General features: G+C 44.8%; 1 protein-coding gene across 1 annotated transcript; it reads left to right on the top strand.

Annotated features, from left to right (window-relative positions):
• Positions 1-108,944: 108,944 nt before the first annotated feature.
• AASS (aminoadipate-semialdehyde synthase) lies at positions 108,945-526,299 on the top strand. Its single transcript, XM_085654183.1, has 24 exons — positions 108,945-109,072; positions 171,816-172,033; positions 182,347-182,523; positions 183,092-183,176; positions 206,550-206,617; positions 206,699-206,845; positions 262,779-262,857; positions 303,131-303,258; positions 328,353-328,501; positions 346,613-346,735; positions 346,878-346,989; positions 357,021-357,080; positions 376,927-376,994; positions 416,592-416,713; positions 436,145-436,274; positions 440,820-440,930; positions 445,847-445,955; positions 446,993-447,133; positions 461,380-461,547; positions 465,402-465,497; positions 479,651-479,766; positions 489,516-489,604; positions 522,619-522,795; positions 526,051-526,299. The coding sequence occupies exons 2-24, from the start codon at positions 171,824-171,826 to the stop codon at positions 526,167-526,169; spliced, it is 2,784 nt and encodes a 927-aa protein (XP_085510309.1). The 5' UTR covers positions 108,945-109,072; positions 171,816-171,823; the 3' UTR covers positions 526,170-526,299.
• The last annotated feature ends 50,417 nt before the right edge of the window (positions 526,300-576,716 follow it).

Here is a 576,716-nt window from a genome sequence, read left to right as displayed (position 1 = left end):
GCATAGTCCTATGTATCTCCCACATATCTTGACGTACACCCAAATGTACTAAAGTCAGTAAACCTGGGTTTGCGTTAAAATGGTGCGCCTACCCATGACTTAATGAGGAGACATATTTTGATTTCTCTTTGTTCTCTTTGATTCTGCAGCACACATAGGGCCATATGTAGGTGGCATACACTTTACCGATTCTTAAATACCGAATTTTACCGATTCGGTATTTAAGAATCGGTAAAGTGTATGTAGGTAATAATTTGGTGAATGTTACCGAATCGGAGAAATTCGGTAATTACCGATTCGGTATTTACCGATTCGGTAATGAGGCATACCTTCCCATTGATTGAATCTATGGGAAGGTATGCCTCATTACCGAATCGGTAAATACCGATTCGGTAATGGGGGGAGCACATTCAAGGGTGGCAGGGTGTCACACTGACACCCTGTTGCACCCCTGATTCCTGCATGTGTGCACATGTGGCGGACATACATGCCCTAAGGGCATGTATGTCTGCCACATGGCACTCTTATTACAGCAAAATATTGCTTTTTGCAATGTATTCGTTATTTATCACCAACCTATATTTGGTGGTAAATACCGAATTCTAATTCCTACACAACACTCATTAGAGTGTTACCTACATCTCATTTCAGGATTCGGTATTTACCGAATCGGTAAAATTACCGATTCGGTAATTTTACCGATTCGGTAAATTACCGAATCCTGAAATATGTCCCCTACATAGCAAATGCCTAAATACCGGTCGGTAACAGGATATTTACCGAAAATCGGCCGTTACCGACCGGTATTTGGCTTCCTACATATGGCCCATAGAAAGGGGAATATGCCTCTAGAGATTGTTTTTGTGCAGAAAGGTGTTCTTTCCTGAGGAAAAACAATCATCTCTGTGATGCAGGCATCCTTGCACAATGGTACAAGGGAGCCTGCGTTGGCGCTGAGCTGCCTGAAGAGCGCCAGCTCTATGAGAGAACAGACACGAACAATATATTAGTAGATATCGTGTATTTCTGATCTCTCCCTTTCACCCAATGTTGTGGGTTAGTAAAGGTTAGTGAATCTGGCCCCCTTGTCATTAGTCTAATTTCAGACCATAGTGTTAAGGTGTTTCTTAATCACATTGATAGGGCGGCATATCAACCAAGGGACAATAAAGGTCTTAATATGGTTACGATCAAGAGGTGAGGCCTTGGGAAGTGGTTGGGTATTCAAAGAGGGGAGAGACAACAGGAATTATAAGCTACAGGGTATGGCTCTACCAAGCAGGTACTGGATAGAGCGTGTATCATTGTTTGCCCTGGCACCCTGCTGCCAGAACCTAGCGGGCACTATTAATGCACATGGCATTCAGCCATTTCCTGTGCCTAGTGCCCATAAGCTAGTCATCGGGCACGGCTTTTCGCCATGTTTTATGGGTAGTAGTACTCATTATGTACAGGGCGCAGGGCATAGCCCTCAGTCACTGCTGTTGGCCCATTACTGCTAGATTCAACACTTACGTTTATCTGTGACCCCCAGGAGTATTCAGAGAATTAAAAAAAAGGTAAATGGTGCACAGATCAGGTGAACTGGTTCATAAACTAGGTGAATCAGTTCATTACATTTAGGCTGAGGGTGTGGTTTTTAAAAACACCCTTATCTTAAAACTCTCAGCAACCACTGGACACCGCCGCAGGGTGCATATCTTTTCAGACAGCCTCTGTGCTCAGTACCCCTGTAATGAGTAACCACTGATCACAGGGCATGTCTTTTAACAAAGCACTATGCACATTACTGCGCAGCACGTTGGGCACAGGGCATAATCTTGGGTCAGCGCGCTTCGCCCATTAGTCCTTGTCACGTGCTTTCCTTTTTCTGGAATCGCCATGAGTGTTTTTGACACTCCAAGTGTAAAAGGTCAGAGTGGTTCGCTAATTGGGAGAACCAATTTGATGATAATTGTTAATTACCACTTGTATCATCTGATTTAAATTTAGACTTGCTTCAGGAAATAAATGGCATTTGCACCCCTAGGAGAAGGGTCATGGTTTCTCTCTGGGCTTGAGGTGGCTCACTTTGCTGCCTTAAGGCCAAGCAAGATTCTTTTTGCAAAAACTGAGAATCTAATGGTTCAGCCTAATTAATCCATCATTCACACGTCTTCTGAAGAATCTCATTTGCAAAATGCAAAGAGAGTACGTCAGGCAGCCAGGCTTTGCATTAATATCGGGAAAATCGACCAAATAAAGCCTGTCTTTGAGTCACCCAAGGGTTCCCAGTAGAGGCAAAGATTAAAGGTTCAATACATCACTCATGAAGCATACTGTGTTAAAGGCCGATGGTAGATACTGAAACTGGCACATCCCTGGATCCTGGTCAAAGATCTCTGCTCAACTGTAAACTTTCCTAAATAATGAGGTTTCAAATTATTAAAAAGATCTCTTAGAATGCAAACTTCTTTACTCTAGAATGGCTTGGATCATACATTGAGAGCAGACCGCAGCCACCTGTGAGGGAGGAAACTGATGAAAACTGAATGTTGGCATTTAACTGTGGTCTAATGGGTAGCACTTTTAGGAAACAGGTAACATCTACCGTCAGTTCCCATTCCCCTTCAGGGATACCTCAGTTACGATAAGGTAACATTGTGGCAGTATACAAGAATAAATAGTGAATTCAACAATATGTTTGCTGTGGTTACGGTAGCTGCAGAAATAACATTCTAAAAAATGAATCTTTTTTAGGTACCTAGGGTATTGTGGACTCCCGACAGAATGTATAAGACTTACGACCATATCTACTTAAAACAAAAATTGTGATTTCCTATTTGTGATTCTTACCAAATCGCAATTAGAAGATCGCAATTACTTTTATAAGAAAACTTAAAAATGTCATATAGCGATTCTAATGAGGTCACTAATAGACCTACCTCATGAATAATAATGAGATAGGTCCCAATTTGCGATCTCTTAATAATTGCATCCATCACAGGGACGGTGGTCTTCTGGGGTCAACAGACCACCATGTCTGCGATTGTTTTCTAATAAATGCAGCCCATTTGCCTTAAAGGAAAATGGGATGAGTTAAAAAAACAACAAAGTGACATGTTTAAGTTTCATTTTTAAGAGTAGTGAATGGTCCCTTGGACAACTGCCTGCATTAAAAAATATTTGTTTCAACATTCACAAAAGGGAAGGGGTCCGACAGAAAAGTGTTTCACAGTGTTATGTACTTAAAACAATTATAAATATCTCCACTCAGCTCGAAGGGGCCTGGAATAGTCAAAACATGTATGAGTGTGATGGTAATTAGGTAGTGCTGGAACCGGCATTAAGCAATCCTGGCAGAGGCAGTGGGTGGTGTGAGCCCAGGTGGCCTACTGGGATATAAGATGGGCCCTGGAAGGTACTTTTCTGCAAATTAACCACCGTTTTCGGATTTTGATGAGCTGCACAGAAGCTGGGAGCGCCTGCAAGCAGCACAGAGAATGAGAGGCTAAGTGTGGCCGAGTGTTTAGTGTGCATACATGGGAACAAGAGATTTGTACTGATTGTAATGCAGCAAGCAACATGTGCAGCAAACAGGAGGGGTGGTATTCAGCAATGCACCCACTGGCAAATTAGAGGCGCCATTCTGGACACAAGAGTTAGTCATAGTGGTTGTCTACGGTGTGTGGAGCAATCATGCTCTGTGACTGCTGGGCTTCTTTGCTGTGACATTTTGGGTGCAGGGCTGCCATGCTGGTCAGATTCACTCATCTATGGCCTAGTCACAGTTGTTAACTCCAGTGCACAGGAGCAAACATGTTTTGAGACTGCTGTTCATTTCTTTGCGGGGATATCTTTTTAGGTATAGGGCTGTTGCGTTGGTCTGGTTTGCTTCCATAAGACTACCGTTGTTGTTGATTCTTAGTAAGGGACCCGCTAAGTCTTGTGGCTGATGTCTATTTCCACTGATCTCTGATTAGGTGAAAGTCTATGGTGTTGGTTAGGTTTGCTCCTCAACAGGCATCTTATATTGGTTGACTCAGATGAGTGTTGGTTAGGTTTGCTCCTCTACAGGTATCTTATATTTGTTGATTCAGGTGAGTGTTGGTTAGTTTTTCTCCTCTACAGGCATCTTATATTTGTTGACTCAGGTAAGTGGTAGCCATCACCAAAGTCTGGATGATGACAATGGTTTCTGATGCAGACGAGAGGCCCAATTACACTTTGGTGGTGTGAGAACGGGCCGCTACGCCATCGGCCCACTCCCACCCCGCCAAACAGCAACACGGCCCATCTGCCAGATTACAAGTAAAATCGTGGTCTGGTGGACAGGCGGGTGGCGTGGCGGTCTAATGGCAGTGCAGTAGAAAGGCTCAATTATGAGCCTTAATGCTGCATCACCCCGGTACCGCTACAGCACGTTCCAGCACAGCATGGACTGTGAAGTCCATGCCACGCTAGAACTGGGGGTGCATGCACACAGGGGAGAACAACATGTACCCCCCTACATGCACCAACATGCATGTGGCAAGGCGGGCTAGTAGGTCCCCATTTGTTTCCTGACCACCAGCAGTTTCATGGAGTAATATGCATGATGTGCATATTGTGAACCCCTGAGCGCCCCGCCACCGCCAGGGGCTTGCGGCGGTCCAATGGTGGTCTGACTGCCAAAATAGTAACATGGTGGTCAGATCGTTGGTGCAGTGGTGGCTGGACCACCACTGCCTCAGAAGTGGGACGCTCATCAGAGGAAACATAGCAGAGAGCAGGAAGGTGAGAGAGGTAGGAGAGACATAAAACAGAAGGAGGGAAGGGCACAGTAGGATGTGGAGGGTCTGGCCCGAGTATCAGAAGAGCATGTTGTGGTGGGTCGGTGGAGAGAGTGCCATGAGAGGCCGAAGGAAGTGCAGGTGGTATGCAGGAGACAGTGGCAATCAGACAAGGGGCTATGTTGAGAGCAGGGCATGAAGGAGATGAGACGCAGGTGTTACGAGAGAGGGAGTGAGAGAGGACAGGGCTGAAAATACTGACACTTAGGTTTGAACAAGTTATGAGGTATTTCCAGTCCCAGAGCAATAGGGCATATGGGACTGTATTCAAATTAGCAAAACCCGTCATAACTTTTCAATTTCAATTAGAGATAAAAGAAAGTAAACATAATGGGAGCTTGGAAGACTTATGCAGGCCTGAATTCGGATGCACCTCTGTATGCCCTCGTCGGCCATGAATTTTAGAACATCTATAAGGCTGATTTCACCGAATAAATCTATGCAAAAGACACGGAATATAATTCACTTCCATTTAGAAAGTTGCAGTTTTAACACATGATTTAATAACATGAGCGATTTTTACATTTAAATAGGCACATGGTAAAAATTAAAAAAGAACATTCATGTCGTACCAACTCAATAGCACGCTGATTATTGAATTTGATATTTGAACTCATTTTGAAAAATTCAATTTTTGCCCACTTAATAGTACTACTGTCCATCAGAGGGCGGCATAGCCCTAAGCTGTCGCTGAGTTTCACCATGTAAAACTATAGAGAGCTGACATGGCAGGCTAGATCAACTCCAAACCAAGAATTCTACACACTACAAACATCGTGAAATGAAGAAAAGATGAAGAGGTAGAATTAAATCATGTAAGACACTTGGAAAAAAATATAAAAATCCTTGTCTTGTTATTTGCTGGCAGTTTGGTCTTGAATTTTTGCAACCACGTGTTGATAAAGTAAAATAAAACAATGAAGGCATCTGAAGTCGTAAAAGCTCAGTTTCTGTACGTTAGGCCACACAGCATTTAAACTATGCCTCTTCTCAAATGCATTTTTATTCTGAGTGCACCATTAAAGTTTTTTTTTCTTTTTTTAGATGTGCATGTTAACCAATATGTCCCATATTGAAGATATTTTATGTGTCCCTGTGAAATTCTGTTGTAGTGTAATTGCATTTATAAAGCGCTTACTATCCCGTACACGCATGAACATCAATTCACAAAATAGCCTGGAGTAGCAGAAGTGACATCCCTGCATTTTATGTTTTTCTGTGGCTTTTATCGTAAATTATTTCAATTATGTCTTAAACCCCTATTGATTAGGTCTGCTCTCTGACAATGTAGAACAGCACTTATTTATCTCCAATTGTTAAATAGTCCAGAAATCTGTTTTGATGGCTGCTGTTTTCTTAAGATGGCCATCTAAAGCAGAAAACCTATAGAGATTATATGAAATCAATTAAGTTGTTTTAAAGATCATGATTTTGTAGTGTGCAAAATCGCATATTGCCAATTGAATTTTGTATGTATATTTTATTGTCTCTTTTTTTTAACTGTTCTTTTATGATCTTTTTCTAAGATCGAAAAAAGGAGCTTTGATTGATTGACGTCACACACCATTTAACCATTACATTGACCCACACATGCTTACACATACACACACAATCACACATACACACATTCTCTCTCACATAGACATACTTTCACCTGCGTGCATGTACACAACATATATTTTAAAGCCTTTTTTACTTAATTCAGCTGCCAAGGAGGGTCATTGCAGGTAATTGTACTCCATTTTTTATTACACTAATAGTCAATAATATAATATTATTGACTATTAGTGTAATAAAAACATTATCAGAAAACAAGGTAAGTAGAGCTCCAATCAGCGTTCTTGAAGGCAAGCAGCCCCTGTGTTCCTGGCACTGATTTTGCCACTCCTGAGGCCAGGGGGTCGCTAAAACCGTGCCAGGGGTCGCAAGCGACTAGCCAGGAGTCCCAGCTGTGACCCCTGTCTACCTCTAAATGACGCCCATGATTGCGCGCTGAAGTGCTTGACGCTAGGCAACACACTGCTCCGTAACCCAAGAGTAATGGTTAGTTCAGTGTTATTGGTTATTGTTGGTTATTGGTGTTAGTCCAGTGTGCTCAAGCAACCCATTCCATGCATTCACTCCAGTTCTTTGTAGTAGATTAAATGAATAGAAGCTAGGTGTGATCATTAGTGGGTAAAGGGAGAGGAGTTGGACTAACGGCTAGGGCGGTAGACCTCGAATCTGGGGAACCGGGTTTGAGTCTCGGCAATGACGCTGAACATCCTGTGATTCTGGGCAAATCACTTAATCTCCCTGTGCCTAACAAAAAAAATGAATGTGCCCAAATGTAACGCAACTGGTGCTATGTAAAGCACTCTAATACCTGATTCCGGGTCAAGTTTGCGCTATATAAAACTCTGTAAAAAAAATTGTGAGATATGTGAGTTCATGCCGATGTTTGGTGGGGTTAACTGGTGAGCTTCAATTAGGTTGTGTTAGGTTGCAGGGGTACTGCTGCCCGAAACAAAAGGAGAGGTTGTGGTCTTTAAAATGAGTTGTGGGCGGGGGGCGTGGCTTGGCGCCCGAGTGGATGGCGGCGCCTGGGTGAAGCTCCGGGATCCGTAGGGAAGGTTCGGCGTTTCGAGGACGGCTGCCGATTCAACACGAGCGTCCATGGCTGTATGAACATTTCGGGCATGTTTTGGAGCCCTCTTTGGCGGTACTGGCTCTTTCTTTTCTTTGAGGGAAATGCTCCAGAGGCGCCGTTTCGGATGCGGCCGCCATTTTGAATTTTATCGCGCGAGCGCGCGTTTCCTCACAGCATTGGAATAAACACATGACAAACAAAGCAACCTCAACATGCTATTTCTCCTTTTTTATTAACTAGCTTCATGCCATTTATGTAACCTGAGCTATATGGCAGCCACCTTTACAAAGAGACCTGGGACATTTTAGAGCCTTACCCTTTCTGCTCCTCCCTCAGCAAATTTTTATGGGGACTTTTTCGTTTTTCACAGCATGTTTATAGGATGCTCTAATACCACACTGTGGAGATACCATCTTCCTCTGCCATTTGTATGATTTCTTAACGGAGGCTGCAATTGGGATACCTCTTACAGTTACCTTTTGACGCGCCTCATTAAGTTTCTTGCTCTCATATTTTCATATACTGGTGTTATAGACTATGGCCCACCCTTTTTGACACGTTTTTCAGCTTCTTGGTTTACGCACTTCTATGTGAGTCATACTTATGCTTTGCAGAGGGCACGGAGACAGGGCATGAACAAGTGTTTTTGTTTTTGACGAACAGAGGTCTCCCTGTTTTACCTTGTCATTGCTCTTTGCGCTTGGTGCCCGCTCGTTGTGTCTGAATACTAGCACACTAGCACGGGCTCGGAATGCGCTAATAGAGTTTTATGGGTAGAACAAAGACATCCCATTCTTCTTTCTCCAAACCGAAAGGTGTTTTTATAAAAAAAATCGAAGATTTTTTCAGAACTTTCTAAATTAGAAAACTCTTTAGCTCTCAATTCAAATACGACAATAGAACCACCGCCCACAGCTTCAGGAAAATCCAACACCAAACGCCTAAAGAAAGATCCTCCATCGCCTCCTAAATCGACTTCACCAGTATCAATGGAGTTACTCTTGGAGGAGATCAGAGCTCTTCGGCCTTTCATGGAAGAAACAAACACCAAACTACAAGTTCTTACGGACAATTGTTCTCAACTGGAGGCTAGGGTCTCGTCAGTAGAACATAATATATCCTCTTTTAAGGAAACCTGTGTTACTGTTTCTCATCTACACTCTCAAGTTTCTACGCTTCAAAAGCAAGTTGAGGACTTGGAAAATCGCAGTAGGCGCAATAACCTACGCATTTATGGCCTGGGAGAAGGTCTTGAAGGGACAGACTCTCTTGCGTTTTTCGAGTCATTCCTCCCTAAGCTGCTTCATATGCCAGAGGGGACGATCCTTAACATTCAACGTGCACATAGACTAGGTCGCCCTCCAGCTCATTCTACGCCTGCATCACGACCTAGAGGAGTCATCATATACTTTCTCGAGTACACAGTTTTGTTGAAGGTTCTCTCAGCAGTTAGAGCATCTCCTAAAGTCACATGGTCTGGCTCGTCACTATTCTTTGCGCAGGACTATGCTAAAGCCACTGCTAACAGACGCAAAGCCTTTTTGAACATGCGTGAAGATTTGCGCTTAATCGGAGCCAGATATGGTCTTTTCCATCCGTGCCTCTTCAAAGTCACATATAATAACAAAACCACCACACATGAAGATCCTGTGCGTTTGCAAAGTTTTATTAAGTCTTCCAAGCCGGCCTCCATGGATACCTCTGGTTCGGTTTCTGCTCTTTGAGTTTTTAATATGGTTTTTTCACTAGCAGATTGTCTGAATTTTTGTTTCTTCCTTTCATATGTTGGGTAAATTGTTGTTTGTACCTCATTTGCAGATGTTCTTGCTGTGCTTACCTGATCAATGTCTTTATGTACAAATATTCTCATGCTGATTCAATTTTGTCGTCACAGGTTCTCTTTTTCTGCTTTATGATGTCTTCCCGGCCTTCCGCTTTGCTGATCCCTGGTGCGTCGTCCACCCCATGTGGTTCCACCATCCTCCCTGTCTTTGCTTGGTTGCTCCCTATGTAGGTATGTTTCCCTTGTGTATACCCATCCTTTCTATTTTCTTTTTCTTTTTGCTTTTCTTTCTTTTATTTACCCTTTCTATTTCTTCTTTTTCCTCTTCGAATGCAATTGGATTCCTTTTCTTTCAAATATTCTGTTCTGTTCCTTTGGTATTCTCTCTTCTTTTTTCTATCTCCATTCTATCTAGCTGCTCACGAATCCAAACTTTCTGTTCACTATTCTTTCTCCGTATTGACTTCATCAATTTTACTGTTATCAATTTTTTCCTCTCCTCCCTTTTTATTGATACGTTTATTCGTTTTCAGTCATCTAATGATTTTCTTCTTACAATTGTTTATCGCATTGTATGTTTTTGGTTTCAGAGTTACCACATGTAATATTAAAGGTTTGAATCATCCTATTAAAAGACAACGAGTATTATCCCATCTAGCTCGATTAAAAACTGATGTTGCTTTCCTTCAAGAAACCCATTTATCTGATACAGAAGCAACTAAATTAAAGAAGAGTTGGGTTGGTAATGTGTTTTCTTCTCCAGCTCTGGGTAAGAAAAATGGTGTTCTCATTCTATCCCATAAAAAGTTTGATGTCTCTCTTATTTCTCAAGAAATTGACTCTGACGGCTGTTGGGTTATTGTTAAGTTACTTATTGATAAGATACCGTTAGTTTTCTTTAATGTCTATGCTCCAGTTTCTGTTGACAATACCTTTTGGTTGCGGATTTCTGATAAATTACTCTCACTTGATGATGATTATATTATTTTTGGCGGTGATTGTAATCAAATATGTGATCCCATTTTGGATAGGAATTCCCCAGTCAGATTTGTACATCATAAAATGCACTCACAGTTTACTTCTGCCATTCACCAAAAACCTTTAGTCGATATTTGGAGATTGTGTCACCCTGATTTACGAGAGTACAGCTTTTTCTCCCCCCACACAAATCACAGTCTCGTATTGACTACCTCTTCTTTAGCAAACCTCTAACGCAACATGTTCTACACTCTGAAATTGGCTCCATTTTAATTTCAGATCACGCCCCGGTTTATGTTGATTTTGACCTAATTCCTTACACTTCGTCTGCTGGACGTTGGCGATTTAATAATTCATTGCTCATAGATCCTAATTTTTCTAGCCAATTCAGTTCTTTCGCTTCAGAATTCTTCACCATAAATACAACTCTTGATTCCTCTCCCGCTATGATTTGGGACTCCTTCAAGGCTACTGCAAGGGGTTTCATTATCAATTTCGTTTCTCAGAAGAAAAAGAGTTCTGAGAAACGTTCGGCTCAACTGCTTGCCCAAATAAAAAAACTAGAATATGCCTACTACCATTCCTACTCTGAAACTTCTTTGAAAGACCTTATTACTGCTAAGATTGCTTTTAATAAATTCTCCACGGAGGCAGCTTCCTCCTATCTGCTGAAGATTAGTGCTCGCTACTATGGAGGTCAGAACAAAATGGGGAAATTGCTGGCCAATTATCTTAAAGCTCGTAGGGATCGAATTAGGATAAATTCTCTGACTAATTCTAATGGTGATACTCTTCTTAAGGATGAAGATATTTTGTCTGAATTTAAGTCCTTTTATAAAACTCTTTACACTCCGTAAACCCAACCTCTTCCCTCGGACTTGTCTTCTTATTTTCATTCCATTAGTCCTCCTCCTTCACAAAATATTGATTTTGACCCGTTACAGATAGATGTCAAATTGGCGGAAATTACTCATGCTGTGTCAGTTTTACGTCGAGGTAAAACACCTGGCCCCGATGGTTTTACCATTGAATTTTATGATCATTTTTCAAAGCTTCTTCTTCCCCAACTCCTTCTTTTATTCACTTCCTTTATTGAGAATGGATCGTCTCTAGGCACTTTTCAAGATGCTATGATTTGCTTAATTCCTAAGGAAGGCAAAGACCCTTCTCTTTGTAAAAACTATCGCCCTATATCCTTAGTTAATACAGACTACAAAACTTTTGCTAAAATTCTTGCTTTACGTATTGACCCTGTTTTGCCTGAGCTTCTTGGACCGGAACAGTCAGGTTTCGTAAAGGGTCGTTTATCCTCTGACAATTCTAGAGTCTTTTTTAATATTCTTAGTAAGGCCTCTTCCATAGATTACCCGCTTGCTGCCATAGCTTTAGATGCTGAAAAGGCTTTTGATAGGATAGGTTGGGACTTTATGTTCCATGCCTTGAAATGGATAGGGTTCCCTCCCAAATTGATCTCATTGATTTCTCTGTTGTATTCTGGTCCCAAAGCATCTATTTTTGCTAATGGTAAAGTTTCTGATTATTTTTCTCTTTCTAGAGGTGTACGTCAGGGTTGTCCTTTATCCCCTCTCTTATTCGTAGTTGCGTTGGAACCATTTCTTACTAAAATTAGACAGGATGCTCAAATTACGGGTTTCCAACTAGGCTCCCATCAAGTCAAAATGTCTGTTTATGCAGATGATATTCTTTTATATTGTTCCAATCCAGATACTTCTCTCCCCCCTTTCCTTTCTCAGGTGGATGCGTTTTCAAAAATTTCGGGATACCGCCTAAATCGGGATAAGTGTGAAGTTCTTCCCCTTAATATTTTGTGCCTCAAACATCATTTTACTCAAACTGGCTTTTCCTGGCAACCCTCAAAATTAAAATATTTAGGTTTATGGTTTTCCCCATCTATTTCGGAAACGTTGAAACAGAATTTTGATTATATCATTAAGAAACTGAGTGACTCAATTACTAACTGGCATCCTCTTTTTCTCTCCTGGTGGGGTAGATTAGACTCTATTAAGACGATGCTTGCTCCCATTCTTTTATATTCTCTCTCAATGATTCCTATTCATATCCCGGACTATTATTTTAAAAGAATTGATAGCATTTTATTAAAATTCCTTTGGAAGGGTAAACCCTCTCGAATAGCCTTATCCACTCTTAAAAAAGATAAATCAAATGGCGGACTTAAGTTTCCTGATTTTAAATCTTATCATTATGCATTTTCTTTAAAACAAGCCTCTCAATGGCTTTCCTCTGACTCTTCTACATATCCCCCGATTTGGTTACGTATGGAAAAATTCTTCACTTCCCCCTTTGGCTTTCTAGAATCCCTTGCTTTCTCTGCTAACACCTCTTTTTCACGTCATTCAGTCATTTCTCATACACATAAAATCTTATCTCCCCTTCTACCATCTTTCTATCCTTCGCTTGTTGCACTCTCTCAACAACCCATCTGGCATAATAAATTGTTATGCATTAAAAATCAGACTTTCTATTGGAAATCGTGGCATTCCAAAGGGCTGGCCTGGATTTCTCAACTCTTATCTAATAATAAACCTTTATCCTTTTCAGATCTTAAATCTAACTTTGCTCTTTCTAACTCTTCTAAGAAACAATATGATCTTTTACTTCCTTCTCTTTGCCATTATCTTTCATTACTTCCACCTTCTCCTGATCTTCCTAGAACATGCTCTGCATTATTTCCCTTAATAAATACCTCCCCTTCTGCATCTTCTCTTTACAGTTGTCTACTATCTTCTTTGGTGCGGTGCAAAACAAAGACTGAATTGGCATGGGAAAAGGACCTCTCGCAATGTTGGCCTATCTCTCTATGGGACAAACTATGGCTAAAGATTCACAAAACTTCACGAGCGGCTAATACCACTCAAACCCTCTATTTTGTATATCAACGTTCATTAATTACTCCTGCAACTTTAGCTTCCTTTTCCTCTAACACCCCATCATCATGCTGGTCCTGTCCATGCTTAAGAGCTGATTTAAAACACATGTTATTTGAATGTTACACTATTGCCAAATTTTGGCATCTAGTTTGGTCTAAAATTAATAAAATATTTAATACTAAGGTTTCCTTTTCTCTTCTTAATATTTTTCTAGGTTCTCTATCGCCCTCTTGGCCTAACTCCCCATCTAATTCTCAACTAATTGATTTACTACTCGCTATAGCCTTACACTTAATTACCTCCAATTGGAAACATGCAGATAAAGTTACTTATAGAGCCTGGTGGAACGCCCTCTGTTTCCATCATAGACTTGACACTAATTATGTTACCCCTGTGTCCTTAGCAATTAAAAGAGATTTGCTTTGGCTCCCTCTCACAACACATTTATCTGCCTCGGCCTCCTCAAATAATTCCACTAATATTATTGTGAGAACATCAGATGATGTCCGTAAACCGCCATGATTTTGTTTCGTTGTCTTTTTAATGAGTACTTATTGCTACTCTTCATATTATATTCATATGATTATATATAGTATATCTTTTTTGATGTTTTTATTGCATGCAATGCTTTCTCCTTACTGTTTCATTTTACCCTGCATTTCTTAAATCAGATGTATATTGTTCTTAACTTCCCCCCCCTTCCCTTTCCTTTTTTTTTCTTCTTCTAGGATGCAATGTTTATTGTAACCAGTATATTTATTTCTTATCATAGATTATGGTTATTTATTGTCATATCTTTGTGGTTTAAATAAACTCAAACTTAAAAAAAAAAAACGAGTTGTGGGCAATTAGCAGAAATGCATTAATGGAGATTAAGGCAAACATATGTGTGACTTAGAGAAGGTTGTACTCACAGACAAGAGGCATGAAAGAGGATGGAAAGGAAGGTGAGAGCTATTTGAAAGGAAAAGGAGGTGACCATCAGACGTTTAACGTAAAGATCCGTTTTTATGCTGGATTTTAGGAATATGGAGGACAGCTTTTGAGACAACATGCAGTTTGAGAATGCAAGACTATAGAAAGAAACACACCCTGCCTATGAAGACAGCGTTGTGTTAGGTACTTTGATAGGCACTATGGTAACACAAACAATGTGTTCACTGTTAGGTTACCACTAGACCACCGCTTCAACCGGAGTTGAAATGGTAGGTGTGAGGGATGGGACTGCAGATTCTGTTGTGCAAGGTGATGGGCCCCCTTAGTTGAGGCCTTTTGTCTTCCTCGACAGTTGGGTTGATGTCAATCAGTCCAAAACTCATACCTCTTTGTGCCTGTGTAGTGGGGGCTCCAGGCCAGAGGCATCCTCGCTGTGAGGGACATCACTACACAAAGACTGTGTCTAGAGCTCAACCTGGCAAGGACTTCTGAAAGGAGAACCAATCTAATCTCTTCTTCAGCGTAAACCCTTTAGAAAAAGTATTCACTGCTAATGAACAAAAATAAGTGTTATTTTTAAAATTGTGACAACTCATTCATATAACAGTTATATTTTGCGTGCCTCTGAAGTGGTGTTAGCCTCTGTTATGCAGCGAAGAATGACGCCCCATTTTCATCTGTGTAAACGAGTGATCAGTGTCCGTCGGTATTGGCAGCCATCACAAGACGCTATGTACAATGGCGGGATTTCAATAGAAAGCGGATGCAATGACCGGATTATGGGGCTCCCTATCCTCTTCTCTTATGGAGAGGGCCAGTAATGAGAGCTCGACACAAGAAGAAGTCTTTTCCAATCACCGACACTACAGGCCAGATCAGCGTGGATAATGTCACCATAATTCCAAGCTATTAGTTTAACAGAAAAGGCCCCTCAGCGCTCATTACTCGACGAGAAGGCCGTCCTCCCTGCATCTCAGCAGCGCAATTAGTCTGACACCTGCACCTATTTGTGTGAAGGGAAAAAACTGCCATTCCAGCCTCCAGCGCACTGTAAGACTATATACGTCTCGCATTCCAATCTAGAATAAATGTAGCGCTCCGTGCCCCTGAAGGGCTTGTAAAGCTGTTTGTATCGGACCATTTGTTAATTTTATTACAGCGCTAATTGCTGCAACCATGGAGCTTCTCGGCGCTGTGAATAGCAACATTTCCAATTGCCTCAGGGGGGTGGCCAGGGCTTTAACTGGGCGGGTCTCACTGGTGCTGAGCACTGGCAGTTTTTAAAGGGGCCCTCGAAACGGGTCTCTTATCAGGCTCTGTTTTGGGCCCCGGCACAGGCGGAACGTTTTTTTGTCCCCGCACTGTAGTGACAGCCGGCACATCGATGTGCGCGTGCTCACACTGCTCACTTCTCACAAGTGGATAAGTTACGGCATGACGTCATGCCAAGAGAGCATTGTAGGGGAAGGGAAATCCTTTAAAGTGAGTCATTTTGATTTCCCTTCTCTTTTTGAAACTCAGGAGCAGCAACATTGTTGTGGTGTCACCAGGGCACTAGAGCCAAATTTCGGGGGGGGGGGCTGAAAAACATTTCGGGGGGGGGCTAAGTCTTCCAGCCATAGGCATAATGGCTGTAAGAAGGGGTGAAAACACAACAAAAGCCTCTTTAAGGAGTAAATGGTCTTTTTCAGTTCAAACACGTTTATTGAAATAAGAGATGTTCAAATATTACATATTACAAAGAGAAAAATAAAAGAAACAAAAAGAAAAACAGTTGAATACAGAAAAAATAGCTAGCTAAATAATGACAATATCCTAATATAAGTTATACAATAAAATATCACAGAATAAGAGAGAATATAAGCAAAAACTGGCAATTGGTGCGAGGTACATCATTTAAAAAGGAGTATTAGAAATACAATATAGTCAATAGCAAAGTTGAAGAAAATAAAAACATAAAAGAAGTACCTTATTAAGAAAGAACATGAAGTCATGGAGGTTTAGAAACTTCTTGCTGGCGCGGGAGTAAAGACAGAGAGGCACGAGCACTTACGTCAAAAAATACTGTAACTGGGTTCCATAGTTCTCTTCGTTTAACAGCTAAAGTTAAGGGATAAACAAAAGTAGTGTCCAGTCTATGATTGTAGCAAACAGCATACCACCATGCTTTGTAAGATAATTTGGTAAAATCCTTCCAGTTTTTGGTGATTTGTTGAAATGCTACCGCTATTAGTAAATCAATTATTCTAATATTACTGGTGCAATGTTCCCAGATGGGAGATAAACTCCCTAAGAAAATGTGAGATATAGAGAAAGGGTGAGTGGAAGAGAAAATCTTGGTAATTTGAAACCAGACCTGCCTCCAAAATTTAAGGACAAGGTGACAACCAAAAAGCATGTGAAAAAGGTCTGCATGTGGTAGGGAACAGGACCAACACTTATCTGAAGTATCTGGGAAGTGACTGCTGAGGGTGAGAGGTGAAAACAATAAACGATTGTAAATAAAAAATAATGTTTGGGTGGTATTTGCCGCCCTAGAGGACTTACGAATTTTTAACCACAGTTTGTCCCATAACATAACAGACCATGAAGTTTCAAAATCCTGTTCCCAATGTTCTTCTGTGTTGGTTTTGACACGGGGATGTGGCGAAGTATGGAAAAAGGCGTATATTTTGGAAGCTTTAGAGTGCGCAAGAAGCAAAGAGTGCAGGGAAGGTGTAGCAGAAGAAGTGAGAGTTAATGGGGGAGATGCAGCTAGATGAGCTTCATAGGTTTGCTGTAAGGCGCGGGTCAAGATCGAATATTTGGTTTTGAAAGCAGGAGGAAGATTAAAAGAATTTGCAGCTGAATCGAAGGGGATAATTCGAGTATGATGGAATAATTGCCTCACCCAAATAAGACCCCGGGATCGCCAAGATTTCCAAAAGATTGGCTTGTTGTTGACTAAAATGGATTCATTATGCCAAATAGGTTGATCAAAAAAGGATAAACTGGGTAGGTAAGGAAAGATTTTGGAAGTGTGCTTAAGGATGGGGGTGGAGATGGATTGAGGTCTGCGGGAGAACATAAGATACTCTTTGAAGGAAAAGGGAAAAATGAAAGATTGCTCCAGGGTTAACCAGAGAGGAGATGTTGGTGAGATGTCCTCAAGCCAGTGAGAAACTTGATGCAACAGGAAAGATTTATGATATAAGGAAAAGTTAGGGAAATTTACCCCTCCCTCCTTTTTAGGACGCATCAGCTTAGCCAAAGACATACGAGATTTTTTATGACCCCATAAAAAGGAAGAGAGAATAGAATTTATCTTTTTGAAATATTTCAAGGGAATAGGAAGTGGGATATTAGAGATTGTGAATAAAACAATTGGAGAAAGCATCATTTTGATGGTATCCAACCGTCCCCACCACGATAAGTAGAGAGGATGCCATTTGCTAGTAAGAGTAGTTAATTTATGTATGCAGTCCCCCATAGACTTAGTAATTGTACCCGAAAGAGAGGAATGGAAGAGGAGGCCTAGATATTTAATAGAGGTAGGGCTCCAAGTAAAACCTGAAGGAGAAAAGTCATCATTAAAAGTTCTTGTAGTAAGCGGTAAGATCTCGCACTTATCTTTATTTAGCTTATAACCCGAAACTAAAGCAAAGGAGTGGACTTCATCAAGAAAGGCTGGGACGGAGGTGACTGGCTGAGACACAAATAACAAAACGTCATCAGCGTAAGCTGCCATTTTAATGGTGGAGTCACGAAAAGTGAAGCCACGAATCTTATCGTTCTGACGAATTCGCAAAAGAAAAGGTTCTAGGGCAAGGTTAAACAGAAAGGGAGAGAGTGGGCAACCCTGCCGAACCCCTCTCCCCAACGAAAAATAAGAGGACAAGCCTCCGTTCGCCGAAATAGCAGCTCTAGGACGAGAATAAAGAAGGGAAATCAAGGAAGATATTTTTGGTCCAAAACCAAACCACTTAAGGGTAGCAAATAGATAGGGCCATTCAACACGGTCAAAAGCTTTTTCCGCATCCAAAGCGATGGCTGCAAGGGAGTGAGGGCAATGTGAAGCTTTAGAGAGAACATCGAAAAATAGTCTGGTGTTATCTGATAACAGCCTGCCTTTAACAAAGCCAGATTGTTCTTTCCCTAAGAGCTCAGGTAATATAGATTCTAACCGCATAGCCAATACCTTAGAGAAAATTTTGTAATCAATGTTTACCAGAGATATAGGGCGGTAGTTTTTACAATGCTGTGAATCTTTACCTGGCTTTGGAATAATACAAATAAGAGCATCGGAGAACGAAACAGAAGCCGAGCCAGTTTGTAGGAAGGTGGAGAGGAGCAGGTGCAATTTAGGAATTAGCAAATTTGAAAAGCAGGAAAAGAATTCAACAGTAAAGCCATCCGGCCCCGGCGCCTTACCCTGTTTGAGAGTATGAAGGGCTTGAAGAAGATCCCTATGAGTAAGGTCAGACTCCAAAGACGAAAGGTCTGGGGGGTATCAAAAGGATACGACATGGCAGACAAAAAGTGAGAAATGGATTGTTCAGACGAAGATGCTTCAGAGGTATATAACCTTTTGTAAAAAAACAAGAATTCTTGTAAGATGTCCTCATTTTTATGTTTCAGCAGACCGTCCTGACCAAAAACAGAGTCAATGTTAACTTTGTTATGCTTGACCTTTAAATAATTAGCCAGAAGCTTACCAGCCTTGTTCTGCCCGCCATAAAATTTGGCGCTAGATTTTAAGAGAAAATTAGATGCATTGAATGTAGAGTCTTTATTAAATTGGAGTTTAGCAGAGACAAGATCATTTAAACAGCCTTTTGAATTAGAAGTGTAATATAAGTGCTCTAAATGTTTAATTTTGGAAAGTAGAGCAGTAGTATCTTTTTGGGCTTTCCTCCGTTTACGGGAAACATACGTAATGATAAAGTCCCTGGCCGACGCCTTAAAGGCATCCCAGACTACAGGGAATGGAACCTCATCTGTGTGGTTGAGTAAGAAATATTCATGGAAGAAAGATGTGAAAGAAGATATAAATTCCGCATCCAGAAGAAGAGCATTATTGAAACGCCATTTTTTAAAGGGACTAGGATTTTGCAACCCATCTAATGTAATGGAAACTGGAGCATGATCTGATATTAGAATGGAACCAATGTCAGAAGAAATGAGGGACTGAGTGAGGTGATGTGAAAGAAAAAAATAATCTAGTCTAGATTGAGTGTGATGAGGGGGTGAGAAGAAAGAGTATTCTCGGGAAGTGGGGTTACAAAGTCTCCAGGCGTCAGCAAACTTGAATTGTGCAATAAGATGAGTAAAAGCCTTCTGTGACTTATGAGGAATGTAGGTGGTAGCTGAGTGCCGATCCAAAAAAGGGTCACACACTTCATTACAGTCCCCTACTAGAATAAAGTTGTCAACATAGTGCTGAGTAATTAGCGGAGCTAAAGAGGACCAAAAAGAGGGGTCCCCACAAGTGGGGGCGTATACATTTAAGATAGAAAGGGAAACATTGTCAAGAGTAAAGTTGACCAACACCCATCTACCTGAGGTGTCAGCAAAATGCGTTACTGAATGAATTGGGAGAGATTTTCTAAATAAAAACATAACGCCATTACGTTTACCATCACCCGGAGAAAAATATACTTCACCCACCCATCCCCTTTTCAATTTGACAGATTCCACCATTGATAAATGTGATTCCTGTAAACAAGCTATATCTGCATTAAGTGTGTTCAGATGGGATAACACCCTCTGCCTTTTAATTGGTGAATGCAAACCTCTAACATTCCAAGAAAGTAATTTTAAAGGCATGAAGCAATATTAAAAGAAGAGTATACCAACATACCAGTAAAAGGAGAAGTATAAAGATAAACAAAGAAGATGATATGAGATGCATTTATATAAGATAATAAAAGATAACAAAGAGAAAGGAAATTAGTATCAGGAGAGACATCAATGTGAAAACCAGTAATAAGACAAGAAAAGAATGGGAAAATAAGCGTACATAGAAGAAGCATAAATAAGATCAGGAACAAAGAGAGATGGAGAAATTTGATCAAGATAAAGAAAAAAAAGGGAACTAGCGAGCATAAAGAAAAAAAAAGAAAAATGACAAGAAGAACAATAAAATAGAAGGAGGGTAATAAACTTACATGTTGTCGGAGAGTGACAAAAGGGGAGGAGGGTGAAGGCCACATAGAGCAATGACGAGCCATAAGCTCCCAAGGGAAGGCAGGGAGGGAGATCAACCGCAACGAACTCCAAGGACACAAGGGTAAATGGTGACTTGAGGGAGGAAATCTGTAGTAAGGGGGGGGAGAGAAAGAGGAGAACATTAGATGCGAAGTACATATACAATTAACAGGAGAGCAAAAACCACAAATTGAGAAGACTGTATAAACAACAGTCATAACAGATCAATCAAGAAAAAAAGGCAAACAATCATTAATACAGTACAGAAAAAATGTAACCAAATATTAAGAACTAGACGGTGCAGCAGTATCCATGCTGGTAGCGCTATGGGAATACAGAAAACTCTTCAATTTCAGCGGATCGTCATAAGTGGTAGTCTTGTTGTTGAAAGTCACCTTGAATAGGCAAGGATGAAAAAGCCCATATCTCGCTCCCATAGAGCGGAGCTGCGGACGGAGTGAAAGGAAGTCCTTACGCCGATCAGCAGTAGATTTTGCATAATCCTGTGAAAAGAAAAGCCGACTACCAGACCATGTGAGTCGAGGAAGTGCCCTGGCAGCAGATAAAACGGTGAGTAGATCAGTGTATTCCAAAAAATAGAGTATAACACCTCGCGGCTTCTTAGCATTAGTAGACGAGAAACTGGTTGGAGGAGGACCTAACCGATGAGCCCTTTGGATGTTCAAACTAGTAGTATCCGGCAACTGAAGAACTTTCGGCAGAAAGGATTTAAAAAATGCTAAGGCATCAGAACCCTCTGAATTTTCCGCCAGGCCATAAATGCGAAGGTTATTCCTCCTACCTCTGTTTTCCAAATTCTCAATTTGTTTGTGGAGTGCAGACACTTGAGCACACAATGGGTCAACCTTAGCAACTGAGGAAGTAAGATCGTCAACATGGTGTTCCAAATGGGTAACACGACCATCGATACTCGACCATTTATCAGAAAGTAGCTGAAGAGTAGACTTGGTTTCCTCAAGGGTAGATTTAGTTTCATCAATAAAAGGACGTAAAGCCCTGATTTCCTCCAAAAGTATATCCATTGTCACTGATGAGTTTTGCTTGGGAGGAGACTGAGGATCTTTCTTTAGCCTTTTGGTTGAAGCTTTAGTGACGCCACTCGTGTGAGGAGCAGAGACTAAAGAAGGGCTTTTTACCGATGGATCAGAGGGGTCATCCATCTCTAAGCACCTATATCTAGATCCTGTTTGAAGAAGAAATTTACGAGGAGTTGGAGAAGGCTTGCGCAGCTCCTTGTACAGTCTTCCCATAGATGCTAGAACAAAAGCAAAAGTAGTAGCCACAAGATGAGGAAACAGTGAACAGCAGCACCGAGTGACGTAGGTATTCAGAGGTGTGATCAAGTTAGTACTGCAACAGAGCGTTTGGATGAGCCAGGACAAAATAGCTTGTAAATGAGGCAACAATCAGCATATAGCACAGTCAGAAAACTTTGCACAGCTGCCAGGTGACGGAGAGTAATGTTAAACAAGAAGCAACATTAAGATGGCATTTATATGGACACGTGATGACTCCATACATCTTCATGAGGTAAACGAGCAAAAGTCAAATTGTGGTTAGATAGAAAACGTGGTTCATGTCTGGTAAGCAATAGGGAGATAGTTCGCAAAATAATGACCAAACATAATACAGCGCCACTGTGAAAAAGAAGGAAGAGCCAGGCTTGAGATGAAAATTGCTTAAAAAGAAAAACAGTCAAAGAAAAGAGCCAGAACTCCGCCCAAACAGGGAGAAAACAGAGCCAAAACTCTGCTCAAACAGGAAAAAAAAAAAAAACACATCGAGGCGTGCAGCAGGTTATTTGAGTGATGAATGGTCAGGATAGTCCACCGTTACCTTCAATAGGCAGGAAACGCCATGTTTGGAGCGCCGTACACGCCGATGCAGGAGTTCTCCTCAAGGACGATACAAAATGGCGGACGCGGTGACTGAAACCGGCGTCTCACATTCGTCTACAGAATTGAAGAGAAGGAGATGAAAATAAGGCGCCAAAGTCACCCCATCAATGCCACAGCTATTCCGAAGAGTAAATCCACGGTTTCCCTGAATGCCAAACAAGTTGGGAGCCTCGTTGCGGTAACTCCGTACCACGCCACCCGGAGAGCTACGGAAACGCCGCCATTGTCTGCGGGCGCTAGCCACGCCCCCAGTAAATGGTCTTTTAAAGACCTGTGAAGTACTCTGGTGCGGCTGCAATTAGACGGACGCCAGCCCGCGAGGCTGTCTCAGCCGGGCTGTCACACACGAGGGGGGGGGGGCGGGGGGGCTGAAGCCCGGTGAGCCCAATGGGTGTTGCGCGCCTGCAACAAACCATAGCTTTTACCTACTTATCCATTCTTATGCAAATAACAACCATTGACAAAGCCAATAGTCGTGACTTGTAGGTATGATGTTACTTGTTTCATATATCTGGATGCAATGACAGAAACAGCAAAATACAAGTCGGGGACACACTATGCTAAGCACAGATTTTTAGTTTACGTGTTTTAAGCCACGCCCTTAATTACATAAGCCATGCCCCTTTGAGAGACCCCCACCCCCAGTTTTTTCATCCCCCTTAAAGCCCTGGGGGTGGCTGAATCTTACCTATGGTCTACAGGTGTGCACACCGACCTCTGCAGCAGGGGCATTATCCCACTGAGATATAAGAGCACGGCCAGAGCCACTGGAGGACAGTCAAGGTCACCCTGCAGTGGCAGTCATACGGGGAAGCAACCTGGCTGTGTATAGTGTTTGCTGACAAAGTCCCATAGGTTCGCAGCACCATAAAAATGCTACAGAACCCTAGTATGCAGCTCAGTTGTATTCACCTCGAAAGTACAAACATTGTATTCAGGCAAGTGGACAACAAACTGCAGAAGGATGTCAGCTGCATGGCTTCAATGATCTATGTTGTAGGCATATTACACCACCGACTCGTGTGAAAGTGGTTGTAACCCGGGGCCAGAAGGTTCGCATTATTCGTCAAAGGAGGCTTTTAAAGAACGCTAAAATATCTTACTGGGGCAGGGATTCGTAAACACAAGGTTTTGAAGACTTCCGCAGCAGGCACCTTAACACACTGAGTTGGCATCTTGTGTATTTAGTTTATTTCTAAGACATAGGAGCTCATACACTTCATACAATTAAGTGTTTCTCTGCTATTTTAGTCTCCTGCTAGTATCACCTGTTTCCCCTCTCCAGCAACCTCAAGATGACGATCGCAGACACCATTTTGAAAACTAGTGAGGAGGGGTGGAACAATGGCTCACCTCGCAGCACTATTACCCCTTTGCATCCTGGCTAGCGTAGTGCAGGATTTCGCTCTTGCTTCGAAGTTCATCATAATTTTCACCAACCTGGTGCAGTCATTGCTGTAACTCTAGACACATTTTTCTGGATTTGATCATCCACCAGTAAAGAGTCATTAATAGTTATTTTGGGGTAGCTGGAAATTGTGCCACAAAATTGTCTCAGGTAACAATTCGACTCCGGGCACACAGGAGCTCCAGGGCTCATCAGCTTGTAGGCTCATGGGAGCCTTTTTAAGAATATATGTCGTTACTACGCATTCCGTTGCAACGCATGCCTTTACCGCGCATGCGTTACAACGGAATGATTTTTCTACGCATATCCTTTTCCTCAATTATTCCTTTACCACGCATTTTTTTTGGGGGGGGGGGGAGACCACCCCAAGCCCCCTTTTTTCTTTTTTTTCCCTTTTTCTCACATCTTCGCCGACACTAAAAAAGAACTGAATCGGATGAGGAAGAAGACGTTCCGTGAAGACGTTGCTTGCGTGGTAAAGGCGGTCGTGGAAGCAATACGCGTTGTAAAGACGTTTCCGAGGTAAGTGTACCGTTGTAAACGTAACGCGTAGAAAAGCCTTCGCGGTAAAGGCTGTTTCCCCCTTTTTAAACAGTAAGGGGGGTAGCAGCACATTGCCTCACATCGCAGCACCATTACCCATTTGCATCCTGGTTAGTGTAGTGCCGGTTTTCGATCTTGCTTCAATATTTATCATAATTGCCCATGTGTCTTGAGATACAGCAATGACTGCACCAGCTTTTGTGAAAATTATGATGAGCTTTGAAGCAAGAGTGAAATTCTGCACTACACTAAACAGGATGCAAAGTGGCAATGGCGCTGGAATGTGAGCCAGTGTGCTCCTACCCCCCCCCCCAACCCTTTGCAATTTTGAAAACTAGTCTGCCCAGCAGCAAACAGCAAATTTGCTTTGCAGAGAACCATGGAAAGTCAGAGGAGGGAATAGGGGGTGTAGAAACAACAGGAGTGGCTTCTGGCTGCAGAGCAGCAGCTGAGCCTCCTACCATTACTCACACACCCGTCATTTAGTGCTTGTTTCCTACATTTGATATAATTAATGACATGTTAAATGGCATAATTGGTGACATCACTTTGTATGTTCCAAATAACATGTAACATATCCAAACACGTGTTGGCCCACAGAATCATGTGAGCATTTGTCTTGGTCATCCAACTGATGCACTAATATTCAATCCAGAAACACTTATCCATTGACTCATGGTTTGGAATTAGTGCTACCGGAGGAGGCCCTGGAGTTTATGAAGCACAGAATGACTGCAAAGTCTTATGAAGCAACAAATGCAGCAGCGGTCCGTGGAGGGAGTTCCGTGGGGCGGAAAGGCGGGGCGGGGGAGGGGCATGGTGGGGGGTACTAACAGCAGCGGTCCGTGGAGGGAGTTCCGTGGGGCGGAAAGGCGGAGCGGGGGAGGGGCAGGGTAGGGAGTACTAAACACCGGAACATGGATAATTGGAGGTAAGTAAACAATTAAATAAATAAAACGAATTTCGTTGCGCGCCCTGCATCACAAAATGCGGTGCAGCGTGCGCAACGAAATTCGTTTTATTCATTTAATTGTTTACTTACCTCCAATTATCCATTTTCCGGTGTTTAGTACCCAGCAGCGATCCGTGGAGGGAGTTCCGTGGGGCGGAAAGGCGGGGCGGGGGAGGGGCAGGGTGGGGGATACTAACAGCAGCGGTCCGTGGAGGGTGTTCCGTGGGGCGGAAAGGCGGGGCGGGGGAGGGGCAGGGTGGGGGGTACTAAACACCGGAACATGGATAATTGGAGGTAAGTAAACAATTAAATAAATAAAACGAATTTCGTAGCACGCCCTGCATCACAAAATGCGGTGCAGCGCGCGCAACAAAATTCGTTTTATTTCTTTAACTGTTTACTTACCTCCAATTATCCATTTTCCGGTGTTCAGTACCCAGCTGCGGTCCATGGAGGGAATTCCGTGGGGCGGAAAGGCGTGGCGGGGGAGGGGCAGGGTGGGGGGGTACTAAACATCAGAAAATGGGGTAATTGGAGGTAAGTAAACAATTAAATAAATAAAACGAATTTCGTTGCGCGCGCTGCACCGCATTTTGTGATGCAGGGCGCGCTACGAAATTAGTTTTATTTATTTAATAAAGAGCATGAACACATTCTTCCAAAGTCCGATGGTCGGGTAGCAGAAAATCCACTTGCAGTGTGTCTTCCTCTTCTGAATCTTAGATGCTTCTGAACTGCCAGTGGGCCAAGCAAAGGGTTTTACAAAGAGAATTAGCATGCCACCAGTTAATACTAAACAGCTGCATGTGACACTACTGAAGTTATTAATATTGCAAAAGGTTGGCAATCAATACTGTAGAGTCGATATAAACTTAGGTTGAAATAAAAAATTGGATATTGTTGTAAAACACCTCCTGAAAAGCCACACACTGATCTCCGTCATTTCTATCGCTCTATTTTTTGTGGCTAGTCGAACCAAGATTCTCCCTGATTCCTTTATGAGTTAAAATCCAACATAACAGTTGAAACATTTGAGGCTAAGGCCCTTTCGCTTCACCTCCAAACCCACCCACCATCAATCTGTCCAGCCCAGTCTCGTTCAAGGAACTCAGGCACATTCTGCAGGCACTGTCAAAGATAGTCTCTAGTACTGACTTACTTATGCCTACTACCCCTCCTGAGGTACAGGCCATCAACCAGGAATCTCCAGCCATCTCTGCCCTGGGCTTTTCTTTCAATCTGATTCCACGTGTAACACATCTCCTTGCAGACAGCCTCAAGACCTCAGCACCAGGTGATTCTTGGCCTTCCTCTTATCCATTGAGAGTTCCAGGTCAGGGTTTGCCTGGTGCTGTCTGATGCAGGCTTGTAGGGGGGCATAACCTGTGCATACTTGTTGCTCAATGGACATGTAACATATCCAAACACACAAGTCAGCAAAGTCAGCAATTCTACATAGCAAACTCCTAGTCCCTTCTTGTGCATTGTGTCCTATCTTGTGTCATTAGCCAATCCTAGATATGGGGAATCTTAGTTTGAGAGAGAGGGTTACATATCTGTATTGCTCCTTTTCAAGCCTGCATGACTTGGACATTCACGGAGACTTGTAACATGATTTCCTTTCTTGCTCTAAACTGCCTTCGGGCATTTTTCTAATCTGCTTTGAAGCGCTAAGTATTACAAACGCTCTTATTAATGCTAATATGAAAAGCAGCAGGTTGCCGAATCAATAATTACATTACATAACTAGCCAGCTTAATCACCCAGAAAACAGGTGCATCCCAATTTGCAATCAGTATGCAGATCCACAGGGGTCACCGCATAGTTTGGAGGAGAGTTAATTTTACAGATATACAACATTCCAACATCATAGAAGAGTTTTTAGAAAAAAGAAAAATGTGATTTATATTTGTATTATAGAAAAGTTTATTTTGTTAACATCAATAATTCAAATCACATTCACAGCCTGAACTTTTGAACATACATTTCATGGACTTCTATACATCATGGGTTCACAATATTAATTGAATTGTTAAACCATCACATTTAAATCAACATGAGCCTCTCTTTTTAAACAGCCTACACGTGTTTTGTGGTGTCCCAATCACGATCACTTCTTCAGGGCTTTGGAAGTCAGTATTTTTGTGAAGTCAAGGTCTCTGATTTCAATTAATATTCCCAACATTCACAAGGTCACTTTAAGCTCACTCCCTGCGATCCTAAGTGTGTCAATATCCTTAATTCATTGAATTTCTGCTAATCGTAGCTTCTTTCTCATACAGTATAAAATGAAGAACAATTCGATCCAAATGTGTTTTACCAAGTAAGGGGGTTGGTATGTCTAATTCATTGTAACATCTTTTCCGTATAGAACACAATTATATGACTGTAATTTTACCATGTATGTTGCCCTGGCGTTTCGATTCAGCACACACAGCCGACAGATCATGGATCCAGGCCAGTGCTTAATTTGAGCCGGTGATTTCCAGCTCTGCACTGGCACTTAGATGTCAACACCGACACTTATTATGCTTACAACCCAGAAGGGACAAGAGATTAAGCCTTCTCTCGCTCTCCCAAAAGATCAATATCACTGAAACATCGAGAAGGACAAAAAGTATATCAAACAACACATACACAAGGGGAATACCAAACTAATCGACACCCTCAGGTCAATTAGGGAAAGCCCTATGTATTTTTTTTGATTGCCATCACTTACTAGATAGTGGCATGCTTCATCATAGGGCCCGCTAACACACCCTGGCGCAAGCCAACACTCAGGGTGGAGCGATATTATTGTGAACATAAAGGAATTATGAAACGCAGTAATTACAAACTAGGGATCCCAAATGCAGAGAACAAATGGAATTAAAACTACCTAAGAGGGCATCCACCTGTATATTTATTATGGGTACCTTTTGGCAGGATTAAAAATTCATTATAAATGGTTATATGTGAGAACTTACAACTCCATCACCCTGTTTGCTCGTACCAGCACTTATGACAGCTGCCACATAGTGCCGCTGTTTGCATAATTTAAAGATGAGCAGAACAGAAATTGTTGATTAATTCGGCATATATTAAAACAACTAAGGCCGCCCAAGCTATTTTTATAGTTTGGGGGCCTGGAATAGTCTGAATTGTGACACTTGTAGCAGTGTAGCTTTGTTGGCACTGTCACTGGCAATGCCGGCACTGGTAATGGGTGGTGTAAGCTGCGGAGGCCTCCTAAAGAGAGCCCTGGCACTTATGTGTTTTACAAATTAAGCACTGGCCAGGCCTCAGCTATCTACTTTCCGAAAGTAGCAGGGCCACTGACTCCTGCTGTTGTCAGTTTGGGTCTTTTATTACTCATAAAAAGGTGCATCAGTCAGTGCTCAATTTGCACATTAATAAGCACTGGTGCCCACATTTTCTTAGAAACCTGCAGCCAGCACTGACAAGGACTGCGGAATACCAAGGTCATCTCTAGTCTCCTTCTTCCACCACCTGTCTACCCCTTTTTAGGTCGAGTCTAGCGTTGCAGCGCATGCGCTGCTCGCTTTGTGAGGCATGTTGAATTATGGTATGTTTTAGAAGAGGTGTGGAAAGCCCGCCCATATTTTTTATTGGCTAGCATCATCGTCCATGGTAAATGCTGGCTTCCAACTGATAAAGAGGTGTCTTAGTCCCTTCTTGTTACCGCCCTGTCTCCTTTTGGGACCACCCATCAGGACTGGATCTTTTACTTGCGGTCTTCATTAGTCGGTAAGCACTTTATTTTTTCACAATGGCGACAGCTTGTCTGGTATTTGTATGCAGGGTTTTAGCGTGCAGCTGTAGAGCCTGAGAACCAGGTCAGCAAAGCCGTTGTAGAGCCAGAGAACCAGGTCAGTAGAGCTGCTCTAGAGCCAGAGAACCAGGTCAGCAGCTCCAGAGCCAGCGAACTAGGTCACCAGAGCTGCTGTAGAGCCAGAGAACCAGGTCAGCAGAGCCGCTGTAGAGCCAGAGAACCAAAACCAGGTCAGCAGAGCTTCTGTAGAGCCAGGGAACCAGGTCAGCAGAGCCGTTGCAGAGCCTGAGACCCAGGTCAACAGAACTGCTGTAGAGCCATAGAACCAGGTGAGCAGAGCTGTTCTAGCGCCAGAGAAATGATTCAGCAGAGCCGATCTGGAGCCAGAGAACCAGACCAGCAGAGCCACTCTAAAGCCAGAGAACCAGGTCAGCAAGCTGTTGTAGAGCCTGAGAACCAGGTCAGCAGAGCCGTTGTAGAGTCAGAGAACCAGGTCAGCAGAGCTACTATAGAGCCAGAGAACCAGTCAGCAGAGCTGCTGTACAACCAGAAAACCAGGTCAGCTGAGCTGCTCTAGACCCTGAGAACCAGGTCAGCAGAGCTGCTGTAGAGCCAGAGAACCATGTCAGCGGAGCTGCTGTAGAGCTAGAGAACCAGGTCAGCAGAGCTGCTGTAGAGCCAGAGAACAAGGTCTGCAGAGCTGCTGTAGAGCCAGAGAACCAGGTCAGCAGAGCCGCTCTAGCCCCTGAGAACCAGGTCAGCAGAGCTGCTGTAGAGCTGCTGTAGAGCCAGAGAACCAGGTCAGCGGAGCTGCTGTAGAGCTAGAGAACCAGGTCAGCAGAGCTGCTGTAGAGCCAGAGAGCCAAGTCAACAGAGCTGCTGTAGAGCCAGAGAACAAGGTCCGTAGAGCTGCTGTAGAGCCAGAGAGCCAGGTCAGCAGAGACGCTGTAGAGGCAGAGAACCAGGTCAGCAGAGTTGCTCTAGAGCCTGAGAACCAGGTCAGCAAAGCTGCTGTAGAGCCAGAGAACCAGGTCAGCAGAGCTGCTGTAGAGACAGAGAACAAGGTCCACAGAGCTGCTGTAGAGCCAGGGACCAAGGTCAGCAGAGACGCTGTAGAGCCAGAGAACAAGGGTCAGCAGAATCGCTCTAGAGCCTGAGAACCAGGTCAGCAAAGCTGCTGTAGAGCCAGAGAACGAGGTTAGCACAGCTGCTCTATGGACAGAGAACTGGACCAGAGAACCAGGTCAGTGAACTAGGTCAGCAGAGGTGTTGTAGAGCCAGAGAAACAGGTCAGCAAGCTGCTGTAGAGCCATAGAACCAGGTCAGCAGAGCTGCTGTAGGGCCTTAGAACCAGGTCTGTAGAGCTACTGTAGAGCCAGAGAACCAGGTCAGCAGAGCAGCTGTAGAGCCAGAGAAGCAGGTCATCAAGCTGATGTAGAGCCAGAGAACCAGGTCAGCAAGCCACTACAGAGCCATAAAACCAGATCAGCAGAGCTGCTGTAGAGCCAGAGAACCAGGTCAGCAGAGACATTGTAGAGCCAGAAACCCAGGTCAGCAGAGCTGTTGTAGAGCCTGAGACCCAGGTCAGCAGAGATGCTGTAGAGCCAGAGAACCAGGTCAGCAGAGCCGCTCTAGAGCCAGAGAACCTAGTCAGCAGAGCTGCTGTAGAGCCATAGAACCAGGTCAGCAGAGCTGTTGAAGAGCCATAGATCCAGATCAGCAGAGCTGCTGTAGAGCCATTGAACCAGGTCAGCAGAGGCGCTCTAGAACCTGAGCACCAGGTCAGTTGAGCCACTCTGGAGTCAGAGGAGCAGGTCAGCAGAGCTGTTGTAGAGCCAGAGAACCAGGTTAGCAGAGAGAGCTGCTCTAGAGCCTGAGAACCAGGTCAGCAGAGCTAATGTAGAGCCAGAGAACCATGTCAGCAAGCTGCTGTAGAGCCTGAGAACCAGGTCAGCAGTGCCGTTCTAGAGCCAGAGAACCAGGTCAGAAAGCTGCTGTAGAGCCTTAGAACCAGGTCAGCAGAGCTGCTGTAGAGCCATAGAACCAGGTCAGCAGAGCTGCTGTAGAGCCAGAGACCCAGGTCAGCAGAGCAACTGTAGAGCCAGAGTAGCAGGTCATCAAGCTGCTGTAGAGCCATAGAACCAGGTCAGCAGAGCTGCTGTAGAGCCAGAGAACCATGTCAGCAGAGCCACTGTAGAGCCAGAGAACCAGGTCAGCAAAGCTGCTGTAGAGCCAGAGAACCAGGTCAGCAGAGCTGCTGTAGAGCCAGAGAACCAGGTCAGCAGAGCCACTGTAGAGCCAGAGAACCAGCTCAGCACAGCTGCTGTAGAGCCAAAGAGCCAGGCCAGCAGAGCCGTTGTAGAGCCTTAGACCCAGTTCGGCAGAGCCGCTGTAGAGCCAGAGAACCAGGTCAGCAGAGCTGCTGTAGAGCCACAGAACCAGGTCAGCAGAGCCACACTAGAGCCAGAGAAACAGGTCAGCAGAGCCACTCTAAAGCGAGAGAACCAGGTCAGCAGAGCCGCTCTTGAGCCAGAGAACCAGGTCAGCAGAGCTGCTGTAGAGCCAGAGAACCAGGTCAGCAGAGCCACTGTAGAGCCAGAGAACCAGGTCAGCAAAGCTGCTGTAGAGCCAGAGAACCAGGTCAGCAGAGCCGTTGTAGAGCCTGAGACCCAGGTCAGCAGAGCCGCTGTAGAGCCAGAGAACCAGGTCAGCAGAGCCGCTGTAGAGCCAGAGAACCAGGTCAGCGGAGCTGCTGTAGAGCCACAGAACCAGGTCAGCAGAGCCGCTCTAGGCCCAGAGAAACGAGTCAGCAGAGCCACTCTAAATCGAGAAAACCAGGTCAGCAGAGCTGCTCTAGAGCCAGAAAACCAGGTCAGCAGAGCTGCTCTAGAGCCAGAGATCCAGGCCAGCAGAGCCATTGTAGAGCCAGTGAACCAGATCAGCAGAACTGCTGTAGAGCCAGAGAACCAGGTCAGCAGAGCCGCTGTAGAGCCAGAGAACCATGTCAGCAGAGCTGCTGTAGAGCCACAGAACCAGGTCAGCAGAGCCGCTCTAGACCCAGAGAAACGGGTCAGCAGAGCCACTCTAAAGCGAGAGAACCAGGTCAGCAGGGCCGCTCTAGAGCCTGAAAACCAGGTCAGGAGAGCCACCCTAGAGCCAGAGACCCAGGCCAGCAGAGCCGCTCTAGAGCCAGAGAACGAGGTCAGCAGAGCTGCTCTATGGCCAGAGAACTGGACCAGAGAACGAGGTCAGCGAACACCAGGTCAGCAGAGTTGTGTAGAGCCAGAGAACCAGGTCAGCAAGCTGCTGTAGAGCCTTAGAACCAGGGCAGCAGAGCTGCTGTAGAGCCTTAGAACCAGGTCAGCAGAGCTGCTGTAGAGCCTGAGACCCAGGTCAGCAGAGCAGCTGTAGAGCCAGAGAAGCAGGCCATCAAGCTGCAGTAGAGCAAGAAAACCAGGTCAGCAGAGCCGCTCTAGAGCCAGATAACTGGGTCATCAGAGTCATTGTAGAGCCAGAGAACCAGGTCAGCAGAGCTGCTCTAGAGCCAGAGAACCTGGTCAGCAGAGGCGCTCTAGACCCAGAGAACCAGGTCAGCAGAGCTGCTCTAGAGCCAGAGAACCAGGTCAGCAGAGCCGCTCTAGAGCCAGAGCACTGAGTCATCAGAGTCATTGTAGAGCCAGAGAACCAGGTCAGCAGAGCTGCTCTAGAGCCAGAGAACCTGGTCAGCAGAGGCGCTCTAGACCCAGAGAACCAGGTCAGCAGAGCTGCTGTAGAGCTAGAGAACCAGGTCAGCAGAGCTGCTGTAGAGCCAGAGAACTAGGTCAGCAGAGCTGCTGTAGAGCCAGAGAACCAGGTCCGCAGAGCTGCTGTAGAGCCAGAGAACCAGGTCAGCAGAGCCGCTGTAGAGCCAGAGAACAAGGTCAGCAGAGTCGCTCTAGAGCCTGAGAACCAGGTCAGCAGACCTGCTGTAGAGCCAGAGAAGGAGGTCAGCAGAGCTGGTCTATGGCCAGAGAACCAGGTCAGCGAACCAGGTCATCAGAGGTTTTGTAGAGCCAGAGAACCAGATCAGCAGAGCTGCTGTAGAGCCAGAGAACCAGATCAGCAGAGCTGCTGTAGAGCCAGAGAACCAGGTCAGCAGAGCTGTTGTACAGCCTGAGACCCATGTCAGAACAGGTGCTGCAGGGACTGGAGAGGTACAAACGTAATCACAGAAGAGGTGCAATGATGCAGAGTAATATGGCACATTCTGTTGCAATATTTTGCTAGTTTGTCATATTACAACACAGTAGTACTGTGTGGGCAAACGTTTGTCCTCATTAGCAGCACTCTAACACTCGAATACAGCCGTCATCAACGAAATGGTGACAGTTAATCTTTGCAAAGCGTCTGTCCCCCGGAGGACCACGGCTGATGCTTTTTAAAGTCTCTTTTGATCCATCTGAGCTACAATCAGTGTTTGCAACTGATACAGAAGATCTGAATCATGCAGCAAGTGTGGAGAATATGTAAATACTCTGAGAACGCGGCGGCCACGATATTGCATTATTCCCGTGGTCCTGCCTATGAGCAAAGACTTGTAGTGTAATGGCCTTGATTTACTGACTATGTTGTAAATCCATGGAACTGTCCCCCAGAAGAATATTTGGGCAAAAAATAACCTTGAAGTACTGATTCTGTGGTACTGATAAAGTAAGGGTAAAAGTGAAGGCCATGCAAGGTCGCTGAAGTCAGGAAGGAATGGGCAGTTCTGGACAGCATTGTCATTCTCCAGGTAGGAATTCCCAGGCAGGGCAGTGCCAAGTAGCTGGGATGAAACAAGCATTTCCAATGCAATAGCTCTTTCATTTACGCAAGTTGAAGCTATTGACATTGTAAATGACGATGTCTTTTATTTATGTTTTAAAAACCAATACATAAATAAAAGTAAAAACCAATACATAAATAAAAGGCATTGTCATTCACAATGCCAATAGCTCAAACTTGCGTAAATGCGAGACCTATTGCTTTGCAAATGCTTGTTCTCGCCCTTATTGGTTATTTTTCATCCATGCTTTCTCCCTTTGACACTTTTTTATCATCTTTCTCCTCGTTTTGTGTTTATTAGACCTGACATGCTTGGTGTGGTCTCCCCCCAAACGTTTAGCCTTCACTCCCTGATTAATTGCTGAACTAATTTTTGTTGACATTAGGACTCTGTGCAATGTACCCCTCCTAACCAGTGCTAACCTGTTTGTGCTCTTTCCTTCAAACAAGGTTAAATTGGACTACACTTAATTGGCACTGTTAGTTTACTTGTAAGCTCCGAGTAAATTGCACTAATTGTACAAAGGGGCTGTAAATGAAATGCTACTTGTTGGCAGCAGCATTCATTATTCCCACTAAAGTATCTTGTTAAAAACATGACTTGTTCCTGCCACTGCAACCTGGAGTTAACTGCCATTTCAACCTGGCAAAATAAACATTTTGTCAGGCCTAACCCTTCTTTTTGAATATTTATAAGTCACCCCAAATGTATGCACTAGAGGCTTATAGGTCAGGGTGGATGTTATTTAAAAAGTGGGACAGGTGTGTTTACATTTTACCTGTGCTGGCAGGGAAAAACTAAAATCGCTTCGCACTGCTGTAAGGCTATCTCTCCCATAGGCTAACACGGAGTTGCTTTATTTCAATGATTAAATGTTAACTTCAGATTGGGAGCAAATAGAGAAATTATGTTTACAGTCAAATGAATTGTAATTTAAAGTCCTCGTTAAAGGTAAAGTCGGATTTTAGATTACAATTTTAAAAATCCCTCTTTTAGAAAGCTGGCATTTCCTGTCCAAAGTTTCTGAATCCTTTTCAAGGAGCTTCCAGCTGCCAGGGCCTGTTCATGGTTACCCCATCAAGAATGTACATTGGGCCCAGACAGTGAACAATAGGACCTGGGTGTTGCTGGAAGGGGCCTTCTTGGCAGGATAGCCAGGGAGGAGCTGTACCCCGCTCTGATTATATTTCCAAGGACCTTGCCTCAGCACAAACAAAGGAATCTGACACCAGTCCTGCCCTGCCTTTTTTCACCCTAGACAGTTTAGGGGGGGGAGAACTGACCAGAAACAGTGTTGTGGGTAGGTCAGGGAATTCACCCACACAAAGGCTGACACTAGGTATACAAGGAGGAACTTTAGATACACTCATCAGAACACCACTGGAGCTGTGGACGTTCAGAAGAAGGACTGCCCTGCTGTCAAAAGGATTGCCCTGATGCCAAAAGGACTGCCCTGCTGCTTGAAGGACGGTCTTGCTGTCTGAAGAAGGAAGACTAGACCCACTTGACTTAATCCCAGACTACCCAGAGTGACTTAAAGGGTCAGCTAGCTGACCTCGTATGTGAGCTACAGGGACACAAAAAGCTTCCCGAGGCATCCCTGCAACTGCCCAGCTGACCAACTGTAACTGGACCTGCCTGCACCGACCAGAGCACTATAAACTGGGGTGGCATAGTGAGCAAAAGAAAAATGGATTCAACCCAGATCTCTTGACTGGGGGTGAATGTTTGATTTGCTCTGCATTCCATCCATCACCTATGTATCTTGAGCCCTGCTGCTGGCCTCTGCCGAAGTGAATGCTGATCCCCAAGAGATTTCCCCAGGGCCTGGACTCTTGGCTGGCGTCAGTGAGAGCTCCTCCTACAGAAAAAGGTGAAAATCTTGAAGTTTGGGCTCCTCACGAACTGGCCCATTCACGCCAAAACTCTGTTGCCTGTGACGCCCACTGACGCCAAGCTCTACTGTGATCTACTCTTCGCACTGACACCAAACATCCACAACAACGGGCAACGCAAGACCTGCACTTCGTGATACGGCAACAATAGCCCACAGCAACCACTTAGCTCCACAGCTACTACTGTCCGTGATGGTCGACTTGCTCTACGTGCCAAACGCCTCCTCCTTGCAGCCTCCTCCAACTTTAACAGAACTCTGCACCAGCCTTGAGAAAGTAACACTTCAGCTGTACTAACTTGGTAACTGTATCTGCTCCACATTCTATTGTGGTTGGCTAGAACTTGTGACTTTCCCCCAGTCTAGCACGACTAGATAACTGTGAGTGGCCCTTTCTGCTTCTTGGTACCATTTCAAGTAAAACTTTAAAATTCAATATCTCCAGTTCTACTGATCGGTTTTGTTCATTTAGACCCAATTTATTTATTAAAAGTTACTCTATTTTTCTAAATTGTGTGGGCATTTTTCTTGTGCTGTGTTTTCTCTTTATTACAGTTTGCGCGCTGCATAAATACTTTACACATTGCCTCTAAGTTAAGGTAGACTGTGTTTGTGCCAAGCTACCAAAGGGTTAAGCGCTGGTTAATTTAGTAACATTCGTGGCTCACTGTCACAGGGATTGTGGTTCTTGCTTGAATGGGGCTTCCATCCCTCTCAAGCAATAACCCAATTTCTTACAGTGTTTTCTCTCTCTTGCTTTGGATCAAAGTCTAAAAAGGGGAAAGTAAGTTCTGTTCCCCAAAAGTGAGTGCCGTTAGGCCTCACCCACAACCACCAGCTCAAATTAAGCACTGGTGCATCACACGGAGAGCACCACTGGCTACCTACATCAGCAAAGGCGCTGGTTGCCACCTTCAGCAACGAATACTGACTGCCTTTATGGTCACAGCTACTGGCTGCTTCCGTCAGCATTGCCATATGCTTGTCACCATCAGCACTGGTCTTTCCTACCTCCTTAAACACTGATGCTGACTGGCGTCATCAGCACAGGTGCTGCATCCAAGGGTACTGGCTGCCTCGATCAGTTCAGGTAGCGGCAATGCGGGTATAGGTGACATCCATCAACACTGCTTCTGGCTACTTCCATCAGCACAGGTACTGGCTGCCTCCATCAGGAGAACACCTTTCACATGTGCCCATAGCATCTGCACACCGGACCAATGCACCCAGTTGTATGCCATAGTCTATTATTGCGAGGCAAAAGTGATGTTGGCCCCTCGGATTGTTCTGTGGCCCATGGACAGGTGTGGCTAGCGTGCAGGTTTGTAGGACTTAGGGTTTCCACTGATCTTCCGTGGCTGGGTAGCACATTAGCTCAGGCAATCATTAGAAATGTGCTCATAAACATAATCCCTAGCCTCTTAAGAGTCACTAGGAACCTAAATTACATTTCCTGTTGAATTCTAGAAATGTTCCCCAAACTCAAATGTGCTTTTACGAGCTTCTGCAAAGGGGGTGCTCTCTACTACACTATAGGGTCACCTAGTACCTCATAGGGTGCTTCCAACAGCTAAAAAACTGGGTGTTTTATACACTCGGGCATGGGAACAATGTGTGAAGTATCTTTTCACTTGATCACAAGATGTGTACGTAGCAATGAGAAAGTTGGGCGTTCATTTACACATCACGTTTTCCCTCTTGATCATGACGTGTACAGAAAGTAATGGAAAACTGTGCGTGAACATTACACGTGTGCAGGCAGAATACAAACCCACTCACATCATTTGTTTCAAGGCTGTATACAAGCCTATGAAAATATTTTTTTCTAGACAAAATATGAGTCTAGGCACATCATTGTTAAATGAAAGCAAACGCTGAACAAAATCAATGGGGAACATGATCAATATTCACTACATGTACATGTCAGTTACCCAAGTATCCAAAAAACATCAAGACCCAGTAAAGACTTTTACAACATGAGCATTGATCCATAAAATGACAAACTAGAGATTGCAGGCTGTATCTGGGTAAGCCACCGTGGGGCAAGCATCTAATATCATAGATCATCACACATAATAATTTGGAATGTCTCATAATGATTAGAAATTCATGATACTATTGTCAGTCAGTGTGTATGACCAAACAGTTCCTCTAACATGGAAACCTGATTTATAGGACAGCCGTAAAGGGACTTCTGTCAAAACTGTCCGAATGCCACATTATCCCAGGCTCATGTGTTTTTTTTAAGAAGAAGAAGCGGGTGTCCCCATGCCAGAGCCACTACCAGCTCTTTAGTAAGACAGATGTTGCACCCATGACTCTTTTCCGGAAATGGCGTTGGACAGGCAACCTGTATAAAAGACACCAACAAGCCACCATTTTAGGTGGTGTTCCTTCTATACAAGAATGCTAAGTAGACCAAAGTGCTCTCGCACAGAAAAGATTCAACCTGTCCTTGGCATACTGGAAGAAAACTACCAGGACGTCAGGGACCTTTCTAACATGGAGAATGAAAATGTCACTTCAGGGGTACATTTCTAGAGCACTTGTGACAGTGGTTCCATCATTCCACCAATGCATGGGAGACCTGCTGCCATGGACAGTTTTCCACAGAAGAGGCTTCCACGTGCAGGCAGGAGGTTTTTGTTTTTAAGGGGGGGGGGGGGCTCTGGCGCACAAGTGAGAAAGTCAAAATCAGATACCCAGCTTCAGCCAGTGTTGGGGAGGCGTGTCCTGGTCAGCTTATATGAAGGTTCTGAGGCCATACCAGCAGAGTAACTTCCCTGCACATGCAGCAGAATGAGTTCCCCAGAAGATGCTCCAACTGACATAGCAAACTTTGCTTCAGGAGGAAATTGTCCATAGCAACATGTGCACCGTGCCTTGACGGCGTAGTAAAATTGTCATTATTAATGGTACCCATGGATAGATGGTACAGTTCCACTGCACTCATTAGAAACATGCCACCGCATCAGTCACAGTTTGGGACTTTTCTGTGCAAGACTGACATAGTTTACACAAAAGTGTTAAACAAGCATTGGCATAGCCAATAGGTCTCGCCTTTGGGGCCTTACAAGTGTTTAGAGAGAGCTATTGGCTTTGTTAACGTTTTTAATATGTGTTGCAGAGCATTGTGAATGTTGTGCAGCATGTTTAAAAGTTATAAGTTATCATTAAAAAAGTGTTATAACTATTTGTCTCCTTATATATAAACAAGAAAACATTATATACAACTTAAGTATCCTAATAAAAAACAGAATTAACACCAAAAATGTGTTCTAGTTTTTTTGTTTATGCAAGGAAGGGAGCAGTGGGGGGAGGGGGGAGAGGAGATGCAGGGGGAGGGGTGGAGTGGAGGTGCAGGGAGGGAGGGGTGGGAGGAGGGGGAGTGGAGGTGCAGGGAGGGAGGGGGTGGTACGAGGGGGCAGTGGAGGTGGAGGGAGGGGGTGAGGGAGGGAGGTGGATGGAGTGGGGGGGAGTGAAGGTGGGAAAGTGGAGGGAGTGATGATGGAGGGAGGTGGGAGTGGAAGTGGAGGGAGGGGAAGAGGAGGTGGGAGTAAAGGTGCAAGCAGGGAGGGTGAGTGGAGGTGGAGAGGGGGAGTGGAGGTGGAGAGGGGGAGTGGAGGTGGAGGTGGAGGGAAGGAAAAGGAGAGTAGAGGTGGAGGGGGCAGAGGGAGGAGGGAGTGGAGGTGGGAGTGGAAGTGGAGTGAGGGGGAGAGGAGTTGTAGGGAGGGAGGAGGGAGTGGAGGTGGAGGTGGGAGTAAAAGTGCAGGGAGGGAGGGGGAGTGGAGGTGGTGGGGGAGTGGAGGTGGAGAGGGGGGAGTGGAGGTGGAGGGAAGGGAAAGGGGAGTGGAGGTGGAGGGGGCAGAGGTGGAGGGTGGGAGCGGATGGAGAGGGGATTAGAGGTTTAGAGAGGCAGGAATAGAGGTGGAGGGAGGGGGAGTGGAGGTGGTGGAGGAGTGGAGGTGGTGGTGGGAGCGGAGGTGAAGAGGGGGGAAGTGGAGGTGGAGGGAAGGGAAAGGGAAGTGAAGGTGGAGGGGGTAAAGGTGGAGGGTGGGAGCAGAGGGAGAGGGGAGTAGAGGTTTAGAGAGGCAGGAGTAGAACTGGAGGGAGGGGGGAGTGCAGGTGGAAGGAGGTGGGAGTGGAGGTGGAGGGAGGTGGGAGTGGAGGTGGAGGGAGAGGGAGAGAGGGGGGTTGGAGTGAGAGTGGGGAATGGAGGTGAAGGGAAGGGAAAGGAGAGTGTAGTTGGAGGGGATAGAGGTGGAGGGTGGGAGTAGAGGGAGAGGGGAGTAGAGATGCAGAGAGGCGGGAGTAGAGGTGCAGGGAGGGGGTGGTGGAGGGAGGTGGGAGAGGAGGTGGAGGGAGGGGGGAGTAGAGCTGCAGAGAGGGGGGTGGAGGGAGAGAGGGGCGGAGTGGAGGTGGAGGGAGATAGGGGTAGTGGGGTGGCGGGAGAGAGGGGGACTGGCAGGAGAGAGGGGGAGAGTGGAGGTGGAGGAAGAGAGGGGGAGTGGAGGGAGGAGTGGAGGAGCAAGAGGAGTGGAGGAGCAGGGGGAATGGAAACTAGTATCACCGAGCATGCTGGGTTAAACCATGTTTATAATGGATAAAAAGTAGTTACACAAGTCACAGCATGCTTACTGCGGGGTAGTTGGTCGAAAAAGACAAGGCTGTATGAAAGTCACCTTGCAGGCGGTTCATTTGCTCCATTTTGATCCCATCTGGTCTGCGCGGTTGTCTTCTTGGCTTTATCTTTTTAACCTCTATGAATTTTCTTTTCACGCCAAAATTAAAGATGCTCCAATGCCGCTCTCAATGCTGCCAGGTAAATCTGTGAGTAGCTAAACCAGTCCGTTGTTCTCCTCTGCATTCTGGGCCTCGTAGTCTTTGTTTAATAATGAGCTAAATATGGCCAAAATGTCAATAAAAATAGTCGGACTGAATGAGCAGTTTGTTGGAAATAGCTGCGAAACGCGAGAGCTCTGCGCCGGTTATTTTCACATGCGGAAGGGGCGTTTAATCCCTTTAAAGCTGATAAAATTGACAACCTGGGTGGATAAAAGCAAGGGACCACCAGTGTCCCAGCAGGGGCTTAGACAGAGCTCTATGAACATGGCTATGAACCTAAAGTCATCTTGTCCTTCATGAGCCGAGAGGGCTCTTGATGGGTGTATAAATCTCTACTCACCAAAGTGTTGGACTTTTTCACCATCCTTCGGGAGAGATGGAAGGGCTGGATATGCTCCCGAGAGGAGAGAAATGGGTGGGAGGTCATATGCCCCCCCCCCCCCCCGGGGGCTGGTTATCCCTTCCCACCTGGATCTTGTTTAACTGAAATACTTGCACCTCACCTATTTTACTCCCAGGCGACTAAGAAAAATGAGTGCGCTCCCTGCTCCCACATGCCCTAGGTGTATGAGTGACTAGTGATTTCTTCAATATGATGTGGGCTTGACCCCATCATTGAGTGCTACTGGCCTGAAATAGTTTCCATCCTGTCCAGAATATTAGAGAGACTCAGAGGTGCAACTAGAGCCTAATTTCTAGGGGGGGGCTACTAAAAATTTCGGGGGGGGGCTGACTCTTCCAGCAGTATGCAGAGTGGAGATGCAGGGGCTCTAAGAAGGGATGAAAAATAACAAAGCCTTGTTAACGCGCAAATAGTCTTTTAAAGACCTGTGAAGTACTCGGTGTGGCTGTATGTGTGCCCGGGTAGCTGTCTCAGCCTGGGTTGACACACACGACAGGGGGGGGGGGGGGAGGTGAGGCTGAAGCCCTTTGAGCCCAATGGCCGTTGCGCGCCTGGAGAGACTTGTTGACTGTTCCCCTTAAATAGCATTGTTGGGCATCTTGGAGGATGTGGATGGAGGTCGGTGGGATTGGGGCGAGGGGGGGAGCATACCCTGGTTGGCATAGAATTTTCTTTTCACGCCAAAATTAAAGATTCTCCAACGCCGCTGTCAATGCAGCCTGGTAAATCTGTGAGTAGCTAAACTAGTCCGTTGTTCTCCTCTGCATTCTTGGCCTCGTAGCCTTTGTTTAATAATGAGCTAAACATGACCAAAATGTCAATAACAATTGAATGCCCTGGACAGCTAGAATTCGATTTAAGCTTTTCACTGACTGAGATGCTGCCCCATCATTAGGTGACGTCACGTCCGCTAGCCCTGGCCTTTTGGTGAATAGACATCAGTGTGGTCGTCCCATCCTAGCTGTAACCCCTCATTGCTCAAACGGGGCCTCTGTGTGGGGGAGGCTCTGAGGCAGAGGCGGGAACGGAGCGGGTAACCCGGACTCTGCTGCAGGGCAGGGGAAGCGCACCTTTTCCCATGTTCTGACCCCGACTGGAGGAAAGGACTGAGGTGCTTTGGCGGAGCTGCCTGTGTCCGAGTGCCGGAGAATAGCCAGAGTGATGTGCGTGGCTGAGTTCTGTGGCATGAACCCTGCATGCCAGTAGGGATACTTGAGTCAAGATATACTATGGCGGGTTGAGGGGGACTGGCAGAACCGTCGGTGGCTCTCAGTACCGGACTCACGGGGGTGCTGAACAGTAGAGGGTTGAGGCAGAACCACCGGTGGGTTTAGTACTGGACTCGCGGGGGACGGGGGGTGCTGATGCGTAGAGGGCTGAGGCAGAACCGCCGGTGGGTCTGAGTACTGGACTAGCGGGGGTGCTGAACCATAGAGGGCTGAGGGATCTGGCAGAGCCCTCGGCGGCTCTCAGTACCGGACTGGGAGGGGAGGGGGCGGTGCTGAATCATAGAGAGCTGAGGGGCTCTGGCATAGCTCTCGGGGCCTCTCAGTACTGTTCAGCTGGTTAGGCTGAGGGGCTTTGGCTGAGCAGCTCCTGGGGCTCTCCTCGCCCCTCGGCACTCAGGCCCATCCATCACTCCCGTGCTCTGACAGTAACCCCCTCCTCAGCCTCCTGTACAACAGCTGCATTCAGTGGGCTGGGAGAACATGGGCTGCTTTTCCCCTGACAAGCACTTTCACCTTTAATTATTTGCTGCCATGTGGGAAGAAAAACAAGCAAATGGTCTTTTAAAGACCTGTGAAGTACGCGGGTGCAGCTATGTGGGTGCCCGGGAAGCTGTCTCAGCCCGGGCTGCCACACACGACGGGGGGTGGGGAGGTCTGGGCTGAAGCCCTTTAAGCCCAATTGGCGTTGCGCGCCTGGTGTCCAGTGCTACTTATCATTCGTTCACCAGACGGATGTGACTGAATCTGAACCAACCCACCCCCAGCCTTTTATTGTCACACCTGTCACACGATAATGGTCTTTTCCAGGAGATCCTTGCACGTGACCCCTCTTCCCTGATTCTGGCAGCCTGCCACTGGTAAAGATGTCATGAAAGAGACTGCTCCAGGCATGTCCATCCTTCAGACATGATTCCGGAGGACGGTCGCAGAGCTGCCTAGCTGCCCATTTCACGCACGATGACTTCAGATAGTCCGGGTTTTTTAGCCAGAAGCGCTATGTCTTCTGGGATTTGTAGTTGTGCTTTCTTTCTCTTAAGGTGTGTTTCCCAGTTCGGTGGCCATGAAGTGTTTGCTAAGAAGCCAAAACAGACGCCCTGGATACTAGATTACCCCTCACAATGATGCAGGGTCACAGATCTAGTCACCTCGCGCAAATTCACCCCTGTCACATGAGGGGGTCGTGACACGACACCTCTGTTTCAGGGTGCGAGTGCAACCATCACGCTAAAAGCAACCATGGCAATACCACTGGACAAGCCCCTTCAGGTAGTCTCAGCAGAGAGGCCAGGAATTGAATGAGGACAAACTCCGAACCACCCTCTGTTCTTTGAAGATGTGATGTTGTATGTTTTGCAGGTTTTAGACAGCTCGCATTGGTCCTTTAAAGGGGTTCTGAGCACTATGGGGTGACTCTCGGAGCACTGTACATTTCGTGCGGCGGAGGAGGCCTTGGGCAGAACTAGCGCTCCTCCCTAGTCCACAGGAACGGGTGTGCTCAGTGGGTCAAGTGTTCGTACTTTCACCGTTTCCCTAAGGCATCAATCATGGGCGCGACTGCTGGGCAGGGGCAGTGAACATTGCATAGACCTGCTTCGAAAACTTCCGATCAGCACTATGGACGCCATAGCACATCAGCAACAGAAATGTTATGTTACGTTGTAGGAAAAATAAAATTATATTACGCACGGCTGCCTCAAAGTGGCCTCAGCGCCTAGTATACAGCTGCCTGTCAGAGATACTAGATGCAAGCCCTAACACACCTAAAAAGCCACGGCAGAAGAATATTCTACAATCAGGGCCAGCAGACGGAAAGCAAGACCTTCCCGTGTCATCACTTATGTGCAACCGTGACCACACTGATCTAAGAGGTCAGTGGGCCTGTAGAAGAAGTTCGAAAATGCGAGGGCCGGTGCTATTCGGCACCACGAGTCGTGCAAAGTGCCTTGAACTAAGTGGGGAGCCAATGGAGGCTGCGGAAGTGAGTGGAGGCCGAATTATATTTTAGGTATCCAGCAATCTTGCTGCGGCGTTTTAGATACATTGAAGTCTCTTTCTTAGAGGCCTTGGCAATGCAGATGTTACCATAATCAAGACGTGAAATAACAGGGGCCTGAATAAATGTCCTTTGGGTGATGAAGTTCCAAAGAATTTTCTTAAGTCTTCTTGACATACCAAACCAACAACCGCGCGTGCCTCGCGCTAAAAGTTTTAAATGCGTCTCACTCTCGGCGTAGACCACTGACGCTGGGTAAAGAAGTGGAAGGGGTGGGGGGAGTGCAGCCGAGAGCAGGGACACACAACGTTTACCTTGCGGGAGCGAGCGCACTAATTGGTAACACATGGCACCGCTCGCTCCCGCAAGGTAATCGCCAAACATGCAGGCGTTGCCATTGAAGGCAATGCAACACGTGCACGTTTTTAAGCGAAAAACCGGACCGATTGCCAGAGGTTTCCTCCTTAAGCAGCAAATGCGTGCTGCGTAGGCGAGACCTAAAAAGAAAGGAGGCCATTGGAAATGAGCCACCAGCAGGGCACGAGTCGGTCGTACACGCGGGTACATGGCATCCACCCACTAAAGTCACAGGGTGGACGTCGACCCCTGCCAAGAAGTTGGGCCCCACAGAAATATGTTGAACTTGTCCCAATGTAATTTTCAGACACCAGGACACATTCAGCAGCACCTGCACGTTGGCTGCTTTCCATTCACAGCACCAATGGGCAGGCAGTGAGGGGGCTTTTCTTTCCCAGCTGTGCCAAAGATAAAAGCAGAAGTTAAGGGGCCAGCAGGCCTCCTTTTGATCGAGTATTGGACTGGAGGCGGCCTGGAACCTCACACTGAAATACAAATGCACCAGAAAGGAAACAAAGGCACACAGCTTGTTATCTCTTTGCAGGTACTTAGGAGATGCATGATTTTTCCTTTGCTCAGTCCCTGTATATAAGTGCATGCACTGTAAAAATTCCAGATGGGTTGGTCTGTCCCAGTATTTACACAAATAATATAAATAATCACTATTTTATTTCTTTTATAACGCAACTTATCTCAATGCAGAGTGTTAGAGCGCTTTACATAACATACCGATTATCCATTCAAAATAATTCATGTAAGTGTGCAAATCAATGTACAAGATGTGTTACATGAGACAGTCAGGGTTACAAGATGTAGGAGTCAAATGCCCTTTATATCTCACTGTGGTCTACTAAAAGGATTACACTTCATGAACTGTAAGTAACAAAAGGATCGCTGTGTTCAAAGCAGTAATCCACTTACCTATCTACATAAAATAAAAATCTGTGAACTGCATGTTACATGATGTGCTTTGCAGGAGACAACTTTAAAAAAATATATATTTTATTGCATTTTCAGTTGGTATATGATATAACATACACACATCAGAGCAGTATTGCATAATTAAGTGGTACATGTATGCTTGACAACATTGTATAAAATGCACACCATGTGTGTTGCAATATCATGCATAACAAACCTGAAGAAGGTAGCAACACACTAGAGGTTCAACAATCTCCAAACACCCTGTTTCACCCTCCCCAAGAATAGTTGGTGATCATGATTTACAGGAGACAACATAATATTCTATTCTACTTTGAATCAAATATGGGATTACATAAAACACAGATCTCTCCAACAAATGTGTTAACCGCCTAAATTATCTCGCCATTATGATTATTCCCTGAGATTTACTGGGCTTCTGTGCACCAGATGCCTTAACCCGATAAAATATTTTAAAGTGCAGACTTTGAAAACGAGTGAGCAGAACAGATCTACTACCAGGCTTTTCCTTGTGGAAGGATTTTGAAAATACATGTATTAGTTGAGGCCCAGATTTTGCGTCAGGATTGTGCCACTTTTTTAGCACAACCCCGACTCCAAATCTCATTTGCTAAATATCATAATCCACTTAAATGTACTCATGATACACCTGATAAACATGAGGTCTTAATATCCGATATCAATTATTGTGGCGTCACTTCCTTTGATGCCATGTGGACTGTCACGCGTCGTGACATTGTGTGCTGTGATGGCCCGTGTTGTGATGTCAATTGCATACTGCCTAACTTGGTCAGTCCCCCCACTTGTTTTATAGGACTTGTGCCCTGGCCACCAGGAATGGAGGCCTTCCTAAATTGGGAAGCCGTCCCAATCTGTCTCTGGGAGCATCATATTTGGATAGCGGAAGCATTGGAGAACAGCCGCTGAGAACACTGCCTTCTCCGGCTTCAACTGAAGAGGAGGAAGAGAGTTCTGACAAGACTTTCGATGTTTTTTGGCTTGAATTCCGTTATCGCTCGTCCCTAAATCAAGCCCTCGGGGGTCAGTTAGACCTCTGTGGGCAGTCCGCCTAGAATGCGGGGGCGGTGAATGGCCCGCTGCCAATACCCGGTCCCTGCGAGAAGCTCCACTGTCTGGCAGTCAGTTCCGGGTCCCCTCACCTCTTCAATGTGGCAGGAGAACAAGTGTGCTGGAACAGGTGGCCTGCTGATTGACACCGGTGCTCGCGCTCCGCCATATTCTAAATGACCCCATCCCCTCAAATTGCTGCTTTTGGTAAACTCTTGCAGCCTTTTGTTTGTAAAATGTTTCATTGTATCTAGTCTGACAAACGATTATGAAACATTATAGCACACCCACATTTGGAACAGGTACAGCCTGTGGCATTGAAATGTGAGCAACAGTTTCAGTCCAAGTGCCGCGCAGCAGTTCTCAGAGGATTTTCAATGGATGCTTCGAAGTCGAATTCAGTTTTCGCCCCGCACAGCTCAATTTCTGCGTTTCTATTCCTTCAGCGCGGAGACCTTCTCAATCAGGCCGCTGCCTCCGAGCGCACACAAGTGTTTCAAATCAGCCGAGCTCAATTTAAACTGAACAGCAAACACTTGATCAGCCACCATTACCCGCCCCGATTATCAAATTAGGCGGCGCGCGAGGAGCGCCTCGCGACGCTCCTCATTCGAGAGCAGGCAGGGGAGATATGAGAGGTGACGCGCCGACCCTTTAGGAGGCTGCGGGCCTCGGGCCCTTCCTGTAAATGTTTAAATTCATATTTCGCGTCTGTATTCTGTAACAAATTGGCAGCGCCGCTCCACGCATGCAAGCGAGGTGTTTAACACAAACAAGCCACCTGGCCGAGGCGAAGAAATCCATAAGCGGGAGATGGGGGCAGCGGGCGCGACTCCGCGAATGAGGAAGCGATCCTTTCAGCCAGGAGATGTCTGCGGACCCCCGCGGGGAGGACGCGCTGCCGGGGCAGCGACCCCACTGCCTTCCGCAAATGTGTCTGTATTGGACTCCGGGCCACGGGAACGAGAGGCAGCGCCTCCCAGCGGGAGGGCGGGCACATTGCAATATCAGCAGCGGCGTCGGTAAGAGAAACAAACTGCCTCGCGGCGATCGATGTTTCAGCAAATAACGTCATCTGTAAACGAAGTGTATGAGGCGACCGCGCCAATTTGTGCAGTTAAACGCAACGGCTTGTACTGAATGGCAACATTGATACAGCATTATGTGGGCCGCTGAAACTCTTGCCTGCAAAGGTAGCATGCTGCGCCCTGAAGGGCGTGTGGGTGGCAGTGTGCTGTCTTTGCTTTCGTTATATGTAGGGAGTGCGTTTCCTTGTCGTGTGATGACCTCCGAGATACAGAGGGATATCTGTTGTAGGACACTACGCTTAGCAGTGTGATGGATGAGAGAAAGGCTCATGGGTTTGTGTTTTCAGTAATATGGCTGCTTTAAGCAGGCAGCTTTGCAGGTTCCTTAGTGGTATTTTTTATGATCATAGTCCACTTATCCAGTTGGCCCATGTTTTGAGAGGATGTGGCGTAACAGCCAGAGCGGCCGACTTTGAAACTGGGAACCTGGTTCAAGTCTAGGCGTTGGCTCAACATCACAACAGTCCCAGCTATCTGGCACAGAAACTGGTGCCTTTGTGTGGCAACTGAGCTTCCAGAAATGCCAATAACCTCTTCTTGAAACTACAAAGATTCAACAAGAAGAAAACATACAACCGAGCCTTCTCGGGGATGGCGCCCAGGATCTGGAATGCTTTGCCCCCAGAAACTAGACTTAATCCCTCTACTGCATCCTTCAAATAAGAAGTGAAATCCCTTCTCATGGCTAAGTTCACTTGAGCATGAGTTACTGTGATTATACACTCTATTCTTGATCTATATGTAACTATATATTATTTACTACTTCTCTATGTATGTTCGACATTGTGATTATACTATGCTTGATTTGTATGGAACTATATGTCATTTACCATATGCCGATGTATCTTCGATATGTTGAGTCTACTATCCGTGATTTTTATGGAACTATATGTTATTTACCATGTGCCTATGTATCTGCGATATTTACCTTGTAAAACGCTCTGATACCCGCAAGGGTCTTGTTCGCGTGATATAAAACCTTAAAATAAATAAATAAACATCCGCTGATTCTGGGCAAATCCCTTTGGGTCTGATTTAGATTACGGCGGATGGATTAGTCCATCACAACAGTGACGGATATCCTGTCCGATGAAATATAAATCCCATAATAGCCCATGGGATTTATATTTCAGTGACTGGATATCTGTCACCGTTGTGACGGTCTAACCCATCCGTCGAAATCTAAATCAAGCCCTTAATCACCCCGTGCCCACAAAAAAAAAAATGCGTCCATGTGTAATGTAACTAGTGTTCATGTAAAATGCTCCACTACCTTTGGGTCAAAATCACGCCATATAAAACTGCAACAACAAAAAAAGTTTATGGTCCTCAGCAGGCATAGGTTGGAGGGAGAAATATTAAAGACATCTGCTCATACTACTAGCTAGATAAAGAAGCCAACTGAAAACAATTGCCAATTTCAAGTTGCACCTGGACTTTTCTTCATAGCAGTTCATCGGATGTCCCAAATATGTCAGCAAATGGACCCTGTATAGAATACACTTGCAACTGGTTGTCCGAATTCCCTAGCAGGAGGATCCTACCCTAACTATCTCACTGCCAAAGTCTGGATGGAAGAGTTCATCATTAACCTTCAGCCGGGAAGGTGACGCCTTACACAAAGAACATTGTAAGTCTGATGAATAACAAGGGACAGTCAGACAGGCCATTTACAAATCCATCACAACTAGGACCCCTATATATCTGGCTGAGAAACATACATTCTCTGGCTCTTGGCACACCCACAGCATGGGCACCATCAGACTGGATGCATGAAGAATAAAAAAATAAAAAAAACAAGCCTTCATCAGCCATGCACTCTGATTTGGAACAACATCCTTGCATCCATCAGGACCACCCTAACCCTCCTTCAATTTAAGAAAGAGTTGAAGATGCACCTCATTAAAGAGCACTACATCACAATGCAGTAACGGTGCACCTCTGCTCTTAGAACCCAGCTACCCCTTCAATTATTCGCTGACTTTTTTGATCGTTGACTGTATGCAATGCTCAGCTGCCTTTTGGCTACTTTTGCACAACACAAATACCACATACATACACGTCACTCGTCATTTCCATTTCCACATGCTTAGCCAGAAGCCACCTTACTGTTGTGGTGATCCACAGACTGCGATAAATTCTGTCTTTGAACGGTTCCCTGAACAAACATACAGGGTAATTTAAAGTTGGGAAGAAGGCCCTCTGGCCTGCCAGGTCAAGAAGGGCATGGCCTCTGCTCTCCTGGCACAGGACTGCCCACCCGATTGAAAGATCTCTGCTTGGGAGGGCTCTCTCATGCCTTCAGTGCATCCATCAGTGTGGTGGCTTCACTGAAGGAAGAGAGCTGTTCTGAGTGGGATGCAAAACAATGGTCCTTACTTGCAGGTAGTTTTCTTGCTGCGCTTAGATTCCATTGAATGATTTCAGTGATGTCCAGTAGCCACATGCCGGTCCTGAGCACAGAAATCTAGTGATGGTAGCCCCACCCTAGATAGGGTAGGGTGACAGTCACTGTGACAGGGCAGCCCAGTGGTTGAGGTGTCATTAGGTCAAATGTTGTTTTATGGCAGAGCCAGCTAAGGCTCCACCATTGGAACTCCTGTAGCTCACCCACCTCTAAACTCCTCGGGTGGAGTGGAATTACTGCATAGTATTCTGCACTACCGGATCAGGAATGACCCAGTATTTTTGCACATGGTTTTCCCAAGTGTGGGAACCCCAAACCCAATTATACGAGCTGGAAAAACTAGCTGGTAAAATAATTTTAGACTTTGGCTGCAATAGCTGTCCTTCACTAGCAAGGAGGTAGCATGTAGTGCTCCTCTTTACCAAGACATTTCATCATCTTCTCTTCCCTACTCACTCAACCAAACCCCCTTCACCTCTACCCTGTACAGTAGCCCCTGCTCCCATTTACCACGTGCCCAAGCCATGTGGGAAATAGGGGCAATAAGCCCCACAGAATTGGGAATTCCTTAAAGTTTTACGCTTGGTAAAACAGGGTCTGGACAGTTATTCCCCAATTCATGGGGTTTAACTCAAAATTGGACAGGCAGGATGGGGAAACAGCGGTTACAATGCTGTTGTTACCACGCAGGTAGGTAACAATGCGGTCGTTACAACGACCGCGTTCTTACCACGCGTGGCTTTACATCCCAAGTCGTTTCTACGACTTGCGCTAGGTGGCGTGCAACACCAGGGAATGTGTTGGATTATAAACCCAACACATTCCCTGCTTTTGCGCTAACTGGAGTAGGAATAGTAATTTATACTATTCCTAAGTCCAGCGCGCCATCTAGTGCAAGTCATAGAAACGACTTCCTATGTAAAGCCACGCATGGTAACCATGCGGTCGTTGTAACTTACCGCGTGGTAACATGCATTGTAACGTCACACATTCAGCAGGATGTTACCGCATGGTACTGGTAATTACGGGAGTGGAGTTTGCAATATGCCTGCACTGTGTAACTCATAATGAGGAAATCAATAGTGCAGGAGAACCACAAATTTGGTGGCAGAGGATTTCCATTGAAATTTGTATGCACCTCATCTGTCAAATGCTAAATGACCCCCATAGTCTGCAAAAACATATTTTGCAATAATACAGATTTCAAAATATAGACTATCAGCATCTTGACTTTGCATAAACATCACCCTAAAAATATTTCTCCAATACAGTGGCGACTGTTAGGTGGTTCAACAATGCATTTGTGTCAAGTCGACAGCCCTCTCTCGTTTTGGCTGCGACTAACAGATCGTCAGTGAATTGAACTCCTACTTAATCACATGGCAAATTTCGGCTTTCCAGATCATTATTCTGGATTTGGGCAAATATTGATGGACTTTTCGTTTTGCCTTATAGGATTCTACATCAAACCAGAATTCTATTGTGGAATCTGAATGCAAAAACATATTGATTATCCTCATGAAGAGAGACTGAAAAATGCTTGACACAAGTCTACCACTACTAACCATTTGGCTTCTGTGGGAATCTGAAACAATATTACTTCATGGTTTGGTACACTGGACAACAAGAAATCACTGTACCATGAATTTTGGTAGATCATGTACTATCCTCCATTTTTTGCTAGCTTTTTGTTTATTCCCATGGTCAGAGAGTTATAAGGGCTTCCTAGTACTTCTTTTAGAATTCCCTGTTCAGTCATTTTTATTAATAACAAGTGAAATCCCTTCCACTGCTTCATTAATAAACTTGTATTGACGAGTACAGGGATACACTCAATTCGGTTTTACAGCAATCTGCAGTGACTCCACATTTGATCAACAGCATATCTTTTCTTGAAAAATTCCAAACCTCGTTCACAGTATTGCTGTGAGAACTAGGAACATTTTAATTCATGCACTGATTCACTTGGATCTTTTGTCGCTCTCATAATCTTTGACCAATTGACTTGTTTCTGAGGAACCTTTGTTTCAAACCCTCAATAACCCGAAGATATTACTCAATACCATTTGGAGAAGGATTATTCTGAGGGGCTTCTCTCTGTGATTTTTCTACTATCCACTGTACTATGGTCTTACGACTCAGTCCACATATTTCAAATCACAACGAATGAAGATAAAGCATCTAAATCTGTCCAAAGCACATTTGAAATAGTCACAGTCCTTTCAACCTCTGTATAGCACTTCTCGTACTCCTCTCTGAGCTTTGGGAAAGTCTTTCTAAATATACACATATGCTTATCCATGCACTTCTCTCAATTAAAACACTTTTTCAACAACCAGTTCACACTCGGAATCACTCACACTTTCTTCATTTTACTCTTTTCTAAAACCCCAGGCTTATCATGTGGTTCTGTTCATTGTTTCCGATACTTTGTTAGGTCTTCCCTTTTTCTTATTGTCTCTAATAATCCTATTAGAAATATTTCTCAATGTTGTGGAATTCTGATTCATTAATTTATTTACTGTCAACCCTATCTTATGTGACTCACAAATTCTCATTATTGTCTATGCACGTTTAATTCTCTAGCCGATTTCTGTATTTCCTCAAATACACAAGGAGCACGTCTACCTGCTTTCGAATTCAAAAATGCCAATTCATCTTTATTATATGTTGAAATTTTGTATTTATAAGTTCAAGTTTCTGCATTATTTCCAAAGTCAACAATCTGTCTATAAATTCATCCTCTCCTTCAGAATTACTCTCATTCTTTTCCATCTCATTCTTGTTCTAATTTTTGTCATCTTTTGTTTTCTTTTGGTCTGATTTGTCAGTAATCACGGGATACCTAGGTACCGAAAGCTGAGGTGTCGGATTGGGATATTAGTTTGCCAATCAACACAGTGTTGCTTGGGTGCTAGTTGTACCAACACCGATTTGGTCAGGTTAACAACCAATCTGGAGGCCTCTGCTTAATTGTGAAAGCCAAAGACAGCGAAGGCTGCTGTCCGCCGGACTTGAGAGGTACAGCATGACGTCATCAGCATAGAGCGCAATGCGGTCCTCATGGCCTGAATCCCATTTCCAGCCACAAATCTGGACATCACATCATATAAGTTTTGCTAGGGGTTCTATAGCTAACATGAAAAGAAGGGGGCAACCCTGTCTGGTCCCCCGGCAGACTGAAGAATTCTGCAGAAACCGTTCCATTAACCTGCACATGGAATGTCGGATTAGAGTAAAGAACTCGGCCCAGACAGAGAAAGCGAGGTCCAAACCCAGTCACTTCTAGTACCTGAGTCAAGTAACTCCAGTCCACCATATCAAACTCCTTCTCAAAGTCTAGAAGGAGCATGGCCAATGGGGCTGAGAGCAAATTACAGTGGGCCAGTGCCACATGCAGGCACCACAAACAATGTCTAGTACTCCTGCCGGGCATAAACCACATTGGTCCAGGTAAATCAGAGACAATATAACTTGCCGCAACCTGGAGGGCAGTATAGTTGCGTAGATTTTGACTTCTCCATTAATAAATGAAATAGGCCAGTAAGTGGCACAGGAGGTAGATGGCGGGTACGTCTTTGGTATGACCACAACGGTGGCCTGGTCGGCGTCCTTGGGCAAAAAAGCGTTTTTGGGCTGCCTCATTATAGAGCGGCAGAAGATATGGGGCTAGGATATCCCGATACTTAGCGTAAACCTCCGTAGGGTAACCATCAGCAGCAGGAGTCTTGCTACTTGCCATTGCTGAGATTGCAACCCCAATCTCTTCTGATGTGATGGGCTGATCTAACCGTCTCCTTTCCGCATTGGAAAGTCTAGGCAGAGGTATCTTATCGAGGAGAGGAGAGGCTTTTTCAGCACCGGAGCGCGGCACAGCTGCATACAGTGCAGAGATAGCAAGGGAGGAGCAGTGCATTTGCCCTTGCTGATACTCGACCTCTGGTATAACCTGACCCACAAGGGGCCTAGATGCTAGCCAATGTAAAAGTTTGCTGTTTTTATCTTCCCAGCCATAGATTCGTGCAGTAGTAGCCCGCCAATATTATTTGGCCATCTCAAACAATTGAGCTCTGATCTCCTCACGCACCAGAGCCAGCTCTCTCCCTATAGAATTGCAAGGGTTGTCTAGGATTTGCCCCTCCAACCAGATGGCATGAGCCTCAGGTTGCGTGATGCGGCATTGGCGTGCCTGCACTTTTCCATTTAATAGGGTCTTAGCATATCCACAAACATTGACTTTACATGCCGCCCAAAGAGTACCCACCGACTGGACTGTCCCGATATTAACCGTGAAATAAGACTTGATTTCATGATGCAGATCTTGGGTATATTGAGCATGTTGAAGATGCCAAGCCTTAAGTCACCACAAAGGGTGATGCAGAGGATCCGACGCTCCGACACAAAGAAGTATTGGGGCATGATCAGAGATTCCTCATGGAAGTATCTGCTCATACGATGCCGTCAGAACATCTGCGGCCGGCATAAAGAGCATATCTATACTTGCTGAGTATGGTGTGCCATGGAGTTGTGTGTATACTGCCTGTGTCTAGGATTCCAGACCCACTATACATCGCAAAAATCCCAAGGAAGTTACCCATTTAGCTAACAAGGCCGCTCTCTGACGCCAGACATCAGAATGTAGTCTAGTGGATTCCGTCATGGGATTCAGAACTGCATTAAAGTCTCCCCCACAACAGTGAGACTGGTGGCAGCTGAGCAACGACATCAGGGAGTGCTGCTAAGAAGGAATCCAACACTGTGGGGGGCATAAAGACAGAGAACATTCAAAGGGCGACCCTCTACTATACCCACAAGGGTTATATATCAACCTTGAGGGTCCATCCAAGTCTGAGTAACCACCATGGCAAACGCACAGAACAGCAGGATCGCCACCCCCTGAAACCCCCTTGCATACCCTGCATGATAAACTCTGTCAAACCCATGAGATGCCAAAAATGAACAGTTGTTTCCCATGAGGTGTGTCTCCTGTAACATTACAATGAAAGATTGAAGGTGCTGAGCGCATCATAAGACCACCGAGCGCTTAATCTGGTCCAGGAGACCATTCACATTCCATGATAAAATCACTGACTGGGCAAAAGGGGGGGGGGTTAGAGAGTCATGATGCACAGGGCAAAGGCCTCATCGGCTTCGTGTCCGAAATTTGAGAATGAACATGAGAGATACACAACTGGATACATTGTGGTGATGATAAGATGGGCTAGGTTAGCACTGCGTGACAACCCAAAAGAAAGAAAAATTAAAGGACAGAAAACATGACAAAACAGTGTCAATATTGTGAGAAAAAAACAATAACCATACTCACCCCCAACCCCATACTTCCCTCTCAGAAGCATCTGTCACCCCAAAACATTGCCCCCGGCTTATAACCAGTTTGTTATAGATAGGAGTGGAGGAGAGAACACAGGAGACACCAGCCAGTGGGCCCAGACATATTTCTGAGGTTTGATGCATTGATCACACATTTATCTAAAAAAAGAGTTGAGGATCAATAGTAGGAAGCCAGATGTTGGGTCGAGTGGGGATATATACAGTTTCTGGAAAGAAGGGAAAACAAACAGATGAGAGATGGAGACTGCACCGCACTTGAAGTTGAGACTAAGTTAGTCTTGTTTAGGTTTCAGTTTGGCAAAATGAATAAGAATATATGATGCAAATTGTTGTAAGTGGAATATGAGGCACAGAGGTGTATGTACTCCCTGCTATTGTAGTTTTGTAAAGGACGGGGCCCCCGAATACTGGATAAATTGCCAAAACAGGGAATTATAACTTTTAGAAAAGATCACCTTGCCCAGGTGGGTCAACAACAAAATACAGGCACATCTATAACAATACATTATTTAAAGCAACCACACACATCTCAAATATACAAATATACAACAACCTATTATTTGATACATTTCCTTTTTATTTTATTTTTTGTTTGATGAAAATAATCACTTTTTTATATAAATAATTTCTATAAAAAGTTATCTATTGCAGATAATTTTCTTATGAAAAAAGGTTGTTTTGGTGTACATACATTTTAGTACTAATAATTGTTTTTTTTTTTTTTTTTGATTTTCAAAAACCTTTATTGTGCCATCCAAGTGTACACTGCTATTTAGCCAACAACCCGGAGGCAGGCAGCTTGTGTTCGTGGCCTCACGCCGTTAGCGCGGAGCTATGACATACACTTTTGAAAATATCTTGATTGAGCATTATGCAATACAGAAAGAAAAAAACAACAACTTTGCCAGATATCATCATTGGCGTGGATCATACAGCACGCTAGTCGGTGTCATGCAGAAAAGGAAATAGTGCAATCGTCGTCTTATCAATACCGTGATAGGGACCACATACTAATAAACACAGTCCAGGGGCCCACAAGACCATTATTCTCAGCAACGGCACATAGACAGAGCAATCACGGGAGGCAGTATGAATCGCTAACAAGGGCATGCAGGTGTTACAGGCGTCGTCCCTGCGGCTAGCTAGGAGCGAAACGCCACGCCCACCCATCTCCACCCCCCCTTTCGTATCATTCACTCAGGCCACCCGCCCCCGATTCCCTGTGCTGATGTTCACGAGCCCAACACACAAACGGATCCCAGATGTCCCTGGGCCTGGATGCGGCCGGCATCAACTCCCAGAACGTAGTGAGCTGTGTGCATCCATACGTTACATCCGCCAGCCAATCCTTCACCGTGGGCACCTTCCTCCGACCCCAGTGGATAGCCACCCGCCTCTTGGCAAACAGTAAAAGCAAAGCATGCAGCTTACGCGACGGTGGCGGAGTGTCTCTGATATAACCCAACAGCCCAATCAGGGGGGAGGGGACGTCCGCCCGGCCCACAATCTGGTTTACCAGTGTAAAAATCTGAGACCAATAGCTGTCTAGTCTGGGGCAGGACCACGCTATATGTAGAAAGGAAGCAGCGGCAGATCCGCACCGCCAACAGGCATCCGTCTCCCTAAGGCCCATCCTTTTCAGGCTGATGGGGGTCCTGTAAAATCTATGTAGATATTTAAAGTGTATTAAACGCAAATTATAGTTCGGCGAAAGCTCGGTAAGCTGCCCGCAACAGAACTCCCACTGTTCCTCCGATATCTCCGGTCAGAGCTTCCCGTTCCAATGCAGCAGAGCATTCGGCCCCTCCACCGGATCCACGTCCTGCATATGGCGATAGATACGAGTGACCAATTTACGGGGAGATGGGGAGCCCACCACCGCCTCCAAAGCAGGAAAGACCGGCGGCTCGGCGGGGAACTCCAGCGACAGCGCCCGGCATGCTGCACGAAGTTGGTGGTACAAGAATAACTCGGAGAAAGGCACCGTACCCCCGTCCCCCGGTGTCGGGGGAGGCATGAACCTGCCATCGGGGAAGAGGTCAGCAAGTGTACGAAGACTCAGCTTCTTAACAAGGTGTCCGGCTATCCCATCCGCAACACAGGGCAGCAGTGGGTTATGCAGCAGAGGGAGCGAAGGGGCATATAACAACGGAACCTGTGCCCTCCGACGCAGCTCCTCCCACACCCATTGCAACAACCCGCTGTATCTACGTCCGCCCCAGGGCGCCGCGTCCTGCCGCAGATTGCTACACCCAATGGAAGGGGCGCCACCACATCTCGCTCCACCGCTACGTGGGGCTGAAAGGGAGTAGGGTGGGTCCAGAAATGCAGGAACTGTGCCTGAGCACAGAGAGCATACAGTTTCATATCCGGAGCACCCAGCCCTCCCCGTCACAGGGGCAGCGTCAACGTGTCCCACGCCACCCTGGCCTGCCCGCCCGCCCATACCAGCTCCACCAGGCAGGAGCGCAAAGCGGCAAAGAAATGTGCTGTAAGTGGCACAGGTATATTAGCAAATAAATAGAGGAATTTAGGCAGCACTATCATTTTCGTTAACGCAATTCGCCCAGTCAGCGTCAGGGGCAGAGAAGCCCACAGTTTCACCTTTGCTCTGAGCCACATCATCGCCCTACCAAAGTTGAGATTCCAGATCTCCTGAGTGCTACGGCTAATCCAAATCCCCAGATATTTGACCTCCTCTGCCTCCCAACGCAGGGGGTATTCGGAGGACACCTCCGTGGTGCTGTCCGTGAGGGGAAAGATCACCGACTTAGACCAATTAATGGAGATGCCAGCAAGGCCCTCAAAGCGGACGAATTCCCGCAGGATGGGATCAAGGTTGTCTGCGGGATTGATAAAATAAAGGGTCACGTCGTCCGCATAGAGCGAGACCAGAAGGCCTCTAGAGCTGAAACCTATGCCTCTTGCCGTATGATGTTGCCGGATCCTGGCCGCCAGCGGCTCCATAGCTATGGCGAACAGCAGCGGGGAGAGAGGGCATCCCTGCCTAGTCCCACGCGATATAGTGAACGGGTCAGACACCAGGCCATTCACCCGCACTCTGGCGGCCGGCAGGATGTATAGCAATCTAATTTTCCGAAGCAGCAGCGCGCTGAACCCCATCCTCTCCAATATTCGGAATAAATAGGGCCATTCAAGGGTGTCAAAGGCCTTCGTGGCGTCCAAGAACACCACCGCAGCCTTGACCTCAGGATGTAGGTAACGCAGTACAGCAAATATAGTGCGCAGATTGTGGGAGGTCGCCCTCCCCGGTATAAATCCTGATTGATCCGGAAGGGCAATCAGAGGCAGCATCGGCTGTACCCGGTTCACGAGTAGCTTGGCAAGGATCTTCACATCTACGTTAATCAGGGATAGGAGCCGATAATGAGTTGAGGTCATCCGCGGGTTTATCCGGCTTCAGCAATGTAATGATCAGCGCTTCACGCATGGTAGCAGGCAAAACTCCTGTTTCTAAGGCCTCCTCGTACACTGCCAGCAACCTGGGCGACAGCTCATCCGCATATGCTTTATAGAAGGCCGTCGTGAGGCCATCAGGTCCCGGCGCCTTATCAGGCGGCAAGCTCCGGATGACCTGCGCCACATCTCCCGCGTCTATCGGGAGGTCCATATATTCTCTGTGGTTATTATTGAACCATGCCAGCGCGATAGAATCCAGGAAAGACAGGAGTCCCTCCGGACACGCATCTTGAGTGTTAGTATATAACCGGGAGTAGAACTCGGAGAAAGCACCTACAATCTCCCCCTTAGTATGAAGCAGTTCGCCCGTGGCCGTGCGCAGTTCATGGATATATGTCGCGGGACGCGTCGGTCTGGTCATATTAGCTAATACCTTCCCCGGCCTCCCACCTTCGCCATAACGCCGAGCCTCCGCATACTTCCCTAGGAATTTAACTTCCCGCATCGCCTCCTCGTCATATGCCAATAATTTAGTTTTCAGCAACCCAGCCACCTCCGATTCCCCGCCCTCAAAGAAAGTGCGTTCGAGCTGTTTTATATCGGCTTCCAGCGCAGCTAGGGTGCCCCGTATAGCCTTCAGCACGCCTGCCTGACGGGCTATGCACTGGCCTCTAATGACCGCCTTAAAGGCCTCCCATAGAGTCGCTGCAGTGCTCACCGATCCCACATTGCGCTCGAAATAGTCGGTGACATCCGTACGTATCTCTTCTTTGAAGGCATCATCAAGCAATGCATGGGGCGGGAGCCGCCACGAGAACGCCGGTGGAGAATCGCCCGGGAGCAGCAGCTTTAGCATGCATGGCGCATGGTCAGACAGCGAGCGGGGCATATGCTCCACCCGCGACGTCCACAATGCGACGTCCCGCAACACCAGCCAGAAGTCCAAACGGGACCACGCTCCACCATGGGCCGATATACAGGTGCCCTCCCTCAGACCCCCATGCCGACCACGCCACACATCCACCAATGCGCCATCCACCATAATTTCACGCAGCGCGGAGCTCGCCAACGGATTCAGCGTGCGAGCCACCCCCTGCCTATCTGCTTTGTCATCAATCACGGCATTAAAATCACCCCCCCATATAATTGTGTCGCAGCTAGTATTCTTCACCTGCCCCCAAAGCTTGTGGAAGAACCCAGGGGAGTCAACATTAGGCCCTTACACAGCTACAAACACCACCGAAATGCCACACACAACACCCTGAACTAGAACATATCTTCCCTCTGGGTCACACTGAACGGAGCCCTCCCGCCAGTCCAACCCACGACGGATCAATATAGCCACCCCTCGGGCATAGTTGGAGTAAATAGCAGAATAAACATGTCCCCATCTGGTGTGTCGCAGCCGTGGGGCAGGGGCGGTATTCAAATGGGTTTCCTGCAGCAGGCAGACATCAACACAGTGCCGAACCAGATATGCATGCACTAACCTGGCCTTCCTATGGTCATTGAGCCCCCGAACATTCCAGGTAATACAATTCAATGTTTTCCCAGATCTGGTCATTCCCCACACATATTAGGTGGATTGCAGAAAGACAGACTGACGAAAGCCGACCTGCACGGTCATGACACCACACCTAGAGCAGAAGAACAAGTCTGGCAGTGAACACCCAAACAAAAACCCCAACCAACCTCCCCCCGCCCACTCCAACCCCCCAACCGGGTCGTAGAATAGCCCTCCCCAACTTGCCCCCTCAAAACCCTTAAATGGACACGGGAACATTCCCAATGGGGTGTGGCGATGCCGGCTACTCCCCCGTGTGGAACAGGGTGGCCGGTAGATCTGCAGGGGATGCGAGCCGCCCAAACCCTAATACAGAAGAGCTACTTGTAGTGGCAGCACCAGCGTCCAGGGCGTCCCTAATTTACACCCCAGTAAAGCAAAAAGCAGACCCTAGACAAACATGAGCCCTCTTCTCAAAAATACCAGAGTGGGGCCCGCAGTTACTCAATGTCACTAAGGCCGCCAGGTACCTTCTCCTCAGCACCCTTGGATCGCTGTCCGGACTTACGACCCACATGTTTGGCGAACTTCATCGCTTCCTTAGCATCAGTGAAGATGTGGGCCGACCCCTCAAAGGACACCTTTAGCTTGGCTGGATAGAGGAGCGAATAGGGAACCTGCGCCTGCAGCAGGAGCCGTTTGGCCGGTAGAAATTCCCGGCGGGCAGCCTGGACAGCCGGGGTGAAGTCAGGATAGAACGAAAGCGTGTTGCCCTTGTGCGTGATGGTTCCTCTCTCCCTAGCCAGCTTGAGGATCACGTTGCGATCTTGATAGTTCAGGAGACGAGCAATGATGGGCCGGGGCGGTGCGCCGATAGGGGGTTTCTGACCCAGCGACCTATGTGCCCTCTCAACCGCAAACACCACTGAGAGGCCAGGGTCAAACAGTTCGTGGAGGAGGTCGGAGACATATGTTTCCATTTTTGATATGGCAGTGGTCTCCGGGACCCCAGTGACACGCAGATTATTGCGCCGAGAGCGCGCCTCTAAATCCTCGTTCTTGGCGCGAATGATGCCTTGCAATTTGTCCATATGCAGGAGCTGGTCCTTTGTCTCCACTTGAAATTCATGAAACTCCGATTGCCGAGTCTCAAGCGTGTCCAGCCTCGTCTCATGCGACGCCACCTGCGTTTTCACGGAGTCCAACTGGCTTGTTAAGTTATCTAGTTTAGTGTCAATATTACGGAGACTAGAGCGCATCTCGAGCATCAATGTGCGTAGATCTTCACCCTGATCTTCAGAGGGTGAGTCCAGCCTCTCCGCCTCTTGGGGGCCCCGCTCCGACTCGACATGTCGCGCCGATCGTTTGTGATCGAAGTTCAGCTTCGGCTGCTTAGAGTCGTGTTTACCCATGGCGGAGAAGGCGCGACCAGCCCGAACCGCGAGCCAACAGCCGCCTCCCAGCCCCGGGTCTCCTTCGCACCGACTTAGGCCTTCTCTCCAGAAAATCGCCTCTATGAAAGGCGGGGGGTCAGGCAGCAACTATTCCGCAGCACTCCCCGCTACTGAGTCATGTGGTTAGACCCCCTCGACCAACGTCAGCGCCACCTCCTGGCCGCCACAGGACTGCATCCCAGGGCGGGCCAGCCCACAGCTCAAAACCAGGCTAATGTCCTCCAATACCTCCAAGTCTCCGGGGGGGGTGGGGTGTAGGGAGGGGAGAGCGGGCAGCTTAGTGTTCACCTCCGATGGCCACCTACCACCAGGTCAGCCCGTAGCAGCAGCCACCCCTGCACTCGCCCCCGTCAACACGGGGTCCACAGACCTCCTCAAGCACCCCGAGTTGGGCTCCTTGGCCAGCAGGCCCAGCACCACCAGCCCATCTGCGTGTGTCTCTCGCGTGTGCCTCTAGCAGCTCGCAGGCGGGTCGGGCACTCACCACCTCCACCGGAGTCCCAACAGGCACCGTCTAGTCTCCACGCGGCTGCCTCAAGGCCCCGCCGCAGCACCCCGCATTCCGCCGGTTCGCACTTCAGAACAATCAGGCCCCGGGCATCGTCCGAATCAACAGCACACCCCCTCCAGGGCACGCCGGGGCACCGTAGGTACTCTGCACAGGCCGCGGTCGCCCGGATCAACGATGGGCACCCCACGCTACGGCGAGCAGCGCGTCTATCCCAGACCGCCTCTTGGCTCCCCAGCTCACCGCCGCTCCTCCCGGTATCAGCACAGGGTCCGCTCCTCCTCACCAGCGCTCCCAGCACGAAGTCGTCGGCTCCGGTGGGGCAGGGACTCCGCTGCAGCCTTCACCGCATCCGCCCCGGCCTGCACGGCCGCGTCCACCCCGGGCTCGAGTTACAGCTCACCCCGATGCAACTACCAGGATGCGCCTCCCAACGGGCCGCCAGCTGGTCACGCGGGCCTCGCTCTCCGCCAGGACAGTTGATGGCGGGCACAGCACGCCACCTCCGATGCACCGTCGCCCCCTGCACAGTGCCAGCTGGTTTGGGCAGCACACGCTCACCCCGAAGTGCAGCATAATGGCAGGATTACTTTCCGGCTGGCGGAGCTCGCTCACAGAGCGGCCATTTTGCTGCACGGCAAGCCACGCCCCCCCCATTTTAGTACTAATAATTACTCACATTTCTCAATGAATATGAATTGAATTTACATTTATATAGAGCATGGCTACCCTGAGGCCTCCCAGCGCTGCGGACGTGCGTATATGGATATTGAACAGAGAGCCTGGGAGGAGTCCTTAAAGAGGTAGGTTTTCAGAAGTTCCCGGAACGTCAATAAATTTGACTCCATCTGAAGATTTAGCGGAAGGGCGTTCCAAAGATTAGAAGCATTGAAAGAGAAAGAACGACCACCCCATCTTGATCTTCCTATTTTCACAGAGACAGCCAACAAGGAGGAACTAGAACAAAGATTCCGCAAGGGATGGTAGGGAGTGATGAGGGAGTGGGTGATGGCCGGGCCCTTCCGCCAAAAGGCTTTATGGGCCAGGCACATGGCCTTGAATTAAATTCTTGCCCTAACAGGGAACCAATGGAGGCTCCTCAATGCAGGTTCAGCCGATTGCCTGCGAGGGATCTGGAGGAGCAGGCGGGCCGCACAATTCTGGATCACCTGGAGCTTATGTGATGTAAAATGAGGAGATCCCAGGTATAAGGCATTACCATGGTCCAGGCGAGAGAGAATCAGAGCCTGAACCATAATCCTCCTCACGTGGAAGGGGAGAAAGGGAAGGATCTTACGCAGTAGTCTCATTAATCCATAACAGGTGGCTGAAAGCTTAGTGGCCTGGAAATCAAACCTGAGAGCACTATCAAGCCACAACCCAAGGCTCTTGACCTGGGGTTTTTGGTCTGGGGCGGGACCAAGGCCGTCCGGCCAGAAAGAAGCAGGGTTGATGGAGGGGGAGTTGCTGAGAAACATGAGCTTGGTCTTATCCCTATTGAGCTTGAGGTATGAAAGTTCCATCCATCCGGCAACTGCCTCTAGGCAGGGACCCAGGGCGCAAGATGACCTCTCGGGGTGGTTTAATGCCACCACGAGCTGAGTGTCATCTGCATAGGTAATAATTTTTATGCCGAAAGGATGGACAATCTCAGCCAGGGGGCTCATATAGACATTAAACAATGTGGGACGAGCCCTGAGGTACCCCACAGCTGAGCGGCAGCTAGTTGGACACCACATCTCCTTCGAACACCTGGAAAAAACGATCAGTAAGAATGGACCGGAACCAAGCTAAGGCCGTGCCGGACACTCCAAGGTTTTTGAGGCGGCACATCAGAATATTATGATTAACGGTGTCGAATGCGGCACTAAGGTCAAGAAGGATGATTGCCGCCGTACCGCCCCGATCTACAATCTTCCTCGCCTCCTCAGTTACTGCCAAAAGGGCAGTCTCTGTCCCCAACTGAGGACGAAAGCCAGTTTGGGAACACTGCAGAAGATGATTGGAATCCAAGTACTCTACTAACATGGTATTCACATGTTTCTCATGCAACTTGCTCAACCAAGGAAGGAGAGAAATGGGACGGTAATTAGTCTGATTGGACTGGGTTTTTTTAGAAGAGCCTTCACCAGGGCGCATTTCCAAGCAGGAGGGACCACACCAGAGGAGATGGACGAATTTAATATGTCGAGGATGACGGGACGAATGATGTTAGTGACCAGGGCAAGTAACTGAGGAGAAGCAGGATCAGAGGGAGAGCCTGGGCTTACCTTGGACATAATCAGATCCAGTGAAGTAAAATCTAAGAGAGGAAATTGCTCTAACGAGAACTGGAGTTCCTCGACCAATTCTGCCATTTGACAGACACTTGAATCATTTCATGAGGCTGGAAAGGATAAATAAATATTTAGGATTTTTTGATGGAAAAATTCCGCAAGAATGTTTCAGCGGGTTTGTGCCCCCTCTGGGATTTGAGCTTTCTGAGGAAGGGTTACTAAAGTTTTAGCAATTTGGAAGATCTCTTTAGGAGAGTTTGAAGCTGAAGTAATTTTCTCCTCGTAGAAAATAGCTTGGGCAGTTTTGATTTCGGTTTTGTACGTTCTAATTGATTTCCTATAGTCTAGTTTCCTCGATTCGGAGTATTTCTGCCTCCATCTTCTCTCTAACCTTCTACACATTTGTTTTAGCTCTCTTAATTTAGAAGAGAACCAGGGTGCCACCCTTGGTTTACATTTCTTATGAGTGTGTCTTTTGGGGAGGACTAAATCAAGAGATATATCCATATCATATCCATATCAATGATTTGATTATTTATGGGAGGACAATTCAATATATGTGCATTTCATTACATCCGATAACAATGCCATTAAGTGTTATATACATTCAACATTTTCTTGATATGGGGAGACTAGCGGTATATATTCTTAGCTACACGCGTTTCGGCTTGCCCCTTCGTCAGGACTCCGTCACAAATTCTTTTAGCAGTAGCTCTAAACAGGATGGTTCTACTTCTCTTCAATTTAAAATGTTCTGCAACAGTTTCTGATTGTTGGCTTTTTTAAAGGTCAATCCTCTATCTCCAGTTAGGTAACTTAAACGCAGTTCTATTCACTTTCCACGATTATTGTGTTGTTTCTTCATTATATTTAAAACCTTTTTGTTCGAAATCTGTTATCCTAATCCCAGTTGGTTAGTTTTGGTAAGGTTCAATGTTTATAAAGGACAGGTTATCGAGCCTTGTTTTCTTGTGTACTTTCTTCAAACTGTCGTGCTGCTCTCACAATAACCTCATAGTGAACACGTCGGTCAGTCAGAGTCCTGACGAAGGCGCAAGCCGAAACGCGCATAGCTAAGAATATATACCGCCAGTCTCCCCATATCAAGAAAATGTTGAATGTATATAACAGTTAATGGCATTGTTATCGGATGTAATGAAATGCACATATTGAATTGTCCTCCCATAAATAATCAAATCATTGATATGGATATATTCATTTAGAAATGTGAGAGTAATTGTAATTATTAGTACTAAAATGTATGAACACCAAAACAACCTTTTTTCATAAGAAAATTATTTGCAATAGATAACTTTTTATAGAAATTATTTATATCAAAAAGTGATTATTTTCATCAAACAAAATAAAAAACATAAAATAAAATAAAAAGGATATTTATCAAATAATAGGTTGTTGTATATTTGACCCATCCCTGCTATTGTAACAAGTGTGGTGTGTAAATACTGAGCTAAAACATGGTGTTAATAATAAAAAGATTAAGTACTTTTTTTTTAATCACTAACAATCCAAAATACATGAAAATTAAATACACAAAATAGGACAAGACCGTGTCAACATTGTGAGAAAACAATAATAACCGTCCTCACTCCCCAACCCCATACTTCCCTCTCAGAAGCAACTGTTGCCCCCAACTTATAACCAGTTTGTTATAGATAGACGTGGAGTGGTGGACCACTCCATGAAATCGGATAAAGACTGTTTGATGACCACCGCCAAATGAGTGGCTGTGAAGTTCATTAAAGGATAATTGCATTTGCAAGACCAAGTCTCAATTCAGAATACATCACACATAGAGTTTCCTGTACCGGCAAGTGAGAGCCATTCCATTAGGAAATGACGTAGCAAATTTGCATTTAGACCCTAAAATGAATATCCAGGTTTACACTAGGCAGAGGAAGGTGTATGGCTCAAGTGCTCCTTCACTTGGGGCGAAGTACACTGTTCCTCCTCAACCTCTGAGGAAGGGCTCAGCCGCTGTGGTTGGGGCGGCGCGGACAAGCAGGAGCTAGGAGAATGGGATACAGTCCGTGCATTGTGTCTCCGTCTTTGAAATCCAGCGCAGCAGCGTCGCCTGTGGCAATCTGCATCTGTGCCCACCCCAGCAGCCCAGTTGGTCGGCAGAGGAGGAGAGGAGGTTGAACGACAAATTGGTTTTTCCTCGGTCAGCCATTTCCACGCTGATTCAGGTGTGTCAAAAAAGTTTGTTTTTTCCTTATAGATCACTTTAAGGCATGCCGGAAAGAGGAGCGCGTAGGACAAATGAAGGGCCTGATGTTTCTGCTTGATGGATTCAAAAGATCGGCGAAGGGCCTGGAACTCCAGAGTATAATCTGGAATGATCAGGATTTTCGAATTCTGCTAGTGGAGATCAGTATGTGCACAAACTTCAAGGAGGATCAAGTCTCTATCTTTAAAGCTGAATAACTGTGTAGTTATGGGCCGGCTCTAAGCACCGGGAGGAGGTCTGGGGGCAAGACCTCTGTGTGCACGTTCCACTGCAAACCATGGAGATAGCTTATCAACCGGTATCCAAGACTTAAGCAAGTCCTCCTGGAATTCAGCCATTCGTTGTCCTGTACGTGTCTCGGAAAGCCAATGAGATGCAAATTATTGCATCTCAAGCGGTTTTCTGCATCCTGCACGCAGTGGTGAAGTTCATTTGTGTGAGTAAGGAGATGGGCAACTTTGGTCTTGAGGTCAGCAACCTCGTCTTCAACTGTAGAAAGTTGACCCTCCGCCTCAGTGATGCGAAAAGTGCTATTGCGGAAATCCTGCGCCACGTCCATTCGTACTTCTCCAATTTTCGGTTTAACAGCTGTCTGCGAGGCTTGAATGGCTTGCAGGATTCTGTCATGATCCTCATTCTCTGGGGTGGGTTTAACTGAGGCATCTCTCCCTGTTGCCCCAGCTGGGGTGGAGAACTGGTCGATGCCTGGCTGAGAGGGATGAGATTTTGCAGGTCTGTCCTTCCTCATTGCTGGCTCTCCCCACACATGGTAGATGGACCGGGGTCTGGCCTACTTGCCACGAACTGCAGCAATACAAGCAGATATTCCCGGGTAAACCGCCTCCAGAATGAGACAGGCGTCAGAAGGTTGGAGGAAAAATTGCTGTGTGACCAGAGGTAGATGTCCTCCCCCACCCAGCGCAACAGAATTAGCAAGATATGGCGTCTAGTGTAGTGGCGGAGGAGAGGAGAACCCACCCCTCAGTCTACCTCAATCTCATGTTCTGCCGCACCTCCAGGGATGCCATACACATTTGCTCACCTGGGTTGGCGAGGTATGGATGGTCAGGGGGGCAGGGAGAATGCTGATGAAACAGAAATGCCAAAGTTTTAACACAGTTCCCATGGTGGAGCAGTGTGGGAGGGGCAGCCGGTGTGCACCCACCAACAAGAAACTAGCAACAAGCAATGAGCCCTTCTAGCCAGCACCGGGTCAGCAACATACACGAAGGCACAATCAAGTGGGTCTCAGGGCCCCGAGATCAGTACCAAAATAGTTGGGGTTCTCTGGAGGAAGGCAGTTGAAAGGCAAGTGAAGAACTCTATCACCAGGCTTAGGAGACCAGCCAGGCATCCATAGTGCCTCACAAAGGGCACAACAACATGGTGCAATGTCCGCTCCAAGGGGGGGGGTCAAGCCAGACCGAGGCATCTGCTCCCCTTACACCAGCCGCACCCCACACCATTAAAAGATGTCCGTGACCCAAGGTAGGCTGCAGTCAAGGAAGATCCCCCAAGGCCCCAGGAACACAAGGCAGCCGTGTCATGCAGCCCCGCGAGGCCCCCAGGGTAGTCCCAGACAGCCTCTGAGGAACCCAGAACTCTCCCGGTAGCCCTCTCGCCTCCAGGGCCTCCCATGTTGATCCGGGAATGGAGGGCCGAGGTTGCACCGACCAGATCAAAGAGCGGTGATGCCGGCCCAGCCACGTCACATATGAGTAGGTAAGCCAGCTGCCTACCGGGTCCACACCGCAGCTCGTCTGAGAGGGCACTCGCACCACTGTGGCAGCCCCAAAATCTCTGCCACTCCCAAAGTAAATAAGGGGGGGGCTCTGCAGCCCCACTAGTCCTTTGAGGCTTGTCCCCAATGAGCGGGCTCATCAGGGAAGCACCGGGTGGTGTGCCCACTCACTGTCGTCTTCCCAGATCCACTCCCACGCGACACAACTAATCACCAGGGCAGCAGGGCTCACTCCTCAGCGGCCGGCTCTGTAGGGACAGCTGCTGACCCCCAATGCCATCTTGTAAGCTGACCGAAGCCCGGCCTCATAAATCTCCAGGACGTCTGTTGCCCCCCCCACCACCAGAAAGAGCGGGAGAGCCAAGGTAGGTCTGGGCAGGATGTTGACACCTCACTCAGGGCAGATCATCAACATGAATGGCATCCGATGACGGAGGGGTCTGTAGCACTCTCAAAGTGCGACCGCCACCTTGATGCCTCAAGCCACGCCCCCTTCTATTCCATTCGTTAAGGCACAAAAATGTATGTAATCCATTGTCCAGGAATATTTTATATGAATGAGTGAATCTCCTCCGTTCGCAGGAATCACAGACTTATTCATAAGTGCACCCAACTGTAATCTCAACTTAGCTCACAATATACAATACTAATCAACCAATCACAAAACTATTTCAAAAAGACACTATAAACACAATATGAAAAACCAAAACAAATAAACATTTGTCTGTCTTCTGGGATATGGAGCAGAAAAATCAAACTCACCACAGACAAGGGAAACCTTAAGTACTTTCAATCGCACCACGGTAGGCTCTTAACCAGCGGTAACTCAAAATCAGTGTGTCTATTCTGCACAAGTTATATAATCATCACCACCCAGACTAGTCCATACACAGCTAGACTTTTAAGGTCTTCATAGGACTTTAACCTATAACCTGAAGTGACACCCGCTCCTCTTTATCAGATAAAATAGTATTTCGAGATCTCAGATTTTAAATGTTATCCACAATTCCAAAAACCTTTTAACAAAAATCCCATATATTCACAATATCTCTTCATCAAGAGCAAAATTCAAACATCTTCAGCAATTCATGCAAAACATTTCAATACAATTCAGTTTCAATGCATGCTCAAAAACGGAACACACAAAACACCATTGACATAACAATGTAACATAAAATCATTGACATAAAACACTGTACCATCAGACCACACAGTGTGTTAGATAACAGTCACGATCAACGTAATTTAACTCACCACGCAAGGAGACTGATTCTACAAAAAATCCTATTTATACTCACATAACGCAACTCCCCACAGCCTCAACAGATATTGCTGATCAGGTACACCAGCATCGATCCATGTGACTCTAAGATTCCCTAACCCCGACAATTCTTGGAGTACACATTTTTAATAAAATGTAAAACTCCAATTTGGATCTACTAATTTGTACTAAAAATTGCACCATTTGCCGTATGCATTCTCCACCAAAATACTGTTGGCGCTTTGCATCTCAACACGACTCCTCTGAAGCACACAGTTAGATATAGTGCAAGAAAATAATACCATGAAATTAATCCCATTTCTACTATTTTATGAAAAGGAAAAACACAGAAGAGAAACAACATGCAGATAGAAAACCTGATTGTGCAACTTTTAAAAGCCAGTTTTTCAACTGAAATTGCAAATAGAGAAAGGCCAAGTTATGCTAACGTGAAGTAATACAAATAAAAATGTCTTTCTTGTTAATCAAACACTGTCACAGCTATGGGTCGGTTTTACTATTTGAGCACCCACTGAGCTATCCGGAATCAATCAAATCCTTCCTTTATCCTCTCAAACGTCTCCTAGACCTATTCCATTTCCCATGCAATCAATCAAGTGACGCCCCTCCCTGCTACTACTGCTATGTAATCTACTGCTAATTGGACTGTCACAACTGGGATTGAATTGTTGACTATTTGTTTGACATCTTTTTACTACCGTTTAAATACCTGACATGGTTCTTTGGTGATGCACGTTTCAATTTATTTTTTGATGTTACTATATATTATAAAGCAATCTCTCTTATAGTCAGTCATGGTCCGCTTCACTTGCCTGTTCTACAATCCTTATCTTTGCTACTACGGCTTATCCGTACTCCGGATCTACTTGTAATAGTACTACCACACCTTGGATTGAACAGTGACTGTTCTATGTCCTAGTTCAAATACTGCCTTCTGTCTACAGTGAATACATTTTCCAATGTAACTTTCATACATACCTCGTAATGAATATGCTAAAAAGTGTTAAAGGATTAAATACGGGTCTCTCCCTCCTCATGCCTGTCAATTTCTCCTCTCACACCTATCCCGGCAAATACTTGCTCCACAGCTATCCCAGGGGTCTCTTGTCGCATTGGTCAATGTCTCGCCGCCACTCGCCGGTCCTTGCAGTTTCACGCGTCACACCTATCCATCTTCTCGTCTAAAACCTGTCTATCTCTCTCCCCGCACGCCTACCTGCAGTCTCTCTCTTCACACCTGTTTGTCTCTCACCTCTTGTCCCCTGCACTCTTTGGCCTCACATCTGCCCTAGCTGAAGAATTTCCTGCAGCCTCTCCCCGAATATTTGACCCTGCAGGCTATGCACAGATGTGTTCCACCTAGCTTGCATTACACACAGAGGATTCAACAAGGGACAATACCTTGTCCCGAGAGAGCATCTAGGGCATTGCTTACATTAAAAATAAAAAAAGTGAAGGTACTCACTCTCCCAGACTACCTGTATCCGACTGTGAAGCACATGTATTTTCCTATTATAAAGTAATTTCTCCTTCTTATTACAGAAGTGCAAATACTATATACCCGACAATACCTGTCAATTTGAAGCACATGCTCTGGGCACCTTAATGAAAACGTACAAATCCTGATAGCATACCTCTCAACACACCCTCTTCACACTTACCAGCCCTACTGATTTAGGTTGTAGGCTACTTCTATTTTGGTAGTGTGAACACTACTTTATCTTTTGTGTTCTTAAAACTCTTCATATTGAACTTGCGCTAACATAACCTAAGATGTACTGTCTTCTATCTTGAAGTAACGCTGTACCACACCACGTGGTCATTGTTGTTGTTCGTCCTCAGCTAAATAAAGAATTGCAAATTTCCCACTAGAAGACGGCGGGTGCTCCCAGGAGCTTCTCACCTAGTTGTACCCAACCGAGGACATTCCAACGGTCTCAGGCAATCATTTATAGAATGTGTCAACTAATGTGCTTGAATAAACTGTGAGAGCGACTGTGTTCAATGTAGTAGTATTATGAGAGAAATCTCAAATGTAGTCCTTATTGAAATTTTCCTTCTTGCTTGTCCCTTATTGGTGCATATATTGAGAACCATGTACTTGCTTAATAATGTATGAACTCCTTTGTCTAAAGTCCTATAAAAGCACACACCTTTCCTTTGTAACTAGAATACCCCATTGCCCCTTTGTTAGGCAAATTTATGCTAGATTTTTCATTGAACATTACAAGGTTCTTTGTGCTTATATACTCTCTCTATGTCACCTAAAATACTTTATATAAATACCTTACAACTTGACCAGTGTTAATCATCCTTTTTGAGAACACTACTGTTTTGAGTTGGGCCCTGGGCATGAGAGAATTAGAGACTGGCCCACTCAGGGAGCATTAATGTCTGTACAGGGACTACACTGCTCCAGGTCCGAGCCATTGGCGTGCCCTTGGCAAGGGTATAAAAAGACTGGTTTGTGCGCCAACAGACCAGGTAGCAGACTTAATGGTTCCGATAGCATTCGATCAATAATAGGTCAATCCAATTGGCTATAGAACTGATTACTGTACCTTCATGGTTCAGCCGGTTGTTCCCCTAGATTCAAAGTAACCCAGTACCTACGCGATCCTGGTTCCGGAAGACAAGGTGGCAGAAGAAGGGTGATGTAGTATCAATAGGGATTGCACGCATGCGAGTGATGAATGAAAAAGTGAGCTGCGAGGCAGTGTTTGCAGGCCTTCCATGGTGGGATACAGTCAACGAAATGTGTGACCTATGATTATGTGGCTTTAGCTCTTGGATTTGTGGGGACGATAGTTACTGTTCTCTTGATGATACTCTTTGACTTTTGAATTCGATAAATGTGGAGTGTTATATGTGTGATATAAAGTGAAGAGCGGCAACTCCAGTGGAATTAGCAAATTGTTTAACTAATCTGCTAGGGTGAGGAGCACTGTGAGGCACTATCAGTTACACCAAGATAGGGAAGTACTTTCCTTGTACAAGTGTACTAATCAAGCTTAGTGGCAGTAGCGGCTGCTCGCATTGTGAAGTGGTGGGAAGGGGGAGACTACAAACTAAAAAATCAAGCTAGACATAATTAAATATATATAAAATTGTACTTACCTGCCACTCTGGCGGCTACACTTTGCTTTTCTCTCCCGAACCTCAACTCCGGCAGTCCAGGACTACTGCACACTGCTCAGGATCCAGGGCTGGTGCACACTGCTCAGGATCACAGATAACAATCCCAGCTCTTCTCTCATGCTAAAAATACAATTCCCAGCATGAGAGAGTGCTGGGATTAGTCTGGGCGGTCTGGTTTTCTGCTTAGACAGTGCCTGGGACTGTTCTCCACCTGGCTGTGCAACACAGCTTGGGTTGGAGAAAGGCTAAGTGCGCATGTCTCTTTGGCTGGCCTAAGGCGGGCGTCCAAACTGACATGCGCACTTATCAGCACCCATTACTCTTCCAAAAACCGAGGATGGCCCTGCCCGACCTGGCTGGCTCTGGGAAAAATAAAATGATAATAATTTTTTTAATATCCTTACATTTTTCTAGTTTGCCTCTGCTGTATTTCAGCCGGGAGGCAATGCTCCTCCGCCATAACAGAGGATCCACCCCTGCTTAGTGAGGGTTCATTCCTCGGTGTACAGGAGTTAGTGCACTGGGTACTGTGACGTCTGCAGGTCGAGAGTCCTCCCTTGTATGAAAGTCGAAAGTCTTCTTGCTGTTAAATAAAATTTCTGTTTAGACAAAGCAGCCAAACAAAGTATTGCAGTGGAAAATGGTTCAGAAATTCCTGACAGTATTCAGTCATGTGGTGCTACGCAGGGATTGACTGCTGTATGCCGTAGCCACACTGCGTTATAGGGTGTCCTTTGACAGAGCTGCGCTGGTATTGGTCGGCACACTATGAAGCCAACAGTACAAGGAATGTGTGTCATTTTGAAACGGAAAGTGATTGTGAGCTTGTCAACATGGAGAATGCTTTATCAAAAAGGAAAATGATGTGAATAATGAGGAGAAATTTCAACATGAGAGCACGCCAGCTAGGGAAATGGCAGTGAAGACAGGGTTACACATGTGCATGTGGCTTAGCTCATGGCAAGAATATACGATCCAAGAAGGAGAACTAATGTTTCCACTAGGCGGCGCTTTCCATATTCCCAGAATGAAGAATTTGAGAAGGAGAATGTACAATTTGAAACCCCAGCCCAGACCTACTCAGTTTGTAGCCTTAAATCTTTGGTAACAGATGGTAAATGAATAGAAAAGGAATAGGTTTGCATAAAAAATTCAGCAATAGAGCTTATTTGTGGATAAGTGTGCAGGACAAGGAAAGACAGAAACATTGGAGAGAAGAAGTAATTGAGACCATTGGGGCTTATCTGTTGATAGAGAGTGAGGAAACAGTAAAAGAGAAACCTGGGGAGAGGGAGAAATCCCAAAACAAGTTGGAAGCAGAATGTGAGGAGGAGGAGGACGCTTTCATGGACGAGCTCCTCAGTGTAAGTTCCCCCTCATACAACACAGCAGCCATGTCAAGAACTACAGCTCAGACAGCAAGCGAGATTAGTGCAAATAGCGAAATGTCTACTGAACCCTATGCACTCCCAAGCTATACAGAAACTGCCATTCATTCCTGCGTTCAAACCCCAATAAGCACATTATTGTCATTGGGTACCCAGAAAACGTCCCCTACCGAGGCAGTTGCTAATAAGCACACACACACATCTATGACTCAAACCATTCTCAGCATTCTTCAAGGCCCTGCACCAGCACCCAGTGTAAAATCATTAGACCCCTCACAAGAAGAGGTTCCGACCAGCTCCCGGATAAAAAGTCAATCAGTTGTTAGGAGTCTACCGGTTGAGCCTTGAAGTATAACGCCCCCTCCACAGTGACTTAATGTAGTACAGCTGAAGGCAGAATTTGATGAAATTGTTAAAGGAAACATAGAGATTGATTCTTATGACAACAATGAAAGTGAATTGCTCTACATGAGCAAGGAAGCTGCAAGAATGCCAAGAGAATGGCGAAAGTGGCAGATGAATGCAGAATCGACTCAACACAGAGAAAGAAGTTGCAAAAGAATGTTAGGATGATGATGGGTGAAAAAGAATTGAAGCTGTTAAAGCTGAGGGGATTGAGAACCCATAAAAGAAAACTGATTGAGAACATTAGGGATCGGAGTGAGACAAAGAAATTTAGGGAGTTGTTGCCGTAAAAGGAAAGGGTCAAGACAAAATTTAAAAAAGAGGGTACTAAAGAAGGTGAGGGAGAAGGTACAGAGAAGACAGTAGGGTAATACAATTTAAGAGAAGTACAGGGCGGAACATATGTACACGTCCCTTGATCCCGGATTGATATTTTCCACTTTACAAATTCTCTTAAATTGAGGGAAAATCCTCATAAGTGATACACACAGCTGGACCACATTGTATCATGTTGTTTGAGGTAGTGGTCCCACAAGACCTGTGGGCAGAGTGCAAGAGGGTAGTTGAATGGCTGATTCAGGATCTCCCTAGGGTAAATGCAATAAGCACACCCTTGCCCTTAGTTAAAACTAAATTCGAGGAAGTCATAAAACATTAAAGACCAAGGTTCTTCAAAAGGAAATGAATTGGCCCAAGATTTTCCAAACCTCTGAAGAACCTAAAGAAGTTGTGCATGCTTAATTTGAGTGGATGATGCAGAAGTACAGGGAGCACAGTGGACTAAACAACCCAGTTGGGGACAACATGGGAGGGTTCCTTGCCTCCTTTGTGCAGGGACTAAGGCCTGAAATAAGCAATCCGATTATTCAAGGTGCTCTCAGTTGACAGAGTAAACCACTTGACGAGATCCAGCAGTATGCAAAATATTGTAGTGACATGCTAGAAGCAAAGTGAAAGGGGTTACAAGGGAAGTATATGAAAGCACAGACCCAATTGGAACAAAACAAAGGCATGAAGGGATTTAGTGCACCCTCAGAGGGATCCAAAATTAACCCCAATTTTGGGATAAGCATGCAATAAAGTTCCATGGCGTATGAAGGAAATGACTTGGGAGTAGTGAGAGGCTGAGGTAATGTGCTAGGAACTAACATAAGTGCATTGAAGAAGGTTACTTCCTGTCACATATGCAACAAGGTCAGGCATTGGAAGCAGGAGTGTTGCTATAAACCTGATCAAGCTATGATTGATGCCCAAGCTGCAAATCTCGCAGTATAGGGAGAGCTTTCTCTGATACCCAGACCCCCTATCAGTGGCAGCTACTGTGGCATTAAAGTGGTGGGGCAGGATGGGGGGTGCACTGGGGCAGCATAGGGGGACAGTGCAGGTAGGAAATCAAAAAACAGTGCTTGCCTTCCATCTGTGCCTCTCTGCTCTTCTGCTCCTCAACTCCTGACAGACCACAGGCTACCCTATGCCATTCTAGACACTGCTCTCATGCTGGTATTAGCCAGCATCAGAGCAGCGCCGGGATTGGTCTGAGCATCCTGTTAGTTTGGCCGTCCTAAGACAGCCGGCCAAACTGTAATGCTCCCTTGCAGCGGTGCCACCACTCCTTCTCCTTGCTGCATCTATCCAGCAGGATGGCTCGGACTAGACTCTTAAGTGAGAAAAAATAAAATTATAATAACCTGTGTTATTATCATTTTATTTTTCATGTTTTCACTGCTCCTCCGCCTTAATAGAGGAGCCGCCGTTGCCCCCTATGTCAACTCCAAAGATCCTGAAATCTAACATGACCCAGAATCCCCCTGGCCCTATGTAGATGTAGGGATGCAACCCCCACTTCCAACCCAATAACAGAGTTCCTCCAAATCCACTTGTGTCTATGAATAGCCCCGTTCACATGATGTTAGAGAGTTCCACTGACTATGATCAGGCCCACTGATAGTGCTTAAGGGGGAGGAGGAGTGCGGGCTTGCCACGGTCCGAGAACTGGACCAGAGTGGACCATATGTAGTAGGAGAGGTTAACGGCTATCCCATATCTTTCTTGATAGACACAGAAGCCACTCGTTCATCTGTTAGGACAGTTGAGGTCCCGAACCTACCCCTCTTGAAAAGGGCAGTCCAAGTTGTAGGCATTACTAATCAGCAGTGTACCAATCAGATCACAGCCCCTGTCCCAGTTAACATTTGAGATCTCAACAAACTAAATCAGTTTGTGGTGTGAGAATCGAGTCCCTTCAATTTGTTAGTCAGGGATCTCTTTTGCAAATTAAACTACATCATTTATTGTACACAGGATGGAGTTGGGATTGAGATTCAAGCAGCCAATGCAGAATTCAAGCTTCAAACACTGTACCCTGTTGTTGGTCTGTCCGGTTATTACCAAAAATGATTTACTCATCAATTTAAGGGAGACAGTTAGAGATGACTGTGGACAGGATGGCAGCACGACATGTAGGAATCCCAAGATGGCCACCATGGATTGCCCCCACAGTAATGACTGTGCTGCTCTAGTGCTTCAGTCACACTCAGAAGTCTGGAATACAAAGGCGATGACCCTGTAAACTAAGTGAGGGAGACATAACGCTAAGGAAGCGGTCAAGATGGTGGAAGAGGTGCCAAAAGCATGAAGTTGAGTAAGCGAGAAGATGGAGATGCAGATTGATGAAGCAGACCCTTTCGGTGGAAGGAGAGGAGCAAAACCAGATGAATTGCTTCCAAGTCGGCGTGGATCGGTGGATAACGGATGGCAAAGTCCAGATTTACTCATGCCCGGTGACCTGAGGGAGGAAGGCGCTCCGATCCAGACTGCTGCAGCCCAATTTCAGGACCGTAGCACCAGCTTCTGTTCTGTTTTCCTGAGGGTATCCTAAGTTTCAATAGGAGTCTTGGAGAGGGCGGGAGCCAGTGGAAACCCCTGGGGAGCATAGTCAAGAGGAAGGATTTGTCGGAACTCTGACTTGATTTGCTATTTTGGTTAGTTTGTGCTATGGCACACAATTTAATCAGTTCATACATAGTGACTAATAAAAAAAATTAGACACCACCACTATAAGTCAGTGTGTTTAGTCTGTTAGCCCGGTACAAGTGGTGTCAGGTGTGGCACTTTGCTTTGGAATCCTAGGCTACAGACGTGGCGCAACCTGCCACCATGAAACAAATGGTACAACAGTTGGCAGAAGGACAGAGACATTTGCAGTTGGTGATAGAACAACAAGCACAGGTGCCCTTAGAAGATAGAGAAACCCAGCAGGCCACCTTAAAACTCCAAGCCACATTGATATCTGATAACTGATTAAACCCTGTTAAAGCTAACTGAAGCCCTTGTCAGCTCAAAAGTACACCACAAAAAACCTAGTTCAGTACTCAAAAATGCCAAATTGGTGACGACCCTGATTTCTTTTTTACAAGCTCCGAAAGGGTCGCTACTACCACCTCCTGGCCACCTGAACGTCGGGGACAATACATCGCTCCCCTGCTTTCTGAGCAGCTACAAACAGCTTATCAGGCAGCCAATCCAGAAGAGGAGTATTAAAAAAAAATATCAGAACGCCTGGGATATCATAACGAATATTACTGAGCAAAATTCCAAAAAGAGAAATGGGGCCAAGTGTTAATCCCCGAGCACTATACTATCGCATACAGGACCTGGGGAATAGAAGGTTAAACCCAACCACGTCTGCAGTAGACAAAGTGATTGAGAAAATCTATTTGGAGGAATTCTTGGAGGCACTGCCTGGATCTACAAGGGTTAGGATAAAACAGCACCCGAATGTTACAGTTGGTGAAGAAATAGAACTAGCTTGAGCCTACCATAGGTCCCCGGACATTAGACCTAGCTCAAATAGAAGCCCACTCCCCTTAAATCGTGCTTGAAAACCACCTTCAAAATCTATCCCACATATCCCCGTAAAAAATAAAAAAATTGCAGTAAAAATACCTGGGAGGGTGTCCATGGCATTAAGTGCAACCTTCAACAATGTTCTGAGAGGCAAGCTGTGGTCCATGCTATTGTCCAAGGGGGCTAATCCAAAAATTGTTCATCTTCTTTCTCAACTTCATTCGGATGTGGAAGTTAGGATTAGGTTTGGGCCACACGGGGGAATGTACCCCTTTTTATTAAGATCAAAAAAAGGGGTCAGACAAGGCTATGTGCTGGCCCCTTTTCCTTTAGAGAGATCTGTGCCTTATATAATCTGTGATGATATCCTAGATAATAATTCCAAAATGCAATAAACTTTTTAAATCATTGTGTGCTGCATTTATTAGTATTTTCACACTACAACCGACACGTGTTTCCAACAGGCCAAAGGCTTTTTCAAGGCTGGTATACACAATGAGACATGATGTGAAATTTTACAAAAGATATCAGAAAAAGGGCATCGGCTCATCATAATATGAGTGAGAGTAGTGGGTGAAACGGTGTGCGGTGCCAGAGGAGACTTTTCAAGACAAAAAGAAAGAGAGGGATAGAGATGTGAAAACAAAATACAATTAAATTCATTTAATGACAGCAATTGCAAGAGAATTAAAATAGCATTACTGTCTTAAAACATAGGGCTGATCAGCATATAATCTGATGCATCAAACTGCTCAAAATATACACGATTTTTGTTTATACAAAGTTGAAATTAAAGATAAAGGTAACCTATGTAGAAGTAAACACTAACTTTTTCATTTATCATGATGTTAGGAGAGAGAACAACACTCATATGGCATAAAAATACATTAAATTCTTCAGTCAAAGATTCTATACACATTCCTTATAGTGTACATTTTAAAAAAATTGATAGGGAACTCAAGGGTTAAGAAGGTTAAGGTCCGTACTAGAAGCCACATTTTGGTATGAGCGATGTTCATTAATAGAGCAGACGATTAGGGTAGTCACACTTACCAAAAATCTTGTTTGTGGTCATGCAATCTATAGGGAGAAAGTGAAAGAAAGTAAAATATGAGGGCCAGTTATGGGAAAAGTCCCGCTCTAGTTAGAATTCTAGTCTGGTGTAAAACCGACTTAAATTAAGCCACACAATTATAGAGTGGCGTGTAGGTGGTAACAAGCGCGTTGAGGCTGTAACTGGTAGAGGAATGCCAAAAAAAAAAAAAAACAATCATGCCAAGGTGCATCTTTTTAGTTTTTATATAAATGAGTTGGAAAATTAACAGTTATCTGCTGATATTGATCTTCCTAGGATTGGGACTTGTAAACTACCAGTCCTAATGTACGCAGATGATTGCGTACTTATGGCTCAGACAGGAAGAGGACTCCACAAATTACTGGATCGCTTTATGGCATTCCTATCTGACCTAGGGCTGACAACTAATAAAAAACCAATCATATGCTACGATCTGCATCCGCCCATGTAACAGAACCCCTATATTCCATCATTGTGATCCTGCCCTTAAAAATGTTGCCACTTTCGCATATTTTGGGATCCCATTTGATCATCGTAGTAAATGGGTGCATTTGAAAACTGTAAGAGATACCCAGTTGGAGCAGGCTATTGCCCCCTTTTTAAATTTGGTTCCACATTAGGGTCCCTCCCGTTGGATGCTGCTCCTAATATTTACAAAGTGAGACCTATTCCAATAGCTACCTATGGTGCTGGCATATGGGGTTATTCTCATCACGCTGTTTTAGAAAATATTGAAATTAATTTTGCGCAGACTATTGTCACTTCCTGGCAGCACCCCCGCTTCAATGCGCATATGGAATTAGGTTTTCAGTAGATTGGAGATTCCATCAAACTTGCTCCTGTTTTACTTAGGCTCTCAATTTGGTCAAGACCGGAGGCGGTAGTAATGCAGTCTATAATAAATGACTGTTTACAACTTTCTCAGGCCCATAAGATTAAGTGGTTGACCTATGCCAAAAGCCAACTTTGGTTAATTAGTAGGGCATAGTTGTTTACTAATCTGATACCTATTGATGGCCAGACTAGGCTTTTGGTAAAAAATAAATAACTCAAGCACATGATGGAGCACAGATGGGACGGCGAGCGGAAGAAGAGTAGGGTGGTGATGTATTTACCGTTATGTACTACGTCTGATATTGAACTACATCTTCTGAGAGTACCTCGCCATCAAAGATTTCTTTTGCTGAGATTTAGACTCAGCCTGCCCACTTTTGGTGTCCTACCCTTTTTTCTGGGAATGATTTGGAATTATGCCCAAGCAACGCAGCTACCCCCAATCAGAAAAGCATGTCTGTGATCTCTATAAAGAACAAAAAAATCATTTTTTAAACCCACTTTTAAGAATTTAAATTATTAGACAATATAAAGAGGCTTTAGAGCATTTACAATTGCTCCAGACAGATCAAGTGTGTATTACGGTTTTAGATTTCTTATTCATGTTATTAAATAAAGAAAATCAGTGTGGAAATAATGATAAACTGTTTCAGCGCCAACTGTTTTAAATTCTTGTATGGAACCCTTTTCCGAGTGATTATTTTAATTTCTGCACTGTAGCACACATATTTTATGATGAATCTTCCATAGATCTATCTGTGTAATTAATTAATTGGATGTTGTTATTGTTTTATTTGTATGCTTTTATGGTTGTTTTTAACCGAATAAAGCATTACTGACTGACTGAAACGGAAGGCAGGTCAGGCAAGGTCCACAATGTTTTCACTGTGCCGAATGGGGCACATAGCGAGAACTGCCCTAAAACATCTTCCATTCCTAAACCCATGCAAGTAGAGTTTTTGAGGGGGCACGTATTGTGTATCAGAGGACAGTCAAAGTCATATAGAAGAAAGATAGTTCTTAATGGGCATCTCTTAGATTCATTGATTGATTCGGGTTGTCATCATACAGTGGTTTACAGAAAATGGGTTTCTCCCAAAGTAGCCATTACGTGTGCCTATGGGTATAGGAAGATTTACCCCACAACCGAAGTTGCCATAAGGTTGGGGAACAAGACTGAGAGAATGGAAGGAGGGATCCTCCCCAATTTGGTTGAAGACACAATCATTAGAACAGACCATCCCCAGTTTTTCCATATGTTGATAGATGAAAAGGGGGTTAGCCCATAATTTAATTGGTTAAAGGAAGCTCCCTTACAAAACGAGGTAAGAAAGTGCTCCTTTTTAACATGGTCACCCCCACCTTTTGCTCACTGGTTCTGCTGCTTTTGATTAGGAGTGCACTAGGTCCATGCTAATCAGTGCTCTTTCCCAAAATGAGACAACTATTAATTATAACCCAATTGGCAAGGACTTTAGCACCCTTGTAAGCCCCTGGTAAATAGTACCCCTGGTACTCAGGGCATGGTTACTAAAGAGGGTCCCTTACGGCTGCTGCATGTAATATGCCAACCTAAAGGACCCACACACGAAATGCATGCAGACTGCCATTGCAGGATGCTCTAAATGGTGCAAACCTTTGTGAAAACACAATAAGTCACCCCTACAGCAGGCCTCTGATCACTAAGAAAGGGTGCATTATAGTACGTGTAATGGCACCTCTGCATGAGAAGATATTCCCCTCTGATGCCTAGTTACATTGCTAAGCATTCCAAGTGATCTGAAAGCTATTTTAAAAGTATGTAGTGGGCACTGATCCTCACAAGTTACCCAGCTACATAATGGTTTCACTGAAAATAATGGTGTTCGGTATCAAACACCTCATCTTAATAAATCCATAGTGATGCCAGATTCAGACTTATGAAGACATACATGTCCCCAGCAACCCTACTAGTCTTACTGTGTTGGCTGACTGGTACTTCTAGTCTGCAACCACAGGCGGGTTTCTGCCCCCTGCAAGGGAAAACTGATGCTCTTAGAGGTCAGGAACAATGCCAGCTCGGCAGAAGTTGTTCCCACTTTCTCCAGCATGATGGCTAGTAAATCAGCATACCAAGGGCAGAGGCCTCAAAGCCCCTACTGCCCTTGATATGTGAACCCGGCTCCCCCCAAACCTGGCCCAGAGGCCCATTTGGCATCAGAGCAGGCAGGAAAGTAAGTATTCAGGAGGCATGTTTCACTCACAGGCTAGTCACACCCCTAAGGTGGGGTACCTGAAGGGTATAGGCAGAGAAGGGTTTCAACAACTTGTTTTTGGTGACAATTGAGAATTCTGGGTCAGGCTAAGGCCCACTCCCTACATGAAGTGGTTATATAGGAGGTGTTGTCAGCTAGTGGTAGACACCCCATTGGTTACTACCATATACTCCCCTAAATGCCCATAAATTGAGTGTTTAGTGGTCTCTCCGACACCAGTCAGACCGATTTGAATTCCTGAGAACTGAAGAGGAGAGAAATAAGAACTAAGGGCTTACACCGAAACTGGCACCAAACCATGCCTGGCAGCTTTCGGTTTGACAATTGCCATGGGCGTGCATCATACCCAACACTTGGAGGACTGCCCAGCACTAGGACAACCAGCAATCATCTCTCTTGGTGTGGAGGATCCATCCTCTTATACTAGCAGGCACCAACCACATATGCCCGGTTCACCGTGTTGTCAGCCATCGGGCCCACAGAGAGAGCAATACTTCAGGAGAAGATTTTCGTGGCTCTAGGAGGTTAGCTCTGTCTCTCTGCCAAGTTTTGAGATGTTAGACCCTTCAGGAGCCCTCCTGCACCCTGAGATCTGGAGCACCTGACCTAGCCAAGGCTTGTCTGTGTCCAGTCAGGACACCAAGGCCCAGGAAAACCTTCCTGCATGATGAGGAACTTCAGGACCGATTAAATCCATGACCAGAGTGGCCCTGCAGTCTTGTTTTCCCTCCTCTGAGGAATCGACCGATAACTCTGAGAGCCTACCTTTCAGTGGTGTGCCAGCCAAGACCCTCTGCACCTGAACTCCACAGCCCGGGCCGTGACTCCTGACTCCGTCCCCTTGGCTTAGGGATCCTCACGAACTGTGCCCCCCCTTTGGGTTCACTCAAACTTGTCAAAAGTCCCTCCTTGCAGTCTTTGTTTTCATTGACTTCTACAGTGTAGCATTCGAGGCTAACAACTCGACCAGCACCTCTGCACCCAGACACCCCAGGGCACCCCAAAACTGCTGGTGGTACTCAGCCCTCTAGAATTGTAAGTCCAACAGGACACCCCTGAACTTCGACTGCAAGCATTCAAGATATATGCCTCCAAATCCATTGTTTGAATATTTTTGCTATTTGTTTGTAAAATCGATATCTCAGAAAGTACTAATGTTATTCTAAAGATCTTGGTGCCTAAAATTATATAAATTCTAAATATTTTTTGTAATTGGGTTCAGATTTCTTAATGAGTGTGTGCATCCTTAATTGACTGTGTGTGTGCAACAAATGCTTTACACTCCCCTCTGATAAGCCTAAGCTGCTCGACCACATTACCACAAAAAGAGCACTTGATATTATTAAAGTAAGCACTGTAAACCCCATGATGGTTGTCAGGACGTTTTGCATGGTGTGCCATTGCATTGGCACCACTACATAAAAACCCAGCTTCCTACAGAAGTCATAGAGCATGATAAGCAGAAAAATAAGAAAACAAAAGTGTAAAGGCATCTCAATAAACTGTGGGGTGCTGCAGAAGTAACACAAGTTCTATGTTTTCTTCTACAGTTAACTAAGGAGACTCACAGCGTAGTTTCAGGGCCACCCAATGAGAGGATAACAACCTAGCTCAAGCATGGTCATGAGCAACCATGGAAGAGCAGGAACAGTTAAGAACATATTTTATTGTAAAGGCAGGTTTGTTATATCGAACAGCTAAAATGAGGGACGAGAAGAAACTACAGGTGCTGGTTCCCTTCTCATTCCAGGAACAAGTCTTGTCCTGAGTCCATTGTCAAATAGGGGAAGACTTTGTGGTTGAGAGAAAAATGAGGAATATCTGTTAAGGTGCGTCTATTGCAATATCTGGAGGTATTGCGCCTCGAGTGAATGCTATCAGTAGTCGGTAACCCACCTAATGAGTAAAAGGCCCTGTTCTGTACCCCAATCTAGGCCCGGGTAGCTACACGACCTTTTACCTACATTTGTCCTACCATGCTCTGCATAAGGGTTCTAGTACTGACCTTTTACCCAGTTATGTGCTGAATAAATGTCAATTGGTTTCCTCGAAACTATCCTCATTTATTATGCACGAGGATTTCTAGAAAAGTCCCTGCACATGACGTACATAACATCATGAACACACTCTGTTTAAAAGTTATGGTAATCTTCATACTAGGGCGAAGGAACTACTTTGCATCATCGTAGATATTGTTCTAGGCTCATTTGCATAATCATAATCATAACATATCGATTGTGTAAGGAACCCTGAGGCTATCTTTGTGGTATAAAAGAACCATACCAACACTAGATAAGCAGAGGAGAAGCTTTCACCCCGACACAAGACACTGGGGTCCCGGCCTGCAGAAGCTACAACATGCAGCGGTCTGACATCACTTGTGGGATGTCCAACTGGAGACCAAGGTAGGGTCCTAAGTTCTCTCCCATCAGGGAATGGGTTGGCTCTTTCCTAGGGGATTCTTGGCTCTACATCCACATGGATGCTAAGTACACTTAGTTAGGGTCAGTATCATAGGAGTACGCTAAATTACCGTCATGTATATATATGCCTGAATATATTTACTGTTTTAGAACCATGATAGAATTCTACCTTTTATTTACTCTGTTGGTGCTTGTAATCTTATACATTTGTTTCTGTCGCAGCAAACATGTTTTATACTAGAATGACGCTGCTTCAATAAATGCTTATTGAAAACGTCCCCACCATTTATTCTGTGTGTCTCTCTGAGACTAAGTGAGCACGAATGACTGAACGAAAAGTGGTGTACTGTTTCCATGATCCCTGTAGGATCAAGGGTTGTCATGTTTGATAGTTGCCAGAAACGTTTGCTCCTTGGAAAGGTTAGTGGGCTTATGGTGGCACTGTGAGCTAGCTGGTCTAAATGTTAACATATCCTTTTGGGGTGTCTGGAATCAGTCTGGACACCATTCTCTTAATTTATGTTGTCTGAACACGCAGATCCTAGGTATGTTTAGAAACAACACGACTGCCCCACTGCACCACTCCTTAGACCACTCTCTATCATTGATCTAACATTCACACGGGTCGGGATGGATTTAGTAAGGCCCACTAATAACCTCCTTTAAAGGCTACCAATACATCCTGGTTCTGGTTGACTACGCTACAAGGTATCCAGAGGCCATACCCTTAACCAGCATGACCTCCTCTGTACTAGCTTGCGTCATGATAGAGTTCTTCTCTAGGGTTAGGTTGCCCAAGGAAATACTGATGGACCAGGGTACACCGTTCATGTCATAACTCATTTCCCAGGTCTGTAAAGTTATGGGAATACAACAGATCTGTACTTCTGTCTATCAACCCCAGACTGATGGACTTTAGAGTGATACAACCACACGAATACGACTTTATTGAAAAAGGTCATCAGTTACTCTAGAAGGGACTTGGATAGCAATCTACCATTGGGACTCATTGCCATTAGATGTCACGCTCAATCATCTACCGGGTTCTCCCCATTTGAGTTAATGTTCAGCAGACAACCACGCACCCTACTTGATATGTTTGTGGAACACTTGGAGGAGGAAGAAGATGAGGGCAAACATTTGCTTGCTTAAGCGGCTAAAGAATGATGTTACTGACCTTTTGAGGGAAAGTATAGGAAAACTTAGAGAAGGCCCAGGAGAAGCAAAAATCTGGGTCTGATAAGACGTCTAAGTTCAGGGTGTTGAACTAGGAGGATAAAGTGTTACTCTTATTGACATCCTACGATAATAAGCTGTTAACAAAAAGCAGGGCCCCTTTGTTGTAGTGAGCAAGGTCACTCCAGTCACATACTGAGTAGCAATGCCACATAGGTGAAATGGGGAACAAATGTGCCATGTAAATCTCCTAAAGAAGTGGGAAGAACCCACAACAAAAGGCCCTTCCGAAGCTAGGACTCTGTTGGTGACCAATTACCAACCCGTTGAGATTAGTTTGCCTCCAAGAGGACAGTCCAAACATATAGCAGAGGTATATCTAGGAACTCATACCACACCCAAACAGAAAAATCAACTATGAGATGTCCTTTGTAGATATACAAATATGTTGTCTGGGAAACCAGGAAGAACAAACCTTATCCAGCATTATATAGTCGTAGATGGTAGGCAAGTGCTTTGCTTAAAGCTTTACCATATACCAGAAGCCCGGAGAGTGGCTGTGGAAAAAGAGGTGGGGGATCATGTTCCAAACTCAGTTATAGAACCATCCAACAGCGAGTGGTGTTCTCTGGTCTGAATGGTTCCCAAACCTAATGGCACCTTCAGATTCTGTATGGGCTTACGCCAATTGAACAGTATATACAAATTTGATAACTACCCCATGTCCTGAGTTGACGAATTGATTGAACAACTTGCAAGGCAAGGCTTTTATCTACCCTTGACATCACCAAGGGCTATTAGCAAATTCCACTAACTGACACTGCGAAAAAGAAAAACGCGTTGGTACTCCCAACTCCAACATTTAGATTCCGTCTTTTCTGCACTAAAAGAGGCAGGATTGGCGGTGAAGCCAAAAAAATGTACCCTTGCAACTGATTCAGTTTGCTACTAGGAATATCAGATACAAACAGAAGTTATCAGGCCACAGGCTGATAAAGTATGGACAATATAAAGTGTAACCCCTCCCACCACCAAACGTAAGGTACGATCCTTTCTAGGATTGGTGGGGTATTACCAAAGATTTATTTGTTACTTCTCTGACCTTGCCTTTTCCTGACTGATTTGCTGAAACACAATCAACAAACCAAATTCAGAGAATGGTCTTACGCCTAACAAATGAGCGTTGACCTCTTGAAAGAGGTCATGTATCGTGACCCAGTCCTGGTGCATCCAGATTTTGCGAAACACATTGTTTTACAGATTGAAGCATTAGGCTTTGGGCTTGGAGCCGTGCTTTCCCAACCTGTTTATTTGAGTTTTAAACTGTTGCCACATAAGGTCAACTATGCTACCATTGAGAAGGAGTATTTGGCGATTAAGTGAGCTGTTGAGTCGTTACAATATTATCAGCTGGGGTTTTTACTTTTGTTGTTTTGATTGATCATGCTCTCCTTGTTTGGTTGGCACGCAACAAACAATCTAACTATAGAATCCTATGGTGGGTTTTTTAGTGCTCCAACCTTTTTCTTTTCAGACCTGCCATCGGGCGAGATGCTTGCAGACCAATATGGACTCATTTTTGCATGTTGTTTGTCCTGTCTGCCCGATTGGCCATCCCTGGTTTGGGGATGTTGTGGAAGGGACAGCGGCCCAACATGCGGGAATTTCAAGATGTCTGTCATGTATTGCCCCTTGCAGTTATGCCCTAGTGCTTCAGCCGTACTCGTAAGTACGGAATAAAAGGCAGGCGTCACCGAAAACTGTGTGGAGGAGAGATAACGTGAAGGAACATCTGAAAAGGTGGAGGAGGAGTTGAAAGCAGGAAACACAGTGAGCGAGAAGACATAGATGTGGACTGATGAGACAGACCCTTTTGGTGGAAGGAGAGGCCCAATTTCAGGGATGCACATCAGGATATCTTTTGTTTTTCCCAAGGGTCGCCAAAGTTGCTAAGAGGAGTTTGGGGAGGACTGGAGCCTGTGGAAACCCCTAGGGACATAGTTGAAGAGAAGGATTGTCAGGACTCTGACTTGATTTGTTATTTTGGCCATTCTCTGCTGTGCCGCACAACTTAATCAGTTCATAAAGTGTGACTAATAACAAATATTAGACACCATCCCTACCAGTCAGCGTGCTCATTTTGTTAGCCCGTTACAAGGACATTTGGGATTTCACACGGAGAGATTTGATTAATCCTAGACGTAAAACCCCCAAAGCCAACCCTTTGTCTCAATGCAGTTTTTCCTCAAACATGCCCTTGCTAAATGATCCCAGATGTGATTGCAAGAATCACTCTTGTAATTGAGACTATGATAGACCAGGGCCTTCTGAAAGAGGTCATCGGGATTCCATGTAACTCTCCGACCATGGCCTTACAAAATGCAAACAAAAAGTGAAGGATAGTTTAGGATCCCCGTAAATTTGACTACATTTTTGTTCCATGCTACCCTTTGGTACCGAACCCGGTTGTGATCTTGTCCCAAATTGCCCCAGAGGCTGAGTAGTTCACAGCCATTGACCTTTGTAAGGTGTTCTTCTCAGTTCCCCTTCATGAAGATAGACAGTTTCTCTTTGCGTTTTGGTTCCAAGAAAAGACTACTGTGTGGTGTTGCACTCCTCTAGGGTACACTAAAAGCCCATCTTATTTCAATCACATACTTAAAAAGAATCTAGAGACTCAGAAGTTACCATGTACCTCGACCCTGATCCAGCACATCGAGTACCTCCTGCTTGCATCTATGAACAGGGAAGTCTGTAGGCAAGATTCAATTGCTCTGCTCAACCATTTGGCTGAGAATGAGCACAAAAATTCCCCTGAAAAATTTCAATATTGTCAAAAAAGAAGTCCTGTATTTGGCACAGCAGTTATAGAAGGGAGTGAAGCAAGTACCCAATGAACGGACTGAGACAGTTCTTAAAATGAAGTTTCCTACCATACAGAGACAAGTGCGAATGTTCCTGGGCAGGGTTGGCTATTGCTGACAATGGATACCAAATTTGTCTTTTGTGGCGAAGCCTTAATTTAGGATGACGAACACTGATTTCACTGAACCACTACCAAAGTATGAAGAAAGCATGGAAGACTTCCAGAAGCTTAAACATGTACTTTGCGGCTCACCTGCTCTTGGAATGCCAGACTTCACAAAATAATTTGTGCTCTTTAGCCATGAAAGAGATGGGTGTGCACTGTCTGTACTAACATTGACCCATGGGGAGACTAACAGGCACATGCATCAAAGCTATTTGCGATCGCAAACGGTGCGAATCGCAAAAATCGGCCGTTTGCGATCGCAAAAATAGCTTTTGCGATGCATGAAACAACTTGCCACTCGCAATTTAAGAAATCGCAAATTATTGTGATTTCTTAAATAGCGATTGCATTTAAGGAATCCCTAATTGAGATTCCTTAAATGCAATGCATTACAGTTTACAAAATAGCGATTTCGCTATTAGCGTGAGCAAATTACCATGAGGCTGGACCTCATGGTAATTTGCGAAAACTTAGAAAAATGCACTTATTTGCATTTTACTAAGTTTCATGTTGCCCACACACATGCCCTTAGAGCATGTGTGTATGCAACATTTGTGCAGAGTGAACATACATGGGTGCAATAGGGTGTCATTTTGACACCCTTGCACCATCGAAATTGCGGGAGCAATTTGCGAGTACCTACTGGTACTCGCAAATTGCTCCCGCAATCTCTAATTCATTCCTATGGGCCTGGAGGCCCATAGGAATGAATGGGAAGACATTCCTTAATTGCGACTCGCAATTTGCGAGTCGCAATTAAGGAATTTGTGGGAATCGCTATTTCTTTAGCGATTCCTACATGCATAGGGTTTTGCTATTCCTTAATTGCGATTCCTTAATAATCGCTATTAAGGAATTGCAAAACCCTATGATGATGCATGTGCCTGTAAGTGTCCCATTAGGTATTTTTGGCGACTCTTGATCCTGCATCAGCAGCATTGCCTGGTTGTCTCAAAGCCATTGAAGCATTAAGCCTTAGCATTCAGCAAATTGAAGGGATAGTAATGGGTTACCCCCTAATCGTAGTGGTCCCTCGCCCAATTGAAATCCTCTTGACCTGTAACTGCACACATTTGACAAACAGCCGCCTTACCCGCTAGGAGACAATCATTCTGGCTGCGAGAATGTCTCCATCAGGAGATGTCTCTCACTAAACTCAGCTTCCCTGTTGCCAAACCCAGAGCGAGATGAGGAGGGTGCCTTTGACTGTGACTGTGTTAGCATTATTGAATTATGCTCAAAACCAAGACCTGGGTCACCCCATTATACTTGATGAAAATTCAAGACCTGACATACTGGATGTACCCCTTTCTAAATCTGATCATACCCTTTTAATCATTGAGTTCTGCCTGCGAGACCAACGTTTTGGCATTTTTGTCTGAGCAGAAACATTATGCTTCTTGTTCAATACTTGCCGGGGGTGAAAAATTCCATTGCGGATTGGAACTCACGGCAACTGAAGGACTTCAGTGATCGGAGGCTAAACAGAGAAATGTTCTTATCATTGAACAGGAAGTGGGGTCCTTTTGTGCTGGATCTTTTTGCGAACCGTGTGAATGCACAGGTTTGCAGATTTTACAGTTGGAGGCCGGATCCAGCTACAGAGGCGGTGGACGCCTTGATGCAGATTTGAAACAAGTCTCGTTGCTACGCGTTTCCCCAATTTGCTCTGATTCAGAGGGTTCTGTTAAAGGTGAAAAAGGACAGGGCAGAGATAGTTCTAATTACCGCGTTCTGGACGTCTCAAGTTTGGCACCCAGATGTCATGTAAATGTTGATTGCAGACCCGGTACTTCTGCCGGAAGTGCCGGATTTGCTAACCAATGCTTCAGGAGGCTTCTTGGGTGGTTCTTCAGGGTCATTTAAAGCTAATGACTTGGTTGATTTCGGGAGAGCCTGGCAAATGTCTGGCTTATCTTCGGAAGCCTCAAAGCTCATTAAGAAGTCATGGGCACCGGGGACCTCAAAGGCCTACAGGTTGGCTTGAGGGAGATGGGTTTGTTGGTGTGCTTCGAGGAGTCTGGATCCGGTATCAGCTCCTTTAGTCGAGGTAGTTAACTACTTATCTGAGGTTTTCCATGACGGTAAGTCCTATAGTACTGTTAATATTGGAAGGTCGGCTATTTCTGCAGGTCATGATTTAGTGGGTAGCATCCCTATCAGCCAGCATGATGTGTTTAGGAGGCTTTTGAGATGCGTGAGAATTAAGGCTCCTCCGGGGGCAAAGTATTCTTCGCTTTGGGATGTGGATGTTAGGAATTGATGAGTTGGAAAGAAAACGAGTTTCTTAATCTCAGAGATCTCTCTTTGAAGTTGGTTATGTTGCTGTGTCTGATTTCCTTCAGAAGGGTTTCGGACGTGAAGGCTTTAGAGACTACAGGGCGTAGGTTTGTTCCAGAAGGTGTTTGCTTCTCTATCTCCAAGAGATCCAAAACTATGTCTAAAACTATTTTCTATGCTAGCTTTGATGAATGTAGAAGACTCTGCGTGGTGAGATGTATACTGAGACAGTGCTGATTTGCAGTTGATAATTTCTTTCAGGACTCCACACAAGGCAATCTCTGCTCCTACTTTGGCTCGTTGGGTCAAGGAGGTCATGAATAGAGCGGGGATCGATTTAAATAAGTTTGGCGCACACTCTGCTAGAGGGGCGATGGCTTCTAAGACTTTTATCCTGGGTGGTGGTTTATCAGCCATCTTAGCTGCGGCTGATTGGTCTTCTGACTGTTTAAGAAATTTTATTTCAAGCCTGTGGATTGTCCGGTAGGGAATAATATGGCAAGGCTTTGAACATGCATAATATTGGTCTCCGTGCCTTGCCATAAAATTCAGATTTTCTACAGCCTGGGTGGGTAGAAAATCATGATTTTATTAAAGACAGGAGGCTGATATTATCCCTCCCTGTGATTCCCGCCCATTAATGTATGTTTTTGACTTCTTTCAGGTGGAGACAACAAGAAGTAATGTACTAAGAAGAAGGCTCATTGGGTCACTGGATTTTATCCCTTGTTTTTCAGTTATTTGACATGGATTGAATTTTTTTGGACATGTTCGCTGCCTAAAGAAGGAATATGGCTGCCTCTCACAAGATTATATGGACATTGGAATGTTTAACCTATAGTTCTTTACATTGTTTGATGTTGCTGCTGTGAGTTTGGCAATTAAAGAAATATGCATAATATCAGCCTCCGTGTCTTTAATAAAATCATGATTTTCTACCCACCCAAGCTGTGGAAAATCTGAATTTTACCACTAGCAGATGGCGGGCGCTCCCAGAAACTCCTCACGCACCCAAGGATAGTCCAATTGTCCCAGGCAATTGTTTATACAATGTGTCAACTAATGTGCTTGAATAAACTGTGAGCATGACTGTGTTCAATTTAATAGTATTATGAAAGAAGTCTCAAATGTTGTCTGAATTAAAATGTTTCTTCTTGCTTGTCCTGTGAACAATGCACATGCTTAGCAATGTATAAAAACCTTTGTCTAAATCCTATAAAAGCACATACTTTTCCTCTGTAAGCAGGATACTCCATTCCTCCTTTGTTATTTGAATCTATGTGGATTTTGCATTTAACTTTACTAGGTTCTTTGTGCTTATGTTTTGTATTCTTTACTGCTAACCATGCTTATAATATATTCCCTGTATCATACTTAAAATGCTTTTTATAAATACCTTAAATCTTGACCCATGTCTGTCGTCCTTAACGAGAATGCTATCTGTTTAAGCTGGACTCTGGACTTAGGAGAATGAGAGATGGGTCCAGTCGGGGGGGTACCAAAGTCCATACAGGGACTACACCACTCCGGGGCCAAGCCATTGGTACGGCAAGGGTTAGAAGGACTGGTTTGTGTGAGGACAGATCGCCACCATCTACCCGTTTTTGCCCTTGATTCTATGGCTTTTCAAAAGTATGTGGAAGAATTCAGCACCTTCTGCCCCCCTTCTTAGAAAAAAAAACAAAGCCGAGCACCAGCTGAGGTTAAATAATTCTGAGCATAAGAAAAAGCAGCAAAAGAAACATTAATGAACAGGGCTCGGTGAGTGCACAAGTGCCTAGATTAGTGTCCTTTATTCTACCCACAACAGGCTTCTTTGATTTTTCTCTCGATCTTCTTTGGCTTGTAGGTAATGCACTGAATATGCCTTGTGTAAAACATTAAACATAGTTAAAGTGCCCCCTATGTGCACACTATAGCATAACGTTACACACTGGTTCTCCTTTGATGCTCCCATTTTCTCAACAGTTTGTCCCCAAAGAACTCCATTTTCCACCCTCACCACCACCCAACAGGGCCAGGAGTTTATGGTCCCATTCTCGCTAAAGCACAACTAATATGACCACACTAATATGACCACACTAATATGACCATGCTGAATACAGAGGGCTGCTCAGCCTTCTTTATACACTCCTACCCCTTCTCTGTGCCTTAGGTCTTGGTACCTCTAACACATTGCCCGCAGCAGTTTTGAGAGACTGTGGCATTACAACAGCCCTGGCAAACCGCAACAAACAGAGACAGCTTAAGGAAAGGGGTCACTTATGGACCTTATCTGATAGGGTAAGAAACTGGATTTATTATGTACAATTGTGCGGCCTAGATATGGTGCACAATGAGCAGTCAGCTGAGTTCTTCTCTTCAAACAAGTCTTTTCAATGTGCCTCCTGAAGAGAACTGTGAACAATAGTTTTTACCCATGTGTTAAAAATAAACACCAGTGATTCGTCTCTTTAGGTTCATTTATAGTGAACAGGCATAGACATGGTGTTCATATACACCAACAAAGCATGCTGAGCCTGCCATATTCTAATTGTGATTCTTGGCATATTGTGAACATTCATGCCACAGCCTGTTTGTGCGCACACCTGGCACATCACTACAGGAACTAGCATAATGGTGGTAAGTTTTGAAACCTGAAAAATCCTATCTCTGTTTGGTGACAGTATGGAATGGAATGGAAGGACATATGTAGAGCGCATGGCTACCCGGAAGCGTCCCAGCGCTAAGAACTGACACGGAGGGGACAGAGGACTAGGGAAACAGAGCGGTCTTCAATTGCTTATGAAATGCCAGATGATTGGGGACTGTGTAAAGATGTAAAGGCAGAGCGTTCCAGAGCTTGGAGGTGTTATAAGAAAACAGCCAGCCGCCGCTTCTGGACCTCTTGATCCTGGGGATCTCTGCTAAATACAGGTTGTCTGACCGGAGTTTCCTATTTGCTTTATAAGGTCGTATCAAGTCTGAATTAATGGGCGGACCGATCCTCTGCATTAATTTATGTGCCATGCATAAAGCCTCGAATCTAATACGTTCCTGCACTGGGAGCCAATGGAGGGAGCGTAGAGCGGGTTTTGCAGAATGTCTGTTGGTGGTTCCAGTCAGAAGTCTGGCGGCGCTGTTTTGAACTGACTGGTGTTTAGCGACTACTGAAGTGGGGGCGCCCAAATACAGCACATTCCCATAGTCCAATCTAGAGAGTATGAGTGATTGGACCAGTACTTTTTTGCATGGGAGGGGAGGAGAGGCAGAACGTTACGGGCCATTCTGAGTAGACCATAGCAGAGGGCTGCCGTCTTCCTGGCCTGCGTCCTAAAGCTCCAGTCCTGGTCCAACCATATACCAAAGCTCTTAATTTCTGACTTCGGGACCGTGACTGGACCCATGTTAGAGGGCCACATGGAGCTGGGCTTGAAACTAAGGTGGTTGCCCAGTATCATGATCTCAGTTTTACCACCGTAAGCTTGAGCTGGGATGCATCCATCCATTTTGAAATGTCCTTTAAACAGGTGTAGAGGGTGTGGGTTTTTTACTCTGCTTGGTTTAACCCAACCACCAGTTGCGTATCATCGGCATAGGTAATCATCCGGATTCCAAAGGGGGACTACAATGGCTGCCAGAGAGGCCATATAAACATTAACAAGGGAAGGGCTGAGTGACAAGCCCTGTGGCACTCCACTCAGCAGGGAGGAGGGTTTAGATGCAATATTCTCCTCGAATACCTGAAAGGTTCTACCCTCCAGGAAAGAAGACAGCCAATGAAGCACGGTGCCATCCACTCCTATACTCCTGAGACGCAGGATCAGAGTCGTACGATTCACCGTGTCAAATGCGGCGCTCAGGTCTAGGAGTAGTATTGCTGCCGAGCCTCCTGAGTCGATAATCTTCCTGCTTTCCTCAACTACTGCAAGCAGGACAGTTTCAGTACTCTGGCGTGGTCAGAACCCTGTTTGAGAGGAGTGGAGCAAGTTGTGGGTTTCAAGGAATCTGGAGAGGGTCTGATTAACGTGTTTCTCTGCTACCTTGCCTATTCCAGGCAGAAGGGATATGGGGCGGTAGTTGCCCAGATCTGTCGGGTCCAGATTGGGTTTCTTAAGTAGGGCTTTTACCATAGCCCCTTTCCATTTAGTGGGAACTATCCCAGTGGACAGTGAGGCATTAATCAGATTAGTCATGTTGGGGGCTATAATTGAGGTGACCTGTTTCAGAATATTAAGTGGAGCCGGATCATTAGGGGAGCCGCTCTTTACCAAGGACAGCAAGGTGAGAAGAGTTTCCTAGGACAGAGGGGGAAAGACTTCAAGAATGTGTTCGGGGGGACCAGAGTAGAAGTTCGTCTGTATGTGAGAGGGCTTGCCATCATCATCCTTACATGGCAGGGATTCCAAGATATGCTGAACCTTGGTGGTGAAATATTTGGCTAGTTTGTTGCAATGTTGACCAGAGGTGTCAGGGGCTATACGAGGGACGGGGGCTTTGACTAATTTTTTTAATAATAGTAAAGGTTTCTTTTGGTGAGTTAGCAGCTGATAGAATCCAACCCTCAAAATAGGAGGCCTGGGCCTGTCTTAATTCTGCTTTATAGGCATGGATAGCTGCCCTGTAATCCAATTTTTTGGTGGGTAGAAAGCCTTTCCTCCACTGTCTTCACTTGACCTTGCAGCGCTGCTTTAAGGTGAGAAGTTCAGGGGAAAACCATGGAGAATTGCGAGGCCCAACAGCCTTTTTTATTCTGGTCTTTGGAAGAACAGAGTCGAGTGACTCTTCTATCCAACTGAGGAAATCCTCATTGGCTTTGACTGGGCATGGGTTCAAGGTTGGTTTAGTCCTTTCCAGTTCCTGGGACCATTTCTCCAAGGGGAGCTTGTTCCAGGAGTGACCGAGGGCCCAGGTAGATTGAGTAGCAGGTCTGATGACCTGTGATGACCAAGAAAGGGGCACCAGGAGATGGTCCGACCAGGGGAGTGGAATGGGGTCAGTCCCTTTAAGCTCATCTAAATTGGAGAACACCGGGTCAAGGAGGTGTCCTTTGACACGAGTAGCATGTCCAATTTTGTGGGACAATTGGAGAGATGTAAGGTCTCTGGCCAGCTTGGCTGCATTTGCAGCTCGCGGATCATCGAAATGGAGATGAAAGTCTCCGAGGATAGTAAAGTTAGCCGCCGAGCTGGAAAGATTGACCGTCACCTCTAGTAGAGATTTATTGAAGGCTCCTATCGATCCAGGGGGCCGATAGACGAGAATGCCTGTGAATGAGAGGAGTGGGTAGAATTCGATGATAAAGTGGGCGTTCTCACAGTCTTCAAGAGGGTTCCCCAACAGGCGACAGATGAACTGTTCCTTATAGATAATGGCGATCCCGCCACCTCTACCTGTTGAACGGTCTGTTCTCTGCATCACAAACACAGGGGGGGAGTGCTTGCACAATATCGGGCTCTGAGCTGGAGCTGAGCCAAGTTTCCTTGAGGAACAGCACATCTGGGTCATAGTCTCTGAGGAGCATCTGAATTGGTCGTTGTGTGGGGGTGCCCTGGCCTATTCAGAGAAAGGTCCTGCTTACAGTATGGGCAATGTTTGGGGAGTTTATCCGGAGGGAATGTGTGACCACAGGTGGTCCCTGGGGCGCTGTTTAATTTCTTGAGCTGAAAACTGGAGTAAATGTATTGGGTTGAGGGAGAAGATGCAGGGGTTCTGGCCCCTGGGCCCGGCCGGGCGCAGACGGGCTTGCCTTAGGCGCACCTTCGGCGCTCCAGCGGCGCGTCCGCTGCGCAGTTGCGTCATAACACGCTTTTTAACGAAATCAGGCTGTGCAGGGAACAGCAACTAGACTGCTGACCCGGCGATGTGTAATGCGGAAGTGCGAGTGCCCTGAGCTCCTAGAGCATTGAACACAGCTCTATCTCCCCCACAAAGTTAAAAATAAGTTATTTTTTAAAAGAATAAAATCCAAGTATGAAAGTAGCAGCAGAAGATCACTGACCTGCAGCCTCACTCAATATCGCGAGTGATCTGCCTCCGGCCCGTGTCAATTCAGCGCGGTCGCGTCATAACGCGCTTTTTATCGAAATCAGGCTGCGCCGGGAACAGCAACTAGACTGCTGACCCGGCGATGTGTAATGCGGAGGTGCGAGTGCCCCCGAGCCCCTAGAGCATTGAACACCGCTCTATCTCCCCCACAAAGTAAAAAATAAGTTTTTTTTTAAAAGAATAAAATCCGAGTACGAAAATAGCAGCAGAAGATCACTGACCTGCAGCCTCACTCAATAACGCAAGTGATCTGCCTCCGGCCCGTGTCAATTCAGCGCGGTCGCGTCATAATGCGCTTTTTATCGAAATCAGGCTGCGCCGCGAACAGCAACTAGACTGCTGACCCGGTGATATGTAATGGAAGTGCGAGTGCCCCCGAGCCCCTAGAGCATTGAACACTGCTCTATCCCCCCCCCAAAGTTAAAAATACTTTTATTTTAAAAAGAATAAAATCCAAGTAAGAAAATAGCAGCAGAAGATCACTGACCTGCAGCCTCACTCAATAACGCAAGTGATCTGCCTCCGGCCCGTTAGCAAATATGCCACCATGGACTCATCTTCACCCAATCAAAATGCCTCCCAAAGACTTCAGTGGAATCATCTGTCCACAACATGTTTCTCACCTCCCAAAAATGTTTCATCTTCATCAATTTAAATGCACCCACACTCCAAACATTCTCAAAATCACCGTCCTTGGAGACTCAAAAGATTTGGAGGCATGCCTGAACTGGCATGTCTGGTTACAATCAGCTTTAGAATTTTTAGTACACCAAGGGTGGCATGGACCTTAATTCAAGCAAAGAAAACATCCTCTCCTAAATCCCCACCACTTGCTGGACACTAAAAAACATATCTATTTGGAGTGCAGAGTCAAGGATTGCTACAGTTCCCACAGAAAAATACCAGCCATTTGTTCATGTTTTTAGATTATGTAAGGGACTTAGACAGGAATTTATGTAAAATCCTCTGTATTCATCTTTAACATGACTTGTGCGTATCTCTTTACTTTAACTATCAGTCAGGGATCTTTAAGGCAGCCCTAGACAACTTTTTAAAGTGACTTTTTCTTAGAGGTGGGTGAGCTAACAAAATAACGGGGTGAGCCGAGCCAGAGCCGAGTCAAGGCACTGGCTTGGCAGGTAGGGCCCATGCACCAGTCGAGTCCTGAAAATGGTTCCCATGTAAATCATACAACAAAGATCACGTAAAATATGAGAAAGTCTCTTCAAAATTCACATTATATCACTGCACTGAGAAGTAGTCACTAAAAGTGATAGCTTTTAACTATGATCTTCGAACTATTCCTGCCCTCTCCCTCCATGGTGACAGTGCCATTAGTAAACAGTTGTGATGCGAACCCTGTAAATGGCCAAGATTTTTAATCAACCAATCAATCAAATTCGCTTTATTCGATTTTCATATTAAATTTTTAAAAAAACATAAACGTACGATACACAGATAAATAAAATATATACATTTTTTGCACTCCAATTAAATTCTTTTGAGGAATACTAAACACCACATTATATTAATGACAATTTACCCAATAAAATTTTTTTTCCATAGAGTACTCAATTCATTAAAACAATTTTATAGATATATGACAATGATATTCAAATTTACAGTTGTTTCCTGAATTTAATTACTGCTTTTAAAAATAACGCAGTATTTCTAGCATAGCTTTCATTTTCCAATAATTGTAGTGCAAAATAAGCAGGACGGCATTGCCTCAAGCCCCAATTTTTTTTAAATTGGAAGGATCCATCTTTTTCTATAATCCCTATAATATTTACAAAATAAAACAATATGAATTGTTGATTGAGACACAACCCCATCACAGGGGCAAGCTGTTAAGTTTTGTGACCAATCATTTATTGTAGGGAATGATACTAAGCGATAGAAAACGCCTAATCTAAAACGTGTGAGTACGAATCTATCGTACCCGGTTCCATGATAGGTCAAATAGGGTTGCATTTCAGTAGAAGAGCAAATGATATGATTTAACTTAACTGTTGATTTGTGAGCTTCACTAGCATATCTGAGTTCTTCCAGGTGTGACATACATTTTTTTTTTAATCATTTCTGGAGATATTAATCATCTTCGCTGGGCTATGCAAAAATTCGGGCCTTCCCAAGTCCCCCATAAAATCTTTAATATATTTTAGCCATCTGATAGGTAGGGCCTGTGGCAGGGATTCTGCTCATGCACAGAACTATGCGCAGGAAACCAGGACCTCAGTGAATTGCGGTGTACCAAAAACTCACCTCAGAACCCAGAACCCCTATCCGACCAGCATCAGTGTCCCATTCGTTATCCGTATTTATCTCGGCGGTCCCAATGTATAGACAACCCAGAACAAGCGACTTAGTGTATTCTCAGGAATGGTGGGAATCAGAAATACCTGTTTGTTATTATTCTCATATCAGTCCACAACAAGAGTAAACAAAGACACGGTAAAGTTTAAAGAGTTTATTTTATAAACCTCGTGTCCTAAGATGCAGTACTTTGGCTAACATAAGCAGACAAATGATTAAAATCAAAACCATCAGCATTGTTACAATACCATAAAAAATGAAAGGAGAGATCATCTTACAAATAACAGTGGAATACAGCCACCTTCCTTTCGCTAGTAAACTAAAATTATTATATTAATAAAAGGTCTCTAGGCTTGAATGGGGAACCCCATACTGTAAAGATCAGCTTAGTTGAATCACATCACAGGATCAGGTGTGCACTGCTCCTGGGAAAGCTCTTCTTCAGAATGTGTGTGTTAAGCATGCAGCCTGCAATATTAAAAGCGCTCGACACTCAGGTATTTGCAGCTGTGTGCGTTTTATGGCTAAATAGTGGGCCGATCAACCTGAACCCAAAAACATGCACCGTCTAGCGACCCAGGCTGTTTCTTTACACAATGTTCAGACCAAGGTCGCAGCTCACGGCTAGGAATGTGAACAACAGACAGTTCTCATGTGAAGAAAAGGCGAGCAAGCACTTTTCAAATAATAACATGTAACTGCAGTGTCGTGTGCAAAAGCAGCAAAAGTGGCAAGATGGCTTTCTAACATCTAACGCGGTTATGCTAACTTAGCAATGTACGTATATAAATTGCAGCCCTCACTACAGGCCTGGTCCAGGTTTAAAGAATCTTTTATGACCCTGTGAGAAGTTGGCCTGGCATATGCTGTCCTCTAGTTATAGTGGCCACCTTGCACCAGTCCAATTCGACTCTTATGGTGATAGGTTAAAGACAACCTTTAAAGAAAGCTATCCTAGTGGTAGCTGTGGAGAGCAGCCTTCAGGCTAAGTCTTGAAGGAGTGTTAAGCTTATTGTTTTACCATAGATAACCTCTTCAATAACCAAATGAAAGAGTAGTCCACACAGGTATATTTATAAAATATATGTATTTATTCTAGGAATAACCCCACTAGTCTCTTTATGAGGCTAGAGGTAAAGATACAATTCAAACAAGCATTGATAGTTACAATAAATAGCACTGGAATCATAGGGCCCCAGGGGGGGACCAAACCATATATCAAAAAAGTGGTATAAGAACCACGACAATTCTACAGACAATGCCTAGGGCATTTAGGGTCGCTGGCCCCTTGTGAAACCACCCAAGGTAGTGGGAAGGGGATCCACAGGAGACGCGTGCAGTGGCTAAAGCTACTGTCGGGATCTCTATTAAAGCCTATGGAGAATGTCGCGGTTGAATTTTACAAGATTAAAAACACTTCTAGCAGGAGTTCAAGTTCAATACTTTAGAGTTAAGCTTTTGAAGGGCCCACACCCACGAGAGTACCGAGGTACCACTGTTACCTGCCCCAGGAAAGCCGGGTGCATAGGTCGTTTTCGATGTCGGGTCGCGGGCTGATTTTCAATGGCAAAACATGAAGAACTGCTGCTAGCAAGAATCGTCGTCGATGTCGTGAAGAATGAAAATGTAGATCTTGAAGAGAAGGACCTGAAAGCAGAGGGGACAGTGTCTGGGTCACGGCAGAGTGACCAGGCGGCTCAGGAGAAGGAGCCCTTCAATGTCGGGTGCTTCCAGGTGGAAGAGGTGTAGCTTGGATCGTCAGCCACGGGGTCCAGGAGGCGTCAAGGAAGGCCAGCTTCTGGAGGGCAACTGTCCCACAAAGGATGAGGGTCCCTGCAGTGTTAGTGTTGGGATTGGATCCACTAAGCCTTGGCAACCGCAACCCACGCAAGAAACACAAAACTGCTACTGGTGCAGACCCACGAGGTCTGAGCGAGGTCTCCAGCAAGGAGACTGAAGCGCAGGCCTGGAGCAACCAGGGGAATACTTGGAATCGAAGATTGACCTCCGCTAGGGCCCACCAGTCGAGAGACAAGGGACCGCGGGAGGCAGCAATTTGGCGTGCATAAAGATGCGCCCACGGGTCGCCGGAGCAGGCTAGGGCGTCGATCTTTGGCACAGATGATGCTGAGAGGCTGGCTCAATAATGGCCCAAAGCACAACTTCCCCACTCGTCGGGGTCGGGTGCTGTGCAAGAGGTGGCCGCTGTCCTGGGGTATTGGGGATCTCGGCACCCACGGGGTCCACGGTGCTGAGCTTTGCTGTGCACACTCACTGGCCTCTGGGATGCTTGGAAACCCACCTCAAGGTAGGAAAGGGTCGTCGATGTCCGTAGGAGCAGCGAGGTTCCAACCGGGTCACTTGCAGTGTTTCAGGTGCCTGCCAAGCAGGAGGGTAACTCCTTTACCCCAAGGGAGATTTCTTCCTTTAGCTGTGCGGCAGCAAGTCAAAGTTCAAGTCTGTGAAGTCCAAGAATAATCTGAGGCTCTGGGGACTCTGTATTCACCTTTATCCAAAGATTAGGGGAGTGTCCAGATCAGAGCCCACCAATGAGAGGTCTGGCGGGAAAGGGTGGCTACACCCTCTCCCCTTTGTGTGGTTTCCCGCCTGGGCAGGGGACAGGATGCCCCTGAACCGGTTTGAGGCGTTGTATGCAAAAGTAGGCACTGGAGAAGCCTACGTGCAAGCCTGAAAGACATCCTATGGTGCACCCACCCAGTTCCAATCCACATAGTCTGTCTGGGGAGGTGGGAGCACCTCCCTGCAACAAGATCCCTATTGTCCAGCTGCCGTGGCTGGAGTTCTGCCCAGCAACAGGCAGCCAGAGACGTGTGGGTGGCGAGTAGCATCCATTTTGTACTACGTGTGCACTTTTAAATTGGTGTCTAAATTCTGCCGCTTTTCCCATATCGCCCCTCTAGCCGGGGGGAATCATGCCCTCACTCCCATGGCTGGATTGGGGGTATGATTCCTACATGTTTGACAGCAAACACGATATGGTTCTGTGTAGCCATTCTCAAGTTATCACGCTATCGCGATTACTTATAATGCGGTTAAGAGTATATGGTATGGCTACACTACAAACAACCCAGCAATAGTTTTACGAAGGTTGCAGATGGGCCCTACTCAGGTAGGGGTTCCCCCTCACACATATCTCAGCACCCTGCCTTGTAGGATTAGCAAGGCCTGCTTTAGGGGTGACCTATGAGGATATATGTGTTGTATTAAGTGGGATACAGGATACCTATATCCCTGTAAGGGGTGCAAGCACCACCTTACCCAGACTACAGTAGTGGTCTGGTGGTGTAATTTTGTATGGCTGTCCCAGGGGTGGCACAATAAGTGCTGCAGCCCCTGGTAGGCCTCTGAGGGACCCATGCCCTGGGTACCTAGGGTACCATCTACAAGGGGCTGACAGGGTGTCCTCAGTGTCCAATTGGAAGGTACCTATGGTACTCAGATCAGTTTAGAGAAGAAGCAGATAGGCTGGGGTCCTGGATAGCAGGGCCACAGCCTGGCTAGTGTCATAAAACAGTCAAAACATCAGCAAAAAGTTGGGGGCAACTATGCAGTCGATGCCACTCTCCTACAGACCCTTTGATTAAATGTTGTATTTGTTGAGGTCCAGATTCGATGCCATAATAAAACTGTCTGGGTCCTTATCTTATCCGTAATATATTGTAGCCCCAGTTCAGTATGACAAACAAAAGTTGTGGTCGAACGTGGGACAGCCAATATGTAACGGATAAAGGCATTTCCACTTTCTGTATGTCCGCTACGTTACTATATCCCCAGATCCCAGCCCCGTACAGTACTACGCTGACACACCTGGCTTGATAGATTTTGATCAATTCTAATGGTGGCCTTTTACCTAATTTCTGTGCAAAATTTACAAGGGCTGTAGTTGTTTTCATAAATATCAGTCTTTTTGCCCTTATGGCCTGTTGCCATGTGCCCTTATTGTCCACTAAAATACCTAAATAGGGATACGTTTTTGTGTATTTGAGTTTATTATTTCCAATAAAGATTGATCTTTCTTTCTTACTAACTTTCCCACAGCTCATTATATAAGTTTTAGCGGCATTAATATTTAGGTCAAGGCTTTCCATGTAATTGTTATATTTATTGAAAGCCCGCTGAAGCTCTAGTGGGGTTTGAGTCATTAACACAGCGTCATCAGCGTAGAGTAGGGTGGGTATAGATCTATTTTGTACTTTTGGTAGGTCCTGGCACCCCTCGAGCATCACCCGTTCGAGTTCGTTGGTATACAGGGTGAACAGGAAGGGCGCCAGGACACAACCCTGCCTAACCCACCTCTCTACTGCAAATGAAGCTGTGTATTCCCCATTTGGTCCGTACCGTACCCTGGCTCTAGCATCAGAATACAACTCTCTTACTACTTGAATTAGGGTAAGTTCAACTCCCATCGCTTCAAGGATCTTCCATAGTTTGCTGCGGGATACAGAATCGAACGCAGTGGAAAGGTCCACGAAAGCTAGGTATAATTTCCCTTTTTTTGCCTTAACATATTTTTCCATCAAAATTGTTAAATTTAAACCCTTTTCTATAGTTCCTAAGCCTTCCCTAAATCCGAACTGCAAGTCTGTTAAAATATTATTATCTTCAGCCCATTCCTGGAGACTGTTTAAAATGATGCGACCTGAAACCTTTCCCACCGAATCTAATAGGGAGATTGGCCGATAACATATTGGGCTATGTCTATCACCTTTCTTAAAAATTGGAACCATTAAAGACTCGGACCAAGTTCTTATGAGTCCGACCTTGCAAGCTGCTGCAAGGACTTGCTTTATTAAGGGGCCCCATAACTCAATGTTTTGTTTAAATATGTCTACAGGTACCCCATCTGGTCCCGGTGCCTTTCCACCCTTACTAGCTTTCAAAGCGAGTTGAACCTCATCTAAGGTAAAGTCTATGTTAATTGGGAAGGGCTCATTTATAAGACTAGGAAATATAGGGCAGACAGTTCAAATACTAAGCTCCATTTTCTTTGCGTACATTTTGGAAAAGTTGTCTACCCATTGAAATTCATCAATTGCTACTTCTATTCTTGGGGTTATCTCAGGTCTCAGAAAAGGAGAGTTGAGCATGCGCCAAAATGTAACACTATCCCCCTCTATACAAGCCTTATATAAATCGGTCCAAGTATTCATTTTTATTTCCCTCTTTTTTGTTTTTAAAGCTAGATTATATGCATTACTGCATTGCGCTATTTCTACTCTGTCCCTTTCCTTTTTATACAGAGCAAGCTTTAAGGTGGTATATGCTCTCGTACAATTATTGTCAAAACAGCCAACTTTCTTTCCTTTCCTATTTTTCACTTCCCTTTTCAATGTGTTCCTTATAGTGTCTGTTATACAAATATAGGACTTTAATATGTCTTCGTGTGGTGTAGTCTCATCTAGACAGTTCAAAATATCTTTCAGACTATTTTCCACCACTACTTTCATAATTACCAATGGTTCTACCTGGGTCCATTTTAACGAATATCCATTTATTTTATTTATTTCCAAACCCTGTAGTTGTTGAATTCTTTCAGGATGTGTTCTCTTTATTTTTGATGCAATTGATAACTCCAGACTTTGGGGAAAATGATCACTGAGGACATTTTTATGGGTTTTAAAGTTTAGGACCCTGGTAGCAAACCTGTTCAGGATTATTATGATTGTGTTTGACCCTCTTCCATGGAACGTCTGCGTGTACGGGGTGGGTGGGGAAGTCAGCTAGTTTGCGAAACCCATATCTAAGAAAAATAAAATTTTGTTTAAGGCTTCCCCCCGTGAGCTGTGGGAAAAATGAGGGAGATTAAATTCTCTTTCATCTGTTAAGCCGCATAATACGTCGTCACTATGTAGACATAAAGCCGTGTTAAAGTCGCCCCCCCAGACTAGTAATACATTTTCCCTATTGCCATTCACAGAATTCGACATTACATTTCTAAGCTGTTTTAACATGTCAGTGATACATTCCTTTTGTACATTATTATAAAAGTTAACCAAAATGACTACGTCTTGCTTATGTATTTTCATTTCCAATATCTGATAATTAGGTTCTGAAAAAATCAACCCTACTTTAGTTATCTTTAGCAAATTTGACACATATATACACAGGCCACCCTTTGGCCTCCCACTTGTCGATGGCAGGGCTGATGTATTAAAAGTCTTATAACCTTCGAGGTGATTTTCTTCCAAAGACCAAATTTCCTGCAGGCAAAGTACGTCAAGTTTGCTCACAAAGTTTTGCCATATCTGATTATGTAGTTTGGACCGCAGTCCTGCGACGTTCCAAAAAAGAACCGTAATACTATTTATAATAGCTGATCCCTGGATTTGGTTAACAGAATGTCGGGAACTATATAGACTAGGCGACGATATCCTGGTTTGGACTGCGTTTTGTGAAAAAACTAACTCATCTACCCTATCAGTATTATTTGGTCTGTAGATGTCTAACAAGTGATGGGAGCTTATTCCTGCAGGTAGAGGCAGGTTGTTAATGTTTCCTGGGGTCGTGCCTATTACTAAGATAGACTCAGGACGGGGGCTATTTATCGTAACCCCCTCTATTGGAAATAAGCTATTTTCTATATCATTTTTAATGTCCTGTACTTGAAATTGACGACTCTGGCGGGAAACATGTACAAGGACGTCAGAAGGATCATTCAAGCAATTGGTCAGTCAATCTATCTCCTCTAAGGAGGTCAATGGTGCATAACGATTTTTCAACATAATGGTAGGGGGGTGGCCTACACCTATTCCATGTGCCCAATCTATATCATCCCTCCCCATTGCGTTTACAGGTTTATAGAAAAAGCCTAAGGGGAGAATTTTAATATCAACTGTATTTAGGCACCCGTTTCCCCCTTTCCATAAGATCCATTTTACTAACTCGGGTGATTTAAAGGTTAGCACTATACAATCCCCGTGGAGAGTCTTACGCTCTTTTCCTACCCAGTTTATCCTCCTAACCATTTTAAAATCTGTGTAGAGTTGGTGGGTTATACCCACTCTTCTACTTAACCAATGAAGCACTTTATTCCTTAGGCTTTCCCAGTTTTCGATTTCTTGCTGTCCCAGCTTAGGTGTGTTGGCTAATATTATTGTGTACGGTGTACAGGCTGGTGGTAGATCTAAATGTGTTTGCTCTATAGGTGTCTCATTTTTAAGTCTGATCTCTTTTTGTTTATTAGAGGGAATCGTCCTAAGACTGGGAGTTTCCATTTCTACATTTCTACTTCATTTTTTATTAATGAGACGCCATTGATGGTTCTCCGCATTATCTTGGGGTCTACTTGAATTTACTTGATCTTCAGGTAGGATGGTCTGGCCTTGCTCATTCTGCGCTGAAACACCCCCCCCCCCCCCCCATCCTTTCCACTTGGAGTACTTACAATACTTGGTAGGTGTTTAGGGGCTATCTTATCAGAAAGACCTACTAGGATATGCTCTATCGTGTTTACTCTTCCCTCTATCTTTGCAATTGAAGCCCTTAGAAAAAGGTCTAAACTAGTTACCAAAGCAGTTAAATTTCCAATGTCAGTTTCCTTTGATTTCGTCTTCGTGTTTTTCTCGGGGTGAAATTTTTCTGAGGGGACCCTCGATACCGTTTGTTTCCCTGCTCTTACGTTTTTTGATCGCTTAGCTCTTTCAGGGGTTTTAATTTTAATGGGGATCGCAGGGGCTGTTAGCTCTGTGTCTTTAATTAATTTCGGAGGCATCTTTGTCCGCTTTTGAGGCGGCTGACTAAAGGAATCCTGATCACTTTATTCCTCAATCGTATCTATCGGGAGCTGTATCGAGCCGTTCTCAGGGAGACTGGAGCTAGAAGCCCCTACATTTTTGTTCTCGGCTTCCTCCTTAGGTCGAATGTTATCGACTTCGCTACGGCAATGTGTATTTACTTCTAATGACTCCTCTACTGAGGATATCTGCCTCTCAATTGCTCCCATTGCCCCTGTCAGATATGAGAGCAGTGTTTGTTGAGTGTCCCCAAAAATGCCTTTCCTAGGTGGAGCCTGAGTGTTAGTTGTTTCCTTTTCCCCATTTGGATAACAATTAAAATGTTCTGGTTTTGCTTTGAACAAATAAGCCACTAAATTAGTATCTATGTGTCTATCCTCTTTCCCTCAAATAATAAGTCTGTAATTTTACCTCTTTGAGCAAGAGGGGGAAGCGACGGTGACAGTCGGACCCACATTAAAACTCAGCTCGATATGGGCTTGAGGTTTCAATGGGATCTCAAGCTAAGCCAGAGCTAGGATCGAGCTTGGATCTATCTTTCAGACGCTCGCCCACCTCATCTTGTTCTTCTTATAATTGCTGTTTTAAAGTATGTACCAATAATGTAGAAACGGATTTAGGTTACTTCCCTATTTTTATATCTGACAAAATGTACCAAGACTGCTTTGGTTTCCCAGTCCGCCCTGAACACAGAGTAAAGGAAAGGTATAGGGCTGAATGGACAGAATATGCGCGTGCCTGGACAATAAAATACTGGTTAAAAAAAACAGAAAGATATGTTAGCAACCTAAAGAGGGTTCCGCACAGCCCTGTGCTCCGATACCACTGCACCTGCTGCATCATTGTCAGCCATGGCCCTGACTGATTAAAACGGTCAGCAGAAGAGAGTCGTGCACACAAAGAACATATCTAAAGTCTAGCCCTTTAAAAAAAGATCAGTCTATACCTATCGTCGTGCGGGGCGGGGAGAGGATGCAGCCTCCAAACCAATGGGCGCCACCCGTGTGAAACATTTTGAGAGCGGTTTCACAATTGTAGTTCTTTAGTAGAAACAATCAAACCAATGAGCGTCACTCCTGTGAAACATTTGGGGAGCGGTTTCACAATTGTTCTTTAGTAGAAACAATGTGATCATACCAACAAGAGCAGACCAGGGCGGATAGAGTGCACAACATACCACAGAGAGGTGTCCCTGGGCAGAGCGCGTATCAATCTCCTAAAAATAACCAAGCGTAACATGAAGTAGAGCTTCGGTATCCCCAGGTACAGAACTCTTCCAATACCCCGGGGGTACTTTCTAGAGCGAACCTACGTATGCTACGGGGGCTGGAGCCTAAGCAGCACGGCCATTGGCTGTTGTACCAGGAACCTCCCCCTAGCTAGGGAGCTCTGCAAATAGTTCCTCCTGTTGCCTCTGTGAGCCTCTTGTGTTTCGTCCTGGATACCCTCGTGTTCCTGACCCTTTGACGCAGTATCTCAAGAGGTTAGTGCCTATCTCTACCTGCGGGACACCGAGCCTGCAAATCTCTGCTGCCCATATTCTGTCCATTCAGCCCTGTACTTTTCCATTACACTGTTTTCAGGGCGGACTGGGAAACCAAAGCAGTCTTGGTACATTTTGTCACATAGCCGGTATGGCGCATAGTGAGTGCAGCGAGCGAGCCTGACCACTACAAAAGGAGACTCTGTGGGGGAACTCTTCCCCCAAGAAAGTGTGTGCAAAAATGTTGCATTCTACAACACATTTTTCATTATGTATTCAGTTGTATTAGCTTTTCGAGCATAGTAAATTATGACAGGGGTGGCGGGGCTCTTAAGCTAAGGTGGATGAGCGTTGCCCAACTGCTTTTAAGCACTGAAAAAAAGGAAAAATACAATGATAATAACAGGATGTTCTCATCTTCTTATTTTCCCTTTCTGAGGCAGTTTGGCAGGTGGGCCTGCTCGCAGAGCAGGGGGAGGAGTGGTTGGGGCACTTTCTAAGTGCACATGACGGTTTGGTCGGCTATCTTAGGCCAGCCAAACAGTCATGTGCACTGGGTGGAGAACATGCCTGGGCTCCCTGTCCGAGCACCGAAACACAGCGCTCTGACCAGTCACGACTCTGCTGCTCATACCAGTGTTGTATGTCGGAGCACTTTACATTACACACATATACAGAGACAATGAATCATACATGTGTAAATCAGTGTATAGAAAATGTTACATAATACAAACAGAACTACAAGGTGTAGGACTCCTGTAATTTATACCGGTAAGCATTTTTCAAGAGTGCTTGGTCTGGAGAAGCACAAACCCAGTGGGTAGGGTTGGCTTTACTAATAAGAATTTATTTCTGCCCAAACAAACCCTTTTTAGCAACATTAGGATAATAAAAGACTGGCGGGGAAAACATAAACTTCTAACATGTACCATTTAGTTTGCATGCAGCTCTTTGATGACACTTTACAGCTCGCTATCTTAGATTATGATTAGAATGTATAATCTGCAAAGTAACAAAAGGGTGGCTGTGACAAAAGCCGTAACCCACTAAGCTATGAAAATAAAATGCTATTCTGTGATCTGCATGGTGTTTGCAGCCGGCGTATTAACCCTCTGCGCTACTTTAGATGAGTCAAAACTGCTACTAGACAAAACTCCAACCTCTCGCCAGCAGGTACATTAATCCTCGGAGGTATCTAGACACTTTTATTGTTGCCTGAAAACTGCTGGATAAAAATGTGCTTTCACAACTGCTGTACTACTACAATAAACCCCCCCCCCCCCCCGGGAAATGACCCATGCCTGATACGGCCAGTCCGGTCTTGCCTATGTTCCGGGTATGTTAGTATTGGGTTGCTTGCTGCCATTGGCGTAATGATATTGACCATGCCTGAATTATATATATTTTTATTTAAAAGAAACACCCAAGGCTTGGAACACAGTGTTTTGACGGATATGGAGCTGGATGGTGTACGATATCCACAACATTGGTAGAGCTCTCAAGTTTGCTATGTTCATATTGATGCTCCTGTTATAAATGGAGTTACCTAAAGTTAAGAAATCAGCCTTGGAATCGTCGGAGACTGGTGAACACGCAAGGCCCCTAAGGGCTGCAGTTCAGGCAATGTGCACCCCATACTGGCATCCCTACACCATAAACATGCAGCTTATCCTCCAATCAATCAGGGTTTTGTAAAGTGCGACTAATCACTCGTTAGGGTGTCAGTGCGCTGGGGAGGGAGCGATTCTGCAGTTCAGTCAAAGGGCTAGGTCTTGAGGTCCTTCCTGAATTGAGGCAGTGACGGTGATTGCCTTGGTCTTCAGCGAGGTAGGAGAAGGATCTTCCTCCAGCTGAGGTCTTGCGGATCCGTGGGACAGTGACCAGTGTCAGTTGGGTAGAGCGGAAATGTCTGATGGGTGTGTAGAAGGAGAGGCGGTGGTTGAGGTATGCAGGTCCAGTGTTGTGGAGGGCTTTGTAGATGTGTGTGAGGAGCTTAAAGGTAATTCTTTTGTTGATCGGGAGTCAGTGAAGGTCTCTCAGGTGACTTGGGATGTGATTGCGGCAGAGCGTGTCCAGGATAAGTGTGGCGGAGGCATTCTGGTTGCGCTACAGTTTCTTTTGGAGCTTTTGCGTGGCACCTGCGTAGAGTGCATTGCAATAGTCTAGCTTGGTGCTGACAAGCACGTGGGTGACCGTTCTCCTGGATTCGGTGGGGATCCACTTGAAGATCTTCCGAAGCATGTGGAGTGTGTGGAAGCAGGAGGATGAGACAGCGTTGATTTGGCAGTTTATTGAGAGTGAGGAGTCTAAGATGATGCCGAGGTTACATGCGTGGTCAGTGGGTGTGGAGTGGTTCAGAGCGTTGCAGGCCACCAGGAGTCATCCCAGGCAGAGGGGTGGTGCCCAGGATGAGGACTTCGGTTCTGTGCAGATTTGAGTTTGAAGCAGCTCTCCTTTATCCAGGCGGCTACTGCCTTCATCCATTGTGGATTGAGAGGGGTCCAGGGTGTGGTTTGTTTTGATGAGTTCAGTGAGTTGGGCGTTGATGGCCTCCTCGATGACTTTGATGGCTCTGAAGGGGAGCAGAGAGATGGGTCTGTAATTCTTGAGGTCTGTCGGGTCGGCAGAGAGTTTCTTCAGCAGGGGGTTGATCTCTGTGTGGTTCCAGTTTTCAGGGAAGGTGGCAGACTTGTGTAGCAGTTGATGGTGCAGCAGAGTTTGGGGGCGCTGGTGCTGCCCGCTTGGCTGAAGATGTGGTGGGGCAGGCGTCTGAGTGGGCTCCAAAGTGGATGGTTTTCATGAGCCTCATTTGCGGTGAGGGTGGTCCAGTGGAGCAGGGTCGGCTGGGATCTGAAAAATTTGGTTGCAGGTGGGGTGAGTGGGACCTGGGTTGCGAAGCCGTCATAGATATCTATGATCTTGCAGTGGAAGAAGATGGCAAGGTTGTCGCAGAGGTCTTGGGAGGGGGGATGTCTGTGGCCTCCGTGCTGGGTTAGGTGAATTCACTGATAATAGTGAGGAGTACTTTGCTGTTGTGTGGGTTGGCATTGATCCTTTCCTGTATGGCAGTTTTCTTAGTGGTTCTGATGAGGTAGTGGGGTGTGGTGTGGTGATGGCAGTTTTGAAGGCTGCGTGGTCTACCGAGGTCTTGCTGCTCCTCCATCTTCTCTCAAGCCGTCTGCAGGTGCGCCTGGATTCTTCGAGGGCGGGGGTAGAACCAGCTGGCTTTCTTAGATGGCTGCTCGCCGGAGGGTTTCCTGAGGGGAGCCAGTGTGTTGGTGCAGTTGGAGATCCATCGGTGGAGGTTGCATCCTGAGGCATTGGCGTCCATGGAGGTTGGTGGTGGGGTTTTGTGGAGGGAGGTAGCGAGATGGCCTAAGGAGACCTTGTTCCAGCTTCTGTATGGGTAGCGGTGAACATAGTGGTGTTCGGTGGGTTTGGTGAAGAAGTGGATGCAGTGGTGGTCTGTCCAGTGTAGTTTGGAGGTGTAGTTGAGGGAGATGTTGTTGCTTGTGGAGAAGATGGGGTTGAGCTTGTATCTTGCTGAATCGATTGGGGAGGTGACCAGTTGTTTGAGTCCGATGGTGCTGAGGTTCTCCAGAAGGGATGAGGTGTTGAGGTTGTCCAGGTGGAAATTGAGGTCCCCGTGATGGGCGACTAAGTTGGCTATGCATTCGCTGAAGGGGCTTGGGAGGTTTGTAGATGAGGGTGCCGCAGAGGGTGGTGTTCCGGTTGGACTAGAGCTGGAAGTGGACGTGCTTCATGTCGGGTGAGTGGTCGTCGGAGCTAGTTGTGATGCGGAGGGTGTTTTTGTGTACTATGGCGATGCCTCCTCCCAGTCTTTGGTGCAGTCCTTATGGATGATTTGTAACAGTTGTGGATGGCAGTTGAGATATCTGGAGCTGAGGTGGGGTTAATCCAGGTTTCCGTGAAGAAGGCAACATCGGGGGAGATGATGTTCAGCAGGTACCTGGTCTTTACTGCGTGTTGAGGGAGCATGTGTTGAGTAGGATGCAGCTGAGGTGGTCGGGTCCGGTTCTTGTGGGTTGTCCAGTAGGTGGGTCTGATGTGCATAGGCGAATGGGCCCTGGGTGTCACTCGGTGACACAAGATGGCAGGCGGTGGAACGTCTGGTGTTGAGTTCGTGGAGGATGCTGGCATCGTATAGGTGGAACGTGCGGGGACCAGGGTCTGTGGGGCAGGGTGCAATACAGGCGTGGATGAGTGCAGCTGGGCTTGCCTTTGGTGTGCCTGATGTACGGTGGCTGCCATTATGTAGTGTTGGGGAGGGCTGGTCAGCTGAAAGGCAGGAAGCAGTGTTGGCGGTGGGTGGGACCACGGGGGACGAACAGTAGCAAGGGCGGGAAGAAAGAGGCACAGAAAAGGCAGAGAAGAGGAGAAATATAGAGGAGAAAAAGAACAAAAAGGCAAAAGAGCAGAAACGAGATGAGGAGGAAACAGGAAAGCAGAGAGACTCACCACTGGACCACAAGGGATGAGGCGGGTGCCTGCGGGTGGAGGAGGGCCTCAAACACGAGACCTAGTGCGCAAAGGGACAACAGCTACCAGTTGGAGCTGAGCTTTGCATACTCTCTATGCAGATGTCTACCCAGCAATCAGACACCTGCAGTTGACCTTCCCCATGCTGATATGCAACCCATTCATCATAAACCACGCAGCTCATCCTTGTGAAACCTCTTGTGATCATTGCACCAAACCATCCTAAATCTACACCTCACCCCTACTGAATTGCAGCACATTCCTTAAAAACAGGCATCTCATCCCCTGTTGCCCTCACTCTGCATTTTATTACTCTGGGTGCTGCAGGTCACTTGTTTCTAAACCTCACCCTGCCTGTGCAAATGTATACCTCAACCATTATAAGTTTGCAGCCCACCCCCTGCAAACATTTTCCAGACCAATCTTTAATCTAACACTACACACATGAGCCTGCAACTCACCTCCTTCTGAGCACCATCTCCTTTGGCTGAACTTCACCCTCCTGAAATGCACTACATCCCTAATGATGCTCTAGCTCGCTGCCTGTGAGCCTCGCTGCCAACTTGATAAATGCACCTATCACTGCTGGAGCTGTAGCTCTCCTCTTGCTGAACTGTATTTTCCACACGCTGACATGCACCTTAACTGTGCTGAACCTGCAACCCGTCAATCTGCTGCAGGACCTGAATATCCCCATGCCGACATGCAGAGAAATAGCCTGCAGGAGTCTTGGAACTCATATGTGACTACCAATACCTGGATTGGGTATATGGTTAGGTGTGCCATTTATATAATTACAATGATCTTATCACAACAGAGATTGTTTGCTAACTATCTAGGGGCCGATTCCGATCCTGGAAAAATATTCCCCGTACGAATCGTATCTGGATTTTTTACCGTACGAATCGTACAAGTCCCGTACAAACTGGCAAGTACGATTCGTATGTGAAAAAGTCCATACGAATCGCATTGGGTAAATTCCCCGACACGTCCTCGGGTCGGAAAAGGTGTCCGACACGTCCCCGGACATTTTAACGTCCGAATCTGAAAACTGAAGTCCGAGCGCGCAAGTACGATTCCTACCGTCCGTCCGATTGTACAACCGTATGGGAAAAAGACCGTCCGGAGCGAACTCCTATAGCAACCATGGTGACGTCCAAACAGGTGCCCGGTATGCACCGAACAAACCCCCAGCCCCCCGTATGTACGCGCCGTCCCCCCCCCCAGCCCCCCGTATGTACGACACGTACCCCCCACCCATGTATGTACGACACGTACCCCCCACCCGTGTATGTACGACACGTACCCCCACCCGTGTATGTACGACACGTACCCTCACCCCCCCCCGTAGGTACGGTGCGGACCCCCAGCGCTACGCGCTAGGATGGCTTTATCCTGAACCCATGACTGTAGCTTGATCAATTTGTTGAATGTTTTATGATCTGCAGGGGACGCCCAGAGCTCCGCCAGCCCGGTGTTCACTATGCTTTTTTCCAGGTATTTTGCAGCTGGTGAGTTTTGGGTCTGCTCTAGTTCTTTCCATAGATATTCGTTCAGCGTCCCTTCGGTCGTTTTTCTTACTTTATCCCAAGAGCAGATATATGCCCCCTGTCATGCCAAAAGCTGTGACCGAATTCCAAACTCCAGTCTGATCTGTGCTGGGGAGGATCGCTTTGGGAGGCTGAAGATGATTCTATATGCCGACACGATTGTGCTGTCAAGTGTAACGGCATCTCTGCCTCGGTGGGCCTCACTCCCATATGTTAGTGTTGGTAACAGTTTGGCACGTATGACATGTAGTAAGGGGGTCAGAGAAGGGCCGGAGAGGTTGTTGTTTAGTGTTTTTAAGGCGATTGCCAGAACGGGGCCTTTGCCTCTTATGCTAGCCCTTTGTTCGCTAAATTGGCCACCACTGTCTATCTTCACGCCTAGATATTTATCCGACGAGGTGTCTTTGATGCGGGTGTTTTTCCAGAACCACGAGCCCAGGGTAATTTAGGTTGTGTTGTGACTTACAATGACTAGGATTGTGGTCCCTACTTAGACAGGGTGCCAACTAGAGACCAGATTTCTAACAGTGAGCTATGTGGAAATATTTATTATTAAATGCAAATAAAGTATCTCATTCTGTGGTATTATCATATAGCTTGTAGCAATGTTGATTAATATTTGAGATGGACAAGCGTCGGCCTCCAAGGATAGGACCACCACCAACTAGCTGTGACACAAATTAATTAAAATAAGCCTCTGCTCAATAACTGGTAGCCTGACACTAAATAGTCAGGTTTATATCAAAGGCAATGGGTAAAGTATTTAAGTGGTGCATGTACAGTAGAAAAAGTCACAGAAAACACAATAAAACTCAACAACCAATTGTAAAATAAAGAGAAACATTTTACGAGTAAAGAAAATAAAAACGACAATAATGGAAACCGGAGATATGAAGTTTTAAAGATTTAAGTAGCGCTGAAAAGCACAAGGCTCCAATGATAGGCTATGGGAGCAGTAGACCAGGACCTAAGTGCAATTGCAGCCACTTGAAATTAGAGTGCTGAGCACTTATCTCCGCAACTGTGCAGCAAACCTCTAGTACTACGCCCTTCAAGACTGCGCACTTCAGCCTAGGAGTCAGACCTGCAGGCCACGCTGGGACATCGCACACTTTACTTAAATACTTGCATCCCACTTCACTACTGTGCTCTTCAGCCCAGGACCGACCGCGCACTTCAGCCCAGGATTGACTGCGCACTTCAGTCCAGAACTGTGCACTTCGCCCCAGAACTGGCACTCGACAGCATTGCGCACTTTAGCCCAGACCGTGCACTCTAACAGGACCAAGCACCTTGGCTGAGGTCTGGCACTTCACTCCGTGACAGGACACTTTCTTGTGGAGAGGTGTGGCTCACTAGTTAGAGGCGGCAGACCCGTAAGCAGAGAATCGACCAGGGTTCAATTCCCGACGCGGCAGGGTCGTGGACCAGGGTCATAACGGACTCGATAATTCTCGCCTCGGTACCTACTCTAACCAGGAACACACTCGGCAACTCTGGGCATTAAGCTTGCCTCATCTCTACAACGGCCCCCCACAGACGCTGGGGATGCCTGGTTTCACCTTGGAGATACCCAGAAAGGGACCATCTCACAGGGATAGCCAGGACGGGTTCCCCAGCGGTCTACAGCGCCGGGACGCCCCGTTGCTGGGGCAGCTGTGCGCTTTACAAGTCTACAACATTTACATTTACTTCATTCCACAAATGCACACTTTACTCCAGGATTGCACACTTCGCCCCTGGCCTTGTACCCCATCCCAGGATTGACCACTTAAGCCAAGTACTGCGCACTTGGCCCCAAAACTTGCGCACCGAAGGCAAGGACTGCGCATTCCACCGAAGGGCGACTGCTCCGGCTGCGCGCTTCAACCAGGTCTGCACACTCCGTTGAAACACAGCGCACTTCTGGCCCGGGCTGTGCGCTTCGATCTAGAACAGCTCACTCCATCGAAGGGCAACTTGCTTCTCTCCCAGACTGTGCACTTCAACCCAGGCCCGCTCACTCAATTTAAAGACATCTCACTTCTGCCCCGAAGTTTGCGCTTCATGCCAGGACTGTACACTCAACCCAAAGCCACGCATTTCATCATAGGGCGGTGCATTTCACACAAGGGCAGCTCACTTTGCTGTAAAATGACGCATTTTCCCTCAGCACTGGACACTCTGCCCCAGGGCCACGCCTTTCAGCATAGGGCTGTGCACTTAACACAAGGACAGTTCCCTATATTGTAAAACAACACATTTCCCTCAGCACTGCAGACTCCACCACAGGACCACGCATTTCAGGATAGGACTGTGCAGGGCCACAGAGTCTGTTCTACAAGTCCTGTTTATTCAGGGCTGAACACTTCCTCTCAGGGCAGACTGCTCATTGCACCCCAGCCTGCGTGCTCCACCCGTGTGAGAAGCACTGCGCCCCTGGACCGCCGGCCTCTTCGCCCAGCACTTGAAACACAGAATACTGGACAGGTGAGTGTAACACACCTTTATATCATTATATGTCTGTGCCCTATTTTGTCTGTTTTACTTTCTCATCGTATTTTAGTTTTGGGTTTGTGCGAACTTTGCACAAAAGCTAGGTTGGCAACCCACATTTCACAGGTACGAATAACGATAGGGCTGACTCAGCCTTACATCCATCATAGGTTGATAAGACGAAGTGGGGTAATCTTAATAGCTGTGTTTACAGAGCTAGGAAGCCGCTCGACCGCGGAAGCAAGCGTGTATCGCTATCCAGAAAGTATGTTATGATGTGTGTGTGCGCGTGTGTATGTACACACACACGTACGTGTGTAGTGGGGTGAGGGGTCGGTCTCTGGTTATGTAACTCAGTCATCTGGTGTAGAAGAAGAAACATAGACCTGCATGTTTACATTGATCCCTATGAGGTATTTCACAATTACTAACACAGCCCCTGCAGTGATCCTCAGTGCGTGGGGTTTGTGGGGTGAGCCTCTGCCCAGGTGTGGCCTCATTCACAGGGACTAGACCTCATTCGGGTCACAGACTACAGAGAAGGAGCGGCGGGTATCTGCTCACCCCTCTTAAAACGCCTCAGGTCGCCCCAAACCCAACCAATAACTGATGGGCGTGTCAATTCAATCACACACACAGGGTGACTAATTTGCCCCTTTAGACATATCTTCCATCACTCAGTAGTTCCGGTATGATGTTATAGCTTTGCTTAGCCCTTGTAATCATTTTTATGGCAGCAGTGCGCTGTCTTCATGTTGCCGTTTTTTGTGCTTAACAGCCAGAGCCAACCCTTTACAGTGACTGTTGGCGCGTGGTTTTGTTTGGGAGTGTGTTCCGTGTTTAGATGCGATTCTGGAGAGTTAGTGTGGTGGGTTGTGTAAGTACGCGTGGAAAGTAAAATGAGTTTGATTTAAAATGATGCCTGTTCTATAAAAAGACAAAACAACACACTTCATACCTGAGCGCATATTAGCTTCACACCAGGCTCAAACACTGGAATTCTGGGACACAAGAGTCGTTTATACGTATATCTTTTCATATGTAAGGATGGTTGCCCGCCTATTCATGCTGTCACGATCGCACACATCAAATAGATGACTACAGAGGCCATAATACTGCCCCAATCGTGCAACATTGACGACTGATTTCGTAGTGTGCGCCACACTGATATCATCACACACGAGCATCTCCGTCAAGCGCTATATTTTATAAAAAAGTCTTCGAGGCAGGCACAGTAAAGACCCTCGAATAGGGCCGGAGATTGTGGGTCCCAGCAGAGGCCTCTGAAATACAATACCACAACTGTTTACAGCAGGACACAGCTTGCTTCCAGTGCTTGTGGGACATATGCAAATGAGTATGCAAATACGGGTGCCCGATCCCAAGCCTGGATGCCTCGAACTGCTGCCGCGAGAGAGGAACTACCCGATCCGCCTGAGTGTCTAAGTGTGCAAGTGTGAGCAGAGTCAGTGTAGAGATGCCGAGGCCCTTGAAGAGGTGGGGGCCACCTCTTTTCTGAAGAGCAGCAGCTGTGCTTGCTAGGATGCTGAGGGCGCCTCCCTGGGAGTGGAGGGGGCCTCCTGCGGTCACATGCCAGGGCACTAGAGCCCAGACTGTTAATCTGATGTCTGTGACTGTGTCGCTTTCTCTAGCAGGTAGAGTTGGTGCCATTGTATATTGGATTGTTCTGCTATAACCAGGGCCTCGGAATTATGTGATCGAATGTGCCGCCACATAATTATAGATCTGCTACTTTTGCCACATAAACCATAATCTGCTGCATAATCTGCAGATTTTAACAAAAAGAAAAAAAAGTTTCAGCTCAAACTGTTCAAAAAGTTAATAACCATGCAGCAACAGGTGTTGCAAAGCAGTGGAAGACGTTTTGCAAAGGTTGACTGGTCACCTTTCCTTTGCTTATTGCTATATGTGGGTATTAACCTCTTCAGTGCCCCGCCCTTTCCACGCCCTGTGCCGGGCGTTTCATTAGCGGGCGGGGTTCATGACGAGATAGTCTCGTCATGGGCACAGCGCAACCGCGCTCCATGACGAGACTATCTCGTCATGGGCACTGAAGGGGTTAAACTGGTACAAATGAGGTGCACCCAATGCCCAGACAGTGTTAACGTGTATAACAAGCATTGGCATAGCCAATAGGTCTCACCTTTGGGACCTTATAAGTGTTTGGTTATCCAGCACAATATCCTTGGTGCAGCAACATCAACTGTTGCATAGCTAAACAATTATAAGGTCCCAAAGGCGAGACCTATTGGCTATTCCAATGCTTGTTTTTACTGCTGTAAGGCCTACTCCTCTCATAGGCTAACATTGAGAATTTCTTAAAATACCTTTAAGCTGTAATTCTTGATTAGAAAAGAGTATCTGCATCATTGTTCATATCTTAGGACTGGAAATGATTAGTCCTCTTTACTGGTAAAGTTGGATTTAACATTACTATTTTAGAAATCGCACTACTCTGTTGTCTTGCAGCCTGTCTCTTATACGCATCTGGGCTGGGTAACAGTTACCCTTTGTGCATTTCCTCCAGCCAGCCCAAACATAGGAAGGCTAGTTGTGACTGAGTACCCATCTTCTGGTGGCATTTCCTCAACAGGAAGAGATTAACACTTACACTTCAATAGGTAGTAGCCTGACTCCACAAAAAGGACTGATTACCTCCCCCCCCCCCCCCCACCTCCACAGATAACCTGGTAGACAGGACTAGGTAGAAAGGGATACTGGTGCACTTCAAAGCCACTCTTCAATGTCCCCCCCCACTTCAAAGGCACATTTAGGTATAGGTACTGGGTCTCTGACCCCCCCCCCCCTTACCCCACAAATCAATCACTTCTGGACCTACACCTGAACCTCTGTCAGAAGAACTGCTGTGCTGCTCAGAGGACTTAACTTGACTGCTGATATGGAAGGCCTGCTTTTCTGCTTCCTGCCCTGCTGCTCTCAGACTCTGCTGAGGGGAGTGCTGGACCCTGCCTTCTGCCAAGTGATCTCCACGGACTTGTTGGCTTGCTTCCTGTTGCTTGGGAATCAGGGATATCAAAGTCTCTACCCCTGCTCATGTGCCTGATTCACTGATCCTGATACATGCAACACAGACTTTAACACGTGTCCTGTCTTTGTGTAGCAGAACCCGGTGCATAACCCGGTTTCAGGAGTAAAATCGGAGCATCGCTTCGGAACCTGCACTTTGCCTCCAGAGATCGATGCATTGGACAGTGTGGCACCGCCGCCTCGCTCGTTGAGATTGACCCATCCCCTGGACTGCGTGGCATAAACCAGCACATCGCTCAATGCCTCTCGAGTCCGGAATCCATCTTTTGGAACTGACTTATCGCCTTCACTGCATGGAGAAGATTGACGCATCTCACTACTTGTGACCAGGGAAGGTACTTTGTTCACCGTGGCCCGCGTGGGTCCTGAAGCCCACCAGCACTCTATCGTTGTCGGCCAGAACTTTGACTTCGCCCCGGTCCAGCGTGACCTTTAAATAGCCTTTTTAGTGCTATTTGCTTCTAAGCATTTTACTACACTTATTTCTTTAAAATTCAATATCTCAGCTTCTGCCCATTTGATTTTTGCCGTTTTGGTCTTGTTTAAATTATAAAGTCATACTTTATTTTTCTAAATCTAAACTATTGTGGAGTCTTTTTGTGTTTTTTCTTGTTGTGGCTGTATTACTGTTTGTTATTGCACAAATGCTTTACGCATTGCCTTTTAAGTTAACCCTTCCTGTTCTGGGCTGAGCTTTGATAGGGTGAGCCCAGGGTAATTTAGGTTGTGTTGTGACTTACAATGACTAGGATTGTGGTCCCTACTTGGACAGGGTGCCAACTAGAGACCAGATTTCTAACAGTGAGCTATGTGGAAATATTTATTGTTAAATGCAAATAAAGTATCTCATTCTGTGGTATTATCATATAGCTTGTAGTAATGTTGATTAATATTTGAGATGGACAAGCGTCGGCCTCTAAGGATAGGACCACCACCAACTAGCTGTGACGCAAATTAATTAAAATAAGCCTCTGCTCAATAACTGGTAGCCTGACACTAAATAGTCAGGTTTATATCAAAGGCAATGGGTAAAGTATTTAAGTGGTGCATGTACAGTAGAAAAAGTCACAGAAAACACAATAAAACTCAACAACCAATTGTAAAATAAAGAGAAACATTTTACGAGTAAAGAAAATAAAAACGACACAAATACAATAATGGAAACCGGAGATATGAAGTTTTAAAGATTTAAGTAGCGCTGAAAAGCACAAGGCTCCAATGATAGGCTATGGGAGCAGTAGACCAGGACCTAAGTGCAATTGCAGCCACCTCCGTGGAAGCGAAGGCCGGACACTTGAAATTAGAGTTCTGCCTCCCATGTGGGGTGCCACAAGGCTCCGTATTATCACTGACCCTTTTTGACATCTATGTTACCCCTTTAGCCAAGTTAATCTGAGAGCATGGTTTCACGTTGATATCATATGCTGATGACACTCTGTTATATCTATCTCATTGAGTGTTGAAATCACAGCTACCAGTTTCCATGATTGTCTGAAGTCCATTATGGGATGGATGAATCTGAACTTCCTCAAACTTTTAATACAGATAAAACCAAGGTCATGGAGTTTAGGAAGGGTCCATCTATATGGAACCAAGTATGGTGGCCAATAGAGGCATGGAATTGCCCCCTTTCATCTGCCAAGGCTAGAAACCTGGGAGTGATGTTAGACAAACAGCTAAACTTCTCAGCACAGATTAATCTTCTGACTTCCTCATGCTTCTTCTTATTGAAGATCCTACGTAAGATCCTGCCTTTCATTCCTCAGGATCTCAGAAAAACGGTAATAGGTGCGCTAATCCTCTCAAAAATAGACTATGGTAACTCATTGTTTTTAGGCATTTACAAGTACCAGATAACTAATCTACAGTCACTGCAGAATGCTGCAGCACGACAGCTACTTGACATCCCTAAATGCCACTCCATCTCCGGTAGCATTAGACCGCTCCATTGGCTTCCGATTCAGAATCGCGTTAAATTCAATGCCCTCTGTTTGGTACATAAGACACTGTACGGTGACTGAGTCTTAGACATGCAGAAACTATTGGTACTCTCTGCGAAGGAATCTTGTATCATCCAGTATGTGGCTAGTTCAGGTCCCTAAAATCCAAAAAGCCAAATGGGGAGGGAAAAGCTTATCCTATTGGGCAGCCAAACTTTGGAACAGACTGCAGATCACCATCAGGCTACATCCTAACCTGCTTCAGTTTAGGAAAATGGTCAAGACCTTGCTCTTTCCCCCTAAATAATTTCGTTACTTGCTTAGACAACACACGCCACGTCTCCCTCAGCACCAAGATGCGCTCTATAAATATGCTACTTACTTACACTTGCAACTGATTGGTCCAGCTGGAGCTCTTGAGTTTTGGAGATTTCTTGCGGAAACATATTTAAGTCCCAATGTAGAATGGGACTCTGCAATATTTCTGAGGTGCTGGGAACATTGAATGGAACGAAGCTGAAATTCAGTTCCACGCCGTCTAACTCCTGGCCAGATACTTTTTCGGGAGAGTCCTGCTGAGGCTATGGAGCTCTTGTGGAAAAGTTTTCAAAATTTTCCAACCTTTCTTCTGGTACCCAGATAGCAACTGGATCACACTTCTAAGGCCCCATGGCTTACACGGGACAGCAATTGGAGACTCTTGAGGTGTATCGCAGCGACCAACAGTAAAGTTCAGTCTAGGTCAAGCTGCTACATGTCCGATGAGCATTTCTAGGAAAAGGCCTCTTGCAGCTTGTTGTGTCCCTGTAGCCACACAGGAAGTCAGCCAGCTGGCCCTTGGAATCCACTTCTTTATCCTGTGTATAAGAGGGGGCAGGTCTAGTCCTTCATGGTTCCTCTCAGGTCACAGTTAGCAGGTCCAATCCTCTCTGATCTTCCGCAGGTCCAGAAAGTGGGGCACAACATTCAAGGTTGACAATAATACTGGGTAGGGCGAGTCCTGAGCACTTCCTAACAAATTGGGTGAAAGTTTCTGTGGACAATTCTACCCACTTTTTCAGTAGTTCCTCTTTGCCTAACTAGAAACAGGCTCAATATTTCATGTGTCAGGACAATGCCAAGATGGCTGAAGTCTTCACCCACACAAATCTTGGTGTCTGAGGACTGGTAGTTGCCTTCTAGGGTACTATGGTAATCACCTTTGTCCTCTCACACCTGACACTTAATTCCATTTTGAAGCAGACCAAATACCCACAATAAAGTAGGATGCAGAAGTCTACTAAAACAAAGTAGGGACCCTCAGTGACCAGATAGGAGATGCACGATACTTTTTATGTAGTCCTGTTTGATCCCTTTCAAGAGCTCAGAAGTTTTTCATGTGCCTCAGACAAGCCAGTCAGGCAGAATGTGACACCGCTGTCCAACAGGATGCGCTCAGCCCCCGCACTGAAGATCCTCCTGAGCTCAGATGAGTCATCCTGCCCATCCAGGTCAGCCTGTCCATCAAACTGACCTATTGTGTAGCTCTTGGAAGTTCAGTCCTCATTCAGGCCAGGTACAGGCTGGCCTGCCGTCTGAGGCTAATGCTAATTACCCCCATTAAGGCCCCGGCAGAGAGACAGTAACTTTCTAAAAGTTGCTTTTGTTTAATATTTCAAACAATTGACTTCACCATTGAATTTTTGATTTTTAATAACAATTAAAATAGTTGTTTAATTATTTTTCTAGCTGATCCCGTTCCTGTGATAGCAGTGTTGCAATTTTAATCTGCAGTCTGGTTTTCGACATAGGGCAGTTAGGACTGCCACTGTGAAAATAGGTTTTGGGACCTTGTCATTGTAGGGACATTTTCAAATTAATTTTCTATATGTTACACTTTTAAATACCATGCACCCTACCTTGTGGCTTTGAAGGCCTACATAAAGGTGACTTACTAAAATTTAAAAGTGATATCCTTACCTGTCAAAAGATTTATTTCGACAGGTTGCTCTGCAAGTTTTACACTACAGCAGTGAGGCTAAACTGGGTAGGTCTGGAGCCATGTTTTCCAGTTGCGCTGTAGTGTATGTCACAATAGATGCTGCAGTCCATATGTAAAAATAACTATTGATGGAAAGAATGCAGAACAATGTCATACATTTACCCCAGTACAGAGATCTGGGCCTAAATCCGTCGTTTTTTGGCTCACCATGCCATTCCAGTTTGGACCTAGCCATATGCAAATCAGTCTGGACCCTGTGCCCAATGGTAACAGTCCAGCCCGAACTGCCAGGCCAGGTCCTCCCTGGACTGGAAACAAGCATCCTAGGACCGGTTGAGGGGTTTCACCCCTCTTCAGCCAGGATAGCTTGATTCCAGTTGCCTGGAGAGCACGGGACTCACGTCTGAACATACCCGTCCCACTCGGGGTGACAAATGCAGAAAGAACTATTGATGGACAGAATGCAGAACAATGTCATACATTCACCCCAGTACAGAGATCTGGGCCTAAATCCATCGTTTATTTGCTCACCATGCCATTCCACAGTTTGGACCATGTGGCATTTAACTTTCTATGCCATGGGTGTATTTCTGCATCGTGTACTATGATCTTGTAGGAAAGTTATTGTGCCAATTTTCACTATTTTAGGGATCAGTGCACATACACTGGATAACAGTGTCCCAGTGTTAGGGATCAGGATTACTACCAGGTGAGCCCCAAAAAAATGAAAACTGAGGGTGTCCACCCAAAAAGGATTCTCTTTGCCATATTTCTGTGTTAACATTTTCATTCTGCTTTTTCTTTTCCTCTGTGGGTATTGTCTGCAAATCTTGTTGCACAAAGCACTTTTCATATAGGTTTCTGAGTATTTGCTCTTTCTTAGCAATGCCCCACAACAAGGTCAGACTAATTCCAGAGGTCATCTTTAAGCAGGGTCCATGAATTACTACCTTAAAGGCTTTCCATTCCACCAATGTCAATCGTTTTCCTCAAAAAAAGGTCTATATGGCTTTTCTTATTGTCAGTATGAATACCTGATCATCCAAGGACTCCACTTTTAGCTTCCAGCTGGGAGGCGGCAGTTTTGTTCCACTCCATTTTAGGCCCATAATCAATGGAGGTTGATTGGGCAATGTACTGGCCAAGTATTCAGTATGTTCTATGCTAATGTATACTTGCAGTGAGCTTGCTATTGCATCCAGTCTGACATGGAGGCCTTGTATCATTGAATAAACAAATGCTCCCTAGTGTGGGTTTGGTTCGCTCTCCAAGATTGTTTTAGACCCCATTGTGTTGTTCACCCTCCGAGTGCATTTTGCTGTGGGGAATCCGGCAGTGGAGTATGTGATACACCCATATGTATGTCTAAAACACTGTTATAGTCCCCTCCTATATTTAAAGGATAGTGCATAACTTGAACTGTTTGTTTGGAAAGGGAATCCAGGATGCCCGCTTTGTCAATATTCTGGGTATAAATAATTCCCTGCAAATCAGTCTATTCCCTCCCCCAATCTGACATGCCTATCTTATTGATCAGTAATTTGAGTTGTCACCTTAAAGGGAACCCCATGGCTAATCCAAATATGTACCCCACTGGCAAATGCTGAATAATCTGTAAAGGAGATCTGGTTTCTCCTGCTAAAATTTGCTGCTATATACAGGAATGTAGATCATCTTTTAAAATATATTTTAGTAAGTAACAATTTATTGTTCAGTTAATTAAAACTCACAATATAAAAACAGAGCCATCACATTTAAAAACCACTAAAAAACCATCCTTCTCTCTCGTTCTGCAGCAAATTATATATTATGTCAGTGTCTTTTATGTTGGGCTTACTGATAATGCGGTGTAAGTGGGGGCCCACGCCCAGTTCTCAGTCCTGATATCGAACCCAAACATCATATCACGTCTAAAGTGCCAGTGCTTCAGGGTGTAAACATGGGACTGCGCAGTCTGACCAACCAATGGCATGGCCGGATTGAATTTGGCTATTTAAAGTGCCCGTGCATTTGAATAAACCTAATTAATGCTGTTTTGCTATTCACTGTTCGCTTTGTTGCTTGCATTTGTCTCTCTTCCATTGTGTCAAAGAACTTTGTAAGTCGGCAGCTTAACCGGGTTTCAGCTGGATTGAATCATAACATTACTGCTTGCCTACAGATCCTGATACGACTTTCTTATTTCTAATGGTTGTGTAGTTTAAGTTGGGTTAAAGTTAGGAAACCTTTATGTATGCTATAGAAATCCATCTTTAATCTTTGGGTTTTTTAATGGAATTTCAATGGTTTTTATAATGTTGATAGATTTTTTTATTTTTATATTCGTATAGTTTACTGTTCTCCAGTGGAGTGTTAAGTGGAGTGTGGTACAGTATAGTGGGGTATAGTGTTGTAAAGTGTACTGCGGTACAGTATAGTGTTGTATGTGGAGCCAAGTGGAATGGGGTAGACTGGAGTGGTGTACGCTGGAATGGCATACAGCAGAGTTGGGTTGAGTAGTGTGTTGTATAGTAGAGTGGTGTAGAAATGAAGAGCATGTAGTAAAGTGGCATCAATTGGAGTAGAATACACTGTAGTGTTGTACAGTGGAGTTATGTTCTCTCAATATTATGGAGTGTATCGGCGTCCAGTGTATTGGTGTGCAATGGAGTGACATAGGCTGCAGTCTCATACAGTGTAGTTATATTTTGAAATATTGTATAGTAAAATAGCGTACAGTACAGTGGAGTGTGGTTGAATGGAGCAGCGTAAACTGGAGTACCATAGACTGGAGTGGTGTAAAGTGGAATAATTTACACTGGAGTGAAGTCCAGATAAGTGGTGTACAGTGGACTTCCATAGAGTGGATTGTGGTACAGTGTACTAATGTATAGTCAAATAGCATACAGTGGAGTGGCGGCAATTGGAGTGGTGTACAGTGAAGTTGCCCAGAGCGCACTAGCATACACTGGAGTGGGGTAGACTTTACTTGGGTACAGTGAAGTAACGTATAGTGAAGTAACATAGAGTGGACTGGCGTATAGTAAAAAGTCGAATAACGTTCAGTGTAGTGGTTTTAATTGTTAAGGCATACAGTGCAGTGGAATTTAGTGGAGTACCGTAAAATAGTGTTGTACAGTGGAATAGGGTTAACTGTACAAGCGTGGAGTGTAGTAACGTACAGTAGAGTGGTGTTTAGTGGACTGGGGCACAATGTAGTGTTGTAAAGTGTAATACCTTGCTGTAGATAGTGGTACAGTGCAGTGGTTTATACTGCAATTGGGTAGACTGGAGGGCCATAGAGTTCAGTGACATACAGTAGAATATCGTAGAGTGTAATTACATTCTGTGGTATATTGTCGAGTAGCTTGGCTTACAATATAGTGGTGTACAGTGGATTGGGATATATCATAGTGCTCCACAGTGTAGTGGCATAAACTTAAATATTGTTTACTGGAATAGCGTACAGTGCAGTTGCTTCCAGTGGAGTGTGGAACACTGGAGTGGCGTACAGCAGAGTGGTGGATAGTGGACTTGTGTAGAGTGGAGTGAGGTACAGTGAAGTGTGTTTAAGTGAAATAATGTGTAGTGTTCTGGCATACAGTGGAATAGCGTAGACTGGAGTGGGGACACTATAATACTGTACAGTCGAGTAGCATACAATGGAGTGGCATACAGTGGAGTAGCATATACTACAGTAGTGTTTGAGTGGACTAAAGTGCAGTTTATTGGTGGTAACTGTAGTGACATACAGTCGACCGGCATATAGTGGAGTAGGGTACAGTGGAATAAAGTTAACTATAGACGCGTATACTGTAGTGACGTACAGTGGAGTGGTGTTTACTGGAGTGGGGTAGAATTTATTGTTGTAAAGCATACAGTGGATTGTGGAGTGGCGTATCCTGCAGATTCATTACAATGGAGAGACGTACAGTGGAGTGGCTTACATGGAATAGAGTAGACTACAGCAGTGTACCATAAAGTGTGGCAGAGTGCAATAGTGTACTGTGTTGCAAACTGTACAGTATATGGGCAGTGATTATAGTGGCATACACTGGAAAGTGATAGAAGAAAGTGGTGAAGAGTATAATAGCATAGACTAGAGTGGTGTGGAGTGGCATACAGGCAAGTGGCATGGAGTGACGTACATTCGATTAGCGTACAGTGTAGTGACATATACTGGAGTGGCGTTCAGTAAATAGCTTAGAGTGGTGTAAAGTAAACTGTTGTGGAATGGCAGTGTGTACATGCAATAAAACGTACTGTTAAAGTGTGTTAAAGTATGTCAATAATATGTGGCTGAAATATATATTACAATGTGTAAATGCTACTTTTTGGTAGTATATGTAAACAGTGTAATTAGTGTTAAAGTTAAAAGTTGTATAAAATGAAATTATATATTGTGCCACGGTATATTTTGGTAAGGTCATGGTATACCACAGTACAAATGGTTAAAAAGTGAGTATGTGATTGGGTAATTGATCTGTTTACTAAAGATAAAAGACAGCCATGCCTTTTTTTTTAATATAAATTTTGCAAAGTTCTGTGGTCTGCGTTTTGGTGCGTTCTGTCTTATGGTGTTATATGTGTATTCGGTTTCATTGTTGTTCACTACCTATTACCACTTTAACCCCTTCAGCGCTGCGCGGATTCCCCCGCGGTGCTGAAGGGTTCGAGCGCGGGCGGGGCCATGACGGAACGGTTCCGTCATGAGCACAGCTCAACCGATGCTCATGACGGAATCGTTCCGTCATGAGCATGGAAGGGGTTAAAAAAAAGTGGTAATAGGTTAACATTCTTGTTTATAATTTTCTATGTATTTTGATAAGTCTGTGGTGAGCTGTGCTTTGTTTGTAAGTAGCGCAGTAATTTTGACTGATTATTGCACTACTGCGTGCACTTTTTTTGTACATATTTAAATATATAAAAATTTGGAAATACACTCTAGCCCAGTATGTTTATAAAATATAGTGTCTTACAGTGTATTTCCAATTTAAATTTTTTGTTTTTTTGTTACCGTTGTAGTACTGTGTTACTCTGTATTTTTTTCTTTTGAACATATAGAAAATTATAAATATTTTCCCTACCTATTACCACTTTACTAAAGTGGTAATAGATATGGTGAAAAATACCAACCCTAATACTTACCTAGATTGCAAGGCGTAACGCAGAACACAAGCAAAGTCGACCTTAAAATAACATGACTGCCTTTAACCTTTATAAAGGCAGTCATTAGCCAATCACCTAATGACTTGTCATAGCTATGTACCACGGTACTACTTCGGAAACAGATATTAAATTAAACCTTAAAACTTAAAAAAAAAATGTACCTGCTCAAAAGTCTATGGGAAATGCATTGGATGTTATAGCTTTTTGGGACCTCCCATTTTTCTTTGCACCCTCTTAAACGCCACAGAACTTTCAGTCTTTTGACAATGAAATGGGAGCTCCAAGTCTGCAAAGGTTCGCAGACATTCGTCAACGGGTGTAAAGTTATTAAGGGACAAAAATCTCAATCTCTGGTAACTCTAACTATAGAGTGGGGATATATGTCCTTTGGTGGAGAGAAATTCCCAGAAACTCTCTGTTGGAAACATCCCTAAACATCAGTTTGTTCACTTTCTGTGAAAATACTGTGATGAGCATCAGGGAATTTTCTGTGGAAATTCCTCATTCTAAAGATGGGTTTCTTTGATATTTCTTTGCTAATAAAATGGTGCACGGCTCCTGGAAATTATGTGGAAATGCCCATAAATAAATTCTTATCCCCTTGTTGCAAGAGTAGTTGTTCATAAATGCACACTGAATTAAAAATTCATACTTCTCATTAAAATTCCATGACCATGTTAGTTGAAATTTTAGCAGAATTCTAGGCAAATCAGTCCTGAGTTTTAAAGAAATGCTGTGCATATGGGACTCCAAGGCAATTCCTAATTGCAACAGGAAGGTCAAATAGTTTGGTTGGTCTTGGCAATCAAGCACCAGTATCATCTTTGGACATCGTGTCCAGTGCTAATACATGTTGCACTTTTATGCAACAGCACACTTCCCCTATCTCGGAGTGCCAGTCGATATTAAACGATGAGGAGCATGACCCCTAGTTTTTGTGGAATTTGCATTGGCAACCCCTATTATCAGCCAAATTAATCCAGATTGTCTGGGTGATGCAATCCGTTTATTGAAAAATTAATAAAAAATTTCACATTGTACATCAGCAATTTAAAAATACAGGAAGCCTTTTTAAGCACATTACACCAGTTTCAGAGAATCATGAAGAGACAGTTACCTGCCGGTCTGTTGAGAAACTAAAAACAAGAGATTCATTACGGTGGCTGCCTCTAACATATGGTAGCCACTTCTCAAAATGTTTATGAAATTTCGAAAAAAACGAACTTGATGCATTTGAAACTGTGCTGTTAAAGTTACAAATTTTGTTTAAAAAATAGAAGACAGAGAAAGGCACCTGTTCTTCTTTACACTATCTAAAAAAAAGAACTATAGTAGTTGTCCTTAGCATTGGGTAACCGACATTATCAGATACCATCATAACATTTTCTGTAAAAACAATTAATGGCTGTCAATCATTACTATCAGAACTCTCTATGGTCAATTCTGCACTCCTTCGTGCACTTGTTCTAGTTATGATAGGGAAAACCCTTCCTAAAATGGTGCCAGAAAATGACAAAAACAACGTAAGCCAATGGATGATAACATGTGTATAGAACTACAAGCACCTGGGCTTATAGACAAGACTTAGAGGAAAAATTGATAAAGGCAACATAAATTTCGCATAGATTCCACTTCCCTTAACCCGCGTATTAGACCCATTCATACGTTTTATAACGGCACTTACTATCTGCAAATTGAGGCTGTTCAACCACCCTATAATACCTTCTATACAACGTCACACACCCAACATCCGTTCATCCTAACAAAAGGATCCTTTCTTTGCATAAAAGCGGTTTCAGTAAATTAAATGTAAGTCTTTTCTTTTGCCTTTCTACAGAGCCAGTGCAGCCTTAAAATTACTTTCTCCTTCCACCTCTGTCTACAATTGCCCGTCTCAAGTTGCATAAAGCGTAGCCTGATGTATCTCCTTTTTGCATAAAAAGGGATAGAGCTCGATACATATTTATTATTTATTTATGTAATTTATAAAGCGCGTGGCTACCTAAAAAAGGTTTCCCAGCACTGTCGTCCTCTCCGAACCCACCAGAATTACTGAAACCATGGGAGACTGTTAATTAAAAGATGGGAATAACCACGTTTTGAGCAGCTTACGTAAAGTTGTACGTGATTTTATGGGTTCTCAGTAATTGTGACAAGGTCCCAAATATGCGGGTTCTCTTGAATATAGTGACATATGCCCCTAGTCCTAAAATATAAGGGCGAAAGTAGCAGACTGTTTATTTGTCAATATCAAGGAATCCTTCTGAAAAGACTTTGTGTAGATCATATTTGACACAAGCTTTGGAAGCAGTATGGGTGGTGTCCACTTCCCAGCCTTGTTTTAGGTTTAAGGACTCTAGAGCGCTAAATATCTCTTAGGCCCAAGGATTGGAGGCAGGACATTGTGTCTCTTTCTACACAGTGGATTTTAATGTATCTTTATTTGCTGTTCTCAATCAGTGCCAGTAGTTCGACTGATAGGCTTCTGTTTGTTGTAACATTCGGAATTGCAGTCTTATCCCGGAACTAGCTGATACATTTAGAGGGTTGAAAAGCTTAATCTGCAGTACAACAAAACTTCCCCTAAAAAGCCTCTGCACCCAGTCATGGAAGGTAGAAATTTTACATTGATCACATTGAAAATGGGTTTAACCAAAGGGCTTATTAGATGAGCGGGTTTCCATATGGCAAATATAAATGAGGTTGCTTTAGGTTTTTGAGTGCCAAAGTATCTGTATGCGGAAATTGTTATATATCTGTCACCCAGGCACAGTTTACATTTATTTATTGTTTTCAGGCCGAAGGTTGTCACTTTTGATTCAGAGATGTTTACTGCTAACTCATTTCCCATAACTATATTGGGTCTGTTTAGCAGTTTGTTTAGCAGGGCTGTATCCTCTGCTTATTGTAAAAACCACAGTGGCCTTCAACCAGCTTTGGGGGACGAGCCCTGTCATCCATGACGCTTTGTTGCATATCTGTCATTCGCTCCATAAATGTATGGTTTAATCCTTATTGAATTCTGCAGGGAGTGAGTTCACACATAGAGGGTCACACAGGGGCCCATCGTGAATACTAAGCAGTGCATCAGTAGTACAAAAATTAACAATAAACAAGTATTTCCCACCCACCACCCGGAGAGACAGAAAAGGAAGAAAACGCAGAGAAAGCCACCTCCCCACCCTCCCCCGGACCATTCTGGTGATGTGGCGCTGCGCCAAGCGGGGTGTCAGTCCCAGAGGTTGTTCAGTCTATGCAGAGGGCTCCGGCGCTGTTAGGCGTAGAAGGCGTAAGTATCTCGGGTAGGACAGCTCCTGAAATTCTTGTGCGAGCCGAGTAAGGAATGGCTGCCATAAATCACTGAAAGAGGAGCCTTTCCCGGCCAGTGTATGGGGTGGGAGAAAGCCTACTACCTGCTTTAGTCCTGGCTTACGCCCCTGCCAGATGAAAAGGGAGAGTTCCAACTGCACCCTCCGTAGCCAGCCAGTTGGGGGTGGCATTAGGAGCGTCATGAACAGATAAAGGATTTTGGGGTGGACCGTCATCTTAACAGCTGCGACACGCCCAAGCCATAAGATCTGGTGATGTTTCCACCTCCGTAGCTCAGTGCGGCTGTGTGTGTGGAGAAGTGAGTAATTAGCCGTCCTCATAGCCTGCAAGTTCAGGGCCAGGTGGATACCCAGATAGGGGACAGCATCATCCGACCACTGCAGGGGATGGCGGGCCTGCAGTTCAGCCCTCTCTTGGGGTGACAGGGAAAGATTCATCGCTATGGATTTGGTCAGGTTAACCTTAAACCCAGAATTGCTGGCGAAAGTGTCCAGTTCCTCCCAAAAGGTACCCAATACTCTCTCGGGGTTCGCTAGGGTGACTAGCACATCGTCTGCGTATAAACTTATGGTGTGTGTGTCCCGGCCGAAACTGATGCCTGGATGGTGATCCCTGTCCCTCTGTGCCATGGGTTCCATATAGAGAGCAAAGAGTAGGGATGACAGGAGGCACCCCTGCCTCGTGCCTCTATGAATGGGGTGGAAGTGTGCCAGTTGATCCGTACCGTCACCGTGGGAGATCTGTAGCAATTAAAGATGTGTGTCCGCATCTTTTCTCCCAAGCCGATACGGGCCAGTGCCTGCTCGAGATAGGGCCAATAGTCTTGATCAAAGGCCTTCTCTGCATCGATTGTGAGAAGCATATACTTCCCAGGTATACGGGAAGCCTTTTCTATGAGGTGGGGGGCACGTTTCGTATTGTCACTCGTCTGTCGCTGTGGTATGAACCTGGCCTGGTCGGGGTCCACCAGCCCCTGCATATAGGGGGCGAGCCGGCTGGCCAATATGCCGGTATAAAGCTTCAGATCTACATTCAAAAGCGAGATAGGCCGATACGACCCGCAGTCTGACTTGTCTTTCCCCGGCTTAGGGATGACGGCTATCGCCGCTTTTAACATGGAGGGGTGAATCGCCCCAGGTGCTACAAAGGAATTAAAGAGCCGGGTGAGCAAAGGGGCGAGTGTTGGGCAGAACTGTTTTGTAGAAGGCCGTGGTGTAGCCATCAGGACCGGGGGATTTGCCCAGTTTCAAGCGGGCAATAGCTGTGATGACTTCCTCTGGCCTGATCTCCCTCTCTATATGGGCTGCCTGATCCGGTGTCCTTGTGGGGAGACGGGCTTGGGCCAAATATGCATCGATGTCTGCCTCCTCCAGAGACTGGTCATCGTAAAGTTGAGCGTAGAAGTTGCGGAAGATTTCGACAATAGCTGCATCATCTGAGCATGTTGTTCCTGTACTGTCCCTAATCGCCTGAACACCCTCGCGCAAACGAACCTCCCGGAGCCAGTGCGTGAGTAGGCGACCGCATTTGTCCCCGCTGGTGTAAAAGGAATGGCTTTCCCGCATGGCAGCATATTCTGCTTTATCCCGGTCTATAGCCGTCAACTGTGCCCGGTCGGCCGTTAGCTGTCGACATATGCGGGATGCCCCAGTACGCTTGTGCATCTGCTCCAGTTCCCGCACCTTCTGTGTCCGCTCCTTCCCTTTTTGCTTTACGATCCGCGTTATCTGCGGAAGAGATGGCGATGACCTCCCCCTGATGACCGCTTTAAGGGCCTCCCATCGCGTAGAGAGAGCGATATCTGGACTATCATTGTGTGAGATGTAATCCTCTAGTGCGCGTTGTATCTGTGTAACCGTGTCTGGTCTGTGCAATAGAGTATCACGGAAGCACCAGTGCCTGGCCGGGCGTCTGATCTGTGGAAGATCCAATGTGGCCTCCACGGGTGCGTGATCGGACAGAGTCGTCACCAATATGTCGGCTGAGAGCTTGGCATCGCGAAGGTCTTTGGAACCTAGGAAATAATCCAGCCTAGCATAGGTTTTGTGGGCGTTAAAATAATACGAGAATTCCCGTGATCGAGGATGTTGGGGTCTCCATAGGTCTGTGAGGCCTAGGTCGTGTAGTCTCATGAGCCCTGTGGGTGAGAGGGCGCCAACCTGGCTCGTGCGGTGTGCTGACCTGTCCAAATGATTGTCACACTATGTTGAGATCCCCCCCATTAAAATGTGACGTTCCTGAGTTGCAGTGGCTTCAGTAAGGGCTCCATGTAAGAATCGTTCATGACCATCGTTAGGTGCATAGACAGAACCCACAATCAGAGTGTGGCCCCCTACGGTAAATTGATAGGTGAGAAGTCTACCTTTTATCTCGACCCCTTTCTGTACTGCCTTCCCCTGGAAAGCCCTGGACAGGAGAATAACCGCCCCAGCGGTCTCAGATGATGTGAAGGAGAAGAATTGGGCAGGGAAGGCACGGTGGCAGTCCTTGCAGAGGAGGTGAGTCTCTTGGATGAGACAAATATCTGCCCTTGTACTCTCTAGATAGGAGAGAAGCGCCCTGCGTTTGATGGGATTGTTGAGCCCTCTTACATTAAGAGTGAAAACCTTATTCAAATGTGGTGGCATCTAATACCTAAAAATGGAGTGACGCCAGATAGGAGCAGCAGGACTATTAGATCTCAACGCCGGCGCAAGAGCGAGGACAGCATGGCGCCCCATGGAACGGGCTCATCCCCCCCCCCCTCCCCCCGCCAAAAGTGATAGGTAGAGAAGAGAATAGAGCAAAGACCCGCAAAAACTGGAAGAAGAAAAATAAGGCACAACAAGTACCAGAAGGCAAAGATAAAGGATTCATGAGTTCAAACATTAGTCCGTCATCCAAGGAAGAGCAGAGATCAAGTCTATGGGATTGTAGAGTGGCCCCCTCCCCTCCAGCCCCCCGAACATCTGTGAAAAGATACTTCATGGTAGCCGACTTCAGTTACATGGTCGTCATCTTGGCTAAGACTCCTGGCAACGCTTTAAGGGCGGCCTGTTGCTCCTTCTTGACCACTAGCGGGTCCGGTCGTTGAGCGTGGCGCCAGCGGCGCTGCTGTCTCCACCTCGGGCGGCTGTCGCTGGAGCCCTGGTCTGAGCGCTCTCCCTCGTCAGTGTCCTCTGGGAGAGGGATCCCCAACATCTTGCTCGCTTCAGCCAGGGAACGGAGTTGGAACAGCTTCCCATTGTGCCGGAATACGCGGCGAAACGGATGTCCCCAGGAGTAGGAGATGTTTCGTTGGCGCAGGGTCTCTCTGATAGGCCGGAAGGCCCTGCGATTTTGGAGCGTAATGGCGGCAAGGTCTTGGTAGAGGGCCGGCGACTGGTTGCGGAAAGTGATCGGTTGCAGCGATCAGGCTTTACGGAGCATTTCTTCCATGGTACGGAAATCCTGAAAACAAACCAAAATGTCCGCTGGGGGAGCCATCGTTGCCCTGGGGGGGCCCACTCTGTGCGCCCTGTCTAGCTTAAGATCAAAGTCTGGTGGATTACCCAGGGTATGATTGAAGAGTTCACGGATGTATCCAAAGATGTCGCTAACCTCCTCGTTAGTGCTCACTTCCCGAATTCGAATGTTGTGGCGACGGGAGCAGTTCTCGAGGTCCTCCAGGTGAGATTGAACGTCCACTTGCTGCTCATGTATTCCTAGCACTTTCTGTTGCTTAGCCGCAAATTCTGTGTCCCAAGCATTGATTTTGTTCTCCAGGGACGCCACTCCCTCCCCTATGTCATCGATGTCTTTGCGAATGTCTTTGATCTCTGCGGTGAGATCGCGCTTCACCATCTGGAGGCCATTCCCTAGGGCTGCAAACAGGGATTCCAGAAAGGCCCGCGTCACCGGCGCCTCTGTTGTGGTGGCCATCTGTGCCGCCGCGTCCGCCTGGCTGGAATCCACCGGTCCCACTCTCTGTGCTCGGGCAAAGAGGTCCTGGAGCGAATTCTCTCTTGTGGCTGATTTGTCCTTTCTGCCCCAGGTGGATATCGTGCTCCGCTTTTCCCACCACGCCGGCTCCCACAGCCACTGGCCAGGTCGTGCGGAATGTCACTGCCACCCAGTGTCCTCCAGTATAGCAAACTTCTTCTCGTGTCACCTGGCCCAGGTGTAGGCTTGCTCACTACCACTCCCAATAGGTGACAGCGTAGGATGTCTGCTGGAGATCTACGGGGCCTCCTACGGTATGCCGGTCCGATTCTGCCCTCCTGGCCCTCAGGTGCCACAGATGTGATGCGCTTAACGTCACAGTACGGGGGAGGGGGTAAGGTCAGCAGCTCACCCCGTGTACAGACCCTCTTGGCGCCAAGATGAGGAAGCGCAGCAGAGGAGTGAGGCAGTTAGGTCCCTGTGCACAGCAGCAGCTTTCAGGGGTGAAGCTTCCCCGGGAGTGTGACACTAATGACGATAGGCCTGGTGTGGGGAGCCGGTGGCGGACCGCCAGTGGAGTCCGATCGCCCCCTTGCTCCAAGTAGCCCAGCAGATGAGGTCCGCTTAGGAACACCCCATGGAGTGGGGCCGAAGGAGTCCCACCCGGCAGGTGTTGGGCCGGTAGCACCACCAAGGCCCGATCATCAAGTTGGCCCACCGTGTGGTTCAAGGCGGTCCAACTACCCCCGTCGGCTCCGGGGAGCGAGGGCTGCAGCAGGGGAAAGGAATATGGCGGAGCTCACCACCTCAGGTCTCCGGTTCGCTTCGTTGTGTTGGAGGCCGAAATGCCCCCCGATGGCTCCCTCCATTTGTGGCCAGCCTCAGGCGCCCTCCAATGTCACCTCTCTCCCCAGCCGTGCTCCGGCAGGGCCACCGCCTCACCCTCAAAGTGGCGGTCACAGCAGGGGAAAGGAATATGGCGGAGCTCGCCGCCGCAGATCTGCGGTGCGCTACCTCGTGGGCCGCAGCAGGGGAAAGGAATATGGCGGAACTCACTGCCGCAGGTCACCGGTTTGTTTCTTCGTGCCGGAGGCTGGAGGCCGATACTCCCCCGATGGCTTGCTTTGCTTGCCGGCCTCAGACGCACTCCGGGGTCACCGCTTTCACTGGTCACGCTCGGGCCGGCTGCCACCTCCACACTTCAAAATGGTGGCTGCAGTAGGGAGAAGGGATATGGCGGGACTCGCTCCAGTAGATCTCCGGATCGCTGCTTCTTGCTGGAGGCCGGAATGCCTCCCCAATGGCTCACCGTCAGCCTCAGGCACACTCCAAGCTCACTGCTCTCTGGCCGCCCTCCGGCGGGGCCGCCACTTCCACACTCAAAATGGCAGCCGCAACTCCACTTTCTGTCCGCCGCTGTCGTTCGCCAGACCCAGGCGGTGGGAGAAATTTCGGTATCCAGCTACCGGTTCTGAGTGAGGTGCGGCATTTCACGGCCAGGAGCAAGTAGTTCCGACCCCCCCCACAGCCGTGGTAGCGCTGCTGGTAGCAGCGCACTATCGCTCCGTCCCTCGGGCTGGTCCGGACCAGAAGCCAAAAGTACCGGAGCCCCGGGAATCACAGGATTCGGGTTGCTGGGTGTGTCAAGGTGCCCTCAACCTCAAGCCTACACCTTTCGGTGAGTTTCAGGGCATGGCTAGTTCTAAAGATCGGCGGGCGGAGGATAGAAGGCTGAGCACGTCCTAACTCTCCGCCATCTTGGCCACGTCCCCTTCTTCATTAATTTTAAAGGAAAGGTGCTACCTTTTAGAATAGCTGTGTTTCCATTTAGTAAATGTGCGATGTTCTAAATTTTCTTTTGCCAGTTTCATGTAGGGCTATCCAATTCTTCATCTTTTGTTCTTGTTAGCAGCCATGTAGCTTTTTGTACTGTTTTTTCTATTTTTTGGCTAAATTGTTCTGAATCTGTCATATGAATAATGGGACTATGTCCGAAATCACCTTGGTCCTTGCTGATGTGTCATGTGCACTTGATTATGTACTAACCGATTGAATGAAGAATTTGATTGTCAGAGAGTAGGCGAGTTCATTGCTTGTAAACCCAGTGGGTGAAAGGTATCTAATAAGTTACAACCTAGAACAGGGGTTTCCAACATATTCTGGGCTGAGTACTATTGATGTTCAATTAAAATCATCCTGCACTACTAAGTTTGTTAGTGTTGTAATTGGGACCTTATCAGGCAATATTTAATTAGTGGTCAACTTATGCAAGACTGTCAGCAGTGATCACCCCAGTGCATCTGGCAGGGTTGCCAGCAGTAATGTAAAAAAGGCTTTATGAATTTGTAATGCCGCATAGGCAATACTTAACAATCATAGTTGTAGCACCTCGGCATCAAGGTAGTAATATGAGCAATAAGTCTTCCAGATGGCACATGATTTATCACTCGAATATCAACTTTAAATATATTTTGCAGGGGAGGAGCCAAGATGGCGACCGGAGCAGTCGCTTGAGCGCCCGGCTCCGTCGGCCCTTGGCCTCGGACTATCATCCTGATTCCTATCCTTGCCGATTTTCGAGGTGCAACGCGTGCGACGACGCGCTGACCGCGCCGCCGCTTTCCCGAAGTCTTAGCCCGCCCGGATGCCGGAGTTTTTGGTGCCTTTGTTCCCCGCCCTGGACCCTTGCTCTACTGTGGCCTCGGCCGACCCCCTGGAATCGTTGCAGTCACCGGACCCGCTGGTGCAAATCTGAGCCCGAGGTCCCGATCCCGCCTCACGCCACGCACGGTCGCCAGAAGAGCCGGGAGAGAGACGCCCGGACACCTCCTGTACCCTGCATCTGATGGGCTGGAGCCAGAGGGTAAGCCCCGGTGTGGCGGGTCTCCTACCCCGCTCTGTGGATCACGCTGTAGAAGGCTGCAGACCCCCTTCTTCTATGGTCTAGTCGGCTGCAAAGAGAGCCTGAGGGAGGGGAAGAGACTGCTGGCTTTCACCTGTTGCGGCGCAGACCTGTTGGGAATTGCCTCCTTGTCACGATCCCCCCCCTGGCCACGGTACCGTTCAACGGTAAAACATGGCGCTGATTGCCTGCTCGCTGCGGGGGGGTGATGCTCCGGTCTCGCCCGCTGCCCGCTTCGCCCTCCCTCTACCAGACTCCAGCTCTCCAGTGCCGTCCCGGATTGCTGCCGTTGGGGGGGCGCAGCTTCCGCTGACATACGGCTCCGTTCTGGCTGCCCTGCGGGACTTTCGTCTGCAATTGTGTGTCGGCTTGCAAACGCTGAGTGAGCGGTTCGACTCTACACTGTCTGCTGCGGGCCGTGAGCGCCCCGTTTGTGATCAACAAGACGTGAGTCTGCCAGTGCTGTGGTCCTCCTGCGGGGAAGCAACGACTGGGTATAACGGTGCTACACTGGTGTCTGCATTTGGCTTTCCCGGCGCTCAGGATCAATCGCTCTCCTGCTCAATGGCAGATACTTTGTTTCCCCGGTCATTGCCGCCTGCTTTGTTGTTGCCTGCCTCACCGTGCCCGCAGGAGTTTCCAGCTGAACTACACCTGGCGACCTCGAGGAACTGTTCACGGTGGCCTACGACTCCTTTTATGTGGAACTCATGTACTTTACAAGCCCGGTCTGGATTTTATATGGTGTGCAAGGGGACCTCAATAGATGATCGGCGGCCATTTTGTGACTCTACTTCTCCATCTTCTCCCAAGTGGCCATATTGTCTTTGTCTGTTCGGGATGCGGGGCATTCACGAGGGGGCGGGTCTAATCGTACGCCCGCGATCGGGCCAGGGCTAGATTACTTTCTATCATCATGGCTTCACGGCCGGGCTGGACTGGGACTGGAATTGTCTACTTATGTTGTGCGCACTCGTCGCGATCTGTCTGCCTTCATTTCCGTGGTGTTACATGCTATCTTCCCACGACCGCCTTTGGGTGTAGTGGGGTTTCGGTGTGTGAAGGCTTGGTTGGCCGGTGGTGTCGGGCGCTCCTGAGGATACGTGGGCTCCTCCCCGCCTCCTTTCTTCTTTCTTCTCTTAGTTTCTTTACTCTATTCCTACTTTCTCTCTCGTCTATATTTCGGGTTCATTGGGCGACAGGCACTATGCTGGGGGGGGGGTAGGCCATAGCCTCCGCATTGGTGTAGGGTGGGGGGGTAATTTACTGTTTCTTTTTTAGTTCTATGGGCCTCTTTCGTTCATGTCTCTGCGCTATACTTGTTTCGATTCGGGGTCCGGGTGTGGGGTGGATTGAGTGGGGGCGGCTTTTAGGGGGTGCGTATTTACTACTGTGATGATCCTGTTATCTAATTGCATCGCCTTACTGTATGATATTTTCTATGGCTGTTTTAATGATGCTGCTGCTCTCCAGTGTATGAAGCCGACTTGCGGACTCGAATCTCCTTGTTTCTATCCTTTACTGACTTTTTTCCCGATAAAATTTTTTTTTTTGAAAACCTTAAAATTAACCTTCACTTCTCCTTCCCCCGGTGTCAAGGCTCCCTCCAGTGTATGAATCCTGAATCGTTGCTAATCTTGACCTTGACGCACAGGGGATGTATTGTTTGTCTCTGTGCTCAACCGTATTGTGGCCGGCCTGATGGTTGTAGGCCCGTATTTGTTCTTTTACTATGCACAAATAAAGGTTTTTAAAAAAAAAAAAAAAAAAAATATATATTTTGCAAATCACTCCTTTTTCTCCAAATATCCGCTTATGAGTTGAGAAATGACACACATTTTAATCTAGAATATACATTTTAATTTTGGTATACATATATTATTTAAACCTACCAAAAACCTCTAATTTTGTATGGCGGGCTGCAAAAAGGAGAGTTGTTCACAGGTACCTGAGAGCTACCAGTAGCTCACAAGCTGCTCGATAGTGAAGCCTGATCTAGAATATCCTCTCATTGAGCTGAGGTAATGTACCAAACAGAATCTTGTTCAGTGACTGAATCATATTCAAAATCACTTTGGGCAAGGTGCAGATTGAAATCCCCAATTACAACCTGTTCTGACATATCCTGGTGATTAGACCAATTCTTAATAATGGTATCTAGTTGACTAATTGTCAGTTTTTCCTGGATTACTGACAGATGTATAGTAATGATTAAAATGATAACACACGTTTCTTTCCTTAGTGATCCCAAAATTGCTTGAGCAAAAATCTGAGTTGGATATTTGTAATCCTTAGACTATATTTGATTGAAACATATATTACAAGAGCCCCTGCTGCTCTTTCAAAAGAAGAGAGTTTAGAAACAAAGACTTTAAATCCCCAATCTTCAAATGAGTAAAATGAGCCACTCAGTTTGTCGCAAATAAAATCATTATAGGAGTTGACCTGAGCTTTAGGAATGTGAATCCACGGGACATATCACTGTACGTGTGCCAGCCTGCACCTTGTTGCAAATTATTTTTAAGCTGCTTCTTTTATCCTTTCCTAAGCCCACCTTGCTGCCTTTAATACTGGGGAGCGGGTCTTGAGGCATCAACTTCCCAATCAATAAAGATTTTGGATTGCCGGATTGAGGTTTAAGGCATTCTGATTTTCCAAGGTAACAATACTGGTGCCCTGGGATTTTCAGGGTAGTGGGTCGCTAAAGCTCACACAAAGCAAGGCATCCAAGGCAATAAGATTGAGTTGGCTTTAAAGAGGCGCAAACTGTACTAAGAACATCAAAATGGCCTCTTGAATCATATTTTGAAATGAAAAGAAATGTTAACCCCTTAGGTGAGCTTGACAGACCACATCGAACGCACTACCCCTAGTGCAGTTGACAAGGGTTCATCAATCGCACTTGAGAATAAAATCATTTTGGTACTTGCACACAAGGGGAAAGCTTTTCCAACATCCTAAGATTTTTTTCTCAATCAATGTGATGAGTGACATAACTCTGCCCCATCTCTCATGCACAAGTAACAGGCAGCTCCTATCCCATTGAGAGGTATTGCTTTGTAGTTGCTATGTTGGGAGGCCAATCAAAACATCCTCCATATTGTATAGTTAAAAATGCAGTCGTCATGAACAGCCACATGGCACAGTCCCAGATAACCCCATGTTTGAGGGTTGTAAAGTTGACCCTCGTTGGGTCCACAGTATGTCTCTGTGTGGGTATGCAGTTAGGCACCAGGGCAGTCATCCTGCTGCTGGAAGGAACCCATATAGCGCAGTATGCAGTATCTTTGGAGACCATTAGCCTCTGTGACTGGACAGACCATTATCGCATCACCTTCCTCATCAATTCAAGGACGACCCTGAGGCAAGGGCAACCAAAGAAAATAAAACATTGGAAAAGCAATCTTCGTAACATAAACCACAATGAACTAACTACCCTTTGCAATAATACCTTGATTCCAAAGACCAACATGGATGATGTCAAGGACCTCACAGATTTATATAATACCGCCATATTGTAAGTCATGGACTCTGTCGCTCCCCTCCAACAAAAAAAATATCCAATAAAAAATCTAAGCCCTGGTTCGACGACAACTTTAACACCGAAAGATGCAATCTATGAATAGCAGAAAGAGCCTGGAGATCTTCCCAATCCTTGAAACTTCTAAAACGCACAAGATCAACCAGGAACACATACAACAGAAGAATAAAACAAGTGAAAGCTAATTTCTTCTGATTACAGCTTGACCAAGCCAGAAATAGGCCCAAAAATTGAGTTGAAATAGTCAAGCAGCAATCACGTAACACATCAAACCCGTTAGACCCCGAATCCAGCACCCTCCCAAACTGTGAAGAACTGCCTCCTCCTTCATGGAAAAAAACAACAAAGATAGTGGAAGAGCTACAACTAGAGAATGAACTATTGGCTGCCTCATCCAGCTTCTCGTATACCTCCCAGTACACTGAAGTGAGCGACCCATCCAGTCACCCCTCCAAAAACAATGCCTCTTGGGACACCTTCTCAACAATCCGCGAAGGAGACATCTACAACATTCTTTCATCATTAAACCCATCTAATCACTTCACTGACCCTCTACCTCCGGCTATATTCAAAGAGATCAAAGCATGTATTCTCCCCCTATGGACTAATATTGTAAATGCCTCACTAAGCCAAGGTATTGTCCCTGATTGCCTAAAAGCAGGACAAGTAACCTCCACTTTAAAAAAAAAAAAAAAAAAAAAATGCTCTGATCCTAATAACTGCAGACCCATTCCCAACATCCCTACTCTTGCAAAGCTCTTAGAAGAATGTGTCCAGATCCAATTCTGCAATCACATAAACAGCTATCAACTCCTTGATCAACACCAGTTAGGATTCCGTCAAGTTCACAGCACTGAATCTGCACTTACCCATGTCGTTGATGACATACTAAAAATGCTGGATCTAAATGAATCATGCCTTCTGATACTACTTGATCTATCGGCCGCCTTTGACACGGTCAAACATGGTGGTCTATTGAAACTACTGGAACAAAGGATGGGCCTGTCAGGGGTGGTATTGCAATGGTTTTCCTCGTTCCTCCAAAACAGATCCCAGAGAGTCAAAATGAACCAATCTCTATCCCATGCGATCTCTCCAGGTGCTCCACAGGGATTTTCTAATATGGACACCAGAGCTTTCTCAGTTATCGCACCCAAGATAAGGAACTCTCTACCTCCGGATGTTCACCTAATCTCCTCTACCGCCTCCTTCAAAAAAGAAGCAAAGTCTTTTTTGCTGACTAAGTTTTTACCCTAAGACAATTTATCTGTGCCTTTGGAAATGTAACCATATTAACTTCTATATGACGATTGACCACCTTATTACTGACTGTAGTTGAGATCAAGCTGTTTACTCTATGTACCTTCATATATGTTTGTCATGCACATGTGTATCTTTTGTTTACCAGTCCAACTGATACCCCTCTCCTCGTCATGTAAAGCGCTCTGATACCCAATAGGGTCATGCTTGCGCTATAAAAAAACGTTATAAATAAATACAAATAAAAAAATGCAAAGGAAGAAACTTGAGATGTCAGATGAAAGTGCATGGGTGTAAAGAAATCTCATACACCAAAGGACTGAGAGACCTCCCTATTGGAGCAGAATTTTTGTTTGAAGTCAAGTTTATGCTTGCCTGGTCTCCATGGCTATTACAAAATCCGCACCATACGATGTTGACAGTTTGCTTGAAACGTGAAGGACAACTTGAACAAAGCAGAGCGAAGTGACATAAGATGAACATGGAGGGTCATCGGAGGTGAAACACCAAGTCGTGCAGTCAGGAGCATGCTGCAGGTGTAGCCTGAGATCAAATGTCCAGAGGTGCAGAGCAGGAGTCAGAGCTAGAGGTTGAGGCCTGGAAGATTCTGAAACTTGAGGTTGAAGATAAATTGGGTCTTAGAGGGTGATTTGTGTGAGGCGTTTGAAAAGAAGGCGGCCAGCACTTACAGAAACAATGGATTTCTAGGAATGTCAAAGCAAATAATATCAATCCACCATGACTGGAAAGACGAATGCAGGAAGGGGCTCCGGTTGCAGTTGTTTGGGATGTTGAACACTGAACCAAAAGACACCAGTATCCCAGCCCTCCATCCGACTGGAAGGTACAATCCTGCAACTTGGAGTCTGGGCAACTGTGTCAGAACACCACACTGAGTAGACCTCTGAAAAGCGGGATGAGATCTCATGAGGGTACAGGAATAGGCAGTACTGGAGCAGAAGCTACCTTCAGGGACAGATTCTGGACGTCAGTATGAGAAACAGCTAATTCTTCCTGATTTTTCTTCCCAGGACCTGTTTCCATTCTCCATCTGTCCAAAAATTCAGGCACCCTCTTGCCTACTCACGAGAGGTGGGCACACGTACATTGTTAGTTTGTTACATTTTGAACTTGATTCTGTACGTTGTTCACATATGGAGGGGTCCAATGTTGATTGTAGTTGCTGAAGGCACTTCTGTTTTGGGTGTGCAGATACTAATTGCTGCAGGGCTGGGTTCTAGGCAGGGCCGTCTCGAGGTGTGTGACCAATGCTAGAGAAAGGCCTCACTCTATGCACATCGTTGCCTCCTTTGCCCTTGTAAAGTAGTTATTCTTTAGTTGTTATTCTTCATTGTAACTTAAGTTAATGGCAGAGGCTTAAACAACAATTTAGAGCACGCAGCCTCTGCAATATTTTCAAACCTTTAATTGCCGGTCCACAATACTTTATAAAATGAACCATGCATGCAGACTATTTCAGCGGCATTTACAAATTAGCATCTGTCATGCAATGATGGAATTATACAGCAGACAAACATAAATGCGGGTACAAGAGTCAGCCATAAGGTCATCCAGGTTTGCAGGGAGACAAGCACATATTTTTCTAGTGCTTGTATGACTGTCTTCATTTACTTTACAGAAATATTTGCATAACCACTATAAAAAAAAAAAAAAACACGTTCTTCTCTGTGCATGGGATTCAGATCTTTTCACAATGTGCTCCTCATCATGTATGTCGACACGTTTCGACCTGCCTGCCTGGGTTGTAGGTGGAGTATGTCTTTCTCAGGATTACGTGCTTCACTTAAAACGAGGGGACCTTATGGACAAGTGAATTCTGAGATGAAAATGCGATTGCGATCAATTAATGAAAGCAATTGTGTCATATTGTTTTTTCTAGTGCTGTTTTCCAATTGGCTTGGGAAGAAGTCTGTAAAAAGTTTAAATACATTTGGTGGATGATAGTGGATGCATTTTTACATTTGAACATTCGTGTTAATGAGAAGGGCACTCTCACTATGGAGATGCACGATGCATTTCTTTTAGAAGGCTACAACATTGTAGTGGAAGCGATTTTGACTGTGAAGAAGTAAGCCAAAAGCATATGAAATTAATGTAATCTTGCTCCATGAGATTACAGCAACTGTTGACATAGCTCTCTGTCTTTTCTTATTCTGACTGCCTCGATTTTGGACGCCCTTCTAGGAATGCATATCTTTGCTGAAAAAACTTTTTGGTATTGCCCTGGGTAAATACATATTTGTGTCGTCTTCATGTTATCTGAGGACTTTTAATCACAGCTTGTATGGTATTGGTTGCATTTATATAAATTGCTCCTGAATAATAGTTGGCAGTGGTTGTAACATGACTAATTGTCTGGATTGTATGGTTTCATAGTGCATGCAAGGACGCTTATAACCCAGAGTTCACTACATATGTTTGTGATTGAGAATGGGGAGTCCTGGGTGGGTGGGGCAGAGAGGTGGATTGGAGTCAGTTACGTAGGCGATTAATTGTGGTGGTTTTTATAGAGATGAGAGGTCGGAAATTAATTGCACGCAGTAAGTTTGCATTCTTAGGTGAGGAGTGTACCCACTGTGCTCCTTTTTATTTCGATGATAAAATAAATCTGTTTCCTGTATTTTGTAATCCAGGTCGTCTGGAATTCTGAAGAGTTTTTGTTGCTAATTTTCTCCTATTATTCTCCAAATAAGTTAAGCAATTTTCCAGTGATATATTCGTTTTCTGTAGAGAGGAGCGTTCCCCCCCTGGACCTTGCTTGTGTTTTTAAAATTGATTATCCTGACCTCCCTTCTAATAAGTGTCTTTGAAAGCCTATGCCATCGAGCTCAATTTCTGTCAGGTTTAATTCTTCCATATGGGGCATGAGTACCTTTTGTCCCTTTTTCTCCGCTGAATTATCTTTTCATTTGTCTTTTGCTATGCAGAGCGCACACTGCCACTGCTGAAACCCCTCGCCAAGCACACATACTCAGACATCTGATAGCCACCACAGACATACCCTCGCCATCCAGACATGTCGACACTCTATCTCCGGATTACCAAATCTGACATAACCTCACTCTGATAGTCTGCTTTACTTTTCAATTTTTCTTCTTCTATATGTTCTTTTTCCGTAGTAAAGTTATCTTTGTCTTGACATAGTTTAAGAAGTTAAAATCTTGCGCTTGCTCCGTGTGAAAGGTGGATGTCCCCATTATTACCGCCACCAGAAATCTTGTTTATAATGAGACTCCGATATCCAGCCCATAGGAAAGGGAATTTATGAATCACTTGTTCCAGTGTCTAAAGCACTGGGTGGGTGCCAAACTGCTGACTTCAGTAGAAAATAACGCGTGTTGAAATCTCATTCCATCCACGTTTCCTGGAATTCAATGACCTTGTGTTGAAAATTTGTTGACCACGATTTCGCAAATCGTTTTGACTTTCGGCATTTTTGTTCCCACTGCAAGGACTGATCTGTTACCCATGAAAAGATTTTTACTTGGTTATTTGGTACCAGCATCATCAAAAGTCAAACATAAAAAAGCATTGGCAAAGCTAATCGTTCTCACCTATGGGAAGAGCTATTGGCTTTGTCAATTTTTCTTTTAGCCATATTGTACAGCAGCACGGCTGCTGTGCAGCATACCCTAAAGTTAAGAAAACAAGCAGTGAGCTATATTCTTAGCATGACGTTATCCTTTGCCTTTTCTTATAAAAGTTTAATTATCTTACATCTGTGCTGAGCCTCGCCGTGTTGGCCATGCACGAAGACCATGCCAAAAAGGGAGCGAACCACCATTTACATTTTTGTATCATCTTGAAATCCAAACCCTTTGGCATGACTTTTGAGCGCTTTTGTTTTTCTGTGTTTGGCAGGATAGGAAGGGGGAAGCTCTAGAGGGGGTGGGGAGTGGACAGAGGAAGCCACAACTGGGGAGTGGCAGACTTGCAAAGCAACAACGCAAGAGGAGGGTGGGGACCTAGGACAGAAACAAAGCAGGAGGGGGGAATGAGATAGTCGGTATGAATAAAAGGGAAAAAAGTACCTGAGAGCAGAGAAAAAACATTGGGCAAGGGAAGCAGCACTTGGGCCGTGATCCAGGGTCGGGACAAACGCGTCAAGTGGAAGAGAAGCAAGGAAATGAGTGATGATAAAGCTAACTAATAGTAAGCATTGGGTAGGCTCTAAGAATCCTATAAGTAAACAAAATGTATTGCAAGCTAGAGCCTGTCTCTGGCGAGACCTAAAGTATAGAGTATGGGGGAAGAAGAGGGCAGGGAGAGGGTAAACTGTCAAAGAGGCAAACGTGCCCACCAGACATACTGAAGGGCATACAAAACAAACAATGGACCCAATGAACTTTGAGGCACTAGAGTGAAGCAGGAGAGTGTTTACGTAATGGGGGGGGGGGGGATATTTATTGCATGAAAGGAAACATTGTTCTCGCAGTGTCTACCAGGCAGGACCTTTACCACGCAATACTTTACCACACAGTTAAATATTTTTTTTAAATACTATTCTTTTTGTATCCTTTAAAAAAGTAATCTTAGGGATGAACTGAGGTAAATGGAGAAAAGGGTGACTTGAATGCTTGGGTAGGTAGGGGTAAAGAGAGGTGAGGTAGCTTTACGCCTTTGGGTGGTGGTGCTGGAACACCTTTCATAGTGGGGGTGATGCCATCATTATTACACAACTGAACTCACTGAGATTGTGGTAAGTCCAAGCATCACAGAAAGAAGTGTAGCGAATTAGCCACAACCATTCAGTAGAGAGCAGTATGGGTGTAGGCTGTAGCTGGTGGTGAATTTTGGTGGATACTGTCTCAAATATGTTACTAAAGCATAGTATGGTAGTTCTTTATCATTTACAGACAACGCATTTTCCATAGAAATGGCCACTAACTTTGCGAAGACCTACTGTAACTGATAAAAGTATATCGCACACAAACAATGTGTGGGAATCGGGTTTCAGCTGATATTTATTTGCCTTGAATTGTGTTTACCTTGATGCTGGCATATATTAACATATTTATACAGTTCATTTATAGGTATTTACATTTTGTTTTGTGTTACAAAAAAAACCGACTTTACGCTGCTTTTCCTTTCACTTTAGCAGTTTGCCACATTGTACATTTTACAAAATCTCACTTTGCAGTAAGAGAAAGAACAGTAAACACCAATGTCCATGTTAAAAGAGCAAGCAGCAGTTTATCAGAAGACATAGTTTGACTTGTTACCTCTTTCTTTGGACACACAGCAATATGACACGATAAAAACAAGGCATCTTTATTGCTCATTAACCTTTGGAACTCCAGCATGGTATTTTGGGGGTGCTGCAGCACCCCCTTCACCCCTACTTCCAGAGCTTATGCCTTTAGGGTGGGTAGAGGTGAAGGTGACTTGAGGGTTCAGGGGTGGGTAGAGGTAAAGGGAGGTGAGGGTGACTTGAGAGTTTGTGTCGGTAAGGGGAGCTAAGGGTGACTTGAGGCTTCAGGGGTGAGTAGTGGTAAAGGGAGATAATGTTTACATGAGGGTTCAGGGGTGGGTAGAGGTAAAGGCATATAAAGTGACTTGATGTCTTGGGGGTGTTGCAGTAAAGGGAGATGCGCGTGACTCGCGGGTCAGGGGTGGGTAGGGGTAAAGGAAGGTGGGTGACTTGATGGTTTAAGGACGGTTAGAGGTAAATGGAGGGGGGTGACTTGAGGGTTTAGGTGTGGGTTGGTGTAAAGGGAGGTGAGGCTGCCTTGATGGTTCGGGGTTAAGTAGAGGTCAAAGGAGGTGAGGTTGACTTAAGCGTTCTGGGGTTAGCAGATGTAAAAGAAGATGAGAGTTCTCCTGAAGGTGACTTGAGAGTTCAGGGGTAGGTAGAGGGAGGTGAGGGTGGCAGTGTTCAGAGGTGGCTAGATTTAAAGGGAAGTGAGGGTGACATTAAGTTTCAAAGGGAACGGGAAAGGTGAAGGCTACTTGAGGGTTCAAGGTTGGGTAGAGGTAAAAGGAGGTGACGGTGATTTGAGGGTTTAGGGGTAGATAGAGGTAAGGGAAGGTGAGGGAGAGTTCATGGGTGGTTAGAGGTAAAGGGAGATGAAGGTTTCCGGTGAGGGTGATTTGAGAGTTCAGTGGGTAATGGTGAAGGGAGGTGAGGTTGACTTGAGGGCTTAGGGGTTTGTAGACGTAAAAGGGGGTGAGGTTGACCTGAGGGCATGGGGAGGGTAGAGGTAAAGAGGAGAGGGTAATATGAGGGTTATGTAGTAGACCGAGGTAAAGGGAGTTGAAGGTGACTTGAAGATCCAGGGTTTGGTAAATGTAGAGGGAGGTGCCGATGACTTGAGGATAGAGGTAAAGGAAGGTTATAGTGACTTGAGGGTTTCTGGTGGGTAGAGATAAAGGGAGGTGTGTGTTTAATGGTTAATAAAACCTCTTCTAAATTATGGAAGAGATATCCAACAAATTTGTAAATGTGACAGAGCAGCAAGCTTTAATTAAGAAAAACACTTACTGTCTGGCAACAGTCTTAAAAGAAAGGGTATGTTTAGAGCTTCATCATCAGAAAAGTAACAGGTGGCCGAAATGTATGTTTCACAAATTGGTCACATGCCACTAACTTTCTTTTTTTCCAGTTGTTTGCTCTAAGCTCTTGAAAAATACTGGGAAGCTATAGCTTTATACCTGATGGTTTCATACAAGTCAGTATTTTCAAACCCAGAAGTATAAGATTTTGAAAACAAAAATCAGCAGTAGGTATTTTCCCCATTTGGTTATTGAGGGAGATGTAGTTTTAGGTTGGACACACAGAAAAATAAAGCCATTTTTGGCTTAAAAAACACAGGAGTCTTCTGCCTGAATCGGATCTATTGGAAGCAAAAGCACCGCGCAGAAAAACACTAATCAAGGAATCAATCAGCACTTGGCCGATGCTCCAGAAAAAAAAAAACGGAAGTGAAGTGTAGCCGGGATGCGCTGACACGTGCTTACCAATGAAAAGGAAAAATATGAGTGGCAATGAACCCAACCAATTGTAAGTGACCGGTGGGCTAAAACCCCTCTTTTAGAGTTTTTTTTTTTCCCCTTAGAAAGTGTAGATCGTTGCAAGCGACAGAGCATGTGCGCTGTCTGAGGTGAGACCTAATGAAGCTACCGGACGCCGGTCAGTGAGTCTCTTCTTACTAAGCCATTTCCATGGCTCGAAGAGCACTCTGAACTCCTTTGTCCATAAGAAGCTCAGCAAAAGATGCAAGACTCCCTGCCTGTTAGTATTTTCACTTGGTATCTTCACCCCCTTAACAAGGCGCCCAAATCAACCCTCGGATGCATATAGCACAAAAATCCTAGCTAAAAGGAAAGGACTTTAGATTCGAAAAAAATAGAAATCGAAAGTATCTAATGAATTACAATTATTTAGGATCTAACATGCCACTCAAGTAGGTAAGCTCGGACTAATCCTGAGAAAGCTCGAAAATGGTTAGCATCTAATCCATTTCATAGTGCGCCAATTGACTTTTTCTCTGTTACTAAACAGTGTCTGCTTTGGTGCCATTAAATCTTGGAAGTCGTGCCCAGTGAGACCAGCACCAAGGCTTGGGTGTTACCAATCTATTACCAAGGATATGCTATTTTTTTATATCTTTATTTTGATTTCTCACCAATTGGTGTCATGAGAACTCCAATGCCTACGTTTTTGTGTTCTTGTATCACTATTAGCCCTTCATCCAATCCATATGATAATCTACCCCACACCTCCAAACTATCCCTAATATGTCCCACTCCCAAACATGGCAGACATATGGCACATAAATATTGTTTTCTACGAACACAAAATTAATACGGTGCTAGATAGTTCTCCAAAGTACTCAAGGCCCTGTAATATCGATATGCCGTCAATAAAAGAAATGCTGGTCCCTGATAATGAAGGATCTGACTGTTCACTATGGTCTTTTTCCATATGACCCAGCAGCATCATTTATCCTTGTTCAAATGGTCTGCAAGTCTTGCCGTTGCTGTCATATGCCATCATTTTATATGCCAATCTCTACAGAGACCTGCCCGCTTCTTCCAATTCCTGGCTAGCACTACTTTTATATTCAATAAAAGTTGTTCTATTACTCTAAATTTTTAGAATTCGCTTTTTCTCAGTTATGCAGTCCAAGTCATAGAATCACTAAAGCTGGTTCTATCAGACGGAAAGACCCAACATCCCCCTAATTATTGCTAGCATATGTGCTTATGGGGTATTTCTGTAGTACAAACCTAGCCATAAGCCAATGAAGCACTATATACCGCTAAACACAAGCATGAAGTCCACAAGTGAAAAGAAAGATAGCTGGTTTGTTGACTTTAATGTATTATGATGTTGTTGTGTTTTTTAAAGAAGTGCTCTTTCAACTCTTTCCTTAATTGGTGCAGCTTTTGGGGTGGCCCTTATAGATACCGGGATGTTATTCCAGATCCTGGGTACATAAATGGAAAAGAGCTACTAACATTGTTTTTCTTTTGTACACTTCTTGGTCTGCAGACTGATGTCCTGTGTAGGGGCGTTATAAATGACCTTCTATCTGCTCCCTGGAACTTCAGCTTGAGTCCAGCAGTCTCCCATCAGTTGCTAGGGAGATGTTTAGGTTGAAATCAATCCGCATTAGGAGCAAAGGATAATTCTCTACTGCTAATGAACCACAGGCTTCTGATAGAGATCTGGTGATCTGACTGTTCTAAATTTGGCATCTTGCGTCTTCTGAGTATCCACATTACATCCCTCTGTACTCTTTACACCTCTGTCTGATCCAATGTTTGCTTGACTGCTCCTAAGAATCCCTGAAATCTGGGAATCTTGGACAATTTTTGTTTGGAAATATTGTGTGTGTTAATGGGGCCTGTGTTCAAACGCTCCCATTTTACATGTTCATGTTTAAACTTGACATCTTTTTAGACAGTGACTTTTAGCACGTTTCTGTTGCGTGCAATTATGTAATCAAGTGTTTTGCTAACAAATGCATTTCTTAATAAGCATATTATCACAACACTGTACATCTTGTCCAAGGACCTAGTACACGGAGCACACTGCCCTTACATTTGTTTGTCTTTTAGGAGACCGTAGAATAAACAATGACAGAGGCATCTGAACTCAGGCAAATGAGTCCAGTTTTTATTATATAAACTGTCCCCAAGCCATTGTTCAGGAGAGGAGCGTTTACATAGATTATCCAGGATGTTTTCTTGTGGCTGAGTCCCAGCCCTGCTGAATTTTGTCACCATCCTGCAAAGGATGGAGGCCTGTTCTACACTAGGCTGGCTTCCTGATAAGTCACTCATACAGTTAAATGGAGAGTTAAGCTACCCCGTGAGATCTGGCAGAATGTTCTTATTATCATGCTCTCTAAAAGAAGAGTTAGGGTAGGAATTCTATTATGAGATATATATATATAATCAAATCCTCCTTTCGTAGCACCAGCCGGTGCTACAGCAAGACACGGACACAGGTATGCTGGTGCAAAATTAGTTGCTCAGTTTATTCTCTCACAAACTTCATTCGGTTCATGACGCGTTTCGACCGACACAGCGGTCTTGATCACACATATATATATATATATATATATATATATATTCACTGAAAAAACCATAGGTTTCACACATGTTATAGTTAGCTGGACATTTTACTGATAAAAAACCAATGAAATTCCCCCGTTATAGTTACTGTAGGCAACTATAACTCACGCGACCGCAATCCTCTGCTGATGCTAATACTGTATTTAGACACTTATTTGCCCATGTCTTCTTCCATTAAATTTTAGCTATACATATATTACAAATATTTTTTTTTCATAAAGACACATATGTCATCAGCAGAGGATTACGGTCGCGTGAATTATAGTTGCCTACAGTAACTATAACGGGGGAATTTCATTGGTTTTTTTATCAGTAAAATGTCCAGCTAACTATAACATGTGTGAAACCTATGGTTTTTTCAGTGAATTTGCAAGGTTTTTTAAATGCTAATTCCTAACTATAACGTGTGTGAAACCTATGGTGTTTCAGTGAATTTGTACGTTTTTTTAAATGCTAAGTTACTTTACGCCATTTGTGGCGTGCGCGCCCACTTAACGCAGTTCGTTCCGTGCGGGCACGGTGCGCTTCGCGTGCCCACGTTACGCTAGATGGGCCATGAACGCACGATGCGCTTCGCGCACCGTGCGCACATGGAGGACATATGATGAGCATCGTTGTGACAGGTAAAATATATGTTTTGTTTACCTCTAATAAGCCATGCACAAAAGGTGCCCTGCGGGCTCCTTTTGCACACGGGGTGGGGAGAATGTGGATTTTTTTTTTTTTTATTATTTTTTACCGTACGCGTACGGTAAGCGTAATCGGCGAAATTTTCAAAAAAATTAAAATGGCCTTTTTTCACTTGGGGGATCGTTGGGGACTCCCTCGACATGGCTAGGTGCTTGGGAGCTGTGTAAACAGCCCCTTTACATGTTTTTGCACTTGGTTTTTCAACCCCCTGTCAGAGTGCGAGAGAGAAAATGGCGGCCGCCGCTTCCTGGTTTCGACCGATTCGAATGTTTACTAAGATCTAAGGGCCAATCAGAATCGCGCTCGCGCACGCCACCGTACGCGTACGGTAAGCGCACCGTAAGCGCACCGTAAGCTGGCTCAGATATATATATTGATTTAAAGGCTATTTTCTCAGAATCTACTGAACAGATTTACACCAAACCTACAAAAGGCACTTCCTTGACCTGAGGACTACCTCTCTGCCAAATTTCAAGTAATTCTGTTCAGCCGTTCGGGCTGTAGCTGTGTCTAAAGGTCCTATGGAAAAATGCATGGGAAAAACGTGTTTTGGGACCCCCCTTTTATCTCAGCCCCCGCTTGACGAATCCCCCCGAGACTTTCAGGGTAGGAGCGGAGCGTAGCGCCCCACCTATTTTGAAAAATTCGCGAGGATTCGTCAACCGGCGCCAAAGTTATTCAAAATAGAATGTTGCGGATTTCCTATGGAAACGTGGTCCTAACTATAACTACCTACTGGCCACCGCCAGTAGGTAATATATATTCAGATACATATAATCACCGTTATGATGGTTGAATTCTGCATCTTTTTCACCATTCTTTTAATGCTGGTAACAATGGTTTGTTTTCTTCTATTGATAATTGCAGCTCATGTATTTTCTACAAGAATCCTAATCCTTCAATAAATGTTTTGAAATGCCAAAATTGCGTATTTCTTGTGTCTCCATCTGGGTATGCCTAAGGTAACTGCGAAAGGGTAGATCTATTTCCACGATTTCCTTGGGGGGAGTCAGTGGTCTTGTTCTCAGGTTGTAGGCACCATCCTGTACTCTGTCAGATTTAGGGGTCACAATGGCACACTGTGAGCTTGCCAGGAATTGTGCCTACATATTCTGATGATATGCTTGTTGGAATGCGTGCTCATATTTTGACGCATATGTTGTCCAACCGCATAGTCTTACTTGATTAGTAGGAACTGTACAACCGAAGCTTTCAGTATCTTTATTGGTAATGTCAGCTTTTTGTCCTCCTACACAGACCTCAGCAAATCCACTTCGGCACTTTTAGGAGCAGATTTTAAAAAATGTATAAAAATTGCGTGATTTTATAAATATTTTAATTCCACTAGCAGGACATGCACAAGTTATGCCTATTTTATGTAAGTCTCTTGTAATATCCTATAGTAATCGAGGAATATTGGCTCTGTGTAGTTCACTAACATGGTGTTAACTTGACCGTGTGATACTGACCCAGTTTGTTTTTGATAACAAAAAGGGACAAACGCTTTGAGGTAGATTATTTCTTGCTCCTGATATTAATATAATTATTTTCTTTTAGGGTGGGATGGAGTTAGCGGCGATGTAGAGAAATTATGTAATTTGCAAAGAGATACTATATATTCAGTCTCACCCAAACTGTTTCCACTGATTAGCCTAGCTATTAGATTGAGGGCAGACAAGGTAAACAGCATTGGGGACCAATGAATATCCCAGTGTTGTCCTCCATCTTTTCCCTCAGTAATCACTGCCCACAATTGCACTCATCCTGGAAGATCTGCACCTTGCCAGCACCAAAAGAAGTCCTTACCCACACCAAACCCAGATTTCACCTTTACAATGAAAGTCCAACTCATTGTGTCAGACTGTTTTTTTTAGAATTCAGGGAAATTAGCACCAAGTTCCCCTTTTTCTTGTTGAATTTTTTTCGACAAGGTGAACTAGTCTTTAAATATAAAATACTAATGGACCTTGATAAAACCCACTTTTTCTCCAGATAGGAGAACACACCCTAGAATGCCTTTATTCTACCAAATAGCATCTTCACATAAATGTTGGTACAGCAATGTGATTTTCTGAACTACGTTTTACCCAGCTTTCGTAGTGGTCACAATCCCTATGTGCATGAAGGTTCGTTACAGTGCTACAAGTGGAGGTGCTAGTACACATGAGAATGTCTTATAAAATTGGTATGAGGAACCATCTGGTCTTGTAGCTTTGATTTCATACCTACAGGGTTTTAGTGCTGCCACCATTTCGGTCAGGATCAACATTTACATTTGGGCATAATCATTGTAAGGAAAGTCAGCTGGCACTAGCCGTGTATAAAAAGCAGCATAGTTAGCTACTTAAATCATCCTTTCACCTTCTTCATAAAGCACAAGTCTCCACCTATCCCTTTGAGCACCAGTATGGGTTCTTGTCTTCAACATCTGTGCTAGGAATTTGTGTCCTTTATTGTCTTTCTCATTGAATTTTATTTTTCTTCAGAGACGATAAGTTTTATTCAGATGTATTGCCAGCATCATATTTGGTTGACCCATCACCTTAGTCATAACCCTTTATTCTTTCTTGGACCATGATAATTGATTTGCTCTCTCCCTTGCCACCTTCATTTCCTTCTTTAGCTTACAATGTTCTCCTCCTCCTGGCAGAAAACACTGAAGCAGTTATTTTGCCCTGGATCACTGTCTTCATTGTGTCCTAAACCATACCCATAGAAATGTCTAGGGCATTCTGTTTCACCAGATATTTCTCACGTGAATTTCTGATCTGAACTCTGCTGGCATTACCTCTCCAAAGATAACTTGCTAATCTCCATCTCCATATCCTTGCACTCCTCTCCAAACTCTTCAACATCACGATCATTGTGACACGATCTGATTACTTGATGGATCCTAATTGTGTGTCTAACGCTTTACCCTGCAAGTGGACTAAAAGAGGAATCTGATTAATCTTTCAACAGGCGTAAGTTAGGAGCTTCTGAGAAATGTGGCATTTTATTGCTAGATGTAATTATCGCCACATATCCACTACGCCGAAACCCGCCATTGACTCTTTAAACTCATCTGAGACCACTTTCGTTGAAGTGGAGCCCCTCCTAGTCCATCGTCGCTGGGATGCATTTCCTAATTGATCTGTCACCATTTTCAGAGACTTCTGTACGAGACCCTGCTGCATTATTTTTAGTTTTTTATGTTACGGAGTTTTATATAGCGCGAACTTGACCCGAAGGTATTTGGTATCAGAGCGCTTTACATAGCAACAGTTGCGTTACATGAGGACATTCATTTTGTTAGGCACGGGAGATTAAGTGATCTGCCCAGAATTACAGGATGTTCAGCGCCATTGCCGAGACTCCAACCCGGTTCCCCAGATTCGAAGTCGACCGCCCTAGCCGTTAGGCCAACTCTTCTCCTCAAGCATGCATTGTGCATCACTTGCAAAATAAACAGGTCTCATACTGAAATGGTGCATGCATTTTGGTGAGGGTACTTAAGCATGTTTTGCCATCACTTTTCTCTCCTACGTATCAAGTAGCATTTCCTATACCCTTAATTGAAATTCAACAAGGTATAAATTTAAGACGTGCGCTGTTTTCATTTTTAGCAGTTGGACAGTGCCACCAAATTAACCGCTTTCTTATTGGGAAAGAAGACTCACTTGGCATTAGAATTTAGCCGAATTGTGTTAAGTGTTAATCCCTTGACTGTGTGCTCATGAAGATGCCACCTTTCCTCTTGAATCATGTGATGTATTGCGGGTAAAGTTGATCCCCCTATGCTCCTTCCCTCGAACAATGGCAAATACGATAGAACTTCTAAAACGTGGATAATTCTCAGACCATCCGTATTTCCCCCCCCCCCCCCCCCACCTCCGTGGCTAATCATTCCACTAACTCCACCTGCTTCTCGCCACACAACTTCTCTCACTTGTTGGCCCTCAGCTCTCATTGATCTCTACAGTAATATGTGGAGAACTTACATCCTTTATTCTCCTGTCTGTTCACTGCTAAATATTTTAGCATGTCCACCCTCTCCTATCCACAGTCTGCTCTCTTCTTGACAAACAAGAATCCAGTGCACATGGATCTGTAATTGGTATATCAGTCCACTCCCCGTTCCCTCAATTGTAATCTTCTCTTGCTGCATTGTCTTAGTCTCTGGCTCCAGAAAGTGATCCTGTCATGTCAATCTTCAAAACGATGTGGGCATTGTCCTGACAGTTCTCGTCATTTTGAAAACACTCAATTCTTTTCCTCACTGTTATGACATACTGATTGCTTTGGTCAATCTGGAACTGTGGGCCACATAGAATTCAGGTTTCTATTGTCCATTTAATTGTTACTTTTGATTGTCTTTGGAAGTAACAGGAGAGATCTCCTAACCTCTCTTTCAAGAGCTTCTTTTTTATAAATGGGACAATATCTAGAATGTCACAGAGCCTGGTTTGCATTCCATAAATCTTTCAGCTAACACAGAGACTCCTTTGAATTCCAGCAACTTCACATTTCCTTGAGTGGAAAAACTTGCAAAAAAAAGTACCAGAATGTCGGACCATTTATTTTTCCATCCATACATTTTGAATACTTAGTTGTAGCTTTTGACTCTTTCCATCAGATTTCTCAATTGTAAATCTATGCTGGTAGTGCCACCTGCCTACGCTGGAGAGCTATCGCTGGGGGAAATTCTTTGCCAGACCAATCTGATTCATAGGGAATATTCTAAAGTTGAGGAGTCATGGAACAAGTTCTGTCTTGGCAGCAATCGCTGTGGACAGCACCTACCACATCGCTTGCGGGCCAACATTAATTCCTGATCCGTTCTACCCTGAACACAGAGGTATGTTCTGACCCACATATTGCAGATATATTTCAGCATTTATATAGAACCCTTTACACAGAAGAAGCTGGTACTCCTGCTGATCCCTCAAACTACCTCACACTCAACCCAACGGCCCCACTTCCTTCTCAGGTGGCTGGCTCCCTGGATAAGCTTATACGCATAGAGGAGGTAATGTTGGCCATAGCCTGTCTGAAGCTCATGAAATCCCCCAACGCCAGATGACTCCTCCTGAAAAAGTTTACACATCTTTCGCCCAGAGCTAGCACCGGTCCTCACCTGACCTTTTAACTCCTTCTCTTCTACAAGCTCCCTCACGGATTCTATGCTGAAAGTATCGATCTCAGTCATCCCTAAACCGGGCAATGACCTGATGTTATGTGGATCTTACAGGCCTATATACCTTTTAAACCTTGATGCCAAATTATTCACAAAAATACTGTCCCACTGTCTTAACCCTCTATGCCATGATGATTCTCTCCAGACTAGGCTGGCTTCATACCAGTGCGCCAATGCGGAGACAACACTAGATGCCTCTATCATCTACTAGATAAAGTAACAAGACCACAAAAGGAAACCCTTCTCCTCTAAATTGACACAGAGAAGACTTTCGATAGTCCACTGGCCCTACCTCTTTAGGACCCTCATGCTTTTCATCTTTGGCAATAGGTTCATACGACGGATTAAAAGCATCTACAACTCCCATTGGGCAGCGGTGCATGTCAATGGACTCTCATACCCATGCTTTCCTGTCCGCCACGGCACGCAACAGGGCTGTCCCCTCTCTACCCTTCTATGTGCTCTGTATATGGAGCCCCTCACCCAACATATATGCGCACATCCAGATACCACTGGTATCTGGTTTGGGGGTGAGCAGCACCTTGTCGGTCCGTGCACTGATGGAGAAATCGTATGGATATCCCAAACCCATGGGTATCTCTCACTGCCCTGGTCACGGAGCTTCAGACCATTGGTGCCGTCTCCAGGTTCAAGGTCAACATGCAAAAATTCCAAAAGTTGAATTTCTATCTCGCCTCGGACTGAACACCTCCTGCCCAACCAATTACCATTCGAGTGGGCCATTGATCCTATCCCCTACCTCTGGATGAAGCTAGCGAATTCCATCCCCAAAACAATTTCTACTAACTGCAACACGTTGGCCTAGCGATTTTGGTCAGATATACACAACTGGTAAGGCTTATGACTCTCCTGGCTGGGCAAAGTTGCTGCCATTAAAATGACCACTTTACCACGCATTCTTTACCCATTTCAAGCCCTGCCGCTGACCCCGCCTAAACGTGCACTTCGATCAATGCAAGTCGACATTAATAGGTTTGTCTGGGGGAAAGAAACATCTTATTTACCGTCCGACCCGTGAAGGTGGCCTCGCAATGCCTTCCTTACTTCCGTATTGGCAGGCTTTACAGCTATGGATCTTAGTCGAATGGAGCAGACCTCTCACCAGCCGTGGTCCTTGCAGGTAACAGTGGTGAGGCCAGGTTAAGGGGGGATTTCGAGCGACGATGCAGTGGGAATATTAAATAATTAAATTTCAAGGCCTCTTCCTTGAAAATCTGCCTTTACCTGGCCCCACCGCTGTTACCAGCACGGACAGCGGCTGGCGTTCACTGAGAAGCACTGGTGCTTCATGGACCAAGCGGTGGCAGATTCCCACATCTGGAAGGAGCCCTGGCTTCCTTAAAGGCATAGGGCATGACGACTTACCTCTTCGCTGGTTACACGATCTGTCTTTTGAGTTTGGCATGATGTAGCGACCAGAGCGGTGCTAACTTCCTTCCCTTCTCCAATGAATTCCATCCTATATTACACAAATATTAGTCCAGAGATCCTCCCTGACCGGTTTCGACGTTGGCACAACAGCGGCTGCAAGCAGATTGGCTGCATGTATGATCCTCCAGGGATAATTTCCTTTGGCCAACTAAAAATGTATTCTGACTCGGGGGGGGGGGGGGGGGGGAACTAACCGCATCCCATACCTTCATGTCCGCCACTGTATGATGCAGCCTTCTGTCCGGCCCCATGCAGTGAGACCCTTGACACCCTTCTAAAAAATGGTTAATACTTAAGAAATGGCTCATCACTGAGCTGTATACCATCCTTAGGAGAGGGTAGGCTACCACTCACTCTGCGTAACAGAGGAGGTGTTGTGTAGTTCCTATAAACCTATATAGGATCTGCGAGTTCAGACAATATAGACTGTGGGATTGGTGTCCAGACTGATTCTAGTCACCCCCACCGGGTATGTTCGCCTGTATACCAGCTAGCTCGCAGTGCCACTGTAAACTCCTCTTACCAAGAAAAGAATAGTTCTTGGAAACTATCGAACATGACAACCCTGTCCCATCAGGGATCGTGGAAACAACTTTTCGCTCAGTCGCTCGTGCTCACTTTGTCTCAGAGAGATACACAGAAATATACGGTGGGGATGTTTTCAATCGGCATTTATTGAACCAGCGTCATTCTAGTGTGAAATAGGTGTGCGGAAACAACCATAAGACAGAAGCCGATATAAATGATTATAAGCACCAATAGAGTAAATGGATGGTGGATTTCTACCATAGTGCTAAAACAATTAATACAGGCAGGTATAAAAATACATGACCGTAATAATGCGTACTCCTACGATGCAACCCTAACTAGATATACCTAAGTGTACCTAGCATGTATGTAGGTGTAGAGCCAAGAATCCCCCTAGGCTGAAACCAACCCCATTACCTGAAGTGAGAGACTGTGGAACCCCGTCTTGGTCTCGAGATGGACACCCCGCGAGGGTTGTTATACCACTGCAAGCTAAATTGTCTGCGTGTAGGAACGTCAGCATCTCCCGTCCGTGTTTGAGCATGAAAGTCTTTCTCCTCTTCCTGTCTTGGCAACAATATGATATATCCATATCCCCATACCCAAAGGTACCCTTGTTGTGTCATGTCTGCTGAGGGTGACGGAAGGGATGACCCTTATACATAGTTATCATGCAGAAGATAGTAATCCCGTTGTGACTCTGAGAATCTTCATGCATAATTAATAAGGCTAGTGTTCAGGGGAAACCACACGACATATCATGCAGCGCTCAACTAGGTAAAAGGTCAATATCAAAACCTGTTATGTAGTGTAATGGTACGGTAAATGTGGGTGAAAGGTTAAGCGAATAATGTGGCCTATATTGGGGTACCCTATGCAACATAACAGAGGTGGGAAGGGTGAATTGGCAGAACACTCACCGATGAAGAATGGGCTGACATTTTCCACAGGGCCCGTGGTTCTGTGCACAACATGTCCAGCACAGAAACCGCATACAAAGTTGCATCTTACTGGTATCTGACCCCTGCATGAATAGGCTCTTGGAACTCTGAGCACTGTAAGGAATGCTGAAGGGGCTGTGGGGGGACTCTGAAAAGGGCGTCCAAGACTTTGATCCCTCTATTTCCTGCTTACACAATACATGGGCTGCCTAACCCACTAATATTTCCACTTCACTCGCGTAGAGGGAAGCATTGGGCATTCGCTATAGGGGCAGCACATCAGGTGATCCTTTCTCTATGGGAAGCAGACCAGAGCCCTCAACGCACAAGCTGTCTACACAAACTCTGGTTCATTCTAGGCATGGAAAAGTTGACGCTAAAAGTTACCAGAGACCAGACGACTATACCATAGGTTTGGGCCCCTTTATCGGCTTATTATGTACTGAATTCAGTGAACTGACATGTCCAACCTACCTGAAACTAACCTGGCTGCTGCCCCCACCTGACCTTCCCCGTCCTATACCTCCGCTTAAAATGTGCCTAACCACCAGCCCTACCGACTACTGAGTTTTGATACGACTGACTCCTATGTCTGACCACATAACTACACATTCGGAAGGATTTGAGGAGGAGGGGGGTTTGTTTTTGGGGTTGTATTGTATTGTATGCAATATTTATAAAGCGCAGATATCACCCGACGGGTACCTTGGCGCTATAGTACATGCTTCATCATCAGACGGCAAGGGGAGAAACGGAAGTAGGTCAAGTGGGACAATTCCAAGCTATCAGGCTCTGGGAAACAGCCATGTTTTAACCTTTTTTCTAAACTGCATAAGGTCATGGGATTGTCTGAGTTCCAAAGGAAGGCCATTCCAGAGCTTGGCTGCAGCGAAGCTAAAGGCATTACCCCCTGATTTGGCTCTTCGAATCTTCGGAACTTTCACCAAACGGGCAGTGGCAGAACGGAGACACCTTGTTGGTGTATACCATGTGAAGGTCTCTTGAAGGGGTATGGGTCCAAGGCCATGCAGGGCTTTAAAAACCAACCATAGGGACTTAAACTGGACCCTTTGCATTAACGGCAACCAATGAAGCTCTGCAAGGGCCAGTGAGCCTGATGAACGTCGTGGTTTCATCAGAGCCAGTTTAGCCGCCACAGTTTGCAATCTTTGGAGACGTTCAATCAAAAATTTAGGAGCTTCCAACAATAAGGCATTACAGTAGTCTAATCTACTGAGGATGATACCACCGACCACCAGCGCTCTGGTTGTCTCTGGTAGTACCGGGAGAATCTTCTTCAGGGCTCTGATCAGAGAAAAACAATTCCCCACCACCTTGTTTACATGCATCTCCAAAGTCAAAGTAGCATCGAGCATAACTCCCAAGTTTCGTACAACTTTGGCCGGAGTCAGAGTAGACGTGGATGAAGAGAACCAAAGATTTCCAGGAAAAGGGGGAGGAACCCTCCCTGTAGTACAATATAAAACTTCAGTCTTATCTGAGTTAAATTGTAATGAGTTAACTCCTAGCCAGTGGGAAGTATCCTGCATGCAATCATGGAAGGCTGTCAAAGGAATCAACTGGTTTCTCTCTAGAGAAAAAAAGATTTGGGTCTCACACCATGCGCCTTTATGATTTCAATCAGCGGTCGCATATAAATGTTGAAAAGAATAGGGCTTATCGCCGATCCCTGTGGGACGCCATGGTGGACACTGGAGAACTTAGATTGATACGACAGAAGAGAGACCGCCTGACACCTATCAGAAAGGTAAGAGCGAAACCACTCAAGAGCCATCCCTGACACCCCAACTTCTCCCAGCCTGGTCAGCAAAATATCATGGTTGACCGTATCGAAAGCGGCAGACAGGTCAAGCAAAATGAGAATGCCCGGTTGCCCTCTGTCTGCCCGCAATCGAAGGTCGTCTGATACGGTCACTAGAGCAGTCTCAGTTCCATGGCCAGGTCGGAAGCCAAACTGAACATTATCCAGCCTGGAGTTGGATTCCAGGAACTGAGACAAACTTTTGCTGACTAATCGTTCAATGATTTTAATCAGGTATGGTAGAAGAGAGATTGGTCTATAGTTCGCAGTGCAGGTCGGGTCCAAAGTCTTTTTTTTCAGAAGTGGGGTGACCACTGTTTGTTTCCAACATGCTGGTACTGATCCAGAGGTTAACGAGCTGATACAAATCTGACGCAAAAGAGGAAAGAGCTGAGAGCCCAGGTCCTTCCAGATTTTATGTGGAAGAGGATCCAAAGGAGACCCTGAAGACACACTTGCAGCAGTTCTATAAAAAATCTCCTCCGAAAATGGCTCAAAGTGGTTCATGGAGGATATTAAGCCTATCTCTGTTCTTTTTACCTTTCCCAGCTCCCTTACCCCATTGATTTTATCAATGGAGCCCTCTTTCCTAGGAGGATCATTCATCTTTAATCCATCAATGATATTGCTTTTTTTTTCCATGAAAAAAGTTGCTAAACTATCGCCCAGGGCTTGAGTTGGCATGATTTTAGATTGGGTGCACTCAGGGACAGTCATATCTTTCACGATTTAAAAATTGTTCGAGAATTATTTTTTGAGTTTAAAATAATGTTAGCAAAGTATTCAGATTTAGCCAAATCAATTTCCTTCCTGTATTCCATTAATACAGCCTTCCAGGAGGACTTATCCTCATCCGAGTAAGTCCTCCTCCATTTCCTCTCGGCCTGCCGGCAGATCAATTTCAGAGATTTAAGATGATCATTGTACCAGCAGGCAGACGGCCTACCTATCTTCTTACAGTTTTTTTATGGGGGCGATTTGGGCAAGTTGGCTTTTAATCTGATCACAGAAGTCAGTATAATTATCTTCCACTGTTCTTCCATTATTAAAATTATTCTCAAGGGATAATACTGAAGAGGAGCTAGTCTTCCTTTTAAGGAGTCCCTTCCAGTCTCTACTCCTGAACATCCTTGCCTCTCTGGTGGCGGGTCGTACTCTTCTAAGGTCAAGTATCTGAAACTTGACCAGATGATGATCGGACCAGCCAACCGGGAGGATCTCTACTGCTCCCAAGGCTTGTTCCTTAGAGAAGATTAGATCTAATATATTTCCTCCCTTATGGGTAGCCTCACTAATCCACTGGCGCAATTCCAAACTCTCACAGGCCTGAGTAAGATTACTATGACCAGAATCCAGGGTTCCATCGCACCATAAATTAAAGTCGCCCATTATAAACAAATTAGAGTGGGTAAGGGTCATATTGCAGATAACATCTATTAATCCCTGCAGGTGAGGTAAACTCACCATTCCTGGCGGTCTATAGCAAACAATACCCGCCAGTAAGCAGTCTTTAGAATCTTTAAGTGAAAAAACAAAAAGTTCGAAGCCCTCTACTTCATCAATCTCCAACTGAGTAAAGTCCAGGGCTTCCCTAAAAATAATCCCCACTCCACCTCCTAGTCCTCTATTTCGGGGCTTATGTAAGATTTTATAGCCCAGAGGACATGTCAAGCCTAATTCTACCTCCAGACCCAGGTGGGTCCAGGTCTCTGTCATGAAAAGGGCGTCTAAACAATGAAATTCAAGCAACAGTTGGATCTCCACCTGATGTTTTGGCAGAGGTCTAACGTTGAGCAGCCCTCCCATTATGACATCTTTCCTAACGAAATCGGCCTTCATACCAGCTGTGCCCTCCAAATGGGGTATGCCGATCCTGTCCTTCGTTGACTTACCGATCTGTTTTTGCGCCTCACTGGAATAACTGATTCTCTTATTACAATCACCCCCTTCGTCATTTCGAGCAGCATGGCTGGCGCTGTGCGAGGCCGGTGCGCGGACGGGCGCAGACGGGCTTGCCATAGGCGCGCCTTCGGCGTCCCAGCGGCGCGCCCGCTGCGCGGCCACGCCATCGTGCTGCTTAAGTAGGGCAGGGCGGAAGAAAAGCTAGACTGCTGACCTCGAAATTGGCGGGTCCGCTCTTACAGGCGGACACCGTGAGGTTAGTCTAGGAGCTAAAGTAATGGCGTAACTATAGTTTCAAGCAGTTTTGGTTGCCAGACAGGTCAGTGCAAATATTTCTAATAAAACACAATCACAATTTAAAAACCAATACAGAATGTGCAAAATCCGCGATTAGTATTCCCCCCCACCACATAATCATGTAGCGTTAGCGCGCGGCCACGCCAGTGTGCTGCTTAAGTAGGGCAGGGCGGAAGAAAAGCTAGACTGCTGACCTCGGGGTCCTTGTGGGGTTCCTTGTGTTTCTTATGGTTAATTGCCTCAGTATCTCTCCCGACCCCTGGGTTTTAGTCAAGACGCTGTGTAAACATACTTTTCTGATTACTGTATGCTGCCAGCTCCTCTGGGTTATAGGTGTTTAGCTATGTTAAAACTTTGCTGCGGCACTAAGAAAAAGAATTGATCCATAGAGTGGAGGAGTCTACAGGAAGATTGTTACTGAAAGTAAGTAACTTTTACTTTGCAAGAACAGGAAACTTGCAAGTTAGTCTGTTAAGAACCTGAGATACTATATCGATTGCTCTGTGGGATGGATCTTCTTGATTTATTTGACGTATATAAATCTCGATTGAAAACCTACTATGGAAAAGTTTATTTCAGTTTTTGAGGGTGCCACTGTAGATGCCTTGAAATTGAGTCTTGGGCTAGAAGAAATTAAAGTAAAGGCATTATTATCACCCTTCATTTGTAGGGGCTATGCTCTTTTTCAAGCTCCTAGCAAAACACTGGCAGAAATAGTATTTTAACCTAATGAATGATGATTCTTCAGTGTCATATAAGCTAAAAAGAGATTTTTTTCACATGAAGCTCACTACATTTCACTCCAATTTCCTACAAGTGTGAGTAATAAGCCCATATTAAGGCAATAATTTGAAACTGCCCGTGAAGTTTTAAATAGGGCCAAAACATTGTCTGACCATGGAGTATCTATGCCCTGTGTATGACAGAATATGTAAGTATGAAAGACATAATTGTACTGAATTATAATATTTAAATCCTTCAGGATAGTTGTGGGGGTTAGTACCCTTGCAAGCAACATAGGCCATTGCAGCAGATTACTAAAGAAATTGTTTGCTTAAACTATTTTACAGATGTTTTCAAAAGTGAAGAAGTCTGCTAAAGAAGCCACAGTGTAATTGTTCTTTAATCAATGTATATTGATATGAGTTTTCAAAATCTATTTTAGATGTTTTAACTTGTCTGCGTAGTTTCATTTTGAATTGTTTGCTGCTCCTAATTTAAATAGGTTTCTAAGATTTTTTATGAGCTATTTAATCAAACCGTGAAAACAAATGTGAAATCTAAGGCAAAAACGTTGTTTGTACCTCGCAGTGTCTGTATTACGGCCTTGTTGGTATAATGCCTTGGATATCGTTTTGATATGCTGCCACTTCCCAGAGTTTGTGAAAGTTTTCTGATAACGCTGTAATTTAATTGAAAGAAATGGAGTCTCTCTGGGATTAAAAAGCACCACTTGGTCAAACGATTTCTGGCTTTGATATTCTTCCCCTGGGGGTTTGGCTGGGCTTTTTTCCAGTTCCAGGGCCAGGAATCCCTCCCCCTTTTATGGCTAGTCACTGGACATTACACATCCAGGTTAGTCTTCTGCTTAGAAGACCTTGACATATATTCTACATTTCATCAATTCTTCACATAAAGATTGCCATCATGCAGGATAATAACCATCCTTCTTATTTCTGCTTGAATGCTTCTATGAATATGGAAAAAATATAGGGTGTTGTCGGGTTCACATTCCATGATTGGTGGTGCACCCTATAATAAGACGTACCTCCCTGTGCATATCATTTCCAACTACATTATCCTTATCACAAATACGAATTACCCTTTACCTAGACCCCAGTCCTGAATAGAAAATGGAGGTAGTTACTGTAACTCGACTCTTGCCCTGCATTAACCATTCCAGCTACTGAATAGAGGTCTCAGTCAGGGTCATGTTTGCTTAGATTTCCACAGGCAAAATGCCTGGAAGTCAACATATATTGATTTTTTTCAGTGAAAGTCAAGACAGCAAACAGTGTCCTGTACTTTCAAAGCACTTGGCTGGAATACAAGACAGTTGGAACTGAATCCAAAATTGACTCATCCCAACTTGTGGCCGCATGAAGCCTCGAAGAATTGTGAGTAAGGACCAAGGCAGATTGCTTAATGCTGGTCCCTGTCTGGCATTGCATAGTGAGCAAAGTAATAATGGACTGAAATGTCCAGATTTGTTTTGCTGCATTGCACCTGTACCATAAATTTAGGGAATATAAAACATCAGAAACCAGAAGCTTGGGGAGTAGAAACTAAGGCACAGATATAGGAGGAACAAAGCAAACCGAAGGAGATGATGGACGGAGTGCTGACATTTTTCAGACACTCACCCCCAGTAACAGATCTGGGTTGAATCCATCATCCTTCTTTAGCTCACTCTGCCACCCAGTTCAGACCCAGCCATATGCAAATCAGTCTTGACCCTGTGCCTCTTGGGAACGGTCCAGCCTGAACTGCCAAGCCAGGTCTTCCCTGGACCGGAAAAAAGCACCGAGACCTGTTTCGGGATAACACCCCTCATCAGCCAGGCTAGCTTGAATCCAGTGGTAAAGTGAGCATGGACCCATGTCTGGGCATACCCTGCCTAGGGTTTATAAGAAAACACAAGGAGATGATGGACAGAGTGCTGAAACCTTTCAGACACTCACCCCCGTCACAGATCTGGGTTGAATCTATCATTGTTCTTTAGCTCACTTCGCCACCCATGTTTAGACCCAGCCATATGCAAATCAATCTTGACCCTGTGCCTCTACCTGGCTGATGAGGGGTGTTACCCCGAAACTGGTCCCAGAATGCTTGCTTCCGGTCCAGGAATGACCTGACTTGGCATTGTTCTCATGAGGCACAGGGTCAAGACTGATTTGCATCCATCATCTCCTTGTGTTTACTTGGTTCGTCCTAAGTAGGCAGGGTATGCCCAGAAGTGTGCCCCTTGCTCACTTTGCCATTGAATTCAAGGTAACCTGGCTGATGAGGGGTGCTACCCTGAAACCGGTCCCAGGATGCTTGTTTCCGGTACAGGGAAGACCTGGCTTGGCAGTTCCGGCTGGACTGTTCGCATTAGGCACAGGGTCAAGACTAATTTGCATATGGCTGGGTCTGAACAGGGGTGGGAAGTGAGCTAAAGAACGGTGATGAATTAAACCCAGATCTGTGACTGGGGGTGAGTGTCTGAAAAGTTTCAGCGCTCCTTGTGTTTACAGATATAGTAGGCACATAAATGGACATGTTGTACAGAGGCACAGCAAAGTAACCAATGGGCATTTTTGCATACCTGTTTGTTTGTACATTAGCACATGAAATCCAGGGTTTTTTTGCTTTGCCAATGGTTGTTTCTTTATGTCTAGCTTTTCCAGCTTGTCCAACTGTGCTTCCACTTTTTACAGTAAAAAAGCAATACGCCGATGTGATTTGTGGGATTGCGTTCTCGTTGTGTCCTCCATGTGCAGAAAGATCCTCTTACGCTTCAACTTTCAACCTTCTGCTTCAAACAATCTTGGGTGTTGTGCCACAGCTTCTGCAAGTGGTTCTTCTAATGTGATGCAGAACTGACCAATTCCAGGTGTATTTCCCCATTTTTTAGGTAATGCTTGGAATATGCAGTATTTACCGCACATGATAAGTACCTCATTCCGGCAAATGGTATTTACTGGGTGCAGTAAATACCCACTCTAATCCATGAAAGGAAAAACATTCCAGTATCGTATTCCCTGTGGCTACTCGCATAGCCAAGAAGTATATTGGTACTTATACGATAGATGGGTTACAATGTATCTGGCAGTGGTATTGCCATTTTGGTGATTTGGGCTAACTCTCCATTTCATTTTCCGACTTGTTGCAGACGATTGCTTAGTCATTATTTACAAGCATAAATGCATAGTTCTTGCACAATAGAACAATACATCTCTGTGTATCATGCATGAATGGCCAGGTGAGAAAGAAAGTTTGAAAGGTGCCTTATAAATGTTGATAGTAAAAATATGCCCCCTATTACCACAACGGGATCACTCCCTGTCACAACGGGCATTATAAATGTTGATGTCACTCCATTCCTTCTATAAAATAAAGAGACTGCTGCTTCCAGGGTCAGACATCGCCTATTGGGCTATCAGGCAGTGGTTTGAAAGGTCAGTGTGTGGACCAGTTTTTTTTGGCTGTTTGTATGCCTGTTTTGTGGTCTGCTGGCCGGTTTTAACTGTTGAGTTCTCTGATATTAAATCAAACATTGGCTGCAGCAAGCTCAAATCCATGGAGTTTTGCTTAGCTTGCAAAGCACTTATACAGTGTGTATTTCCGAGTTTAAAACTGAACAATTTACAAACCTGGGACACTTTTATTTTGGTGCTCGCTCCTATTTTCTTTCCCAGTCTGACCCTGGTTGCCCCTGCATCTGTGAATAGTAAGTCGCATCTTGGACTGACCGAGAAAAGTAGATCAAGTTCTCGTATGTATCTGAATTTAAATGTGACTTGCAAAATTAAATGCATTTACATGGCATGCAAAATTTATGAAGTATATAGACCGTCATTACACGTGAAACTCTTACGTCTATGGCGCTTGTGTATGGGTTGTAAGGGGGGGTTTGCTTCTTTTGTTTGTGTTTCTGATGTCTTTTCTTTAGGGCAGATTTCTAAGAACTGCAGTGCATTTTCAGCTACACCTAATTAAAATGACTTTCTTTGATTGGTTTGTGCTACTTCCAGGTATAACCATGCTGCGCTTACTCGGGCATAAGAAGGGTTATGTGTGTGTCTTACCCGCGAGATGCCTTCATCACAAGGCTGTGCTCGCGATACGAAGAGAAGACATCAATGCATGGGAAAGAAGAGCACCCCTTGCACCCAAGCATGTGAAGGAGCTCACACACCAGGGCTTCAAGGTGCTGGTCCAGCCGTCCAACAGGAGAGCGGTTCATGAAAAGGTGAAGTGTAATTGTTGTCTTTGTGCACATCACGTGGTCCACTTATTATCAGATGGTCAAAACAAACAGTCAATTGGCCATTAATTATTTTTAATTAAATTTCTTTTCATTATCAATTATTGACGTACTCTTGCCAAATCTACTTTTACATGAAGATCATACGCACAATTACAATGAAGAACGACAAGCACAGAAAACCGATATAGAGCCACATGCATCAAGCATTTTTGTGTTCGCAGACCGGCTGATTCGCCAAAGTGGACCATTTACGAATGCAAAACATGCTTTTCACGTGATTCAAACCCTATTTTGTGATTGGGTAAACTGTTACCGAATTGCAAAATGAATTTGCGATTTACTAATTGGAAGGGTCGTGTTTAGGTTGTCCCTTCCAAATAGCGGATCCTAATGGCATATATGAATGTTTTTTGACCTTGAAACATTCGCATTTTACCACCTACTTCAAGTAGGTGGTAACCCATTCACAAATGAGAAGGGGTGCCCAAGGGACTCGTCCCCTTTTGCAGTGGCAGCAAAAACAGTTTTTCAGGGCAGGCAGTGGTCCCGCGGACCAATGCCTGCTCTTAAAAAATAAAAATAAAACTTTTTTTTTTAAAAAGCAACCCGTTTTCCTTTAAGGAAAACGAAATGTATTAAAAATTATTTTTTTTGCTTTATTCAAAAGCAATTACGGACATGGTGGTCTTCTGACCCCAGCAGGCCACCATCCCCGTGATTTTCGCGATTCCTAGGGGGTTGCAAATTGCGACCTACCTCAGTAATATTCATGATATAGGTCATTTGTCACCCCCTAGGTATTGCAGAAAGTTTTCAGCACACTTTCATACATACCATTTTGCGAATCGCAAGGATTCGCAAATGGGGAATCGCAAAACAGTTCCTACATACATCTGGCCCATAATCTCATGGATTGCAACATAAATTGCAGAGGGTTTTTTGATCCGTCACTCACCTGTGAGTACAATAGAAATGGAAAATATAGAATTAAATTCAAGAAGACAAAGGGATTCAGTTCCAGTTACTATGATTCAGAGAAAACAGTACAGAATTACGAGACATGAGACGTTAGGTGATTGCTACTTTTTGTCTTCGCTCTTGGGCATCAAAGTAGTCCGTTTGTGCTGCTTTTTCAGGAGTGTTTTCTCCTCGTGCCCCTGGTGACTCATTTCTCCTTATTTCATATGGTACTCCTCAAACAAAGACTCTGATCGTACTGCCATCTATGAATTATTGGCATAGGACCTGAATGTGTTTGTCATCTTGAATTTAATTCTATATTTTCCATGCTTATGATCTTTATGTAAACACACTTTGGTCTAGATTATGTATGAATTGATAATGAAAAGCAGTGTAATGACAAATAATTTATTATCAATTTGACTATTTACTTTGATAATTTTTTGTTGTGACTCAGTACTTTAAAGAAAATTACATGGCCTTTTTCTTGTGTTGTATCTAATAGTATCTGGGGGTCTAATCTCCTGTGACTTTAAGACTCACCCCCTCCCCTTTTTGAGAAAATTGCTACCCCTGATCAGATGGATGATGGTTGAATTATCCTTATAAACATTCAAGCAGGTATATGCAAGATTTGCACATTTTGCAGGTCCCCATAGTTGAATCATGCCATATGCAGTGTTGTGGCTCTGACATAAAAAAATATATTTTGTTAATATTGTGTGATGAAACACTGGAACACTTTCTAAATTAATTGACAAACTGGCGCCTTAAAAATCCTCTCTGTTCAACGAATCTGCTTTTATAAATTGAAAGAGGAGATGTACATTTCTAAAGGTTTCCTGGCAAGGGGAACAATGGTTGTATCTGTCCATGTTGCGGAAGATATGTAACTGTGTAGCATTTGAAGTGCAATTTTATTACAAGACTGGATGCTCCTATTGTGTATTCGTATTTTGTTGTTGCTGTGTACAGAGAGGCTTCAAAATAAAGCGATGTTCCATAGTAAACTCGGGAAAATGCTTTAAAAATAAGGCAATGAATGTGAAAGAGTCCCATAGCCTGCCTGTAAGTTCCCAAGTTGTGTTGTTCATTGTTCGCATTCAGCACAGTCCGAATGCAGGGCCTTTCCTTTGGATCATACAACTCTCAAAGGGAATTATATCCAGCTATGATTAATCTGTCTATTTTGTGAGTACAGAGTCAAGTGTTTTTAACTATGAACACACATACACATTTTGTTCACCTGCACGCCATGTGATATGTTAGGGGTACATTAAATTATTGTTCTTGTTTGCAGTAATATTTATTTAAGAATACAAGTTGCGCTACTTAATAATTAACTGCAAGACATTGGCTGCCTTTGTGTAGCATCTAATATGTTCTGGCTTAAATCATTGACCAGCATTTGGACATATTGATGGAAAATGAGACCACAGTGAACAATTGTATTGGTTTATAATTGCTCCAGGTTCCTTGATGCATTTTGGTTTGCTCTTTTATACTTCAGGCCTAATCTTTTGTTAAATTACCTCTTGTTGCTGCTTTTCCTTGGAGGAGGGTCTGAATCAAAGCACGATCAGCACTTGCACCATGCCTGCTTGCCGCTGTGTTTGTAAAATGTGATCATGAGGCTGCAGAAACCTGAGACGAGAGCTTGTTAACAAGCTTAAGAATCATGATGGTGGTTGCTTCTGGTGCTGCCAGGACAACAACCGGTACAGTAGCAATCCTCAAAAGTAAAGTAATACACTAAGTGCATCCCTGGATGTGCAGTCCCAGAAGAAACCCCAGAAAGCGAAGCCAGCTCTTCAGCACAACCCGAAGTAGATCTAGAGTGCCACAAGATCAGTAACCCACAAGAAGTCACTCAAGATGCATTTTTCTAGCAGGAGGAAATGTACATTGAGGGAATGTATACTTTGTAATCATTGTATATAGCGCATCCACTATAGTGCCCAGTGACACTGCCAGCCACCAAAACCTAAGGTTACAGACCAATAATTTACCAGTTCAGGCTGTCAATGCAGTCAGAGCCTTCTGCTAGCCTCCTGCTTTGCGTAGTCAAGTAGCCGGAGTGCTTCCTTGGTCTTCTGTCTGCAAAGCCACCCTGGATACCAGACACTTCAGAGCTACGGACTGAGACCCACTGACCAACAACCAGCTAGTTAAGGGCCATGTATTGACACCTCAACACTAGTTAAGTAGTGTGAGCTGTCTAACTGCTCACAAGCGGAAATGGAATGGTGGATCTGTGTAACCCAAAAAGGTGCACACATCTGTTAAGTATTGTAAAATTTCAGCAGGCTAGATATACACATGGTCAATTGGAGAAAATGATTTGCTTGCAAAAAGAAAGCCCGGAAGCAGATTTCACATATTTCACTTTCTGGAGAATTCACCCACGCTTGGGCACAACCGCACACTAAAGCGAGACCAGAGATCTAGCCCTGTAAATCGGCTTATTCAGGCCAGAATTAATTCAAACGCCGCCACAAGTAAGTCAACGTGTACCTTTGGGGTTTGGCTCTGAAATGACTTGTGTCCAAATCTAAGGAATGCTCCTAACTTATAAACTTTAAAAACAATTGTTTTTAGAACTCCTACAAATCACATAAATGCCTCTCCTTGTACTACAACCATGATTCATAACTCGTCCCATTCTGCGACAGTCCTTTGTCTCAAAAGACTATTCTTTGTGCAGGGACCTTCACTACAGTTCGTAGCCCATCCCACCTTTTGGATTAACGAAGATCTGAACATTAAGAAGAGACCAGAAGACTCTCGTCTAATATTTCCCTCCCATTGACAATTTCAAGGAGTACACTGTGGAGGCAAGTGGGTGCACGGTGCGGTCCACCTAGGCCAACCACCTTAACAATGGAGGCAGCGTTCGCAAGTTCCCAAGTCCTTAAATTAGACTTTTCAAACATTTGGTCTGTACACTGCTTGCACCAACTTACTGGTCTGGGAACTCCCTACCTCTGCACGTCGGGCAATCACCGACACTGCCTCAATTCAGGAAGGACCTCAAGACCTGGCTCTTTGACTGATCTGCAGACCACCTCCCCCTCCCCCTCACTCCCCAGTGTCTTAAGACCCTTACGGGTGAGTAGACCCACTTTATAAGTACCCTGATTGATTGGTCTTAGGCCAAAGACCAACCCTCTTCCCTTGTACTGCGGACACACTCCTACATTAACACATCTGTACATTCCAGCATAGTCTACTGACATTTTAACTACAAGGAGAACTCCGCATCCAAAGCCTCGTAGTGAACAAGCTCTCTCACTGGAAATATGGGCAAAATGGCCACATGATATAGGAGTTCATAGGGCGGTTAGACTCGTCTTGCCCCCCACATCCTCCATGCATTGAAGCAGCCGTAGTGCCATGTAGAATGCTTTACAAAACCTCTTAGAAATTAAAGTTTCTTTATTTGGGTGTTTTGTAGAGCGCTATAATTTTGCCCTGATATTGGAGGCTTTTAAAAAATATTTTATATCACTATGATGGAACATCTGTTGTACTAATTTGGGACTTCAATACATGCCTTTCTTCACGTTTGAGACTTTGTGTAGTTGTAAAAAGCTTGTTTATGCCATTTATGACTTAACACCTTTTAACACGTTGACCGCGGCGCGAATTCCGACGCGGTGCTGGAGAAATAATGAGTGGGTGGGGTTCGGACTGCCCCCGGCTGTCCTCCGCACATGCCCACTGTGAAGTCGGACGGCCGGGAGCCGTCCGACGCATGCAAGGGGTTGAAACTGTGTTTATTTTTTATACTGTGTTTTAGTTTCATTTGTGGAGTATGTTGCATGCCTCTGGTGGTAGCAATATAGTAACTAGGGCTTCAGGCTGTTTCTGAATTGAGGTGGAGGAGTTTGTGCAACAAGCTATTTGAAACTAGTTGTCCAGCTTGGCGCCCACAAAGAGCAAGCATGCTACTGTGTTTTTTCCCGATTTGGGTGACCTAGAGAAGCCTGGTCTTAGCTGAATGTTACTGGCCAGGTGGGTGGATTCTAAATTGGAATTCGGGGGACAGTTCATGCAGGGCTTTGTGGTCAATTTAACAAGCTTTAAATGTGATCCCCTTTGCAATAGAAAGCTTGGTCCAAAGAGGTACATGTGATGTTTTTATTACCTACTTACTTATGCCTACTATCCCTCCTGGTGTATAGGCCATCACCCATGACTCTCCAGCTATCTTTGTCCTGGGCTTTTCTTTCAGTCTAACTACAGGTGTAACCCATCTCTGTAATGAGCCTCGAATCCTCAGACCAGGCTTAGCTCTTTTCTTTTTACCTTGAGGTTCCAGGTCAGAGTTTCCTTGGTGGTGTTTGATGCAGACTTGCGAAGCGTGTGACCTATCCAGCACCAGTGTCTTCGTGATTTCTTCATGAGTTGGGAAGTCTGCTGCCAAAGGTCATAGCTGCTGAGGGTTTTTGGCCAGTGGATTTGGAGGATTTTCCTCAGGCAGGTGTTGATGAAAGTCTGGACTTTGCTGGTCACTGTTATCCTCCAAGTTTCTGCTTCATACAGCAGGACTGATTTTACATTGCTGTTAAACAGTCTGATCTTGGTTTTCAGCATTAGGTCCTTGGAGCTCCAGCTCTCCATTAGCTAAAATGAGGACAACCCTCACTTTGCAGATGCTTGCCTGATGTCGACGACTGTGTTTCCCTGCTTACTTGTCTATGACACTGCCCAGGTAGGTGAAGGCCTCACCCTCTTCCAGTGCATCGCCTGCAAAAGTGACTGCAGCTCTTCTGGCCATATTAGCCTTCAGGATCTTGGTTTTTCCTCTGTAGATGTTGAGGCCAAGTTGTACTCACATGGCCGCCACATTGTTGGTCTTCTCTTGCATCTGCAGTTGGGTACGGGAGAGTAGAGCCAGGTCATCTGTATAGTCCAGGTCATTTAGCTGCATCCAAGGAATCTACTGGATCCCATTTCTTCTCCTTGCTGGGGATGTATTCATGATCTAGTCTATGGCCAGTAAGAAGAGAAAAGGCAAGAGCAAATGACTCTCGTGGACTCTGGTCCTCACTTGAAAGGCTTCCGTGAGTTGTCCTCCATCGACTATTTTGCAGGTCATTCCCTCGTAAGAGTTCCTGATGACTCTTACAAGTTTATCTTAAAACAATGGTCCTAGACTTATTAAAGCTACAATTGAGTTAGGAAAGCATTCATTAGTCAAAAACATCAGGTACATATAGAATTAGCATAGGATCATTAATGTACTACCAATTTCTTCAGCACAAAAGCATGTACATCCTCAAAAGACACAACGGCACACAATATCGCTCCAATAGTGACTGTTTATTTCTCAGTTACTTAAATAACAGATCACCATATTCAATGCTCCAATAGAAAAGGTTGCTCCAAGGGGAGTGTGAAAGGGAAAGTGCTTGTAACGTAGGACAGATATAAAGGAGGGGAATCCAAAGAACAGAATCAACAAACGATCAGTTTTGCATTCTACTATCATTAGTAAACTGGTCGTGGTTCATAGTGGCACCAGTTTTACAAATGGGCCTGTCCCTCATGGATTTTCCAAATGTTGGTTTAACGATTTTCTGATGGCGCACAGAGCGTTTTCATCTGTGTAAAGGGCAGGGCCGGGACGGTATCGGGTACAGGCCCACTGGGGGAGAGTGTTGACGTTTCGACCTTGGTGCATAGAGGGTAATTTACATCCTCTGCAGGTGGGTCTTCCTCAGGACAAGGGGAGGCAACCTATGGTGAGGTATCCTTAAACAAACACTTTGTAAATCTAAGGACAGGCCCATTTGTAAAACTGGTGCCACTATGAACCACGACCAGAGCATTGAATATGGTGATCTGCTATAAAAGTAACTGAGAAATAAACAGTCACTATTGGAGTGATATTGCGTGCCTTTGTGTCTTTTGAGGATGTACATGCTTTAGTGCAGAAGAAATTGATGGTACATTAATGATCCTATGCTAATTCTATATGTACCTGATGTTTTTTGACTAATGAATGCTTTCATAACTAAATTGTAGCTTTAACCTCTTCAGTGCCCATGACGAGATAGTCTCGTCATGGAGCACGGTTGCGCTGTGCCCATGACGAGACTATCTCGTCATGAACCCCGCCCGCTAATGTAACGCCCGGCACAGGGCGGGGAAAGGGCGTGGCACTGAAGAGGTTAAGAAGTCTAGGACCATTGTATTCTATATCAATCATTACCCAGGTCCGTGGACAATTGTGGGTTACCCCATTCTATCATAATGCGTACAAGTTTATCTGGCATAACATAGTGGAGGAAGCATTTCCAAAGGGTCTCTGTCCACACTGTCGATGCCTTCTCATTGTTGATGACGTTGCCATAGAGGGAGGAGTTCCATTCCATCAACAGCTCAATAATGATGCACAGTATTGCAATCTGGTATGTGCAGGATCTATCTTTGCAGAAGCCAGCTTGATGGTCTTGCAGTTGAACGTTGTCGACTTGTTCCTACATTCTGTTCAGGATGACTCTATTGAAGACTTTGCCTGGGGTCGGTAGAAGAGTTATCCCTCTGAAGTTTGCACAGTTACTCTGCTCTCCTTTCTTGTGGATCTTGATGAGCTATCCCTCCTTCCATTCTGATGGCCCCTTTCGCTCTTCCCAATTCCTTCCAAACATGGGGTAGAGGATGTCTACTGATGTTTCAGTGTCTGCCTTCATTGCCTCTGCAGGAATGTTGTCAGGACCTTCTCCCTTCCCATTTCTCATATGTTGCTTTTTAGACATGTTGGAGCTGACCAGTGTGGAGACCCGGAGAGACGCATTTGCCTTAGTCAAGTAAGGAAGAGTTTATGGTTTAATGCCTGTTAATCTATTAATTTATAAAGTCAGAGTGTTCCGAGCCTTTTGGAATTGGAGTAGCAGGAGTAGATAACAATGCTACTTGAGCTTTGAGGAAGTAAAGATTATTTCAATCTTAGCTCTGACAACTGAAAGCTATAGAAGGTTCTTTAGTTGTACTTTGACACCTTCTCTAGCGTTACCCAAGACCTTTTTATTTTTATTGTATGTGTAATACATTTATTTGTAGGGTTTATAAGCTAGACCTCTTCACCCAATGATCTGTTATTGCATCCTTCACATTTTTCTTCTCAGTACAGAGTAAATGATAGGGCAGTGGGTCTGCCCACTTCAGCAAACTGGCTAAATTCATTGTGAGTGACGGCATTCCCCCCTTTCACAAGGAGCACATCTGCACACAAAATGGTTACCTTCAGTGCTAGGGACTACTGTGGCAATGTGTGGTTTTTGAGACCAAAAGATGTTTTTGCTTTTAAGCATGTTTTTGATGAGGGCCTGGCAGCTTCCCCAACAATACAGATTGACAAAACCACGATGGTACAACAAAACAAGTCATGATAAAGCCAAAAGGCTGGCAGGCAGCGCCAGAATGGCCTTGCCAATGTTTGGTAATGTATTCATGTTGATTTTGTAATGTGAATAAAATAGTTTTTATACTTGGGCCAGTTGACATCAGGGCTGGCTCTTGAAGAACATCGAGTGTGCCTTCTGAGAGTGAAGGAGCTTTTTCTTAGCATGACAATAAATAATGTGAGTAAATAAGAGTATCCAATTTAAAAGTGTTTCTGGATAATCTTTCTTTGCGGTTTCAAAATACAGGGAGCGTTATACTTGGACATAGTTATGAGTTGCTCTTCTAATAATGTACAGCAGTGCTTGTGTTGGTGCCCTACCAATGTTATTGAGGGTTCAAACTCAAGCATAGCTGTCGTAACAGTAGCTGCAACACAGCCTCTGATAAGCTTATGTTCATCATTTCTTCTTTTGCCAATATAACTTTTGGCCACACTTGGCTAACTACACAAACACTAAGAGTGCCTCAACCCCTCATAGGAATCCTCCTCCACACAAAAGGAAGATGCATCCCAACAATTGACCTCTGTAGAGTGGTGCCAGCACATGTACTCTCCTGTTTAATCCACATCAGGTTTTGCCTTCCTGATCTCATTCTAATGCCGAAACAGTTAAGCTTTCACATCTTTACCATTCTCCTTATGGAATTACTATCCATTTATTTTCAAGATTGCTAATAGATCCAGTTCCTTTGGCACATGCTTAGTGCATTAGGGCAGCGCAGACAAAGAGTTGATTTCAAAAAGCAAAAGATGCACCCAGTATAAAACCTGAAACTCCTGAAAACACAGTAGAACAATCTTACCCTTGAGACCCTTGTATGGCATACCTCACAGATGTGACTTGCACTTCAGTGAAAAATCTTTTACTTAAACATCTTAACGCCTGGACCTAAAGCCATGCACTTTTCTCGTCAAAGGCTTGTTGCCTGGCACCACAAATGTGTTGTAGTAGATCTAAGTTGTTGTGTTACACAGGCTGGAGTTGTGGTCTGTTTGTACCACAACGTAGAATGTGGATCCTCAGCTCAGCTTGTTGAAATTTTGCGCTCTCCTGGTTTGCGCTTAACCAAGAATTGTTGGTTCGTGGTCTACGGAGACTCTGATTAAGATCTGGAACATTGACCTTTGTGGGATTCCTAATCTGGGGTTGACACCCTGAAATTATTTGGTGAAAGCCTCTGCCATATAAGGCCAAATATGAACAATTTTGAGCGTCCATTAACCAGCCTATAATTTGGAGCTTCAAGTAATAATCCTTCACACCTCTAAACATCAGGTTTTATTTAATCAAAACTGGGGAAAACAGGGAACAAGCGTGACTCCAGAAATACTGACATAGCACTAGTTTAGATTGACATTGGACAGTAAATCCTGCTTTCTTCCCCCGCGACATTGCCTTTGACCAACCAATCATAGTTCATGGCGGTATACTTATTGATTCGTCATAAGCTGCCCTTCCACTGTACAGTTCTTGCTGAAGCCTTGTTGTTGGATGCCTCTAGTAGAAGGTTTTATCATGTATTTAGATTTTATTGTTTGCTTAACACATACTTAGATCATTCTGATGTAACTTGGCTGTACCATTTCCTTTCACCCATTCCACTGCGCCAGCACTGCTTGAAAGTGATGTTTCACTATTCCAGCTTGTTCAAACTGCCATGGTATCTGGAATCTTGCGTGATGTTTGAGTGGTATTAAATATTCCTCCCTGTTTGTTCTGCATATGTAGGTAAAAATAGAAGATTGTATACTGCTGATTCAGTGTACATCTCATGTTTTGTGTATCTTTAGATGGCCTTGTGCAATGGTTGTATTCTGTTCATTGGATATCAGTGGAACTGTTTTCCTTCACAAATGGTAAAACATGGTTTAGCAGCTCCACTGCAAAACCGGTGACCATGTTACTTTCTTTTTTGGCCAGGAGTATGCAAAGGCGGGCGGTATCATTCAGGAGGATATCTCTGCTGCTTCTCTAATCGTGGGAGTGAAACGACCACCAGAGGATAAGTTAATTCCCAGGAAGACATACGCGTTCTTCTCACACACCATCAAAGCTCAAGAAGCCAATATGTCCCTGCTGGACGAGATTCTGAAACAGGTAATAGAAAATAGATGTTATGACAGTCCTGTGGGAAGAGGTCCTAAAATGGGTAGGAGAAAATACTAGATTTTACGACAGTCCTGCAGGATGAGATCCTGAAATTGGTAAAATAGATTCCTAGCAGGTACTCATGTTGGTTCAGTAATAGCTTAGCTTTGCAACACCACTCATTTTTTCTCATGCTTATTGTACTTTCATTTGGTGATTCTATGAAACATTCACCCAGTAATATTGCATATATGGGAAAAGTAGCAGACGATGGGTACCTTGTTTGTACAGTGGCCGATCGATGAATGAATTACTTTGGTAGTGTGCTTTAACAGTGGAGGTTACAGGTGGATGAAGTACCTCTTACTTGCAACCATCAAGCAGGGAGTTGTTCCATCCTACACTGTTGATGATCTGAAACAGCCTTTTAGTACAAAATACAAGTAAACTGTTCAGTCATTGGAAAGTTTGAAATGTCACTAACTTTATTATAAGCATAATTCCCTTCATCCTGAGACATAACGGTAATCGCTCCAGAAATTATAATTAACCTACATATGTTATAATTTTCCTTTAGGAAATTCGCCTAATTGACTACGAAAAGATGATGGACCACAAAGGGACACGTGTTGTGGCCTTTGGGCAGTGGGCTGGTGTGGCAGGTACTATTTCTGATTTTCATAAAGTAATTTTATTAACTATCTCCGGAATTTAAGTGTATGACAGCTGTTTTTTATTCATGTTGTGAAAGTTTGTGAAAATCTAAGTTTAGTTACTTCTTTTACCTAGAACGTATTAATGGTACCTTCTTTATTACATGTGTATTGCTTCACACTGAATCCTTTCATGTTATCTTTTTTTTTTTTTAATCAATCAAAATAGCTTTATTCCACAGATTTGTCATAAAAGCAGTACACATACGTTACAACATGTATATTAAGAAAATACATATTCTGAGTCTAAAACATTTAAGAACGGATTAAACAAGGAATGCTGCCGAATAAACTAATTCTGGAAATGAAATACATACATACTCGATTAATCCCAGGCAATTCATACTATGGTACAGCCTATCTTTCGAACTGAGGGCATTTAAATCAATTAGCTTGGAGCAACACCCTGGATCGGATGGTCCAGGCCCAGCCTAAAAACTTAGCCATTGCGATTGCTATTGGCAGCGATGGGTCCGTTGTAAGGATTCTTAGGGCCTCGTCATGCTTTCTGAAGCCTAGAAGTTTGCAAATAGGTATAACCCACATAGCCCAAAGTTTTTTATACAGTGGGCAGAAGAACAACAGGTGGCTAACCGTTTCTTCTTTATCTAAGCATTTTGGACAAGCTTTCATCATAACTCCAACCCAGTTGCCAGTAAATGACCTAACAGGTAGGGTACCAACCCTCAATTGGAAGTATAACTTCCTGTCTAAAGGTTTCTCAATAGAGTCCCAATAGTGTTCTAATACAGGCTTTATCTTCAATTCAAGGAACCGGCCTGTCAGATGTTTTACTGCACCCTTCGCTCGTACTGACACCGTTACCATGTCCCAATACTTCTCCTTCAATATCTTTTTTGATGGTAAAGGAGCATTTTGGGGATCATCCCAAAGTTCTCTCAGACCTAGATTCACCAACAACAACCTTATCTCCCCTAGCCATTTAATCCTATGGAAACAATCTGTGTCCATTACATCTTTGATCCCTCTAGCATAATGCGAAAGTTCAGCCGTGCACCACAATCTTCGCCAATATAAAAGAGAGCGAAGTTTCGCCAAATCCCTTACTGCTTTCCTTCCCAAGTCAAGCAATAATGGACACATGGGTGTGCTTATTGGGACACTGGTGACCTTACGCAAGAAGGAATTTTCAGTAGCAGTTATGGTAGATAAATTCGCAAACCCCCAAAGCTCCGCTCCATACAGAGTGGAGCTTAGGACTTTCATACCATAAATCTCCATCAGTGCATGGGGGAGGAGCCAAGATGGCGACCGGAGCAGTCGCTTGAGCGCCCGGCTCCGTCGGCCCTTGGCCTCGGACTATCATCCTGATTCCTATCCTTGCCGATTTTCGAGGTGCAACGCGTGCGACGACGCGCTGACCGCGCCGCCGCTTTCCCGAAGTCTTAGCCCGCCCGGATGCCGGAGTTTTTGGTGCCTTTGTTCCCCGCCCTGGACCCTTGCTCTACTGTGGCCTCGGCCGACCCCCTGGAATCGTTGCAGTCACCGGACCCGCTGGTGCAAATCTGAGCCCGAGGTCCCGATCCCGCCTCACGCCACGCACGGTCGCCAGAAGAGCCGGGAGAGAGACGCCCGGACACCTCCTGTACCCTGCATCTGATGGGCTGGAGCCAGAGGGTAAGCCCCGGTGTGGCGGGTCTCCTACCCCGCTCTGTGGATCACGCTGTAGAAGGCTGCAGACCCCCTTCTTCTATGGTCTAGTCGGCTGCAAAGAGAGCCTGAGGGAGGGGAAGAGACTGCTGGCTTTCACCTGTTGCGGCGCAGACCTGTTGGGAATTGCCTCCTTGTCACGATCCCCCCCCTGGCCACGGTACCGTTCAACGGTAAAACATGGCGCTGATTGCCTGCTCGCTGCGGGGGGGTGATGCTCCGGTCTCGCCCGCTGCCCGCTTCGCCCTCCCTCTACCAGACTCCAGCTCTCCAGTGCCGTCCCGGATTGCTGCCGTTGGGGGGGCGCAGCTTCCGCTGACATACGGCTCCGTTCTGGCTGCCCTGCGGGACTTTCGTCTGCAATTGTGTGTCGGCTTGCAAACGCTGAGTGAGCGGTTCGACTCTACACTGTCTGCTGCGGGCCGTGAGCGCCCCGTTTGTGATCAACAAGACGTGAGTCTGCCAGTGCTGTGGTCCTCCTGCGGGGAAGCAACGACTGGGTATAACGGTGCTACACTGGTGTCTGCATTTGGCTTTCCCGGCGCTCAGGATCAATCGCTCTCCTGCTCAATGGCAGATACTTTGTTTCCCCGGTCATTGCCGCCTGCTTTGTTGTTGCCTGCCTCACCGTGCCCGCAGGAGTTTCCAGCTGAACTACACCTGGCGACCTCGAGGAACTGTTCACGGTGGCCTACGACTCCTTTTATGTGGAACTCATGTACTTTACAAGCCAGGTCTGGATTTTATATGGTGTGCAAGGGGACCTCAATAGATGATCGGCGGCCATTTTGTGACTCTACTTCTCCATCTTCTCCCAAGTGGCCATATTGTCTTTGTCTGTTCGGGATGCGGGGCATTCACGAGGGGGCGGGTCTAATCGTACGCCCGCGATCGGGCCAGGGCTAGATTACTTTCTATCATCATGGCTTCACGGCCGGGCTGGACTGGGACTGGAATTGTCTACTTATGTTGTGCGCACTCGTCGCGATCTGTCTGCCTTCATTTCCGTGGTGTTACATGCTATCTTCCCACGACCGCCTTTGGGTGTAGTGGGGTTTCAGTGTGTGGAGGCTTGGTTGGCCGGTGGTGTCGGGCGCTCCTGAGGATACGTGGGCTCCTCCCCGCCTCCTTTCTTCTTTCTTCTCTTAGTTTCTTTACTCTATTCCTACTTTCTCTCTCGTCTATATTTCGGGTTCATTGGGCGACAGGCACTATGCTGGGGGGGGGGTAGGCCATAGCCTCCGCATTGGTGTAGGGTGGGGGGGTAATTTACTGTTTCTTTTTTAGTTCTATGGGCCTCTTTCTTTCATGTCTCTGCGCTATACTTGTTTCGATTCGGGGTCCGGGTGTGGGGTGGATTGAGTGGGGGCGGCTTTTAGGGGGTGCGTATTTACTACTGTGATGATCCTGTTATCTAATTGCATCGCCTTACTGTATGATATTTTCTATGGCTGTTTTAATGATGCTGCTGCTCTCCAGTGTATGAAGCCGACTTGCGGACTCGAATCTCCTTGTTTCTATCCTTTACTGACTTTTTTCCCGATAAAATTTTTTTTTTTTGAAAACCTTAAAATTAACCTTCACTTCTCCTTCCCCCGGTGTCAAGGCTCCCTCCAGTGTATGAATCCTGAATCGTTGCTAATCTTGACCTTGACGCACAGGGGATGTATTGTTTGTCTCTGTGCTCAACCGTATTGTGGCCGGCCTGATGGTTGTAGGCCCGTATTTGTTCTTTTACTATGCACAAATAAAGGTTTTTAAAAAAAAAAAAAAAATCTCCATCAGTGGGCTAATTGGTTTGGAGAAAGAGGTTTTAAAATTGACTGCAAGAATCCCAGCCTGTTGTTTGTACTTTAGGGTAGCTACATTAATTTGGTTAGACCAACTCATGTCTGACTGTAGCGTGACTCCCAAATAAGTAAAGGCGTCAACTTTATCAAGAGGTGCATTATTCATATATACCTTGCCCCGGAAGGATTTATGCTCATTAAATGACATAAATTTTGTCTTTTCTGTGTTGATTACCAGGCCCTGAGTTGTGCAAAATTCCTCAAACCTACTTAGGGCTTTTTGCAAGCCGCTGGGGGTCTTGGAAATTATCAGAGTATCGTCCGCGAACATGAGGATAGGTATATGTTCTTTCGCCAGCACAGGGGCGTCGGTGGGGGTTTCCAAGAGGAAATCGGCCACCCCGTTAACGAAGAGCGAAACAGGGTAGGCGCAAACACACAACCGTGGCGCACTCCCCTGTTAACGGGAAAGGACTCGGTGACCTCACCCCTGGCCCCCCACCGGACCCGCGCATGATTATCCTCATGTAAGCGGACGATCAAAGATAACAGTTCAGCAGACATCGCCATCTCACTTAAGACACGCCACAGCCTACGTCGTGGCACCAAGTCAAAGGCTGCTTTCAGATCCACAAAAACCGCGTACAGGGCCCCTTTCCCCAATACGACTGTCTTCCAATAGATGTTAATAAAACGGAAGACCAGGTCGATAGTGCTTGTAAGGGGACGAAAGCCCGCCTGCAGTGGGGTAAGGATTTGTTCATCATCCATCCAAGACTGCAGCTTTTGTAGAATCAGTCTACCCATGATCTTTTGGATGGAGTCTATAAGACTTATTGGTCTATAGTTAGCTGCAACGGATTTGTCCCCCTTCTTAAAAACCGGTATTATCTCGGCCCCTTTCCAGGAGGCCGGGAATGGAGCCCCGCAGGCAATAGCATTTGCTAAATATCTGATATACAGGCGCCATGAGGATTTATGACTTAGAAACACATCACCAGGGATATTATCCATTCCGGGGGCACGGCTAGGGATAATAGTATCTAAAGCCCTATCTACTTCCACTAACGTGAACACCTCGCCAGAGAAAAAAATTAGTTCCATCGGACCCATAGTCTGATCATCCTCCAAGGAAGCGTACTGGGGTTTAAAATATTCCACCCATAGATGGTGGGCAACATTATTCTGCGGGGGGTCCGGGATCCCCCCCCTATCCCACTTAAACGTATCCCAAAATACTTTAGGATTTCGTGACACGCATGCTTCTTTAAGCTCCACCCATCTTGCCTGGTCCCATAGATTTTTTTGCTGCTTTAACTGCTCTTCTATAGGAGTCCCGTGCCAACCTTACTTTTGCTGGGTCTCCTTCACCTAAAGCTAACCCCAATTTCGTCCGCATCTGTCGACAATTATCAGTAAACCATCCAACAATTTTCTTCTTCTTACCCTGACTACTCTTAGCAGGTTTACAAAAGAACAGTTTTAATTGTTCAAACAGTGCTGTATGCATCTCGGTAATATGGGTCAGAGGAGTCTGGCTTCTCTCTCTAGATCCCCAGACTTCTAATACCCTATCCACCTCATTATTCATCGCTGCCAGCGATGCCTGGGATCTCGAAACGTTTTTCCATCTCAAGTGTCGTGTGTCGTTGGTCAATACCAAGTCACTGCCCCCTGCCACTGTCCTAATTGGTATGGCTTCATCTAGCAACCCGGCCATTGTGACAATGAGTGGGTCATGGTCACTTTCTACTCGAGTAACAACAGCCATGTCCCTTACACAATGCCACAAGGACAGGCTTACTAAAACATAATCAATACGGCTCGCCCTACGCCCATTATTAAAAGTATTAGCCCCCTTCTTATCAGACAACGTTCGCCCATTTGCGGCCCTCAACTGATACCCAATGCACAACCCTTTCATTTGTATGGCCGCCTCTGTCCATTTTTTAATTGGCTCAGCCTCAAGAGTAGGTATACCCCATTTTACATCCTCATCCTCCGTTATGCATTGGTCCTTTGGCCCTAGGGGTTCAAACGTGGTGTGGAAATCCCCCACGCCCATCGGACTAGTTTCCCTTGGTATATCATCCAGCAACCTTTCCAGGTCAGCTACAACGTATGAACGTCGCCCACCAGCCAGATCTCTTGCATAAACATTAAAAATATATAGGCTAAGACTTTGTTCTGGTATGATTTTTATCCCGAGGATATCAATACTATATGTGGGTATTTGTGAAACTTTGCACCTTAATGCCTGCCGTACCCAAATAACCAAACCCCCCCATTGGACAGCCCTTCTCTTGTCTTACCGCTGGGACCTGAAAGGTAAGATACCCCAAACGAAACACGGGCGCTATTGCCCAAGTATCTTGAAAAAAACATAAATCATGGGTTTCAATAAAATCTGACCATTCAGGAAGTGCTAACTGCGGGCCCAACCCTGCGATATTCCAAGATAGTAACTTTAAAACTGTAGGTCTATGGGTACAAGAATCCTTTAGCATAGGACAACCATCCTGGGTAGGGGGAGAACCATGGCTTGTGGTCAACCCCATCGTCGGTGCTGACTCATTAACCCCATTTTCCCCAGGGAATTTTAAGCTATCATCAACAGGAAGTTTGTTTACTATAGTCCTAACTAGAGGGTGATTGGGTGCATTTAAATTTTCATAAACCAAGTCAACCATCTTCAGACCTAGATCAGGATGATTAATACCTTTGGGAATACATACTGAGGTATGGTGATTTGGAGTGGTTTGTTGTCAATCACACTCCTCTAGGCCAGATAAAACATCAAACCTATTTCCTGTCAAGACTCTAAACCCCCCCCTAGGCCCCCGTACGGAACCACTCCTACCTACCCTAGCTTTCAAAGGACCTAAAGAGGAGGCTGGGTAAAAGAATGTTAGAGGGAGAGGTTTTATCCTAGAATCCATACCTTGATTTCGCCAACCACAAATGTACTCCACAGCACTAGTATCCCCAAAGTTAATGATGATACAATCACCTTCAATCGTTTTTTGTCTTAGCCCAACCCAATCCACCCTTCTTGCAAAAAGGATTTTAGCCGAAACACCAGGAGGTAAGGTTCGATTCATGTTAAGCCAGTGAATACACTTATTTTTTTAAATCTGTGTAATCCTCCCGTTGACCTAGTCTCAGTGAGGGAACCCCCGTCAAGATGCACACATAAGGAGTAGATGCAGGGGGAAGGTCTATACATGGAAGACTAGCTAAAGATATATCATTTGGCACCCTACTGCCCCTGCCTGGGTCAAGGGGGACTAGGTTAGAGACACCCAGCCCTGCTCCCACCCTACGTGAATCCTGGGCTCCATTGGTAGCATGCAAAGTATTCTGGAGAATAGAAGCACTCGCGGTCACAGTAGAGTTACTTTTAGATACCACTATCTGTGAAGACTGGACTGGAGGGTTTAAACTTGAAATAATCTCAGTAGTCTCCAACACACGTTGCCCACTACTAGCACTGACCACAGACCCCGCACTACTAGTAACTTTAGCTTCTACAGCTTCAAGAGCTTCAAGTCTTTTTTCGATGGAGTCCAGCCTTTTGTAAATAGGGATACAGGTTCTATAAAATAGCTGTTCAATTTTATCCCATGTTGCCTGGGTCCATTCCGACGGGGTATCTGTCCCAAGTAGCGTCGCTTGATCTATCCCAGCCATCGTTGGAGACAGGACCTCAACACTGTTATCTAAGGGCATCGATATACCTCCAGAAGACTCGGCTAAAGCATTTGGCTTCTTAATTTTTGCCTTTCTGCCCTTCTGAGCCGCGCACCCACGCTTCCTCTTAGATACTGGTATTGGGTACACAGATTTTACACCACGTATATAACGGGTCCTAACGTTACTCTCCGCTGGGTCAAGCGAAATGCTACTAACTAGAGAACCTATTTGTCCCTCAGGTGTAGATACAGGTGTAGATGCAGACTCCGACCCCCGATGGGGTTCACTAGGGGCTGGATGTTCTAGGACGGTGTGTACACCCTGGTCCACCCCAGCACGCTCGCCTGGCTGAAAATCTGGGCCAGGAATGATGATAGTGGAAGTGGGAGACACGGCCCCGGCTAGGAGACCCAATGAGGACCTTCTATTGGCTGCAATATCCAGTAACAGTCTTTTTTCAGTGCGATCAATTTCGTGGGCCAAGATTGAAGAGGCACGTACAATAAATTGGTCCAATGTTCCCATAACTGAACCTGTAGGGACCACCTTCCCACCCTTGCCAGACTTAGTTGCCATTCTTCCAGCTGAGGTTTTGATTCCCAGCGAGATAATGATTCGGTGTAGTAGCTCTCTGCAGCCCGTGTACATTTCACAAGTCTATAGAGTGTTTCTAAACTTTCGAATGGTACTAACCTTAAAGAGTCACTTAAAGAGGGTGGCCCGTCCCGTCCTCGAGCCGTTATCAAACGGGTCCGCCCTTGGCCCGCGGGACGAGAAACCAGGCGTGACTTTATGCCCCACCAGGTGCGTGGAAATAATGCATCCTGTCCCAGGAGATCCTGGGGCTTGTGTGCAGGAAAAGGAAAAGACCGGTGGAGCCAAGCCCGGCCGGTCGTTGGTCCCGGAGATGCAAGGGGGCGGAGCCAAGCCCAGCCGTGACGGGGAGCACACAATCACAGAGAAAGCAGAAAATCAGGGGACTCGGCCCCAGGCGTGCCTTTATGCGCCTTTAGGCCTCCAGGCGCGTGAAAATAATGCGTCCTGCCCCAGAGGATCCTGCAGTTCGTAAAACAGGCTGGTGGTCTCGTTTTTAGTCAGAGGCAAAAGAAAATACACCGTTCAGCGCTTCTTCGCGCTCCGATGCACAAATCACACACAGCCTCGCTGAAACACCGAGGCTGATTAGGGAAGGAAGAAATCCGCCGGGATGATGAAGAAAGAAGCCGCCGTTACTGTGGCTCCTTGCCGAGGATGGGAGCCGGGTAGTTAAGAACCTCCCACCCGCAGCCTCTGCATTCGTGTGAGCATCCGTGTCAGGCGGAAGTGGGAGTGGTCAGCTCCCTTACCCATGTTATCAACTCATGTCATGTGTAATCCTGTGGTGAAGACCAGAGCACATCTTGGGCTGCACTTTCGTCCAGCCATCAGTCCTCAAAGCAGTGGGCTCCGGCCTGTAGTTACACACCCCTTGAAGTATACTCCTCTCAGCCCTTGGTCAGTAGTAACGGTGTTCCCCATGTCAATGACCGTGAACTTCCTGATAGCTCGTGATACTCGTTGACAATTGACTCTTTGCTGTCGGGCCTAGATGGATGAATGTGTTGTACAGACCTTGAACAGAGATGAACTAGATGCTCATTACTCCTTTGGAGATGGTTAATCTTTCCCTGATTTATTCTCTCCTGCTTTCCCTGGATGTGGTGTACACTGACACGACTGCTACTAAGTTGTACACAGTGCTTAATCTGTGCAGGTGGTTGCCAGTTGTGGGCAGCGATACTCATCTTTGAGGGACCAATACCTATTTTTTGTCATCAGACTTTGTCCCCAGCGCAAGGGAAAAAGGCAATTAAGGGAGAAAGAAGGGGATCGAGAATGATAGTGCCACATTGGAAGAGGTAGAAAGTCGAGATGAAAATGAATCTACAAGAGTGAGATGAAGAGAGTGTAAGCTGGTGGAAGAAAGTGCCATGAGCTGGAATCATGGGTGAGACGTCTTAGTTTTTGGAAACACCAGCATTCAAAAGCGCCAGTGGGAGGCTTCTAGGAGAACTTTCGGTCATCTGCACTTATTGGTTTTTACAAATTAGGCACTAGTCGTACATGATGGGGAGGCTCCCATTTCTGTTCTGTACTGTCCTTGATATCGGGTAATACACTTTACACTACATCGCCATAGTCACTGTCCACTGGTGAGTGAGAGGACAGTACATGCAGACCCCTATCATGTGCTACATGATGGGACCTTGACACCCCTATTTTCCTTTTGGAAATTCAGCAGTTTCGCATTCCCTTTAACCTAAATGTCCCTTCATGGTCTCACACTAAGAGCCCAGCACCAACACAGTGCGTCTTGCATGAGCATAGACCACTGCTCCATTGCTAACTGGTTTGGAAACTCTCTTTCAGAGGCGTAGCTAGAGCTTGTGGCGCCCGGGGCTATCCGCGGGGAAAAAGGACGGCAAGCATTTGAAAGAGGACCGAGAGACACGTAGTATCGCTGCTAATAGTTACCTCGATCATGCAAGTTACATGCGCATACATGACACTGTCCAAGGCTACACAGTTTAATACACTGGTGACTGGCAGTGACTGGCAGTACAAAAGAGAACACACAGACTGCATGATCTATCTGGGGAAAACCGCATGTGACATCCATCAGAGAGCTGCGTGAACAATTACCTGGTAATCCCCTCAGCACAATGCAAACATGCACATACATGACACTGTTCAGGGATCCATCATCTACAGCTGACATTAAATGACCATTCATTATGGTCCCCCCTATTAAAGCAGTGCACTTTGTGATCTGCATGGTACATGTTCTTTGCAGCAGGCACATTAACCTTCTGTGCTACCCTTCCAGGAGTCAACCCTTCCACTAGACAAAACTCAGATCTCTCTCTAGGAAGAACATTAATCACCGAAGTTATCATGACATTTTTATGGTTTCTGAAAATTGCTGCAGGCCAGGAAGGAGGCAGCAAGTTTTTTTTTAAACCATAATATACTTGCAAACACTACGCACCCACCCGAAATAGGTACCCAGTGCAGTCACACCGTTCACACCACCCTAACCTGCTCAAGGTTCATGTGACCTCCGTGACAGAGTCACAGTGACTGGATCACTGTTGCTCTAGGGTGTGCTGCTTCTTAGGCCTGCCCGCAAGACTGGAGATGAACTTCAGTATGGATTGAGGTGGACAGGCCTTCAAGGTTAACTCACAATTGACACCACTAGGGTACACCTGCTTGTGCTAAGACATCAAGCCTTCTAAGGTCTAGTGGGGCCTTGTAAGGTCTAGCATGGGAATATGCTCCCTCAGTAGAGTGGTCTGGTGGACTGGTCATGAAGGCTGAACCCAGTTCCCCAGTTCCAAATTCGACAGCTCTGGCCATAGTGCCACATCCTCTCCCCCACTGAACACCATACTGCCCCACTGAGAGAAACTCTCACTGCCTTCAGCTACAACCTAATTGTGCCCGCTATAAACACTTGGATGTGGCTCAATTCAAATTATGCACTTGATAAGAGCAATATGCTGCCTAAAAAAAAAAAGTAAAAGCAAACACTCATAGGGAATGCAAGATTAAGTAAAGCATGTGACATGTAAGCAGAAACAACATGGTTACCTTAACGATCTCTCACTCACTATTCAGAAATCAGCGAGTGGTTTTACCTGAAAAGTTAAGGACATGACTACAGGGCCCTGAAGGGAACCGTTTCAATGTCCATTGCTTATATCCTTAATAAACGTAAGCAGTATGGTTTAAAAAGACCACATCCATAGACAGAGCCGTGGTACGAATTTTGTTTTCCAATCCACCCATCAACCAGGTATTGCAGTACCTCCAGGAATGGTGCACTTCCCCACCTGGGGACAACAATGCTGTTCAAAGAAAGACGAGAAAACAAAAGTAGCGCTTCACTGCAAAGTCTGTAAAGTGAGGCTGATGTGTTTGGATGTGAATAAAACCAATCTGGCCACTTTGCAACCACTTTGTCTTGCTTTATTTAGTTATGTATTTATTTTTAATATTTAAAACCTTCTATTACTCTCCATCCCGCTGCACTTTGGAATAGAAAAATGTCGGAAAAAAGGCATTTCCCACGAGTGTTTTTCTTTTTTGGATCCATTTCACAGGGAAGCAACTAAATGAAAGAAGGAAAGAGAGGTCACGGTTTTCGGGAAGTGAGGAGCAAGACAGAAAGAGAGGGAATAATAGGAAGAGAGGGGGGACAGCTGCCAGCACAAAAAAGAAGAGGACATTGCCCGAGTCCTATTCCTTCTCTGCCCGTCCCCGAAGTCCACCAAAGCAAGCAGAGCCTTATCTGAATGCATTTGTCCGCCCCCAAAATAGTGCCGCCTGGGGCAGACCACCCCCACCGCCTCCCCCCCTAGCTATGCCACTGCTCACTTTTATGCATTTCCTTTAATTCCCCTGATCCACCGAGTGACCAACGATGTACACTCTAAGGAGAATTCCAGATTCACCTACATGTCTTAACATGAAAGCAGGGCGTGTTTGCACAGTATCACCTCAGGCCCCGCCCCCTACCTTCACCACTGTACAAATGCGCCCCGTGGGGGGATTAAGTCCCCTTGAATCCTGAGGTCCCATGGCGGCCAACTAGGCCACCAGGTACCTCCAGTAAGTGCCACGGAGCTGTGTTGCAGAGAGGTGTAAAAAGGGGCGTGGCCTCATTACACCTCTCTGCAACGCAGCCCCCTGGCGCATACTGGAGGTTCCTGGTGGGTTAGTGGCCCCCAGGGACCCCCAGTATTCAAGGGGAATTAGTTCCTCCTCTGCAAACGCGCCCCCTGGTGGTGTAAGGAGGGGGCGTGGCCTCCGGCCCGATCCCGTCTTTTGTTTTCTTCTTTTGTTTAGAAGGGGGGCTATGTAGCCCCCCTTCTTTTTCTATTTTTTGGGCCCTGGGTCTGGCCCCAATTTTTGTTTATAAAAAAAAAAAACAAATCGGGGCATGGGCCTGTTTTTTTTACATTTTTGTATTTTTTATGGAGGGGGGCTGCGTAGCCCCCCTCCTCTGGCCAATTTAAGGCCCCGGGGACCCCAACCCCCGGGGCCGGCCATTGTTTATTTAATTTTTTTATTTTGTAATGGTGGAGGGGGCCGCGTGGCCCCCCTCCCAGGCCACATATGGCCCCGGGGACCCCATCCCCCGGGGCCTGGCCTTCCGTTGGGGGCCGTAGGGGGGGTCCCCAATCCCCCCACGCTCCCAGCCGGCTCCCTGCGTCCTGCGGGAGCCGGTATTGCTTTTCCACATGGGGAGCAGCTAACATGCTGCTCCCCATGTGAAAAAGCAATCCGCTTTGCTTCAGTGAAGCAAAGTAGTTTGCAATGACAGGGCGGGTGCTGCGAGGCTCCCGCCCTGTCATTGCAAACTACAGCGTCCCGGTGGTGGGCACCCCGGGACACTGCAGGAGCCGGCCCTCGGGGGTGGCGGTCCCCAGGGCCTATACAAGGCTCCAGGAGGGGGGCCGCGTGGTCCCCCTCCCACATTGACAAGTTGCCCCAGGGGGTGGCGGTCCCCGGGGCTGGGGGGGCCTGAGAGCCCCCCCACCCATGTTCACGAAGCCCCGGGGGGGTGACGGTCCCCAGGGCTGCGGGGAGGGCCGTGAGCCCCCCCGCATATACAATATTTGAGCCCCGGGGGGTGGCGGTCCCCGGGGCAGTGTGGGCGGTATTGGGACCCCCCCACACTTTGTTTTTTACTCTGTCCCCGGACTTGGCCCCCCCGGTAGCAAATGACCATATTGTATATATTTTTTTTTTTTACGGGAGGATCCGCGCATCCAGCGCGCATCCAGCGCGCATCCTCTCGTTTAAAAAAATAAATAAATAAATGCATTTTTGGGCCTTGGGTGTCCTTGTGGGACCCCCTGAGCAGGCCTAGGGGGTGAGGGTGTTTCTACCCTGCCCCCTTGTCGTGTTTTGCGCCTTTTTCTCCCGAGGCACAAGATGGCTGCCAATACTTCCTGATTCAGAGTGTTGGCAGCCAATTAGCCAATTAGCATACAGCTCGTGCTCGGGAGGGTGTGCGGATCCTCCGAGGCCATAGAAATATATGTACTTGTAACTCTAATTTTCTCAGGAACTAATCAACCGATTTACACCATTTAAGCAAAAGGCACAAGTCTGAACTGAGGACTACCTTTTTGCCAAATTTGGTGTAATTCCGTTCAGCAGTTCGGGCTGTAGCTGCGTCAATAGGTCCTATGGGAAAATGCATGGGGAAAACGCGTTTTGGGACCTCCCTTTTTTCTCGGCCCCCGCTTGACGAATCACCGTGAACTTTTCAGGATAGGAGCGGACCGGAGCTGGCCAAAAGTTTGGAACATTTTGCGAAGATTCGTCAATCGGCGCCAACGTTATTCCAAATGGAATGTTGCGGAATTCCTATGGAAAATAGGTCCTAACTATATCTACCTACTGGTGACCGCCAGTAGGTAATTTTTTTTTTATGATGGAGAGGTCATCCGGTGGATGGAAAGGCAGATGAAGAAGTGAGAGAGAGGAGAATCATTGCCAGTCCCATGGAGTGCTTTGTGTGAAATAAAAAAAAGTCTGAAGTGGAAGGATACAGCTCCACCAGTCAGAACGCTGTAAGACCCAAATGCTCCTGGGCGGTACAAACTCAATAGCATGCAACTGAAAGGGACAACAACCAACCAATGATGAGCAAAGGGCCGACCCAAAGCCCATTCTAAAGATAAAAAGGAAGAGAGCATTCGGAACAGAATTAGAAATGTTTTAATTTAAACGATTTGCAACTAATCTTTTTCAGTGCAACACTCACTCTACATGTATTTAGCTTATTGTTAGTAAATGCTTGTGTAAACACTTGTCAGATAGATACTTCTAACTGCAGATTCCTAACCTTGTCAATACCCCAGACACCAGATTGGATCCAGATAATTTTTTCAGTAACTCCCGCGTGCGGGTAGGTAGCATTGTGTGGTTCTGCGTTGACTCTCTCCACCCGGGAAATGATGCCGGGCCTCATATAATTGTCAGTTTTACATGCTGACATAATTCCATTTCTTTCTGCACCTTTGGATGCTGATCCCAAGCTTGTTACCTCATTCTTTCGTCTTGACAAGATGTTCACTTAAAAATGTCAACAGTGTGCAAGGGCCATGTCACCCCCTTAAATGGCCGGGTATAAACCTTGTAGAGATTGTCACAAACAAATCTTTGACTGACCATCATAAGGTATATCTCTGGTGTCTTGACTTTTTGCACAGTTCCAAGTCTTGTGGCGACGAATCGGAAAGTGTTCGGAAACGTGATGCCAGACTCTGTCGTAGAACATTATCAGAGCGCAATGAAAGTCAACTTCTAGTCAAATTTGAGGGCTGGACCTGCCTCGAGCCGTTCCAGTGAATGATTGCCTTCCCACTCCAAGTCTTCTGGTAAATCCAAATCCTTGAGGAAGTATAAGAAGTGGAAATCGGACTCTCCTGTTCCTCGCCACTCGTCCTGCCCAGGTTCTAATTGGTCTCTGTCATGAACTCTTGCCAATGAACCAATGTCTCAACTCGTCTCGTTCCGAATGGAGTTCCAGAGCCATCAGCGGCACTGTAACAGGTGGAAGTCTTAAAGGAGGACATTTTGCACATCCTTGTCCTGCAATCCCAAAGGTGTTACCTGCGGTACAGGGTGGGCCAAGAGCATTTTTAGTTTTCTGTGCTCCTTTCCCCTCTTTAGTGCCCCTCAGGTGTTCACGAAAGTGATGTCAGTGGTAACATCACATTTTCGGAAGTTGTTAATACCAGTGTTCCTAAACCTCACTGACTGCTCAGCAAAGTCAGTCGCTTACCATCTCCAGATGATGTGAACCTTCATATTTTTAGGGTCCTCGATCAACGTGCTGGAGTCACATCTCACTCCTTTTCAGATGCTCCTATTCATTGGATCTGTCTTGGATGTGATGCTCTTTCGAACCTCTCCAATTTTCAACGAATCCAGGACATTCGGGCTATGATCTCGATGCTTCGACCTCTCTCCTGGGTCTCAGTGAGAGCAGTTCTAAGGTTCTTTGGCCTTCTCACCTCCTGCATCCTGCTTGAGGATCATGCCAAATGGCACATGAGGGCTCTGCATTGGGATCTGGAGTCTTACTGGGCTCAGCAGCATACGGTCCTGTCAGATTCCATCCAGGTTTCGGATGAGACTCCAAACGAGCTGCATTGGTGCCTGCTCAATTACAGTTGTATTGGTGGCAGACTACTTTGTCTACCCCGCTCAGAGTTGATGACTGTGACGGATGCGTCATTGCTGGGTTGTGGGAGGTCAGGAGAAAGGTGGAGTTCAGAGGGCTCTGGTCACTGGTGGAGACCTGGCTCGATATCAACCTGTTGGAGATGTGGGCAATTCACTTGACTGTAAAGGCCTTCCTCTTGCCATCAAGGGGATGCTGGTTCAGGTTCTCATGGACAACACCACTGCCATATGGTACTGCAACAAACAGGGCAGAGTGGTGTCCTGTGCCAGGAGTCTCTGCACATTTGGAACTTACTGAGTTGTTGGGGCATTTCTCTGGTAGTAAACCACCTGGCTGGATTTTTAAATGCCAGAGCGGATGAACTCAGCCTGCATTTCCTAGAGGATCAAGAATGACAGTTGCACGCTGAGGTGATGCAGGGTGTCTTCCAGATATGTGGAGAACGCTGGCTAAATCTTTTAGTCTATTCAGTAATCGAAGGGGAAGAGAGAAGCTTGGAGGCGTGCCACTCAGCTCCCCTTGTAATATAACACACCTTGGAGCAGGCTGTGAAGGAGACCATGTTGCATGGCCTAATCCGTAGTACAGAATACTGCGCATCCTCATCCTATCTGTGGAACCTCAAATATCTTCATAACAGGAAAGGACATATTGTCCAATAGATTCTTTAAATAAGGGAGAACTCCGATAACCAGGGAAAATATCCTGAGCGACCCTAGAGAGGGATCCGAAAATCCACGAAAGGTCCGGACGAAAGCCAATGACCCAACAGGGCTCAAGTATGGCTGAAACATGTTGACCATATGTTACTTACTCTAGTATTTCCCATAACCCATTCTTTACTTTATTTTAATCTTGCATCTAACCCCAATTATTTTTATATAAATTCAAGAAGTGTTTTGGGGATAGTAGGCAATTTTAACTACGTTTTTAGCAAGGATCCCGTAAATATCTCTGATACGAGAGACATCTCCTCCTGGTGGATGATCAGACCCAATGATGTCACCCTCAGTCATAAGTACGTTGGTGGAAAACATACCACTGACTGAACATTACTGTTGAGTGTCCTACAAGAAACCCAGTTGGAGATCCTCAGTATCAAATTTTCTTCCACTCTCCTTGATTGTGTTAAATCTTTTAGTCACCACCAAGAACGCGCAGTGTACAAGCTTTTGTGTGTGGCAGTTCTCAAGAAGTCTCTCTCACGGAAAAGCTTTCCACCTAGAGTGGAGTTCTGGACTTCTTTGTGCCTTCCCACCTCTACCTCTCCTGCCCAGAGTTCTGAAGAATATCAGGACGGACTTAGCCCAGTCATCTTAATGACTCCTTATTGGGCCAAGAGAGTGCAATACCCAGAACCACTTGGCATGAGCATTCAACCCTCGATCAAGCTGTCATGTCAGGAGGATCTTCTGTCACAGTAGCTGGGTGGGGTCCGCCACCCAGGCCTGCACAATCTACACCCTCACCCATGGAGAATGAGCGGTCACAGCTGCCTGCTTTCGACCTCCCTCCCTAGGTAGTGTATGTCATCTTGGCAGCCAGTCGGCCATCCACAAAAATCATGTATGCTGATCTCTGAGTGAAGTTTCCTACTTAGTGCACTTCTCATCGGTGAAAACCATTGGAAGCCAAAATGACAGATGCGTTGCTGTTTGTGCTACCTTCCGCCGCCGAGCAAGGTCTTGCTGAGGCCACTGTTAAAGGTCATTTTTCAGCCTTGTCAGCCTTTTTATAGTTACTGGATAAACCATTGTTATTCAAATCACCTGTTGTAAAGGATTCCTCCACATGTTTTCACCTAAACCGCTTGTGATGCCTCAATGGGACCTTAACCTGGTTCTAACATACTTGATGTGTACACCATTTGAACCAATGCACAGCTGTTCTCTGTACCGTTGGACTCTAAAAACAGTCTTTCTCTTAGCTATAACATCTGTTGCATGAGTGAGTTGCAGCAGCCACATACCATATTATTTCCAGACAAACCAATGCTACTGCTTAGGGCGACATTCATGCTCAGGGTTGTGATGCCCTTCCGCATCGGACAATCCATCACCTTTCTGCCATTCTTTGCGCCACCTTATCCCTTGAAAGAGGAAAAAAGACTCCATTGTTTGGATTCCAAAAGATCTTTGAGCTTTTACCTCAATCACACCAAGGACCATTGGGTGAACGATCAGCTCCTTGTTGGGTTCGCAGGAGCAAAGGGTAAGGCAATACAGGTGAATAGTCCTCTGCATCAAAATCTGCTATGCACTGGCTAAGAGGTAGCCCCTAAGGTCTCATTCTACCAGGGCCAATTCAGCTACAACTACGTTGGGATGCAGAGTGTCTGTCTTGGGCATCTATCGGGCTACTACGTGGACGTTCATTCATACGTTCACAAACCGCTACTGCATTGATAGCCCGGTCTGTCTGGACGGACACTTTGCCCATTTGGACCTGCAGGATGTTTTGGTCTGAGACATTCTCCAGATCCTCCACTTTTGGAGGTTTTTTTGTATCTGTTCACAAAGTCAGGAATTCGTGATTATACGTATCGTACAGAAGGACAAGTTGCTTACCTTCGGTAACCCTCTTTCTGGTGGATTTTCTGTCTAACCGCAGATTCCTCACCAATCCTCTGATCTCCCTGTTCTGGGGAATGGACTCTATTCTTCATCAAAAAAGGTCCTAATTTAGAGATCTGCACACTGTCCAATCTCATCAGCCAGTGGCTCGGAGTCTGATGGCATGTGCAGAGTTCAGAAAGAAACTCACTTCAGGTTGCAGGAGTGGTGATATGTGGCTCTAGCATTACTTTGGGGTGAGACAGAGTCGACGCAGAGCCGCACAATGACATCTACCATTGTGTGAGGAAATTACTGAAACGTTCTCCAGGCCCAGTCTGAATAGGATATTTTCAGATTGGAAAGGCTGTAACCAGATACGTTTATGTGCTCTTTGAACACCAGTCCACGCTTCATTTTTAGGTCTCCCCTACAGACAACTTTTAGCTGTCTGTTTTCAAAGACTTAGTGTGGACAATACCAATAATTGCAATGGACTTTGGGTCCGCCTATTGCTTATCATTGGTTGACTTTCTTGTCCATCTACTTGCTTGTTTTTGATTTGCTTCCTTGTCTTGTGGTTGTACTTCTCCTAGACAATAGCCCCTTCACCATCCTTTTGATTTGATGACTTGTATCCATTCACTGCTTCATTCAGTGGCCCATTTTTCTTTTTGCTTTAGCAGTCCAAGCAACTGTCTGTATTTTCTTTCTCTATTTCCTGTGTGATATTTCCCTACTTAAACCCCCCCCCCACTCTTAATGTTGGATCACTTCCTGCTCCACTGTCGATTCACAACTCCCAGTCTCATTTAAAAATAACAATTTTGGAGGCCTTAACGACTGCAATTTGCTGCAAGATTGCTCCTTTCTTGATAATGTTATGTTTATTATTTACAATTTCGAAATTGATGCCCACCATCTTGGAATAGTAAACCAAAACTAAATGGCTCCTGCATCGTGACGCGTGTGTTTTTTGTGATGGAGCTGCCATGGTATCATGCCAAATGTGTGGGCATGCATGATGACATATATAAACATGTGTATTATAACATTGTTTAGTTCATTTTTTTGCTGATGTTAGTTAGCATCGACATTAGCTGTTTGTTTTGTTTTTGCAGATGCAAAAAAATAATTGCTAAAAAAGCATTGGCAAAGCCAAAGGGCCAAACCTATTGGCTTTGTCAATGATTGTTTTAAGACGTTTGGAAGCCCTAAATGAACGGTTACTGTTTACAGATATTTTGCACATCTCTGTTTTCACTGACACTCTTCCTTCCCCCACTTTTTTCTGAGAGTTTCTGTCCCTTGCTAATGTTAGCCAGAGCCCTCATAAGATACTTTTTTAAGCACAAACTAATATCTTTGAGCACATCTTAATGCTACATGAAAATCACATCGCCCTTAGCTTTTGAGGCATGCTGGTTATGTCCCAACGTCTACTCATCCCTGTAAAAGCTTTTCTGTAACATTTGCCTGGCTCGCCTGAATGTGTCTTTTATGTTCCGTGTACATTCTTATTTCAGCCTTTCTATTTCCACTCTGGCTTGCCCCTTTAGTGAACATAGTATTTTTTTCCTTCTTTGGTTGTTCAGTTTCCATTAACCTTCATCCTCCTATTTTGTGTCTTGCCTTTTGGAAAAAGCTTTATTACTTCTTACCGTTTGTAAACGTTCCCAAAGAATGGGGCCACTTTTCAGTGACCCAAGTTGTCCTCAGCGCTCCTCTTTGGACAGCTCTGGATAGCTCATCAGCTCAGAAATCTGACATGGATGTAATCTTAATTTCCCTTGCAGAATATTTGCTCATGTGGGTGTGTACTATAAATATCGACCCCCAGAATATCGATGGGTCATGATATCGGGGACAAAATATAAAAAAATATGTACAGTTGAGTCTAAATGTTTTATACCTTAGTCAATATATATGTAGCTACGTTGTACATATTTCTTTAAGATACATAAATGTGGAGTTAGGGATCATACATCTATACTTCCCTGTACGCACATACCTTTTGATATTTTGCCCTTCAGTGTTCTGTTCGTTGCATTCTTGTACACAAAATTCTGGGGGGGGGGGGGGGGGGGCGATATTCAGTCGTGCAATCCTGTAGTGTGATAACCAGTGACATTCAAAACATCTCAGTTTGGGGAATAAATATGTAAGGCAAGAGAAAGAGCTTTTGGCCATGGACAGAAGTAAATGTGTTGCTTGTTGGTGTTGAGCTCTCTTGGCCTCTACATTGACAGTGCTAGTGTGAATTCAATCAGTGCAGCTTGCTCCATGGGATGTCTTCATTTTTTCTAATTCCTTGCTGATGATCCATTATTTTGTTTAAACGCAATGACTTCTTAAGCACATAACCTAGGTGTTGGAAATTAATATCTTTTGTATGGTGTACTCTCAGATATTTGCCTTAACTGTTTTTGCTAGCTCTAGAACTCTGTCCACTTTACCTCTGCTAACCAGTGGTAGCATATCTATGCTCCTCCTTTCAACATACTAAAAATGCCATACCACTGATTGGCCTATTTCACTTCCCTGTAAGTCCCTAATATATGGTATAAAAGTGTACCAAGGACCTGTAAGTTAAATGTCACAAGTGACCCGCTGCACCCATTGTGCCATCCGCTGCAGTGACCGTGTAAACATAATTAAAGATCCACCTTTTAGAGCCTGGATGTTGCTGTTTTAAACTGCAAATTCGACCTGTCAAAATAACCCTTCTTGAGAGGCCTAAACATTCCTTATAAATCATAACAAGTCACCCCTAAATAGCCCTTAGTTCCCATGAGGCAGGGTGCATGGAATTTAAAAGCCTCAAAAGCTATTTGTACTGTAGCAGGGTTGGCTGTTCCGTAGGAAACAGCTGGGATACAATAATACAATTGATATTGTTATCTCTGTCTGGGAAACAGCTATAAATATTTTTGAAATATTTATTACAATCTCAATGCACTGGTGAAGTTGGATTGTTTAATACACTTTTTTGGGGAAAGGTACTTTAGAAAGTTACCTTTTCTATGTCTGAATCTTCCTGAGGCTCATTTGCAACTGTCACTGATTGAAATAAAAGCCTTGGGTGTGTGGAGGTGTTCCGTTCTTCTGGCAGGATGACTGTTTTGGCTGTGTCCATGAACTTGATTAACTTCGAAAAGTCCTACTCTGTCACAGGCAAATGTTATTTGATACCTGGGCAGGGACATTCTTTGTTTTCCCAGTCAAGCAGGCACCAGTCCTAGTGGGAGGGGAGCTGCCACCTGAACTGGTTTAGAGTGGCCACATAAGAAGGGTTTGGATTTCCTTGACCTCAGGGTGGGAACACAGGCGTTGAACAAGGGTAGAAGTGTTTCACCATTCTAGAGTTGGGCAGAGAGGAGCACTGTGGCATTGTTTGCAGTAGGGCACTCAAGAAGTGCTAAAAATGTGGGTAACGGTGCCCCTGGGAACATTTCCCCTATTGGTTAGTGGGAGGCCAGGAGTCACTGCCCACTTACGCTGGTGCCAGGCATAAATGTGACACCCATTGTACCCTACTCATAACACTTGCTTGACCTGAGGAAGAAGAGAAGACTGGATCTGCTGTCTGAAAAGAGCCTACAAGACTAGATCTGCTCTTCCTCTTGTGTCTAGGACAAAGAATTTGATTCCAAGGGTCATACAGCAGACCTCCTGTTGAGGCTACAGGGACACAAAACTCTGCAAGATGCCTTTTTGCAACTGTTTGGTTGATCATTTCTGACTGGACCTGCCCTGGCACCCTGCTGCTGACCTCTGATGGAGTGAGCCTTGAACTCCAAGGGCTGTCACCAAAGTCGTAGACCCTTCAAATTATAATCCTCTATCTTATCCTGAAACCTGGGACTTTGAAGCCTTTTAGCTTCAAAGACCTCCCGAGAACCAGGACCAACTTGCCAAGCCGATCCAACGGTGTGTTGCCGTTGGGCCAAACATTCAGGTTGCCCCGAATCGGAGCTTTTCTGCAGCAGGAAATCCAGTTCAACAGGACAGCACAAAGAAGATATCTGGCCTCGTGGAGCACATTTTGGCTCCGGCCTGCAGCCTTGCCCCACTGAAAGAATCAGAGTTCCCAAAAAGTTATTAAGTCCGAAGGTCGAAATCTACAGCAGGCAAAAGTGCAATAAGTATCTGCCCAGCGAGGGAACTTCTCTGACCACGAAATTCAAATGTGTTCCACTTGGAGCTTTCCTGCCAAAAGTCTACAGCTTTACCGAGACCTTTTTCAGAAGCTATCCAATAGTTTGTAGCTATCCTCAGCCACACACTGCTGCCTTACTCTGCTGAATGTTTTTGACTTTTTCTCAGAGATTAAGTCCAAAGGTAAAATTTCTGACTGGGTTGAACCTGGTTTCTGTATCTGACGCGCACTCCATCTTGGTTGGCCTTAACTTTTGGCTAGGTACTAGTCAAGCACAACAACACAGATGACCGTGGTTAGCATTTGGCATTAAACGCTTTTGGGCACTATTTTGATATTTAAACTATTCAAATTCATTACTCCAGTTTTTGTTGTATTTTTGTTGTTTTGGTGACATGTTATTTATTAAAATGTTGTTTATTTTTCTTTATTGTTGTGGGATTTTTCTTTTGTTGTGTTTTGACTTTAGTACTGTTTCGGTACTGCATACATACTTTACACACTGCCTCTAATTTAAGCATGTATCCTCTCTGTTAGAGCTAACAGTTTGTTGAGTTCAGGTTATTCTACTGACTTTACTGCTTCACCCTGACAAAGGTTGTGGTTATTACTTGATGTGGATATTTATCCCCTCAACTACTACCCCCAGTTCTTACAGTAGGTCTTTTGTTTATGTCCCTGACCTTGACACTTCCATTTAGCAACTTATATTGTGATACTGCTGGCAGGAGAGCCACATAATAGGGTGCTTTGCTTGGATAACCGGTTCACTAAGTCTTGCAGATTCCATAATAATTTGTGATGATCCTGGCTTTAGCTTCATAAAACCCATCATTGACACACAGGCCATGAACCCTTTTTCCCTGAAACCCCAGCAAAGACTGCCCTGACCTGCTTCTCCAGACCTAGGCCATGATCTTGTGGTTCAAGATGGTTGTGTGTTCGGAGAATCCGGTCGTATTTTTTAAAACTATCTTTAATCTTTTATGTTTACCTTAGGCTTTGAAAACAAAATATATCAATGCACACATAACAAAATGTATTTACCTGGTCAATCAGCAGCACAACTTGGCCACAGTCTTAAAGCCTTAGTTTGTGCTTTCAAAATGTCTTCTATATTGTTCGTAATTCCTGTGTATGTGCTATAGGCTCCTAATGATGTACTGTCACATAGTCATTCTTACTAGATTGTGCATTTCTCTATTACAGGCATGATCAATATTTTACACGGACTGGGGTTGCGGTTTCTTGCATTGGGACATCACACTCCTTTTATGGTAAACTTTGTTAAAATGTTTGAGTGGTTAGTGTATGAAAACTATTCTCTTAGTTTCTAACAAAGGTGTATCTAATTCCAGCATATTGGCATGTCACATAACTACAGAAACAGCAGCCAGGCTGTTCAAGCGGTGCGGGACGCCGGGTATGAAATAGCCCTGGGTTTGATGCCAAAGTCAATTGGACCCATTACGTTTGTTTTCACAGGCACTGGGAATGTCTCTAAGGTAAGCCTTTTAATTCACTGCTAACTCGTATCCTAAATGAAAATGGACCCTTTAACGTCAGGGCTTTCATTTGGGGAATAATTATTTGGAAAGATTTTGAGTTCCACATGTTCCTTGTGCTGCAATCAAGAAAACTGTACTAAGTTCGCACTGTTTCTAATAGGCATGGTTGTTGAAAAGCACTTTCAGTCATTTCATTTTTTTAAACAGGAAGTGAAAAATAGGATGTCACACCTGTTGTGGCTTGCTTAAGTAATAGCTACGGCTTCTGCACTTAAAAAATAAAGTGTTCCTTTGCCCATTTGTAACTAGATTGAACCCTCTTCCTAAGTAGGGGGAAAACAGACCCTGTGCCCCCTCTTTTTAAAGCATGGAGTATGAACACGTAGTGAGGCACTTTGCCCTTTCTTTCTAAATGAAGCAGTTTGGTTTTGTGCTGTCAACTGCTTGATACATTCAACTCAAACACAAACAGAAATGTTAAAGGCTCCTATATAGTGATGTGGCTTTTATGTTCAGGATGATCTGTGGTATCAGAATACAACTATTGAGTCTTCCGGGATTTTTTTTTACATTTTTTCAACTTGATTATTAATTAATATGTTGAACCTTGTGTGTAAATGGTGCATTTTATTACTCTAAGTTTGCCTTGAGTTCGCAATTTTATTGTTCTTTTTAAGCAATGAGAGTGTAATGCTGCTTCTTGAGAGGTTATTGTTGCGTATACTCTTTTTGTTTATAAAATGAATTAATTTGAATGTATTTTATTCTTTTACAGACCTTGTGATGTGCGTTTTTTAAAAAAAAATATATGTCTTGGATATAAATATATATTGACTAACTGGCTTGCTTAAGTCCTGTCTCCCTTGACCATTCCTTCTTCTCCAAATGTTTGGGCAGTTGTTTTTAAGCATCACTTCATGAAAATATTTTGAATGTGCGAACGTAATTTATTGTTATAGTACTTTTTCGAGAGTTCTTTTTCGTTGTTTCTCTGTGTTTGAGTTTAGGACGAGGAGAGAATATAAAAAGGATATTTTCCGGATAGACTAGTAACCAAGACTTCAAGATAGTGCAGAGCGAAGAAAGATAGGAGTGTCTGTAATTGTAAAGACTTGGATTCACAGCTGTAAACATTTTATTTGTCACTTTTTAATAATGTAATTTTAATTTACATATGTGTGTAGAGTCAACCTTGTTCTTGGAAAGCAGGTTGTTTACCCTCCTTCACCAGTAAATACTGAGTACTGTTTATCCCTTTTCTAAGAGTGGGACTTTACCCCCTTAAGGTTAATTTAACAAATACATTTTCTTAAGTAAGACAATTTTTTTCTTCTATAGGCAGACCCTCACAACTGAGTTTGTCCCTGAGAAAGGGAAAATAATTTGTGCTTAAGAGGGTTGTTATTTGCAAAAATCCCTGTCTTGTGAGGGGTTTTGCCTGCTCACTTCAAAAATGACATGGACATGACACTTCTCGGGGAAAGTTTGAAATGCTCATAGCTTTCAAACAGTGAAATTTTAAAAATTAAAATAACAAACAGGAGGATACTTCTTGCGGCAAGGGACAGACAGTAAAGAAGAGGGATCAGGCATAAGAAACATCGAAACGTAACTAGTGACAGAAACAAAATGTCAAAATTAAATGCAGCAAGCACAAGAGGGAATAAAGAAAGGAAGAAAAGGCAAGAATGGAAAAACAAGGTAAAAAAATTAAAGAAGACAATAGGAGGCTACAGGAATAAAGATAAAAACTGTTCCTATTAAAGAACTAGCATATGTAACCTTCACCACCTATGTAACTGCTGCCCACTTAGTTTTCCAAAGGGAAAGCTGGATTTTCAATTTGAGCATTGTTGTCTTATAGTACTGCAATTTTTTATCATATGCTGTGCTCTAGCATGGAGATCATAAAAATAAGACCTGTTTTTCTTCAGAGGTGCCTCTGGTTTTAGCTTTTATCCATCACTCTACAGCTCTTGAAAATACCTTTGTCATGGGGGAGAGAAGGTGGGGAGGCGTGGCTTGGTGGGTGTTAGAAATTGGGTCTCTAGTTGGCAGGGATTTGCACCCTGTCCAAGTAGGGACCCTCACTTTAGTCAGGGTAAGGGATTCACACAGCTAAGATAACCCCTGCTCACCCCCTTGGTAGCTTGCCACAAGCAGTCAGGCTTATCTCAGAGGCAATGTGTAAAGCGTTTGTACCCATACCCACACAGTAACACAGTGAAAACAATTCAAAAGGAGCCCATGCCAGTTTGGAAAAATAGCCAATATTTATCTGAATCAAACAAGACCAAAATGACAAAACTCCAACATACACAAGTTAAAATATCTCTTCTAAAAGATTAAGCAAGTTTAATCCATAGAAATCAATAGATGCATTTTGTTTAAGCACAAAGTACCTTAGATGCATCAAAAATCAAAGACGGTGCAAAGAGCAGGGGAGGTGAGGCTCCGGAAAGGCAAAAAGCGATGTCAGTTCCTTACTACACAGGGGAGCTGATATGTCGGTTCCTTACCAGCAGGGGAGGTGATGCATCTGTTTTTGTACACACGGCCTCGGTTACTTACTTCAGTGCGGTGTCGATGAAGACTCGTTGTCGAGGGATGCTGCAGCGAAAATCTAGATGTGGTGTGTCAATGCGGAAGCCACGAGCAGACTCTGTGTCAGAGTCTGAGCGGGTTCCTTGGACGCCCGTGACACAATACTCAAGACTCCTGCTGTAGCGATTTTTCTGACGTTCTGCGACATTGAGCTGCTCATTGTTGCAGCATGTCAGAAAAATCGCCTTTCTGCCTTTTGAAGTAGGCAAACTTCAAAGGAAAGTCTTTGTAATGCACAAGACCCTGCCTTTCCCTGACCTAGTTCCAGACACACTACATGGGGGTGGATTTGTAAGAGGACAGGCACAGCCCTATTCAGTTGTCAGTGACAACTTCTCCCACCACTGTTGCTCAGGAAGGCCTGTCAGCCTGGTGATGGGCCATCAGGATATTCAAGGCTCACCACTGTTCTCTTTGTGCGACTGTCTAGAATGAATGCCCAAGAGCCTAACTGTTAGCCAACCTAGACGAGTAGTCTACAGACATGCTGAGGCACTGAATGGTCAAGCAAAAAAATGTCCACTTTCTAAAAGTGTCTTTTTCAAACACCATCCCTATTGGCAAGCAAATGGTTAGCATTTTATGTTTCTCCTGCAGGCCTTTATGGGGAAATACTGCTTCCAGCTGTGCAATTTTCTGTGCTATCCAGAACGGAATCTGCTCCCGTTTGGATGGGATTGTCCCTATTACTGACGTCGGTGTCTGCGGGTTAGTTGTAGGTGTGGTCTGATGTGGCCCGACTGGAGCATTTCTCGCAGGTTGAACTGTTAATGTTCGCATGACAAACTGGAAAATGCATCTGTATAGCCTGACTATGTCTTTATATACTGTCAGTATTTCATCCACTGGTAGTGTATCTATCTGTGGATGAGGAGCGTATGTCGCTAAGACCAGCCAGATGCTCCTTCTATGCTGAGCGGACCGAGTCTCAGGACAGATGTTATGTGTGGGATTGCACCTTTAAACCAGTTTCTGTGTTGCTGGTAAGTTTACGGGACTTCAGTGTCTTCGTATGGAATGTGTTCTTCTGGTGGTTCAACTAAAATGTATGTGTAAAACAATTTAGTCACCAAATCTGCAGGTGGGAACAAAACCCAAGAATAGAATACCTCTGATCCGAACACCTTGTGTGCCTCAATCACGAAGGTAACACAGCCACCTGTTAAGGGTACGCTGCGGTCTAACAATTTTATTGTTACTGCATGTCTGCAGTTCTCTGTAATGTTAAGGGGGTTTGCAACTTTGTCGTCCCCCAAGCCTGAACCACTCGCGCTATCAGCATTCTCAAAAGGAGAAGTATAAAGAATGTTTTGTAATTGGGGCTTTTGCACAATGTTGGCAACCTTTTATCCTTACAAGCTTGTTAAAACCTTTAGACAATATACAGGGCATATCTGCTCAGCTAAGGGCAGGGTTTCCCTTCCTACTTCAGACGTCTCTGAATGGTGTGAGTAGGGCTTCCTGGACCTGCGGGTTTTGGATGACCTAAACTGAGGGCTTGGTGTCCAAACCGACCCTGGACCCCCCCACAGTTTATGTCAGCCGTTAGACCAGCTAGCTCTACAGTGTCACTACCACCCCTATGTATCTTACAGTGGTGTAGACAGTTTCTGGCAACCACTGAACAGGACCACCCAGATTCCTCAGGGATTTTGGAAAACAGTACAGTACTTTTTGCTCAGTCACTTGTGCTCACTTATTATGAGAAAATACACAAGATGGAGATTGGGACGTTTTCAATAAGTATTTATCGGTTCAGCGACAGTCTTGTGTAAAACATATGTGCTGCGCCAATCAGGAGACAGAAGCATACAAAAAAGATTGCTAGTGGCAATATAATAAATAGTAGATACATTTCTACCATAGTGCTAATAAGATCAAAAAAGTGGTGACCCTTATACAGAATAATTCTGCTGTGCCTGGGGACATGTTTATGTACTTCAGGTATGGAGATTATGATAGAATACTAGGAGTCTGGTGTCAAAGAGACAGGAGCAGGCTACTAGGTAAAGGGTCACCTGTTTGGAATCGTTATTGTCGTGTGGCTAGGACAATGTATGAAAATATGGGTATACATGACAAGCCTAGCCTAAAGGACATGACAGTATGCCAATATGAATTCTATACGCAGAGAGAGGTCCATATACCAGCTGAACATTTAGGCATTGGTTAGTTTTGTGTATGACTTGAGGTTGGTTGGATTGTGTTATTACTGTTATGCCATACTCAGGTTATGCACTGGTTCTTGCATATTGTAGCACTTGGTATACACTGTGAGAGTGCTTGAGACTAACGTATAGGGTACTACAAATATCTCTGAAATCCTGAGGCTCTATAAAATGATTACATATGTGCAGCAGAGAATTGTGATCTATCTAGAGTGATAATTTTGCAAAAGCCACTCCTTGCACAGTGATATGGTGAATTTGTTCTGCCTGTATTCTGAAACAGTAAGTGTTTTGTTTCCATACAGTATGAAGAGCGAGTTTACCCACTGCTTTCCAAACTCAGAAACACTACACCTGTGGCATGCCATTAATAATCTAAGGTCAAAGGTTGTCACGTTATGTGTGATGGTGCTTAAATAAGACAAGCATTTGAGCTGTAGGAGTAAGGTGTGGAGAGTGGTTGATACTGTGTTTTCACCAAAGTGGCACCTCATGTCAGACTATGCTTTAAGATTCTTCTTTTAGCATGCTTTCCGTTTGTGATCTTTTCTGATAAAGACTTATTTTATTTTTTCAGCAGGAAGAGAACCATGAAGAAAGCATTTAAGTATTTGGTTATCCCAGAGTCAATCGTATTTCATACTATATTTTGCCAGAAAGTCATCCCACAACACCGCTTTAGATTGCATGCTCCAGGTTAGTGTTCCGATGTTGGGACCTATTCCTGAAAAAAACAGAAAAAGGAAAAAGTCTCCAACTATGAGATTAGGTTTGCATTTACTTTGGATTCATTTATTTTAGTCAAGTGTCCTCAAGTGCTTCCATATTACTCCTATACTGTTTCGTCTTGCACTGAGAAAGTAGGTACAGACCATATGCATAAACAGACCGCATCAACTCCTGGCATCTGCTTTCTAAGCAGTGCCCCGCTGATGCACCCACTGACCTTGTTTGGAGAGGAAAGGTTCCGAATTGTCCTTTAGTTTGGAGCTGGACTTTGGATGTGCAATTCGTTCTCTCTGCATGGTGCCATCTCAGGACTCTCCTGGCTGCCTGTTGCCTATCACGATGTCACAATGTTGGTAATTGTTTCTTTCACTACATTCAAACCATTCAAAGTGTGCCCAATCCTCTCATTGCATATTAAAGTTTACACTTGAGGTTTGGGGCACGCACAGCTCAGTCAGATCCCTTCTTTCCTTGGAATGTATCTGCAAAAGTATGGAGCAGCACAGGCAAGCAGCCATCCCCCTCTCCCACTGTTGGACCTGACACTTTTTGCAGGGTTCTCCCCAAACATTTTGCCTTCTTCCTCCTATTTCTTCTGACCCTTTTTTGCTGGTTTTAGGGCTCTTGGCACCTTTCCACTGCTGACTAGTGCTAAAGTGCAAGTACTCCTGATTGTGAAATACTACTAATTTAGTTTTTTCACATTAGCAAGGACTACCTCTTTCATGGGGTAACATGGGGATTGTCTTGAAATATCTTTTCAGTGTAGTTGCCCATTGGGAGCAGATCGAGATTTTGAGATTAGGGTTTCTGGACTCACAATTTAAAAAATACATCTTTTGGTGAAGTTGGTTTTTAAATTGCATGTTTGAAAATACCACTTTTAGAAAGTGGGCATTTTTTTGCTTGACCATTCGGTGCCTCAGCATGTCTGTAGACTACACGTCTAGGTTGGCTAACAGTTGGGCTCTTGTGCATTCATTCTAGACAGTCACACAAAGACAACAGTGGTGAGCCTTGAATATCCTGATGGCCCACCAGCAGGCTGACGGGCCTTCCTGAGCAACAGTGGTGGGAGAAGTTGTCACTGACAACTGAATAGGGCTGCGCCTGTCCTCTTACAAATCCACCCCCATGTAGTGTGTCTGGAGCTAGGTCAGGGAAAGGCAGGGTCTTGTGCATTACAATTACTTTCCTTTGAAGTTTGCCTACTTCAAAGGCAGAAAGGAGATTTTTCTGACATGCTGCAACAGTGAGCAGCTCAATGTCGCAGCACGTCAGAAAAATCGCTACAGCAGGAGTCTTGAGTATTGTGTCACGGGCGTCCAAGGAACCCGCTCAGACTCTGACACAGAGTCTGCTCGCGGCTTATGCATTGACACACCACGTCTAGATTTTCGCTGCAGCATCCCTCGACAACAAGTCTTCATCGACACCGCACTGCAGTAAGTAACCGAGGCCGTGTGTACAAAAACAGATGCATCACCTCCCCTGCTGGTAAGGAACCGACGCATCAGCTCCCCTGTGTAGTAAGGGACTGACACATCGCTTTTTGCTTTTCCGGAGCCTCACCCCCCCCCCCCCCCTCCTGCTCTTTGCACCGTCTTTGATTTTTGATGCATCTAAGGTACTTTGTGCTTAAACAAAATGCATCTATTGATTTCTATGGATTAAACTTGCTTAATCTTTTAAGAGAGATATTTTAACTTGTGTATTTTGGAGTTTTGTCATTTTGGTCTTCTTTGATTCAGATAAATATTGGCTATTTTTCCAAACTGGCATGGTCTCCTTTTGAATTGTTTTCACTTTGTTACTGTGTGGGTATGGGTACAAACGCTTTACACATTGCCTCTGAGATAAGCCCGACTGCTTGTGGCAAGCTACCAAGGGGGTGAGCAGGGGTTATCTTAGCTATGTGAATCCCTTACCCTGACTAAAGTGAGGGTCCCTACTTGGACAGGGTGCAAATCCCTGCCAACTACAGACCCAATTTCTAACACCCACCAAGCCACGGCTACCCACCTTCTCTCCCCCATGAGAAAGGTATTTTCAAGAGCTGTAGAGAGATGGATAAAAGCTAAAACCAGAGGCACCTCTGAAGAAAAACAGGTCTTATTTTTATAATCTCCATGCTAGAGCACAGCAAATGATACAAAATTGCAGTACTATAAGAAAACAATGCTCAAATTGAAAATCCAGCTTTCTCTTTGGAAAACTAAGTGGGCAGCAGTTACATAGGTGGTGAAGGTTACATATGCTAGTTCTTTAATAGGAACAGTTTTTATCTTTTTTCCTGTAGCCTCCTATTGTCGTCTTTAAAGTTTTTTTGCCTTGTTTTTCCATTCTTGCCTTTTCTTCCTTTCTTTATTCCCTCTTGTGCTTGCTGCATTTAATTTTGACTTTTTTTCTGTCACTAGTTTTTTTTCGATGTTTCTTATGCCTGATCCCTCTTCTTTACTGTCTGTCCCTTGCCGCAAGAAGTATCCTCCTGTTTGTTATTTTAATTTTTAAAATTTCACTATTTAAACTCAATGAATTCCAGGCATTACAAAGCAACATCCAAGTAAAACGCACTGCCACTGGGGAAGTGAAAGCTGTTCCGGCAAGACCTGCCTGGGTCCCGAAGGTTTGGGACCAGGTCAGAGAAAAGATTGTGGACAAGGAGTTTGGGCCATCTTGCAGAACACCTGTACTTGTCCTGGCGGTTCCAGGAGCAAGAACAGTAGTTCTTCCGCCTCTTGCCCGTCAAACAGAAAAAAGATTAGTCTCCTTTGATCTGATCAAACCACACTATGAGGCCGATTCCCAACAGTAGGCCATGTGGGGTCCTGAGTAGCCGCAGATCTCCTCTCACTACTATACAGGAAGTTCAGATGGAAAGACTAATAATGTTTCAAGATTCCTCTGCGCAAGATGCCGGAGGAGCAAATGATGTAGAACGGATCACATCAGTTGAAACTGGACATCATCCAAACATCTAAAAAGCAAATTGCTATTCGGTCCAATAATAATCTACATCAACGTGCCTTCCCGAGAAGCGCAACTGCCAGTTCTACAAATACTACTGAGCTCCCAAAGATAGGTCGAACTGTGTCTGGTACTTCATCAACTTCGATGACTTTTCTTCAGATCCAAGTGAACCTGAGCAAATGCCACCCATTTCCACAAAAAAAAAAAGATTTCGCCATTTCTATCTCTGGCTAAAAAAGACTGACCTTATGTCCCCTTGGTTGTATCTTTGGTTTGCATTCAGAACCTGTTCCTTTTAATTTGGATTGGTATTGTAACTGTCTTTTTCTTACTACTGAATGTACATTACCTTCCACAACGCTCTGCAGTACAACCTGTGAACTTGGTCTTGAAACCACATACGTCATCACACCGTGAGCAGAGATACCTGTCCCTAGTGAACATTACAGCAGTTTCAGTACCGGATGGTATCGTTTGGAATAGAGTTTCATATGATGTATTTGGTTCTACTGAACATTTAGGAAAATTCCACACGTTTAGAATTTCAATGAATCATTTCAGTACCCCGAGTACACTCTCTGATGATTGGGTCATTGAGACTGTAAATACTATGCTCCCAGATTTAGAACAATTTGCTGCATTTTCATACAGGGAATTGTACGACGATACACCTGACTTCGACAGTATGTATTGTTACCAGCCCTGTGGTCATCCCTTTTTTGGCACAGAGCTAGTGCTCCTCACGCTGTAAACACTTACCATCAATTGAAAATTGCCCAACACCACCGAAAGATAGTTCTGCCACATACTCACAGCAATGTGCATATTTTTCAGGGTTCAACACATCAGACCCAATGTCATACTACTATAAGCTATTACCGACAAATGCAACTGTGAAGAAAATGATGCTGACTAACACCAAGCTCATATATTCAGCACCTTTTATCTCCGGACTGTCTATACTGGGTTTCAGCGATTGGAGGGACACAATAGCAAAAACAACAGTTGATAGACAGAATGCAGAACAAAGTCATACATTCACCCAGTACAGAGATCTGGGCCTAAATCCATCTTTTTTTGCTCACCATGCCATTCCAGTTTGAACCCAGCCATATGCAAATCAGTCTTGACCCTGTGCCTCATGGGAACAGTCCAGCCCGAACTGCCAAGCCAGGTCCTCCCTGGACTGGAAACAAGCATCCAAGGGCCAGTTTCAGGGTTTCACCCCTCTTCAGCCAGGATAGCTTGATTCCAGTGGCATGGAGAGCACGGGACCCACGTCTGGGCATACCCGGCCCACTCGGGGTGACAAATGCAAAAACAACAGTTGATGTACAGAATGCAGAACATTATCATACATTCACCCCAGTACAGAGATCTGGGCCTGAATCCATTGTTTTTTTGCTCAGCGTGCCATTCCAGTTTGAACCCAACATATACAAATCAGTCTTGACCCTGTGCCTCATGGGAACAGTCCTGCCCGAACTGCCAAGCCAGGTCCTCCCTGGACTGGAAACAAGCATCCTAGGACCGGTTTCGGGGTTTCGCCCCTCTTCAGCCAGGATAGCTCAGTAGCATTGAGAGCACGGGACGGGATTTGTTCTGCATTCCATCCATCAATTGTGTGACTTTTGGAGAGACACAATAGACACAAAATTCATCTCATCTGGGGGACAAAAGAATGGCAGGTTCAGGGAATGGAGGCTTTCTTTAGAGCTTGCCTTCTAACATTACAAATAATCTTCCAAACAGAACAGTACAACAAACTACCTTCTATGGGTGTGCAAACGTTAAAGACCTGAAAACACCACACATCCCCTTGCCTGTATCTATTGAAGGTATATAGAATAATACACTGACAAGTGAGGAAGTGCTGGGTGCAATGATACAGAATGGTACATACAATTCCTCAGCTCCCAATTGGAAGGGATGGTTTGTTTAACCTATCGACACGAATAAGTGTCAATCAAGATTCAAGGGTACCACCAGTGGGTTTAGTATGCATAGGCCTGACCCACGCTATGTACACACAGACTATCCAGGGGTAGTGACTTCTTATAGTGTTGGAAAGTTGTGCCTATAATTGCTAAAAACCTCAAGTGAAACAACACTTGTCCCATCTAGCTGACAACATGCATCTTAGGGATTTTATGCTAGGTCCCAAGAAACAGCGTAAGAAACGCTTCTTATATGCCATCTACAAAGAACTGTGGAAAGTCTCCCAACAAGATGCTGCTGAGATTACGTGAAATTAATAGGATTAACCTAGAAAAGGCCCTGGATGTGGTAGACAATGGTATGACCACACTTTCATCACATATTTATTCACTGAGCTACATTGTGAGTCCTCATCCTTTGACATCATGGAATAAGATTTGTCTATTCTACAACATGGGCAATCTCAATTGCGCTCCATTTTGCTTTTGAGCTAGATGCTACAATCATAGCGTTCTGGTCATGTGCCATGGCGATCGATACATTAACAGCACAAATGTGTTTGCGGCTTATAATCTGACCGACAGACAATTGACCATGGCACGCAGAGATTCAAAGTACACTATGCTGCTCATTGAAAAGTTAGAGAAGTTACCTTTTACAGTAGCAGTGTCACTGTCTACTGAATGGTTAGCTCATGACTATATCATACTGCCAATCACGACATTTCAGTTCCAATACTGCCTTAGATACATCCAAGCAGGTAGGTATGAAGCGTTAGGTGAAGGGTACATACAGGAATCCTGGGAGTTAACGTATAGATATAGGTGCAGAAATCAGGACACTGAAGTTTCTTAAGTGGTACTGACTGCGGGAAGGCTTTAAGTGGATCTTTCGTGTGCAAAGAAGTGTCACTTCATGGAACGTGGAATGCGTCAAAAGCAAACTTATCTTGCTACTTGGAAGGCTCCCCAGCTGCCGTCATTCATCCGGTTTTCGAGTTGCTTTCGAATATGAGTTATTTAATGATGAATGATCAAGGCTGTTGTGGGATGGAGCATCTATACTGAATTATATCAGAAACCGATGGCACACAACTCATTGCCCAGTTACTGTTTTCCATCCACTAGCCCTACGGGATAATCTCCCAGTAGGACAGTTCCTTCGGTTGCAAAGGAACTGTACAGAAATGGTCAGGTATAAAGAAAATGCCAAGAACCTTAGTGAGAACCTTATGGCACCGCACTACCTGGAAGACCTTGTTTGGAGAACCTCGAAACGGGCACGGAATTACAATCACAAGGCACTCCTAGAGACATTTCCTAAACCAAAGACGGATAAATTGGTCTGTGTTAATACGTTTAGCCATCTGACAGATACAGTGAAGAAAGTGATTAATAGAAACTGGCACATTCTCAACACAGGTGACAAACATTGTGAGAAGCCACTCTTTGAATTGAAACGTAGTAGCGACCTGGGTAATATCTCGGTCCATACAAGACCACGCTGTCCACATACCATTGATAACACACAAACAATATGGATGGGGTTACCGGTCAAGGGTCACTTTCCATGTGGCTCCTCTGTGGCTTATGCCTCCACCCAATGCACGAAACTTGTAGATTTGGGCCTGAAGACACCCTGAGTCCTATCCAACCACACTAATTGCAATTCTGAAGGGCTAATATAATTGATTAGATGCCCTTGTGACCTACAGTATGTGGGTTATGACGACCCGTAAGGTTAAAAGTAGAATTATTAAACACAGAAGTTCGGTAAAATGCAAAACAAATCAACACAAAATTGACTAGAAACTTTTTGGATGCTGGGCATACTGAGGAAGATCTCAAGTGGGTGGTTCTAGATAAACCCCACTATTGTAGAGAGATGGGCCCACTAGACAAAGTCCTCTTCCGCAGAGAACAGCGGTGGGTCTTTAGATTGGGCAGCCACATACGGGGACGTATTGATTACGTTCCCTGGTGCTCTTTATAAAACTGGATTGCACCTGGTTTACCTACTGGACTCAAGATATATACGAAAGATATATATGAAATTGAATTACATCACTTTTCATGCTTTTTTCATATATACAAATACATTGTTCATAACATCATTGCTTGGTCCGGGGTACAATGAATTATCCCATGACCGTTAATGGGAGTTGCCTAAATGCGATCTTCCTTTAAACACATTACAATGTACTTTTTTTATTTCTTCACTTTTCCTGGTTGTATTTAGTTACTCTCTATGCCAGTACATGAGATACACTGTCATTCTCCCTTAGCTAAACATGCTTCGCTTTGAGAGCCCTAGGCGGATATTTCAAGCTGGAACTACAATTCCCATGAACCCCCTGCCGCTAATTCCGGCCGGAGGACAAAAGTTAAAAGGAGTCTTTTAGTCGGATGCATTTCTTCCGTTAGATATCTCCAACGCGGACATGACGTGCAGCAAGCAAGGTGAGAGTTGTGTATCCAACAATGCATACAGAGCTGTCAAATGAGTGTTAGTGTCAGCGCTAGTGACCTTGGTCCGTTTTGAAGTTTGATTCTGCTCAATCTGGACCGAGCGCTGTTTGGGATTTGTTTTGTTTTAGCTCCTAAGTGTAAATGCTACATGGAATCTATGTGCATATGCCATTTGGATACCACATACAGAGTTTGTGGCCTTTGGCATTGCGTTCTGTGACCCTCATTGTTGTGGATGGGATTGGCTCCAGTTAATTGCCCATATCAGGAGGTGCCGATTAGCGTTGTTTTTTACTAGGAGTTATGATTGATATACTTTTTGTTCACTCATCGCTTTTCAGAATGGGACACATGTAATGGACGTTCGATGGCTTGATGATGTGAGCATGGGGTGACTGGTTTCCATTACCTTTTAGTCCCGCCAGATTGGGAACATGACAAGATACACATACAAATATATATATCGTATCCAGTCACCGACATAAACAGGTTCATTCCTGCAATACAATAATACAGCTCCCTGGGATAATGATATTGCCCCTTTGTCGCAACACTCCTTTTCTTTCAGCAGTACGTACTACAGATACAAATTAAGAGGCCTTGACCTTGGTTGATAGGTCATTTTTGGGAGGGTTAGCTTTTACCTCACTTTTAGTTACATTTTTCGTTCTTAAAAATGCTTATGCAGAGTTCTACTTGCTCGGCGAATCTATTGACCATTGAGCTGATTCTTGCCTACATAAATATAAGTCAATGTTAACTTTTCACAGGGAGCACCCAACACAAGATTTACAGTGGTGGTGGACACTGGTGTTTTAATTGGACAAGAAAAAAAATGTGCTTAACTCGTTTTGCTTTGTTTTCTACAGTGCCTTATAGCCTATTCAAGCTGCTGGAGCCACTAGGACAGCACGCTAGCTGACTGTATGGCCAACTTTTTATCTTTGTTTATGTTTTAAAATACACAATATTGAGTAGAGTGACTTACAACTTTGGTCCTGAGGAATGCCGTGCACTGTTAAGTCACACACAGCAGAAACATGTTGACCACAAAATAGGGTAATGTCCATATCCCTGTTTCACTACGCTTTTAACCCTGTCCAGCGGGCATTCTAATAAAGTGTTTTTGCCACCTAGTGGATAGTTGTATTCACTTTTTCTTTCTGCACTCTGCCCCCATAGGTAAGAGTACTATGCATGCTAGTGAACACCCCTGCTCCTTTCCTACAGGGAAGTCGTAGCCCACACTGGGTACCTTGCGGTCCCAGAGTGTGGAGGCCTATGATGAAGCATGTCCCTCAGGGTGAGTGAGGGTTCTCATCCGATCACATGTAGTGTTCTATATTCTTGAGGCCTATGATGAAGCATGTCCCTCAGGGTGAGTGAGGGTTCTCATCCGAACACATGTAGTGTTCTATATTCTCCCAGGCTCTTTTACCCCCTATATCCCATCTATCACCGTACACAGTGTAAGTTGATTGCATATCTATTCACAGTAAACTTCAGGGTTGTTTGCTGTAAGCGGGTATTGTTTCCCCCGGCTCGCACAGTTAGGGAGGCTCCACTATGGCCTTCATTAAATGTTTCCAGTATGAGGTTTAATTCGCTGAGCAGACTGAAAGCCATCTTGTTTCAACAAATGTGGCCTTAACTTCAGCCAGAGAGACTTTTGATCTCCAGGTTGCAAGGTCTTCAGCAGAGATACAGGCCCTGGTCCGTACAAACTTCCCGATCCATTTCGGAGATATGGTTCATCATATCTTTAACATGTCTGATACGAGAGGGACCGTACACTTATTTAAGTGACTTGGATCAGGTCTCTTCACCACCTGTCAGACCATCTTCAGAGTAATTCCAGCTTTCATACACTCCGTACTTAGAAGCGTTTTTAGAGGGCTTCCTTTGGTCCTTCTATCGGTAGCGGGCATCCTGATTTTAATCCTTTTGCTTCGCAATGGATGTCTCAATCCCTCAAGTCATAGAGAGAACACTGTTGGAATGACGTTGTGAACGTATAGTGTTCTACCTGGGTACGCATCGACTTCGAGAGCTGAGTTCGCATTGGTTCCTGTCTTTCAGACCAGTCTGGCTAGATTGTGTCATGCCTGTGTTCCGCTGCCTCTTCTATCGATCTGAGTGCGTGTTGAACCTGTGTCTGACACGTCCATCGGTTGCGCCGCCGGACATAGAGGTGCTCCTGGAGCTCTTGCAGGCCCATGTGCACAGTTGTGCACAACGTATTCCCATGTTGATGATGGCATTCTTGAAGCCTCCACGAGATGCTTCAGCTCCTGTTGGCTCTGCTCCTTACGTCCAGGCATCGGTTCTTAGCATGCAGGCATCTCATTCTTCCCTGGCGGCTGCTATGGGAACCAGAGATGACCATCTTTGCTCACTCTACATCATACTGGAAGTGTTGGAGGAATTGTTACCTGCGGATGCAATGTTCAGCGATGTTGAGTCTTTGGCACAGAATTCATAATCAATCTGGCCTTTCCTGTGCTGGAAACTATTCAGCATTTTTAAAAAATTTCCAAAGTGAAGGTCGAGCACTGACTTTGTTCTATTTTTCTTCTCTGCTCTAACTGTGCATAATGACTTTCGAGGTGCTCAGTGTAATAATAACCACACATACCAGTTTAGAGGACCTTTTGAATGCTTTTCAGGATAGAGGACTATTTTGACTTTTGATTTATGTTTCTTTTATGGACATTTTTATCAGGCTTTTAAAGTGCTTTTAGTCTTTTAAATTATAAATGATTTGTGCTTTTACTGGCCCTATCATTATATAGCTGACGCTGTTGACCTTTTGATGAGGAGTGGGTGTCATGTCCTTTAGGCTAGTCCTGTCATGTATACCTCGATTTTCATACATTGTTCTAGCCACACAACCATAACGATTCTAAACAGGTGAGCTTTTACCTAGTAGCTTGCTCCTGTCTCTTCGACACCAGACTCTTAGTATTCTATCATAATCCCTGTACCTGATGTACATGAACATGTCCTCAGGCACGGCAGAATTATTCTGTATAAGGATTACCACTTTTTTTTTACCCTTGGCTAACAGCCAGTTGTGCATAATCACATTTGTTTGGAAAAACATCGGTGATTGTTTTCAAAACGTTTGATTGTTTTCAAGGCATTTATGATTGTTTTAAAAACATATTGCTTCTAGAAAAAAAAACTTGGAGGGTCCACTCCAGTATATAAGACCCTCATTTTCCCCTACAAATCAGACAAGAATTCCTTCTAAGCTGAGACAGGGTCCTGCATGCTGAATCTTCGACATGCAGCGGTCTGACATACCTTTCAGGGTGTTATGCTCGAAGCAGAGACTGGGTCCTTCGATCTCTACCATCAGGTGAGGGTGTTGGAGTTTCCCTCTGGGAATTCTTGGCGACATACACATATGCACATACCCATGCTACACATACAGATACAGTACATTTTAGCAAATTACTTGGGGCACATATTTTAGGAATATGCAAGTGCTACTTTTTTTATCTGAAATCTTATTTCATCTTATTAGCACTATGGTAGAAATGGATCTACTATTTACTATATTGGTACTAGCAATCTCTTTCATATGCTTCTGTCTCCTGATTGTTGCCTCACACGTTTTACACAAGACTGTTGCTGGGCCAATAAATACTTCTTGAAAACGTCCCAATCACCATCTTGTGTATTTCCTGAGAATAAGTGAGCACGAGTGACTAAGCGAAAAGTACTGTACTATTTTCCACGATGCCTGAAGAATCAGGGTTGTCATGTTCAGTGGTTCCCAGAAACTGCCTACACCTCTGAAAGATGCAGGGGGGTACTGGCACTGTAGAGCTAGCTGGTCTAATGGCTGACATAACCTGTGAGGGTGTCCAGGTTCTGTTTAGACACCAAGCCCTCAGTTTAGGTCAACCAAAACGTGCAGGTCCTGGGGGACTCCTAGGAACTACACAGCAATACAAAGCACTTTCAAGCGCCAGTCATCGAAACACCAGCATTCCTATCAAGCAAGAGTGAGTTGTCTGCACTATATTCTCCAAATTGCATCTTTGTATTACCTGAACATTACATCAAACAAAATGGAAGAGAAAGAATAGAAAGCAAGTCAGAAGCATTCATAAGCAGATCCCTCTAATCTGGACCCTACCATCAAAGGGAAGACAGCCATAAACAACTCTATAGAAGCAATTTTAAAGAAACCAGTGGAAGTGCAAGAATTGGGTAAATCCACCAAGATCAATACAGACACAATGTGAATTGAGATAGCAGCTATCAGAAAGTACATGAAACAAATAATCTCACAGAAATGTGAAGCAGAAGACAGAATCAGCTTGCTGGTAGACTCTGAAACAGAGTTCAATAAATCCATACACTAAAAATCAAGTGCCTCCCAATTGCAACAGGACATAGCAGAGCTTGAAGACCGAAACAGAAGGGGAAATGTAAGAATCTTTGGTATACCTGTAGAGTCAGAGGAACGGGACGCCTCATAAATTACCTTCTTTGAAAAGTGGCTCCCACAAACAACATGTTTACAGTTCAAGAAAGACTTTGAACTGGAGAGACTCATTGTGTCTCAAGACGTAGGATACCAGGTAAATTAATCCCCACACCAATCGTCTGCAAACCACTAAGGTACCGACATGCCGAAAGGATTCTACAACGTATGAGAAAAAATAATCACATTTCCTAGAATGGTTTAAAAATATATATGTAGTCCACGATTACTCAAGTCAACAGTGGTGACCCACAAATGCTTCCTAGCACTACGCCACAGACTGGGGTCACTGAGTATATAATTTTCTTTTGCAGGGCTAGCGAAATTTCAAATTATTGTGGCAGGTAAATGTCATACTTTCTGATCATAAAGACTTATTTGGATTCTTAGAGGGAAAAAAGGATACTGAAATGGAAATATCTACTTACAAATCTATCAATCAATCGGGGTTCGGGTGTAAAGCGCTGCTACTACACCCCAAGGCGCTTGAAGGGGGAGGCTGCTGATCTGTCTGCGCTCTGGTGTTCAGTCGAAGAGCCAGGTCTAGAGGTCCTTCCTGAATTGAGTCCGCGACGAGGATTGTCTAAAGTGGGTCGGCAGGGTGTTCCAGGTCTTGGCGGCGAGGTAGGAGAAGGATCTTCCACCGGTTCTTGTCTTGTGGATCCGAGGGATGGTGCCCAGGACCAGCAGAGGGGAGCAGAGGTGTCTGGTGGGGACATGGAATGGGAGGAGGTGGTTCAGGTATGCTGGCCCTGCATCGTGGAGGGCTTTGTAGACATGCGTGAGGAGCTTTAAGGTGATCCTTTTGTTGACTGTGAGCCATTGGTGTTCTCGGAGGTGTTCAGAGATTTGGCTGTGACGAGGGATGTCGAGGACCAGTCTGTCTGTGGTGTTTTGAACGCTCTGCAGTTTTCTGAGGAGTTTCTGGGTGATGCCGGCATAGAGTGCGTTGCCGTTGTCTCGTCTGCTGCTGAGTGCGTGGGGATCCATCTAAATGCCTTTCAAGGCAGGCGGAGTGTGTGGAAACATGTTGAGGCGACGGGTTTAGCTGATGGTTCATTGTGAGCGAGGAGTCAAGTATGATGCTGAGGTTTTGTGTGTTGTTTGTGGGGGTGGGCAGGGTTCCCAGTGTGGAGGCCCACCATGAGTTGTTCCAAGCTGAGGGTGAGAGTCCTAAGATGAAGACTGTGTTCTTTGCTGAATTTAGTTTGAGGCAGCTGCTCTTCATCCAGCTGGCGACGGCCTTCATTCTTCTGTGGAAGTTGTTTCTGGCGGTGTTTGTTTGTTGGAGAGGGAGAGGATCAGTTGGGTATCGTCGGCATAGGAGACGATAATGAGACCGTAGTACCTGACGATGGTCGCGAAAGGGGCCATGTAGACTTTGAAGAGGGTGGGGCTCAGGGAGGAACCCTGAGGGACTCAGCTGCTGATCTCTGTGGGTTCGGAAAGGAACGGAGGTAGTCTGACTCAGTGTGTTCGTCCAGTGAGGAAGGAGTGGATCCAGCCAATGGCCTGGTTACGGATGCCGGCGTTGTGGAGTCTCTTGATTAGGGTGCGGTGGGAGACGGTGTTGAAGGCGGCTGAGAGGTCCAGGAGGATTAGGGCTGTGGTTTCGCCTGGGTCGAGGAGGGAGCGAGTGTCGTCTGTGGCGACGAGGAGTGCAGTCTCGGTGCAGTGGTTGCCCATGATGCCGGATTGGGAGATGTCCAGTACGTGGTTTGCCTCAATGAACTCTGAGAGTTGAGCGTTGATGGCCTTTTCAATGACCTTGGCTGGGAAGGTGAGTAATGAAATGGGTCTGAAGTTCTTGGGGTCTGACAGGTCGGTGGGTGGTTTCTTTGGCATAGGGTTAACCTCTGCGTGCTTCCAGTGGTCGCGGAAGGTGGCAGTCTCGATAGGCCAGTTGATAGTGCGGCAGAGCTCGGGGGCTATGGTGGTGGCTGCTTTGAGGAAGATGTGGTGCGGACATGGGTCAGAGGGGGCTCAAGAGTAGATGCTCTTCATGGTCTTGAGAGTGTTGTCAGTGGTGAGCGGGGTCCCGTTGAGCAGGATCTGTTGGGGTGCGGCGGTGTCAGGCTTGACGGGAGGGTCTTGGGTGTCTAAGCTATCGTAGATAAGCCTGATTTTGCAGTGGAAGAAAGTGATGAGTTTGTCGCAGAGTTCTTGGGAGGGTGGGACATCCATGGTCTCCCTGTTGGGCCTGGCAAACTCCTTGGTGATGACGAAGAGTTCTTTACTGTTGTGTGCGTTGGCCTTTAGTCTGTCCTGGAGGGCCGTTTTCTTAGTGGTTTTGAGGAGGTGGTGGTGAGTGGTAATTGCAGGTTTGAAGGTTGTGTGGGTTTCTGGGGTTTTGTTGTTCCTCCATACCTTTTCTAGTCGTCTGCAGGTGCGTCTGGACTCGTGGAGGGAAGGGGTGAACCAGCTGGCTATCTTTGAGTTTTGCTTGCCGGGTGCCTTCTTGAGGGGTGCCAGAGTGACGGCGCAGTTGGAGATTCATTGGTGGAGGTTGCGTGCTGCGGTATTGGTGTCGGCATCTGTCGGCTATGTCGTAGTGCAGAGAGAGGTGGTTAGCTGTTCCTCTGTGACCTTGTTACAGCTTCAGCCCTGGGGGTGGTGAGGGCAATGGTGTACGATGGGTTTGGTAAAGGCGAAGAGCATCCAGTGGTGGTCGGTCCAGAGGAGTTCGGTGGTGTGGCTGTAGGTGACGTTTTTGCTGGCAGAGAAGACTCGATCGAGTGTGTCCTGCTGCGTTGGTTGGAGCGTTGACTAGCTGCTTGAGTCCTATGTTGGCAAATTTCTCCAGAATTGATGCAGTGTTCTGGTTGTTGGGGTTGTCCAGGTGGATATTGAGGTCACCGAGTAGGATGTAATTGGTGGATGTGAAAGCCTAGAGGGGCGAGGAAGTTGATGATAACTTCAGTGAAGGACAGTCGGGCCAGGTGGTCTGTAGATTAGGGTGCTACGGAGAGTGGTGTTTGGGTTGATCTGGAAGTGGAGGTGTTCCATGCTAGTCGTTGGGTCGTCCGAGTGGGTGGTCAGGCGGAGGGTGCTTTTGTGGATGACGGTGATGCCTCCTCCTGGTAGGTTGGTGCGGTCCTTGTGGGTGATCTTGTAACCATAGGGGGTGGGGGTGGCGGTGGCGATGTCTGGGCTGGGGTTTGTCAAGGTTTCTGTGAGGCAGGCAATGTTGGGAGGGACGGAGTCTAGGAAGTTCCCGAGTGCAGTGGCATGTTTGTGGAGGGAGTGTATGTAGAGGCGGATGCAGCTGAGCCAGTCGGGTAAACTGTTAGTCAATTGGACGGTGGGGGGTGCTGGAGTGCGGAGGTGGATCACGGCGTAGCTGCAGTTGTGGCAGGCAAAGGGTCCTTGGGTGCCCTTTGGTGATGCGAGTTGGCTAGGAGGGTGCTACCAGGGTCCCTGGCGTCAGTCGTGGTCCAGGCGCAGACTGGCTTTGCTTTGGCATGCCTTTGGTGCGACCGCTGCACGGCCACGCTGCGTCTGCCATTCAGTACTGTGTGGGGGGGCTGGACAGCTGGGAGGCGGGAAACAAGGGAAGCGGGAAAGGGTCACTAAAGGGGGGCGGGACTGCAGTTGGATCGCAACAGCAGGGGCGAGGGCAAGAGCGGCAAAAGGGAGAAAAAAACAGAAAGAAATTGCACAGAGGAAAAAAAGGCAGAAAAGACAATCAAAAGGCAGAAGAAAAGCAGACAACGAGAGACAGAGGGCAGCCCAGCAGCAGAGCAGTGATGCTCTACCACTAGACCACCAGGGATGAGGCGCAGGCGGGAGCCTGCGGATGAAGGAGGGCCTTGAATTCCTGACCAGAGGGTCAGCAGCAGCAACTGGGGCAGCAGCTACATGACGGACCTGCGAAGGTAGCAGTCCACTAGTAGGTCAGTTGTGCTAAAATGTGATGTAAAGACAGAATATGCCTATTAGATTTCATTGTTGTATATCTCCATGTAATTAAGATTTCCAACTCCTTGATATTATACCTATTGTCCCACATTTACTTGAGAATCATTTGATCTGCACACTCTGATACATCCTATCGTAAGGCACATATAATCGCATCCTTTTTGCCACAAGCTTTCCACGCTCCTGCTGAGTGGGCCTGGCCCATTCCGACACTATGTGGCGCTGAGACAATCCTTAGGACGTAACATTGATGGCAGCACCCAGCAGAAGAGGCCATCCGGTTGTTATGCGATGCGCTTAACATAGCAATCGGCGGCAAGTCCCCACTGGGTGGTTTTTGATAGGGAACCCACACTGTGCACGTGTAAAACGTGGTTCTCCGTGATTGGGGGGGGGGGGGGGGGCACCCTTTTTTCTTGCAGTACTCTTCGTTTTCTCTCATCGTATACTTGCCCTAGGGTCCTACAAGTTTTGGAGACGCCATAGTAGGTGGTAGTAGTGCCTGTGTGCCTTATACCCCTCCTCCTCTGGGATCCAGCGTGAAGAGTGTGGGTGCTGGCTGTGCTCATAGGTCGGCGGCAGCCCTCCTACAGATTACAGGACCTCTTCACGTTCGGTCCTTCCGGGCCCTGCCCTTTCACCGTGGCGACGAGCATCCAGCCTGGCCATATGCGGCGGCGCCTGCTACTCTCAAGGGCTCTCGTCTAGGAGAGAACAGGAATAGAGCTAGACAGGTAAGCTAACTTTGAAGGGTATAGAACTCTGTGTTTCAGTTACATCCAACCATGCCTCCTTCCGTTTTTTAAAAAATGTATTTTAGATAAACCTTCACAGTTTTCACATCACTTCCTCATCTTTGTAGTTCTGTTCTCTCCTAAAGTCCAAGTCCCCTCATTAGGTGGAATAATCTTCGCTCCGCTGGCTGCAGGGCTGGTATGATGTTCAATTTTATTCATGGCAGCCTGGGCACTAAACGGGTCACGTGGCTTCACAAATGCCCACGTTCTATGAAGCAGTGCTTACGTTCTTCCGCTCTCTGGTGAGAGGCGCATTAGCTCATTGGTGATTGCTTGCTGAGGCGGCGCGATAACGGCTCTCCGTGATAGTGTTATCGCATATCGTCAGCAAGCAGTTATTATTACCTCTTTTTTGTGCACGCGGAATAATCTCGAGGAGCTGTTCCGCATGCGTCCTCTCTACTTAGCCATGAAGGTGTCATAAATCTCTGTATCTGTGGATATCAGCTCCAGCTTCTGTATATTGGTGCTTATCTGCTGCCATTAGCTCGAGGGCCACGCAGTATAAACACCTCGTGAGTTTATACTCTTGCTGTTACGACACCTAAAAGGAAAATTTGACAGACTGAAATATCAGTTAAATTAACTGATATATTAGTTAAAGGTAAATAAATAAAACCTTCGTCAACCTCTTAATGCTCCTGCGCGTATTCCATGCGCGCACACGAGTTTACCCATTCGTATCCAGTGACCATTAAACACAGGAGGGATACGAACAGTTCACTCCAGCGGGCTTGCTGTATCACCCACTGAGCTATCCACAGGTTTTTGACGTTCCTGGCCATGTACCTGTGTCAGGATTATGGCTCCATTTGGGGCCTTATATCGTCCAGTTTGGCCCCTCCACGTTCCCTTCTGGAAGGAGCAAGGAGGAACCCCCTATGCACTTGCATTTACACCCAAGGGGTGACCCGGCGGGCTAATACATCAAGAGGAAATGGCGATCCCTGTGCAGTGTGTATGGTTGGCCATATTGTATGGGATACTTAGCAACTTCCCTTTGCACAGCTTGTTTCTTATTGGGTACAGCTGCCACGTTTTCATTTTGGTTATCTCTGTGTTTGTGTGACGTTTCAATGCCTTATGCTTGACATTTTTACCCACTTTTTTCACGGGTGGAGTACACCAGTGTAATTAGACACATTTCAGAAATTACACCTCATGGCAATATTACGGTCTAGAAATTACCTGAAAACAGTAGCAATGCTTCTAAAGTGCTAGTGGGAGGTAAGTAATCTATTACATATGACAGTTTTCCCGCTTGCATTCTGGGACCTTTGACTGAACTGTTTATTTTATAATGGGGAAAGCCAAGTGTCAACTGGCATGGTTAAAACTGCCTGCCAGGCAGTAGGGCGTTTGCACTGTCTTGTACACTCTGAGCATGCGTGGGGGGATGGACAGGTGGGCCATGCCCTCCCTCTGGAACATCCATTCCAACTGCGACACCAGCATGGGTATCCATTTGTGTTAGTTTCATGTCTTCCCTTAGACCAGTGATTTTTGCCACCTCCACGCGTGCACAGGACAATGAGCTTGAGATGCCTTCTGGCTATATGACATGGCAGCCAGTCAGTGTAGGTGTGCGTCCAAGTCTGATATCTCCAGGCCTGTGGCTTCGAGGGTTTCCGCCATTAGGGGGGTCCGTTTAAAAGAACAAGTATTGACAAATGCAATAGGTTTCGCCTATGTGATAAATAATGATCTTTTTTTTGTTGCTGTAAGTTTATGCTTGGTGAGCAGTTGTGCAATATAAGTTAAAGTCTGTAAAGTGTTACGATTTGTTTATTGAGAAAGGCAATATATTGTACAGTAAGTGGTGGTGCGATCAAGCGCCCCAGTACTTTCGATTGATGTTGGTGCTATATAAAATTGGCCCCAAAAAAAAGTTGTGAAAAGCAGATCTGAAAGACACGTTAGTGATAGATTCCTTACCTTAGAATATCCCCAGGTGTCCGACTGGATCCGGAAAGTTTTCGTCAGCAGTACCCCTCCACGTCGGTAGGCGTCGTCGTGCGGCTCTGCGTACGTCGCTGGCGACTTATTCGCCGAGATGACGTCATCGGAGCTACTTAGACGCGCCCTCACGCGCTGATGTCAGTTCTTTCTTTTCCGCGCCAGCAAGCGCAGATCCGAGAGAGAACAGTACTCCTAGTTAATATTTTAACTTTCTTCTGAGACTTGTTTCTCTTGTTTGTCGAGTACTCGACTTCTGGTGCAGTGGAGATGCCTGGGTTTAAGCCATGTAGGGACTGCCGTTGGAACATGTCGGTGGCGGACCCGCATGACTTGTGTCTCTTCTGCTTGGGCACGCCCACGACCCCGAGACGTGCCCAGATTGTCGGGCCATGGAGCCGAGAGCTTTGCGGGAGCGTTCCCGAAAGTTGTTGGAGGCCCGGCAATCGGTTCCGCGACGCTCGAGGTCCCGCTCCCGTGGTTGGTCGAGGGACAGGTCTTGGGGGCCGACACCACCGTTCGTCGGAATCGGGGACAGGTAAGTCAAAGCGCCATAAGAAGTCGAAGAAGCGACATCGCTCTTCGTCTTCCCCTCACCGGTCATGGGTCGTGGTGGAAGGGGCGGGTGGTCACTCCTCCATGGCTCCGGTGGAGCCACCGTTGTTGCCTGCAGTCTACCCGCCTTTCGCAGTGGACCCGTTGGGTGGTTCTGCCCCCATGCCGCCGCCTTTGGTCCCGGCTACGCGAGCAAGATACCCGGTGGCGCCGTTGGCTCCAGCCTCGGTGCCGCCTCCGGCGCCCGGTTCGACGCCGCCTCCGGCATCGGGGCCGATGCCGGATCCAACGCAGTTGCCTACAGGGCCGGACTACGCCGAGCCTGGATTGGTCTATTATCCTCACATTCCTATATCAGGTGGGGAGTTTATTCCCTTTTCCCGGGCCCCCCATCCTTACCGGCCTCTTAAACAGCCGGTGGACGAAGGGGAGTACTGGGAGGGGTCTGAGGACCCTCTCGCAGAGTGGGAGGTTGATATGGAAGGTCCAGGCGATCTGGATTTCTCTCCGCACTCTGGTACACTGTCCCCGTCTTCCGTGGCTACGGAGGAGGTTGGGACTTTTTCTGTGGTGTTGCGTAGGGCGCCTGAGGCTCTTAACCTCAAGTTCCTTTCCGTGCCTATCAGGACCAATCTCCTGACTGAGGTGCTGCAGCCGGCGACCTTGGCGGAGCCGCTACTGCCCTTTAATGACTCACAGACATTCTGTTAAGCACCTGGACCAAGCCTAACACAGGGGCTCCTGTGGCTAGGAGTGTGGTACAACGTCCTCGCCCGGCCCCGGGCGACCCCAGTTTTCTCACGCAACACCCAACGCCTGGGAGTCTGGTTGTCCAGGCCTCTGCCTCTATGAGCGCATTCCCTTCCACACCTCCGGACAAAGAATCTAGAAAACTTGAGCAGTTTGGGAAAAAGATTTTCACCTCTGCCAGTTCCGGATTGCGAGCGGTGAATACTGCATGCCTGTTGGGCCGCTATTCCCACTCTGTGTGGGACACTGTCGCACTGGTGCTGCCTCAGTGCCCAGTGGAAGCTTGAGCGGTGCTCTCCCAAGCCATTACCGAGGGGAGAGATGCTGCAAAATTCACTATCCGTTGTGGCCTTGACACAGCCGACTCCCTTGGCACGGCAATTTCCACAACAGTGGCGCTACGCCGTTACGCCTGGCTCAGGACAACTGGCTTTTCCGGGGATGTCCAGAACACTTTGTTGGACATGCCCTTTGATGGCACGCGCTCTTTGGTGACAAAGCGGAAAGCACTTTGGAACGCTTTAAATACTCCTGGGCTACAGCTCAGTCCTTGGGTCTTGCCTCCTCGCGCGCTCCCTTGGGGTCTGCCTTTCGCTCCTTTCGAGGTCAGGGACGAGGCACCCAAACGCGTTCCTTTCAGAGCCGCAGACCTGCGCAGCCACAGTCTCAGCGCCACCGCGGTTGAGGGGCCCGTCTAAGTGGGGCACGGGGCCAGCGCACGGGTCAGTCCACCACCGCCCCTGCTACCACTGCCTCAAAACCTTCCTAGTCCGGTGTTTCAGGCCCAACAAACACCAGTGGGCGATAGGATTTGCCTTCACCTCCCCCACTGGCGCACCATCACTTCGGACAGGTGGGTTCTGCAGAAAGTCCGAAGGGGCTACTCTCTCCCTTTCAAGACTTCCCCTCCAGCCATGCTGCCTCAGTACCACTGTATGTCGGGGGATCACTTGGTGCTTTCCCCAGCAGGAAGTTGCGGCCCTCGAGAACGTACCGACGCCAGAGTAGGTCGTGGTTGATACTCCCACTACTTCCTGATTCCAAAAAAGGACAAGGGCCTGCGTCCTATCTTAGACCTCCGGAATGTCAATCGTTTCCTCGGGAAGGAGAAGTTTAAGATGTTCACGCTTGCTCAGGTCTTGTCTACCCTAGACCCGCAAGACTGGATGGTAGCGTTGGACTTGCAGGATGCTTATTTTCATATCCCCATCCTGCCGGCCCACCGGCGTTACCTGCAGTTCACGGTAGGCTACGAGCACTTTCAGTTCACCGTGCTCCCTTTCGGCCTTACCAGCTCCCCTCGGGTGTTCACAAAAGTGATGGCGGTGGTAGCAGCTCATCTGTGCAGATCAGTGGTCTCAGTCTTCCCCTATCTGGACGACTGGCTGTTGAAGGTGGGCTCGCCCCAGGCAGTCGTCTCCGACCTCCAGACTATGGCCGACCTCCTGCATTTGCTGGAGTTCTCCTTCAACGTGCCGAAGTCACTCCTGATTCCCTCACAGACGCTCCTCTTCATCAGAGCGGTTCTGGACACGGCGCAGGTTCGGGTTCATCCTCCCGAAAAGCGAGTCCAGGACATTCTGGCTATGATTCCGATCTTTCAGCCCTTGTCTTGGGTTTCGGTCAGGACGAACTTGAGGCTGCTGGGACTCATGGCCTCCTGCATCCTGCTAACCAACCATACCAGATGGCATATGCGGGCTCTGCAGTGGGACCTGAAGTTCCAGTGGGCGCGCAGCATCAGAGGAACCTGTCCGACTACGTCCAGATCTCAGAGGGCACTGCACGAGACTTGCAGTGGTGGCTCACGGACCAGCGTTGGGTCAGTGGCAGATCCCTCTCCCTTCCCCAACTGGAGCACACAGTGGTGACAGATGCGTCCCTCCTGGGTTAGAGTGGCCATATGGAAGAGGCGGAGATCAGAGGACACTGGTCTCCGGCGGAGTCCAAGCTCCATATCAATCTTTTGGAGCTCAGGGTGATCCTACTTGCACTGAAAGCATTCCTTCCCTCTGTCAAGGGGAGGGTAGTGCAGGTGTTCACAGACAAAACCACCACCATGTGTTATTGCAACAAACAAGGCGGGGTGGGTTCGTGGACCCTATGTCAGGAGGCTCTGCACCTCTGGACATGGCTGGAACGTCAAGGCATCTCCTTGACGGTTCAACACCTGGCAGGTTCTTTGAACGCCAGGGCGGACTAACTCCGCCGCCAGTGCCTCATGGATCACGAATGGTGTCTTCACTCGGACGTGGCACAAGGTCTCTTTCGGCAGTGGGGAGAACCTTGGTTAGATCTATTCGCCACCGAAGAGAACGTGCAATGTCAGCAGTTCTGCACGTTGGAGTTTCCAAGGCGGCACTCGCTCGGCGACGCTTTTCGCCGCGAGTGGAGCTGCGGTCTATTGTACGCCTTTCCGCCTATACCACTTCTACCCAGAGTGCTGAAGAAGATCAGACGCGACCGGGCACAAGTCCTTGTGGTCCCGGACTGGGCTCAAAGAGTTTGGTATCCCGAGCTACCCAGTATGAGCGTGGATCCCCCGATCCGACTGCCTCTTCGGGAGGATCTTCTGTCGCAGCAACAGGGGACGGTCCTCCACCCAAACCTGTCCAGCCTCCACCTCCTTGCGTGGAGATTGAGCGGCGACAGTTGATTCCATTTGACTTGCCTCCTGAGGTCTGTAATGTGATTCTGGCAGCCAGGCATCCTTTAACTAAATCTGTGTACGCCTGTAGGTTGAACAAGTTTGTGGCATGGTGCACAGTGAAAGCTGTAGATCCCCTTTCTGCCCCTCTTTCTGAGGTCCTTTTGTTCCTTCTCTCTTTTGCCCAGCAGGGCTCTGCTCTGGGCACTATCAAGGGCTACCTTTCTGCTCTTTCAGCCTTTCTCATTCTGCCTGATCAGCCCTCTCTTTTCAAGTCCCCTGTTGTCAATAGGTTTCACAAAGACATTACTCACCTTTTCCCACCTATTCCTTTTGTGATGCCTCAGTGGGACTTGAACCTGTTTCTCACATACTTAATGTGTGCTCCCTTTGAGCCTCTTCATAACTGTCATTTGCGGTTATTAACTTTGAAAACTGTCTTCCTGGTGGCCATCACCTCCGCTAGGCGTGTGAGAGAGGTCCAGGCTCTTTCATGTAAACCTCCTTTCCTATCGATTCATCCGGACAAGGTTGTGCTTCGACCACGTCCCTCCTTTCTACCAAAAGTAGTCACTGCCTTTCATCTCGGGCAGGCTGTCACTCTGCCCACTTTCTTTCCGCCTCCGCACCCTTCAAGAGAGGCTCCACCGTCTGGACCCAAAATGTGTGCTTTCATTCTATCTCAACTGCACACAGCAGTTCGGGGTGGATGACCAGCTCTTTGTTGGCTATGTGGGCGCCAGCTGTGCACAAGCGGACTATCTCCCGATGGGTTGTCTTGTGTATTAAAGCCTGTTACTCTCTGGCTAAAAAGGAACTTCCGGTAGGGTTGCTCGCCCATTCTACCAGGGCCACAGCAGCTACTACAGCATTGGGACACGGGGTCCCCCTGCAAGATATCTGTCAGGCAGCCACGTGGGCCTCGCTGCATACTTTCACTAAGCATTATTGCCTTGACAGTAAAGTCCGGAGAGTCGGCTTTTTTGGCTGGTCGGTTCTCCGTGACTTTCTGGTGTAATTTCACTTTGCAGACCCTCCACCGGGGTTGGTATTGCTTGGGTATGTATTCTAAGGTAAGTAATCTATCACTAACGTGTCTCTTTCAGATGCACCATTTACTTGTGTAACAATATATCTGTAAGAGACATTAGTTAGTGATAGATTCCTTACCGCCCGCCCATCCTGCGAACTGTTCTCTAGGGTTCAGGTAATCCTTTTCAGGGCCCTAGTTCTATTGCACCAGTAGCCAGTCTCTGGCATGGCTCTGCGTTCCTGACGCGGAAAGTCGTGTACAGAACTGACGTCAGCGCGCGTGGGCGTGTCTAAGTAGCTACGATGACGTCATCTCGGCGAATACGACGCCAGCGACGTACGCGGAGCCGCACGACGACGCCTACTGACACGGAGGGGTACTGCTGACGAAATCTTTCCGGATCCAGTCTGACACCTGGGGATATTCTAATGTAAGGAATCTATCACTAAATAATGTCTCTTACAGATATATCGTTACACAAGTAAGTAACTTGTGTGTTTGAATGTGCAGGTGATTTGGAGGGTGTAGGGGATCTATGCAATGGTAGTTTACCGGGGGCAAATTGCGACTTGCGTATGGTAAACGGGCAACATACAAGAAATGCAGGCAGCCACAGTCTCTGCTGCAAAAATGCTCAAGTCATAGGACCCGGAGATCCCCAGTCTGGCCCAAACCCCCAACCACCCAAACAAGGTACCAACAAATCTACAGAGACGCTTTGTTGTTGTGGATTAGTTTATTCAAAGATTAGTATATCACCCCTCTGAAAGTAAAAAGGTCATAGCAAAAATTCTGTATGAAAAATACACATGGAACACATAACCGTCTCCAAAACGTGAAGAAAGTGTCAGTAGAACATGTGCGAAACATAATTGAAAAGGAGAATTCATCAACAATCATGAAGCACCATGTAGTACCCCCACCGCACCAAGGGCCACCTCGCAATCCTGAACTTCATTGAACCACACCAATGCAACCACTTGCATCTGTGAGGGGTGGTCTCGCACCACTGTACCCTTGTCCTCGCTATGGACACCGCCCCCAAACACCAAGCTCCCAAGGGTCTGCGACGAAGCAGGCAGGAGCAGCGCACCCCATGCCCACTCCCAATGATCTATCTGTGCACCCTAGCCCACAAACTGGTGTACATCCTCTGGTTGGCGCAGGACTGCAGAACCTTACTTACCCCTTAGTGCTGTCCTGGTGGGGAAAACTACTTCTGGAGGACCTCCCCCTGCTAACTAGGGATGACTCTAATATTCTAGACCCCGCCACTCTAGACCTCGAGCCTAAAGATAGGGTCGGGTGGGAGGGTAAATTATCGACGATCCATGCGCCACAGCCGCCACAGCCGCGATAGCCAGGTCAAGAAAGAGGCCAAGGCCAAAGGCCAAGGGGTCTTTATACCCCCTGCACACCTCAGCGTCGGCACGAAGAAGCAGCGCCAAGTGATGACTTGCTTCTGGCTGCCTCCCCAATCGTGTGGCGCGTCAGCTGGAAGCAACAGAACTGGTCATAGCTGCCCTTGGACGGCACTCCTCCAGATTGCAAGGGGCCAGGACCATGGTAGCCCCGTGTCCTAAGCACCGCGTCCCCCCCCCCCCCCCATGCAGGAGGGGTGGCGCTCTGTCCAATATTAAAAGTTAGTGATTTATAACCAAATACAATGCCATAAATACCCCTACGTTCCCCGACAATGTACTGTGCAGCCCAACTGGTTCTGGTTTGCGCTATAGAACTTCAGAATAAATGAATAAACATGTATAGAAACGGGATTTTTTAAATGGCGTGGATATATGTAAATTGTTGATGTCAGACTGAATTTAAAGAAGTTAATTGCCAGAGCTCTGGGTATTAACACGCATGGGTTTTTAGGTCTATTTCAACAGGGCAGCTGTTACCTGTCCTCTTAACCTACACCAATATTTTTGTGCAGTTCTTTGCTTCCAGATAAATACATATTTATTCCCATGCTTAAGAGTTATATTAAAAGTGCCTTTTCGCCTATGTGAGATCTATTGGCTTTGTCAAAGTTTATAAGACCTGCTACAAAACAGCGCATGCTGCTGTGCGACATGACTTGAAGTCAAGGGGGGAAATAAGCTCTATGAATGTCCAGCGCTAACAACTAATAGCGTAATAGCATTTTTTAAAACCATGTTACACAGCAGTCCAGCTTGCTGTGCAATATGTTTAAAAAATGGTAGGGGGAGGGAGCAGCAATAGCCATAAGGGACAGTGGGAGGAGTGGTATGGTGAGAACAAAACGAGGGAGGTGCAGAGGAGAAGGGACGGCGCACCAAACGGGGGTAGAGGATCAGTCAGGCATTGAACTGACTAAGCATGCGGGATGAGTGATGGGAGTGTCTAGACGAGAGACATTGGCTTTGTCAGTTTGTCTTCGCTATGCTGCATAGTTGCCGTGTTTTCAGATTGCTTGTGTGTGACATTTGAATGGTTGCAGTGCACTTATGAGTGAGATTGCAGTGCAGATGTGTGACATTGAAGAGGGATATTTTCTTGCGAGTAAATTCAGACACAGACTGGGACTTCAACATCGAGGCACTCTAATGTACAAGTCTTTGTTCCCTATATGCCAATCAGGAATGTGTTTCTCTGTCCTTGCACACAAAACATCAATTATGAAGTGCCTAGCGGGCCTTTGAAGGCATATGCTTAGTCTGCAAAGATATCACTCGTGGATCTATCCTAAGCAGTAAACACAGAGTAAGTTTTAGATAACAATGAACATTTGTTGTAGACTTGTACCATAGATTTGTTTTGCATGGCTCCTTGTTTTACTCCGTGTTTTTCCAAACCTGGCAATCTGTCTTTTGTTGTGTGTGTGCTCCACACAGTTTGAATGTTATTAAACGCATTTATTCTCTTTCTGTGTGGAACAACCCCTGTACTTTTATCCCTCAGAAAATAGTTATAATAAAAAACATGCCTCTGTTTGTCAGTACGACATAAACTGGAAGGACAGCCTAATGGATTCATGCACATGGTGAAGAGATGAGTGGACTCTGCTGATTAGGCTCAGCTTATTGATTTGCTTATGGAGTTTTATAACCCGTATGCAGCGTTAGCTTGAAGTCACTTCGGAGCGCTGGTAGCATAGTGTTTTAAATGATCTCTGTAACACAGTTGATTACTGCAGGCTGTGCGGTGTTCGTACCCAAAGTTCTTCATTTGAATTTAGCTGAAAGCCCATATGCAGACTTAAGATTTTTTGATTTTTCAAAAAAAACTTTTATTAAAGCGCCGACAAGGGGACTCAGAGTGTTGCAGAGTTTGGATGTGTTCCCAGGCATCTTCTACTATGTTCAATGCTCTGTTGCAACTGATTGAAAGCGAATGAGCATAGGTCCCTGGTATGATAACATAATACTGTTTACAAGACTCACAAATGCAGTTAACCAATAATTATGGGCGCCTATTAGTGGTTGCTGCTTTGTACCCTCACATAATTGCTACCTTAGGTCCTAGCGGTCAAGAAGACATTATCGGGAACAGATAATCAGCAGCTGCAGTGTTCGCTGTCATTTTTTAGGTCTCCCCTGAGCCAGCGCGCATGCGTTGCTCTGCAAGGCATTAAGTAAGGGCTTTTGAGCTCTGAACACACGTGTGCGTGTGCCTTTTTTTCTGAGCCCGCAATTGGCTTGTGCATGTATGTTTTTTAAAAACACAGCACGCAATTGGTGCAAGGTGGGTGATTGTCCAGCCTTGTTTGTTGGATGGCCTAGGGTCCTCTGGTGCGAGTTTCAACCTTATCTGTCTCCAATTATCGCGTTGGCGGTAATTGGAAACAGATGGTGCTCGCTTTTTTTTGTTGTTTTTTTTGTTTCCCGTAAGAATGAACCTCGTGGTAGCTATAACCCCGCAATTGGCTATAAACACTGCCTCGGGCAAAGTTTTAGTCTTTGAGAATGGAGACTACACCAGGCGTCTCAGATTTGGCTGGATTTATTTATTTTAGTTTGGGGTCTTGTGTTTTTACTCTGCCCATTATGTTTTGTTTCGGAATTGGAGAATTCGCAATGAGTATTCATCTCGTCCCGTCTTTAAGGAGCCCATCCCTCTCTTGGTAGGCAGGGTTGCTGTGTGCCCTTATGCCCCCCTCTTAGTGGCTTAACTGTTAGAGCTGCTTCTCTATACTGAAGTATGTACAGTCCTGAGCAGTGTTCTCCCTACCTAATTGTGCACAATCCTGAGCAGGCTTCTTTCTCCCTAACAAATTGTGCTAAATTCTGAATAGTTTTCACCCATCTAATTGTGCACAATCCAAAGCAATGTTCTCCCTGCTTGTGTACAATCCTGAGTAGTCGGCCCGCTATGTTAGGTGCATAATCCTGAGCAGTGAGCCCGCTATGTTAGGTGCACAATCCTGAGCAGTCAGTTTGCTGTTTTGTGCACATTCCTGAGCAGGTCGCCCCTAGTGTTCCGTGCAGAATTTTGAGCAGTTGGCTCTTGTGGGCAATCCAAGGGTTCCACCTATGTTCAATGCACCGTCCTGACCAGTGAAGCCCCTCCCCTCCTCCTCCCGGCCCCTATGCACAGTCCCGAGCAAGCACCTACTGTCCCGTTCATTGCTGATTCCTTAAAAGCCAATCCTCTCTCTCGCTCTCTCTCTCTCTTTCGCGCACTCTCTCTCTCTCTCTCTCTCTCCAAATCTCTCTCTCTCTCTCGCTAAATCTCTCTCTCTCTAAATCTCTCTCTCTATTCAAATCTCTCTAAAGCTCTCTGTAAATCGCTCTCTAAATCTCTCTAAAGCTCTCTCTCTCTCTAAATCTCTCTCTCTAAATATCTCTCTTCAAATCTCTCTCTAAATCTCTCTAAATCAGGGGTCTCCAACGAGTAGCTCGGGAGCTACTGGTAGCTCGCCAGTACCTTCAAAGTAGCTCTCTGAGGTGAAGTGAAGCCCAGTATCAATTTCAGATTTGGTGCCTATTAAAGAAGGCAGCACTGATCATCTCAAGACCCTAAGAGTGACAGCCAGCCAAACTTATCACAGTAACTCATACTAACACTCAAATGCACACTGTGCCAGCTTATAGGACCTGCTACATGACAGTCTGTATCCAATCTCAATATAATTAAGCCACAAGGAGAATGACCATATTGCAGTCCCTCCTTCATCAGTCACAACATGTGTGTGAACAGTGCACCATCAAAAAAGTATGGCAGCAGTAGCCTGAGCTGTAATCAGTGCTGACTCACCAAAGTGCGGGACTGCAGGAGTGAGAGTGAAAATGTGTCAGTTAGATGCACAATCAGCTCAAGACCTGAGGAGAACAGGGTATGAGCCATACCAGAGAAAATTAAGAAATTCATCAACATTTATGCGTGTGCTCATAATAAACACTATTGATTCCTGAAACTATGCCTGGTGCCAAGAACCGCCAAATATATATGCTAGCCACATCATAAGAGTGTTATATTTGGCATAATTGTGTCCATTCCTGACATAATAGTGCCAATGCCGTAATTATGGTCATCCTTGACTATTTCAGTATTTTTGGTCTAGTGCTGGCAGCCATCATAGACCTACTCTGAGCATGACTGGCCTATTTGTACCTATTCCTGGCATATTAATGGTCATGACTGATATGTGGTCTTATCCCTGATCCTTCTGGTTTCCAGCCTTGGCACAACTGTGGCCCTAGTATAATGGTGGGCATTACTGGCATAATCCAGGCACCCGTGGTGCTATGGTGAGCATCCATTATGATATAATGGGGTAACCCACAATTGTCCATGGACCTGGGTAACGATTGGTATAGGAAACAACGGTCCGAGACTGCTTTAAAGCTACAATTCAGTTATGAAAAACATTCATTAGTCAAAGGGCATCCGGCACATATAGAATTAGCATTGTATCATTAATGTACCACCATTTTCTTTACAATGCAAATAAATATATCCTCAAAAGACACAAAGGCACAAAATATCGCTCCAATAGTGACTGTTTATGATTTAGATACTTTTATAACAGATCACCATATTCAATGCTCCAAATAGAGAAAGAGGTTGCTCCAAGGGGAGTGTGAAAAAGGAAAGTTCTCGTGAAGTACGACAGATATAGAGGAGGGGAATCCAAACGGCAAATGTAATAACCAATCAATTACACATTCTGGTATCCTTAGTAAAACTGGTTGTGGTTCATAGTGGCACCAGTTTTACAGATAGGCCAGTCCCTTATGGATTTACAAATATTCATTTCATGATATCAGGTACAGGCCCACTGGGGGAGAGTGTTGACATTTCGACCCTGGTGCAATGAGGGTAAATTATATCCTCTGCAGGCGGGTCTTCCTCAGGGGCTGTATCCTGACTGTACCTCACTCTAGGTTGACTCCCCTCCAACCAGGGTCGAAACATCGACACCCCCCTCGCCCCCCCCGCCACAGTCGGTCTGTACCTGATATCATCCCAGCCCTGCCTTTTTACAGATGAATGTTCTCTGTGCGTCATCAGAAAATCATGAAATGCATATTTGTAAATCCATAAGGGACAGGGCTGTCTGTAAAACTGGTGCCACTATGAACCATGGCCAGTTTTACTAAGGATACCAGAATGTGTAATTGATTGGTCATTGAATTTGCCTTTTGGATTCCCCTCCTTTATATCTGTCCTACCTCACAAGCACTTTCCTTTTTCACACTTCCCTTGGAGCAACCTCTTTCTCTATTTGGAGCATTGAATATGGTGATCTGTTATAAAAGTAACTAAATAATAAACAGTCACTATTGGAGCGATATGTTGTGCCTTTGTGTCTTTTGAGGATATATTTGTTTGCATTGTAAAGAAAATGGTGATACATTAATGATACAATGCTAATTCTATGTGTGCCGGATGCCCTTTGACTAATGAATATTTTTCATACCTGAATTGTAGCTTTAAAGCAGTCTAGGACCATTGTTTCCTATACCAATGGTGAGCATCCATGGCATATGACTGTAATACCTGGGAATTCAAAGTAGTATGTCCATATGAGGCATTTGTACATGGGAGTACATGATGATAATGACAAGCTGATGTTTTGAGACTGTGTATTTCTCAAAAACTGAAAACTGATATTTTAAAGGCAGTTTTAGTTTTCAAAAATGGGGTTTCTTCTGGAAAATTGAGTTTGTTTGCCCACAGTGGAAAGTAGTATTAGATAGAAAAATGTGCATTTTCAGAAACTGTTGAATGATAATTCAAGCTGAACTGGGGAGACGTAATGCTGTGCTTATGTCATTTGTGCCACTGGGCATGTCAAGATTTGAATGTTACTTCATAAGTCAAGGGGAGGCATTTAATATTGAAGAACTTTTTCCCAGCATTTCTTCTGGTAACCGCACTTGGTATACTTGGGTGGTAACTACTGAAAATCTTGCTTTGGGTGGTCATAGTGTAGTAGTCACTATTTTACAGGTGTAAAATTTGCTAGTAGCTCGGGAAAACTTTCCTTGACCAGAAGTAGCTCTCACTACAGAAAAGGTTGGAGACCCCTGCTCTAAATCTTTTTCTAAATCTCTCTCTCTCTGTTAATCTCTCTCTAAATATCTTTCTCTCTCTAAATCACTCTCTAAATCGCTCTCTCTAAATCTCTCTTGAAATCTCTCTCTAAGTCTCTAAATCTCTCTCTCTCTCTCCCTAAATCTCTAAATCGCTCTCTCTAAATATCTCTTGAAATCTCTCTCTAAATCTCTCACCAAATCTCTCTCTAAATCGCGCTCTCTAAATCTCCCTCTCTAAATCTCTCTCTCTCTAAATCACTCTTTCTGTTAATCTCTCTAAATATCTTTCTCTCTCTCTCTCTCTCTCTGTTAATCGCTCTCTAAATCTCTCTCTAAATCGCTCTCTCTCTATCTCTCACTAAATATCTCTCTAAATCTCTCTCTCTAAATCTCTCTATCTCTCTCTCTCTAAATATCTCTCTAAATATCTGTTAATCTCTCTCTCTGTTAATCTCTCTCTCTCTCTCTCTCTCTCTCTAAATCTCTCTCTCTAAATCTCTCTCTAAATCTCTCTCTAAATCTTTCTCTCTCTCTCTCTAAATCTCTCTCTAAATCTATCTAGATCTCTCTCTAAATCTCTCTCCAAATATCTCTCTAAAAATCTGTTAATCTCTCTGTTAATCTCTCTAAATCTCTCTCTCTTAATCTCTCTCTTAATCTCTCTCTCTAAATCTCTCTCTAAAATCTCTAAATCTCTCTCTCTAAATCTCTCTCTAAACCTCTCTCTAAATATTTTTCTCTCTCTCTCTCTCTCTCTCTCTCCCTCTCTCTCTCCCTTCCCCCCTCCACCCCAATTCCCCCCTGTTGGAAGGTGGGTTATTGGTAGGGGCAAATGTCGGTCTGCCACTAGCAATAAGGCCACCAACACATGATAGGACCCAGCATAGGTCTTAGAAAATTATTCCTATGCTCAACCCTTGGTAACGTGGCTGCGAGCAGACAGGCTTAACTTCAAAGACAGGTATGTAAAGCATTCAAAAACACCATTTCAGTAAATAATTAAGACACAACACAAAATAAAAATCCAACACCAATTTATAAAAATATGTAATATTTTTATCTTTTAAATGAAACCAAAACGAAAATATTCCACTGTAGGGAACCAGAGTTATGAATTTTTAAAGATTAGTCACTTTCTAGTGCTTAGAAACCAACAGTGCCCCTTTTAGTCATTTCGTTTTCTTTGACAGGGACACACCTTTAGAAGCGGTTCTGGAGAATGTCTCACCACTGTGCAGTGCCGCCTTCTCCAGCAGACGGGTCCAGTTAGAACTCCTTCCTGAAGTTCTGCTTGCGGGTCCCAAAGTATCCAACACACAGTCCAAGGTTCTGGAATCTCCAAGAGGGTCCTTGAAAGTGTGAAACTTCAATTCCGCAATCCACTTGAACAAAACCCTTTCAAATCCACTGGTACTCCAGGCTAGGGATTCTTTGTGGGGATGTCCAGTTGAGCTCTGTTAACCTGTAGCTTGCAGGGAGTCTACTTCTTAGTCCTTTTGTAGCAAGGTAATCCACAGGGCTGCAGTTTTCAGATGGCGCAGTTTTCAGAGGTCAGGCCTTAGAAGTCTTTGCACAGCAGAACTTCGCAGCAGGGCACGTCTTGCTTCAAGTAAGTTTCAAGCAGCAGATCTGGCGGGCTCTGCCCCTCTCAGATACTTATTCACAATTCTCTGGGTCAAGCCACAGGTCACTTCTGACCAATGAAAGCAGGGTAACTCCTCATAGTTATGACCACATCCGGCAGAGTGTGGCATTATGTTGTCCCAGAGTGCATCTTTCTTCCAAATCCATAATGGCTGATTTTCCAGCAAGGAGGTAAGAGCTGGCTAAACACACCCCCTGGGATGGCTTATTTCCATGGACTCTCCCCCTACCATCTGCACATACCTTCCTTAAGCCTAGCCCTGACTCTGGGTCAAGAGTGTCAAAATGAAACTGAAAGCCAGGCCTCCCCTCTGCCTTTGAAGAGCATAGTTTACGACTCCACCCCTGGCCTGGCATACCTTATAAACTAGCACACTGCCCTCCCAGCAGAGTGGCCCTTTATCACCTCTTCAAAGCAGCCTGGCTAATCCACTTATCTCTGACCAATCAGGGCAGACCACTGTAAGGCTGAATTTGGACTTACAAACAAGAAAGTCTTATAACTTCTTGTATGTACACTTTAGGAGAAATTCAACAATATAATATTGTTGGATTTACTACTACCATTCTGGGAAGTCTTTGAATGGTCCGGCTAGTCCTCTCCTATCAATATTTATTCATCTTTAACTTCCTACCATGTTAACCTATGGGCCATGGGGTTTGCAATGGGGAAATGACTTGGGCCAGTCTTCTAGCACCAGGGCTTATAAAAACATATTTTATAAGTATTTCCCTAATTTCTACAGGACCCCCCACCCCCTGTGCAACTAGGGGAGACTTTAGGGGTTCTGAATCTGTAGAAATATTGGAGATTCTCCTTCTACTGTATTCCTAGCATCAAAGTCGAATTTGGCCAGCAATTTACTGTTTCAAAGCAGTCCTGGCACCCAGTGCTGCTTTTAAACTGACCTCAGGCTTCAGCACTGCACACATGCTAGTGCAGAAAAAGCTGCTGGCCTCTATACTACCATACCCCAGGGTACTGGGAACCTCTAGGTAGTTTCAATCCCCTGCCCTATTATATACATCTAATGTGTTCCTTTCAGCTTGGCACTGGCCCTGGGCCTGGTTAGGCAGAGCCCAGGGTCAGTCAGAGTCAGTTACCACCAGTTCCAGTCAGCAAAAAGTTGGGGGGTGCCCAGGGCACAGGGTGACTTTGCAACACCCCCCCCCCCCCCCCCTTTGGCATTGTCTCACTTTCAAACTCATCCAGAATCTTTTATTATTTTCCAACTAGCGCTTTGAAACCCGCCGGGTGGAATTCACGCTCATCCACAAGTCCTCTCCCCCTACCCAGTTTCCCTCATTCGTTCTCTGTGGTAAGCGTTCGGAAGAACCCGCAGAGCTACAAGGCGCTAAATAAATGCAATTAAGATCCAGTCAATGAAAGATGGTTCACTCTGGGTGAGCGTAACTCAGCAGCAAAGCAGGCTGTAGCTCTCTTTCTCTGGCTGTCTCTACAAATTCTCAGAGTCGCAGGAACTACAATCTCAGAAGTGCAGAGTAAGACCCCATAGACCGACAAGTTAGCACTGGAGAACGCGTCGTCGCCTTAAGGTGACGACAGCCTGACGGGAGCCGGACGCAAGGGTCGCTCCTTCTCAGCCACTTTGGGACTCTACTGATGCATAGGTACGTAGGTCTGCGCACCAGTAATGGAAGAAGCATCTGCAATGCAATAGGTCTAATACATTCCACATAATACCACACAGTACCACATAATTATATGCTACATAATTACACTTCACTCAATGCAACATACACTCCAAATAATACCACTCAGTGCCACATACTTACACGCCACATAATTACACTCTACTGAAATGCAACATACCCTCCCCATAATACCACTCAGTGCCACATAATTACACTCTACTCAATAAAACATAAATACACTCCACATAATACCACTCAGTGCCATATAATTACACTCCACATACTTACTCTACTCAATGCAACATAAATACACTCCACATAATACCACACAGTGCCACATAATTATATGCTACATAATTACATTGCACTCAATGCAACATACACTCCAAATACCACTCAGTGCCACATAATTACACACCACATAATTACACTCAACTGAATGCAACATACACTCCACACAATACCACTCAGTGCAGGAAAAAGTTGGCAGCAGTGCAAGTACCAAAAAAGTAGAAGACATTTTTTATGTTAAAATCTTTTTTTAATCAGTTTTTTCAGTTGTATATAATGTCGTCTTTGTTTGTATAAAGGTAACAAAAATGCTTCACACTTTTTAATATAACTTTTCAACATAATGCACAGCAGCCGCAATGCTCCACAACATAGCCAAAAGTTCTGGCTAAACACATAAGGTCCCAAATGCGAGACCTATTGGCTATGCCAATGCTTGTTATTACTTGCCCTGCTCCTAATGCCTGCCCAGCAAATGGGTGGATAGTGCAGGCTTAACTGTGAAAGAAGGAGTCAACCCTTTGATGTCATCAGTGCTGGAATGAGGCATATGCTATCACTTTCACTACTACTCCTAGTGTTGTCACCTTTGTCTGTATAAAATACAGGTGATTTTCGGGTATCTCCAAGGTAACACGTTAATGAAAGTATTTTATTCACAGTTGGACAGAATATCAATTTATGTTCTGAAGCGCAGTGACACCCACCTCATATATCAATGGACACATGGTCCCAGCACAGTCGAACACTTTGTGGCAGGATTGCAGAATTTTTAATTGCAGGAAATGTGTATGCACATGTGGTGAGCAAAGCTTGTGATGCTTCACATATCCGCCATCTGGCAGGTCTGCTGCTTGTATGTTACTAACATGTCTCTTGCCTGCAGTTTCTAAACTGCAATACAAAGGCTGGGGACTTCGAGCTGCAGTAACCTTAATACTCCCCCCCCCCCCCCCCAGTAGTTTCCCTAACCATAATCCCATACAATCTTCAATAAAAGAAAAGCTGAGTGCATGTATAGTGTCCTCTCAACATACACCTGTTGACAAATCCCTCTTTCCCCACTGGAAGGAATCACATACTCAATGGTATACTAATCAGGGCTGGCCGGCACTGGCGCTTTAAACAGTGCATTTGACTTGGCCCGCCCCAGCCAGACCTGCCTGTGAGAAATTTCTCTAGAACTGTAGCCAAGTATAAGGTATTCTTCCTACTAGAAATACAATCTGACCCGTGAAATGCTATGGGGCTGGAGAGACCGGGAGATGTATGTTCTTCTCGGCAAACTTTCTGCATCGTCCTCACCTGCTATCCCCTACAATCACCATCACTAGTCCAGGGATCAGCCTGTGAACTGGGCATAGCCATTTGCCTGGGGGCACAGCGCTGAATCAACAAAACAATCCAAACCTAGTCTGTAGCTGCCGGCATGCCTTGAACAACAGGTGACCAATCCCATGGGAGTCTGAGCCATTCTCTTGTGTTATTTGTTTTTCTTGTCCAAGAGCAGTGTCACTGAATGGCACCACCCGCCGCCACATTCACAAGTGTATCCCTAGCCAGATCCGAATTTTTTGTTAAAGCCAGCACCACAGCATGTAATTGCGTATCACCAAAGATACAGGGACATCACCCTAGCAACAGGTCGGCCTGCAGGGCCCGGCAACAGCTAAAGTAAATTGCCTGTGGCAGGGAGGGCAGTGCACAGCAAGCCGAGCATGCGTGCTTACATAAATGTGAGCATACCATATTGATCACAAAGGGGCCATCATGTTCTGGATGCCAGAGTAGCATCTTTCGTTGTGCTGGTGAGGACCTAGTGCCTCTTCGGTTAAAAACTTAGCGTACTGAGGAACTGGCCTGTCAAGGGATGGAAGTCCAATGCAGAGGAATAACAAATACGTCTCCTCTTTCACTGAGCATTCACTACTGGTGGGGCTTACGGGGAAATGGAAGGGTGGGGCGGCGGCTCAGAGGCTTTCAGGGTGAAAAAAAACAAGCACACTTGAAATGCGTGCAGCCAAGGGGAGATTAAGTAAACAAGACAAGCAAAATATAAATGAAAAGGAGTTCCATAAAAGCTGATTTAAAACGTACTTGGACCATGAGACACTGATAGAAGAAACTCAGGAGGAAGAAACCGGGAATTGTATGTTGCAGCCAATAGAAAAGGACAAAAAGTAAGTGGCAAACACAGCAACAAATAAAAAGTAAGTGGGTGGGATGTAAGCCCCTTTTAAGATATAGTAAATGCAATAGATTTTTCAAGCGTAGTGCAAATGTTATGTTTTACTGTTCAGCAGGCACATTCACTCTATGCTGCAGCTGTGACTAGAGAAAATATAAATATTCCATTCAAGTGCCTTATCCCCCAGGGTTATTTTACCAATTTTATCTCTTTAAAGCTGCTTGGAACACAAAGATCTCTGCAGCAATTGCCTTGATCCCATAACATTTTGTAAAATGCAGCCTGTTTGTGATTAATTAAGCAAGCCAGAATAGATTTTCTGACACATTTGTCCTTGTTGACATGATTGTTTCACTTGAAATCCAATCCCCTTTCTGCTGCCAAATGTTGATCCCTAACTTCTGAGATTACAGAGTACATTTTTCCATTTCCATCAGTATCTGGATGCAATAGTGGAGTGCACACCACTAAGCTGGATTTCACTACGATGTACAGTAATGATCTTACCCTGGCATTAATGTACCTCCATGGTCTTTGGACTTCTACTACTCCTGGATGCATTCTTCAAATAGATCTACTGCTGGTGCATAAAGGGTCTCCATAAAGTGATTTACTGGTTGTCTAACAGTGCCTTCAGGAGTTTGTCTAATTTTGTGGCATATCTGACCCCAACCATTTCCCGTTCAAGGGGTGTGCCTTCTCTTGTCCTGTCAGGTAAATCTTGCGTCTCGCCACCATAAAGAATAATGAATGTCAAAGCTAATGCAGGTCACGAGCAAAGACTTGGGCTCTGCTAAAAGTTACACTGTTGACAGTTAATGATACATTCACTTTTGTGCACCGCCTTATGTTTCATGTGTACATGCTGCTGTGACAAAATTGAAGCAAACTCTCAAGGCACTCGCACAAAACAATACATCTCTACACTTTAGATGACACCACAACAAACACCCATCAACATCCATGCTCTGTAAGATTGGGTCCTTCTAGTAGACTACTTGTAAAGTGCTTTGAAGCCTCAACAAGAGGTGCAGAAATCACAATGGAAATGCTAAAATACTAATTGATTAATAAGGGTAAGGAATTAGTGCAGGTCTCTAGAAAAATAGGGCTGGTCCAGAACCAATCACATGTCAGGGAATACTTCAATTATATTGTCATTTAGCATGTGGCTGGATCAGTCTGAGCATATCCTCACGTTTATTGATACCAACCCGTTATAAAATCACCATCTTCCTAATTGAATTTTCAAATCATTCTCATTTTTGTGTGTTTTCCTCATACTCTACTATACGACAGTCTTATATGACTGCTTAACATGCTTTAAATGCACCAAGCCTTTTCTTTAAATAATTATTAGAAACTACAAGTCCCATGTAAAATTCTGTTCATACCCTATTGTATTTTAATCAATGTGACTGACCCAGTGTGCATTGAAATGCAACTGTGGCCAGTTTTCTCAAATTCATGAGAACTGTTCTTACATGACTATAAAAGTATATATTATTTTGATAATTTCTACTTACACGGTTTTTAAAAAGCGTTCTCCATGCTTTTGAAACTACCCAAAGACAACTCCTAACCCCCTTTAAAGGTTTCTTAAAATACTCTAAACGTTTGAAGAGTAACACTACAAAATCTATTAAACTGAACCATGTGCTATGGATGCTCGAAAATATTTTGGGAGAGAACTAAGAATGGGATCCTGCAAGTATCACCAGTGTCCTGTAATATCCTTTTGCGTGGATAGATGAGTTCATTGAGGAGGACAGATGATGGTAACACATCATCCATCAATAATTTAACAGCCAGGTATGCCACAACACTCCACTACAACTAGTGACAGAGAATGCAAGCTCCTCTCAGAAGGTAGTTTAAAGGTAAAGACAGAAAAATGTGTGTTAGGCATAGCTATAGGTTGGATCCACTAGATCCAACATTACAAGAGAAGTTACTATCATTTCATAGACATGTCCATCTTCAACAGTTGTTGTCATAGTCTTGACAGATCTCCATAGTTTTGCCAGCGTCCTCCATGCTTCTACATGGCCCCACAGTGCTTCTTAATAGCCCTTCTAAATCCAGAATCCTGCAGTCAAGACTGGTAGGGGGTTAGAAGCTGTGGTTATTGAGCATGGCTGGTGACAATAAGTGTGCTTGGTTCACTAGGGCAGTTCCTGACAATGAGTTCCAAGTCCAGGAGCAGCATGAGCCAGCAAGCTCAGAATCCCGAGGTTCTTCTAGTGACATTGATACTGTGCCAGGTCATGGGTCACTCACACACCTGCAGCATGAACTCGATCAATCAAATCTTACATGAGAATCCCTTGGTATTCTGTGGCAAAGAGAGCAGAAGAGCGGCTGCAACCCAGGACACACGCTTCAGTGGAAGAAACAAACAAAGCTTGATGCTCTGTTACTGCGGACAACCACCAACATCTCCTCAGCCCAACTCATGCTGAGCTAGAGGGTGGCAACGGCTGCTAAATTTTACAATCTGAGTCTCTCATGCTGAGGAGATGGCGTGGGAAGGTTCTACCTTTAAATCTAGTGTACAGTCAGTTTTCAGGTGTCTTGGAAATTTCTGTCTTGTATTTGATATAAGTCACCTGTACATGAATGTACTGAAGACGCTGAACTACACTTAAGGTAGCCCAGCGGGCGCCACCGTGTGGTTGGTGGAGTCTCATTGTGAGTGATAATTTTATTTGAAGTGTATTGCAATTTAGTATTTTATCACGGTCCTATTTTAGAACCCTCTAATTCTATTAGTGGTACATGTCTGGCACCCCCATTGTCTTGAGGACATCCTTTGTAACGGGGTCTTTCATCTTCTGATTTTCAGTTCAGAGGAATAATCAAAAGGCATGGAAAGCCCATTTATCGATGGCGTCCTCACCCCAAATATTTTTTTTCCTGTGACCTGCATCGTTGGGAGTATTTGCAAGGCCAAACAGGAGTACTATAACAATGGTAAAAGAGAAACATATGTTGCACATCCCCGACAAATGCAGTGTGAATAAGTAATATGTAACCAGGAGAAACGATCTAGTAGGAATTTATCCAACAATTACTGGTGCTATTGCAATAAAACAATCTGCTACCAATGGGTGTTCTAGACCGATGTGGTGCATTCTGTTGCTCAATAACGGTACAAGGGAAATGTTGAAACACACAGACCAGTAAGCAGATACAATTGTAATGAGATAGATCTCAATGACTATTATGTGGTCCAATACTATTGTTTTATTGTTTTTCTTGGATTTCCAAACGTTCCATTGGCAACAAGTAATAAGGAGAAGCAACCTGGTATGGATGAACAGCTGACACATGTTTCGTCCAACAAGGACTTAGTCAAGGTTAATGACAATGAGTCAGGAGCTGCCAAATAAACATCATAGTTAGTGTACGAGTGCAATATGCATAATTCCTGCGAGGTAGTTTGTTGTCCAAAATGAAAGTTTCTGTGAAATGTCTGTCGGTAGTGAGCAATCTGAATATGAAAACATGTTGTTAGTCAACTCAAAGAGTATGAATCCTCATCTGCTTAAACTAAAGTTAAGCACCGGCTGTACACCGGAGATGATAAACCTTTGGAGGTTTCGACAATTGAAAAGTAGCAGAAAAGCTTAAGGCAATGTTGATCAATAAGGCCAAAGATGAGGCCTGGCACAGGTTTATCCCCAGATTACTCCTGAAAAGGGCTGTTGTTGGCAGTCCTTTTTTGATGATTTCGTGTCCAATTTCATGACTGGATTGTATTTGTTTTGAGTATTAGACACAAAGTGTATTTAGAAACACCTCTGTATATAGTGGAGAATGGGACACAGGTGCTGGGCTGGCATCCATTGAAGGCTGAGATGCAGAGCGTAGAACTTGTTTTGTTGAGCTCTGTACTTTCACAGATCCTTTGGTTCTCTTTCTTCAGTTTTATGTCTTATTTGAGTTACGTTTCCCAGCCACACCACCAGATGAACCCTCAAATTTGGGATGGAAAAGGCTAGAGTCTCTGAGGTGCACAGTTTCAAGCAGTGATCTGCTGCCGCTTTCAGGTCTGGGATCGTTTGAGCATGTGATTTTAAGAGACCAAATCCTACATGGGACAGCAATAAAAAGTGATCACACATTGTCCAATTTTTGCTGTCATTGCGGTAATTGGTCAACAGTTTAGATCTTGCTGTTGGTTATTTACACTCCCACTGCATGTCTGCAGTCAAACACTGACCCCAAGCACAGTTGCTGGGGTTCAAGTTTTGGAGCGCTGGAAGAGCCCTCTCTGTGTTCTAGTTCTTGTTAGGCTTGTCAGCGTTAGGGTGGTCTTTCTCCAAATGTTTTGCCTGCTTAACTTCTCTTTTTGCTGAATCTTTTTGTTTGCCTAAGGACTCTGAGCACTTAACTACTGCTGACCAGTAATAAAGTGCTCGTTCTTCTCCCCTAAACAAGGCTACATTTGGTATATCCTCAATTGAGATATTTAAATCATCTGTAAGTTCCTAGTAGAGTGTACACACTGTGCCCAGGGCCTACAAAGTAAATGCTGCTAGTGGGCCTGCAACACTGATTGTGCTAACCACACAGGTAGCCCTTGAAACATGTCTCAAGCCTGCCACTGTAGAGCCTGCGTGTGCAGTTTTACACCATTTTGACTTGCCATTTAAAACCCTTTGCGAAGCCTTAAACTCCTCTTTTATTACACACAAGTAACCCGTAAGGTAGGCCCTAGGTGCCCATAGGGCAGGGTGCTGTGTGAGTAAAAGCTAGTTTTGCATGTTCTGGTAGTGAAAAATACCCAAATTCGTTTTTCACTACTGTGAGGCCTACTCCTCTCATAGGTTAACACTGGGAATTTCTTATTACACTTGTAAGCTATAATTCCTGATTGGAAAGGAGTGGCTCTATCATGTTTTATATCTTTGGAATGGTAATGATAAATGCTCTTTACTGGTAAATTTGGATTTAACGTTACTGTTTTAGAAATGGCACTTAAACCTCAGCCTGTCTCCAATACACGTATGTGGTGGGTGACAGTTTGACTTTGTGCATTCCCTCTAGACCGCCGCACACAAAGGAAGGCTAGATGTGTATGATTGCCCATCTGTATCCTGATGGCTCATCCTGGGCAGGATGGGAGGGAGGAGCGCACACACCTGAATAGGCAGTGTCCTGTCCCCACACAAAGAGTTGAATTCCCCCAGTAGTGAGTCTGGAGCCAGGTCTGGAATGAAATGGGCATGTGTACACTTCAAAGACCCTTCTTTGAAGTCACCTCCACTTCAAAGGCACAACTTGATATAAGTAAATCAGACACTTCTGGACTTCTAAAGAACCTCAGTCTAAAGAACTGCTGCGCTGCTACAAGGACTGTTTTTTCTGCCGGACAGCTGCTCTGGAAGAACTGCTTCTCTACTGTTCTCCCCTGCTGCCCTCTGACTCTGCTGAGAAAGAGCTAGACTCTGCCTTGAACCCAAAGTGATCTTCTAGGGTTTGTTAGCTTGCCTCCTATTTTCTGAGACTCGGGGATATTAAAGTCCTACCACCGGCTTCTCTGCCTGGCCCATTGGAAAAGGAACCCACGTGCTTGCTCCACTCGAATAGACACATCTCTTGTCTGCGTGTAACAGAACCGACATCGATGCTGTTGCTGAAGCAGAATCCGCGCATTGCATAAGGAACTAGTGCATTGTGTTAAAGAACTGATGCATCAGAACCAACGCATCGTCCCCTCTGCAGTGTGGGAAGAGCAACATATCCCCTCGACTGCTTGGAGAAACACAGTGCATCCTCTACGGAACCAACACCTCTCGACTCGGCCCATTGGCTTTGGAACCGCCACAATCGCTGCCACTATGTGAAGGAAATAGACGCATCACTCGGCTGCACCCCGCATCGCGCTGTTGCAGCCAGGATTCAAGGTATTGTGTTCAGCAGCCTACATGGCTCCTGTACCTGGCCTGCGCGCCATCGCAGTCGGCCTGAACTCTTGTCTTTGCAACAGTCCAGTGCAACCAGATAACTCTCATAGGCTCTTATTGCTTCTAAGCGCTATTTTTACATTTCATCTTTAAAAATTCACATCTTTACAATCATTGAATTTTTGTCGTTCTGGTTTTGTTTGATTTATAAAAATCATATGTATTTTTCTATCCTGGTGTGTACTCTTTGTAATGTTTTCATTGTGTTACCGTGTGTTGTGTTGCACAAATACTTTAAACATTGCCTCCCAAGTTAGTCCTGCCTGTTCAGTGCCAAGCTACCAGAGGGTGAGCACAGGATAATTAATGGTGTGTATCTGACTTGCCCTGACTAGGATTGTGGTCTCTACTTGGACAGGGTGCATACCTCTTCCAACTAGAGCCCGATTTCTAACAGTCTTTTAAAAGCAGCTTGTGACATGGCATCAGAGTGACAGTCGTCTCACCGCAGACCCAAAAGCTTCCTTGTGATATCAGAGCAAAGTAGCCAGGGGCTGAGGAGGGAAGCCCCAGCTCCAGTGTCGACATTAGATGGCGGATGGGCAATTGCAAACCATTCACTCCTGTTGTGGCACTGTGCAAGTCTCTTTACGTGCGGCTCACGCTAGCCCCAAAAAACCATACCGTGATCAGCCTAAAGGAGACCAATGACTTCACCAAAGTATATTAATTTATTTCTTTTAGTCATCAGCCAATTTGAAAACATAATCTACATTTATTAAATATACATTTTAAGTTGATGTGCAGGAATGGGAACAGCGCGTTTACTAAAATTAGACTGCTCGAGGATAATGCGCAAATTTGTTATGCATTTTATGAAAAAGGGACAGAATAAAAGAAGCCATTTAGGGTGCATTTTATTTCCTAAGAAAGTGCACAGAAAGGAAAATACAAGAATGTTTAAAATCCAAAATGTTAATTCAATTTGCTTTTTGACGAAGACACTATAAAAAATGCACCTGTTAGAATTTACAGCAACTCTACAGAAAGAGAATATATCAGCGGCAAAATTATTATTATAAATGAGTTGTACTGAGGAAAACCGTGTTTGTGGCCACACTACTTCGTCAAAAAAACTCTATTGAAAAAATTCAAACAGGACGCTAGTCTGGGGGTCCAATAGTTACTGCTTTGCCTGACATGAAACCAGAGCTTGCTAATGAGCTGGTTCGTGGAGGTGGAACACAGAAACCATATGGTGAGAACACATGCTTGATTTCAAATGCACATATTAATGACGGGGTGAACGAGGGCACCTGAATTGAATATAAAAACTGATTTATTAATAATTAAGAAAAAAAAGTATGTTTACCTTAATAATTTCAAATAAATCGTTGTTTGACAACGTGACAGGCTCATTGAAGGTGGACAGGTGGGTGTAGCCAGATGGTCCAATAATGGGGCTTGAGGTCTCAACAGAGATAAGCTGGTCAAGATTTGCTGCTTTGACCTGCTGAACAGCACTGGGGCACAGTGCTTAATCTTAGTCGGTGGATGCCAGTGGGGGGCACCAGCACTTATTTGTGAGGATCAGCACTTATTTTTTTGCATCCTTTATTTCTGGAGCGCGAGGGAGCGAAATTACACAGATCAGACAGACGGCAAAACTGTCGCAAAAGGAGAAAGCAGTAACTTGCAGGAGTGAGATAAGGGGAGAGTGAGTGTCTGGTAGTAGATTAGAGGTATGAGGTGGTGTTAAAATGACAAGCCGCAATCAGCTCTGCCAGGACTGCTGGATTGCCTCATTCTACTGGGGGGAACGTGTCACACTTCTGGGCGCCCCTGTGGACTGCATATCCCATCTCCCCTTGTGCTATGAACGCAATGAAAAACTCGACGCCGACCCACGGCTTACGTTGCCACCATCAACTCTGCCAGGACTGCCGGATTGCCTCATTCTGCTGGGGGAATCCGGGCAACACTTCTGGGCACCGCTGGGAACTGCATATCCCATCTTTCCCTGCACCTTGAACACGCTGAAAAGCATGATGATGGCCCACGGTCCGCGACACACGCAGAGACGTACATGTGCGAAGCCCTGGCCAAGGGCGGGCCCGTCCAAGCCCGTCATCACCTGGAGGAGGCTAGGTTGGGCCACCCCCTAACATTTGAGGCTAAATTGCAGTGTGTACTCAACTAAATCATGGTCAAAATGAAATCAAGGGCGCCTGAATTAGGCGTAGAAATTATCAACATGCTGGACTCCTTCCTGACCAGGGCAGCAGACGTGATTTCCAAAGAAATTGAGATTATAGAGTGCCTCCTCTCCTTAGAGATGGTAAGATTTCCTATTTTAGCCCTCAAAGTTCCAGGACTAGTCCATAAAGGAAAAAGAGTCCGCAAATGTCTTATAATAAATCTCCATGCACGTCGGCTTCGACTACCTATTCCAAATCCCCTAGATCAGCTGGTAACCCTTTAGTGGAACCCCCGGGTAAAAGGAAAAGAGGGAGGTCTAAGATTGCACCTGAGACTAAGTACAGCAAAACGCCCAAAAACATGCCTAAGGACCTACCTCGGGCTTCAAAATTGAGGGTGCTCTACAATAACTGCTCCCTGATGATTTTTTGTACCAGAAGTTGGAACAATTATTTAACACCCTTTTGCAGCCTATCCTGACTAGACTATCTAAAATAGAGGAGAATATAAAACTCATCCTCGACATTGAATCGAGGAACGAGCGGCCTGGACACAGAAGTATCCAAGCGGATAATCCTAGCTACCCACAAACCCCAAGACATTTGCAAACACCGTGGGAGTGTCCAACCCATTATACAGCCGAAGCCTCAAGCACTTGTTCTTCTGTAACTCTATTAAACTTAATCCCAGGCACATCGGTGGAAGCTCTGGCTTAATTTGTAGTCAACCTGGGGCTCTGGATTCCAATAATCCCCCGTTAATTAATCACCTCATTCCAGGAGCGGCCTGCTATTTGAGGAAAGTGGAACTTGCTAGAATTAATACAGCTGATCACATCAAGGATTCGAGCGGAGCTGCAGGGGGCCTAGCTTATTCCTCTAAGAGCTCCCAGTGTAGCTCGAATTTTGTGCAAGATGGACGATTAGAACTCCCACCCAGATATTGCCCCCTTGTTATTGTCCTCACCAATATCCCTGAACTGAAAGTGACTCAGAAGGAAATCGTGGAGCAGCTGATGGACAAGGTCTTACATTGGCTTACAAAATTTTAAATGGGTCATCCTAACCTATATATCCATATCATCACGGCCAGATGATTGACTTGGGTGGGCTATAGACCAAAATCTATTAGAGGGTATTGTATAGTTGTCAACTTTAATAGCAAACGCTTGGTTGAGTTTCTATTTAATATCCTGCCCGATACCCCACGGTTTGAAACTCAGATTTTTACCTTTCCATTGGGCTTTTTCTACATACCACAAAGCCCATATCTAGCACTCTTGTGAGGCCCAGTTTGAGATGCAGTCCCAACTGACACAATCGTATGGCTAGTCCACCTACTTTCATCAGAAATAGATACGCTACATTGACTGACCTTGAAGCATGTGATTGACTCCTTGCTTCCCCTCATAAATCTCACCTATCTAATCTCAAGTGCACTACTACATCACTTATCAACCAGGAAGAATTAGTCAATGCTAGAGAAGACATGAGCGTTATTTCTTGGAATATAACTGGTTATAACTAGAAGAGGAGTAATCACGATTGGCTATCCCTTGTTCCAAATATGACATTCTTTGTTTCCAAAAAACATGAGAAATCGCAAAGATCCACATTTATGGGTATTGCACATTTCAAACCGATGCGGTACCATCCAGAGCAGGTCGCTCGAGTGTAAGCCTGGTCACTCTAGTAGCTTGTGCAGCTAGGATAAAGGTAATTTCCTTTCCCAATACTTCACCTTTCTATCACATTCTTTTAAATGAAGGACGCAAGGGGAGGGATTGGTTCCTAATTAACTTCGACTGCAGGAATTATGGCCTCCATTTTAGAATTGAGATGTACATCGATCAGCCAATGAATTACCACCATAAACTACTTGATATCATATGGTTGGGCGATTTTAACGGTCATAGCTGCAGCAGAGCAGATTCTGGGGTGTGTGGTCCGATTGACGTTTCGGGAGACCAACATATCATTTTTGTCGTAATGCCTTCGGCAAAACACTGAATAGACTATTAGTGATTAATAATCTTGTTATAATTAACTCAATCGACATCAACACAGGCCAATTAGGTCACACATTTTCCTCTTGATCTTACAACTCAACAATAGATTACATTTTGGTCTCAGAACCTACGAGAAATCATATATCACACACCAAGACAAAGTTTTATGCATTCAGTGATCATGCTCCAATGACTTGTCAAGTGCTTTGGGGCCCGATAACATCTCCCCCGGGAAAAAGAACCCCAAAGCCTGTGAATACCAGGAAAAAAACTAGGATAGTGCTTAAATGGGGAACCGTTGATGCGCCCAAATTCACATGTACCATTGTTGCAAAGATGTCCAAGGAAGTCTCTACTTGCTTCGAGCCCCTCCCATTGATTAATGGTGTTCCCCAAGCTTTCAAACGAATCTTAGCTGAAATTTGTAATGATCTACAACGCATGTGCATCCCTAAGGCGCCAGGAGTAGCACGCTGGTTCGATGATGCCTGTTCGAAGGCACTTAAAAATCTTCAATCTGCTTTACAAGAAAAAACAAGAGATGTAGCTATGGTCAAATTGCTAAGTTTCTCGTATAAAACAGCGAGAGCCAATAGACTAAGGGTTCTGAAAGAGGAGACCTCGGACAAGCTTACCCAGGCGGTAAAGAACAGAATTAATTAATTCCTCAAAGACTACTAGTAAGCTACTACCCACTCACATGTCAGTGAGGAGGCCTGGACAACTTACTTTGGAGAGGTCTTTGGGCATCTAGACGCGGCCGCATTATTGCAACTGAGTCCCCTTGCGACTGAATCGGAAGAATATCTATTCTTTAACTTGGACAAAAAGAAAACTGCTCTGAATCAATGCAGTTCAGGAAGAGCACCTGGCCCTGATGGGGTACCTATAGACTTCTTTTTAATCAATCAAGAATTATGGGCTCCACTTCTTATTAACGTTTTTAATGTCATTACTCGAGTTGGCGTTCCACCATGGTGGAAAAAGACCGTCAATATTCCAATTTATAAAAGGGGATAAGGCCATGACAAAAAATTACCGGCCCATATCAATACTCGACAGCATTGCAAAATTAATGGGGCGTCTGCTCCTGAACAGATTAGAGGTTTGGGTACAAGAAAGAAACATTGTTTCACCCACTCAGTATGGCTACAGAAAGAGAAAAGGGACGATAGACCAGTGCTTTAACCTTCGGCCTGTTAATTTCCAAATACACTGTGGTCAAGGGAGGCTGTCTTTATATGGCCATTATAGACCTGTCAGCTGCCTTCGATTGTGTGGTCCATGCAAAATTATGGTCCATAAAGGAAGGTATTCACCTAGAGAAACCTATAATCAACTTTATTCGTGAGATGTATTCTGGTGCCATGGCGTGTGCCTGTTATGGGAGAGAGGGCGAAAGTACAAGAAGATCCTTTGGTATCTCCCGTGGCATAAGGCGAGGGTGTGTACTCACCCCCTTCCTGTTCTCACTTTACACCAACGGTGTGGAAGCTGTTTTGACGAGTCCACTACTAACGTACCTATCATTAATTCCACTCTAGTACCCTTACTTCTCTAGTAAGATGATACGGTGCTGCTGGCCCGGACTTGCAATGCACTTCAGATCCTGATTAAAACGTATACCACATTTACGGAAAATCTTGAACTCCAAGTAAATGAAGCCGTCTTTCATACATGTGGCAAGACCAAGGCCAAAAATAACACCCAATCGGAATATAGGAGGGAGAAAGTTGGAGACGGTGGATTCCTTCTGTTATCTAGGGGGTACTATTTGACTCCAAAAATACATGGTCGAATATGGTGGCTGACAAAGAGACATTCATGGAAAAAATATAGGGGCCCAATTTAAAGTTATAAAAGAAGCTTGGTTCCAAACCAATTGATGTAATTATAAAGATCTATGAAGAAAAGAAAATATCTGTTGCCTCTTATGGAGCTGCCGTGTGGGGTACCGCTAGTATAACCTCTTTACAACAAGTAGAGGATCACTTCTGGAAGCACCTTTTAGGCTCTTCCAGAACCTGTTCCTCCTATAATTGCCATCTTGAACTAGATGTTCCCTTAATATCGGACCAGATTCCTTCTGCCCCGTCCCTTTTGTGGCACTCAGTGTGGAGAAAGGACCAGCTGAAGCGTAAGATATCCTGAGAGACTATTTAAAGCTTAATGGCTCATCTATAGCAAAGTGTCTTCAGTTGGTTAAGAACAGCCTTTATAGTATTGGCCAGGCCAAATTCTTTGATGATATGACCACATGTAAATCCATTTCGAGGTCGGAACTGAAAGACCTACTGTTACAAAAGCAGAGGAGAGAGTGACAGGAGTCCAGTTAGACTAAGCCTAGCCTTAAAATATACCTGTTAACACCAAGAATAGATTTCACAGCTCTCTCGTATCAAACATTTGTAACGCATCCTAAGCATAGATTTTTATTAACTAGGTTCAGGTTGAATTATATACCCCTTATGCTGGGCTACCCATCTAATACACATTCCCTGTATGCCCTTATGCCAGGCCCATGTGACTCCCACTCTCCTCAATGATTTCTTGGCCTCCTATTTGTCTGTAGTTTGTACAATGCGGAAAGGAGGTCTTACATTGCTCCGCTAATGTGCCAACTTAAATTTAGGCAGTGTCGCCCAGCCCTATATTTCTTAAAGTCAGTAGCTGAACCCTTTATCTGCTGTTGTTTAGCCTCTTTTTTACAGCACGCTTTAATAAAGAGGAAACAGAATACGCGTTGTGTGTCAACGTGAGCAAGTTTATAACCCCCCTTATATGTCATATTGCCAAATTTTTAAATGTATATGCTTTAATATGCAATTGTAAATACATCTATTTTTTATCTCCGCATACTTTTATGTAATTTTATGTTTGAAGCTTTTCAACTTTTCTGTACATAGCATAGTGAGTTTAATGTCATTTATCGTATTGGCGAAATAAAGTGATTATGACGGACGGACTGACTGACTGCTGGAGACTGTGGTAACGCTCTGTACGTCAAGCAGCCAGTCTACCAAAATGAAAAACAATTAAAGGTGCAGAACACAGCAGAGAGATTGTTCTTTAGCCTACAGTGCAGCGAATAAGTAACAGCCCAGCTCCAAAGCCTGCGGTAGCTCCTGGAACAGACACATGGTCACTTTCAAGATTCAGTGCCTCACTGACCGATGTGCTGAAGGCATGACACACAAGTACATGCAAAGGTTGTATAATATACCCCAACCCGCAGGATACTCTGTGCAGACGGGCGGCCCTAGTGTCAACCTGTGCATAATCAACAAAGTCACCCTAATTAATGCGAGTTTTGGAAGTGCGTGATGGGAGGCATTTTGGAAAAGACTTACTTTAAATCCAGAAACACATCAGAAGAACCATGTCTACACTGTAAAATCCTAATGGATTTGCCCAAATGTATTGTTGCACAAATAAAAGAAATAAAGATTGCTTACATTACGTTTGTCACTAACTGTAACACCTTATTTATTTGTAGGGTGCCCAGGAAATGTTTACAGAGCTGCCTTATGAGTTGGTGGAGCCCCATGAACTGAAAGAAGTTTCCAAAACTGGAGGTAATTCCATGATTCAAATAGATTTGGTTCTGTGTTTTATTTTGTTGTGTTCTGAAGATATTTATCGTGCACACAAGGCAAGTGCAGGCTTTGGATGAAAGTCTTAGCACAGTGCAGAGTTGACTCATCATGTCTTTAATTAGACTTTCCAACTAGCGTGTATTTGTTCCCTTATTGGACCCCACCATCTGCCAACGTAGTGGAGCTGCTCCATTTAAGTTGTTTACCAAGAGAACCCATGCCTTAGCTGGACTGAGAGTGCACCAAGTGCATCTGGGTGCACAGTGAATGGTGCCTACTGCTTCCTCTCCAGGATGCAAGGACACTGAGGGCACAGGCCTTTTTACCTGTACCCTAGGGAGAGGGATCAACTGAACTTCTATATGTAACATCAGTTCAGTCCCACCAAAATGGGATTCTCCTGTTCCACTGGGACATGTCTGTGCCCAGCCACTTAAATATTCCTTCCCTGTCTAGATAGATAGTGTCTGATGTACACTCTGTCTAAACAAGTGTTCTGAAACCTCCACCAGGCCATACTTGTTGCTACACATTTAATGTTCACACTGGCAATTTTAGAACCTGCTTCTATTTATCCTGTGCAGTCATTATTCATAAGAGGCCAACCCAATCTTCTTATTAGCACACATCCTGATGAGTTCACTCATTATTATAGAAGCCAGGTCATTCTTTACTTGCATCATTGGCCATTTAAAGGTCCAACTGGACTTTCCACTTGAACCCCATTTGTAAACTTAATAAAGTTTTTATTAAATCTATTGGTTTCATCAGTGGAAACTTTGCACTGATTCGATATTAAATGCCCTCCATTGAAAGATGGTTGAACTTCAGCTTTTGTTTGAGCTTTTCAATTTGTGAAATGATGTATTTCACCAGTTAAAATGCCTGACAACTGTGATGCTTCTCTCACTTAAGATATCTGGCAAAAGTGAGTTTGACATTAATCAGTCAGTTTATTTGTTTACTTTTTTTGTCCAGAATAACAAAAATATTACATGCTCGATATGCTGGTCACTGGTTTTACATGTAGTCTGTACAACCTGATGCCTCTGTGTTGATCAGATTCCCCCCCCCGCATCAATTTCATCTGTAAAGGAGAGGGCTGAGAAGATGGTGAGATCTTAGTGAGGATGCAGGGATTTAGTTCCTTCACCATTTGAAAGGGGACATAAACCCTAATAATGTTTAACAACTGGACAAGTTATCGTTGGCTTTGGCGCAGAATTCCAATAACAAATGAACCCAAGTTAAGCTAGTTATTCACGAAATGTAATTATTTTGTGTACGGGCCCATTTTATTTGAAAAGTTCATGATGATTACTTATGGGGAGATTGCTTGCTTTAGCAATACATTGGCTCAATATACGACTGCTTTTCCCAGACCTGATTGCCCTGTGCTCCCACAAAGGAAGTCCACTGAGCCCACTTGGAATGAACATTTGTCTGCATAAAAGAGCAGCACTCTAGCAGTTCCCCTAAAAGAGACTGTATAGGGTCTACATGAGATTGTCTTGGAGAGAGTTTTAGTTTGTTTGCAGGCCACTCACATAATGTGTGTAACCTAATCATCCAAACTGCCTGCCTTCCACTGCATACTTAACTGCTGTCTTGAGCCTTTACTCTTCATTCTGGGCTGACAATTTGCTATTCTGCCAATTCTGCATAGCAGTAGTTACAATAGCATTATCAATTTTATTTTAGTGTTTTATGGAGCCTGTTGCCGTCTGGTTACTGCACATAATTTTTAGTTTCTGGCTAGACATGTCTCGAGGAGACGTGTTGTGTTTCATCTGTGGGCCTCAGCTTCTCATTTGCTCACTCCACCATCGGTCTCATATCCTTTGTCCCCACTTGTCCATGGAATGCATGTGTCATGCCTCTTCTTGTGTTTAACCCTCCCCCAAAGCATGGACGAAGTACTTGTGTCCATCCACTGTTACAGTTTTAGGATTCGTTTTTGTTCTTTGCATGTCAGCAATCCACACAAGTGCTTGTGTTTTCACTCGCTCCGTACTCCTCTCCACCTGCCACATCCTAACCCCAGCCACATCCTCTCGCATCCAAACGATGTACAGTGAACGGCAAGTGCAAGCCTTATTAGAAGGATTGTGGTATCACAAGCACACGTTAATTACATTTGTTTTCTTTTTAACTTTTTTATAGTGCGGACAGTGCATACTCGACCGAAGGTATTGGATTGCTTTATATGAGCACAAGTTACTTTACAGAATGACACATTCATTTATTTTATTGTAGGCACAGGGAGAATATGTGATTTGCGTAGAATCACAGAATGTTGAGTTGAAGCCGAGACTCGAACCCGGTTCCTCAGTTCCAAAGTCGGCAGCTCTGGTCTTTAAGCCACATCCTCTCCCATCGCATTGGTAGCAATCTGCATGTTTCTTCAGGCCCCACTTGCTATATTTACACAGAGCTTTTGACAAACCAAGGAAGCGATTGAATTATTTTATCTTCTGGATTGTTTAATGAGTAATTCTTACAGTAATTGCAGCACTTCAGGAATCAGCCCCACATACGCTTTCTCTGGATTTACATGTATGAAAGGCACCATAAAAGGGAAACCACCTGAAGATCCAGCCTCGTATAGACCAATTTCTTTGATAAATACGGACGAGAAACTATATTCTAAAATTATAGCCAATAGACTATCAAAAATAATAGCTTCCCTGGTTAGCCCATGGCAGCATGGTTTTATTCCTGCTCGTGGAACAACTGATCATGTGCGTCGGGTGATCTCTCTATTCGATATCACCGAACAGACGGGGGGTCAAATGTCTTTGATCTTATTAGATGCTCAGAAAGCCTTTGATCAGGTTGAGTGGGCCTTCCTATGGCAGATCTTAAGCACCAATGGCTTTGGCCCCCGTATTCAGACAGCTATAAAGGCCATGTATATACAACCTTACGCAAAAATACAAATGATGGGGATGGAATCCGGGAGAATTAAGATCTCACGTGGCACCAGACAGGGATGTCCATGCTCCCCGATTCTTTTTGCTTTGTACATAGATCCTTTAATTAGAGCTATGCTCAATGATCAGGCTATCAAACCTATAGTGGTTAGGGGATTTAGCACTAAAGTTTTAGCCTATGCGGATGATATTCCCATAGTCACCCCTGACCCCCAGGCTGCATTGGTCCGTATTGAGGCTCTCGCATTAGAATTCGGTAGTCAATCTGGCTACAGGCTGAATACAGCTAAAACCAAGATTGTGTGTTCTGGTAATACCCTGTTTAACGATGCTCGGAGGTCCCCGGAGGCTATTTACTTAGGGATAAATATAAATGCGGTGGTTGCAACTATCTGGGATATTAATTTGGCACAGCTGCTAATCAAGATTAGCACTGATTTAAAGCGTATCGATAAATTATACATTTCTATTATAGGACGTACTAATACCATTAAAATGACTATGTTCCCTAAAATTTTTTACCTTTTCAGATGTATCCCAATTGAACCCCCTAAAGAGTTTTTTATAAAAATTGACGGGATATTTTCTCAGTTTATATGGGGGTATAAAAAGATCAGAAGATCTATAAAGTGGTTGACTCTGCCACAAAATCGTGGCGGATTGGCTATCCCCCATATGCAATATTATTTTTGGGCTGTAACGTTGCAGCAAATGATTAGTTTGTTTCGGCCTAAAACCGGAGTAGGAATTACTTCGGCGATTTATAGCAGGGATTCTCCTCCCTCTATCTATGAGTTGGCCCTAGGGGATCATGCACCAGGTGTTTTATTAAGGCAATTAGATGGGAGTTACTACAAAAGAACGCGGTTCAAAATTGTTAGAACCGCCTGGAATGTCTGGAATAAAATAGGTAAACTTATGAGGATCCCCAAGCTGCACAGATATCATGCTATTTGGCGCTCGTCTATGTTCCCACCCTTATTTTACGATAATCTAGGGAAAACTTGGGAACAGGCTGGCATAAATGTAATCGGAGATCTATTTGAGCAATCCGAGTTAAAATCTTTTGAAGTGCTTCAAATTCAATTCGGGGTGGAAACTAATCCCTTCTTCAAATATTTACAATTCAGGGAGATTATTAAAACAGTAATGGTCCAAATAATTGGACTGGATAATATCCCGATACTTGATTGGCTTGGGTATAGGCCGCCACGAGTAAAGGATTTATACTTAATTTTGTTGAATGCCAACCAGGACGATATTGCCAGTTCAGAAAGTGTTTGGGCAGATTCACTCGGGGATCCTGACGTGGATATCTGTAGGTCCCTTTATCTGTCAAAAAAAATATTTCTCGCAGCTAACCTTAAAGCTCAACACTTTAAAACTCTGTTTAGGCTTTACTATACCCCTGCTAAACTCTTTAGCTGGGGGAAAAGGGAAACTGATCGGTGCCCTAGATGCAACTACGGCCCGGCAGATATGATTCACATGTTCAGTGGGTGTAATCAGCTTGATAATTTGAAAGGAAAGATAGAGAATTTTCTTAATCAAGTCACTGGTGGCTTAGCACGACTAACTCCTACTCTGATTTTAATAGGGATTGATGACAGTTTATGTTTGGATCCTTCCCAAGCTTATTTTTGTTTCATGGTTTCTGCCATTTTTCGTTTAATTATTGCGACTCATTGGAAGGATCCTGAATCACCCTCCTTTCAGGAATGGTATGCAAGACTTCATCATGTTTTTAATTTAGAGAAGGCACTCTATAAATGTAAAGGGAAAAGAGCCAAAAGAAGAGGTCTCCGGGTATGGAGCCCGATTTGGGAAACTGATGAGAATTAATGAAGAAGCTGTAATCCTCTGTGTTTTCTACCCTGTACTTTGGGATGTATAGTTGTTTTTTAGTAATGTGGAATTTGCAGTGATTATTCGGTCCTTTTCTTTTGCTTGTATGACTATTTTTTTCTCTCTGTGTAATAATGTTTCTCTTGATTTCCCTGAGCAAAACAATAAAAAAAAAAAAAAATAAAAAAAAAAGAGGGCTGCATCTCTGTGGGACGGAGGTAGAATAGGAATTGTCCACAGTGTGCATACTGTTGATATCCTAATAATACAAGAGGGCCTAGTACGGCTAGTAATATTTCCAAATGTGTTTTATTCCCAAAAGTACCTGATGTTTGTTATAATGATTTATGTATGTTGAATACAAATGTTATATATTTATTTTTATTTATTTATTTATTTTTGATATTTATAAAGCGCAGCATATACCCTAGGGCGTCTTGGCGCTAGGAAAAAAAAAAAAAAAAAGAAAGGCACCATCTACTGCTGATCTAAGGTAAAGTTTCTGGAGCAGGCTGCAGATCTCCAAAGGCTGGAGTGAAGGGATTTGAGGATGATTATTTTTTTTCCATTATGGTTTGACTCTCTATAGCAGAGATACTCAAATTACAGCCTGGGGGCTGCATGCAGCCCTCCTAACATTTAATTGCAGCCCCCTGTGAACAGCAGCAACTTGGCTATTAAATCTGACGACTATACAATACCCTCTAATAAATTTTGGCCCATAGCCCACCCAAGTCAGGAATATTCAAAAGCTGTGAAACAAACGGGCGTACTTTATTTACACTTTAACTAAAGTAATGGTAAATAAGAAAAGAAGGTGTCCTAGACAACGTATCTTTAAGAACTCCTTTAGTTTTAAAGGCATCTTGCACTAAACATGTAAAAATTTACAAACATGATATAAACACTGCAAACTTAAAAAATGTGTATTTTGATAACATGCATGAGCGTTTTACCTTAATTGATCGGATTATATCGCTGCATTGGGAGGCATTTATTAGCAATGATAGTTTTCAAACATGATCGTGGAAATATTCATGCCGCCCCCATTCTGAAAACAATGCCATTTGTAAACCAAGAGGCAAGTCATTTGTACCTTGTGTTTAGCCTTGGTTGTTATATAAAATGGAATAACATTATTGTTTATTAAATAAAACACAAGAGAAGGTTTTTTACAGCACATATCCTGAACTTCTATATTTTATGTGCTCTGATACGTGGTAATGAAGAAATAGGAGGCAAAATGAAATTAACCAATTGCCTGGGATCACACAATTTCGTCAAGTGGGGAAGTCAGGACTCATGCCAGGTTTTCTGCTTTAACATTTTGCAATTCAGCAACCAGATGAGTATCTCTTTCCCTCTCATGTTTTACATTAGAAGTTAATGTTTTGACTTTAATTCTTGGTGCACGAGAATTGAGCGCTGGTGGCAGACTAGTTACATGAAGGCTCGGTTTGTTGTTCACACCATGCATCTGCTTCACATCCCCCTACGCCCAACTTTCATGACCCCGACCCTTGCATTGCTGCAGCCCTTGTGCATGCCACAAACAGCACTTTGTGGCCCTCGGGGAAATGTTTGTGAGTACCCATGATCTACAGTTAAAAATCTGTGTTCTTCGGTAAATAGTCACATAACCATAGCTTCTACCTGTGTCTTCATTCTGAAGTGAAATCATTATGTGATAAGCCACCCCCTTTAATGTGGCCATTGGTCCATTCTTTTGACAGCACCATTGGCAAAACAAACAATTTTTGCTACATATGAGCTGATCCTTAACTCGATCTCTCCAAACCCCTTCCTGGGTTGGGAAAATGCTCTTTATTACCCACATGCAGCTGAACATTCTGCTGGTGGTTATAAGCAGCACAAATCACTCCACATATAGGTCTAGTCATTATGCTTTTTCCAGTGGGTACTAATGCCGGTCAATGTGCTTAAAAAATGTGCCGGCTTGATTTGAACCAATATACATATTAACTGCTTTAGGGATAAAGGCAGTTCTTAACAAGAATTGATGCTGCCACGAGATCAGTCTTTTTTTCTTTTTTACAATGAAAAGGTTTAGTGGGATGAGAATGAAAAAGTGAAGCTTTGTAAGGTGAATCTAAAGAGGGTACATAGGCTTGTCAGAGGTGTCGACAGTGAATTAATGGAACTGAATAAAACCAGCATTGGCAAAGCCAATAGGTCTCACCTACGATGAGCTATTGGATTTTGTTCAGTCATGTTGAAATGCTATGCAGCCTGACCGAAAGTAAAGAAAAAAAGTGCTATGATGCGGCCGGCGATGACAGCTTCATAGCAGGTTTTCTTCTGTACTTTCATCCTGCACAGCAGTCGCGATGCTGTACCATATGGCTAGAAGTTATTGTCAAAGCCAATAGCTCTTGCATTGGCTTTTGCAAATCCCTGCTTTGTGTCCTCTTTTTTAAAAAAAAAAAAAAAAAAGTTTTTTCTTTTTACTTTTGCCTTTCATGCGGACTGATATATTTTCTCATGTGACTGCAGCATTTTGTAATTATTTAATACTCTGGTGCTTGCTGCTCTCAGTGAGATCACTCCCAAGGTTGGGTAGGGAAAGGATTTGGTTTGAAATGTTTACAGTCGTGCCACTGAAACCCAGAAAACCAGGATAAATCATGGCTTACATGCTTTAATTGTGTGCTCTTGGGCTACATGGCTAAAGGACATTAATAGAGACAATAATTCTCGCATTGGCTATACCTATTGGCTTTGCCGATGCTCGTTTTCTTCTGCTGCTCCTTGCGATGATCTTATGTATTATCAACCGCATCTTCCGGATTACCTTGACATAATGAGGTCCCTGTTTTCACTCACACTGTCTCTGGTTATTTAGTCAACATTTATGATTTTTCGGCCTCTCTGCATACCTCTTTGTATGGTGTCCATGGACCGTTCCTTGGTCCTATTGTTGGATTTGTCTTTCCCTTTTTTGAATCTTCCTTTGGATTGGATTTATTACAGTTTTCTTTCTACTGTTGAATGGACACTATCTTCCTGATCTTAGTGCTCCAGAACTGGTAGATGAGATTCTTACTCCCAATTCTTCCTCATGTCCGAAGAGACTTGTCCCTTGTGAACATAACTGCATTCCCAGTTCATGATGGTATTGTATGGGATAAAGTTCCCTATGATATCTTTGGTCCTACTGACACCTTGCAAATTCCCTATATATTTAAAGTTGCTATGCATGATATCATTACCCCAGGTTCCATTTCTGATGTGGGGTATTATGACTGCTTCTAATATGTTATCTGAATTAGAATCATACACAGTATTTAGGAATGAGGATTTGTATTTCAATTCTGCAAATTATGGTGAAATGTTTTGTTACCATCATTATGCACATCACCTTTTACACAGAGGTAGTACACCTCGTGCTGGTTTTAATTACATACCGTGGGAACATTGTTTGATGCCACCTATAGGCAGCTCAAATATATATTTGGAAAAATTATCTTATTTTCCACTTATCTCACTATAGACTAGGTTTCATATTTATATCGACCTACGCCTCCCCCGCCAAAGACAAACATGCTAATGCAAACAAATTTGATCTAATAAGATTCTTTAATTTCACAACTCTCCCTATAGGGTTATGAGTATTCGACATTTTTTGATTTTAAATCGATTTGCAGAACACGCTATCGGCAGGTCCAGGGCACTGATATTTTATTTAGGGCATCTCTCATCCCAAGGCAAATGATCTTTCAAAATAAAACAGTACAACAGACTACATGTATTGGATCAGGCAATATTAAAATTTTGCATACCCCTAGCATTCCCTTGATTGCACGGTAACAGCTTGTTAATTTCACAGAGGAAAAACTTAATGAGATGGCGCAGAATGGAACGTACAGTTCTTCACTTTCTGACTCAGATGAGTGGTTATTATGGCAAGTTGATACAAATGGTTGTAATGCTCGTTTTTTAACCCTTCTGCAGGGTTTAAAGCTAACAGGATAGACCTCCAGTGTATTCAGTCTCTACAGTGTGGGCTTGTCACTATATACAGTGTTGGTAAAATGTGCCAGAAATGGTTAGAACACTCAACATTTATATTGGTTAAACATGACTTATCCCTCTTTTCTGATGCTATGGATGTGCAGGATTTTCTGTTAGGTTCCAAGTGTCATCTTTCAAAAGGTTTTATATATGCGAGGTAAAATGAACTGGGGTAAATTTCTCAACAAGAAGCTGCTGCACGTGTGAGACAAATTCATAAGGAAAATTTGGAAAAAGCTCGGGCAGTTGTCGATAATGGGATGACCACATTGTCAACTTGTATTTAGTCATTTAATAATATTGTTTCCTCTGCATTTGATATAACCAAAATTACATGGCTATGCTTCAGCATGGCCAGAGTCTGATGAGATCGATTTCGCAATGGAGTTGGATTCTGCAAGTTTTAAAGTCAAATAGAGTGCCATGGAAATATTTAAATGCAACTGAGTTATTTTTGCCTCTTATATGACACATTATGCAAAAAAATTATGGCTAAAAAGGAAGCCACTTACACTATGGTTGAAATAGAACGTTTAGAAAAGTTCCCTTTTTGGTTTCTGAAACTGCCTCTGCTGTTTGGTTAATTCATAGTAAAATTTCTCTTCCGATTGCCAGGTTTTGGTTAACAGCACGTCTTCAGCATTTTCACACAGACAGATATGAGGAGATGGGTACACATTTTTTACACAAAGCTTGATTCCTCTTTTTTCAGTAAAGATGCATGTAGAAGGAGAAAGAGGCTTTTGTTAGTCTGTGTGACTGTGGCGCTTTAAGTGACTCATTAATCTGCAGAGAGATTACTCTTTCTGGAGTTTGTAATGGCTCTATGGCTAACTTAGCATGCTATTTGAAAGGTGTTCCCATACAATTGACCAAGACTGAATTGTGTTGCTTTCTAATGGAAACTATCTAATTTTAAATGATCAAGGTTGTTGCGGGATGAAACCCGGTGTCCTTTATGTGGTCACTGTGTCTAGGATTGTAACTTGCTGTAAGCATATTCTGTATCCTTTCACACATACTATCAGAGCAGTTACTTTGTGGCCCAAGGTCCCCGTAGCTGCAATACGCTTAGATAAATTGAGTAAACTCAAAGCCTTATTGTTTCAAACTGATGTGACTCTCAAATCTGCTTGAGAAAACTTTGATCTCCAAGTAGCATGTACCATGTCAGAAATGCAATCACTTATACAAACTCAATTGCCACAGCATTTTGGTAAGCTTGTACATTGTATTGTCAATTCTTCTAACTCGCCTGGAGTGGCACACATTTTTAAAGTGATTGGTTGTGGATTAGTTGCTACATTTCAGACTGTACTTGGAGTTATTCCATCCTTTCTATATTACTTGTTTTCAACTGTTTTTGGAGGCATTCCATTTGTATTATTGCTCCTTATTGCTTCTTTGTATCTATTCTTGTTGCTCCGCAATGGATGTCCCACAATGAGGCCAAATGGAAATGCCACTACCACATGTCTTTCTGTGTCATGAACGTATGATACGTTATTTTGGAGAGTCAAGATTACTGGAACTGAACGAGAACTGGTCTCTGTCCTTCTGTGTGGTTTCTGAGAGTGCTGCCTATGTTTCACTGTCTTTAGTTCTCATTCGCATGTGAGCTTGAATTATACCTTGCTGTGCAACAGTCGCAGTTTCCTGATCTAGATCTGCTTGTGCGTCCTTTGCAATCGCATAGGCTGTATTATCGAATGTTACTGCTTCCTTTGCTGCAAGATGCCCGTTTTGAGCCACCTTCGCCTATGCCAGATGCTCCTTCAACTTCAGGTTTCATGGCATCTGGCCCTCTTCCGATGCTGTACTCCTGGCACTATTGCCTTCTGCATCTACTGAATGGGTGGGTGATGACTATCTTTGTACTCTATAACAAATATTACCTTTAGAGTTTATGGAAAATGATTAAATGTTGGTTCTACGAACATCTGCACACTTACATAGTAATCCCTTTTGACTTTTTTTTCTTGATATTCCTTCAAGATATTAGGCTTTAATTCTCTCCTTTATACTGTATAACTGCTGTATCATGTCAATTGATTGATAGAATATTTTTTAGGAATTTTTCTATGTAATCGATGTGTTTTAATGGTACTGGCTATTTGATCTTTTATGAGATACATTGTTTTTAGAATGCTTTTATGGTTGTACTTTTTAACCGAATTAAGCTGAATTGAATTGACTATCTTTGTCTCTTGGATCTTGCTCTTCAGGCTTCTTTCGATGTTATGTCTCCGAATGCTGGTCTCTTCCTGGGCCCTACTGACACTCTAGATATGGATGTTGTGGGCATTTCAGAAATGGCATCCTCCTTTTTGGATGGCTCTTAATCTCCTGCATTGACATTTTGGAAATTGTTCATTTTTTACATAAATGCTATAATTTTTAATTGGCATGTTTAAAAAATCTTTTTTTTTAAATTATCAAACACAAATATATTTACTGACATAGCACTGGTACAGATTGTAATAGCATCACATTTCTTCCCCCCTCCCCTGCATCAAAAATATATGTCACATGGCTGCAAATCTGTAGTCAGAATCTCATGTACTTCAATGTTGAGAATGTATAAAATATTTCCCCTGTGAGCATTCCAAACCGCCCAGATTTTCTCTCACTTCCCGGAGCAGCCTCTACTCTCGTATACCTCCCGTTCTGTCAACATGCACCAATCTGAATCACGTTTACATGCATGGATGTCCAGGAGTTATTTAATCAGCAGTTTTTATTGGCTTTGACTCTGCTTATTCTATTAAAGTGGCTTATGAAATGCAAGGTTTTTTATATAAACTTCGCGCAAGTGTCTTATGAAATGCAGGGTTTTTTATATAAACTTTGTGCTACTGTTAGTTTTTATATAGTCGTATCCTCCAACCAAGGGAGAGTGTTACCGGGATTATATTTAGTCTCCTTTTTAGTTTTCGGTCTTTACTTATCTTTTTGAGATGGTGGTTTAAGCATGTGTTTCACTAACACAAGAATATGCAATGCACGCATCTATTTTTGGTAGACGTTGTTCTGGAGTCTGCACTGCTAGTTCCAGGGACACACATCCTAGAACACGATGTCCTTGTTTTAACATGTGTTCGTAGGAGACGACTCGTTTTCTCCAGACTAAGTATAGATGTTTTCCATCCATCACTTTTTTATACTTTAGCGTGTTTGTTATACCTGCTGCTCACCCACTGTGACTGGGGTTGTGGAATGTTGGTGTGTGGTGATGCTGTGGAATGTTGGATGAGTGAGAAAGTCAGTTGGAGGATGGGCTGAGCAGCAGGAAGGCTGCTCCTGGTTGGGCTGTTCATGTCATCTACTTAAAGAAACATCTTACATAATCTATCTTGGACTGCTGGACATCTTTGTTATGCAACATATTTTGGCGACGATTTTAAAGAAGAACTACGTGTGCAAATGGATTGAAAGAGTAAACAATCAAAACAAGATCAACATGAAACATCCTGAGGAAACCACTGAAAGAAGAAGTTTAAAGGACCCGTGAAGAAATTGATGTGCAGAGAAAGACAGTATGCCTTCTAGCCCCACCAGTGTCCTATTCCACCAGACAGCCTATCAGCCAGGGCATTCTGGAAATAAATACACTTTCATAGGCATGATGTCATAACAAGCCAAGCTGACAGAAGGTTGCAGCAGCTATGATGCTCAAATAACATCTACGCGTGTATCCCTGCCAGCAGCAGTGTGTGTGGATATCAGTTACTGGGTTGTTACAATCGTGCTGGCAGTGTTGGTGGACCCAAGAAGCAGAACTGCAGTATTGAGGAAAGTAAGGAATCAAAAGAGCTGTTGTGGTCAGTCACATGCTCAGAGTTGGTGTTGAGAGCGAAAAGGAGTGGGACGTTGAATAGAATTGGTTTACGGTAAATTTGTACAACCAGCTGCGAGCCATCTCAAGCTATTTCAAGAAGTCAGAACACTGCAGCAGTTGGTGACACCTTTAAACATCTGAAACGCGCTAAGAGTGCAGCGCATTTGGACACATTCTAGACATTTTCTAAAGCATTTAAAGGGAAACAAGTTTTATAGCCATCTGTGATTTGGTATGAGCTAGAAGGTTTTGAAGAGACCGGCTACGTTTTGGCGATACCGCTGTTCCGCTAAGCGTTTCAACTTGTGAAGAATTGTGAATGGGGAAAACTTAACGCACCTCAACGGATTCCAGTGCGTCAGGTCGTCGGGGTGTCCAGAGGCTCAACCGTCCAGAGCTTGTTAATTAATGGTGAGCTCTGGGTCTCGATGGTGTGCAGCACATATGTGCTGGGAGCCACCTGGCATGTTCCTGGCGTACGTGCAGTCCTCTTGTCAGCTGGTGGTAATCTCAGAAAGGTGTTACTCTCGCAACGGCGCTTTGGTTCAAGTGACGCTCTCCTCAAGCGGAAAGGCTGGAGTCGAAGAAGCATCAGTGTTGGCCAGCTCCCTCAGCGCTGCCAGGGATATTCCGTGAGGCTTGCACGTCCGTGTGTCCTCAGGCTGTTTTGGTGAGTGGTCTTCACGGTTTAGCGAGGAGTACTGGTACTGAAACATTTGGATGTGACATTGTCGAAGCAGCAAGTCTCTCAAGCATGTTTTCCACGCACAGTGGATGTTCAACTTCAGTAAGGCAGGCTCTTGTCTTGTGGGGGTATGTGGGCGAACCAACATCCTCGTTTTTGGGACAATTAACACTGCACTCCTTTGGAGAAGTTACCGCTCTAATGCAGGGGTAGGGTCGCAGCGCACCCTTGGGACCCTGGTAAACCCTACACTATGACTATGTTGGCCAACATTTATGTATCATATTTCAAGTTGAAGGGGTTATGAGTAAAGGGAAAAATGTGAACCTTTTGGATGGTGTGCTGTGCTTTATGCATATGTGGTACGTGATATTTGTTTTTTTTTTGTTCACGTTGTGTGTTCAAATTGACATCAACGCCTTGAGGGCTAGTGTAATGACCTATGTGGTTGCAGCGCACATGTTTTAAATTGTTAAAATTTGAAAGTATATGTATTCGAGAGGACTGACTATGCGTACATTAAGTTGAGTGTGACAGAGGTAGACTGTATTGGAGTTAGAGAGCACTGACTATGCATATATTAAGGTCAGCCAGCGCGTCAGGGGTTTGTGATCTAGAGGTAATCTTAAGAGCTACTGGGGACTTGTGTTCTAGATATTGATTATGCTTACGGTAATTTCTTCATTATAGTATTTGTGATTGAAGTTTTTGTCCCACCCTTACTATGGGTTAGGGGTGAAGGACAAGGATTAAGCCAACTCATGGGTGTTTGAAGAATTTTTTTTTTTGTGTGCCATCCTTCCTACAGGGTCGGGGTGAAGGGCAGAATTTAAAGCCAAACGACTTGTGATTGAAATTCTGTTCCATCCTTACTATGGGCTAGGGGTGAAGGGCATTGATTAAGCCAACTCATGGGTGTTTGAAGTTTTTTCCGCTCTTCCTTCGGGAAAGGGTGAAGGGCAGATAGTAAGCCAAATTATTGGTGATTTTAGTTTTTTTGTTCCACCCTTCCTACGAGGTAAGGGTGAGGGGCAGAGTTTATGCCATAAATGACGTGCCATTGGAGTGTTGTTCCACCCTTACTTTGGGTTAGAGTGAAGGGCAGTATTTAAGCCAAAATACTTCTGCTTGAAGTGTTGTTCCACCCTTACTATGGGTTAGGGTGAGGGGCAGTGTTAAGCCATGGTGTTCCACCTTTCCCGTTGATCTTTCAGTTTTTATGGATGGTTTTCTACCGCGCCTCCGGTGGTTGGTCCCAAGCGTGCTGTCTTTTATGCCAGCCTGGCGAGCTGGCATGTTTGTGGCATTAGGGGTTTGGTAGTTGATTTGTGGTGTGGTAGAGTGTGTTGTTTTTTTGGTTAGAAAGGGAGAAGATGAGTATATTCTTATATGTTTACCTTTATTTTCTTGATATGCTGTGGTAACATGCATGGTCCTTGGCACTTACTTTATTATGCCATGTTGCTTATTCAGTTGTGCATCATGTGTGCAATGTTTTCCACCTGTTATTTTCATGGTATAATCAGCAGTAAGGCTGCTTCTGGTGGGGCTATTCATGTCATCTACCTAAATAAACATCTTACATAATCTATCTTGGACTACTGGACATCTTTGTTATACAACAGTGTCGCCCTAAATGGGGCCGGTATGTTCAATCGCAAGTCACGTCCACACTGTTTCACTGGAGCCAAGCTATACCTGGATAAGGAGCTTGGCAGTTCTGGCTGGACTGTTCCCATTGGAGAAGGGTCAAGACTGATTTGGGTCCAAACTCTGGTGGCATGGTGTGCAAAATACCTATGGACTGGAGTGCAATCCCAAGTAATTACCAGTGGCTGAGATTCATTCAAACATTCCATCCTTCAATGTTTTGTGTCTTTTAATGTATCGTGGGAGAGAGGCAGGTCTAGTCTTTAGACCTGTACGGTGCAGTTTAAGCCAGATGCATTCCTGAGCCCAGAGGCATCCATATACATGTTGTAGAAAATATCTCACATGCTTGTTTGGAAGCAATTCATTCATCTGTTCGTGATACCCGGCAGTGTTGGGCACAGAATAATAATCGTGCTGGCTGAGAATGTCGGATGGTAAAGGCCCAGCCTCTTATTCAGTAGTGCTTTCATCAGAAGCCTAGGCTCTGAATTATTACTGTGGAGACTGTGTGCATCCTTTACTCGTCTTTGGGATTTGAGGGTCCATATGAACAATAATTGTGAGGTTGCTAGCAGGTTTTTATCCTTAAAACCTCAGTACACCGCTTAGTGTCTAAGGAAGTTGCACTTTCTTATGTTTCTCTCCACTCATTTTTGATTTCAGATCTTTCTCCAAATGATTGTTCAGTCTCGTCTGGAGCAACATAAGTTTTTTTTCTTTTCCCATCATTTTCCTTAAGAAGGTTGATGTCTTGTAAGTTGCTACCTTTATTATACTGGACATTTAAGGCCTTATGTACAGGTTTGTGTATGTGGAACGTCTGTGAAATAACTGCAAATTCCCTGTTCGCTGACCTTTCAATTCCCCCAATGAATTTAGAGTTGGGGGAACCACTGGGGTATCTGATTTCTGGCCACCAACTGGCTCAGCTGTCCGAAATCCTTTATCTTACGGACCGTCTGCATGGTCACACTAGCAGTTGCCTAGTCCTACTTCGAGTGGATTGACCATCCCTCAATTTCTCTGCACAGGAGAGCTGTATACATGGAGTTTGTTTGCTTAAAAAAAACACAAGAATGCTGAGCAGGTGAAAAAATATGATGCCTGCTGGGCATTCTGCTCTGCCAACTAATGCACTGAAGGCACAGAGATTACTCTAATGCAAGCATAAATCCCCAACTGTGATGGACATTTCTGTACTGGGGGAATGGAGGCCAGAGCCTCTGGTGGCCTGGCGGGCTGTGGCAAAGATCCTTCCTCTTGTAATGCTTCTGTCTCTATGAGACTCATTGTGATATGAATAAGCTGTGCTCTAAGAAGGAGCCAGATGCTATTTGTGGTTTTTCCTTAGCCTAGGAAAAAATCCAAACCTCATCTGGCGCCTTTCTGGGGTACTCGCACACACACGTTTGTGCTCAAGCAAGAAGACATATGCCTGTGTGGATATTTTCTTAGCCCAAGAAAAACTTGAAACTGCCTATGACACCTTGCTGAGGCATTGACTTACATGTCTGTGAGCCAGGAAAGAACTAGAGGCTGACTGAATATTTTTCATAGGCCTAGAACAAATCAAATAAGTGTCTGGCTCCTTGTGGGGGCCACATACCTCTGTACCACAGCAAGGAGCCAGACGCTGTTTGAATTTTTCTTAACCAAAAAATATCCAGACAGCATCTGGCTCTTTTATGGGATACAGACACACAGCTCTGGTAGGTGGACTCTTCACCTCAGGTTCAAGTAACTCTTGACCCTTACCGGGTACCTCTTTTAGCATCAGTTTGCAGGTGATGTGTGGTACATAGGTGTTCTAGCTATTATCTGGTGAAAGTGATACATGGCCATTATATCAGCCCCCCTAAAACCTAATGTCAAAGTTAGGTACTGACAGTAAAATGTGCGCGCTGTATCGTCAGGTTTAAGTGATTTGCGTATGACAAAAGCCCATCATTTTAAGCAACAACATATTCTCGAAGAAGCCTGCTTTGCAGCCTTAAAATGAAAGATCTCCCTAGTGTTCCTTTCCATGTGTGATGTATTGTGTTCCTGGGAGCGCCTGGTAGGAAAGTTACTGAGACAGTAGAGCACAGCTTCATGGGCTCATACAAGAAACATGAACTCTGCTTCGCTCCTGAAAAGCAGTGTCATATATTTAGACCTCAGTCATTTGTCTGTGGATATTGTGCCACGAGCGATCATTAAGAATTGGGTACATTTGTTCAGTTGAGCCTTACAGATGTTCTTTTTAATAAGTAATCTATCCAGTGTCATATTGAATGATGGTTGAGTGCTACAATGGGCCCACGTACTGGGCAAAGAATGAATTCACAGGACTGGATGATAGCATTCCTAGATCAACTGTATGCCAGGCAACAACTGGAGTACCATTGTTGAATAGGCTGCCCACATTCAGGTATGTGTGACTTTTCTTAACATGGTTTATTATTTTCCACGTGTTTCTACGTGATTATATGTATTATAAAATAATACTTGCATATTCATTTACAGTGATCTCAAACCCATCTCCTTCCTTCTGTTGTAAGCATTTATACGTTTAGAAATTGTGAGTAAACCAGAAACATCTGGTCCACAGACACTAAATAGAATGCTATTGAAAAGAAACATCATGAAGCAAATTCCCCACAACTAATGTTAAATACGCAGTCACCTCCTGCTACAAAGTGATGCACAACAACAAAATGTCTTTCCCCAAAAAGGTGACACGGGCCACAAATAGATCCCAAAATTCTTTTGAGTTGTAAAGATTCTAGTCTTCTCATATTTTACTGGGGCTGTCAGACCTCACAATCTGAGCCACTACAACAAACTAGGGTGCATATTCATGGTAAAATGCACTTATTCAGAGCCATCATTGGCATCACACACTCGGTTACCTCTGCATTTCTTCCACCACCACCACAACAGCACATATGATTCACAGTAACTGCATCAGATCCCTCCCTAAACCCACACTCCCAGGAAAACAGGTCCTTATTGCAGTCCCAGACTGTGCAAATCCTCAGGTGGCCCATTTCCATCTGCAATGGCGGGCACCCATCCTAAAACACTTTAGTCACCTGTGTCCTAACTGGTAAACAGTGACTTTAAAAAGTAAGTCCTAGCCTCTCTGAAACAATCAATGTTTTCACTTCCTTAAGGAATCCATTCCTGTCCTTGCTGAACACAACATTGCTGGGCTCTCCTGGAGCTCCAAACCACTGTAAAACATGGTTATTACCAAACGACAGACTATCAATAAAAAAGACAAAATTCTTAGCTCCAGTCAGTCCGCATTCTACCCTAAACATGGAACAGTCTACACATCTCAGAGTTTGAGATGATCTACTAGAAACCGCAGAGCAGAACACCTTAAATATGCTTGTACTTCTTGACCCGTCAGCAGCATTTGACATTGGAGGCCATCCAGTCCTTCTACAAAGACTACAAACAGTGATACTTTCTAGTAAATGAAGGTTGGATATGTAGAGATAAAATCCAAAGATAATTTACTTAAATATAAGAGATCCAAGGAAACGTCCCAGCCGCCTCAAGAGCAGGAGGTAACTAATTTCTCTGCATTCCAACCTCAACCAAGGTTCCACATTACAAACTCTCGAAATCCATTCTACCCAATAAGCATTGGTACACCAAAGAATACATTACAAAATACAGTCATGTAAATATAATACATTAGGTTTCTAGATACAACTAAGATAGTTTTGTACATATAAAAATAGGAATAAATGTTTGTATGTTTTCTATGAAAAAAAGAGATGAATTTTACCTGCACGTAAAAATAATGAACAAAAGAAATTAAATAAAAAAGACAAAAAAACAATACACTTTATAGGCTGTTGTGTTTTCTCTATGTGAAACCCACGTACATTAAAGCAATATAGGTCTAGAGGGATACTGTATACTATAGACCAGGCGTACATATCCATTAGTACAAACACGTAATACTAACCAGCTTTACTTCGAACTGGCCCAGCATATCCAGAGCTACTTCCTGCCATTCATTCAATGGAGCATCCCTCACCATCATTTGAACTCTTGTGTTCCAACTTTTATTACTAGAACAACACTCCATGCGCTTCCTCACACTTCTCTCTAACTTTACACAAAGGTAACAAGTTAGTACCTCTCAAAAGCAACCTATTATTCTCAGATAACTCACTCTTCAATATCCAGAATATCAGACCCTTCTCACTCACACCTTTTTATGAGTTCCACCCTATCCTTATAAATCCTCTTATTTCCTTTAAGATTTCATCCTCATCCAAGCAACAACTCCACGCTTCTCCGCTGACCACTCCATCATTGACCTCAAAAACTGTATACTCCTCTAGGTCCTATAATTCATCTCCTACATTAGGATCAGGATCTTATTGTTGAGGACTCAAACGTAGCATGCAATATGCAACCCTGTTCTCCACTCCAGGCATATATACCAGCTTGAAAATGTAGTCCTGGAAAAGCCTCTACCCATTTACAGATACGCCCTGAAACAGCATCCAAGTTCTTCTAATAAAATATCTCAGAGGTTTATAATCTGTCCTCACTTCAAACTCCACCCCGTGAGATTTGTTTCTTTTTGTAATAGCCCAGTAATTGCAAACAGCCTCACGTTCAATCATGCTCCACCAAACGTCTCAAAATGAACATATTAGTTCTCTCTATTCCTTTCTTCGCTTGTTGCAGTACCGCACCTAACCCCTTCGTGCTGGCATTGGTGATAAAAACTGTGTTATCGCTGGCATTGAAAATTTGCAAAGACGGGGCATTACTAAGTGTTGGTTTTACATCCTGAAATTCTTGTTTAAATAATGGGGCCCAAACAAACTTAACACCTTTCTTTAACAAGGGCATCATATTTTGTGTGCGACTGGCAAAGGAAGACACACATTTATTATAATATTCAGCCATACTGGGAAAAGTTGACAATTCCTCCTTGTCCTCTGGAGCATGTAGATTGTCTATGGCTTTAACCAATTGATCTTTAGTCCTCACTCCCTCACCAGTCAACCCATGACCTAAGTAGTTGATTTCAGTCTGATTGAATATACTTTTGTTTTCCCGTAAGGTCAAACCTCTCATTCTAAATATTTCTAAGACTAACTTTATTCTACAATCATGCTCTTCTTGAATGGATCCATAAATTAACACATCATCCTGAGAGATTTTCACCCCAGGAACCCCATCTAACACTTCCTCTATAACTGGTTAAAAAACTGCAGCAGCAGAATTGATCCCAAACAATAGCCTAGTAAACTTGAACAACCCAAATGGTGTGATAAATGTAGTAAAATTCATTAAATCATTGTCCATCCTAATTTGGTAACGCAGGACTAAACAGTGTAGAAGTAAAGCAGCTTTCCTAGCTGCACTTAAAGTACCACAAACTCGGACATAATGAAAAAACACTTTTTTCCATCCCAACCACCTAATAGTGGGTTCCCCTTGTGAATTTAAGAAGGGAGGCAGTGTAATGTTTTGCATTCTGTCAACTAAGTTAAATTAACAAAGTGTATATACTCCAATGCGTATATAGGACATTTAAATAAGATAACCTTTGTTAAGAATAAAAGTCTATCACCTCCAAAATGTATTAATCACATAACCACGTTTCAAAACTGTCAGATATCAATGTAAAGTACACAGCAAGAAGTCCCAGATGTAGGTGTGTCTTTTACTGTGGAATTGGCTTTAAACCATGATGGAAGGTATGTGCATCACTGTGTTTCATTCCTCAGTCACCATGAGCGACACACTGATGATCCGTGCAGTTATAGCTACATAAAAATTAGCTGTGTCTATCACTGTGAAGCTGACCATGTAAATAGCCCACACACCACAAACTGATTCGAGACTGTGCAGTGATAGACACACCAAATTTTAAAGTGTGTATCACCATGAAGCGGTCACTGATAGTACCCCATATGCTTTTAGGTCTCGCCTGAACCAGCGCATGCGCTGCGAGACATTTAGTAGGCGGGTTTCCAAAGTGCTACCCCACGCTTTGGCTGGCCTAGCGCTTGGGTTCACGCGAGCGAGCAAGCGCGCAGCCGCCATCTGTCTTTCACGGGTCATTAAGTGCATCGCGCTCACTTTCGCAGCACAGAGGTGCCATCTGGCTTTCCTCTCGCTCTCCCTGTGCATGCGGGCGCACACCACTCGCGTGTTTTTGTTGCTTTGATTTTCCACTATAGCAGGCATATTAAAAATATTTTAGTTAGGACTCAAAAGAAAAGCCAGACCTACTGGCTTTGCAAATGCATATTCTGAAATTCCTTCTTTTATCCTCTTATGAAAGACAGTTTGCAACAATAGAGAGTTAGCTTAGTCTCTGGTACCTAAGAGTGTTTTTCATTTTTCACTGTATTAGCACAACAGGACGAGTGCAAGTAGGTAGCAGTTTGCAGCACATGCGCCTGTTTTTTGGGGGCCATGGAGGAAGAAATTATACATATGCGTTTAGGCTGCAAGCGTTTTGAGGCTTTGACAGAAGATGAATAGCAGCCCAACCCCCCAGGGGATCCCTCATTAACAGATTAATAGACCGCCATTTAGAGATTCATTAAAATGGCCTCTCAGGCACAGAGGTGCTGGTGGCTCTGGAGAGGGGCCGTAAACAGAGTTAAGAGCTTCCAGTTGTCCCCGTTTCACCTCTGTGTGTTTGTGTCTTTTCGACCAGGATGTTTATGTTTCTCAGCCGTACGGTCAAATGCCTTTCTCCTCACACCCAAGGTCATTTTAATACGCATTCCAAGGGGCATGCCAAGAGGATAAAATTGCCCGTAATCCTTCGGCAGCTCGTCATGCGATCCGCCAGCCCACTGTGGTTTATTACTGTGTCTCTGCAGCAGAACAGACGGGGCTGGGGCAGTGGAAAGGGGAGTCTTTCTTCAGCATTCTTCTAAGAACATTTCGTCATTTCAGACAATATTTGCTTCGCCCTTTTTTGTAAATAACGTTTAAAATAAATATGTTGTGGTGGGAACTGGCAGGGGTTTGCCGTTTCTTGTAGGCACTTTATCTTTAACAATAGCTGCAACCTTTCTTTGGCTCGCACGCCCTTCTATTTACTTTGGACATGGACAAACGGACCACCGTTTTGCTCCCTCAACCAGGTCTGGGGTACGTACAAGGAAAGGGGGCAGTGGACTGCATGTGAATTGATACTTCTGTCTTCGCAGATCGGTATTGTTTAATTTTATTTCTTCCAATCGCCATGTTTTTTGCTTGCATGCAGGAGCATAGACACTCTTGGGGGTTCCTTCACTGCCATTGCAGAGGGATCAGCGCCGCACCGTAGAAGGGCATGGCTGCCCTGCCCCTTGCTATCCTCTGCCATAGCAAGCAGCTATACATGTACAAGGTACCCACGTGGAAGATCCTTGTGACAAACATAGAAATTAATGAGCCGTTCTTAATTATATATGTATTTATAAGTGAGCTTTCGGCGCCTCCTGTTAATTTAATGTGGAAATCATTTTGGTTAGCCATCTAATTAAAATGCTTTAAAGCTCAAAGACGTTGTACAAATTGCAACCATGAAATAAAAAAGAAAACACGGCTCGGAGACGCATGCCCAGGCCCCGTTTCATTTGCCAAGAGAGGAAAGTTAAACAATTAATCTATCCGAGAAAACGCTTGCTCTGCCTCGCTCCTCCAATGCCACGCCATTGGGTAAGACTGTTTTCAGTATGGACGCTAACATAGTCATAATAATTTTAAGCATTTACAAAGTGTAAATTTTTTAAACATCTAAAATTACCTCATGTATAAATAGGAACAAGAGATTAACCCCTGCTTCAGCATTTTTTGTTGCTTTTCCTGCTCTCCGCTCCCCGTTCTGCACCACCGAGCAACCTTCCCACTTTTTTCTCAGCACTGTACTACCACTTGCTTTCCCTGCTGCCCACTCCAGTCCTGCCCATTGCCCCAAGAACTCCTTCTCCGTCACGCTACTACTTAATTTCAGCTGCAGCGCTAACCAGCCATTAAGCAGAGACTACCTGGCCCTGCCTGTCCCACTTACCTGTGCCACGTACTCCGACTATACCGTGCAGACCCAGCTACAATACTGTTCCAGGCCCCCAGCCTCATGCATCAGCTTTCTACCTCCATTTAGCATATCTCTCTTTTACTCTCTTTAACTTCCTGTGACTTTTGCTCTCTCACTCTGCTCTACTTTTCGTTGTGCTCTGTGACTGCTTTTCTAACACTTTAGTATAACTTTTCAATGTAGTGTACAGCAGCCACAATGCTCTACAACATAGTTTAAAAACATTGGTAAAGCCTATAGCTCTGGCTAAACACTTACAAGGTCCCAAAGGCGAGGGCTATTGGCTGTGCCAATGCTTGTTTTTATTGCTGCTACATACTGCATATCGTTAAGTTCTACGTCATAAGGTGTGCCCGTCACTGAGCTGCGCTCTTTAGTAGTTGCAATTGTGACGCTGGTGTAAGTTTGGAAATGATAGCCACATTACAGCAAGGTGTGTTCTCACTGTGAAACAGATGACTAGCATTCCAATAGGCTTTATTGAACCTAGTCCATACACCAATAACCTGGTTACGTAGAACACTGCAACTTTTTAATGTTACATCAACAAAAAAGGAATATTTGTATACTCCTAGGTTAGGCCACGCTTGTTTATCAGTCATGCCCACCCCCAAGTGTTCTTTTCTAAAGGTTTTAAGTTTGTCATCCAACCACACTCGAGGTCACATCAATTAAAGAAAAAAGGTGAGGGAAGTCCGAAAGTACCTCACGTAAGCACCATCCATAGAGATACTGGTTGGTACACACCAGTTTGCTCACGTTGTCATCATCGGTAGCTTTCATGAAAAGAAAAGGGGAAAGAGAGTTTTTTGCCCAAGTCTTGCAATTGTGTGAGAAAGGGTGAAGAGAAATAAAGTGTAGATGATCATATCATCCATCAGCCTTCTGGATCCCGTAATGTGCGGAAGAAAAATATTTCTAAGCTAAAATTAGTTGTGGCCCACTTTTTTCATACATACTTCAGTTTCCACAGTGTCCACATTCAGATTAAAAAAACAACATGTTTAGACCTTCTTAATTGGAACGGCTGACATGTTTCATTGCCTCGCACATTTTATGGCATTTTCATCAGTGCTCGGGGACGCATCTCCACCTCACTGATGCTTCTAAAAAGATCTGTGGTGGTTGACCAACAAGATAAAAGAAAGATGGTGCCAGATACATAAAACACTCACACAAGTTGTTATTCTGTGTCGAAATTACCACACTTTTTTTTTTAGGAGTGTTTATATTTTGTGCCATAATTACCAAATGATTGCCAGGTGGACTTCTAACAGCAACTCACTTGGTGGGTTTTAACAACTTTTCTCCATGAGTTAAAACGCAGCCCCCAGCAGTGTATCTGTGAATACATACACACATTGTTTAGCGATCATAAGATATTGATAAATTTATACCACCTACAGCTAGGCATCCTTTTCATATTTGTCAAATAGTATCCTAATGCCTTCGTCAAATCTTTAGAACTCTTTGGAAAGCGAGTGGAAGCATTAGCCAAGAAACCGCCACATGTCCCATGCACAGTGCGTCAAAGAGCTTTCTTAATAGAGATGCGGCAGCCCAGTTACCCGTTTTTACATGCAAGGACCCTGTGCTTTGTTTATGTATCTAGAAGCGGAGCAAGAGTCACACTGCTCCCCTTTGACTCACATCTCCCCACTCACCGTTATACCGAAGGTCTGAGCTTGACAACTCTCTGGATGCCGAGGAGACTCGTGCGCCGAGTGAAGTACCGGGCCATGACTCGGAAGAAGGACATTAGACCCTCCCTCTCACCTGAGTCGGAAAGAGATATTAACCAATCCGGTGCCTCGAATGGAAGCAGGGGCGTTTTTTAGCTACCACAACACTCCCCTTTGAACGCAGTAAATGCGGGGCGCCATCTTTCAATTGTCAATGGCCGTGTGCATGGCAATTGGGGTTTACTACACAGTGCGGCGGTCAGATTTTCAACTCTGTAGGTGTTATAGTAGTTCCTCTAAATTTCAAGGCGTTCCCTAAACCGCGTATTACAGGGCCAATGTTGTTACATTGTGGACACTGTAGTACTTCGTCTACATTTCATGATGTTCCGTAAATTGCACAGCTGGGGACATAATCAACCCAGAACTATCATGTCTCAACTCCATGAATTTGATAGAAGGGAAATGTGTTGCTACGCTCGGCTATATTTGCCTGATGTAGGTGCAAAAAGATATAAAATCACCCCATATTGTATTCGACCATTAAAGGGCCCAGTTCTCGTCTGCATTTTCCACGCCAGTGCCAGGATCAGGCTACCCTTGCCATCACGCTTTCAGGGCAATTGTGTAGATGATGTGTGTATGTACATACACGACCGGTCATTCCAATCATGGCACCATTGCCCATATATCCTGCTATGTGTCACATCCTATGGCGGAACAATATGGCAGCATGACTTTACTTGCCCACCCTATTCCATTCAATGGTGTCATTAAGTCCCATTTGATCTACTTACTCTGAAAAAATCCAGCGGGCCTCTTTCCTGACCAGCACATCTTCAGTAGCATATGCATCACCCATTACTCTCTCCAACGCTGTCGACTATAAGTCCCTGTAGTTGTGATTCGCTTCCTGGAAATGCCGGACCAGTCGTGTTGTCAACTTCCCTGCCTTAAGGGTGCTGATATGTTCTTGGACTCTCACTTTTACTTTCGTGTGGCAAGACCGATATAATGTAATCCACAGGCACATAACAGTCCGTAGATCACATTAGTGGTGTTACAATAGCTGAATTAATTTTGATAACAGATTTTCCCATCCACCAAGTAAATACTATTCGAAGCATAGGTCAGGTCACAGACCGTACAGGTGCCACATGGTAAGTGTCCTGATGGTATACCTGTGTCCTTTCTCTGTTGGGGTTGGCGAGTGTGGACCAACCGGTCTCTCAAGTTTGTCGTCCTTTTAAAATGTAAATCTAGGTTGAGGCACTTTTTTGAGGCCAGCCTCCAACAAACACCTAATTTCCTAATGATCTGTCTGATTTTTGTAGACAGGGGGTCAAAAGTAGTTACCACTGGGAGGCAGGCGTCATTGGTTCTATTGTTTCTTTTCAAGAGTTCCTCGCGTGTAGTATTCAGTGCTCTCTTGCGTGCCCTTTTGAGCACTTTTGCCAGATAAGCTCCATTTGCCAGACTTTCTGATTACTCGTATCCGTGCAATTCCTACGGTATCTAAAAAAAACTGACCCACGGGGAGATTGTCCTGCAATGCCCTGGGGTGAAAGATTGGTAGTGGAGGAGAGAGTTCCTATTGGTCAGTTTTTGATGAACAGTGGTATGGAGTTTCTGATCTTTGACAACAATATCCAAATCCAAATAAACAGCTACATGTCTGTTGATAGTCCATGTAAACTGTAGACAACTATCAGCCTCGTTCAACCACCCAAGGAAGTCATGTAACCTGTCCTCTGGACCTGTCCAGATGCATAATACGTCAGCAATAAATCTCTTCCAAAGAGATTTATAGCGTTGGAATGAGTTGGAGACATGATGTATAAAGTTCTCCTCAAATTGACCAACGTAAATACACGCCAGACTGGGTGCAAAGGCTGCCCCTATCGAGGTCCCAGAGACCTGGAGGTATAGTTGTTTCTGGTAGTCAAAAAGGTTTTGTGTGAGTGCCAACTCCACACACTTAAGGACAAAGGTAGAAGGTGTGTCATAGAACCACTCACGAGCCCCAAGTGCACGTGCTGCTGCCACCAGCATGGCATCTTTGGGAATTCTGGTATACAGGGATTCAGTGTCGATAGTGACCAAGAATTGTTTCACCGGATCAGATTCCAAAGGGTCCAGGATGTTAAGGATATCAGTGGTATCCTGGACAAAAGATGGTTAGTTGACGACAGTTTCCGTTAAAAAAAAATCAGCAAACTGTGATAAGGGTTCCAATAACGATTAGATACTGGAAACAATCGGGCGTCCAGGAGGTGGACGTTAAGCCTTATCAATTTTGGGCAGGATGTAAAATACTGTAATTCTTGGTTTAGGATTAATAAGGAACTCCGCTTCCTTATGGGTTATCTATTTATTTTCCCTTGCATCTGCCACCATCACCCTAATCATATCTTGGATCTCTCCGGTAGGATCTTTCATAAGTGGTCTATAGTTTGAACGTGCTCCAAGTAATTTCAGCACCTAGGTTTCATGGTCTTAGATATTCAGTAACACAATCTTTGTCAGCTGGTTTTATTATTATTTTTTCATTCTCCTGGAGAGATTTGATAGCTCCCCAGTCAGCTTTACTCATTTTCTGGAATGTTTGTTGACCACACGAATATTCCAGGCTGGCAATGTCTTTTAGCACCCGTTGTTCAAACACTGCTATTTCGGGGCCCAGAGATGAAGACTGGGGACAAAACACCGAAGGTCGGTGTAAATTAGTTGAAAATACTGAGGGGGGGGGGGGGTGTGGGGGTTGGGGGGGGGGGGTCTAGTGTCTTATCGTCAAAGAACTTGTGTAGCTGTATTCTACGCGTCATTTCACAGACCTCAGTCCTGAATTTAAATGTGTCATGTTTGGGGGTCCGTACATATCCCAAGCTTTTATTTAGGACATGCAGTTCAGCGGGGATAATTGGTAGTCAGAGAGGTTAACCACTTTGTTGTTTAGAGCGGTGTCCTGCCCCTGCTGAGTGTTGTCCTGGGGGAGAGAACCTGCCATGTCTGTTCCTGGTTCAGTGTCTGTTCCTGGTTCTGACATCTTTTGCCTCTCCATCCCTGGCCTACACCCCCCTCTCCCAATGGCGCTTTGGTTTTGGCCTAAAAAAGACCTCAATAAGGCACTCAGGTCCCCGTTCGCTCTATTTTGGGGAGTGAATCTTACCCTAGATTGATTCGAAGTGGATGTTTGCTCACCCACTTCTTTCTCTTCACTGCTTGTGTTGTCAAATGTCCAGTTATAAGGAGCCCTCCTCCCTTGTCGGTGACCACCCCTCTGGTATGACTGCTGTTGAAACTGCTCTGTACTTGGTTGGTAATATTTGTCCTCTACATAGGGAAATGCCCACACATGTGAGAGAGAAGCGCTCAAGATTTCGTTTTAGGCCTTTGATCTTTTGATTAACCAAATAGGTCTTGTACTCAGTGAAGTCAGTCTGTATACGGGCCAGCTGTTCCTTGGCGTTGTTAATTATGGTGTCTCCTTTTATAGATTCCTCTAACTCAACAATTTCCTTCAATAGTTCCTCACCGAGTCTCTTGGCCGTATTAATAATGAGGATCAGCCAATCACAAGTACATTTATTGGCTATAAAGCTCCAATCAACCCGAAATTGTTTGTCCTCAAGGAATATTTTAGGTTCAATCCTCACTAGAAGACTCTGTGGCAGCGCTGGCACGGAGATATTCAGTCATTAGCGCCCCATGGAGAGAAACATGAATCGTGCGCTTTTTTAATATTGATCAGTTTATCCCATTCCTCTCAGGCTCCGTTACTATTAATTAATGGTGCATTAGGGAGTAACAAAGGACCGGAGAGGATTAATGCAATCTGCTCATCAGAGAAGGCCAAGCAGTTCTTGCCCATGACATTCGCAAAGCTTGCCTTTAAAAAAAAAAAACGTCAGACAGATGCGGATCGCTAGCAAATATCTATTCACAGGCCACTACACCAAAGAGAGAATCGAGTATAAAATCTTTTCGGCTGCTTAAAAAGGCAACTGTTTCACAACTTGATTAAACCAAGATACTGAGATGTCGACACATTAAAGTCAATTTGCACGATCTACCTTTTCTTTAAAAACCACTCTCACGGCTGAGTTGCTGTTCATTAATCATCAACAAAATTGGAGCAACAGAGGGAAAATAGCTAGGACGCGCTGCATTCACAAAGTCCATACATCATTGAACTGGTTACGTAGAACACTGCAACATTTTAATGTTACATCAACAAAAATGGAATATTTGTATACTCCTAGGTTAGGCAACACTGGTTTATCAGTCGTGCCCACCTCCAAGTGTTCTTTTCTAAAAGCTTTAAGTTTTATCAACCAACCACACAAAAGGTCACATCATTCAAAGAAAAAAGGTGAGGGAAGTCAGAAAGTGCCTCACGTAAGCAGTATCCATAGAGATACTGGTTGGTACTCACCAGTTTGCTCATGTTGTCCTCATCGGTTGCTTTCATGACAAGAAAAGAAAAGGGGAAAGAGAGTTTTTTGCCCAAGTCTTGCAATTGTGTGAGAAAGGGTGAAGAGAAATAAAGTGTAGATGATCATATCATCCATCAGCCATCTGTACCCGGTAAAGTGCGAAAGAAAAAAAGGTTTCTAAACTAAAATGAGTTGTGGCCCACTTTTTTTCATTCATACTTTAATGTTAACAGTGTCCATCATTCAGATTAAAAAGAACAGCATGTTTAGATCATCTTAATTGGAATGGCCAACATGTTTCATTGCCTCCCACATTTTATGGCAATTTCATCAGGGCTCGGGGACGCATCTCCACCTCACTGATGCTTCTAAAAAGATCTGTGGTGGTTGACAAACAAGTTAAAAGAAAGATAGTGCCAGAGACCTAAAAATCTCACACAAGTTGTTATTCTGTGTCGACATTACCTCACTTTTTTTGGCGTTTGTATTTTTTTGGCCGTAATTACCAAGTGATTGCCAGGTGGACTCCTACCAGCAGCTCACTCGGAGGGGGGGGGGGGGGGGCGGGTTTAACAACTTTTCCCCATGAGGTAAAAACACATTGTTTAGCCATCATAAAATATTGATAAATTGATACCAATAACCGTTTGGTTCCAAAGAGTCTTAAAGATTTGATGAATGCATTCGGATACTATTTGGCAAATATGAGAAGGATACCTAACTGTTGTTGTTATCAATTTATCAATATTTTATGATGGCTAAACAATGCATGTACGTATTCACAGGTACACTGCCGGTGGCTGCTTTTTACCTCATGGGAAAACATTGTTAAAAGCCCCCAAGTGACTTGCTGGTAGGAGTCCACCTGGCAATCACTTTGTAATTATGGCAGAAAATATACACACTCCAAAAAAAGTGTGGTAATGTCGACACAGAATAACAACTTGTGCGAGTGTTTTATGTCTCTGGCATTATCTTTCTTTAATCTTGTTTGTCAACCACCTCAGACCTTTTTAGATGCATCAGTGAGGTGGAGATGTGTACCGAGCCCTGATGAAATTGCCATAAAATGTGTGAGGCAATTAAACCTGACGGCCGTTCCATGTAAGATGGTCTAAACATGCCGTTCTTTTTAATCTGAGTGTGGACACTGTGGAAATTAAAGTATGTATGTAAAGAGTGGGCCACAACTCATTTTAGCTTAGAATTTGTTTTTTCTGTCACACTTTACTCGGTCCAGACAACTGATGGATGGTATGATCAGCTACACTTTATTCCTCTTCACCCTTTCTCACACAATTGCAAGACTTGGTCAAAAAACTCTCTTTCCCCTTTTCTTTTCTTGTTATAAAAGCTACTGATGATGACAACGTGAGGAAACTGGTGAGTAACAACCAGTAGCTCTATGCACCGTGCTTACGTGAGGTACTTTCTGACTTCCCTCACCTTTTTTCTTTAATTGATGTGACCTTGTGTGTGGTTGGTTGAAAAACTTAAAACTTTTAGAAAAGAACAAGTAGAGGTGGGCACAACTGATAAGCAAGCGTAGCCTAACCTAGGAGTATACAAGTATTCCTTTTTTGTTTATGTAACATTAAAAAGTTGCAGTGTTCTACGTAACCAGGTCATTGGTGTATGGACTTTGTGAGTGGAGGGCGACCTGCCTATTTTCCCTCTGTTGCTCCAATTTGATTGATGATTAATGAACGGGGTTCAGCCGTGAGAGCTGTTTTTAAAGAAAAGGTAGATCGTGCCAATTGACTTTAATGTGTAGACATCTCAGTATCTTAATTTAACCAAGTTGTGAAATAGTTGCCTTTTTAAGCAGCCGAAAAGAATGTATACCCGATTCTCTCTTTGGTGTGGTGGTCTGTGAATAGATATTTGCTAGCGATCCGTATCTGTCTGACGTTTGGTTTTTCGAAGGCAAGCTTTGTGAGTGTCATGGACAAGAATTGCTTGGCCTTCTCTGATGAACAGATTGCATTTATCCTCTCTGGCCCTTCGTTACTCCCTGATGCACCATTAATTAATAGTAACACAGCCAGAGAGGAATGGGATAAACGGACCAGTATTAAAAAGCGCCAGATTCTTATTGCCCTCCATGGGGCGTTAATGACTGAATATCTCCGTGCCAGCACCGCCCCAGCTAGTCTACTAGTGAAGAATTAACCTAAAATATTTCTTGAGGACAAACAATTTCAGGTAGATTGGAGCTTTATAGTCAATAAATGTACTCGCGATTGGCTGATCCTTATTATTAATATGGCCAAGAGACTCGGTGGGGAACTATTGAAGGAAATTGTGGAGTTAGAGGAATCTATTAAAAGAACCACCACAATTAACAATGCCAAGAAACAGCTGGCCCGTATACAGAGTGACCTCACTGAGGACAAGACCTATATGGTTAATCAAAAGGTCAAAGTCCTAAAAGGAAACCTTGAGTGCTTCTCACATGAGTGGGCATTTCCCAATGTAGAGGACAAATATTACCAACCAAGTACAGAGCAGTTTCAACAGCAATCACAAAGGAGGGACTGGGGGCTTTTTAGACAGGTCCAGGATACATGCCCTATCAATAATGAAGATACAAAAGTTATGCTGTTCCTAATACCGAGACAATATCGAGACAAGAGAAAACTGGTTTTATGTGATCATGAACAGCATACCTTTTGTATCTTCAGTTTCAACAGCAGTCATACCAGAGGGGTGGTCGCCGACAAGGGAGGAGGGCTCCTTATAACTGGATATTTGACAACACAAGCAGTGAAGAGGAAGAAGTGGGTAAGCAACCATCCACTTCAAATCAATCTAGGGTAAAAGTCACTCCCCAAAATAGAGCGAACGAAGACCTGGGTGCATTATTGAGGTGTTTTTAGGCCAAAACCAAAGAGACAATGGGGAGAAGGCCAGAGAGGGAGAGGCAGGGGACGTCAGAACCAGGTACAGAAATGTCAGGTTTACTCCCCAGGATAACACGCAGCAGGGGCAGGACACCGCTGTAAACAACATGGTGGTTAACCTCTGACTACCAATTATCCCCAGCTGAACTGCATGTCCTAAATAAAGACTTGGGCTACGTATCGATCCCCAAAACATGACGCATTTAAATTCAAGACTGGGTTCTTTGAAATGAGGCGTAGAATACGGCTACACAAGTTCTTTGAAGATAAAACACTAGAGCCCCCCCTTCAATATTTTCAACTGATTTAAACTGAACTTCGGTGTTTTGTCCCCCGTCTTCACCTCTGGGCCCCGAAATAAGTGTTTGAACAACGGGTGCTAAAAGACCTTGCCAGCCTGGAACAGTTGTGTGGTCAACAAACAAAACTGATTGGGTAGCTATCAAAACTCTACTGGAGAATGAAAAAATATTAATAAAACCGGCTGACAAAGGTGGTGCAATTGTGGTACTGAATATCAAAGACTATGAAGCAGAGTTGCTGGAATTACTTGGGACACGTTCGAACTATAGACCACTTATGAAAGACCCTACCATGGTGATCCAGGATATGATTAGGGCGATGGTGGCAGATGCTTGGGAAAAGAAATGCATAACTCCTAAAGAAGTGGAGTTCCTTAATAATCCTAAGCCAAGAATTCCAGCATTTTACATCCTGCCCAAAATTCATAAGTCTCCATGTCCACCTCCTGGACGCCCAATTGTTTTGGGTATCCAATCGTTATTGGAACCCTTATCACAGTTTGCTGATTTCTTTTTAAGGGAAACTGTCATCAACCAACCATCTTTTGTCCAGGATACCACTGATATCCTTAACATCCTGGATCCTTTGGAATCTGATCCGGTAAACTAATTCTTGGTCACTATCGACATTGAATCCGTGTATACCAGCATTTCACAAGATGCCACGCTGGTGGCAGCAGCGCGTGCACTTGGGGCTCATGAGTGGTTCTATGACACACCTCCTTCCTTTGTCCTTAAGTGTGTGGAGTTGGCACTCACACAAAACTTTTTTGACTACCAGAAACAACTATACCTCCAGGTCTCTGGGACCTCGATGGGGGCAACCTTTGAGCCCAGTCTGGCGTGTATTAACGTTGGTCAATTTGAGGAGAACTTTATACATCATATCTCCAACCCATTCCAACGCTACATATCTGTTTGGAAGAGATTTATTGATGACGTATTATGCATCTGGACGGGTCTAGAGGACAGGTTACATGACTTCCTTGGGTGGTTGAACGAGGCTGATAGTACATGTAAAGTGTACAAAACTATCAATCGACACGCAGCTTTTGTTTAGATTTGGACATTGTTGCCAAAGATGAGAAACTGCATACCACTGTTCATCAAAATCCGACCAATAGGAACTCGCTCCTGCACTACCAATCTTTCGACCCCAGGGCATTGCAGGACAATCTCCCCGTGGGTCAGTTTTTTAGATACCGTAGGAATTGCACGGATAGGAGTATGTACATTGAGCAATCGAAAAATGTGTGGCAAATAGAGCTTATCCGGCGAAAGTGATCAAAAGGGCATGCAAGAGAGGGCTGAATACTCCACGCGGGGCACTCTTGGAAAGAAACAAAAGAACCAATGATGCCTGCCTCCCAGTGGTAACTACTTTAGACCCCCTGTCTACAAAAATCAGACAAATCATTAGGAAACATTGATATGTGTTGGAGACTGGCCCCCAAAAAATGCCTCAACCTAGATTTGCATTTAAAAGGACAACAAACTTGAGAGACCGGTTGGTTCACACTCGCCAACCCCAACAGAGAAAGGACACAGGTATACCATCTTGACACTTTCCATGTGGGACCTGTACGGTCTGTGACCTGACGCAAGCTTCGAAAAATATTTACTTGCTGAATCTGAAAATCTTGTATCAAAATAAATTCAGCAATTGTAACACCACTAATGTGATCTACAGACTGACATGTGCCTGTGGATTACATGATATCGGTCTCATCTCACGGAAAGTAAAAGTGAGAGTCCAATAAGATATAATCGCCCTTAAGGCTGGGAAGTTGACAACACGGCTGCCTTGGCATTTCCAGGAAGCGAATCACAACTGCAGGGACTTAAAGTGGACAGTGTTGGAGAGAGTAATGGGTGATGCATATGCTATTGAAGATGTGCTGGTCTGGAAAGAGGCCCGCTGGATTTTTTCAGAGAAAGTAGATCAAATGGGCCTAAATGACACCATTGAACGGAATAGGGTGGGCAAGTAAAGTCATGCCCCCTTATTGTTCCGCCATAGGATGTGACACATAGCAGGCTATATGGGCAATGGTGCCATGATTGGAATGACCAGTTGTGTATGTACATGCACACATCTTCTACACAATTACCCTGAAAGCAAGGGTAACCTGATCCTGGCACTGGCATGGAGTATGCAGACGAGAATTGGGCCCTTTAATGGTCGAATACAGAACAGGGTGTTTTTAAATCTTTTTGTTCCTAAATCAGGCATATATGGACAAGCGTAGCAACACGTTTTCCTTCTATCAAATTTATGGAGTTGAGACATGATAGTTCTGGGTTGATTATGTCCCCCGCTGTGCAATTTTGGGAGCATCATGAAATGTAGATGAAGTACTATAATACCCACAATGTAGCAAAATTGGCTGCTGTTATACGTGATTTAGGGAACATCTTGAAATTTAGAGGAAGTACTAGAACACCTACAGAGTAGAAAGTTTGGTCGACGTACTGTGTAGTAAACACCAATTGCCATGCAGACGGCTGTTGACAATTGAAAGATGGCACCAGCGGATTTACTGCGTTCAAAGGGGAGTGTTGTGGTAGCTAAAAAATGCCCCTGCTTCCATTTTAGGCACTGTATTGGTTAATAACTCTTTCCGACTCAGGTGAGAGGGAGGGACTAATGTCCTTCTTCCGGGACACGGCCCGGTACTTCACTCAGCGCACTAGTCTCCTCAGCGTCCAGGGCGTTGTCAAGCTCAGACCTCCGGTATAGCGGTGAGTGGGGAGGTGTGAGTCAAAGGGGAGCAGTGTGACTCTTGCTCCGCTTATAGATACATACACAAAGTGCAGGGTCCCAACAGGTGAGTGGGCTGCCGCGTCTCTATTAAGAACGCTCTTTGATGCGCTGTGTACAGGTCTTGTGGCGGTGTCTTGGCTAATGCTTCCACTCTCTTTTTGTAAAGAGTTCTAAAGATTTGATGAATGCATTAGGATACTATTTGACAAATATGAGAAGGATGCCTAACTGTTGTTGGTATCATTTTATCAATATTTTATGATGGCTAAACAATGCGTGTATGTATTCATAGGTACACTGCTGGTGGCTGTGTTTTACCTCATGAGGAAAAGTTGTTAAAACCCCCCCCCCGAGTGAGTTTCTGATAGGAGTCCACCTGGCGATCACTTGGTAATTGTGGCACAAAATATACACACTCCAAAAAGAGTGTGGTAATGTCGACACAGAATAACAACTTCTGTGAGTGTTTTATGTCTCTGGCACTATATTTCTTTTATCTGGTTTGCCTACCACCACAGATCTTTTTAGAAGCATCAGTGCGGTGAAGAGGCGTCCCTAGCCCTGATGAAATTGACATAAAATGTTCGTCTGTTCTAGTTAGGATGGTCTAAACATGCCGTTCTTTTTAATCTGAGTGTGCACACTGTGGAAATTAAAGTATGTACGAAAAAAGTGTGCCACAACTCATTTTAGCTTAGAATTATTTTTTTCTTACGCACTTTACAGGGGTCCAGATGGCTGATGGATGATATAATCATCTACACTTTATTTTTCTTCACCCTTTCTCACACAATTTCAAAACTCTCTCTTTCCCCTTTTATTTTCTTGTCACGAAAGCTACCGATGATAACGTGAGCAAACTGGTGAGTACCAACCAGTAGCTCTATGGATGGTGCTTACGTGAGGTACTTTCTGACTTACCTCACCGTTTTTCTTAAATTGATGTGACCTTGTGTGTGGTTGGTTGACAAACGTAAAACCTTTAGAAAAGAACACATGGAGGTGGACACGACTGAAAAACAAGCGTAGCCGAACCTCGGAGTATACAAATATTCTTTTTTGGTTGATTCAACATAAAAAAGTTTCATTGTTCTACGTAACCAGGTCATTGGTGTATGGACTTGTGAGTGGAGGGCGACCTGGCTATTTTCCCTCTGTTGCTCCAATTTTGTTGATGTTTATTGAACGTAGCCCAATTCATTAAAAAGGCTGCCAGAGCATCAAATTTCATCTGTTTCAATAGGAACTTGGGCTTTTCTATCCTGCGCCTTGTTATGCATAATGTTTGCCTTTCTTGGTGCGTGCGTATACAGTGGGTGAAGAAAGTCGCTACTTGAGGAGGCCATGAAGACAGGTGCTGATCATGTGCAGGTATGTAATTCTCTGAATAAGACAATGGAGGCACGTGGGCAAAACTGCAGGTCGAGTGCACAAAAAATGTTAGAGGGGACAACGCTGATTAAAATAAATGTAAGCAAAGTACCTTATCTGTGTTCATGGAACGCTTTGGCCCTTACACACTTACTTACTGTTGCTTGATCTCGTTCCTCAAAAACCAAATTACCAGATGATTCAGACTAATCTTCCTGTAGTCTGATGGAGAAGCCATGGCCAAGAAAATCTGTACCTTAGGCTGAGACGGCGTCTAGGTCCAAATCGTCGCCAAATGTTGTGAATTAAGGTTGGATATGTAGAGATACCATCCAAAGATAATTTACTTAAATATAAGAGATCCAACGTCCCTGCCACCTCATGAGCAGGCGATAACTGATTTCTCTACATTCAAACTTCAACCCAGGTTCCACATTCCAACCTCTTCAAATCCATTCTACCCACTAAACACATTACGTAATAGTCATGTAAACATAATACATTAGGTTACTACACCCTTGTCTCAAATGATTTACATCCTATGTCTAATCATAGCCAAAATGCAGGACTTGTAAACCTGTCATCCCACACCAGTCCTTGATTCTCCTACTAATCAATGCATGTATCAAACCCCTCATAGAGATCCTCTGTGTGCATCACCTCCACTTGCACTCCTTTGCAGATGACACCAAAATGTACCTTAGTGTGTCAGGAGAGTCAGACCAATCCACTGCTATAGTAAATGATCTTCAAATGATGAAAACTGGACTGGCCACAACATTCTTAAATATAGTGGCACAGCAAACAAATGTCTTGTCCTTAGTCCTAAGCACACACTAACTTCTCAAGCAGACATACTCTGTGCCCCTCCACTACCATTTTTTGTATAGAATTGTCCCCATTAAAGCAACAATAATAAACCTGGGAGATATTTGGGATACTGACCTCTGCCTCAGTTCAGATGTTAGAGCATTAGCGAAATTCCAAAGGAAATTGCTTAAACACACTCCTGTATCTAGTGCCAGAAGATCACTCTATGGTAGTAGGTGCTCTGGCGACTCCAGCCTTTTCAAAAGTCACAATAAATGCCAAGATGATGGCTAATGTCTTATTTTGTATTAACAGCCAGTGGCAGCACTTCTACAAAGCCTCCACAGGCTCCCAGTATAACAAAAGAATCAAATTCAAGATAACCTGCCTCGCCTACAAGTGCATTGAAATTTCTACCCTGACATACCTCCAAGTCAATAGAAAAAAAACACAACAACCATGCCATACTCTTTGTGATCCGCAAATAACACTGCCCCTATTACGCACAAGAACAGCAATAGAATCCTACATTCTGCACCATGGTTTACCACTGAACTGGAGGTGAAAAGGAAAGGTTGCAAAAAATTGGAGCAACTTTGAATGAAACACTATGAGAAGTCGGACAAATGCCAAAATAAAGCAGCACTGAGCAATTATAACAATTGCATGCCGAATCTTCTATGCCAACACAATTGGTAAAGCACATGACAATGCAAAGGACATTTTTTAAATTGTTTCTAACTTTACAGACCCCAAATAATTTGCGCCACCATTGGAAACCAGAGCCCCCCCTATTCCTATGGCCGAGGGTAAACTATTAGCATTTCTCCTTTTCCAATTGCAAATCAGGTTCTTCCCTGGACCTCTTCCCTCCTCATATCATGAGGAAGCTAGGAACTACTCTGAGCCCCATCTATCAAGAGCTTTTTACCGCCTCCTTGGACACAGGATGAGTGCCCCTTGCATGTAAAAGAGCAAACGTTATCTCACTACTGAAAAAGCCTAATGCAGACCTAGAAACACTTTCCCACTGTAGACCAATATCCCTGCTCCCAGGAGCCTCGAAGATATTAGAAACGACACTCAATGTCCAGCTAATGTCATTCCTAGAAACGTCCAACCTTCTCCACCCCTCAGTCTGGCTTCAGACCCCAGCATAGCACTGAATCTGCACTGCTGGAGATCACTGACTCCATTAAATTCACACATGATGCCGGACACAATGCCGCCCTGATCCTACTGGATCTCTCGGCGGCATTTGATACAGTCTCACATGAAATCCTGCTAAACTGCCTCACCTTTATCGGGGTAGAGGGCAAGGCCTTAGCCTGGCTAGATTCCTTCATAAAATATAGGGAACAGCTAGTCTGGCTCAAACCATTCAGCTCAGAAACGAAACCAATCAACTATGGCGTTCCCCAGGGTTGAGCCCTGTGCCCCACTCTTTATAATATATTTATGATTCCGTTGGCACACCTCATAGAATCCTTCAGCATCCAAGTAGATTCCTACCCGGATGACACCCAAGTGCTGCTAACGTATAACAAAAATGACCATAAGGCTAAGGAAGGTTTTGCAGCCTGCATGACGGCAGTATTAGGCTGGCTCAAATGCAGCTCTCTAGAATGCAACCCTGATAAGACGGAGGTCTTGCTTTTTGGACCTGACCCCAACCAGGGTTGGCTAGGGGCCTGGCCATCTCACTGCCTGGCTCTCAACCCAAATGACAAAGCAAGAAATTTGGGGTCAGTGGATAATCACTTAAATCTCAGAAGTGGTCAAAAATTCATGCCGGATCCTTCGAATGTAGGGGAAATTCATAACATTTCTTCCCTGGGATGCCCCAAAAAAATGTGGTCCGGCTCTAATTCTATCTAGATAGGACTATGCTAATTATATGTATATAGGACTACCATACTACCTGACACGCAGATTTAAAAAAATATGGTCATTTGCCTACCATATAAGCTTCCAAAGCACTCCTCGATTACTCACTACCGTGAACAGCTACTCTGGCCGCCTGTAAAAAAGAGGAGCATCTTTAAAGCACTAACCGTGGCGTAATTGGCTGACCAACTACTACCTGCATAGAGCACTACGCTCTCAGTCCGCCCACCTCCTATCCATCCCACGCATAAAATAAGAAAAGGTGGGCAGCTCAGCCTAGTCACTACTGGCGGTCAAACTTTGGAACAACCTTCCGTTTCCCCTCAGATGCCTTCCTGACATAAAAGCATTCCGTAAGCAACTGAAAACCCACCTTTTGAAAAAATAATAAGTCATGCGCCCAGATATGTGCCACCTGCCTAGCACCGTGACACTCTCTGAGTAGCTGCGCGCTTTATAAATCCCTCCATTCATTCATCAATCCACAAGTGAAAACTTCCTAGCTGTCCCCAGATCAAAATGCAGAGGTGATTTGCGATTTGCAGGACTGGGACCATATATTTTGAATAACCTTTCCTCAGACATCCGCAAGACCCCATTCAGATGCAAATCCAAAACACACCATGTCCTTCCAAGCATTAATGCGACTCTCATGAAAACTGATGAGGCTCTAATTAATTAGGTCTTCAGTGTGTATTATGTTATTGGTTACCTTCCTTCTGGGCACATGTATTTAACAATTCTCCCTCTGTAGTAAATGGATCTGCTACTTCTTTTCATTCCGTGTCCCCCCTCCGCCCCCAGTGCATGTTCCATTCATTGTAGCCACAAATTTGTGGTTCAAACAGGTGTCCTACCCAAAATCAGTTAAGTTGTGCAGTATGTGCTGTACAAATAAATATAGAAATTAAACAGCTCAAGACTAGGATAACTATGTGGACTTTGAAATTGTAATCGTTGGCCTAACTTTCATCTTTGGTTTTCACATGCCATATAAGAACAGCAGCTTCTTTAGAATATATTCTTAATTTTGCTTCATATTGCAGATCTAAGGAAAGTATATGGAACAGTGCTAAGCCGCCATCACCACCTTGTCAGGAAAACTGATGGTGTCTATGATCCTGTAGAGTATGACAAACATCCTGAACTCTACACTTCTCGTTTTAATACAGACGTAAGTATTGCATCTGTTGTTAGTTTTGTGGGTTTAATGGAAAGCAGTCCAATTGATCGTATTCATGTATAGCAATCAAAATGAAAATAGTTCTGAAGTGATTAAAACAGTAAATTACAAACTTTAATTAGTCTTTTTAAGTGTGATATTAAAAATTAAGAGCCTTGAATGTAATTCTATTTTACAATGATGTTATTTGCTAATAACCAGCACTGGTCTTTTCAGTAGTCTTGAATCAGCCATCTTAAGAGATGATGAATAAGAGCATAGCTTATGTGCTGGTGAAATTTGTGGCCAGTATGTAAGAAAAACGATTATCTGAAAAAGTGTAGTTTTTTTATTTTTAATGTCTTATCTTACAGCTAGATATATTTGCCAGCATTTATATATACAGGAAGAAAGCAGGGGTAAAGTGGGGTGCATTTGTGTGGCTTCTGTTTACTCCTATTAGATCAGATTCAAAAATAAATGTGATCATTGCTAAATGTCTTGGCCTGAAAGCCATCACAGAGGTTTCCTCCTACCATGTTAGTTATTGTGTGAGTATCCGTAGTCTGTAATTGTGAGCACTGCACCAGATAGGCCAAATCACTGAAACTTTAGTGAGAAACCTACATAATAGGTCAAAATAAGTTGGGAATTAAATGAGTTGAAGTGTCAGATATTAGGATTCAAAGCCTGTTGTAGAAGCAAAACTTCATAAAATGATAGTTATACACGTCAAAATACAAAAGCAATGTCACTGCACAACTTTTTCATCCTCTAAAATATTTCAAATAAGCTCTCCCCGACTCCATGTTTAGCAGAGTGCTTGCCTTTTTTGACATTGCTTTTGTTTTCTTTTCCTCCCAGATGCACAAGGAAATTTCACCTCAGTAAAATCTTTACCTCTTTTAGGCTGCATGCTCAGCTTTTAATCAGTAATGTTGATTATTTATGCCTGCAGGTTAAAATGGTGTCTTCATAACCCTTAGTAAACAGTTAGTTTAACCCTAATTGATAGAAGCTGTCTCACATGAGGAACATTTTAATATATTATAACTACATGTAGCTATGGTTTGGATCACAACATCCCCTTGATAATCACTTCAGCAAAATACGAATTGCCCAACTCTAACTCAGAGTTTTGTTGCCTAGATTGTCAAATTTTCAACCTGGTTGATGTTATGGAAAATGAACAGAGGATTTCCTCTTTATAAAGAGCTCAAATACTTTTTTGACTCTAAGACAATAGGGCATGGCTGGTGTGTTTTGCAAATGGGAATAAATGTTTAAGATTATCTCCTTATTAGCTCTTAATTGGTTTGTAAAATTCTCGGAGGATAGCATCTTGACCAGTATCTTCACTTTAGACATCTGAGAAATGGGCTGCTTTATTTTGAACATAGCAATGTGCTTATCCAGATTTTGCTTACTTTCCACAGTTAATACGGTCTATAAATCTTCTGCTTAGATAAAGGTTTGTAAATCAGTTTTATACACTGCATATATGTTGTCTTAGTAATTTCATTATATCTCCTGAATCTGAAACCAGTTAATTTCTCATCATTTTCAAATCACTTTACCTTATTGGTCACATCTTATACCCTTGTTTGTGTTAAAGCACTACTAAGATTTACTTTTGCACATGGAGATCATACTTTATATACATAAACACATTGCTTACATTGTATATCAATTATGCTCTGTCTCTTTATCCTCAGTCTAATGTGTTTTCATTTTCCTGGGTGATTTGACTTCAATTCCCCCTCATGCTCTGCTACATTTCTTGGTCACCCTTGTCAGTTCCTTTCTGAATTGTATATATGTGTCACTAATTGTTTCTGAATATTGTGTGATTTTCTCACAAATATATACATTTAGTGCGATCGATACATTTGGGATGCCAGTAAAGTTAATGTAAACTCCAATTAGTTTCTTATATTCCACAAATAGAGAAATGTGGCACGTCTTAAGATTAAAGCCTTCATCACATTTAATCAAAATATTTTAACATATTTCCTGAAACAAGCAACATATCTGTGTTTAGATATGTGTTATGATTCAGTGAATAAAACGAGTAGCTATGGTTTGTAACGTTATGTACTTACCATTTGCCAACGAGACCAAAGTCCTTAGTTATGTGTAGTACTGATATTGTTCTGGTCTGAGCTGCTGTATGTGGCCTAGATGTGAAACATCTGTAACAGTTGTGTACTGTTCCCAATTTCAACCAATGAATGATAATTATTTGGTTCCCAAATTGTTCCAAAATTACTTTCTGGGAACACCAAAGCATATGTATTATGATTATTTCCCATCTTCCATGCTCTATGTAGATATGGTTGCTACTTAAACCCCCAGAATATACAACCTGCTCCGATATTAACATGTTAGAAGGGGAATTGACAATCACTTTGTTGCCAGCAATTTATTTTTAAAGTGCGTATGAGTCTGGCCAAAAAAGCAACCTTCAGTTTCTTGTATATTATAAAATACAAAATCAAGTAATTGCATTTACACTTGGAAGCCTTACTTCCCCTAGGTGAGGGACACTTCCTCTGAAACCAGCAAAAAAAGCAAAGTGTGTTGGCTAATTGTACGCATCTTTGGCAAGGTTCTGTATTTGACTGCATGGTCACAGGTTTCAATTTCGATTGTTCCTCTTAGATTTTAATTCTTTTGAAGTTGATAAAATAAGCCCAGTTGAATTAAGTAAATGGCGTTTTCAGTTGTTGGAGGAATAAAAGTGCTGAAGTGTAGTTTCTTAAGCTGAGCTTACACAATAATGGTACAATAAGATTTTTCCTCTCAGTTTCATAAAAAGCACAAAAAAATGTGACAACATTTGTTTCGATAAAGCATCACATGGGGAGATGATTTAATGAATCCATATTTGCCGGATAGCCCAACATTAAAGGAATATGATTTAATGGGAATCTAGTTAATAGATATCGGTGGTGGGTGTTCACCACAAAAGAAAGATAGGAAGATATTCCAGACAACACGAAGGGTAAGGCCTGATAAAAGATTTTCGTGCATTTTGCTTTAGTCCTTTTCCATCTTGCATGATTACATTTAGCTATAAAAAGATCTTTCAGTCTTGTTTTGGGATATGATTCACAGATGGAAGGAGTTTCATAGAGTTCTTCCAGGCCCATAGACGTGAGAGTCTGTCTAACATAGGTTAGCCAGGGGATAGTAGCTTTGCCGTGAAGCTTCATAATATCACTTATGATGTGTTGATTAAGTCCGACCTCTTTCCGCTTCCATATCGTTATCCATAGCATTAGCGGAGCCATTTGGATGATATCACTGATGTATGTTAAGCCTAGTTCTTTATGAGCAATACAGTTGGAGCGCATATCCAGAATAGGGCAAGGTTTGCGCTATGTAAAGATTCGCCGTTTCACCAATTCACCGTTTCCCGCGCCAACCCACTGCACGGAGCAGACCCGCTGAGCTGAGCCGCCGGAGCCGCCGAACAGAGCTGCAGAAATCATCGCAGGGCTTGATCCGGCGAAAGAGGCGAGAGAAGTGAGAGGTGGGAGGCAAGTTGAGCCAGGTTGAGCGGGTTCGTGTGGCAGCCGTCCAGTCTCTGCCCCCTGCTCCCCTGCTCCCCGTACGCTCCCTGCTCCCTGCTCCCTGCTCCTTGCTCCTTGCTCCTTGCTCAGCTGGGACGGACCCGGCAGTCCCCGGAGCATCGAAGCAGGCAAAACAGCGGCACACAGCCTCGGGCGACGGCGTTTGTGGTCAATGTGCCAAGGATAATGACAATAATTTGCCGCAGTTTTTTATAAAAAAAAAAAAGGAAACAATCTCTTACGGTCACAGCGGCGGCGGGAGACACGGAACCCGGAGCCTCCGGTGCTCTCAGCTTTAAGTAGCGGCAGCAGTGAGCACGGCGAGAGATCCATTGGGAGTTCTAGCGCAAGTATCCATCTCAGCCCCTGCCTCCCACCCCACGCCACATCCCGAACTGTGGTGAGCGACTGGGGGGTTTGGGGAGAGGCCGCAGTGCATAGCCTCAGCACAGCCAGCCCAGCCCAGCAATACAAGCAAAGCAAGCTAAATCTTGTGCTAAATCTTGTAGAGGGATCAATCTTGTGGAGGGATCAATCGAATTAACCAACTAAAAGGGGAGTAAGGGGTCATTGGTCATTGGGGTCATTGGACAATCAATTATTTTAACCATTCAGCTCTAACCTTGCACGGACCACCTTGTGAAGCCGCTTTCTCTGCATTCAGCACCAGACCACCCCGGGAGGGACCGGACACACACAAGGACAAGGACAAACCGGTGAGCGGTGTGTTGTGTGTTGGTGTGGGGTGCGAGGGAGGAGGGGAGCTAAACGATTGGAACGCTGCCACTGAGACAACAACGTCACGGTCAGTGTGCACCCCAACCTCTACCCAGCTTCCGCCTTCTACCTTCCACAGTTTGTCGGTCTTTGCAACTCAGGCTCAATAATTTAAAATGAGATCTGGTAAGATCCGAGGGAGCCAAACGCATAAGGGAGGTTTAAACAAGCGAAAACAAAGGACTAAATCATCTAAGGGGGAGTTTGAGGCACAGACAGACATATCCAAACCTACAGAGGAGACCCCCCCCCACCAGAAATAATTGACCTAACAGTTTCAAGCGAGTCAGTGGAGCCAATTCAGGCCCATATAGCTACAATTACAACCAAACAAATAAGAACTATGACGAGCAAAGAAGGGGGAAATAAAACAAACATAACCTTGGTTCAGCCTAAAATCTATACAAAATGTTGCTTTTTAAAGAATCCAGGTGACATTATATTCTCTAAGATCAATAAAGTTTCAGGCCTTCAATCACCTCTCGAACCGTTCCAACCAACTTTTAATCACCATCCCAGCGACAGTCAGGGCCGACTGGACGACAGCAACAGCAACAGCATTGGCAACAGCAGAGAAGACAAAAGTATAACATCTATAATATCACCCCAAAAAACTTCAACACCTCAGCGCAATAATCTCAAAACGGGGCAAAAGCTCGTGATGGCAGACATCCCGACAAGACGGGAACTGACCATAGATGCCAACTTAATACAAATACATCGGCCAAAGGAAGCCACGGATTTGCTACCATCAAAATGGGAGAAGAACATCTCTAACATCAACATGAACATCGAAAATGTCAGCATGTGCAATGAATCCGGCCAGGAGGGTCACGAGGGCATAAGCAATAATGAAGAGGGCAGGAGGAAAGAGGAACCTGATACCGCTCCAGCAAGGTCATCGGAGATGGAACCCTCATTAGTAGTCCTTGATACAAAAAACAACGAAGCAACACCAGTACCTAAGGCGTCAGAAGGGACGGGAAAAAAAGATGGAAGCCAGAAGATCTGCACCCCAGAAGTGATCGAAATCTCTTCTCATTTAAAGAAAGAGGAGTGGGAGGATCTCATGGCGGCATACCCCAAAGACCTAAGCACAAGTAGGCTGACCAGCGAGATACCAAGATGTGGAACGATCCTTCAGCAGACAAACACAGCAGGAACGGAGGGGCCAGAAACAGCGCAACCCTTCAAAGTGTCACCTGTGCTCCAAGAAGCGGGGCCCAAAGAGTGTGATGGGAACCAGGATGCATACTCAGCTCAGGCCAGACAAGAAAGCGCATGGCCCAGTCTCCTCAACACAGTACAACTCCTGGCGGACGCAGCACAATATCAATCGGAGAAAATGGACGCCCAACTAACGCTGTTAGATACGCTGGCAGTATTCGTAGTTGCAATAGATGGGAAGCTGGGCACACTAAACTTGCTTCTTCAGAGCAAACAGAACCAACATGTGGATACCAAAAGGAGAAACAACACTGACTGTGTATGTGGCCCAATTATTGACAAACTGGCCACCCTGCCAACAGTAATGTCAGACTTATGCGGACATCTTAAACAATCTGCAGAACTTAGCCAGAAGATTAGCAGTGGTGCACCGGGTTGCCACAAACCAAATGGACCCGTCAAAGAGTCTACTGCACGAATAGGTGTGGCTGAGGATGACGCCACCCTCGGCAAAGATACCGCTGCCAAACGGCGTGATGAAACAACAATGATCGGTGGGCATGACCATCAAAAAACGGAAGCAAAAATCCAGGACACAGGGGAAAATAGGACGGAGAAAATAACATCTCTATCAGCAGGTGTCGAAGAAGACGCGGATACAAACCAGAAATTAAATGCCAAACAGAGGAGAGCGAAAAAACGCAAAGGGAGGAAACAGAAGCTCTGCTCCAAACGTGAAGGCTTTAGGCAACTTTTCGGGCAAATTAAAACCGCAGAACAAAGCACGAGCAATCTGGCGGAAGTAATATCACTGAATCATGAACAAGAAGAAAGAGTCGGCATTATCGATGACATCGCCCAACCAGCAAACAAAACCTTAGTGAAGACAGCAGCTGATCCACAAAGCAATCAAGCTGTGGTGCCCCTACACTCTGGGTCCATCACTACATTGGTCGACCCCGGGTCTCGGAACCGTCCAACACATAAAATCCGGCCTTGCACAAAACCTATGGAAAGCCCAAAAGCTCCTATAAGTCCAAAGGAAGATAAAACAGGAAGACCGGATCTAGGTCTAACCGAAAATCAAATATCAGCCATTACCAAAGAAACGGTGTCAAAATATCTACAGGTGGACCAAATAATGTCAACAATTGCCCCTGCATTCCTGACCTCAAACAAACCGCTTCCACGCCGCGAAATCTCTGATCCGTCAAATGATGCAAGAGATCTAATCTCAGTATGTGAACACAACCGAGAGGGCTATCAGGCACCAGCAAATACAGCTAGTAATACGAAGCGGACAGCAACACCAAACAAGGACAACGTATTTGGAGGTGCTATCGATCAAGGGGAAGCTTTGGATGCCATATGGTTCATCCCAGATTTTATCAACAAAGGAAGCCACGATATCCTTAACAGAGGCAACATCCTGCGATTATTGGCCCACATTCCTCCATTGTCATCTGTGGTAAGCTCGGACCTGAAGGCTATCGAATTCACAGCTGTGGATGGTATAGGAAAAGAAGCAATGAAGGCGACCTGGGTCTCGGCAGATATGGCACGAAAGATACTTCTGGAATCTGAGATCTTTAAAAACTGGGGCATCACGCTGAAGCCCTTCACAAAGCCACGATACCCGGATGTACTGTGTGCTGAGAGAAACCCGAATCCAAGGGTGCATATAGAAGGTAGCAAAATCTCGGTTCTCAGGGGTGCTGTCGGGCCAAGCCGTACTGGCAGCAACGGGTCGAGCGATCTCACTCTCTGAGTACGACAGGGAAGACAAGCTCCTAACGGGTGGCAGGAACAAAGACGGTTTGTGAGAACCATAACAAATAGCAATTGACAAGTGCAGTGGCCAATAACGGAGAACTTGCAGGATCAATTGCGCTTATGTTCCTGGAACATAAATGGCCAAGCTTCTAAAATGCTTGACCCAGACTTCATAGCTTACATTCGATCTTTTGATCTAATAGCGCTACAAGAAACCTGGCTTGCCGAGCCTCCGCATCTGCAAGGATACTTACGTTTCTTCTCCGGCGCAAAGAGCTTAGCTAAGTATGGTCACTTAAGAGGAGGTTTGGTAACATATGTAGCTAGAACCAGCTTTGCGATGGCCAAAGAAACCGGGCACTCGGCGACAGCTGCACTCGCAGTTAACCTGACTTTGACAACAGGTCAAGGCAAAACCACTAATAACTGCATCTTGGTTAATGCTTATATTCACCCCAAAGGAAAGAAAAAAGCAGCGGAGGAGTTATACGCATATATTGAAGAGTGTATTACGGGGGAAAAAACAGGGAATTTAGTCCTCACTGGGGATTTCAATCTCAACCTTATGGGAACAACACAAGAGGAAGGTACCATGGCACAAAATACATTCTGGGCACTACCACAACAAAGCAAGCCACTAACAGCCATTCAATCAAAATTGGGAAAGAAGGTACTTGAGGCACTAGAAAACTGGGCACTAAATGGCAGGTTTGCAGGGGACAACCCGCCAGCTTCAACTTTTTACTCATACCCAGAACAGACAATAGTCTTTTGGCAAACTTGTCTTCTATATTTTGTAGTGCTTCAATTTGTGCAGTGCCTCATATTGCAGCCCCCATATGTAGCTATGGACATGGTTTTCGCTTGGTACATTTTAATAAATTCCTGGATTGGTTTACTACCTAAGTTGTTTGCTAACTTAAAGAGAGCAGCTATGCTTTTCAACATGGTATTTGCTCTATTTGTTATCTCTTTCCATTTTAATTTGGAATTAAACAGGATGCCTAAATAAGCACATTTTTCAACACGTTCTATGCTTTTACCCTCTATATGGAACTTCATTGATCTTTTGTTATCTCCACTCAACGCCAAAATGAAGGTCTTCGTTTTATTCTCATGCAAGTTCAGGTCCGCCATAAAGGGCGAGTAAGTCACTATAGAATTTTGCAAGGCCATTGGAGTTCTGGCCATCAGGACCACATCATCGGCATATAACAGAATTGGAAGGGGTGTGGAAGCAGCATGTGGAACGCCTTTAGTTTTTATTAATCATGACCTTATTTAGTTTTAGTGTTTAATGAGAATAGAAATGGGGCAAGGAAGCAGCCCTGCCTTACACCTTTCTCAATTTTAAAAGGTTTGGTGCACTCCCCTTGCTTCCCAAAAAGTAACCTCCTCATCATACATTTGTATTATGAATCTAATTATCCCTACCTCAACTCCCATGGTCCCCATAATGGACCACAGTTTACTGTGGGCCACACAGTCAAAAGCCGCCAAAGTCCATGAAGGCCATGTAGAGTTGGCCTTTCTTTGCTAAGGCATATTTGGAACTAGTAAGGCTGAATTGAGACACTGGTCAAGTGTCACGCTGCACTTCCTAAAACTATATTGTACCCCCGCTAGGATATTTCTTTTCTCCGCCCAATCTTCTAGCCTGTTAAGCAAGAGTCTACCCATTCGTTTTGATGAGCTGTCTATAAGAGAGATAGGGCGGTAGTTATCTAGGTTTGAGCCAATGCCCTTCTTATAAACTAGGATAATCACAGATTGTTTCCAAGAGGGCATCAGGCCTGTTTTAATCATTGTATTAAAAACAATGGTCAACAGGGGGGCCCATCGAGCTTTATTCGCAAGGAAAAGGTCCACCGGAACACCATCAGGACCGGACGCTTTCAGTGTGGAAGACTGGGACAAGGCAAGCTCAATTTCTTTGATTTCAAACTTCAACATAGGAAATTCACTTTGGCCTATATCATGGGCCTCCTCACTAATGTTTCCGCTCTTTTGAAAGATGGTCTGAAAATAGGTTACCTCGACAATATGTGAGTCCAGTGATGGCCCACCCATCTCTTGTAGTAAATGGGAGTTAACCACTCTACAAAATGCTTTACTATCCTTGGAAATTGAAGCATGTTGTAAGTTTTCCCATGTTTTTTTCTTTAAGCTGGTTCTTTCTTCTTTCCGTAGCTACCTTATATTCTACTCTACAATTATTTATTAGAACATTGTTTCTTGGTTTATTTTTTAGTGCTCTTTAGGTCTCGCCTACACAGCGCGCAGGCTCTGCGTAGGAGGAGACCTTTAGGAATCGATTCAGTTTTTGGCTCAAAAACGTGCACGCGTTGCATTGCTTTCACTGGCAACGTGTGCACGTTTGGCGATTCCCTTGCAGGAGCGAGCTTTGAAACCATCTGTTTGTAATTAACAGGTGGTCCCTGCTCACTCCCGCAAGGGAAACGGGCGCAGGCCCCCTCCTCTCTCCCCTCCGCCTGCTGCCTCCTTGGTTTGTCCTCAAAAGTACAATCTTCGTTGCCTTTTAGAGCAGAAACATTTCCAGCGCCGCCAGGTAGTGGTTTTGTTGCGGCCAGGGGTTCCACGAAGCGGGCTCGGCAAAAACTGCAGTGAAAGGGACCGGGGAGCACCAGCGCCAAGATCACGAGGAGGGATGAGGAAGCGCTGAGAGGGAGCGAGGGGAGTCTGAGCTCTTCCCAGGGGTGTACCACACTCACTGGTACATTAAAGTGAGCGGCGGTGTAGGAGGAAGGTTTTTGAGAAAGCTGCTGAGCTGGTCGCCCCCTCCCGCCCCCACGTCAGAGCCATGGCGTCCCAGGAAGGCCTCTGCCATGACCCTATACAACGAAGGGATGAGCGGCCGCTAATCCCCCTCCCCTGCATTACTGATGGTGCTAAGGATAGCCAGGGGGGGGGGGGGGGCAGGCACCCCCATGTCATCCTGGTGTATTTTTAGCATTCCTGATTCAGTATTGGGCTACGAGAGACCACCGTCCCAGCCTCTGCTTTGTGTGAGGAGCGGTGACGCGAGGGGCCGCTTGACTGCGCTGACATATGCCAGTCTCACAGGTGGCACCGACCCCAAACTCCCGTCTTCCTTCCCCACCCCCAGGTCCGGATCCGTCAATCACTTGCGGAGAGTGGGGGACCAGATCTCCCACATGCAACTTTAAACCACGCCCTGTGGAAGCCGAGCGTGTCACCGGCAGGAGCCCGTCGCCAGGTGTCGCTCTCTGGTCTTCCGTAACAGCAGGGAGTCTCTATAGATTCCTAACACGGAGACAGGAGAGACGGACAGAAAGAGACACTGTGACTCGCGTGAAAGGGACTACAGTCAGGGGAGATGCATGGCTGCACAGGGTCAAAAGGGGCCTGAGTCTGCAGTGAAACAGGACATAAGAAACAGGATGTCCCTGTTCCCTCAAAATGCCAAAGGAGGAGGAAGGCTGGTCCGCCCTCCAACCTCCACGTTACTCCTAGAGCTGGCATCTGTACCTGTCCATCCAACACACCCAGAGCAAACATTTCTACCCAGCCCCATGGACAGGGTCTGTCTGTGCCCTCGCCACCTAGCTTGGGAGCTGGCATACCCCTCCCCCCCCACCACCACCAAAGTAGGCATCCCTCTCTGCCTGCCGCCTTGCCTCACGTGTACTCAGGAGACACCCCTGCAAGCCTCCCTCCAGAGCAGACACCCCTGCAGGCCTCCCTCCAGAGCAGACACCCCTGCAGGCCTCCCTCCAGAGCAGACACCCCTGCAGGCCTCCCTCCAGAGCAGACACCCCTGCAGGCCTCCCTCCAGAGCAGACACCCCTGCAGGCCTCCCTCCAGAGCAGACACCCGTGCAGGCCTCCCTCCAGAGCAGACACCCGTGCAGGCCTCCCTCCAGAGCAGACACCCGTGCAGGCCTCCCTCCAGAGCAGACACCCCTGCAGGCCTCCATCCAGAGCAGACACCCCTGCAAGTCTCCCTCCAGAGCAGACACCCCTGCAAGCTTCCTGCCACCACAGCCAGCTCTCTCATATCCCAGGGCAGGCTCAGCACACACTCCTCTGTGCAGATTCATCCACTTCAGTCCCAAAGCAGAGATCCATTCAAAACCACTCCTCATGACCTGCGAGCAGACGTATCCCCGTACAAAAATCCATTTGGACTATGCTGCACATCACTCCAGGGCAGGCATCCCACCTGCCCCGTCCAGGTCGCCCCCAGAGCAGGCATCACTAGGTTCCCCTCCACGTCACCCCACCTCCCTTCAGAGTAGGGGCACTCTGTATCCTTTATTCTACTTTAATTTGTCTCTGCCCCGCCATCTTGCCCCACAGCCACATTGCCTTTGAGCCTCTTCATCCACCTCCCTTCTCGAACTGCAACCCTTCCAGCCCAAATTGTTCACCTTGTACACATTATAATCAAGCCTAAAGCATGGGAAGCCTGAGAAGATTATGTTAATCCATTTGGTTTGGATATAAAATCTCAGGACTAAATTTAAATACAAGTGTTATATTTACATTTAAATATAATTTTAGTGAAACACATCTTTAATATATATTTATATGTCGACAACTATCATTTTTCCCCTGTCCCTTACCCTTCTTTTCCTTTTCCCCTCCATGCTCTCTGTCAGACTTCTTTCGCCCCCTCACAGCAAATGGCTCAGTCCCAGCATGTGGGACGATGAAAGATTCTATCTTTGACAGTTATGCCAGTGTTCATGCTGATCTTCCTGTGAGGAATACATATTAATTTTCTCCTAAAGCTTTTTTGTAGCGCATGTTACTAAAAATTAATTTGGTGAATATTGAAGGGGTTCACCGTTATCGCCATCGTTTCGGAAGATCAGGTAGCAACAATGTCACTGTGTGAGAGATCCATGCTATATCACCAATGGAGTCCTCTTTCTACCTTGACTCAACACTGGTGAGCTGCATGGTGATTAGCTGGAATTGGCGTTTTTTTTGAGGGAGGCCCTCTCGTTTTCTGACTCCATCCACCTCGCTCGACAAACAGTGTTGTCTTGCTATCATCTAGGCTGTCTAGCCCACTGCTGATCCACTCTCTGGAACTGTCTTCAAGGTAGGTGGTCGGCTCATTCTGAAGTTTCTGTATTAATGCTCTCCACCTTTATTGATTCCCATGCCATGCAGCCAGCTCCCGCCGCATTGTTTAGAGACAAAGATTGAATTCTCTTGTCGGAGAGAAGCCTACCATCAAAAAATAGTGTGAGATGAACTTTTTCAAGCCCAGTTCTTTAAACTCTCACCACCTTGGGCTTATTTGGGAATTAAGGATACACTTGTCAAGGGGCATTATATCCAGAAAATGTATGAATTCCAACTTTCAAATATCCATATGTGTGCACTTTCTCCAGCTGAAAGGAGTTTACTGTTTAATTGTAATGCATTATATATGTATATACAGTTTGCAATAATCCCCAATGCAATTGTATCTTCCAAATAAGTTTCTACAGAACAAAGGGGAACCTTCCCAAGAATGGGAAAAAAATAAAGAGGAACTTCTCACATACTTAACCACAATAGATGCACATAAGATGCCAGTGGAAAGAAAGAAATGCATGCTGTTGCATTTGCTGGGATCTGAAGGACAGGAGGTATTCAGATCCTTACCAAAAGTAGAAATGGCCAAGGACATATGGATCAGTTTGAGGAAGCAATGGCAAGACTAGAAGTTCGTTTCAAGCCTTCTATTAGTAAGACTTTAGAAAGATAAAAATTTTATACCAAGCATCAAAGAGAGAATAAGAGTTTTGATGAGTTTCTCACAGCCCTAAAAAGTCTGTCATGTTCATGCAGTTTTGGTGCCACTTTGATTAGATGATTTGAGACCAACTAATGGTCAATACCAATAACAAGCATATTCAAGCATTGCGCTGCATACCTGATGTTACATTGAACCATTGACGCCCAGCCACCGAATTAACAAGCATTGGCATAGCCAATAGGTCTCGCCTTTGGGACCTTAGAAGTGTTTAGCCATGCAACAGTTGATATTGTTGCACCAAGGATATTGTGCTGCATAACTAAATACTTACAAGTTCCCAAAAGCGAGACCTATTGGTTATGCCAATGCTTGTTTAAGCTTAGCTGCAGCTTGGGAGCAGTTCTTATCAAACCACCCCATTATAGGGCAGGTTTATTTAGGGATTGGGCAGGTTAATTGAAATCTAGTACATTCCAAAATCTTTTCTAATGCTTCAATTAACTGCTGTTCATGCGCTTGAGGATCTAAGCACAGAAAAAAATCATTTTTGTTAATAGCCAGGTGAACAATAAATTATTTAACGCATTACAAGAACTTACATGACTAAAATGACCGATTACGTCCCCATTACCCCACATAAACGTGGCTCAGCTATAGGGCATCTATTTATATTAAAATCACCGATCTAAATGATTTGAAGGGGGTTTAGGATGGTGATCAACCAGACACTCCATAGTTCTCCCAAGGTCCTCTACAACATTGGCTGGCTTCACAAAGTTATTGTTGTAATACTTTATTATCATTATATTACTACTGGTGTGACCTTGTACAACAAATATGTGAAATTAAGGTGAATTTATCCAGATTAATGTCAGAATGCCACCTTTTGCTCTACCCCTTATCGATCGAAACGCTGGAGTTTGAAAAGAGTGATAGCCGTTTAAGTTAATTGGTTCTTCCTCCCATGATTCTTGGAGACAGATAATGTGTGAATTTGCCAATTCTTTATACTAGTCTGTTATCCTTTTTATTATTATAGCCAGCTATGTTCCACGTATGAAATGAGGTTATTTTCTCCTGGACGAATCATATTTTCCTTTAAGTCAAGGAATCCTGGTTCACTCATTGTTACTTCAGGCCTCTGCAGCATCTCAAGTTCACCAACATTTAGCTTCACTGGGTGCTTTCCTAAGATATTCTTCTTGTCAATTACAGAATAGGCTACCTGCTTTGGAGATGTGAGTCAATCACAGCTGTCTAGATTCTCCAATGTGGCATATCTATTTCTAGTAGGAATGTCTACAGTTTCCCTTAATGGGAGCCTATTTGGACTGCCTATTTTATCTATTAGTTGCCTAAGAGTCATATATAAGTAAGAACAGGGAGGTTTGTAGAAAAAACTCAGCGGAACAATATAAATCTGGGAGGACAATGTGGGTGCCGAGGGGAGTTGACTTAGAAGGTCCCCCACCATTCATGAGTTTTCAAAATTAAGTACTATACAGTCATCCTCGATTGTTTTTGGCGTGGGACTCACCCGAGGAATTCTCCTGGCCATAATCAAATGGTCCTGGAACAAGTTGCGAGCTCTGGTAAACCTTGTGAGCCAGTGTCGCGCTTTATACATAAGTTGGCTGGTGGATTCTTGTTGATTTTCTCATAGGGCTGGGGCATTGACCATTATTAAAATGAGAGGGCATGCAGCTGGAGGTAGGGTTAGATAGTAAGATTTATGCTCCCTCCCGTTAATACCCACATATGTCAATTTTTTTCAAAGACATTTGGGTTCCACTCCCAAGAGGTCTACTTCTGCTACGCCCTCCCATGGGTTAGTACCTTGAGGCCCTGCATTCTCTACTGCTTCATTTAATAACCCCTCATTAGTGTTTTGTATTCTGTGTTGGTGTCGATCTATGATTTATGTTAGCTGGGCAAATCAGATCTGACCTGTTTTATCTCTAGGGGGCAAGTGATGCGAGCCTACGGGCAAGTCAGATCTGACCTGTTTTATCTCTAGGGGGCAAGTGATGGGAGCCTACCCTGGTGGGGTGATTCAGATTCGATTTTACAGGAGGCTGCATATATTGTATCGTGGGACCCTCTCCTCTGTACTGTCTTAATAGCTACCTATTCTTGCATCATCCACTCTATAGCGACCAGACGTGAAATAGGAGGTTGTAATAACTGAACAAAATTATCACACACTTTATCACATATTTCTGACCAGTTCATAGTTGAAAGGGATGGAGGTAATGAACCATTGAATTGATCTTGTGGATTAGTAATAGGTTGAGTCGATAATGTCTCTCGCTCTCTTTTTGAGGAGTTCAAAGGAAGATCTTTAGTAACACCTCTTTTCCTTTTAGCGGGTAGATCATTGATTGCACGGGTTAAGAGTCTAGCACTGGGCTGTGTACTAGTGGGTGACTCGGGAAGGAGATCTTTCAATCTCTCCTCTGATGTAATCACAGGCTGACCTACAGGATCAGACATCGCAGGCACCCATTGCTCGCCACTCCCACTTCCCAAGGAAAGCCTTCTTTCTGTCAGAGCCATCTCCTTTGCAATGGCTGTTGGTGCTTTGATTAAAAAAGAATCTAAAGATGTTATAGTTACCCCTCTGCCTGTGATGGATCTATCATCTTCGTTCCCATCTTGGCGCCATGATTGTTTTACAATTGAGTTCCAGGCATTAGAGGGGGGGACCCAGCCCAGCCTCCAATGGGCGTGGATGGGCCCATTCTTGGCACGGGTGTGTGCTGGGCACGTCCACCGCTGCAGGAGCAAATAGAAATCTATGTATTTCTGTACTTGAACAGACTGGTGAAGCAGGGTTTCCTATGCTTGGAACAATTACAGCACACCACTCTGCTCCAGCACGACTTTGGATTTACCATCCACATCCAGATGTCCCAGTAGCTGAACATCATAGGTGGGTGTTAGTCACATCCTGTAGGATGGCCTTTTCTCTTCCTTGAAAACATTCAGGATAGAAATCCGATGTTCCTGAATCATGTCTTTATTTCAGCAGGTCCTATGCCTGTCAAGCCCTATAGCCTCTGGTATCTTGTTGGTCTAGCATGCCAGTTGATGAATGGTTGCCCTTCAGTGGTGTCTGAGCATGTAGTGGCCCCAGCACCAGGAAAGCCTTTCATCTTGTTTTGAGCTGTTTCCAGTCTGTTCTCTCAGATCTGCAATGGTGGATCTGCTCTTCCAACCTAACTGTGGGTATCCCATTCAGATTCTTGGCCACAGGCTACAGTGTGTCTATCACCTGTTGCTGCCTCCTAATTAAGCAGGGGCACCCATTTGAGTGGTATGATGGTGTTGAATCTTTGGTCTATGTCCGATCAGTGGATACACTTAAATGTAATGGAGCTGCAGGAAATCTGCATGACCTTGAAGGCCATATCAAAGAGTGCCATCCAGATTTTATCAGACAACACAATCACAATTCACTATATCACCATATCTCAAGACGGAGCAGTGTGGGATGTTGAGAGGCCTTATACCTCTGACCATGGACTCTTCAGAGGGCCATCTTCCCAGTGGTAGCCCATCTTGTAGCTGAATGACCAGAGTTTCCTTTCACTGGTGGAGCACGATTAAAACTCCATGTCATGGTAATAGACATGATCTTATCCAGATTGAGTTACCCTAAAATATTTTCCATAGCCCACAACAAGAAATACTCCCAGTGCTGTTCACTATACTTCCCTCTAAATGGTTCCCTGAGACATGCCTTCAGAGTTGATTGGTCTTGGGGTCTGTTTTACCCATTCCTGCCTATATTGCTTCTGTCAAAAATCCTGTCGAAGACTCAGGACTACCTAGCTAAGCTAATCTTGATCGCCCCAGTTTTGTCATGGATAATTCTGTATGGCAATCTGTTGATGTAAGCTATTTAGTTAATATAATTATACAAGGGAGATTCAAGGTGATACAGCTCTTAACGACACAGTACACACAGTTATTCTGGCGTGTTAAATTAGTGCGGTGCTAAAAGCAAAAGGATGTCAACCCTGCACCCAATAAGGAACAAACAAGAAAATAAGTCTCCTAGCACACGCAAAATCATGTAAACAGTTTTTTTTGTATTCTTATTTTTCTTTTTATTTAATTTATTCTGCCAGCCAACATGTGTTTCATCAATGGGTGTGTCACCCTATGACTTCCTCAGGGCTGTAATCCGTCAGTAGCCTCTCAAGAATATCTAGAAAATAAGATATCCGTTAGTATCGGCGATCTCGTGGCGTCTCTTTTGCCAGGGTACGGACGCCAGAGGTTTCTGTACGCCGTCAACCCATGTGCAGGTCGGTTGTTCCCCAGCTATAATATCGGCGTATTAGTTTCTTCGCGAAGGAAACTTATTTTCATATTTAGTTATTAGTTGAGAGAGGTGGAATGCCTACTAAAATTTTTAATGCAATCCTTGTCAAGGTGATCCAGAAAATCACTAAATAATCAAGTGCTAACCCTGTAGTAGCTTGGCTCAAAAGCAGTCATGCTTAACTTACTGGCAATGTGTAAAGTATTTTAGCAGCACTCAAAACTGTAATAAAGTGAAAACATGACACAAATAAAATATAGTTAATTTTAATAAATAAAATGACACCAAAATGACAAAAACCCAATCAGCAGAACCGGAGTTATGAATTTATATTTGCAAAGCGCCAATTTTTTTTTTTTTGTTGGTCATGCTGATAATGTAGTCTTATTCATCCCGCTAAAGATTTTACCTTGTCTTAGTCCAACCATGTGTGGAGTTACAGTGGACCTTGGTGGTGACGGTTGGCGCTAGAGATCGTTGTCGGCGCCAGGAACAGGTTGGGCATCCCAGACAGTTGGTGTTCGGCACGAAGAGTCAGTTGTCACTCGAGCTGCTACTGTTACCTCTGTCGGACCTGACTCGGAGAGCAAGTTGTTGCTGGAGATTTACATTGGTGGGCATCATGGACAGTCATCGGGCGATGCAAGGATTATGTCTGCAGTTGCGAGGAGCTCAAAAACTTCTGTATCTTCACCTGGAGCTCATGACTTGTGATTTTGAGGCATGAGCAGTGCTCTCTGAGGCCAGCCAGTGCTCCAACACCTAGGGGGACGCCTCTTGGGGATCAGGACTCATCCAGCAGCAGGGCTCAGGCAGGTCCAGTTGGAGCTGCTCAGCCAGGTAGTTTCAGAGCAGTGCTCTGGAAACTTGCTGTGCCCCTCTGGCTCAAACAGGAGGTCAGCCAACTGTCACATCTGGGTTCAAGACAAGCAGGTCCAATCTTACTTTTACAGACAGCAAGGCAGTCCTTCTTCTGAATCTTTCACAGGTCCCGTATTGTTCTGATGTGAAGTTCTGAAGGGGCCACATTTATACCAGGTGCCTTTGTGCCTTTGTGTGGTTGAATTCCCTGACCTTCCCCAAAAACTGGTTCTGGTTAGTTCTTCCCCAGGGTTTGGCCCCAGACTGTCTAGTGTGGCAAACGTAAGGGTTGGCCTGATGTTAGATTTCCTGTGGGTGCTGCAGGTAGGGTCCTTTGAAGTGTTATCAGGGCAGGGCACATCTCCTCTCCAACCATCCTGTCAGGAAGACCCTCTCCCTCCACACCTAGGCCTCTCTTGTCCCTATGTCTGGAACACTAAAGGGGAGCCATTCACAGTCATGTGACTCAGGACACTGGCAGAAAGGCACATTTGGTTTAGACAGAAAAATGTCAACTTTCTGAAAGTGCCATTTTCTGAATGTTATCTTAAAATCTGACTTTACCATTAAAGAGTATTTTAAATTACAATCCATTTGAATGTGAACAGCATATCTCTATTGACCCAAACTGAAGTTCTCACTTATTTACTGTTATAATGTAACCCAGTGTTAGTCTATGAGAGAGACAGATTTGCAACAGTGAAACATGACTTTAGGAGTTTTTTTTCTACCAGACATGTAAAACTTAAAACACATGGATGAACGTTTAGGGCCTACCTTATGTGTTAATTATAAGTAGTAAAAAGGAAGGTTTAAACCTGGCAAAATGTTTATTTTGTAAGGTAGAAAGGGCAGTTTAAAACTGCAGAAAAGGCCAGAGAAATGATCTTTAGTGCTTCTTTAGTTGGTGACACAGTGAGTGCTGCTGCCCACTAGCAGCATTTAATTTACAGGCCCTGGGTACATGTAGTACCATATACAAGAGACCTATAAGTAAATGAAATGTACCAGTCAGGTGTGGAACAATTTCACAATTTTCCGAAGGACCAGCAGAGCACTTTACCACTGGGGACAGGGAAAAAGTGCACAGAGTCCTAAAAGACAACACAAACGTACAGCAAAGGAAGGCAACGTTCTGAGGAGACGTTGTAGAGAGGGCTAGGTCCAACAGTTAAGTTTCAGTAAGATGCGTTTGGGGCGCCTTATGATCCCTTACAGATGGGGAAGCAAGTTAAGAACAAGGAAACGTACTTTGATTGTGACAAATCACACCCTTATTGGATAATATGTGTGAATTGCCTATAAGTTGCAACTATGCAGGGAAACCGCCTGAATATGACATTCATTTGTAAATTAACCATACATATATAGGATGACCAGTGATTGTGTTCCAACTGAGTGCTCACAATAATCCCAATTTGTTTTATCAAAATGAAGTGAAAATATTTAAAACAGATCATCAGCACATTCACAGATTATTGCTTGCTTTATAGCAAGAGTTTTTGAGGCAATCTTTTATAAGTACCTACTCATATTCTGAGCTTATTTGCCAGAATGAGTTCCACAGTTAAGAAGATAATATTGATTACCCCATTTGTAATACTATCACAGTAAGAGTACTTCTAATAATTTCTCTCTGTTATATAGTGAGTGGGCTTTCTGGAGGTGTCCATGCTTTTGGTCCTATTAAATACTTTCTATGCCTTATCAGGATGATCTCAAGGACTTACAATTAGTAACACATACGTACAAACTTGCTTCCATACATAAAGAATATATATGTAAGAATAAAGAAACTAATCATGGACACATATCTAGGACTGACTGTAGGTTCAGTGAATACCACGAACAACAAATTCTGTACCAAAGTCTTCTAACTAGATAGAGTGTCAGACCTGGAAGAGAACAGAGTGGTTTTGGTGCAACTGGTGTGCCTAAGTGTCACGCGAGCAAAAGGTGAAGTGACATAAAAGGACCAAATAGGCTGAGCCTAGAATCTTTCAGCACTCTTAAGCAGTGTGTGGGATAAATTTGTAAATGAGGAGGCCATACCATGGTTAAACAGATGACTCTTCTGCATCGGTACTTAAGCATCATAGTTCAACCTGCCAAATAGAAAAATCTATGCAAACACCCACGGGGACAGGATTACTCTAAGCATGTGCTAGTCAAGAATACTGCTTCTGTGGAGTACATTCAAGCTGCGTTGAAGAGACTGGTCTTCCGTGAAGGGGAAACAAATGCCTTTTGTGGTGGCTCCTCACACTCCAACTAATTATTGCAAACGCCCTTGGCAGTGTGAGGGGTTTAGGTCAACACATTCCTGATCAGGATCTTCATTGAGCACAAGAGCCTCTTGAGTCAGTATGAGTTTTTCTCAGGATCAGGCAAAGTCAGGTAACCATACCCGCTGGTCTGCAGAGTAAAATGAAGGCAGTCCTCAACAGAGTAGGCAGCAAGGAAGAGAGGCATCATAAATCGGAAGCAGTGTGGGCCTGTTTTACTTGCCAATATAGAAGGCATTGGGGGGGGGGTGGCAGTGGAGGTGAGTGGGGACTCACTTCATACAGAACATTGTCTCAGCAGTCAGGGATGCAATGACTGGTACTTTGTTAGGGCTGTGCTGCATGATTTCCTCATTTAATCTTTGATGCTCATTACCACTGAACTTGATTTAGGACTCATTCATGTGATAAGGATGTAGGCGGCAAGAAGCTCCATCAGAAGACAAAGATAATTACCTTCAGTAATAACATGTTCATGTGTTGCTGTAGATACATGTGCTCTGTATACTCTTGCCATCTAGTGTTGGGCTCTGACGTTTGCAACTTGTTTCTCTTTGAAGAAGTTCTTTGAGTTATGAAGTATATGGTGGCTCCTCCTCATGTGGTATTGTGCATAGGCACTGACTCCATGTTAGATTGTTTGTTTCCGCCATCAGGTTCAGACATGACGACCGGAGCTCCTGGATCGAGGCATTCTTTTAGGCTTTCTCCGCCGTCCCTGGTCTTCATTTCAACACAGTTATAGGATAATACAATATATTACTGCCAACTCGCTGCCGAGACCTCTACGACACTGAGCATTAACATTCTCCACTGCTGGGCCTGGCATGGTCCCTCTGTGAGTCCCCAAGCTTCTACTTACCAATTCTCTCCCGAGGATGTATAGCCGATGATGGAAAGGACCTCGTTTCAAGTCTTCCTTCGTGGTAATGCGAAATACCCCTGGTCTGACCACCATCAGGTGTGTACATTTTGTCTGTCACCACAACATGATGACACCAAGTGTGAGGCCTCCCTGCATTCAAGTCAAAAAAGTCTTGGGGCCTGATTAGATCTTGGTGGATGGGATACTCCAGCTCAAACAAGACTGGTATCCCATCTGCCGTATTACAGTTTCATTATGCAACTTGTAATATGGTGGACAGGATATCCATCACTTTTGGGGTGGAGTATCCCATCTACCAAGATCGTAATGAGGCCTTTAGTCAACATAGGGACAGATGCTGGGCACATTATAAGATGTACATACACTCCAGAAGACGTCCTAGACATTTTCGGGAATGGAATCCCCATTGCCAAATACATCGAGGAAGCCAGCCCCTCAGACATTCTGCCCATCAACTGTTGCTCGAGGTGGCCTTCTCTTCCAGCGCCGACGAGGAGGAGGAACAATCCCAGCTCGAGGTTAACAGGATCATGCAGACGGACAATGTCCCAGGCTGTGAGTATAAGAAACTCTTACACCTTGCCTCTCAAGTGCCCTCGAGGTGAGGTGGAGCACCACGGCGGAGGGTGGGGCCACTAACCCCTCAAAGAGAAGGCAGCCCTCCAGGTTACAGGTTGACTTCATTTGAAGGCCACTGAGCCTATACCCCCGCATCCACAGGCTCTCATCCTACTCGACCGTCTGCCAAGACAAAGATTTTATCCTCCTCGGTGCTGAAGACCATGTCTGCATCGAAAATGCAGCAGGCCCCAAGACTCCACCAGCACTGAACTCTCACTCTGAGCTGACACCACACCCAGTGCTGAAGCAGCCGGTGCAGAGACCAATATCACTGCTGATGGTGCTTTCAAAGGACAAACCTTCTATGTCGAGAGCCACTGGCTCTGAAAGTCCTGATGATTTGGAACAACCAATCCTTGATAAGCTCCAAGCTGAAGTTAAAATCTTGACAATTGATATTCTGTCTTCATCTATGGACTGGGTGGATTATTATTAAACCACCACCCAAAGTGGCCGAAACCTTACCACATATGCAGAAGCCAACTTTCGAGGAGGATTTGGCCTATGTTCAATAATCGACTCATAAGTAGGAAAAGAAGTGCAAAGACAAGGGCAAAAGCCCAATCCACTTTGCCCCTTTCACTCCTTCTCCACCATCACTGCCCCTCCTTCTCCTTCTCCACCACCTCCTCCTTCTCCTCTCCCACCCCTTCCACCTCCAGACACACTACCAAGAGCATGTACACCTCTGGGTTCACTTCAATCCTTGGATGAAATGCACAGTCGCTATCACCACGCGGACTCATACAACACTTAAGGGGAACCATGGTACGGGAGTAACCCCTGGAAAGACTACACTATAGACCCATATATCACAATAATGCCTCTGTGGTTTCTGGGAGCAGGGGGAATGAGAGAGAAGGGAGGCTTGGTTGCATCTGCATTCTCCCAAATATTAATACCACACAAAGCAAACATAGCTCTGTAGAGGTTCAGTGCTAGTGCCTCTATGTTCCTGATTCGGGCAAATGCCCTATGCCTGTTGGTACCAAAACGTCCCTAGTGTCAGAGAATGCACCTTTGGAATATTCCTTAAAAATATACCAGATAACCTCAATCACCCCTGCATATTATGCTTCATCAATGATCATCCCATACTTGCCGAAGAATCCTCTAATGGCAGGTGGGCCCTCAGTTGTGTTAAAGGTACTTGCAGAGTTATGGGATTTAGGATCCAGACAAAGAACAGACATAAAACTCTTGGTCACCTGCACAAAGCAACTAACCTTTTTTTTTAAATGTGGTGGTGATGAGTTGGTTAAAACTTAAACGAGGATGCAAATGAAAGTGTTATTGCTCCAGCATCCAACAAGTCAACATGTTTCAGATTTGTGATCTATAAAGGTCCATGACTTCTATTTCCCTACATGTAGTCCCTGACTTCATGCATGCACATCCAGCAATCACACATTCAATACCAATGTTCTGTTTATGCTGGCGAGCGAAGAATTCACTTCTCAAATGGTGTTCATGAGGTCCTGCACATATACAAAAAAAGAAAATACATTTTATGAAATTTCATGACATATTGACACAGAACGATGATGACCATACAAAACGACACTAGGAACATACACATATAGAAAGGACATCAGTGCTCCCAGAGGTAGCATGCTGTGCCGACTGTGTGTGCACTGCAAACATTTTGTGCATACCTTTGTCACATAACACTGTGTTCCTTGCAAACCACTTGTGCTGAGAAAAATAAGTTTCCCAATCCAGTCTGGTGCCCGAAGGACATTCTTAAAGTGAGAAATCTGTGAGAAGATAGACCAGGGATACTGTTACCGAGGGCAAGTAACTTTTTATTCCGGAATGCCTTTATGGGAAGAAAGGATACATGCAGCCCTTATGGTTATCGCTTACAATAAATAAGATAAGGACATCTGGGTTGAATGTATCATCATTCAATAATGTATTTGGCAATTACTAGAAGCCATTAAACCACTGCTGCAAATATCATATAATTTGTGGTGCATTGTTAGATGATCACCTTTCTGGCTATTTGATGTTATTTTACATTTAGTTCATACCAATTTAATGTGGAGACCTAACAGTTTTAAATATAACTGGCTTTAATACACGCTCTGTTTAGATTTTTGTGTGTGATGGCATGGCTCAGCCTCTGTGCACATTCCTGGACCAGAGTCCTTTTGCCGTTGTCTGTGATTTTTATAAGGAAAACGTACACCCTGTAGTACATTATAAGGATCTAGTAAGTCACCGAGAATTTCCATAACCTTATAGAGGAACGAGACTGAAGGCCGAGGTCCATTATTAGGTTATATAACTCCGAGGTGAATTGAAAACTCCTTATCATGTACGCCAGGGGGTACTTTATCCCATAAAATTCATTGTTACACCATCACCTTTCATACAAAATGCTTAAAACCTTGGTGTGTGGCTCTTTCATATGAAAGAGCAAGAATGTTTGCAAACAAGAACAATAAAAATAAAACCTCTATGCAAACTTAAACACATCAAATACATGTTGGATATTTGTTGCAAATATTAGAAACACTTCAATACAAGTCCGTTTTTTAATTTTAAAAACAAGCTGCAGTAGCTTGGAACATGTTGAAACATGCAGAATGATGCTAGCTTTTCTCTAGCTAAAGAGTGCAAAAATAAGCATATTCTCTATGCTTGTCATTTTAAGCTATTAAAATAGAGCAGAAGAAAGAAAAGCAACGTTCCGAGTCTTGCTTTAAACAGCTGCTTTAATTATGATCCTTGACTAGACCTACCTTTCAAACTGGCTGCTGGCACTGTCAGCAGGCATTGTGACGTGAGAAATCAACTGTAATAACCTTAACGTAGTCGAGTTCTGATTTCTTTTCTTTATAATAGGTGACTTGGTTCGTCACAAGTCAGCAATTATAAAGAAATTGGGATTTCCGTATCCTTTATGTATATGTGTGTGTGCGTGTGTGTGTGTGTGTATAAATATATATATATATATATTATTCACCACTTCTTGTTTGTCGTTTGACAAAATAAAGATTATTGAATATCACCTATAAGATCTAGGGCTGTAGGAACATGTTTGAGGGAGCCTCCTGTCTGATTCTAAGCCGTTGTGCTTTACTTTACAGATTGCACCATATACTACATGTTTGATTAATGGAATATACTGGGACCCTCACACTCCTCGTTTGCTGACTCGTTGGGATGCTCAGAAGTTGCTCGCTCCGCTCAAGCCCTCTCCTGCTGCTACCGAAGGGTGCCCAGAATTGCCACACAAGTAAGACCCCATTGCTGCACGTTTGTTAAAACATACACCATACCTGACTCTGTTTTCCCTTGGCTAAAATAAATATTCCATTTGTTGATATTATCCAAATGGAGATATCCTCATGTCAATCATCTACTCACTTTTTTGCTCACAGAACAGTACTTAAAACATTGTAGACCGTGCGTGTTGCACACAACTGTGTAAGAAAGAAGGTCTCTCTTCTTGCTGTAATTACTATTTTCACCTAGTCCTTTTTATTATCAAAGAATACATTTATTCCTATTAAGTTGCATGAGAAGCGGTAAATATTGAGAACACCCTTCCTGTTTGTTCGGACCACTGCATCATTGTGTTCCATATCAACCAAATGGAACAACACCCCATTTGCACGCAAAAAGCCAAACAATGGTCTCGCACAATAAGTCAGATTCTCCTGTATGATCTGGAACACAGAATGATGTGTTTGCTTACACCTCCAACAGACAACGTCTTAACAGATGATCTTACATCCCGCTACAACTCGACAATGTCCTCCATCAACAAAACCCTCCTCATCCCACCTTCATCAGCTAAGAATGAAACACAGAAAATATAAAAAACACATTTTAAAAGAAAAAGCCACATTCTTCCGCAGAGCACTGAATAAAGCAAAAAAAGCCCCAAAGAACTTTTCAATATCAATAAACAGCAAACTTTAAACCAGCTAAACAATATCCCCATGCCTCCAAAGAAGATTGTGACAAAATTGCGAAATTCTTCAATGATAAAATTACAAAGATCAAACTCTCTTTAGACAGCTGCTTCTCCATCCACTGGAAACTCTCCCCTCAGAATGGAGAGAAGCAACTCCGCTTGGCGTTTGCCGAACTGCCAAAGTTCGGCCACCCAACCTCAGTCCTCTGGATCCAATTTAGATCCAGGATAACCCTCAACTCACAGGACCTGGAGGACATTCTACTCGCTCACGGAGGTGGACATCTCAAAGGTGATCGCAAATCCCAAACTTGCCGCTCACCTCTTCTGGCCTCCCCTGCAACGAGCCTCAACTGGGCCCAAGCACCTCTCTGGACTAAAATAATAAATAGCTTCCTGAGCAGTGGGGTGATGCCCGACTGTCTCAAATCAGTTCTAGTCACTCCTTTGCTAAAGAAACAAGGTGCTGACCTAGATGACCTTAACAATATTTCATGCCGGTCTCCAACCTTCCCTTCCTAGCTAAAATACGTGAGAAATGCGTTCTCACCCAACTCATCGACTCCACAATCTTCTCTCCTCACTCAAGTCGGGTTTTATAGAAGGTTGTAGCACGGAAACAGACAACATACACAAGTCACTGGACACTGACAAATACTACCTACTCATCCTACTAGACCTATCAGCGGCCTTTGAAATGGTCACCTGGAAGATGCGTCTAGAATCCCTCCAAAAGTGGATCGGAGTGAATGGCCTGGTGTTGAAATGGTTCACTTCATATGCGATCCCAACAAATAAAAACAAGCAACTCCACCTCAAACTCATCCACCAAAACCTGGGGTGACGCCTAAGGCTCAGTCCTCTCGCCTACACTCTTCAACATGTATATGAAACCCCTCACTACTATACTTAAACAAGCAAGCACTTCTATGCAGATAATATCCAGCTTTACTTAGAAATATCCTCACTGGAATACCTGCGACTAAACACTGCTCTCATAAGGTCCAAAACTGGCTGTCACACAACCACCTAAAACTAAACCAAGAGGGAAATCCTGCTCTTGCCAAAAATAGTCAAGCCACTCAGATCCAAGAGCGGATAAACACTATTGACACTCTGAATTGCAAATTGACACTATCTGAATCCGTAAAATCTCTGGGAATCACCCTGGACCGAAGTCCGAGCATAAAACAACACATAAACAACATAGCTCAGAGTGCATTCTACAGCTTAAAACTCCTATGCAAATTCAAGCCCTTCCTCCCCACCCCCTCCCCCAAACAACCTAAAAACTCCCACACAAGCGATGGTACTGTCTAGATTGGACTTTGGGAACACCACCCTCACTGGCACTAAAAAGTCTCACCTAGTCCCCCTAAGAGCCATACTAAATGCAGCAGCTACGGAGTAACAAGACACAATCACATCTACCCATCCCTGAAAAATCTCAAGTGTCTCCTGATCGAAGGATACTGCTCCTTCAAAACGGCCTACCTCACTCATAAAGTCCTACATACCGGGAAACCAGCCAAACCTTGCATCCAAACTCTCAAAGGCAGGCGAAACAAGAAATCTAAGAAGCACCAACACTCTTCTTCTCATCCCACCAAAAAGCACAAACAAAAATGCCTTGCAAGCTCCTTTCTGGGCAATACCCCCAAAATCTGGAACTCCCTCCCAGTCCATATAAGGAGGAGCCCTTCCTTTATGAGCTTCAAAAGACTAAAGATTTTCTCCTTGATCAATACCTCAACCCTCCGGACTCAAATCACATAGCTCACAACTCAACTCTTTTCCCCATATTATCAATTGTACTGACCCGACCATCAACAAGTCTGTAGTTTTCGTAGCTTATGCCTCTTTTACACTGCTTTGATTATGTATGTGAAGCACTCTGATACCCCTGGGTCTTGCCAATGCTATATCAAACTCTTTAAACACCCAAACAAAATCCCACTGTTTGTCCTTTTTCCAATGGATTTGTTTATTTTGTAAAATGATTCCATAGTTCTGTAGTAGGGGATCTCTGTGTATAGTCATAATCTATGAATAGTCCCGCCCATGTGTGGGGACCCCAGAGCAATCAAAATATCTCTTAAGCTGTCCTGCATTTGCAAACCTGCAAAGACACTTAAGAGACAGACAAAATAATACAGCCTAATAACAATATGGCTGCACTGGCCAGCACTTCATCTGAAGTGAACACAAAAGCCAAAATAAAGTTTAAATGTAATTTTTATTCACATCTGACATGTTCCTTTATTGTATCACACTCCCTTCACCAAAATCCCTTTAAACAATAGAGAGGATGGGGTGGACAGACAAGCCCTATAGGCTGTCATTATGTGTCTGCTAAAAGGATACCGTGCCTTTAAGGAACTCTCCAGAGACCCCAGGTATCCTAGGATGCACAGCCAAAGCAAGTTACTTTCAGTTCTTTTTTCCGGATCCTGCTAGCAGGACCCGGGAGCATTGAGCTCTACCCTTTTGGGTGGATTTTTTTAACTAAAATTGGTTTTTTGAAGATAAAAGTTTGTTCATTCGACGTCTAGAGCCTTTCTCTGCTGCATCCTGTAGTTTGGTGCAGTTTGACCCACTCTATTTTATTAACATGGCTTTATTTGATAAATGCCCTGAGTGTGGGAGGAAAATGGCCAAGACGGACCCACATGATGTCTGTATTCTCTGCTTATCATCTTCACATGTCCCTGCTACATGTGACATCTGCAAGACCTTCTCCAAGAGGACCCTGAGGGACAGGAAGAAGATTCGCCTTCAGGGACAGGAGAAGCAGAGAACAGGTGGGACTTCTGGGCATGGAGGATCTCCTTCCCCATCCTCTGCCCATGCTTCAGCCACTGGAGGGACCTCCGGGCAGGAAAAGGAGCAGAAACGACGCCTACCGGCTGGAAGATCCCGTTCGACGTCGAGGACGACGACGCCGATGGCGAAAGGTACAGCACCGGTGTGTTCGCCGTCGATCCAGGGCTCTGGATCTCGGCGTCCTCGACGATCGACGTCGAGAGAGGGGCCGGCGAGACCTAGGACTAGGTCGCCGCCGAAGACTTCACAGTCGACGTCGACACACCATCGACGTCGTACTGCGCCCCGCAGACAGCGCCGCTCGCCGTCGAGGCGACCCCGCTCGTCTCATTCGCAGTCGACTCATAGATCGACGTCGACGACATCGACGCCGAGACACCGGCGAAGGCCGTCGAGACGAAGGAGATTGCCGTCGAGGCGAAGGAGATCGCCGTTGAGGCGACATCGCTCACCGTCGACGTCGAGAGGCTCGACGTCGAGACGAAGGCCCTCGACGTCGAGGAAAGACAGGGGACGCCGTTCAACGTCAAGGGGACGCAGTTTGCGTTCAACGGCGAGGAGAAGCCGTACGAGGTCGACGCACAGTTCGACATCGAGGACGAGATCACCTGGTAACACTTCTTTGGTGATTACGATATCCAGTCGTGGATCTAGGAGAGGAGGACGCTCTCCCTCGTTCACTTCAGCCTCTTCACGGGGTAGACCCGCAAAGAAGAGAAAGGTGGACGGAAGTCCGGACAGAGCTAGTCCGGGTTCTCCTGCAAGGGGTGATGGACGGAGAGAGTCCCCAATGGACCCCCTGCCACTGCCTCAGCCGGAACCGCAGCCTCTCCCTCAGCCGCGGCCTCAGAAGACTCCTACGCCTCCTCCTCCTCCACCTGACCCCCGGCCCCCAGTGGCGCCTCCTAAACCGCCTCCGGTGCCACAGCTCCCGCCTTCTCCTCGGCTACAGTGGCTCCTAAGACCCCACGCAGACTGAGATCACGTTCTAGATCTCGCCGGAGGTCACGGAGCAGACACAGATCGTCCACTCACACAAGGCATGGACGACGGAGGTATAGATCTCGATCCAGAGGCACGAGGTATACGGACTCTTCTGGCACTGGACGGCTTTCCCCCACGTTATCGGAAACACCGCCTACTAGAATCTCGCCAGTGGATGATATTGCCACTTTCCAAGATGTACTGAGAGGGGCGGCAAAATTGGGAATCTCAGTGACAGTACCAGTTCCCCCTACCTCTGTGATATTCGAGACATTACACAAGGCGCATCTATCACGCCCCCTCCTCCCTTTGGTTCCAGGTCTGGAGGAACCAGCCATGGAGGTCTTCTTGACACCAGCCGTGGTGAAGTCTGCTCCCTCAAGGTTGCAGAAGAAGTACAGGGCCCCTGATTCGGACCCGGCGTTCCTCAGGGTGGACCCTACCCCGGACTCTGTCATTGTGGTTGCGGCTAGGAAACAGCATTCCACGTCGCCCTCTTCAACAGCTCCTCCGGATAAGGAGAGTCGCAAGATGGACTCCTTGGGGAGGAGGCTGTGCTCTACGTCGGCCACGACTACGAAGGCTGCTAGCGCCTCCGCTCTGCTGAGTCGCTATGACCGATCATTATGGGACTCCCTGCAACAGTTTGCTGACTCCCTGCCTAGGGATAAACGGGAAGACTTCCAGGAGGTGTTGAATGAGGGCATGATGGTCTCCAACCAGATCATCAGTGCAGCGGGGGATGTGTCATTGCTGGCGGCCCATGGGTACTGTCATGGAGTACACATGAGGAGACATTCCTGGCTGAGACTTACCTCTCTAAAGCCTGAAGCGCAGTAAAAGATTGCTAACTTACCTTTCTCTGGCACGACGTTGTTCGGGTCTCATGCGGATGACGAAATGGCCCGCATGAAGGCCGAAGCAGAAACCCTGAAGGCCGTAGGGTTGGAAAAACCCAAGGAACAGAAGAGATCATTCCGTTCCTATGGCAGGCGTTATTCTAAACAACGCGGCCAGGGGCGTCAGTCTGGTCAACAACACCAGCAACAACAACAGTTCCCGAGGCAGTCCTTTCAAAAGCGCCAGAGGGGCAGAGGACAGCATCAATCCTCGTCGGGGAACAAAGGCCCGGCCGGGTCGAAGCCCTGAAAGGTCACTTCCCCCTCATCCGTTACCCGCTCCGGTGGGGGGGAAGTATTCAATACTACCTGGCAGAGTGGAGAACAATAACTCAGGACAAGTGGGTGCTGAATATTGTTTGCAATGGGTACAGTCTTCGTTTCACCAGCCCGCCTCCACAGATCCCACCAGTGCGCTATCCCTACATGGTGCGAGAGCTCCAGTGGGAGGCGGACGTTCTGTTAAAAAAGAAGGCGATAGAGACTGTTCCTTTGAGGCACAAAGGAAAAGGTCTTTACTCAAGGTTCTTTCTCATCAGAAAAAAGGACAAGAACGAGTTCAGGCCTATTCTAGATCTGCGTCAAGCAAACAAGTGGATCTGCAGAGAAAAGTTCCGTTTGTTGTCGCTGCATCAGATTTACCCTCAGTTGCATCGAGGAGACTGGCTGTGCGCCATAGATCTGCAGGACGCTTACTTTCATGTGCCGATCGCACAAAAGCATCGCAAGTTCCTGAGGTTTCTGGTAGGCAACAACCATTACCAGTATACAGTACTCCCGTTTGGTCTGAAGTCTGCACCAAGGACGTTCTCCAAGTGCATGGCAGTGGTGGCAGCACACTTGCGGAAGAACAAAGTGTTTGTGTATCCATACCTGGACGATTGGCTGATCAAAGCTTCCACGTACCAGGAAGCCCAGTGTCATTTCAACAGGACAGCTGCCTTGCTTCATCGCCTGGGACTGCACTTCAACATGACGAAGTCGGTGCCGATCCCTGTGCAGTGTCTCCAGTACTTGGGGGCCTCAGTCAATACTTTGAACGCAAGCGTGTGTCCTTCGGAGGAGAGACGCTTATCTATCCGTTGGAAGGCCCTGCACCTCCTCTCAGCCCACTCTCCTGCAGTGAGGACGGTGTCCTCTTTACTGGGGTCGATGGCTTCATGCATCTTTCTCACCCCCAATGCACGTCTGCATATTAGGCCTCTGCAGGAATGTCTGGAGGATCAATGGGACCAGTGGCGGGGGCATTGGGAGGACAAGATTCATCTGTCCCAACACGCTCTACAGTCTCTGAAATGGTGGTGCTCCTCAGAGAATGTCTGCAAGGGGACTCCCTTTCACAAGGATATTCCGGTCCAGACCATAGTGACCGATGCGTCTCTCCAGGGCTGGGGAGCGCATTCGGGCCCTCTTCAGATTCAGGGGATATGGTCACAGACGGAGATGACTTACCACATCAACTTTTTGGAACTCAGAGCAGTACACTTGGCCCTGAAGGCGTTCCATCCCTCCTTCAAGACGAACTCCCTGCTAGTTCAGACGGACAATACTACTACCATGTATTACCTCAACAAGCAGGGGGCTCCCGTTCACGCACGCTGTCTCGGGAGGCACAGACGATCTGGAATTGGCTGGTGGCCAGGAACCTAACGATCACGGCAACCCATCTGCCGGGAGTGCAGAATGCCCAAGCCGATGCGCTCAGCAGGCTCGTTCAAGAAAATCACGAGTGGGTGCTAAACGATGACGTGCTAAGAGACGTCTTCGCAGAGTGGGGCACTCCGGATATCGATCTGTTCGCTACGGCAGAAAACAGCATATGCCGCGACTTCGCGTCCAGGTACTACCAACCAGGGACGCTGGGGAATGCATTATGGATCAGCTGGTCGAACAGCTTTCTCTACGCCTTTCCACCCATTCCCCTGATTCCGGCGGTGCTGATCAAGCTGTCGCATTCCAGAGCCAGGATGATCCTGATTGCTCCGGAGTGGACGAGGCAATGGTGGTTCACCGACCTTCTTCACCGGTCTGTTCTACCACACCGGCGCCTGCCGTGTCGGCCGGACCTTCTCACGAAATTCAGAGGACAGATGGTTCACCCCAATCTCTCGTCCTTGAGTTTGGCAGCATGGCTCCTGAGCTAGTACAGTATGGACACTTGAACCTACCTCAGGACTGTATGGAGATCTTGAAAGAGGCGAAGAGACCGTCTACGAGGACTTCTTACGCCTATAAGTGGAAGAGATTCTGCTTATGGTGCACGGCAAAGGACATTGACCCTACATCCTGTAAAGAAGATGTTATTCTGCCTTATCTGCTGCAGTTAGCTCAATCTGGGCTTAACTTTCAGTCTATTAAAGTTCATCTCGCAGCTTTGACTGCGTATAGAAAGGGCCCTTCCCAAACCTAATTTTTTCAAATCCCTGTGATTAAAGATTTTTTGGAGGGTTTGCGTAAGGTGTTTCCCCCTGTTAGACGACCTTCTCCACCATGGGAATTGAACGTGGTGGTGTCCAGATTAATGAGGGAGCCTTTTGAGCCTATTCATAAGGCTTCTTTGCAGCATTTGTCCTGGAAGGCTGCCTTCCTTGTGGCCATTACATCGGCCAGGAGAGTAAGTGAGATTCAGGCTCTGTGTTGTCAAGAGCCGTATACTGTATTCCATGCTTCTAAAGTGGTAATGCGTACTCATCCTAAGTTTTTACCTAAAGTGATATCTGATTTCCATGTAAGTCAAATGATAACTTTGCCTACATTTTTTCAGCATCCCTCCTCTCCGGCGGAGAGGTCTCTGCATTCACTAGATGTGCGTAGAGTGTGGAAAGTCTATCTAGATAAGACAAAAGGCATCCGCAGGTCGGATCAACTGTTTGTAAATTATGGTTCGGTAAGAACTGGTCTAGCTACCTCGAAACAGTCCATCTCCAGATGGATTGTGTCCTGTATTCAGCTCTGTTATCAGAAAGCTAATAAGACGTTAGGGGGTAAGCCTACAGCGCATTCGACTAGGGGCAAAGCAGCGACTACAGCTTTGCTTAGGAATGTTCCTATCGCTGACATTTGTAAGGCTGCCACCTGGAAGTCGGTCCATACGTTTACAAAGCATTACTGCCTGGACTCTGATGCTAGGGCAGATGCGCAGGTTGGACAGGCTTCGCTGAGGAATTTGTTTGCACAGTAATTTGTTGGTGTTCGGTTTTTACTCCACCGCTGTTTTTTGGTTGGGATGGGCTTGCCATTCTATTCATAGATTATGACTATACACAGAGATCCCCTACTACAGAAGGAGTAGTTTATTACCTGTAACTCCAGTTCTGTAGTAGGGGTATCTCTGTTATAGTCATAAGCGACCCTCCCTCCTCCCCGGTGGAGTAAACTGACAGTATCAGGCCTGTTGTTATACACCTTCAAAAAGAACTGAAAGTAACTTGCTTTGGCTGTGCATCCTGGGATACCGGGGGTCTCTGGAGAGTTCCTTAAAGGCACGGTATCCTTTTAGCAGACACATAATGACAGCCTATAGGGCTTGTCTGTCCACCCCTTCCTCTCTATTGTTTAAAGGGATTTTGGTGAAGGGAGTGTGATACAATAAAGGAACATGTCAGATGTGAATAAAAATGACATTTAAACTTTATTTTGGCTTTTGTGTTCACTTCAGATGAAGTGCTGGCCAGTGCAGCCATATTGTTATTAGGCTGTATTATTTTGTCTGTCTCTTAAGTGTCTTTGCAGGTTTGCAAATGCAGGACAGCTTAAGAGATATTTTGATTTCTCCGGGGTCCCCGCACATGGGCGGGACTATTCATAGATTATGACTATAACAGAGATACCCCTACTACAGAACTGGAGTTACAGGTAAGAAACAACTCCTTACATGATATGTTCCTATTTGTTGTTTACCTGTCTGTATCTTATAAATAAGACTAATAACCTGTGTTTTAAATAGATTTCTACCGCTTATATTTTATATCTCGTAGTGCCAGTTACAGTTCTCATTTTATTGACACTCCGACCCTAATCTAGCTGCAACCAACAGACTAGCTGTCTTGGATTCAAACATGTCAATCAGAATACTCACCAAGCTCTATAGAGGTGCATTTACCCACAGAGTTATTGTACTCATGTTTACTTTTTTTTTTTACTTTCAAAACTTTAACTTCATTTGCATATGATTATAAATAAGAACAAGCATTGGCAAAGCCAGTATGTCTCTCCTTTGTGACCTATCGCTTTGCCAGTATATTTTAGCAATGCTGTATCGCATGGCTAAAGAAGAATAAACATTTTTAAAAGGCCTATGATGCAGCAGCCTGTATAATATTTTAGGGTATACGCATCACAAAATGAGGATTGGTCCAAGTTGGATCGGTAAATAAAAATAAAACCACCAAAAAATGTGTGTGTGTATATATCTACATATATATCTATATCTATATTCACTTAAAAAACCATAGGTTTCACACGTTATAGTTAGCTGGACATTTCACTCGTGAAAAACCATTGAAATTCCCCCGTTATAGTTAGTGCAGGCAACTATAACTCACGTGACCGCAATCCTCTGCTGATGACGTCAGATATTACATCACTGTATTTAGACACTTATTTACCCATGTCTTCTTCCATTAATTTTTAGCTATACATATATTACAAATATTTTTCTTTCAGAAAGACACATATGTCATCAGTGATGTAATATCTGACGTCATCAGCAGAGGATTGCGGTCACGTGAGTTATAGTTGCCTGCACTAACTATAACGGGGGAATTTCAATGGTTTTTCACGAGTGAAATGTCCAGCTAACTATAACATGTGTGAAACCTATGGTTTTTTAAGTGAATTTGCAAGGTTTTTTAAATGCTAATTCTTAACTATAACGTGTGTAAAACCTATGGTTTTTTCAGTGAATTTGTACGGTTTTTTAAATGCTAAGTTATGTATTTTTTATTATTTTTTTTTTAAGGTTTTTCACCGTGTGCGTACCGTACGCGCACGGTGCGCTTCGCGCACCATGCGCGTGCTGTGGGCTCACGGTGCGCTTTGCGCACCGCGCGCCCATGTTACGCAGTTCGCGGAATTTTTCTGTTTACAGAGTACGCTACGCGTACTCCGCGATTTTTCGCAAAAAAATTACAGGAAATTTTGGCCCTTGGGGGTCCTTCTGGGACCCCCTGACTAAGGCTAGGGGGTCAGGAACTGTCCACCCTGCCCCCTTTTCACGTTCTCCACCTTTGTTTTTCACCCCCTCAGACTGCGAGAGACAAAATGGCGGCCGACACTTCCTGGTTTCGACCGATTCGAATGTTTACTAAGATCTAACAACCAATCAGAATCGCGCTCGCGCACGGCAGCGTGCGCGTACGGTAAGTTTTACCGTACGCGCACGGTGCATGCTTATAGATATATATATGCTTTTAAATGCTATTTTCTCAGGAAATACTGAACAGATTTACACCAGACCTGCAAAAGGCACATCCCTGACCTGAGGACTACCTCTCTGCCAAATTTCAAGTAATTCTGTTCAGCCGTTCGGGCTCTAGCTTGGACTAAAGGTCCTATGGAAAAATGCATGGGGAAAACACGTTTTGGGACCCCCCCTTTTTCTCAGCCCCCGCTTGACGAATTCCCCCGAGACTTTCAGGGAAGGAGCGGAGCGGAGCGCCCCACCTATTTTGAAAATTTCGCGAGGATTCGTCAATCGGCGCCAAAGTTATTCCAAATAGAATGTTGCGGATTTCCTATGGAAAAACGATCCTAACTATAACTATCTACTGACGACCGCCAGTAGATAATATATATATATAGTAGGTTGGGAGGTGTGGTATAGGTTGTTGCCATTAGCCTAAACCAAAGAGGCTTGGCTTACGTAATTGCCGATTATGTCAGCGGAAGTAGTCCGGGAAAGAGAAGCTGCAGCTGAGGTTTTGTTCAGCAATGTGCCAAAAGTTTCTGCAACTGGTTCGGGATTGAGCAATGATGGCAGTCAAAACAATGACAGTGGAAGCGCTAAAAACCTATTAAGAAAATTGGAAAAATGCATGAAAAGCGAATTGACCAAATGGTGGGAAAATAAATCGCTCATAAAGTACCAGGAAGTGGGTCGTGTACCTCGAGGTCTAAGGATTTTATTAGCACCCAGTTTTGACAACCCGAACCCTCTGATGCTAAAGGAGTGGGGAGAAAGCAATCTTGCGGCATCCATGAACCTTGTATGTATTCTCATTAAATATGCTGAAATAGATCGGCTAGAATTGGTCAAAGAAATTGATAATATCAATGAACAGATCAACAAATTGGAACAAAATGAATATATAAGTAAGACGCGTAAAGAAATAAATGAACGTTTGAAGAAACAAGAAGAAAAAATCAAAAATAGAAAAATATTCAAGTTTGCACGCGACCTAGCCGACTATGAGAATGGCCAAATATATACATTTGCACGCAAATATGTTAACGCAAGAAAAATGAAATTAGACGCGAGAAGCAAACAAAATACTGACCCGATGGAAAGATGCCAATCCAATGATGCAAGGGCTTCAACAACAGCAGCAATGGATTCAGACTCACTGACCAGCGATACCGGTTCGGAAAGTGGAAGTCTTTATAATTCCAATGTTATAACAGAAGCAACTAGACTCAACTTGGGGGAAGAGGTCGATTTTTTAGCCCTAGAACGACGCAACACGCTGAGACCACGAAAACAGCAAACACACGACGAAATGTCAGACGGAGGGAAAGACGCAAAAAAACCAAATCAAAAGTCTCCAAAAAAATATTGGCGCAAGTAGATGATATGGAAGATAATACTATCATTAATTTGTCCAATGTAAAATTCACAAAAGCAGAGAAACAAATACTAATGCTTGGTCTTTCATTCTGTCCATCTGAAGATTTTAATTATGCGCAAACGAGAATTGACTTGTTCTGTTTTATTAGGAAATTAAAACTCCAAAAATTCTTTGCCATTAAGAATGGATTGGCAACAAACAAAAATGAACAATTAAAATTGAAAACTACGAGCAATCTACAGACATCAGACATTTCGTCCCTATTAACAATACAGCAACTTTATGATGACAATGACAATCCATCATCTAATGTCTCAACACAGCAAAATTTACTGGATATGGGCATCTTACAACAAGGAGCAGGCAGTAGTCCTTTTAAGAATAAATCAACATTCATCCCCATGATGCCCAAGGATGCGATAGACATTTTTCATGAAAGGGTCACAGAAGATATAAAACAACTTTATAAAAAAGTAAAGCGGAAAAAACGAGACAAGAAATACAAAGAAATTGAATATGCAAGATTAATTAAGAAGATCCAAAGTAATCAAGAAATCGTGGTAATGCAATCAGACAAAGGTGGCAACATTGTGATCTGGCCTATTAATGATTACACAAGAGAAGCAATAAGACAACTTTCTGATTCAAGTTGCTATGAAAAATCGACCATACAGCAATACAACAAAGCAAAAGAAAACCTGTCAAAAAAACTACACCAATATAAAAGAGAAGGACTAATATCAATGGACGAGTTTAAGTACTTATGGGTGGAATATCCTAGAATGCCATCAATATATTTCATCCCCAAGACCCATAAAAATACAAATCCTATTCCAGGACGTCCAATAATCTCTGCCATAAACAGCATGGGAGAACATGTATCCCAGTATGTAGACTTTTTTTTGCAACCGATGGTTAAAGCACTACCGACATATGTTAAGGACACGGGAGATTTCTTAAATAAACTGAGCACTATCATATGGACCGACGATATGCTATTAATGACCCTGGACATAGAGTCCTTATATACATGTATCGAACATTGTTCAGGAATAGAAGCTATTTGTGAATTTTTGAAGACCAGACCAATAGAATACCACAATCACAACAAAATTCTGATTGACTTGATCCAATGGTGTTTGAACAATAATTTCTTCATGTATGACAATCAAGTGTACAGGCAACTGAGAGGGGTGGCGATGGGAGCTTGCTTCTCCCCCAGCTATGCCTGTTTGATGGTTGGTTGGTGGGAGGAGCTGGCTCTTGGGGCCACCCACTCAGGCCTTCTGGATAAACGTGTCAAACATTTTTTCAGATACATAGACGATGTGTTCATTGTGTGGCAGGGTGATGTGGAGAGTGCAAACATTTTTGTTAATTCCATGAATATTAACGATGCCAATTTGAAATTTACATCCCACATTGACAAAGAAAGTGTAGATTTCTTAGATGTAAAAGTATACATAAAAAATGGGAGTATTGCAACTACATTGCACAGGAAAAAATTGGCAGGGAATTCTACACTCCATGCAAATAGCGCACACCCACACCACCTGATTAAGAGTATCCCCTATGGGGAATTTCTTCGCCTCAAACGAATATGCAGCACCAAGGAAGATCTGGATGTGTGCATAAAAGACTCAGCAATGCGATTCAGGAGTAGAGGCTACAGTGAGAACATTATCACAGAAGCGATAACTAAAATATCTAGCAGGCCCAGAGATTCACTGCTGAATCCTGACACTTCCAAGAATCAGGAAAAAGTATCTGAAAATAGTACACCCAGATTAATCACTACCTTTAATCGACAAGAAAGAAAAATACGATCTATTGTCAAACAGAATTGGCCAATCATACACACTGATGCAGTATTGGCACCTACATTAACTAAGGATCCCACCATAACTTTTAGGAAGGGTGTATCTATGAGAAATCAAATAGTCAGGAGCACTCCAGAGTCCAATTTGAAAAAGAAAAAAACTTGGCTACAAGCTAGACAGGGATTTCTCAAATGCTCTAGCTGCAGGGCGTGCAAATTTGGGCAAAACAAATCCAAATATAGTACTCCCTTCCAGGATGATGAGATAATTATCAAAGGCAACTACAATTGTAAGACTGAGTATGCTGTCTATGTTCTGACATGCACCTGTGGTTTACAATATGTGGGCAGCACTAAGCTGCAGGTGCATGTCAGAATTCTACAACATCTTAGAGCTATTGTCAATAATGACACAGCATACCCAGTTGCCAGACATTTTAAGGCATGCCATGATAACAACTTAAACTGCCTTAGGTACTATGTAATCGCAGCAGTACCACCTTTGCCGAAGGGAGGTAATAGGGAAAAACTCCTGCGCCAACTAGAATCACGTATGATTCTGGAACTTGACTGTAAAGCTCCAAGAGGTCTCAATAATACGGAGGATCTCCATAATTTCTTGTAATTAATCTCTATTTCTACCTCGAATACATTTTTACTTGCAGCTACAATATTTGTGCAGAATACATTTTATGCAGAAGGGATATACACTTATTTAGATGATATCTACAAGTGTATTTACATTCTTTTCCCTACACACATTGCAGAACCAACTTCAGGCAGTTATATTAACACATATATTTTTTATCTATACTTTCACTTCTATTTTTTGGATAATTTCATTATTCGAGGAAAAAGAAAAAATCCATAGACATATGCACTTTAAGGTTTAGGCACCAGCACTTTACACAAAATAATTTAGGAACGGCTGTTCCTTTATTTGTTCTTGATCAGTAGCAATCATGCAGCTTTTTGCACATAGCCTTTGCACTTTATCATTCTGTGTACATTTATATTTTCTTGGAGTGAAACAACAATTTTTGTATACATTTAATCTCATGTCATAACATAAAAAAGTTTCATCTTGTAGCATTTGGCCCAACTCAGGATAATTTTTGACTATGTCCAACAGCATTAACGCAGCTATAAAACAGGACATATGCGAAATGAGTAATATATATCCCGAAGTTGAATACTTTCCCAATAGGCCATGTCTCTCTTTTTTGTATATAATAATTTTATTGGATTTTAGCACATCTGATTCTATTATACAAAGCAATGCATTTATGCAGATATAATATGTCTCACTAGAATTGTGGGTCTATTTTGTATATAAGTCTTTGTCATATGTTTAGAAAAATATTTATATTTATATATCTATTTATTTATTTATATATTTATAGCATTGTACATGTTTACATGATGAATTTTATTTACATGATATACTCGGATTGTTGTGGAAACAGTAATACCAATAGTACACAGAGTTACGAATGTTTTTTATGTCTATGGTTTTTGAATGGCATCACATGATGCATCACATGATTGGGGAGGTGGCATTTGAAAATACAAAAGTGAAAGGGGACTAAAGTTTTTCCATATGTGATCAAGGGCACGGAGGTGCTCGAAACGCGTCATATAACGGCTTGAAAGAATAAAAACAACCTATTTTGCCACGTATTTTGGAGTCCGGGTCTCTCTTACCGCTGCAAAGGAAGTGCAAGCTTTGGGAGATCAAGTACACTTCTCATATATATATATATAAATAATATACTGCGACTGGAAGGAAGCCGTACAGGAGGTGGAAGCAACACGAGGGGCGTGGGTGGGAGAAGTGACACTAGAAGCAACATTGGGGAGTGCGGTTTGGGTAAGAAAACAATTAGGCGAGAGAGAGAGTGATGTGGAGTGAGGGTAGGGGAGGAAAGCAAACCAATGCAGAGAGAGACATAGCAATGTGCACATGGGGGTAGATGCATATGGGGGAGAAAGCAGTGTGGGGAGAGAAAAACATGAGGGGGGAGCACATCATGGAGTCAAGTGGTGGAGAAGCACATGGGCGATAGAGAGCAACATAGAGTTGCGGATGGGGCACTAGTTGCATTTGGAGGAGATGGGTGGAAAACGTATCATTGCGAATGGTGGCCGTTTAGGCCACCAGAATTGTATGCTTTCGAAAACCCTATTTTTGAACCTTTGGTTGGGGTGAGTCTCACTACCTGAGTCTCAATCATTGTAATTTCACTGTAATTGAACAGAGCATGTGTACCGCCGGTGTCCACTTTTAAAGTGAAGACTGCTGTAGCACACGTGGGGTAATGGACACTGAACTGGTTACATGTGAGCCTGTTAGCACACACGTATGCGCACATGTGCAGGCTATATATGTGAGACTACTGTTGTGTGCAGCCCAGAAATTGTGCACAGGTATGCTGACGCAGAAGAATTATTTGCAAGGATAGGTGCTGACCTGAGGTAGTTCTAATAATATCAGGGGGCATTTATAGATAGGTCTGTGGAGTTTACTATAAAATCTGTAGTGCTTTCACTGTATTAGCCATATAGGTGAAATCTGCCTTAAAGTGAAGTTTCCCTCCACTTAGGCTTCCACCCTCCATCGATGTGTCAAACTGGGGTAAAACATGCATACTGAATTTGATTTTGCAGGTTCCAATAACATACATATATATCTAATGGGTCATCAAGAAATCTTATATTTCTCTGGCTCAGTTCATAATCAGATTCCAGGCCTTTGACCCACCTGCAGACCCAAGTTAATTACTCTGCCTCCGAAGAGAGGAAACAGATGCCTCCCCAAACAAAGGGATCAATTATTAATGATTGATTCAGTTCCTGAGAAGAAAGGAATGGTAAAGTAAATTTGCATCTGATAATTTGTTGTCACACTGCAACTGGACTCGCACCGGTCCAGACCAACTTACTAAACAAAGTAGGAAGCCCAGACACCGGGAGTCAACACTGGACGGGCTCCCCTTTGAAATTTTGGTTGGAAGGTATATTTGGCAGTGGTGTCAGCTAAGGGTGGAGGTGAGAGTCATAGAAGAGCTCTTTACAGAGAAAATGTTAAGGCGCCATTTTGGATTGTCCAAGAATGTTATGGAGGAGTTGAATGAAGTGGTGGACCGATCCTAGGATTGGCCAGGGGTGCTTGGCATCTAGAGCTTTTCATCCACATAAATCTCTGTACTAGAGAGAGACAGAGAATAACACCTTGGACCTGGGAGGTGTCAACTGCAAAATCATGGACAACTGGAAGGAGAAGCCACCTGATGCCCTGTCTGCAGCTGACACCCAGGACTAGATGGGTCTCTCAAGGGCCAGTGGCGCAGGCCCTCTTATGTCGCCTGAAGAGCAGTTGGGGGAAGATCTGAGTTGGGTTCCTTGTGTTCCGGCTCAGAGAGAGCCTAACTTGGCAGTTCAGAATGGACTTTACTTTTTTGAGCAGGGTCAAGGCTGATTTGCATATGGCTGGGTCTAATCTGAATTTGGCAAAAGAACAATGCTTTGGAATGGTAACCCGAGAGGTAGCCAGTGGTTACACATTACAAGCATTCCTCCCATCACCTCTTGTGTTCTACATCATTTACACGTTCAATCTTGCAACTGTAGGTAGTGTTGATCTGAATAGGGTCCCCTATCCTGTCCTTGCTTATGATTACTAAAGAAAGGTATTTTTATGAGACTACTAAACCTTCATTGTGAATTAAAGTCTAATACTTTTCATAAAAGTGCTATTGCTGCATTGGCATTATTTTGTGGCATTATTCTGTTAACTGTGTCCCACCTTAAAAGTGTAAGCTTTGGCTATTTGTTGCTACCTGCAGAGATTCAACACCTAAAAAGGTTAATGCGAACTCACTGAACATACAAATCTTTTGTTCTCAAATTTAATAAAACCGCAGGCAATACTTGCTACAAAAATTGCCCAGTTTCCATTGAGTTCTAAAGGTCCATAAATCTGGCCTGATAGTGATGCATTTTCGGCACCTGTGCAGAGAAATACTGAACAGCTATGTTTCAGTGGGGGGAAAGGCTTACATTTCAAGGGCAGTTGTGCATTTGGTGTCAACAAGTATTTTTTTTTTGTTTTTGCCAGGTTACTAGCAATTGGAGATATCTCAGCAGATACCGGCGGATCTATTGAATTCATGACTGAGTGTACGTCCATTGACGCACCATTTTGCATGTACGATGCACACCAGCACATCGTTCATGACAGGTTGGAAAGCTTGATTTTTCATGTAACTTATGTAAATGTAACAGTCTTCTAAAAGCAGACACCTTATCTCAAAAAATTTGGAAATTTTATTTGGTGTGAGGGGATATCTTCAAGTGATGGTTTTGCTATGTTTGTTTTTTAGTGTGGAAGGCTGTGGGATTCTTATGTGTTCAATTGATAATTTGCCGGCACAGCTTCCGCTCGAAGCAACAGAATACTTTGGAGATTTGCTTTTCCCCTACATTAAAGAGATGGTAAGCATAGCTCAAGAGTACATAAAATGTGATATGCATCCAGCAAAAAATATAACCTTTGTAAGAAACCCAGGCGCAATATCTATGTGATGTAAAGTGGCAGGTGTTGTAAAGTTGCATCATTTGTTAAGAATAAACTGTGTTGTATGGTTTTTCTTTTTTAACATGAATGTTCATATGTACATGTAGCAGGCCAGTGAAGCATGACTGTAGAAATTATGAAGAGACAGGTAGGTTATCGCAACAAGATGAATGGAAGTAGTTCTTTTAATTTAGCAGGATAACATAATGTTAAAGTGAGATTTTAGGTATCACAATATTCCAAAAAGCGGAATTATTCCTTACATTGTCTTTCAGTATATGCAACTTGGCACACTGTACACTATTGCAACAAGCATTGCCATATGAATTTTACCATACTGTAGTGATTTGTGGTTTGGGCTTTAAGGGAGTAACTTGCACAACAAACTTAGTCCTTCACATGGCCAAAGCACCCCACCTCCATAAATTGTTTACTCTAATTAGTATACCTCAACTGATTTAAAAAATACTCTAAAGAAAAGGGGTCTGATTCACAAAGGGACTCCGCACTCGTTGCGGAGGCCCCGCACTCGTGGGGGAGTCTCCACAATTGGGGCAGAATCTCCACCATGGATATTCTCATGGCGGAGAGTCCGTCTCGAGAACGTAGACTTCACCATGCCTGCAGGACCTTCTCCACAAGTGCGGATGCCCTTTGTGAATCAGGCCCAAGGTATTTGTATGCCTGCTCTCTTAACAAAAAAAACTTGTTTACGATTAAAACCCCTCTTGTAGTCAACTCAGCAGCTTTTCACACATTTTCATGCAGATCAGAGAAAACATTCAGCCCAGGCTCAATAGGTTAGTAGTGAGAATGGTAGTAGAGCCAGAAGAGGAAGTTCACTTCAAGTATAAATTAATCATGGGAATTTGGACGTTACTACATCAGTGCTTCGACACTTTCTAGCAGAATGGCAGGAGGTCCACAGCTGTATTACCAGACTGTGAGGCCTGCCCCTCATTCACTCTGTTGTTGTAGCTAGGTCACAAAGAAGGAGCTTTGTTAGTGGTTTCACAGCCTGGAGCTAGCCACATAAGCCGTTTGCCCCATGGAAACTGAGATTTTAAAAAACGGTTTTTCTGTGTGATATCTGTAAACTGGAGTGGAAATGAGCAGTTCACACGGGTCAGCTAACTTAGGCGTAGTCTGTTTCCAATATTACACCCATGGTTGTCGCATATTATATGTGTTTCCACTTTATTAGGTCTAGATATAGACAGGTTCAGTTGTCTGCTAGAACTCATGCCATTAAGGTGCAGTACACAGTCACAATTGCAATGGTCAACCTCCCCCCAACCAATGTTCATTCAGATGTTGTTCATGCTTTGGATTAGCACACATTGCAGCCATTGAGACTCGTAACTTCCAGTAATAACATTTATGAAGTTACCAGATTCAGCCATTTTATTTGTAGATCAGTTTGAATCTGCTTGAATGAGTGGAACTGCTTGGAAAAACAGTTTTTTTCTGGCTAACCACAAAGCCTCCTTCACCCCAGACCTCCATGGAACTGTTGTGCGTGGTGCAGCTAGTGAGGTAGGGGCACTAGCGAAGCCTCCAGAGATGGAAGGTGACTGTATCAACGTGTTAGGCACTCTTCCCGAAAGCAGTGTCTGTGGTGTCTCACCTGGGCTGGACTTGCAACACTCCACCCTAGAGCACCGCAAAGGGGTGCACCCCCAGCCACTGCCATGGCAGCACAAGTCCAACCGCCATTTAAGGAATGCAGGAGTGTTGCATGCCAAGGATTTCAGGCACACCTGGTAATTATTTTAGGCAGTTAAGAGGCAACCACCTGCCCTCTAAAATGGAACCAGCCATGTGTCCTAAGAAGCCACCATCATACTTTACCTGATGGAGGGTCCGTTTTATGGTGAATGAACAGCCTTGCGAGAGATGGACAGGTTTTAGTGAATTCCTGTGTGCCACACCCTGCAGTAGTGTGCACATGGATGGGTACAGGTTGGTATACTGAAGGCTCTTATGATACAGAATAGTGGGTAGATACGTGACCAGTAAATTGGTGATAACAAACTTTATAAAGCATAAAGTGAAGAATATTTATCTGTATTTCTTCCTACCTAGCCTACAGCCAATTAGCAGGAGCTCAATATTCTTCTATAATATGATATAATTCCCAAAAATTGTATACCTTAATGTCAGGGCAGTGCCCAACCAAGGTTTATACAGCCCATGTTTTGTAGCAGACTAGAGTGAGTGCCAATGCTCCAAGAGATCCTTTAACCCACAATGAATCTCCTTCTCTGCAAAGGCTTATTTATGTCTGTTTGCACTGGGATGCCTAAGAAGGCGATGGGCACTCATGTAAGGTAATGATGGGCACTACTCAAATATATGCAACATATATAAATATTGGTGAACTGTCACAGGATTTAATAACACAACATAAGTATAAAATCATGGTAGTATTTGCAAAACAAAATTGTACATCAAATCCGGGGGGCCATAATTCACATCTCTGAGGTCAGATGGATCTAACACATAGTAAAATATGGATTTGTATTGTTCCCTGTCCGGAGTACCTGCGGTGCGCTCTGGTGCAAAATGGCACTTAAACTGTACTTGCTTCACTGCCTCCCGAAAACCCAGCAAAGGACTCTCTTTTTAGTCGCCATGACCCAGCACTCACCAGACCTCTGTGAAACTATCTTGTGGAGTAGTGGCCTAACACAAGCAACACCAGTACTAAAATGGCATATATAGCATGCGGCTGAGACTTTTTAAGACACGAGCAAAGTGGGCAAGTACCTAGGGCACCAACCTTCCAATGGGCTGTCTGGGAAAGTAAACTTTATCTCTGTCTAGCTCACCCCTGTCTATTTCCTGACTTTCTACCTCTACCCCTGAGTCTGTTTCTCTTTGCTCAGTGGCATTTAAAAAATCTTTGGTTGCATGGGCCTAAGTTGTGTGGTGCCTTTAATGAGTGTGTGAGAATTTTGAAATGAGGGCATTTGTTATTCGGGAGCCAGTGGAGCCCCCTGAGGTGTAGTGTGATGTAAGTTCTGTGTGAGATCTAGACTATGAATCAGCTGCAGACTTCTGGATAGTTAGTAGTCTTGTGAGTTGCTAGGCGATCCCGGCGTAGAGGGTGTTCACATTGTTCAACTTGCTGGTGACGAGGGCAAGTGACAGTTTTTCTGGTGATGCTTGGGAGCCATTTGAAGATCTTCCTCTGTATCTTCAGGTTGTAGAACAGGATGCAGTGATGGAGCTGGCTTGTGCAGCCATGTCCAGTTTGCTGTTGATGAACATTCAGGGGTTCCTGGTGTGGGTCTAAATTCAGCCAGCCAACAGTTGCACTTTCATGGTGAGGTGTTCTTGCCAAAGATCACTACTGTTGTCTTGTCGGTGTTGAGCTTGAGACAGTTGGCTTTCATCTAGCTAGAGATGTCGGTCATACAGGCGGTGTGCTTGTTTCTTGTGTTGGAAGTCTTGTCCGAGAGGGAGAGTATGAGTTGCATGTGGTTGGCTTAGGAGAAGATGTTGATGTCATGTGTTCAAATGACACTGGCCAAAGAGATCATGTATGCGTTGGAGAGTGGGGATGCACGATGAACCTTGAGACACTCCAGAGATGAGTGCAGGCTTCTGAGGAGTTAGTGCCAGGTTAACAGCTTGTGTTCTATCGGTTAAGAAGGAGCAGATCCAGCGGAGAGCAGGTCCTTGTTTGCCAATCTTGTGCAGGTACCTGATGAGAATGGGATGGGAGACTGTGTCAAATGCTGCTGGGAGTCTAGGAGAATGAGGGCTGCTGTGTCTCCTCTGGCAGGGATTGTGTAGATGTCGTCTGTGGTGGTGATGAGTGTGGTTTCTGTATTGTGGTTAGGCCTGCATCCAGACTGCATGCCGTTGAGGAACCAGTGGTTGCTGAGGCAGTCGGTGAGGCATCCGTTGATTTCTTTCTTGAAGACTCTTGCTTGGTATGTTAGGAGGGAAATCGGTCTATGGCTTGGTCAGTGGAGGGGTTCTTGTGCATGAGCATGACAGTGGCATGTTTCCAGGTGTCTGAGAATGCAGCTGAGTTGATGGAGGCGTTGAGGACTGGTATCAGTGCTTCATTGATTGGGAGGAGTCCTTTGATGAAGGGGTGTTGGGGACAAGGGTCCAATGAGGCCCCCGAGTGGCTGGGTCTTCATTTTAGCCGTGATTTCGACACTGTTATGGAGAGCCACAAGGTCAGGGTTCGTTCTTCGGCTGTGATGGGAAGTTGAGTTGCGACAGTGGCGGTGCTCGTTTGAGGGTCAAAGTTGCCTTATATGGAGGTGATTTTGTGTTACAGAAGAATTCTGAGCACTTGTTGTAAAGGTCTGGCAAGGAGGTGATGTTGGTTGAGGCGACAGGAGGCATGGTGAAATCTTAGATGATGGTGAAGATTGCCTTCCTGCTCTTGGTGCCGTTATTGATGCGATCTGCAATTGCTGTGCTTTTGGTGCCTGTATCTACTGGTGGTTGCGTATTAGGGCGGGTTTGAAGATGTCTTTATCTGTGGTGTTTTGAATGTTTCTCCATTTGTCCTCCAGTTGCTTTCAGTGATGTTTCATCTGCAGGAGTTCCACTGTGTACCAGCTGGCCTAAGGTCAGGGTCTTGCTGTTGGACTGCACTTGAGGGGAGCTAGGGTGTCGGCGCATGTGGTGATCCAGCTTTTGAGGTTCTTGATGATTTTTGGAAAATTGCTGCTGTGCGTGGGCCGGTGGACAGAGAGAACTGAATGAAAAACACTCTTCTGTAATGCTGCGGTGGGCAGGTCTGACGTCTTGTTGGATGGGTATGCTGAAAATGACGAGGACGTGGTCTGTCCAGGTCATAGTTGCTTTCTTGTCGACTGTCATGTTGCTGATTAGGAGTAAATCTGGTTCAGTTGGTGTCCAACAATGAGTATAGGTTCAGTAACATGATGGGTGAGGCTGAGGTTTCTGAGGTTTTCTAGAAGAGCCATGGAGTTTGAGGGTTTTGGGGATAAGTGGTGCGACGAAGTCCGTTATGTCACTGGCAAAATTGGTAAAGGGGCCTACTGGGCTGTATACAAGGGTTCTGCTTGGGATACGTTGGCTGGGATGCGTATCTTGGACATGAGGTGTTCCATTTGGCTGGTGGGGGTAACCGTGTAGGTGGTGCTGCTGATGGTATCTTTGAATATGACGGCATCTTCACCCCTGGGCTTATGCTGATGGTCTTGCTTGACGATTTTGTAGGCAGTAAGGCTGGCTGTAGCGCGATGTCCAGCACAGAGTTTGGGATTGCCATGTTTCCGTGAGGAAGAGGAAGTCCGAGCATGGTCTCGCAGTAGGTCTCATATCTCTGTAGCGTGTTTGGCGAGCATGGTAGCGTTGCGTCTTGTGGTTGTTCTGTGTGAGTTTGAGGTGGTGGCTGGTTTGTTTGTTTGTTGGTTTGTGAGTGAATGGGGTGCTGGGTGTTTGTTGGTGCAGGAGTGGTGGGTCTAGGATGTGGAAGAATGCATGTGAAATTGCAGGTGGCGCATATTGTGTGGTATGGTGTGGCAGCAGTGTAGTGAGCGGCTGTTGGGGTTGCAAGCGAGGCAGGATAGTGGTGGGTTGGGGGACGATCACGGTTCCTAGTGCTGCAACACGACCACTGTGCACTTCCGCCTTGAAGCTGCCATTAAGTACACCCTGAAGTGGTGGAGGAGTGCAGGGGGCGGTGGGCAGGAATTCATTGGATAACTACATTCCCCGCCCTCAACATTACCATCAGAAATAAGGTTATCTCATGTATTGTTATATCTGGCAAATATTTTATATACTCCACAAAGAGTAGACGCCTGCTAGAACAATCCTAGACTGTGAGAAGCTTCCCAGTGCACGAAGGCCCTCATTACCAGTCACTAACAATAATCCCCGTTATATTCCTGCCCTGAATTTGTCGTTATTAAGGTTCTCAGTGATTCCATCGGTGGTGATACAAGAGGGATTACAAGACTTGGGGCAATAGAATCTGGAAACCTGTTTTCGGCGTCATGTTTTTCCCCGGTTCAGCTGAAATATCCATGTGAAACACCTCGACTTAGTTCCCATGGGTCTGGTAATTTACATTACTGTACCCTTTGGAATCCAAAGGCCACTCGTAACGAGGGCCTAAGTTGCACCAGAACGCCTATGTTCACCCTTTGCCCGTGGCAGTGTTTCGACTTCTCCACATATTGCAGAGGTGCCCTTGTTACTTGTTTGTGGTGCACTCTGCATGCTCATTTACCTTTCAATACAATCACTATAATACAATGGAGCCTGCAGTGTCGTTATCAAACTGCTTCTAATTTTCTTATTACAGTCTAGTTGTGACATAGCGCGTCTCGTGTAATGACAAAATTATGTACCTGCTCAACTGTAATAACTATTTACATTTAGGTTTTGATGTCACAATGCCTTTAGCTAGAGTATGCAACCAGGCAAAAGGCAGTATATATACATCTGCTGTTTAAACAATGAAAACAGAAATAGATTTTAATTTCTTCTTAACTGTTTTGCTAAAGCAAACAATAAGAAAGGAGAGATTAGTTTATTTTATGCAGGGCTATAATTCCTTACAGGAAAGGAGGAATCTCTGTATGACATGCATTGAACCCCATCAAAATAGTGGCGGTGTATTGTGGTGGCATCTACTTTATCGCTAGGCATTTCATATTCAATTTATATATTTACAACCATACTCATTTATGTAAAGGAGCAAGAGACCAATTATGGAGGCTTTTTGGGGCAAAGATAATCTTGTGAACTTGTATTATAAGAAATAAAATACCCTATATCATACATTAACAGGATAACTCTGAGTTCTTTGACCTAATTTGGCTTTAGTCCTCATTTCTCTATATGGTCACAAAACTCCTGGGTGTATTGCAATATTCATATAAAATACAGCAGAAGGTACTTAGTCCACGTTTTAGTCTTAAGTAAAATTTATGTATGAAGTCTGTGTGATGCCCAAATAAATAGCTATTTTGCAAGAATGTACAAACTAGACAAAACCCATATCAGAAGGCACACCCATGTAAATGCCACTCTCTGCATGGTACTATAACCTCTGCTGTTATCCCCTGTGGCTGCTGTCACCCGGAGACATTACAGAAGACTCCTATGCGAGTATGATTCTCATTTCTTTCCTTTATTCTTCATTCTCATTTTCCTTCTTTGCAAGATGATCATATCATTACCAAATGATCACCCTCAGAGGCCCTTTAACCTTCACATGAAGACTTTGATGGCATCCCTCTTGTTCTGGGAAATGGTCTTCTGTACATACTCTCTTTCCTTCTCCAAATGAGTAGAGCCATGTGCGATTGTCTGAACAAAACAATGAACAGCCTCTGCGCCACATCTAAGGAGAGGATGTGGTGCAGTGGCCAGAGCTGCCGACCCCAGCGCTGGGGATCCGGGTTTGAGTCTCAGCGTCTGCTCAACATCCTGTGATTCTAAGCAAATCACTTAATCTCCCTATGCCGATGGCCAGAGCCTGGATACCCGCACTGGTGATAAGCTGCGATATGTAAATCTACTAATTTAATTGTTAAAAAATCATACTCCGAAAAGACCAGCTGTGTTGATGTAGGCTTGCCAGATAGCGTCAAAAAGAGAACACCAATGTGTTGTTTGGAAGGTATTTTTCTCAATGGAAACCTGATTATAAACCCTCTATCTTATCACCCGCCCAGGTACAGACATCCAGTGTGCATTTTGAGTGCATGTGTACGATGTGCATGTGTGGCCAGTGCATGACTGTTTGCTGTCTGGGTATGCTTGGTGGGACCAGTGGGTTTCATTTTGGATGGTTCTTGGACTAGTAAAGCTCAAGATGGAAGACTGGTGCAGCTTCTCCGAGACAGCGGAATTATATCACTTGCATTCTTGAAATCAGAGAGTGGAGACCCAGATACTGAAGTGAGGGTGGAGATAGTGCTACCCTTTTGAATGCTATCCATACTTTTTAGCAAGAGATTGCGGATTAGATTCTCCTGAACACTGCCATTTGGTAGATGGTGGGAACCGGTGCATCAGCATATCTAAAATTGGGGAGTTCTTAGGCAAGACCTGCCCTTTTATCTTTCTCTGATTGCTGATTTAGAAAGGTTGATGACAGCTGGGTGCTGAGTGTTCACACTTAAAGATGCTCATGTTTTGGATGCATCTGCTTGGGTGCTGCATCATCACTACCTTCTGTGAGAAATATCATTTTACACAAATGCTGCATCTGCAATGGAGCCAGAAATTACATTTGAAAGGGATCCACCCCGAATCAGGTTCAGGACCACAGACAGCAGACCCGCGTCACCTGTCTGGTAAATGAGTTTTAATGTGGTACCTAAACCCCACAAAACATAGCTCCACTTTAGTCCAGTTCAAAATTGTCCTTGAACAATCAAGGGAGTGTACCACAGAATACTCAAACAGCTGCTGTGAGACCAGGACTGGGTCTGAATCACAGCCAGTCTCCCAGATGTGAGGGAACAGCACCTTAAGTCTACAACTTGCTGGGCAGCTCCTAGAAGCCTGCCTGCTCAGAGATAGAAGGAAAGTGCCTGGCCTTGCAGGAGGAGAGACTGTCTAGTAGGAGGCAATGAGCGAAGCCCCCTCTATGTGGAACATCAAGAAGAAACATGCATATACTCTCATCTCCAAAACCTACTCTAGGAAAAGCAAGGGTAGTAACCCAAGCCAGAGCTATTTTGTCAAACAGATTCAAGTTCCAGCATCACCATCAGCAGAGTAAAAGGAATTAGATGGTGAGGGCTGGTCTTCAGGAGATTCACTCTCTGGGCCGAACATCTCTCACAGTTACATCCTCTGGGCCAAGTGTCCCTGGAAGGTGCTGCCTCCAGTCTAGGCCGACTTCCCTTTCGGTGGTGACTGGTATCTCTTTACCGTGCTACACACTGGCAGCAACAGCACCAATCCTATGTAAAAAAAATGCTCACCAGTTATGCTTCTTCACAAAGTTAAACTACAGAACTGCATCCGGTGAGGGTTAACTTCTCACAGGGAGTGTCGATTCCGCTGACACTCCTACTGGATAATCAGCTTAGTATTTACAGCGAGATGTTCTATGAACTTATTTCAAATCAACAAATTTAAGTTTTAAAGTGATTAGAGTGGTCTGCTTAACGTAGAATACCAGACTGAACAGCAGTACATGTTAGTGGCCGAGTCACCCATTCGGGCACTGAAAGGGGTCTCTCCTCTCTCCTTTATTTCCCTCTCTCTCCTTCTTTTTCTGTCATGAGGTCCACCTCATGGATAGTGAGCATTTTTAGCTGAATGCTTTAGGCAAGGTGCAGTAAAGCTCTTTTTCATCGAAGATGAAAGGGGTAATGATCCTACTTGCAAAACATGCTTAGAGAACCACTGGCAAGATTGTCTATAGTAAGAGGAACATGGAACTGTTATACATATGTCCCTGCTCTCTTCTACAAGAATTAGGTACAGACCTTCATCGCTCACCACATCTTGTCGCAGACGCTCCCTAACGCAGGGTAGACGTTTGTCATAGAGGACAATGACTATAATGTAGTTTGTACCACCAAATTAGATGAGTCACCCCAAAAGCAGTATCACAGGGTGACAAACACAGAGTGAGGCACACAGGAGTCTTAAAACGGATGCAGTCATGGGACTTGCATGATCACCACACTCCATGCACTCGAAATGCAAATATTATAAACCACAAATACACAATCTGCATTCCTGCTGAAAGGGGTACACGCTTCTGAACATGGTTATGTAGTGAAAGTATGAACCCATGTTAACAGTCGGAGGAACACTGCAGTTATTCCTTGAAGGTATGGTGTTCCGAGCATGCTGTGCACAATTTACAGTGCTGATTGTGTAAGATGTGTATTCCTTCATTTGTCTACCGTGGTATATTTGATGCATGACTATTGAAATCTGTTCTTTTCTAATTGGTGTCTTTTGACTCTTACAGTTGATGTCTGATGCCACGGTTCCTTTTGAAAAGCAGAAGTTTACACCTGTTGTAAAAGATGTAAGTCAAGACCAGGTTTACTTTGCTCCAGCAAATATAATTCAAGGGTTTAAGATGAATAAGGTTTCAATATGCATCTTGAAACTAGAGTTCCTAAAATGTATAGATTTGCATACAACAACTCATGAAGTCAGTCTTTCTGATTGGAAGTATGGTGCCTCAAACCATGCATTCAGCCTATGTATTATCATTCCATCCATTACTCTGTGCATTGCCCCTAATATTACTCTAGGGCAACACCTACTTGGATTATTCTTCTTCCCATCGACTCAGAGTCTGCCCAATGCTTGAGTTCCAGGCCATCGCAAAACACTTTTCATGAGCACCAGCCCCAAGTGAACACATTTTATGGTGAGGTTACTCTTCTTAAGAGTTGGCATTAAGAGTTTCGGTGGCTCGTTATATGGTCCATCAAGACAATTTAGACAATGCCCCAGTCAACTACTCTCAAAATGGGACCACCTCATGACAAGCCCAAAACAGATGACAAAAGAAGCTTGCTTCTGTTTTGCATCTGGGACTATGTTCGTTCTGGACTGTATTAATTCAGTGTAATAGTTGCGGAGCCAATTACGTATGATGCTCATGTATGCGTTCCAACCTAACATTTCTGGATGCAACTCTCCAGACGGTGATCACTCTTTTCTATTCCTTGTCTTCCCGGCACCATACCTAAATCAATCTCTTATTATTTTCTAGGTACTTCTACTGAGCTTGGGTTCCTATATAGACATTCCTCTTTCATAGTTGAGATCATTTTACCTCACAATCCCAGTTGACAACAACCTGTTAAGGGTATTCACCTTCTCAGCCCCCTTGGTGCAATCAAATATATAATCATATTTGTTACTAGGTCTATAACTCCCGACAGCCACAACACCGCATACTGTAGCTGGCTTGCAACACAATACTGTCTGAAATCTGGAAGGACCCTGCAACCATTGACCCATGAAAGGTTAGGTGTTGTCAGTGATGTTTATGCTGCCTTTCCACCACAGTGCAATTTCAGTAGCAATGTGTCTATTGTTTTATACAAAGCTTAGGGAATCTCCAAGCATCCTTGGCACAATAATCATTTTTCACAGGGTTGTTGTGCGCATCAAAGCCATCGAAAAGTTAGACAAAAATGTATTGTTCTCCTATCTTTTCATAATCTACAGTGCATTTATAGTATTAACTCTATTTAGGTCCTGTCCTATATGTGTCTCAAGATTGCAGAACGGTTCAATGTTAAGCATGTTGTGTAATGGACTCCTGTATACCTACAGTTGAAATGGGATACAACACCAATTTAGCCCAATTCTCTTCAAAAACAGGCCACCACATACTCCTCGATAGCCATCAACATGTGTAGAGATATGATATTTGGTTCCATTATTTGTATCAGAACATAATCTGCATAGAGCGAGACAATGTATACTTTATCACCTATCACTACTCCTCCATCCAAAAACAATTACCTCATGTGTTCCAGTGGTTGTAACGTGAGCGCCCAGATCAGTAGACCGAAGATACACTCTTGTTGTGTTACTCTTTGCATGTTCCATCTTGCCGAAATCATGCGTTGACCTAAACTCATGCTGCCATGGGGTGGCAGAGTGGGCTAAAGAACGGTGATGGATCAAACCCAGATCTGTTGACTGGGTGTGAGTGTTTGATTTGTTCTGATGCTCCATCCATCACCACCCCCTTTTGTACCGCTTTGTTCGCCATAAGTTGGCAGGGTATGCTCAGACGTGAGTCACTTGCTCACGTTGCCACTGGATTCAAGCAAGCCTGGCTGAAGACGGCTGAAATGCCAGAAACTGGTCCTAGGAAGCTTGTTTCCGGTCCAGGGAAGGCATGGCTTGGCAGTTCGGGCTGGACTGTTCCCATGAATCACAGGGTCAGACTGATTTGCATATGGCCATGTCTGAACTGGGGTGGCAGAGTGGGCTAAAGAACGGTGATAGATCAAACCCAGATCTGTTGACTGGGTGTGAGTGTTTGATTTGTTCTGATGCTCCGTCCATCACCACCCCCTTTTGTACCGCTTTATTCGCCATAAGTTGGCAGGGTATGCTCAGACGTGAGTCCCTTGCTCACTTTGCCACTGGATTCAAGCAAGCCTGGCTGAAGACGGCTGAAATGCCAGAAACCGGTCCTAGGAAGCTTGTTTCCGGTCCAGGGAAGGCATGGCTTGGCAGTTCGGGCTGGACTGTTCCCATGAGGCACAGGGTCAGACTGATTTGCATAAGGCCATGTCTGAACTGGGGTGGCAGAGTGGGCTAAAGAACGGTGATGGATCAAACCCAGATCTGTTGACTGGGTGTGAGTGTTTGATTTGTTCTGATGCTCCGTCCATCACCAGCCCCTTTTGTACCGCCATGCCTGAATGGAGCACCAAGACCCAATGTTTACTCTTTACTCTTCCAAATTAAAGAATATTGTAACAGTGTTTCATGCATGTATGTTGTATTTACAGACTTGAATGCATTGTTTGCATCCATGCTTGTAATGGCTTGTGAGGTATCCCTTTGTTGTATATTCTCAATTATTAGCCACAGTCACTTAATATTTGCAATGAAGCTTAGCTGTGATTTAAACCTAGCTGATCATTACAAATCAGGAAATGAGTATTACTTTGACTAGTCTTCCTGCAATATATCGTGCTCAACTTTTTTTTATTTTCCACATTGATCATGAACCTAGAATGGTAAATTAGCAACCCAATGATTTTACACTGGTTCAGAAAGCACAACCACGACTGCCCAATATAGGATTAGGCAAGCTCCCCAGAATTAGCACCTTAGTGTACACTGCTGTCTGCGTTCTAGGTGACAATATATAGTAGCACATTGTATAAAACTTGGCGGACAAACCATACAATCATAGAGTTTTATCCGGATTTATGTGCAGTATTGCCCACTGAGTTTCCTGTATTGTAATGTGTCGACCAAGCTCAACAGGCTAACATATTATGTGTCTGGCTTGGCCCCCTGTTAATACATATATGTGTAGTATGGTGAAAACATCCGATTAATTCCATCTTGCCTCATTTCTTTGGGATCATCTTGGGATTTTTCATGATACCATGTCACACACATGCATCATACATAGATGAAGACTTTAAAAGCCTCCCATAAAAAATGAATTCTGAATTTTTCGAAACATTTATCCATCTCTTCTAGTCTGTGCTCGAAACAAAGTATCCACCAGCAACCACAACCATAGGTAACTAAATTTGAATCAGTGCTAACTGATCCCCAGGCCTCCACCGCAGCAAGAAAGATACATAATCTAAAACTGCCCTCTGTAGATATTCTGTCTTCTCAAAATTCCCATGGTGTGTCTCGACCACAGCAAGTAAGACCTAGGTGAACCATTTTAGCGTTCAGCTTGTGAGCGGCCCTGTTCAGAGTTCCTGCTTGAGTTGTCGAGGCACACAATGAAAGTCTCCTATTCACAATATTATATGACCTACATACTTTCGTATGACCTGTTCTACACTGCTGAAAATATCCTTGTTGTCTATGTTGAATGCATAGCTACAGTGCAACATCATCAATTTCCCATGAAGTCTGCCTGTCATAGCAATGTACTGGCCCCATAATCCACTAGATTATTCTGAGCTTCAAATGGGACTGTCGGTCTGACCATTAGCAATGCCCCCCAGCAGTTCTGGTAAATGTAGTACTGCCTCTGTCGAATGTACCGACTAGAAAACATGCCATGGTCCTTTGACTCAGGTGCATTTCTAGCAGCATCACCACAGATGAACTATGTTTGTATGCCAAACGAGATCTCTGCCTTTTGGGAACATTGTTGACACTTTTGATGTTATATGCCAGGACAGTGAGTTTAGCCATAAACGCTGCATGGAGATTGCGCATATGTGCAACCCCTGTCCATGTGTGTGACAATTTACACATCTGGCACTGTGATCAAACCAAATCCTGTTTCCTTGCGTTCCAGTTTACCCCAATAATTAATTCCAAATGACCTGTGCTCAATGGCATTCCCAAAACCTGAACAGTCATTCTAGGAAAATACATTTGAGAAATCTAGACCAACTTCACTGTGAGGGCCGAAGCCATTGTTCAACTCTTAATAGGAATGGGACTTTTGCTAGATTAGCTCATGTAGGTCAAGCAGGGACACTGCAAAGTTTCACAGCCCACTTGTAATTAGTCAAATTCTCAATAAATCTGTTACTACCAGAAGCGATCACCGTCCATAACAAAGGTTCAGTGTCTTAACATAATGAAATCTTTCCTTAGGTTTCTCAGAGGAAGATTTCTTGCTTTCCCTTTAGTGTGAAGCTGTGGCAGGGGCAACAGCATATATTGTATGCTTCGCACTTGTTGTTTGTATTTTACTTCTTTGAATGTTACAACTGTATACATCCTTTGTGTTTCCACACTGAAGTTACAGCCCCAATTCAATATATTTATTAAAGATTTGGAACTCCTAGGAGGTCCACATAAAAATACATACATATTATTACAAGTAATAAAACATACCCAAGCTTATTCCACGAACCATCATAAAACTATCAGGGACCTGCGTTAGCAAGGCTAGAATTCCTTTAAGTAAGAGCAGTCAATATTGTCAGTTATCCCAGTACGAAAATACTTTTTCAACATTAAAGTCGTATACACAATAAAATCCAAAGTGCAATTTCAGCTAGAAGGTCAATTTAGAATTAGCACCAACAAAAAGGGAATAACAGAACATCTCCTAAAATGTGCAAAGGGCAGTAAGTATCAGCCAGTTCATATTCAGAACAAGGTCCAAAGTTCAATTTCATCCAAAATATTCAATTTGGGATTAGCAGGGAAATAAGGAATAACTAAGCATATCCAAGCCTGTGAAAATAGCAATTCAGTAGCAGCCAGTTCATGTGCAAAATACATCCAGAATCTCACTTCAGTTAAATTTTGAAGCTAACAACAAGAACATAGTGGGAAACAAGTGTCACGTATCCCTGTTGTGCAAAAAAGCAGTAAATAGCAACTAATCAGTGTGCAAAATGCAAATTGATAAAGGACAAAATACTAATATTTCGCAAGAGGATGACAAAGGGGTAAACCCCCAATCAAAGAATGTGTTAAAAATGTAATATATATACATAAACTCCTCAAAAAATTTAAAAGTTTTACACGCACTGCTTCGTTTTTGGGGCAAAAGAGATAGTCTCGGGCTGATGCTACATTTTTAACACAATTTTGTAAAAACATCGGCTGAAGCATACGATAACGACTCTAGGCCAATACTGGACAAACGAACAAAACATGGTCCAGGGTCTGAATGCTCAGCTTACACAAACTCCAAGTTTTTCCATTATTTACATTCTGGGACCAGTTTGCTGTTAAATCATCAATCTGTAAGAGATTCATGCGACATAAAATGAACAAACGTCTAATTCTGTGTTCTAAATTCCAAAATAAGTATTTTTATGCAATTCTCGGTGAGTTTGTCCTGGCTATTAGTTTTAATCTTTCTTTAGAATTGCAAAATTTAGTATCTCTATTAAAGCTAGTTTTGCCTCTTAAGGTTTTTAGGAGAGATTTAAATCCTAATGATTGGAGTGTGAACACTAATTCTTCTTGTTTACCAAAAGTTTTTAGTGCCAATGAGAAATCATGGTAGAAAAAGTGATTACCTGCCTTGGCAGAAAAGATTTCATGACACATGAAACCGCTTAGTGAATCTAGCTCTCTATTTTTTAGCTGATATCCCCAGCGTATAACCCTGGATAAATCTTGGATATATAGGAGCTTATCAAGCCAAATTCCAATCTAATTGCTGCCGTTGGGACTAACGTGTTAAAATTACATATTTTACGTAGTATCTGACCTTCGATCCTATCCAGAAAACTCCAGTCCTTAACAGGGATTGATTTGATCGCGTAGAGCAAGGTTGGAGGATTTTTTGCCCTAAAAACCATCAGTAGATGTAAAAAATGTCTTCTGCCCAAAGCAATGCAAAAAATATGCAAACCATTGGCGTGCGATGTAACTTTACAAGTGCTGTGTTCACTATGAGGTTTGTTCTTCAAACTGCCTGTTAAAAGTTTCCCTAAATAAAGGTATGAGTCTACCACCTCCAGCTTTTCAGGACCAATTTGCCACTTAAAATTACATGATTTTCTACTTTTAATACTTTTCATAATTAAAATTTTACTTTTAGAGACATTTATTTTCAAAAAGTGTCCCACAGTATATTTTTGTAGGGATACCAGCTTTCTATTCAGCCCAATGGGAGTTAGGTCCATTACTACTATATCATCTGCATATAAAAGACATGCAAAAGGCTGGGTACTTATCTTTGGAGCATCTCCATCAGTTTGAGCAAAGCAGGCGGGTAAATCTGCAATATAAAGAGAAAATAGCAGCGGTGCTAACAAGCAGGCTTCTTTCAAACCATTTTCTGTAGGGATTACACCTGATAAACCTTGATTTCCACCCATTAATATCTGACACCAGGTTTGCAAATGTAGTGCAATAATTACAGTAGAAAGAGAGATGATTGCCATTTGTAGGTCAAGTACCCTTGCTTTCTTGCCACCATGAAACGGCATACCTTGCTTTTATAGTGAAGCATGGACAGAATTATTATTCTGGCTAGAGCACCCAGAGGCTTACGCAGTGTTTGGTTCCTCTCGACCCTATCTTTCTATGGCTCATGGGCTAATTCTGTGTCTGTGAATAATGATGGTATCCACTTCTCTTGATATGTTTTCATTTTCCTGAAGTCTCACAATATGACTTGACTTGTCTGCATATCTGGCAGCTCTTCTTCATGCTTTTTAGGTCGAGCCTCTGCAAGACCTGTTGTGTCCCCTTCTATGGGCTTTGACACACCCACCAGTTGCCATTGATTACCTGTGACATTCAGAAATGCTGGCTTGTTGTTGGTGCATTTCTATAGCTGTCCCTCCTTTGTGTGTTTAGCTCGCTTTCCGGAAATTTCACTGAGAGAACATTTTGGTTGGTTGTAACAATGTACAGTGTGTGATGGCCCTACCTCCCTCTTCCTGTATGGGCATTGCAGCCCTATACATAGCTTGGTTCCCTCCCACGTCGCTGTTCCCAGCTGCACGGGTCTTCGATGCATTGTAAGTGGTCCTCATTCACACAGCTTGTTTTTTTGTTGGCCTGCCTTATAGTGAGAAGCGTTTGTGTTTTGTTTACTCAGCTTTATTTGCTGTGTGCTGACTCTTTGCTCACGGACGCCACGCTCGTTGTTTACTTTTGCCTGCCATGTTATTATTTTATTTCACCCTTTCTTGTTTTATCTGTAAAAATATTCAGCATTGAACACGTTTTTGGAGTAACCCTAAGCAGTTATGGAGCTAATAAAAAAAACCTATAAATGAGTGTGAGTGCAGCGTCCTTTAGGCATTCAGCATGACAGAAGTTACACATGTTGCGCTGGGGTGTGGGTGGAAGCAACCAAATGAGTGAACCCTTGGGCATGCACTGTAATATTACTGTTGACTTTTACTTATCTAGTAAAAACAGACCCCGCGGATGTCGTCGGAGGAGAAATGTCCATTTGCAAAGAGTGACTCCTTTGAATAGGGAGCTGTGAAGGCCAGCGGCATATGGCAAGTCACAGTGTGCACATCTTTTTTTATTAAGCACATTCATTAAAGGTACCTACAAAATGTATGCATCGCTGCAGTTTGTGCCGAAAAAGATTGACTCCCCTTTTAATAAGGAAAAGCAATACTCGCGTATTTAATTTTTTTTGTGTAAAACTACTGACTCTGCGTCTCTCTGTGCCCCATTTTCTCTGACTTTTACACTGTGCCTGCCAGCCTCTTTTATGCTTTTCCACTTGTGTGGTTTGTTTATTGTGGGATGGCATATAGTGCACACGTCGCTCTCGGGGAAGCCACGGTCTTCGTTCTGAACTTGACTTATCGGCAAAAGGGATAGAAAGACCTTTATTGAGGTAAATCTGTTTTACCCTATTCAGTTGATTCTAGTAATTTTCCGCACTGCAGGGATAGGGTAACGTTGTGGTGGCTTCAGTAGGGTGCAGCCTATGTGCACCTACCTGGGGGTTGGAGAGATATGGAAGTATATAGATATGGGCACAACTTGGAAATGGAATTTAAGGACATCTACAATGCCGGAACATAAGTTACTGAGATATGAAAAGGTGAGTTTGGGAATGTTGATTTACAGAAAGCTCTGTCTCCGACTTTGGTTTTTCAGATGATTCCCCCAGTTCATCTCCACCTTGATTTTAACCCCTTGCATGCCGTAATGGTTACGTCCTTGGCTGCTGCGCTGGTGTGCCAAGGACGGAACCATTATGCACAGCATTTGCTCCCCTATTCAAATTTGGCAATTTTCAGTCTTTCTGCCCCCCTTGGGGGGCAGAAACACTGTAGACACCAGGGGTTATTTGTGTGTACAAACTTAGGGGTAGGGGCTGCCCTAAATGGGCATTGTAATGTTTCACCTCTCCCAAATATTAGCAGTCTTTCTGCCCCCCCGGGGTGCACATTGCAGAGGAATCTGGGTAAGAAAACGTTGGGGGATCCATGCCAGCCACACCTCCCTGGACTCCCCAGGTGTCTTGTTTTTGGAAATGTCTGGGTTTGGTAGGTTTCCCTAGATGGCCGCCAAGCCTGGGACCAAAAGCGCAGGTGACTCCCACGTAAACCATGTCTTTTGAAGTCTCCACAGTACGTTTGGGCCATTTCCTCTTGTGGGCTCTTTTTCCACCCTTACAAGTGAGGTACCATTTTTATCAGTGGATGTGGGGTAACACTGGGTGGTAGGAAATTTGTGTCAGCTCAGTGATCCCACAACTTTCCCACACAGAAATGTAAAGAAAACGTAATTGCTTTTAGCAAAATTTGAGGTTTGCAGGGGTTTCTGAGTTAGAATACATTGGGGGGATCCATGCAGGCCACAACTCCCTGGACTCCCCCAGGTGTCTTGTTTTCAGAAATGTTTGGGTTTGGTAGGTTTCCCTAGATGGCTGCCAAGCCCAGGACCAAAAGCGCAGCTGGCTCCCTCGCAAAACCATGTATTTTTGTGGTAGATAATTTTGAAGTCTCCACAGTACGTTTTGGGCCATTTACTGTCATGAGCACTAGGTCTACCCAAACAAGTGAGGTAACCATTTTTATCAGGAGACTTGGAGGAAAGCTGGGTGGGTGAATTTGTGTGGCTCCCCAGAACTTTCCATTACAGAAAGGACAATGTGTTTAAATTTAAAAACTTTGAGGTTTGTGAGGGATTCTGGGTAACAGACCTGGTGAGAGCCACACAAGTCACCCCATCCTGGATTCCCCTGGGTGTCTAGTTTTCAAAAATGTATTGGTTTGCTAGGTTTCCCTAGGTGCCGGCTGAGCTAGGGTCCAAAATCCACAGCTAGGCACATTGCAAAAAAGGGTCAGTTTTCAGTGGAAAAATGTGATGTGTCCAAGTCGATTCCTGTGGTGGGCACTAGGCCTACCCACACAAGTGAGGTACTGTCTTTATCAGGAGACTTAGGGGAACACAGAATAGTAGAACAAGTGTTTTTACCAGTTGTCTTTCTATGGATTTCTGCCTTCCAAATGTAAGACAGTGTGTAAAAAAGACATTTTGAAAAATGCCCCCTAAGTCACATGTTAGTATGACTACCCACAAATTCAGAGATGTGCAACCACTGCTTCTAAACTCCAAATCTTGTTCCCATTGTCAGTTATTGGCTCTGGGTACCTCTGGTTTTTGGTGAACCTACTAGCCCTATCTATCCTCACAACCAGAAGGGTCCCGCAGACATAATGGTATATTGCTTTAAAACAACTAGCAAAGTTAGAAGTTGTTACTGGGGAAAATGTAGGCACAAATGTCTGTTTTTTTTCAACTCAATGTTAAAATCTTTTTATTTCAACTGTTACTTTCTACCCAAATAACCCCTTGCTGAATTCAGAATTTTGTCTTCTTTTCAGAAATGTATAGCGTTCTGGGATCCATTATTTGTTTCACACCCATTTCTGCCACTAACTGGAAGGAGGTTGAAAGCACAAAAAATAAGAAAATAGGCTATGTCCCAGTAAAATGCCAAAACTGTGTAGAAAATGTTAGTTTTCTGACCAGTCTGCCTGTTCCTTCCTGAAAGCTGGGAAGATGGTGATTTCAGCACCACAAATCCTTTGTTGATACCATTTGTAGGGAAAAAACAGATGGTGTCTTCTGCAGTACTTTTTTCCCATTTTTCTCCAAAAAGAACCAAAATGTAACTGTATTTTGCCTAATTTCTCGGTCCCCTCCAAGGGTATCCACAAACCCTGGGTACCTTTACAATCCTCTGGATTTTGGAAGAAAAGGACATAAATTTGGCATGGATACCTTATGTGGAAGCGCTCAAGTGCAAACTACCCCAAATAGCCAAAAAAGGACGGGGGGGGGGAAGGTCTGGTAGCGTAGTGATTACCATTTTACCCTGGTCATCCCGCCTTAATAGCCACTCATCCGCAGTAGCCAGTTTCACAAAATTATTGATGGGGCCCGGTCACATGATCAAATGCTGAGACATTATCAAATGCTGAATATAAATTGAGAAAAGTTGAAGATAGAACAAGAATGTGACAGGCGCATCATTTTTTGAAGCCTAAGCATTTTTCATCAATTTTAAGGTTGAACTCTGCTGTTCATTTCATTGCCAAATTCCTGCTCTTATACTGTCCTCAGTGCCAGTTGTTCTTATCAGTGGTAGCTAATAAAATGAGAAGGAGAACAAGGCGATTGTAGATTGAACATGCCCTACTCTTGCAAGGATGAGGATCATTTCAGTTGTATTTGAAACCGATGACAGTGGATGGTCCTATCCAGCCCTTTCTGTCTGTGTTTATTTTGGTTGCACGCGATGCAGTGTGTGTACAGTGGATATGGGACCCCCACGCCTGTCATCGGAGATGTAATTTGACTGTATTGTTCTGGCTTAACTGGTTTGCCATATCATACTTAAGTAACTTACTTAAATGTTCTCTTGTTTGGCTATGAAGTGGCTATTCAGCCCTGCCAGTACATGATATGCATTGCCTAATTCAGCAGATCAAAAACCATAAGTAAAAAAACATTTATCATTTACAATGCCAATTGCTCTAACTTTCAAAAATGTGAGACCGATTACATTGCAAATGCTTGTTTTATAGTTGCACTCATAGTTGTCAGAATGTGCGCCTTTTCTGTTGATCAAAAAAAGAAAATAATAGACAGAATGCTGAAGAATGTCAAGCACTCGCCCCCCAGTACAGAGATCTGGGCCAAAATCCTGGGCTCAACGTGCCACTGGATTCAAGATAGCCTGGCTGATGAGGGGTAATACCCCGAAACCGCTCCCAGGATGCTTGTTTACTTTCCAGGGAGGACCTGGCCTAGCAGTTCGGGCTGTACTGTTCCCATGGGGAGAAGGGTCAAGGCTGATTTGCATATGTCTGGATCCCAACTGGGGTGGCATGGTGGGCAAAATAAATTATGGATTGGGATGAGGCCGGCCCATGTAATTGCCAGTGGCTGAGATTAATTCAAGCAGTCAATCCATAACCTTGTTGTTTTTGCATTTTCTCTCAATCTGTCATCAACAGAAGACTCCATCCTCTCAGTCTCCAAGGGTTAGTTCTGCTGCTTATCAATACATTGGGTCAGGAAGATCACTATAATGATTAGTAATTTTCTCTGCAAAGTGCTTTTTGCCATCTAGGATCCACTGCTTCAGATCACTGTTTTTGTGCCTTCAACACCTCCAACCCCATACACCGTTGTGAGGGAATTGACAACCATGTTATTTATTCCCGACCATTTTCAATTTTCAAGAGATGCCGAGGGAACACTCTGTGCCACATCTGTAACCCTTGTTTAGTAAGCATATGTTGCAGCTGCTAAATCCCATCTCTTCGGCTCTTAGATTCTCAAATGTCATACTGGTGTCAGAGCCACAGTCCCCTCTTTACCAGATCTAGGGTCCCGCTTAGGTAATGCCTTCACAGCAAGGATCATTATGAGAAAGTTGATTATTAGTTGGGGTGGATGGTAGTTCACCACAAATAATGTCAATATTCTTGTTAGGACCAGTGAAGGTTTCCAGAATATAAACCATATCAACAGTTGAAAATTTGTAAACACAGCAACAATCCCACTTAAATTTATAAAAATAGAGAATAATGAACAAAATGACATCGAGATGATAAAACTCCAACAAGGGAAACCGTTAAAGGTTTAACTAAAAATAGTGTGGAAAAGCTTTACGCGCCAACTGCGGTCATCTGGTTGCAGTTGGCAAGGGTACGTTTTCGGTGTGACCTCCATGGCGCACAGGTCGGATATCAGGATCAGGTTTGTCTAGGTGGAAAGTTATCTATGACGTTGACAGCCTTCTGAATAAAAACAGACAGTAGGCTTGTGTTGAGGGAAGAGGCTCGCTAGATTTCTGCATTGAGATGGATCCTCCGCAAAACCATTGGCTTAGGCCCGAAAAGCTGCGGCAGGGGAAGTTAAAGTTGTGTGGTCTCGGAGGTCTCCAGCGTTGATTGGGTCTCCTTCAATGGGGAGTCCAATGAAGCTGCTGTTATGAACTGAGGAGGGCTCCGCATCAGCGGATTCTGGCATTGAGAGAAAAACTTGGCAGGAGCTATGGTGAAGTCGGGCCCAGCGACAATGCACCTTCATCAGATTGACCTGGCAGGTTTGCCCCGATCATTCGGCGGTCTTAGGAGCCCAAAACGTTTTTAATTCCCACGTTTTTCAGGATGTTAGGAGTAGTACAGTTTGACACTTAGGGGTCAAGACTCTCTCCTTCAGAAATGACAAGCAGGGACCGGCGCAGGTCCAGTTGAAACTTGGCAACTATGCTCTTCAGGAAAAAAGGCATCTAGCAGCTTGTTGTGTCCCTGTAGCTTAACAGGAGGTCAACCAACTGACCCTTCGAGTCTACTTCTTTGTCCTGTGTACAAGTGGGAGCAGATTCAGCCCTTAAGAGGCTCCTCACAAGTCTCAACAGCAGGTGCAGTTGTTCTTCTGTTTTTCTACGAGTCAAGAAGTGTTCTGAAGAGCGTGGCCAGGTGTGCCAAATTAATGCCTGGCACTGGCCTGTGGGAGAGTCGCCTTACAGCAGTGAAAAACCACTTTAGGAGTCTTTCACTATCAGAACATGTCAAACTTAAGCACACATGTCCTACTCTTTACATACCATGCACCAAGCCCTGTGACTCTTTAAGGCATACATTAGGGGTGACTTATAAGTATTAACAAGCATTGAAAATGCAATAGGTCTCGCCTTTGATTAAGTTAAAGCCATTTGCTTTGCTAATGGTATTGTATCGCAAAGCAAATGGCTTTAACTTAATAAAAGGCGATACCTATTGCATTTTCAATGCTTGTTTCTGTTTGATGATTTGTTTATTAAAGTCCAGCTGTATACTTTATAAAAATTATAATAAAAACATTGGCGGGTTGTACCAGGGATACCAAAGGGTTTACAGACGTGAAACATTACAGCCTAAATGTCATTTTAGCGCCCTGAGTAGGAATCTATGCGGGATGCAGAGCTTTACAAAATCCTAAATAAATAAAAGGTTTGTTTCAAACTCTTTGAAATGTACCCTATATTTTTTCCTTTCAGAAATATTTCCCTGCGCGCTTTAACGATAATGGCACTTTAATTCCTGCTGTCTCATAGAGCACTTTTCATAACGTGCCGAGAGTGCCAGAGCGCTGCTGGGCGCTTTGCACTGTTCTCCTGCTCTGATCGTTCACAAAGCTGGACAGATGTGCCCAGCACTGAGCGCCTGGACTCTGAAGCTGCAGTAAAGCTCATTAAACATATCTTTGAAATGACGATCTCAGCGAATCAGTCCGAGAATTGAGGTAAAAACAGGGAAAAGTGATGGCAACGTTCTGATGTTTTTAACTAGGAAGAGCGAAGTCACCCGGGCTCCGACATTCCGGGAACGGAAGAAATTTAATTTCTTGGGGGTAAAATGATTGTTTGTGTCGCAGACAATACTCAGCCAGCTAGCCATGTTTGGATGGTCACGATTTACTGAAGGTGTACATTTTATTGCTCCTGAAAGTATTACAATCCCACAGTGTTACTACCAAACGATACTGAAATACTAGTTTCGTTATAATCTTGTTTATTTCTGGGCTGTTATTTGTGTATTCGTTATCAGATATTGTTATTATTACTATCGGTAATTTCATTCGTAAAGCGCAGTATTCTCGAAGTGCTAAAGATACACTATATTTCATTGCGTCATTTCATCTGTTCATTCTCTTCAATTTATCTCCTGTTCTAAAATCACCAGATTATTTTAAGAGGAAGAAGTAATTCTAACTGGCTATTAATAAAGAAAATACTGGTTCAGGATTTTGCTGATTTTATTAAAACCGGGAAACACCGACGTATTTTATTATTAATTTGAGAGTTTGTTTCTTTTCTAAGCGCTGCCAATTTCTGCTGAATGGGGGTTAAGCGGTTTCCTACGTTTACAGTTTGGCCAAGATCACACATATTTATTCAAGTGGGTGAAGCATTAGATTCAAAGCAAGCACATCAGTCCTTAGATCCCACCTGCCCCGGGGTGCAGGGGTCACGTGCTCATGGGTTATTAATGTTTGCAAGCATTCCCAAACATGCCCCTCTTTAGTGACGATGCCCCCTCCACTCCCCACCCACCCACACTGTACCTTCAGCAGGTATTGGTCCAGGATCTCGAGGCCGCAGCTGGAACAGATGTTCTTGCCGGTGGAGGGCACGGACGAGGAGGAAGTAGGCGAGCAGACGGAGGGGCTGGAGGGTGGGCTGGGGACGGTGGTTATTCCTTGTCAGCGCTGCTGGCCAGGGTGACCCCCTCAGCCTGGGACTGTGGAGACATACCTGACGCGTTAGCAATCTAGAAATCCTGCAGTTTTACACATTAGGCACTCAAAATGCAATAAAAATACACCCAACACCCCGTGTCCCCTCTCCGCCGTTTTTCCAAGGAGTTTCAGGTCAGTAGCAGTTTTCACAAGTCTAAAAACATTCTCGCTGCGCGACCAATGAAAGAGGGAGACAGAAAGCCTCATCAGACACAGCAGTAAATAAAAGGAGAGAGCCTAAAAAACATGCCCGCACGACCACTGAAATGAGTGGGCTTAAACACTTTGCTATTAATACTCAATAAAACGAGCGAGACGAAAAAAAACACAAAACAAACACGCTCATTAAAAGGATCGTAACCTAAAACTTTTCCATCCATGAACATTAAAGTGTTCAACTTTAAAAACCTGCCGGCGCGTGATCGAGGAAAGGAGCGAGACAAAACCCCATCCAAGCAAGGCCATTAAAAGGGACAAAACAACCAATTTGCGCTGATATCAGCTGCCGCTGAGTTTAGACTGCGCAAAACATACATTAAAACCGTATCCCTGCCACCGTCTAGGTGCATACGAGAAACTGCAGGTCAGCAAAAAGACAGAAGTGGATGCCTGCTTGTGCCCCTGGGGAACTGCAGGGTGCGCGCTGGTTCGCAGCTATGAGCGAAGCGGCATTTCGTTGGTATAGCAACAAAATGGCGTGGGACTGTCCACAGACCCTACGGACACGCGCATGCTGTCTGCTATGGACAAATGGCAAGAGCAGCCATGTTTGTCCATGCAGGCGCGTGCATAAAAGCCCTCGGCAGAATCGATTCCAAACGGTACTTGCAATAGCGAGAGCAGCGCATGTGCTGCTTTTGCTAGGCGAGACCTAAAAAGGAAGGTTTCGGACTGTTAAAAGGTTTTTTTGCCAGATGGAAATGGCAATTTAAAACTGCACTGCAGGCTGCAGTGGCAGGCCTGTGATATGTTTTACAGTGCTAATTTTAGTGGGTGGCACAATAGGTTTACTACCCACTACTAGCATTTAATATACAGGGCCTGGGTATGGGTGGAAAGAGCTACTAGGGACTTAGAAATAAATTAAAGGTGCCATTTAGGTGTAGGCCAATTTTACCATGTTTATTGAGAGCGCACAGGCACTGTCACACTGGTTAGCAAGGATAAAGTGTGCAGAGCCCTAATGCCAAAAAAAACGAGTTCAGCCATGTAAATGAATTAAGGCAAAGGTTTTGGGGGAATACCACGCCAAGGATGTCTAACGGCGAACAAGCATTGGCAATGCCAATAGGTCTGGCTTTAAAGGAGTATTATGTAATACAAAAGGTATGCAGTTTCTTGGTGGAGGGTAGGAAGGGAGGATCTAGGTCAGGGTAATTGAGGAAACAGTTCAGGGGGTCTGATTGCTCCGAAGCAAGAGACCTCACCGTATGGGTGTCATGCTTTATCATTGGGCAGCTCCTCATTGGGCCGGCACGACACAGCACAGCAATTCCCAATGGGCCCTCGAGAGGGCTCTTTGCCGGAGGTCTTTTGAGCAAGAAATGCCGATGTGAGGAGTGGAGGTGCTCTAGGTGTAGATTGGCGTAATGTGAACTTGTGATTTTAAAAATAGCTAAGAGATACCCGATTCAATGTAATAGGTAGGTTGATTTGTTATGATTAAAAGGCAATGGATGGCTGAATGTGGAAGTAATAGTTGTATCCAGCTCTTAAAATAGTGTGCGTGTAGGTCAACATGTTTCTTGACTCAGGAGTCGCTATCGATATAGACAATTCTTCAGGACCAAAAAATGCGACCTAATGTACTTGTGGTTGGGGAAAATGTTTGTAGTATTAGCAAAGGTACCCCAAATAAAGCAGCAAATAGAAAAGAGCCAAATGTGAGTTACAAAACACCAAACCAATGGTAAGCAATGGACGGCATGCATTATTAGGGAAACTTTCAGAATGTCCCCCAAGATGTCCTTAGCAAACCAGACAGCTGTACTATCTGGTAGGCTTCGACCTAAAAATCATGGGGGTGGAGGGGGGAATGTTGCTCATATTCTATCAAACTGGCAACTCTAAACAAAATTAACAATTCAGACACTGGAGTTTTGTTCAGTTATCCCTTTTAGAAAGGTGATCAAATACATGATGGCTAAAATGTAAGGGGCAGTCCGGACTTCCTAAAACTGTAAAAAGCCACAGGTTGATCCTTTATAAAAAAAAAATAGTGGAGAGACTTTGATGGTTATTTGCAGGTCCCAATTCCCACCATCCCCTTCCCCCACTTTAACACCTAATCCCAGCTAAGACATGCGCGCCAAAAGATGTTTACGAATGATCCATTATAGCCCACTAAAAACACAGCACCGTTTTAAGTATGTTTTACATGTTTCCTAGGGGCCTAATAAATGATTGATTTCATCACATACGAACGCACCCCGAAGATGACTGGGTTTGAAGACATCTGGACCAGATATAGGCAATTCTGTGCAACTATTGGATGCTGGGCAGTGCGAACGGTGAATCCTTTCAATTCACTCCACAAAAAAAGTAGTTTGTAAAACACATGCTAAGTTGGTGAACAGTGTATTGATTTAGTACTTGGTCCCTTCTCTTGGGGAGGGCTAGACACACCAAAAGGCATCATTAATGCATGCTACAGACAAATGGAGAAAAAGAATAAGAGAGTGAAGATGGAGCCAGCAAATTGGAAGCATATAGGCAGGCTGAAACCCACAAATTATATACAACATGTCTTGAAGAGACCGCTCAAGCGCTTTCTAGTCAAGACCTAAAAACTATGGACTAGAATGTGCCCTACCCACCCCTCGAATGATGAGCCATTGTGAGATTAATTCAAGCATTCCTTCCAACACTGTATTTTTTTTCTTGTAACCCTGCATTTTAGTGACTGCTACTTGACCAATGTTAAATAGGGGTCAAACCCAATAAACCCTTGAGGGCTTGGGCAGAAAGATATGAGAAGGTCAGTGTGCCAACAAGGGATTTGTTTTAAAGTGATCAATTAGTTGTGAATTTCAAAGATTTGAATCAATAGGCATGTTAAAATAAAATAACATCAATGCGAAATCAATTCTATGAACTGGACATCATAAATATATAATGATAACAACGCACACGGGGGTTTCTTTTGTGATTTAAACACAATAGTTTATATAGTTTTATCCAGAGTAAAAAGAGTACAAAAGAGACATAAATTAAAGCAATATATCATGAAAACAAGGGACGGAATTAAGTCCTCATTTCATCTAGATATACACATCTATTCCTGATTGGTTTGAACAGAGATGAGACTCTTTTTAAGCATACAATCTACTGTACATAACAGATAAATTGGAATTAGATGGTAAAGTCGACGTTTCGGTCTTGGGTGGTGTCAATCCGTCAGACCATCTTCAGGACAATGATTGCTTAAACAAGGACTCCATGTAGAGCTTGGCATCAGCAACTGTCAGATCGTGATGGTGCGGGAATCAATCCTGCCGAGATTTTATTTATTTCTGTCGTTAGTCCTCAGAATGAGAATATGATCCTCTTCAGAGATCTCTCTTCAGAGAACAAATGGGGGTCTGCCTGCATCAAAACAGGATGTTTTGATGCAGGCAGACCCCCATTTGTTCTCTGAAGACTAACGCCAGAAAACTTTCAGCTGTGTTGATTTGTAACCACAGCCATTCTCTAAAAGCACATGACATCGCAGTGCATAATTAGGCTATCCTGATTCACACGGATCATATTCTCATTCTGAGGACTAACGACAGAAATAAATAAAATCTCGGCAGGATTGATTCCCGCACCATCACGATCTGACAGTTGCTGATGCCAAGCTCTACATGGAGTCCTTGTTTAAGCAATCATTGTCCTGAAGATGGTCTGACGGATTGACACCACCCAAGACCGAAACGTCGACTTTACCATCTAATTCCAATTTATCTGTTATGTACAGTAGATTGTATGCTTAAAAAGAGTCTCATCTCTGTTCAAACCAATCAGGAATAGATGTGTATATCTAGATGAAATGAGGACTTAATTCCGTCCCTTGTTTTCATGATATATTGCTTTAATTTATGTCTCTTTTGTACTCTTTTTACTCTGGATAAAACTATATAAACTATTGTGTTTAAATCACAAAAGAAACCCCCGTGTGCGTTGTTATCATTATATATTTATGATGTCCAGTTCATAGAATTGATTTCACATTGATGTTATTTTATTTTAACATGCCTATTGATTCAAATCTTTGAAATTCACAACTAATTGATCACTTTAAAACAAATCCCTTGTTGGCACACTGACCTGCTACTTGACCAAGCATTCATTATCTTTACTGCAAATAGCGTTCTTATGCCTTTATATTTTATTTTGCAACTTCGGTGATCTGCATTCTTATACATAAAATTGTTGTACTTGTCAACTTCTACTTCTATGATGTCCACTGTCTATGTCTGCCCTATTTAAACCAATGCAAAAAAAAAATAAAGACTTAACTGCTATAATTATTGCACAGAATCCACTTACCTTTCATCTCTGATGTCACTTACTCTTTGGGATTTTAAGACATTTAAAAAACATGAAATTAATTAGCATAATCTGACCAATGAAAAGGGAGGCCACGCTAGCAGTGACGTAGCTAGCACTTTGGTCGCCTGTGGCGGTCCGCGTGTTTGTCGCCCCGAATCAAAGAGCGGGAGGGGGGCAATTGCCACCCAGAGATGGCAGGTAAGTGGGGGGGGGAGGCGGCTGCCCCGAAAACTCGGACCGCCTCATCCCCCCCCACACCATCACGCCACTGCACGGTAGAAGGCAGAAAACATTTTATTTGTTTTTTTGTTTAGTTACATATTAATTTTGTATGAGAGTACAAATGTGTGTGGCTTCCCTTTTTCTGTGATTCCTTAAAATTAGAAGATTAATACATTTCTAAAAAAAAGGTTCCAACATCTAGTCTGACATATTTTTGTTATTTTCTTCAACCACAGGCTGTGATTGCATCCAATGGTTCACTGACACCTAAATTCAGGTATATCCAGAAGCTGAGGGAGAGCAGGTAAGGATCCATTTCCATATTTTTGCTTTCAGAATCTTTCACCATCAATGTAAGGTACCTGCGCTATTTATAAAGTGTTTATCAAGTCATACAAAATGTGATGCAGTATTATAGCAGGTTGGAAAATGTACAGACTTATTGGCTTGTGATAGTAGTATAACATTTATTTATGTGGGAGAGTGGCAATATCTGCTCCAATTTATATTGCTGCACGAGCATACAAGTGCTCTCCATTTTAGTTGCATTATCTGCCATCTCTGTGTGTCCTTAGTTCTAGACTGCTGACACAAATATTTGTTTTTATTCTTTCTGAAGTGCATTTCAGCTCACTACTCAGGAACTACATTCAAAGTTAACTCCACAGTGTGCAAATGAGTTTTTCACTATTTACAACTTCCAGCACACTTCGTGTCTCCCTTCTCCTTTACCTACAAGCAAGAGGCATTAGTAGAAATAAAAATGATTTCCTATCCCTCAAGCTTGGTTAATAATCATCACATTGAGAGCTAAATAGCTCCAGCAGTATTAGAATGGAGCTTGTATATGATTGGTTAGAGTGCTGAAATAGTGTTTTTCTCCACCGACGTGCGAATCGATGGACTGCACAGTGTGCCTGATTTGGAACTTGTAACACAAGTGATTTGTGTAACGTATTGTAAGTCCCGAAGAAGGTCTTTTTTGTTTAAAGACAGAAATAGTGTTCCTGCAAAATGTCAGTGTGACCACAAGATTATCAGAGAACTGACATATATCTACAATAAATGTGCCATATGTGTACTAATGAACACTACCACTTCGGATGTTTATTATTCTTTCATGTACATGTGTTTGAACGTTGCGGCAGGGGTGGTGTCTCTATTCTGAAGATCTCTGTTAGTGTGGACATACTGACAGCCCCAGCCACCCTCTCTCCACCCCCCACACACAAGCACCTTAAACTATTTTAGGTATTCTCTCAACCACATATTCATTCCTAGCTGGAAAAAGGTGTATGATTTTCTGTCTTCCTATGGATTCCATAGTGGAGTGCTAATTGTACCGCTCTGCTCCCGCTTTAAACCGCTGGCATCCACGCAGCAGTTACTCGACTGCTGGCAACTAAATTTAATTTATTCTTTCTACCTTCTTAAGATTTTTTTCTTTTTTTATACAAATTGTTAAAGTGACATTGAGTGACTGAAAATTCTGATAGTGTGTGTGACATGATAACTTTTAATTTGAACCTGGTAAACTAGAAACACTGTTTGTAAGCATCATCCATGAGAACACATGGCGATTTATTTATTTGTCTTGTGACGCGACTTCCTGTGATTGTGGTCCATTGACAAGAATGGGTTTTGATCGTCTCCCCTTAGAAGCAGAGGTAGCTTGTCCCTGTGGCCACCTGACAGATCGTCCTTTGTACTCAATACTCCGACTGCCCATACTTCCACTGAACATGCAATGAGGACGGAGGGAGGAGAGAGAGGGAGACCGATATGGGGGAGAGATGGGAGAAAGCAGAGATATGGGTGACCTAATGAGAGAAGAGACTGACTCTGAGACTGACTGGGTGGAATGTACCTTCCTGTTTGGAACTTCACACTGGCAATGAGTATTTTGAGGAATGGATGAGGCTGCATACGATGGACGAAAAGATACAAGGAAAATTACCACAAGAGAAGAGGAAACGTGCTCCACCAGTTCCGTTGTACCACTAGGTGACCCAACAATGTTTCTCAAGCAGAAATGGACCTTAAAGTCCACATGTCGTTGATCAGTTATGCCCATTAATGACCTTCTGCTGAGAGAATTAATGTGCCCATTTGTACATAAGGCAGAGGATGTGATCATATAACCTCCAGCCTTGCGCGTGGCCGAGCATGCAATCCACCAAACTCCCCTCCAATGGCCCTCCTGTCCGTCAGCCACTCCCTTCTACAAAGCAGTGAGACTGCCTCCCTCTTCCTTGGACAAGGTCATGGTGATGTGGGATTGACACATCTGCCCAGCTCTTGAGCATGATATAGGGCAGAAATACCCCCCCCCCCCCCCTCCATTGGCCATGGTGGGCAGGTCCACTGACTTAGCCGGCTGGGATCGCAAATCTCCTGGCCCTAGGCAAGGTTCGGAACAGCACATGTAAATTGAAAATTTAACCCTATCTGCTTGTGCTCAAGTTGGGGGCGGGGGGTTTGAGAAACTATATAACCATTCTTGGCTCCTAGGCAATGTGGGGGTGCTGTTTTCAAAGGGTGTGAGCCAAACATTCCTCCCCCGATTGCTTGGCAAGGCGGGGAAGATTACTGATATCCAGATACGAGACTGATATCCAAAAGAGAAACCTATGTTCAAAATGGAAATGGCATCCAAAGGTATCACTGACATCCAAAGGGCATGGGTTGACACCCTAAAAGGTCAGCTTGGTATCTTAAGAATGGACTAACATTGAAAAGTGAGAGTGACTTTCTAGAGTAAAATAACATTGAGAAGTAACTCTAGCTTCCTCTATGACTGTAATCCAAAAGAGAGCCTGACGTCCAAGAAAAAGAACTTAATGGAAATTAACTTTGTCAGTCAGTCAGTCAAAAAGCTTTTAATATCGGTAAAAAACCATAAAAAGACATAAATACAAATTTGCAATAAAAAAAAGAGCACAATTCGAGCTAAAAACATATATATTTAAAAGAATCAAGAAAATAACTTTCTAAAAGATCTTGGATAACCTGCACCGACCACTCATACCTGGTCTCCCTGAACCTCTGCTACAGTGAGGTTTCTCTCACCATGACTTGTATATGCTTGTTTTAGTATCGTACTATGTCTTTCTGTAAAGTGCAGTGCCACCCTCTACATAGGGTCTTGACATGCTATATTAAGAACAAAAATAAATAAGAAATACAAATGCATGAATTGAACCCTTTTGCAATGGTTTAATAAGTTGTACACATGAAAAAAAACACAATGTTGAAAAGTTATCTCATCTGAGAGTAGTATGCAAGAGAGAAGAAAGAGCCTCATGACCTACTTGAGGATTTGCCTTTCAAGTGAAATGGCCTCTCCTCAAACTCAACAATGGCTTATTCCACTTGGAATATTTTTGTATATTTACTGTTGGTGTTTATATATAGAATTATAGATGGGTAGCAGTGAATTACAGGGATATTGTTCACTAAGGGGTTTTGAGTGACATCAAATAGACAATGAGAGCAAAACTTGAGTTGTCTACGATGCCACGTAGTACCAGAGTAGAAAAACAGCCCCACAACCGCGTTTTACCCGCCTATAATTTTATGTTAAATTTGGGCCCCAACATCATTGACCCCTGCTTTCAACAGCTGTACCAGGGCAGAGGAGGGATGGTACTTGGCACCCTGGAAATCCTTATTGACGTAGGTGCCCATCGTTGCCACGCCATAGCAGGGAATTAATTAATTTAGAATCCACTCCTTCCTGCGCATGGCTCTCTATAATCAATTATTACACTGCACAAGTACAAGACTACAGCTTTCACACCAAATCATAAAGCAGCGAAATATCAAGGGGCTTCCTACTGAATGCTTCACGGGTACCCCATAAGAATGCCATTGGCTGGTTTTTCATTTCTGTGCTTGTTGCTTTTGTCACTTTACTAAATTCGGGTAACCCCAGTTTTTTAATCTGTGATATGTTACCTTTTCCATACCACACATTTGCGCGCCATCTGTTAGCGTTGAATCAGAAAGTGACATCGAAAAGGTTAAAAATTGAATCTAGTTAAATGTCTTTGCAACGATAAACCAACACTCTATGTGGGTCATTGCAATATCTTGCTGTGTGGCTGATTTCTGCTGCTGTCTCTTTAAAGAAAAAAAAAAGCTTGCTAGAAGCTGGACTTGCACAAACAGCTGACGCGGTTGTTCCTGTGCCAGCTGGTAAGATTACCGCGAGAAGAAGGGTCGCAAATGATAGGGCTGTTCCTTTTTAAGATTTACATAGTTTACGAGATTGTTGTTTTCTGTTCATAATAGTGTACTGTAAGAGTAGAATGTCCTGCATGTAAAGAAAAATATAGATAATGGATTTGCATTAAGGTAAAAGCATACATACATAGTGGTCGTTGCAGATTACACACAGTTGTGTAAACAATATATGTTTATGTTGCCTCTGGGGTATTTTGTGAGAAATGCTGAATTGTCGATGCTTGGATTAGCATGGTGTAAATTGCCCGTGGAAGAGAACGGAAGTATAGAGGCCGAGCCATGTGTGTTAAGTGACAGAGCCCCCCGCTCTCGTGCACTATGCCCTTGGCGCGCGGCCACTCTTACGTAAATTTATATTTCTCTCCGCTGTCCTCAAACGTCAACCCGTCCCGGGTAACATTGCCTGCAAAACGAGCTGCCTCGGGAATCAAGAAGACCAGCTGTGAAAGTAAGCAGGGCGCACAGCTTTAGAAGCCCTCAGAGGCTACTGCAGGGGGGGGGGGGGGCGCACCTTGTTTTAAAATAACTCGTTATTAATTTAGCTTCCATCAGGTTTTTATGCTCGGTAGTTTCCATACGTTCTACAGAGGCCGGGGAAAAGATAAGTGAACCGGTTTTCCTCGGCTCCGATACGTGTGACTCACCACGTGTCTCGGACTAGATATCTTGTCCGCTATGGAAATGTGGGGGCGTCCACAGTCCACGTCGGTGATACGTCGGTGCGTAAAGTATGGGAACTGTAAATGCCGGTGCCGGAGACGTGCAAATAGTGGTGAGGAATAGTTACATGTTCCTTAAAGTGCTATGAAGTCCCTGGCTGCAAGTTAAAGCACAATGAATATGCGGGTTATTATCTTGTAACTGGTATGACGCACAGTATTAGATAGATTTTTCACAAAATATGTCCAGAAACTAAGAGTGTACGAAAAAGCGCTTTCAAAATGTAAGTGTTTAGTAATGCATAGACTCTATCTACCCTAACGCAAACCTCTTTAGGTGAAGGCAGCTTAGCTATGTCTGTTCCAAGACACATTGTAGCTTGAAAAAAACACAGAGAGGCTTGGAGCCCGCCTATTTGTTGGCTTTTCTTGTCACTCTCATTCAGTGTCGTAACCCCCCACCCCCCTCCCCTGAGTTAAGCAGGTAAAGCCGGGCCTGCCACTGCACCACATGAGCTGCTGAATGGGGTGGTTCTAAAACATTAAATCGTTGTCTGGGCCTCATTTGTCTGCAAGTCTACAGACAAAGAGCTCATAACTAATACTGTTGGGCAAAACCACGAGCGACCGGTGTGGCATCGGACTGACATAGAGCAAGGAAAGAGAGAAAGAAAAATTATGAAACTAGGAACACACATTGAGAGACGGGCAAATAGAAAAAGCATGAGAGAGAAAAAGGAAAGAAAGAAAAAGTAAAGATGGGAAAAAAAGATCGTAGAAACACTAATGCTCTAACTGGAGGAAAAATGAATGGCAGATGGAGAGGAAATTAGGGAGCAAATATAATAGGCAGGCTGGAAGGTTTAAAGAAAAGATGAAGGGAATAGTGAAATGATTTGAAGAGTGAAAGGATCAATAGGTCAAAGCAGGAATCAATGGGAGGATAATAAATGGATAGATGGTTAAAGAGTCAAGGATGGGTGGGTTCAAGAATTGATAGAAGTATACAAGGATATACTTATTGGTAGATGCAATGAATGAAAGGATGGATTCATGGATGGAAAGGTGAAGAGAATTACAAATAAATGAAGGAATAGATAGAAGAATGCAAGGATAGATGGAAGGAAGATGAAAAGGAGAAGAGAACGCTCCTAGGGACGGTCTGGTTTGCTTGCTGTACTCCTATCCTAAACATATCGGCCACCATTATTTTCTTTGTTTCTGCCCCGATCCTGTTGGACTCTTGGCAAAAAAGGGCAAATCTTTTTTTTGGGGGGGGGGGGGGGGGGCCGGGAAGGAGGTCTGGGTCCCCAACCCCACAAGGCCTAGTAGGGCCAGGTATTCCTACCCTGTCCTCTTATATTTATTTTTTTACTACAGGACTAAGACCCCAAGTACTGTAATGGCTTCCAGCAACATATTTCTCATGCTGCTGGCAGACAATCAGAGTGCTAGCTCTAGCAGGAGTCTGATTCCCATGGGAGCAAATTGCCCCAAGGGTAAAAAAAGCTCCCTGGGCCATTCAGAATTCTCTATTTTTGAATTGGCTCTCCTGCGAGACTCTTGCGGCAATCCCTCTGACCCCACTATCCAGATATACAAATATTTTTGTACCTTAATTTTTCAAAAACTACTGAAGGGATTTACAGCAAATCACAAAAACCACAACCTGGTGAACCAAGATCTAGCTTCCTGCCAAATGTGGTGTAATTTCGTTCAGCAGTTTTTGCGGTAGCGGTGCCTAAAGAAGCCTGTGGAAAATGCATGGGGAGTTTGTGTTTTGAGACCTACTTTTGTTTTAAACCCCCCACTTGATGGATGGGTCATCCTGAAGCAATCCTTGCATAAACTAGGCTAAAAACCCCCACCTTTTTCGAAAGATTCGTCGAACGGTACCAGAGTTACAAGCAAAATAAAGGCATTTCCTATGGAAACTCTGACCTAACTACCTTACTTAAACTACCCAGTGACGACCACCACTGGATAATAAATATAAAGATATGTTTATGTTCTCGCAATACAAGTCTATTGAACTTATTCACGTGCCAGAAACATGTAACTTTAAGAAAAAATGTATCCAATTAGCAGGCAGCAGGATTTACTTTTCTTCTGTGGGAAGCATGAGACATCCTTGGGAAGAGGATTTCCTCCATGAATACAATACTGAATTAATTTTTCTCCTAAAATCCTTCTGTTAATTCCGAAACTGATGGTCGGCTTTGCAGAAAGGTGCACAGGTACTACCCTGAATAAAATGGCTTCCGATCTTACTAGAGCATGAAACTTTGCGAGTTTAATTGAGGCTAAAAGAAACCTCAGACCAATAAGAAACAATGTCCTTATTTGATTATAAATTGTATCAGTACACATATGATATACAAAAAAAACTATAATTCAGAAATACATATTAAGTGATTATGTTTTTGCAAAGAACTCACTGAATGGGTCTTCTATGTTCGTACATGACATTTCTGAATATCTCAATATTCCATTCTGCTTCGCTCTCCTTGGAACATACCAGTGGATATAGTTTCTGTTCTAACATACCCAAGCATGAATACGTTTCCAATATGTTTGAGACCCTCAAACGAGCCCAGAGGGAAAAAGTGCATATCAATGATGGTTTGAATGTAGTGGTGGGACTGCGTGCTGTTCGCCAAAACATTAAACTTCTTTTCATTCTTGGTTTAATGCCGTCTTCATTATTCTATTTTTGTGTTTTATTCGTGTTTTAGTAACGTGGGTGTTTTGCAGTTCATGTTGTTTATTTCTTAGGTGCTCCGATTTCTTTCTTGTAAAATGTCTTAAAAAAACTATAATTCATTGGCATTTATCTGTTTGCGGTTCCTAAAGCGGGTTTATTTCTTGCCTGAAGTCATCCATGTCATTGTGCACAGCTCTTTTTTTGCAGCAAATTGCCACATGTTGAATTACAGTTTGATACACCTCGAAAGTGAGCTGTCTCATTTGTCATTTTCCTTTGTTGAGGCCCAATCAATTTACCTGGTGTATTTAACATTAGTTACCTTGTTATAGATCTTATGTTTTTATACTTTTGTTAATTATAGTGGCAAAACTCTGTGGTTATTAGATTTCTTTTCATGAATGTTTTTGCACATTGGCTAAAAGGACATAGTGTCAGTTGTGACATACCTTCCAGTCAGTAGTATTTTGTTACGGAGAATCTTCTTGTATTACATTCCCGTCTCGTTTGACCTCTGCACTTTAGTTTGGATTGTACCAGATTTAAATATTATGTGAGGTTTGGTGTTTTTAATTAATTTTAACCTTGGGGGAAAAAACAGATGCATAATTAAATATGTGTCAGACGAAGTGAGTGTAGGACAGGAATATGGTAATATAGCAATAGCCGTTTATGCTCGCCTTCCCTTAAAAATGCCATGTCTGTTAACCATAACAATGAAACCTTGTGTAGTAAAGGGAGTGATATCCATTATTCGTCATAAGCTATTGAGGTAAATTAGGCTCTCATTTTTAAATACTTATACACGTTTCTAATATTTTACCATGTTATTTGTGAGGTGCTTATCTTAACAATTCATTTTTGACTTGCAGCAGTATCTATTCTGCTCTTCCTCCAGTCATAGATTCTTTTCGCAAGGACGGATGAGTATATCAAAAATATGCTTTAGTAGTTTATAAAAAAATCTATTCTTTATTTCTTGTGCAAAGTGTAGCAACATTCCTGCATTTTATGTAGTTCCAATAACTTGGTGCATATGAAGAAACATGTTAGGCTTTGGTGTCACCACGTAGCAGTTTTAATTGCTTCTCTTTTTTTGTGCCAGGGATTTTTGTTGAAGACGGCTGAAATGCCAGAAACCGGTCCTAGGAAGCTTGTTTCCGGTCCAGGGAAGACATGGCTTGGCAGTTCGGGCTGGACTGTTCCCATGAGGCACAGGGTCAGACTGATTTGCATATGGCCATGTCTGAACTGGGGTGGCAGAGTGGGCTAAAGAACGGTGATGGATTAAACCCAGATCAGTTGACTGGGGGTGAGTGCTTGCAATGTTCAACACTCCGTCCATCATTCCCTTTGGTAGGGATTTTTGTTGGGCGTAGAATATTGTTTAATTGTTCTCTTCTATGTTTAGTTTGGTTTAAATCCTGTTCCTTCACTTATTTCATAGTCTACAGCTAATGAAGGCCCATGTCTGATCAGTTTTATAATCAGTTAAATAGTTTGTTTTTTAAATCGAACATCTATGATTTTTTGCCTTAAGGTTTTAAAAGTCTCTTCCTCTTTATGATCATTAATCTTTCCATAGCTGCCTTTAGCGTCGTTAAGTCGTATTCCCAGTCTCAATCTTAATAGTGAGTGTTCTAGTTCGTAAAATATTACAATTCCTTCTTCTTGTAACAACTTTATCAGATGGAATGTTTGATTTGGTTTTGTAGGTGATTGCACATCCAATAACTTTTTGCTTTCTGAAAATAGCAATCTCTGTGGATTTTTCCGTTCAAATTGATGCTCTCTCCAAAGAAAGCCACACCAAGAAATGCTATTGATGCTTGACTGTACTTAATGTGAATTCATGACTGAACTTTTTATAAGTGATCAAGGTTCTAATCTGTAGTCATTGGGTGCTTGTTATGGGGCTTGCCAGGTCAGTAGTTTTGCATACAAGGAGGCAAACCTAGTTCTCATTGCCCCACACCCTGTATTTGTAAAAGCATAGTCTCGTTAAGTATGAACAGTTTGTTCTATGTAAATTTGACTAGTTGAAGGGTCATATGTGAGTGTTCTAAATAGTTTGCAGACTTTTATTACAGAAGTGTTTTAATGACCCAGAGTTAGTTATTATGTCTGTGTGACATTTAATGTTATTTTTTAATGCTTAAAGTTGCCAACTTGTATTGCCAGTATGTTTTGTCCGCATACCTGTGGATTTTAATTTATGCTGCTCAATTTATTGAACATTTCCATAGTGTCTCTGACATATGATATCGTTTGTACCAGTGTTGATAGAAGCATATTTGTGTTCAGGTATGCATTCAGTCAGTGCTTTGAAATATGCAACTTCTTAGAGGGGGAAGTGTACCTCTACTCACGTATTGGAGGAGAGCAAAGTCGACCACTACCCACGGAATGAAGGAGGCGCATTACTGGCATTTTTTAGTATGTGACCATAAATACTTATATCCATCAGCAAGTGATCCAATTTCCAGCCAGCCTTTCATCTTTGTATAATTTTCTTTGTTTTAGCTGTTTGTGGGCTTCAAAAACGTAACCTTGTTTAAAACAACTTTTCTACCTTTTTCTGTTTTCTTGATTGTAATAGCAGTGCCATTCTCAAAATAATTTTGTGTTCAGTTCTCCTCTTTTTAGGTTGTGAAGGTACCTGATTTTCTTAGTTCTTTTGAGTTCCACTTTTCCAAGTCATTTGTTACTGACAGATCTGTGCTGTTAATAGACATTCTCGTCGTTTAATTTCCCTTCATTTGGTTCCTCATTTAAGGATATTAGGCAATGTATATGTTGTAGTTCCTTGCTAGTAATACTTGCTTCTTCTAATACATTGTGCTGTCCCTTTTTTTTCTGGTTGTGTTTTGACATTCAAAACGTATTTAAGTTTTGATTGAATTTAATCAAGCCAACTGGTGGGGGTGAAAAAAACAGTTCTGAACTGGGTCAAAGGACATGCCTTTGTTTAGAAAGTTCTGTGTCATTATTTGGAGATAACATAAATCCTGTGTAATAAAATCACATACTTTCTGAATAATAAGAAATGAATTTTTAGGTGAGCCAACATTCTTGCTTCTGATTACCTATTGATTAAAGCTTAAAAAGTACATGATTATTTTTGTTTTTATGCACTTTGAAAAAACTGAAATCTTTCTTATGTCCTCTTCACAATATCTACTAACACTTGATGCTGATTAGAGAGTACAATTGGCAAGAAGGAGAAATCTCTACTAACCCTAGATGCTGATCTTGTAACACACTGGTAGTGAACACTTTGGTCAAGGGTAGATGTAGGTGAATTAGCCCAGATAGCTTCCTCTGGTGTGGGACAGCAGACATGGACTCCGACTTAGTTGGAGGGTTCCTCCCACTGTCTTGGCTTTGATGTTAAGGGCATGTGATATGGCTTTATAGGTAGAGCATAATCACACAAAATCAGGTTACTGTTATGACGGGCTAATCTAGAATCCTAGCCTGAGGTGAAATGTCAAAAAGTTAATTCTTATAAGATTTACAAGTTGCACCATGCTGAAATTGATGGTTGAGAGTGTAGGTATGCCGAGCTTTGCTGAAGCATTAACACATCCATTCTGCTTACTGACATAGTGGCTCAGCTCTTGGGCTTGTTGGCTTGCTATTGCTGGAACAATGTGGTCTTTATGGACTCCTTGCAGACTTTGGCAGCTCCTATGGTCTCCCCTTCCTGTTGGACTTCCCTCCATCTACTGACAATTGATCATCAACCTATTAAAACCACCTGTAGAGACGCATAAAAGATTTTCAAACTTTCTGCATACGCTGAATGACTTACATGGGCCCTTACGACATTAGGTGTAAAAAAAGGCCATATAAACTTTCAAAAATGTTTCACGTTTATTTTTGGCCTTTGCAACATTGCCTATATCCGCTTACCCTAGATTTCTGTATTTTATTTATCTACCCTACATTTGGATTTGAATTCGTTCTCATATCTTTTAGCTGTATTTTAATGTTTACCTACATCCAAAGGGATGTCTCACATTTGAGTTTGCTCTGTACCATAATAAGGTGAGCTCGGAGTTCTCCACTGATGGCTGTTTTGCTTATTTTCTAAATTAATTATAACCTTTCTAAGCATAGATGAACCCCTACTTGTAGGAGACCCTAGTGCATAAGTGCAATCTATGTACTTAGCTCAGAATAGATAATGCAGCTGACATTCTGTGTGAATCCACACTAACCGTAGTAAGCAGACGCCAAACAGATGATAATTTTACACCTCTTTACCTACACATGGCCAGAATTATACTATTTATGCAACATGTACACCTTTATGTGGCTCCAAACTTTACCACTCTGTGTAATATGGTACTAAATTCCCACAGTTATTCTGCCCTTGGGGAGACATAAAATATGTTTTTCCCTCATGTTTTGCATCACTCATCCATTCCATGCCTTCTCGGGTTTGTTCTTGAAAGGTTCCTTGTGTCTTCCCTGGTCAGAAAAAAGAGACACCATAAAATGGGTAATAGCAACGTCTGTTATTTACAGCACATAAAAGAGTCAGAAATGTAATATTTAGTGCTACATATAAAATGTAAAAGAAAATGATTCCTTTTCTGATGGATCCATGTTCCTGCAGATTCCTCACATCATGATATCTTTACAGGCACAATCCTGGCTTGGAAACCTTTCCCCACCAACTGCTCTCCAGCATTGCCATCTGGCTTCATCCTTGACTGCCTGCTGGGCTTGATGACATCAAAGTATATTAGGCCCTAACCGGCATGTTGGCATCGATTCTTGTTTTTCAGCACCTCATTGACATGAATATGGCTCTCTCATGCTGTTTCACCAACAAAATCCTTATGTATTTTTACAGACGCTTGGTCAAATATCTCCTTGAAAGGTTTCAAGGTTTTAATCCTGTCGCAAATGCCACAAGAAAATGTCCTTGTCAGAACCACATGACATCTGCATGTGGAGTTTGGACTCGGAACATGACACTGCGGCCTGTGACTACTGTTTATTAATGCCCCCGAAAGACATCCGGGATGTCAAGCTGTTTTTAGTCAAAGCACAGAGGGTGAGGCAAAGTACTCCCCTTAACCTTGCTGTAAGTCTCCTCACAGGGAATGATTTTCCTAAAGATCTTTCTAGATAACAGAAAAGTAGCATAGTAAGGAGAAATCATCTTCTTCCTCAAGGAAAGTCCCTGTCCCGAGACGTTTGAGAGACCGTACTCATCTTCATAGAAAAATATGAGCCGAGTTGCCAGGTCCAATGGTCGACCCTGCACAGGTCAAGTCCTTCTGACTAGCAATGTGGAATTTGTTCAGTACGGCTCTTATGCCCAATAGGCAAATTCGCTAGGGTGAACCCAATCCTGTGGGTTGCGTGCTAAGTCTCTGCCCTGCCACCTTGTACACTGACACAGACATTGCCATTGGAGCGGACTCTGGCAAATCCTTTGAATTTGGCCAATATCATTTGTGTGGTGAAAGTAGAGGTCAACGCACATTTTGATGATTCTAGCATTGGCAGAGCACCTTGCAAGGGCCAAAAGATTTGCCCGATAGAGAAACTGTTTGGGTCTGACTTCGAACCCCTTTGCAAGCCTGATGAGGATAACCACTGCAAATGGCCATATTATTCCACAAGTAAAGGACATACTTTTCACCCTGGCTCTGCTTCTGAAGAAGTCTTTTCATTCATTGCAGTGGTACAAAAACAGCCGAAGTTTTGGATGTCCCCTATAAAGGGAAATCTAACATTTTGACAGAAATCTTGCAGCCATCGTTTTCAGTTATGGAGCCCTTGACTCTTCTAGACCAAGGCCAAGCAGCTCTTCAGAGTTACTGGAAGATTAGCAATAACTTCACCTTAACAGACAAACACTCTCACAAAGAGAAGTTCCATCTGACTTTGTTGGTAAATTTCCAGTCAAATACTCACTGTCCGGTCCCTCTCAGAGAACACTCGTGACTTGTGACCACCAGCTCGGCCCTCCTGTCCCACCCCACGGCTCCTGAGCCAATCCTGGTGCAGCTGTTTGTTAGAGAGCAGCACGAGTATTGGCTAGGTCAGATGCTGTCACCGCTTCTTGGGAGCCTTGGGGGCTGTGGTAGCAATCCTCCAGGCTCCTACATTGTGCAGGTAGGCGAGGGTGCAATTGTGCACGTCAGGCTGGTCCGAGCAAGGCACTTGTCTAACCCAACATGAGCCTTTCACCTCAAGGATGCCAGGTAGTTCACTTATGTCACTGTCACTTTCCATAGTCCTAGTCATAGTACCACTCTATGTGCCCCGCTTCTCCTCTGTGTGACCCTGCACCCTCTCTGTGCGACCCTTCAACCTCTCTCTGCATCCCTGCCCTTCCTGCAACCTGTATTTGCTGCCCTTCCCCATGCTTGCAGCCCTACCACGCCAAGCCAGTAACACTGGCGATAGGTGTGGCCAGTAAAAAGTCAGCAAGACTTTCGGGCTTCGCCAATGCCTTTAAAAAAATCTTTCATGATTTTTGTAAACAGTGAGGGAAGTAGAGGCTGGGGAATGGTCGCTTGGTTATTTAACAACCCCTTAATCTCCAGACTCAATATATTTTTAAGTGTCTCCCAAAGTTTGGGGACATCAGGATACATTTAAAAAATAGCACAGGGTTTAGTGTGAAATCCAGGATGGCAGGGGTCATTACAACCCTCTGGCCCTAACTTGCCCAATAACGGGTGTAGTATGTACACTCTTTCACCCACTACGCTCCTCCAGATGGGAGAATTCACAAATTACCTACCTCTGCCTTGCAGTAATGTCACTCAAAACCTGCCGTGCCTTACTCGGTGCGGAGAAAGAGTGGGGTGAGGAACTTCAATAAAAATAAAAATGCTGTAGATTTCCACAGAAGAGGCCCATCAATACTGTAGGGGGTAGACGAGGAGAGTCTGAATTATTATTTCTGAGTTTGAAGAGCGCCTGGTTACACTATACAGTGTGTCCCCGCGCTATCAAGGATTGTAGCAGCACCTACTCGGCAAAACCAAGAGAGCAGATGATTAGCCTTTGGGGAAGAGAAACGTCTTCAGCTCTTTCCGAAAAATCAGTTCTGATGTTTCTGTCCGTAGTCGGGGGGGGGAAGGGTGTTCCATCTGCGGGCAGCTAAGGAGCGGAACGACCTCCCACCCATCCTGGCTCTCTTGATTCTAGGAATCGATAGGAATCCACCTCCAAGGGAGCGCAGCTGCCGAGCAGGAATATAAGGAAGGAGCAGGCTGCGCAAGAAGCCCGGGCATTTCCCCTGAATTATTCTGTGGGCAACGCATAGGGCCTTGAAATCAACACGTTCCTTAATAGGAAGCCAGTGTAGTTTCCCCAGGGATTTTTTCGAGGAAGCTCTTCTTGGTAACCGAAGTACCAAGCATTTTGGATAGTCTGGAGTCTTCGATGACAGCTTGCATTTGCTCCCAAATAGAGAACATTCCCATAGTCCAACCTAGAGGTGACTAGGGCATGTACCAAAGTTTTCCTAGCAGATTCCGGGAGCAGGTCAAGCGTCTTTCTCAGTTTGCGAAGGATAGCAAAGCAGATGCCAGAGACACACCGGGACTGGTAGTCAAAAGTCAGGTTTGAGTCAATCCAAAAGCCTAAATTTTTCACCTGATCCCTTGGAATCGGCAGAGGTCCCAAGGCCTGCGGCCACCAGGCCGAGGTCCAAACTGAGGGAGATCTGCCGACGATAAGTACCTCTGTCTTGTCACCGTTCAGGCGGAGGCAGTTACTAGCCATCCAGGCTGAAAGGTCTTGGAGACAGGATGTGAATTTACTAGCAGCCTGCTCAGCTGGCTGGGTCAGGGCAACAACCAGCTGAGTGTCATCGGCATATGTTACTACCTCAACCCCATACTGCTCAGCAATAAGCGCCACAGGTGTAACGTATAAATTGAATAGGGTGGGGCTGAGGCTAGAACCTTGAGGGACTCCCTGCCTAAGATCAAAAACATCTGATCTGTTGCCCCCTTGCTCCACATAGAAGCTGCGGTCAGTCAGAAATGATTCTAGCCATAGCCACGCTTTTCCCGTCACTCCCCCTCTCTTCAAACACTGTAGCAAGGTGTGGTGTGCTACAGTGTCGAAGGCAGCACTGAGATCGAGAAGTATCAGTGCTGCTACTTGCCCTTCGTCCACATGCTTCCTCAGCGCCTCTGTAGAGAAAAGTAGGGCTGATTCCGTGGAGTGGTGAGCGCGAAAGCCAGACTGGCAAGTGTGGAAAAGGCTGTTCGCCTCTATGTGTGCTGTGAGTTGTTGGTTGGCCAATTTTTCGGCAAGTTTGGAAAAGAATATGGAGATAAAATTATGAAGCTACTCTACTGACTGGCCACCGGTGAGATGGTGTCCTGGATAGCCCCCGAGAACTTATACCCCACAGGCAAACATAGAGGTGAATCTGTGGAAGTTGCAGCCATTTTTGCGGAATAGTACCAGACACTCAATGCTCGGCAACCACAGTCTAGGGGAAAACAGGAAGGCACGAGTCTGGCGGATATATATCTCCTCCTCTCGCTCTGACTTTCTAGAGGTTCTAGAGACCTCCCTCACTTTAGAAGTGACAAAAGAAGCCCTGCAAGATATGAAACCTAGAAAGACAACAAGGCCATATGTCTTCTTTCTGGAGTGCTACTGTAAATTATGGGAAATCCTTAGCCCCCAACTGCTCAAACTCTATCCAGAAGTAGCCTCGAAAGAGCTTTTCCCCAGGAACTTGACATGGCTACCATTGAGGTTATCCCTAAGGTGGGTCAGGTGCCTAATTGCTGCACCTCATATTGGCTGATTTCCCTGATTTTCAGTGGAGTTAAGATATTTTCTAAGGTTATTGTCAATAGACTCCAGCAAGTTGCAACTGCTGTTGTTCGTTCAGGTCAATGTGGCTTTACACCCAGCTGCAGTACCAGCCACTGTATGCGATCAGTGCATGTGGAACTGGCCTGTCTCCTGCACATACGAGACCCGGACGCAAGGGAGAGTGCTCCCAGTGGCTGGGGGGCGCCATCAGGAGCGAGAGGACGCGAAAATGGAGGAGATTGGACCCCTGGGGGCTGAGATATGCCCCCCAGAAGGTACACGGCCTTTGACCTTTGATGGGACCGATGACTAAGCACGTGGGGCTCCGCCGCCGGTCTGGAAACTGCCCCCGGGCTGCCCCCCAAGGAAGGAAAGTCGGGGTGCGCCGTCGCGCACCCCGTGAAGTTTCCCCCGCGGGGTGCCAGGAGCCCACCCTGGCCCCCGCCGAAAAAAAAGGAAGACGGGGAGCGCCGTCGCGCTCCCCATGAAGGTGGCCCTAGGCAGGGTGCCAGGAGCCCACCCTGGCCCCCACCGATGCAGTGTGAGGGGGAGCGCCGTTGCGCCCCCCGAAGATGTTCGGGGGCCCAGGACCCCATCCCCGGGCCCGAGTGGAGGAGGTGGGGGGGAAGTGCCGTCGCACTACCCCCCCCCCCCCGAAGAACCGCTCCATAGTGGATGCTGAGTGTCTGCCCGCTGGAGCAGGCAGACGAGAAGAGTCGTGACGGCTCCTGCGGCAGCACGGAGGGTTCTGGCCGGGCGGGGAGCCGGAGGGGGCAGCTGGGGGTGGGCATGCGGGGGTCCCGGGTGGGACCGGAACCCCGAACATGAAGAGGTGAGGCGCAAGGGGCCCGGGTGGGACTGGGCCCCAGAAACCTGAAGGAGCGGCTGGGGGTGGGCTGCCCGAGCCGCCTATCATCCCCTGAGGGTCCGGGTGGGACCGGGCCCCCCACCGAAGGGGGAAGATGTGGCGAAGCCTCTGGCACCACCAGCGCGGCTCTCCCCGGCACAGCAGGAGAGCCGCTCATCTATAATGCATGAACAGGAGCACAATCGCCCCATAATGCCTTGCCAGGCATTTGGAAGTTTGCTGTTTTGGCGCCTGGTGGCCCCCAGAGGAGGGGGATCACCCTCATGTGTGAAAAGAGGTGCAGGGGGGCCTCAGGAGCACCGCAGCCTCCCCCGCATAAAGAAGAACAGTCCACCCATAAGTTTCACGGGGCATCTGAAAGAATATCCCCTCAAGGGCTCAGCCAGCATTTAACACCTTTTGGGCTGGAACTTTTGTTCTACAGCTGAGGGTGTACTACGAAGTGCATCATGGAGTGAAGGGCTGAGTTGGTGATGTCTGGAGAAGGGCATCCCCTGGAGGTGAAGTGGTGTAATTGCACCGAAATGCATTTACTGATGGTTATTTCTTTTAGAGGGACTGAAGTTCATGTGTTTAATGTGATGTGTTGGTGTAAGGTGATGTCATAACCCAAGAAGCTTTATGTTGCCAGACCGTCCTGCTAGGGTGTCTGGCTGTATAGGCGTAATCCTGTGATTTCATCTGTGATGCCTTTAGGGGCTGTAATTGCAATGCATTGAAATGATCAACTAAGGTGATGAGTACTGTCATTCTAAAGTGTGCGTAAACATGGATTCTTGCTGCTGCGCTTAGGTGAAGACCCCAGACTGCTAGCCCTTAAGATATAGAGGTGCATACTTTATGGTCAGTAGGATATGCTCAGTCAGGGTCATGTGTCACCAAGGCAGGTTTACCCCTTTTTAATGCTTGTTGAGGTAATGGGGTGGGTCGCCACTGGGATGGTGCCAGTGCGCAGGGCCCTCGCTCCAGGTTATGTTCAACTATCTGCATTGGGGGCAAGTTGATGTGCATACATGGGAGTGGTGGTACTAGACCCCACCCCCCCTGCGGGAGGGGTGGAGATGTTATGCAATATCACAAAGTAATTCCAACAGCTTATGTATATTTGTAAATTGGTGCATAGTATTGAGTAGTGTGTGTGTGTTTAATAAATGTACTCTTACTTTTATAAAGCAAAGTACAGACTGGACAATCAATTATTGAGTGTTATTTTTGTGCACCTGCAAATGGCGATTACTAGCCCACACTACCTCCCTTGAGTAAGCCTCAGACTGCTCTGCAACGCTACCCTCTGAGAGTCAGACGCTACAATTGGGTGTTTGGTTCCCAGTGAAGGACAAATGTAGTCATGTTATTTGTGCAGGCCTCACAGATGCTGCCTCGTTTTCCGACACTTAGCATATACATTTCCTAAGAGGATGGCCTCACATGGAGCCTCAATCTTCCTCCTCTCATAGTTAAAATCAACAAACGTTGACATAGCCAATAGGTCTCGGCGCCTCTGGGGCCTAATACATGTTTAGCCATGCAGCACATTATCCTGAGTGCTGTGACGCCAGGGATTGAAGAGCTATACAATTACTGCACACTGGGTCATGCAGACAGTACAGTGTGATGACAGACTAAGGCATTTAGGAAATGAATGGCGGGACTAGGGATTATGTTGACCGTAGGGGATGACAACAACCTGCAGTGCCCCTTCCTGTGCTGTAGCTGGGAAGGTGGTACACTAAAAACAGGCCACAGTTTAGAACAGCGGGGGAGGTTTTGGAGGTGTCTAACAAATGGTGCACAGTAAGGGAAAATGGCAAGATCACCAGTGTAAGGAAACTCAGTGGCAGGGGTGTCCTGGGTGACAACAATGGGGTGTCAAAGGAGAGACCAAGAGCAAAAACTATAGCCCAAAAAGGATGCAGAAAGACCAGGGTTGGTCTCACAGGTGAGGAAGAAAAGGCAAAATGCGCAAAGAGTTAAGAGCCACAACTGGGTTCATTGATGCCTCCCTTACTATCCACACTGTTTCTCCCCACCACAAAGGGGTGTGTTTTCTGATGACAATATTATATTAATCAGAAAAGATACCTCTTGCCATTGGTTAACATGGAGAAAGAAAAGTAGGAAGAGGGAAGTACTAGGTCCGGAAGTAGATTGGCATGGTTTGAGGTTGATAAACATGCCGTGAGTTAAGTCAAGTTGGAGAAGTGTGAAGTATCGAGTGCTGCATAGAATTCCCCTGACCGTATAGGTGGGCAACAGTGAGGGCTCCTCAGAATAGCTGGCAGTGGTGAAGGTAAGAAGGTGACGTGGGTAAGGACAGACAGGCAACATGGGTGAGAGTACACAAATGACAGGAGAGAATCATCCATTGATGACGACAGTAACAGGTGAGTGTAGACAAGTGAACATAGACGTAGTTCAATTACAAGTGTGTGGTGTGGCAGATAAGAGACTGGTGAGGGCAGGAAGGTGGTGAAGGCAGGCACATTGTAAAAAAAAACATGAGAGGCAGGGAGGAGTGCGCAGGTGAGAATTAAAAGCAGGGAGTAGAAGAAATCGTGACAGATAATGGGGCAAAGAACAGGATACAAAAGTTAAGGTTATACGCATGACAAGTGGCAAGGGCACATGTGGGGTGGTTGTAGAGAGAGAGTTCATCAGGAGTAGTGCAGACAAGAGGAAGGGGTATCCAGTAGTGACAGTACTGGACAGCAATCCTCTTCTGGTCTTTTTGCCCTCATGCATGGGCGCAGCGGAGCAGCCTTTTGTCTGTAAATGTAAAAAGGTGTAAACATTTCCCAAACTGCTCCCCCTCAACAAGTTGTACGTAAATCACTTTACATGTTTTCACACTTCTCTTCTTTATCAGTAAGAGGGCAGCAAGTTAAGAGGCCTAAAAAGACAATGTATTGGATGCAGAGGTGCACATGGAGTTAGGGAGCAGTGAGACAAAGGGGACCACAAGATAGAACAGTCAGGTAAATGCTGCACCAATGAAGGAGTAGGCAAATAAATAAGAGCAAACAGTGGGAAATTATCATGCAGATTAGAAAATTATATATATATATATATATATATATATATATATATATATTCACTGAAAAAAACATAGGTTTCACACACGTTATAGTTAGGAATTAGCAATTAAAAAACCTTGCAAATTCACTTAAAAAACCATAGGTTTCACACATGGATATTTCACTCGTAAAAAACCAATGAAATTCCCCCGTTATAGTTAGTTCAGATAACTATAACTCGCGCGCCCGCAATCCTGCTCATGACGTCACATATTACATCACTCATGACATGGTCAGTGGCATCACTCATGACATCACTGATGACATCATCCTTGTGATAGAGCGGCGGTCGCGCGAGTTATAGTTATCTGAACTAACTATAACGGGGGAATTTCATTGGTTTTTTACGAGTGAAATATCCACCTAACTATAACATGTGTGAAACCTATGGTTTTTTAAGTGAATTTGCAAGGTTTTTTAAATGCTAATTCCTAACTATAACGTGTGTGAAACCTATGGTTTTTTCAGTGAATTTGTACGTTTTTTTAAATGCTAAGTTATGTATGTATTATTTTTTTATATATATTCATTTTACAATAAACTACGTATTAAAAATTATTTTATTTTTTTGGGGGGTTTTTCACCGTGCGCGCACGGTGCGCGCACCCCCGCGATTTAAAAAAAAAAAAAAAAAAAAAAAGTTTTTTTCTGCCTTCGGGGTCCTTCAGGGACCCCCTGACAAAGGCTATGGGGTCAGGAACTCTCTACCCTGCCCCCTTTTCACGTTCGCCACTTTCCTTTTTCACTCTCGCACTGAAAACAAACAAAATGGCGGCCGACACTTCCTGATTTCGACCGATTCGAACGTTGACTAGCATGTAACCATCAATCAGAATTACGCTCGCCCACGTTAGGGCGCTCGCACGGTGCGCGCACGGTGCGCGGCTATAGATATGTATGTGCTTTTAATGTGCAAAAGGCACATCCCTGCTCTGAGGACTACCTCTCTGCCAAATTTCAAGTAATTCTGTTCAGCCGTTCGGGCTGTACCTTCGACTAAAGGTCCTATGGGAAAATGCATGGGGAAAGCGTGTTTTGGGACCCCCCTTTTTTCTCGGCCCCCGCTTGACGAATCCCCCCCGAGACTTTCAGGGTAGGAGCTGAGCAGAGCGCCCCATTAGTTTTGAAAATTTCGCCAAGATTCGTCAACCGGCGCCAAAGTTATTCAAAATAGAATTGTGAGATTTCCTATGGAAACACGGTCCTAACTATAACTACCTACTGGCGACTGCCAGTAGATATTATATATATAAATAATTTATATATATATATATATATATATATATATATATATATATATAGCACATTTTACAGTGGAGAATGAATGCACCAGATGTGATGTTATAATCATTTTACGAGTTAACCATCATGGAATGTAATTAAAAGAGGCCCCAGGAAAATAATTAACCAAGCAGGCCAACAACTCACCCTGTAGAAATGCCACCCCTGCCACCAAAGCATTTATGACTGCTGTTGGAACCGGGGTTCTCTAGTTGGCGGAGGTAGGTACCTTAGGCCAAATAGGGACCCTTACTTCCAAGTCAGGGAAAGGAAGGACACCTTCTCAGATAGCCCCTGCTCACCCCCTTGATAGCTTGGCACGAGCAGCCAGGCTTATCTTCAAGGCAAGTGTGTAAAGTATTTGCAACCACGCTCTCAGCAATCCAATGATGACACCACAAATGGACTCCACTCGAGTTTCATACAAAAACAATTATAAGTTTATATAAAAAGATATACGATGAGACCACACGATAAAAATCCAACATATGCGTATTTGTAATATTTCACCTTGCTGATTATTAGGCCAGCAATCCCTTGTAGGTTCTTGCAGTATTAATGAGCACTTCTCTATGTTCCCCTGCAGTCCTAATGCAATGATATGCAGTTCTTAATGCAAGAATCAGGCACTTTGTTGCCTAACAAGCTGCATTATTTTGACATTACAATCAGGCAGTTCGTAATGCCAAAATAATGCAATGCGTAATGCAACACTCAGGTAGTTCGTTATGCAAAAATAATGCAATGCATAATGCAACAATCAGGCTGTTCATTGTTGCATTATGCATTGCATTATTTTTGCATAATCAGGCAGTTAGTGATGCAAAAATAATGCAATGCGTAATGCAACAATCAGGCAGTTCTTTATGCAAAAATAAGGCAATGCGTAATGCAACAATCAGGTAGTTTGTAATGCAAAAATAATGCAATGCGTAATGCGCTCCGGCACCGATTGCGGTGCTTTGGACGGTCCCTATGCCACTCGTACTGACTTGTGGTCAGCTTCTGTCAGCTTCTGTCAACATCTTCCCCCAACACGGGTATGGTGTAAACCAAACTGCAGCTCCACACTCCGGCCCCGGTACTGCCACTCCTTGCAAGTACGGGCCGCAATCTGAGCTGAAGCGGAGGCTCGCGCTGCGAGAATGGGAAAGGCCAAGAGTGTCTGTCTCCAAGCCCGCACCCCGCCCATGCGGTGACGCATGTTACCTTGGGGGCGCGACCTCGCTCTCCTCCCGACTTGGGCCTTCGATGCGGCTTCGCTGATTCTGGGGCGATGACGAAGATCTCAGGCTGCAACAAGGCACATGCACAGGGCATCGCTGAGACTCACTTGAGTTCCGGGTGTGCAAGGTCACAGGGCAATCCTCACGAAGGTCTCAGGCTGCACGAAGCACAAGCACACAGCGTCGCTGAGACTCACTTGGATTCCAGATGCCCATGATCACAGAGCCATTCTTACAAGGGTCTCGGGCTGCACGAAGCACACGCACACAGCGTCGCTGAGACTCACTTGGATTCCAGATGCCCACGATCACGGGGCAATTCTTGCGAGGGTCTCGGGCTGCACGAAGCACACGCACACAGCGTCGCTGAGACTCACTTGGATTCCAGGTGCCCACGATCACGGGGCAATTCTTACGAGGGTCTCAGACTGCACGAAGCACACGCACATAGCGTCGCTGAGACTCACTTGGATTCCATGTGCCCACGATCACAGGGCAATTCTTATGAGGGTCTCAGGCTGCACGAAGCACACGCTCCCTGGTTTTCCGAGGAACTCAAGCAGAGTAAAAAAGCCTGTAAATGCCTCGAGCGCTCTTGGAGGAAAGATTATCGCCCCCAGAACAAGCTCATCTATAAACCGGCCCTGAAAGTCCACTTTGCGAAAGTTCGCAATGAGAAGAAAAAGTTTTTAGGAAATAAAATTGAGTCTGCAAATAATTGCAGTAAGGCACTTTTTAAAGTAGTGAAGGATTTCGCTAACCCTATTGTTACCCAGAATCCATTCACTCCTACTGCTGTATGGACGGCTAACATTGCCACATTCTTCTACAACAAGATTAAGTCCATTCAGGACTTTTTTGCTGTATCCCGACAGTTAATTTCCGAGAGCGCCTCCGATTTCTATGATGGCTCCCAGACGGATATTTTGGAAGAATTCCCGCCAATACCCCTGGATGTCTCTCTAGCCATCATGAGATCATTAAAATCAGGTGCGCCTTCTGACCCGTGCCCTGCTAAGATATTAGCATCAATTGCTGAAGTTATGAACCCGGCCGCCAACTATGTGTTTAATTTGGCACTAAGTACGGGCTCTGTCCCGATGAGTTGGAAACGTGGCATGATACTCCCTCTTTTTAAAAAAACCTCGGCTGACCCAGCAGTCACAAACAACTATAGACCTATTACGCTGCTTCCCTTCTTTGCTAAAACCTTAGAAAAATATGTGAATGCAGTAATTACTAAGCATCTAGAAACAACCAACGCTCTTCATGCTAAGCAATCTGGCTTTAGAGCAAATTACAATACAGAGACAGCTTTGTTAGAAATCTCTGAAAGCGTCAAGAACAGTCTCGACAAGGGTGGTAAAGCAGTTCTTATACTGCTTGAGCTCTCAGCTGCTTTTGATACCGTGCCCCATGACCGCCTCCTTCAGAGACTGAGGGAGTGCGGCCTACGGGGCACGGTTCTTAACTGGTTCTCCTCTTTCCTTAATGAGCGTCAGCAGTCTGTTTGGTCCCCTCCGTTCTCTGCTGCCATTCCCCCATTAAATGTGGGAGTACCTCAGGGCTCAGTGTTGAGTCAGACTCTTTTTAATATATACATGGCCCCTTTAGCCTCTCTTGCTGAAAAATGTGGAGCCAAGATCATAACATACGCTGACGACTCTCAAATCCTGTTTTCTTATGGGAAGGATGAACCGTTTAATGAATCTTTAATCAGGGAGTGTCTGTCCAATATTTTTGGATGGTTCCACCTGAATCAGCTAGCCTGTAATTCGGCTAAGACGGAAATCATCTTTTTTGGCCACTCGCCTGGGGACGAATGGAAAAACTGGTGGCCTCAGGACCAGCCTTCACCACCCAATCCTGTGTCCACAGTGAAAAATCTTGGAGTCTTATTGGACTCCGACTTCTCTATGAATTCGCAAGTGAAATCTGTGACTGGCACTGGTTTCAGGCTTATTAAAATGATGAGGAACTTTCTTTCCCTCCTGTCCAGGTCTCACAGACAGACTGTAGTGCAGGCTCTCATCATCTCCAGATTGGACTATGCAAATGTCCTTTATCTGGGTATTCCGAAATTTCTTCTGAATCGCTTGCAATTAGTTCAGAACGCTGCAGCCAGGGCTGTTCTGAGGGTCGGCCCTAGGACCCATTTGGCTAGCCTTTTTAGGGAACTTCATTGGCTCAAAATAAAAAATAGAATTGATTTTAAGGCTTTGGTCCTTGCTTTTAAGGCGCTTCATAATATAGGAGCTGCTTATCTTAAAAAGAGAATTATCCCTTACTGTTCGGTGAGGACGTTAAGATCTTCTGCTCTCTATTTGCTTCAGGTGCCTAAGTTCCTTCTAACCAGAAAGGGTGGTCGCTCCTTCCAGGTGATGGTCAGCAAATTATGGAACACCCTCCCTCTGGCCCTCAGAAGCACCTCTGAACTCTACAGCTTTAGAAAGCACCTTAAAACCTGGCTGTTTCTCCTATAGACTGTAGCCTCATCGCTTGGTAAGGTCTCAAGAAGTCGTATGTGAGCTCCTTGATTTTTGGCAGGTTACTCTTAGCGCCGGGACACTCTTTTTGAGTAGCCGAGCGCTTTATAAATCTCCACTAACATAACATAACATAACGCACACAGCGTCGCTGACACTCACTTGGATTCCAGGTGCCCACGATCACAGGGCAATTCTTACGAGGGTCTCAAGCTGCAAAAAGCACACGCACACAGCATCTCTGAGACTCTCCTGGAAACTTATGTTCCTGAGTTTCCACAACAGGGAGCCAGCACTCCTCGGGCGCTTGGGGATAAGTTACTTCAGGACACAGCACACAGCAAAGTCCTTTCAAGCAGGGGGACACAGCACATAGCAAAGTCCCTTTAGCCTCTCCTTGGTTAAATCCGCAAACTGCTGACCAGCCCCAGAACACACAGCAAGGGTCAGTCCTTTCCTTCAGTTTCTTCAGCTTTTTCTTCCTTGGCAGAGGTTCTTCTTGACCATGAAGTAGTTTTAATCCTTTACAGTCTTGAACAGTTCCATTCCAACGTTCAGGTGCTTCAGCTCTCCTAGTTATCCCCCTAAATGTGTTTGAAGTCTTTGTTTTCAGGGGGGCACTGACCCCTGTCCAAACCAGTTCTAGGTGTCTCCCTGCCAGTGACACCTTCTTCCTTTGATAGTGGGGGTCTGGATCCTTAATCACTCAGCAGGGGATGGAGCCATTGTTTTATTGCGGCAGTCCAGGCCTCTTCACCTCCAGGGGCTACTCCTCCCCCCTACACTCCAGATGCTGGTCAGCCTGTTGCTGTCTCACCTCCTCCCCTGGGTCAAAACATTCCCCAGATCCTATCACTTTCAAATCCAGACAGTCAATCCACAATCAGGCAGACACACAGAAATGTTAGAACACAAAAAAACAGACACTTCTAAAAGAGTGGTTTCTAAACACACAATGCAAAAACCACCTTCACAAAAAGATGTGTTATTAAATTGTGACTTCAGGCACACTAAACTTCACCTCTCCATCTTAAGCCTATGAGAAGATAAACTGGAAACATATTACACAGGCTCCCCATTCTGTCCTATGTGTAAGATGGCCTTTCAACAGTGAAAAACGAAATGGAGAGTATTTCACTGTTAGGACATGGTACACACCTCAGTACATGTCCTCCCATTCACATACTCTGCCCCCTGCCCATTGGGTACCTTGGGCCTACCATAGGGGTGTCTGATGTGCATAGAAAGGGAAGGGTAAGGCCTGGCAAGTGGGTGCACTTGTCAGGGCAACAAGGCAGTTTAACAACCTGCGCGTAGGCACTGCAGTGGCAGGCCTGATTTCCCTCCTTAAGGCTACTGGTGTGGGTGGCACAATTAGTGCTGCAGGCCCACTAGTAGCCTTTGCATTACTAGCCCTGGCGCACACAGTGCACTTTACTAGGGACTTTACTAGTAAGGCAAACATACCAATCATGGACAACCAATTACCATTATACTTTATACAGGGAGCCCTTGCACTTTGACACTGATCAGCATTGGAAAAGTGCCCAAAGCATCTAGGTTGGTAACACCATGTCAGAAAAAAGGTCTAGGGGGGAAAGCAAAAAGTTTAGGGAATTTTAGCCAAAAAGGGCCATGTCCAAAAACTGCGTCCTCTTTCATCTCTGAAATAAGATGCTGTCTCTTAGGTATGTGATGAGCATAATTTCGGAAATTGTGGTGTGTTGCTTTCTCAAAAAACAGAAGTGAGAAAAGATTTTAAAATAAGGAACATAAAAGCGATGAAAAGAGGTGCCCACCCCCACTCGCCAATCTGACCTCCACCTCCAGTCAGCAACATATTCCCTCTCTAAACCACAGCATCCTCAACAACCTCCTTTGTTTTGTAGTTTTATGGGATAATTAAGAGACATATCCAGAATTACAGGATATTACGCCAAGGCTAAGACTCGATTCTGGCTCTCAGTACCAATGTCTGATGCTCTGGTCTTTTATTTTTAAATAGCCAAGCTCCTTCCTTCAATCATCAGCCCAACCCTGGTCGATGATTCTATTTTGCCATATTACCCTTTTGCCTCATGTTTAGGCCATAGAAAAATGCTGCAAGCCTGAGAGCAATGAATGGAGGAGACCGCTAGGGTCTGCACATGACGAGAAGAGCATTGTCTGGGATTGTGTTTTTTTTTAGAACACTGCTCTAGCCCAAAGCCAGCAAAAAGTAGCCCAATCGTAACCCAGGACCGATACTTCAAGGAAGGAGGGTGCCTCCCCGCAGATCTCTCTTGACAGGGTGGGGGCATTCAAAATTGTTCTTAATTACAAGGAACTTGCCGTTATTGCGTCGGAGCATAGGATCTGGCGGAGGCTGTTACTAAATGGTAGAGGGTGCTGATGCTGCTACTGCTCATGAAGTGGGACAGGAAGTGCCGTGCGTGCAAATTGGTCGTACCTGGGGACTTATGGGTTGCTTGTTGCTGGACTGCGGTAAAGAAGGGGCCACACCGGAATGGTATTACATCATATCACAGGAAGCAGCAGCTGTGGTTTCTGAGAAAACAAGGCTTATTTTCTAGTCAGGCTGAAAACGTAAATGAAAAGGACATTGCGCGAAGGGTGTCCCATGTGAAGTGTGTCCCGCTTGAGGGAAGTTCTCGATTACATTGAAGCACTGCAGATGTGAATTGGGGACCGCACTAAGTGGGAAGTACTCGGTCTCACTGTAAAAAAATAAAGTTCCAAAGACATGAAATACAATGGCACAAGTAAAAGAGTGCAAGTCCTGCGGTGATACTCCATGGAAGTTAACAATTGTGAAAAAGGTAGGATAAATATGAAACATTAACCACTTAGAAGCAATGTCTTTTAATGGACACTAACATAAGCCAATAAAAACCAGTGGGCAGGGTCCAAACCCACAAAGTGAATACAGCATTTTGCAAAGACAGCGCATGTGTGTTGCCTAGGCTCAACCTAAAAAGGGCTTCCAAAAATGGGAGCAGTTCCCACTGGGTGGCCCTGTTTAAAATCATGATACTTCCATGTTTACTGTACACCCTTCAAAACATTCCACTGATGATCTCGAGCCACTGGTTTAGGAACCTGTTAGAAATGGGGGCTCTAGTTGGCAGTGGTTTGCACCCTGTCCAAGTAGGGACCCACTATCCTAGTCAGGGTAAGTGTAGTACACACCAAAATGTTACCTGTACTTACCCTTCGGTAGCTTGGCCCTGAGCAGTCAAGCTATACTAAAGATGCAATGTGTAAAGTATTTGTGCATAACACCACAAAAGTAACCACACGGGTTTAGAAAAATAGCCAATATTTACCTGAATAAAACAAGACGCAGTGCTCGAGACTCACACTGTGGCAGATATTCAGAGGTGCTGTGGCGGCGTCCAGGCCTGCATTGCAAGTCGCGGTCATTGCTTTGAGCGGGGACCACTGCTCCGGTGCAAGCAGCGGGCGGTATCAAAGAGCTGCGCCGGCTTCCACGTCCGACTCGAAGTTGATGTACTGCTTTCTTCTTGCTTAGCACAGCAAACTTACTTCAGAGGGTCCAAGGAAGTGGATTTGGCACCACTTAGCAGAGTATGGCTCTCAGCAGAGGAGCCCAGGAGCTGCAGGTGAAGTCTTCAAGGGCCCTGAGACTTCCAACAGGAGGCAAACTCAACTCAAGCCCTTGGAGAAATGTTAGAAAGCAGGATGCAAAGAGCAACGTCCAGTCCTCTCAATCCCACTCAAGAAGCAGCAGACAGCTGGCCAACACAGCACAGCAAGCAGCGAAATGGCAGTCCCTCCTGGCAGAGCTCTTCTCCCCTGGCAAAATGTCCTCAGTCCAGAAGTGTTTGGAGTATATGAAGACAGAAGTACAGTACTTCTACCCATGTTAGCCTTTGAAGTAGGGAAACTTCAAAGAAGATATTTGTAGTGCACAAGACCCTGCCCTTCCTGGCCCTGGCTCCAGATGCACTGCAGGGGGACATGCAGCTCTTTGTGAGGGGACAGACACAGCCCTATTCAGGTGCAAGTGTTGACTCCTCCCACCACTCTAGCTCTGGAAGACCCATCAACCTGGTGATGGGCCTTTGGGGTATGCCGGGTACATCTCGACTCCCTTTTGTGTGAATGTCTAGAGTGAATTCACAAAGCCAAACTGTCATCCAACCCAGACGTGTATTCTAGGGACACGCAGAGGCACTGAATGGTTAAAGTAAGAAAATGCCCACTTTCTAAAAGTGGCATTTTCAGACTTGCAATTTAAAAAACAACTTTACTAAAAGATGTGTTTTTAAATTGAGTCCAGAGACCCCAAACTCCAATTTTTTCTCAGCTTACAATTGGAAGGTATACTTGTTAAATGTTACACGGCAGCTCCAGTGCTAACCTATAGGAGAGATGGGCCTTGCTGTAGTGAAAAAAAAAACTTTACAGTTTTTCAATACCAGGACAAGTAAAATTTTAAGGCACATGTCCTACATTTTAAATGCACTGCACCCTGCCCATCGGACTACCTTTGGTCTACCTTAGGGTGCCATACATGTAATAAAAGGGAAGGTTTGGACCTGGCACGTAGGTGTACTTTGCCGATAAGGCAATTAAAAACTACACATGCTGGCTCTGCAGAGGCAGGCCTGAGACCAGTTCGAAGGGCTACTGATGTGGGTGGCACTGTCATGTGTCTTAGTTAGGCCCACGTAGAAATGATGCCATATTTTACCATGAGCACGTTTCTTAAGTTGGCTTCCCCTCCATACAGTAACCTTTTACACACATTTGCGTGCGTGACAATGCTGGATTAGTTTCTCTGAAACTGTTTCACTTACAGATTCCACTCAGGACTCCTTGCACACCATGTACAAGGCCACGACACACATTGTGTTGATGTTGTTCTGTTTTTCAACCACGAGGCAACACAGCTATCTACAGACCATAGCAATGCTGGCTTGCCCAGCACTCATAAGGATGCTATTCATTATAAATAAACAAGCATTTCCAGGTTTAGATAGATGAGTGCTCTGCTGACATTGGTAAGGTCTCAACACGCTGAAGCGTCGGACCAGCAACATGCTGATATCTCTGCAAACGGTTTCCAGTTTGTGTCGAAGACGGGGACTTACATTCTTTCCGTTCAGGTAACTGGGGTTGGATTGTCCAGTACGGGAATTCTTAGCAGAATACACACACACACTCCCTAGACACTTAGGTTAGGGACTGTATAGTAGGAGTACGTCAGATTTTCTATATTGTTTAATATGCGTGCATATATACATTGCTTTAGCACCATGGCGGAACTTTTTATTCTGTTCAGTGTCCTGGTACTTCGAATACCTTTCTATTGATCACTGCAGCACATATATTCTATGCCAGAATCACATTGGTTCAATAAACATTGCAAAAGCCCCACTGTGTATTTTTTGTATATTTCTCTGAAAATAAGAGATCACAAGTGACTGAGCAAAAGGGTTCTAGTTAAATCTAGGAATCTGTTAGCACGATTCCTGGGGGATCAGGGTAGTCTTGTTCAGTGGTTGCCAGAACCAATTGCTAACCGCCTATGTTTAGGGGTAGCATGGTGCCACTGTGAGCTAGCTGGCCTGTAGAACAACATATCCTGAGGAGGTGCATAGAATCAGTCTGGCACCATCCCAATGGTTATGCCGCTCACAACTGCGCAGTTCCTACCGTTAAGTGGAAATTACGCGACAGCACAATCTGTGATTCAGGCCCACTTGAAGTAGTTTATTTACAGGTCCTCAGCACACACAGTGCACTGCACTAGGGGTTTATTAGTAAATCAAATATGCCAATCCTGGGAGGAGCCTAGCGCGCAACCAAGATGGCCGCGTAGGTGCGAGGCTCCCGAGGATCTCCGCAACCTCCTACATTTATCCTGAATTCATCCTGCCTCGATTGAGGGGACTGTGTTGGTGAGCCTGAGCTGAGGTGGAACCCGTTTTCCGTTCTCGAATTGGACCTCGGGTGCCGGAGTGAGCACCGATTAAGGTTTGCGGCCTTCTTCTCGCCGAACCCCGGATTTGCGTTGGGGGGTGACCCAGTGGCAAAGTGAACAACGGCGGGCCGGGCCTGGCGAGTCGCGTACCCCGCACTTTCGCTTTCGCTTTCTCGCCGTTTCTGCAAGTGAGATCGCGGAGCCTTTTGTGTTGGTGTGGCCTCGCTGGGAGACCCGGCCTGCCTGCCTGCTGTGGCCCACCCCGCCGATCTGGGGTGGCCCCCCCGGAGTTCGTGGCCCTGATTGCCTGCCCTCTACGGCGTTGCTGGTTCGATTGTGGGACCAGCGGCGATGGCCACGAAACAAGATGGGGATCGGTCAAAGACCAAGTCGACCCGACGTGGCACCGTCCATCCGGCCAACAGCATGGACCGCTATACCCTCCAGAGGGGATCTCCCGGCGGACCGCACAAGTCCCCTGAGGGCCCTTCTGATGCCCCGGACTTGCCCACGGATCTGACTCTCCACGACGTCATGGGCGCCATTTCCGAGATGAAGGCCTCGGTGGGCCAGCGGTTCGACACCCTGGCACAGAAGATCGATGCGGTCCTTGTAGACGTTGGCCTGGTGAGGGCCGATCTTTCCAAGACCAACGATCGAGTTGACTCTTTGGCCCACACCGCATCGGGCCTTACGACTGAGGTGGCGGCACTACAACTGGAGGTACGCCGGCTAAGTCAGGCGAGCGCACTTATGGATCGGCGCCTCGAGGATTCCGAGAGTCGGGCCCGGAGGAATAACGTCCGCATCATCGGAGTGCCCGAGGGACGGGAGGAAGCGGCGGCGGATCTATTTGTGGAGGACCTGATTGCTACCCATCTCCAGCCTCGGGGCCTGAGTGAATTGTTTGCTGTGGAGAGGGCCCACAGGGTTCCCGGGGGAAGGCCGAAGGTCGGAGCCCCTCCGCGACCTCTCATTGCCCGGATTTTTAACTTTCGGGACAGAGACGCTATCCTGCAAGCTTCCAGACTACATGGGCCGGTTAAGTTGGACAATATGGAGGTGAACTTTTACCCTGATTTCACCCAGGCGGTCCAGAAGCAAAGACTGAGCTTCCTCGGCGTTAAACGCCGACTCCGGGACCTGAACTTAAAGTACGCATTGCTCTTCCCGGCCAAGCTGCGAGTGGAGGTGGATGGTCGCACGCACTTTTTTGATCGTCCCGAAGCGGCCGGGGACTGGCTGGACACTCTGTCTGGGGATCGTGATCGAGATGGCGGGGGGGTGGGCGGCGGGAGGAGGCGGCCCACTGGATCGGGACTGAGGGGTCAATATTGGGCCTCACTCTGGACGAATACGATGCTACTTTCGATCAAGCGTCTGTCTTTGTACATTCCCCTCCCATGGAGGTTGTGTGGGGTCTAGAAGGGGTACTCTTTCCTCCTCTAGGGGGTCTAGCTAGTTTCTTTTTATAGGGGCGACAGGCACACTGCAAGTTGGGGGGCTGTCCGGGCTCATGCAGGGGTGCAGGGTGGGGGGAGTTTTGTTGGAATGGGTGGGTTGGGGTGGGGTGTTGTTCGTTTCCACCACAAGGCAAACTTATCTTTGTGTTATCTCTACAGTGCTCTCTGGGGGACGAGTGATGACTTCTGTTTATGATGGGGGGTAGGGGACTGAGTTTGTTGTCCTGGAATGTTAATGGACTGGGGGACAGGATAAAACGAGGTGTGGTCCTGCAGTTCTTGAAGCAAACTTCGCCCGATATAGTTTTTCTGCAGGAGACGCACCTCATTGGCAACTCCTTTTGCGCTATGAATCGACGGGGCTACCGCCTTGTGGCCCATGCGGGCTTCACGTCCGGTTCAAGGGGTGTGGGCATTATGGTTAAAAACTCGCTCCCGTTGGAGATTGATGAGGTGCGCCATGACGATAGGGGACGTTACACGGTTTTGGTGGGCAGACTGGAGGGCAGAGTGATCGTTTTTGTGTCAGTATATGTCCCACCGGGGCTGCAGACGACCATCTTTGCGGACCTGGGGCACCTCCTCCATGGCCTTCCGGAGGGGATTCTAGTGGTGGGGGGGGATTTTAATGCTGTAGTTTCCGGAACTGTGGATCGTCACCCCCCTAGGGATCTCCCCCGGGCCCAAGAGTGGTTATCTGGCCTCTTGGATACCCTGGGGCTGGTGGATTGTTGGCGTCTAAAACATCCCACGCAGCTACAGTACACCTTCCATTCAGGGGCCCATGGTAGTCTCTCACGGCTAGATTATGTCCTGGTCCCAGCGGCTTATGTAGGGAGGGTGGGAGAAGTGCGCCATTTGGCACGGGGTATTTCGGACCACTCCCCGCTCTTGTGGCACTTTGATGTTTTGCCGAGGGGAGAGGGTAGAGTGGCCCCGATCAATCCCTGGTACCTGCGTGACCCCACCATTCGCGCAGAGCTGATTAAATCCCTTAAGCGCTATTTTGACGAGAATGTGGGGTCTGTGTCTTCGGCGGTCTCACTGTGGGAGGCGTTCAAGACAGTACTCCGAGGAGAAGCCCTGTCCCTTATTTCCCACTCCCGGAGGCGCGAGCGGGAGGAGGTGACCCGTGTTGAAGCTGAGATAACCGAGTTGGAGGGGGATCTAGAACGTGGGGTGACGGAGGATAAATTACATGTTCTCCAACTCAAGCAAGCGGCCTATAAGGCCCTCGTCACGGAGGCGGCCAGGGGCCTCAGTAGAGAGCAACAGGGGAGACTGTATGATGTGGGTGATAAGGCTGGTAAATTGATTGCGTGGCTGGATAAAAAAGAGAGAGCGAGTCGTGTTGTCCCGTTGATTGAGAAAATGAATGGTGTGTGTGTCACTGAACCGGAGGAAATTGTCTCCTGCTTCGCGGACTATTTCCGTGGGGTATATTCCCCCAGTGTCTTCCCGCTCTGAAGAGGATTCCCATGCCCTGCTCAGAGATATCGCGCTGCCTTCCCTTTCTGAGGAGGACAGAGTGTTGTTGGACGCCGCTCCAACCTCCGAAGAAATTGCCCTCGCCATACGCTCGGTCGCTTCCGGCAAGGCCATGGGTCCTAATGGTCTTCCCATCGAGTTGTATAAGCTGCGACCGGATACGCTGGCGCCGCATCTCCGTGCTATGTTCCTTGCGGCCCACTCGGTGGGTTCCCTCCCGCTAGACCAGCGTCTGGCTACCATCGTGGTTATCCACAAGGAGGGGAGGCCACGGGACCGGGTCACATCCTATCGACCCATTTCGTTATTGAATGCGGAGCCCAAAATTCTCGCCAAGGTTCTGGCCAATCGGCTAGTCGGCGTGGTGTGTGACTTGGTCCACCAGGACCAGTCCGGCTTTATTCCCCATCGTAACACAGCGCTTAACCTGCGGCGTTTGCATGGGGTGCTCGCACGTGTCCCGTTCATGCGGGAGCCGGCCATCTTGGCATCCTTGGACGCCACTATGGCGTTTGACACACTTGAATGGCCATATATTTGGGCGACGCTCGCGAAATTTGGGTTTGGCCCAGGGTTTATCAGCTGGGTTAAATTGTTGTACTCTGGCCCAATGGCGCAGGTGGTTGTGAACGGTAGAGTGTCGGCTCCGTTTTAGTTGGGCAGGGGCACGCGGCAGGGCTGCCCGTTATCGCCGCTTCTTTTTGCGCTTGCCTTGGAGCCCCTGGTGGAGTGGCTGCGGTGGGAACCTTCTATTCGTGGTCTCCGCTGGACCCCCGAGTATGAGGACCGCGTGTCTCTATATGCTGACGATATTCTCCTGTACCTGGCTTCCCCACGTAAATCACTGATAGTACTGGTTGATGTATTGCACTCATTTGGTCGTAACTCCGGCCTTGTCATCAACTGGGCTAAATCATGCGTGTATGTTCTCTCTGGGGAGGCTCCTATCCTTCCGCGGGGCTGTCCTATCCAGATCGCCCGCAGGGATTTAGGTACCTGGGTATCTTCATCACCCTAGACGCGGAGGCCCGGTATGATCGAAACCTGCTGCCCCCCCTCCAGCGCCTGAAGGAGGATGTCGTGCGTTGGCGGCGTTTGCCGCTCTCGCCGCTCGGACGGGCGGCATTGTTTAAGATGATGTCGCTGCCGCGTTTCCTGTACGCTCTGCAGAATACAATGGACCTCGTCCCGGCGCGCTACTTCCGCGAGGTGGAGAGCTTGCAACGCCGCCTGTTCTGGGACGGGAGACCGCGTATCGCCCTGGCGAAGCTGACGCTCCCGTGGTATGATGGGGGGATTGCCCTCCCGGATATTAAACGGTATTATTGGGCCTCCCAGCTGGCTGCGATTAATCACGGCCTATACGGGCCCGCCCTAAACCCGGCCTTTGAAATGGATAAGATGCTACTGCCGGGTGGTGACTATAATCGAGCGCTCTACTCCAGCTCGCTCGACGCACGTCTTACGGGCCCCACGCGTGTCATGGTACGAGTGTGGCACGCGGCTAATGTAGCGATGGGGTGGAAGGATCGTTTGACCCGGGCGTCACCACTGTACGCATCTGAGCAGTTGGGCTCCCTGTGGACCTCGAAGGGCTTCGAGAAGTGGGACATGATAGGCATTAGCAGGGTGGGGGATCTCTGGACGAGGGGGGGGATTCAAAACGTTCGGGATGCTGCAGATGGAATTCCAGTTGCAAGACAGGGAGTACTTTCGGTATATGCAGATCCGTCATGCACTATGCTCCGCCTTCCCGGACGTTGCCTCCATCCCGGAGTACTCCCCTCTGGAAGATAGAGTGCTGGATGGACATGTTCCGGAAAGCACGATCTCGTTAATCTATAAAAAACTGATCAATGACCGCGTGGGATTGCTGCTTGATCTTCGCGAGGCTTGGGTTGCCGATGGATTGGAGCTGGACGACGAGGACTGGGTCTCTGCGGTGGCCTCCCCGAAAGAGGTGGCCATACCGGCCCGCCTTCGCTTCGTCCAGCTCAAGATACTCCATAGGGTCTACATAACGGGGCCAAGGCTATTGCGTATGGGCTATGCTGTGGACGGGTTGTGTAAGCGTGGGTGTGGTTCTTTGGGGACCTTTCTTCATATTTTGTGGGAATGCCCAGAGGTGGAGCGATTCTGGCGTGGTGTGCATGAGGTCCTGCGGGTGGTTACGCGTGTGCCGCTGCTGCCCGAAGCGAGGAGATGCCTGTTGAACGTGTGGGAACCAACCGACTATTCGGCGCCACAGACGTGGTGGGTGACTCTGGGATATATGGTGGCCAAGCGCGATATTGCTCAACTGTGGGCTTCCCAGAGGCCCCCGACTGTTTCGGCCTGGAAGGAAAATATGGACTGGTGCATGTTTCGGGAAAAGGTGGTGTATGTAGCGAGAGGTAAGCCTGGGACATGGGTGAAAGTATGGGGCCCCTGGAACGCCTACCGTGGGGGAATCTGTGCCCCGCCGTTATTGCCCGATCCATCGCCTGCCCCGTCCCCTTAGCCGGTTTAGCTCTCCGGTACCGGGCACTGAGTCCACCCAGTCCCTGTTCTGACCTTCTCCCCCCCCTTGATACTCCTATGGTTTGGTAGGGTCCCCCTTCTAGGGGAGCACATGCTGCTGTTTTCGATCGTGGGTTGCCTTGTGGTTGGATTTTGTTTGTTGTTATTTATGTTTAAAAGAAACCGTCATGTGGGGTCCGTATGGTGTGGCCATCAACGCGGCTAACTCCTGTATGTTTCCCTTTGCCGCTGCCTGCGTTCTACTGTGTGTATCTTATGCTCCTCTTGTTTGCTAGCGGCCGGCCTGAAGGTTGTAGGCCCATCTTTGTATATTCTTTGAACTTTGTAATAAACGGTTTCAAAAAAAAAAATAAAAAAAGTATGCCAATCCTGAAGAAACCAAATACCATTTTATTTTAGACACTGAGCACGTGCACTTTAGCACTGGTCAGCAGTGGTAAAGTGCCCAGAGTCCGAACACCAGCAAAAACAAAGTTCAGCACACAGTCAAAAACAGGAGGTTAGAAGCAAAAAGGCAGGGGAAACAATGACAAAATATGCCAAGTCTAACAGACCCTCACCTCCATGATCCACTCCTGTTTGTGGTCATTTTGCCCTACCTGCATAGCCTTGGATAAATGTTGTCAATAGGTTTATGAAGGGTGCATGGGAATAGCCAACATACAACTTTACTACTGGGCTGCCCAAATGCTCGTTATAAATGAGAGGTTGAGTGGAGTCTGGGACGCTCTGGCACACCAAACAGGGCTCTCCTTCCATGGCTTACGTAATGTGATGGGAATGCTATATGGCTATCCAGTTCTTCAATGACTTCCAGAGGTTACATGGGCGATTTTTATGAATTGGCACTTGGCACTACGCTGCGTTGGTTAGGACAACAATTTGACTGAGCAGACTACATTATGGAAGTGGAAATTGCTAAATTTATTTATTTGTTTATATATAGCGCTAGAATTGACCCCCGAAGGGGTATCTCTGTGCTTAAAGCGGACTCTGGGGGTATGTAGCAGTTCTAGCATATATCAGCAAGCGCAAAACAGGGTGGTCTTAAGCAGCTTCCTGAATTGTAGGTGATCTAGACACTGTCTCAAAGACAAGGGGAGCTCGTTCCAATAACGGGGGCCGAGATGGGAAAGTGCTCTTCCTCCTACTCTTGCTTTTCTTACCCGAGGTACCACCAGGAGATCTTTAGCACTCGAGCGGAGGGATCTTGATGGTACATAGGGCAAGAATTTCTCAGAGAGGTAGGATAGGGCCAGGTTCAACAGTGCCTTATGAATGGTGCAGCAGATTTTAAATTTGACCCGTTGGCGGATAGGGAGCCAGTGCAGCTTCATGAGGAGAGGGCGGGAGGGGGTCCTGAAGGGGGCATTAAGGACCAACCGTGCCGCCGTGTTCTGAACTACCTGCAATCTGCTAAGTGAAGCATCATTAGCAGAAACCAGCAGGCCATTACAGTAGTCCAGGCGACTTAATACCAGCGCCTGGACTAAGGTTTTGCGGGTAGAATCAGGAAGCAGAGGGAAGACTCGACGGAGCATGCCTATTACATAAAAACATGAACCAGCTGTCTGAGCAACGTGCTCCTTCAGATTGAGGGCTAGATCTAGGCGGATACCTAGGTTGTTAACTGTAAGCTTGGGGGCGGGATGGGGACCTAGGTCGATCGGCCACCAATCTGGTGTTCATAGGAGGGGGGACCTCTCCGAAGAGAATTATCTCTGACTTTCCCACATTATACTGGAGGAAGCTGTTCTTCTTCTAGCGTGATATGGCTCTCATCCCATTAGAGAAGGTCAGCCGCACCGTCAATTTGTAAATTTGTTAAATGGGAAGAGTAACTGAGTATCGTCGGCATACGATATGGGGATAAACCCATATGTCCTCAGAAGATTGGCCAAGGGAGCAACATAGATGTTGAATAATGTAGGGCTCAAACATGAGCCCTGAGGAACTCCCTTGGTCAGTTCCATAGGGGCCGAACGATCAGGGCCTAGGTTGACAACCTGGGAGCGATCCGACAGAAAGCTCCTCATCCACAGTAAGGCTGATTTTCTTAGCCCAACCTCTTCCAATCTTTTGATCAAGATACTATGGGAAACTGTGTTGAACGCTGCGGATAGGTCCAACAGCACCAGAATCATAGAGGGGCCCTTATCTAGAGTCATCCTGATGTTACCTGTGACTGCTAGTAATGCTGATTCGGTGCTGTATTTGGGTCTAAAACCAGACTGGGAAGGATCTAAACATCCAGTCAGTTCGACATAGTTGGAAAGATGGGTGTTAACATGTTTTTCCATTAATTTGCTAAAAAAATGGAAGAAGTGTGATGGGACGGAGGTTAGAAAGGTCCATCCATTGAGTTTTAGTATTCTTACGGATTGTTCTAACCTGGGCAACTTTCCACTCCCGCGGTACATTTCCCTCTGTTAGGGAAAGGTTCATGAGAGATTGTACCGAGGGGGCCAAATGTTTTGCTAGAGATGGAATGACTTTAGCTGGAATGAGGTCAGATGGGTACCCAGACTTTATCTTGTGGATCAGTGATTCAACCTCTACCAAAGTAATAGCGAGGAACACTGACAAGTTAGAGGGATTTGCAAAATGGGTGGCATATGCGGGGGAACACTTCTGATCGTTTTGGGACCTGCAACCCTTTTCCATAGCATCTGTGGTGCGTGACTTGCGTTCCCTGTCTCATTAAAGGCAGCATATTTAAAGGAGTAGGTTGTATCCGTAGCATCGATGATACTGCTGTGTCAGTCCCCTAAAGCTTTTGTGGTCAGATGCCAATTCACACGTAATTGTTTCTACTCAAATGCTGTGTCTCTCTTCGGTGGAAGGTCTGAGATGGTCATACTTTTCAAATTGTCCAGCAATCTGTGCCTTGAATAACGCAGGTATAATCTGTGATTGTGGCATATGATTGCCAACCTTTGCAAAAGGTGTGCTGCTTGCTCAATTGGGAATATTTTTTTTAGATATAAAGGTCCAAAGTTTAAATCTTGCATGATTGCAGTTAAATTATAAACTTTACAGACTGGACTTGTAAATGTGTAAAGAAATTTGTGTAATCGACAGTTGCAAACTTGTAAGTATAATGCTGACTTCTGATTTTAGGGAGCACGCACAGCTGTTGGCCATGGGTGCAAAGAAGAAAATCCTGGTTCTCGGTTCTGGGTATGTCTCTGGTCCGGTCATCAGCTATCTTACAAGGGATCCGAATGTAGAGATCACCGCGGGTAAGCAGTCTTTCTTCAGTGTTTCCAGTGGCGGCCGCCACAAACAAAGTTGTGGGGTGGGTTGAGGTAATGTGGGAGGGGAGCGTGGGGCGGGCCAGGCCGGGTCACACGGGTGGCCTCGGCCCGCACCTCCCTAAAGCGCTGGCTCAGAGCCGGCAGATGTAAAATAAAACAATATTTTTCATATGCTAACTGTGAGCCAAACAGTGGGGGCGACGCTCCTCCGCCATTGCGGAGGAGCTGCCGCTGAGTGTTTCAAGACAGAAGATTCGTGTAGGTCTTGTGTTAGGAGACGGTGCACCGATGAAATGCTCCCTTGCACAGTTCAACATTATTACGTTATTTTGTATTTAATTCACTCGATGGAGAATGGAGAATGTTGAAAAAGTTATTTCAATAGGGGCAGTATTTATACTGTTCAGAATAGATTGTATTAGTTTCAGTATCATACAAATCACAAAAGTTAAATGAACACGGATTTACCAGACAATGTGGCGCACATTAAACCGAAGTTCAGGTCAAACTGGAGACAGACCTATTACAGAATCCGCAGCCTTATAAAAAAAATACTTTAAAAACCTATAAAATCATTCTTGTGATTTATTTTGGTACCGAATCACCTGGAAATCATTATTAGAGCAAAGTACTGTTGCCTATCATGACAGCTTGGTGTGATCTGAATCAGTCTACATTGGCCTTCATCACAGGTGAACTGCAGGCCGTAATTTTGAAGTAATCCACAGACTGCATCAGAATTACTTGCTCAGGGTCTGGTCTGATTTGCTGAATAGTCCAAACACATGGCCTTATTCTTAATGGTTGAAAATGGTGTTTGTCTCAAGACCATTCTCTGTATACAGTTATCTGTTCTGCAGTTTGAAAACTTTGCTGTAAGAAATCAATTTACAGCTCTAACATTATAGATAGGTAGATAGGTAGATAGATAGGTAGATAGATAGGTAGATAGATAGATAGATAGATAGATAGATAGATAGGTAGATAGATAGGTAGGTAGATAGGTAGGTAGGTAGGTAGGTAGATAGGTAGGTAGATAGGTAGGTAGATAGGTAGGTAGATAGATAGATGTGTGCCAGCTAAAAGGGCAACAGCCTCTACTACTACAAACCAGCCCCCTAGGTAGTAGGTCCATACAGGTAAAAGGTGCAACCAAGATCATCAGTACTACACCTATACATGAAGGAAGAATAACAGGTGAATCAAAAAAGAAATATGCGTGTTGCAACAGAAGTTTATTCTGGGCCTAAATACTATTTTTCAAAACTTAAACTTGTCACTCTAATCATATCCTGAATTTACCCACAGAGGCATTGGTCATCTGATGGACCTTGTTGGTCTTTGTAAATGGTGAGAAGTAAAGTGTCAAACTGTTGGCCACCCAACGAGGACCAATTAATTGGTAGCCAACTCATACGTTAGTGATGAAATTCAAATCCATCACCCTCAGGACCATGCTATAAATACGAAGGATGGAAACAGTGAGACCAAACTTTCTGAAAAGTTCTGTCTAGCGAGAAGCTCTGCAGTAGTTACTCGGAACAGAAGTAGTATATCTTGATGCTTCGAAAATAGTCTGACTGTCTCTATAATGCATTAAAAACCAAACCCTTGTAAGAACATTGAGACACCCTTAATAAAAGACTAGGACATTTTTTTTGTTATTTGGCTATTGATATGATATGATGTGATAATGATAGGATATGCTTTATTCGATACAAAAATATATCATAAAAGCAGAGTCAGTCCTTATACAATTCATAAAAACAACTTGACATGAAACTAACAGTGACAATTCATTGCAAATTGAAAATTAAAAAGTAAAATTCATTTTATGAAGAGGTAAAAAATAGGGAAAAGCCCATAAAATTTGAGTAGGATAAAAAGTAGTACACAGCAGTAAGGTACAAAACAATTCATACAAGCCTAATCCATATTTTTTGATTCCAAAAACTTTGAGCGTTACACCCATGCACATCCCAGGTATTTGGGTAACCCACAGATCACAGTAAGGGAGGTAGTATCTGTCCTAAGGACATGTAGAACAGACAGATAGTTTCTTGAGCCCAGCAATATACAAACAGGTTTTAACCACTTACTACTTATGTGTCTATACTGGGCAGGCAAACATAAAATGGGCAATGGACTCAGTACGAGCTCCACATCCTGGACATGGAGCTACTACTGTTACTACTGCAGATCGGTCGCTCCCCCTCCAGCTCACTATTAGGTCATTGATGGGGAGAGTTCCAATTCTCAATTTCATATACAAGGACCTATCTCTAGGGGTTTGGATAAATTCGAGATATGCTTCCAGCTTCCGAACAGGCTTGTGTTCCAGGAACTGCTCAGTGAGGGTTTCCCTGTCCGCACTGGTCTCTTGTACCACCTCCCCCCAATTCCAGTAAGCTTTTTTTATATCCTGTTTGGAAGGCGGTGTCTGGCTAACCCATGCCTCCCCCAGACCTATATCAAATAGGAGACACCTAAGGTTTGAAATCCATTTGACCCTCTGGCCTGTATCCGCTTGGATGATATCGGTAAAAGCTGCGGCATAGTAGGACAGTTCTGGGGTCGATCTAATATGGGCCCAAAAAAGTAAAGGGCGGAGGCGTACAATATCCTTGATTGAATGTCTGCCCAGATCTAAATACAGGGGCTTCAGTGGGGTAGAGATTGGAAGGGAAACCAGACCTCTAAGAAATTTGTTCTCCGATCTCACTAGGTCAATGATGTTCTCAAAACCCCATAGTTCGGCCCCATACAGGGCTGAGGGGAGTGCTTTACCTTCATAAATCGCAAGGGCCGGGGATATTGGTTTACTTACAGAGAGTTGTTGTTCTCTTAAGATCGCCCCGGATACCCGCTTGTGGTTTAGGAGCATTTTTGCCAGGTGGGAACTCCACTTCATTTCACTGGTGACCCGAATGCCCAAATAATCAAAAGACTCAACTAAGTCTAGTGGTTTTCCTTGAAGGGTGATGTTATTTCTAAACCGCTTCGAGGGGGATATGGTCAACAATTTAGTTTTGACGGTATTGATGATTAGGCCTCGAGCGGAGCAGAACAGGCTAAATCTATCCAACAGCTTTTGGAGACCACTTGGGCTTTTTGATAATAGGAGGGTATCGTCGGCGCATAGGAGGGTCGGGGTTTTTTCACCCACCAGGACTGGTGCGTCGTACGGAAACTCCCTCAAATGGTCTACCACCCCATTCACAAAGAGGGAGAACAAGGTCGGCGCTAATACACAGCCCTGGCGTACCCCCCTACTCACCTCGATCCTCTCCGTTAGTTGTCCCAGAGTCCCCCACCTAATTCTGGCGTAGTTGCCCTCATGGAGGCATCTAATAAAATCCAGGACCATGGGGGGGGGGGGGGTACCCAACTCACGCAACACCTGCCAAAGCCTGTGGCGCGGGACCAGGTCAAAAGCGGTCTTCAGATTGATGAAGGCCAGGTACAAACTGCCTTTCCCTATGACCACGGTTTTCCAATGGATCTTAAAGAATCTAAAGACCTGATCCATCGTACCCAGTCGCCCCCTAAAACCAGCCTGGAAATGCGACAGGATATCCCCTTCCTCCATCCACAGCCTCAATCTCATAAGGAGCACCCTACCAACCACCTTTTGTATCACATTGATTAAACTAATCGGCCTGTAGTTGGCAGGGTCCTCCCTATCCCCCCTTTTGTAAATCACAAACACCTTCACCCCCTTCCAGGATTCAGGGACTGCATGGCCTCTAGCTATAAGATTCATCAGCCGTAAAATAAACTGTGCCCAAGACTTTCGGTCATACAAAAGGAGATCACCAGGTATGCCATCCTGACCCGCTGCTTTGCCGGGGGCTATGTTTCTTATTGCCTGGGCTACCTCCTGTAGGTCAAAAAGTTCTACCGATAATGAATCTCCCAATGTATAGGGGTGATGCTCGTCTCCTATATATGAAACATCTGCCTTACCAGAGTATAGGTCATAAAAATGATCATACCATTGTTGCCCCGTAATATGGTTGGGTATCGGCTCAGATCCTTTACGAGTCCCCTTATTAATTAACTCCCAAAATAACGTGGAGTCTTTCTGTCGTGAGGCTAACTTAAGCTCCTGCCAGTGGGTCTCTTCCCACTCGCGCTTTGCTGCCACTTGAGATCTGGCATAATCCTTCCTAGCCATTCTGATTAATCCCACGTCTTTCCCTCTGAGGGCTATGGATAGCGCCTGCCTCTTTTCCCTGCATGTGACCGAATACCAAGGGTTCTTAGGTATTGTTCGGTTTCCCTTCCCTGTTTTACTGCCCTTGATGGTAAAAAACTGTCCCAACCTTGTAATTAGATTTTGGTAAAAATCAGGAAAATAGGAATCATGGGTTAACTCTAAATTGTCACCTATCGAGTCAAGCTCCTCAATCTTTTGATTTAGCAATTCGGTTATACTGAATAGTTTATCGTCCTGATTTGAAACCTTGTGCCATTTAAGCCGTCGGTTACAATTGGAGGGCTCAAACTCTTTCGTTAACAATCTGAGGGGCTCCTCCACTTTAGAGTCAATGGGTCCCCATTTATTTTTGATTTGCATACAGAGGGGATTATGATCACTATCCAAGGTGTCTTTTACTACCATGTCTATAAGATCGCCCCATAAGTGGACGTCGATCAGGATGTAATCTATACGTGATGGTGAACTGATTCTGTTAAAAGTGTTGGCCCCATGCTGATCAGAGGGTGTTCGACCATTTACTGCTCTCAGATCATATTCAAGCGTTAAGGCATTCAATTGAATAGCCCTTTGGGACCACTTCTTAATAGGAGCTATGTTAAGAATTGGAATATCCCATTTGTTATCTTCCTCATTCATGCCCAGCAAGTCCTCACTGCTCAATGGTTCGAAAGTGCAGTTAAAATCTTCCGCTACGATGATGTTAGCAAGAGGGTGAAGATGTGATAGCTCTTGCTCTAAAGCAGCAAGGGTTGAGGATACTTGGGCCCCGGGAGACCCTCGAGCATAAATATTGAAAAGCTCCATATTTGTGTTTATGGTTGAACCTTTGATCGATAAATGTAATATGTCTGCTAAATCATGATTAACCTTGACAATTGACCAATTCAAAGAGATATTAATCCATATAAGGAGGCCCCCTGATGGACGACCTTTCCCTGACTAGGAAGCTGGAACAAAATATGTAGTGTACCCTGATTTGTATAGAGGAACCATGCTCCAAGTCTCCTGGAACATGCAGACATCGTACTTCTCAATAAGCTCACTGCACTCAGGAAGAGCCAGTTTTGTCTGGAGCCCTGCTATGTTCCAAGAGAGAACATGGATCACCCTTGAGGTGTGCCTGTTAGTCCCCCTCTCTTTAACCTCAACTACCCCACCCAACGGCTCAACAGTTCGAATAACCATCTCCGTTCTATTCACATCTAGGCTTTTTGAATGGGAACCCAAAGCGCACCAACTATCATCTGACCCAATACTGGACTTTGTTTGCTGAATACCCTTTTCTAAATGGTGAGAAGTAAAGTGTCAAACTGTTGGCCACCCAACGAGGACCAATTAATTTGTAGCCAACTCATACGTTAGTGATGAAATTCAAATCCACCACCCTCAGGACCATGCTATAAATACGAAGGATGGAAACAGTGAGACCAAACTTTCTGAAAAGTTCTGTCTAGCGAGAAGCTCTGCAGTTGTTACTCGGAACAGAAGTAGTATATCCTGATGCTTCGAAAATAGTCTGACTGTCTCTATAAAGCATTAAAAACCAAATCCTTGTAAGAACATTGAGACACCCTTAATAAATGACTAGGACATTTTTTTTGTTATTTGGCTATTGTATTAAAGATCCAAAACCAATGCAATTAAGTAACATTTTAGACAGTTCTGTCATGAGTCTCACACAAGTATTATAAATCTGTTGCTGAATAAAATAATCCAATAGAGGATGGTTTAGGTTGTAAAGGGGAAAGTCCATGGGTAAGGCAAAGGGAAATATGTCTCAGTTCAAGAGGGCCCCTCTGCTTCCCGGTCTAGAGTCAGAGGAATGTGACCCACTAGAGGATGGGTCGGTGGATAGCCTAACCGATGGCGAAGAAGAGTTTGATCGTGCCACGCGAGGCACTGCCAGTCTGCCAGGTACGCCCTCACCTCAGCTGACCACACCTTCTCCGATCCTGGCATATGGTGCGATGGGCCAAGCAGCATCTGCTCCTCCTGATACTGGGTGATCCTCTCCCGCAGCCTCTGCCAGGAGTGGCCGAGGACAATACCACTTGACCTCCAACCCAGAGCCGTTCCAGCGTGATGCTGAATTTCTGACTGATTCAGTTGACATCGGTCCGGGGCCCTGTGAACCGCCCAAGTAACCCGTCTGGGTCTTCTATTTCTGATGTCATTATTGTTGCACAGTTTCTACTGATTTGTTACAGTTTTCAAGTCCATGGTAAAGGAGGAATGCAGTGTTACGAAGTTCCAGGCAATACCATGTATGTTGGCCAGGAGACCGCGGGAGTTAGGGTGAAATCCCAAGGGCGCGAGTATAGTAGTTTAGTCAGACGCGTGCATGAGACTGAATAAAAAGCCTGTGGAAAATAGGTGTGGCCAGGTTGGAGGCCATGACTGTATATGCACTGTGCGTGTCTCGACACATTGCAGCTGCTGCACCATTACAAGGACATCACTTGCTTTTTCGCTGCCATTGCCATATTATCCCAAACCACAAGGGACAAACTGGCTGCTCATCTTAAAGTGGGTGCGAGAGAACCCGTGTAAGGTGCATTGCATTTCGGTTGTGATTAAAATAATGTTGTGTAACATTGCCTGCTTCTCTTAACAAGCATACCATTTATCTCACATGGTTGAAAATGCGTCGATCCGGCTGTCTTAAGGATACCCTTCACTATGCCCACTTATTCATGTTCTGCAGTAGTGCACACTGTCTCAATGTTTTTCTCTTCTACATCCTCTTTCGTTCTTTCTCCTTGTAATCGACTCTTTTCTCTCACTCCCTCATTGTCTTTTACCTCTCCTTTTCGCCCGCTCTCGCTCCCTCTCCTTTTCGGGTACCCTCCTCTTGTTTCACTCACTCCTGATCTTCTGGCTCTCCATTACTGCTGCATCCAGGAATGCCAGTTCGCCTGTGCTGGGTTGCTGTTTGGAATTACTTCAACCGCGACTAGATCTCCACTCGACCTTGCAGTGGACCAATTGGATTGTTTTCCCATGTTCACGTAGGAGGCTAGGGGTCAGCCTTTTTTGTTCAAGGTAAATTATTGAATGGTGCTTCCTTGAAGACACCTGTGGATTGATTCCTTTTTAGGGTTGAAACGTCAACACCATCATGGGGTTTCCTTATGGACATTGCATTATAAATGGATTTATCTATTATTGATTTAATATGTACATGATGTGGATACCATATATTACCAGGATGGTATGTACTATCTATGTAAATTCATGTTTTGGCTTTCGAATTGATCACCTTTGCACCATATGTTGTTTTCATGGATTATCATGCGTGGTTGTGTAAATGTGGTATTACACATCACATTGAAGGAATATTTTGGGCCCTTGTGCACTTCATTTCATTGATTTTACATACCATCATATCATTGTGGAATTTGTATTATGAGTATGGTAAATTTTGGTCTGAAGTGTTACCCACTGGACCATTTTGTTTTGTTCAGTGAATTGACCCATACTCTGGTCTGGGTTTAAGGGTCCGTCTTTGTTTATTGTTTTTTTTTGTAATTTTGAGCAACCACAGGGTCGATTTTACCTCAAGCTGATAATGTGTATAACGAATGTCAAGATACTTCCTTTTTCAAGTCTTTGGTGGAAAATGTATGCACAGGGATATGTATTTCTTGCTTCTAAACAAAAACATGCTACTGCACGAACACAATCCATGGAAGGTTTTGAGAAGAAAATAGTCGCCCCTCACGTTGAACTCTATGCAGTGCAGACATCAGTATGTTTTCCATGTGTTATAGCGGAGCTGTCATGCTTTCTCTTGTATCTCACACCAAGTAAAATCTTAATTTCTCAAAGTGTGAGATTGTGCAAGGCTGCATTCCGTTGGCATTTGTTGGTTGTATTCTCTTGAACTTATTTTTATTTTCATAGTGATGTGCTTGATATTTAACCTGTGCTTGCTTTTCTCTATGAATTGCTGTGTGCTCTCTCGTTTGGTGACTTCTAGCTAACTCCCTTCGTTGGCTTGGGGCCAGGTATTTGTCCTTTCATTAGTGCTTTTGGATTCTTATTTATGGAGCATGTATATTGATTCTAGAAAGCGCTTTTGCAACACACTCATTATTGTAGTATTTGGCTGTACACTATGTTCAGTATGTTGGAACTGCCTCAACATCATCGCGCACCACAAGCTACTTCTCAAACCTGTTGCATTTTTAATATTGTATGCTGATGGCCCTGTAGAGTTATGTTTGTTGTTCATTCTCTCACGACTTCTCTCTCTCCATCTTGCTACCTATTTTTCAAGAGAGCAGCCAAGCTTCCTCCAATGTATTTTGTTCTCACTTTTCATCGATTGTAATCTTTTTTTTTTTTTTTTTTTTTGATAGGCAACTTTTTTATTGGTTTTACCAACAGTGTCACAAAAGAAAACAAAATTCCCAAATTAAACAAACCTACCCGTTCTCCCCCCCCCCCCACCCCAACGCTCCACCCATCACATTTCTAGGCTGAACTCCCACAGTGGAAGACAAGCCCATAGTAATCCCAGCATTTACCCTAGATTTTAGAGATTTTCTGTGGTCTACATAAATTGGTAAACTACAACTGCAATTCATGCGTGTCCGGCCATTTCCAGGATTGTGACATGTCTCTTTTGGCTATTGATTGTAATCTTTTGTTTAATGTTGTAATGCCGTACGTGCCTTGTGGTCATCCAGCCTCTGTTTTGGTTGTTTGTGCTACGTGTTCGGTGTTTCTGGCATTTTGTTTTATATACCCTTAATAGTGGCTGTTCTGCTTAGCGGATTTAAAAAAAATCCAATACATTTTGTTCTCAACATTATTCTTTTTTCATACCAAATGTAAGCTTTTCTATTCCATTAAAACCCATTTTCCAAATGTTTATGTGCTGACCCACATAGGAGCTGCTCTGCCCACCTTCCATCATGTTTTCTGTTCAACACCCTCCACTTTTATGCTGCTATAAAGAATCTCTTCTAGCAATGCGAAGTCTAGATAAAGATTGAACATTACTGAAGACCATCTTCCTCAGTGGTTTTGGTGTCCGTTTGTCTTTGGATGCACTGACATTTCTATTCCTGTTTGTTTTTATTGTACAAATGTTTTGCTGCCACCTAGAGAATACTGTTGTGAATGTGATGTAAGTTGAGAACTTGACAACTTTGTTTCATTTGAATGCATTTATCCACTGTGAGGATTGCGGTGTATTATATGGTATGGTTGTGCGACCTTACTGGATATTAAACACCTGACACCTTATTGGGTGTAGTCAGGCTCGTTGTAAAACCTCTAGCTCAAACCTCGGTAGCTGTGGCTTCCTGCAGCAAGGCTTAAACAAAGGAACTCGTGTAAAACATTTAGAAGCACCAAACATTAAAAAAAGAAAGTTACACAACACAAAAGAAATCTGACACTAATTTATAAAAATAAATAATAGATTATATTTTTATGAACTTTTAGACCCCAAGGTAAGCAAAATCCACCAGATGTTTCTGTGGATACAGATTTTTAAGTAAATTGAATGTCTCCGCTTTCCTGTCCAAAACGCAAACATGCATTGGTAATGGTAAAGTTTGTAAACTTTTTAAAAGCTTGGAAGAGTTGTGCTCGACTACTCCAGGCCGGACCAATTCCAACTGGGAAAAGTTCAGGAAGGACATTGAGGAGTGTTTGGACAGTTACCTGGTTATCAAAGCAGTCTCAATACCAGTTCCACACTTTACATCAATGTTGCCATATGCTTCAGTGGAGTGGTGCTGATGCTGAGGATTTTAAAAGATGCTCTGGGTGTTGTGCAGTCAGTGTGTGCCTTTCTGGGGATATTCCTTGGTCCACAGATAAGGTGGGGTGACTTTGGCCAAAGGGGTTGGAGTCCCTCGAAGTCCTCTTTGAGTCAGTAGAAGCCCAGCAGCAACTGGGCTACCCATTACTGGTCACAGCATGTCCAGCGGTATCTTTTGGTGAGGGATAGTGTTCATCTTTGGTGACCAATCTAGACTCTGGCAAATCTCCCGAGTCCAGAAGACACAAGTGCAATTTTTGAGTCTGCAGTACAGGTCTTCTTGGCTACATATCGGTGGTCAGCAGTGATTGTGACCCTGGTGCGGGATCAGTGGTCAGCCTACTAACCCCTGGAGTCACAGTTTCAATCTTGGGTTCAGGATCAACTTTTCCTCAATCCAGACATCACAGGCACAAGGAGCAGCAGGTATAGTCCAGTGGTTGGTGCAGCCTGTCTTGCCAGGTCCAGGGGTCGGCAGGACAGTCCTTTTTCAGTCCGCTCGCCTGTTGAGATGTGATCTGAGGTTCAGGGTGGCCGGGGTGCCGTATTTATGCCCCGAAAATACCCTGGGGTAATCATGCAATCATTAGCCCAGGGACTCACAGGATCCCTCCCCCCATGACGACTTCCGGCTATGTGTGGCACATAGCAAATCCCAGAGAGCACTATTCTGCCCACTCTCAAGATGTCTGAAGCATTCCTCGGATGTTGGAAGCTTGGTAGCCTACCCTAGAGGTGAGGCTATTTGTGGGCTACACAAGATTTGGAAACTGGTTTCCATTCTTAGTCCCACCACTAGCCCTTCTACCTGAACGAAAGGGGCATCCCTACACAAGTGTGATTGCCATTTGCCCACAATCGGCGGCTTTCACTTTGAAGGTTACCTTTTGGGCCAACAACCTCTTTGGCCTTATGCAAGTAGGAGGGAGCACTTTCCTCGGTGGCAGGCCTCTATTGTTTTCTAGCCTGGGCATCATTCACACTACTCCCTAGGAGAGCAGAAGGCTGTTTGGGGGCCAGCACCTGCATAGGGCCACAGGACAAACTGGACAACAGAGTGGCAATTTTCTAAAAGTTTCCTTTCCTTTAAAGTGACATTAAGTTGAATTCAGGTGTATTGCCATGATTAATTTAATCCCTTGAAGTACCCATTGTAGTAGCCCCATTCAGAAGTTAGCAGCTATTACTGAGATGTCAGCCTGTAAGTCTGTAGTAGCCAACGTTGCTACTAGCTTTTCCACAGTAAAAATAACAATTTGGAAGTTTTACTGTTAGGACATATTAAAGTATATGTCCCACTTATTAATAGATGGCTCCCTGCCTTAGGACTCGAAAAACCTACTTACGGGAGACTTAGATATATTGTTAAGTGAATTGGGGTCTTTGCCATTGGTTTAAATGGCAAAGTCGAACTAGCAGTTTTAAAACTGCTCTTCCAGGCTGCAGTGGCAGGCTGGGACCATTTTGTACTTTGTCACACGAGGATGGCACAATCAGTGCTGCAGCCCTGGGTGGACACTCTGGCTTACACACCTTGGGCACCCATGGTACCATATGCTAGGGACTTACGGGTAAGTCAGCTCATGTCAATTTGGGGTAGCCGATTCAACATACATTTTGTAGGGGGTTAGAATACTGGCACTGAAGTTTTCTAAGCAGGTCGCAGTGTATCAGTCCAAATGGGGGCAAAACAGTGGGAGGGGAAGCTGCAAAAACCCTGTTTCCTATTGATATGTTTTTGGCACTCAAGAGGACTATTGATAATGTGTCCTTCCATTGATTCTAGAGAGATGAATAGCTCAAAATTAGAAAAACAAAAGTGCCCAGAACTACTTCTGTTGGGATAAATTAGCTGAGAAAGCTGTTCAAATTTTAAAGAACTGCTCTTGTTTATCGTGCAGACCCTGCCAAGTAGTTAATTGTGTATACCATTGTTTTAGGTAGCATGGTAGGTGCTTTTCATTATTTGTACTTGAAAATTATTAAGCACTTCTTCTGGTGGTCAGTTGAACATACAGATGTTAAGTCTTAGAACGGGTATGGTCCAGTATATGCTCAAGTTGAGTTATCCCATTTACCAAGTGGTCGGTCAAAGAAAGAGCCTGGTTGAAAGGATGAGGCCACTCTGTCGCTGAGCTCTCAAGATTGTCTGCTTTCGCTCGGGCCCGTGTAGTTGAAACAACAAATTGTCGACCTCCAGATGCAGGCCCTCAATTCTATCATTTGGGGTATTGGCGCTGACCTCTGAATGGACTCCCCGCCTGATCCACTCATCTAACACTTTTCGGTCTGCTGCCATGATGTGATTCATTCACCCTGTTTCATTTCTCAGAGCCACTTAGCTGGGCTGCATCCCAATGAAGAGCTACAGTAAGCAGCCCCCTCCTTCCCATTACTACTATTCAAGAGGCATTGATACCAGTGTTATTCAGGTAGCAGAAAACCCATTCAATCAACACTGAAGTAGCATAGGCAGCACAATAGCGCAAAGAGCTCTGCAGGAGATGAGAGGTATTTGGGGCTGCAACCCAGCCAACTTGTATTAGTGTGCCGATATCATGCGAGGTCTTTCTGTGAATGAGCCTAGGTTACTGGAGAAAAAGTAGAGTAATTCCCAGAAAATGAAATCAACTGTGGGCTAAAATTCTCTGACGCTGGAAGCGCCTGCATATGTATGTTGCCACCTGCTAGCAGTAAATTGAACTGCATTGTCATCTTTGACAACCTGCTCCCTGGTTCACACAGATTATTCTGCAGCTAAAGTGCACTTGTACAGTCTGTGCCTCTCATCTTAGACTGAAAACAAGCTGCAGATGTGGCGCATAGTGATGAATAATAGTATTGGGGATGAGCTATAATCTTGGAGAGACTCTCCATGTCAGATTCCTAAACTTTCCAATAGATGCCCCTCTCACAGACAGACTTTCACCTTCTCCGGCATAGTCCACAGTCAGTGTTGATAATTACACCATTTGCAGTCGGATTGTCACCACCGGGCATAAACCCCATATTGTCCCACTCCTTTGAGATTCTAAGCTCAATACCATTGAGAATTTTCAGGTCTCTTTTACCCCCCACACCCATATTAATCTTGAACCTCTGTTCACTATTCTGCCTTGATACTACCCTCAGTGGCAGTGCTAGCTAGGTCACATATATTAAATGTCTCAGCGGATACTAGTCATTTCGTGTTTTTTTACCAGGCTACTAACCAGGAGTTACTCTTCTCTGCTGTCTGCCTCCAAGCTAAAGATTGCCTGTAGTCACTCTAGATTCCATTGCAAAGGAGATTTCACTCATCAGTTGCAAAGTGGGCAAGTTGGAGCTAAAGACCTCAGAGATGTCCTCGCACATAAAGTTTATATGCTTGGACCTCATATCGTTCTATTCCGCACCAGACTGTTCTGAACGACGACTCCAAGCAATGGAGGTGAAGTTGGACAAAACCATTGACTGAGATCAAAAGCTATCTCATCTTGAATGAAAATTTACATCAAACAGACATCACAACAAAAAGAGTCCACTGGGTCTTCTATATTAAGAGACAGTGTGCTGCCTCAAAACACTATAACGCCAGTATATGCCATTCGATAATACAAGCATTGACTACCACCACGGATCAGGATACTGCACCATTCCAGCCCAGGTGAAGTTGTTTCAATAACTTTTCCTTTGTCTTCCTCTTTCCCCCCACAGAAATATAGAATAGCAGGACTACATGAGGAAAGGTTAGGGTCTAAAAGAGGGCTGATATCAGTAATGCAGAAGGCCCCAGTCCTGGGTGGCTGTAAGTTAGGTGGCAGAAACATGTTGCCCTTAAACTAGGATTTACATTACGCAAGTTCCTTAACGACAGTGATTTTACCTATGTGTTTGGGAAGTCAAAGAATGAACATAATACATGCCATTTTTAACCTGAATAGGTCTCAACTACCTTTCCTGTAGGGAGGTACATCACTGTTTGGCAAAAAAGAATTATTCAACCCACTTGAATTTGATGTGGAAACTCGGTGAGGAGGGACCTGATGATCAAACATGCCTACTTGGTGCGTGAGAGTTGATGTCCTTTTTAGGGAAATTCTTCTCTAGGTAGTGTCTAGTTTAATTTCACAGTGCACCATTTCACACACTGTCTCTTAATGAAGAGAACCCAGTGGACTCTTTTTTGTGCTGAGTTGTCTGTTTCATATATATATTCTGTGTTGGTAGGATGTACCGTTGCCATTGCCACTTTTGTTCATAACCTTTCACTCCTCCCCTGTTTTGGGTAATTTATAAAGAAAGTCATGGATCTGGAAGACTGTTCCAGCAGGGACAATGTCAGGTTATGTGGTATTCCAGGGAAGGTAGAAATGGAGACTGATGGGGTTTTTGGCCACTTTCATCCTGCACCACCTCATCACCACCTATGCAGAGCATCTGATGTTTCTTATTGAACACAAGATACAGCCAGGGAAGGCCAACTCAAAGAAATTACCACAACTGAAAAAGTGTTTTCTGCACCATCCACTCACCGGGATGATGCTTCAGGTAGCCAGAAAAATCACATTTAAACTACGCGGAATGTCTGTATTCTTGACTGCAAATTTCTCTCATGAGATGAACTTGAAGTGGAAGAAATTCCTTGAACGTGAGCTACACTTGCAGCAGTGGGATATAAAGCATGGCCTCTCAGAACTGCTTCTGTGATCATTACAGTGCAAGGTAGGATTACAGACTATTGTTAACTGGACTCTCTGGAGGACATCTTGGACTCGCTCGCATATACCACCATAGACGTCTCATTCAACCCTCAGCAGCTGCCCAGAATATCTGGCACTCGGCCATCATACTCCCATGAAATCCGAGATTTTCCAAAGCTCCTGTCTTCCAGGGTGATGTTGCTTAGACTAGAAGGCTCTGCACTTCATTGGGAAATCCTTGATTAACTACAGGGATAAATCTAGGTCGCCATTGAAGGATTAGGCCATAACCGCTGCTGGCCAATAGCACAAATGTTAAAATCAGACCTGCCTAGAACAGGACTGTCTAGGTCCTGTATCTGTGATCCTGAATCACTTGGCGAAAAAACCAAAATGCTTGCAAGTTTTACTTGGAACTGGCCAGCAGAGGTCCAGCTCTCCTTATAGATGTTATATCCTATTCTCGTAGTAGTAGAACACCTCTGGGGATTTTGTTTCTTGAAGATTCCTGAGGCAAATTACAATTTTTGTTTTGTTCTGTTCCATGTTCTTTTGCGGGGGCAATTTTGGTTTGTTTTGGAGTGTCATATCTATGTACATATTATCTCACCTCTTCAGGGGTTCCCTTATATGCAATTATTAGCAGTGCACTTAGAATATTTGGCTTGGTGCCTGGGAAAGCCACAGGCCGAAGGATTGCTAGGGGGACTTTTCTCATTTAAGGCCCCCCTTTATATTGCATCTACTTTGTGGTCCGCTCTAGGCACAACAGAACTTATCTGCACAACCACTTTGCTTAACACATTCAAGCTTTAGTACTCTCCCTCTTAACCCTTTTGATACTGTTCTGTTCCCTCAACTTGCATTGGTGCCGCTCTTACTACACACTTACTTCATTGCTCGAATAAACTTTTCTCTACAGTGGCCAGCCCATTTTCTAAACACCTTTACTCTACATGGCAATGCATTATAAACCACACAAACTAGTCATTATTAAAAGTATTAAACTATTTGTGCTCCAAGTATTCATACATAGCCGTTATCCAAGAAACACACATTGCTGAGTTACAGTCAGCAAAACAGAAGTCGGATTGGGTGGAGACTGTTGTCAGTAGCAACCGTGTATGGCCTACCTCAGGATGAATGATGGCTCCACCAATTACTCTAAGTAGTGTATATGGCCCTCCACATTAGGCATTCTTTCCCCAATTCGATGTAACAAACTTGGAGAGACCCTGATAGAAGGAAACCATTTGCCAAGTTAACAACACGTGACACTGCATGAGTAGTGGGGAGCGTCTATGACAAAAAATTGCACATCTTTAATTCTTACCCCCGCTACTATTCGAATTTGGTCAAAGCTGTGTGGCAATGGGGGGACAATTAGAATTTAGCGATAGATCCTCTCCTGGATAAGTCGGGCCTTATTGATCATTGTAATAAAATGTGATCCTATGTCTTATCACAGCTTCCTATATATACATAGACTATTGCACTCCATATTATTCATATTCATACAGGCACAAGAGTTTCACAGTGTTTGTCTGCCACAGCATCGAGATTTCTACCTGACCTTGTTTCCCCTACGAATATGGTGGTATCTTTTTTTTTTAGAAGGATTGTCTGAGCTTCATGTCATGATGAGCTTGTAGGCTCTGAGAATGATAGGACTTCAGCTGCTGATTGCCATTGTTTAGTTGCTCAGATTTTCAGCTGGATTTCTCTCCCCGACCTCTAAATTGTAATCTCATTTTATGGGCTTTGTGTTATTGATCAATTTATCATTCAGTAGCAGTCAAGTGTGGACTTCCTTCATCAGGGCTCGTCAATTCTGTATTCAGTTTGTTTCAAGCTAAGCTTTGTGTCTTTGCTACTTATTCTCAACATGCGCCTAGCACAGTTCCGACTGTCTTGCTGCATGAAACTTTTGTATCAGAAAAAATATGCTCTTCTATTTCTCTTGAGGATGTGTGCAATTTGTGGTGCTGTAGAGAAGTTGCTTTCCTACTGATACTTGAAATCCATTTTTTATTCTTCCTTCTATTTGATTGTTATTTTTATACTTTTCGGTGGAAAGCCAGACTAATTGGAGGAGGTAGTATATTACAGACCATTCAAGGTGCAATCCTGTTCCAGAAAGAACTATGTACTTTAGTCCCTCACCTCACCACTAGAGCTTTAAACCACAACTTTTCTGCACAAAATTCTCTTTATTAAAGTTCAGAGCATTCGTTTGACTATACAGAGTACAGTTGTGCTCAATGGCACCAAATATTATACTTTTACTTTCCTTTGGGTCTTTGGATAGATTTTTATCAGAGGTGCTGGTGTCCATAGATTCAATGGTGGCCTTCTTTTGGAATCACAGGATGATTGTTGCTAGCATTTGTTGGTTCTCTAACCTAGGAGGTATTGTTTGCTCACTGTTCCTTCATAAAATCCAGCATACACTTATATTGGATTCTGACAAAACTATAATCGTTGCAGCTCAGCCAGCCTCTTCTGGTCAGGTGTTTCCTGTTCCACTGCTACATAATGAGTCTGAGAGCAGTGAGAGAACTGTCTCTCATTGTGCCGCCTCTCTTCTGGCCAGTTCTGTGCTTAAGCTGGGGTGGCCTTTGCCAGTACATTTTCGTGCACAATACAAGTTTAAGGTACACCTCTACCGCTCCAGTATAAATGTTTCAGTTCTGCAAGTTCTAATTGTGTTGACCCTAGTTCTGTAATATCCACTGCTGAGTGCTTCAGTCTTTCAATGTTTGCTTCAGTTACCTAAGATGGAAAAAAAACAGCTAGTGTACGAAGCTGGCTCTGTATATACTTTTCCAAAATGAGATATAGTGTGCACAGAGTTCAGTGGAATCCCAAAGGTAGGCAGAGGTAAACGTATATAGACCTTACTCTCTGTTTGTGGTTGTGTGGCCGAGCAGTAAGGCTTTATCAGAGGGTATTGTAAGCATTTGTTGTACACACTCAGGCAAGAAATGATGTCACACACTCCAAGACTGAACTCAGACCTATTTGTATCAAAAATATTATTTAGTTATTTTATTTCTAAAACCAAGCCAAGCATGGTGCAGGTAAGTGAAGTAATACTTTTCAAAATCTTAAGCAGTGATTTACAGTTGAATGCAGGTTCAAATGCAATTGTTTGATTTACAGGTAAGTCAACAGTTTGAAACTACTTTTTAGTTACTGTACATGTTACTTTTTAAGTTACTTTTTAAGTTACTTTTGCTAATCAGTGTGATATGCCTAGATATCCCACTGAGACATTTCCCAGACAAAAGGTAAGTAATTCACTTGTAGCACATTTGCAGTTTTTCAATGTTTTATACAAACCAACTCCACACTTAAAAGAATTTTCAAGGAAAAGCAGTCAATGCAATCCTATGGAAGGAAATGAAGTTAACGGTTTGCAGGTAAGTACTTATTTGTGGGAGTTGGTATTCTGAAATGTTTTCAGCCAAAAGAAGAGCGTCCATCTTGGTTTATGCCTGGTCCCAGGCCCATGTTTTGTGTTCCTAGTTCTGGTTCTGACACCGGCAATGAGGATCTTAATGGGGTGGTGCAATACTCTCCAACAATCCCAAGACGCATAGAGCCTCTCTGACTAAGGACATGCTGTTTTTTGTACCATGAAAGACTCACTTTGAACCATTTCAGTATAAAAACATCAGCTTGCCTAAATTGAAAGATCCATGGCTCTTGTTCATAAAGTCCCAACATCATAAATGAAATGCTGAAGGTCTCAGGGGAGCCATCATCTGCTGAATTTGCTGTTTGCTGTGATCTGCCCCTTATCGTAGTTGCCTTCTTTCTTTTTGTTACTGTTTCTCGCGCAGAACGGGCATCCACCTCAAACGACCATGTCCAGTCTTGAGAGTGCCCCCTGTGTCGCATGCGCGACTATCTCTGCTGCTTTATGCCACTGCTTGATGCCCTGGCACCGCTCTCACTGTTAGTACAGTATGTTGTAACCAGAGAGCTCTGCTCTAAATTTCAGCTCTAGGCCTGTGTGTGCCCCGAGTGCCAGGGACTATGCTACAAATTTTACCTTAAAGCAGGGATAAGAGCAGCAAGCGTGGAAGATACTGCTACTCTATTGACCTGCAGGCCTAGCCCCCCCCCCCCCACCCTGTAGACCCAGTTTAGAAAATCTCATGCCTAAAAATAATCTATGGTAATCTACAAACTATACTAATTACAACCATAGCATCAAAGGAGCTGCCCAATATTATCCATGCATAAAAACAAATTTCATGTGGTGGATATTGTGAGAGACTGTAAAAAAAAACCTCTTTGCGAACACAGTTGTTCAGTGCTTGGGAAAGCTAAACTACAATCATGGAAAAGAAAACATTGATTGTTTTTAGCGGAAATAAATGCTATTATCTTGTCCTTTTTTATCAAAGGTAACCAGTTGAAGATATAAACAAATCCCTGAGAGGTGGTGTCAGATATTTACACTGCTTATTGTTTGTTGTGGAGCACAGAGAAGCACAACATAAAAGTGACTCTGTGAACTCCTTATGTGTTTGCACATTGTCTTGATGCCATGAGCTAATATAGTGGAACAATCAGGAGTCCTTGTTTCGGGTCAAGATGGCTATAGATATGTTATAGTTATTGAAGGCTTCGACGAGCAGGCATATGCCAATGGTGAAAATTATGATACATTTTTAAATTCAGAATATATTAGAAAGACAATGTCTTGTTATTTCTTTTAACATCAGTGTCCGTGATGAAGGATCAGGTTGAGCAGCTGGCAAAGAAATACCACAACACTATTCCTATTGCAATGGATGTTATTAAACTGGAGGATAAGCTGTCTTCACTGGTGAAGAAACATGACCTTGTTATCAGGTAAGAAGCAACATTGAACTCTTCAAGATTAATTTTTTGTTGTAAGACCGGGGGTCCCATCCAGGGGGAGAACCGATATGCATTCCTCGTTGGAAAGTAGGGCAGGACCCCGGTGATGCTCTGCAGCTTGTATGCCCTCAACATGGTACAGAAACATTTCCTGACATCCCTGGCTCCTATACTCTCTGGAGGAGAGCATATGCCTCGGATGCTGGGAGGGGACTGCAGCTGCAAAGTGGATGTAACCCTGGAATGGTCTACATCACGGTAAACAAACTCTCCCATTGTTAAGCTGGCACAACATTTTTTAAATGATGTTGCACATGAAAATGTGGTATAACTATACTGCATTATTAGTCACACTTCTGGACTATTAACCTCTTCCGTGCTTATGACGAACCCAGCTCGTCATGAGTCACAGTGGATCTGTCGCGGTCCGCCCACGTGCGATTGATTCCCCGCCTGTGCGGGTGAATTATTCAGTGGGCGGAGTCGTGATGAGCCCAGCTCGTCATGAGCACAGCTCCACTGTGACTCATGACGAGTTGGGCTCATCACGAACACCGCCCCCCCCCCCGCACCGTGGGGGAATTATCCCTGCAGCGAAGGGGTTCAAATTTCTGATTCGCACAAATAATTTGTTGCCAACTTTTGCACATCAGAAAGAGCTTCGACAAGGGTCTGGACGGGCTACTTTATATCAAAATCATTTGCGGTCCTCAGGCGAATGTGCCAGGGCTGTACTTTGTCACCAATGCTATTTGCATTGGTGGCTGTCCGATTTCCATCATAACAAGAGCATTGCAATGTTCAATCAAGTAATCAATCAAGATTTATAAAGTGCAGCTAATCACCCAATAGGTTATCCAGGTGCTTGAGGCCCGGATGCTTATTCAAACAGCCAGGTCTTGAGGGTCATTCATAATTTTGGAAGTGAGGTGATGGTCCGGAGGTGCGTGGGCGATCTTTATGCAATGTGGGAAAAGGAGCATCCTCCACTTGTGCTTTGGTAGATGCAGGGAGTGTGGACAAGTGAAAGGGAGGCAGAGCATAGTCTTCTCGATGGCTGGTGGAAGTTCAGGAGGTGGTTAATGTAGGCAGAACCTTGATTGTGTAGAGCCTTGTGTGCGTGGGTCAGCAGCTTAAATTGGCATCTCTTCTTTATGGGGAGCCAGTGGAGTTTCCTGAGGTGAGGTATGATGTGATTTGGGTTTGTCAGGGGAGGCCGAGGATAAGTCATGCTGCAGCATTCTGTATAGTCTGAAGTCCCTAGAAAGTGTGTGGTGATTCCTACGTAGAGGGCATTGCCAACATTCAGTCAGCTGGTAATGAGGGCTTGTTTCACTGTGTGTCTTGTGTGTAGGAGTAGCCACTTGAAGGTCTTACGTAGCATGCACAGACTGAGGGAGCAGGCTAAGGAGATGGCATTGAGATTTCATGGTGAGCTTGTTGTCAACGATGATTCCGAGGTTTCTGGCATGGTTGGAGGGAGTGTGTGCTGGCCACCAGGAGTAGTACCATGTGTTGCTGCTGTTGCCAAAGATTAGTACTTCTGTCTTCTCTGTGTTCAGCCGCAGGCAATTGTTCTTCATCTAGTCTGCAAAGTTTGTCAGGCATCTATGGAAGTTAGTTCTTTGGTGGTGGGGTCGTCGTTGTGAGATGATGAGTTGGGTGTCGTCTGCGTTGTAAAAGAGTAGTCCAGAGCGTACCGGGTCATCCACTGTATACACCCACGCTCCCACTGGTCTGCATCCCCAGAGCTATGGATAGGTACCTTATGGCTAGGCGAATGTAGGCATGGATGGAAGCAGTAATTCACACTTTATGTAACTGCTATGAGGATGGGCAGCTCCATGAATTCAACAACATGTTTGGCTATTACGAACTACCAGAATCCCAGTTCTTGCTGTACGCCACCCTGCATCAGTCTCTGGGAACCTATAAGGAGACTCCCACACTGAACTGCCAGTGGATGAGACAGTGCAGGTCTTGCTCACCTTTGGGGTGGTCATAAATTGATATCATGGCTCTATAGATCCCTCCAATCCGTGATTATGAACACATTTATGAAGTTGAGGACCTAGTGGGACGGTGAGGTGGGGAAGGAGTTAAGGGATAAGGCATGAACTGTTGTGCTGGAACAACTGCATCAGGTATTTGGGAAAGCCAGGTTCAAATCACAGTTAAACTTCCTGCACACCACCTACCTCATGACACATAGGCTGAACATCATGGCTGGGTGTGATAATAAGCGCGGTGCCCTAAATGTGCACAGATAGGTGCAGATTTTACCCATATGACATAGACCTGCCTGACAGTAACAGCCTTATGGCAAGTGGACACTGATGACCTAGAGGACAGGGGCAAGACGGACTTATGTACTGTGGAGACATGCCTGTTGCGGTGATTTGCTCATCCTGGGGCGCAGAGGGCGAGATCTAGATTTCTGTATCCAGTCATGCAATTTATTGGTGCGCCATAGAGATGCACCAGAGATCTCTTACAGGACCGTCCCAGTATGGATTGAGCTTGGAAGTAAGGAAGTGGGCTAAAGTGGAGGGTGTGGCATTGCATGACGAGGGTCGGCGGGGGCTGCATAAACAACCAATTGTGGGCCCCTGGATACACTCGATGACCTTATTCACGGATGCCCTTGTGTGATCATGGCTGTTTTGGCCATCAGATGCACTTTCGTTACAGTGGAGGGCATGAACTGACATTTAAGAGATGTGAACCCAAGGGCACCAAAAAATGTTAAGGGAGGCAGTGGGGGAGGAGGGTGGATGTTGGGGTGGCAATCTTTTTTAATTTGTAACCATCTTGAACTTATGCGTTTGCTGCAGAAGAGACTTGGTGAGCGAGAACTGCTTGAGGTCACAATAATGAGCATGGCTATTTGCAAATGCTATACAGCTGGATTCATCTGTTGGCATTGGTATCTGTGCACTGAAAGAGGATAATGTTCAAAACTGAATAAATCAGTAAAACAATGGCTTTCTGTAATCATTTGTGCGTAATCTGGTGAAAATTGCTAGACGTATAGCTTACTTTATTTGAGCTCCCACAACTGCTACACTTAGAGGTTCACAGACGGCGACAATTCTGAAGGCATGTGATAACCAACAGTAGTACCTCCTGGTACCCAAGGCTTAGCAGTGTTAAAGGTACTGGAGTGGAAGTGCTGAAATCATAAGCACAATTAAAATTAAGTAAACATATTTACAATCCAGACAAAGATGTAAATGAACATTTAGTAAATGTGTCAGCAAAGACAAAGTTGGAAAGAGATAAATGGAGTAAAACTCACAAAATGTCTCTTAACATATTCACTTTAAGGTCATAGTGTGGACTAAATTATTTGGAAGTAGATGAAAGAAAAATATGGCTGAAAACCCACATGTAACTTTTAGTTCGGCCTGGACCATGAGTTAGAAAAAACTAAGAATGAATGTGGTCTACCAGCCTTGCATGAAGCAGCACTGCAAGGGCTCCAAGACGACACAACGGCAGTGTTTTACATCACGAAACAAGGGTGTTTAAGGTCACTGAAACTGTATCTGGTGCCCAATAGTATCAATAATAATTACAAAGTGATAGTTTAAGCCTGTTAAGAAATTCAAAGCATTTTTAATAAACAAAACCCAGCTGACTACCAGTTAAGTTGCCATCATGCATGGATAGATATTTGATTGATGCACCAAACCATTCACCATGAAAATATCTGATAAGATTTAAGTTCCCCTAATTACTGGTGACTGCACCCCAGCAATCTCTGTCCTAAATGTGTGCATTCCATTCTTAAGAAATGTAAACATCCAGTAAACTAAAGCACCTGTTTTCTATTTGTTTAAACGGGCTGAGAATATAGGCTGAGAATGTCTCTGCAATATTTTTGCGGTCACTCTCCATAAGTTCTGATCCTTAATTGACCTAAACGTATCTTTCACCAGACTCAACCTGATAGGGTAGCCATGGATATTTGCCACATCCCTGGCATGCTGTAACTAATAATAAGAATGGTGGTATCAAAAATGGTAATGGTGCTGACTAAGTTCGTCACTGCTAGACTGATGTTATGTTATTAATTATCTGCTATTCAGAAGAAAATACAGATAATTTGGGGAAATTGGGTAGTTAGTCTTTGTGCTCTGATATGAAACCTATGGTATTTTCTAAAGTGAGTGAGGTGTCCAGTGGCTGTGGTACTTTACTCTAAATGATGTTTGTCCGTATCATTTTTGTAAATTTAGTGCCATGAAAAGGTCCTGGAGCCTTCTGTGATAGTTGAATTCCTGGAATTCTAGCTTCACTTGTGTTATCTAGCTAGTGGCTATGAATTTTTAATGTGTTTATTCTGAACTAACACATTGATTTGGAATGAATGAAGTCTTTCTCTCAAGCATGTAAATTGTCTGAGCATTGCTGAACTGCTTTAAAAACTATCCCAACAAATCTGTGATCCAAGCTTTAAAGGTTCTTTAAACACTTCATTTATATTCCCTTCTCCATTATAATGTTCTAACAGTTTACTGTTTTCTCTTTCAGCTTGCTGCCTTATGCAGCCCATCCTCTTGTTGCCAAAAAATGCATCAACAACAAAGTGAACCTAGTCACAGCCAGTTATCTTACACCTGCCATGAAAGATTTACATAAGAGGTATGGCTAATTATCCCTAAATATCACTTGTATGTCTTAAATGTTCTGCCCATGGAATATGGGAAACCTAAACGGGACTGTAAGGCTATAAAAAAAAAAGCCTTTTCCATTTTAAGTCCCGTAGAAAGTTGTGCTTTTCAGAAACTTATGAACCAAATTTACCCAAACATGCTATGAACTAGACCTTTACTCAAAAGGGAGTTTTTTGTGGTTTGGATATATTTCTGTCGTTACTGGTTTTAAGGGTTACATTTATAGCTGGTTTGATGGTTAAATTTGCAGATACATTTTCAAATTAACTTTTTTTGATAGACATGATTGATTGGTTTCAAACAACCCTGTATTTCAGTTACTGCTATCTTGTATTCACTAATTTATTTAAGATTGTCATTGTGGCAAAACATGTTGTAGGGGAATTGGCTGCATGATGTTCATTGTTGCTGTTGAAACAGAGAAGAAAAATTGCCGTTTTTGACACCCCAAATCAGATGAATTTGCTAGATAAAAAAGCAAATGTTTCAGCTAAGCTGCCGTTTACCTTTATTTTAATTTGCTTACACCTGAGAATTTTTGACTGCTTTTTATGAGCTCAGTAGGGTCACTGTTGGTTGCTGCCCTTCTAGAAACTATTTAGGCTTTGCTTTTGAATGCATATATCAATGGCTATTTTTGTTTCAAAAAGAAGCCTTTGTTTGTACAGAACCTGAGCAAGAAATTGTTTTGTACCAAGTTGGTGTAATGTTATATTTGTTTTATGTATAGTCTGTGTGATTTGTTCATTGTTGTATATATTGTAAATTGTACTGTCCCTGTGTATTGTAATGTTATTAACAAAATGAATTGTCAAATTGATGAATAATGTATTTTTCAAGAAAACTTTATGAAAAAGGAAAAAAGAACACAAGAAAATAATGAATAAACAATCATATGGTCATGACAATTAAGGTGTGTGATCTTCGGTTTTGAATGGAGGGTTGAATGGACATCAGTATTGGCATTTGTGTTATGGTTTGAGATTATAGATGGCCTAGCCTTACTGATTATGGGCTTAACGCTATATAGTTTGAGGACTTTTAGACAGTTGGCATTTTCTTGCCTTAGCCATTTGATGCCTGTCTCTGGGTCACATGATTGGGTGTGGGTGACAGTTGGGCTTTGTGTATTCCTCCTAGACAGCAACACTCAGTGGGAGATTAGGTGTGACTATGGGCCATCACTGGCAGGATTTGAGGGAGGAGCAGGGCACAGCCCAAATTACACTTGAATAGGCTGTGTCTGTCTCAACACAGATGGCTGCATACCCCCGGTAGTTAGTCTGAAGCCAGGGCAGGGAAGGCAGGGCATCTGTGCACTTCAAAAGCATGCCTCTATAAACGTCTCCCCACTTCAAATGCATAACTGTTTATAAAAGGACCTCAGACACCAACTCTTCAGTGCACTTCTGGACCTGTGGATACTCTGTCAGGAAGGAGGACTGCTGTGCTGCTACAAGAAATGCCACCCTGCATGACTGCTACTCTAAAGGAACTGCTGCCCTGCTGTGTTGCCCCCTTATCTATGTAAGAAGAACTGGACCTGTAACTTAATCTTGAACCCAGGACCCTAGAGTGACTCAACAGTGTTAGGCTTCCTTATCTGAGCCTCAGGGACATAAGACTCCCCAACCAACTCCGGACCCAGCTGCGGCGGGCTTCTAGCCTCCAAGTGGTGCCTCTCAGGTCCTGAACCCTTGGTGTGGCCCAGGAGCTCCTGAAATCAAGCTTTTGGGCTCTTTGCAAATAGGCCCATTCACACCGGAATCGTGCAGCTTGCATTGAAATTCAGCGCGAATAGCCCATCTCTTCACACAGCAAGTATCGATTGCCTGCGGAGGTCTGCCTATACGAAGCACCAGCCGGTCCGCCCGTGACACCCAGTCTGCCCATCACGCCACATTGAGCACCACCTGCAACGCTCTCCATGCGACGCTCTCTAAAGCAAACAGGACTCTTGGCACAAAACTTGAGAAGGTAAACTTTAACCGGGATTAATCTGGTTTGGTTTGAACTTTTGACTTTGACCCGGCCCAGCACGACCAGATAGCCCAGATCGGCGCTTTCTGCTTTTAGGCACTATTGTGCAGTTTCTTCTTTTTAAATTCATAACTCCAGTTCTACTGATTGGATGTTTGATTTTTTCATTTCTTAAATTAAACTCTATTTTTGTAGCCTTGAGTGGGACCTTTTTGTGTGGTATTTTAACTGTTTTAATGTTTGAAGTGTTGCACAAATACTGTACATATAGCCTTTAGGTTAAGCCTGACTGCTCTGTGCCAAGCTACCAGGGGCAAGCACAGGTTAAAATGGGATTTGCTTGTGCCATGCTCTTACTAGGATTGTGGTTGCTACTTGACTAGGCCTCGGACCCCTGCCAACCACTAACCAAATTTCTAATAAGCCAGTACATACATTGCAGTGTGTAATAGTGTGCGTGTTCACCCACCCTGCTTTGCTACACCTGTGAAGGTTTGTGTCGCAAAGAGGCTAGGACCAGCATGCCACATGCCCCTGTAAAGTCTATAGCCTCACCCTTCAATGAAATCCATTGATGGATTTCTGTCTGAGGTCCTTGTGCTCCCTCAAGCACTGTGTACAGCAAAGGGAAGAATGAAGTTACATACGTCTCAAAAGCTATAAAGAAAAATAATACAACATCAGTATATTAACCGGGTAATCCACTGTTGTACTTAAAAATAGTTACATTATTCTAGGATGGCATGAATAGAGACCTGAAGCCGATGGCAAATGTCGAAAATCAAGTTTCTGTTGAGGAGTCGAGAAATTATTCTTATTTAGAAGGGCGTTAGGTTCTTACCCACCATTGGGTGTCATGCTTCATCACTGGGCCCGTTCCTCACATGTGTGTAGTTTTGTGTGACACAGACATGCTAGCCTCAATATTGAGGGACTTTTTAACAAGGTGGAGGGCTGGAGCGGCTGGTGTAAAATGGGAAGGTCCCAATCAGGGTGACTGGTAATTAATGAATGCACTGTCTTAAACCCTGATACTAAGAGAGAGTGAAGGGATCAAAAGAATAGTTAATTAAGATTACCTCATGGCGGACCCGGCTGTAGTTTTACTTTGGGCGCACAAAGGAAAATCGGGTTGGTCAGAAAGCATTTCAACCTTACATAAATGCCTGCTAAAGACTTAAAAAGCTATCGTCTGAACCTTGATCCCAGCAATATGCTAGGCAGATAGATATTCGCGGGGTGTATCTTACATGTGACAGATGAGAATGGGAGATACCAGATACCTTCCAATACAGTTGGGATAGGTAATGATACGATTCCTATCAGTGTTGCGTTTGGTAAAAGAGAAAAGACAGAACAAATCGTGTATTAAATTGTATAAACATCTTGGCCCCTCCCTTGTAGTGTAGGCCCTTCCATTGTAGGGTACAACAGATAATTGTAGTTTTGTGCACTAATCTTAATTAAGAGAGATATTGAATTCTTTATTCCAAACACCAAACCCTACACTTGCAAATGCATGTAATGGGACCTGGAAAGTCACACAGCAGTTGCCGGAGGCACCTAGTGCCGCACTGCTACCACCCAGAGATCACCAGTGCTAGTTGCCCAGAGCAGAGCTAATGTGGTGGGAGATACAATAAAAGTGGGTTGATGCAGCTTTAGGTATGTAAAGGATGATCTAAAATGCAAACACGTTGTTCTGCTCTGCTTCCCGATCTAACTCTTCCTCAACAAATGCAAGGGTATCGAGAGGGATGTCCAAGAACAATTCCCTCCATCTCAGGGACACTTAGTTGCGAATTGTGCAGCGCCCATCCCTCACCAGTGAGTGCCTGCCTCTATGGAGGTGCAGCTGGCCCAAATGCGAATAGATTGCAGCCGCCAAGATGGGAATTAATCTCAGGAGTGGAGGCCCAGCTGGTCTGGTGAGGTCTATCTCACGTTGAGGTCCTTACCTCATGTTCACTAGCCCAGACCTCCTTACATTGACTCCTGTACGTTCATTCATTTAAAGAGACTCTGTGCTCGCTATGTCACTTGAGCATGCATTTCGTAATATGCCCTACTTTTTGGAAGTTTACCATGGTAATCTGGACAGCTCGAGATGCCGGCCTCCTCCCTCTTTATCGTGCATGTACAGCGGCCATCTTGGATTAAAAAAAAAATAATGCTTTGAATGCTTATACCCAGATAAGACTTGACACAGTTCCTGTTAGCTATTAGTGTCTGGAATGACTCAATTGGTCCTTAAAGGGAGAATTTGGTTGCCACTTAGAAGATTGTTAGCTTGGGCTCCTTAGAATACTGGCCTTCGTAGGGACCGGACGTGACTGGGGCAGAAAATAGGCCTGGCACCAAAATAAAAGTGGCCCACGTTAGTGAATTAGAAAGCTAAAAAAGTGGCCTATGTATGCAAATTGGGGCAGTTTTGAACTAGTTAAGATATGTTGAATAAGTGTTTTGTGAGGTATGGAAGACTTCATGGATTTGAGCTTGCTGCAGGCAAAGTTTGTTTTAATATCGGGAAAATCAGCAGAACAGACTGCCCAGCCAAACATAAAACAGGTGCACAAACAGCCAATAACACGGCCCACGCACTGACCTGTCAGATCAGCCCTTCAGGCACTGCCTGATTGGCCAACAGGCAAGTCCGACCTTGTGTAGGATGCTGATTTCCTGGGAGTTGTGGCTCTTGATTGACAGCTTGTGAAAATAAGTGTTTTGTATATGCTGCAAAACTAGCCTACCTCCAAATGTAAGGGGTAAGAAAAGCACGTGAAAAGGCTTCTTGATACTCTGAGATACACTTTCATTTCTTAGAAAATGTGTTCTCTCTATTGCTCATGTTTGATACGACAAAGCATACCAGCTGTTTCACCTATACTATTTGCAATATTTCAGTGCTGAAGATGCTGGTGTGACAATTGTTGGTGAAATGGGCTTGGACCCTGGACTTGACCATATGCTTGCAATGGAGTGCTTTGATAAGGCACGAGATGTTGGTGCAAAGGTAGGTGAAGCTTAAGCCCCGATTGTGTTACTGGTTTTAAACAAAAACATTTCCCTCTGACCTGTTGTCTCGCTTTATTTAATTAAGTGGCCACCGAAATGGTGGAATGTGTTCCTGTGCTGTGTGTGTCACTGTAATTAATTTACATAATGCTAATGCTGGTTATAATATTTCTTGGGGATGCACATTATTTTATCTTCAAAGTGACCACTAACCAAATTCCTCTAAACTAGATAAAGAATGCACCTGCACAAGTTCAATCTGCATATACAGATGTATTATTGGTGCAAACTGTCCTATATTAACAGTGGATTTCGTCTTCTGGAGAGGCTGCTTTTATAAATGTAAATGTTACCATTTCCTCCTCACAGCATAGGGCCATGTTCAACTCACACTTGGTCAAAGCTGGCCATATGGGCTTTTTATATCACCTACATAGGCCAGATTCATCATTTTATGCTTTGTATGAATCAATATGCAGTTTGACTTTGCTGAATACTGGTCCCCTATTGGAACTTCTCTCCTCCTGTCTGTGTACTGCACTACTGAACAGGCGCTCCCCTCCTTTTTGCACTGCAGCACTGACTAAAGATCACCATACAAAGGCACCCTCGTCCCTTCCAGGTCTACACAACACTACTGAGTATTTTCCCTATTGTCACACCCTGTTTTCTCGTAGACCATAGCTGAGGATTCACTGTAGTGCGAAGTGGCACACTCTGGTGTGCAGTCCAGTTAACAGACTCTGCACAGCATTATACGATGGGACACATTGAAAGTGATCTGTGATTTGAACCGTGCTTAGCAAGCAAAAGGTCTATCTCCTTTAGTGGGTTTTGATGGATTGATGTTCTTAAATGTTGCTTAAAGAACTCTTATAAAGTCTTATAGGCAGTTAAGTAACATTCTTCTTAATTGTTGAAAACAAATTTGTTAACTAGTAGAATAATGGAATACAGATATAATGTTTGAAAACCTTTCATATGGTCTTCTTCACAGATTCGGTTCATCTGTTTTTCTCTTTTATCTGTTTGCAGATAGAATCCTACAACTCCTACTGTGGAGGACTTCCTGCTCCTGAATATTCTGACAACCCCCTGAGATACAAGTTTAGTTGGAGTCCCTTGGGAGTTTTGTTCAATACAGTCCAGCCTGCTACATACTTGAAAAGCGGAGAGGTAATCCATAGTAGTGTATATCAGTAGTCCCACCACGCACCTCGAAGAATTAAAATATGAGACTGCTTTAAAGAACAGAGAGGTAAAACAAGGCCACACTAAAGCAGTGTTGTAGCCACGCTCCAACAGTGGGTTGATAGACTAGTTTAAAAAAACGAAAAAAAAAATCACTATCGTGCTGATAAAAGCTCACTCGCATAAGTAAGTATGGAAATAGGCCAGTTTATTCCTCAACCCTACAAGCATCTGTTCTCCTCCACACCCAGATGCAATTGCTGCTCTACAAAAACAAATTGCTTTAAACATCCTAAATGTACAGATCTAATGAGTGATTATGCACACTTTACCTGTGATGCACGAGGGTCCCACATTTGTATCTTCGACTCTACATACAATACCTTTCCTTTAAAAACTGAAAAGCGGTTGTAGAGCAGCCTTCGTACATACTAATTGTAACACTCTGAATTTCATTAGTTAGACAATATTGAAATACATTTGATAAAAGAACCATTAATTAAAATAAAATAATTAAGTTTACTCTAGAATTTTTTTTTAACACACTTTATTTAGATACCATCATAACGGATCCAATGTAGTGAAAATTTACATAGGGACGGTCATTAGGTCTCGCCTGACCCAGCGCATGCGCTGGTCTGGTGAGACTTGTTGAGAGGGTTCCAAAAAGTGCTACCAGGCCAGCCTAGAGCTACAGTGCATGTGCGCGGGCGCGTGCGCCACTTTTACCGCGATTACTTTCACTTTAGCGGCTCCACGGCCTCTTTGATGTTTAATCGCGATCACTTTCACTTTTGCGGCCGCACCTTATAAGTGTTTAGTTATGCAACTGTTGCATGGCTAAACACTTATAAGGTCCCAAAGGCGAGACCTATTGGCTATGCTAGGGGAGAGGATGTGGTCCGTCGGCTGCGCTGCCGCCTCTGGTGCAGGAAACCAGGGTTCGAGCCTCGAGGTCGCGTGCACATCATGTGATTCTGGGCAAATCACTTAATCTTCCCGTGCCTGAATGTGTAATGTAAATACGGTGCCATGTAAAGCGCTCCAATACCTTCGGGTCGAGTTCGCGCTATATAATTATGCAAAAAAAAAAAAATGCCAATGCTTTTTTTTTTTTTTTTACTTTTAGCGAGCTCACGTGCCCTAATCTAGTTGTTAATGTTACCATTGCAAGTTTCAATATTTGAATTTGGAGGCTGCTGCCTTTTAACTAAATGCCCGCTTTTATTTTCACCATCGCGGGTTCTCATTATTTTAATTTTGGAGCAGGGTGTCTTTTAACTACACGCCCGCTTACTGCAGCTCTCTCGCTCTTCCCTCCCCTCCCCCCGCACGGAGGCTCTTGTAACGTCACCATCTCACCGCCCCACTATTCAGGCACTGGATTTCAATGTGGCAGCTGTGAAGCATGAATCTGAATGCGGAACGGCCGCATATTGCTACACAAGTAGCTAAGCGATAAGGGTATAGACGTGTACAGAGAGTACAAAGTCGGCCGCTCTGGCCGTTACGCCACGTTTCGAAAGAAGGGTTAAAAAATGTGGCAACACTGCACAGCAGATGAGTTCAGATCCCTAATGGAGCTTTGAACTCTTTTGCCTCTGACAGCCCAAATCCCACTGTTTTACCTTCCGGTTCACTTAACTCATGAGAGTCAATACTTACGTTCTGGCAGATGCACTGGGCTTGTGATTCTCTCACCTTCGGCTGCTCTTGGGTGAGTCATTTGGCGGCTTCCAAGGAGGAGACGTACAGGGCAGGCTGGCAGTAAACTGTCCTATCCAGTTGTTCCCGGGGTCAGTGCTGGCAGAGGTGCAGCAGATCATAGCCCAACACTCGCTCTGCTGTAGTAAACATCTTGCATACTGTAGGGTATGCAAGACACCCCCCCCCCCCTCACCATGCCCGGGTGCTAGCTACTCTGCCCGGGGAACAGTAGCACTCAGTAGTCCACCAGGGACTGGCTTTGCCTCTCTTGTGTTGTGGCTTCCTCAGCGCCTGCAACAACTCTCGCAACCTCTCTGGCCTCAGTCCACGGGGATGCTATCAGGAGCTGAACCAGACAGACCCCTGATCCCTGTTCTACCTGGCATTAGCAAAGTGTGGGACCAAACACGCACGGCAGTAGTGACAGCCATGACACCAAACACCACACGTGCACATGGGCGAGACTGGCTGTGAGGTGACCGTACCAAGGTCAGGCACAATTTCTTCTCTTTTACTAATACGACATAAAACTGTCAGCCTGATCTTGAAACGGGTCCTAATGTGGCCCATTCGCAGCCTCGTTGACTAGCTGTGGATTAAGTATGTGCCAGTCTTTTTACAGCGGAGAATTCCAGTAAAACACTAGACCGCGAACAGTCCTGCTGTTGAACGACAGCAGGTTATAATCGGGGCCACTGGAATTATGCTACAGGAGAGGGTCAAATTATGCAGCAGAGGTTCAGCAGCATTCATTGTAGGGCGCCCTTTTTTACTGTTCACAAGTGCCATCACAACAGACGCTTGTTTTTCACTGCTGCAAAGTGGCTTCAGCCTGGGCCGTCTCTCTCCACAGTTGTGGCCATTGCCAGTGTGTCTTGTTGTTTCAGAAGTCAAAGGGGAGCTGCATCAGATTGCGGGGTGTTGCTCCGTATTGTGCCAGCACAGCTAGAAAAGGCATTCCCTTCACAGAGTAGAATGTTTAATGGCTTCCCTCCCATAGAATCCTTTTCCCTCCTTCGCTTGTGTATGTTGTCTTTAATTCGTGGGTCAGGTGTAAAAGATAAATCAAAGTAACTGGTTTTTCCAAATGACCTGTCCCTGTTGGGAATGTAACACTCTGACAAGTTCCTTTCTGGAGCCCACCAACGGCCAGCCCTCCCAAACCTAATCTGTGTTATTTATACTACTGTTTACACTGGGCCTAACAACCTCTGCAAACGGCCCATAATGCCTTTCACTGATGGTAATGCTTATTGGTAAGCAGGGCCCTAATGGCTGGCAAAGCGCCTTCTGTTTATTTTTGTAGCTCCGCTTTGAATTAGGGGCAGTGGGATTTACTGAGCATGCTTCGTGTTTGCAGATTAGATACAGAACTGCAGTCCACGTGCTTGGTAAACAACAGTAAATAATGCTGATAAGACACGACAAGAGTTTCTAAAAGTTTCTAACCAAAACTAGTCTAAATGCCCTAAATACACGTTACAAAAGGTACACAGGCTTGTGCAATCTCTCTCTCTCTCTCTCTCTCTCTCTCTCTCTCTCTCTCTCTCTCTCTCTCTCTCTCTCTCTCTCTCTCTCTCTCTCTCTCTCTCTCTCTCTCTCTCTCTCTCTTTCTCTCTTTCTCTCTTTCTCTCTTTCTCTCTTTCTCTCTTTCTCTCTTTCTCTCTTTCTCTCTCTCTCTCTCTCTCTCTCTCTCTCTCTCTCTCTCTCTCTCTCTCTCTCTCTCTCTCTCTCTCTCTCTCTCTCACTCACACACACACACCAGCTACGTTTTGCATATAGCACTTGAACCCCAGATGGTGGGTGTTTCCTGTCTATGCGGACAGTTTGTCAGGAGTAGGTATGAAAGACGGAATATGTCATGTTATTTGTTTCACATCTGTATGCAGCACATCAAGCAACTTGAGGTGTGCATGACCATCGCTCCTCGCCTGTTGAGTGTTGCGCGAGGTGGTTCCATGTAGAATTGGACACAGTTGGTGTTAGTCTTCAGTTTATGCGTTTTATATATGATGGGTACAAGGATGAGAGGGGAGATGGAAGCAGCCTTTGAGGGAGGCATTAGTGAATTATTCATTTTAAGAGGGGGGTGGAACTTGGTGGGCCAGACTCTTTAATTACCTCTGAGGAAAAGTTGTTTTGTAAGTTGTGTGTTTTACTATACATCCTTGACAGTATTCAGGTACTAACTTGCTCTATGTACATGATTCCCCCAGAATGATACTTTCTTTTTTCCCACGTATGAGTAGAGTCCCAGCTAAAAGCTGGACATAAGAAAGGTTTAGTTCCCCCACACAAGCCAGTGGCTGTTTTTTGCTACTCCACTCAGAGCTTGTGCCAATTCTAGGGCGAGATACATATAGCTTTCATCTCACGATGTTTTGGTGGCCATGGTGCATTACTGTAGGGTAACCCAACACAAATAGGTGTAGTGTATCCCTTTTCTAAAGGGCAGAGAAATGTAGGTCTCTTATGATTTCCTCCAATGAGAAGGGAAACTTATGAGGTCCCAAAAGCGAGACCTATTGGCTATGCCAATGCTTGTTTTTCTCTTACCATGGATACAGCATAAATACTACACAAGATTACCATATTTTCCCCCTCCCTCCGTTAGGCTGAAATTACTCTAGAACATAATCATTGAATTTAGGTGGTGTCCTGATCACTCTGCCAGCTCGGCTCCTCATAGATTGGTCATTGCTTAAATCTACGTTTTCCAGCTCCCTCTCAGCATAGGTACACTCCTCCTCTGTCCTTAGAGGAACCTCCCTACAAACTTCAGATGCAGGTGTAACCATTGCAGGCCTAGATTCCCTGGCACCTTTAGGTTATCCCTCAACCAATCCCATAAGCTATTTACTTTGTTGTCCAAACCTTCCTCCCTCTGGTTCTTTGCACCAAGCTACGCTGCTCAAATGCCACTCCTTCCCGCCACTCAGTCTCACAGAATTATTCAAACGCTTCACCACTCTAAAGGGATGTGAAAACTTACTCTGGCCCTTGGGAACTTTTTCAGCTCTCTTCATCTTCACTCATTCCCCTATCTGCAAGTTAGTATAGATAGTACTATGTTATTTTATCATAATAAGCTTTGTAAGCCTCATTTGTTTTCTGTATATTCCTAATGACAGACTCTGCGGACCAATCCGTACGCTTTGAAACACTCATCCAGACTAAGTTATCTTTAGTATACGCTTTCCTGTCCCTCATTAATTCTAATGGACTAAATCCTGTTATGGTAGGGGTAAGTTGTAGGCCCATACCATTTTCCTCACTTCCACCCACCACTTGGCTTTATTCCTGATGGCTAACTGAATGGAGCCCTTAATGACACAGTTAAACCGTTCCACATTGTTATATTCAGCTGGGTCATTGCTCCCCATTGTCACTCACAACTCTCATGGGTAGGGCTTCTTTAATGAAAATGTAATTAAAAACGTGATCACTGCCAGGGAAATAACTTTAGGCACACTTCCTACTTCTGCCCACGTAATAGAATGGTCTACCACCACCAAGATTAATTTCACTGCGTTATCTTCAGATAATATAGGTCCCATGATGCCAATACTAATGGTATTACAATACATCTTAGGACATTCTATTGGAATCAATGTGGGGCTCAGAGTTCTTAATGTCTTGCCAAAATACGTGCATCCTTGGCAATTTATCAAAAACTGTTCCATTTCAACATCAACTCTAATAAGACTCTTTTCTTCCACTTCACTATCCCAAGATGCCCTTCAAGGCATAATTCCAGATTTTTTACCCATAAACTTGAAGGTGGAACAATTTTGGCATTCCTCATCACAAATCCATTACTGCTCATGCCTGACCTCCCCAAATTTCTCCAGAACTTCACTTAAATTATTTTTACAAGGCCAACCATTAGTGATAAGATTCCTTACATCCATCAACACTGAGTCATGGTAATACTCGTCCTTCCGTTTATCCTTGCTAATGTATTTTAAATTCTCACTCTCTACCAATGCAACTTGGCAGTCAAAATAAGTGTTCACGGGCCCATCTTCAAATGTAACAGTAATCTACTCAGACAGTCTGCAACCATATTCTGTACCCTGGGAACATTTTGAATCCTATAATTAAAACCCTGCAGCCTTAAAGACATAATCGCAATGCGTGGTGATGCTCTCTGTAAGCCACTAGTTGACAACCGCTTCGTCAAATGTTTATGATCTATTCTGACCTTGAATTCTGATCCCCAAACAAAAGATCTGAAATGCTCCAATCCCCAAACATAGGCTAGCATCTCCCTTTCAATAAGAGTATTGCTCTTCAGATAGTGACAAACTCCATGATACAAAGGCGACAACCACGTTGTTGCCCTTACTGTCTTTTTGACTTAAAACCGCACCAAGCCCTTTATTATTGCATCAGTGGTTACAATGCTAAGAGTGCTAGGATCAAAACCCTGTAGTGAGGGTGTCTCTGCAATATCCTAACACGTTTAAAGGCATTCTGACAATCTGTCGTCCACTAATGGTTGGCTCTTCTTTTAACAGCTTTTTCAAAGCAAAAGTATTTTTTGAAAAATTACAGGCAAACTCGGCATAATATTCAGTTAGTCCTAAAAACGACCTTATTTCCTCCTTACTTTATGGTGCAGGTGGTTTCACCACCACCTCAACCAATCCTTTTTTTGGTTTAAAGCCATGCTGTCCAATTTCATGCCCCTCATATGTAACCTCATGTGTTGCAAACTTACACTTTGTCCTTTCAGCTGTTAACCCCCTTATTTTTCAATAATCAAGGACATTTCTCAACCTCTCATCATGGTCACACTTACTTTTCCGCATGATGAGGATATCAACCTGCAAGAATAAAATGCCCTGAATCTTTTTTAACAATTCAAACATCAACCTCTGGAAAACTTCTGCCTCTGAGGCAAGCCCAGATGGCATCCTCACAAATTGGAAAGAGCCTACATGTTATGAAAGCTGCCAACATTATTCTTTTCTTATGAAGTGTATCCTGATGATGTGCAGATAAGAGATCAACTGTAGAAAACCACGAGTTCCCTTTAATTTTAGATAACAAAGGATTAATTTTAGGAAGTGAAAATGGGTCAATCAATATATTCCTATTCAGATCTCTCAAGTCTATGCACAGCCTCAATTTACCATTTGATCGTCTCGCAACAGCCAAGGGAGAAATCCAATCAGATGACTGAATTGGTTCAGTTATTCCAGCATGCTGAAGTTTCTCAAGCACCCTTGAACCTATTCACTCAACAAAATTGGAACCTGACTCATTTTGTGATCCTCTAGGACAGCATTCCCTTTTAACATAACTTTGTGTTGGAAGGCCTTCAATTGGCCCACTTTTCCTGAAAGTACTTCAGGGAAGTCTCTTCTCAACTTACTACCCGTCTCCACACTTTCTCCAACAACCAGCACCTGTTCAGCTGTATTAGGGTCCAAACGTTTCCTCAACTATCTTTGGTCTCTCTACCCAACACTGACGAACCATCTTCAGCCACATATAGTTTCCCATCAGCCATCCCCCCTTTGAATTCTATCTTTACCCACCTGAAGCCCAAAATGGGAATACGTTCACCTGTGAAACTATCAGGCTTGACATCTAATGGTAAAACAGTACTTCAATTAAATTCACAAATTTCCCTCTCCATACTTCCTCATTAAGTATAATGTAAGGTGATCCTGAATCAGCTACAATAATAATTTTGATACCAGCAACCAACATGTCACACAAAGGCTTATTTCAAGTTTTTATACTCAAAATGCATGATCTTCACTGTTCAAAACGCACTCCTTTTCTACTGATTCCTTCATTCCCGAAATCTCCTTTGGGTTCAGGTTACTCACACATTTCACTTAGGGGTTATTTCTTTTCGTTTTACAGGCTTTGACGAAATGTGCAATAACCCCATAATCTGAACATTGTGGAAAACATTATATCTGATAGAGAATGTTAGTTGTAGATTCCTTACCTTAGAATTTCTCCAAGGCATCGGTCTGAATCCAGAGATTTTTTCTTCAGCAATTCCCCTGCCTGTCAGTAGGTGGTGTCGGTCTACCCCACATGTGTCATTGGCGTTGTAGTCTCCGGGATGACGTCAGTTCTTTCTTTTTCCGCGCCAGTCTAGCGCAGATCCGGAGAGAGCTACCCCTTAGCTATTTTTTGGCTAGCTTTTTGCGACTTATGTCAACGACTTTTTTGAGTCTTGGACGCCTTGTGCCTGGGGTATGTCCCAACGTCGGACCTGGTTTAAGCCTTGCGGCTCCTGTCACAAGATGATTCCTGTGATGGATCTGCACCTCGTGTGCTTGTGATGTCTGGATCGCAACCACGACGCAAAGCCGTGCTCTGACTGCCGGGACATGCACCCAAAGACTTTGCAAGAGCGGTCCCGAAAGTTGTTGGAGGCCCGCAGGTCGGCTCCGTGTCGCTCCCGGTCTTGTTTGCGAGGAAGGTCACGAGGCCGTTCGTAGGGCCCCCCACTCCTCGTCGCACTCCAAGTCGTCAAAGTCCTCGGTAAGTCAAAGCCCCGTCTCCCGTCGTTCGGCTGATGTGATGCGGGACTCAGAGTGTCGTCGCTCGAAGTCTATGGTGCCTGCTTCAGGGACGACTCTGCGCCTCCCGCCTTTTGCAGGAGCCGGAGCGTCTCCTGCCCAAATTGGACCGTTTTACGAGGCCTTACACCTCGTCTTTCGACAGCCCAACTCTGCCGGCGCACCTTAGAGCCCCACAGAGCAGGTCAGGGGTGCTGGGCCTTCGATGCTGGCTGCTCCATCCCTGGCGACGGAGGACCCCCCGCAGATCCAGGCCTGGATCCGGATCGACACTGGTCATTCTCACTCGACCATCCCGGGTGCCAATCTCGACAACATCCGAACTGATGCTGGAGGGTACTTTTGTTCCCCTGTTCATCCCTGGTGTTCCCTATTGACCAGAGGGTTGTGATGAGGACTGGGAGGGGTTGCCTAACCCTTTAACTGACCACCTGGAAGAGCCAGACTGGGGAGAGGACCTAGGTGATGCCAGTGGTCTGGACACCTCTCCAGACACTGGTTTGCTTTCTTCCCCTACTGTGGCTACGGAGGAGGGAGCTTCCTATGCTGTGGTGGTGAGAAGGGCTGCCAAGGTCCTTGGCCTTGAGGTCCCTTCAGTGGCAGTCATGACTAATCTCCTGACAGAGGTGCTTCAGCCTGCCGCTTCTTTCTCGGAACCCCTATTGCCATTCAGTGAAGCTCTTACTGATGTCCTCCTTGGCATTTGGTTCAAACCCAGCACTAGTGGAGAGGACAATTGCCCACCTACACTGCCCAGCCCCGGGCGACCCAGTGTTCCTGACCCAACACCCTTCCCCAAAGAGCTTGGTGGTTCAAGCCTCTTCTTCTAGGGGTGCTTTCCCTTCTGCTCCTCCAGATGGAGAATCCAAGAAGCTGGACCATCTTGGGAAGCGCTTGTTCTCTTTCTCCAGCTTGGCATTGTGGTTGGTGAATACTGCATGCCTCTTGTGTCGCTACTACCTTATCATCTGGGTTACATTCGCGTAGGTGCCGCCTCAGTGCCCGGAGGCGGCCCAGGCCGTTCTCTCCCAGGCAGTTGTGGATGGGAGAGACGCACCCAAATTTGCCATTTAATATGGACTGGATACAACCGACTCACTGGGCAGAAAAATTGCCACGCCGGTAGCCCTTAGACGCTGTGGCTGGTTGAGGACATCTGGCTTTTTGGGAATGTCCAGTCAACCTTGAGGGGCAAGTTCTTTGATGGCTGTCGTCTTTTTTGGTGACAAAGCAGATTCGGCGCTTGAGCACTTTAAAGACTCTTGTGCTACGGCCAGATCTTTGGGCCTCACTGCGCCTCTGTCCACTCCAGTCTGCTTTTCGTCCCTTTAGTGGCTACGGAAGGGTCATCCAACCATGATCAGACCAGTCTAGCCACTGGTTCACGCAAGCTGCCCAGCCTCTGCATGGCCACGGACTTGGGACCCAGCATTCTTGCAGGTCTGGGAGCCAGCGGCCGGGCCAGCCCACCATCTCCCCCTCCCCTGCCACTGCCTCCAAATGTTCCTAGTCCAACGTTCCAGGCCCATCTACAGCCAGTTGGAGGTAGGATTCGCCATCACCTCCTCCACTGGTAATCCATCACATCGGACATTTGGCAGTTCACTGCCAGGAATTCTCAGCTCTTTTGGACAAGGGACCTATAGAAAGGGTCCCTGCACGAGAAGTAGGTTGTGGTTGCTATTCCGCTACTTTCTGGTGCCCAAGAAGGATACAGGCCTGTGTCCTATTCTAGACCTACGGGCCCTCAACTTCTTCCTCCGGAAGGAGAAGATCAAGATGCTCACGTTAGCTCAGGACCTTTTTGCCCTCGACCCTGGAGACTGGATGGTGGCGTTGGACTTGCAGGACGCTTATATCCATCTTCCCGTCTTGCCAGCCCACAGATGCTATCTATGGCTCACAGTGGGCTATGAGCACTTTCAGATCACCGTGCTCCCCTTTGGCCTTGCCAGTGCCCCTTGGGTGTTCACAAAGGTGATGGCGGTGGTCGCAGCTCATCTGCGCAGATCAGGGTTTCCAGTTTTCCCCTATCTCGACGAATGGCTGTTGTAGTCTGTCATCTCCCAACTCCAGACTACGGCGGACCTCCTGCATTCACTGGGGTTCACTATAAGGGTGCCGAAGTCACACCTGAAACTCTCTTAGACACTCCCTTTCATCGGAGCGGTTCTGGACACAGTGCAGTTTCGGGTCTATCCTCCCGAACAGCGAGTCTCGGATATTCGGGCTATGATACCGATGTTTCAGCCTCAATTCCGGATTTCAGTGAGAATGACTCTGAAGATGCTGAGCCTCATGGCCGCCTGCATCCTGCTGGTAGATCATGCCAGGTGGCATATGTGGGCTCTGCAGTGGGACCTGGAGTTCCAATGACGGCAGCATCAAGGAAATCTTTCCGACTATGTTCAGATCTCAGGGGGAACTGCACAACAACTGCAGTGGTGGTGAACAAACCTAGATTTGGTCAGAGGCAGAGCTCTCGCCCTTCCCCAACCAGATCTAATTGTGGTGACAGATGCATCACTCCTGGGATGCGGTGGCCATCTGGTAGAGGCGGAGATCAGAGGCGTCTGGTCTCTGGCGGAATCTGGGCTCCATATCAACCTGCTGGATCTCCAAGCGATCCGTCTGGCACTGAAGGCATTCCTTCCCTATCTCAAAGTGAAAGTGGTGCAGGTGTTCACAGACAACACCACCGCCATGTGGAACTGCATAACCAGGGCAGGTGGGGTCGTGGCCCCTTTGTCAGGAGGCTCTCCGCCTCTAGAAATGGCTGGAACATCAGGGCATGACACTGGTGGTTCACTGCCTGGCGGGTTCTCTGAATGCCAGGACGGACAAACACAGCCATTGATCTTGAATGGCGTCTTCATTCGGAGTTGGTGCAAGGTCTCTTTCAACAGTGGCGAGAGCCTTGGTTAGATCTGATTGCCACAGAAGAGAGTGTGCAATGTCATTAGTATTGCGCATTAGAGTTTCCAAGGCGGTACTCGCACGGCAACGCTTTTCATCACGAGTGCAACACCGGCCTCCTGTATGCCTTTCCACCTGTACCACTTCTGCCCGTGTGCTCAAGAAGATAAAGTGCGACCGGGCCCAAGTTATTCTTGAGTCTGGTACCCTGAGCTTCCCCGATCAGACTGCCCCGTCGGGAGAATCTTCTGTCGCTGCTGCAGGGGACGGTTCTTCACCTGCCCCTCTCAAGTTACCACCTCATTGCGTGGAGTTTGAGCTGCGACAGTTGACTGCCTTCCTTCGGCTTCCAGATCAGCCTTCTCTCCAAGTCCCCGGTTGTAAATCGTTTCTTAAAAGGCATAACTTATCTCTTTCCTCCTATTCCCTCCGTTATGCCTCAGTGGTACTTGAATCTAGTCTTAACCTATGTAATATGCGCTCCCTTTGAGCCGCTTCCCAACTGTTCTTTGAGGCTTTTGACTCTTAAGACTGCATTCCTGGTGGCCATCACATCTGCCAGAAGAGTGAGTGAGCTCCAGGCTCTTTCATCCAAGCCTCCTTTTCTGTCTGTACACCCGGACAAGGTGGTTCTCAGGACCCGTCCATCCTTCCTTTCCAAGGTTGTCACTGCCTTTCACATTGGGCAGACCATCACTTTGCCCACCTTCTTTCCGCATCCTTCGAAAGAGCAAGAGAGACCAAGATGCCAAAGACTGACGCGGAGCTAACCGACGCCACCTTCCGACGCGCAGAGGTACTCTGACGAAAAAACTTTACGGGTCCAATCTGACGCCTGGGGGTAATTTTAAGGTAAGGAATCTATAACTAACCTATGTTTCTTACAGATATATCGTTACCGAAGGTAAGTAACTTGTTCTTTCATGCATAGATTCGACAATTGTGAAAGTTGCGGTTTTAGCAATTTGGGCAGTATGTTTGTGGATGCTCCTTCAGTCCTTAAATCATGCACAGAATAAGTTAATGCAACTGAATTTGAATGTTTCCATATTATTAGGACAGTGTGTTGCCTCTTCCAAAAGAATATTTAAACAAGGTGCTCTGAGCAAAGCTCAATATTTTTATTCCATAGATCCAGAACTTGCGATTTAATGGTAGGCCACCAACATTATAGCTTTAGAGCACGCTGTAGCAGGCTCTACCGGCCATTAAATGCCTGGTTCCACAAGGGAGCGGGCCTTGCATGGCCGGTAGAGCATGCTACAGGGGACTCTAAGGCTCTCAGAACATTTCGCAAACATTTTCTAATTAGTAAAAACAAAGGCCTCTAAGAGCCAGAGGGGGGTATAAATCCCCTCGGGCTCTGAGAGGCCTTTGTTCACAGCAACAGCTGTGAAGTCAAAAACAGTTGGAATGTTGGTCTCCGGGCTTCTACCAGCCATTAGCAGCCCAGAGCACTCCGTTGTCTTCAGTGAAGCGCTCAACATTCCAGTGTTCTTATAAACAATATTATTTGTCACGTTTGAAAACCAAATTCAACAAAGATATCAGATTGTTGTTCTCAAAAACACCTTGGCTAAAGCGACTGCGTTATATATGTGCCATGTACCACAAAGAAGCCTGTTATCCCTAGTACTTTTGATGGATATGACTCCAGTTAGACTAGATGCCATATATGAGGGAAGCTTTATAGATTGCTGGAGGGCCCTGCACCAGCTATGGCCTTGTCATAACTCTTAGACATGAAGCAAATTACACCTTCAGGCAAGAAGTGTTGGCACCAGTAAAAGATGACATGATTGTTTAGTTTCCAGTCGACATTTTGATGATCCATTTTAGTGACCGATAGTAAACACATTTTCTTATTAGAAATGTATTAAACAATCTTTTGTTGGCAGCCCAGGTCATACTCATGCACTTGTATTCTATCCTGGTGAAATCCCAACTCAGTGAATGCCAAGCAGGTGGATCCAATCTACTGGGAAGTTTTCAGACATTTCAAGATAGAAGGCATTTAACAGATTTTGAATACAACTTTGTTGTTACTGCTGAAGCTGTATTGACCAAGCTGTTTTTGTGTAAATATCCCTTTTCTGCTGCCAGGCATTTTTTTCCTTCTTAGCATTTTGTATTTTATGAGAAGACACCTGACCCATTCGCACTCCTTTTTCTATGTTGTGGCATATACTCTGTAGCCCCTAACTCCTATTCCATTTCCACCTTCAGTCCTATGCTTTTATCACCTCCCTCACCCCCTCTGTTTCACCATTCAGCACACTTGTACCTTATTTTATATTTTGATTCTCTGTGGGTAATCTTGTGAGCATTTTTCCATGCCCTGATTCCCCATGGCCCTGTAATCCCTGATCTCTGCTCCTTGCTACCTTAGCTGTTCTTTCTTCTCCATACCTCTTCTTCTTTTTAGGCTTTCCCTCACCCTACTTTTTTTCTACCTTTTCCATCCGATCTCTTTTTGTGCATGCTGTTCTACTCCTTTCTGGCACCTTTACCCTCATTTTGCAGTTTTTTTGGGGTTGTAGTAGAAATACTAATCAGTGTTTCAATCCTTAACTTTAGACTTGCCTTTTTTTACCATTTTATGCCAACATCCATTTCCCTGTTTTAATCATTGTGAGAATTGTTCGTGTATTTTTGAAAAATATATATTTCAGCGGCCTGGGAGGTGATACCAGGTCCATGCTTGTTGTACTACAGTCTGTCTCATCATTTAGTAAATTCTCCAAAATAAAACATCTTGGAAAAAGTCAACATTTTAGATTCACAAGTTTGGTATTAACCACAATGGGTTTTCACAAACCCATCTGCTAAGGCTGACTAGAGAGAAAGATCGCTAACACACCATTATTTACTGCGCGGTCATCCAGTTGACAGTAGACTGGAATTGGGAGCTAATGTCAACCAAGAGATGAACAGTGTTGGATAATTTTGAGAATCAATAACGTGATTTAAAAAAAATAAAAAAGACAGCAAGGTAATTGTAGCTTGAAAACATACACTTGTGTTTCATTTTTTTTCTTTTTTATATTATTTCTGCAGATAGTTAATATTCCTGGCGGTGGATCACTCCTCGATTCTGTTTCTGTCATGGATTGTTTTCCAGGATTGAATTTGGAAGGTATTCCAAACCGGGACAGCACGAAATATGCAGAACCTTATGGCATCCAGTCAGCACACACTTTGATAAGAGGCACACTGAGGTACAAGGTGAGTACTGGGAGTGTGTCTACTCTACGCAACTTAGCTAGCCACCATCTATCGACGTTTTCGTGGTTGTGCATGACAAGTTTGTTTAAGAATAATGGTCAATGTGTTTATTCTGTGTAGTTAGCTGATTATGCATAGCCAGAAATCATCTTCTAGATCACTGAAGTAGGGAAGCACTCCGCACATGGCATGAGGAGAACACTTGCAAAGCCCTAGGGATTATACATGGATGAGGGCCATTAACCATCTTTGTCGTTGTGGCAAGATCAATTCGAGCTCCATTTTTGTTTTCCTTTAAATGTTACCTTATGTTTGTTTGTTTCTATGCTTCAACTCCCTTCCTCTCTGATCTGTTTGCAACATGATGCGTTTCTGTCTTAGGTGGTGGTGGATAGGTTGGGCGCAATGTAGCTTGTTAGATCTGAGGCACAGGGAGACAAGAGACCAGCCATAACAAAAGAAGTTCCAGTTACTTCATTATAGTTCAGGGGTCCTTTGACCCTCTACTAAAGAGGTGCAAAATAACTAGTGGGGCGGAGGCTTAACCTCAGAGGTTGTAAGCCTCATTTATGTTTAAAAATGTCACACATATTTCACACAAACAACTCTGAAAATACTCCAGCGTAAGAAACGTGTTTGTATAATAAATATTGGAGTGTCCAAATTACATATATACAAAAAAATCTAAGTGATATCAAAATGAAAATTGAGACGTATTCCTAGTCGTTATTCAGAGGAAAATGTAACAAATGAATGTTCAAATTAAAGAAATTGTATTTTATTAAATACATAAATGACAAATGCCCTTAAGAAAAATATTCTTGATGCATTCCAATTCCTTCACCAGTACAACATTTGTAACTGCAATGAAGATTTGTTTTTAAGTACGTTATTATGACCTGCTGGAGCAGAACACCACAAAGGACCCACAGAACAGTGTGATTATCTGTGAACCAATAAGTGTTAAACTCAGGGTGACCAATGCACCATTGAGAAGGCCTATCCAGATCAATATTATTGAGAACATCCAAGGAAACACCGCATGCTGGTGAGCAATGAAATGAGAACAACCTTAACGCAGATTTAACAGATGTGTCTACACTGGAATACAAATCTTGTATACACCAGTTAAAGGTCCACTGCAACGCTGTCCTTTGATGGATAACTCTAAAGAACAACTTAATTTAATAAACTAAAAAATACTCACCTTGAATAAAAAAAGTGACATATGACCCATCTACTAAAGGCATCAACATAGACCCAGTCTTCATTAGACCGAATTGAGAACAATGTTCACATTGATCGATATACCGAAATAGTATGTTCTCGGGAATAAGGTGCAGGAAAAGTATAAAATAGTATACAAAAATTTTAAAAAGCACCAGATTGGGGTGTTCATGATGAATGTCCCCATTATCAGACTTGAAGTATCAGAGTTCATTGTTTGAATGATAAGAGAAACTGGGTCAAATGAAACCAACCAATCAAGACTTTAATATACTTCGGCTGAGGCTAATCTTTCACAGTACAAAAGGAAGTAGCTACTCTACCCTTTCTAATACAACTATAACAACGTGCCCCTTCCAGCATTCACGTCATGATGGGTGATACCGCTTCAGATGACCTGCACTGCGATGCATCACTGGTGGATGCTGAACTCTCAATTGGTGCTTCCTACAAATGGACGCCCTGGTGTTCGGTCCGGGCAAATTCAGCTTTCTGAGCACTGGGTGCGAAGAGGTGAACATCAGAAATATAGGGAAGCAGGGTGAAGCACCCATCTTGTCTCACCCAAGTGAATTACTTGATTTTGTTGATGCAAACCCAAAGCTCAGAAACACAAATGACCATTGCTTTACAAATCTGCTACTATAGCTCTCCGATGAGTTTTTGCACTTATATTACACTTAAGTGTTTCATTAGGGGCCAAAAACTAAGGTAAGGCACTATGATTTTGACACTGCATGGCAAGGAAGACAGTTTTTGGTCTTATAGAACTTTATCCCACACATGCTTTGCTGTGATACTAGTTTGGGGGGGACTGAGTAAAATATTGCTTTTATGAACACACAAGTGATGTAACTAGCATGAGCTAGGTTTGACGAGTTGTCCTTTGTGATGCCTTTAGGGGGACAAAAGCGACGCATAGGTGATTGAACTGAGCATTGACCATGTTCTCTCGCAGCTGTTTGTTCTTTCTTTTTGCAAGTTACTAGAATCAGCACAGGAAAGTGTTTCTCTCTCTCTAGGTAAACTCAACTAAGTGTGCATGCGTTTGTATATCCTTTTTGTGATATGAAAACACACACCCTTATGATGACCCTGGGTAGGGAACTAGAGACTATAGGGTTTTGAGGGTGAGCTGGCCTCCAACCTACTATATGCACATGAATAAAGCTACCCAAGACTTCATTTACACTTGCGTTATTGTGTCTCTCTCTCAATATCCCTTTATAGGAGTGCTGGACATGCACAACCCTCGCTCTCCAAATACCTGGTTTGATGGAGAGCAGGCCTATGTCTGGAGACAAGAAGGCATTTCTAATTTTATAGTGGGTTATCCTATGATGAAGCCTGGTGGGGTGTGAGGACCATCCATTACATTTAGTAGTGGCCAAATTCACCATTTCCATATGGCTCATCGACTGCATTGTTTACCTATTGTAAGGTGCATTACTGCTGATGCAAGCAGAAATGCTGCACAGCCTAATTTGATGATTCTGAAACTCTTCAACAGCCTCCCGTGTGCCAGCTGCTTCATAGTGTGATTTAAAAAAAATGATGAATAACTAAAATAGCCTATGTCACTTGCATTCACAAGTGGTTTTCCATCATGAAAATCTTTTATAGATTCACATACAACTCTTGAGCCTCTTCTGCAAGTTTGTTCAATTGGTTTGTAATTCCTGTTGCCAATTTATAGGAGATGTGCTCAGAACATGAACAATGGAGTGACTAGGGAACGGGATGGGGAAAATGACACCAACAAATGTTTGCTTAAAGGCATAACATGTTCCATGTGTTTTTTACCGGAAGCCTCCAAGCTGGTGGAATATTCAAATGCATGTGTTAACTGTAAAATGTGTCAGTGGTGGAAAATCACCTTTACAGGTAAGTAATTGTTTCTCCTCCTATCCGCTTGCCTCACTTAAGGCACGACTCAGTGTTATCTACAATTTTGGAAAGATGGGTTAACAAAACCTGGAGTGTTACTTGTGAGGTCTAAATCAGTGGTTCTTAACATGCGGTCTGGGGACACCTAGGAGTCCGCAAATTGTACTCTGGGTGGGTAGGAAGGGGTGGGTGGGGGTATGCAACTGCTTAGAAAATGAAATAACTTTAACGGATTAATAAAGTGTATGTAAACAAAGAAGCAAAATTGAACATTTTAAAACATTCTACAAATCCAAAGGACGTTTGAGGCGAAAATTGTTAGTTTTCTCAGATTGGTTCGTGGGAGCTGTGCAAGAGCATCAAACAGAATATAGTATGGATGGTGAGTGCCCTCAACTGAATTTCAAAAACATTCAACCTTCCCATTAAACTTAAAATTTCGTTTTTTTTTTATTTTATTTATGCGGTGAATGAAATAAAATGTCATAATTTGTATATTTGTTTATTGAATGCTAGTTTATGTATTCCTATGTATTTTTTGTGATATAAGTATTGAAAAAGCTTAGACCTGCTTCCAGTAAGTACTCAGTGGGGGTCCCCGAATTCCGAAAAGAATCTATTGGGGGTCTCCGGGTTCCGTTTATAATTAAGTGGTAGTCCACAAAAGTCAAAAAGTTAAGAACCACTGGTCTAAATGATTTTTAATTATTGATTTGTTGTCTGCTCTTTTCTTATTGTAGGGATTTTGTAAAGCAATGAGTGGATTTGTGAAACTAGGCTTAATCAATGCAGACCCATGCCCGATGCTTGGCGACGAAGCTCCATCTATAACATGGGTATGTTTTTAATGCACCTTACACACTTTGATGCGGTCTCTGAGTCAATCTATTAATGAATGAACTTCTGTATTGTGAATGCTTGTCAGCAGTGTGCTGGTGACCAAGGTTTTCAGGGGGAGGAGGAGGGGGGGGCGTTACTTGAATGTAAGTGATGGAAATGCTCAATTCTTTACATCTTGTTCTTCTTGAGATGGTCTGAGGTGAACATCAAGCTTACTGAAAATAACTTAAAGTAACTACAAAATGGCTCTGTCTGCCGCTGGTCTCCATCTTCCATGTCATTTCAGATTATTGTAGATACGTGAACAGAAGACTAGAAAGTCTCTAGTTTTGGAAGCAGTAGAGTGAAACTCAAGAATGATTTATTTGCAGTCAAGCAGGACTCTAATGTCATTCTGGGGAATGCTCTTTTTTTTATATGCACTTTCATTTGGTTGTATTTATTTATAGAACATTTTTGTACTGAAGATTTTGTTAAGATTATGTATCTTTACACTTTCACTGTTTTCATTTTATTTCAAACTATTGCTGCTTGTTTGTCAGTCGAGGTTCTCTTGTGTGAGCGCGTGGAGTTACTCTCGAAATCTACAGAACAGGAGGCCAGTATTCATACTTTGTACTTGTAGTTTCAAGTTTTCAGACAGGCATTGCTTACTCTTTCCCATTTAACTCTGATGTTAAATGAAGTCAGTCTTTAGCTATCCTTTCAATCCTCTGATCACTTTTCCCTGTGAGTATCATCAGCTCCATAAAAGTAAAATTTTACAACAATGAGAAACTCCGCCTTCATTAAATCCCCCTCTCTAGACACCACCACCACCACCATTATTAACAGTCCACTCATCTTGTGTGCCAGACACCTTCCCCTCATCACCGCAAACCGTTCAAATACTAGTAAACCTAAAAAAATGAAGCCACAACAAATTGTCCAAATACCACCCCATCACATCTTCCTTTCATGGGCAAGACTCTAGAGGGCAATATGGACATCTAGCTACCACACCAGATTGACCACCCAAGCTCCACCAAACCTAAGAATCTGAGCTTCGCTTGCTCTGTAGCTTGGAAACTGCATTTCTGGTTGCTGATGCATTCAAAATAACAAGTGAAGGAACGGAACTACCCCCGAGTCCTCTTAGATTTTTTTTACTACATTTGCCACCATGGCACAATAGCACACTCTTGTTCCCGCAGGTACATATCCCTCACAGTACAGGAATGGATCTCTTTTTCATTAGAGTGCAGACACCAGTTCTTCCAGATGGAGACTTTCCGGTTCACCTTCAGCAACCTGTGATGCTAGGGAGAACCGTCCATTAGGGAGTTTTGTGAGCACCGGAGCGTATTTTTCTCCAACACTGCAACTATAAAATGCTGGAAGGAATGCTTGGATGAATCTCAACCTCGGATGATTGCTAAGGTCTAATTTCAGCCAATTGTTTTTGCTCACCAAACCACTCTAGAGAGAGGCCAGCAATATGCAAATCAGTCTGGAGCCTGCTCCAGTGGGAACAGGCCAGTCTGACTTTCTAGGCCAGCAGGTCTCCTCTTGATGGGACCATGATCACTCTCAGCCCTCACCAGAGAGGTATAGCCTTAATCGTGCTCACAAGACCAGTGTCTGGACATACTGAAAAAGGAAACATGAGGAAAGGGATCAACTGCATAGTGCTCTATACATTAGGTCATGCTAATAAAACTGAGAACCTGATGGATTTCTGTGCCTTCTTGTTCATCTTCCAAATATGTCAGTGTTTTCCTGCTTATTGTGTAACTTTATTGCAGAAAATACTGTATAGCCTAATGCAGCACGTTGCTTGAAAAAAGTAGCAACCACTGTAGTGACAAGTTTCCACTCTCCTTCACCGCTGCTGTATTGTTTGAGGCGAGTTTGTGTTACTGAATTATTCAAAAAGCACTGGTAAAGTCAACAGTCCTCTCCCTCTCACCTGCAAAAGAAAAAAATGCTTTTCAGTGAAGCATCAGCAAAAAAGAAAGACATGATGGTGTGTAGATATGCATGCAGCATTATGCATGTGTGCATATGCATGGTGATGTCACCAAGCATGCCCACGGCATGACATTGACACCATTTCTTTTTATTTACAGTTCCAAAATGGCAGACACAAATCTTGAGCATTAAATATAAAAAAGAAGTTAAATGTACACAAAAGCACATTTTCCAAAATGAACAGTCCAGTAGCAAAGTGCAGCTGGCAAGCCCTCTAATAAAACTTATAATATAAAGATATGCAACAGATATGCAACATGATGGGGCAATACGGCGGCGGTGGAGCGATTGGTCATAAAGCGAGGACGGAGAGAATAACATGGAGTGAGGGAGCATCTGAGGAGATGGGGACGCTTACACTAAAAAAGAATGAAAGAATTGTTTTTAAAAAGGACAAAAGGGGATGGGGAGCTGAAAGGAATCGATTTACAGGCTTGGAGAGCGAGAACGGACAACACAGAGTGCTGGGGCTGGCGGCTATAAAGACTACAGGAGCACAATAGGGAAGTTCCATTGCACTTCCATGGAGTGCACAAGGTAAAATTAAAAATGTAATAATGCGGGCAGTAGAAGGATACAAGTCATCCAGTCAAAAAGATGTCCAAGAAGCTTTGGTTCAGGGAACGGGCAAACACAAGAAGAGGAAGATAAGCCATCAAATTAGAAGCATGCCAATGAGTGCAAGAGAGCAAAACCAGTGGTATGCAATGGGCTAACCCAAGTCCACTGTAGTTATCAGTAAATTCCACAATAGGTCTTTGACAACAGACTGCTAAAAGCTGTGTGTATTAGAGACCTAAAAAGGTTTTCCCACTCTTCTTCGGGGACCAGTGCAAACTCATACAGCATTGGAGAACAACTATTGTGGTGCAAAGGACGGCGGGACACTCGTGGCCAAGTTATCTGTGCCCACACAACAGCAATTCCTGCTGTGCTGATCTGTCCCCTTCTCCTCAGATCCCTGCCGGAGACAGGGTACGAAATGGGATGATGCTCATGTGGTTAAAAGAAACGGTCTTCATTTGAAGCAAATTAAGTTTTCTTAATTTGCTTATTGTGCAGTTAAATGAACACTTAGCTAGGACTGCCCTCGTGGATGGGAACGAAACACACAACTGGGTAAGGTGAGCTGGACAAAGAATTATACGCTGCAAAGTGTCTGCTCTGAGAAGAAATAATAATGGACAGGAGTTGGAGTGGTGGATTTGTCTTTGTTTCATTGAGTTAGAGGAGCATTCGCCTGGTATTCTTCACCTCCACTCTCTAGAACCTTGAGATCTAGACAGCGACACACAGGGATTGAGAGACCTCCTGTTGTATTAGGTGATACAATGATACCGTGTGCTTAGTGGCAGCATTTGTGTGGTTTAGATGTTGCTCTCCTGCTGGTTACCAAAAGCAACTGAGATCATCCTCAGTGGCAATCGGGTATGATTCTCACTGTATCCATGTATTAATCATTACAATGAGAGACCATTTACAGCACAAGGCCTTAAGTCTCAAAAAAGCTATTCAATGCTGTGAAAGAACATAGCCTCACCAGCTGACTTCCTGAAGTAGCCTTTTTCTTACAGAAGGTGGATGCAAACAGCACACCTTAGTGGCTGGAGTGTCCACAACTGTGTGTCCTGTAAATCTAAGGTATGAATCCCTATGAGCAGCTTTTGTATCATTAAGTAAGCATTACACTGTGTGCTGGTGAACCATGCAATATTAGCAGCTATTAGTCAGAATCCTAAGGCCATTCATTTTGTGGTACACACTGCGTAAGTGGTCTAATGAAGGGTAGTAGGGAATAAGCCAGAAACTGTACCTGATGTGAAACAAGCGTTCACACATTTATCTGCTAAGAAGGGAATCAAGACAAGGCAAATTACATTGTCCAAGATTACACATTGAACTGCTCTACAAGCTGCTTTGTTAAATAAGATATTTTTATTAACTAGAAAAGATTTTTTGATTTACTATACAGGAAGGTAACACATTCAGAAAAAGGCCTTTGTCTCTAAAATATGTTCGAGGCATGTGGGCTGCTGAATTCATATCTGTGCATAGATCGCCGCCTAGTGTTGGGTCCTGATGTTTGCACGTTGTTGTCCTGGAAGAGTCTTCGAAGTATCCTGAGATAGGTGACTCCTCCCCTGGACCACAGTGCGCATGGGCATCCTCTCCATCCTCAGATTGTTTTTTTCCGCCATTGGGTTCGGATGTGCTTATCTTGACTCAAGTTAGGAAAATTTGGTTTCAGGCCAAAAGGCCTTTAGTTTTCGTCGGTACTGTTCCCGATCGGTATCGACAGCTTACTAGCTAGTTTGGCGACTTTAATAACTTTTTCGGATCCATTATATCCGTCCATCGACCCTACATCGACGATGGAATCGAGGACCCCATTCAAGCGGTGTCCTGTTTGCCACGCCAAATATCCCCATATCGACGTCCACCCGGTGTGCAACAAATGCCTCTCACCGGATCACGACGAATCGAAATGTATGGCCTGTGCCCGATTCCGATCCAAGAAGACTCTCCGGAATCGACGAGCCGCGAGACTTGAAGCGCAGCAGGCGGCACCGGCCCCGACCAACATCTTCAGCACCGAGGACGAAGATGTTGAAAGCGTGGAAAACATACCCTCCAGCCCCGCTTCCGAACACGGTTCCCGATCGGAAGACGTCGATGAAGAGCTTTTTCACAGGGAAGAAGCCGACGATGAGGTAGGAGACTACGATGAGGCCTTAGGGGCCGAAGAAGGTAGCTCTGGTGACGAGCAAGGCCTACCCGTCAAAATGGAGGATATCCCAGAGCGTCAGTCTACGGCTCCGGTCGAGGGATCGCCTTCGGGACTTACCCAAGATCAATCCCGCAGTTCCCCGGCCCCGCCCTCTGGCCCGGCCTCGGACATCCAGCGAGAGCCATTATTACCCAAAAAGACTGGTTTCCCTTCCACGAAACCGAAACCAATCGTCGCACCGGTTCCACAGAAACCGAAAGTGAAAATAACACTGGTCGGCTCGAGGAACATCACTCCTTCGACGCCAGCCAAAACCGTCGGCTCCGACCGCACCAAAAGGGACTTCGGTGCCGAACTCGCTGCAGCCGATGTCGGCGCCGACCCAAAGAAAAAGGCCATCGGTACCGCAAAAGCGACTCGGCCTCCGGCACCGAAACAATCGGCACCGACCACCAAGGTTAAAATGGCTGCTGCATCGCACTCCACCTCGAAAGCAGCAACTACGGTACAATCATCAACGCCGTCGACAGCTACTACCTCTCCTCGACTCGATGACCCTGTGGCTCCGAAGAAGTCCACACCTACCTCTACGGAACCACTCGGCGCCAAAGAACCGTCGGCGATCCAGGTGCGACAAGTTGCAGCGTCCTTGCAACGCATCAGAGAAAAGGTAGCCCTCCAGGCCACGTCGGGCTCCGAGCCAAAAAAGGCTCAAAAGGTGCCTTCGGCACTGAGCAACATCACCTTCGGCTTGCCGCCATCCACGGCGCCGAAACTGTTCGAGGTCAGAACACGTGTCACCCAAACAAGGTCCCCATCTACTGAACGCTCTCCTACTGGGACATCACCGTCCCACTTCATCGACGCCGACACCAGCAGGCTCATGCTCCGAAAGCGGAAGATCACTTCCGAGCAGGCTCTCGACTCCTACAGGATCCCGCTAAAGCAAAAACTGCCGGCGGAATCGGAACCAGTTCTTTATGAACGCCTCCACACCTCTTACCCAGAACCACAGTCCTTCTCTCCGACGCACTCCGACACGGACGCAGTAGAGGACTATATGGGTGACGACCCCATCTACCCCAGGGATATGGACCCTGAAGGCCAGCAGGACCCTGATCAAATTTGGGATGACCCTGTAGACCCAGGTGCCGCTCTGGATACACAGGACACGCAGCTTTATGGCGCAAAAACGTCTCCCACAGAGGACACCGCTGCATTCAACGCCCTCATTGAACGTGCTGCAGCCAATCATGGAGTGCAACTCCACTCAGACACAATCGAGGACGATTTCTTGGTGGACACTTTCGCATCCTCAGAGAGGACTGTAAAGACTCTGCCCATGTTGAAAGGTGTCCTCAAGCCAGCAAAGGACATTTTCAAAGAAACCACCAGGGCACGGATAATAAACCTAAGGATCGAGAAAAAATACAAGCCCGCACCTGGGGACCCTACGTACATTAGAGGCCAGTTACCTCTGGACTCCATCGTAGTTGCCAATGCTCGCAAACGGGCACACTCGCAGTCAACTGGTGATGCTCCTCCCCCGGACAAAGAGTCCAAGGTGCTAGAGACCTCCGGCAAAAGGATTGCAGCCCAGGCAGCAAACATATGGCGCATTGCCAATACACAGGCGCTCCTAGCTCGCTACGATCGCTCACACTATGACACGTTAGAGACCCTACTCCAACATTTACCAGACGAGTACAAAGAGGCAGCAGAGCTCCTCATCAGGGAGGGACAACTTCTCACAAACGCATCCATTAAGTGTGCACTGGATGCCGCCGACACAGCTGCGAGAGCAATAAACACCAGCGTCATGCTAAGACGACACGCCTGGTTACGAATCTCCGGGTTCAAACCTGAGGTTCAAAATAACATCCTCAATCAGCCCGTCAACCCTGACTACTTATTCGGACCAGAGGTTGACACCACCCTAGAAAAAATAAAAAAAGACACAGACACTGCAAAGTCAATGGGGGCTCTGCAAACGCAGACATTTCGTAGTGGCTCCTTTCGTCGCCCCGGAAATAGAGGAGCAGGTAGAGGACAGGGGTCACAACAAACCTACAATAAAGGGGGAACACAAAGTACCTATGATAAAAACACCCGAGGTGGATATCGTGGCTCCAGCACGAAGGGCAGAGGACGCGGTTACGGCAATACCAGGTCCTCCCCCAAAAACAAACAGTGACGCCCTCTTCCTTCCCCCCGACCACATAACACCTGTCGGGGGAAGACTCCAGCGGTTCCTGTCCACGTGGACTACCATCACCACGGACAGGTGGGTCAAAGATGTTATCCAACACGGTTACTGCCTCGAACTAACCTCCACTCCACCCACAATACCGCCAAAGCACCGTCCTATGTCCTCAGAGCACTTAGCGTTATTACAGCAGGAAGTGCTAAGTATGCTGCAAAAAGGCGCAATAGAGTTCGTGCCCGTCCACCAGCAGGGGACAGGGGTGTACTCTCTGTACTTCTTAATACCAAAAAAGGACGAGTCACTCAGACCTATACTAGACCTGAGACCCCTCAACCACTACATTCTCTCAGAGCATTTCCACATGCTCACCCTACAGCAGGTTCTCCCGCTGCTCAGACAGGGAGACTTCCTAGCCACGCTAGACCTCAAAGATGCGTATTTCCACATACCCATACACCCGTCACACAGAAAATATCTCAGGTTCACTATTCAGGGGCAGCACTACCAATTCAAAGTCCTTCCCTTCGGCGTGACAACAGCACCCAGAGTTTTCACAAAGTGCCTAGCTCCTGTGGCCGCACATCTACGGAGGCAACACATACATGTCTACCCTTACCTGGACGACTGGCTTGTTCAGGCAAAGTCAGCACAGCAATGTGCCAGCCACATGTCCCGCACCATTCACCTTCTTCACAGTCTGGGATTCTCACTAAATTACCCAAAATCACATCTCCAACCCGCACACGTACATCAGTACCTAGGTGCGACCATAGACACTCTGGCAGCCACAGCTCAGCCAAATCTAGTGAGGATCAACGGCATACAAATGCTGATCTCAAAGTTCAAACCCCAACACTCCCTTCCTGCGCGAGTGTTCATGCAGTTGATAGGCATGATGGCCTCCTGCATTTTCATAGTCCCGCACGTGAGACTACATATGCGCCCGCTTCAGGAGTGCTTGGCACGCCAATGGAATCAGGCTCACGGGCAATTAAAAGACCTAGTGTTGGTGAGCGGTCGGGCATACAACTCTCTGCATTGGTGCAATCCACAAAACCTTTGCAAGGGCCGACCGTTCCACGAGCCTGTTCCACAAATAATACTGACAGCGGACGCGTCTCTCCAGGGATGGGGAGCTCATGTACTCAATTACACAGTGCAGGGACTATGGACAATACAACAAAAGAAGATGCACATCAACCTTCTAGAACTGATGGCACTCTTCCTGGCAATGAAAGCCTTCAAGGTACACTTGTGCAACAAAGTCGTGTTGATCCGGACGGACAACATGACTGCCATGTACTACATACAGAAGCAGGGAGGAACGCACTCTCCACAGTTGTCTCATCTGGCTCAGAGCATGTGGAAGTGGGCCATTCAGAGGAACATATTCCTCATGGCGGAACACCTCCCCGGCAAGGACAACCAGATGGCGGATCTGCTCAGCAGACACAGCCACCAGATGCACGAGTGGGAGCTACACCCGACAGTACTCCAACCGTACTTCCAACAGTGGGGTCATCCAGAGATAGACCTATTCGCCACAAGCGAAAACGCAAAATGCCAAAGCTTTGCCGCCAGGTTCCCACATCCACAGTCGCAGGGCAATGCGATATGGATGAACTGGTCCGGCAGATTTGCGTACGCTTTTCCCCCAGCGCCGTTGATACCGCTGGTGGCACGCAAACTGCGACAGCACTCACTGACACTCATCCTGGTTGCTCCGACATGGGCACGCCAGCCATGGTACACCGCCTTTCTGGAACTTTCCGTGGTGCCGCATCAAAGGCTGCGGATCAAACCCGCGCATTTGACGCAGAACCATGGAGAAATTCAGCACCCAGATTCGCAACAGCTGAACCTGGCAATCTGGCTCCTGAAGTCTTAGAGTTTGGCTACCTAAACCTGCCACCTGACTGTATGGAGATCATTAAGGAAGCTAGGAGACCCACTACCAGAGCTTGCTATGCAGCCAAATGGAAGAGGTTTGTCATTTATTGCAATAACAATGACATTAACCCGCTAGACGCATCCATTCAAAACATAATCTGTTACCTCTTACACCTATACCGATGCAATCTGGCATACACCTCAATACGTATCAATTTAACCGCAATAGCAGCCTATCTCCAAAACAGGCAGCACCTCTCTTTATTCAGAGTGCCTGCCATCAAAGCCTTCTTGGACGGACTTAAACGAGTAATTCCCCCAAGACACCCACCAGCACCAGTGTGGAACCTCAACTTGGTCCTCACCCGACTGATGGGTCCACCCTTTGAACCTCTCCACTCATGTGAGATTCAATTCCTCACCTGGAAAGTAGCTTTCCTAGTGGCAATCACTTCGTTACGAAGAGTTGGTGAACTCCAGGCACTAACCATTCAAGAGCCATTCATACAGGTTCACGCAAACAGGGTTGTACTACGCACCAACCCCAAATTCATGCCTAAAGTAATATCGCAGTTCCACATCAGTCAAACTATTGAACTGCCTGTTTTCTTTCAGAATCCACAAAATGTCGCTGAAAGAATGCTCCATACACTAGATGTCAAAAGAGCCCTCATGTACTATATAGACAGAACTAAAAACTTTAGGAAGACAAAACAACTTTTCGTTGCCTTTTCTCCACAACACAAAGGCAACGCCATCTCCAAAGCAGGTATAGCCAGATGGATCGTTAAATGTATTCAAATTTGCTATCAAAAGGCTAAACGCACATTAACGATTCCCCCACGAGCCCACTCAACACGTAAGTTAGGGGCCTCCATGGCTTTCCTGGGAAACATTCCTTTACATGATATATGTAGAGCAGCCACATGGTCCACTATACATACATTTACCAAACACTATTGTGTAGATGTACACTCAAAACAGCAGGCAGCTGTAGGACAGGCTGTTCTCAAAACTCTTTTTCAGACCGCTGCAGCTGGCACTGGTAGCCGCCGCTAATGGGAGGTACTGCTATGTATTCTATGCACAGATATGAATTCAGCAGCCCACATGCCTCGAACTGAATATGCTACTTACCAGTATGCATCTGTTCTTGGCATGTAGGGCTGCTGACATTCATATCGCCCACCCTCCTCCCCGGCGCCTGTAGCAGCTGCAGCTCTCAGAATTACTGTATAGCATGGTCATCACTTTCTGTATCTACTCCATCACTGCCACAATGGCGAAAAACAATCTGAGGATGGAGAGGATGCCCATGCGCACTGTGGTCCAGGGGAGGAGTCACCTATCTCAGGATACTTCGAAGACTCTTCCAGGACAACAACGTGCAAACATCCGGACCCAACACTAGGCGGCGATCTATGCACAGATATAAATGTCAGCAGCCCTACATGCCAAGAACAGATGCATACTGGTAAGTAGCATATTCAATACAACCCAAACTCTGAAAGCACTTGTATGTTTAGGTCCTTTAAGTAAAATGTTTTACTTTTGATTAAAAAGAAAAGCATAGCACAGGCATACCTAACCGCAGGGTCGTATTGGCAAGGCGGCTCTCAGGCAATGGGCGATGGACCGGTATTTGAGTTCAAGCTGTGGCCCACTTTTTATGTCGAGCCTGGGCAGCGCATGGGCTGCTCTGCAAGGTATGTTGTATTGAGGTAGCGACTTGAAGCTCCGCCCATGTCCCACCCATCTATTCAAATGGCTCCTGTTACAGTCCTTGCAAAATTGTTGCTTTTCATTCCTTGAAAGGCGTGTTAGTCCCTCCTTGGTACCGCCTGGTCTGCATTTGTAAACTCCCATAACGACTGGACCTTTTACTTGTCTCGTTACAGTGTCTGCTTTGTCTTGACTGTGAGCACTCTTTTGTTCACTGATTTATCCCTATTCCACCCACGATGTCGCAGCACACCACCCGCTTTTATTTTAATTATAATTACTAATGGCGGTCGCTTTAACTATAGCGGACGCGTTTCTTTCTTTCTTTATTTTAGCAGCGCGGTCTACTTAAAGTTTAGCAGCCGCACTTATTTATGTAAAAGCTAAAATTTGTTTGCTAGTGCCTATGCGGCGCTTCCACATTAATGGAGGCCGCGCCCCTTTCTTTAGACAAGCTGTGTCTAAAGAAAGGTGCGTGGTCGCTATTAAAGTGAAAGCGCGGCGTGGGGCAGAAGTGACCTCTCTTATTTCAGGATTGGATCACCATTGTGAACTAATCCGGACACCTCCGGGCAAAATGTGAGATTTTTTTTTTTTCTTCTCTCAGTGAAGTTAAGAAAACGGGCCTCATTTTTTTTTTTTTTAGAGAAACCCTCTTCCCTCTTCTTTTCACAATACTTAAAACACTGAAGCAGTGTTTTACAAAAAGGCGCAGTCCGCAAATGTGGGGCACTTTTTTTTTAGGAGCCCGGTCCTATTTTTGATCCCAGTCCAACCCTGAATACAAACATCTTACTGGCTCATAAATACACAATCAAGTATGTGTGCAAGGACAAGTTAGGACACACAGAAGCAGACGCATTGCACTACTGAATGTGGGGTGGGGAGCGCCATCGGCAATAGACAAAGGCATGAAACACAAGAGGTGGAGTGACTCCTAAAAATCTGCACGTCAGGTAAACTAGCCTACCCCGAAGGGGTGAAAAGCGCATCTGCTACCTTAATAGGAAACATATGATTTCTCGAAGAATGTATCTACATAGTAAAGTTTGCACTTTTATTTATTAGGAGGCACAAATGTGTAGTGCAGAGTGCTAGGAACATAGGTCCTGGTCAGTGTGAGGTTGGGTTTTTAAGTCCATGGAATGATGTGGGAATGCAGTTACCGTATAAAGAGTCTCAAGCTTGAAATCTGTATTCAATTCAAAGGCTGCAGATCTATGCGGGTGATTTGCAGGGAATGAATCAAAACATGCAAACTCGACGCTGTGAGGAGGCGCGAGAAACAGCCATGAAAACTACAACCGAAAGAGCTTGAGGAGCACTGGACGAACTGGAGGGAGTGGGAGCAAGTGGGGTTGGAGGGAGCAACAGGGATGTGGCAGATTGGATCTAAAGATACACCCGAGGGTTACTCTAGACAGACGACGAGGAAAAAAAGTACCTTGAGCGGTAGCAGCGCGGAAGCACACTAATCAAGAAATCGGTTGCTCCTTGGTCCATGTTTCAGGGGAAAAGCAAACACATGGAGACAAACTGAAGCCGACACCGACCCAGCCAGACATCCATCAGTTATTCATTCATCTCTTTACTCACATTTATCCTCCCACAAATTCATCCTTCCATCTTTTAACGTTCATGCTACCATCAACCACCATGGAACACCCATGCATGTACCCCATGCTACCATCAACCACCATGGAACACCCATGCATGTACCCATATAGATAGTCAACTCCATCCATGCGTCCGTCTACCTGCACCCAACAACATACCTGCGTATCCATCAGCCCCATACCGATGCTGCTCGATAGGCAGGAAGCTCCCTCAGTCACAAGGCTGAAAAAGAAGGTCCTTCAGCTTTTGCGTTCCAGTATTAATGGTTGTGTCACTAAATGGACATTGCACAAATGCAGCACTTCCCCCTTTCTTCTCAGAGTTAAAACGTTATGCTTCTTTCCTGTTTTCTGTGATTCTTATTATTTTCCACTAAATCCTCCTGTTGAAGCTTTGGGAATGTGCCATGCATACAATACATACCTCGTATAACACTGATTTACTAAAATGGTTTTCAAAGTTGTCTTCATTAATTGCACCATAGTGTAGTTAAAGCAGGCCTACCACCTATCTGATTGTAGCAGTTTTCAAGCTGGCAATATTGTGACACATTTTTATTTTGGAACAATACTAGCCACCCTAGTGGAAATATTACTTCCCTGCCCCTCATGATCTTTCGTGACCTTGGTGGAGTGGGCACTCAGTGAATATCTGAGTGAGCAGAGAAGTGTTGGTTCATCATGACACAAGTTAAAGTGACTTTTTGCATTGCATACTAAATTCAGTGGTGTTAGAAACTGATGGGTCGTCCCTGGAACCATTGCCAGAGGAAGGGGTGAAGACTTAAGTAACAGAGCAGGTCTTAGCGGTAATTCAGACCTCAGTGATGTGTTGCCTTTGTGACTTCAGTGTGAGCCGCCCTTATTCTTATAAGACGTGATGGCGCTTTCTAGCAATACTACCAAAAACACAATGGTGGTCGATGAGTTACTCAGGAGCAAATAAGCAAACCTCTACGTCAGACATCCTTCTGGTTTGAAAATAGGTGTGGGCTTCACCTCTGTATCCACCAATACAGAACACCTGAGTGTATACCTGCTGGTGCTCAGCTCTCAGTTCAGTTTGTGTTAAGCAAACCCTTAATGCCCACGAGGAGCCGACATGCCTGTACTGCCGCCATTGTTGTCTCATTACTTCATGAGAAGGCCTGAATGGAGCCTTTTTGACTATCACAGGAGACTATTTCTTAAAACACACTAGTGCTGGAGCTCTCCGTCTTTACACTGTGTGGGCTTGACCTGGGTAGAACAGGTCATTAAGGGCCCATCAAAAGCCATGTGGGGGAGGCATTATTTGTCTCCTTGTGGAGGTTGTTTCCTCAAGTGGAGAGATTCCAATAAGCAGAAAGACGGCCATGGATCATGAGTTGAAGTTTGTGCAGAGGTCTAGCAATGGGGTTGCCATCCTAAATGAAGGACTTGGCTTTATTAAATGGAGAGAAAAAAATAGTTCTCTTTATGAAATTTTTGATAGCCCTGTCTGCTGTGAATAAGAACTCTGAAGACGTACCTGGTCAGCTGCTTTAATTGGTGACTGTGGGAGCAGGAAAGGTGTCATAAACAATTCTGATAAGGCAAGATTTTTTTTGGTCTTTTTTTTACCCTTAAAGCGCTAATGTATTTTCTCAGTTGAGGGAAACCTGACCCAGGCAGTGGGGAGCCCCGACTTATCAGGCCATCAGCCCATTCCTATGTACGGTCAGAGAACTCCTTTGTCACTTGAAATATCATTGTAATGTATGACAGATGGTACTTTATCCCTTACATAGCAATGCATCAGAATGTGCCTTTAATCGCTAAATACATTGCATAAATTTGAGGTTTTTTTTTTTTTACAATAATTTGGTGTTGTATGAACAGACACTTCCAGTGCCCTGGGAAATGCGTTTATGGATCGATATTTTAAATAGGAACTTTTATGTGTAAATGTTAACATGTGACACCCATACTAATGTGACATCTTGCTCCTTGTTACAGAGAGAGTTGCTTTGCAACCTTCATGGACTTCCTCCTTCTAGCAGTGCTGCGACTCTGAAGGAAGTTGTGTATGATAAATTGAATAAAGATGATGGCAACCTAGAAGCTGTAGAGTGGTAGGATTTCTTTTTATTCAGCATCTGGTTATGAAACTAGATTTCTGTCCCTTTGTTGGTCAACATATTTGTGGCAATCAGGCACCCTTGTATTCGAAATGAGGCGGTGATACGGTTTAAAATTAAAGTAATGATTTGTTACTAGCTAATATGTTGATGTCCTCCACCTTCCTTTATGCATCATGCTAAAAAATTTAATTTCTACTTTGTTCGTTGAAAATGTATAATAATCATGGCAACACCAATCCATAACACAATTTACAACAGGAGCACTTGCACTTTAACACTGGTTAGCAGTGAGAAAGTGCGCAGAGACACTAAGCCAGCAGAAACAGAGTAAAAACCGAGAGGTCAGAAAGCAAAAAGTCAGGGGAAACACGCCAAAAGATGCCAAGTCTAACAATCAACTGTACAGATATTTCAGAATATATCCGAATTAGAAAAGCACAAATAAAGCACATTTTTGGTTATTCTGAAGTGTGGTGGAAACACATTTTTTAATACAATCTAAACAAACCAATACACTAGGTGATAACATTTCCACACATTATCGTTTGTGTGCTGTATACTTTGTTTTAGTAAAACTGTGTCTGTGCAAATGTAATGGTCATTTCAATTGAAAATGTGTTGTCTGTAATCGCAGTATGCTACGACACCTTGCATACGTAACTTTACCCCACCCCACTCCACTCCACTCTATTCTGCACCACAGAGGTTTACTGTGCACCACTTCACACAAAGCCACTCCATGCTGCTTCACTGCACCTTATTCTGCTCCACTTCACTCTACGCCTCTCTACCTTACACCTCTCTACTCTGTGCCAATGCACTGTACCAAACACTACTCTACCACACACCACTGCATGCTAGACCACTTCAATCTGTGTCACTCCACTCTGTGTCACTCCACTCTGTGCCCCTCCACTCTGTGCCCCTCCACTCTGTGCCCCTCCACTCTGTGCCCCTCCACTCTGTGCCCCTCCACTCTGTGCCCCTCCACTCTGTGCCCCTCCACTCTGTGCCCCTCCACTCTGTGCCCCTCCACTCTGTGCCCCTCCACTCTGTGCCCCTCCACTCTGTGCCCCTCCACTCTGTGCCCCTCCACTCTGTGCCCCTCCACTCTGTGCCCCTCCACTCTGTGCCCCTCCACTCTGTGCCCCTCCACTCTGTGCCCCTCCACTCTGTGCCCCTCCACTCTGTGCCCCTCCACTCTGTGCCCCTCCACTCTGTGCCCCTCCACTCTGTGCCCCTCCACTCTGTGCCCCTCCACTCTGTGCCCCTCCACTCTGTTCCCCTCCACTCTGTTCCCCTCCACTCTGTTCCCCTCCACTCTGTTCCCCTCCACTCTGTTCCCCTCCACTCTGTTCCCCTCCACTCTGTTCCCCTCCACTCTGTTCCCCTCCACTCTGTTCCCCTCCACTCTGTTCCCCTCCACTCTGTTCCCCTCCACTCTGTTCCCCTCCACTCTGTTCCCCTCCACTCTGTGCCCCTCCACTCTGTGCCCCTCCACTCTGTGCCCCTCCACTCTGTGCCCCTCCACTCTGTGCCCCTCCACTCTGTGCCCCTCCACTCTGTGCCCCTCCACTCTGTGCCCCTCCACTCTGTGCCCCTCCACTCTGTGCCCCTCCACTCTGTGCCCCTCCACTCTGTGCCCCTCCACTCTGTGCCCCTCCACTCTGTGCCCCTCCACTCTGTGCCCCTCCACTCTGTGCCCCTCCACTCTGTGCCCCTCCACTCTGTGCCCCTCCACTCTGTGCCCCTCCACTCTGTGCCCCTCCACTCTGTGCCCCTCCACTCTGTGCCCCTCCACTCTGTGCCCCTCCACTCTGTGCCCCTCCACTCTGTGCCCCTCCACTCTGTGCCCCTCCACTCTGTGCCCCTCCACTCTGTGCCCCTCCACTCTGTGCCCCTCCACTCTGTGCCCCTCCACTCTGTGCCCCTCCACTCTGTGCCCCTCCACTCTGTGCCCCTCCACTCTGTGCCCCTCCACTCTGTGCCCCTCCACTCTGTGCCCCTCCACTCTGTGCCCCTCCACTCTGTGCCCCTCCACTCTGTGCCCCTCCACTCTGTGCCCCTCCACTCTGTTCCCCTCCACTCTGTTCCCCTCCACTCTGTTCCCCTCCACTCTGTTCCCCTCCACTCTGTGCCCCTCCACTCTGTGCCCCTCCACTCTGTGCCCCTCCACTCTGTGCCCCTCCACTCTGTGCCCCTCCACTCTGTGCCCCTCCACTCTGTGCCCCTCCACTCTGTGCCCCTCCACTCTGTGCCCCTCCACTCTGTGCCCCTCCACTCTGTGCCCCTCCACTCTGTGCCCCTCCACTCTGTGCCCCTCCACTCTGTGCCCCTCCACTCTGTGCCCCTCCACTCTGTGCCCCTCCACTCTGTGCCCCTCCACTCTGTGCCCCTGCACTCTGTGCCCCTGCACTCTGTGCCACTGCACTCTGTGCCACTGCACTCTCCAACACTGCACTCTCCAACACTGCACTCTCCAACACTGCACTCTCCAACACTGCACTCTCCAACACTGCACTCTCCAACACTGCACTCTCCAACACTGCACTCTACGCTATGCTACTCTAATCTACTCTGCACTCTACATCACTGCTCTACACCACTCTACTCTACTATGCACCACTCCACTCTGAAACTATCTACTCTACGTCAGTGCACTCATTACCACTGTACAGTATGCCACTCCACTCCGTATTTTATTTATTTATTTTACTGAATAGTAGAGCGCACGGTTGCCTGTGAGCGTCCCAGCGCTAAGTGACAAGAACCTGCTGAGGGCGAACCTCATGGAAATAGCCATGTTTTGAGTGCTCTGCGGAATGAGAGAAGGTTGGGTTGAGTTCTGAGGTTTGGGGGAAGAGTGTTCCATAGTTTGGACGCGTTGTATGAGAACAGTCGACCGCCAGAGCAAGCTTTCCTAATTCTAGGTACAGAGGCTAGATTGCAGTTGGAGGATCGAAGCGTTCTTGTGGTGGTGTGAGGTGAGATGAGGTTTTGTAGTATAGGGGGGGCCTTACCGTGCAGAATTTTGTAAGTAGTGCAGAGAGCCTTAAATTGTATTCTTTCCTGGATGGGAAGCCAGTGTAAGACACTCAAGGAGGGTTTGGCTGAGCAGCGACGATGGGTTCCTGTGAGAAGGCGGGCTGCGGCGTTTTGTACTGTCTGAAGTTTTGACAGTACTTTTTTGGGGGCACCCAGATACAGGGCATTCCCGTAGTCCAGGCGGGACAGCACAAGGCCGTGAACAAGGAGTTTGCGGGACTGTGCCGGGAGTAGGGGTAGGATTTTCCTAGCTGACTTTAGGAGGACGTGGCATGTTCCAGCCGTTTTCCTTGCCTGGGCTGAAAAGTTGAGGCCTTCGTCTAGCCAAATACCCAGGCTCTTAATTTCTTGTTTAGGAACAGGGGGAGGACCCATGGTTGGAGGCCATAAGGATGTGGAGTGATAGAGGGATTTATTGCCTAGAATCATTATCTCTGTTTTATCGTTATTTAGTTTGAGGTGGGAAGTGTTCATCCACTTTATTTCGATAAGACAGGTTTGGAGGTTGGGGAGGGAATGGTCTTGCTGGCTTAAGGATACCACCAGTTGAGTGTCGTCGGCGTAGGTCAGAAGCTTAATTCCAAAAGGAGCGACGACTTTCTCAAGGGGGGACATATAAACATAAAAAGGGTCGGGCTCAAAGATGAGCCCTGAGGGACCCCCAGCTGATGGTCGTGGATCTGGACGTAAAGGTGCCATCGGCCACCTGGAAGGATCTGTTCTTGAGGAAGGATTCTAGCCAGGCCAAGGCCGTTCCTGCAATACCAAGGTTACTGAGCCTTTGGATCAGCATTGAGTGGTTGACGGTGTCGAAGGCAGCGCTGAGGTCCAGGAGGATCACTGCCACTGATCCTCCTGAATCCATGATTTTCCTTGCCTCTTCGACTACCGCCAATATTGCAGTTTCTGTGCTCTGGCCTGGCCTGAATCCCGTTTGAGAGGGCTCCAGTAGTCCATTAGTTTCGAGATGATGGGATAGGCTGTGGTTGACGTGCTTCTCGGCTATTTTACTAATGCCTGGGAGCAGGGAGATCGGTCTGTAGTTACCTAGTTCCAGCGGGTCAAGATGAGGTTTTTTGAGCAGTGCTTTCACCATTGCTCTTTTCCAGCTAGGAGGGACGATGCCAAGGGTGAGTGAGCTGTTGATTAATTTGGTCAGATAGGGTAGAATAGTGGGTCCGACTAGTTTCAGAATGTTAAGTGGAGCAGAGTCAGTTGGGCTACCACTTTTGATGGAATTGAGTATGAGAAGAGTGGTGTCAGTTGTCAGAGGAGTGAAGGCTGACAGCTGAACAGTTGTTGCTATTTGTGGATGAAAGGGCTGATCGGCGTCGGGGGGGGGGGGGGGGGGGCTGAGTAGGCGTCCAAAGTAGTAGGGGGAAGGGATTTGATGATGTTGATGATTTTCAAATTAAAGAATTCTGCAAGTTCGTTGCAGCGAGTGGCTGAGGGTTCTACCAGGGGAGGGGGCTCCGGCACTTTGAGGAGTTTCTTGGCTATTTGAAACGTTTCTCGTGATGAGTTGGTAGATGATCTTATTTTCTCCTCGAAGTAGTTGACTTGAGCGGCTTTAAGTGCTTTTTTGTAGATAAGGAGGGTTATTTTGTATTCGTTTTTTTTTTGTGGGATCAAAGTTTTTCCTCCAGTCTCTTTCTGATCTCTTGCAAGCTTTTTTTAAAAGCCGCATTTCACCCGTGAACCAGGGGGAGGTGGCTTTGCTCCGTGGGTTACTGGAGATTTTTTTCGGGAGAGTTTTGTCCAGAGTATCGCTTATCCAAGCTGAGAATTCTGCGTCAGCGCGAATGGGGTTAGTATCAAGTTCAGGGGGGGAGCTCTCTAGGTGATGTTTCCAGATTTCTACATCTAATTTGGACCAGGAACGGGAAGGCTTGCTAGGTGGGGCAGTAGGACGCGGAGTGCGAATTAGCTGCCAGTTAATTGGGACTAGGAGATGGTCAGTCCAGGGTACCGGGATGGGATCGAGGACAGTGAGATCGATGATGTTGGTAAATACCGGATCCAACAAATGTCCCCTTGTATGGGTGGGAAGACAGCCTAGTAACTTTAGTTGTAGAGTTTCGAGATCTGCTATCAGGTCGGCGGTTGGTTTGGCTTCCTTTTTATCAAAATGGATGTTCAGGTCACCCAGGATCAAGCAGGTGGGGTTAGTCGCAGCCAGTGTGTATGAATGCTCCATAAGGGATTCGCAGAATTGACCTAGGGGTCCTGGAGGGTGGTAGATGAGAAAGCCTGATATAGATTGACAAGGGGAGACCTGGATAGAAAACATGACGTTTTCACAGTCTAGGAGGGGACTGCCTTGAAAACGGCATGAGAAATGGTCTTTGTGAATTATGGCAATACCCCCACCTTTTCCCTTAGGACGGTCCATGTGGTGGATAAGGAAGCCTGGAGGTAAGGAGTTTACAATGTCAGGATCAGAGTCCGGTCCTAACCATGTTTCTGTTAAGAAGAGAACTTCAAGGCCGTAGTTTTCCAGTAGTTGGTAGATTTCTATGGAGTGCTTGGGAAGGGATCTACAGTTGATTAGGGCCATGCGTATTGGGATGGGGGAAGAGTTTTTAGGTACAGTGAGGGTGAATCTGTACGGGCAATGGGAGCATTGGCCAACAGGGGTGGGCGTGTCCCGTGGCTCCTCGAGGCCGGTAATGGCGGCGGGAGAACAATTTCTGCCCCTAACAGCGTTCAAATCGGCTGTTCGGGAATGCAAGGTGAGTGCTGGGGGGTCGGTGGAGGATGCTTAAAAACACGGTATTACACAAGATTTAAAGAATTTTAAAAGTTTCTGTGAGCAGCGCGACTCCCGGCTTTTCGCCTCAGGAGGTTCGAAGTACAATGATGCGCTAGTGTTCAGCGCGCACTGTTATACCTGGCGAGGGTGGGCGTGGCCAACAGGGGTGGGCGTGTCCCGTGGCTCCTCGAGGCCGGTAATGGCGGCGGGAGAACAATTTCTGCCCCTAACAGCGTTCAAATCGGCTGTTCGAGAATGCAAGGTGAGTGCTGGGGGGTCGGTGGAGGATGCTTAAAAACACAGTATTACACAAGATTTAAATAATTTTAAAAGTTTCTGTGAGCAGCGCGACTCCCGGCTTTTCGCCTCAGGAGGTTCGAAGTACAACTCCACTCACTCCACTCAGCACCACTGTACTCTACGTCAACGCACTCTACACCACTTTTCTCAAAAACAATACACTCTACGTCAGTGGAATCTATGCCAATCTGCTCTGCACCACTGCACTCTGGGCCACTATACTTTGTGCCACTTTACCCCACTCTACGACACTACACTCTGAAATACTACACAACACTGCACTATACGCCACTATGCTCTATGCCATTGTTCCCTGTCACTGTAATCTATGACACTCAATTCTACTCTGCACCTCTTTACTCTCACTTCTCTCTACACCACTCTCGCCGGTGCTCTCCATGCAAATGCACTCTACACCATCTACAATACACCACTGCACTATATGACAGTCTACTCAGCAACACTGCACTCTGCCACTGAACTCTGCGCCACTCTACACCACTGCACTTTATGCTGTGCCACTCTACGCCATTACACTGTATGCCACAACACTCTGCATCACCCACTCTTTGCCACTGCTCTGTATCCCTGCACTCATCCACACTACGCCACTTCACTCAACGCCACTCTACTCTGCAACACTCCACTCTCCGCCACTGAACGCTACATCATTCTTCTCTGCACAATTGCACTCTTCTCTGCACCACTCTACTGTACACCATTCTACTGCACTCTACACCAATGCACTGTATGCCTCTACACTTATGCCACTCTACTCTGCATCACTGCACTCTACGCCAATCCACTGTAAGCCACTATAGTCCATTCTGCACCACTGCACTCTACGCTACTGCACTCTACTCTGAAACCCTTACTCTACGCCACTGCATTCCACTCTGCACCATTTCACTCTACGCCGCTCAACTCTATGCCACTGCAATCTACCCTGCGCCACTCCACTTCATTCTATGCCACGGCACTGTATGTCAATGCACTCTATGCCACTCTACTCAACACCGATACACTCTGTGCCACTGCACTCTATGCCAATCTACTCTGCATCACTATACTGTACGCCACTATATTCTACTCTGCAGCACTCTGCTCTACACCATTGCACTCTACTTTGCTTTACTCTGCACCACTGCACTCTACACCAGCGCACTCTACGCCATACCACTTCACTCTATAACACTCCACAACACTACACTCTGCCACTGAACTCTATGCCACTCTACTCTGAATCACTCTATTCTGCGCCACTGCACTGTATGCAACTGCACTGTACTCTGCACCACAATACTGCGTTCTATGCCAGTGCACTCTATGCCACTCTTATCTACTGTGCACCACTGCACTGTAAAGCACTGCACTCTATGCCACTTTACTCCGTCTCCCTACTCTGCACCAATCTATTCAATGTCAGTGCACTCTACTCTATGCTACTGCACTGTACCCTGCGCCATTCCACTCTATGCCACTTCACTCTACTCTGAAACAATCTAATCTACGCCACTGCACTCTATGCCACTGCACTCCAGTCAGCGCCACTCCACTGTGCTCCACTGCACTCTATGGTGCGCCACTCTATGCTGCTCTACACCACTCTAGTCTTTGCTACTGCACTCTACTCTACACCACTGAATTCTACACCAGTGCATTTTACACCACTTTACTCAAAACCAATGCACTCTACGCCACTGCACTCCATGCAGACTTCTCTGCACTGCTGCACTCTACCTCAATATTCTCTATTCTGCAACACTGTACATTATTGCATTTTATACCATCCATGCTACACCACTCTACTCTGCAAGACTGCACTCTGCGCAACTTCACGCTATTTCACTCTACACCATTGCACTCTATGCCACTCTGTTCTACTCTGCACTGCTGTACTCTACGCCAATGCTCTCTGCACCGAACCACTCTTCTCTGTGCCACTGTACTCTACGCAATTGCACTATACACTGCACCACTCAACTCTATACCAATCTACACCACTACACTCTATGCCACTACACACTACGCCACTACACACTACATCACTCCATGCCACTCTAATCTATTCTGCACCACTGCACTCGATGCCACTGCACTCTACACCACTCTACTCTACACCACTCTACTCTATGCCACTGCACTCTCTGCCACTCTACTCTGCACCACTCAACTTTACGCCACTTTACTGCATTCTGTGCCAGTGCACTCTACGCCACTCTACGCCACTCTACACCTCAGCACTCTATCCTCCACCACTACACTCTACTTCACTGTACTCTCAAACAATCTACTCTATGCCTCTGCACTCTACACCACTGCAGTCTACTCCGCACCACTGTCCTCTACGCCATTCTACTGTACTTCACTGCACTCTGCACCACTTTACTCAAAATGAGTGGGCTCTACACCACTGTACTCCACACCAATCTACTCTGCACCTCTGTACTTTACGCCACTTCACTCTAGGTCACTCTTCTCCACTCTATGCCACTCTACAACACTGTACTACAACACTCTACTTAACTCTGTGCCACTCTACGGCGCTCTACGCAACTCCCTCTATGCCACTTTACACCCCTCTATTCTATGAAACACTGTTCCACTCCTCCACTCTACGCCATTCCGCTTGGACACTCTATGCCTCTCCACTCTACAACACTCTTCTCCACCTATGCCTTTCCACTCTTACACTACTCTACGCCACTCCACTCTGATGATCTACTCCACTCTACGCCACCCAACAACACTCTACTCTACACAACACCCTCCACGCCACTCCACTCTTCTCCACACAACTCAATGCCACTCAACTCTGACACTCTACTCCCTCTACAACACTCTACAACACTCCATAACACTCAACTCTACTCTACTTTGACACCCCACTCCTCTCTCCTTTACCCCCTAACTTTTAGCCATGCTGGTGTTCAACATGGCTGAAACACATTGGCAAAACCAATGGCTCTTGCATAGGCGAGACCTAATGTCTTTGCCTATACTTGTTTTTGTATTGCCACAAACTGTTTACTTTGCCAACAGTAATGCTGCAGTGGCTGAGTTTAAAATTTACAAAGGTGTGAGAAAGCAATAACAAAATGAGTAAGAGAAGTTACAAACGATAAGGGCAAAAGTAGGCAAATCCTTGACTGTGGAAAAAATTGATTTGAGTAAAATGGGCATAAAGCCATGTTCATGAATCTGTTTGTGGAGAGCAGAGGAATGCCCTGACTCGAAGCTCTCCCAAGGGGATATAGTCAACAAAGAGCCCAACTCTGGTGCCAAGAACGAGGCCTCAGCATCCAGAAAGTAGGAATGTTTCAGTTCTTAGCAATTAAAGGCGTATTTTGTTTTGCACAGATATTCAACGGTCATTATTGCTTTAAATGGCCAAGTGCTCTCAGGGAATGAACTAGCAATTCTCAGAAGGGGGTCGGTAATTTTAAGGGGGGGGGGGGCTGGAACTTCTCAGCAGCAAAGTGGTACCACTTCAAGCACTAGTGGTCACGATCAGAGGCCGTCCCATATTGGAGAAACCAATGGACTTAAATAACAGAATAACAGACATATAAATGCATAATTTCCATTAAACTAACATTGTGTTAAAATATTTTCTAACACTGAAATGTTTCTAATTCATCAGGTTCGGCTTGCTTGACGATGAACCAGTGCCTGCTGCAGAATCTGTTGTGGGGGCACTCGCAAAACACATGGAGTTGCGGCTTTCCTATGGTAAGTGCTGCTCTTGTCATGGGGGCTTGCAGCATGTGCAAGACAGAAGGATGTCTCAACTTGTAGTGTTTGGAAACACAAATGGCCTAATGATGATGCCGGTCAGAATAGCGTTCGACCAGCATCGTGTCAGAAACTGGACCGCCCGACAAGGAGTCCGAGGTCCCGAATTCCGAATTATGATGCGACTGCCTTCACGGCAGACGTGAAGTATATGTTTACTATTGCGGCTTGTGCTGCTGGCCACAGTACAAGCAGCAAGAGTAAAAATACTCTTTTTAAACATCCCTGCACCCTGTGGCAGGCACCATGCGGTGCCAGCCACAGGATGCAGGGATGTTTAGGGGGGGCACCCAGTGTGGCAGGCACCATGCGGTGCCAGCCACAGGGTGCAGGGATGTTTAGGGGGGTGGCACCCAGGTCCCATAGGGGAGGGCCACTGGGTACAGAGGCCCTGCGAGGGGCTCCAAAAAAGCCTTTCCGCCAGCCTTTTCATGTCGTAAGAACTGATGTGAAAAGGCTGGTGGAAAGGTAGATCGAAATCCCCCCAGCGGTGCCTGAGAAGGGACATCCTTCATTCTGGGGAATGCGATCAGACCGACCACCCGACGGGCTCCTTGAGTCCGTCGGAAGCGGTCGGTCCCTCGAACAATGCGGTGTGACCAACCGCATCGTAATGTGGCTGTCTGACTACGACGATAGATGACGATGGGACTGACGACATGTCAGTGTCGGGCCCACTGACATCGTAATGAGGCTCAAATTATAATCTTTCAGAAAGAGACCACTTCTCATTGTATGACCTTGCTTTCACTGTTTTAACACCCTGCTACTCACAAAATGATGCAAGCTGTGACTCCCTCTCTCCCCATCTAAAGAACGCCCACCACTAAAGAAAATAATTATATAAAACAAATTGTTTGAAAAACTTACACTAATTTGTGCTGCTCAGGTGTGTAGCTTTTTTTTGGAGGGGTGGGGTCTTTTGGGCTTTGACACCTCCCAAAAAAACTCATTCTTGGCTTTTCAGTTGGGTCTGGAGGCCCAGAGTCGGGTCTGCTAGAGCTGTATCCATTTTTCTGCGAAGGATAAAAGTTGAAAAAGTAGCGTTTGATGTAAAATAGATGAGAAAGTGACAGATATACATCTGGTGGCTAAATTTCAAAATGCGAAACAAAATAACCTGGAATCAATACCGGCTTCCCTTCTTGTCCAGGTTGTCTGATCCTAGGCATACACTAAATTTCACAGAGCTGCCCTTTTCTTTATTATTACATATGAGAGCACTTTCAATTACTCCAGTATTGGAACTTTCATAGATTCCCATAGCTTGTATCATTCCCCGTCGTCGGAATGGGAGTCTCGGTATTCCAAATAACATAGCAGTAGGTACAAAAGAGAAAGAAAAAGGCCTAGGCCTCATTCCCTTTTGTAGCATATCTCCCTCTTTTTGTAAAAGAGAGCAAAACAAAGCAACAACCAATCAGATTATCCTCGCCCCACAGAACCTTCCTGAGAGAAGCTCAGAGCCTCAGATTTTCTACCGCACGTTGTGCTTAGGGAGTCTCCTTTGAGCTCTGCTCACTTCAACTTTGTTGACTGCTTTTTTCAAAATATTTTTCTTCCAACTTGTTGCTGTTTTCCTTCCGGAATGTCTGGCAAGGAGAAGAAAGCCCTTTTCAAGCCTTGTTCCACCTGTGGCAAAAAACGGCTTTACGTGGAGGACAGGCATCAGGATTGTATTTATTGCCTGTACCCGGAACATAAGGCTGCGGAATGCAAGATCTGCCGCACCTTTTCTACAAAGACCCTTCGGGACCGCGAGGGTCACCTTCTCACGTGGCTCCAGAAGATTAAATCACGGAAGGGTGCTACATCCAGTCACAGTGAGGACTCTTCATCTGGCACCTCCTCTCGCAGGTCAGTGAAAAGGGGTAGGGGTTCCCCTTCGCCATCCTCTGACTGCTCTGCTAAGGCCTCAAAAAAGACCCCCCGTGAGTCTGAAAGCCGGAGTCCGAGTAAATCTCCTCACCACGGTGCAAAGGAGAGGGAAGGACTTTCTACTGCCCCAGCAGTGGTGGTATCCACTGTGGCGTTCAAGAATCCCTCTTCTCTATCTTCAGAGAGGTCAGAAAAGGACTCTAGATCGTCGACGACGCAATTGAAGACTCCGTCGACGAAGGCTTCTAAACCTCAACTTAAAAAAGTCCAGCCGTCGACGGGCTCGTCGACGGTGCCTTCTGTTCCAGCATCGATGTCAGCGTCGACGACGATACCAGCGTCTACGAGGGTGTCGACGACGGTGGTGGCGACGACGGTGTCGTCCACAAGAGCTCTGACGACGACGGCGGGAGTGTCGACGGTCTCGTGGACGACGGTGTCGACGACGCCCATATCTTCGTCGACGGTGCAGTCGTCGACGGTGCAGCTTCCGACGACGACCTCGTCGACGATGGTTTCATTATCGACGCCGACGATTCCGACGACGACCTCGTCGACGGAGAGGATTACAATTTCCTTGAAGTATAACACCGGATATGACATCACCAAGGAGGGTGACCCCCTTGCCTCCCGCATTGTTGTTAGAAGAAGAAGACTCTGATGGGGATGATCAGGATTCTTGTGGTTATGCCCATAGTCCTTCCCAACTGCTGGTGAAATGTCAGGACACTGATTCAGAGGGCGACTACACGCCTGGGTACTCCTATCCACCATCCTATGGGCGTTAGGACAGCGCAGGCCAGGGTATGGTTGTGGTTCCTTCATCACTCCTGGCAGATCTCCAGGGCATGTTACATGATTATCGGAAGAGGTTTTCTCACGCTCCTCCTCCTCCGATTTTTCTCCAGGGCAACCGCCTCAGGTGGTTTCTCAACTGCAAGTTTCCAGCCCAGGGTTGCCTCCAGTGATCCAGGTTGTTCGGGATGATTCCTCTGATGAGGATCAAGATGTTGGCAACACGTCTAATCAGTGTGTTGAGTGGGAGGACTATGTCATTCCGGATCCGGCTTCACCTACTCCTGATCCGATGGATTATCCCCCGGCAGATATTGGGGGTTTCCACAAGCTGATAGAAAGAGCCTCCAGTAGATTCCAGCTTCCTATGCCATCGGCCCCAGTGGAATACTTCCTGTATGATTTTAAGGAGCCCTACAGGAAAGTGGTTCGTTCAATTCCCATTGTTAGCCATCTTTGGGACGAGGGTTTGAAGGCTATGAGGAACCCGGCTACGGTGATTCCGGTTTTGCCACGCCTCGAAAAGAAGTACAAGGCGCCTGAGGACAGTCCAGCGTCCTTGATTGGACAGCCGAAGCCGGATTCGGTAATATCCCAGGCGGCGCAATGCAAGTCACGTAACCCTTCGGCACCACTCACCACCCCTCCGGATAAAGAAGGCAGGCGCCTTGATAAGGCGGGGAAACGTTTCTCCTCTATGGCCAGTCTTTTGGTAAGGGCAGCTAATGCATTGGCAATCCTTGGCAGGTACGATCGCCAAATGTGGTGCGACCTTTCGCCTTACTTGGACCAACTTCCATCGGAGGCCAAGAAAATTCTTCAGAAGGGGGAGGCTACGTCGGCGGAAGTGATTGACTGCGCCATGGACATCGCCACTACAGCTTTCCGTGCACTGGCAGGTGCGGCTGTTCGTCGGCAGGGCTGGCTCCGGGTGACTTGGTTCCGACCGGAGGTTCAGAACAAGATCTTGGACCTCCCGTTTGATGGGGAGGCATTGTTTGGGAAACATGTCGATGATGCCCTCCAGGACATTAAAAAAGATACGGAGACGGCAAGGTCTCTAGGCACTCTTCAGTATCGTAAAGTGCCTTTTCGTGGGGCCAGAGGGAAGAGTACCACGTCCTACAGAGGCTTGTACCAACAACAAAGGTACTCTTCTTATGGTTCGACACCCCAGTCGTGTCGCCCGCAGTACCAACAACGACAAGGCCAGTCCTCGTCTTTCTCTCGCTCAACCACTAGAGGGAAACCGGCTCGCCAGGGACGTGACTCCTCCAAGAGACAATAGCGGCGTTCTGGCTCTGCCTACTGTACCCTCCTCCCCGTTGACACCTGTGGGAGGCAGGGTGTCCCATTACCTCCACAACTGGACCCGGATAACATCGGACCGTTGGGTCCTCAACATCATTCGAGATGGTCATACGCTGGAGTTTCTTCATATGCCACCTTCCAAGCCCCCTGTCGCCATGACTTCAAAACATCTGCGTCTCTTAAGGCTCGAAGTACATCAGATGTTCCTCAAGGGAGCAGTGGAACCGGTTCCCCTGTCTGAGAGGGGGGACGGTTTCTCCTCCAGGTTTTTCCTGGTCAAGAAGACGCCGGAGAAATGGCGACCCCATTTATCTCTCAGGGAGCTCAACACCGATCTCATCTGTCAATCCTTTTGGATGGTGTCTCTCCAGGATATCTTACGTCTCCTCAACCCGGGAGATTTCATGGCCACTCTCGATCTCGAGGATGCGTATTTTCACATCCCTATTCATCCAGCCCACAGGAGGTTTCTACGCTTCACAGTAGCAAAGAGACACTTCCAATTCAGGGTGTTACCCTTTGGACTTCGTTCTGCCCCGAGGATCTTTACCAAGGTGCTGGCACCGGTAGCAGCTTTCCTCAGGAAGCAGCATTATCAAATCTTCCCCTACCTGGACGATTGGTTGCTGAAGGCTCCGTCCAGGCTCCTAGCGGAGGAAACAGTCGGGGCGTGTACGGCTCTGTTCAACAATCTGGGTCTGACACTCAACAGAGAGAAGTCATCGCTCTGTCCGTCCAAGAGGGCACGGTTCCTAGGTGCTATCTTGGACACGTCTCTCAACAAGGCTTCCCCAACCTTCGAAAGGCAAGAAAAGCTGAAATCCTTGGCACGTCTGTTGAGAAGAAGAAAGTGTCTTTCAGTACGCCATTACAAATCCCTGCTAGGCGTGATCTTTTCATGCATCCCTCTGATACCCCATTGCAGATTACGGATGCGATCTCTTCAAGAGCAACTAGACATGCAGTGGCAACAGGTTCACGGCTCTTTCGACGACAAGGTGGTGATTACGGCAGCGATGAGGGACGCCGCCTTGTGGTGGACACAGGAGGAGAATTTGTCCGGCGGTCTATCCTTCGTAAGCAATCCAGCTCCTCATGTTGTCACAACAGATGCCTCGCTGGACGGCTGGGGTGCGGTGCTTCAGGACTTGCAGGTCAGCGGGCATTGGTTACCCAAGCACCGTCTCCTTCATATCAACCTCCTGGAACTCAGAGCGATCCGCCTGGCTCTTCAAGCATTTCTGCCGCGGTTGCAGGGTTCCGCGGTTCTTGTCCGCACGGACAACACCACGGCCATACATTACATCAACAAAGAAGGGGGCACCAGGTCTCTTCCGTTGTCACAGGAGGCCCAGAGGATTTGGGAATGGGTGATCCTCCACGGAATATCTCTCACAGCGGAACACCTTCCAGGGATCCTCAACGAAAAGGCGGACAGACTCAGCAGGCTTTCATCCATCAGCCACGAGTGGGAACTAAACCAGATGGTCTTGGAGAACATTTTTACGCCAGTGGGGAAAAACTTTGATAGATCTTTTCGCCACCCCGGAAAACCGGAAATGCCAGTCTTATGCAAGCAAAGTTCACCATCGCGGATCACTGGGGAATGCGCTTTCGATAGCTTGGTCAAGCGCATTTGTGTACGCTTTTCCCCCCATACCGTTAATACCGAGGATACTCAAGAAGATCAAGGCGGAACCATGCAAAATGATCTTAATAGCCCCGGCATAGCCAAGGCAATTTTGGTGCACAGAGCTTCACCTTCTTTCTCTGGTCCCTCCTCGTCCTCTACGGACGATTCCGGATCTTCTCACAACGTCCCAGGGCCAGATCTGGCATCCGGATCCTCGTTTCTTGCACCTCTCAGCATGGCTCCTGAGCAGCGAGAGTTCCTAGATCTTCCTCTCTCGAACGAATTAAGGGATGTTCTCTCTCAGGCTAGAGCCCCTTCCACTAACAAGACCTACCGTCTCAAATGGAAACGCTTTTGCATCTGGTGCCATCAGCAAGGTGTGGATCCCTTTTTGTCTCAGCCTCATCAAGTTCTTCCTTATTTCCTGTCCTTGGCTAAGGCAGATTTGGCTCATTCCTCAATAAAGGTGCACTTGGCTGCAGTTTCTCGCTTCAGACGCACTGCCTCTGGACCGTCTCTTTGGTCCTCTAGAATTGTCAAGCAATTTCTCAAGGGGCTGTTTCGAGCTTATCCTCCCGTCAGGCCTCCGCCTCCCACATGGCATTTGAACTTGGTTCTCACCCAGCTGATGAAGCCTCCTTTTGAACCGGTTCATCGAGCGGATCTGAAGTTCCTCTCATGGAAATTGGCACTCCTTCTTGCTCTCACGTCAGCACGGCGTATTGGGGAATTGCAAGCTCTTACAATTCAGACAACTTTCCTCCAATTCAAAAGGAATACTGTCATTCTGCGGACTAATCCAAAGTTCATACCAAAGGTGCCTTCGGACTTTCATTTAAATGAGCCGGTGATTCTCGAGGCTTTCTTTCCTCAACCGTCTACACCGGCGGAAAGGGCAGTTCATTCGCTGGACGTGCAGCAGTGCTTGAAAATTTTATCTGGACCGTACTAAAGCCTTTAGAAAATCTTCGCAATTGTTTGTTGCATTCAGTGCTCCCCGCAAAGGGTTACCCCTGTCCAAGCAGGGTATTGCTAGATGGATCTCCAGTGCTATACAGTTCTGTCATTCTGCAGCGGACAAGCCTCTAGGGGGCAGAATTAGAGCACACTCGACGAGGTCCATGGCTTCTTCTACGGCTCTCTTTGCGGGGGTCCAGATTAAAGACATCTGCAGAGCTGCAACTTGGAGCAGCGTGCACACCTTTACAAGACATTACTGTCTGGAGACCTTGGCACAGGAAGACACGGCTGTGGGCCAGGCAGTCCTGAGGAACCTCTTCCATTGAGTGGTGAGCTTTCCTTTCTTCCCTCCTTCCTTTGTATGGTTCTTGCACATTTTTCTATGTACTTTTCTTATGTGATTGCATGGTACTTTTATGTTTGCAAAAAAAAAAAAAGGAACAAAGTAAAGTACAGTGATAAATAGTTTTAGACAATGAGATGTCTCAGGGAGGCAAAATGTGTTTCTTACTGCTAGCTACTCTGATATGGGAATCTATGAAAGTTCCAATACTGGAGTAAGAAACAAGTTACTTACCTGTATCTTTGGTTCGCCAGTATTGGTAACTTTCATAGATTCCCATGCGCCCACCCTCCTCCCCTGGGAAAGCTCAGCCCTCGGCAGGTTTGGTTGTACTGTTACACAACGGCTACGAAAATCTGAGGCTCTGAGCTTCTCTCAGGAAGGTTCTGTGGGGAGAGGCTAATCTGATTGGTTGTTGCTTTCTTTTGTCTCTTTTACAAAAAGAGGTAGATATGCTACAAAATGGAATGAGGCCTAGGCCTTTTTCTTTCTCTTTTGTACCTACTGCTATGTTATTTGGAATACTGAGACTCCCATTCCGACGACGGGGAATGATACAAGCTATGGGAATCAATGAAAGTTACCAATACTGGAGAACCAAAGTTACAGGTAAGTAACTTGTTTCATACTTGAGTTCAGGATGTTCACTGTACAAGCACATGCTATCTTTGATTTAATGATCTATAATGTTGCTCCATCTATAATAAGAATCTAGGCCATGTTTAGGGTTTACATGACTACTGACCTGCCCCTTAGTTCACTAATGGCTTTGTTGTTGGGGGTGCGTAAATTTTTCTAAGTTCATGTTTAGAAACTTGTATAAATGTCTGTCTATGCCGTGATATGATGATGTACTAAAGTGAGACAATTTCGCTTGATAAAGAAATGTACTTAATTTAGAAGCTACTGTATCAATTTATTACATAATTTTTGTTCCACAATATACATGCCAAACATTTTCATGGCTTGTGCATGTACTCTTAGAACCAAGCTAGAATCTTGGCTCGGCTCTGGCACAGCATGCCCTATTTGCTGGCACGCCCATCTCGATTTGTAATTGTGGTTACTACTTGGGGTCATCAGTCACTTGATATAATGACCTTTAAAAGGCGAGGCTGGAAACTTGGAGCCCTGCCTATATGCAACAATTTTACAACTCAACCATCAACCCTTCTCTTAGCAGTGACGAAGAAGACTGTGTGCAGTGAAAGTACATTTAAAATAAGTGATCCCAGGACAGGGCCTCCAGGCGTTGTGTTGTGTGTGACTGTAGTAATGGGTTCTCGAGGAGAACTACCAGGACCTGGTGGGATGGACAAGGCTTCAGGGTGGTGTTTGGGCTGTGACACTCCTCAAATGCATTCTTGGCTTGGCAGTTGGGTTCCGGGCCCCTAATTCGAATCAGCTATGCCTGTGTCAGTTTTTCTCATTGTTTTCATTTAACTAAGAGATTTTAACTAGTTTATTTTGTGGAGGGGAACTTAAATATATATAGTGACTGGTTCATGAAAAAAGAGTGACTTTGCAGCCACAGAAGTACTTCTTGAACAGGTGTAAATTTGCTACGTTTTGGAATTCACAAATAATGGCAGTAGTAGCCGTGGAGTGTATGCCAGGCTCAGGCTTCCAGGTTTAATACTGGTAATCAGACACCCTAAAAGATGATGAGATGAATGCTTGCAAATAGTCTTAACCAGTGGCAGTCGCTCGGGGAAGCATTCTAACTCATCGTTTTTTATTCACCGTGCCACTCCAGACAGAGGCCCACCTAATACAAATCAGTACTGACCCTGTCCTTTATGCCGTGGAAACAATTTATCCCAAACCTTGATCATCTTACCCCTCCATCCTACAGTCCACTAATTTGTTTAGTTGTACTGACTGGGGGTGAATGTTTTGATTTGTTCTGCATTCCGTCCATCAATTGTGTGTCTTTTGCTTCCTCGCCCTAAGTGCGCCTGGTATGCCCAGATGTGAGTCCTGGGCTCACTGTGCCACTGGAATCAAGCTATCCTGGCTGATGAGGGTTGAAACCCTGAAACCGGTCCTAGGATGCTTGTTTCCGGTCCAGGGAGGACCTGGCTTGGCAGTTCGGGCTGGACTGTTCCCATGAGGCACAGGGTCAAGACTGATTTGCATATGGCCAGGTCTAAACTGGGGTGGCATGGTGAGTAAAAGAATGATGGATTTAACCCAGATCTCTTGACTGGGGGTGAATGTTTTGATTTGTTCTTCATTCCGTCCATCAATTGTGTCTTTTGATTTGTTTAGTTGGGCAATTTGAGATTCACATGGCCCGAATCTCACTGTCCAAACATACTCCCCTGATGGTGCTGTGCATGTGCCAAGACTCTTACAGGGGAGTAACAGCAGAGCTCAGCACTTCTTTTAAAGTCACCACAGAATACCTGAGGAATTTGCATGTTTAATGACAGTAGTCATTTGGGCACACGCCTGATGAGGCTTCAAACCGCTCCAATGACTAGAAGGGCAAGCAGCTGTCACACTTAGAAAGTTTCTGGCTTCCTCCTGCAGAGCATGTGCCCTGAGTGTCTTCCGCTTGCAGAGCACAGGCCCAAACGGCATATTTGGCAGACTTAAGCAGCCACGAGGGAGGCTTGACAAGAGACTGAATCTCGGCAACATCAGATGCAGCTACATCCGACCATAGAGGTGCTTTTGACTTGGCCTGCTCCCTCTCTATGGTATGATCGGCTGCAAATTCAAGACGAGAAACGTGACAATTTCCCACCACAGCTGAACTTGTTGATATTTGTAGAACAGATTTTAGGAAAGAGCTTATCTTTACCTTTGTAATTATAGCGCTAACCCGATGCGTTTCTGCGACTAATTTTGGAAAACAGTGCGTCTGTTGATTGTTTAAATTTTGACTCAGCTGAGAATTTGTATTACTTTAAATGGTCCCTTCTCTTTTGGGGCCCCCCTCAGGCAGGAACACCTGCCCCCTATTCTGGTACAGTCGGGCTGTAAATAATTTTACTCTCCAGAAAACGTATTGTTACTTGGAGATGTTAAAAAACACATTTGTTTCTATTAACATTCAAAGAGGACTGGCTAGGTTTCTTCTGCACACCATGAACTGATCAATAATGTAATTTGTGCTCTGTCTTTCTGTTCATAATTTCTTGATCTCTGTGAGTGTTTTCTATTCACTGCTGCAAAGTCCTGTTATAGTTTCTAAGGATTTTGATGTGTCACACGAAAAAAGAATAAGTCAAATCGTGATTATGTATGTTGTAGGGAGAGCAGTTGTTGTATATTCATCCAATGGATACTTCTTTCCCAGACGAATCACCTTATTGATATGATTCTGGCATAAAACTAAATCTGGAAACCTTTCCCCCATCAAAGCTCTCGAGCGCCCCCCAGGGGTGACTTGTGGCCTCCGCCATGACTGCACTTGCTTCAGATGGGACAACTTTGGAGTCAGTTCCTGTTTTTCTGCAACACATCTTCTGGCCCGGAACTCTTCTTGGTGATTCACCAATGAAATGCCTTCACTTTTGGCAGCAACTAGGTCAGATGTCTCCTCCAAAGACTTCAGAGTTAAAAACCCTGCCACAGATGCCACAAGAAGTTGTCTTTGTCAGACCCACATCATAATTGTATATGGTGTCTTCTCTCCGAATATGACCTCTCAGCCTGCAACTCCTCTTCACTGATGCACCCAAAGGCCATCGAGGAGTAGGAGCCCAAGCTGTTTTGAACCAAGGCGCACACAGACAGACCCAGGCATTCCTACTCTGATAAGTTCCCAGAAAAGGACTTTTTCAAGTCTCAACTTAATTTCACCAAGCCTTTTTCTTCCTAGTCGTTGCAACTGATCCCAATGTTAATAAAGATAAAGCAGGTATTGCACTCCCCATCAGCCGACCCTGTGTAGGTAGAGGCCTTCTGGCAGGCTATGCTGAATATATTCAGAAAGACTCCAGTAACCTCTGGGTCACTCCCCAACGAAAGAACTCACCTGTGAGTTTGAATGTTTTGGGATCTCTGACCTTGATGCTGCGTCTTCAAAGCCTGCCCCCTCAAAGGTGCCACCCTCAAATACGTTTTCAGCACCATCTTCAAAAACCCTCGAAGTTGGTGAACATTATCATATTGCAAGGAATAAAGTCTGGGCTGAAAAACCATTTACTGCGCCACTTCCCTGGCCCACATGGAGGAACTGTTCAGGCATGGACATCATTTAGGGGTTGCAGCTGCGACCCTTGGCTTGCCTCCTACAATTCCTTGCACTTGCCTAACGAAACCTGGCCTCAGATGTGGTAAGGGCAGTGTCAGAAACATGGCATGGCTATGCTACACAGGTAAAGCAAAGACACATCTGGCCAAGATGAAAGCCAAAACACAAGCGACCACATGCGCACTATGTAAATGACAGCAAAAACTATGTAGATCCACAATGATACCAATAAGGAGAGCAGTCAAATCAAAGCTGTTAGCAGTAGCAGCATATGCCCAGAAAGCTTTCCCAGGGAAGATGGCACTCTCCCTGAAAAAAGCAGAGTGCCAGTGCTACAAATCTGTCTTTAAGCTCCCAAATGACACTTACAATCGCTTGACCAGGCTGGAGTTCGGACTAGTATGACAAAATTATGAATGCGTGGGAACCCTCGCGAAATACTATTCCCAATGGCGCATACAGGTTCTCTAAAAGAAATCCTCATGTTCTCTACAAGAAATACTCACAGTAATTTTTGAAGGGGAGCAAACCATGCATTTGGCTGTGTCCAAACTGAACTTAGCATTAGCCAAATGGTTGCTGGAAGAAGTGAGTTACCTGGCAATAAAAAAAAAAAAGCTCTAAATAAACAAGTATTTCTGCTCCCGAGGGCTGAAGACATAGCCAGACAGAATGAAAAGGGAGACCTACCAGGCCTGACTTCCTCTTATGACACAAACATCGAGCAGCCATATTTGAAGAGCGCGCGGGGCAAGAAATGTTTGAAAGACATCCATTGGGTCAGGACAGAACAATTTCCAATTGCGGAACTCCACCCAGGAGGGAAATGCTTGCAGCAGGTAACTAAATGTAGGCTGTGCAAATTTAGAGCAGGGAACCTGTTATACCTTGTATTTTGCTGCTCTGCTTTATTACAACAATGCCGGACACTTTTAAAGCCAATATTTCTACAATATGAGATTAGAACGTGCATAAAGGCAATCTCATGGCTTTTTACTTGCACAGAATCTATGGACTCAGCCAAAATCAGAAAGTATATCAAGTTGGTCCAAAATTAACTAAGACAATCGGCCCTGAAAAGCACCTAGATCCAACAAGGAAGCAAATCCCAGAGCACCGAGGCACAGAATGCTAAGGACATATCAAGGGGGAAATCATCCACTCCTGCAATTCAAAGGACATGGCTAGCAGCAGAGCCGAGATATGATTGGGGCAGCATTCATCACGGAAAGGCTGACTGCCCATGGCTAAGTCAAAGCACATTACACCCTGACATATGTAAGAATAGGGCGCATAAATTAGAGCACACAAACCCGTACTACACAATTGGCATCAAACAACTCCTACATCTACAGGTACTCCACTTTGCAATTTGCACTTTTTCTTCATATTAATATATTTTTTATATTTTATAAATTTCACATGCCATCCCACAGCCCTAGGGACACTAAATTCAGGGCCCAGTGGTATCTCAGATGTTCATAACTATGCATGGCCTGAGCAGACGTTCATACAGAGTAATGAGTCAGCTCGCACAATATTTAAGACTGCACTCATTTTAACATGTCCAAGAGATATCTCTCTAACTAGAAAATGTCATGATTTTAATGGGCCTTGTTTTAACAAAGTGATTTTATTGTAACGACCGTGGTATTTATGCTACTTATATGATTTTAATTATTAACATCATTTTACTTTGACAGTGTCAAAAACAGAAGTTAAACAAGGCTCTAATGATCCTTGTTTATTTTCTGTGCATCTTGGTGTCTCCTGCAGCCTCTGAGTATGTAGAAGTAGCACACAATACAGGAGAATAAGAGAGAGGTGGTAGAGGTGAAAGGCTAGGAGGAGAAAATATCAAAAGAAAGAGCAGGAAGACTAAGACTAAGACTTGTGTGTGTATGTGCGAGAGCGAGACAGAGATGGGAATGAAACAGACATCACAGAGAGGTGGGGTGTTTGGTATATATAAACATGTGAAAGACAGTGAGACAAGTGAGAGGGATAGGCGAGAAAGAGACAGCGAGAAGCAGCGACCAATCATAGGTGGGATACAGATAAATAAAAAGAGAGGGAGAGATGGAGAGATGGGTGTGACCAACATTATAGGCAGTCTCTGGGGGTGCGAGTAGGTGAATATCCATGAGGTGCGCTCTGATTAAGGTATGACTACAAGCCCCTCAACCCCTCCAGACCATGGGGCTCATTTCAGCCTTAACAAAAATACTACTTACCATTGTGTAAACGTATGTATTTAACCACTAGTGCACACACAATACGTGGGCACTTTTTCATTATCAGTTGCCTTATTTATAGGTTACTATAGGAGTGGTGCACACAGGGCTGGTCCCTGTGTGGTCCTGAAGAAGAGCTTTAGGGGAAGCTCGAAACATGTCGACCAAATACTAGGGACACTTGACTCATCATGGTTATTCTGTTTTCCCCAGTATTCACACCTGTTTTTAAACATGTCAACCAGGAGCAGGAATAAAGTATCAGCCCACTAGTTGGGTATGCTTAACCCACTTTCTTTTCCACTCCACATCACTGCGCTCCACATTTTTCAAAATAAGGTGCTCCTACATAATTTCGCAAGTTGCAGCACACCTCAATCCGCAGCGGATGGAGAGGACCCCCGCGATGAAGTATGCCACCAAGGGGAAACCCTTGTGGGTGAGGGAACTTAAGAAATACAATTTTCTTTCTGGATAGAAGGTTTTCTACTCTAATATAGTAAAAGCCCCATTTTCTCCAATGGTTGGGTTCTTTATTCTGGAATTCGGGGTTTTGTATTTCAAACATTATAGAGACAGCTGGTGATAGACAACTGAGAGGCAAAGGGAAGCAGATCGAGAGAGAGAGAGAAAGCGGTGATAAGACGGATAGGACGAACAAAACAAGATCCTGGGAGATATGGTGGTGATCTTGAGACCGAGAGATAGGTGAAAAAGAGATAGACAATGGAGTGAGAGGTGGGAGACAGGTGAACGAGAGGTGAAACATAGAAAGAATAGGTGAGAAAAGGGAAGACCTGAGATATTATAGGAAGAGCAGTGTGAATGACAATTGAGATAGAGGAGTAGACAGAAGGGTTGACAAAGAGACAACTTGAGAGAGAGAATACATACTGACATATGAGAAGCAAAGTTATGTGTTGGGTGAATATGGGTCAAAAGCATTTTACATCACTTCCTGTGACGTCATTGGGGTCAAATGACATATGATGTCACTTCCGCTACCCCTGGCATTTTGTTGAATTTACGTCTATGTGTTCAGGTCCAACTCCTGTCATACCAGCCAAAAGTAAAATCTGTACACTGTACAGAGGATGGTGATTTGGGGACAGACAACCTCTTTGCCTCCTTCATCCCAAAGCCTGGCTTCTGACTGGAATTACAGCTCACAAGTGGCTTGGATACATCTTCAGAAGAGGACCTTCCTTACCCCTCTGGACCTCTTTAAGAGGAAGTTTATTCTTTCATTACAGTGGCATGAAAAGTAGCAGAAGCCCTAGAATTTATTTTGCCTTTTTCTGTACTGGTCAATGACGGTTTGGACTCTTCAAAAAAAAAAAAACTGTAGTGCGGCCTGGATTCTGAAGACATCAGGGCTAAATCTATGGACACGGCTGTGATGCTACATCATCAGTCTTACACGTGTTCCACTGGTGCCTAAGGAGCTGTCCAAGCAACCCTCATGGATCTGCCTTTCGATGCCAAGTGGCTCTCCAGAGAGAGGGACAGTTTTTCCATGGAGTGCTTCAAACAAAACAGATCTGCAGTGTGCTCACTGGGCCTAGCCTACCCAGAGAAACTATTACATTAGCAGTACTCCCTTTACTTCCTGGTGGCAGGAAGGACCAAGGTATGAGACCCATCCTAAACTTTTGTCCTTCAAATCTTTTATTTTGGAAGGACAACTTCAACTAGCTGTCCTAGAGGTCGGTTTTCCTAAACCTCAATGCAGGATGCTTACTTTCAGCTACTTATGCAATCATTCACAGGTGCTACATGAGATTTACTATGGGATCTCAGCAGTGTATGATTATGCTATGTGGACTGACTGCTCCACTGGTATTCACCAAGGTGATGCTGTGGTTGCCACTGCACTACGGAGGTCGGGAGTCACATACTTGGATAAGTGGCTGGTGAAGACAAGGTCTCCTGTGTTGGTCAGGGACCATCTACAGCTCATCTTGACTCTTTTTTACAACCTGGGCTACATGATTAACAACCAGGAGTCGCATCTCACACCCACACAGAGGTTGACATTCAGAGGTGTGGTGTTAGACATACTGCTTTTGGGGGCCTTTCTTCCTCAGATGATTGTGGAAGTTGGGTATATGATTCAGATGTTTCTGGCTCAGACGCCAATCCTGCTTCTGCAAGTCCTATGCCTGTTAAGCATTATGAACAAATGCATCATATTGGTGCATCACACCAGATAGTGAATGAGAGCCATTCAGTGTTGCCTAATGAAACAATGGCTCCTGCAACAGGGAAGCCTTTCGTTTTGGGTCCAGATTTTAAACAATGTTGTCCCAGTAGATGGGCTTCTCCCATCTATGGGTGCTTGATCCCTTCAGTCTACCACAATCACAGACTGCCATAATTATGGAGCCCTTCTAGTTGGGATGAGGTACTCATCAGGAAGTCGCCATGGTGTTGGGGTCTGTGGTCCGTGTCGGAGCAGTGTCTGCACATGAATATACTGGAACTACGAGTGGTCAGTTTTGTCAAGAAGGCTTTCCTCCCTTCTATCTCAGTTGTGTCATTCAAGATCTGTCAGACACCACCACCACCATCATTAACATCCACAGACAGAGCGTTGTAGAGTCAGGGACCCTGTATTGGTTAGTAATTAAACTGTAATGGTAGACCTTTTACCCATCAGAGCATTGTAGTGGCTGCTGAAAAAGGTTAATTGGCTGCCATAGCCTCATTAACCCATATCCCTGATCAGCCTTAGTTATTTAAGTTTACAACAGTGGTGCATTTTGTGAATGTTTTACTCTACTTGTTTTCCCTTCTTCTGTTTCCTGTTCTTCAGTATGATTTCAGCCTTGTGTAAACTTTACTTATGGCATCCCATTTCAAGCTGTCTACAGTTGCCTGATTCGACTCCCGACTCTGAAAACTTTCTTTTTAGTGGCATTGAATTCAGCCTGCAGGGTGGGTCAACTCCTGACCCTCTCACTCTGAACATCATTCACCGTTTTCTTTCTGGATAAGTTTGTCTACACGCTAGTCCATCTTTCTTACCAAAAGTGGTATCTACCTTTTACATGGGTCATTCTATCACTCTTCCATCTTTCTTTCCTTCTCCATCTCCTTATCCTACAAAAAGGAGTTGCTTCACAGGCTGGACCAAGGACATGAAGTGTCTTATTACTCCGACCACATATGACGACAGATTGGATGATAAGATTTTTTGTGCAAAAGTGAACCATTTCACATTATATTATCCTTTGTATTAAAATCTGATATGGCGTGAGCAAGAAAGAGCCTCCATCTTGCATTTATGCCGGCTTTACTTGGCTCATTGATGCTTCCACTGCTCTCACCCGAGTGTTGGTGGTTTGACATCTTCTGAGCTGCACCATGATCACTATTACATACTTTTGCTAAATATTCTACAACCACAGCTCAAGCATGTAATGACAAATACTTTGCCATGGTTGTGTTGCATCACTTTCTTGGTTAATCTGCACCACTCAATCCTAACTTTTGGAGGGTATGCTTTTGGGAATCATTCTTAAGATGAGAAATCTGTTGGGAAGAAGTGCTCATCAGGAGAATAAGTTAGTTATCTTCAGTAATGATATTTCTGATAGAGACTTCTAGCTGCAGATTTCTCCCCATTTCAATATTCCCCTGGCATCAGACAGGATATGGAAACCTTTCAGAATTACCCCTCCACGCCAGAAAGTGGTGCAATGCAGTTCCTCACTGATGCTGTTCCACTCCAGGAATGATTTGCAGAGCCTATATAGGCACCACTCCTGTGCGTTGACAGCAGATACTTTATTTCTGCACCACCAGATGCAGATCCGGAACTACCTCTCATCTCTTTGAGATCCTTACCTCCTGTAAGATTTTCACTGTGCAAGGGAAATGTCACCTCCCAAAACAACAGGTTTTAGATTCTTTAAGGACTGTCACAAACAAATGTCTGGGACAGATCCTCATCAGATCTGATTGTGGTACTCTGGGTCAAATCACAACTGTGAGACCTGCAGTGATTGCATGCTGGTGACCTCCAAGTCCATACGAGACTTTGAGGCAAATCTTTACATCGCCAAGCACTGAAAGACTCTGCGACAAGACCAATCCAAGTTGAAATTTCAGTCCTGTTTCATATCGAAAAATCACAGAAGCCATTCCAGAGGTTGATCTTCGACTCCATCAAAGTCATCGGGCAAGTCGAAGAACAAACACAAAAAATCTAAGCGGGACTAAGCCCTTTCCCAACACTCACATTCTTCTGCGAAAGCACAGGGCTGCACCATACATATTGATCTCACTCACAAAGTCAATCGATGTCGGAGCCTATCCAGCAACTTGTTCCAGCACAATCTGAGGTTCTGGAGCCATCCCCCACTCCGAAACATATCGAAGAGTTCCGCAAGGCCATTCTCCGACTCTTTGGATCCTTGCCTACTCCCTCTAGTGTGCCTTCCAGCCTCATGAACCTGAGAAGTTCTCATCTGAAATACGACTAGCGGGTTCATCCTCTGTGCCAGCTGGACCGGCTAAGGCCATCATGAGACCACCTCCGGCTCCATTTCCGACTTCGCCTCCAGTGCCATGGTCGACAGCAGTTCCCAGCACTTCGACGTTGACTCCATTGATGCCTGAGGTACCTATTGTTCTCTGTGACTCCAGGTCAGCGCTGGTTCCAATGAGGCTGCAACCAGTCGCTGTTAAACTCTACTTCCTCCACTCAACCTGCTACCTCCACAAGGGATAACACATACCCTGAATTCCCTGTTTGGTGTGGATTCAGGAAATGATTACAACATGGGTGATGAGATTGCTAGGCCATACCACAAAGAGAATTGGTATGAGTATGATCGTCTACAAAAAGCTAGTGGCCTTGATATCTCCTCTGAGTTGGGGCTCCTCCTGCCCCCTGTCCAAGCCACAGAAGAGAGCGCTTGTTACACCATGGTGATGAGTTGAGCGGCCAAAGTCCTTGACCTACAGCACCCCACCTTGGAGGTCAAGGCCAGTGTCTCGACAAGTCCTCCAGCCGTGCCGAACATCCACTGAGCCCCTTTGTCCTTTCAATGAGACATTCACGGATGCCTTGTTTTGGGCATGGGCAGTCCACCGCCAGATTGCACAATGTCACACCCTGCCACTGGTGACCCTGCGTTTTAATCTCCGCACCCCTCCTCTGAAACCTTGGTGGTGCAGGTGTCTAGAAGCAGGACCATCCCTAACAACTACTGCCTGCCTCCCTCCACCCAATAGGAAGTCAAAACGGGTGGAGGCGTTTAGAAAGAGTTTCCTCATCCACCAGCTTGTCTCTTAGATCAGTGAATGCCAGCAGCCCCTTGGGTGCTATTCCAATGCCTTTGGGATTAAGTTGCTTAGATCCTCCAGGTGTTACTGAAAATATCCACACTGTCCTCGCTCAGGCTATACAGGACAGATGTAATACGACAGTTAATTGTGGCTTGGACAACACTAATTCCACCAGGGTGGGCTGTTTCCACTAGTGTAGCCTTTCACTGACATGCTTGGCAGCAGTCACTTGTGTTTTTTCGGGTGATGGCCTGTCATCCCACATGGACATGCTTCTTGATGGGACTCTTCTGGGGACAAGACAGATTCCACTCAAGAGTGGTTCAAGGAGACTAGGCCCACAGTACGCCCCCTGGGCTTATCTGCCCCGCCTCGCCAACCTAATTGATTCCTATTGCTCCTTTCACAGCTTCGACAGAGGCACCTTGTGCCATCAGCCAATCCATCCTCAAGAAGGTGCCTAGAAGTTTTGTGGTTGAGGAAGTGATGCCCAAGGTCAATGGGCTGCCTAGTCCAGTGCCCCCCTGCCAAACCCCTTTAGCATTCCCTTAGTGGAGCACAGCCACCCTGTGGAAGGCAGGATCCAACGACTCATGCTGGGGTGGCGGGCCATAACATTGGACAGGTGGTTCCAGCAAGTTGTCTGGAACGGGTATGCCCTATCCTTCCTTTCCATTCTCCTGCAACTTCCACCGTCCCCTCAATGACTGACAGAGGACCATCTGTCCGTTTTGCGCAGGACATGCAAGCCCTTTGGCCAAAGGGGTTATCTATTCTATTCTGTTCTTTGGAATTTATATAGCGCTTGGCTACCAGTTGGGCCTCCCAGCGCTGGTAATAAACCTCAGCGGACGGTACTGCTTGCCTGCTTAGGGATTAGAATAGGTATGTTTTCAGCTGTTTTCTGAAGCTGATTTTGAATTGTTCCAGTCTAATGTGCATTGGAGGAGCATTCCAGAGTTTAGGTGCCAGATATGCGAAGACACTTCCTCCACATCTTGCTTTCTTGATCCTGGAACCAGTAGTAGATTACTACCCTCAGACAGTAATGTACTTCTTGGAGAATGAGAATTCAGAAAGCGTTGAATGAGCTGGGGACTTTTCTTGTTAGTGGCACGCAAGACCAGGCAGAGAGATTTAAACTGGATTCTCCCTGGATTGTTAGCCAATGCAGGGTTACTACTTCTAGTGCTGCTGACATATGCTTGGGGATTATGTAGAGAATCCATTCTGCGGCATTCTCGATTACCTGAAATCAATTTGTCACATATTTGCGACTGCCTAGGTAGAGGGAGTTTCCATAATTCAGACGTGAGTTGATTAGTCTCTGTACAACCACTCTTCGGAGTGGGGCCTGGAGCCAGCTTAACAGTTTTCTCAGAGTACAGAGACGTCCAAAACAGCATGCAGCTAATTTCTTGGTCTGAAATTCCATGGATAGCCTGTCTATCCAGAATCCCAGGCATTTGACTGTAGGGGAGGGTGAGTGAATTGGACTGAGACATTCGAGATGGTGGCTGCACAAAAGTAGACTTTGGTTGTTATAACCAATACTTTCTGGTGCCAATGAAGGACAAAGGCCTTCTTCCCATTTTGGGCCTGCACCCTATATATGCCTTCCTTCGGAAGGAAAACTTTAAGATAATCATGCTGGCCCAGGTCTTGTCTGCCCTCAACCCTGGCGATTGTATGGTGATCTGGAACCTGCAGTATGCCAAGTCCCATATACCCATCCTGCAGGTGGATCAGCGCTGCCTTGTGCTTCATAGTGGAACAGGAGCCTTCAGAGTACATTTTACCTGGTCAACAGTGCCCCTCAGTGTTCACGAAAGTGATGATGATGGCCGCAGCACACCTTCGAAGGTCCGGAGTACCAGTCTGCTCTTACCTCACGGTTGAAGGCGGGCTCATCCTATGCAGTTGCCAACCACATCTAGATGACGGAAACCTCCTGTCATCTTTGCGTTTCACTATCAATGTGCCATGGTTACACCTGACCCCTTCTCAGATGCTCCCTTTCATCGGAGCCATTTTGGACATGGTTCAGCTTATTTACCCACAATTGAGAGTCCAGGACATTCAGGCTGCAATCCCAATCTTTCAGCTGCTGTCCTGGATTTCAGTGAGGTCGACCATGAGGCTACTTGGACTGATGGCCTCCTACATCCTGCTGATCAAGCACACCAGTTTGCGTATGCAGGTTCTGCAGTGAGATCTGAAGACTTAGTGGACCTGACATCAAGGGGACCTCTCCAACCACATCTCGATCTCGGAGGAGATTGGGAAAGATCTGCAGTGGTGGTTATTGGGCCACGATTTGGTCAGTGCCAAACCCCTCTTCTTACCCCACCCACAGTGAACAGTGGTAACTGTTTCGCCCTTTCTGGATTTGTGCGGCCACCTGGGAGAGGTGGAGTTCAGAGGCCTCTGTCTCCAGTCGAGCCCGGCCCCATAGACACCTTCTGGAGCCGAGGGCTCTGAAAGCATTGCTTCCGTCAAGGGAAGCCTGTTTCACAGACTGTCATGTGATACTGCAACAAGCAGGGTGGAGTGGGTCACTGACCCTGTGCCAGGAGGCATTGCACCTATGCAAATAGTTTGACCACCAGGGAATGTTCCTAATGGTGAACCACGTGGCAGTATCTTTGAATGTCAGGGCTGACGTTCTTAGCCGTCAGTGCCTTGCAGATCTTGAGTGGCAGTTACAACTAGAGGTGTCAAGGTCTCTTCCGCCACTGCTGAGAATCCGCATTGTCAACACTTCTGTGCATTGAAGTTCCCAAAGAGTCTCTCATTCCACCTCAAGTGGAACTCGGCACTCCACCGATACCACTCCTGCCCGAGTTCTCAAGAAGATCAGGATCGACCGGGGCCAAGACATCCTAGTGGCTCTTGATTTGGTTCAGAGGGTATAGTATCAAGAACTCCTGGGCATGAGCATCTGTCCTCCACTCAGGCTGACCGTCCGGGAGGATCTGCTGCTGCATCACCAGGTGCTGGGTTCTGCAGTCGGGCCTTCACTATCTCCATCTTCTCGCTTGGAGATTGAGCGGCAACAGCTGAACACCTTTGACCTTCCTCCAAAGGTAGTTGATGTAATCTTGGCAGTCAGGTGTCCTTCCACAAAAACTGTATACGCCTGTCGTTGAGAAAGATTTGTGGCTTGATGTGGTACTAGGCAGTTAAACCCCCTTCAGGGAACGTTCTCCAACATTTTTGTTTTTTGTTTTGTCCCTAGCCTGGCAAGGCTTTGCTCTAGGAACAGTTAAAGCCACATTTTTTGCTCTTCCTGCCTTTTTACGTGAAGCAACCCTCATTGTTCAAGTCTCCAGTTACGTGTTTTTAAAAGGTTTACAACATTTAATTCCTCCCTCTCCTTTTGTCATGCCACAGTAGTGGTTTTCACGTATCTGAAGTGCACTCCCTTTGAGCTGCATCATAGCTTGCCCTTGAAGCTTCCCACCTTTAAGACAGTGTTCCTCCTTGCCATAACATCGACAGAGGCATGTGAGTGAGCTTCAGGCTTTGTGTCAACCTACCATACGTCACCTTCTTCCGAAACAAGCTGGTTTTGCAGACACAGACATTGTTCTTGGCTAAAGGTGTGATGCCATTCCACAAGGACCGACGGAGCTGACGGCTGCTTTTCACTTGTTCCCCAGATTTTGTCGCAGGCTGGCCCTGATCAAGAAGGCCCTCGCAGCCGCTCTGTACACGCTTACTCCTACTCAGGAGCCACTTATACTTATGCCCTAAAGAAGTTCATCTTTATGAACGAAACGCGTTGGCTGACAATTTCTTATATTTTAATTTTTGCAATAAAGGATTGCTTAAAACAACTTAACAAATACTATAAGACTTATTGAAAATAACTCTCTTTACTTATACAGGTGGTGCACCACTCCACTCTTGGGTGATGCCATTCCACGTCGATCAAAACATCATCACCTTTACTTTATTCTATGCTCTTCCTTACGCCTCTAAGGAGGAGGAGAGACTCTACTGTTTGGATCGAAGAGAGCTCTGAGCTTTCATATTGATTGTACCAAGGAACACTGGGTGGACGAACAGCATGTTGTGGGATTCACTGGGGCGACAAAAGGCAAGGCTGTGTAGAAGAAAACCATCTCCCGCTGGATCATGCTTTGCATTAAGACCTACCACGCACTAGCCAAAAAACAGTGCCCAGAAGGACTGTGCTCATTCTATCTGGTCCAAACTTGCTGCCAGTTGTTGACATGCGGAATCTCTGCTCTGGACATTTTCCAGATGGCTATGCGAGCATCTCTCCTTATGTTCATGAAGCACAATTGTCTGGACAGACAGGTTCTTTTAGAGGGGCATTTAGACCGCTCGGTCTTGCAGGACTTTTGGTTTGAAGCCATTCACATGCTAACCTCCGAAAAAGGACTGCTGTATGTATTTAAAAGGTGAGGAAACTGCAGGTAGAAGTCTCTGCCAGACGAATAAGGTACTTACACTTGGTAACGCTCTTTCTGGTAAAGACTCTATCTAGCTGCAGATTCCTCACCTATTCTCCCATCCTCTCCTTTGGACTGTATTCATTAATATCTCAAGTCTAGAAATCTGCACACTGGTCACAACCCATTTGCTGTTGAGGCTCTGCATCTTGGGGCGCGGACAGCTCGAAAGCAGTTGTCAGCGGGCACAAGAGGTGCCTATATAAGCTTTGCACATCAGTTCCAGACCCCGAGCAGTATCAGTGCGGACCTGCAGAGCGCTACCTACCATCGTGCAGAGATACTGCTGAAAAGTTTCAGAATCCAGTTTGATGCTTGGGGAATATTCAAAAGGTGAGGAATGTGTGGCTAGGTATAGTCTCTACCAAAAATAGCAAGAATAGAAAGGCAATTCACTTGTTCTTTTGCTTGATACTATATCTTCTTACAGATTTCTCACCACAATCCTCCCTCCCTTGTAAATTACTGACAGGACAGGGATTCCAAGTTGCTGCCAGGAACCCAAGGAACTTAAGCATCATAGGCTGTATTGTCGCTATCCTTGATGCAGTCTCCAATCCTGAGTGTGATCAGAAAAACAGAAACTAATGCAGCATGCCTGTCTCATTTTATATCCTGATGCCTTCACATGGGTTGAGCTGGCTCGCTGCTAAGGCCAAATGGAGCCACCTGGCAGTGCTAGTGAACAATTTCTAAGCTGACGCTTGAAAGATATTCATAAGGTTATAAACCTGCAGGAAGATATAGTATCCATCAGAAATCTTGTTACCAAAGTTAAATAACTTTTTTTTGCATTTTTGTTAGTGGGTGATGTCTTAATGAAGATGGTTTTGCTCCTTCAGATACACATTTTGCCTGTGGTAGTGAAGAGCTGCTTTATTTGATGAATGAGTGCAAAATTAAAAGTGATGGTTTTGCTTATCCTTCATGGCTAGAGTGCTCATTGCAAAGCAGCATTGAGCAAGTAAAACAGTTATTCGATAATATTGAGGCACCCTCCACAGTAGGGTCTAATTACCCTGTGAGAAGAAAATCAGACCGAAGAACATGACATGATATGAGAATGTTTTCTAGAGTGCACAGCTAATCCTAGGTGTGTCCCAGCGCTGAGGACTGTGGAGCAAAACAAACTAAACCTACACATCGGTTACAGAGGTAAGAACAGCCAGGTTTTCAGTTTCCAATGAATAATTCAGTGCCCAGGGTCCAAAGTTCAAGAGGAAGCTGATTGTAAGTTTTCGTTGCCAGAAAGGGGAACAAACTCCCTCACTTCCTAATCTGTCTGATCTGAATCACTACCACTAGGGCTGCTTTTGCCGAGCTCCGCTCTCTCGATGGACAATAAGTTAAAAATCTTTCTGATAGAAACTAATTTCCAGGTTGTCTTTCTGCTAAGATTTATAATTCTACATAGCTGAAGCTTTCTCTTGATGGCAAAGCCTCTGGCTGAGAAGGTCCTTAGTAAAGAGTGCTTTGCTCCCTTAGACAGTCTTTCCCATTTGATTTGGATCTCTGTTAGAAATTGGGTTCCTGGGTGGCAGAGATATGCACTCTGTCCAAGCAGGAACCACAAGCCTAGTCAGGGTAAGTCAGAAGCACACTTTAAATTACCCTGTGCTCACACTCTGGTAGCTTGGCACAGAGCATGCAGGCTTAACTTAAGAGGCAATATGTTAAGTATTTGTGCAACACATCAAACCGTAAACACAGTGAAAACACCACAAAAAGACTCTACACCAGTTTAGGAAATAGAGAATAATTTTATGAATAAAACAAGACCAAAATGACAAAAAATCCAACCGATAGAAGTTGAGTTAAGAATTTTTAAAGAATAAATGCAAAAATAGTGCTTAGAAGTAGTAAGCGCTTAAAGAGTTATTTGGTCGCGCTGGACCGGGACAAAGACAAGAGTTCAAGCCCAACACAATGGAGCGTGGCACGGATGCAGGATCCACACTGGACTCGCTGAGCAAAAGTACCTTGATCTTGGTCACAAACGAGAGGCGGGGTACAGCTGAGTGACGCATCAGTGAGCACTTCACAGTAAGGGTGATACGTTTGATTTCTTCATGCACCGGCAATGATGCCTCAGTTCCGTGAGCGATGTACTGATTTCAAGATGTGGTGGTTCTAGATGTGATGTGCCAGGTGTATTCATGCTGTAGAGGTGATTCGTCAATATTCTCCACGCTGTAGCAGCGATGTGTCGGTTCCGGAGCGGTGCGGCAGTTCCAAGTGCAAAGCATCGATCTGATTTCTGCAATGGCGACGATGCGCAAGTTCCGATCAGCACAACAGTATTGATGCGTGGGTTCTGGCAAATGTAGCACTTAAAACTCACTTCCAAGGGCCCAGGACTGGATTGGCACCACTTGGCAGAGCATGACCCACAGCAGACAGAGTCCAGGTGCTGTTTTCAGGTTGAAAATACAAGTCTTTGATATCCCTGAGACTTTAGAAAACAGGAGGCAAGCCAACAAGCCCTTGGAGAAGCTTAGGTTCTGGGATGTAGAGATGCAGGTCCAGTTCTTCTCACTCCAAGGCAAGAGGGCAGCAGGCCAACACAACAAAGCAGTTCAGCAAACTAGCAGTCCCTCCAGCAGCACAGCAGTTCTTTTTCCTGGTAGAATGTCCTCCGTTCCAGAAGTGTTCTGAGTTGGTGGTGTCCGAGGTCCAGTACTTATATCTAGTTAGGCCTTTGAAGTAGCAGAGACTTCAAATAGATGCCTTTGAAGTGCACAGAGTCCCTGCCCTGACTCCAGACTTGCTACAGAGGGGGGTGTGCAGCCGTTTGTGTGGAGACTGACACAGCCTATCCATGTGTAAGCGAGGCAATGCTCAGCTCTGCCCCCCCACCCTATTGAACCAGTTAATGGCCCATTAAGTGACAGCTAAGCTCCCATTGTGTGTAGCTGCCTAGAGGGAATGCACAAAGCCCAGTTGTCACCCACATCTAATGTGTATTCAGAGACAGGCAGCAGGCACCAAATGGATAAAGTAAAAAAATGCCAACTTTCTAAACGTAGGACACACAATATGGTAAGAATGCACACCTTCCCTTGTTTTATGTTTCATGATGCAAAAAACCTGTCATCTGTAAATGTGTGCATACAGTTGCTGTGAACCGCCCCTGGTCAGTGTCATACAAAAGCCATACCTCCGGGCACAAAACTGCGCACCCGTCTGTCGCACTGCTAAGCGGGAAATCATCCCTCATGGTTAATCACTCACTGTAGAATTATCCTCTTTTCATCATTTAATGCCAGTAATTATAAATTTCCTTGTTCCATTTTTATCCAAGTTTTATTGAAAACTTGGATGAATTCCCGCTTAGCAGTGCGACAGACGGGTGCGCAGTTTTGTGCCCGGAAGTATAACCTTCTAAAAGTGGCATTTTCAGAATTACATTTTAAAAGCTGACTTCACTATAAGTTGTGATTTTAAATTGTGATTCCAGAGACACCCAACATAGGGGAACAATCTCTTTTCACTTCCAGGACTAATAAAATTTTAAAGTACTTGTCCTACTTTTTGCATACACTGCACCCTACCCTTGGGCTGTCTGGGGCCTTATGACTCATGTTTACTCAAAAGGAAGCTTTAGGCCTGGCATAAGGGTTAGCTTGCCAGGTCGACATAGCAGTTTAAAACTGCACCCACAGGCTCTGCAATAGCATGCCTGAGGCATGTTTAAAGGGCCACCTAAGTAGGTGACACAATCAGTGCTGCAGGCCCACTAGTAGCAGTTAATTTACAAGCCTTGTGCGTGTGTAGTGCACTTTACTAGGAATTTATAGCTAAATTGAATATGTCAATTGTGCATAAGCCAATGTTACTGTGTTTAGGCCGAGAGCACGTGTAGTGCACCTTACTAGGAATTTATAGGTAAATTGAATATGTCAATTGTGCATAAGCCAATGTTACTGTGTTTAGGCCGAGAGCACATGCACTTTAGTACTGGTTAGAAATGGTAAAGCGCCCAGAGTCATAAAGTCAACAAAAACTAATTCAGCAAAACAGGGAGAAGGCAAACAGTTTGGCGGTGACCACTCCAACAATGTCAATTTGTGAATCAGGTTAGGCTTGGCCCAAGCTTATTTGAACATGGCTGTGCTGTTGACCGCTAAAATGGAGGTGGGACTGATATCTCCCTTGCCAATGATTTCCCAGAGTCGTCTTTGTTGCCTTTGGTGTCTGTGAATCGAAATTTTCCCTTGGCAGATCTGATCAAGATTCCCAGTGTTGACGTTGACTTCTGTAGCTTAACAGGCTGTATTACTGGATAGAAATGAATTAGACCATAAGCACACAAAAAGCCAGCAGCTCACTGCTACCACCAGCAAAGAAACATGGAAACTTTTCAGAAATTAGTCATGCTTTCAGTGCCAGACATCCTGTCCGTGGGTAGTTTAGTATGGTTCAAGCATTTTTTGTGGATTTTTCCGAATATGCTTTACATTTTAGTTAGAGTAGAGAATGAAATACTCTGTTAAGGTGTCCAAAACAGTTGAGGCAGATTTAGCAGGAGCGTTAATAAAAAGACCCGGTGGTAATGGAGTAGGTTCTATAAGGAGCCCGCTACCAGATCCCAGGAGGCCACAGACATGCACCAGCAGTGAGTGCTGCATGTTGTCCCAACAGTCTTTAGTAACTTCGAGTCCCACCACTCGATGGATGCATTAGCTGAATCCAGCACCTATAGATTTTCGGACTTGAGTCCATATATGCTCAAAGCACTAATGTAACATAGCAAGCAGCAATTGCTTCAGACAGCACTTCAGAAGGAGATATTAAGGAGTTTTCCCATCAGCTCCCAGGACTTCCCAGCAATGGATCAGCAGAATTGGTTTTTTTTGTAAAGGTTGGTCGTTTTTATTACATTTATATTTTAGACATGGAGATAATATGAAAGATCCTGGTCAAATTGTATTATGTCCTTATGTGCACTAATAGCATACCGAAATTGATTATGTGATTGATTATAATGTTAACAGTAGTTTGTTATTAACTAATTTATTATTTACCTCACAAATAAGGATAGGAAAATAGCTGTATGGAAAAGAGGCAGCGTTAAAAATATATATATATTATATTTAGTTTGTATTTCAATATAATTTCCTACAACATTAGCTCACGGGTATTAAAAGTACACTAAATGTGATGGCACCCTCATTCTGCTGGACCTGGAGGCAATGTTTAACATACTCAATCAGTACATCCTCCTCTTTCGTCTTCTAATAATTTTTGACCAGGGCAGTGAGCTACATTGGATCTCCTCTTTATTCTTAACTAGATGCCAAATGCTTAATCTTCCTGCCTTCCTGTCCAAACCCCAATATGTCACCTGCACTGTCAGGGCTTGTTACTTCTTGTCCATTGTTAAGCATCTACTTTTGGTACCTTCGCTTCCAGGATTTGCTTTTTAATTAAGTTATACTCCTGTGCTGTTTGCTCTAAGAATCAGTTTAGAATGAAGAAAAACCCATACTCCTATCCAAAAATGTGCATCAGTGGTTGACGACTGGACGCAACTGGATTCATGACAAATTGCGTAAAACTAGTGGGATAAAATTGAGGCCTTTATACACAATTTCAACATGCTGGTGATGCTCTCCCAGCTGGGGACAAATCTTTATCTTGGTCTGTCACTGCCCTCTGATGTCCAAACTCTCACTGCGATTTCTCAAATCAGTACAGTAATCTGTTATTTCTTCTTTCGCCCCTGTACTCAAAAATACTAAATGGCAGCACACAGACACCGTTATAATGGTCTAATCTCATATCAGTTTGACTGTGGTACCATTATTTATCTCCGCTTCCATTTTACTGGTTAGCCACAGATACTTAAGACTTCAGAATTCAGTGGTCCGTATCTCGCTGGGTATCAAGAGAAGATACTACATTTCACCAGGTTGTTACCTTTCCAAAGTACAGTACTTGCAACCATTGTAGAAACCTCAACTCTTTTTCCCCGCACTCGTCTCCGGTTTCTGCTACCACAGAGCATGCCTTAAACGCCTTCCTGGCATGAAAGTGTGGACTCTCCTTCATAACGGATTTGTAACATAGTTACTTAATGCCCTTTCAAAATATTTTAAGAAACCGCTATACCCATTTCCACAACAATGCACCATATTTTCTTTACAGGGCCTGTAAAGACCACCTTGGAGAAGAATTTTGTAGTCTATAACTGGCTATACTAATAGTATCTACAAAAGAGACATAATGCTTTCATGTCTTCCAGTAGCCACATTTTTTACACAGCCCTTTTCAGTTTAGGTTGAGCTTAGGCAGGCCATGCGTTATCTCTTCGAGACATGCAGTAACCACTATGTGGGCTTACAGCCCCCCATTGCCTTTGTATTTGTTTCTTTGATTGTCCTTTAAAAAAGACTTGCTTGGTACTGGGTGATCTTTCCTCTTTGTCCCGCCTTGTACGCATTTGTTTCCTCCCACGGTGCAGTGCATAACTACTGCTGTTGGTCCACTTTGATGCTTATCGCTTTGTTGTCTTGGTCTATTTTTTTTCTTTCTTTCCTGTGGTGGCATATTAAAGGCATTGTAAGCCCAAGCCCGCGTCTCCATAGCACGTCAAGTTTCACTGCTCTCCCCACCGTAGCAAGCCTGCGGGTGGCAACAAACCATAGTGATTCCCAAAATAACACCGTAATTTAAGTCCTCTCATCTTATGGAGGGAAGCTTGCACTGAGGCTCTCGTCAATGTTTATTGGCGCCCACTCGAGCTCTACACCAAGCGAGGCATCTATACAGGAAATGTCGTGTTGTTCCTAGAAGTCCTCCAGGCTGCGTGTTTTGGATGACCTAAACTTAGGGCTTGGTGTCCAAACCAACTCTGGACACCCCCACAGGATATGTCGGCGTTAGACCAAATAGTTCTACAGTGCCACTACCACCGCCCTGTATTCTACAGTGGTGTATGTAGTTTCTGGCAACCACTGAACATGACAACCCTGATTCCTCCGGGATCGTGGACAACAATACAGTACTTTTCGCTCAGTCACTCATAACATAACGTGTATTTGTAAAGCGCACGTTCACCCATAGGTCTCTTGGCGCTGAATAACAGATGTTTACTGTTACCCAACTCAATGGTGCTCACTTATTCTCAGGAAATAGACAAGATGGTGATTGGGATGTTTTCAATTAGCATTTATTGTTCCAGTGACAGTTTTGTGTAAAACATGTGTGCTGTGACAATCAGGAGACAGAAGCATACGAAAGAACTTGCTAGTACCAATATAGTAAATAATAGATACATTTCTACCATAGTGCTAATAAGATGAACATAAGCAGTTCAGATAAAACCAGTAGCACTTGCATAGTCCTAAAATGCGCACCCTAAGTAATTTGCCTAAATGTACCTAACCTAGATCTTTATGTGTAGCATGGATATGTGCATATGTGTATGTAGCCAAGAATCTCCTAGGTAAGCTCCAACCCCCTCATCTGATGGTTGAGATGAAGGGCCCAGTCTCTGCTTCGAGAATAGTACCCCACAAGGGGACCCCGTCTCAGCTTGGAAGGAATTCTCCTCTAATTTGTAGGGAGGAGTGAGGTTCTTTTCTGCTAAAGTGGTCACTCCAGGGTTTTTTCTAGAAGCAATACTTTTTTAAAACAATAATAATTGTTTTGAAAACAATCATCAATGTTTTTCCAAACAAATGCGATCATGCACAGCTGGCTGTTGGCCAAGGATGGAAAAAGTGGCGACCCTTGTACAGAATGTTTCTGCCGTGCCTGGGGACATGTTTATGTACATCAGGTACAAGGATTATGATAGAATACTAAGAGCCCGGTGCTGAAGAGACAGGAGCAAGCTACTAGGTAAAAGGTCACCTTTTTGGAATCGTTATTGTTGTGTGGATAGGACAACGCATGTAAAAAGGGGTGTACAGGACTAGCCTAAAGGACATGACACAAAAGGCTCCTCTTCGTGCACGAAGTGCTATGCTGTGCAGTGAGGTCACAGCATGATGAGCAGAGACAGCATCTGGTTGTTATGTTTTTCATGAGCTGCAGTAAATTCTCCACCATTTAAAGCGGCTTCTCTTTACAACCCCTTTGGCCGTACACTGTGTTCTACTAGCGTCTCTAATCCAAAGCATCCAATCTGAGGAAAGTACGAAGCCTTTATGATATTGAAGGCATCTCAATTCTACCAGTTGCATTCACCGCAGGTATAAAGGCACGATCTAGTAAATGCCCCCAGCCAATGGCAAGCAGGCGTGAGCAAATTCATGAGTGCTGCATCATAGTCTTTGCTTCTGCTGTCTTTGATTTTCGTCGTTGCTGAATGTGACGAAACAGGACCCGTTGCTGACTGTAAAAGTTGTATAGGTGGCATGACAAGGTGAGACAGGGATTGCGAGTCGGTTGTCCATAGTCTCTTTCCGTTCATTGCCTTTCCGCTACACTCTTTCATAAATAAGCATGGCTGAGATGTTCAAACCGAAGTGTCCCCTTCTGGCCAGGAGGCTTAGACCTGACATGCGTTCAAAGTGACTAAGCTAAGTCGGGAATTGTAAGCCTCTCATAGGTTCTAGAGGTGCTCTTTCCGTTAGAGCAGTCCAAGTGCAGAACGTCCCTTAGTTTTCGGATTTCCCCATAAAACCATTGCCTCCATGATGGATGAGTACACTCTGTTGCGAAACACAATTCAATCACATTTTTTGCTAAGACTTCTGTATGTGTTTTTGTATATCTCATTTAAAAGTTTTAAACATCTGTATTCATATAGCTGCTGCACATGTTCATGTTAATATAATACACCAAAACATATGCATGTGATGCATTTCCTGTGATACAGCAGTGGCTGTAGATGTATATATTTTATACATACTGTGTGAATGCGCTGATGATGTTGCCATGGAACCGTAGTGTGTTTGCTGGATGTGGTTAGGGCATGCTTACTGACTAATGCTCACACATGCAAGCACCTTCAAAATGATGTGACCACTGCAGCCGCGTCATGGCGCCTTTTTTTCGTAGTGATGCTACACATCGCCTTGCCAGTGCTATATAGCGTTATTAGATGGCATTGCCAAAGCCAGTAGGACCCAAATACGGGACCTATTGGCTTTGACAGTGCTTGTTGATAGTTATTAGTTACTGAACCTCATGACTGAATGGGAGCCTGGAAGGGAACAGAACACATAACTCCAGAAAAATAGTACTACATGTTTTCTGCTGGTCATGTGTCAGAGAGCACTGCAAGCTGCGTCTGCCATACGTTTTCAAGAGCAATGCTGTTCTTGCAATACATGCCAGGGATTGAGGAATGACACTTGACATTTTTGAGTAAACCGAGGTAGCCATAGATGTTTTTCAAGACTTGTTTTAATTGGGATTCAGGAGAATGAGCTCAGATCTAGATTGTAGCTCATGTAAGCTAATGCCACCTTCTCTCAAATAGGTTTTGAACAGATCTCGGTAACTCATCGGCCAACTGTCCCAGAACACATAACTTCTATTTTCTGTGCATTAAGTTAAAGCCAACTATGTTGCATCCAAACTTCAATACGTAGGAGACAATCAGATAGGTTGTTCGGCTGGTCCCTTTGTCTCTAATCTGAAAACTCTGTGTTGTGTGTGGTCCAAGTTCTGCAATTTAGCCACCATACTGCATTTCCTCCCAATGTACCCAAGACTGAGTTGTCTCTCAAATTCCTCCATCCTGTTTGGTTCTGTAGAAGGCAATCACTGTTGTTTCATTAGCACAGTAAAGTTTTGCTTGCTGCAGTTTGAAAGTGAAAATAGTGGTTGTGATATTGCAGAACATTTGTCTTTGTTTTAGGCCCTTCAGAGAGAGACATGATCGTTATGAGAAATGACATTGGTATCCGGCATCCTTCTGGCCATTTAGAGGAGAAGAACATTAGCCTGGTGGTGTATGGAGATGTCAATGGGTACTCTGCAATGGCTAAAACTGTCGGCTTCCCTACAGCAATCGCTGCTAAAATGGTGCTGGATGGTAAGTTTATTGTTTGTTTTTTTAGTTCTCTTGTTTTCATTCTTTATAGCATTCATACTCCTGTGTGTGGATGCATTAGCGGTCCAACACTTTAAATTTCGCCATCCTTCTTGATCATCTTTGGTTCCCAAAGAGACACAACGCATACTTCCTCCTTAATTTTCCACTTCAATTGGAATAAATCAAGTGAAGAGGTTGGATTTAGGTTTTATTACACCACTTCTTATTCCAGTGAGTTTCATGGAAGGCTTTTATAAAGTCCATACTCCATCCTGAGAAAAACAGAGCCGTCTTGTGAGACTGGTCCTCTTTGACAAGCTCACTAGAAAGGGAGATATGGGAAGTTGACCACCTAACTGTCTTAGACATTTTTGTAGATTTGCTTGAGTTTGTAGTTATTTCACAAGGAGGGAGGGTTATGGGTCCTATCTATGAGAAATAAGTAACTTTTGAGGCGTGAATTGTTTTTGAAGAACTGGTCATTTTATCATGAAATAATTTCTGAGAGCTTGGCTTAGGCAGTAAAATTTTAGAGCCTGAGTGAAGTTTGACTTTTATTTTTGGGGAGAGTGGAGTGAGTAATAGAATTTCCTTCCTTACTTTCAGCTCTTTGAGCAATAGCAAACCTAAGTGACTAGAAAATTCACTGATGAACTAGAGCATTTCAGAACATAGAAGTTCCGTCAACCAATTTACTGGATACAAACTTGCAAACCATTCTAAATATTAGTTTAAATAGTGGACAAGATTGGAACGCTAAGAATAGTCCATAGCGGTCAGCTTCATTGTATTTAAACAGCTTCATATTTCATATACTGAATAATTGTTTGTCATATCTGCAATATAATACATTTGACCTTGGAGGGGCTATGTTGAGCAGGACAAAATAAATGGATTCCAGATTTTGCAGCCACTTTCTCCATCACCCTCAAGGCTTTCCTCACATATTGGAGATGACAAACCAAGCAGTGGTCTCACAGACGGGAAGTACTGCATGTGTATTGAGGGGGGACTTTTCAGTCAGGGCTTACATCATGTTGTAATAATATGCATGCTTGCCCACATGTCATTTGTAAGCCTCAAGTGCTTGATGCATAAAATAAAGATTTTGAATGTGAGATTCTTGTAACTTGTTTGCTTGTAACCTGGTTTATCTTATGCTCCCAGCATTCTTGGGATTGTGGAATTAGGCTCCCAGCTCACTGGGAAGGATGGAAAGAGAGCCTAAAGTACAAACTAAAGAAAATGTTCTATAATTGGATGCTGTTCCTCTCCATAAAATGCATACAGTCAATCCTGCATGACGTGCAGCTGTGATACAACCTTGTCATAATTTTGAGACCTGAAAAGAGGAGCTTCTTTGCATTCGGCCGATATGTGGCTAAACACAAAACAACTGGGCTGGAAAAGTCAGTGAGGTACAGGTAGTGGACGGGTTATTATTCATGAAGATTAGGACTGGGTTCACTTGAATAAAAGGAAAGTAGCTGCTTTTGTTCTGCGAAGCCTCCTCCATTCATGCCAATGGTGCCAATATTTCCAAGCCTATTGTCAAGGAGGGACAGCCAGCACTAATTTAGATGGGAGGAAGGAACACATGCTTTCATTTTTCGTTATTATTATTATGACTCTGGAACTCCAGAGTTCCACATTAAAAATACACAGAAAAGTACAAACAACAAATCTTACAATTATGAGTAAACAAGATAAAAAACATTACAGATGTTCACAGTATAGGAATCTAACAATTGATTATATGCAAAACAAAATACATAGCAGCAACAATCGGGTTAAAACAGACTCCACGTATAATGAAAGTCCTTAACTTGTAAAGTGCAACTGTGCTAAAAAATATTTGGGATAGATTCAAAACCTGACCAACATGCAAAATACGATGGGAACAATTATCCAATTTTAATACAGTACATCAGAATAATTCAATGCAATCAGCTTTAGGCATTATTAATACTATAACAACTTCTACAATGCAAATCTTATTACCCTAATGATCTACTTATATTATCCAGATTTTATTGACCAGAAGGACCGTATTCAACGTGCCTAAAACTGATAACAGTATGGTAATCCTATCTAAAAAATGTTTACAAATTGTTTAAAAAAAGGTAAACATCTTGGAACCTTCTGAATCAGAGGGTGGGGACAAAAGACAATTCCAGGCCTCCATTGCCAAAGTAATATTGTACTGTAAGAACACTGGTCTTAGCAGCCTGTGTCGTAGGGGCTGTAATAGAGGACAGAAAAATAACAATGGTTTAAATCTTGCACCTGGTTCCCGCAAAGGTCACAGAGTCTATCTTTCCTAGCTAATCCTTCCCATGCTCCTGTTAAAATTCGTAAGGGAAGCAAATTCAGCCTTATGAGCAAGATGGTTCTACGCACTCCATGGGGAAGGTTCCATAAAACATACGATTGGGGTTTCTTACATGTGCTTTCCAAACTAGCTCATGAAACAGTGAGTTTAAGAAACAATATCTACATTATATCAGTAAAAGAATCTTTACCAAGGGGCCAGGCTAGACAAGGGACAGCTGAGATTGGTGTTGAATACAGGGAATTCTTACTCTGGGATGTGGACAGGTAAGAGCAGAATCTGAAGTCCATTCTAGTCTTACCTACGGGTCCCAGGACAAAAATCTGGGATATGCTGGAGTCTGTTTGAGATGTTTGAATTGAAGTTGGATTAAAAAAAATGGTGTGAGGCCTTACAGAAGATTTCCACTAGTTTTATTTTCTATGCTATTGCTTGTAGTGCCTTAACCATGGTTACCCTACCATCATTTGAAGGTTTGAACGAAAATTGGTAATTTTACCCTCCTTTGTTTGCACAGCAGACATCCAGTGGGAGGCCAGAAGATAATGTAAGACGCCAAATATGATTAGAACAGATATTGTTTAAGGGCTTGCCACTTAGCTTCATGTATTGTCGACATTAAACAGCTACCACATAAAATAATGACTACATAACAAATGCACACTAAATATCTTCTAAGGCATATTAAAGAAATGTACTCCAAAAGAAAAAATCACTGTAATTTTAATTTTGGACATTGTTATGGCTCTGAATAGGTGCCCTTCATGTGTAAAATGCAAAAGACAAAAAAACAAATAAATATATATTTGAAAGGGCCTACTAGTACAATGTTTTTAATTAAAGCATGAGAAATGGGAATGAAAATGTCTACAAAGGTCACTCATTTTCTATCCGCTATTTTCTCTCCCCTATTGTCTCTCTAGGTGAGATTGACGCCAAAGGCATGGTTATACCCTTGACACCAAATATCTATGGACCGATACTTGAACGCATTAAAGAAGAAGGGATCTTGTACAATACAAAGAGCACATTTGCCCTTTAGGTTGCCCACAGATGAATGTCTGTGCTGTATGTGTAATTATGTACATTATCATGCTTAAAAGAGTAACTTTTTGAATGTCAAATTTTTTAACTAGGACTTTGTTGTCATGCAATAAAATATTGTAAATGGACACCATCCTTATTCTTGTTATTCTTTAGTTTGTGTGACTGATATTTGTCTTACTTGTGGGGAAGTTCCATATCTAAAACAAGCATTGGCAAATCCAATCGGTCTCACCTTTTAAACCTTTAGGCTTTGCCAATGCTATATGCTGATGCTGTGCATCAGCGGATGCCACATAGCACTGGCTAAAAAACAAACGGATGCAGTGAAGTGACCACTGTTGACGATTGCATCATTCTGCAGGTGTTCACATGCATCACCAGCTTTTGCGTGCCTGTGGGTGCCATTTTCCTTTTTTATTTACCCATCCAAGATGGTGGACACTACTTGCATCAGTAGGTAAAATACATTTTTATACAATCTAATCATGGGGTTTCCAAGGTTCGTGATAGCTTTTTCTTTTGGAGTCTTATCTTCTCCATACCAGTTTTCTGAACGCAATTTGCAGGTACTTCTACATTTTACTGAGGCATAGTTGGTTACAAGTTACACACCTTCCTCTTTGGAACACCAGGGTTTGTAACTTGGTGATGGTAATCACCAGATCATTGGTATATGGCAATGAAGCCAACACATTCAATGCATGTTGCAATCCTAAGGCAGTTAGTAACCTTATGTACCATCTGCATAATAAAAGGGGAGAATATTTATTGCTAATTTGCAGTCAAAAAAGTTGAGTTTTATTAATTTTCTGCTGCAAGTCATCATTTGGAAAATTAAGGAGGAGTGGGGGCAGGAACTCGGCCTTGCCACACTTTTCTAACATAGCTGACTTTGTCTGTGGACCATTTACTAATGGCACAATTCACTTTTCGATATAATGAGATTGCAGTCATTAATTTTCTGCGGTGGTGTCGCACCACAGACCAAGATGACTGCTGATTCTTGAGCCTACCGATTGGGGGGGGCAGCATGATCCTTTTTCTCTCATTTTGCCTGACTACTGTAGAGGATCAGGTGGGGCACTTGGAAGCGCTGGCTCCAAACCTCCCATCCCTCAAACGAAAGCTGGTGGAACTGGAAGACCAGTCATGCAATGAAAACTGGAGAACCTGGAAAGCAATGACGTCAAGTTGTTCTTCCTGGAGCTTATGCTCTTATCACTGGCCTGGTTTTAACTCTCCCACTGGAAATCCAGAGGGCCCATAAAATATGGACTTGCCCCCCTCGCAATTCCTCTGCAGACACCAACAGATCTTGTCCCTTAATAGCCTGCTTCTTATGCCATGCGCACACTCATCTAATCCTAACTGAGGCATGCAAACATGGTCCTAGGTATGTCGTTGGATACAGGATGCACATCATGACAGACTTTTATTCTGAGACCACCAACAGGAGGAAGGTGTTTTTGGCTCTACATCCGCAGCTGAAATAAATGGGACATTAAATATGAGCTTCTTCGGCCGGCCACCATGTGGATCATGGTGGATAGCTGATGTAGAGACTTCCTTGACTCCTCAGACCAGACTCACTTCCTGGATTCATTGGACACCTCGGACATGGGTAGAGCATCCCCTCATCTCAGCAGGACATCAGGGTTGCATCTGGAAGGGAGGTGCAGCCCCGACTAGGCCGATTTTTTTGGCAACTCATGGCAGAATCACTCATTGCAGGTCAGGGGATTCAATCTGTTGAACTCACTCAGGCTGGCTTGAGGTACAGGTTGCAGTCACCCCAGAAACCTACATCCTCTGTGGACACAGGCGCTGACTTGCTTCCTCGTCCGTCCACTTGACTGCAACAACCTGAGTGTGGCCAGTGCTTTTTGGACTACCTGCAGGGATGAGTATTAAAATTCATGGGGACGTTCTCTTCTTAGCTCTGTTGTCAACTCAATCTGACATAGCATGTCTCTTCTGAAGGTGCTACCTCTGATTGAATCGCCCCTGTCCATATCAGTAGTTCTTTCCCCATTACTCTTTTGGTTATTAAGCCGTGCTCGGTCTGCAATGTTTATGTTTACGTAAATACACATGCCTATGTATCCTTATGAGGGTACTCATCCCATGCCTCACCCAGTGGTGACCCCCCCCCCCTCAACAGCCTTGTTTCCCTCATCGGCACGGATCTTCTTTTTCTCCCCACCTGGGTCCTCTGGTTTGAACACAGTCGCTGCGGGACTCTGCTCACCCACCTGCTAAAATCTTTCCCCACACCCATTGATGCAGTAATAGCCTACTTGGGCTACCTAACTTTGCCTCTCTGACCCCAGGTCCCCATCCGGGACCATTCTGAGCCCAGGACCTCCCCATCCTTCCTACCCAAAGCTTGATGATGGCTGGCTGCATCCAGTCTTTCTGCTTGAGACCACTGTGAGTACCATACGGCACACTCTGTCTTTCCCTCATAACTGCCACAACTTTTAACAGGTCTTGCAGTATCTTGTCTGCCCACCGCTGTACCTGTTTTTAGGACACTGTCAGCACATGGGCCTCCTTTTACCGGCTCCCCTTCCTCGCACACTTCATACCATATAACCATATCTCTCCCACCATCCTCTTGTCCTTGACTTTGAACACCACCCCCTACATTAGCATCCACCCTACTTGGACGCCTCCTCGCCTTCCCCTCACATCTTTCTTTTCACTTACTATCACACACTTTGCCTGCACAGTTCTCCGACGTCCGTTGCCAAGGCCTCCTGACCCCTTACTCTTGTCAAGCTTTTTAATGGGTTGACTTCTTTCGTCAAACTTAAGAGAACCTATAATTCCTAGCCTCTAAGCATGCTGATATAGCCCTCATTCAGGAGACCCGCCTCTCAATAAAGAAGTTGTAGAAACTCAAGAGAGACTGGGTCGAGAGTCATCTATAGCAGCCTGACCTCGACTGGCCATGTCTCTGCAGGTCCAGTGATGCCACATCCATCGCCAAGAAATACGAGTTGCAATCCTTATCCATAAATCCTTCTCCTGTGCAGTACTCTAGACTTGGTTGGATGAAGAGGGCTGGTACGTGTTCATCAAGCTCAGGGTCCGCACTAAGGGGTTTAGTGTGTGTTAGAATTGGTGGCTCTAGTTGGCAGTGGTAGGTAAGGTCGTTGATTTACCTGAGGCTTCACAACAGAAGGCAAGCACACACAAGCCCTTGGAGAACCTTGGCAAGCAGGATGTAGAAAGCAAAGTCCAGTCCTTTCACTCCCGGGACAGAAGCAGCAGGCCAGCACAACAAAGCAACAAGCAGAGTTGCAGTCCTTCGTTCAGCACCCAGCTCTTCTTCCTGGCAGAATGTCATCTTAGTCCAGAAATGTTCTGAAGTTATGGTGTCACAGCCCCAATGCTTATACCAATTTCTACCTTTGAAGTAGGCAAACTTCAAAGGACAGTCTTTGTAGTGCACAAGACCCTGCCTTTCCCTGCCCTGGCTCCAGACATACTATGGCGGGGTGGAGACAGCTTTGTGTGAGACAGCAAGCCCTATTCAGGTGTCTGTGACAACTCCTCCCACCACTCTAGCCTGGTGATGGGCCATCAGGATATGCACTATGGACTGTCTAGAGGGAATGCAGAAACAACCCAACTGTCACCTTCCCTCAGTCGTGAATTCCAATAGGCAGGCAGAGGAACATAATGGTAAAGCAAGAAAATGCCTGGTCCCAGGGAAGACATGGCTTGGCAGTTCGGGCTGGACTGTTCCCACGAGGCACAGGGTCAAGACTTATTTGCATATAGCTGTGTCTGAACTGGGGTGGCAAAGTGAGCTAAAGAATGATGATGGATTCAGCCCAGATCTGTGACTGGGGATGAGTGTTTGAAAAGTTTCAGCACTCCGTCCATCATCTCCCTGTGTTTGCTTTCAAAAAGTGGCATTTTCAAACACGCAATTTAAAAACAAGTTTTCTAAAAGATGTATTTTTAAATTGAACTCTGTATCTCCAGCTCTTCCCAATTAGAAGTTACACTTGTAAGAGGTTACAAGGCAGCTCCAACTATAACCTATGGGAAAGATAGCCCTCGCCATAGTGAAAAACGAAATTAGCAGTATTTCGCTATCATGGCATATAAAACACACCAGTACATGTCCTGCCTTTTAAATACACTGCACCTTGTCTATGGGGCTACCTTAGGGGTGCCTTACATGTTTCAAAAGGGAAGGTTTGGACCTGGCAAGTGGGTCGACATGGCAGTTTAAAACTGCCCACACAGACTCTGCAGTAGCAGGTCTGAGACGTGGTTGCAGGGCTACTCATGTGGCTGGCACAATCTGTACTACAAACCAACTAGCAGCATTTGATTTACAGGCCCTGGGCACACATCGGGCACTTTACTAGGGACTTATCAGTAAATCGAATATGCCAATCATGGAGAACCAATTATAGATCTAATTTACAGAGGGATCACTTCAGCACTGGTCAGCAGTGGTTAAGTGCCCAGGGCCCTAGAACCAGCAAAAACAAAATGCAGCGCACAGTCAAAATCAGGAGGTCAGAAGCAAAAAAGACAGGGGAAAAACACACCAAAGATGTCAGGTGAAACACGTGTTCTTCCCCAGCTGAAAGTGGGGAGAACTACCCAACCTCATGGGAGTTCTCTTCACCCCCCTGTAAGGAGATGGACCGCCTCAAAAGTTTTGGGTTCTCACCCCTCATTTGCATTAACCATCTGAGGGGCCTGTGGTCTGTCTGAACCTGGAAGGGAGTTCCAAACAAGTAGGATCTTAGCTTCTTCAGCACCCAGACCACATCAAATGCTTCCCTTTCAATGGCACTCCACCTCTGTTCCCGGGGAAGTAGCCTCCTACAAATGAAAGCTATGGGTTAATCTAGGCTCCCCTCTTCGTTCAGCTGTGAAAGCGCGGCTCCCACATCCATGCTCTGAGGCATCAATCTGCAGCATAAACTCCTTGGAGAAGTCAGGAGTCTTGAGCACAGGTGCCATGCACATGGCCTCCTTCAGGGTCTCAAAAGCGGTCTGACATGCATCAGTCCAGATCACCTGATGTGGCTGCTTCCTTGAAGTCCGCTTTGTCAAGGGGGCAACAATGGTGCCATACCTCTTGACAAATCTGCGGTAGTACCCGGTGAGGCCTAAAAAGGCTCTCACCTCTGTCTGGGTCTTGGGGTGCCCAAGCCAGAATGGTGTCAATCTTGAGTTGTAGGGGCACCACATGGCCACTTCCTATCTGGTGTCCCAAGCATACCACAGAACCCTGCCCTAGCCCTGGCACTTACTGGCCTTGATAGTGAGGCTTTTCTCTGCAGAGCCCTCAACACCTCCTGGAGGTGGTACAAGTTGAACTAGAACTGAAGACTGCAATTTAGTCTAGGTAGGTGGCACTGAAGTTCTCCAATCCAGCCAGGACCTGGTTGACCAGTCTCTGGAATGTGGCACGGACGTTCTTCAACCCAAAAGGCATGACCCGGAACTGGTAGTCCCCTTCTGATGTTGAGAACATTGACCTCTCTTGTGGCCCCTCGGTCAAGGCAATCTGCCATTACCCTGATGCTGGATCAAATGTACTGAGGAATTTAGCAGCTCCCAGCCAATCAATAAGCTCCTCAGCTCAGGAGTTGGGGTGCGCGTCAGTCTTAGTGGCAGCATTGAGTCCACGGTAGTCCATTCAGAACCGGCACTGGGCGCAGCAGCTTTGGGAACCAAGACCACTGGGCTGGACCAGGGCTGCTGGAGGGCTCCAACACCCCTAAAGCTAACATGTTGGACACCTCCTCCTTGATGCTACCCTTCACTCTGTCAACCTGTAAATCTAGTGCTTCACAGGTGGAGTGTCCCCAGTGTCAATGTAATGAGTACACCAATGGGTGACTCCTGGGATGAGTGAAAATAGAGTGGCAAACTGCCCCAGCACCTGGCGACAGTCACTCTGCTGCTACAGGATAAGTGTAGGGTGGAGGTTCACACCCTCCACTGACCCATCCTGCTCCTGGGCAGACAGGAGGTTGGGGGAGAGGTTAACTGTCCTCTTCCTCCCCATCATCAGTAGCCAAGAGCATGGTCAATTCAGACCTCGTGGGTTTGAGGCGGTTCACATGCAGGACCCTCAAGGGTTTCCTAGGAGTCCGTAAGTCCACCAGGTAGGTGATATCACTCTTCCGCTCCTTTACCTCATAGGTGCCCGACCACTTGTATTATAGGGCATTAGGCTTTACTAGCTTCATCACCCACACCTTCTGAGCAGGCTGCAACTAAACCAGAGTGGAACCCTGGTCATACTAGCGCTTCATGTCCTCTTGGCTAGCTTCTAGGTTCTCCTGAGCAAGTTTCCTGAAGTGTGCTGTCTTGTTTCTGAGGGCCAGCATTTAGCTAAATGCATCCTGGGGTGGCTTCGTAAGAGCTTTCTCCTAGCCCTCCTTTACCAAACTGAGGGGTCCTCTCACAGGGTGCCCATACACAAGTTCCAAAGGGCAGAAGCCAACCCCCTTTTACGGTGCCTCCCTGTAGGCAGAAAAAAGGCTTGAGAGAATGTCTCACTTACGCCTCATGTGTTCTGACAGGCCCCCAATAATGCTCTTCGGGGTTCAGTGGAATCTCTCAGCCAACCCGTTACTCTGGGGGTAGTATGGAGTGGTGAATTTGTAGTTCACTCCTCGCTCTGTCCACATGGCCTTCATGTACAGGGACATGAAGTTGGTACCCCGGTCAGATACCACCTCCTTGTGGAAACCAATGCGGGTTAAGATCCCCATCAGTGCCCTGGACACGATGGGCACCATCCCTGTCCTCAGAGGGGTAGCTTCCAGGTACCCAGGTGGCATGGGCCACCAAGACCAGGATGAACCTGTTGCCCATAGCTGTCTTGGGATGCAGAGGCCCTATAATGTTTCTCCCACACGCTCGAAAGGGGTGTTCACAACAGGGAACGGTTGCAGGGGAGCCTTACATCTCCCCCAACTCTTGCCACTCGCTTGGCAAGTTGGGCAGAACCTACTGATGGCATCAGAATGCTTTTTTATTTAAGGCCAGTAAAAGAGGGTGGGAAGCCTGTCAAAGGGCTTGCCTTGCCCCAAATGTACTGCCAGTGGCACATCATGAGCCAGACACAGTGGGAAGGCTCTGTAGCAATTGGGACCACCAGCGCGCGGGCTGCCCCAGGCTCAGCAACCTCCGGCTCAGTGTAGAGGAGATCATTCTCCCAATAGATCAGGTGAGGCTTGGCCTCCTTGCCAGCTGGCTGGCCCTCGTCTTGCTACCTAAGACCCACAAGAGTAGGTCATTTCTTCTGCGCAGCGCAGAACTCCTCCCTGATGAGACTCCCTTCCTGCTGCCAATGGGTCACCTGAGGCAGGTTCCCCAGTTTGGCCACTTGTTCCCCTGTAGGTTCCGGGGCTTCCCCCTCAGGTTCAGCCTCCTCCCAGGCCGTGGGAATTTCAGGAGCGGGTTTCCCGTGCCCCTCCTCTTCTTGGCAGACACCTTGGCTACTGTTTCAGGCTCCAGGTCCTTCTGATCACCATTGGCTGCCATGGTCTGTGCTGTCATGCACGCCCACTCATGCAACCCCAGCATCTCCAAGTGGGACCTGTATTCCACCTCCCTCCAGGCAGTGTGTTCCAGGCCGTTACCTAGCAAGCAATCCACAGGCATGGATGGACTCACTACTACCTTTAAAGGACCTTAGACCCCCCCCCCCCTCCCAAAGGATACCTGTGCCACTTTACAAAAGTGCTCACTGTTGTCTAAGCAACCCAGGGACCACTTGCTATTCAGACACCAGATGAAACCGGACAGTAGTCACACTGGCTCTTGTCTCTCAGAGCCTCTACCCTCTGTCCATTGATGGTCACCCACTGCCTGTATTTCTTAGTGCTATCAGGCATAAAGGTTCTCTGGACCATCTACTGTCCCCTAGTGAGACAAGGGTCATCTCCGCTGGTTCCCCAGACCCACTCGGGCCAACTTCTCCCCAAGAGCTACACTGGCCATCCCTGGTGTATTCCTACTGGTAGGGGCCTGTCCCTGCTTTGGACACTGGGGACTCCCTCTGAAGTGCCCTGGCTGGCTACAGTCATAGCACGTCGGGGGTCCCTTCCCTCCAGGCCTACCTGGCGGGAAACAACTCCTTCTTTTTATCAATGGGGGGATGGGCATCCTTACTCTGGGAAAGCATTTTGGGGCCCTTAGAAAACTCACCAGGTTTAACTTTGTCCCTCCCCCCCCATTCTGCTTTTGGGGACCCTGCCAACCTTTGGTAGAGTCTCCCCCATACACCTTCTTGTGGACCCTGGTACTCACCCACAGTCCTCCTCCTTAGCAAGCTTCCTAAGGTCAGTCAGCTTGCACAACTCTGCAAAACACAGACCAGACAAGTGCTCACACACAATCAAATTATACAGTCCCTGGTAATCTATTACATTACTGCCCTTCACCCAACCATCCAATGCTCTGCAAAAAGAATCCACACATGTCTGGGAATTAAGTTTCTTATTCTGTCTAAACTGATCCCTGTACTTCCCAGGGGTAAGACCATAACGGGTAAGGAGGGCTGCCTTCATCTCAGGGTAGGTGAGGTCCTGTGCTCTCCTTAAGGCTAGCAGTGTGTCCCTCCACTCCACTGTGCAGTGATTCCATATTGCTGCCCCCCCCCCCATTGTTCTCAGGGACCCCATTCATGTGAAGCGCTACCTCATAGTTCTGAAACTATCTCTAGATGTTATCCCCCTTGGTGCACTCTTTGCCTACATGTTTTGGCCAGTGCACCACTTTCTCAGATTTCATGGATGAAAAACTGACACCATCTGTGCTGGGCTTGGCCTTCAAGTCCAGCTCCTTCAAGCTCACCTCCTGAGCTAGCATAATTTTTCTCTCCTCTACTGCCAATTTATTCTTTTGGAGCTCCCTTTCATGCTCCATCCTGAGCCTTTCCAGTTCAAATTGATGCCTCCTGTTCTTCCATCTGTCCTCCAGCTCCTCTGGGGTTTTATTATTGATTTTAGTGGGGAGAGGATGTGGCCTTACAATCAATCAATCAATCAATCAGTCATTTTTTAAGCGCACTACATAACCGTGAGGGTCTCAAGGCGCTGGGGGGGGGGAGGGGTAGAGCCTCTACTGATCCAACAGCCAGGTCTTCAGTATCCGCCTGAAGGTCAGCAGGTCTTGGGTCTGTCATAGGCTCAGTGGGAGGGTGCTCCATGTCTTGGTGGCGAGGTGGGAGGTTGATCTCCCACCGGTGGTTGTTTTTCGGATGCGCGGGATGGTGGCGAGTGAGAGGTCGGCGGAGCGTAGCTGGCGGTTGGGGGTGTAGGGTGTAGAAGGAGAGCCGTCTGTTGAGGTAGGCTGGGCTGGTCTTGTGGAGTGCCTTGTGTGCGTGGATGAGGAGCTTGAAGGATATCCTCTTGTTGACGGGGAGCCAGTGCAGGTTTCTTAGGTGGGGGGTGATGTGGCCGTGTCGTGGTACATCGAGGATCACTCGTGCCGAGGCGTTTTGGATGCGTTGTAGTCGATTGATGAGCTTGGTCGGGGCTCCCGTGTAGAGGGCATTTCCGTAGTCGAGTCTGCTGCTGACGAGGGCCTGGGTGACTGTCTTTCTTGTATCTGTCGGGATCCATCTGTAGATCTTGCGGAGCATGCGGAGGTTTTGAAGCAGGAGGAGACTCGTTGACTTGCTTGGTCATTGAGAGCGTTGAGTCGAGGATGATTCCCAGGTTGCGTGTGTGGTCGGTGGGGGTCGGGGCTGCCCCCAGTGCCGTTGGCCACCAGGATTCATCCCAGGCTGACGGGTTGGAGCCGAGGATGAGGACCTCCGTCTTGTCCGAGTTCAGCTTCAGACGGCTGATCTTCATCCAGTTGGCGACAGCCTTCATTCCTTCGTGGAGGTTGGCTTTGGCGGTGATGAGGTCCTTGGTGAGGGAGAGGATCAGTTGAGTGTCGTCGGCGTAGGAGATTATGTTGAGGTTGTGCTGTCGGGCGACGTGTGCGAGCAGGGCCATGTAAATGTTGAACAGTGTCGGGCTGAGGGAGGATCCCTGGGGTATGCCGCAGATGATCTCGGAGGCTTTGGAACGGAATGGGGGGAGGCAGACGCTCTGGGTTCTGCTGTAGAGGAAGGAGGTGGTCCATTCCATGGCCTTGTCTCGGATCCCTGCGGCGTGGAGGCCTGCGCGTAGTGTGCGATGGCAGACGGTGTCGAAGGAGGCGGAGAGGTCTAGGAGGATGAGTGCTGCGGTCTCCCTGTTGTCTAGCAGGGTCCTGATGTCGGTGGCGGCGTTGAGGGCGGTCTCAGTGCTGTGGTTGCTGCGGAACCCAGACTGGGAAGGGTCCAGGATTCTGTTCGCTTCGAGGTATCGGGTTCGATGTCTGTTGACGATTTTCTCGATGACCTTGGCCGGGAAGGGGAGCAGAGAGATGGGCCAGAAGTTCTTGAGGTCTCTTGGTTCTGCCTTGGGTTTTTTTAGTAGGGCGTTGATCTCGGTGTGTTTCCAGCTCTCTGGGAAGGTTGCGGTCTCGAGGGAGAGATTGATGACGTTGCGCAGGTGGGGTGCGATGGAGCTGCTTGCTTTGTTGAAGGCTTGGTGCGGGAATGGGTCTGACGGAGAGCCGGAGTGGATTGTGCTCATGGTCTTGATGGTGTCATCATCGACACTCACGCTGGTCCAGGCTAGCAAGGGGACGTGGTCGATGATGTGCGGAGGGTCTGTTGTGTTGCTGTCTGTTGGGGCTGTCCGGTTGTTGAAGCTGTCATGGATGTCTGCTATCTTGCGATGGAAGAAGGTGGCGAGGGAGTAGCACAGGGCTTGCGACAGCGGGATGTCGTTGGTGTTGGAGCTGGGGTTGGAGAGTTCCTTCGCGATGTTGAAGAGCTCCTTGCTGTCGTGTGCGTTGCTGTCGAGACGGTCTTTGAAGAAGGTCTTGGCGGCCCTGATGAGGTGCTCGTGGTTGCGGATGACGTCCTTGTGTGCTGTGTGGCTGTCCGAAGTTTGTTCACTGTGCCATTTCTTCTCTAGTTTCTGGCAGGCGTGCTTGGAGGCTAGGAGTTCTGGGGTGAACCAGCTGGCCCTCTTGCTGGTGTCTCTGTGGGGGGGTTTCTTCAGCGGGGCGAGGGTGTTGGCGCAGTCCTCGATCCAGCGTCTGAGGTTGTGGGCAGCGTCGTCGGTGTTGGAGGGTTCGGTGGGTGGGCTGAGCCTGACTTCTGACTTTGAAGCTGGGGAACCAGGTTTGAGCCTCAGCGTCGGGTCAACATCATGTGATTCTGGGCAAATCACTTAATCTCCCCGTGCCTACCAAAAATGAATGTTTCTTTGTGTAATGTAACTGATGCTCATGTAAAGCACTCCAATACCTACGGGTGGAGTTCGGGCTATATAAATCTGCAAATAAATCTGGAAGAATCACTTCTGCTTGCCCTGGAAGATGCTTTCCTCCCAGGCAGATCCTGATCTACAACAACCCCCTGCAGGCTCTGCTCCTCTAGGTCCACCTCAACATTCTCATCCTCTGGGAACCCACCAGCCTCTTTTGCTTCCCACCGGGCCCTCAGCGCCTTTTGAAGCTCTTCCTTTTTAGTGAGGCCGCTGATAGGACATTTGAGCTCCTTGCAGAACTTTTTGAGTTGAGGTACCATGTAGGATTCCAACCTCTCTAGGTGAAACACTGACTGCAGCTCCAACTGCTGGCTCCCCAGACTGAGGTATGATTTGTAGACCAAAAACTCAAAAGTTGCAAAAGAAGAGAAAAGTCAAAAACAGTCTTTTGAAAAGACGTCGTACTCATTTCAATATATATCATTATCATTTCAATATATGTCGTATTTTCAACGTGTCATATTGATTTCAACGCATGTCATTCATTTCAGCATAGATCATATGATTTTAGTTGTGGAAATACTTCTTTTACAGTGTTTCCTATAATTTTTATGCATCTCGTATTCATTTTGGAGGTGTTGCTGTTTGGAGCCCAGCCCTCCTTTTGGTGCCCTGAATGATGGCCGTCTGAACTAGGTTTACTCTCCTCCCCAGTCAGGTCTGTGAAGAACCTGGGAGTTCTCCTTAATGATAAACTTTCCTACATCAATCTGTTCAATGCAGTTACCTCTGCCTCTTTTTACACTTAAGATAATCAAGAGGATCCTTTCTTTTATTCCAGCTCAGTTCCAGAAAACAGTGGTTACTTTGCTGGTTTTGTCGAAGATAGATTACTGTAATGGGTTGTATTTGGACGCGCCCCATCATATTCTTAATAAACTACAGACCTTGCAGGACGTGGCAGCCTGCATGCTTTGCAAACTTCCCAAGTAGCAATCGGTCTCTAAGGGTGTCCGGAAACTACACTGGCTTCCCATCAGACAGAGGGTCACTTTTAAAGTGCTGTGTATTGTGTATAATGCAAAAAAACAGTTGATGGACAGAATGTTGAACAATGTCAGACATTTCCCAGTACAGAGATTTGATCTTAAATTCATTGTTTTTTTTGCTCCCCATGCCATTCCAGTTTAAACCCAGCAATATGCAAATCGGCCTTGATCCTGTTTCCCATGGGAACAGTCCAGCCCGAACTACCAGGCCAGGTCCTCCCTTGACCGAAAACAAGCATTTGGGACCGGTTTCGAGGTTTCACACCTCATCAGCAAGGCTAGCTTGACTACAGTGGCCTAGAGAGCACGGCACCCACGTCTGGGCATACCCGTCCCACTCGGGGTGACAAATGCAAAAGGAACAATTGATGAACGTATGGTTGAACTGCATGAGCATGGACCAGTTTTTCTGAGAAAGGGCTTTACCTGTTATACACCAGGCAGGTTGCATATCTCAGCCTCTGCCAAACTGGTGGTAGTCCCCAGATTTAAGTTTCTTTGAGCACGTGGGATATTAGTTTTTAATGTGACTGACATTTATTTCAGCATATCTCGTATTAAAGTTTGAGCTTGTTACAGTAGTTTTAAAGTGTCATGTTCTTTTCATTACGAGTCATCTTCCTTTCAATGTGGGTCATATTCATTTCAACAGCAGTCATGTTCATTACGATATGTGTAATGTTCATTTTTAGGTGTATCAAATTTTTCTCAACATGTATTGTATTCTTTCAAAGTTCAATACATTTTTATGTGCCATAGTCATTTCATTGACGCTTATATTAATTTCAGGGCATCATATTTATTTCAACGTGTCACATTTCTCCTAACACATGGCAATCACTTCAGTGAAAATCATGTTTTTTTAATGCATGTCATCCTTATTTCAATGTTTGCTATATTCTTTTCATCAAGGGCCATATCCATTTCAGTACATTTGACACATATTTTAGTGCATGTTTTATTTAATTTTGAATATGAACTCACTACGTAACGTAGTCATTCTGCTGTTTATTTGATTTGTTTTCTACATATACTTTGAATCTTCCTTGTTTCATATTGGTTTTGAAACATGTTATATTCATTTTGGTTTGTGTTATATTCTTTTTCCTGTGTATTTCAGAAGGTGACATAGTTGTAGAGCTGTAATTTTGACATTAGTGGCTTTCCATGCACTGCAGCACTGAAACAGAGGAAACTGAAACATTTGTTAAGAAAAACAACCATCTGCAGAAATGAAACAACCGAAAGAGTCGGGTTCAGGGGTCAGGCACGAAGGAGATCCCTCTTTTAGAAGTCAGCCCCTGTTAAAGCAATGCACTGTAGCAGTGACTCGCGTCAGCTGGCGCGTCTGCTGATGCTATAGGGTGCGAAACAGCTTCTTGCTCCTTGCCTCAAGTACAGTAGCTTTCTCAAATATATCATTATTGTTACAGTGGCACTTTGAGCTTCCAGCAGTCATTACGAATGCCACAGCCTGGTCCGTTGTGGTACAGCTCCAAAGTGGCAAAATGTTGTTGGTTCCACTTGTATACTTTGCAACAAAAGACACTCCAATCCACCAAATGTACAGCCCTGCCAAGTTTCCCAAGTCCCTGCATGACTACCTGATCCAGTCCAGTTTTTACCCCTGCATTCTGGAATGTCTTATTACATTATAAATCCAGAACTACAAGCCCCAGGATGCAAAGATATAATCTGAACTAGGAACATTTGTACCTATGAATGTAGAAGAGTTGACATCTGCACAATTGTTAGAATGCAGACAGTCGATCCAAGGCGTGGTGTTTAGTGTGGAAATATGATCATGGCAAGAAAGATGGAAACAAAAACTGTGAAACTAATGTGAAAGTTCGCTATAGAGAGCAGCTGGGCAGGGCCTGACTTAGACCAATGAGATTTTTGGGGTAACTGCGTTAATTTCGCACCAATGTAGAGTTTAATATGTTCGTCTCAATGAAACTTGAAGGTGGTTTACTTGAGGTGTACTGTCTTGCCAAGAGGGAAACCTTGAGGCGGTGACTGCAGTTTATCTAATCTGGGAAGTGGGGAGGCATGCAGCACTGTGTGATGCTGGTAGCGCATTCCTTTTGCGGGCGACTATCACTCCTGATCTGTTAAAGGCAGGAGCTGCTGTCCTGCACAACCCTCACTTATGCTAACTGAGTGCAGTTCTAGCTTTTGGGGCGCACTACAACAAAATGGTGACTCATCGAGTTATTAAGGCACAATACCCGGTTGACGGGATAACTTGTCTCACAATTATGTGCATGATGATTACTCTCACAAAGGTTGATGGGGTTGCTTACAGGCATAAGGACTGCATAGTGCTCAGGGATCTATGCATACGGTGATGCTCCATGATGGTCTGTCGGCACACTGCTCAGCTCAAAAATCTCAGAGTGATTCAAATGTTCTAATGTGTTTATCAAGTTTTCTACCTATGTGTAACAAAATAATAGTTTCTTGATTATGTATTTGTCACAATAATGTAATCAGGTGCAGAATTATACTGGCATTGTTTCATAGAGCAAGGCTATCCCCACTTTGTATCTGGAATAGGACTGTTACAGGTTTCTTGTCCAGGAAACAAGCAGTCTTAGGATGAATGTAGCACACATTTTTCGTGACTTTGTGTGCAAGGACTTTATACTAATAATATAGCTAGAACTTACGAAAGGGAGATGTGGGCAGCCTTCAACAGACCCCATAAGATTAACCATTTGCTAGCTTGAGGTAATCATGTTAATTTTTGAAAGCTTTGAAGACAATTGCATTCATTCAGTGGGGTAATCTTATGGGTATACACTACAAATATATGTACTTAATATGCACACATTTTAAATGTGATCCACCACTTTTACTTTTATTTTGTCAATTTTCCCCAGTTTCCCCTCACTACTGCTGCATAGGCTGTGTCCATTCTATGTGTGATAGGAGTTTGCAACAATTGTTGTGCCGCTGCATTTGAGGCTGCATATAGGCAATGAAGTTGTGCCTGCAGGCTGGGCACTGGAACTGTGCTTGTTGTTAGAAGGCTGTGTCTGACTACTTTAAGCTGCCCTAGGCATTTCGAGTTGAGCCTTGGTGTGTACGACTGTGCCCAAGCACGTGAGGCTGGGCCTGTGGACACTGGGCAGAAACCTAGTGTGTGACACACATTACTTCTGGCTTGGGGCTTCTGTAGAAGGGGCATGTCTGCGACAGAGAAAGCTGATAGGATTAGAACGATGGATAGGAAGCACATAATGAAATGTGATTACGCTTTTAATTTCTTTCTAAAATTCAGAAAATGCTTTGAACAAGGGAAGAAAAGAAGATGTATGGATCTGGGGATGTTTGTTTGTCACTTGGTCTGGGGTACATAAGGCTAAGAAGTAATACCGTAAAAAGCTTAGTTTTTCCTTTGAGTGTTTGGAAAGGCATTTGTCTGGAAGAGGGGGATGAGATGGGCATGATTGTTGCCTGTTTTGATTGGGCTGGTTCAAAGAGAACCAAAGCCAAAAATGTTTGTGACACCTCAATGGAAGAATAATCTTCTGCACAAACCAGCAGAGGCGTCACAAGAGTCTTCTAGGCACAATGCAGGTAAAGGAAATGGGTCCCAACATGACTGTAGTTGAGTGATAAATCAAAGTCACAAATGGGGCCATCCAGTGATGTACCAGTGACCGCTCCACCCCTGTATGCCAGAGTTGTCAAGTAATAAAACAGATACAGAATAACTTGTTAAAGAAACGTCACTAGTGCCCAAATATGTAACACTCTGGACCCAGAGTCTGAGCAGGTGGTAAAGCCTGCAGAAACCTTTTCACGACCAGCTGATTGGTCTGATGGCCGCTGCTTAATCTGTACCAAAATGGGACCCAGAGTTTTTCTTAATGCAGGAATTGTGCAAACCTAGGCTTCCTAGCCTTGAGTCTACTTCACACCTTTCTCTTCCACTACCCTACACTTTCTGCTACTCTTACTGGTTATTTTTTAGGTCTGCTTTGACACAGCATCCATCTGCATGTCCTATTGTTACAGATTCTTTAAACTTTTCAGAGTGGGCTCCGGGTCCACCCAGAGGAGTATTTATCTCTCGCTTCATGATATCGGCTATTGGCTGTATGGTGCATCATTCAAACCCCTTCGAAGGGCTTTCTTTAGAACGTGTGAGACTAATTAACATTTGAAAAGTACACTCAATACGCGCGCTGTTTGTTACCTCCAATGCTTTTTTACTTTTTCCCCCAGCACTGGCAAAGTCAGTAAGCAGGGCCAGCTTTAGCACTGCTGGTGCCCAGTGTAATGATCATTGTTGAGACCCCCTACAGCCCACACCCCCCAAAAACAACCTTTCACCAAGACTTTACTCACTGCCACGCTCCACCAGTGCCCCTCATCTCTCTATAGCCCCTCTATCACATTCATTTTATTTGTTTTATAGCGCTACTCATAGCGGTGTGGGATGTTGGAACACTTAACATCACACACATTTCATACAGAGCCAATAATTCATGTGTGTGAATCTGTCTATAGGAAATGTTGCATAAAACGATGAGTATTACAAGGTGTCACAATCACATGTCAGAGATAACTAGTAAGCAGTAAATTGTAAGATTGTTTCGTCTGGAGAAGCACAAACTTTCAAATATACTAAAGTGGTTGGCTTTACTAATAGGAATGTATTTCTACCCAAATGAACCCTTTTTTAGCAACATTTAGACAGGGAAAAACGGGGTAAAAGGGAAATAACATAACATTCTAACCTATAGCATGCAGTTTGCATGCAGCTCCTTGATGACAGTTCATAGCTCACTATGCTATATTAAGGTTGTAACTTATGAACTGCAGTTAGCAAAAGAATGTCTGTAACAAAAGCAGTAACCTAGTGAGCGATTCACATGAAATACAGTTTGGTGATTCCTGTGGTACATGTATTTTGCAAAAAGAACTATTGATGAACACAATGCAGAACAATGTCATACATTCACCCCAGTACAGAGATCTGGGCCTAAATCCATTGTTTTTTTGCTCACCATGCCATTCCAGTTTGGACCCAGCCATATGCAAATCAGTCTTGACCCTGTGCCCAATGGGAACAGTCCAGCCTGAACTGCCAGGCCAGGTCCTCCCTGGACTGGAAACAAGCATCCTAGGACTGGTTTTGGGGTTTTACCCCTCTTCAGCCAGGATAGCTTGATTCAAGTGGCATGGAGAGCACGGGACTCACGTCTGAGCATACCCGTCCCGCTCGGGGTGACAAATGCAAAAAGAACTATTGATGAACAGAATGCAGAACAATGTCATACATTCACCCCAGTACAGAGATCTGGGCCTAAAGCCATTGTTTTTTTGCTCACCATGCCATTCCAGTTTGGACTCAGCCATATGCAAATCAGTCTTGACCCTGTGGCCTATGGGAACAGTCCAGCCCGAACTGCCAGGCCAGGTCCTCCCTGGACTGGAAACAAGCATCATAGGACCGGTTTTGGGGTTTCACCCCTCTTTAGCCAGGATGTACTTTGCAGCAGGCATGTCAACTTTCTGTGCTATTTTATGATAAGTCAAAACTGGCACTAGAAAAAAACTCAAATTTCTCTCCAGTAAGAACATTAAACACCTTGACATTTTTATTGTTGCCTGAAAACTGCTGGACACACATGGAACTTTGCAGCAGGTGCTTTTTAAACCGGTCTTATTTCTGAGCACGGCGCCCCGAGGTCAACATCAGGTGCCGCTGCACCAGTCGCTCCTCCATAGAGTCCGCCCTGCCAATTGGTCTGGCATATGTACATGCAACACATGCAAAAAACATTTGTGCATACCCATATTTGTATGCATAGGCACTTTAAAACTATTGAGTTTGGCCATCCCTGTCTATCCCTGCTTTCTCTTTATCACTGTTTTCCGGTCTTTCACTTCCTTCTCCTTTCACCTTTTTCGTGTCCTTCTCGCTTTTGCTCTTGCTCAAAGTTTGATGATAAAAAAAATAAATCCTGGCCCAAAAAAAAGAATGCTGGTGTTCACCACCGGCATAGATTAAGCTGGTGTCTCCAACCTGCACAAATTAAGCACTACGATGGGTCCTCTGTTTTTGCTTTCAAAGAAGAGTCCCTTTGTAGAGGAGCTCGGTGATGCGTCTCCTACACACGCTCTGTTTTAAATCTGGAAAGATTCACATTTAAGAGTGATTATCTGCAACGCTTCTGCTCGAGACCGCCTCCACAGCCTCATAACATGCATCGTATGTCTAGGACCGCTGCGGCGATTTTTTTCACAAAAATCTTGTAGTAAAGCGGCCTCCCTTTATATCGAGCCGCGACCGGTCTCGCAGAGAAAGCGCGCGCAAGCAACAAAGCCGGAAAGCGGTAGCCGTCACCCTGGCACGAGCCTGTGTTTGTTTGCAGTACATTTCGCTTGAAGTGTTGCCAGTGCAGCACGGTTTTCCAGGCCATCTCGTTCTTGGCAGTCTGAGGTGTCTGGCCTCTCAGAGTGTGAGATTTCTCTTGCACTTGGACTAACTCCAACATGAAACAGATTTTTGAGGGTACAATATTTGCTGTCCTTAAATCTGCTCACGCTAATTAGTTTGCATTTTTATCGCAGCTACTTTGAACTTGATAAGTGTATTTTAAATTTAGATTTAGTTTGGCGTCTGAGATGAAAAAAATATTTCTATTCAACGGAAATTATTATTGGTTTTTTTTTGTTGTTTTTTTTTTAAAAAACGTGGGTGGTGGGGATCGGGATCGATTTGTATTGGGTAGTGAAAATATTTGTTTAAATTTTCTTTTTGATTTTTGGATTCTGAATAATTTTGAACGGTGTCAAGCAATAGCAACAATATTTCATCAACATAGTTGATCAGTCATAATTCAGTTTCCAAATAAGGCTCCACTGTTTCATGGTATGAGTCTTCGTGGATGCCCTGACCCTTACTGGCTGCGGACAGTGCATTTCATCTGTCCCAGCTCTCACGACGGTGGCTTCTGGATATGTGCTATGCCACAGACAAGTCTCGGGCCATATTTATGAGAGCTTTGCGTCATGCTTACACCACACAGCCTGGAACTTGCAGGACCCATACGCAAGTCATTTTTGAAGCCACTCAGAGCCACTTTGCATGACTTTGAATGGCACCAAAAACATGGAGTAATGCAATGCAGCGCAAAACGCTCTGTTGCATTACTCTGCACAAGGGAGGCGTACCCTGGGTATTGCGGTGGGCAAGCGCGCACCACCCATTGGACTCAAAGGGCTTCAGCCCCCCCCCCCCCCGTCGTGTGTGGCAGCCCGGGATGAGAAGCTTCCCGGCACACACACAGCCGCACCCGAGCACTTCACAGGTCTTTAAAAGACCATTTGCATGTTAATGAGGCCTCGCTGTTGTTTCACCCCTTCTAAGAGCCCCTGCAGCTCCACTCTGCCTATGGCTTAAAAGATTCAGCCCCCCCCCCCCGAAATTTTTTCTTAGCCCCCCCCCCCCGAAATTTGGCTCTAGTTGCGCCTCTGGCAGTGGGTGTTTCTATGCAGCTCCAATGGTTTTTGACTCATTGACCAAACCTGGTAAACCTGAGAATGTGCCAAAACATACACCTCCCCAGGAGAGGTGTCACAAGGAGAAATATGTTTGTCTCCTCGTTTTTACCTCTTTCAACGTGTGCTGCATTATGCAGCACTCATAGAAAGGGGAAAAAGCCTCTCAGGATTGTTTTTGTGCAGGGAGGCGCCTTCCTGCACAACAACAATCCTGCCTACAACACAGGCCCTCTTACACCATGGTACAAGGGTGCCTGCATTGTCATGAGGCTGCCAAAATGGCGCCAGCGCAAGGAGAAAGGACAGGAATGCGCCGTATTTGATCAATTTGGCACATTTCTGCCCTTTCCCTGTGATGACGGGCAGCGTAGCAAGGTCTCTTGCTGCGCTGCCCTGTGCCACAAAACTTGTAAAAATGTCCCTCAGGATATACAACCCTTGTTTTGACAGCACCAAGAACTTGAGTCTCCCCTGTTCTCTTTGCAGGTACACTTCCTCTAGATGTCTGCCTTGTATCGACGCCCATTTTGCCAGATCTTCTGTTAAACTTTTTTCTAACAAGCTTATTTACTGTTAGGCCTTGTAGCTACCCGCCCCGACTGTTTGAGGCTGGGATGCCTGTGCTTTCTGGTGTGGGTGGGTGGCTGTTTTGGAATCAGGCGCACTATCCCACTCAGCACAAACCTTATCCAGTCAAGAGAGTGCCAAGTATCAAACCAAGACAATGCACCTTATATGTAACTTGAGCCTAATAGATCCACTTTAGTTCAAATGTTTCCACCCCATTGACAGGCTTTCAGCTTTTGTTGCACTAAACATGACTACATCATTGATTGCATGATGCTCAATACAGAGTGACTTCTGGTGAAATATGGGTTACAGGCTCAAAGTAGGTACCTGATCCGTGACACATTTGACCCCCACCTACCTCAGTTGTGTAATTATTCTGTCCACAGCCTCAGGCCTGTAAAGAAGCTCTTCTGGTTCCATTATTTAAAAATCTATAATTGACCCTCTGGTTCTGTCAAACTTCTACCCAATTTCCCATCTTACTTATCCTTCCAAAATCATGGAAAAAGGTGTGAACAACGACTTTTCTCTTATTGGAAAGCTCACAATCTTCTAGATTACAACCAGGTGGGTTTTCTTACACTACATGGTACCGAGAAAGCTTGCTTGCTGTCATGGATGAGTTCTATGTTGAATAATAAGTGTTGCACTGGTCTCATATAGTGCGGTCTCAGTGCTATTTTTTATACCATTTCCCATGCTGTCTTCAGCAACCAACTTTGGAGTATTAGTGCCACGGGCCTTGCTTTGCAATGGTTTTCCTCCTATCTTAGCAATGGTTTAAGGGGGTGAATCTTATGCCTTCTAGATTTAGTGCCAAACCAGAGGGATGCAGAGTCCCTCAGGACTCTGTATTAAGCCATTCACTTTTTAACATCTACCATGGTGCAAGGGTGCCTGTGTTGTCAGCAGGATTGTTTGAAGAGGCAGCATCCTGCACAGAAACAATCCATTGCGGCTTGTTCCTCTCGGTGTGCTGCATAATGCAGCACACATAGAAAGAGGTATAGACCAGGAAAGATAAAGTTATTTATCCTTTTTCTGCCTCACCTCAGGAGGCAGAAGGTTTTGGCATAAGGTTTTGGCACATTTCCAGGTTTGCTTGGTAAATCTGGGGAAGTGTCAAAATCCATGGGTGTTGCATGGGAACACCCACCGCAACGCAAATGGAGCACCTTCATAGTGCAGAGTAAGGGAACGCAGTCATTTGCAATGCCCTGCCTTACTCCCTATCTATGAGGCCATTCAAAGCCCCTCAAAGTGGCTCTACGTGGCCTCATAGATATAATTTCAAGGTTTTCCCTATTGGAGCCTCACAAAAAGAGATACTGCTGCAGTGCAATGGCCTCATCATATGCCCCCAAATGGTCACTGCTGTGTAAATTGAAATGCGAGGGCTAAACTCTCTTAGCGAAGGACAACACTCTTTCACAATGTCAGGGACACAGAATATGTCTGCTTGGTGTTAACTGGATGTTTATTATGCAAGTTCATCTACATATCTACAGGATTTATTTCCAGGAACAACGGCAGGCATGTAATGTGGACAAGAAGCATACAACCTTAATTTTGTACATCATCCTTATTGTGTCTTACTTAGGAAACCATTCATCCGTACACGCTTTCTGAAACGTGCAAGGCATATGTGACATAAAAAATACACCACACGGGGATGGTAGGCTAGGACCATTGTTATAAGTGACTTTAGATAGTGTCCAGGTAGGAACAGTAGGCCTTCCCCTCCCCCGGATTACAGGTAAAATGGCCTTTGCCTTGATCTATAATCAGCTACCACCTTGGTAAGTTGCGAGCATACTTGCTATTTGAGTTTACTCTGCTTTTGTGTTGGCCTAAAATGGTCTTCTTTTCTGGTAGCGTCTATGCCACAGTTAGATGGGCCACATAGTCTCTCATGTGATGTTTTACGGCAGGTTGGAAAGCTGCACCTCCTGGGATTGCAAATATGTCACTCCTGGGTGGACTACACAATCTCTGGGGTGAACTATTGTATTCAGCATGTTGGACCAACATCTCCCTTATATGTACACATAAGCCTGTAGTATACTTGCTTTCTAGGGTTCTGGAAGTCCTGGCCTTCCATTGGCCATAGCTACATCAATCATGGATGGACAATAAAGACTCTGAGTCACACTGTTAGGCTGGGATTCTGAATGCAGCATTTTCCTTGACCTCAAGTAGGTCAGCAGCAGATACTGGCAAGGCACCCGTCACTATCCACATTAGGCCTGGGAGGAGTTCGAAGTGACCGAAATACTCAGCCGCTCTATGTGGAGTTCCACAAGCAGTGGAGTGTGTTGGATCGCGCCGTTCATGCTGATTTTTAGCACCAAGTGTTTGTCCGGCACTGGAAAATCATTACAAACAGCACCATGCGCAGCTCATGAGGGGGCTGCTGCTTTCTGCCGCTTGAGTAGATGTTCTAATCAAGCAGCAGCTTCCTCAATGCGTACGGAAAGTTTCTCAACTCGAGCGGTAGCAGCCGCCCGTGACCGCCCGCCCACATTGAGAAATTTCTCCAGGCGGTCATCTGGAGTAAAATGTTCCTTGCTTGTGCTCACCAACTTGACAATGGCGAGCACAAATGAGGAAAAGTTCTGCTCTGCAGCTCTCCTCGAGCTGCGCAGAGTGGGAAAAACTCTGCAAACTCCACTAGTGGAGCAGAATTTCAGGCCTAGGCCTAATCCACACACTGATTACAAGTCCTGTGGTAGTCCTAATGGGGCTGGACATGAGAAATACTAGCTCTCCCAGGATTCAAGTTCCACTGCAGCTAACTGAAAACCAAATGGTAATGTCTGGTGCGTTTGAAAAATGGAATGCTATGCTAGATGCACCGATGGTGTGGGATGACTGGATTCCGTGCTGTGCATTGACTGGGTGCCTAACGGCAAACTGTAACCTGCGGATAATACATTTTAAGTATTTGCAACTAATGTCCTATACATCAGAGCGCCTGTACCGATATGGCCTGCGTGATGACTCTTGCTGTGTGTATTGTGTGTCGGAGAATGCATATTTTTTGCATCGAGCCTGGGGATGCAGATATGTGGCCAAATTTTGGGGCAAAGTGACACAAATGATATCGCAGATGACTATGGAGAGGGTGCTGTGTATGTCACAGGTATGCTTGCTGGGGCTGCTGACCAAAATCCAATCTAGCTATCGTAAACTGGTTGCTATTGCATTATTGCTGGCCAAACTGCTGGTGTCTAAACATGGGGGGAGCGGTACCAATGATACCAATACCAATTCAACACTTACAGTGAAGATCACTATATGAAAGATGCTAACCGCCCTGAATCCCTCAAGCCACTTCACAGACCCGCTTCCCGCTAACTACTTAAAAGACTTCATTCCACTGTTACTACCTCTCTGGACCAAGATTATAAATACCTCCCTCCTACAAGGAACCATCCCAGAAATCCTGAAAACAAGGCAGGTATCCCCTATCCTAAAAAAAACCAACAGCTGACCCATCGGACTTAAATAACTATCTCCTGATATCCAACATCACCACTCTAGACAAGCTCTTGGAAAAATGTGTTCACGCCCAGTTTCGCAACCACATCGATCAATTCAACCTGCTTAACCAATACCAATCAGGCTTCCGAGAAGGTCACAGTACTGAATCAGCCATGACACACATAATTGACGACGCTCTAAAAATCCTTGACCAAAACGAAGCCTGTTTACTAATCTTACTCGATCTGTCATCGGCATTTGACACCGTCAAACACGACAACTTGCTAGAACTCCTGAAACACAGAATGGGAATATCTGGATCTGTGCTTACCTGGTTTACCTATTTCCTCCAAAATAGATCTCAAAGATTCAGGGTCAAGCAATCCTTGTACAACCCTATGCCAGGCACGTAAGGAGTACCGCAAGGCTCTTCCCTTTCACCCACACTTTTCAACCTTTTCATGGAACCACTCACAAACTTCTCAGTCTCTCCGAGATCCATTTCCATATGTATGCAGACGACACCCAACCCTACATCAAGATCCATTCACTTGAGGACATTGAATCTCTCAACACAACGCTACAAAAATCTCAAACATGGTTGGCCGAAAACCATTTGAAACTAAACGCCCTCAAAACGGAGTTCCTCCTAATCGCCCCCCCCCCCCACCCCCAACAAATCATCCACCATCCTGGAATGGATGAAGCACCTAACAGCACTCAAAGGGCAACCTCTCATTGTGGAATCAGCGAAATCGCTAGGTGTGACACTGGACAGAAACCTAAAGATGCTGAAGCATATCAGCGCCTCCACAAAAGGAGCAAATTTCCACATGAACACCCTGCGAAAACTGAAACCATTCCTGCCAGCAAACGACTTCAAACAAGCAGTTCAAACCCTAGTAATCCCAAGAGTGGAATATGGGGCTGTAACCCTAGGCGGCCTCCCTAGATCGATGACAGCCCCGCTAAGAGCTGCTATCAATTCAGCTGTGAGACTCATCACAGGCTCAGAGAGAACCTCTCACATCTCTCCAGACCTTAGAGCCCTTAACTGGCTACCGTTTGAAGCTAGAATTCATCTGAAAATCGCATGTATGACGCACAAGGCCTTACACCACAATTCCCCGCGCTATCTGGCTCAGAAACTGGTACTTTCTGCTACTAATAGAGCCTCCAGAAGCTCCAAGAAACTTCTACTGAAACCAAACGATTTGCCAAGAAAAAAACTTACAACCGGTCCTTCTCTGGAATGGCTCCCAGGATCTGGAATGCTTTACCTACAGAAACAAGACTGAACCCTTCCTAGCCAATAGGTCACGCCTTTGTGGCCTTATAAGTGTTTAGACAAAGCTATTGGCTTTGTTAACGTTTTTAATATGTGTTGTAGAGCATTGTGAATGTGGTGCAGCATGTTTAAAAGTTGTTATAATAAAAAAGTGTTATCACCATTTTTGTCACCTTATATATAACCTAGAAAACAATATATACAACTGAAGTACCCTAATAAAAACCAGAATTAACACCAAAAATGTGTTCTAGTTTTTTAGTTTTTTGTCTTTTATTTATGTTTTAATAAACAAAAAAAAGGCATTGTTATTTGCAATGTCAATAGCTCAAAGCCGCGTAAATGCGAGACCTATTTCATTGCAAATGCTTGTTCTTTAAGTGATCTGGCAAGCAACAGCGCCTGCAATGTCTCAGGCAAGACCTAAAAAGGTGCTACAGTCAGGATGCTAAGGATTTGACTTGGTTTATCATGTAGAGTGGTTGCAAAGCAGTGATAAACAAAGGGCTTAGGATAGAAGCTCAAGCCAGGAGCAAGGATATCTGTGAGAAGCTGGCAGCAGAGGAGCTTGCAGGTGTAGTGATGAGACCCGGATGAATGCGCTGGGGCCATTCCTGAGTGACAAAAATATGCCCCAACTGAGTTGATTTTAGGTGGGAAGGGTAATATCACGGTACATCCTGGGAGTGGACACAGATTGTTGTGTGGAATGCACAACTCACAGAGGAAGATTATCACTGGTTGTAGCGATCATGTAAGCCAGTAAATGCAAACTCCAAACAATCCTAGGTAGCAGCAAGGTAACATGTTAATAATGCTCGTGCTACACCATTATGTAAATTATAACAATTTATGGGTAGCAAGCAGGGTCTACGGAAAATCGATCCAGAGGTATCACACATACGGATAAACAGTAAAAGTAAGCAGCATGTGCAGAGTAATACAGAGGCAGCGACTAAACGCACTCAAAGCAATGCATAAGTAGCAGCCCAAAACTAAATAGAACCACGTGGAGCAGCGTAAAGAGATATCAAATAAAGAGTTCACATGTGGCACCTGATCAAAGTAGAACATTTCCCGGGTGGCAACAAAGTACTGTTTAACCCCTTCAGTGCCACGCCCTTTCCCCCTCCTGTGCCGGGCGTTGCACTAGTAGGTGGGGTTCATGACGCGATAGTCTCGTCATGGGCACAGCGCAACCGTGCTCCATGACGAGACTATCTCGTCATGGGCACTGAAGAGGTTAAAGGACATGACGCCCCTAGGTCTGTAGGGGGCTCAGGGCAGCTGTAGGACGGACGGGGGGGGTTAAATGGGTTGTAGATGAGCCCTAAAAGGAGGGGGGCGACAACGGAGCACAGAAGCTAAGGGAGAGCTTGGGTTGCAGGGGAGGCCAGCAGAGGGGCTCAGGGAAAAGCTGAGGCTGGAAGGGGGTCAATAGACCACAGCACCAGCAGGGGGCATTGGGACGACCTAAGAAAGGGTTTCAAAGCAGCACTGAGTCTGGGTGGGTCTGTGGACCGCTCGGAGGGCACGGGACAGGTTCCTGCCTCGGCTCAGCATCATGTGATTCTGGGCAAATCACTTAGCATCCTTGTGCCTACCAAAAATTACTGTGTCCTTGTGTAACGTAACTGGTAATCATGTAAAGCGCACCAATGCCTTTGGCATGAGTTCACGCTATATAAATCTGTGTAGTGTTTCCAAATAGGACACCAAGTAGTAAAAATCTGCAACAAAAAAAGGGGCACTGAGGCAGTATGGAGGGACAGGGAGGTCGGACCGTTGAGCTGCCGGTTCATACTGTATTACTGGAACAAGAGGAATCCCAAGGCTGCAGCGAACTCGGAGCACTACTGAAGTTGTTGGAGAGGAGGCACGGGGGAGAGGAGGCACGGGAGGGGGTATGGGGGGGTAGGGAAGCTGAAAGACTAGCAGATACTCACCAGAACCGATGGCCGCAAATTTTGTTTTCCGCTGTGCTCAAAGTGTCCGAATCAACCAAAGGGAAACAGTCATGGACATACAAAGGGGACTCTTCATTACCAAATTAAAGTGATTATTCCAAGATGGCGGGCTCAGCTGAAACTAATTGGTGAAGGTGTGGACTTGGAGGAGATTGTAAAAGGTAAGAAATGCTACATTCACTAGGAGCAGAGAAGCCTCGCAGGGCAGCGTATGCACGCTGGCGCAGGCGAGACGTAAAAAGAGCAGACAAATGCAAACAGCTCTTTTCAAGCACTCGTGCTTGTGCTGGCATCCACGAGAGCGAGCAGCGGCGTGCAGGCCATTTGTTTTCAATTAGCACGCGCGCGCCACTGCTCTTTCCTGCAAGGTGGATGCTAGCACAAGCACGAGTGCTTGAAAAGAGCTAAAAGAGCTGACCAATTTCTAAAGGTCATCTCCTAGAGCAACGCATGCGCATTGCCTAGGTGAGACCTAAAAAGAAGTGAAAGCGATTCTCATGGCTAAATTCATGTGAATTACTTACTTATTACTGTATGTTAATTACTAGTCTGGATTATTGAGCACCGTATTTTAATTACTAGTTTGTATTATTGAGCACCTTATATCTGAATCACCTATAATTGTATTTTTCTATCCTTATACTTGTTTCCAACATATGACATGTAAAGCGCTCTGATACCCGCAAGGGTCTTGTACGTGCTATATAAAACCTTCAAATAAATAAATGATAAAGGGGTGGTTTAAGGATCTAGTATATTGCAAAGAGCAGTTAGATATCTATGCTGAAGAACTACTGATTGCATCCAGACCAAAGAATATTTGGAGTCCTGTCACAAACTATCTCCTGGGGAACCCTGACCTATTTTAACATGATAAGACCTGGGGATGAAGTTGCTACTTGGGAGGGGATTGGGACCTATGAAGTGGATGATAAGGTTGCTGACTCCATGGGGATGGCTGGGAGCTGCATGATGTGTCGATTATATTGAAGGACATGCAAAAATATGTACTGCAAGTTTGTTTCAAGTTCTATCATTGTGGGCTGGGATTGTACGGAATACATATGTATGACTCTATGATGTATTGACAAAATGATAAAAAAAATATATATATATAAAAAAAAAGTTTAACTGCAGCTTTGCAGGTTTTGGGTTTTTCACCAAGAGACTTCAAGTGTTGTATCGGTTACTCCATGAGGGATAAAGATATATTTTCTGGACCACTATAACAAGGAGCTAAGTAAATTCTTTTAGTTCACTGGGAACACTTCCAGTGGTGAAGGGAATGTTAACACATTTCGCCATCATCAGAGCAATCTTCTCACCATGGCCTTTACTTATTAAGGCTTGTGTGATATCTTTGACAGGGATGCTTGGTTTAAGATCACCAAGTAATCATGAAATATTAGTTCTCAGTTATTACAAATGTAAAATGCAAGAGCCGCCAGGGTTTATCGTTCTTTTATATTGCCTTGATTTTCCAAAATGGAAGTTTTTACATCTGGGGCTTAATGGGACAAGGAATACAAGTTTTGTAGGTTTCCAGTAATATACTCAGCAAGTAGATTCCTTTAGGCTGTTTTAGGGCTACAGAAATCATGGCTCACTTAAACACTGTAAGACCGTTCCTTCATGTCAATGGAGCAGATTTTGGCAGCAGCTTAAAGACCCAAAATAGATTTCACCACTATGTTTTTTTTAGCTCCAATGTACAATCAATCCAGAGACCTGCCCGGACATAAAACACAGAGGGGCAAATTTATGAGTGGGGTAGCATCGCGCTTGCACCATGCAACGTGGTGCATGTATGAAGCAAGCCCAAAATGTGATTTAAGAAAGCTGCACAAGGCTACCGTGTGTGGCCCTGAGTGGCTTCATAAATCCAGAGTAACACAGCGTAGCACAAATCACTGCGTTACGTTACTCTGCCCTAGGAAAGTGTTCCATGGGCATTGCGTGGGTGTTACCACACAACTCCTATGGATTGTGATGCATTCCCGGATTTACCATTGCTGGTAGACCTAGGAATGCACCAAAATGATATGCCTTCCCATGTGATGCCGTAACAAGGAGAAATATCTTTATTTCTCTTGTTACTTTCTCTTTCTATGTGTGCAGCACACAGAGGGAAATACCTCAGTTTTTTTGTGCCGGAAGGTGCCTGCGTCAGTGCTAGGCTGCCAAAACGGCACCAGTGTAGGGACATAGGCAGGAATGCGCTGTATTCTTTTAAATAAGCAACATTCCTGCCATTTTCCTGCTACGCAGTGCAGCAAGATGACATGCTGCGCTGTGTGACTTTGCCATAAATATAGCCCTGAGTGATTCCTTCTTCAGTGCTCTGTTTACAGTTTTGCCCAGGAATATGCAGACTCCTGAATAGAATGTTACATTTTGTGTGACTCAAACCACATCATTTGACTGTCTGCACACCCCGTACTACAGAAGAGCTTTCAGAGCTGCTGCAACAAGGTACTCAGGAGAGGGTACCTTAAAATGTGGACAAGGAATGAGAGGACAGAAGCTGAGGATTGCAAAAGAGTGGAACAAACTGGCATTGGAACACTGGACACAAATTGTGTAATACCTACAAAAAAACAAAACTAGGAATACAATAAATAAAAGAGCAGGAAGGCAATAAGAAAATACATAGAAGAACAATTGACAAACTACCTAAATGTTAGTCTGCATGCAAAATGATATTTCTATAACAGCAAAAAGACCGAACAATAGACAAGGAGCAGCTAATCCCCCAGAGTCTTGTAAGGCATTGATCAGCTGTTATTAAAGAGCACTGAGTGAGTCTCTTTGCAAGAGGAATCAAGCCTCAGAACTAATTTACACTGTCTTGTAACAGTAACTAAGATTTCAAACCCTTGTTTGAACAATTTCACTTGGCGAACCTTCCGATTCCACTTAAATACAAGCCTGAAGGGGTGTAAGTAAAATACTGAGCTCTAAGTAAAGTTGCAATTGGAATTAAATGCCCTACATTCCTGTATTGTAACAGTTGAGATGTTCTAAAAAAAATTATATGACACCTACGAACTGAAAGGTTTCTGGAGTTGATTGCTGCTACCAGTATTTTATCCTTAAACTGCAAATGATGCATGCACTCTAGTATGGATATTGGGAGTCTGACCTCTAAGCCTGCCATGATTCATGGTGTGTTCTGTTCAGATCAATCTTGAAATTATGATCTGTTTCGAACAGTTCTGAACATCATTCTTAATGCTGGACCCCTCTTCATCACAAGGTATTCCTCTTATCCACACATTAATGAAATAGGATCTGTTCTCGAGGTCCTTAAACCTTTCCTGCAGTGAGATAGCTTTGATTTGTAGCACTAGAGGCCCTCAAAAGCTCTTGCTTTTCTGTACAATTGTCTTATTTCTTCAAAGGTACATAACCCTATCTCCAGGTTTGTGAATATTTTGTTTTATATCCTTCAGGTCGGTCTGGATTTATGACCTCAGTGAAGTCAAATCATCTTTTTGAGGTGGCTTCGGTCATTGTGTTTTCGTGGTGGGGGGGTGCGGGTTGCGGTCTCCAGGATGCTCCATGTGAGGAGGTCTGACACTTTTGATTTATTGGGTCAACTTGGTGCTGAATGATCTGGTGAACATTTTGTTTGCTGAGTTTTTTTTTGTCTCTTCCAGTTGCCATTCGGCCATAGACCTGTTCACACTGTTTATAGTTAAATATGTGCCCTTCTGGTCTAATTAGAAAACCAAGGTCTGCATTGCTTTTCTCTCCATCCACTGTTATAAGTGTTACTGGTTCACAGTCTCACTTTGGTGTCTTTTACTTCAACCCAACTCTTCAATTGGTAGCACCTCTTTAGTTATCTCTCAGGGGGGTACCCCTACTTTGTAGAGCCATGAGTTATGATTGTGTGCTCAGATTTCAGGTATATCTTAGTTGTTTTCTTCCACACATTGTAAACCTTCTTCCTTCATTATAGCCAATGAGCCATCAATGCATCGATCTGGTCTTGATTGCAAACTTTAGTGGGTCTCTGTTTTTCTACTGATCTCTACTGTTGAGGGTTGGGATATCTCCTACCCTCACTCCTAGATTACCAAATGTATAATCGGCTTCACACTTAATTTAGGACATGTTTTTTAAGGCAGTTGCCACTGTCCCCTGTTTTCTTGGCGATCTCTGGAGTCCTCTCACTAACCTCACAAGCCTCACTAACCTCTCTTCTGAGTGGGCCACCGACCCTGCCGTTAGCCTCCAAACTCTCCCAGTTCAAGTGTTCCTTACTTCAGAAAGCAGTCTCATCTTCCACAGGCCCCTGTTTGTGCTTATGTGGGTCAGATCTTGTTTTACGTACAAGGATTCAATTTCATGGCAGCACAGTGTCCCAACACTGTTACTCCACTGCAGTGAGTATCCGGGGCAGCGCCTATGCAGTTGATGCAGGTACAGCAGTCCAAGATCCCCCTCTAACTGTTCAGCTCAAGTCATTAGTGACCATATTGTTAAGTCTATGAAGACAAGTTGTCCTGTAAATTCGATTTCTGGGCCACCCAAAAGCCACTGTTGTGCTACACAACCGCCTACTATCTCAAGATGGGCAGGGGGGTGGATTGAGGCCTTTTGAGGTCAAGGAGTGTCAGTTCAGATGTTGACACATCCTTCTACATACTTTTCTTACCTAAGCCCTCTCTTATAAGCATTTTGTAGTACTCAACACTTTTATACCCCAGAAAATAAATAAATAAAAATGTTTTTAGCCAATAAAATGTATAAATCAAAGTAAAACAAAACAGTCGACTAAGTTTATGTTAGACAGTGCAACACGTTAATAGAGGTGAAAAGTCAAGTTGAAACACAATTGTGTAGCCCCAGGGTAAGCGGGTAAAAAACTAAAGAGGTCATCGTAATCCCTGCTAAAATCTCGATGTAGGGGTAAACAGTTCTGATGTTTTGAGAAGATGAGGACGATATTTCAATTAAGATGGCGTAATTCAGGTTATATCTGGCATTTTGCGATACGTTTTTACTGAACAATTCTGTGAAATTACATCATTATGCCACATGGCAATATTGGGGGTCGCTCGTGTAGAAAATCCTATTTTGGCAGCACTGGAACAACACATACGGACAGAACTTGTGCTGCTCTTGTTTATGGTCGTGTTTTATGTGCTTATTTTTTTTTTAGCTAACATCAAGCTTAGAGGCAAAAAAGCAATTTGTGCTAAAAATATAGCTCAAAATACCATATTTGTGTGCTTCATAATTTCACACCTTTTTTTCTGAGCTTTCATGTAATTACGCAAATGGAAATTATGCAAATTCTGTGCCTAAGTGAAAAACACATATCAAGGAACAGTCACCTCTATTTATTAGTAACATATGTGGACGGCGGCCCTCAATAAACATCTCTTAAGCCAAAATCTATATTTGGTTTATTTTGATTGATAGAAGCTTTAAGCAGAAGGTAAACCCACATAATTAAATAATAGTATGCCATAAAAGTTCTGAATCATAAAGATCAGACACAATTAGTCCTAGTTCGATAAAACATATGACTTGTCATTATTACATATCTGGCCAAAAATATTGGACTCCTGGGATATACACTTCAGAACATATGGCAGTAATGGTTTAGGATAGACAATCATTAAAAGAGGAAGATGACAATTTTCTTTTGTTTCCCTCGTAGTTGAACATAATGGAAACAGGATCAATGAACATAAAAAAGATGCTCCTGGATCAGAAAAGATAATATTTACCATGAATTTCAAATGTGAACCAAAATCATCATTCTTCAAGCCCTCAACAGGTAACTTCAACCAACTGCGTCATAAGCATTTTAGGTGCCCTAGAAAAATAGCAGAAGATACCTAGAAGATTCAACCTGAAAAAATTCAGATTCAGCCACAAATTAAAATTCTTATAAGTCCTTACACTGGAGGATGGCAAACTGCTTTTACACTCAATAGCACATTCTATCAAGACAAATCTAATGAAATTAGGTACGTTTGAAGTTCCACCATATTGGGGGTGACTGTTTCTTTTTCTGTCCTCACCACTATCTGGTTTGCTTTTTATTTCGACCAGTGTGTGATTTAACTACATTCTCATTTTGATTGTGGCATTTTCCTTTATTTGATAGTGTGTGTGGGATAGTGTTTTGTGTTTGGTTGGTGTTCGAGGCCCTAGTTCTTTTTTCGGTCTGACCATTTTTCCCTCTGCCCATTTCTAGATCTTTATGGATGCTGTGTTTGGAGTCCTTGACCACCTATCTTGAGATACAGGCTTAACTTAAACGAAAGGAAAAGGTTTTTTTCAAAGAGGCTGATTACATTGGCTATTTTATATACATAATTTCTCAGACAATCTTTTTTCTTTCTATGTCATTTCGCACATTAGCACTTCTGTATACACCTTTCCAGGCACTCTTGGAGCAACTGCGATAAACGTTTTCAATGTACGTATATATTAGTGACTTAAAAATATAAATTGAATTTGTTTTTGAAAAAAATCCAGTCTTGTCTCTTTCTCTCTCGCCAGGCTCGATTTGGTCGGCCATAGATACGTGAAACAATATCGTATTTTTCTCATAAAATACTTGCCAATAAGACCGCACTGTTGCATGTTTTGTACCATACCCAGATCCTGTGGCTTACCTTGGGTTACCCCATTAGCTCGCAATGGCATAATTGAACAGGTGCTGATCTGCAAGGGCTTTTTCATTAAGATATATGTCTGTTCTCTGATGATTTATGTCTGTTTTTGCGTCACTAATACGTATTGTGGTTGATTATTATGTTTTGTCACTAATACGTATTGTGGTTGATTATTATGTTTTGTATTTGAATAGTGTTGTGTGTTCTGTTGTATGTGTAAGACATGTCAGACGGGCAGACTCTGGCATATAGTGAAGAATGCATCAACATTTGATACATGGGCATGCCAGCTCCAGTTTTCTGGGTACAACCACCCCCAGCACTGACCTCATGCTTAATGAAAAGAATAGGTGAATAAGTGACTAGAGAAGAAATTAGTGCGCACAAGACTTCATGGACACGTACTTACCAAATACCTACCTGCAAATATCATCACAGTAGGCCTCCAGGTGAGGAACGAACTGGCTATCTTGATTGATAACCCTAGGTTTAGGGAACACCTTAGTTTTGTGGCCAATAACTGATCCCCACACTAGATGGTTTTGGGAGTAGAAACCGCCCTTGAGCAGGGCCAAAAGTTAATAAACAAAATAGCTGACCTCAAGAAACAAAATTCAGACGAGAAGGCCTTATTAATGTCAAAGAAGCTCTGGAACGTCTTGAGAGGACGATCAGAGACTTTGACACCACTAACCATGTTAAGTTGGATAGACTAGCCAGGGACATTAAATATTACGGCAAAAAGGTGACTTACCCGTATTTATACGAGAAGTACTGTAAACAAAACTCCCAGGGTAGGTACACTAGTAGAGGAAGAGGTGGCAACAGGAGGTAATCCACTTTTTCTGACTCCTTGGTTGCCAGTGGATCAGATAGTGATACAGACTGACCCAGCACTAGCGCAGGAATATACGACCAAAGCTACGTCTGGGAGGAACAACCACAGGGTCCTTTCTGAGGGGGCGGCCACTGGACCCCACACAGGCGGAGGGGCCAACCTTGGAACAGGGGCAAGGGCTAGAACCTGGCTGGGAAAGAGGCAGGAACAGGGCCAAGATCAAGTATGTTTCCTACAGCAGACACGTGGAAATTCAGACAAAACAACATTACAGGTGGTAAATCCTCCTGATCCTGACTGTAGAAACCTGAATCCCACTGTGAACCTTTAAGGGTATACCCTAATGCAAAATGAAGAACCTATACTGTATAAAGGCCAACTGCTTTACCCAATGCATTCAATCTAAAAATTGAACTGCATCAATTCTTTCGTTATGTGCGTTTGAGACATTATTTATGGGTCCCTTCTAGACCCATTTTTTCAAACACAGGATTGAGACCACCTTCTAATTTCACACATCCATCTTACCTCATGTCCCACAAAGAGCTTGCCTTCGAACAAGTAGTGCTAGGGGACGTGATTAATCCCCTTTCTAAAAAATTATTATGTGAAGTATAATATCTCTAGAATGGAACGCGACCCTTAGAATCACTTAAAAACAATAAGGACATAGTCATGAAATCAACCGATAAAGGCGGGGCTATAGTGGTTCAGAATAACACTGAATATAAAACAGAGATTCTCTCACAATTTGAAGTGAAGACCAACCATGAAAAACTCAACAGTGATCCCACGAGCGAGATCTCAGAATTATTCAATAGAGTAAGTGATCGGGGTCCAGATGAAGGTTTCCTTACTGAGTTAGAGTATGATTTTCTGAATAAGAAACAACCAAGGATACCCCCCTCTATACATTGCCGAGGATTTATAAGAATATGGAGAAATCACCAGGGAGACCGATAGTCTCCCGTTGTGGTTCTATTCGGGAACCTCTTTGCAAATACATAGGCATATTTCTCAAACCTAGTATAACATCTACTGCAGTCCTTCTAAACAATAGGATACAAACCATTTTACATTCAATCCAACAGAATAGCTCTTTGTGACTATGGATATCACGTCACTTTATACGAGTATCCCAAGAGATCTGCCTTAGATGTAATAAGAGAAGTTTTGGACAAAAGACCCCAAATAACACAGGTTGCTGCAACTAAAAATGTCTTCTTTTTTCAAGGAAACTATCTCCAGACCAAAGGGGTGGTCATGGGGGCAGGGTTTGCCCCAGATTTAGCAATCCTCAATATGGATCACCGTGAGAGGAATTACATTTGTAGAATGTCCTGTATAGCAACAGAATCAGGTTTTGGAGACCCTACACCGATTGATGTAGTTATGATTTAGTCAGCAAATGAACATGACCTACACATTTTTCATAATTGGCTCAATTCAAGATCCTGCAACATCCAGTTCTCCCTTGAATATAGCAACAGGGCCATAAACCTTTTGGACATTACCATCAAGGAGGAAAAGGGTCACCATATACTACACTATATAAGAAGAGTAGTGAGAGAAATACTTTGTTGCGCTTTTCAAGCTACCACCCCAGATAATTTAACCTTTGGACAATTTCTTAGATTGTGGAGGAATCGTTCCAAGAAACCTGACTCTTTTAAGGAATCTAATGAACTGATTACTCGGCTATCTATTAGGAGATACCCCAGGGAATTACAAAAAAGGCTCATAAGAGAACATGGTTTTGTCAAAGTTAAGTCCTCTTTGAGCCTAAACAATGCTTGGATACGTCACATGACAGAATGGTATGCGTGACAACATTCTATACATGCAGCAATAAGATCAAGAAAATCATAAACTGTCATTGGTCCTTGGTAGCCGATGGGGTACAAACTCTGGATTTGCCCATGCATGCGTTCAAAAGAGGAAAGAATGGGAAAGATCACATTGTGAGGTCCTTTCTAAGTGTGCCTACCAGGAGTAATTTATTGACAGTGGAATATGCCCCAGAACTAAGGACATTTTAAGTATGGGCACTGTAAGGCATGCTCCTTAAGGCCAGAGATAAAGTCTCTTTTATACAATAACCATACCTACACACTTAAAGACCATACCAAATGTAACAACGTTGATGTAGTATATGTAATCATGTGCCCATGTGATTTTATATATATAGGTCAGACCAAACAGAAGGTGAAAGCACGCGTATTACAACATTGCAGTAGAATCTGATGTAAGGTCGAGGGCGCACCGCTAGTATAATACATCAGTTCTTTTGGACACCATTCAGAAAGTTGGAAGTAGTTGGTTATAGAAAAGGTCAGTGCCAACCCCAGGGTAGAAATTTTGCCACCATCCTGAGTGTACGAGAGTGTAAATGGATATATATCCTGGACACGGTTGGCCGGGGGCTGAATGAATGTGAAGAGATTTCTAGACAGGTGTCCACTCCGCAATGGTTGGTGGATAATCCTCATTTATTTTTCAGGTCTATTAATATACATTTCTTTTCTTCATGTATATATTCATGCATTATATATATGTATATAATATTGGGCCATATGTTTCCTTTGTATAATTATACCTCCTGAGCGCCCTGTCATTCATAATTGGTGACTATTTATACATATTGTATCCTTCAAGACTTTTAATATTTTACCTTCTGATAGCCCTGTCACTTAGGTTTGGTGACTATTCATTCATATTGTATCCTTCGTTTTTTTGTAGACTTCGCATAGATTGTATAACATAATTGTTTTCTACAATATTGAACTGTATTCCTGCATTCTGCTTAATATTTTTTTCTTTTCATTCACTGCTTTCAAATCCAAATATGGATGTAAGTCTTCCTTGGTCCGGGGATTTTTAGTAACAAGGTTTTATAAATTGAGTCTAATGTTTCTAGTCCTATGGATTGAAACTGTAGATTCAGGTTACGACTTGCCAGACGCCTTCACAAACACTAGTGTGGAGCACGGCCATGTTGAAAGTATGCCGCTGACAGAAGGCACGTGATCGGGCCAATGTGCACGCCTGACATGCACGCCGACGCTGCCACAGCTGCCCTTCTGATTTCTTGCTCCCCATGCACTCAGATTGATGTGCTGAGAGTTGCGGTCGATCTGCTGAAGCAAGCGGGAATTGGTACCACTTGGTTATGTTACTTGTTGTAATCATTGTGGATTTTGCTTTATTCGATTTAAAAATGTTAAATCATAAAAGCACATTACGTTAAAAAGGACAGTACAATAACACTATCTTAATGCACTTGCACCTCAAAACACTCATTTACACATCACGGCCCTTCACCCCCACTTCACATTATGGCTTTGGAATAAAAGATCTCCGATAAAGAGCCTCTTTATGGGTGCCCGTCGGGCATTGCAGTGCCGATCCGATGAGGAGCAAGCCCAAGTTCCAAAAGGAGCAGACTTCCCGTTCGTTCCTTTAGACATTTGACCGACCACACATATTCCCTCTCATACTTCTATTAAGGAACTGCATACCCATTTGATATACTTCCTTGGACAGTGTCAGCGCTTTGTTTATTCATGAATTGCATGCTGTTGGTATTGTCATTGCGAACTAACACTGAATATCCTACTATCATTGGCAGGAAATCTTGGAGACTACATTACATGGCTTAGAGCTACAGGCAATTGATATGTATGCTTCTTCTGGAGCAGAGATCACTTTCCATGAATTTGCAGGTTCTGTAGATGACTGTCCCAGCTCTCCAGCGAGGCATTCATAGTTACTATGAAGTGAGGTATTTGAGGTAAGAACGTGAGGCCCTGTGACAGATAGGAGGTTTGGAACCACCAGGCTAGAGCTTCTATCATACCTGTGTGAAGTTCACCAGGCCCTTGAATGATTCTTTTGTTTGAATCTATTGTTTTTGTAGCTGTTCCTGTAAGGCTCCCATTTTGAGGTGTGCAAGAGGGATCATGTTGATCACTGAGGTAATGATGCCTCGAAGCTACCTGAATGTTTTTTTTTTTTAGTTCGAGAGCCAGGGCCTAGAGACTTTGTTGCTTATTTTGGGATAGAAAGTCTTTGTCTTGGACAGTATTTAGTGTTGCAGCCCCAGAACAGTATCTTCTTGGATGGAGGAGTTGAAGATCTAGTTTGTGAAACAACTTTAGGCCAAGCCTCTGTGGCCTTGGATGCTTGAAATGCCATTGGTGCTGTTATCGAGGTAGGGAAATGCCTGATGACCGTCCTTCCTGGAAAATGCTTCCCCATGGGGTAGGCGGTAGGTAAAAATGAAGGGAGCAGATTTGAGGCCAAATGGGCACCATCTGTGTACACTCAAACATTTGGCCAAATGTGATGAGATCCAGGACTTATTTGTCCAATGCTATTTTCCACCTTAGATGACAAGATTTTGGAATTGTTTCTCCCACCGGATGCTGTAAGCAGCACCAGAACGTTCTCACTATAGGTAAGCTAGCCTAAGGGCTACTGAGAGGGTTGATAAGTCTGATCTATCTGGTATCCTTCTTGATATGGATAAGTGTCTCTTTCGCGGGTTCCTCTAAAGGGTGTTTCTTTCAAAATTGTAAAGTGCCCAAAAGATCTTGCGGTGTCAGAGTTAGCCTTGACTGCTTGCAAGGCGTCATCAAGCAAGGCGTTGTCACGGTGAGTTAAAAATATTAAATATATTTGCACCTTAGATTCTAAAGGTTGTGGCCTTGAACCAACCTTCGCATCTAAGGACTACTGACCTTGCCAGTTGAGGGAATTCTAATGAAGCTATATTTATATCGCAATCTGTTTTCTGATGAGGACATTTTGCCCCCCTGCAGAATCTTTTTTGTGTCTGTCGTACATGACCATCTTAGGTGAGGCTGTCATAGCGTAAATGAGGCAATAGTAGACGATGCCCTCATTGATGAGGCCATTGTAGATGAGGCAGTTCATAGATGAGGCCATTCGTAGACGAGGCAGTCGTGGACAATGCTATCGTAGATGGCCGTTGTAGATGAGGCTGTCATAGACCATCGTAGATGAGGCTGTCATAGATGACCATCATAGACGCCCATCGTAGAAACCATCATAGATGAGGCCATTGTAGATAAGGCCATTGTAGATGATGCCATCGCAGATGAGGCTATCGTAAATAAGGCTATCGTAGATGAGGCCATTCTCAGATGAGGCCGTCATAGGTGTGGCAGTAATAGTCGACATGGTTGTGGTAGTCGACGTTGTCATTGTAATCGTCGTTAACAATGATTTTAACGGTGGTTTTGCCGTAGATGCCTGATTGTCAGGTTATGAGGATTTCCCTGCTGTAGTATCAGGGCTGATGAGGGGGTTGTAGGGTCTGCCTTTGAGGAAGATTTTTCTTAATTTTCTCTCTCTGGGAGAAGTGCTTTATGAAGACTCATGGGGGAGCCCCTAACGCCACCGGAGCAGCACTTTTTCTGATGCTCCAATGGCATTGCGCCATTCCCTATAGTTGCAAGGTGGCGCTAAGCACTTAACATGGCTTAATGGCACCTTGTAAATATGCCCCTTTCCGCCGCAGTATGCTGTGGTGAGGGGGCATGCAATGGGTGTTGCAGTGGATGTTCAACCGCATCACCCATTGCTTTTTGACGCAGATTTACAAGGCTGGGGCAGTGACATTAACTAAGGCCATGTAATAACTGGTCCTAGAATGGCAATACGAGGAGAAATTATTAATTTCTCCTCGTTTTTTGCTCTTTCTATGTGTGCTGCATTCTGCAGGACACATAGAAACAGCAAGTCACCATTATTGATTGTTTATATACGGGAAGGTGTACCTTCCTGCACATAAACAATCATCCCTGTAGCACAGGCACCCTTGCATCATGGTGCAAGGGTGTTTGTGCTGGCGCTATGCTACTTTTTTAGCGTCAGGGGAAACGCAGGGTTGTGCTGTATTTTTATAAATACGGTGCATCCCTGCATTTTGAAAATGTCGGCGCTCGTCATTGCCAAATTTGACGTAACACAGCGGTTCTGCATTTTCTTGTAAATATTCCCCATGATGTCTTTTTTATGGCTTTTCTGCACGTCTTCTGGAGACCCTTGGCATGACCTCTCATTTTGACCTCTCCTATGAGGTGAAGGAATCCTCACTGTCCTCATCAGAAATGACAGATTTAAGTTTCTGTAGTCACAATAATAGCCTCATCTCTCTGAAGATGAGAGTTTTTGAGGAAAATGTTAGACATATTTTGTAGCCCTTTATCTTGTTTTCTGCTACTCTGATATACTAGTGTCAGGGTCAGGGAGAAATGAAATATGAAATATAATCTTGGATGATCCAAAAAGAAGTAATAGCTGAAGAAACTGAGCAGAGGTCAGGGAGAATCCCTTCACAAGATGTGCAGTAGAAAATCTGAGGGACTCAACCTCCATTGGGAGTGTTGTAGCGAATGCTTTCGCCTAATTGATTATAGTTCAAGTTTTGTCCTTTTTTAAAAAAAAAGGACATACGTAGGCTTTTAAGCTGACTTTTATATTGCCATTATGGCCTATGATAGTGGTACATACTGCTTTACCATGTTACCGTGGGACTCCCACTTTGACGACAGGGAATGATTCAAGCATGTGAATCTATGAAAGTTCCAATACTGAAGAATTATCCGCTGCACTCCTTAGGCGTATTCTACGCCACCATGCTTTGGCCACACCTATGCTGCTTCTGGTGGCTGCCGTTATGCCCGGAGTGATCTCGGATCCCCCCATAGGTTTGTTCCGTCCCTTCCCTTGTGCTTTCTTGATGACATAATGATCACTTCTTTTTGCAGGCAACCGCTTAATGTGCACTTATGCCACTGCCCAACCCTGTGACTTCTACAAGTGCCACAGGCATTGAAATGCGTCACTGGTCACGGGAAGGCCCATCACTCTGGTGTGCCTCTGGCATCATGTCCTGTTGTGGCTTGCGAGTTATCTCACAAAGTACTATGTTTCATCTTTCTGTACTTTTCCACTGTTTCCTTTTCATTTTGGAGACGCCAGGAGAGACCCTTTTGTAACTTTGAGCAGAGCCTCAGAAAGACGTACCTGCCATTCTCCTCATCCAGGCCAAGCCACGCCTCCCCACTTTTGGTTTTAAAAGATTGCTATAGGCAGATAATACTCAGCCTCTGCTGCATTTAGAGCAGGCTTCCTCTACTTTCATTGATCTGCAGGAAGAACAAAAATCGCCATCCATGGTTGGATAGCTGCTAAAGCCTTGAAAATTAATGGACAGAAGACAGAGGTGAGGATCTTTGAGGGTGATACCATTTGCTCGATTGTTGGACCCTTGTCAACACCTGCCAGGCAGGTAAAAGTTTTTGGGAATGACGTTTCATTTTGACTTCTTGTTTCAGATCCACATCCTGGGACCACATGACTATCTGCAACTCTATTTCCTTAGTTATTATTTTTATATATAAACACAATGGAAGGAAGAGGTGGTTATGGCTTGCATTCTCTCCTGCTTTTACTATGAGAATACTCTTTGCCTTGGTGTGATGGAGGACTGAATGCAGAGGGTTCAATATTTTGAAAACATTGCGGTCAGACTAGCTGGCTTTCTGTCAACCAGTTGATCCAGTTTATGGTGTTATGTTAGATCCACGGGCCCACTATAAATCTGGGCCAGTCTTGTTGGCAGAACATCTTTTGGACAATGCTCTGGCTATGATCCTACAATCTAGTTCTCAGGCCCAGCCTTCACCCCTAATTGTGAGTGCAGATCTTTAAATGTTCTAGGGCCTATACTCTGTAACAAACGTCTGCTTTAGATCAGTTGTCTCTCTATTTGGCCAGGTTCCGAACACTAAGACACAGCTTTTGATAATGGCGGCAGGACAAGCAATCATCAGCATTTATTGATATAATGAAGGAGCTGATCTTGTATTTATTCAGCTCTACAGCACAACCCAGCTCAGCCACTTCCCCGCCATTCAAAGGCTTTAAAAACAATAACAAAACATTCCTTAACTACACTTCTGTGTTCTGAGATAGAGATGTTAAAGGGAACACAATCACAGTATTGCATTTCCCCTTCACCAATTTTCAGAATTAATAAATTTGCAATGCAATAGGTCTCGCATGTACGCGAAGTTAAGCTATTGGTATTGTAAACGACAATGCCTTTTATTTAGGTTTTAAAAACAAGAATACAAATAAAAGGCATTGTCATTTACAATGTCAATAGCTCAAACTCGCATAGTGCACTCCCTCTTCTCTCAGAGGGTCTGTCCTATCCATCTTGATGTCCTGCATGTACTCAGTGACTTTAGTCTTCATTAACCAGTACATTTGTGATGTGGGGCAACGATACATCTTCATACGATTTGAACATTCAGTTGAAATGCAATGACCTTTATGCAATTGGTAGAAGTAGAAGTACGCAGCAATACACTGGTAAATTTGAGGATATATAATACAGGTAGAAGGAGAGCCAGGAGATCTCATTGATGGGAGTCATGCATTCTCCCTATTAAGGAAGCCTTCATCTTACTAGGCATGTGTGCTTGACTCATGTCACTCCCGTCAGAGCCCCTGGAAAGTGTACCTTAGGACTAGGACCTGCCACAGCTTACTCTTTTTCCTGCACCCATAGGGAGCTATTTCAAAGAACAGTAATTTTACCATACCTTCTTTCGGTTCAATCACTTGCGCTGCCCCCCAATCATCATATGGTCAAATCACTAAGTCTACACCCTGTCAGCCCTTAATCCCAGCAGTCTTCTAACCCGATTTTACCCTTTGGAGGTCACTGCTGGTCCCGATCTTCTAGGGTCACTAGTTGCCCATGATAAAGCTAGGGATCTGAAAATGTTGGGTGAGCAGCCAGTGAGTGGCGTGGCCTTGGAAATCAAGGGCAGGTAGCCAGGATCCAGTCATGTTTTTATGAGTAGTCAGTTCCTTGCCTGCTATACCTTCTACATGCCACAGGCTGCTCTCACTACCATCCTATTCACGGCTCATCGTGTGGCTGCCTATTCTGATAAGGGCTGCAAGGTGACTGCTTGTCACTCGAACACAGAACTGCCAAGTGACCTCAGGTCATATATTATTACATTCGGCCATTCCCAGGCTTTTTTTTTTGTTTTAACTACCAAGACTTTACACACACAAAAATCTTGAAACCTATATTTGTACTGGAAAACTGACCCTGAAGTCCAGCAATGCAGAGCACCACCCGTAAATATTTTTTTTTTTTTTTTTTTTTTTTTAATTAAAAGAATTAAAAGACCACACACAACCTGGACTCTCTGAAGGCATCACATGTGGCCACTTGTTAGCTGTGATGATGCTCGGTTTCCTATCCAAAGGCTTTAGTTTAAGAACCTGTGAATTATGGTTGCTGATGTGTTGGTTGGCTACAATCAAACAAATGTAAAGTGTAGCATTCATTTGTTAAATAAAAGCCGCAAGGATTATGAATGAACAACTTAGTTCCTTCATGGAAAAAGGTCAGGTTCTTGACCCTACACAATACGGCTTCCATAGTTGCCACAGTATGGAAACCGTGCTTCTCAAATCTACAGAAGAGATCAGGGCCATAATAGACCAGGGAGGAAAAGCAGTCATGATTATGTTGGATCTCTCGGCAGCATTCGACACGGTCTATCATGCACTGCTGATGGACTGGCTTCGAAAGATCGGCATACATGGCACGGCCTGGAGACTACTTAAATCATTCCTGTCAAACAGACGACAGATAGTCTCCCTAGGCGAATTTGCCACCAAACCATACTCCTTACCATGTGGGGTCCCTCAGGGTTCATCCTTGAGCCCAACACTTTTTAATATATATGTATCACTCCTGGCTCCCCTGATTGAATCATTCAGCTTAAATTTGACCTCATATGCCGACGACACCCAGATTGTGGTGTCACTAAGGCCAGGGAACAGCATCTAGGCTACATGACTGCATGATCGCAGTGGGCAATTGGATGGCCCAAAACTGTCTTAAATTGGACTCTAGTAAGACGGAGGTGGTACTTTATAGAAATGACGTCAGCTTCTGGACCGTTGGAATGGTGGCCAGACACACTAGGTCCCCTTCCAATCCCAGTCAAAAAAGCCAAAAATTTGGGAGTCTGGATAGACAACAAACTTAACCTCCAGGACCAGGGGAATACAGTGGTTTCCTCCACCTCTTACATTCTAAAAGCCTGTAAGAAAATCCTACCAATTCTGCCTAAAGAAAGTCATCAGCTAATTATCACAGCCCTAGTAATGTCCAGACTGGACTATTGCGACAGCTTATAAGTCAACATCCAGGAAGGACTAATGAACAAACTACAACTCCTACAGAACGCAGCAGCCAGACTGCTGTCTGGCATTCCCAAGCATGCCTCCATTTCAGCAGAAATCAGAAAGCTTCACTGGCTGCCAGTGCGTAAACGGGTAAAGTTTAAGGCTCTGTGCATAGTACACAAAGCACTTCATAAGACTGAACCCAGCCACCTCAAAAAACAATTCCAATGGTACACACCTACTAGACGTTTACGCTCTTTAGATGCTAAACTAGTGGCGGTACCTTTTGTGAACAAGACCAACTGGGGGGGGTAGAGGTTTCGCTGCTGGGGCCGCCAAGGCCTGGAATGGACTTCCGATGAATCTCAGAGCCTTGCCAAGTATCCTGGCCTTTCGAAAAGCATTGAAGACATGGCTCTTTACCAGCTAGGCTGAACTCTCGCTGGCATTCCCTCTTTCTCATATTGGACTCAGGAAGGATTTCAAATAGCGCCAGGACACCTTCGGGTAGCAGTTTGCGCTCTATAAATGTCAATAACATTAACAATAAATACAGTGTATCCCCATTACTTCTTCCCCTTCCCTCCATGTCCTGAAAGAATAATAACGGTGCCAACAATGATGCAATACCTGGAACTATTCCTAGGGCTTAAAAAATGACAAGATGTGCAGTGATGTTGCTATCAAACTGAAATTTTGGAACTAACGAGTTTAAAGTTTTGCTCAGTTAAATTGTCCTCTACCGCGTTTCCACTGCAGCTTATTTGAAGGGATGCTGAGGCATTTTGAATGGGCACTCCTTAAACTGAAAATTCTCGGCAGGATGTACTATTTATCTGGAAGAACAGTACACTGCTTCCCCTCCCACTCGTCCTGGATCACAACCACCCTTTGGTTTAACAGAATCCAGAATCCAACTAGCAGAGCTCGCTTTGCCTTCTGGGGCTTGTAGTTCTCTTTCTCTTGTTATAACATCCGCAATTTCAGGCCTAGAAATGCAAAGAAAATAAATCTGAGGTGGGTGTGTTAGTCAAGCACCTATGGGCCAATCATGGACGGAGGAAAGAGGTGGGAACTGGTTATAATGAGATCTAACACATGAGTGGGCAATTCTTTCTGAAAACAATAAAGGGGCCTCCCAGGGTGGAGAAATAAAATATTTGCCCAACTTGCTCTTGCGCAGTCTCAAGCTACTACTTTTTTTCCTCTTTCCGGGGTCACAAACACCGTTTTCCTTCCAGAATTGGGTCTGCCCTTTCACATCAAGAATTACCACAATCCCACCCCACCTCCACGGTAGGGCCAGATCCAACCCAGATTACCAGCATTTCCACAAACATTATGCAAATTTGCATAATTATCCTAAGAATCTGACTTGGACCTAGCCACACATCGGATTGACCGGGCAGCGCCCTGTAGTGTTTGTTTTGAGGTCGGGGGTCATTGGGGTGTAAGGAAGATGGGGGGTGAGGTAGGGGGCAGATGGGGTGCTAGCGATTATGCTGCGGAACATTAAGGGCTGATTACAAAGTCTATAAAAGGACCCGATTGACACCAACTCGGATACATGGTCCCACGGTAAGAAGAGTCGCAGCCCCCCTTCACTTGTCCTTCATAGCGTCCCTCAGGATGCAGACCCGTACCCCCACCTCCTTGTCTTTAACGGGTCCTTAAGCTGGTAAAACCCGTAGCCCTCTTAACCGTCTACTAGTATGCCCCTTAATGACTGTAGCTGCTGCCTCTTTACATGTTCTTTACCCTTTTCCTGCGGAGAACAGAGTACAGCCCCTTCAGCTGCCGTCCTATCTGCCCTTTGGTTCAGTGAGCGGACCAGCCACCCCCATACATGTCACCCCTTACCTTTAGCCAGTACTTCAGTGAGCGGAGCAGTACCCCAATGCTCTTCACCTGGCCCATCGGTGAGAGGAGACGCAGCCCCATACCTGTTGTTCACCCAGTCCTTCGGTGAGCGAAAGAGCAGCCCCCATACTTACCCTTCACTCGGTCGATAAAAGGAACTGCCCCCATACCTGTCGCCCCTTACCTACCCTTCACCCGTTTCGTGATCAGGCAGTACCCCATGATTGGCCTTCACCAGGTCCAGCGGAGAAGCAGCCCACATACCTGTTGCCCCCTTACCTGCCCTTCATCCCGACCGTTGGTGAGCGGAACAGCAACCCCCATACATGTCGCCCCCTTACCTGTCTTTTACCCCATGCTTGTTCTTCATCAGGTCCATCGGTGAGCGGAACAGAAGCCCCCATACATGCCTGCCCTTTACCCGGTCCTTCCGTGAACCTGGAGACCCTTGGCTTCCCGCCCATCACAAGCAGGCAGCGGCCGGACACAGCGCTTGAAGGGCAGATTATCCCCGATTAAGCCTGGCGCTGTAAAGGAGCACAGCTGGAGGCAGGATTGCGGCACGTGGGCTGCGGGGACGCAAGCGCAGCCCGGTACATAGGAGACTCCTCTCTCTCTCCAGCGAGGGATCCCCCTGTCCTCCGCCGCCAGGGAGTACCAGAAGCTGCAGCCTGTGACCTGAGCTAACAAGCAGCAGCGCCATCGACCCACTCGGGATCCTGCTTGACGGCGGCCCGGGCCTGTGGTGCTGCGCTGCAGCTCGTCAGCATAGAGCGTGCAGGTGCCGCGCCGCAGCTCGTCAGCAGAGAACATGCTCATGTACGGATCCGGATGGGCAGGGCCTAAAGAAGACCGGGATGGAACAAAAAAGCCTCACTTTCAATAGAAAGCGAGTCTTAAGCATAATGTATGTCGCGCGCCAATGAAAAGCATGGGCGGAGCTTCCACCCTACTTCCGAAGTCGACTTGACGACAATAGGTCTCGCAGAGCAGGCAGCGCATGCGCTACAACGCTAGGCGAGACCTAAAAAATATATATGAGGCTATTCACATAGGTAACTCACACTTGTGAGTAATTTGCACATGTAATTTATTCTTACACTTTTGTGTAACTTTACAACTTATGGCTATTCACAAAATCCAAGTGTTAAGCTACACCAGAAGTGTAGACTTACACCTCTTTACCCTCTGAAAAAGGGGGGTGGACCCACATTTAGAAGTGTAAGTTACTATTGCCAAAACAAAACAGTAGTAAGTCCATCAACACTCATGGCGAACCACTGATGGTGCAACACTCTCCCATAAAAAACATAATGGAGGTGGACTTAAAATATAACCTCATAGGAAATAACATTAAATTAAATTCTTTTTAAGATAGTTCAAAATATAAATATATTTTAATGTTACAAAATGTATACAAATAAAACATTTAATATTTTATGTAAAATACTATAACTACCTTTTTGAATTTATAAATTAATGTAACATTTGTTTTTATTAGAATATAATGAAACTATTTTAAGTTATTTAAATACATCACTTTCAATAATTAATGCATGATAAAAACATACTTTATATGGGAATTTATTTCATACTTTTAGCTTCAAAAAATATTTAGTTGAATTTAATATATTTAAAATTAATTGAAGATTTCATTCAAAATTAAGTTAACAGTGCTGTAGTATCCGTCGTTTGTTCTACTTTATACATATAGTGTATATATACAATTCATTTGCAATAATATTTAACATAAAAATAGTTTACAACCACATACTGTCTTGAATCCATGGGTCCATAGAATGAATGAAACTCTGATACTTCTCCTTGGTATGATGTTTATGTCGAAGATTATATTTTAGGTTGATCTGGGTACACATATTCTTTAGAGAAAATATGGCCATATAACATTAACTCTGGATTATCAAATTCACAATTCTTAGCATTCAACATGACACCGGTTTCACCTAGACTTTCACATACTTTCATTAGTGCATAGACATGTTCTTTTCGAATTTTCCCAAAACACACATTATCATCACTTTAAGTCATACAGTTGATTCTGGTCTGATAATGTTTTTTATTGTTTTTTTAAACATTTCAGCATCTTAACATATCCCAAAGTTCAATCTGTTAGCCCTGAATAGTCCAAGATGTGTAGAGAATGTTGATATATGCATTGATTGCTGATTTATTGCTAATTGATGCCATCCTTTACATAGTTCGAACCTTGAAAATACCACAGCACCATTAATACTACGTAACATGTCATCCAAGTGTGGCTCTGGATGTATTGAACTGTGTAGGGTATTCTCATATCAATTTATATCCTATTATCATCTATATTCCTTTTAGGCAACACAACATTTGGATAGACGTGAGCTGAAAGGCCAGTTGCTGATTCAATGATGTCTTGTTCCAACAGAGTTGATTTAATTTGCAAACTTTGCAAATATATTAGTTCCATTCTATGTCCCCTGGCCACTGACTTTCTAACTCATTTATGTGGAAAGTAATCGATATTTAGCTAGTATAGCATGATGCTTTGTAACATGCAGGGTCATCACAATTAGACCCATTATTTGTGCTGTGAAGTTGCTTAAAAAGACAAGGACTTGGGGCCATATTCAACACATTGTAAAGCAACACATCAAGTCACCTTGCTGCACTGCATTACAAGGAAAGGACAGGAATGCGCTGTATTTATCACAATACAGTGAATTCCTACCTTTTCCCACCACTGACGCACAATATGCTGCCTAGCACCAACATAGGCACCCTTGCACCATGGTGCAAGGGTGCCTGCGTTGTAAGCAGGATTGTTTTTGTGCAGGAAGGGACACCTTCCAGCACAAAAACAATCCCCTCAGGCAATTCTCTCTATGTGTGCTGCAGAATGCAACACAAATAGAAAGAGGCAACAAACAAGGAACAAGCATTGGCAATGCCAATCGGTCTCGCCTTTGGGACCTTAGAAGTGTTTAGCCAGAGCTATTGGCTAACACATCTGCTCAGGTTGACCAGGCACTTCCGAAGTTCACTTGAGTGAAGACTTCGAGAACGTGAGCAGGCGCAAGACTTTAAGGGCAGCAGCACTTTGCTGCAGACGGAGTCACAGAATTTAAGGTGGGCCTGTCCACCTGACGTGATTGTAGCTTATATCTGGTTCATGTTTTTTTCCTTCACATTGAAACAGTCATGGTTTCAAAAATGACAATTAATAATATTAGTGCACATATTTTATTTACTAGAAAAGAGGTCACGTCTGTTCAGAGTCAAGGCAATCGCAGCTTCTCCTCTCCCCTCCAGCATTCCTCTGGCCCACCCTCGTCCTCGCCCTAGTGTTCTCTCTCTTGCAGGTGTTTACAGAAGAGGAAACCGGGATCCGACCAGTCCTGGTAAGGAGTTCATGTGTACCTATCCCCCTCGTCCGTTTTCCTGGTGTGTACCAGCAAATATATTTTATAGGGGAGGAATCTGGAGCCTGACTCCCTGGAGGGTTTTTGTGGGCATGGCTTGTTTTAGCCTTTTATCCCAGTGTGTATTCCCACATAGGCTGAAGCTGAATCTCAACATCTTCCCAGAGGGGCTGAGCGAGTGTTGCTCTTGCTTTCCTCTCTTATGGAGAGTGCTCCCCTCAGAGTGTCTGTGGGGAGCAATCTGTGGCCTGACGCCCACGAGGGCTGAGTGAGCGTTTTTACTATCCTTCTCTGTGCTTGTGGGTACTCCCCAGAAATACTCCACGGGGCCATGTCCCAGAAC

This window comes from Triturus cristatus, chromosome 4_1 (genome assembly GCF_964204655.1).
Source record: "Triturus cristatus chromosome 4_1, aTriCri1.1, whole genome shotgun sequence".
Taxonomy (NCBI): Eukaryota; Metazoa; Chordata; class Amphibia; order Caudata; family Salamandridae; genus Triturus; species Triturus cristatus.
The sequence above is the reverse complement of the archived record's forward strand: the minus strand, read 5'-3'. Positions and strand labels throughout refer to the sequence as shown.

What these genes read in the sequence shown, in the direction of transcription:
- AASS (XM_085654183.1), top strand. Translation starts at nt 171,824, where the DNA reads ATGCTGCGCTTACTCGGGCATAAGAAGGGTTATGTGTGTGTCTTACCC. An exon ending in TGGACGAGATTCTGAAACAG is followed by an intron (nt 182,524 to 183,091) that starts GTAATAGAAAAT and finishes ATTTTCCTTTAG; the next exon opens with GAAATTCGCCTAATTGACTA. An exon ending in GACATCACACTCCTTTTATG is followed by an intron (nt 206,618 to 206,698) that starts GTAAACTTTGTT and finishes ATCTAATTCCAG; the next exon opens with CATATTGGCATGTCACATAA.